At 40.7% G+C, this 549,279-nt stretch overlaps 32 protein-coding genes, 3 long non-coding RNA genes and 1 pseudogene across 61 annotated transcripts; 14 read left to right on the forward strand and 22 right to left on the reverse strand.

Annotated features, from left to right (window-relative positions):
- The first annotated feature begins 233 nt into the window (after positions 1–233).
- LOC122981674 (prickle-like protein 2) lies at positions 234–37,401 on the forward strand. 2 transcript variants are annotated; one of them, XM_044350333.1, is made up of 9 exons: positions 234–424; positions 28,127–28,311; positions 30,968–31,081; positions 31,210–31,347; positions 31,792–31,995; positions 33,307–33,493; positions 34,139–34,293; positions 34,418–35,222; positions 35,309–37,401. In XM_044350333.1, the coding sequence occupies exons 2-9, from the start codon at positions 28,180–28,182 to the stop codon at positions 36,259–36,261; spliced, it is 2,688 nt and encodes an 895-aa protein (XP_044206268.1). In that variant the 5' UTR covers positions 234–424; positions 28,127–28,179; the 3' UTR covers positions 36,262–37,401. The 2 variants fall into 2 exon arrangements, with proteins under 2 accessions (XP_044206268.1, XP_044206269.1); XM_044350334.1 differs by having other exon boundaries at positions 35,312–37,401.
- Positions 37,402–40,381: 2,980 nt separating this feature from the next.
- Positions 40,382–50,431, reverse strand: LOC122982479 (periphilin-1-like). Its single transcript, XM_044351795.1, has 7 exons — positions 50,079–50,431; positions 48,112–48,192; positions 47,894–47,997; positions 47,495–47,736; positions 44,386–44,444; positions 41,866–42,024; positions 40,382–41,003 (listed from the first exon to the last, which is right to left on the reverse strand). Exons 1-7 carry the CDS (start codon positions 50,115–50,117, stop codon positions 40,821–40,823), a joined length of 867 nt encoding a protein of 288 aa, XP_044207730.1. The 5' UTR covers positions 50,118–50,431; the 3' UTR covers positions 40,382–40,820.
- A 2,584-nt stretch (positions 50,432–53,015) lies between these two features.
- On the forward strand, positions 53,016–57,570 carry LOC122982645 (receptor-type tyrosine-protein phosphatase V-like). Its single transcript, XM_044352074.1, has 11 exons — positions 53,016–53,157; positions 53,676–53,769; positions 54,389–54,488; positions 54,581–54,671; positions 54,776–54,852; positions 54,940–55,074; positions 55,405–55,527; positions 55,675–55,835; positions 56,003–56,138; positions 56,698–56,759; positions 56,878–57,570. Exons 2-11 carry the CDS (start codon positions 53,765–53,767, stop codon positions 57,107–57,109), a joined length of 1,122 nt encoding a protein of 373 aa, XP_044208009.1. The 5' UTR covers positions 53,016–53,157; positions 53,676–53,764; the 3' UTR covers positions 57,110–57,570.
- A 660-nt stretch (positions 57,571–58,230) lies between these two features.
- On the reverse strand, positions 58,231–67,663 carry LOC122982636 (transcriptional regulator QRICH1-like). Its single transcript, XM_044352061.1, has 12 exons — positions 67,405–67,663; positions 66,442–66,731; positions 66,241–66,336; positions 66,012–66,152; positions 65,124–65,900; positions 64,838–65,009; positions 64,576–64,730; positions 64,346–64,460; positions 61,958–62,066; positions 61,553–61,701; positions 61,380–61,470; positions 58,231–59,680 (listed from the first exon to the last, which is right to left on the reverse strand). Exons 2-12 carry the CDS (start codon positions 66,694–66,696, stop codon positions 59,494–59,496), a joined length of 2,247 nt encoding a protein of 748 aa, XP_044207996.1. The 5' UTR covers positions 66,697–66,731; positions 67,405–67,663; the 3' UTR covers positions 58,231–59,493.
- A 1,947-nt stretch (positions 67,664–69,610) lies between these two features.
- qars1 (glutaminyl-tRNA synthetase 1) lies at positions 69,611–79,327 on the reverse strand. Its single transcript, XM_044352391.1, has 23 exons — positions 79,121–79,327; positions 78,639–78,789; positions 75,982–76,091; positions 75,814–75,889; positions 75,652–75,716; positions 75,498–75,551; positions 75,004–75,067; positions 74,833–74,907; positions 74,643–74,728; positions 74,463–74,549; positions 74,260–74,359; positions 74,074–74,152; positions 73,749–73,988; positions 73,561–73,653; positions 73,316–73,453; positions 72,453–72,540; positions 72,206–72,352; positions 71,964–72,065; positions 71,762–71,854; positions 71,424–71,551; positions 70,763–70,829; positions 70,540–70,662; positions 69,611–70,263 (listed from the first exon to the last, which is right to left on the reverse strand). The coding sequence occupies exons 1-23, from the start codon at positions 79,229–79,231 to the stop codon at positions 70,213–70,215; spliced, it is 2,328 nt and encodes a 775-aa protein (XP_044208326.1). The 5' UTR covers positions 79,232–79,327; the 3' UTR covers positions 69,611–70,212.
- A 308-nt stretch (positions 79,328–79,635) lies between these two features.
- Positions 79,636–82,481, forward strand: ogg1 (8-oxoguanine DNA glycosylase). Its single transcript, XM_044352392.1, has 7 exons — positions 79,636–80,044; positions 80,171–80,541; positions 80,644–80,823; positions 81,304–81,482; positions 81,600–81,747; positions 81,853–81,902; positions 81,992–82,481. Exons 1-7 carry the CDS (start codon positions 79,935–79,937, stop codon positions 82,208–82,210), a joined length of 1,257 nt encoding a protein of 418 aa, XP_044208327.1. The 5' UTR covers positions 79,636–79,934; the 3' UTR covers positions 82,211–82,481.
- LOC122982826 lies at positions 81,962–89,249 on the reverse strand. The gene is made up of 3 exons (XR_006403542.1): positions 87,149–89,249; positions 85,874–85,997; positions 81,962–82,045 (listed from the first exon to the last, which is right to left on the reverse strand). It is a non-coding gene; the product is annotated as an uncharacterized LOC122982826 (long non-coding RNA).
- LOC122982816 (proline-rich transmembrane protein 3) lies at positions 86,014–102,942 on the forward strand. The gene is made up of 4 exons (XM_044352390.1): positions 86,014–86,967; positions 94,747–95,676; positions 95,783–96,100; positions 98,581–102,942. The coding sequence occupies exons 2-4, from the start codon at positions 94,818–94,820 to the stop codon at positions 100,599–100,601; spliced, it is 3,198 nt and encodes a 1,065-aa protein (XP_044208325.1). The 5' UTR covers positions 86,014–86,967; positions 94,747–94,817; the 3' UTR covers positions 100,602–102,942.
- LOC122982824 (cytosolic sulfotransferase 3-like) lies at positions 102,932–113,599 on the reverse strand. Its single transcript, XM_044352398.1, has 8 exons — positions 113,522–113,599; positions 104,328–104,466; positions 104,053–104,181; positions 103,876–103,976; positions 103,665–103,791; positions 103,478–103,575; positions 103,230–103,404; positions 102,932–103,131 (listed from the first exon to the last, which is right to left on the reverse strand). Exons 2-8 carry the CDS (start codon positions 104,464–104,466, stop codon positions 103,019–103,021), a joined length of 882 nt encoding a protein of 293 aa, XP_044208333.1. The 5' UTR covers positions 113,522–113,599; the 3' UTR covers positions 102,932–103,018.
- LOC122982822 (cytosolic sulfotransferase 2-like) lies at positions 104,835–113,608 on the reverse strand. Of its 2 annotated transcripts, none has more exons than XM_044352397.1 (9): positions 113,522–113,608; positions 112,665–112,790; positions 112,030–112,168; positions 111,762–111,890; positions 108,465–108,565; positions 108,243–108,369; positions 108,056–108,153; positions 107,173–107,347; positions 104,835–107,049 (listed from the first exon to the last, which is right to left on the reverse strand). In XM_044352397.1, exons 3-9 carry the CDS (start codon positions 112,166–112,168, stop codon positions 106,937–106,939), a joined length of 882 nt encoding a protein of 293 aa, XP_044208332.1. In that variant the 5' UTR covers positions 112,665–112,790; positions 113,522–113,608; the 3' UTR covers positions 104,835–106,936. The 2 variants fall into 2 exon arrangements, with proteins under 2 accessions (XP_044208332.1, XP_044208331.1); XM_044352396.1 differs by lacking the exon at positions 113,522–113,608 and adding an exon at positions 112,998–113,230.
- LOC122982825 lies at positions 113,299–114,173 on the forward strand. Its single transcript, XR_006403541.1, has 3 exons — positions 113,299–113,390; positions 113,471–113,632; positions 114,087–114,173. It is a non-coding gene; the product is annotated as an uncharacterized LOC122982825 (long non-coding RNA).
- A 6,359-nt stretch (positions 114,174–120,532) lies between these two features.
- On the reverse strand, positions 120,533–124,071 carry LOC122982820 (cytosolic sulfotransferase 3-like). Its single transcript, XM_044352394.1, has 8 exons — positions 123,868–124,071; positions 123,418–123,556; positions 123,181–123,309; positions 122,486–122,616; positions 121,260–121,386; positions 121,064–121,161; positions 120,753–120,927; positions 120,533–120,655 (listed from the first exon to the last, which is right to left on the reverse strand). The coding sequence occupies exons 1-8, from the start codon at positions 123,874–123,876 to the stop codon at positions 120,543–120,545; spliced, it is 921 nt and encodes a 306-aa protein (XP_044208329.1). The 5' UTR covers positions 123,877–124,071; the 3' UTR covers positions 120,533–120,542.
- Positions 124,072–129,840: 5,769 nt separating this feature from the next.
- On the reverse strand, positions 129,841–133,718 carry LOC122982819 (cytosolic sulfotransferase 3-like). The gene is made up of 8 exons (XM_044352393.1): positions 133,675–133,718; positions 133,165–133,303; positions 132,928–133,056; positions 132,207–132,337; positions 130,977–131,103; positions 130,781–130,878; positions 130,470–130,644; positions 129,841–130,372 (listed from the first exon to the last, which is right to left on the reverse strand). Exons 1-8 carry the CDS (start codon positions 133,681–133,683, stop codon positions 130,260–130,262), a joined length of 921 nt encoding a protein of 306 aa, XP_044208328.1. The 5' UTR covers positions 133,684–133,718; the 3' UTR covers positions 129,841–130,259.
- A 1,977-nt stretch (positions 133,719–135,695) lies between these two features.
- LOC122982821 (cytosolic sulfotransferase 3-like) lies at positions 135,696–138,874 on the reverse strand. Its single transcript, XM_044352395.1, has 8 exons — positions 138,726–138,874; positions 137,818–137,950; positions 137,501–137,629; positions 137,102–137,202; positions 136,756–136,882; positions 136,550–136,647; positions 136,285–136,459; positions 135,696–136,202 (listed from the first exon to the last, which is right to left on the reverse strand). Exons 1-8 carry the CDS (start codon positions 138,744–138,746, stop codon positions 136,090–136,092), a joined length of 897 nt encoding a protein of 298 aa, XP_044208330.1. The 5' UTR covers positions 138,747–138,874; the 3' UTR covers positions 135,696–136,089.
- A 3,357-nt stretch (positions 138,875–142,231) lies between these two features.
- wdr46 (WD repeat domain 46) lies at positions 142,232–150,574 on the forward strand. Its single transcript, XM_044351972.1, has 14 exons — positions 142,232–142,342; positions 142,635–142,799; positions 144,242–144,322; positions 144,423–144,535; positions 144,654–144,741; positions 145,858–145,919; positions 146,168–146,272; positions 146,403–146,553; positions 146,734–146,969; positions 148,113–148,266; positions 149,077–149,224; positions 149,508–149,698; positions 149,836–149,949; positions 150,061–150,574. Exons 1-14 carry the CDS (start codon positions 142,286–142,288, stop codon positions 150,178–150,180), a joined length of 1,785 nt encoding a protein of 594 aa, XP_044207907.1. The 5' UTR covers positions 142,232–142,285; the 3' UTR covers positions 150,181–150,574.
- A 1,416-nt stretch (positions 150,575–151,990) lies between these two features.
- On the reverse strand, positions 151,991–154,768 carry b3galt4 (UDP-Gal:betaGlcNAc beta 1,3-galactosyltransferase, polypeptide 4). Its single transcript, XM_044351973.1, has one exon. The coding sequence runs from the start codon at positions 154,179–154,181 to the stop codon at positions 153,066–153,068; it is 1,116 nt and encodes a 371-aa protein (XP_044207908.1). The 5' UTR covers positions 154,182–154,768; the 3' UTR covers positions 151,991–153,065.
- A 7,342-nt stretch (positions 154,769–162,110) lies between these two features.
- nr2c2 (nuclear receptor subfamily 2, group C, member 2) lies at positions 162,111–174,662 on the forward strand. 3 transcript variants are annotated; one of them, XM_044352403.1, is made up of 15 exons: positions 162,113–163,169; positions 165,856–165,940; positions 166,207–166,302; positions 166,555–166,755; positions 166,907–167,012; positions 167,151–167,330; positions 168,289–168,445; positions 168,554–168,644; positions 168,817–168,962; positions 169,858–170,035; positions 170,486–170,607; positions 170,748–170,887; positions 171,446–171,583; positions 171,912–172,017; positions 172,226–174,662. In XM_044352403.1, the coding sequence occupies exons 2-15, from the start codon at positions 165,881–165,883 to the stop codon at positions 172,398–172,400; spliced, it is 1,896 nt and encodes a 631-aa protein (XP_044208338.1). In that variant the 5' UTR covers positions 162,113–163,169; positions 165,856–165,880; the 3' UTR covers positions 172,401–174,662. The 3 variants fall into 3 exon arrangements, with proteins under 3 accessions (XP_044208340.1, XP_044208338.1, XP_044208339.1); XM_044352404.1 differs by lacking the exon at positions 162,113–163,169 and adding an exon at positions 165,151–165,163; XM_044352405.1 differs by lacking the exons at positions 171,912–172,017; positions 172,226–174,662 and having other exon boundaries at positions 162,111–163,169; positions 170,748–170,919; positions 171,446–171,563.
- An 829-nt stretch (positions 174,663–175,491) lies between these two features.
- Positions 175,492–178,206, forward strand: mrps25 (mitochondrial ribosomal protein S25). The gene is made up of 4 exons (XM_044351122.1): positions 175,492–175,722; positions 176,890–176,996; positions 177,099–177,186; positions 177,710–178,206. Exons 1-4 carry the CDS (start codon positions 175,589–175,591, stop codon positions 177,897–177,899), a joined length of 519 nt encoding a protein of 172 aa, XP_044207057.1. The 5' UTR covers positions 175,492–175,588; the 3' UTR covers positions 177,900–178,206.
- A 380-nt stretch (positions 178,207–178,586) lies between these two features.
- LOC122982096 (rabenosyn-5) lies at positions 178,587–186,888 on the reverse strand. Its single transcript, XM_044351120.1, has 12 exons — positions 186,790–186,888; positions 185,695–185,975; positions 185,227–185,361; positions 184,965–185,065; positions 184,806–184,851; positions 184,541–184,702; positions 184,159–184,424; positions 183,911–183,981; positions 183,465–183,551; positions 183,240–183,342; positions 182,382–182,486; positions 178,587–182,294 (listed from the first exon to the last, which is right to left on the reverse strand). The coding sequence occupies exons 2-12, from the start codon at positions 185,855–185,857 to the stop codon at positions 181,179–181,181; spliced, it is 2,355 nt and encodes a 784-aa protein (XP_044207055.1). The 5' UTR covers positions 185,858–185,975; positions 186,790–186,888; the 3' UTR covers positions 178,587–181,178.
- A 29-nt stretch (positions 186,889–186,917) lies between these two features.
- Positions 186,918–220,040, forward strand: LOC122982099. Of its 3 annotated transcripts, XR_006403394.1 has the most exons (5): positions 186,918–186,982; positions 192,193–192,280; positions 207,599–207,738; positions 211,897–212,016; positions 219,414–220,040. It is a non-coding gene; the product is annotated as an uncharacterized LOC122982099 (long non-coding RNA). The 3 variants fall into 3 exon arrangements; XR_006403395.1 differs by lacking the exons at positions 211,897–212,016; positions 219,414–220,040 and adding an exon at positions 205,717–206,398 and having other exon boundaries at positions 207,599–208,023; XR_006403393.1 differs by lacking the exons at positions 211,897–212,016; positions 219,414–220,040 and having other exon boundaries at positions 207,599–208,023.
- trh (thyrotropin-releasing hormone) lies at positions 188,826–191,503 on the reverse strand. Its single transcript, XM_044351121.1, has 3 exons — positions 191,228–191,503; positions 190,531–190,738; positions 188,826–190,082 (listed from the first exon to the last, which is right to left on the reverse strand). The coding sequence occupies exons 2-3, from the start codon at positions 190,718–190,720 to the stop codon at positions 189,466–189,468; spliced, it is 807 nt and encodes a 268-aa protein (XP_044207056.1). The 5' UTR covers positions 190,721–190,738; positions 191,228–191,503; the 3' UTR covers positions 188,826–189,465.
- A 5,043-nt stretch (positions 220,041–225,083) lies between the features above and the next one.
- tmcc1a (transmembrane and coiled-coil domain family 1a) lies at positions 225,084–268,933 on the forward strand. Of its 7 annotated transcripts, none has more exons than XM_044351400.1 (8): positions 225,084–225,170; positions 226,224–226,304; positions 237,635–237,680; positions 238,272–239,198; positions 262,321–262,578; positions 262,829–263,520; positions 265,392–265,527; positions 266,593–268,933. In XM_044351400.1, the coding sequence occupies exons 4-8, from the start codon at positions 238,512–238,514 to the stop codon at positions 266,905–266,907; spliced, it is 2,088 nt and encodes a 695-aa protein (XP_044207335.1). In that variant the 5' UTR covers positions 225,084–225,170; positions 226,224–226,304; positions 237,635–237,680; positions 238,272–238,511; the 3' UTR covers positions 266,908–268,933. The 7 variants fall into 7 exon arrangements, with proteins under 7 accessions (XP_044207335.1, XP_044207336.1, XP_044207338.1 ...); XM_044351401.1 differs by having other exon boundaries at positions 238,277–239,198; XM_044351403.1 differs by having other exon boundaries at positions 238,813–239,198.
- Positions 268,934–270,991: 2,058 nt separating this feature from the next.
- plxnd1 (plexin D1) lies at positions 270,992–332,380 on the forward strand. Its single transcript, XM_044351129.1, has 36 exons — positions 270,992–272,414; positions 274,317–274,493; positions 277,803–277,934; positions 278,779–278,879; positions 283,710–283,839; positions 286,391–286,568; positions 286,839–286,947; positions 292,212–292,311; positions 293,847–293,945; positions 295,545–295,634; positions 295,921–296,026; positions 297,140–297,297; positions 300,895–301,040; positions 305,243–305,348; positions 306,769–306,908; positions 307,431–307,610; positions 308,016–308,100; positions 308,268–308,537; positions 313,031–313,180; positions 316,089–316,203; positions 316,837–316,944; positions 318,583–318,695; positions 319,743–319,847; positions 320,936–321,066; positions 321,980–322,178; positions 322,294–322,440; positions 322,591–322,747; positions 323,114–323,217; positions 325,112–325,175; positions 326,491–326,525; positions 327,140–327,244; positions 327,433–327,596; positions 327,678–327,825; positions 329,927–330,067; positions 330,190–330,264; positions 331,332–332,380. The coding sequence occupies exons 1-36, from the start codon at positions 271,203–271,205 to the stop codon at positions 331,446–331,448; spliced, it is 5,697 nt and encodes a 1,898-aa protein (XP_044207064.1). The 5' UTR covers positions 270,992–271,202; the 3' UTR covers positions 331,449–332,380.
- LOC122982107 (rhodopsin-like) lies at positions 331,493–335,872 on the reverse strand. Its single transcript, XM_044351136.1, has 5 exons — positions 335,358–335,872; positions 334,957–335,125; positions 334,600–334,765; positions 333,621–333,860; positions 331,493–333,526 (listed from the first exon to the last, which is right to left on the reverse strand). The coding sequence occupies exons 1-5, from the start codon at positions 335,716–335,718 to the stop codon at positions 333,398–333,400; spliced, it is 1,065 nt and encodes a 354-aa protein (XP_044207071.1). The 5' UTR covers positions 335,719–335,872; the 3' UTR covers positions 331,493–333,397.
- Positions 335,873–336,483: 611 nt separating this feature from the next.
- ift122 (intraflagellar transport 122 homolog (Chlamydomonas)) lies at positions 336,484–355,812 on the reverse strand. 2 transcript variants are annotated; one of them, XM_044351130.1, is made up of 30 exons: positions 355,679–355,812; positions 354,660–354,726; positions 354,460–354,544; positions 354,298–354,376; positions 354,125–354,201; positions 353,927–353,993; positions 353,693–353,839; positions 353,359–353,505; positions 352,979–353,054; positions 351,833–352,024; positions 351,299–351,437; positions 350,645–350,847; positions 349,550–349,687; positions 349,142–349,306; positions 348,752–348,949; positions 348,417–348,557; positions 348,249–348,302; positions 347,427–347,588; positions 346,407–346,573; positions 345,246–345,417; positions 343,776–343,878; positions 341,737–341,877; positions 341,510–341,607; positions 340,283–340,383; positions 338,958–339,123; positions 338,746–338,863; positions 338,528–338,656; positions 337,843–337,919; positions 337,550–337,714; positions 336,484–337,356 (listed from the first exon to the last, which is right to left on the reverse strand). In XM_044351130.1, the coding sequence occupies exons 1-30, from the start codon at positions 355,720–355,722 to the stop codon at positions 337,270–337,272; spliced, it is 3,705 nt and encodes a 1,234-aa protein (XP_044207065.1). In that variant the 5' UTR covers positions 355,723–355,812; the 3' UTR covers positions 336,484–337,269. The 2 variants fall into 2 exon arrangements, with proteins under 2 accessions (XP_044207065.1, XP_044207067.1); XM_044351132.1 differs by lacking the exon at positions 353,359–353,505.
- A 36-nt stretch (positions 355,813–355,848) lies between these two features.
- On the forward strand, positions 355,849–359,981 carry mbd4 (methyl-CpG binding domain protein 4). 2 transcript variants are annotated; one of them, XM_044351134.1, is made up of 8 exons: positions 355,849–355,934; positions 356,206–356,538; positions 356,631–357,403; positions 358,790–358,855; positions 358,959–359,093; positions 359,185–359,334; positions 359,476–359,579; positions 359,681–359,981. In XM_044351134.1, exons 2-8 carry the CDS (start codon positions 356,369–356,371, stop codon positions 359,753–359,755), a joined length of 1,473 nt encoding a protein of 490 aa, XP_044207069.1. In that variant the 5' UTR covers positions 355,849–355,934; positions 356,206–356,368; the 3' UTR covers positions 359,756–359,981. The 2 variants fall into 2 exon arrangements, with proteins under 2 accessions (XP_044207069.1, XP_044207068.1); XM_044351133.1 differs by having other exon boundaries at positions 355,856–356,014.
- Positions 359,982–360,067: 86 nt separating this feature from the next.
- Positions 360,068–361,910, forward strand: LOC122982108. The gene is made up of 6 exons (XM_044351137.1): positions 360,068–360,436; positions 360,553–360,689; positions 360,778–360,905; positions 361,014–361,073; positions 361,180–361,369; positions 361,523–361,910. Exons 1-6 carry the CDS (start codon positions 360,427–360,429, stop codon positions 361,631–361,633), a joined length of 636 nt encoding a protein of 211 aa, XP_044207072.1. The 5' UTR covers positions 360,068–360,426; the 3' UTR covers positions 361,634–361,910.
- A 96-nt stretch (positions 361,911–362,006) lies between these two features.
- LOC122982106 (protein disulfide isomerase Creld1) lies at positions 362,007–367,576 on the reverse strand. The gene is made up of 11 exons (XM_044351135.1): positions 367,216–367,576; positions 366,284–366,404; positions 366,058–366,140; positions 365,330–365,440; positions 364,932–365,023; positions 364,565–364,744; positions 364,360–364,455; positions 364,178–364,261; positions 363,670–363,765; positions 363,432–363,572; positions 362,007–363,343 (listed from the first exon to the last, which is right to left on the reverse strand). Exons 2-11 carry the CDS (start codon positions 366,398–366,400, stop codon positions 363,123–363,125), a joined length of 1,221 nt encoding a protein of 406 aa, XP_044207070.1. The 5' UTR covers positions 366,401–366,404; positions 367,216–367,576; the 3' UTR covers positions 362,007–363,122.
- A 686-nt stretch (positions 367,577–368,262) lies between these two features.
- On the reverse strand, positions 368,263–376,879 carry wu:fl23c11 (interleukin-17 receptor C). Its single transcript, XM_044352569.1, has 16 exons — positions 376,580–376,879; positions 373,799–373,826; positions 373,584–373,706; positions 373,199–373,300; positions 372,984–373,072; positions 372,708–372,804; positions 372,576–372,617; positions 372,223–372,353; positions 372,060–372,122; positions 371,902–371,959; positions 371,563–371,795; positions 370,760–370,807; positions 370,576–370,627; positions 370,252–370,347; positions 370,130–370,168; positions 368,263–369,824 (listed from the first exon to the last, which is right to left on the reverse strand). Exons 1-16 carry the CDS (start codon positions 376,787–376,789, stop codon positions 369,013–369,015), a joined length of 2,223 nt encoding a protein of 740 aa, XP_044208504.1. The 5' UTR covers positions 376,790–376,879; the 3' UTR covers positions 368,263–369,012.
- Positions 376,880–377,887: 1,008 nt separating this feature from the next.
- LOC122982278 lies at positions 377,888–387,562 on the reverse strand. The gene is made up of 18 exons (XM_044351465.1): positions 387,031–387,562; positions 386,793–386,808; positions 386,568–386,669; positions 385,252–385,331; positions 385,094–385,193; positions 384,895–385,017; positions 384,615–384,668; positions 384,030–384,169; positions 383,855–383,923; positions 383,692–383,758; positions 381,202–381,386; positions 381,067–381,114; positions 380,929–380,974; positions 380,678–380,829; positions 380,506–380,577; positions 380,353–380,404; positions 380,104–380,211; positions 377,888–379,905 (listed from the first exon to the last, which is right to left on the reverse strand). The coding sequence occupies exons 1-18, from the start codon at positions 387,148–387,150 to the stop codon at positions 378,938–378,940; spliced, it is 2,502 nt and encodes an 833-aa protein (XP_044207400.1). The 5' UTR covers positions 387,151–387,562; the 3' UTR covers positions 377,888–378,937.
- A 3,824-nt stretch (positions 387,563–391,386) lies between these two features.
- brpf1 (bromodomain and PHD finger containing, 1) lies at positions 391,387–405,906 on the reverse strand. Of its 4 annotated transcripts, none has more exons than XM_044351347.1 (16): positions 405,661–405,906; positions 403,618–404,402; positions 402,916–403,105; positions 402,541–402,828; positions 401,570–402,087; positions 401,250–401,448; positions 401,005–401,136; positions 399,083–399,211; positions 397,853–398,246; positions 396,413–396,712; positions 396,015–396,293; positions 395,776–395,923; positions 395,145–395,278; positions 393,472–393,587; positions 393,207–393,361; positions 391,387–392,554 (listed from the first exon to the last, which is right to left on the reverse strand). In XM_044351347.1, the coding sequence occupies exons 2-16, from the start codon at positions 404,355–404,357 to the stop codon at positions 392,371–392,373; spliced, it is 3,906 nt and encodes a 1,301-aa protein (XP_044207282.1). In that variant the 5' UTR covers positions 404,358–404,402; positions 405,661–405,906; the 3' UTR covers positions 391,387–392,370. The 4 variants fall into 4 exon arrangements, with proteins under 4 accessions (XP_044207282.1, XP_044207285.1, XP_044207283.1 ...); XM_044351350.1 differs by lacking the exon at positions 405,661–405,906 and adding an exon at positions 405,562–405,582; XM_044351348.1 differs by lacking the exon at positions 405,661–405,906 and adding an exon at positions 405,218–405,546.
- Positions 405,907–406,324: 418 nt separating this feature from the next.
- Positions 406,325–454,705, reverse strand: LOC122982207 (serine/threonine-protein kinase WNK2-like). 9 transcript variants are annotated; one of them, XM_044351339.1, is made up of 31 exons: positions 454,169–454,704; positions 452,981–453,805; positions 433,897–434,069; positions 433,467–433,687; positions 433,209–433,366; positions 431,106–431,194; positions 430,461–430,680; positions 428,324–428,603; positions 428,118–428,230; positions 426,866–427,777; positions 425,091–426,233; positions 424,931–424,969; positions 424,190–424,384; positions 423,959–423,973; positions 422,894–423,232; positions 422,637–422,680; positions 421,244–421,406; positions 421,026–421,142; positions 420,240–420,410; positions 419,605–419,656; positions 419,257–419,355; positions 418,041–418,840; positions 417,593–417,650; positions 417,413–417,486; positions 416,565–417,223; positions 415,376–415,605; positions 414,935–415,162; positions 412,995–413,093; positions 410,044–410,088; positions 409,200–409,510; positions 406,325–409,073 (listed from the first exon to the last, which is right to left on the reverse strand). In XM_044351339.1, the coding sequence occupies exons 2-31, from the start codon at positions 453,626–453,628 to the stop codon at positions 408,711–408,713; spliced, it is 8,058 nt and encodes a 2,685-aa protein (XP_044207274.1). In that variant the 5' UTR covers positions 453,629–453,805; positions 454,169–454,704; the 3' UTR covers positions 406,325–408,710. The 9 variants fall into 9 exon arrangements, with proteins under 9 accessions (XP_044207274.1, XP_044207273.1, XP_044207272.1 ...); XM_044351338.1 differs by having other exon boundaries at positions 422,894–423,229; positions 428,118–428,233; positions 454,169–454,703; XM_044351337.1 differs by having other exon boundaries at positions 428,118–428,233; positions 454,169–454,703.
- A 122-nt stretch (positions 454,706–454,827) lies between these two features.
- LOC122982212 lies at positions 454,828–468,734 on the forward strand (annotated as a pseudogene).
- An 18-nt stretch (positions 468,735–468,752) lies between these two features.
- On the reverse strand, positions 468,753–474,034 carry LOC122982211 (caspase recruitment domain-containing protein 19-like). Of its 2 annotated transcripts, none has more exons than XM_044351352.1 (6): positions 473,889–474,034; positions 472,339–472,484; positions 472,053–472,209; positions 471,398–471,466; positions 469,785–469,850; positions 468,753–469,559 (listed from the first exon to the last, which is right to left on the reverse strand). In XM_044351352.1, the coding sequence occupies exons 1-6, from the start codon at positions 473,893–473,895 to the stop codon at positions 469,444–469,446; spliced, it is 561 nt and encodes a 186-aa protein (XP_044207287.1). In that variant the 5' UTR covers positions 473,896–474,034; the 3' UTR covers positions 468,753–469,443. The 2 variants fall into 2 exon arrangements, with proteins under 2 accessions (XP_044207287.1, XP_044207288.1); XM_044351353.1 differs by having other exon boundaries at positions 473,874–474,034.
- An 85-nt stretch (positions 474,035–474,119) lies between these two features.
- On the reverse strand, positions 474,120–479,817 carry LOC122982209. Its single transcript, XM_044351351.1, has 5 exons — positions 479,238–479,817; positions 476,705–476,899; positions 475,643–475,790; positions 475,376–475,543; positions 474,120–475,260 (listed from the first exon to the last, which is right to left on the reverse strand). Exons 1-5 carry the CDS (start codon positions 479,314–479,316, stop codon positions 474,942–474,944), a joined length of 909 nt encoding a protein of 302 aa, XP_044207286.1. The 5' UTR covers positions 479,317–479,817; the 3' UTR covers positions 474,120–474,941.
- Positions 479,818–490,779: 10,962 nt separating this feature from the next.
- fgd (faciogenital dysplasia) lies at positions 490,780–545,512 on the reverse strand. The gene is made up of 19 exons (XM_044352141.1): positions 545,177–545,512; positions 513,060–513,230; positions 510,180–510,381; positions 509,297–509,909; positions 506,092–506,181; positions 503,743–503,879; positions 502,356–502,512; positions 501,613–501,751; positions 500,244–500,302; positions 499,535–499,681; positions 499,358–499,450; positions 499,179–499,258; positions 498,181–498,211; positions 497,252–497,356; positions 496,726–496,779; positions 495,207–495,308; positions 494,907–495,035; positions 493,523–493,663; positions 490,780–492,531 (listed from the first exon to the last, which is right to left on the reverse strand). Exons 1-19 carry the CDS (start codon positions 545,196–545,198, stop codon positions 492,286–492,288), a joined length of 2,718 nt encoding a protein of 905 aa, XP_044208076.1. The 5' UTR covers positions 545,199–545,512; the 3' UTR covers positions 490,780–492,285.
- Between the last annotated feature and the right edge of the window lie 3,767 nt (positions 545,513–549,279).

Genomic DNA, 549,279 nt, shown 5'->3' on the forward strand with positions numbered 1-549,279 from the left:
CTGTTTTTTTTTTTTTCTGTTCATCTCTCCAGCCATGGTTGCCTGTAGCCAGACTTGAGGAGAGACACAGAGCCAGCAGGAGAGAGAGAGAAAGGAGAGAAAGAGAGAGAGAGAGAGAGAGAGAGAGAGAGAGAGAGAGAGAGAGAGAGAGAGAGAGAGACTTGTGCTGATCACAGAGTCTGCAGCCCCCAGCCTTCCCTCTGTTTGCTGCTACAGTACGTGTGAAAGGCAGAGGGAGAGGCAGCAGAGGCAGAGCTGGTGTTTGTCTCTGAGACTCGAAGGGAAGAGGAGTGAGCTGTGCAGTGCAGAGCAGAGCAGAGCCAGTCAGTCCACTGGTATGTGTCCAGTGTGAGCGACTCAGTCCAGTCTCTGCCGCTGTCTGAGCAGCCTCACACCAGGACTCTGACACCAGCCACACAAACAGGTGAGTCCCAACAGCCTCATGATGAAATACTCTTACCAGTGCACTGCCAGCTCGACTTGCCATTTCAATATCCTTACTATTATGATTTTTTGTGTGTGTAATTTGCTGTTGTCATAATTAATGTTATGGTATTGATTTAAGAAATGCTAATGTGGATTGCTGAAAGTTTTCCTAAGAAAATGGGGTGTATCCATTATTAGTTGTGTGTGTGTGCGTGTATGTGGAAGCGAGGGTGGTTTTTCATGTATGTTTGTATGTGTGTTAGTTTGTGTGAAGGCTTGTTTACCTCTTGACTGACAAGTGAAAAAGACTGCTGGGACTTGGGGGGGGGAGGGAGTGTTGCCTCTGATGGGAGTGAATCTGTATGATTTCTCTTTTTTCCCCATGTGTAAATCCATGTGTCCCTGAAAGAGAAAGTGGGTGGAGTGGGAACCGTTTCAGCAGTGGATGTGCGACTGTTATCTCAGTCTTGTTTAGAAACAGAGAGAGAAAAAAACAAAAAAACACGAAGAAGACCATGCCATCCCAGATGCTGCGCTTTAGGCGGACTACAGTATTTGAAGGAATGTTAACTGTGCATACATTTCAGCCCGCAGTTTTTGGACACAGTAGTTTATCGACAACTGTCAGGGAAATCTGCAGGTGTTTACATTTCAGATTTCGTTGTTTTTCTTGAGCTTATGTGTGAGCCTTTTGTCTCAACTGCGCAAGAGAACTACTGCATCCAGCCCTAATTGTTGTAGCGCTGACAGGATGCGATCACTGTAGTGTAAGATTGTCACAATGTTCTGTGTTCAAAGTCTAAGCCGTTATATAATAAGGTTTCCAAGATACTGGCATGATTTCAAAAGAGAGCTGACATCAAATCAAAGATCTGTATAATGAGCAAGATTATGCGTGGCTCCTATTTTTTTGCTGTGACAATGTATACACAGCACAATGTCTTAATTTGGTATAAAGTTGTATTATCGAATGATAGATTTTGTTGCCCATTTGTCCACTTTTTGACAGCATGTCAAGAAAATCATATGTATTTAGCATTTGCCATGATTGAGCTCATTGTTTTTATCGATGATATGAAGTCGTCTTCTAATCTATCATCCATCATCCTCATGAGAATTCTCCTCCATGTTAGTATGTAACACTTGTCGCTTGTGCTGTTGCATCCTGGGATGTACAGTAGCAGTCATAAGTTTGGACACACCTTGCCGTTCACTTGAATGAGAAAGTGTGTCCAAACTTTTGACTGGTACTGTTATTTGTGTGTAATGGCAGTTTGTGAGTTTTTACCGCAGGGAATCAGCAGGTTGGTCCAGTGCACAACTTGTTGAATCAGCCCGAGTTCTCTTCAACTTTGCCTGTGAAGTAAGCCTTAATCTGCCATGACTTACTTCAAGCCCATATGATTTGCGTACAGAGAGAACAGAGAAATGCGAGGCTTTGAATAGGACCATATGGCTGAATGAGATTTCACAGAGACATTGTCAGTGTCTAGATGGTTTAAACCCCTGAGCCATGACCGTGATCTAGGGCTGCCATTGAGAGTGAAAAATCCCCTCAGTGTTTGTCTCTCTCACTGTGGATGCTGCTGTTGTTTGCATCTGACTGTCAATCTGTCACCGGCTGTGATGTTGAGGAATCAGCCCCGGCTCCCCATTGACCCTGCCACGTCCCTTTATCACCCATCCCTCAATATATCTGTCCCCCCATCCATCCATCCATCCATCCATCCATGTTTCTCCCACTGGGGTTTCAAATGTTTGTCTCTTCACTTTCACCGAGCACCTCCCTCCACCCCCCTCCGCTCTGGTCGCCACAGAAACGGCTGATTCAGGAAGGGTGGGCGGGTGTCTCAGAGCTCTTGCTGCTCTGCCCCATGCGGTGCTTTCACAGTACATTTCTGCCTCTGTGCTGCTTTTATGGCCCTGATATGCTGACAGTTCAGGTGGCTCAGTCAGATGTTATACAATCTTATTAACTACACAAAGGCTATTTGTTCAGTTCCCTCAAAGGACATGTTTGGTATTTAGAGTTGCATTGCCATTCATGTTCAGTTTTTCTTCTAACAATGCAGACAGGGAACCTCTTCATTGCTCACTGACAGATCCCAAATGCTGCTGGGTTTTTTTTTCAAAGGTTTACTTTGCTGAATTAGCGAGGACATTATTAGTGATTCTGACGTAAATAGCTCTCTCTTGACTGCTCTTCCAATTAAGCGTTGGGTTGATCCAGAGAGATTTCTGGCCTATTTTTGCTTAAACATATATGACACGCGGTTCAGAGTCACACTGTGTGTGTTTAGAGACTACACTGAGGTGATTAATAATGTAATATACCATGACCGAGCCATTTAATAATAGATATGCTATGACCTTTCTCTTACATAAGGTCGATAAAGCAGAAAAAGAGTGATGGAATACAGGATTGAAATAAACGGATTGAAAAAGAAAATTTGTCTGAAAATATGGATTAATTACCCCCTTCACACCCGAGTGTTACAGCAGACCTCCCACTCAAAAAATAATGAGCGGCAAATAAACGATTTGCAGCTGTAATTACAGATGAATTTCTCAGAAGTGGCTTTTTGTTTTTGTGTTGTGGTTTTTATCCATTTTGTTGCATTTTTTAGGATAGCTCTTGGTTGCCATGGTGATAGTTTGTACAGTAGCTTAAAACACTGCCTTTTAGAAAGGTTTCTGAACAGGAAATGAAACCTGTGTTGTACCGAAGTCAATTCCAAGCAGGACCCCATGAGCTTGTCCTGATGTGCCTGATTAAATTAAAATGGGAATTTGTATTCACTGAGGAGGTAATGGGGAAAACCAGCTTTGTCTAAATTGTTGTGCTTTTAATCTTTTTCTGCTCTTTGCACAAACACATTACTGAGCAGAGTCACAGTCTTGCTACAGCGTATCTCTGATAAATTAGCTGTAGCAAAAAGTTATTGCAGTTAATATTATTTTAGTATTTCTTGTTGTCTAAAGAGGAATGAAGAGCAGTGTCTAGTGATTCTAACCAACATGTATATTAGCAACTTGCTCAAAACAGTATTTGATCTTGTCTTGTTTGATTAAAATATCTCAGATAATGTGTTTTCTTTTGAGTTTTTGAGCACAACATGGTATAAGTGTATGCAGGCTGCAGTGGTTTTTCTACCCTGCAGTGTTCAGCCATTACAGTCAGTGGTGACGCAGCCCGAGACTCACACAGCACACTGCAGACCCGTCACGAGACACAGCCAGAACAAAGAGCACACACTGTCATCTAAGAGAAAACCTCAACATGGATGATAACTCAGAAGCAGCCTTTTCACAATACATCAAAGGGCTGTAGATTGAGAGTATGACATAGAGTACACAGCCACGTCCTGAGACCTGAGTGCTCACCCTGCTACTTTTTAAGGATACTGTCCCAGATAACTGAGAGACCTCTGTGTCACTGGACGCCTCAGGTGGAACACTTTGATGTCTGTGTATATACACCTGTACCAATTCACTTCTATGTGTAAATGTGAGGTATAAATGAGGAGGAGTTCACAGATGAAGACTATAAAGAAACCCAAATATACCCAGGCACTTCATAACTTGATGGTTCAACAAAACCATAACAAACAGACACTAAACCACAAAAGTAAGTTTACAAAAGAATAAATCAGACACTTGGCTTCAAGTTCAAAATTATGGATGTTTTTTGATAATTCAAAATGGAGAGGATGGAAACATATAAAACATTTTATAATACACATATGTAGACCTAGTAAAAATAGTTATTGATGCTATGATGGCTAATGGGAATCTTTAAATGAATAAAAAGATTTTAAAGAGAGGTTTTTATTGCAGAGATCAAATGCAGATTTCAAATGAATTAATAAACAGATAAGAGTTCAAATGGAGAGGATAGCCATTAAAACCAGGCTACAATAATATGGGAAGAGGATATACGGCAAGTGACACTGCAAAAACTCCCTGTTTAGTGCACAAATCCACCGAATTTTCGCAAGACAGTCCCGCACTCCTGCCCCACTGATCACACAAATGCTCTAGAAGATAAAAAGAGAGGTTTAAAAAACTGGTTTTCCTTCAGAGGGCGTGACACAGCCCTGTAAAATAACTGAAGCTACAGCTTAGATAGAAGCAGTTCTTAATCACAATGGGTAAAATAAAACGGTCAGAGAAGTTAATTTGTAAGAGGGCAAAAGCAGCAGGTATCCTGCAATAATACAGTGTTGGATGAGAGTCAACCTGATTTACCATATTAATAAAGAGTCACAATCATGGATGATAATATGAATAAATCTGCAAACCACAGGACCTTATACCTCAGCTTGAGCTCATCATAAAATGGATAGCAATAAAACCTTTAATGGATAAATCTGCGGATGTTTTATATTTGCTTCTTACTGTAAACAAATTCCATGAAAAGCCAAAACCAACATAGAATTTATCTGACTAACAAATATTACCAGTTTAGCTAAAGCCTGACAGGTAATCCTTTTTCTTTGTGCCATAGACCTCCATTAAATTATTTTACACTTTTGAAATCACATTAATGAGCCACACCATTGCATAAGATGTTTCTTATTTACCATGAACATGGGAAGTGTAGTCAATCCCACATTCACTGTCAGTAACAAAAATACAGAAGATTACCAGTCTTATCCTTTAGAATACATGATTAAAAACCACCAGGATCTGTAAGAAGCCTGTATTCCAGCATAATCTGGAATAATGATGTTAAAATACTTAAAAATTACTTTAAAAGCTTTTGCCTAAATGTCTATGGCAAGAAAACACACACACCTATTAGTTAAAGAAAGTACTAATTAAAAGAACAACTAGAATACAAATGAAAAAAATAGATGTTTTTGATTCTTCTGATGTGATGATGGAGCAACAAATTTAGACTTGGTTGTACTTAAAAAAAATATTTAAAAATATTAGCAGTGTGGAACTTGCTGTTAATGTGGGGAGATTGTTCTCCCTATATTACATACGTTGGTGAGCAGATTAATGATTATTGAGTGTTTCTTCTATTAGTAACTTCACTCTTAGTACACTCAGCAGCCATCAAGATTGATTTTTTTAATAAGTTGACCCTGTCCTTTAACTTGACTATCTTGGTGAAGGATTGGCCAACGATGATGCTGTAGAATATCTTAAAAATGTTGCCACAAGGAATTAATGCAGGTAACTTCTTTGGTAATATTTGCTGTGGAAAAGTGAGAAGCAACTTTAGGTTTGTTGCCCAAATGCTAAAAGGAACAAGGGGAGAGGTAATCAGGTGAATCATGCTCAATATAATGTTAGAGGTGCAGATGGCTTGATTTGATTTCCACGTGGAGTGAAAGGTGAATATTTAGCCTCCAACCAGTCGTTACCACAATCAAACTCGTTTTGAGGAGGATCCTGGATGATTCCCTGCAGCGGGCTGCTGTCTGATGACTAATGTTCTCCCAAGTGCCATGTTAAAGCCCCTTAATTGGTTAGAATAAACCAATCATTAACCCACTCATTAAGGCTTATTGCAGTGCTGAGACCGATGTGATTCGATCATAGCAAACTTCCGTAATTGTTCCCAAAGCCTCGTCGTGGTCCTGTCTTAGACATTATTCGGGGCTCATCAACACTGACTCATTTTGGTTCTTTAAAGATTCCCCGACACTTAGTGTCAGGGTGTTTCTTCACTAACCTCGCTGTTCCGGCCAAAAATTCCCATCTGGACCTACTCTTCCTGCCATCTGCTCCTCTGCTCTCTTATTGGCCAGTCCCGTTGACAGTTGTGAGGCCTCTAGTTTGAAATGGCCCCCACACACTTTTGTTAGATGAATAGAAGAAAGGAGGTGAGCTGGATGAATAGAGGAGGCACAGAGATTCATAAAGCTTGAGGTCTAAACGCGATTCACCACAGTGCGTTTCTTTAGTGCCGTGGCACTCTGCGTCTCAGCGGTTTCCACCCAATCTCTGTGTATCCCAGAAAGTGCTGACTGGCTTACGATAGGGATCACTAAGAGAACAATATGGAGTTTATTCTTAGTCAAAGAAAGGCTGTTTCCCTTAAATTAAAAGTCACATCCAGAGAGGAGCTGAGAGGAGTGAAAGCGAGGAAACAGGGTCAAATGGAGGCTGCAGTCATAGTGCAGGTGTATGAATTACTGCCAGGGGAGAGTGACAGCATGATGTAAATGCTGCTGCTGGTGGCGTTGGTGTTGATTGTGGTGCTAGTTTGGCCTCACTGACTGATGAATATGAGGAAAGTAAACTCTAGGGGAATCATCTGTGGTGCTGATCTGCCCCGAGGTTTAGAACTCGCTCTATCCTCATACTAATGGCGTCATTACTGGGCTTCTGAAATAGCATTTTCCTACTTACCAAGACGTGTAGGCACACACTCAAACACACACACACAAAATGCATGCAAGACAGCACACATACCTAATCAGACAATGTAAGACACCTATGAAAACATGCATTTGTAGCTGTATTGCATCCTCCTTAAAGATTCCACCCCCTCCATCTTACATCGATATTTACAATCAGAGTAAAATGTACGAAATAAATGCTTTTCTGTGATGCTCATTGAAGTACTAAAGAAAATACCATGAGTCCTTCCTGTCTTTTATTGACATCTCTTCCTCTATCCTTATCTACATAAAAGGGATGACATGAAAGGATGGAGGAACTGACACAACACAGAGCTGCCAAATAGGACATCCTTGCTCAGTCGAGCGTCATTTTGAAGTGACGTCATTTCATAACACTTTTCACAGCCACATTACCTCAGTGTCTTGATATAGTAAAGGTGCTTGTAGAAGCTTGATCTGTATTATTTTGTTGTTTTAGAGCTTGGTTTTCATCAGATAATATAATGTACTCAGTATATTTGTGGCCTCATTTTAAGCTTTTTTTTCCTTCAAAATAACATGGCAGAAGTGAAAATAACATGTATAATATTATATAGTTCCTCATAGTTCAACCTATCCACAGCAAATCACTACCATACGGACTATGTTAATAAAGTCTGTCAATCACTAAATTTTTAAATGCATCCAAGCACATGATAAATCACCGTCTTTTGTTGGCTTTATCATCCCTTTACAGTCCAATGAGATCAGCTGCAGTATCCAACTGCTAAACAGATTTGTTGCCCATTGGCCAGCTGATGCTTTTCAACTGATTAATCAAGGATGCAGTCTGACGGTGTATACAGAGGCTTATCACATCTTCATTCACCTAGTAGTATCCATTTCATGGGTGCTCATGCCAAAAATATAATGCTCCTTCCAAACAAAAGCCCACATTACAGACATTATGGCAGGTTGTTAATGTCATATTCGCCACGTGAAGGTTGAAAATTTACTTGTCATGTGTGCCACTGACATTTATGGATAAAAAGACAGAATTCATGCTTTTATAGTCTAAGTATTATATACAAATTCATTTAAATTCATGAAAACTGTTCCCTTGTTGTCTGTTGAATAATATCTTTTGGTATATTCCTCTTAAAATTGCATATTATTTAACACTTAGTACACCTAGTTTCTATGACGATGCAGAAAATAAAGAAACTTTTTTAAGTAAATAAAAATAACTCCAAAGTTTGCTAATGTGTATCTCTAGCTTTAAGCCCTTCTGGAGGGCTTCTTGCTCTTTGTCGGCTTTTTTGTTGGGTCATTTTACCAATTGGAATATTCTTAAAAATGGCAGACCTCAATCGATTTCCAGGTCACAGAGAAAGGAAAAGGATGCATAAATATAACCCAGACGTCCTGGATCCAAACCCAGCAGGGGCCTATGCTATGTGTGTCATCTCCCCAAGTTTCTCTCATATCTCCTATCGTTCTCCAGTTTTATGATTTTACAAAAAAAACAACTTTGACCTGCATTATAGTATAAACCCTATTCTTTTTCAAGTCAAAATTCAGTATTTTCTCCAATTGATTTTTTTCACAGTTCCATCTGTCTCCTCAAATAAGACTCATGACTTCATCTGCAGCCATCTTCAACTCAGTTCAACAACAACAAGTATATACATACTTTCTTATATTTGAATGGATATTCCATCTCGGCAAAAATTGTTTACGATTGGGATGGTATGGCCACTAAAATAATTCAATAAAGTATTCGTATTATCTGGTGGAGGGATTATCAGAGTAGTTTAGGATTGTTTTCATTCAGACAAATTACAAAAGAAAAATACCAAAGATTGGTCCCGCAACAGAGGGAAGGGAAATATTGTACCTGATTTTTGATCATAGTTGCCAATTTCAAGTATCTTTTCGGTGCTAGCATTATAACATTGGCCTTATGTCACAATTTATCATTGTTTAGCGTACCTTCAAACTGAATGCACAGTCATCATCACTCTAAGTTATTTACAAGACTTAGTGTATGGCGTGACTGTGTATGAAACACTAGAGGGCTTTTCATTTGAAACGACAGATACAGGAAGTGGCAACACATGAAGAGCAAGCCCCCAGGAAGTGTGCCGGGCGTTGATTGAAGCAAATTTGACACAGGGCCTTTCTCAGTATCAACTATGCCAAGTTCGGATTTGGCAAGTTCGACTCAGGAGTACAAACTTCCAAGGACGGAAGGATATGATTTTTATCATAGCATATTTGCTGACAGCAGCAGCTCAGCTTCAACACGACTACCTGACTGTACTGTGACAAAATAATCTCAACTCAAAGCTCCACTAACTTTTTTCTCACAAAAAATAACCTCATTGACAGAGAGATGCAGTCAATTATGTTATTCATCCTGTAATGTTGCTATAATAAAAATCCAAACTGTCATGTAGCTTAATAAGATAAAATGAAATTTAATATAGACTGATCTGTTCATTTTAATACATTTATATTTACTGAAATGTGGTGATATCTGTACATATAGAGCTCCAGAGGCAGCGCTGTTGTTCTGTCCAGTAAAAACATGAGGCTTCACTTTTTATTCAGACAAACTAATGCAGCAGCTACAATTGTTAGATTTAATCTGTGAGACCAACATTTATCTTCCAAAAGGAATTATATCATATATCAAAATGCTACAGAGACATTAGAGCCAGCGGCAAATCACCAAAGAGCTGCATGGATCAGTTCATCAGATCATGTTCTCCCCGGGATGATGATGGACGTTGAACGGCCAACCATCTCAGGAGTCCGGCCGCTAGCGGCCGCGATGACGCTGGTCACGCCCGGCCAGCAGCTCCTCACATCTCTGAAAATGTTGGGGTAAATGTCCAAATAGGCATTATTTGGATAAACTGACTTTTTTGGGAATCTAAATGGTTACCTTCTCATCTGAAAAAATATAAAAACTTAATAAAGTGACATATTAACAATCCTACAGCAAAAATCATGACATTTTTAGGGCTGGCACCACTGTTGCAATCCAGCCAAAATCAGGAGTAAGAGTCTTCAGCCATGCTAAGTACAGCCTCTGCGAGACATGCCAACATGCTAACATGCTCACAGTGACAATGCTAACATGCTGATGGTCTGCAGGCACAGTGTTTACCATATTCACATCTTAGCTGTGTGTGTTAGCATGCTAGCATTTGCTAATTAGCACTAAGCACAATATACTCCTGGTATAGGTGGTGAAAATGTCTTTAGTTTTGCAGGTATTCAGTCACTGAAGAACTAAATTTGATCTGAAGGTAGCGTTAGATGAAACACCAATAGATCACCAAAATTAGTACAATTCATTCTGACAGGGACATGAATGTACAAAATCTCATAGCAATCCATCTAATAGTGGTTGAGATCTTTCACTTAAAACCACAAAAATAACATCCTTATGGTGGCGCTAGAGGAAATGTGAGTGGATTACCATTCAAGTCATTAAGAAAAATTTATTTACAAAATGTCATTGCAATCCATCCAATACTTGTTGAGATATTTCAGTCTGGACCACAGTTGACCACAATGGTAGGTTTACCAATGGACTGCCATCCCTAGAGCTGTGCCACTAGCATGGATAGAAATTAATGCAATTCAACCACCCGAAAAGAATCATCCCTTTTATGGAAAGAGTTAGAGGCGTCATGCATAATTTAAGCTGATTTCATTTCAAATTTTCTAACAAGGCAATTTATGTTATCTATGTAAATGGAAAAGTACCACTACACCCCAGAGATGATGCCGAAAAAAGTCAACAATGCCTGCGTGATCCATTAAATCATCTATTCCCAAGAGGCTGCAGTTGAATTACTTCACATACAAAAATCTTTGGTTTCCCTTCATGAGATCTGCATCACTCTAAACGACTTTAACGAGATGAGAATGTGATGCAGGCAAAGCTGTTAACTATTACACCTCCTTTGTGAAAACCACACACACACACACACACACTCTCAAATACTTCTAACCAACAGATCCTCTCCATTGCTGCACCACCTGCCTCTCATCAACCCCCTCATCAAGCAGAATAAGATCACTGTTAATCCACTTGTCTCAGCCCAACAGTGCTCCCACTGCAGGGCTCAGCTGTTCCCTCAGGGCTCCCTGGAAGTCAGGAGTATAGAAAGGTGCTGGAAGCCTACATACTCCCTTATGCCTCTCCTGCTCTAACATTCTTTTTCTCTTTTTTACACACACATGTATCTTCGTTCTTTTTTTGTTTCTGTATTCTGTTTTTTCCTCTATAAAGGAGTGGACTTCAGAAAGCCATGCACACACTGTGTATGCCTAGGTTTCATTGGAAGTGGCAACCAAAACTTGTAGTGTTTATATGTGTGTCTGACCCCGCTGTGTGGTCACTCAGTCCTGTGGCACAACAAATCCTGCCCTCTTCATTTTGGTCTTGATTTGTATTTGTGTTCTTTCACAGCGTCCCGCTAGGTCCCTAAATGTTTCTCTGAGTATTTCTGATTGTGTTGTTCCATCAATGGCGGCCCTCTCATCTGGTGAGGGAGTTCACAAAAGTGGGGGGAGTTATGGGAGTTATTTTGGCTGCAGAGTCCTCCAGTGCACCAACAGGGGAGATCCAGTACCAAGGAGGTAATTGAATTTGAGGTTTGAGCTAATGATTTTTCCAACAGCGGGACGTTCCTCCCTTCTCCTGGGCTCGCAGTGTCATGCATGGCCTGCACAGAGCGTCGCTCAGGCAAGCCCTAAATCATCCAATAATGGCTTTGGAGAAGCTAAGTACATCTTACTCTTTTAACAGGCATGGTTTAATAGCACTTGTTAATCCAACAACATATACAAAGTTTTCCATTTTGTATAGTCTTATAGGCTTCGCTGAACAGATGTTTAACTAGATTCATTGCCTTTGGACAAGAGCGTCATTGATAAAAAACAATTAGGGCTAATGAATCTCAGTGAGCTCAGGATACTTTATTATACCTTCACATATGAATTCATTAGTTGTCTTGTTTGGGTTATTATTGTCTTTAACTCAGGGAATTGGTTTAACCAGTTAACCAATCCACAGACATCTACATCAGTATTTCCTGACAAGAACCTGTTGAGCCTCAAGTTAGTCAGGTCTGAAAGGCTGTCTACCTTTGTTCTCTGATCATCGATTACTGGAGCAGTGAATTATGTATGAATTGAATTGTATGAATGATTTTTCCTTTTTTACCTTTACAACCACTAAAATGTCAAATACTGACATGTCTCGGGTTATACAGTGACATTTCTTATTAGTTTTAAAACCTATAACACTAAATTAATTATTTTTTTTATGTATTTATTGAATACCTAAGTTTATACTTTTAAGTATCCTTAAAAGCAGTGTAAGTGTAAACTCTGTTAGACCTCATGCTGTCTTTTGACCCAGACAGATAGACAGCTTTGAAGCTGCTCTTACATTTGAAACCCGGCAACTTCAAGGCTGATTGGTCTCCATTTGTAGTTCAGTCAGGAACAGAGATTTCTCCCCTTGGACCCCTTGTCTCTTCACCTCCATTGTTATCCTTTTATCCTTTTCATGTTGCTCCACATAATCTGCATCTCACTTTCTGTCCTTTCTTTCACCAAATCTTATTCAGTTATCTCCCCTCTATTAAGCTACTTTATATATTTATTTCTCTTTCCAGCAAGGAAGCAGCTCTTATCACCAAATGAGTCGGTATCATAATTGTTCCTTTTATTCCAACTCAGCTCAGCCCACTGCTCACATACACACACACACACACACACACACACACACTATTGTCATCCCTGGTGCTGTGCTGCAACCTATTTAGGTGCGACATCTTGTCGCTGTCCTTCATCTGCACAGACTCACTGCTAATGGCCACCAGGTTTTTCTCATTAGTTAATTGTGTTTTGTGATAATGTCTACTGCTTTGAGCTGTTAGCTGAATGACTTTTAGGCTAATGGTAACTGATCACCTCTGTACACAGATCTAAAGTGGCCTTTTTTTTGTACTTGTTGCATTGTCACTGCCATCCATTATACCTGACTGCATTCTTAGTTCAATCAGACAGCCAAGCTCATGTTTGTCTTGTTGAACTCTAGTGAACTTTGCTGCAGAATCCCATTGCAGTATGACTGGTGTCAGAGGCCAGTAAAAAAGGCTCTATCAGAGATAATGGTGGCGCCCACTGGACTATATGTAATCATACTCTTACCGGTAGCTGCCCGATATAATTTTCCTCTCAGCCTGTAATTCCGGTTTTCCAGTCATGGAGGTGTAAGTGATGCATATTTACAAGTTCAGTGGGAACACCTGTAACAGCTCCAGAATGTCACATACATATAAAGATTTGTTCTTCTTTGATCTCTTGAGATCTGATCCATTTGTCCCACCGCATTGTCTATTTCTTTTGTACTGTCACAGTCAATTTAAATTTCTTTGTTTGCTTTGGAACGACTGGTGTGAGTCATTACTTGTCCATTGTTGATTGCGTTGCTGCACAAAATCACTGGTTTTCAGAAAAAGGCTACAGCACTGACAGAGAGTGTCAAATGAATCATGCCTTCAATGGCTACTCTCTCCACTCTTTTTATTTTGGGTTGGTATCCAACTCTATATAGTCAGTATTGGATTCCCTTGTTGCACCATTTTTTCAGTGCATATTGAGGTATCTTCTGCACTTTTTGTTTGCAGTACAATGATGCATGAATATGTGGTGCTGAAGCAATATTTGGAATGACGCTCAGCCCAATTCAAACCTCTCGGCCCCATCTGCTGTTCCTTGGAAAATAGTGTGAATACTTAAACCGAAATTATACTTTCTACATCCATGAGTATGTGAGGGTCCACTAAGGATATCTGCGTACCTCCAATTTGTTGTAACCACGCCACAATGCTACAAGGGCACTGCAAAATATGTCTTCTTGTAGATCTACTGCGCATGTGTGGAACGCATGTAGTATAAACAGAACTACTATGTGTCTGTGGTCACTACAGCTGTCTGTGTATGTGTCCACATGGGAGTATATTCAGGCCTTTAGAAAGAGACTTGCTTACATTCTAATATGTGAGCAGGTGCCAACCAGGATGGCCGCTTGTTGCAGTTGCTCTCGCTCTTTTCGCACTTTTTCCTAAATATCTCTTTCTCTCTTGTTCTATCTTTGTTATTTTTAGCTTAGCTAAGTAACAAAGTCGTGCCCTTGTCAAACCATGTAGTTTAGAGGGGTTTTGATCACTTTTCTGGTGGTTGGTGTACTTTTTTGCTTGAGCATCGTGCCGCCAGTACACAACAACTCTGCAGCTCCATTGTTTACAGCTGGGATCAGCTGATGGTGCTCCAACCTTATGTCCTGGATTGTCAACTACCTGACTGGCAGACCACTGTTGCACTTGCAACACTGTGTGTCAGACAGAGTTGTCAACAACACTGGGGCCCCACAGCAACAGTCCTGTCTCCCTTCTTGTTCACTCTACACCATGGATGTCAAGTACCACACAGAGTCCTGCCATCTTCAGAAGTTCTCTGATGACTCTACTATAGTTGGATGTATCAGCAATGGCGAGGAGGCTGAGCACAGGGCTGTGGTGGGAAACTTTGTCACATGGTGTGAGCAGAACTGTCTGTTGCTTAATGTGGCAAAGACAAAGGAGCTGGTTGTGGATCTGAGGAGGGCCAAGGCACCAGTGACCTCTGTTTCCATCCAGTGGGTCAGTGTGGACATTATGGAGGACTACAAGTACCTGGGAATGTACTTTGACAATAAACTGGACTGGGCTAAGAACACTAAAGCCCTCTATAAGAAGGGCCAGAGCCGTCTCTACTTTCTGAGGAGGCTGAAGTCCTTCAACATCTGAGGGACAATGCTGAGGATGTTTTATGAGTCTGTGGCGACCAGTGCTCTCTTGTTTGCTATTGTATGCTGGGACTGCAGGTTGAGGGTAGCAGACGCCAACAGACTCAAGAAACTGATCGGTAAGGCCAGTGACGTTGTGGGGGTGGAGCTGGACTCTCTTCAAGTTACGTGTCATCTTGGACAATGTCTCTCACCCACTCCATGATGTGCTGGTCAAGCGCAGGAGTATATTCAGTGCAAGACTCATTCCACAGAGATGCACCACAGGAAGTCATTCCTGCCTGTGGCCATCAAACTTTTCAACTCCTCCCCCAGAGTGTAAATAGACGGGACCCTTGAACTTATTTCACCCCTGTCAGCGGCTTCATAACCCTATAATTTATTTATAATTTATATTTTCAACTGTGCAATACTGACTTAACAGTGCAATCATTTTAGTGCAATAATTCAACAGTGCAATACTATACTACACTATTCTTGCATTTTAACACATTTATAGATCCCATTTCTCAGCATTAATATTTACACTGTTGTTATCTATTGTAGACGAAGCACATATTTTTACATATTTCTCATTTGTCTTATTTTCTATTTTTCTTATAATTTCCCTATGCTTATATATATATATTTCTATTCTTGAATATGAGCAACTGTACCATGACCCGATCCCCCCCCCGGGATCAATAAAGTATTTCTGATTCTGATTCTCCAGCATACCAGTAATACTTCATCATGCTACCTCGTCACGGCTGCACTGACAAAGTGGTCTCAGAACATTTGTGAAGGGCTCAGATAACTCATCTCCAGACTGAACACCAAAAGACATCTCTTTCATATGCACAGCACTTTACACATGCATGGGGAGCAGTAAATGCTTCCCATATGGCAGCATCCACACATTTGTCAGCCCTTCTGCGTTGGTTTAAAAAAATAAAAAAAACATTTGCGGCTAGTTCGCTGCCAGTAAAAGAGAGATTATGGAAATATATTGAGATTTATAACATTATTTCTGGAGAGAGTGCTGAGATTGTGAAATTCTCACACTGCTTTCACACTGAAACCAAACTGTTATCAGTCATCAACGTCAGAAAAGAAAAAGTCCTTTTTTTTACTTATCTTTTAATAAATTATATCTTACTCAACATGAGAAATTGTTCAATTTAAATAATGTATCACATTAGGGGAGTGTGGATACTGCTGTTACATATGTGTGCCATTGTCAGTACTGGAAGTAACCCTTGAGCGTAGCTATAGGTTACATAATCACACCAATGTTTTTATACTTGCCAACTAAGCAAGTAACATAATTACCTTTTAAAATGAACCAGAATTACATCAGCTTATTTGCATGTAACATCAAGTTACATACAGGATCTTACAGTATTTGTACTGTGGTGCTGTACTGTGCTAGCTGCACATATTACAAAAGCCAATAAAGTTGTTATCCAAATTTATGCAATTTTATTTAGTCGTTAAGAAGTATTTGAACATGAAAACTTGAGAGGTGAAATTGTTTGGTGGTTTCTTTGTGGAAACCCAACATGTTACTTTATTTACAGTAAGTGGGAAAAGTTTCAGTCAAATGTGCACCTAGTTTTTGAGCCGTTATGTAACTCAAAAGTTGCATAATAAGCCATATAGCATGACTCTTCACCACAGGTTAAATTGCAAAATAACACATTCAATGATAAAACACAGCAGTGTCTTCCCCATCGCTCTAACCCTGGAATCCATCAAAGTAAGGGCGAAATCAGGGGAAACAACAAACAGTTTAAGGGGGTTCAAGCCCTTTTCCCTGACAGCATCAAGATGGTTCAGGGAAATGCCTGACCTCTTAACGCTATGCCGAGGCTTTCAGTGCTTTTACTGCTAAAAGTGTTTTTGCATCACATGGAAACGGCTCAGCTATATGTGTTCAACTCCACTCTGCCATGATGTTTCGTGTGAAGAGACCAGTGGGAGGACGTGTAAAAATGCATAGCAACAGTCTCTTTCTCTCCTGTTCTCTCTCTCTCACACACATAATCGCACCAACGCACACACACATGCACAGACAAATAAATACACGCCTGCACAGATAGCACCCCCCTCCCACCACCACCCCCACCCCTGAAAACACAAGGCTCTGTGGAATAAAAAAAGGCCCATATTAAAGATTACACCCTTTGGCAAATTGATGTAAATGGCATCACACAACAGGAGTCGGCCTCAGTTTGTGAATCACCAGCAGCCGTTGTGGGGAAAACATGTGCCACTGCCTGCCCAGCTGCACTCCTCGCACAAGTCACAGGCTCGGTCTGGAAACTTGATCCTGTGTGTATGTGTGTGTGTGTGTGTGTTGCCATTTCAGACAGAGTCGCTCTCCTGTGGCAGCCCACTGCCACAGCTTTCCCTGTCATCATACCTGATCATGCCTGTCTGTCAAATCATTTTTGTAAAATTCGCCACAAAGAGGGGAGGCTTACGAACACAGAGCAGTATCCATTTCCCTCACTGAAACGCAGGATGGTGCCTTTGCAAGCAGCGTAGAGTGCGATTTGCCTGTTGAAACCCTGCAATTCTATTTAAGGCCATCCCACACACAGTGGGAGAGGAGCAGAAATGTGTCACCCTTTAATTACAGCTTTTCAGGTCCTTGTGAAATTTTGTGCCTCTGTAGGTAAGAGAGAGTCCTACTTTGGATTTCAGGAACACACCTCCAACAATTAGCACATCAGGGACGTGAACAATAGTGTGTGTGTGCGTGTGTGTTTGTGTGTGTGTGTGCTTTGATTGGTTTGATTTAAGCATTTTGGTTTATTGCCTTTTACTCTTTTTCACCACTTACATTCACTACTTAAATGATGTCCCTCTAGCTATTGGTGACAACACTATGTGAATGATGCAGACGGCCAAAAGTGTGTGTTATGTTCCCAATTATATCACCAGTATTGTCACCCACTCTGAGCTTTTCTCAGTCTGTTCTGCCAGCTGAACCGCAGAGCTTTATTCCTATAGGGTCAACCCCTTTCAATTAATTTCTTGTTAGTGCTGATCCAAATAAGCTGCAGTAAGAATTTAATCCTCATAACTGGATTACGAGCTGATTGGCGCTACATGAGAGCTGTTTGTTATTAAAATGAAGGGTTACATATTTCTGGATTTGATGGCATATTGACAGCCAATCCTAACTGATCGTTTAACTGTTAACAGCTGTGTTGTTGAAATCTGAATTTTGTTTGCCACAGAAAGGAGAATCAATTTTAGCTTCTATCAGGAGACAAGATCGAACTCTATTGGCTGTTTCTTTATGAGTGTCCTTGATAACGATTTGCCACGCAGGCCTCAGAGAGCCATTGAACACACAAACACACACACACACACACACACACATACACACCTCCCCTTCTGTGCACATGAGGATTAAGGAACAAGATGGAGGAATGAAGGACACTGAACTTGCTTGAAAGATTGCGTTTTAAAAGACTGAATTTTTTTTTCCACTCCTCTCCTCACTGAGAGCTAATCTGACAAAGAAATCTTCAGTCGTCTGTTCTATTTTCTGTCTTCCCCAAATGAACCGACGCACAAACTACTTTGTCATCTCCTGCATTTGTATTCCTACATTTTGATAAGCGAATAAAATATTTCCTGTAGAGCCTCTTGCTCAGCTGCCATGCTGTTATTCCTTTCATTACATGGGCGTATATCTGAGAGAGTGGGCAAGGGTTACTGTATTTACTCAACCAGGCTGACTCCATGGCGACCGTCTCCCGTGCCATTATCCTGTATGGAGGGTTACTGAGCTCTGGCGCACTTGTTCTCCCGCTGCGTGAGCTAATTCTCCCATCATTGAAAGGAAGGCTGGAGGTTTGAGGATTGTGAGGTATATATAGGTGTATGTGGACAGTCATGTGTGTGTGTACGTGTGTCTGGAAAGCTTTATTATTAATCAGGAATAACTGTGAGTTCAGCAGGGGAGGGGAAAGAGGCTAAGGGTTGACATTTCGGGCTGTTGTAAGTTCAGTAGGGAGGCTCACACACCAGCATCACTGGAGCAGTAGGTTACTGTTTCAGTCCTGCCCACAGCGCTTTGTTGTGTCGCTGTGAATCTGTAAAAATGCATTTAAACGTTTGTGAAAGGACAACGCATTGTGGCTCATTTCAACAGGAATATTATCCTCTTTTTTTTAACCTTAACATTTGTCACAGTGATTTTCCATCAGCGTCTATGTGTTTTACTGAACATACGAACTGTACCTGCCGACCCTTTTGGAAGCTAGGAAACAAGTAGAGGTGAAGAGGATGATATTACATTTCATCCATCTGTTGTCCCGTAAAATTGATTATATCAGTCGATTATGTAATACGTGTGAGGAATGATGTGAGCCAACAAATTAGTATCATAGTGTAGCCCTGAGAGCCAGCGTGAAGGATTCCAATATCAGTTGATGAAACCAATATTAATAAATGGATGTCAAAGCATATCGGTTTGATTTTTGTTTTGTAAAAGCAAAACTACAATCTGATGAATATCTAAATCTTCCTGTTCTACTTTTTTGTTGATGTGAAAGGCTTTTAGGCAGATGATTACCATTAAAAGTACTCTAAGAACGATTAGCAAAATAACAATAACAATAACGAAGAGCAGCTTTTGAATGTTTTCCTCAACATGTACGTTGAAAGAGCAGCGAAAAGCATGTTTGAAGTAGAAACATTATAAACTGAGCTCATTCAGTCATGTATTACAAGCATATTTGCATCTGAACAAGTATTGCCAAATTGAAGTAGCCAACTATTTTAGAGCTGCAACGATTAGTCGATTAATCAGTTGATCGACAGAAAATTAGTTTGATAATCGATTAATGGTTTTAAGTCATTTCTAGCTTTTTAAATGCAACTTTTCTGGTTAGTCCTCTATGATAGTAAACTGAATTTCTTCTGGTTGTGGACTGTTGGTCCAGAACAAACAAGACACTTTAGGTTGTATTTGGGAAGCAATTATAGACCAAACTCATTGAGAAAATAATTGACAGATTAATCGGTAATGAAAATAATTGTTAGTTGCAGCCCTAATCTATTATATATTGGTTTTGTACTGTATTCTCGATTGTGCAAATTGATTCATCACTTGGTATCACTAGATAATTGTATTGCCTCAGCAGTATCTGTAAAATGGACAAGTAAATTGACGAGGCCTGGCTGATAACACGATACATGGGACAATTCATCACAGGCCATCAAAAACATCCACTTTCTCAGTTTTTCAGCAGCCGGCCTCCCAAATAAATTTGCATTTCAATTTTTTCCCATAATTGACCTTTATGTACTTTGTCACATCATGTATTTGTGTGCCACAATATTCCCAATCTCCCAGGGGCACACTATTTAAGTGTTTGATGTTTTACAGTTTTGCAGGAAGGAGAGGCCTGCGGGGCAAACTAAACCACAACCACCTCTTTAACATTCAGAGTATATGTGTAGCCACACACACACACACACACACACGCAGAAAGGGAGCGAGAGTGAGCAGAAATGGTATGAGTAAAAAGCTTCCAACCTCCCACTGTACTCCGGCTTCAATATTTCACCGGATATGCTGAGTCTTTGAGAATGTGATGCGGTTGAAAGTGGTAAAGTGCTGCCATTACCAATAGAGGGGAGTGAATGACGTGACTTTGAATCTGCTGCATCTGATTTTAGTTGTTTCATCCACGTAGTTAATGGTTGAACAGCATTCATAAATCCTGAACAAGTTCTGCCTTCCATCTCACTGCAGCAGTGCCCTCAACAGGCAAAGGATGATTAATTACTGTGTGTTGGAAGAATAATTCCACACAGCGGTTGTTTACAATGAAATAATTGCCGACATACAGCCCTGAGATTAGCTGACAACTAAGAACCTGTCGAGACGATTAGCATCCTCTTTTATTTCAACTTTTGTGTATTAAAGGGGATGCAGGAGTGAACAGATTCCATCCAAAACTCCTCATCAGTTTCACTGATTGCAGCCTGTAATGTTTAGTATCTGATTTAATGCTTAAAGTCAAAGCACCAGTTAAGTATCCATGAAAATCTTAATAAGACTGTCTGCTTTATCAAATTTTTGTGTTGATTTAAAGAGGATAACTATAAATATACAGAACCAGAGAAATTCTAATTACTGCTGACATATTGTACGGTGGCAATAAAAGGAGATTAAAAGTGGACTCTGTGGTGCATTTGCTGTCATGGAGAGCGTACAGTTGATTTCGATTGGTTTTTCTCTCACTGTGAAGAGTTAATCGAGCCTTGGTCAGGCTCTGTGCTTCAGCCGAGCACCTCCTCTCATGTCAGCTTTTACATAAATAAGAGCTTTTTCTCTCCATCACTCCCTCTCCTTCTCTTTCTCTCATGCACACCCACACAGAGCCTGTCAGTGGCACATGAGGATGGGAGGAGGAAGGAGGGAGGTGGGTGAAGCATGACACGTGAAAAAGGAAAAGCGTTGCTCTTAACACTGCATCTACAGCCCTCTATCTATTGTTTCTCTATGTTTTTCTCTCTCCGTATGTGTTTCGAGTGTATTTTCTCTCGCTGGAATCTGAGCGATTGTGGATTTACACGCAGAGCCTCTTCTCTTTGTTCTCAAAATTACCTAATTTGTTATGAAGATCTTCTCTCCTCTGGCACCGAGATGTTGATTAATCTCAGTTAATTTATGTGTAAATTAAGACACTGCTAATTGGATCTAACTGAAGGAGAGGCAAATTATGGTAAAACTAAAACCAGATTCAGTGATGATTTATGATATGTAAAACATGATATGCCTACAGCATGTACATTATCACATTATATAACCCTGCCAGCAAGTATGAAAGAAGCCTGAAGATGGTAGATCTGTGCCTCCTGACAAAGACAGCGATCGAATGAAAAAAATATTACAGGTCCCTCACACTTTATAGTTAAATCAGTATAATCATACATTTCTTCACACACTAGTAAATGGGTGTTGTTCAAGATGAAGCACACCAACCAGTTGCCACGGCAACTTGCAGAGTTTTTCCAACTGACCTACAGTTGGCTGACTGCTGCCTTGCTGAGGTACAGTTTGGATGAGTTGTCCTCTCCTCCACTCACCAGTCACTGCGGATGGTTAAAATAGTAATCATCTTTGTCAAATAATTCATGTTTCAGTATGAGCCTGAGGGGAAAAAAAAAAATCCATTTCCCAAACTAAACCCATCACTCGATTATGCTTATTTGGGAGGTGTCAGGTGCGAACAGATTATAGCTAAACTTTGGCATTTGGTGAAATATGGTTTTAGTTAGATGATTAGTTAGTTAGTGCCCCAAAATGATATTTTGTATGTTTAAGATCACGTGACAAATAGCAGCTGTTGTAATTATGACTCTTGGACATCAGGAGCAAAGGAGGAAAGTCTGCAGAAGAGAGAAATCTGGGGTGGATGGGATGGCCTAAATCAAAGCCCTCCTTTAATTTTATCCACATCTTTTAAGTGTTGCATGACCATAACCACATGCTTATTGCTGTAACCATGACAACAAAGGTCCCCTAACCTTAACAAAGTACGTATCTCAACCCAACCCATGATCTTTCTCTAGCACTAATTAAGTCATCTTTGTGCCTAAACCAAACCAAGCATCATAATACATAATTACTTTTCAACATTGAGTTGTAATGTAATGTTTGGAAGGCACAGACAAATTATGTCATCCAGCTGATAGGGTGCATCAGATCAGAAAATGCGTCTATGTGTCGTTCTGGAGTGCATGGATTGAAGTACCTTCGCATTTAATTTGGAGGACTTGTGTTAAATATAAGCCACAGCCAGCAGCCGGTTAGCTTAGCTTAGTACAAAGACTGGAGACAGGGGGAAACAGCTCGCCTGGCTCTGTCCAAAGTCAACTAAATCTGCCCACCAGCACCTCTAAAGCTCACTTATTACCACATAATATCCTGTTTGTTTAATCTGTAGAAAAAACAAAGTTTAAAAATGACGGGGGGGTTATATGCAGGACTATCTCTTGGTTCTGAGCAGTTGCCAAGCAACCAGCAGAGACTCCAGGAAGTTACTGGACCCAGCAAGAAATAGCACAGCAAATAGTGCTGGCTGTAGCTTCATGTTTGACGGACAGATATGAGAGTGGTATCAGTCTTCTCATCTAACTCTCGGCAAGAAAGTAAATGAACGTATTTCCCATTTTAATTCTTTACAGTCACCCTAACAAGAGACCCTATTACAAAGAGGTGACAAATTGTAAACCACAGGTTATACTGTTATCCATACAGTGAGGATATTTTAGATCAGTGCAGGAATGTTTATGCAGATCGTGTGACAACAGTAATTTTTTTGTTTTCTCATTCCAGACAACATTCATATTTTATACTGTAATAACTCTGATGCAATCAAACATGTATGACCCCGCAGAGAGGGGGTCTTCTTCCCATCACCTCTGCAGTAAAAACATGCTTTGAAGTCATAAAATACAAGAAGATGACATTTGGCACTTTACAGGCTGCCTTTCCTCTTGAGACAAATGTCAAAAATATATTTAGCTATTCAACGTGATCTGAACCACAAAGTGTCACCCACTGAATGGCTCTAATGTTAGTAAGGATCTCATCGTGGTTTAAAGGTCAAATATTGAACAAAAATGAGGACAAAGTCAGGACAGATTGGAAGTTGTTTGTAACAATTTTAGAATACATGTTCAGCGGAGGGAAAAGAGTCTGGCGCTTCCAGCCAATCATGTCTTCAGCTGATTTCACTGATTAGTTTCTCCTATCTCGTGGAGGCTGTATTGATTGCTTGTAAAGAGAAGAGAAAGTGAAATCTCTTGGTCTTGCATGGCGCATGATTGTCTATTTGTGTTACACACTGTTAATTACAAGACCCTGAACCTTTCACAGCTTTACTAAAAGAAAAAACAAAACCTATCACTGAATCTACTTTTAGTGAGCTTTTCATTGGATATTTTAATACCTTTTTTCAATATCACACATTAAAACAGTGAATAATTAACATCAATGGAAGCAGCTTTCTGGGGGCAGAAAACTAAAAATGGTTCACATCTATTAAAGAATCTTATAATGTATTAAAGGGGAGAAAATGATTAACAACACTTGGAAATTGACAGTGCAATCAGCAACCATCTGACTACAGCTCTGTTGAGATGTATGAGTATTTATCTCAGCATGTTAATGTGAGTGCAATAAACAAGGCTTCATTTCCAGGAAGGCAAATTACCTAAATGTGGAAAATTACAAAGTAGAGAACACTGAAACATTTCTTTTCTCCCCAAATATGTTACCACTTCTCTCTGAGCCATGAATTACCCAAAAGTATGCCTCCTCCAGGAAACAGAAGTTCACAACTTATCTCTCCTCTCTCCTTGTGTTGCTGGGGAAGAACAGAGGAGTGTGTTATGACTAACCGCTCAGCCTGGCGAGCGTTTATTACGTCAAAAAGTCACACACTCATCAGCAGCCTTCTGTACCAGCTGAATGTGCATTCAGTTAAAACTTGGGGTACAAAGACTAGCCACGACACTGAAACAGTTTGACACGAAAGATGCGTCTTTGTGTAACAGTGCACAGTAGAGACTTACAGTGCATCTTAATAAGAAGGGTGTGAAGAGAGCATTAAGCGGAGCACTGTTGCAAACAGCGATGCTCCACTTGATCTAACAATATGTGTGCCAAAGTGGATTTCACATAACCCCACAATGGTTTTATTAATACTGTGCTAGAGAGGAAGAGGACACAACTTTATTGTTAGTAAGAATTTGTAGCTTCTCTACCATACTCCCTACGATATCAGACATTTTTTAAAGATTGACTTAATAAAATAGAAGGTGGAGGACTTGCTGATAGACGTTTTTTATAGCAGACATCATCATAGCAGGTAAAACACAGGTGTAACTAATAACCTTAATCTTGGCTTCATTTTACTGACATTCCCTAGTTAGCCATGTCACAGAGTCAGCATGCACAATACCACAGCCCAAGAACTGAATGTTGTGTTCATTATTCATTAATGTCATTCGTTAAACCTGTGGTTTTCCTGCTATGACATGTCAAACCGTGCAAAAGCCTCATTAAAAACGTGACATTTTTTAAAGGAATACTATGACTTTTTGGGGATTATATTCCTTCTCACCTTGACTCAGAAGATAAGATCAATATCTTTTTATCTTGCCATTCAATGCAGAGTAGCTCCGTGACATGTTTAGCTTAGCTTAGCACAAACACTGGAAGCACAGGGAAACAACTAGCGTAGATCCAGCAAAAGTGCCTTCCGACAAATCCAAAGCTGTAGTATGTACTAATTGTGTTCTGTGTATTTAACACTTGTAATTAAACAAGACAATGTTGTTAACTTATACACACTGGAGCTATTTCCTAACAAACAACAGCTGGGCCTGTGAATGTATGCAGCTTCTTTGTCATAGACCGTAAATAAAGATGGACGTAACAAGGTGTGACATCACACATTAGAGATGTTGTCTTCCATGCTCTGGGACACCAATCAGTGCACACTTGGTTTAACGCCAGCTACTTTAGCTGAGGGCAGGTATCTTAATCAAGTCACATTAAACTTGCAGAAATATTGCAACAATAGTTCGACTCAGTGTGAGTCCCAGTGCCGGGAAGAGCAGCAGGTGAGCGAACTGTCAATCACAACTGTCAATCAACGCTCACACAGCAGACATCAAAGCTACTATCAGTCTTTAAATCTTTTTAATGGAGCAATAATTTCCAATATGACCACCAGCACACTTAAAAGAGGGCCAAAATGTAACGATTGAGACTATAATGACTGAAAATTATTGACTTAGTATTTCTAGAGAGAAGTTAATGCTTTTTGAATGGGAGTCTATTGGAGCCAGCATCAAACAGGCGTCGGTGGCGTTGCACTTTAACGTGCTTCCACATTGGCTCCAGCTTCAAGACGTGGTAGTTGCCGCTTGTTTTTAGTCCTGTTCTCACAGTGAAGTTTCCAGCTTTGCACACTCCTATATCTGAACAAAACCCAGTTGATTGTTGTGTATTTCTGGCCAGCGTGCTAGCATAATACAAAATGAAAATAAAGCAGTTTTTGAGCTGTATAGAAGCACAGTTTTTTCATCCTGCCTGCAAAGCCACACAGACAATCATGACGCAAGCTGTAGCTGAAAGGTGCCTACTGAGCTATTAACATTATAAAGAGTGCTTTTTAGCCTTAGTTTTGTTGATGTGAGATGTCAAAATGTCTGCTGTGAAAATGGAAAGCAGAAAGTCATTTTTCACCTTCAATATCAATCTTTTCTCATATAACTCCCAGAAAGACAACAAAAACAAGCATTTTGGTACTATAGGTTTAATACATATACATATATATTTATATGTATGTATATATTCTATGACACAAAAGGTGGGAAAAGGAAATTAATTTAAATGTCAGAATGTAGTGAAAACTGTAGTTAGGTTTCATATCGCCAACATAAGTCACGTTTGAGCAGATGTCTGACCGGCGCAACAGGCTGCCGGTTTCCCAGCAGGCGTACTCTCTCTCAGCCTCCATACACTAATGAAGAACAGCCTCAGGCCAGACTAGAGGCTCAAGGTTACATACCTGCGATCTCTCCTCACAAAGAAATCAGCAGCACCCATCTTAGAGAGATAAACAGTACTCAGCTCTGCTTGGATGGAGGCTGACTCACTGTCTCAGTCTGTGGAAATGTCTGCTGTTCCTTGGCCACGGCTTAAGCTCTCTTTTCTGCGATTTCTAATCTTCTGGAAACAGTGTTGCTGTCGGAAACCGCCAGAGAAGACCCAAGAAATCATTTTGAATCAGAAATGTCAGAACCTGTTCACACTTGCACACAGATCATCATGCAGTATTGTTTTTGTCATTAAACTGATTTGACCTTCATACATGATCTACAGACACAGAAACACATGACTTTACAACAACCTCAGCAAGTTCAATAATCACTATGTGTTTTTCAAACTCATGTCAGGCTCTGACATCACTATTGTTTCCTTCACTTTACACTAATTGACTCTAATATCTCTCTGCTCATCAGCTTTCAAAATAACAAGCCATGTGATGTAAACAGAAATCATTCTTGCTCTCGTTGCTGGCTCACTAAATATTCGAGCTGCCTGCAAAATGGGTTGCATGTTATTTTCATACGTCGGTGGTTGAGGCGATACCTAGCCCCGTTAATTATTCATGTGTCAGAAAATGTGTGCACCTGTTCTCCTCTCAGACAGAGAGAAGGAGGAGAAGATGAAATTGATCTTGATTCCATACATCCGTAAAGCAGTGAATGCAGATACAGCAGTGTCAGCTGATAATGATGTCTTGGGACTGCTCTGCTACTGAAATATTATTTAGATGCTTTGGTTCAGACTGAAATATCTCAGCAACTATTGGATAGATTGTCATGAAATTTTGCACAGACTTCCATAGTTCCCAGAGGATGAAGGGTAATGACTTTTATGATCCCCTGACTTGTTATTTTGTGCCACCATGACATTTTGTGTGAAATGTCTTGAAAACAATTGGATGGATTGCAATGAGTTGTGGTTCAGACAGTCATGTTCCCCTCAGGACGTCAGGATTATAATCACATTGGTAAAATTTATGACATTCCCATCAGCCTCAGCTTTGTGTTTAGTGCTAATTAGCAAATGATAGCATGCTAACACGCTAAACTGAGATGCATGATACTATGCTGACATTTACCTCATTGCACCACTAAATGCCACGTTCGTGTCAGTTGGGGTTATCGTAATTACAACTTTTCAACTTGTAAATAGCACTCAAATTATTAGGACTGAGAAACTCGGATTTTTCTGTAAGCTCCAATATATCCGACTTGGGTGTGTGTATGTGCTTGTGTATGTGCTGGTATACTATGCAGATCTATATGTGATAGTGTATATAAAAAAGAAAGCTTACTGAAATTTAGGCAAAAAACCCAGTTGAGCATGCAATTTATAGTAAATGTGCACAACTGAAAATACAGTAGTCTCTGAAGAATTTTAGACCTGTCAATGATTTATACAAGCTGTTATTTAAGACATGGTTCAGACTATGACTTTGTTTCCTTTCCAGCATTAAAGCTGTAAATATGAGAATAAAAATAAATTAAATAAAACCTGAATGAAACTGACGTTCAATATAATTAAACTCAAATTTAAAGTCCCTTTTCACTCAAAAATGTGTCTTGTTTATTGTTAGTTCACTGTTGATGTTTTCACATCCATACAATGCTCTGTATGGCAACTGAAGCCACACAAAACATTGTATGGAACATCATGTGACAGCGAGATAGAAAATTATTGACCATAACATACATTTTTTTCTACAGCTGCGGTGCACCTGATGTTTACCACCAAATCACATATAGCATAAAATACTACAACTTTGCCGTCTCCCATTTTTTTTCTCTCTTTTCTCAATCTCTTACTCTCTCTTCTGTATTTCTTCTGTCTTTTATTCTTCAACAGGAATACCTGTGTCCACTGAAGCGGTTTGTGTAGAGGAGCATGTTGTGACAGCCATGTCTCTGGAGATGGAGAAGACCATCACCAAGCTGATGTACGACTTCCAGAGAAACTCAACCTCTGATGATGACTCTGGATGTGCATTGGAGGAATACGCCTGGGTTCCCCCCGGCCTCAGCCCCGAGCAGGTATACAAGCTCCAAAATTTCCTCTCCTTGGATATTCACCTCACATCCGTAACCCTTTCCCCGTTGCGCTTCATTAGCGAATGCTTATTTTTGTCCGGCATAGCCAGACCGTATCAAATTGAACCAAATCGGTTGGAAGAATTTAATTATTTGGATGATAAAGTATCTGTGGCATTTTCCTAATAATCCAGAGATGGAAAATTCACTGATCTGAAAACAAGACAATTGATCATTATTGTTTTTAAATCCCCTTCATGGTGTTTTAGTCTCTTGGGGTTGAGGAGGGGGACAAGAGGGAAGGGCAGGGATGACATACAAAACACTGCGACTTAGCTGCGAGGCGTTTCATGGAAGAAGAATTGTAAGGACATTGTTGAGCTGCCAGTGTTAAAGCTGACACTGTGTAAGAACTAAGTTCACAGTCAGACTGACAACCATGACCAAATCATGAAAATGAACCACAGGCTGATTAGCTGATTGCATTGTTTAGAGGAACAGATGTGACGCAATGGATGAATTGAGTAAACGTTGACTGAGTCACTGTTTCAGCAATTATTAATCAAACTTTTATGTACTGAAATATATGGGGTTATGTTTATCCAGGTGGAGTCTTATTGCACATACGGAAACAGCATAGAAAAAGCTATTTCCCGGATCACCGTCAAGTATATTATTATCTATAGAAATATGACAGAAACATGTCACTTTGGAATTGTGTGTATATTGTCATTTTTCCATTTAAGGATGATTTTGGTATGCTAAGCATCAATTTGTTCTGTATTTTCATGTGTCCTTTCCGATTTAAACCCAGAGGAATGGAAGTAATTTGAGACAGTGAATGTTTGGATGAATCTAATTGAAGCTGTGTGGCAATGTGTTTATGCATTCAGGTTCCACAATTCCCTGTCTGGACTCATTTGCAGTTTAAATGCCTTTTAATTGCATGCATGACCAAGCTAATGTAATCAATTGTGCATATCCAGAAGAAGATATTTCCTCATCATCATTTTTTATTTTTGTCTGCTGTTTTTGTCAGTTGTGACATAAGATAAACATGGCTCTGTTCAACTATATTGAGTATAAACACTTCTGTCTATATTTAGTGAGTGCAGCACTCTAATACAACAGGCCTCCTAAGGCTCTGTTAACAGATGACAAGCTGGGCTGATAACAGTCATTTTCTCCAGTCAGCCATCTTGACAGGATGCTGAAAGAGGCTGCAGCTTCTCTCATCCAACAGGAGGTGTAGGCAATTGTAGCTGCCTGTTGCTTTTTTTTTTTTTCCTAATGCACATGAATGTAATGATTTTTAAGCCTGTCACTTGTGGTTTCTTTCCGCACAAAGTCATTAGTATGACTCGCATTTTGAAAGAAAATCATTTAATGTAGTACAGTTCATTGAGCTGTCAGAACTGAAAATCCCCAATTTTAACGACATTTTCTGTGACAACGTTCATTTGTGTCAGGATTAGCTTGTTGAAATGTTTTATTCCCATGTTTCTGACAAAATGTTCCTAACTGAGGAGCCCCTTGCTTATCTGTCTACTACTGACCATCTCTGACCCAGTTTCCAGTAAATTCTAACTGTATTTCTAATTGATTATACAGATAATTGCTGCAACATAACATGTAAAGCCATATTTTTCCTCTTTATCACTCTTCATTATCTAAAACTAAAAGAGAGAGCCTCCTATAAGTTATGTTTGACCAAATAACAGAAAGCTCAAAACAGAGACAAAGCAATCAAGGAAAGTGTGTTTTTGCAGCCTGACAAGTCAAACATAATACATGACAACAAAGAAAAAAATGCAGAGTGAATATTCATTGATATACTTGTGGTTGTCCTTCAACGCTAACCTGTTTACTCCCCTTCTCGTCTCATTTGAAGATCAGAATCTGGAAAAACCTCAAACAATCCTGAGCAGCAACACTGTCATAAGGCTCGATGTCAGTCTTTACAGTGCAGAATAAATAAGTGGATGGGCTACAGAGAATCTGAGGGGCAGCACTCAGAGACTTCCTTTCCCTCTCACTCTCCACCCCACTGATTGGATTGCCACAACTTCAGCAAAATAGATCTTTACACTGCATTGAACACTGGGCCACTTTGTGTCAGAGGCTGTTTTGCTGAAATCAGAGACAAGTGACAAGATTGCTTTCGATCTCTTCAGTGTTTACTTCTCAAACACCAATCAAGGTTTTCTGTATTCACCCACTAACATGCAAATACAAAAGGATGTTTAGAACTTGGATGTTTGGAAGTCCTTCTGCATCACGAATTCTAATTGCAATACCAGTAACTGAGACTTCCTTTAAGGAATCTGAATATCAGCTTCTGAAAATTTAAAGAAGCTGCTTCTGCTCAAGGTTGTGTCTGCAGCAGCAGCACGGAGCTCATTTTGCTGCACGCTTTCAATTCCAGACACTGATTTCCAAGGACAGCCATGATGGAGGACAAAACAAAAACAAATTGTATTCGCATGAAGATCATGATACATTTATTTGAAAGTAATTTCAGATTAATTTAGGTTGGGTTTAGATTATGTAAATTATCCTATGTTCAACTCAACAGAACGGACACATAATGACATAATGTTATATTATACTTCATATTTGAACATGAAGTTTTATGAGAACTGCATGTTGTCTGTTTCAGGTGCATCAGTATTATAACTCCTTACCAGAAGAGAAGGTCCCCTATATAAACAGCCCTGGAGAGAAATATCGCATCAAACAACTGCTTCACCAGTTGCCACCACATGACAATGAGGTAAAGCATTTTTTTAATAGCTAAATTCTGTCAAGCCTTGGTAGATTAACAATTTATTGTTATTATGACTTCCATTAGTTCAGGAACATTTTGGTTTTTAATACAACTGTACTTGAATTGATGTTCAGGTGCGTTATTGTAACGCATTGGACGAGGAGGAGAAAAGAGAGCTAAAGATCTTCAGCAACCAACGGAAGAAGGAGAACCTGGGCAGGGGCAACGTCCGTCCTTTCCCCCTGACTATTAATGGGGCCATATGTGATAAGGTAAAATCAAGAATTAGTTTTATTTCCTTTTTCCCTGTTGTCCCTCTTGTTGTTATTCTATCTGTGTAATTCAGCCCATTTTTAAATTATATTTTTGGTTTTGCTCGACTGGGCTTCTTTTTGATGTTTCATCAGATAGATGAAACAGATAAGAAGTAGAAAATACTTCAATCTTGAAAGCATCACAGTTATTTCAAGAAGAATTATATCCCTCCCTCTTCACGACCTACAGTTTGTATTAATATTTTTTCTCTCCCTTTTTTCCCACCCCTACTTGATCCCTTTCCTCTTCTCTTCTCTTCTCTTCTCTTCTCTTCTCTTCTCTTCTCTTCTCTTCTCTTCTCTTCTCTTCTCTTCTCTTCTCTTCTCTTCTCTTCTCTTCTCTGTTCTTGTCCACCTTTTATTTTCTTATCCTTCCCTTTCTTCTCCTCTCCTCTCCTACAGTGTGGTGGTCAGATAAACGGAGGGGACATTGTAGTTTTTGCTGTGAGGGCGGGTCATGGAAAATGTTGGCACCCTCATTGCTTTGTCTGCAGCATGTGTGAGGAGCTGTTGGTGGATCTCATCTACTTCTACCAGGATGGCAAAATCTACTGTGGCCGGCACCACGCTGAGAGGCTGAAACCCCGCTGCTGTGCCTGTGATGAGGTGCGTCTGGGTTGGAAATAGCTGAATGGTTCCTTGCTCAGAGACTTGGACGTGATTAAAACTGGTGTGGAGTGAAAAGATGTCTCACTATTCTTGCCATTTTACAGAAAGTCTGCTTGTTTGTGTTACTGTGATGTGTGGCAAGCAGGCATGACATAAAAGTAAAAATAGTTCTGGCCGCGTTGCTTTGCACGAGTTGAAGTCTGGTGAGGTTTACTGAAAAATAATGACATGCAGTAACTCAGGTGTCATTTCTATTTGATAAAAATGGTTTGATTTTCCTTAACTCACAGAAATAGTTATGTATGATTGATGCAAGGGCTGCTACAAACAATTATTCTCACCATCGATTAATCTGCCAATTATTTTCTCCATTAATCGATTGTTCATTAAGTTTATGAAATGTCAAAAAGTAGGAAAGAAGACCTATCCTTGTTTCTTCTGAGTCTAAGGTAACTTCTTGAGATGTTTTGTCCAACCAATTGTCCAAAACCTGACAATATTCAATTTACAGTGATATAAAACACAGAAAAGCAGCAAATCTTCATATCTGAGAAGCTGGAACTAACATATTTTTGGCGTTTTTCTTGAAAAATTACTGAAACGATTAGTCGATTATCAAAATAGTTGCTGCCTAATCATTGCAGCTCTAACTGACACATACTGACATATATATCTGATATGACACAAAGATTTCTGATAGCTGGCAATACTGGAGGATAGTGAGCCAACTCTCTTTATGATAACAATGATTTGAGTTTATTTTTTTATGTAGCCTAAAGAAATTAGGTGACATTCAGTTTTGAATGTCATACAAAGAATGTCTAGATCATCAGTGTTATCAGATCAGTTGTAAACCCAATGTTTTTTAGGGCAGTGATTCACAGGGGTCAAGAGATCAATCTGAGGGGTTGCGAGATGCTTAACAGGATAAGAAAGAAAAAAAAACAGTTCTGTTCCACAAGATATTTATTTACTCATTGACATATGTAACGTGTGATGAGGGGTAACAAGTAGACATTGCTTTATAAAAGTTCATAGGGTAAAAAGTTTAGGAGCCACTGTCCTAAGGAGAAGAAATAATTATTATGAAAATAATAATGGACCAAAGGTGGAGCCCTGAGGTACCCCAAACATCATCACTACCCAGGATGATCTGGCCTCTTCATAAGCAAAATTAAAAGTCATCTTTGCAAATGTAAAACAAGCTAATATTTATCTTTTTCTTTACATTAACTCATGCATTTAATTCAACTCAATTGAACCTCTGTGTAGAATGTCTCTGCTGATTATAATGTCTGGCTCATGCAGATTATCTTTGCCGATGAATGCACCGAGGCAGAGGGCAGGCACTGGCACATGAAGCACTTCTGTTGCTACGAGTGTGAGACCACCCTCGGCGGCCAGCGCTACATCATGAAGGATGGGCGGCCACACTGCTGCAACTGCTTCGAGTCCCTTTATGCAGAGTACTGTGACGCATGTGGAGAACACATAGGTACAACACATGTTTTTTTTTATTGTTGCTTCAAGACAAATATAAACTGTTACAAAAACACAAACACATTTTTCTTACAGTAACATCATAGAAAACCTCTAACAGCCATTTATTGTGAGCAAGGGTATTATCAGCCCTGTGAGCCTTGTGTGCCACAGCTGTGGAGAGGCGGAGTCGGTGCAGCGAGATGTGGATAGTTATTATCATCACCAAGCTCCAGTAACAGTGAATGAGTGTGTTTCAGAGGATGGGCCCATGTTGTATCCAGATGGGAGCTGTGAAAGATGATTACTTCCTTCAGCAGGAGCAGTTCTGCTGAAATTTATTTGTGCTTTCTTACAAATCCAGTGATCATGTATGGGCACTGACTCACAAATGTTTTCCCTTTAATAGAGAAAAGGCTGTTTGTACAAAATTACTCCATTATATCTGGAAAAAATTAGCTTAACATAATGGCTCAACTCAGACTGTGGGCTATATTCATTAGTAGCAACAGACTTTGTAGAATAACATTTTTACAGTAGCATTAGCAATAGCTGCCATCACATTACCATTTTTCAGCAGTTAAAGCTAGAACCCTTGAGTATTTTCTAATAAACTTTCTTTCTGGTATGTTATGTATTAATGTTATTTGTCTTATCAAAGGCATTGACCAAGGCCAAATGACGTATGATGGGCAGCACTGGCACGCAACTGAGGAATGTTTTTGCTGTGCCCGTTGCAAACGCTCTCTGCTGGGCCGCCCCTTCCTGCCAAAGCAGGGACAGATCTTCTGCTCACGGTCCTGCAGCGCTGGACAGGTAGTTGACTGACAAATAACTTATTATGAATAATATTTAATTGTTATATTTTTTAGAAGGACAAATATTTCAGTATGACCATATATATCAGCAGCTAAATGATTTTACTAATCTGTTTTATCAGGATCCAGATGAGTCTGACTCCTCAGACTCGGCCTTCCAGAGTGCCCGTTCCCGTGAGTCCCGCCACAGCACCAAGATTGGGAAAAAGGAGCGCAGGAATGCTGAGCAGGAGCGGCGGAGTGCCGAGGCCCGCCAGTCAGCTCCTCCACCCATGCCTGACCGTCTGTCGGCTGAAATTGATCCTCTATCTGGTCAGATGGACCGTTTAAGCCTCTCCTCTAGCCAGACCCCGAGCAGGACACCTAACCGTACACCCAGCCGCACTCCAAGCCGTGCCCCGAGTCTTAACCAGGTGTGGATGAGTCGGGATGATCCCTACGTCCCTTCTGCTGCTTATGAGGGCCCCCAGCTGGAACCCTCCCCCACTCCAACATCTATACATCTGCTGGGTCAGTGTAACCCCAGGCAGGGTTACAATCCCAACACAAATGCTCATCCTCCAGCCCAGACTCCTGCCAACCCAGGGAAGAGGCCTGACTCCTGGGGGAAGGAACAAGGCAATACCAAGAGGACCCCTATGGCGGCCCTGAGGGGCCACTCCTTTAATGAAAACTGGATCCACCACAGTCAGGATGAGTTCAGGCCCAACAAGCTACGCACCCAGATGAGCTTCAATGAGATGTCTAGCCAGAACCAGGGTTTCTCTGACAAGAGGAGCATCAGCCTGCATGGATTCCAGAGAGACGGCAGGCCCCCACTGACCAGGAGGAACCCCATCAATGCCATGAGCTTCAATGAGCCCCTCACTCCTCTAGAACAAACCCCTCGTGGATCCATGGACTCCCTCACTATGTCCAATGCTACAGGTACAGTGTGACAAATGATACAAGGTGATAAAATATAATATAATGCCAAATGGTATAAAAATGTGACATCTGATTTCTTATTTTAGCAGGTAACTCTCTGGATGGGGTCAGTAGGCGTCAGGAGCATTTGTCAAGATTCTCTATGCCCGACCTGAGTAAGGACTCAGGTGTAAATGTTTCTGAGAAGAGCAACATGGGAACGCTCAGCTCCTCAGTCCAGTTCCACAGCACAGAGTCACTGTCCTCCTCTCGCCCCTACAACAACATGTACACTCCGCTGAGAGTGGGCTACCCACTGCAGTACTGGGATGGCCCACAGCCGCTGGGCTTTGACAGCAAAGGTCATGTCGGGGTGATGGGCAGCAGTGGGAACCTGCGGATGGCTCCCATGAGCGACAGGATGCCCCGCCGACGCATAAATGGGCAGGAACCTGTATCCCAGCAGCAACAGCCACAACCAAGACGTCGCAAACACCATCGTGGAAACCACGGTAACGGACAGCACCGCAGTGGCCGCCACCACAAACGCTCTCGCCGTTCTCGCTCTGATAATGCCCTGCACCTGGTGGCGGACCGGCCCGCTCAAATGGTGGAGCTGCCCTACCGCCGCGTTCAGGAGGATTACGATCGCTTCCCTTCCGGTCACGCTGCCCGGGAGTTGTTTGGTCTGGAACCAGGTGGCTACAGACAACAGCCCCATCGGCCCTGTCCCCGCACCACTTCTGATCTCACCCTGCAGAATGCTGGATGGCAGCCTGTGGGGCTGGGCGGGCCATGCTGGGGCGATGGGTACATGGAGGCTGCTGACCCCTGGTGCTCCAGCTGCTCCTCTTCCTCCGAGTCAGAGGGAGATGAGGGTTATTTCCTGGGTGAACCAATCCCTCGGCCCGTGCAGCTGTGCTACATCAACAACGAGGAGCTGCGCCATCGCTACAGCCCCTCTGGGATAGTTGGCCATCATGGACCTCTGCATGGACCGATTCATGGCCAGCTGCATACCCGCCAGAGAAGGAAGAGCAAAAACTGCATAATTTCATAGATATAGAGCAAAAAGATGGTGAGGGATGAGCAGGAGAGTGAAAGAGATGAGAGAGAGAAGTAAGGAGACGGTAAAAGCAACAGAGAGGAGGAACAGAGGGAGTGGGAAGGTGAGAGTGAGACAGTTGACAGTGAGAGTGAATAGAGTGTTTGTGTATGAGTTTGTGTGTCTGCGTGTGTGTGTTGGGGTTGAAGAGACAAAAAGGCCTATTTTTTGTGCTTGTGAGCTTACACAACTCTACACCGGGTAGTGTTTGTGTACACCTACACAGAATGATCTAATCATAAGAGGAAGCTCAGCTGGCTTACACAACAGAGATGTTTACAATGATGGAGATCAAATCCGCTGATGGCACCAGGAGGCAACGATGAATCTGACTACTAAATATGACCGTGGTCGAGGTAACATGATGTGTGTGCGTGTCTGTGTGTGTATCCATGTTACAGAGAGATCGAACAATACCATTACAGTTTGAAAAGGGAAGTAAAACTGCAGTGATCTGACTGTTCATGTCACAGCTCAGTGAAGCTCTGGGCAGTAAACTTATTCTATGTGGACAAACCAGAAATTGTGTTGGGATAGTGAAAGCTACGTGCTAGATTCCAAGCTATGTCATTGTTTACCTCAGTGGAAACCAAATGCTGCTGGAATATAGTGTTGGCTTGCTAGCCCGGTTATCACCTTGTACAAATAGTCTGTTGAACCTTGTGCTCTACATAGCCAGCTCTCCATGCTTTACCAAGGACAGAGCGCCGGACAGCCTCTGCTCCTTGACCATTCAGGCACAGTAACGTCAGGTATGGTCCCGTTTTCTCTTCTGCAACATGCTTTGTTTTTTGAGAGTTACCTATAGATGAGTAAGAATTAAAATAATAATGCTAACAATAATAATAACAATGCAAATAATAATTATAATAATATTAAAGAATAATACCTGTTAAATGTATATATAGTAATAAACTTAATAAAGTAATGGATGTAGTAATGTAAATGTCATGTACATATGGTCTTAAATATTTATATATTTTGTAACTAAAGAATCATTATTTGTATAACATGATGTAGAGATAGGGAGACTTGCATGTCAATTTGTTGTTGTTGTCTCATACTGAAAATAAAGTGTACTTCAATGAACAACCAGCACGTTGTATCTCATATTGAGTTGTCTGGTTGGTTGTGACTGACCTCTGACCGGTTAATTTGAGTTGAAACTCTAGGTGTATCCCAAATTACTCCCAAAAGAGTATGTGGTGTGTTCATTCAAAAAAGTCACCAATAACAATGTACACTCTTGTCCCATGATGGAGGAAATGGAGGAGCTGCTCACAATTGCAAAAAAAATAAATAAATAAATAAAGATGGTGGTATGACAAATAGGAATACAAAAAATATATATTACAATTTCTGAAAACATTTAACTGTTTGCTGTTTTTTAAAGTGTGTTTGTTGCTTTTTGTATAATTTCCTATTGGAATAAAATGGTAAAGTACAATGATTTTTTTTGTAAACTACTGAAAAATTTGTATATAGTATGGAATTCAGAGACAGCTGCAAATGTGTGGCTGAGATGTCTGTGGTAAGGAAACATTGTTAATTTACAGTCAGCTCAAGTGATCAAACTAGAGCCCTACAGGATATACTGTATACTGTGAGTGACATATTGGCCAAATAGGTTCACAATTTTTCAAGTCAACACTGTGGTACCCCAATGAATATGGAAACAGGTTTTATCTTGCTGTAATCATTCCTCCTGTTCATACTGACCATTAGAAGATCCCTTCCTAATGCACTTTAAATGTCAATGATGGGAGACTAAACCCACAATCGTTCCATGCAAAAATATACTTAAAAGTTTATTTCCAGCTTATGAGGTTTCAGCCATCCAAATCGCTCAAATCAAGCAGATATCTTCCAAAGTTACTGTCTTTTTAGTACAGAATTACCTCTTTGACTTTCCCCAGACAGTGGTTTGGACACAACTTCCCATTCCCTTGAATGAAAAAGTGTGTCAAAGGGGAAGGACAAAAAGGTAATTCTGTACCAAAAAGACAGTAACTTTGGAAGATATCCACTTGATTTGACTAACTCTGACTACAGAAGTATAATATTAGCTTCAGATAAACATTTAAATACATTTCTGCTCAAAGGGAGGACTGTGGATTTTGTCCCCCATCATTTACATTGTAAGCACATTAGGATGGGATTTTAAAAAGGCAGAATGAGTAGGATTTTCCTAAAAAAAAAAAACAATGTATAGACTCCTATAAAAATAATCTCACTGAAAGCAGATCTTCCTAACTCTGTATGAATGTTTGGTACCTGCAGGATGAACCATGTCTGTGAGCAGGTAAAATGGCTATCAACATTCAATAAATAAAACAAGTGCTGATCTCTTCTCACTGATAGAGCAGGCAGGCCAGTTTTTTTGATATAGTAGGCAATAGTGTGTCCAATAACTATCTCCAGTGATGAAATGCGGAGTGATATACTGCATCTAAAGGTTTGAGAGTGGAACTGGCCGCTCGCCCATAATAACATCCCTGTAGTCCAATACAGGGAGGAAAACTGCTTCAACAATTCTTTTCCTTGTAAATAAAGGAAAGCAAGATTTATTTCTAAAAAGAAAGCCCAATTTCAATCTCAGCTTTGATAACATTTCAATATGGACTTTGGACAATATGCCTACATATTGATAGTATTACACTCTCTCTATTGTGGTGTCGTTAATAGAACAAATTTCAATACTATTATAGTTAATATTTCTTGCATTTGAAAACAACATCCATTTTGTCTTTGCACAGTTTAGGACAAGTTTCAAAATTATGACGGTGTTTTTGAAGGAGGTTAAATGATAGCTGTAGATTTCGAGTGGCAGCATGAATAGAACCTGCACAGGAATTAAGGACCGTGTCATCTGCATATAGATGGAAGTTACAATTGTACAATGAAGAGGTAATTTTGTTTATATAAATAGTGAATAAAACTGGGACAGAACCTTGGGGAACTCCCTTTGTAATAGGGAAAAAAGAAGACTGAATACCTTTCTTGACACACTGCGACCTAGCAGAAAGAAAACGCTGAAACCACAGGCAGCTAGCACTGTCAAACCCAAAGAAGAAAGTGATTGTAAAGCCCCCAAGCTGAGATAATTCTTTCAGACTTTGGAAAGCTCCCTCCAGAGCCACAGAAGACATTATTCAACTGTTTTTCAGGCTGAGTGGTGCCCATCCTCCTCCCCATGATAAGTAAACTGTAAAATTGGTGGAGATGTACAGACCAGGACATTTTACAATTGAAAAATAAACTTGTGAGTCTGGTGTGCCCCTGAATAACTTCAAACATTTCTTTGGCATTTCTGTACTGCAACATCTTGTTATCTATCAGCTGATATCTATCTACATACTGATGTATCAGTCAGTCTCTGGATCAAACATTGACAGAAATCTGCACTCCTTCCTCTTTGTACAAATGTTCAAACACTAAACAATGTGTGGCCTAGTCACCTACTGACCCATTTCTGTATTTCCTGCTACAATTTGATTTTGTCTTGCCCATCCAGCCATGAATAAATCACTGAAAACATTAGTAACAACATGTTTAATATGCATTATACAAAATTAGATTAAAAAAAAATATTGAAAAGTGAGTGATCATAAATTAAGCACAGTCAGATATGAAAATATATCTTAAAGGGGACCTATTATGCATTTCCTTATTTTCAGTCATATATGTATAATGTCACATTGTCGGATGTTCATATTAAATGTGGCCAAAACGTCAAAAAATGAGGTAAATGCATGTAGAAGTAATCTCTGTGAGCAAAAAGCACCGGCTTCAGACAGCTCTGAATTCTCAGTTTCCAAAAGTTTTTTCTACTTTCAGTCTGAGCCAATGATGGCTTGTGACGGATTTCTTTATATGGTCATCTGCTCCACGCACAGCGCTTAAATGCACTGCTCTGCTCTGCTAAAATTATGGCATTTTTCCATTGTTTTGGGGTCAGTCACGCCAAGTCGAGCTGGCACTCTGTGAGTGTTTTTCCATTTCACAGCATGGCAAAGTAAAATAAATTGTTAACCTGTTGGAGGTGAGCAGCTCTTCATCAAACATCATCATCACTGTCCCGGCCTTAAAGAGACAGAAGCTACAACGGCCTGTTAGAGACAGAGGCTGAACCGAGGGGCTGCATAAAGGGTTTGAACTGTGAACTATGCAAAGCTACTCTTGTGGAGTCCAAAAATAAAAATATAGAAATTAGCATAATAGGTCCCCTTTAAAGACACAAAAAGCAATACAACCAGTCACGTCATGTCATGTCATCACATTCTCAAAATTAGAAGCAGTATCAAAAGTTTCAATCAAAGTTTCCTTTTCATATTTCACCAGTGTTGATCAGAGTTTCAGCATAACGTCAAGCACAGAGAAGGATTTTGTCCAGGCAGCAGGATGTATGAGCTAAAAAACTCTACTGGCAAACACAAAAGCAGCGTTTAATCATCTTATAAAAGATTTAACCAGAGGGATCTATGGTAGGAAGACGGGCAGGAGTGTGTGTCTGATTAGTGAGACGGCTCCTTGGAGTCGTAGTCCTCTATAAATTTCTCCATGGCATCCACACAGCGCTTGCCGATGTCCCTGAGGTTCTCCTGCAGCGAGGACTGGATGGGGTGCTCCAGAGACGGGTCCTTTGCTATCAGCATCTTTACCACAAGGCCGAACATTTCACATTCCTGATAGTACACCTGTAAGACACAAATCCATGGAGAGTTTAAATGGCATGAAGGTACGAAAAGTGACAAGAATTGGTAAAAAAAAAAAAAAAAAAAGAGAAGAGGAAGTGGGAGTGTTGAAGGGAAAGGAAGAGAGCACAACAAATTAGTTGAGTGAGAAGTCGTGTCATGTGTTTGCAATTACCACCGAATGGATTAACAAAACGCTCACATGCAGGCTGTTCACAAGTATCGTGTGTGTATACAGAGTATTTGTGGACAAGTTTGCATCAGTTACCTGTTGCCAGACTGCCTCTACAATCCTGCAACCATGGAGATATGAAAAGCAAGAGGCCATCTTTTCCATCAAGTGGGTGGAAACACACACACACACACACACACACACACACACACACACACACACACACACACACAAACGTTCTCTCTCACACACAAACACACAGCCAATGAGCCAAGCCTCATGTGATGTCTGTCACATTGAAGACAGCATTAAAGCACGTGTTGGAGCCTCTTGTTAAACAGGTGATCCGGGATAAATAGCCTTGCTTTAAGTTTTTGCTCAATTAACAGAAAAATAACTGAAAAATAACACAATCAGTCATGTAAAGCAAAGAATAAGACCTCTTATTTTTTAGGCTCACAAAAGTGAAGACAGTGATGACATTCAAGTTGCCTCAGGCTCATCATTTCAAAGTTTATGTTTAGACGACAGAAAACAAATCTTTTTTTCTTGTCTCATGTCTCCAAGCGCTTTCAAAGATCTTCCCTGTCACTCTTCCTCTAATCCCAGCTTCTCTTATCTCTCCTCCCTCTATCTGTTTATAACTATCCCTTCTCCCAAGGTGTGTGCGTCTGTGCAATGACACTCCTCTACCTCATCTATCTCTCTCCTCTTCTGTTGGATGGCTCTGTCTCGTGCCGCCGTCTGGCTTGCAGTTAAAGGGAGCTCCAAATCTCTGCTTCGTTCTCTTTCTTTGCTTTTGGTCCCCCTGTGATCTCTCTCTTTGCTTTGGTTCCTGCCACTCTGAGAAACCTGAAAGAGAAAATGGGACAAAACAGTTGGACTACAGTAATCAGACAGTTGGCCAAGAACATGGGTGCAAACGCTGATGAGGACTGACCTGCTAAAGATGCAAAGCAAAAGATGACTAGAAAGTGAAGTTCCACGTGTCAACTTGTAACACTAAGGCAAGTGAATAAGTCTGAATATGTTCTGATTGCATATTTAGTCCATGCCAATGAATAGTCATAGTTTGCATGTTTAAATAATTTGTTAATAATTTGGAGCACAGAATAAGCCACTAGCAAGAACATCATCTTGGTTGTCAGGTTGTAAAAATCCCATTTGTGGCTGTCTTCCCCCAACATAACCCCTGATTTAGCCATTAATGCAGTACCTAAAAGTTTATATTCAAGCTGCCATAGCCAATATTTGTAGATTAACAATAAATCAAATTACTACATGTAGTGAGAAAGGGGACTCGTGGGGACAGGAGAAATTTATCACCTGACTGTCTACAGAGCATTTTAGTGTTTTTTGGCTCATTGTTTTGCCACAGCAGCTGTTTTCAGCAAAAAGAGCTCTAAAAATCCAATGTACGCTACCTGTCCAGCGCCAAACAGCAGAAAACAAAGTTAGCAGCTAGCTAGTGAACATAGTGGAGCATTAGCTGTTACAGATATTTCCGTCAGGAGTCGGTAGACAACAACACAGAGCTAAAATGAGAGTGAATATTGGACTTACATTCATCAGGTGGCCCAAGAGATACTACTTAAAATAAATGTTGCTCCACATCTGCTGAATATGTAAATAAGCCACTGTTCGCTAACATGTACGCAAAATCAACTCTTTAAAATATGTCAGTGTTGTGTTAACATCTTGTTTCTGGTGCCCTAAGTGATCAAAATAATAGTTAACAAGTAATTTAATGCAGGTTTAATGAGTTGTTTAGTTACTTAGCCTCTAACAGCATCAAGTCTGTAGTTATAAATGTTAGTAAGTCATTAATAAAGGAGGATATGTTTATTACCCCCTATTTAGCCATAAAGATGAATTAAATACCTAGATACAGAGACAATGAAAGTTGTACTAGAGAAGGAAATACACCAGCTGAAGGGACGTCTTACAACCTGACAACCCAAAAGCTTTTCTTACTCTTGATCTTCAAAGCATACATAAAGTATTGCACTACAAAATGGCACCATAAAATATCAGCGCTGCACATAACAAAACTGCTTTTCCTGATTACATTTTATAAAGGGTTGTTTGCATAATATTAATTGTGGTCGTACTTTGATAAATCTACATTTAACTTCTAAATGAAGAAATGTTCTCACTCAACGTGATAACAAATATTAATTAAATATTAATAACTAACATGATAAGAACATTTAGTTGTTTTCCTGACTTGTCAATCACAGATCTGTACCGCCACTAAACTTATGTTATCAATAGCTCGAGTGACATTTATTAACACAGTGCTGATTAGAGTATTGACTGAAAGAAATAAGAAACCAGCCCAATGATTCTTTGATTCTCTCTTTCGTTCTTCCTCCACTGCAACAGTGATCAGCAGTGATTCATCATGTGCTGCTCCGCTCCTCGCTGTGTTTAGGTCAGCCAAGAAATTTATGCGATCATGTAATTTCAGCCTTTTTTGCAGCACCTGAGCTGTTCCCATAAGTCTCTGCTCTGATTTTATGTCTGATGAACAAACACGGCACATCAGGTAAAACTGTAATGGGAAAATCTTGAATAAAATATTAACTATTAAATATTAACATTAAAACAACTACCGATTTTGTTGATGTTTCAGACAATTATTAATGACGTTTGTTATGATGTGAAGTATTTCTCCTAGAGCTCAGATTATTATTTGATTAACCGACGACAGAAAAACTAATTTGATAAGCGATTTGATTTTTTTTTTAAGCAGAAACATTCTCTGGTTCCAGCTTCTACAATGGGAGGACTTGCTGCTTTTCTGTCATTGCAAACTGAATATATTTGGAGTTTGCACTTTTGGTTATACAAAATAAGACATTTGAAAATGTCACTTTTGGTTTTAGGGAATTGTGACAAGCATTTTTCAGTATTTTATGACATTTTAAAGACCCAGCAGTTACTCAGGAAATTATTCAGCAGCTTAATTGATAATGATTGTTATTTGAAGCTGTGGTGACAAAAAAATTTTACCATTTAAAATGAATGTCATCTTCAAATGTTTTTATTTTCTGGTCAGAATAAAGCTTTTAGAAATCATATCTCAATACCAACAATCAGACAAATCAATATTCTGTAGGGAAGTTTAGTATTAGGTTTTAAGGGATGGATGGAGCACCATAGTTTTCCACAATCCATATAGAAAGCAGGTTTTTCTGCTTGTGAACTTACGATGAACTGAATGTCCTTGTCTCTGCTGGCAGTGCGCCTGGGTGAGAAAGGTCTAGTAGCTGGAAAACAGACAAACCAGAAGGTCAGTACAACACAGGAATTTGTCTACTATCTGAAACAAAATGATTGATACATGTTAGTAGAGTCTTCTTTTTCCTTTCACTATGCCTGCAGGTACTTATCTCTTGGGTGCATCTTTAGGTCACCATTGATGTTTAAAGCCTCCTAATCAACCTCTCTGTCTCCTCGGGCTCCTGTTAGAACAACACTCATTTTCTTGGCAGGTATTGAGGTCTATAATCAATATAACTTTAAGCAGAATCTGCTGATATTTGGGAAACTTTCCTTGCAACATTGGACTGCAGTATTCCTATGTGAAGCAATAGCTTTGTTATGGCTCATTATATACTGCTGGCTCCTCTCTCTCTCTCTCATATATACACACAAATCAGCGATGAGTCACCATCATCGCACCATCACTCTGGCACACGAAAAACCTGTTCCACACTCACACATACACAAACGCACACCTCCACAGTGCTGCAGTGTGCGCACAGATACAGTGCCTGAGTGCGAGAGAAGATAAAAACATACAGTACCAACAGCTCAGTCGTTAACAACAACATACCGAGCCACTTCATACCAGCAACAGATGAGGAGAAATCTGAAACACGAGCTTCATAATTAGTGTTAAAACCAAGGAAACATAATCATAACAGATTTTAAAGTCCTCCTGTTTACTTCCAGACTTCACACTGACAACTGATGAGGTCATCCTCATGTTTCTTATAAATCTACCTGTAACTAAACTACATTATTTTCAGACATACTGTGTAACAGCTCGACTACTATCAACTCGTTAAGAGTGTTGACGTGATCCGTCTATTGATTCCAGGAAAAGCTTCTTAGTTATCAGTATTATGTAACACTGGTTTGTTGCTACCAGAATGTGACTACCTACCAACCACCAGATACCACGATGAGCAAATGCCCTCCAAGTATTTGTAATGCAAAGAGCTCATGAAAATGCTCTGTTGCCTGTGTTTGCTTGCACTGCCACCCAATGGTCATTTCATAAAGTGCACAAAGTTACTGTAAAGCTCATGTAAATATACTGTATATGCGTGTATAAATGTGTTCATATACACAGAGGGTGGAGACAATAAGACAGAGGCTTACATTACATTTGTTAAGTTTATAATATTATTTATTTGTGTAGTTTGTGGTGGTGTTTTATCATTATAATGTACATGTGCCTCTGTTATTGCATTTAATCCCTAAAGCAGAAAATACTCTCCTACCAACTCACAGATTCATTCACTTTATGGCCAAAAGTATATTGACACCCAAACATTACAGTCATATCTGATTGCTATACATCTTATTCCAAAACCATGGCCACTCATATGCTGCTATAAAAGCCTCCACTCTTCTGGGAAGGTTTTCCACAAGATTTTGGCTGCAGGGATTTGCTCCCATTCAGCCTCAAGAGAAATGACGGAAATAATATCAGTGCAGCTGGTGCTTAATTGGTCCAGTCTGCTTAAAATGAAGTCGGACCAGAAGCAGTTTATATACCTTCAAAGAAACTAACTCATGTCTATCATTGTTACAATTACATTTTTAATCTGTGTGTGTGGATAATATTGTAGGTGAAGAGGTTATTATGGCGGTGGGTGTTTTCAAATTTGCTTCAGTCAGTTTTCTTTGTTGCATGAATAAAGTTGCTTGCTTAGCATGTATTTTTTAAAATATGAAATATGATATTTTTGATAATCATGTGCCAAAAGTAAGGATAAAACAATATTATAGTATTTTCAGAGTGCTTTTATAGTTTTGTCAGCAACATATTTGGACGTCCAAGGTCGGTAGTAAGCACCAATCATGAACCGTAACGTTCTTGGTTTGAGTGCAGTTAGGGACATTTGTTGCACCACTTTCACCACTTATTTCCTGTCTTCTCTCTGCTGAAATATCTTTTTGGTTCTCCAGCCCTTTATAACTGTATGTACTACAATTAAAACCTGTGATAGTCTGGTTTGAACCCTCATCAGCAACATAGTTTTAAAATCCTGCCTCATACACTGTACAACGCCACAAGGAAACATCATCTTTAAAATAACAAAAAAAGCAAATGTTATACAACTTCAAACTGACTTATTTACATTATTTATATTCTTGTGCATAAGAAATGGTAGTGTGAACACCAGAGCTAGAAATCCTAGTTGTCTGCAATACTGACAATAGGTGAATAAGTCCTGATAAAAATCTTGCACTGGGGCTTGTTATTACTGGTTGACTCCACTGCACAGGAAGTCTTAGCAAGGTTGAGTCCTGATGACATTGTGAGTACAAAAATAGCTGACGCCATCATATTAATAGCCAAAGGTGTTTGATGAGGTTGAAATTGGAGCCTTGTGCAGGCCAGTCAAGTTCTTCCACACCAAACATCAGAAAAGTCATTTCTTTATGAACCTCGCTTTGTGCAGAGGGACCTTGCGATGGACTTCCCCAAACTGTTGCCACATAAAATATCATTGCATGCTGTGGCATTAAAGACGCCCTCCAGACACGTTTTAAAGACAGATAGAAATACTGTTTTGAATAATCATTTGTGTCTGATTTTTTTTTTTCCACAAAAAAAGTTCAATTATTTAAAATACTTTAAAATGACATCTACTCCTTCTCCCTCATTAAAAAAAATCCAGAGGCTATGAATATTTTTTGTTTAAAGTTTAACTGCTGGACACAAAATGTCTCCTGCTGCACAATAAAGTTTGTTTGCAGTGGGGGCTTCAAGTGTCCACATCATATACAATATGTGGACTATGGTTGGCTCCAAACTAGTTGTGATGTCACAAATCATGCTCGTAGTGATATATTCAGATTTAATGAATTAAACAAAGAGAAACTTTCCACTTTCAGCAGATAAATATGAAAACAGCCGACAGCATTCTGCACAGTGAAGCTCAAACATCCAACGTTATGATTTCCCTTAACAGGAACATAATCAAAACCTTTAAATCTGCCCCAGTCTAAACATACTTTTGGCTGTATAGTGTGACCTGATGTGTATGTTCAGTAAATGTTCAAATGAACATAAACTTACTGCTGTTTTGTTTTGGAGGTGAACTCCCATCAGCGCTCTCTCTCTTCTCATATCGCTCCTTCTTTTGATCCCTATCCCTCTGCTCGTATCGTTCCTTTTCTCGCTCCCTCTCCCTTAGTGCAATGTGGTGAAGTTTAGGGTGGAAATGATCCCTCCGGCTGAAGTAAGAATGGGGTTTGAAGTAATGGTACTTGTGGCTGCTGAAGCCAGGTTTGTAGAATGAATGGTCGTCCCTCGAAAAACTGCAACATGAGAAGGAAAACGCTTTCAGAGCAGCCACAGTTGGCAATACTTTGCAGGTAAAAAAAAGTCAACTGTTCATACTGGACATGGAAAGAGAACACACTGTAAGGAAAATACAATACAATGTGCTCCCTGATCTCGCCATTTCAGTCTTACCGAGGCTTGTAGAATCGCCCTGCAAACTTGGGCTTGTAAGAACTGGATAGCCACGCCCTCGGCCTGGATGGACTTCGCACTCTCCTGATCGGCCTCTTCTCATCCTGAATCAACAGGGGTAAACCGATTTATCACAGCGTCGTGATTACAAAGAGAGTAGAACAATTTTACAGTCTAAAAAGGTCATTTGAGACATGACATCTCAGAACAAGACGTACTTGAGTGGGAGACACAGAGCTGTCAGCGGGCCTCTTGTCAGCAGACTCCTCACTGTGTTCCTTGTGCCACGACGTGGAGCCCTGCAGAAAGAAAGCACCATGTTAACAGTTAATATCGTGTATGATATTATTAGAGCTGAAAAAGTTAACAATTAATCGATCAGTTGAGTAATAGAAAAATAACTGGCAATTATTTTGATTATTGGTAAAAAAGTCATTTTTCAAGCTAAAAAAGTCAAACATTGTCTGGTTTCAGCTTCTCAAATGGGAGGATTTGTCTCTTTCTTTGTCTTATGTGAAAGTAAACTAAATGTTTTTTGGACTGTTGGCCAGCCAAAATCAGTCAATCATTTTCTGATGTTTTATAGACTAAAAATCAAAGATTTTGTTTGATTGATAATTATCTTTATTTGATTTCATGCTTTCTACTACAGGGGTTTGCTTACAACCTCCTTCATTAACCAAAATAAATGATAATACATTGATATACACTATAAGATGTGTACACAGTGTATATATACAGTACATATACAGTATATAGTGTATAAAAACAGTATATACAGTATATATACACTATATATACTGTATATATATACACTATATATACAGGATATAGTGTTTATATACACTATATCCTGTATATATATACTGTATATATACACTATATATACAGTATATAGTGTATATAAACAGTATATAAACAGTATATACAGTATATGGTGTATATATACAGTATATCCTAGGATGGTGTCAGGCTAACATGAAATGTAGATACATTCACATACACAAGACACAAGACATAAGACACATGCACATTCACATTTCCAAGTATTATCACAATCATTCATCTTACACGAGACACATACACCTCTCATCCAAACATAAATACACACACACAGACACACACTTCACATTAGTTAAATCAAAGAAATAATAGACAGGTTAACCAATAATTACAGTAATCATTAGTTGCAACTCTAGATATTGTAATACAAATAATACAGAAACATTGCAGATGTTATTCCTTAAGAAAATAAAGATGTATTTAGTGTTTTAAGGATTTTCAAACTGTGCATTGGTTCTTTAAATATAATGTGATACTGAGGATTAGCAACTCAGGAAATCTAATTTACATTTAGTTGTTGTAAACTCTATGAGTGTCAGAAGAGTATTGAATGTCTTTACAACACACTGAGAGATAACTATTGAATATATATATAAATACATAAAAAAGTCAATACCACACTGTTTGTCTGTCGTAGTCTCTTGTGAGTGACACTGTGGTAAAATAAAATGTTTTAATACTACTCAGTTTCTTGAAAAGAAACCTGTTTATCTTTAAGCTATTCATTAAGTGCTCTAAGGCAGTGGTTCTCAAATTTTTTCATGTCAAGGATCCCTAAACTGACTGCGGACCCCTATCTTATCTATCCCCTATTTTTTTTTTTAGATGTTTTATTAGAGAAAGTGTATGAAACTTATGAGAAGAATATTCATACATTCTGTCACTGTGTTATGGAATTATAGTGAAAATAAGTTATTCCCCTTTAAGTTATTCCTCCTGCTTGGGACCCCCTAGAACCCCTTCAAAGCTCCCTGGGGGTCCCACACTCCACTTTGAGAACCACATCTCTAAGGTGTATAGCATCACTTGTGTGTGTGTGTGTGTGTACTCCTGTGATACTCATTAGTGCCCTCATGTGCTTAAAAAGGTTTCCTGTGGTGTCACTGTTAATGCACTTGATATGTGTAAAGTATTTTTCTAAATATTTAGTAAGTACAGTTTTTGTTGGTGTCCTGTCCCTCAGTTATTGGTTTTATTTCAAATGATTGAACATGAAGGTGTAATTTATTTATTTCTTTATTTATTTATTTTTCGGGGGGGTGGGGGGGTTTAGCAGACTTATGATGAATCACTTAGTGACAGCTGTCAGTTTTTACTCCTCACTCCCAGGAAATGGTTTTACCTTGCTTTGCTGCGGGTCCTGTGGTCGAGCATGCTCCATGTCCGCCAGTTTTGCAGGTCGAAGTCTGCTCTTTATGAATGACTTCCCTTCTTCGTAAAAATCCACACCAGGAAGCGCGCGTGACCTCTCAAAAGTGTCTCGAGAGGTGACTTCTTTGCATTTCTGTCTCCTTCACGGTCTATCAGCTCGCACACTGGACCGTGTCGACTAGTTTAGTGTGTGTACTAAGTTAAATATCTCACACGGTGTCCACGAGCAACAACCTGCGTTTAGTGAGAGTTGCGCAGCAATGTTTTTACTTCCTTTTTCAACAGCCACCCAATCAGATTCAGACTGCAGCCATAAAGTCTAATCAAAACCGAAACATTACAACCGGGCAACGCCGCTTATAAAGTCACGCAGGCGCAGTCCACAATGAATTATTATTACTGAATTACAGTAATGTGGGACAATTTCTGCAACTCGCACTTCAGCGGTATATTTTGATATAAAGCCAATAAATTATATCTGCAACTAATACCACTCTGATATCCCCAAGGTGTTTTCAAAGCATTATAAGAAAAGAGAATATCACACTCGGAGAAGACATGTCAAATGTAAAAGTGCTCCCTGTGCCAAAGTGTCCCAGATTATGTGCATTCCCTGATGTGGGACAGTTCAGGCTGAAATCTGGGACACTGACTTCTCTGTTCAGTAACACTCAAGGCCAAAGTCCAAGCCCATGTTTGGTCACTGCAATGTTTTTGTTGTTACAGATATTATAGTAATGTGTTATTATTATTAGGCATATGCATTATGTACTAATATTAGTAATAATATAATTTTCAATCTGTCTAAAAATAGCTATTAATGGCATTGCACATTTTTAACAACATATATAACTGGCCCACAATAGTAAAACCAGCTGTCCCACATTTCAAACTAAAGTGGGACAGTGAAAGTTTGACTGAAATAAAGAATATGAAAAATATTTTCACCATATTATAGCATCATTTGAGCCATGAATATAAACACAATCTGCTAACAGTTGGCAATATTGCAGCATTTATGACAGCTTTATATCCTTAACATTCAATTACTCAAAATCCTTTGTCACTGACCTTTAGACTTCACAGCAAGTACTTCCTATTGAAAGTACACACAGCTGTGGATTGATGTTATTTCAATTACATGACACTCAGGTTTAATTTGGCAGCAGCCCTAATAATTTTGGCAGTATTTCATATGACACTAATTCCCCCTATAGCCTCTTCTGTCACACCTGTTGACACCTTTGTGTTACAGTCAGACTACATGACTGACTGTGGTTTTACCAAATGATGGCGCACTTCAACAACTAGTGAAGATTTTTTAAACAGTATACTGAAACCTAAAATTAAGGCTTGGAAATTTGATTTAAACAAACTAAAGAAGAGTATCTGTGGACAGTTAATGTATTCACTTCCTCATCGAAAACAGCAAGGAGTGACACTTCTGCAAATAATTAACCTAACACTTTCTGTCATAATGCAGTTATGAGTGAAATAAAATCATTTATGAGTGTAATAAAACAAAATGTTTATTACTCTGCTTCTTCAAGGACATACTCAAAGCACCTGTGATCTTTGTGTAGCCATTTACTGTGTGTCCATGTTTTTAAATGACTTACCAAGAGTGCATCTTTGTGCAAATGTGAATAAAATATGAACTATAACCATATGTAGAACTACTTTTTAGTGTTGTATCAGGACATGTGTGCTCACAAATCCTTAAACTAGAAATGTAAGCTTGAAGCTTTTTTTTTCTCCCCCAAGCACAGTTAATTAGTTACTTGGTTGTTATTTACTGTGTTGTTCACCAAAAAATACTGTTGCAGTGGTGAAACATTTTCCAGACAAGAAAATAACTTATTTATAACATGACAGTGAAAAAAAATTGCCCTTTCAAAAACATAACTCAAGTTTTGTTTTTTTGTTTTTTTTTTTAAATATTCACTCATTCAGAAGAACTTACCAGGAATTTAAGAGGTTTTACTAAAAAAGTATACAATTAGCAATGTAACATAGAATGGACTTTATTTTCAGTCACACCTAAATCAAATAAAAAAACAAAGCCTTTTCTCTTCAGGGAGACTTTTAAACCTGCCTGTTTCTATAGGAAAATGTAATAGATCTGAACTTACTGTAAGTGTAACACCTGTTGTTTTTCACGCGACAATATGTTTGTTATTTAGGTTCATATCAAACATCAACAGACCATTTTTCCTCATATAGTACCAGTCAAAAGTTTGGATACATGAGAAAGTGTGTCCCAACTTTTGACTGGTACTGTACATACACAATACATACACTGTACAACAATTTGTGCTGAACATCATGAATATCACACTGTAACCTGTTTTGACAAAACAAAAAAATAAATAAATCATGAAGTCTATCATTAAAATCCAATCATTAAGTTAATTGTAATTGTTAATTGGCCTTTTTACAGTGTGTAAGAAGAAACAGCTGGGATGGCCTCTTATTAAGGCGACTAAGCAATACACTATGAAATATGCTGCAATGTGTCATTGTATTTTTGTATCTGACAAGACTGATGATGTAACATGTTAGTAAGAAAATTTGTCTTGTTTATATATGTTTCTGTTAGAAATAACACAAATATGTGTTAAACTAAACAAACAAAAAAAATTCTTGTTGGTTTAGTTCACTCTTAAGCGAGATGTGGCTTGAGTAAACTCTCAGGTAAAAATTTAACCTAAATGCCACAATGGAAATGACACGAGTAAATAAATCTGTACTCAGAATGGAAGAGATTTCCTAGAAGTAAAGACATTTTGTTTTCCAGTTGCAACGAATGACACAGTGAGTAAAAAGAATAGTTGAGGCCATCACATTATGACATCCCCCCTCTGAAGTTTTGTGTTCCTATCTCCACCCACAGTCTCCACCCATCACACTTTTTCCTGCCTGGGGAGAGAAAAAGACACAAACAGAGAGCGAGAGAAATGATTAAAACCAAATCAGACAACTTTTAAGATGACTTGGAGCAGTGTGGTCTTGTACTTGTTCTCTTTTCAACCGGAGGCCCATTTGGAAAGGTAATCCTGAAACAAACATACGACACTGAAGCTGATTTGTCCGTCTGCAGTTCTTTGGTGTTGTATTGTTTGGGGTTGAGAACTTGTTGGAGCAGGTTTTCATTCTTGTCAGGTCAGTGTTGCTAATTGTCCTGTGTGAATGTTGGGCTGTGCGATTTGCGTACGCCTTTCTATTTTAATGAGGCAGTGGGAAGAGAGGTACAGTCAGATTTGAATGTATAATTTTTTTAGTTTCATACAGTAAAACTACCTAAATTCATGAAAAGATGTAATTGCATGTAGCTGCACAATTGTGTGTTATGTATTTAGTGGTGTCACATAACTGTTGAGGAGGTGAATTCCTTTTTAACTGCTTGGGGGAGGGGGAACCAGGAGCCAGACACAATATTAGACACAATCCACCAACACCTCAGTTGTTCACTTTCTGTTTTCTTGTTCTTTCTTTTTTAAGCGATTATCCTTAATTTGAATTTATAAATGTTTACGTCATGAGAGAGGATTTGGTATCTTTTTAACAGCATCGACACTGAGAAGGACTATCATCATTGAACATCCTGAGTCCCTGCTGACTTTGTATTTTTACTTCAAGTTGACTGCAAGAAAAGACATGAGGTAAGGCTGACAAAATTCATCATAGCATCCTGAGAATATGATTAAATAACTAGTAATATTTTTCATTGTTGTTGTTTTTTTGTTTTTTTTTAACAAATACCTTGAAAAGACCAAAATTATTTCTCAATACTTTCCAACTTCTCTACCCTGTCTGTGACTCTCACCTTAAAAAAATAGTCACAAATATATACTTCCTTTTTTTTTTTTTTTTTTTTAAAAAAAAGGCTAAATAATTTCCTAAAATAGATGATAGATTCTATCTATCCGTCACAGACTTGGTGCACTAGTGAGTATTTACAACAGCAGGATGGTGTATGTGGATTCAACTTAAAATAAACTACAAAATGTAGTGCAGTGCACCTAGTGCAACACCTAGTGTGGCTCATTGATGAGTTTTTAATTGTTTTTGTACAACAATAAAGCACAAAGGAATACGCTGTATATCAGGCTTTGGCTACACAGACAAAACTTGTTAGGATCAATTAATTGTTGGTTGTAGTTTTTTTCATTTCTTAACAATAAGAAAAATAAAGAATATCACCAGACTTATCTGTTTTGTCTGAGTGTATCAATGATCTTAAAATCTGTGATCTTAATGAAACAAAATCATGTTTTATAGGGTGCAAACTTTCTCAAGAGCGCAGATCCTGCAGGAGTTTAATTTGCACTGCCAGGCACTTGCTGGCAATGACAAGAGAGGCTTTAAGCAGGAGTTCGAGGTAAATAGTATGTTTAAAAATTTATCTTGGATTAACGATTTGTGAAGCTAGAATTGTTAATCACATGTGCTAATGTCTTTGGCTCTGTGAAGGACCTGAGTGAAGTCGGCAAAGACCTCCCTACCAGAGTGGGGGAATCAGATGCTAACAGAGAAAAGAACAGATACCCCCACATTCTGCCATGTAAGTGCATAAATTAGTAGAACAGTTTACATTAATAATGTTTAGCAGTGTTTGAGACGTTTATTTGCCTGCTCTTCATTTTCTGCGTTCACATCTGATTATAGATGACCACTGTCGGGTGAGGCTGTCCATTCAACATTCCTATGCACACTCCGACTACATCAACGCAAGTTTTGTGCCTGTAAGAACTCGTTCACTTTCTTAACTTCTTACTCTACCCGCCCTACTACCTGTGTCCGTCTGTTAATGACTGTGTGTCTGTGTTCAGGGTGGAGGATCAGAAAGAGACTTCATCTGCACCCAGGGTCCACTGCACAACACCACGGCTGACTTCTGGAGGATGGTGTGGGAGCAAAACGTCAGGATAATTGTCATGGTGACAGCTCTGAGACACAAGGACATAGTGAGAAAGACACATTAAGTTTCTGTGTGTGTGTCTGTGTTGATGTGTGTGTGTGCCTGGTGCATGCTAATCTCTATTCACCTCTGACTCTCTCATGAGAACAAGTTCCTTATAATATTTTGACATTTTGGGAAATACTCAACTGAAATTTGGACGAGAGGATCAATACCGCTTCATGTCTGAGAGTGGTATCGATTTTCTCATCTAGCTCTAAAAGCAGATCAACGCAATTCCCAAGACGTTCAACTATTCCTTTAATATACACAATAATAGAAAGTTCCTTAAAAGTCCTAAAGGAATTGACCTTGCAGTTTATTTGTGTGTGTGCAGGTGCTGTGTCACAAATACTGGCCTCTGGAACGAGGGACAGTTTATCATGGACTGATCCAAGTGACGACAGTGACCCGCAAACAAGGTCCAGACTATTTTATCACCACCATTAACCTCAGACAGGTGAGTGTGGGGGGGACGCATTCATCATCCCGTTTGGCACCCTTAAACTGCTGCCGTTGACTTCTGTGTGCACCGACCATACCAGTAATCAATCAAAGAAGAAAAAGTCCTTGTTGTTGGATTAAAGGAGGGTGGTTTGTGTTTCAGAGAGACTGTCCAACAGACAGGATTATCACACACTACTCCTACCCTACCTGGCCAGACCAGGGCGTCCCCAAAGAACCTTCATCACTATGTGCCTTCACTGAGCATGTGCGGCAACATTTGGAGGCCATTCCACGTCTGGGGCCGGCTGTGGTGCACTGCAGGTCTGACCTCTAACCTTGAACCCATCACCATCTCCTTTAAGAAACCTATAATCTTAACAATGTGCCTCTGTTGGCATTAATCCTCTAATCCTGTCAAGCGCGTTTGGAGGTTTATCAGACTGTACATGGGTTGGTGTTTAAAATCAATCCTCCGTTATGTGTTTCAGTGCAGGTGTTGGGCGATCAGGGACGTTTGTGACACTGTTGTGGCTGATGCAGCTGTGTGCGAGGGGCATCCGGCCTGATATCCGAGCTGCTGTGGAGGATTTACGGCTACATCGAATGTGGATGGTCCAGAATCTGGTCAGTCCAGTACCAACACGCGTCTGTACTGGGTCATCAGGCATTAATGAAACTTGAGAATGTCATAGTGATAAAATAATTATGCTTGACTGTTTTAAGTTCCTATACAGCTATGAAAACAGTAATACCACAATATAAACAAAAATGTACTTAAAGGATAGGTTCATAATGTGTCTCCTATAACAACAGTCAGGGGCCTAAATAAACATTGACATGTTTTCTTGCTGTAATCATTCCTCCTGTTTATTCTGGAGATTAATGTCTTCATAATGCACTTTCAATGTCAGTGATAGGGGCCAAAAGATGAGGGATGGGAGAGGAATGATTATTATATAATATATATATAAGCCTGTTCCAATGTTCATATGGGCACCTGACTGTTGTTTCAAGACAGACTTGAAAAAATTGTGATCCTAACCTTTAAGTGTATTCAAATGCATACCTGTAATTCATTTGGATCTATTTCACTATGTCCTTACTACTCAAAGAACATCATGTGCTTTAATGGTTCGTGACAAACATAAGCTCTTTACCTGCTCATTCCTTTGTGTGTACTCAGGAACAGTACATATTTGTTCATCAGTGTCTTCAGTACTGGCTCAGTGGAGGAACCTCAGCATGGTGAGAATACAGAAATAAGCACCAACGCTCACACTAAATTGAGTTTCGGTGCGGGCAGCATATTATTAGTCACCGTAACGCATGATGACATTTTAATTAGGTGTCTTCTCTTTCCCAGCAGCCCCCAGATTCAGGGTGCCACTTCAAACATTAACCACACTAAGGATCGACATCACAGCTCCTCAGGACCCAGAGACCGAACAGGGAGGAGAAGACATCACCACCACAGACAGAAACCTCCATCAGACCAACCACAGAACACAGTGCAGCAGATTTTACATCCTGGAAACCTGTTCAGGAGGTTGCGGCCTTCCTTATCACTGTTTAATCCGGGATCACACACCTCCTGAACTCACATGAACTCACATACTTTAAAGCTGATGATACAAAACACAAGCAAGACATTGCCGTAAGGTCTGTCATACCTGACGCAGAAGAATAGAGACCGCAGAAATAATGTGATGCAGCGGTATGACGACAAGCCCTGCAGGCGGAAAACTGGCCTGACAACATGCAAATAAATGCTGGTGAAGAAACTACAGACGCAGCAGTATGTACTGTTACCAGGAGTAAAAATTAGGGAGATAACCTGCCATTCAGGTCAAACCTGTTCCTCTAATAGCCTGTGAATTACTTGCTGCAAGATCCATTAGAACAATGAGACCTGAGTACGCAATTTAACACAGAGTGCAAGCACATCTGTCAGCAGGTTACCTTTCAGGAAACACTCTTCATGTTAAGGGACAGGTTCACAATCTTTCAAGCCTGTCTTAAAAACAGTCAGGTGCCCAAATGCACATTGAAATAGGTTTTTCTTGCCATAATTATTCCTCCTGTTCATACTGACCATTAAAAGATCCCTTCATAATGCACTTACAGTGTAAGTGATGGGAGCCAAAAATCCACAAGCCTCCTTGTGTGCAAAAATATATTTAAAAGTTTATCTGACACTAATATGAAGCTTCAGTCATCCAAATTAGTCAAATCAAGTAGATGTTTCAACATTTCAGTCTTTTTAGTGCCGCAGTCCCACTTTTTGTTACTATACTTCCACTGCAGCTCAGCAGGGAAGTACAAAGAGGGAATATGATGCTAAAAAAATGTAAATGTGGCAGATATCCATTTGATATGACTAACTCAGACTGCTGACGCCTCATATAAGCTTCAGATAAACGCATTTTTGCACAAAATGACTTTGTGGACACTAGATTTTTGGCCACCATCATTTACATTGAAAGCACATTTGAAGGGGATCTTTTAACAGCCAGTATGAACAGGAGGAATGACTACAATGAAGAAAACCTTTCAGTGTTCATACGGGCACCTGACTTGAGACTTGACAAGACAAGACTTGAAAAATTGTGAACCTCTCCTTTAACTGTGTGCAGCTACCAAATATGTTTGGACAAAATATTTAAGAATCCAGCGTCAATTGGTTCATTGTTTTTGTAAGTCTGTTTGCTTCTACTAGTGATGTTGTGAGATGACTTTTATTAAGATTTTTTGAAAAAATCATTGTGCACCATTTTATATCACACAATGCAGGCTATCAGTACTTAAGGATGCATGTGCAGAATTGATAACGGACTTGCTAGAAAGGCAGACACATGGTATAGTGGCTGTACAAAAAAGGTCATGTTTCAAAAACACACAGGCACTGCCATTCTCCTTAGATGACTGAAACCCATTACAGTACATGAAGGAGCTATGAGTATTATACATTATAGAACATTAAGGGCAAACCACTTTTTTTTTTAGAGTCTTTCATCTTTCATGTAATAAACATGTATGATACAACAGATCCCTCTTCAGGTGAGTTTTGGGGGGGATGGGTGTTGGTGATGGTACTGAAGAGAGAAAGGAGGATCCAGCAGCAATCAGCATCCACGACTCTTCCTCTGCCACATCTCCACTGTGTGGCAAGTGCTAGTAGCTGCAGTACAGGTGGAGACGCTGCATTGCAATAAAGTCCATAACAAGTGTCCTGATGTGATTCAGTGCTGCTGAGCTTGTCCAGCAGGGGGCGATACAGCCCAAGCAGCATTCACTAACAAGCCAGTCATCTCCAGAGTTCGGTGTCCACATGTGAACTCGGCTCAACACAGACAAGAGTGACAGAACACAAAGAAAGAGAGGGTGAAGTCACAAAACTTGAAAATGAGCTTTTAGCCTATGTTTGGCTACTTAATGCAATCTTAATACCACTGAGGTATTCACTGTGAGACTTAACAGTGACCAAGGCAGACGAGGGAAGTAGAGCAACAAAGAGGGATGTCTATGAAAAGCAGCACAGCGCAGGCCAACCGCAGTGAAAATATATATGAAATATATTACAGATTAAAACAAAAAGAAAAGAGAAATGAATTTTTCCAGACTATTGGTAAGAATATCCAACAGTTAAAATAACATTTAAATTAGAGTTCATATCCAATCATCCTTTGGCCAAACAAACAAACAGACAAAAAAACAAAACAAACAAACAAAAAAAACTTGTGGTAAGGTTGAGAAATTGCCTCAGTAAGACAAATAATTACCTGTATTGGTTGTATGTGTATGTACAGTCCGTTTGTATAAGATATGCTGACACATAATGAATATAAACATATACATGCCACCCTTAAAGACCACAAGAGGGTGTGTGAGAGAATAGAAAACTACTGATAATGAGCAATCAAAGGCTAGGTGAAGAGAAAGAGGAAGAGTCTAGTCCGTTCATTGTTCTCCTCCCGTTCAACTAGTGCACGCTCTCAGACATGTTAATGGCTTCCTGGATTTCGCGGACAGCAAGGATGCGGGCGAGCATCTGCTCCAGCTGTTCTTTTGGGATTGGCTGAGTCGAGTACCAGATGGGGCTGTTTGGAGCCACCACGGGCTCAGGTGTCAGGTAGAAGGTATCGTTACGACCTTTAGCACTCTGCGGACTGACAAGAGAAACAGAACGGTGTGAGCACATTTTCAGGATATGCTTATTAATCTGATGTCAAAGTTACAATTTTAGCCACTTCACAGTTTTATTAAATACTCTTTTCACTGCAACTGAAGGAGAAGATTAGCAGGAAAATGTGCTTGCATATCACCACAGTGAATGCAGATAGCGACCTTAAAAAAGGAGAATTCAATGTTTTTACAAACTGGCACTTATTCTTGTGGGATTTGCCATTGTTCCTTTTGTCCTACTGACATATAGTCTCATTTCTATTGCCATGCCCTGAAATCTCAGCATTCAAGTTGAGTAAAATGTCATCATAGCTGCAAATTCAAGTGGTTAGAAAAAGGTGACAAAAAAAGTGATTATGAACTAGGCCTCATCATGCATCACTGTTAATTATTCATCGCTGTGGCAAACAAAGCTAAAGTTGGCTCAAGTTAGGCAAGCTAATGTTCTGTAGCTCAGTTAAATACCAACAATTTCAAGTAACTGCAACTGAAAACAGTTTGATGTCAAGCACAGTCCTGCATCAAGTGCAGGTGTGTCTGTGATTTAACTAGAAGGAGCAAGGAGTTACTGAAAAGGAGGAGTCAACACAAGGTAACATTAGTGTTAGTAGCTACTCCCAACTGACCCCGAGCTCTTCCTGGTTGAAGGCAAAGCTGTTACCACAAGCAATTTTATTTACAGGGACATATGCACATACAGCGTTACTGAAAATAGCAAATTCAGAGAGATGACACTGAACCAAAGACTGAAGTAAACAACACACAGTCAGCAGCATTTTAGTGACAAAATGCCTTGGCTAAAAAGATATCCAGTGTATCTCTGCCCATGTTTACTACTGTTAGTGTGGCAGAAGACATACTTTTCTGAAGTATTTATGATTTAGCATTTGGAATAAGAAATAAGTTATTTATTTTAGTCACACTTGAAGTAACAAAGTAAAAATATCAATTCCTAGTTGCAGCTGAATCGAATCATATTATGTGTTTCATATCATTACAAATTTATCTGTATCCCTTTTGTATTGGATCATGGACAATGTATCTTGATACATATCGAATTGTCTGAGAGGGACAGATACACATCCCACTGTCTAAGCACTGCATGTTGATGCCGTGTGATATTCTGTACTATATAATTTTCCCTCAGCAGGTTTGTATAACCATCATACAGTATGTGTTGTCTGTGGTACTGGGTGTGTGACGTTGTCTTTGATTGTTTTTACAGGGTATGTTTTATTGTGTATGTTCAATTTTGTACCTACACTGCAAATCATTCACCGTTTTTGAAAAGAGAGCAAGACGGAGTTTTAACACATTCATGTTCTTGCCAGTTGCCGAACACAAACAGAGTTTTACCTAAATGTAGCAGCAGCATCTCCAAAAAGAAACTGACTCTTGTTATGAAAAGTTATTCTGTTTTGCGTTTTTGCACATTTTTATGTTTCAGTGTTGGATTAATTATATGAAGGCTACACAAACATGTTTACATCTCAAAAAACAAACAAAAAAAATCTTATTTTCTGGTGTTCTCCACACGTGTACGCGTACACACATATAGATGTTGCCATGTAACAACATGACTTCTTATTTCTCATAGGTGACCAAAACTGTTTGTTTTCTATTCTTCTTGGTCTTGTTTTATTTCCTTTTTCATACGTGTGTTTCCTATTGTTTTATATTTACCATTTGAAGAGGTAGAAATCGTAGAGCTTGATGGGACATCGCAACGGGTTCTCGGGGTCCTCCAGCTGCTCTGAGTACATGTCATCTGTGACTGAAAGAACAAACATACAAATGTTATTTATCCTTAAAATAAGTTTGATTACAGCATAAATCCAATCAATGTACTTTCTTACCTTTCTGCCCTATGAACCTCTCTGTAGACTTTAGGTATCGGATACTGGTGCTCTTGTCTTTGGGGTTATTGGGACTCTTCCTGGTATGTCTTAGCACCTTAGAAAAGGCCACTTTTAGATGCTGATCCACTGTCTTGAGGTGGAAATACCTTTAAAAATACAGTATATATATACACGTTAGTAGTCATAATAAGGGAGGGAGGTGATGCAGAATAACAACTGCAGCGTCTTTTGTAGATTTGTATTGTGCAGATGAACAGGTTACGATTATTATTGTGTTTTAGATTTTATATAATATGCCATGTAAATTAAGCAGTATAACCACATTTTTTAAGAATGAGGCCGCCACATTAAATGACTGAAGTAATTTGACGTGGCAGCATGCGGGCGCACGGTGTCACTCACTTGGTGTTGAAGAACATTAGAGTTGTGAGCAGCGTTGCGGGGGAATGAGCTCCCAGCTGTTTACATTCCCACAGCATCTCCTCTGTCACATGACTGGGGATAACATAACCTGGGAGAGGAGATGAAGAGATTATCTGTAACAAAACAGTGCTGCATACTAGTGTAACCAACTGAGGCAAACTACTGCAGGGATTTCAGAACAGTTCGGAATAGGGGTGGGCGGGGAAAAAAGAAAAAAAAATATCCTACAATTCTTCTGAATCAATTGACAAATGCCAAAAAATATTTTTTGTAACAACGTTAGTCAATAACATATGCTGATGGAACTAAGCCGTGAGGGCAGCAGCCTAAAGGTGCACGCACTAGAGTAATCTTGTAGTTCAACTTCAAAAAGGCGAACGTGTGGGCACATTTTGGATTTAATGACTTAATGATTAGTTTTGCAAGAGGATGGAGAAGTATTTTGTTTATAGCTCTTACCCTGTCAGTCACAGACGAACTCTAGCGCTAACAAACAAAACCTGCTGACCAACACACACTGGAGCACTTCACAAACCAACTAACAACTGAAACCAACTCTGGTGGAGCGTAGAAAATAATTTGGTCCACTGTCTGTCTCATTTAAAAACCCTGCACCTGTACAGCAGTATCTGATGACAGTGGTACAAATGGTGCAGCAGATAATGTAATGCGGTAAACTTAAATATATAACTTTAAAATAATTTTTAAAAAGCTGAATAGACAGTGACCTTCACCAGGAGCAGTTAGCTGAACTGTCAGTTATGTTTGATATTGCAGTTCAGTGGACAAAGGACTAGAGTCCAGAGTTTTCCACAAGGATATAGAGTAGCCAGCCAGTGGGGAAAAAGTGGGCAGCTAGAGGGTTCCAGGGACATGCCGGGGACAAATTCTGGCCTTAAAAGCCCATATTTGGTGGACTCTGGCACATTCTTATTCCACTATTCCATCATATATAGACTGATCTGAAAGCAGGAGAAAATTACTCAATGAAAGAACCAAAAATAGAAACCACAGATAGAACGTATGATGTGGAAAAACATATCAACTTGATCATATACATTTCTGCAGGAAGTTCCATTAAGTTTCCATCATATTGAATTTTTAAAAGATAATTTGAGGCATCTGACATTAGTTTGCAACTGGTCAATAGCAAAAAATACATTCTAGGATATTTTAAACTGTAAAATAACAGTGTGAGACTGAGGCATAACCTACGTTTTCCACATATGACACAGGCCTGTTACTTTGACAACATTGCCAGTTTTGTGTGTTTGCAATGCGTCTTACAGATGGCTCTGCTGTAAAAAGCGCAATGTAAACAAAGATAATTCATTTATTCGTTTATTCATTAAGCCCATAAATGTCTGTGTGGCGTGTATGGAAAATGCAGCGCTTTCAGTGGACTTTTATACTGAGCAATCATCAAGTTGCTACCATTGGTGTTTTTCGAAATAGCCCGTCTAATGATGTCCCCTGTCTGTGCAATCAATACAATTCAATGTGTTTTGCCATCAATCATTTTGCTAATGTTCATCAAACACTGAAAACAGCTCTTCACTCTCTACTCTGCAGGACACAACCTCTCAGCTGAGCGCACACACACACACACACACACACACACACACACACACACACACACACACACACACACACACACACACACACACACACACACAAATACACATGCACAGTGAATCACAACTTGTTAATCAAAACTATTTTATTAGAATCTAAAATTAATAATAAAGTAACCGGCTGGTCTTAAATGAGTAGTTGGCTGTTTGGTCAGCAGCCGTTGCTTATGGAAACCTCTGGGAGTCATTGATTTAGCACAAAGTGCACTTGAGTGAGAAACCTGTTTTTAAGGAGTGAATATGCCTCTTTTTTATACCATGCGTCAGATACACATATAGATATATCTACACTGACAGTGTGTCAGCAAGTCAAATGAGCAGAACTAAAAAGGCCCGGTGCTTCTACGATTTTACAGATCTGTTGTGCCTCCTTAATCCTGCTATTTGGGAAAACTGCATTTTTCTTTCACGCTGGAGAGGAAGAGAACCTGTCTAAATCCTGATATTCATCTTCCCATAGATATCACAGAAAAAAACAAATGTATAAGATTTGACAAGATGCAGATAAATGCTGGTGAAGAAACCACAGACCCGGCAATACCAGATTGTTACCAGGAGGAAAAACAAGGAGATAACCTGTTATCTCTGCCACGAGATTGACAAAGAAATTTTGACACAATAGGTTTGTACATTAACTATTGCACACTGTGCCTGAGATAAAATTAGTTGACAAAACATGATAAGAACACACTGCATGTCCCCGCTAGGTTTGATAAACATTTTTTGTTCTCACCTAGTGGATGAATAGGTGGTCTCCAGGGCTCCAGGATCTGGTGCAAACTCTGAGCAAAGCGAGTGTAGTACTGATCTGAGAAAACGTCATCCACACGACCATTATCAAACAGATACTGCAAGGAAAGAAAACAGATGAGGTCCATCAGTGTTTCCACATTAAAACCAAGTACCAACAGAGATGGAGTGGATGTTGAAAGCTTTGAGTGTGTGTGTTTTAAGTGAACTCACTTTTTGTATGCACAGAAAAACATAGTAGAGAACATCAGACTCATAACATTCCCCTTCCAGCCCCCGAGCCTCTGTTGTCATCAAAGAGAGACCCATGCAGAGCTCAGCAACTGCACATGAGACCAAGTCCTCCTGGAAACGCAGTGCCTGGCGTCCTAAAACACAGACACACCAGTGACTGGGTTGACAGATGAAAACAAAGGCAAAGAGGTAATAAAATACAGTTTTAACGTTATAATGAATATTGCGTATATGCACTTACGGCCAATCGGGGCCAGTTTATTTTTGTCCGATTTGTCCAACTCTGCGTTTTTCCGCTGAGCCCAAATCCGCCACACATCCAGCCCCTCCTCTGGCTTCAGAGTGGCAGGCAACAACAGCTCCTGCACTTGCTGCTGGCTTTGGCCGTCTACCTCTGCTACCACTGTCTGACCCTGAACAGACACAAACACATCAACACTGTTACCTCATTCTATAGAAAGAGCTGCAACACTGCATGTACATCTGGTAAAGATAAGAGACCGAAATAGCAACATAACTGTTATTACCTGTAGCTGCTGTGCGTCCTGCCCTGACAGCCCCTGTGTGTGCAGCACCTGCTGCTGTGGGTCCCAGATAAGGGACTGTGTAGCGTTGGAGTAACCCTGTACTGCCACTGGGATGTGGATGTTTCCATTCATCAGCTGAGCAGGGAACAGTGTGTTTGCAGCCAGTGTGTGCACCACCTCTTCCTGGCCCCCCATTCCTCCAGAACTCGTTATGCTGGAAACAGCCTGTGCCGTCTGACTTTGACTGACAGGGTTTTTCAGCTTGTCATTATCAATAGTAACTTGTGTTGGCATTGTAGTCATTGTTGTAGTGTTTGCTCCTGCAACCTGCACTGTTCCATAGGCCTCCTGGGGGATGGCAATATGTGTGACCTGCTCACGACCTCCAGACCCAGCAGGAGCAGAATAAACAGGGATGGTCCAGGTCTCCCCTGTTGGACTGGTGATAGTGCCTGTGGCACTGTAAAGGTGAGAGCTATCCACAGTTAGCAGGTCTGGTCGCAGGGACACATAACTTTGCTGCTGACCCTGTCCCTGAGGGATAGCTAGGACTGTGGCTACCTGCTGACCAGGTAGAGCATAGGACACAGTGATGGGCATATCCACCTTGCGCTTCTTGGCTGGCTGAAGGACGCCTGCTCCCTGGGATGTGGCAACAGTGGTTCCCAGTACCCTCCTCTCAGTACTGTCCTGCTGCTGGGTGGGAGAGAGAGCTCCGACTGTCTGGATCTGGATCTGTTGTCCTCCTGCAACGGCTGCCACCAACTGGGCTTGCAGCTAAAACACACGGGAGGGAATCTGAGTCACTGCTTAAATTCAAATTCTGGTTAATAATAATGTTTGCAGTTCTGCCATGGATGTGGTGTGTGCATTTTTGCATGGTTATACCTGTTGGTGCTGCTCCTCAGTGAGTTCCCCAGGCTGAATCAGCTGTGCGGTAGTCACACCTTGTAGCTGTTGATGGGAACCAGAGGGCACTTGGAGGACCTGACTCAGCATCTGACCTTGCTGCTGGCCCTGGATCTGCACCTGAAAAGAAAAAAAAATTTAGTGTCCCGTGAATTAAATGGATGATTGGGTGATAAAGATAACACAACAGTACATCAAAGTTACAAACCTGCACTATCTGTTGTTCTGTATTTTGCTGTACAGATTGCTGCTGAGATGTGGACTCTTGTATCTGTTGCTGCTGCGGCTGAACCTGCACCTGAACCTGCATCAGAAAACAACGCCTGTCTTAGAGCTCAATTTTAATGGCAGAGGTTTTTAACAGAGTTAAAAATAACAAACAAAAACAAAGCTTAATAAGCAGATTTACCGGACAAGCCAGTTCCAAGAGTGACCCCGCAACCTCAGTGCTGTCTGTGTAGATGCAGTTAGCTTCTTGTTGGTAAACCATAGTGGTGGTGGTGGTTGTAGTATCTCCACTTTGCTGGCTGAACTCCTGCAGGGCATCTGGACCCTTGTTGGCCAAGGACTCCAGGAACTCCTTCATGCGATGCTGAGGGATGCTCCGAGCCTTCTGCCTCACAAGCTCCTCATAGGAGCCTGTGCCATCCAGGGAGTTATTCATTGCCGCCAACAATGTCCTCTTCTATAAAGGGGAATCTGGGTAAAGGGGGAATTAATTTAGGAATGTTTTTTTTAACTATAGCAACATCAACAAGGAATTACATTTCAGTAACCCTTTCAAAACTGTAAGCATTTAAAACGCACGAAGGCAGATACATTGTGTTTGAAAGAACAATAAAAAGGACAAGAACGCTAAGCTTGCCATGAGATAAAAACTTTAAAAACAGTGTTTTCAAACAGCCCCACAGCTCGCTGCCCAGTGGCAACACAGACGGATGGTAATACGAAAGGGTTAAGTCTAGCTGAGTGTATACGAGCTGGGACAAAAAGCGCGGTCACTTTCCAAAATCCGACGCAGTTATTCAAAGCAGCGACGGAAACACAGAGCTACACAGGTTTACACTGCGGTTAATTTACGATTATTTGCATGGCACAGTAGCTCTAAGTTACAACAGCTGGTTACACAACGAGCTACGTTAGCCAGGTACACGGTACAAATAAGATCCAGCCACAGCTGAGTTTGGTGTAATAACGCGCTCATGTCCCACAACAGCAGCGTCATAGCTAACTTACACTCGCAGCTGGTACATCAACAGAAAACAACACAAGCTGAGGTGACTCTCTAGTGTCGGTAACGCTACACACACCGAGTATATTTTCTGTTATCTCCCAAGGCTAGCAGGCTAACGTTAGCAGGCGCGTGAGCTACCTCTTCCTCCACCGGGCCGAAGCTCGAGCCGCCCACGAGCGCTTCTCTGCCCTCGAATCGGCGCGTCTCTTCCAACGAGCGAGGAGAGCGACGTGCTGCTGGTGCTTCTCTGTGGCTGGGTTGCTCTTTGTTTTTCGTAATTTTCCTTAGGTGGCTAGCTATAGTTTTTTTTTTCTTTTTCCAAACCACTCATATTTCGCTGGGCGCCATCTTACAACAGCATCCTCAGACCAATAAGCGAGCGATTTGTAACTCTGCGCTGCTGTCGCGGTAATTCCACCGCCTGATATCGCGATAACTGGGGTTTTTAAGATGGTTTGTTAAAGGCGACAGACGCAGGCAGAGTTGCTGACAGGATCGGGTAGATGTCAGTCCACCTTAAAACACACTTATGCCAGACAGGCGCTCCTAGTGGTTCACTGGCTTCTGAATCTTTTAAGGTGGTCTCAGAGAGATGCGCTGAATATCCGGGTGGTGCTCAGCAAACTCTGGGCAGTTGAGGGTTAATTCAGTTCAGCATGGCCTGCATCATAGACTGTGTATTTTTATTATTGTTATTTTTTTTACATTATTATATTATTATATACAGTCTATGATCTGCATCATAGCTGTATATAATATTATTTTTTATATTATTATATAAGTCTATGGACCAAATATCTGCTTAGCATTACTTTCTGTTGCTTGTTGGGAAAAGTAGAGGACAGGACAGTGGTGGAAGAAGTTTTCAGATCCTTTACTTAAGTAAAAATACTACAACAGAAATGTAAAAATACTGCATATACCTGCAAAAATACCTGCATGAAAAATTGCACTTAAGTAAAAGTACATAAGTATCAACAGCAAAATGTACTTTAATTATGAAATTAAAAGTATTCATTTCATCCTTCTGACTGATATATTATTATATATGACATCATTAGATTATTAATACTAAAGCATCATGTTACTATTATAGCTGCTGGAGGTGGAGCTAATTTGAACTACTTTATATATAGTTAGCTAGTTTAGTCCAGTGGTTCCCAACCTAGGGGTTTGGCCCCTCCAAAGGGTCACCTGATAAATCTGAGGGGTAGTGAGATGGTTAATGGGAGAGGAAAGAAGACAAAACAAAGTTCTGATACACAAATCTGTTTTCAGTTTATGGACTTTTTCTCCACTCCTTGATTTTTGGTGAAATATTGGATCATTTGATCATTTATTGAAATGAAACCATGTGAGAAGTTTAGAGGGAAAAATCACTATTTGGTGGAGCTGTTAACAATTCATAGACATCTGAAATGTGACCCTGACTACACACTGCTTTTTGTAAGACATTAAAAGCCAAAAAGGTTGGAAACCACTGGTTTCATCTTTAACAATGTGTTGCATTTTAAAAGCTTGTTATAGTATCCATTGTGTCATATAACTAAAGCTGTCAGATAAATGTAGTGGAGTAGAAAATACAATATTTCAATCTGAAATGTAGTGGAGTGGAAGTATAAAGTAGCATAAACTGGAAATACTAAAGTACAAGTACCTCAAAACTGTACTTAAGTACAGTACTTGAGTAAATGTATTTAGTTACTTTCCACCACTGGGACAGGGTGTATCTTTTGCAAATAAGCTGAGAACTATTTTGCAACCTATAAAAATATCTTTTTCCTTTTTTCCTTTTCCTTTTTATTCCAAACTTCTGGTTTATGCACCGCTGTATACTCATATCCTAATAACATCAGTATTAGTCCAATATTTTTTTATGTCAAAATTTCCTGATTGCAGATTTAGAGTATGTTGATCCACATTAGCCACAGAATAAAAGGCTACAAGATATATTTAAATAATATTAGCCAAAGTACAGTCCAGGATTGTTCTTTTTTTGTTTGTTTAAATCAGTTTAGTTTACACATAATCTTGTTCTATTTATATACAGTCCGTGGTTTTACAGATTATATTACAGTTCAGTAACAGCCTACAGTGATTTAGACTGTAGACTTTCTTTTTGAAGTTTTGAAATCAATAGTGAATACTTCTACCAGTTGGCTCATTATACACACTGTCACTCACCACTAGTTTTAATATTGTGTGAAGGCATCAATAATCATACACAACATATAATATACTACATCAGACATATTTGATTCTGTTGATAAAATATCATGGTCTAAATTATATCACTGGTATCAATGCATCAATACTTCAGGTGATTAACAGACACGATGCAGTTTTCTTTTATTATTATTATTTATTCTCATGTCCTGTCAAAATGACACATGTGCACCCCTCTGAGACTTAAAAAAACACACGATGCTTTGGCAGTGACCCACCGCCTTTGTAAGAAAGTCATTTATGGCATTTGAGAGCATCTCCTCTGTGTAATACCAGCATAGAGTCAATATTAAATTAACACGCATGAGGTCCTTGTTGAACAATGATCAAAGTTGCATACATTCAACAAAGAGGAAACATTAAGTGTATATTATTGCAGTGAAAGTAGAAAGAAAATTGACCACTCTGACACTGACTGACTGGCAGAGCTTCAGATTGATCAAAGTGAAGCTGCAGTAATTATTTTTTTTACCATAAATCTCTCATGAAATTATAACCAACAATCAAGAAATTTAATTATATTTTCCAATTTCAGTGAGATGGATGCATGCATGAGAACTGCAGTTTAGAAACATGTTATTATCACAGTGTCTGATTTGACTCAATCTCAAGCTAAGCAGTCTGTTCTTTTGCTGGTTTTACACACTGAGTGATGCAAACAATTTGGACATGTATCTGTGGGCTCATGGGAAGCAGGAAGTGCAGTTTGATCCGAGTCAATCAGATCTTCCCAGGGTCCTCTTTGAGTGTGACTGTTCTGTTGAAGATGAGCTGCAATGAAAGAAAAGATCACGGTTACAGTTCACGCTCATGTTACATGGATCCCAAAATGTTTTTAATAGCAGCAGAGTAGATGTCATAAATAATTTCTCAAATGAACTAAAAACAGAAGCTTTCATCAATGAGCATTTGTGATATAAAACAGTGCTGTTTAAAAGTTGTTTAAAAGATGAGCAAGATGTGAGGACGTAACAGACATGAGAGTAAATGCTGTCAAAGTATATCTGGCTAAATCTAGTAGCAGCAGAACCTTTTGTGGTACTGTACCTTGTCTGCGGTGCTGTCAGGGTCCAGGGAGAAGTAGCCAACTCTCTCAAACTGGAATTTGTCAAAAACTTTTGCTCCTCTGACTGAGGTATCCACTAAGGCACTGCTGACCATAAGGGAGTTCTAAATGACAAAAAAGGAGGAAATTTATTAAACAATCACTACAACCCACTGACACATCTCAGTTAATCCAGTTCTGTCATAGTAGAGCAGAGCAACTCACAGGGTTGATGTCACTCAGGAAGCCACTGGGCACTTCAGATGGATCCTCTGGATGTTTGTGCAGGAATCTACCAAGACAGAGAGAGATTTTCGGGGTTTATGCAGCCTTCACAAAGTTAAATTTAAGACTGTTTAAGACCTTTTTAATACCACAGACACTGTCATTTAAATCAAACCATTGGGGATGGTAAGACCTAGAATTATTTACCATGTACAATATAAATTTATTTCACATTTTTGTCATTACTTCCTGGCAGTTTATAACAATCATCCCAATCCCAATAATATAACTAATAACTGATTAATCATGACTCAAATGTGGATAAACAGCAGAAAAAGAATGGATGGATGCCTCAATAGATTAACCAGTTAAAAAATAACATTCATTTAACGTCTGATGTCTGGAACAAAAGAATTGGAGATTTTCAAGCCAGGTTTGGCTAAAATTACATTTTATAACTGACATAATTGCCTATGGCAGACTGAAAAAAATATTTAAGACCTCTGTGAATTAAATGTAAGACTTTTAAAAACCTTCTGGGGCCTTTTAGGAAACCTAAATCAAACCTTTAAGACTTTTCAAGACCTGCAGATACCCTGGGTTTTGGTAAATGAGTTTCCTAAATGTAGTGTTGGTTAAGAATGACTTTTCTGTGACTTACAGTCTTTCATAGAGGCGCACTTCACACTTCAATGGCTGGCTGACCCAGTGGATGAAGGCCTTTGGTTTCTCTGCTGTCTCAGAACTGCAGCAGTTCACCTCCAGTTCCACCACTTTACCCTGAGCATCCTGAGAAACAGAGTGGAAGACAGCAGATGGACCAGATGGTACGTAAAATAGTGCTTTACTAAGACAAGTAAAGAAAATAAAAGAGAATCAAAGACTGCTAAGAATATAAATTACTAAGATCATGTGTTTTGTTAGCATATAAATGTAATAACATCCGGGGAAACTATTAAAGATTACCTGAGAGCTACTGAGTAAAACATCTGGACTTACCTTGATGACCTTCTGGACAGAGATGACATACCCGGCATGCCTTAGACCTACAGGCTGTTCTGGGGTCAGACGCTTGTAGCCCTTCTCCATCACCTGCAAAAGAAGAGGAGTGCACCATCATCTTCTGTCCACAATCCAAAAACTGTAGAAAGAAAGTACTTATACTGTAACGGTATTCATAGTTCAGATGTTTGTCTCTAACCTCTCTGAAGTCACTCTGTTCAATGAAGATCGTGCGTGTAAATGGAACGGTGTGGCTGCCCTTGGACTCGTTGGCAGGAAAGTCCGGCACTCGTACATCTGACTGAGAGAGAAGAAAATGACACTGGGATGATTTAGTGCCCATGACGTAAAATGTCACATAAAAAAGACAGAACATACAGGACAGAACAAGTTCTCCGGTAATTAGACATGTTGGGTCTTGTGTATTTGTTAGTCATGTACCTTTGAGTTCTCAGGAAGGTTCGTTATGGTGATTTTGAGTGGTTCCAGGACGGCCATTGCTCGAGGTGCTGTGTCGTTAAGCACATCCCTGACACACGACTCCAGTAGATGAGGCTCTGTTGTTGTCTGGGAAACGGTGACTCCCACCTACCAACACATGGTAACGGATTATTACAACGTGCTCTTACATTAGATACCTAGTTCCTCCATCCATCCAACCATCCATCCATCCATATATTCATCATACCCGTGCACAGAAGTTGTTGATTGCCTCTGGTGGGAAACCTCGTCTCCTCAGTGCAGTCAAAGTGAAGAGGCGGGGATCGTCCCAATCTCTGTGATTGGAAAGAATATATTCCGTATTTAATTTACTCATTCTACGTAGCTGCACACCAAATCACAGGTAGTAATATATACTGTATGCTTTGGAGTCACTCAGGATGGTGGAGTCACAGTCATTTGTGTCTCTATTATAATAAATTCAATATGCTTGGGAGGACTTGGGTCATGTTGAAAGTTATGAAAATGTTACTTGGTCCGTCCCTGTAAGATTGCCGTCTTGACTTACATTCTGTCATGAGACTACAATGTAGAATTGCCATCTCATTAAAGTAGATGGGTGCAGCTAACAATCATTTTCATTATCTTTTTTTTTTTTGATTCATCGTTTGTCCTTAAAATTTCAGAAATATACAAAAAATTCCCGTTATAATTTCCAACAAGTGTCTTTTTTTGACAGACCAACAGCCCAAAATCCAGGATATTTAGTTGAGTTTTGGCATTTTTGCTGAAATAATAACTAAAACAATTATTCTACTCTCTAAATAGTTGCCAATTAATGTTCTTTTGATCGACTGATTAATCGACTAATTGCTGCAGCTCTAAGAAGGCTTTGTGAAAAAGTAAAAAAAAAAAACAAAAAAAAAAAACATGAAATATAAAATATCGTAGTGGGTAGGTAGGGAAAAATCAAAAGGACTTATCCTCTCCTGATGCAAAACTTTAACTGATATCGATTTCTGTTCCAATACCAGTGCTCTCTCTTTCCCACATTTTAAAACAAATAACTAACAGACTGGAAACAAACAGCTAACAGAAATGCCATTTTACCTGACAACACCTGTCTCTACCAATTTGATGATTTTCCTCTTGGATACAACAGTGTAGGTTAGGTTCAAGCGGCCATATTCCCACTGAACAGGGCAGTACACATCCAGAGCGTTACACAACCAGTAATATGATGAACGCCTGTCACAAAGACAAAAGGAACAGTTAACAATGCATTTGTATGCCTACATGACGGACTATGATGTAGTTCAAATACAAAAGAAAAGCGCCAATGAATTAATTTATACCTGGCCTGAAACTCTTTGGTACAGAGTGAGTGTGTGATATTTTCGATAGAGTCACACAGACAGTGGGTGTAGTCATAAGTGGGGTAGATGCACCTGGTAGGAAAGATGAGTAAAACACAGCTTGTTGTGAGGAAAATATTCAAATGAAACTAACTGCATGAAAAGAGCAACAGTTCAGGTTTTCATACCATTCATCTCCTGTTCGATGATGTGGTGTGTATTTTATACGGTAAGCCACTGGGTCCATCTTCCCGTCCTCCATGACCATCTTCATCCTGAGTGTAGCCTCTCCCTCAGAAAACAGGCCCTTCTTCATCCTCTCAAACAACACCAGTGACTCTTCTATGGGACGGTCTCTCCACGGTGATGGAGGAACGTTGTGGCCCTTCAGTTCCTCCCCCTTCTGGTGGCACACGTACGCATGACCCCTGACAGAAGACAAAGAGAAGAATGAAATGTCATCTATCCAGCTGTGCGCTTTAACCAACACATACACATAGTTCTTACACTCACCTACGAATAAGTTCCACCGCAAGATCGTAGAGTCGCTGAAAGTTGTCTGATGCGTGTGTGACAGTATACGGCTTGTAGCCTGTGTAATACAGTTACACTGATAAGAAACTATCGTCATGAATGTGCAAAGTGCCTGACAAAGGTTTCATCAGATCAAATATTGTAAATCAGCAGAGTTAAACTCACCAAGCCACTCCACCATGTCCCTGATAGCAGTGAAGTATTTTTCCTCCTCCTTCTCTGGATTTGTGTCATCATACCTCAAGAAACAAATTCCATTGTTTGCCTATAAGAAGAGACGAGGTTTAAAGAAAACATCTGCATCAGTGAGGATTAAACAACCTCTAGTGTCACTTATGTGGAGGTTAAAGAGGAAAAAAGACTCGCACCTTAGCATAACCAAAATTAAAGTTGATAGCTTTGGCATGTCCGATGTGAAGGATACCGTTGGGCTCGGGAGGAAAACGGGTACGAATCTAAAGGAATTCGACATGGGAGGAAGAAAAATAGGTGATCATTTTCAAGTAAGCATGTTTCTTTTCCAAAAAGCTAACATATAAGGTTTGTACCTGTCCACCGCTGATCTCCAGGTGCTTTTTAAGTAAGTTCATCGTGTTCTCTGTAACCACATAGCCCTCAGTTTTATAGTTCTCTCCTGCATGATAAAAAGCAAGGATGGAAGATAAGGAAACATTTTAAATCGCAGAGCAACGAGCAGAGATGCCACCGTATCTATTTGTTCAGGTGGTTCCTTCTCACCTGGTTTATGGAACTTCAGCGATTCTCCTCTGAGCTGCTCCATTAGTGACTTTCCCTCCCCGGTCGTCACCTCGCCTTAACAGCCAACACACACACGGTTAAAAACAAACCACCTGACACAACCACAAACAGTAAAATTCAGCCGTCCACTGCTGCCTGCTTGCTGCTTACCATTCACTGCTACCTCCTCTTTCTTCGCCTTCACCTCCTTCTCTGCAACTTTAGCTTTCTGGGGCTGCAAAATGATTTTATATTATCCACAGATGAAATCAAAACCTTTCATTGCAGCAATTAAAGAAATGGTTGAGACATTTTGGGAAATATGCTTATTCGCTTTCTTGCAAAGAGTTAAATGAGATACTATTCTCATGTCTGAATGGTGAATATGAAGCTAGAGGCAGCAGCTGGTTATCTCAGCTCAGCATAATGACTGGAATCAGGGGGAACAGCTAGCCTGGCTCTGTCCAACCAGCATGACTTGAGCTCACAAAAACCAAGTGTAAAAACTACAATTTGTAGTTTGCATGAGGACTATTTTTTGGCCAAGCATAGTGACTTCTGTAGTCTTTGCCAACCTCACTGTGTACAAGACTCAAGGGAGAAAGCAAACAAGTGTATTTCCCAAAACGTCAAACTATTCCTTTATATAACGAGAGATGAATTACCTTTTGTTTCTTCTCCAGGTCAGCCTCTGTCTTGGGTCCTAAGAGGTGTAGGACCTTTAAGACCAAAGCCAGTTAGTTACAGTTTGCAGTGGGAACAATCTAACAATCTCTGATCCAAATATTCAATCACAACGACAGACGTTTTCAAACACACCTGCATGTCCACCTCATTTTTGATGACCTTTCCATCAGCCCATTTTAGAGCAGCGCGTGCCTCTCCTGCAACAGAAACAAAAGCTCCGTGAGTCATTCTGTGGGTCTTTCAGACTTCCATGTAATCAAAAGTATTCATCCGTGAGAGAGCATGAGATCATACCCATTAGCAGTCCCATGTTGAAGTGGTACCTCTCCTTTAACAACTGTTCCTTGTGCTTCTTGATCACAGTCTCCACCTGCACAACATTCCTCTGTCACTGAACACACCGCGGCCAGTAAAGCTTGTAAAAAAGACATACTTATGATCATTGTTAACTCGTGCACTTACTGCATCTTCAATCTGCTCCGGCGTTATGACCACGCCCACTCCACATGCCGCTTCAAACTCCTTCTGGTTGAGGGGGTCCTGAGGATGACCCTTCACAAAGTCCAAAGCAGCTGCAAAAAAAAAAAAAAAAAAAAGAGGAAGTAGAAATTCATGGAGGATTGCACTAATTTAAACAGGCACAGAAGCCATTTTATCCAGCCAGTAAAGTCCACAAGCTATCATTTAGGCTGTCACTCATTCATTCTGCTTAGAAAAATGCTCACAATGCTGCTAAACCTTCTCCCTCAGCCTCTAAAAGTATTAGTATTAGATGTGGTTTCAGGAGATTTTTCGCTGTGTGCATTATGTTCGTTAAATGTTTTGTATCTCAGGCTCTGCTGGAAGATTTTTGAGCTCAAGGTCAGTTTATATCAAGTGTACTCGGATTTTTATAAGAGCATCACACGAGCACACAGCCTAATTCAAATGTATATTGTGTTGAAATATATGATTTAAAACATGTGTCCTGACTGAATTTGGGTATGCAAGATATTCTATATTTTGTGTGGAAGCAGTGGTATCTGAGTAAACATACCAGCACCCCATATCTCATTCATATTGTGTCACTGTCTGTTCTGCACTGTGTAGATGTAAATAGTTTATTTACCCTCACATTTATATTTACATTGGTATTTATACTTCTACCAATTACTTCTTACTACTTATTTAAATTATGCTTTTTTGCACACACAGTTTATCATGTCAATATGCCTGCACATAGTCCGCCGCCACTGTTGACATGTGAGGGGTGTACTACAAAGCAAGTTCAACATACTGAGGCTTTCTTTGTGTGAGCTGGCTCAGCAAACCCTACACACACACACAATCAGAGATAAGTGGTATCATGACGGCGGTTATCAACTTTCTTTGTTAATCCAAGCTTTCTGCTTCACGCTCTGTGCACGTTCCCATAAAAGGGGGTGTTTGACATGTCATTTGACTCTTCCGCTGCACAAAATGGACCAATCGTGTGCCGCCTACTTCAGTCAGGAGGAACAGGTCATTAAAACGGAGAGCTATCAAGAATGTAAATACATTATGACAGCAAAAAGCAACACTGTTGCTGCAAATAAGGCAAGAGAGGAATGCTGGCAGAAAACTGCTGATTGTGTAAATTTGTGAGTTAATATATTTATTTTACCACTCAGTGCACTTTCAATGCCTCCCACATTCAGAGCTCTTAAACTTAAAACTTGATGCAGCAGATTTAAACATTATACTGAAGAAGTGCATTTTGGTTTGACTCTGTCCCATAATGATGGATAAGTGGAGATCACTTAAGTTTTTGGCCAAATCAAAGTGAAATTAATTTTATAGATTGAATATTATCTGTGATGAAATCCAATAGACTAATCAATATTTTTTTTTTGTTCAAAGTATTTTTCATTAATTTTTATTAGGTTTGTTTTTTTACAATTTGAAATTAGTTTGATATATGTTAACATATGTTAACCCATCCCACAAGTAACCCTAACCTACTGCACCATTACAAATTTACAATATGACATATCAAAGCAATAGAAAGTATTATAAAAGACTAATCAATTTTCCAGTCTGTGTTCTAATAGCTGCAGTACCTGCAGTGTTAAATGGACTTGGCAGCAAATCAGGTGATTAGTGAAAGGGCGGCACTTTTTATAGCAGATTTAAGTTGAAACTCGGCACATAACCTGCTCCTGACCAGTTTAAGTTTGCAGCATAGGTTACCATGGTGATCTCGCCAGGTTAAAAGAGAGCTACCTTCGTGCCATTGAGAACCCCGACTCTAGGCTCAACATACCTCACTAACTCTCAAATCTCGCTTTGTAGTACACCCCTCTGGACCACACTGAATTTTTTGTACTTGCTACTTGGCAAATAAATCTGATTCTGAGTGAATTTGAGAGCTACTAACGTGCTATGTAGTGAACTTGTAGAAAATGTTTTGTGATGGTTCAGTCTACAAAATGACCTGTCAGAAGAGATCAATGTCCACCTCCACTCAAATATGTGTTTTGCTTCTTGTTCCTACAGTTGAGTGTTAAGCTCCACTGTACATAATGATGTATGTAAAGAGTTTGACACTAGAAGGCTGTTTACTGCTGCTCACATTCATCTGCTGAAAGTGAAAAGTTTCTCTGTGCTCATTGAAGATCTAATTTTAAAGGGATGGGCTTATCATAAATAGTTTGGAAGCCAATCCTAGTCCAATATTCAACTTACACAAGTGTGTTGTGGAAACTTTTCAGTGAAGTAGGAGACATCTTGTGTCCTACAGTTCAACTTTTGAGATGAAATATATTTGCATATATTAGATTTAAAGATTCTGGCATTTTTAATGAGTGAGAGGGACCAGGTGTCATTTTAAGGATTACTTAAGATAACTTAACTTTAGTGGAAAAAACTATATCAGATGCTGAAATAATTAGCATCTGATATATTTGAATAATCATACATAATTATTCAAAGTAGAGTATTTTATATACATCTTAAAACATGTCTGGAGGGGATCTTTAATATTAAAAATGAGTCATGTTCATAAATATCATTCAGTTTTGTCCAGGATCACTCAGTTCTATATATCAACTCTTTCCTATAGATCAGCCAAGTTGCAATATGTCAGAAATGTCAAAACTTACCTGCCAGCTGTAGCTCTGTGCAGATTTTGCGCTGAGCTATACTGTCTGCGAGGAATGCCAGGCGTTTGGTGTCTTTAAGGCGAGATGCCATATTGTACAGCAATGTACCCATGGCTTTGTCCACTCCTGATGGCCCATTGACACGATGAACCTATTGAAACCAGTGACAAAAGACCAGAATTAAATGTTTTCTCTATCGTGTGTGTGTGTGTGTCAAGAGAAAATGGACAGAAGCAGGGAGGTCCAGTGCCACTATTTTCCTTATCATGCCCCAAGATGTGTTTGTAGACAATCTCAGGAAATTGAAAATGAAAGTCTAGTGACCCTGCCTCATTAATTACTCAAAGTTTAGAAGAAACACAACCAAAGCTAGTGAGCTATACAGGTGTAAATACCTCTGAACATATAACTAGAGAAAGAAGTACAGAACAACAAGTGAGCTAAAGGAGTAAATGTCACATTTCAGATGTGTCGGGTCGAACCTGAGTAATTGCGTCCTTCAGGGTGGAACTCAGCGCTTCATTTTTCAGCGTTTCTTTCGCTTTCTGCTCACTGAGCCCAATCGAAGTGAAAAGTGTCAATGTATCCGCCATTTTTTCCACCGTGTTCACCGGCTTGCTCGGAGCCACACAGACACGCCGCTGCTGGACACCACTTTCCTGTCGAAGAGGCACGGCGAGGGGCGACTTCCTGTAACCTCAAAGAAAAAAAAACAGAAGTACAAAAATATTAGCCAATCGGACACGTCCGGTACGGCTATCATTGGCCAATCGTAAATGAGCTTGACTGAAGTTACCGCCTACTACGAGCGAGAGAGCCAATCAGCGGTTATGTTGACATTCGTAAGGGAGGGGCCACCGGAATCTAAGAAATGTTGCATCAGATTAACATTTCAGTAATTTCATTTAATTATTTATATTAAATTATCACCAGAATAATTTCTTATTTATAGTAGATAACATTTGAAATTAGAAACACATTCAACTTTGCACATTTCTGCTTTTATATGTGCAGCTTTTCTACGCAGTGTAAGGTCTTTTTTGTCCATCATAATCGACGCTATAGCAAAACAACTCTGCGAAAGTTATTTTCTGTTACACCGGCTGGTGTAAACATGAATTGTACAATGGAGTTGTGTCTCCCCGTAAAATCACTCTACACTAATGTTTAGGGATGTGCCACACACACTGGATTGCACTACGATGTGTTTTATGATACCGTAAGTTAATATACTGACTTATATATACGTTTTTAATATCCAATTACTATAATTAACAAGGTGGCATCGAAGCAGTTATGGCCAAACATGCGGTGCTGTCATTGGGTGCAAACATGTGGAGATGTCTGGCCTGTGCAAAGTCAGAGCTGCGTCTGGATCTTACTCTAGCCTGTGGACAATCTTTCCGGTAAGTTGGTTAAGGTTCACGTGTAGCCTGTCAGCATCATAATCAACAGGAGACTTGCAGGGCAGACCCGACACAGTTTAGATCATCCTCTTGTGTCTTTGCATTCACACATATCTCAACCCACAGCTGGAGGGAGACTGCAGAAGGCCACTGGACCGGAGTGATGGGAGGACGAGTGTGGACTCTGACCCAGACAGATGACACTTTGTGGTACCACGTTTACAAAAACCACGACAAGCAGGAGGAGGGAAGTCTAAGTGACAGGAAGAGGAGAGCTGGTGCTACTCTCCAGGAGGAAATCAAGTCAGAGATGAGATTTAAAGGGGCTCTGAAGAAGGAAGAAGAGGAGCCAGTGGCTGTGACCCCACAGCACGACACTGAAGAGGAAGAAGAGATGCTGAGAGATTACTTCCAGCTGAACGTGAAGCTGGGGGATCTGTACAGGGAGTGGGGAGCAGCAGACCCCCACTTCAGGCATATTGCGGACATCTTCACTGGTCAGTGTTTGTGTGTGTGTGTGTGTGTTACACAGTAAGTAATGACTGAGATGATATTTGTTTCACCAAATGTGTCTGTAATACACTGTTTTCTTTCCCCAGGTGTGCGAATGCTACGCCAGGACCCCACTGAATGCCTGTTTTCCTTCATTTGCACCTCCAACAACCACATCTCTCGTATCCAGGGCATGGTAGAGCGGCTGTGTCAGGCTCTGGGCGCCCCACTGTGCCAGCTGGATCAAACCTCTTACTACAACTTTCCTTCCCTGTCTGCGCTTGCAGGTGTTACATACATTCCCCACAGACCTACACCACTATTTATAATCTTGAAATACTATCACCTGTGCAGGGTTTACAAATCTGGCAGGGCCCTGGGTCTCTTGGATGCTCACAAATATTTTTTGCCCCATATGTTTTGCTGTAGTGCTTTGCTAGTGGTTCAGTGGCAGAAATTCTTGCCAAACAGCAGACACTATATTTTCAGTGGTACATAACCACATTTCACATGAGACATATAGTTTTTACTACCACCTTCATTTGATTTCAGCCTCTGATATATGAGAGTATAATAATAAGATCAGTACTTAGGTTGAACTGAGTGGTATAAAAACTTCCGGGTTCCTAAATATTTCATGTAGCAGTATATCTACTTCAATAAGAGAACTTGTGGGGCTACTTACTGGAATCTTTCCAATAAAAAAAGTATGTTTGTACTGAACACAGTGATCATAATTGTGTTGTTTTCTACATTGTAATTGGCAGACAGCAGCGTAGAGGCCTGTCTCCGGGAGCTTGGTTTTGGATACAGGGCTCGGTTCCTGCAGCAGAGTGCTAAACAGATTCTGGACACCCATGGGCTCCAGTGGCTTGAAGGTCTACGAGGTGTCCCGTATCTGCAGGCCCGTGATGCTCTCCGTACTCTCCCTGGTGTGGGCACCAAGGTACAGCAGGAACAGAACCTGTTAGCCTCATATGGTTTATTTGTATTTATGGGTAGAGAACATAGGGAGTGCACTTATAACAGTAATATGTGGTTAAGGCTTTGTGGTGTCCTGTAGGTGGCAGACTGTGTATGTCTGATGTCCCTGGATAAGTCAGAGGCCGTGCCCATCGACACACATGTGTGGCAGATTGCAAAGCGTGACTACAAATATGCTGCTGGCAACGGACAGAAAACCATCACAGATAAACTTCACAAAGATATTGGTTAGTATTGATGCACCTCATTGGTAGTGTTACACTGGCTGTAAACAATGAATAATGATTATCTTTAATTGTTAAGACAATGCCAAATGTTATATTTCTACACAGGGGATTTTTTCAGAAAGCTGTGGGGTCCTTATGCTGGTTGGGCGCAGTCGGTGAGTGTCATCTTTCAGTATCGGTCGATGAGTTTCTGTCTGTTTGCACTCTGCCCACAATAACCACAGATTGTCTTTCCCTGCTTTAGGTGTTGTTCTGTGCTGACCTCAAGAAGTTCCAAAAGCTGAAAGAAACGTTGCATCTGAAGAAGCCAAAAAAAGAGGAAGACAGTGAAGAAGAGAGGATGGTAGCATGTAAGAAAACAAAAATAAAGACGGAAGAAAATGGAACTGTGAAAAACAGGAAAACCAAGCCAGCATGTCACAAGAGAGCAAAGAAGTCTGTTAAGGATGAGAAGGTGGTGTGAGGTAAACAAGCCTCTTACATCAGGATTCACATCAGCACCAGACATTTTCCACACACTTTTTTAACTCGGCTTCATGTTTGAAAATGAAATACATAAAGGATTAATTTGCTAGGAACATGGTATAAAACTGATCATTGTAAAAAAAAGATTCTCAGGTTATTGTACATATGTTTGTGTTGTTTACTGTAACCTCTCCTATGTCTACTTTCCCTACTTCAAATGCCAACACACTGGTGATTTTTATAATAAATAGAAAACAGCTTATTCACTATTTTTGTTTAGTCCATAGTAGCTCATTTATTAATACAGGCACCTTCAATCTCACTAAAACCATCTCTGTCATGGTTGCTCTCAGTTGGGTTTAATGTTGCCATAAGTGGCCTCTAGGTGGCAGCAAGCATTAGAAGCTATTGCCCTGCAAGCTAATATCACATAGTGGGTCATTTGCTTTAGCCATCCTTCTTTTTTTAAATTTGAGAACAAATTGCACTATTTGTTGCGTGAATACTTTATGTCAGCCCCCCTGGGTTTCTGTTACACTGCATACCAATACGTCATGGCATTTGTATGCATGTCTGAAAAGGTCGTAGGACACTAAAATGGTGTGTTGTGTTTCTTCAGTGCATTCCCTGCATCGAAATGGTGTGTCTGTCTGTTGGATCATAAAAAAGTGGCTTGGCTGGGTGGTTGTGAAATGCCATGATGTCTGTATGTTTATCTATAGGCATTAGTTGACTGTGTCAGCTGGTCTTTTTATAGCAGGGATTGCAGTTATCTGCTGTCACTGCTCGGGGCTAGTGTGACAGTCTCTGGTGACATCATGGACATGTCTTTTGGAGTGTTTTGCCTCTTACTGTCCCTTTACAACAGTGACAGAGCAAGATATTAGTTTGTTTAAAATATATGGAAAAAATTATTCTAAAATGTGGTAACAGCTTCTTGACCTAATTTGAAAGACATATTTTCATGTAGGCTTAAGTGAGCAGGTGCACAGCCTTGTTGCGTCTGTGTGGGGGTCTGCATATGCATGTCTTACATCTATAGATGTTGTTTATTTGTGGAAGTGTGTGCAGCCATGCGTGTTAACGAATATGTGAGTCAGCTTTCATCCCCACTCTGGTTGAGCTGGACAGAAGCTGGGGCCCAGCTCTAGGGCACAGTCAGGGTGAAGAAGAAAAGCAGCAGTAAAAATAGAGCCGAGAGAACAGGAGAAACGAAACAAAAAGAGAGGGATAGGTGAAAGTGTGCTGGAGGTGGGGACATGAGTTTTAAAGGAAAAGCCATGTGCACACGCAAGTTGTACACGCAAAGACTAACGACACAACAGTGGCCTGTGCATTATGCAAGAGATGGGTCTCAGCTTGTGCTATGCCCTCTGGAACTGTTCAGTCGAAAGGACATCTCTCTACGCACCTACTTTCTCTAAGAGGGCTTTATTATTTCCTACAGGCACCAGGGGGCGCCACATTTGTAGTGCCAGCAAATAGGAGACATTTCCGTTTACTTCCAGATGTGCAGCATCATGATTGAATTTGTTTGCCTCTGGATGATGGTTTGATAACACTTTATTTTTCCAGGCCCTTTTTTTATACTAATTTACTGGAAAAGTAATTTGCTGGTATTTAACGGTTAATTTTAGGACATTTTACAGAGATGTGATTTTATATAGACGTCATTATACTGTACATTGGACATTTTCTGGAAAACCAAAACTGTTTATGGACAAAGTGGGAATGTTTTTTGACTAATCCAAATAATTAAATACCTGGAAAATCAAGGCACACTATCACACTGATGCAGAAATCATGTAAAAATCTAATATGTTGCCATAAAGCAAGCACTGATTTGCAAAATTGTGGTCAATACAAACAACCAGAGATATCAAAGCAATAGCCATCACAATATAAATGGTATATCAGTATCTCTGACAATTCATAAATTTGTATTATTTTACAGTATAATCATATTGCACTTTACGTCAAAGGTTACAGTATTTTTAAATGTTTTGATCTTTTTTTTTCATATGTAGGCCTGTGCAGGTTTCTCTCCCCTGTGAGCCCAAAAATGATCAATGTACATTAACCCTCCTCTCTCTGCTACTAAAAATGATGGATGTTATTATTCCTGAGTAGTAACAGATGTATTATATAACAGTATATGATACAATACCTAAGATGGATAAAATATAGAGATTGTGTTGTTTCACTTTAGATGTGGTGAAACCCAATGCTACTGTAGGCGGCCGTTGGGGAGCCCGAGAGACAAGGGAAGGCAGTCCCCACATGGAAGTCTGTCTTTGAGGCCCAGTATTGGGGAGATTATTCTTTGGTGTCTAGACAGCTATAGGGTGAGGGGGAAAAGCCATGGAGAGAGAGAGTTGGCAGAGATATTTTCAGATCTCAAGCTTTCCTGACTCATAATATGTGCAAATGGATGTTAGCATATGAAGGTCTTGGCTGTTCTTAATGAAAGGGGCTTATTTTGTGGGGATAATTAATACGTTCTACCATCTGATAGGATCCCCTGCTTGGCTGGCAGTGATTAAGGTTCAATGCCGTATAGATTGGGAGAAAGAAACAGTTCCGTCTGCTCCAGTGTTGAATTTCAGAGCCCCTACCAGGATCAATCCAAATGACTAAGTGGAATGTATTTCCCCACATTCCTGGACAAAGATGGTATAGTAACACTATCCACAGTATATATGGGTGTGGGAGACCAGGAGGACCATGGGTTTGGTGTGTGTCAGTGTCAGTGCAGCTAACTCCCTCCTTTTTAAGAATTTGTTCATTTAGCGAGCTTGAAATACTGCGCCCCTCTCACTTTATTTAAAGGCCTGCTAAAAATTCCCTATACGAAGAGCTGTGATATAATGTGATATACGTGTCAGCTACAGGTTTGACCTGCTTTATTTAAGATAAGTAGGACATGTAAACATACAGTAGTCCAGGTTATTTTATACGCATTTATAAGGAAAATTTGAATTATTTAATTGAAAATGATAAAATTGGTACCCGTATGGAGAAAAATCAAGTGTAAAATTCTACACACACTCCCTGACGAGCTTGACTGTGTCATTAAATACAGTTACCGGCTGACTGTGTTGACAAAACTGTGTCTTTGAGGCACTTTTGTGTATGAAGAGCTTATCTGAAATAAAGTCAATTTAGAAAGTGGGACAAAAGGACAAAATCGCCTCATATCCAGGCATTAATTATGGAACAAAGTTCCAATTTTATTCAGCTAATTAACACAGGACCACCAAAGTACCTCAATGTCTCATTTATCTCTTAACTCTTGTGGAGTGTTCACTAAGCTCCCCCTCGCGGTAAAATAAAGACTCATCAGCGCCTTTAAATATATATTGAGGATGTCAGATGAGTTAGACCCCCCACTGGTACACCAGATTACTGTAATCTTGTTATAGCAGAAAAATAAAAGTAAATTAATACATAAACACTGCACCCAGGAGATGAGTAGCACAAGAGGCACACACAAAAACACACAAAATGCCTACATGTGTTAATCTAAATTACATGACATCTCTTGCTAAAACTTGACATACAATAAACATGCATTCTTTATTCTTCTTTATTTGTTTGATACCTTTGCACATCCCCTACCTCTACAATATTAGTCATAATCCATGTACAATAATGTGATTACCATGCTGAAGTGTCCTCGCTCCTCATGTCCAAACCCCTCAGTGTCCTCCTGCTGGCTCAGTAGTAATGTAATGGCATTAGTAAAATCCTCTGAGCTGCACAGGTTATTTTAGGACTCGGGCAATCTAATGAAAGTGACAAATACACAGAGAGAAATAATGAGTAGAGAATGAGATGGTCACCTGCATGTAAACTGAGATTATATCTGCATTTCTGCAGAGAATGGAGCCTCAACAGCATGTCCAAACTAGAATGTTGTGTTTGTGTAACAGTGAGACAATCAGGTGGGGGGGATGAAAGGGAGGCACAGAGCCAAGGTGCAGCATGAGGAAACTGTATCATCTTGGCTCAGGTTGGCTTGTTCCTCTCTACAAACCCTGGTTGGAGGGCAGGAGAGGAGAGGGAGCTAGAGTTTCATGCACAGCTTTGTTCCCAGCTTATTGTCCTCTCTGCTGCTGCTGCTGCTGCACCACTCTGCCAGAAATGTCAGGTGCATCCTCACCTGTATCCACATGACACACCTTTCACACCACCTGGCCACTTTAACAAACCGGTGTGCGTCATGACACTTTATTATCAGCTATAATCTGAGGGAAAAAACCCCAGAATCTGGATAGTGGCACTTTCAATGCTGTGTGATGATGTCAATGTCGGTGTCGTCATATTGCCAGAGGGCACTGTCTAAACAGGCTGCTTACTAAAGGTAGATGAAGCGATACAGTGCTCAGGCTGAAACTACGTGCAGGGCTGTTGCGTAACAGACGTGCCAGGCGGTAGGTTAGTAGGTAGGCAATCGTGTTTATCCGCTTGTGAGAGAGAAAAAATGAGAGGGAGGGAGCGATGTGGAGAGAGATGGAGCGGTCGGGGGGGGCGTACATCTCCTCCTTAGCTCATGGTTGGAGAGCTGGCAGCGTTACAAGGCTGAACGCAGCCTCTCTGTGTGTCGATAGAGGACCGTTTACTCTTCAGTTGTATGCTGCAGCTAATAAACGGTGAACCTGGACTACACTTTTCCTTTTGCTAACACGTCGGTATGCCCTAATCGCTATCCTGCCGCAGAGGACGCCATCGGAGAGGAGCCACACAGACCTGCAGGTATGTTTGGTGGTAACGGGTGGACAACGATAACATCTGTGGAGTGGCTGCTATGCGGCGTTACTTTGCGCAGTGATTCATGCGTAACGTTGCCTTTACCTGCGCCGCTGTACCACCAGGTTCACACGCTATTAATGTTAATTTAACATACTGAGGGTTTGCCCTACCCTCACATATTTACCTGTACGTGGTTTCCTGTGTGCTACTCTTTGTACGTTGTTAATGTCCACAGGACAAAGCGGCACTTATGGAGAAATGTGTCAGTTGAAGCCATCACGTCGGCTTCTTGCCGTTTGGATGGTAACGTAACGTTACACAGTAACGTTAGCTTGTGATGAACGGAGAATAACAGCCTTCGACGAACTGCTAAAACACAGCATAACTAAATCCTACCATATTGAATTAAACTGAAGCGATTTTTTTATTCAGAAACTAACATAGTCCTGCAAAGTTTACGTGGTCACGTTATACGTTATTGTAGCTAACGTTACTCAGCGTTAGCACCGTTGTCTAACGTTACCGTTAGCTAACAGTTACTACGGAATGGTACGTATAACCGCCAGTTTACGGGGCGTAACGTTGTCCATAAAGGAGGACCTAACCTGGGTTATATCGGTACAGTAGGCTCTGTTGTTAATTTAGTTTTATCGCATGCTTTCTTAGTAAAGTAGGCCTTTTCGCTTCAGTTGTTTGATAATGAGCCAACTAAGTTACTGGGAAGCTTATAAATAATCCCAGTTTATGACACATTATATAGCCCACTTCACGCTCCACAAGCAATGCGATTCAGCCAGCAGCTTCTCGTGTTTCATTAGACTGAATAGCGAACCAAAATGTCCCAAATGTCCCAGGAAATTGAAAAGGCTTGACTGCCAAGAAAGTGAGTGCTCTTTAGTGAAACAGCAACAAGTGGAGTAAGTTACTATTTCTCCATTTGTCCAGTGCTAGCAGGTGCGCAACGTGTTGTGGTTTATTGTTTACAGTAGGGTAATACATTTAAGAGGGTTGCTTAACCTCAGCATGCAGGCACAAGGGTTGCGGCACTTTAAGGATCTGGATTCACCTGTTCCTCATCAGGATACATTAGGACGCATCCAGCGGAGGGAGACGGCAAACAGAGGCGAAACCGTGCCAGTGCGCCTGTCAATGAAAGCGCACACAGCCCAGAGCTGCTCCAAAGTGCTGCTGGATGTAACGCAGAGCCCTGCCTGACCACTTGAATTCAAAAGAAAAACAACACACCCTGATCCACTGACAAGACAAAACGGCCCTATCCGTTTCTAAAGCACCTCAAAAAAGATTTACTGCCTGCTTTGATAGTGGTTTCATGGAGAAGTGATGTGGTTTTTAGAGTAAAAGGGTGTAACAGGACAGAAGCTATTCAATGCAGACATGCCTCAGTATTGAGTAGCCTTTAAATGACTTACTTATGGCTTTGCTTGTGAAAAAAATATCATTCACTCGTATTTTGGGCCAGAGGCTTTTAAACTGGCAGGATATTTAAATAATACCTTCCAGCAGACACAACACGCTTGCCAGAACAGACAGTCCTAAACTGTCAGAACAGTGGAAAATGAACCATAATTCAAGACATCAGTATATCAATGAAGTACAAACCCACAAAGCAATAGACATCATCTATCCCCAAGTTTTTTTTTCTTTTACATATTTTTTTAAAGATCTTTTTGGCTATGTGAAGACCAAGTAGTCTAGTAAATGCATTATTACATTTTTAAGAAGTTGTAAATATGCCCCAAATAAGCACACACATGTACAAGATAATGCTTTATACAATCTGTTTGCAAATTCAGTAATTGCCACACAACACACCACTTAACACAGCCGTTATTTTTATTGCATCCAGCTGTAACAATGTGAGAGTACTGGGTTGAAGTGGAGCTGTGGTTAACTCCCTGTTGCAGGCAAACAGTTTATGACTTGTGATGCCTGTAATCTCTTTTCCTGAAAGTGTTTGGTGACTTGACATGGCTTGGCAGCTGTCTCAATCAGTCACCAGGCTTGCTCTCTCACATGGTGTGTTTCTGAGAATGTGTGTGAGCCCTTTTTTGAACATCTGGACAGGCCATATTATATTATTATCACTGAATCTGTGTAAATGTTGTGGTAAACTTTTCTTGCCATGGTCACCATCATATGTCAATATTTGTAGCATGTGTGAGCTAGCCTCGTGTGCAGAGGGCTGTGTCTGTTGAGATTGTGTGTGTGTGTGTGTGTGTGTGTGTGTGTGTGTGTGTGTGTGTGTGTGTGTGGTTGAGTCACAGCACACTTAAAGCGCCTCACCCTTTCAGGCTGACCTTCAGCCTTTGATCTGTGGCTCGCGTGAAGGCGGAACATCAGTCAAAGATGTTGTGGGGCTCTGCACTTTTAAGCTGGACATCCGCTTCAATTGGGGATCAAAAGCATCCGTGATTGGTTCCGGAGCCTCCTCTCTTCATATAGCACGACTTCTCTGTGTGGTCGGTTACTCCGCTGAAGTTTTGACACTCCCCCCCCCAGGCAGTGGAGCACCATGACAGAGGCATCTTTAACAGGCTTTGGTTTGTCTTAAGAGCTAAATGGTCAGCTTTAGTCTCAGGCAGAGGTCTACAAGTTGGCTGACCTCCCGTGGATAACATCCTGGAGTATCATTAATGCATGTGAAGCTTGTAGATCTCCTGATGTATTAATCAATTTAATTTAAACTGAGTTGTTAGCTGCCTGTTTGAGTTGATTATTTTGATATGGTAGCTATAAAATAAATAAAACAAGCAAGAGAATATTGTGGGAGCTGTTTGCAATCCATATGTTATTTCAAGGTGTGGAATTTTTAACGGTCAAACCAGCGACCCCCCCCCCCTCCCCACCACCCGCATACCAACATAACCACACATACTCCCTCTCCCATTTTCCCCCTTCTTTCTGTCTCACGTACACACATATTCACATACACTGCTTCACAGTCTCACCTCTCCCCCTACATAGCACAGTACAAACAAGTTATACATCTGTATGGCAAGCTGATGGGTGAGCAGTAATATTTAACTGCTCTGTTGGACTGGGGAACCGTTGCTCACAGCTCTCTGCTGGTTTATTCCAGTCTCTTTCTTTTTCTCCTTGTCTTTGCTCTCGGCATCTCTCCATCTCTGCTGTCACTGCAGAAACTGTATTTTTGTTCATAGTTTTTTTTGTGCCTTGTAATCAGAATCTTAGGTTTTGTGTCTTTTTATTTCCCTCTGCTTTACTCATATTCTTCCCCATCTTCCGTTAACCAGCTAAGCGCCTCTCTGGTCGTGACTTCTAATCCTACTCATTTGACAGACACCTTGACATTGGATACTACTTAGAGTCAATTAACTAGGTAGTGGGTACTCAGTCAAAGACACAGCCTTGTAAGCTCTGACACACACAACACGAGCATGTGTCCACAAAAATTCACACATATTGCTGCAGACTAGACCTGCGTAATGTTTTTAATTTTTAGCTAAGACTGACATATCCCAAGAACAGGATTGCCATCAAATTTTGTACAGGCATTCATGTAGGGCTGCAACTAATGATTATTTTCATTATCAATCTATTAATAAAATGTCATAAAATAGTGAAAAATGCCTGTTATAGTTTTATAGAGCTCATGGTGAAGACCTCAAATGTCTTGTTTCGTCTTATCAGCAGGCCAAAATATTCAACATATTCAATTTACTATCATGTATGACATAGAAAAGCTTCAAATTCTCACATTCGAAAAGCTGCAATAAGCAAATTTTCGGTATATTTCCTTAAAAAATGACTAAAACAATATTTGATCATCAAAATAGTTGCTGAGTCATTTTCTGTTGATCAGTTAATTGATTAATCAACTAATTGTTGCAGCTCTACATTCATGGTGCCCAAACAGTGAATCCTAATGACTCTAGTGATCCCCTGGCTTTTTCCCCAGTGCCTCTATGAGCTTGACATTTGCCATTTTGAGTGAAATGTCTCAATAACTATTAAATGGATTGACATTAAATTTGGTAGATACAATCGTGTTCCCCTCAGTATGAATTGTAATAACTTTGGTGATACCTGCAGAGCTAATGACATTCCCATCAGCCTCAGCTGTACTGTGTGTTTAGTGCAGAATAGCAAATATTAACATATTAACATGTTAACACATTAAATATGGTTAACATGGTAAACATTATACCTGCTAGCTAAAAATCAGCATTTTAGCATTGTCATTGTGAGCATGTTAGCGTTCTGACTTTAGCATTTAGCCTTACAGAGCTGCTGATGTGGCTGTAGACTCTTGTTGCAGATACAATAGGAGTTTCTGTAACAAATAAATACCAAAAGAATTTGTTTTCCTACAAAACCCTTTACTTCATTTAACATGTCGTAAATTTTAATGAGTAAAAGTTGCACAAGAACTTTGCGTAGACAAAATAAAGTGTAAAACTGGTAAAATGGTGATTTTAATAAGGAACAAACTTGTAAAAGAATACGAGATTAACAATTTAACCAAACATTCGTTGCCAGATTTCAGCACTTGACAGTTTTCAATGATGCCACAGATACAGTTTGGTTGATAACAAAAAAAGTATTTTGGTTTGACACCCAGCCCTGATGGAGACAAGTGTACATTAGACCGGCCTTTGTTGAAAAGACACAGGGCCTTCTGTCCGCAAACAGACTTATATCTGCTGCTGGAAATATTCACTCAAATTAATGGAAATTTTGCACTGCCAGACTGGAATCTGGCAGAGGAGAGAGTGAACATTTGCAAGAAAAAGGGAGATACTCCAAAAACTTCACTGCACACACCCCACCCCCTCTGCTTGGTTCCTTATGTAGGAACATCAGCTAGTTATATTAATACATTAGTGTAGACATGACATCACTACTGCAATGATTAACTGATTAGTAGCAGCTGCTGTAGTACTGAGTAATGTGATTGTATAACCAGCAGGTCTATACTGTGGGGAAGGAGTTTATAGTAATCTTCAGATTGCTGCTCGCTGCTGTACTATTCGATATTATCCGTGGGCATTTCCTGCTCTGAATAGAGGACGTATTGTGCAAGAGAGAGTGACGACATCTACACAACATGCCCAACCCAGTGCAAATGAAATACAGAGTGATGTGTCCCTTGGCCCCTGGGGGGGCTGAACATGATAAAAATACTCTGACTGACTGTGCACCCTTCTTCTTTCTCCCCCTGGACAGCCACAGAGTGTGTGAGTGTGTGTTTCTGTATTTTACTCACTGTTGAGGGAGGCAGTACACAAAGATGTGGCGTGGAGGGCTGAGAGGATGTAGCCAAACACCAAATTAGGTGATTACACTGATCTGGTCTTTGTAGTGTTTGGTTGGAAATGAAATCCAACGACACACATGGTCGCCTTTTCCTGGCCTGTAATTCAAACTGCTTAGAGAATCGGCCAGTCTTCCTAAATTTGCTCCATTTGTATTAGTGCAATGGAAACTCAAACGGTCTAAATCCAGTGGAGAAAAATATTTTGGGGAACCGTATGTGTGTGCGCCTTATGACTGATGTGTGTAGATGAGATTAATGTTGACAGCATTTCAAATACAGCGGCAGAGTGTTTCTCGCCACTCACTGAAGCTTATTTTGCCAGATGCCTTTGGAGAATCATTAATCTCTACCTACCTTTATACACATACACACATAAACACACAGGCTGACTCATGCTGGATTACTTTGGATGAAGATAGCGGCATGTTTATTAAAAGCCATTTCTCAATAGTGAGGTTGTTTATCCTTGGCTGCCAGTGATTACACACCTGCTAGTTAACCTCAGTGGAAAGGTGAAAAAGGCTCAGTTTCTCCGCTCGGCTTCCTGGACAGAATGCCATATCTGCATTTGGACCATAATAAAACCTGTTAGTCCTGAAACATAGTTTCCTCGTGACTCTTCTTTTTTTTCCTCAAATATTCTGCTTCTTAGTGCCTGTCAGCTTATATCAACTAGCAACCCCATCTCCTCTACATCCTCTAAATTTACAGCCTTCACCACTTCTCTCAGTCTTAATTTTGTCACGATCCCTTCAACCCCCCCCCCCCACCCCTTTAGCCATACTCTTCGCTGTCAGCTTCATTACATCACCAAGCCTCCTCCACCTTCTCCGCTTTTCCATCACTGCTTCTCCTATCCTTTCGGTGATATTACTCCTCTGTCTTATCTCCACATTCTTACCTCTACCTCCTCTGTTCCTGCTTATCTCTCTATCTTCAAGGCCCCCTTTTTCAACCCTCGCCCAGGAGCATGTTGTATGAGTGGGTTGAGATAACAACAGTTAAATGGGGGACAAGAGGAAAAGAAAAAAAGGGGGAAAACAGGCATTAATCAGAGGTTGGATTGGCCAACAGCTGGCTAGACTGAGAGCAGAAAAGGTGGCTGAGACAGGAAGGAAAATAAACATTGAGGCTACTGTGAGAGGGTCGAGATTGAGATATAGTACCACTTATGTTGCTATACATATGGACAGTTTTTCTGTCCAGCTGCTCTTGTAAAACACTCCCAATACTTAATAAACTAGAAAAGAAATCATGGGTGAACACAAGACAATCTGGATAGTAGCCTATATTTTCTCACATACCTATAGAATGCTCTGTGACTTCCTGCTTGGTGACTGACCCCCTTGTGTGTGCACATATACAACACATTTTTTCCAAATACTCATATAGATTACTCAATCGTATGTGTTCATGAGCATGAAATGCACACGTCAACCATGGCGGCAGCTGCAGTTACTTCTCGGCTGTGAATGGGGCCTAGGTGAGTCATAAGCAGTACAATGAATTCTTCCACAGGCACTGATTTCTATTTTCTGTGCTTTTTCCCCCAATGTTTCAGGCTGAAGTTTCAGTATGAGCCTGACTCTATTCCCAGAGGGTATCTCCCACTGTGAGTCATAGGTAGAGAGGCTGGTGTGAGCAAGAGAGGTTTATGTAAGTTGTAGGCTGAAACAGTAAAAGAAAATGGGTGTTTGTGATTGGAGTGATATGCATGTTTAGGCGATGCGACTGGCAGCTGTTTAGCTAGATGACTCGTTGGATTGTGTAATTCTCGAGGGCCGGGGGGGTTCTCGGTGTCACTGGGCTCTCTGAGCTTCACCACACTCGGCGTTACAGCTGTCAGCTCCTGGCATACATGACTTAAACAACTCACAGAAAAAGGGAGTCAAGTCCTGCCGCTTGGAACAAAGAACTGAAGAGGAGAAAGAAACTGATAGTCATCCAAAGAACATTTTATGGCAGAGATAATAAGGAAAAATCTATCCATCTGCCATTGAATGAAACCATCTGTGACACCTTTAGGGTTTTGGCTTGAAGTTTTGATGGTGCAACTTGTTATATAACTTACAAGCTGAAAACTCACCTTTGTTGATGTGTGTGTGTGTGTGTGTGTGTGTGTGTGTGTATGTGTGTCGGCATATGGGCCATATATTCTGAAACCGTACACCTTACCACACCCTGTGCGCCTGCTGGTGACATGCTGCTAAAACTACATGGGAGTTTCATTGACCTCTGAATCAGCATAACAAGTCTGCAATATGCACTCCTCAATTTTTAACTACTTAGATTATTCCATTAAGTAATATTCTTTAACAGTGAGGCACCAAACAATGATCATTACTGTTAAATAGATAAGATTGGGATCAATTTGCACCGTGTGATATCAAAATGTCTACATTTCCACAATACTTTATATGTCTGTGATTTGTAGTGTTTTCTTTTATGAAATTTACACAATCCCTGTTTTTCTCTGTCAACAGAAGCACAGTTGAAGGATGGTGTAACATACCGACAGAGGCACCAGGCACTGCTCACCACTCAGAGGCAGACCATGGCTCCCATATCCCTCCTTTTCTTAAGCCTCCTCCTCTCCTTCCTCTATCCTTCAGATGCCCAAGTCATCATTGACTCCTCCTCCTCCTCCTCCTCCTCCTCCTCCTTCACTCCTCTGGAGCTACCTATTAATTCCTCACCTCAACCAACTAAGCAGACTGTTCGATTCTGGCCCTCTTTGCCTCCCAGAGGACGCAGTGATGTGCCTATCAGAATTACAATCCAGGATAGGCTGACAACTACGAATGCAGTGCAGCAGGTGCAAAGAGTGACCCGTCCTACTGCACAGTCCACTCCTTCTTCTATATCAGCCCTTTCTATGCAGAATCTCAGCAGTGGGCCACTAACTCAACCAACATCCTCCAGGCCCAGGACTGACACAGCTAGTCTAGCACTCAGCAGGGCTCTTGCAAGGGGAGATGCTACAATAAAAGGCTCAACTCCACCTCTGCCAACTTTACCCTCCGCTGCTGTTGCTGAACCTGCAGGTGATAAGCCAGTGACAGTAGGCAATCTAGAGGAGGGATCAGTCGAAGGGACAGAGGATGATGATTTGCAGTGGTTGGGATCAAGTAGTACTCCAGCAGTGATACTTGTGAAGGAATCACCTGCTCCTCTGCCAACTGTCGGTGATGAAATGGCACAGTATCGACCGCAGGCACAGACTGCGATATCTGAAGGTTTATCATTTGAAATGTCTGATGTAAAGACACCAAAAACGGACAGTCCGACTGTGAAGCCCCAACTGTTACCGCTGACAACAGCCGGCAGAGTCTCTACGACACCACAGACTGAGACAAGAGCCACGCTGTCCCCTGTGGTAACACAGGCGACACCTCGGACTTCAGTATTAACAGGTGAGAAAACAAATATGTTAGAATGAAAGCCTCATGATGCTAAGGTGCTGTTGAGGTCGAAACCTTTGCATAATGTCAAAAATGTGTCTTTTCCACCAATCTTTAGGTGAATTGACAGCGAATACTCCATCCATCAACAGAGTTGCTCCAAAGCAGGACTCTGCTGCTGTGACATTACCCCAAACCACGACCACCACTGCTGGCTCCACTGAGAAACAGCCACAGACTGCAGGACAGCCAGTTACTGGTCAAAACCAAAACAGTTCACAATTAAACACGGTGACACACCAAGTGACGACCACAGTTACAGCAAGTGTGCTCACTACTACACAGGAGGCAGTGAAACCATCACCCAAAACAACAAATCAACCCAACAAAACAGCACTACTGGGTAGAAGCTCAGCTAACGCGACAGCCCGGACAGGTAAGAGAAGAAGGTCTTGCGCTTTGTGGTTGTTTAAGAAACAGCTGGATTGACTAGTTTTAGATTGAAAATGGAATTATTTGTGCAGCTGGGACTTTTTTGTTACTGGAAGAATCTGGAAAAGGCTTCAAAGGAGGGAAAAAGCAGAGACACTTTTCCATGGAAAGTGGGGTGTTAGTTATGTGGGGTAGACACAGCAAGGGAAGAAAGTATGAGTAGGAGGTGAGAGGGAGGTTTGAAGAGGGGGGGGGGGCAGGTAGAAAGCAGCCAGGCAAAGATATAGACGAGAGGAAAGTCAGACCTGAAAAAGAGACTGCTGGGAATACAGATGAGAGAGGAGACAGGGTTGGGTGAAAGTGTAGTGGAAGAAAGGTACAGGCGTAGAAATGCAGGGAGTGGGGATGGTAATGAAAACCAGATGCAGAGAGAAAGGGATGAAGGGAGGGGAACTGAGGAAAAGTCGATGGAAAAGGGGAAAGCATGACACATGGGGCACATGAGCCGGCCTCTTAGATACCTTGAGAACAACATCTTAATAACTTTTAAAATTCAGGTTCTCCTGCCCCATGAGCACATTTAAAACATTCAAGTGGGCTCCTTAGCAGGTCATTGAAAGGATTAACTGCCTGCATCCATGTACGTACATATCTGCCCACATTTACAGTATATCTGGGTCATAAACATAACTGTATTTCCTATGTGATGGAACAGGATATTTCTTTTTTAGTTCACTGCCACATGTGGACATATGTAAGCAGCGTGTGTGTTTAAGAAAAAAACTCAAGGGTAGGGGTAAGTTTAACCATATCCAGCTGCGAAATGTGATCGGCACATCTGGAATGTGTCTGCTCCTGTAAGAAAAAGAAAAAAAAAATTGAGGGAAGGAAGTAAAACATACCTTTATATAAATAAAGAAGTGTGTCTGTGATCTGTGTGCACTGCTTGCCTCATGTATGTGAGGCTGAGAGTGAAATGTGTGTGTGTTTGAGTAAAAGGAGGGACACAGTGAAGGAGAGAGCCAGGAAGTGCCACACATGTTGGAGTGAGTCATTAGTCGGTGTGTCAGCTTTATGGGCGTCTTCTACAGGGTGAGGACAGGCTTAAAGTCCTCCAAGAGGCTGATGGTTTGAGTGTTTTACCACTGATCATGTTGTTCCACCATCCATCAAGTTAAATCTGTAGGTGTGTGTAACAATTCCTTAAAAATAACTCTAGACGCATACCTGTTGGCTACAACTGTGTCTTAGTTTCCCATAAGTCACAAAGACCTTCCTGTAAAATAGTAATAGTAGTAGTATTGTTCAAGTAATTTAATGGTTAATTTAATGGCTCTAGTATGTTATCTTGACAGTCAAATAGCTCACAAAGTACTCAGTGATGAATGGACATATGATTGTAATTTTGTGGGGTGTTTCCTGTACCTTAAACAAACATGAGTAGCCTGTGTGTGTGAATAAGAAAATTAAATAGTGAGATGCTATTTTGTCAAGGTGTTGTCTTGTCCCATGATGCGGTTATGTCTTGTATAATACTGCAAATCTGAAGATAGAGTTTTTCCAGTTCATGGATGTATTGTGACACTGTATGATGTTATGCAACATAGATGTTCTCATTAATTATATAATCTAATCCAATTAAGCCACACAATTACCACTCAGTTATCCAAGGGAGTGTTGCTCAGCATATGTCTCATGTGTTTATGAATGCAATGTGGATTATCAGGTGACATGACACTGAAATCATACTGAGATTCTCGTTTATCACTATTGACATTTCAAGTTTATTACACAAAAAAACTTTCTCTAAAGCATTTTCACCACTTTGACTAATTCAATGCAAAGGTGACTAACAATACCCAGAATTACACTTTGGCTTGAATTTGTAAACACCTTCTTCCTTCTCTGTTTGCTAGTATTAAACTGAGGTGTCTTGTTATTGGATTACACGTGCAGCTCTGTTTGAGTACTTATACATGATGTGTAATCTGTACTTGTGTTCTTGCACAAAGGGACACTTTGGTTTTTGTCTTTAGCTTAGGGAAGTTATTTCCATACTAGGCCAAGTTTTGTGATACAATTGTAGAGCTGATGGGTGGCAAAACACTAGCATGATGCTCACAGGGAGGAGAGAGAAAAGGAACTGATGCAAATTTAAGATTATAAAAATAGATGTTAATGTGAATGTACAAGTTGGCTAACTTGTTTAGGCATTTTGTTGTATTTAGAAATCATATATAGCCCTGGGACAATGTGTCTTTGCAGAGCTGATTAAGTTACTATGAACAACTGAGAGGGCCGGATGGTTCTAGCTCAGGACTTTGATGGTGAGCTACACCCCTCTAGTGGCTATAAAATAGCATTTCATGTGCCTTTATATGGTTGCTCTGCCTTTCAGTTAAAGGGCACTTAGGAAGGAAATTTCTTTTTTCATTTTGGCTTCAAATGTTTTAAAATTTTAAAACTCTGCTTTTCTTTTTCCAGGGACCTCTTCCTTCCTTACTACCGGTATTGTACCTGTCACCAAAAGCAGGTTTGGCCCCACGTATCAGGCTGGTATTGGTCAGAAGAACCGCTCTGTTCTCCTGGGACATCCTCACCAAGCTCCCCACTCCACCTCTAATCCAGCTCCCTCTCCCACTGCCAATCCCACCCCTAATGGCACACTTCTCTACTGGGGTGACCTGAGCAGGACACTGGCTTTCGCCTGGGAGCTGCATGTCTACGGGTCAGCTAGCCTCTTCCTCCTCCTATTTGCTGGAGCTGCTCTTGGCCTCACCCTGTCACCTGGTGCGAACTGTCCTCATCGGGGGGCTCTTGCGCTCGCCAATGCTCTCTTATTTGTGGCTGGTGGCCTTAGGGCAGTTCTCTTTCTAATTGACCCCTATGGGACACGTAAATTCCTCCCTCGCCCCGCAGTTACGGCCATCTACAACTTGCCTCTACACATGCTGGTGTGGACACAGGCTGCCATGGCACTGCTGGCGTTGAGAGTGGCAGGCGTAAGTGTGTTACCTTCAACTTTGGAGCGTCCTCCGCTCGTGGCTGTGTTGGCTGTGTTGCAGTGTACTCTGCTGCTGGCGGCTGATCTGCTTTCCCCAGCCCTGTCCCCTGTGGTGCCCGTCACCTTGCAGGTGATGTCCCTGTGCTGGGGCCTGGGTCTCTGTCTGGGATTCCTCTGTTATATCTTTCCACGTATACGCTGCCCTCTCATTCCCCAACCTGGAGTCCCCGAAGAAGCCAGGAGGAAGACTTGGACAGGGAGCAGGAGGATGGGGGTGATCCTAGGGAGAGTGCTGGCAGTGTGTGCTGTTCTGGGGGCACTGTGCTGTGGGCTCCATGTCCATGCAACCTTATGGCTCTATGGACTGCTAGGGGACTGGACGCGCTTTAACTGGGGATGGTGGCTGGTTCACTTCTGGGCCCGGCTCCTGGAACTGGCCTGGGGGTTCTCCCTCCTACTCCTGGGTTCCTGGGTGTTCTGGAGGCCTCAAAGTTGCCGGGGAAGGGAGGAGGGGGAAGCAGGAGATGGCAGAGCAGCAGGAGACCTGCCGTCCCCTGGCCAATCTGTAGGCTCCTCTCATAGACACACCTGCTGGTCCAAGATAGTCCAGAGCCTGAGGGGGAAGCCCTGTAGAAAGTCTGATAGCAATGGGGTAGGAGGAGTAGGAGGAGGAGGACCAGGGGAGGTGCCTAACAACTGGGCAGGCCAGGAGCGTCCTGGAGCTGACATCAGTAAGAGTCTCATCAGGAACCAGAACCACGAGCAGGCTACTGCTCAGCCACGCTGCATCAAAGACAGCAACCGGGGACGCAACCACAGGGGCCACTCTGCAGAACGAGGCATATCTGATGGCTCCACAGGCTCCCTGCTCAGACTGCAGACACTGGGTCGGCCTCCACAGCGTTCAGTGAGTGGCAGTCTGGATCAGGATAGGGACACTTCCCTGTCTCTGTATGAGTTTGATCTACGGCCCCCTTCTCCCATTGACCTGACCCGCAGCATTGACGAGGCTCTGCACAGGGAACACTTACTTGGAGTAGGCAGCCTGTTTCATCCTTTAAACCACATCTCACAATCGCCCTCCCCAGGTCCAGGGGTCAGCCAGGGGCCTTGGCTTCGCAGGAACAGTGATCCTCAGCTTTCTGAAAGCAGCGAGGCTCCGACTGAGTCTTCGATGCCACTAGGGGGCAGCGTTCTCAGCAGTGTGCCCAGCAGGCAGGTGACTGCTCCCCCCACACCCTCCCATCAGGGTCACAGGTGGGCTGGGAACGGGGTAGGAAGTGTCCCCTCATCAGTGTCCTGCCCCGTGTCACTACGTCCCTCCAGAACATCAACGGGGCATCTGGGGGAGGATGGAGTGGACGACACGCGGCCATTTATCACCCCAGACTCAGAAAGTGTGCGGGGGAGGGCTGGGAGGCCAGTCGGGTCACGGAGTTACCTGGAGGTCAACCGACATGACGACTCTGCCAGCGTTAGCAGTGAAATTATTGACTTATAAACCAAACCTTAGACATGAGGACCAATGACCACACATCAAACTCCCATTCAACAAATACTGTTCCTAACTAAGACTTGTGCAAAAAAGCACAACTTCAACAGACATTGGGAAAATTTGACCTTTCAACTGCCTAAAATGAATTATTTTTAGAAGAGGGAAAATATACAAAAGTGTCTCTGGGTGATGAACTTTCAAGGATATCACCTAGTTGCCTTTCACTTAAGGGTTCAACAACTTGTGTTTATGGAACAGGTATAGTGTACCTTTTACTCTGGGAGTAAAACTTGGAGATTTCGCACAGATCAACAATACAACACACTCTCCATCTCATTCTCTGACACACACACATCATCTTCCTCCCTGTCTTGTCCTGTTTCTCTCTGAAACACACAAACACTTGTATAACACTGATATAACATAAAACGCACTGGGACATACTTACATTACAGCAAGTTCTAAGAATGGCTCTTCAGCAGGTCCCTGCTTGTGATTGGCTTAAGATTTGTGATGAATTTCAGCTTCTCATACTGTATGAAATAGGTTTAAATCATCAACTCCCTGTCTAGGAACAGTACTTAATAGTTTGGATAAGTTTGATGGGTAAAAGAGAGATGTGGCTCTGTAGGTCCCATCCGTATTGTTTCTGTGAAAAAAAAATGTCTGCATATCAACAATAGTGAATTTCATTGCTTTCATAGAGCTTATTTGCTGTCTTTCATATTTCAGTTTACTTTGTGATGTAAAGATGTGCCATACATAACTTCGGTTGGTTCCGTGCTCTTTTTATGGTTCTATAAACCCATTATTTGGGTTAACTCTCTATAGCGTCTTACCAGTATCATAGTGACTCAGTTAGGGATTACTACTTCTAAGCTCTTAATATGCTGCTGCTGTTGTTGTCCAGTCTGCCTTCTATGTTAATGTGAAGCTGATTACATAAAGAGGCAGGTAGTAAACAACAGCCAGTGACACAGCGGGCATAGAGGTGACACGCAGACAGTATGCTTACATTGCGGCTGCAATTGGGAGACGTCAAAATGAAATTCAAGCATTCATCTGTGAGATTAATGCATTTCAACCTGTTACTTTGCTGTAGGACTACGCTTTTGCAATCAATAATAATGTACAATTAAAGCCTCTGACTGCATTTTTACCGGATTTGAAGAAGAATATTGAATATACTCACGATCCTATAAGTTGCATTGAATCAATTCGAACTATTAAATGCTACACAGCTTTGCAGGGCTGCACCACACAAGACTGGCTTGGCATGAACCTCAGAACTCTTATACTCGACCTAACTCAATAACAGAGCACTTAACTGTACGCCTGAGCACTAGACTGAAGTATTTTACTACTCAAGAGGAAAATATCTTATAAAAAATTATGTATAAGCAACAATGTAAATAATGTTATTTTTGATGTTCATGAATAAAGGTGTATTGGAAACATAATCATAGTTGTTACTGTGAAAGACAATCTAAAGTGGTATTGCTTGAACTGTGCAGACAGTTTGTTATTTTGACATCAGATTGTGAGGACATGCAGAGCTGTGACGGTTGATGCTTGACTACAGAGGTTAATGTCAAGGTCTTTCTGGGCTATGCTCAGGATTGTAATATTGATGCAGGTTTTGCAAAATGTGTAACTAACGGCCAAGGTCTGCAGGACTTAGATTTCTTTATTTTTCCTGTCCTTAAATGATGACGAAGGTAGTGCTAAAAAACAGACAAAACATTTCAAGTGGAATCATATTTAGTCTAGTCAACTTGAAACTGTTAGGTGACCCTGAAAATAGCCCAGTGCTTCCCTTCCTGAGTCTTATATTTGAAAAGTTTTGTTCCAACATGAGCTATCCTTTATTTATAAATTATTACTGTGATGTTATCTTGGTCTGCTGTCATGAAATACTGAATGATACATTTCAGTTAAGTGGATAAACATGACGTGAGCCAGTCAATGTATCACACGACGACTTGTTTTTTCCCGTTACCTCAGGGTGACTTTCAGTACCTCCCAGTGATGTGAGATGCTTGAATTGTTTAGTATTTGCAGTACAATGGCCTTCGTGTTGTTGTCTACATTCCAATGAATCTGTACTTGCTGTTACCTCTTCTACTACTTCATGACCAGGGTGGTACCTCCAGCACCCGTAGCGTTGTCCCCTCCACAAAGCAGTACGTGCCATAGAAAATACAATCAATGTGCCCCCTCCAGTCTGTAGTCACAGTGCAGAAATACAGTGTTAGATTCTTGTTTTGCTCATTGAACTTTTGTTCTTGTATTTCTTGCTGCATTTCATGTCTGGATTCAAATAAAAACGAGAAATCTTTGAAATCTCTTTATTATCATATGTTGTTTATTATTTTTGATTGTGTATTTCACATTATGGCAAGGATGAGAATGAGTGTAATCAACTACAAAACTGTGCGAAATTCAAGATCAGTGTTTTTCATCTTCTTCTCATAGTCTTCATCGAATTGTTCATTCTGTTCAACAGTGAAATGATTCCTCCAGTCACCAACTTTTCCTGTAAAAGCATCAATAAAATTTAAAAGCTGTCGTTTTTCTCTTTCTTACTTAACAGTATTTATGTCTCATGCAAACATGAAGGCAAACATGTCTAACCTTTGCGCATGAAAGGAGATATCTTAAAGTCAAAGACTTCATCATTGGAGCCGTTCACCATCTTGTTTTTCTTCATGTTGTCAAACAGAACTTTTTCTATCACTTGCTTCTTCAGCTCCTCGGAGGGAGACAGTCCCAGAAACGAGCACAGCCGACTCAGTTCTTGCTCAGTATTCTACAAAAAGAAAACAAGCGTGATCTTGTGCTTGTGTAGTCTCAATCCCACAGACAGTCATTTCAATGCTCACCTCAATCAGATCCTCATAGAACAAGTAGAGGATATTAGAACTGGTCTTTTTCTTCTCCCACCACACTCTCACATGTTCGTACCAGGAACCAAAAACCACTGTGAGATAACAGGAACACAAATCAGAGGTATTATGTGTTTACTCATTCATAAGTGTTAGAAATGTGAGTTATTTCCTCATAATTTACTTTTCCCCTCAATGAATCTCTGGAGGAAGCTGCTCCAGTCTCCAGGCTCAGGCTGGACCTTGTTCATGCGATCAAAGTGGAAGTAGGACACTGCACTGTCCTTGGCATTGCGGGCCACGTAGATAATCTGCAACCAGAAAGAAATCAGAGGGAAATGCTGCACAAGCATGAAGAGCTCCAGGCTTACGTTGAAAATTAATTTGCAATATACCTTAGAGTTCTGCTCCCAGAAAGACTTCGGAATGAACTGGACTGGCAGGTGTGTCTTGATAATGCGTGGAGAGGTGGTTAACTTATTCAGCTCATCCACTCCTGATACAGAAGAGTGTGATGTTACCAGAATGAAAAATGACACTGACTTACTGCATCTGCTTTTTAATGAACTTGCCTGATGGGAACCCAGGCATTTGTAACTCCAGGAATGGCACTCTCTCATGGAGAGAGACTGACTCCTGACGTTCAGATGACATCTGGCTGAAGTACAGAAGGTCAAGGACGTAGGACACCCATGTGTTTCCTTGGAAATTCAAAGAAAGATGTCTTATAGCAGTTGAAACAGATGCATCAACAAAAGCGAACACATACTGCCACAAAATGTTACAATAATGTATTGTGTAAAAAAAAAAAAAAAAAAAAGCTCACTGACATACGTTAAAACCCCACCTGCTTTTGGATAAGTGGCTAAGAGAATATCATCTGGTCTGGCTTTGAAGTTCTGTACGTTGTCCCAGTTGTCAGTGAAGTATTTGGTCATGGAGACTCCATGGAAGTCAAACAGCGTAGGCCGAGGTGGCAGCGCCATCTGTGAGAATGGCAGATTTTTCAATGGCAGAAGTTTCTCCAAATGAGTTGCAGTTAGACTGATATCTAACACGAGCAGTACACTTATTAAACATGTTCATATTCAACATGTTTTTTGATAAGATAAGAGGAATGGGCACACCCAGACAGATAAAAGGCTACTTATTCTCCTGAGTAGCAGACCTACAAAGAACTGCGAACAAAGCGATTCAAGTCTCTCTGATCACCATCTCCTTTTTATATTCTCCCTCTCTGCTTGTTTAACACCTGGTGATATATTTTGGCACAAAACACACACAAACACTCAGAATGAATGGTTTGTTGTAGTTAGTTAGATGACAAATGACAAACAGTCAAAATGCAAACATGGTCTGTTAATGTTTTACTGGGCAGTTACATGAGATAACACAGTGTTAGCTATATGTAATAACAACAAATTAAACTTCTCTACTTGGACTCACAATCTATCAACAGAAAACATAACATATCCTAAAAGCCCAAACAAGCCATAAGTAATATATATAAACTCAAATGCATTAGCTCACCTGCAAATCGGGGTGTGTGTGTGTGTGTGTCAAAAGGGCAAAGTCAACTCTTTATCTGACACACTGTGCATCTTGTGTTACAGGATGTGCCAGATAGTTCACACACCCCCCCCCCCACACACACACACACTTATTAGATAAAAAATCTGAGAAATGGGTACAAAACAGATGAATATCATAAATAAAAGATGAACATCACATGAATATCATTTTCAATTAATGTCCAATAAATAATTGATATGAAACCACAATAGCCTTGCTATCTACTCAGTGTGACTAACAGTTGAGACTCAGTGTTAATGATGGTGCCCACTGTTAGCAGACGTCTTTGCTTCGCCCTCCTGACATGAACACTGTTTAGTATTTTATGACCTGTTGCTCGGTCAAGTCAGGATCGCTGCTTTTTTTTGCACAATACTATGCTGTGCAATACTTCAACTTATATGTAACTTATATACTTTGTGATTTAAAATTGTAATTTTATTTAACTATTTTTTTGTTTTTTGTGAAGGGTGGACTAGCAAAGTAAGAATTTCATTGTATGGTGTAACAGCTCATGTCTACTGTGCACATGATAATAAACTTCTTGAATCTTGAATCTTGAATCCAAACTGCAGAGATATTAAACATCCTTAGTCGAGCTCAGAGCTAATAACCATGACACCAGATCACAGGAGATGTTGGCTTTAAAAGTTCCTTATACAAACTCTGAACTGGGGAAGACTGGTTTTTGGTACTATGCACCTTAGTACTGGAATGAGACACTTGTTCCTCTGAGGGACTTTTAAGTTCTATTAGCTGATATTCTTCATTTTATTTATTATTTTATTTGTCAGGGACAGTGCTTATTGATGAACGTATATATATATATATATATACATATATATGTTAATGAGCCAAAGTTAGCCTAAAAGACAAAATTTTCATCTGTTGTTCCTGGTCAGATATTAAAAGGCATCCTAAAACTAAAATCACATATGTTAGAAAACAAAAAGATAAGATTTTTATAAACACGACATATGAGAGCAGGAAAGAAAGAGTCAGCAAAATGGAAAAAGATGAATCACAGAAAACAACTGATCAATGATTTCAATGAGCCACATCTTCAGCCGGCCTGTGAAAGTGTGATGTGTAAGAATTTCCTTGATGTGCACGGGAAGTGAGTTCCACTGTTTAGTTGCAATGTGATTGTGATTGTTTTAAGTAGTGTGTCTGTGAGTGTGTATGATGATTCTTTTGTGATTGTGATGTAAATTATCTTATTGTGATCCTGTGTATATTTAACCTGTTTTCAAGTCTCTCTCGCAAAAAAGATTTTGATCTCAGTGAGATTTTCCGAATAAATAAGGCTTAATAATAATTATTTCTTACTATTTAGATTTTAACTTTGTGCACAGTCTGCTACTAATGGTAGTGTTAGGATTCATTTACTTATTGATATTTCTGTAAATGCTGTTTTTATGTTGACTGGCCGACATGATCTGCAACACTGAGGCAATGAAGTCAACACAGAAGACGATATCCAAGCTCTCTTGTGCCCCCAATGGGACTCGCTGCGAAATTTATCTAATTTGAACTCTTTTACTGGATGGCCTCAGTAAAGAGCAGTCAATGAAGATATATAAAAGTAAAAATAATAATAAATAACAATAAAGTAAATACACTTTAGTCCAACTGATTTCCTCAAATCAATGTCATGTAATGCAGTAATGTAATTCCCAAATATAGTAATATCCCATTTAATGTCAGTCAAATGTATAAAAAAAAGCCTGATTATCATCAGTCAGCATCACTAAAATGAGAAATACTCCACACTGATTAGGTAATATTCCTGTCAATCAAATTTTACATCTGACTCAGTGGCATCAACATTATTATCTTATTAATCGCTTATCATTTCAGGACTTCATTATGCACTTTTTTGCACTAAACGTTAGTACGAAATTGCAGTGTCGGATTCTTCATTTTCTGCTTGTAGTCCTCATCAAACAGTTCATTCTGGGCCACAGTGAAATGGTTTTTCCAGTCACCAACTTTCCCTGGAGAAGCAGAGAGAATCATTCAGATGTCATAAAGAATTCAGGGATAAATGATTTAAGCTGATTTTGGTGCCAAAAAAAAAAAAATCTATACAAGGACTCTCAGTAGACATTTCTCTGTACCTTTTCTCATGAAAGGAGACACCTTGTGATTCATAAATTCAACGGTGGAATAGTTGTTCATTTTGTTTTCTTTCATGGTGTCAAACTTCACTCCAGTCATGACTCTTTCCTTCTCCTCAGCTGAGGGAGACAAACCAAGGAAGGAACAGAGTCTGTCTATCTCTCGTCCAGAGTCCTGCATGCATTAAAGAATCTCAGCGTTAGTCTTGTGATGCAGAAATCAAGGATACATCGTGATTGTCTTTCTGACCAACAACTTGAAATGTTATATTATTCTTGACACATCTCTGTACAACACTTTTCTATACAACGTACTAAACATCTATATGTTAAAAGAAGTCTGACGTGTTGAAAAATACGCTAATTAGCCGAGCGTTAGATGAGAAGATCGATACCACTCTCATGTCTGTGCAGTGTATATGAAGCTGGAGTCAGGAGACGGTTAGCTTAGCTTAGCATAAAGACTAGAAACATAGGGAAACAGCTAGCCGACCAATCCATCTACCAGCACCTCTAAAGCTCAGTAATCAGCACATCTTGTTTGTTAAATTCGTACAAAAACTAAAATGTAAAAACAACCCATGGTATTATGGGGGATTATTAGCCCAGCTCTTTCTTGGTGCAGTGTAGTGACTCGTAGTGACTACAGGAAGGAGCCAGGCTAGCTGTTTTCCCCTGCTTCCAGTCTTAATGCTAAGCTGACTTAACTGTCTCTTGGCTTTAGAGTCATATTTATTAATCTAACTCATGGCAAGAAAGCAAATAAGAGTATTTTCTAAAATATGAAACATTTTCCAATATAAATGCCACCACTGAACAAAGACAGATGGTTATTGAGGTCACAATTGATTTAACATGGTCGAAACAACTTTTCACAGCTCACCTCAATCAGATCTTCATAGAACATATAATGAAGTTTTGTGTGAGTCTGTTTCTTCTCCCACCAGTTGTTCACATGGTCATACCACGGTCCAAACACCACTAAAGCCACAGAAAAACACATTAAGGAACATATCGAAAATGAGTGGAAAATTAAGCCTCGTTTACACTACAACTACTATTAAACTCACTCTTTCCCTCCATGAAATCCTGTAGAAATGTGCTCCAGTCTCCTGGTTCTGGCTGGAGACTGTTCATGCGGCCAAAGTGGTAATAGGACACTGCACAGTCCTTGGCATTACGGGCCACATAGACTATCTACACAAGAGAAAAAAACAAAATTTAAAGCTATCTGAATCAGAATCAAGTGAGGTGTTTGTGAATCACATATTTACAGGCTGCATGGCTTGTACCTTGTTGTTCTGCTCCCAGAAGGACTTTGGCACAAACTGGACTGGTAGATGAGTTTTAATGAGACGAGGTGTGGTGGGGAGCTGGTCTGCCAAGTCTTTTCCTTTATGAAGAGAAGGATAATTCAGTGGCTGATCACATGCGTAGATAAGAGTTGTTTAATACCAGAGAACAACATGACTTATAGCCAACACAGTTGTGAGGTGCTTCTGAGATATTTCACTTGGCTAAATGAATTTACACACTGAAAAGCTGGTGATAAAAACATTATTAGAAGGAACATATCATGCACATTTCCAGGTCTATATTTATATTCTGGAATTCTACCTGTATAAATATGCATGATATACAGTTCAAAAAACGACTTATTTATCCTATACTGGCTCTTTATGCAGCCCCTCAGTTCAGCCTCTGTCTGAAACAGCCCCTCGACAGACTTCCAGCAGCTTGGGAGGCTACGTAAACAAACAGCAGTAGTAGGATTTCACTTCTTTTTCTGGTTCTTTACTCAAAATGGAAACTTCTCAAATACATCTGTACATGTTCAAGCTGAAAGTCGATCCAAAATATGTGAGTCAACAAGGCAAACTATCCATGAAACACCTGAAAACCTGAAAACACCAAACCTGAGCAACAACATTAGCAACAAAGGCTACAGAACATTTGTGCCATTTGTGGGCATTCGCTAATGATCTGATGTCATCACAACGAGGAAGTAGAGGTAACTTTGCAAAAAAGAGTGATCAGAGCGCGCTGAAACCTGGGCTTTTGACTTGCAGGGAGCATTTTTACATATGTCCACCTCAAAGTTTTGAACCTTTGACCGTGTTTAACAGAAGTCTCTTTCACACATAGATCTGGGATAACCTTTCAGGCACCACTAGTGATTTTCACTATTCACACATGCAGCTACATTCAGATACATACACACATACCATGGCAATGCTGGAATAGATGGGCCAAGGGACAGTGCAGCAGATGACAGTCATGCAACACTTATGGATGCCAATTATCATAAAACTCAACAGAAGAAGAAGATGGGGCAAGGCGTGTCCAGTTTTCAGCCATTTTTGAAAAAAGGAGCTTGTATTGTACAAAAGAACTTGTATTGCTTGTTAGTTATCAAATCACCCACGAAAACATTGGCAAGGCAACTATAAACAAGTCACGGATTCAAATACGTCATCATCAGAGTCTTATGATTGGTTTGCTCGCTCCATGTGAAAGCATCTCTCGTCAGACAGACATAACCTTTTATGTACTTGTCCCTGCAGTGTTACTGCATTCATTCACAGCACAGCCGCACCAGCATTTTCCCTGAAATGTTTCTGAGTCTTGAGGTGGGAAATTGGTGGTACAGATTTCCCTGAATATTGATCCCTGATCCCATTCACACATGACCACATACAGGAGAGGGGTTATAGATGTCTAACATCGTAAGGAGATTAAAAAAAAAATCACAAAAAGTATAGTATGTCCTCTTTAAGTAGCCTATAATTATCAAGCACAAAAAAGTGAGACAACTACATATTTGCATGGGTGAAATCAAGATAAAAAAAAGATATAACTACTGAATACACATACTGAATACAGAGTCACAATGTTCAGGACACAAAGGTCACTTGTTATAGGGCTGGTAAGACCTCAGGTGCACATTAACTTTAAAGGGACTGTTGACTGAGTGGGTAGCGTTGCATGACTCCACTCCTTGCTGAGAAAAGGTCATATTATCTACTGTGCTAGTTTTTACTGTATCAGAAATATCATAATACAAAAACTCAATATATTTTGTATAAAAATTTAACCTTCAATATTGATACTACATCATGTTTCTTTAAGACATGCAGTAGCTGGATATTTTATATTTTATTTAAAACAAGAACAAACTCAATCCAATTTACAGTAATTTATTGTGCCATTAATGAATGGCATTGACTCCTGAGACAGATCACTAATGAGTATCATGCATGCTAGTTCATGTATAGTGTGTATATTCATGAATGGGTTCAAATGTAAAGTCTTATGATAGCATTGATGCATTAGGGTATTGATGGGCTTTAGTGCAAACACACGCTGGTTTTTATTTGATCAGAGCTTGTCTGTGTTTCTAAGTGTTATGTTTGTTATGTACAGTAGGTTCTATATTTCTTGTTGTGTGTGGTATTGTCATGTTATCATGTGATACAGCAACTAATGGGGATCTAAAAAAACAAACAATCAATCAAACTTGCTACATACAAACCTGACTGACTGTTACTATTGACGTGAGTCAGTCAGGTCCACTAGCAGAAAAAATGGAACAGATGTCAATTTACATGTCTGACAGTCAAGTCAAGTCTAGTCAATTTTTTATATAGCCCCATTATAACAAATCATAAATTTGCCTCAGCGTTGCTTTACAATCTCTACATCATAAAAAACCCTCTATCCTTAGACCCTCGATTTGATAAGGAAACCCCCCCCCCCCGTCAATCCACTTAAGACAATTGTAAGTGGCTTAGCGTCATGTAGTAATGAATAAAAGCAATTGGCATAATAAAAATTCTACTTAGAGATGTTTTGGAGAGGTTTGGGGACACCAGTGACATCACAAACTAAAAACACCCTAGCTCTGATAAGGTTAGGTCTAGAGGTCTGAAATTTTATACAGGTATCCACATATGTGGTGATTTGCATAGTTCTGGCATAGAGCATGTCCTCGTTATTGTTATTCAAATATGACTCAAGGACAAGGACCTCTTTTTTGAGCCATATTTAAACTGATGTAGTTTTGATTGTGTTTTAGCCACATGCTAAACAAGCACATTTCCAGAAACTAGAACATGTTACCTTTCAAATGAAGCCTAATACATGGCCTCACAGTTCTTCTGTCATAAGCTTTTCCATTTAGGTATGCCAAATAGGCAAAAATTCTAAAAAAAGAATGGATGTTAAGAGGCTACCAGGGGAAAAAATGGTGGAGTCAGTGCCAAGTATCCCATTAATAATCATGGCTACAGCAGAGTCATAAGCTCCTTAGTTTGTAAAATGCCATCAGAAAGCCACCGAGGCAGGTTTTATTTTAGCAGCAGCCCTTTCACCATATGACACGCATAACTGAGTGCATTCATGCAAACAAATTTGATCTGATGGATAACTGAATGAGCCTAAGAGAATGCTGTTTCAGGACTTTGTACAGTGATTGCAAAAAATAGAGCACTCACTGTCAAAATAACAATTATAATGAAGCAATTATAGCAACTGACGTTTGCACTGTAATATAAATATATGTAAATGTGACTATGACCACATGACTCAACCTGATTGTAGACCAGGTACACTGATCTCCAGGAATGGCACTCTCTGATGAATAGGACTAGACGCCTGATGCTCTGGACACATCTGCCCAAAATACAGCAGATCCAGGATGTAAGAGACCCATGTGGTTCCTGGGATTAAAACATATGAATACAAGCTGTTCAGTGGTCTAAACATGGAAAATATATCAACACAAGTTGTGTATCAACATAAAATAATAGATTTAAAAGAATAACTACAAGTTCCATAACCTCATACTCAAAGCCCCACCTGCTTTAGGGTAAGTAGCTATGAGAATATCATCTGGTCTCGCTTTAAAGTTCTGTATATTGTCCCAGTTGTCAGTGAAGTATTTGGTCATGGAGACTCCATGGAAGTCAAACAGTGTAGGCCGAGGTGGCAGCTCCATCTGTGAGAATGATTCATATTAAATTCAAATATCAATATGATATAATGGCTGCGCTGCCAGGACTGACACAATATTTGTCTGGATTTTATTTTATTTTATTTTATTACCAAAAACAAATTAGTCAGTTATCATCTAGTCCACTCTAGAGTACTTGTCAATTTGGAACTGGTATTTGCAAGTAGAATACTGGTTAGAGACTAAAAATTAACAACAGTAAATTATTTTTTTGTGTTAATTGCATTTAAGAGAAAAAATGACAATGCAGCTGACCACACCTGTAGTAAAAACATTCATGGTGCTTTACTAATAGAGGGAAACTCAAAAATTACATCATTTCCTATTCAGCTAATGCTGACTGTTCCCCACCCACAGCAAATAAAATACCCAAATACACAAAAGAACAACATTAACCTGCTGCTTACACTAATTTGTTAAAAGGCAATTTAAAAAAAAAAAGTTAAAATAAATTCATGAATCCATTTAACCTTTACTTTACCTTTTCTTTAAGCGAAAAATGTGCTGATTCACTGTTGCAACCCCTCTTTCTGGTTCACTCCTCAACAACTCAAATATTCTCCAGGTCGTGAGTGAGGTGTGTGTCTCCACATTTCACTCATTAATCCTGTCATAAACAGAGAGAGGACCTCAAGTGGTTTGATTCAATGTTTGCCATCTAGGATCTATAATTTTAAGAGCATGAAGTCCAAAAAATATCATTACTCTAATAATCTACCAAATAACTGTTCACTGCCACACATTTGAAACATACATATTTAAAGCTATACCATGTTGCTTTAGTGAATATTCAAAGTCAAAGAAATCCACTCACCCTGATGAAAACAGTGCTTGTGTCTGGATCATTCACAATGAAGAAGTCAGTTTGTTGTGTAATAGTCACAATGACATGTTAGACAACTTCCTGAAACGCATGTGGGCATGTACGTAGCAACCTAGAGTGTGACTGACTGGTCAAATACGTGAACCACTGCTTATCAGATCACAGATAAAATCTAGCCTATTACTGCAGATTAACCCTTTGAACTCTGCAATAGAAATGGTCCACCAGTGCCTACATTGGTATTTTTGCTTATTGTACTTTGCTTAAATGCTTCATATCCCCAAAAAATTTCATCATTGCAGACTTTTTGCTGACTCCCCCGGTCTGTCAGAACCCGGTGTTTGATGCATCGTTAACGCTCGTTAACAGATCGCTTATCGGACGGTTTGTATGCCACATGCTCTGTCTCCTCAAGCCTCTACTTTTTTAGCCTGCCTGTGTTAACAGGGCTCTGTTTACTATAGGTACGGTTAGCCATCACGGCTAACCATAGCCCCAGGCTCCATCTGCTCTACCTGTTCTGGTGTGGTGCTGCACGGTGCGGCTGTCCTGGGTCTGTGCGGCCTGCTGTCCTTTCCAGCCGCTGTCGTGGCTGCAACAGCTCGTCGATCTGCTCTCGGGAGCGGGTGTGTGTCGGCCTGGGTCCCAATTGTGGGGTTAATTTAATTTGATCAACTTTGGGTTGGGTTATCTTTTCTTTTGATTTCCTATTCAGTTTGCTATGGTTTGTGGTTTATTTTGCATTAGTAGTTTTATGTAATTGTGATAAGTTGTATACATCCATTGTTTAGTTAAGTGGAATTTGGCCATGTTTATTTTATTTATTTTTTTTGTATTGTTTCATGTGTTTTTGGATTTACCTTGTTTCATTTTATAATGCTTTTCTTTGCTAGCTTATTTTTGGTTTCATTCTACTTTGGTTACATTAGAATTAACTTCTTTTTTCCTTAGTTTAATGTTTTGGCAGCTTAGGGTTTTGTTGTGTCCATTTACTTAGCTGCCAACACTATTTTTATTGTTTAGTTTTGTTTATTTGGGTTTAGGTTTCTTTTGTTTCTAATTTGTTGTCTCCCTTTTCAGTTGCTGAGAGCTGCCGGTGGTGGTCCCTGGTGTCCCTGTGGTGGTTTCCCCTTTTGAGTGTGTGTGCTGTGCACCCCCTTTTTTTGTTTTTTAGTTTTTCACATCTGATCGGGGTAATTTTGTTTTCCCTGGATTCCTCTCACTCCCGACTCACGTCCCCGTACTGGTAAGCCTCAGCACCGATCAGGTTCCCACTTTTTTTTTTTTTGTACAGTTTTAATTGTTATAATAAATAAATATATTTTAACTGGAACCATGTCCTGTCTGTCTATTTAGCAAACAAACCTCCATGCTTTGTGGGTCATTTCACCACCTTGATTATTCCTAGGGTGAAATTCCCTAGGTGGCGTAGTTGTAAAGTGTTCTAATGACTCCTCGCTTGCTAGTCCTCCCCCTCGTTATATCGCCACATAAACATGTCTGATTGTTGACTTCTACATGTTCTGGTAATATTCTTAATAAAAAAGTAAGATGGCTCTAAGGGCAGCTCTATATCTACATTTTTTAATTTCATTTTGTATGTTTTGCTAATATCCTAATTTTGGACACTCCTAAAATATGTGTATGGTCTCCTACCAGGCCTCAGCCCCTCCAGTACTGATCTGAGGTGCCAACAAATTGATATGATGAGGGATCCAGAAAAATCTCATCTTAACTTTCCATTGGAATTCCTTCCAAATGGGACTATTTGTTGTTTTATGTCCTGATCTGCATGATAATTACATCTGAAATTATGGTGTTCATCTCAATTCCTATTTTTCTTTGATACCCAAACTGTAATCCATTGGTTTCTTCTTGTGATATCGTTTATGTGTGAAATCTTTTTAATATTCTCTTTAATTGTTAACATAAATACATGTTCTATATTGGATGGTGAAGTACATAGTTTTTTCCCCATTCTTTGTGTTTCTGTAAGTAACACAGCTGTAGGTATCTAAAAAAGTCATGGGCTGGAAGGTTAAATTTATGCTGAAGCTGTTCAAAGGAGATCAGGTCTCCTCCTTCAAATAACTGACCCAACATGATAAACCTTTTTCTTCCCTTTTTTTTTTTTTTTTTTTAACCCTGCTTCTAATTTGGATGGAAGAAAGTCGATGTTATATGCAATCTTCATTGCTCTATATGTTGACATGGGGAGTCTTAACTGCTTTTCTCACATTTGACCATATTTTTAAAGTGGTTCTTACTCATTGGTTGGTAATTTTAGTTACTCTCCAGGTATGTTGATTCATAAATGGATTGTGTCTAAGGACATTTTTGGGCAATCACTCTGTTCCATCCCAACCAATATGGTATCTTTATCTTGGGATATCCATACCACCATTGAGCTAAGCTGGGCTGCCCAATAATATTTTTCAGGTTAGGTAAATCTAGGCCTTCATTTTCTTTTGGGCATAGCATTCTTTTCAATTTAATTTTCGGTCTTGTTTTTTCACATGAATTTAGATAGCCATTTGTTAATTGTTTTGAATGTTTAGAAATTGAGACATCTAAAGGGAGAGATTGGAACATAAAGAGCAGCCTTGGCAATATGTTCATTCATGTTGTTTCCACTCACCCAATAAGGGATAGGGGGAGGACTTCCCCTCTTGTAAGGTCAGTTTTTATTTCATCCATCAGTTTCCAATAGTTGGCCTTGAATAACTGATGTGTCAGAAGTTATGACAATTCCTAGGTATCTGAACCCTTGGTTATGTTGGGATGGGCAGTAGTGTGTTTGTGTTTATTAGCAATAATTCATAGTTATCATAGATAATTAAGAATTATGAAAATAAGATATTGTTAACCTTAATAATTCGGGCACCAACTGTTGGATCTGTGAGGAACACAGTTGATTATTTGCAATAATTATCAATTATCAAAGATAATTAACTAATTATAACAATTAATAGAATTATTAATATGAATTAACAAATACGGGGCACCACCCGGAAACCGGGACCAATAACCAAACAAGGTAGTCTCATAAAAGGAGTTAACCTAGAATGTTAATATCTGAGAGATATCAACATTCAAGGGTGAACAAAGAAGGGTGAATTCAAGCTCTGACTCCTTCAATCAGCCACTTTTCTGTGACGCACGTTGTCTGGTTTCTGATCGACAAAGCAACTTACTTTCTCACTCACGGTGGCACAAACACAGCAGTAGTCCCGAGCGGGACAAACACAAAACAGTTTAGCGTGGTGAACACAACTAAACAGGCAGCAAACTTAAAATACTCCTAAGAGTAAGCAGGAAAAATGGACTCGGCGGTCCGTCAACTCACACAACAAGAAACAATAGCAACAAACAACTCCGCTGTGCAGGAGCCTCTCCGCCAATGAGAGGCTGTATGTTGACTGTTCCCTGCTGAGGTGTGAAAATCGCAAAGCATCCTTGGAAATGGAGTTTACAATGGACTCCCATTGTCTGTAAGCAGCATTTTGGCGCTATTCCTTTGTCTCGGGGGAAACAAAGGAAAAAGCACCTCGTGGTCAAGCCTCACAGGTTACATGTAGGCCTTCTGTGTGACCTTGTGGTTTGAGGCCCAACAGTTAGACCAGTGGAATTTGAATCTTCCTGCATGTTGTGCAGGCCAGTGCCCCCATCAAGATCATTGTTTCAGACTTTGATTGGTTAATTTCATAACCTGAAAATTCTCCATATTCCTTTAGATTTCTTATCAATGCAGGGACAGAAGAAACTGGGTCACTGATATATGTCAATACGTCATCTGCATAGAGTGAAATCTTGTGTTCTGTTCGCTCTTCATCTTTTATACCCTTTATACTATCATTTTGTCTATTAATGCTGCTAGAGGTTCAATATTTACAGCAAAGAGCAAGGGACTGAGACAGTCTCCCTGTCAGACTCCCCTGTCCAGGAAAAAAAATCCGAACAGCATCCGTTCACTCTGATATGTTACTTTGGATTTGTATATATAACCCTTACCCAATCCACAAACTTCAGGTGGAATCCCATATTAGCCAGTGTTTTATACAAAAATTGCCAATTCACGGTATTGAATGCTTTCTGTGCATCAAAACTGACTAGCATAGAGTTTTGCATATTTTTCTTGTTATAATATTTAGTATTCTCCTTATATTATTAGCTCCTTGTCTGCCATGGATAAAGCCTGTCTGATGTGGATTAATTAATTTTTCTATAATTGTTTGCATTCTTTTTTCCAGAATATTGGTCAGCAACTTTTGGTAGTTACATAGCAAACTAATGGGTCTATGCCCCTCACAGAATGTTAAGTATTTATCTTCTTTGTGGATCACTGATCTAATGGCCTCTGACTATGTAATTGGTGGGTTGCCTTTGGAGAGGGTATAATTAAAAACTTTAGTTAATATTGGTTCTAAATCACCTACAAAGCATTTATAAAACTCTCTAGGGAGTCCATCCTTCCCTGGAGATTTGTTGTCTCTTAGTTTTTTATGGCTTCCCATATTTCAGTTTCTGTAAACTCTGATATCATTTGCAATACTTCATCTTCTGACATCGGGGGTAAATATAAACCAGCAAGAAAAGCTTAAGAATTGTCATTTGTTGTTTTTGATTTAGGCTCTTCCTACAGATTTTTATAGAATCATGCAAAGGCATCTGCTATATCCTTTGGATGAGATACTATTTTTTAAGTATGGGATGTACAATCTTATGAACCACACAATTAGCCTGGGCTTTATGGAAAAGCTAACATGTGACTGGCTCTGTTCCCCATCTCATAGTATCTCTGTTTGGAGAATCTTAAGGCTCCTTCTGATTTATACGTGAGGAGCTTATCCAAGGCCTTCCTAGTTTCTTTTAGTTCTAGCATATGTGCTCTTGTAGTCTTATGTTCTCTTTCTAATTGTTTTATTTTATTTTATAGCTTCATTTGCTCTTCCAATCATATTTTTTTAGTCTTGATGCAATCTGGATTGTTTTTCCCCTATGACTGTTTTGTGTTACCTCCCCATTATCATTTGTCTCAAAGTCTTCTTTTAGGTTCTGTTTTAAATCTTGCAATACTGCCGTATTGGTCAGTAACGAGATGTTTAGTCTCCAGTATCTGAAGAAATTTCCTTTACCTTTCTTTCCTCTTTATAAATATGACAGGGGCATGGTCACTCAGTGTTACTGGCTCAATTGCCAGTGACGCTCAAGTGATCAATCAATTGTTCATGTATGTATGGCAAAAGTGTTAATATTGTCCTTCAATTTTGTTCTCAACCCAAACCTCAATTTCAACACAATGCACCTGTAAAGTATCTGAGACACAACATACGACTGCACGTCTGTTAGAATCATAGAAACAAGCATCAAACATGATGGAAAAAAATAACTTATACATAAGAAGAAATGAGAACTGACTTCCAAATACCCAACTGATTGAATGAACATCCTATGAACCAGTTTCTGTAGAGACAGAGAGTTGTGACTACAATCTTTCTGGGGAGACACACGTAGTGCTACCGCAACTCTCTGACAGCAAAGTTGCTGTAATGAGAGTTGCCTGTACACTAAAGTGAAATGAGACAAAATTATATTAAATTATCTCAGCCTTTTGTCCTCTGAAGGGAAAACCCCTATTGTTTTTTTTTTCATTTGTATGAACCAGCCAAATTTAACTCCTTGTTACAATAAGACCAAAGCAAGCAAACATATGAGCCTGGTTTATAACGCATTTAACAGTTACTTGTCAGTGTACTTACATCTCAAAGTTGTTTGCTATTCATTTTTCACCTTGAACAAAAATCTGCAAGTCTGCATTCATCATTTTTGACAGACCTGCTCTATTTGATGTCAATGCTGTAACCAGAGGATTGTGCAACAGTTCCTTCTGGAGATTGTCATGATCATCCAACTTAACACGAATCCCCATCTCTTTAAGAGTGGGGGCCACATCCGTGAGAGTCGTGAAGATCTTCATGGTGGATTCAAATAAAATAAATAAAAGCAAGTCATGAAGACCGTAAGATAGAATATCAAAATCAGTAAATGCCGAGCTGAGCAGCGTTTAACCTCTTAACATCCACCAGGTTGCGGGCAACCCGCTTAAGCCATTTGTAAATGGTAGCATCACACAGTAATGACTAAAATCAATTGGCACAATTTGGCCAATTGGAGATAACTGGAGAGGTTCGGGGACACCAGTGACACCACAAACTAAAAACTCCCTAGCTCTCATAAGGTTAGGCCTAGAGGTCTGGAATTTTATACAGGTTGACAAGATGTAGAAGGTATGTAGTGATTTGCATGGTTCTGGCATAAAGCATGTCCTAATTGTTGTTATTCAAATATGACTCATTAAAAACGAGGAACAGAAATACTTTTTTGCCTTATTTGAACTGATGTAGTTTTGTTTGTTTCACATTTCCAGAAACTAGAAGATGTCACTTGTCAAATGAAGCCTAATACATGCATCTTGGCCTTACAGTTCTTCTGTTATAAGCTTTTCCATTTGGGTGTGCCAAATAGGTGAAAAATCTATAAAAAGGGTGGATGTTGAAGGGTTAAAAGATTTTTTAAGCTGGTTTTGAAAGTGCTGACTGAGCTGCAATTCTTTACATCGTCAGGCAGGGTGTTCCATTGATTTGTGGCTGTTACAGGAAAAGCTGATGATGATTATCCCAAAACCTTTCTTTTAGCACCACCAACATGTTCACATTTGTAGTTTTAAGTGAAATGTCTCAACAACTATTGGATGGATTGTCATGAAATTTGGTACACACATTCATGTCCTCCCTCAGGATGAATTGTAGTCACTTTGACGATCCCCTAGCTCTTCATCTAGCATCATAATCAGGTCAAAACACTTTGGTTTATGACCAAATACCTGCAAAATAATCACATCAGACAGCCCCAGCTGTACTTTGTGTGTAGTGCTAATTACAAATGTTAGCATGCTAACACTCTAAACTAAGATTATACCTGCATACAAGGGCATAGTTTCCACTGGGGATAGTGGAGACATGTCCCCCTCACACTTCAAAATCCCATTTCTGTTTGTTGTTTTTTTTTTTTTTTACTATTAATATTTTCCTAAAATCATGCAATCATTGAACATTAATCAAAGACAAGGCAGTAAAGGACAAATGCAAATTCAACATTATCTACCAAATTAAGTGTAAAGAAAACAAACATCAGTACTTTTTTTTCAGGATTTTTTTACACAAACACAGTATACATTTCCAACATAGCAAACCAGACAAAGACATAGCTACAATTATTTAATATACATACATATTTCTCTGGGATTGAGAATAGGCACAGTGGTCTAAAAATGTTTTGGAACCACTGTTTTAGACACGATTAGTTGCTTGATCTGCTTTGCACTTTATTGTAGTCTACTGGTTTAATGACATAACATGAGCAACAAGTTGGGTACACACTCCATACCTCGGCTGTCACACTAGAAGCGACAGTAACTTAATTTTAACATAAATTTGCCACACAGTATCCATTAAATGATCTTCACATATACCGTGTTCAAATTTTAGTGTGGAACTGAAGTGTGGGATCCTTCATCTTTTTCATGTAGTCTTCATCAAACTCTTCATTCTGGACCACAGTGAAGTGGTTCTTCCAGTCACCAACTTTTCCTGCAGAACCACAAAGATTCAGTCAGTTATTTTAGCTGAAGGTGGATATCTGGTTTCTTTCCTGGTCACATATACTGTATAACATTATTCAATGTACCTTTTCTTATGAAGGAAGATATTTTGAAATCCATCCCTCTATATGTTGAATGATTGACCATGTTATTCTTTTTCATATTATCAAACTGCACTTCCCCTCTAATTCTTTCCTTCTCCTCGGCTGAAGGAGACAAACCAAGAAAGCAGGAGAGTTTGTCTATTTCCCGTCCAGTATCCTGGAAATGCAACGGTCAAATATTATCATCATATTATTAAAAGCTAGCAGAACTTTGGAAAAGTCATGTGAACAAGAAGAGACTTCTAAATCACACAAATACAAGTAAAGACATCTTGCAAAAATAAATAAATTACCTCAATAAGATCTTCATAGAAGATGTAATGGAGGTTTGGATAAGTCTGTTTCTTCTTCCACCAGCCGTTCACGTGGTCATACCAGGATCCAAATACCACTGAAAAAGTAAAAGAATATATAAAAGCACTTGCAGAGTGTGGAAGAAATATGTGCATCTCCAATGCAAACAACTCTGTCACTGTATTTCATACATACTCTTTCCCTCCATAAATCTCTGGAGGTAACTGCTCCAGTCTCCAGGATCTGGATGGATTTTGGTCATGCGTTCAAGGTGGAAATAAGACACCACGCTGTCCTTTGCATTGCGGGCCACGTAGACTATCTACACAACAACAAAAACACAATTTGGTTTTACAGACTAAACTGTTGATACTTAAAAGGCATTTTTATTCTTTTGTGTAAAGTTGTTATATGTGCTGCTGACACCTGGGACATTGTTTCACAACCAGAGGTTATTCAGTGTCACCAAAGGTCTTTTGGTTTCCAGAGGACAACATTCACCTCAAATGACTGTTAATGGATCAGTTACATAACAGGATTATTCAAAATACAATAGTGACAATATTCTTTCTCACATAAATTTCAATTTCTTCCATTAAATGTCATGATTTCATACACTTTTGGTCAGGTGTGCCGTTTAACACTATGTGACTGTGCATTTTCAAACCTATAGTTTGTTTCCTCTGGTCCGAATCCATGGATGAAGGTCCTGAAGAAGCTCCTATCTGCCAAATGAATTGCTGCAAACTGCTGCAATAAATTAACAGGCAAGACTAGACAGAAGATTACATATACAGATATGGCTGAAAAAATTGGTACCCTTCCACCTTTTTAAAAAAAAAAAAAAAATCAGCTTGGATCTGTATTGAAGTTTTCCTTGGTTCTTTATCAACCATTTGAACAATCCCTCTGTTCAAGGTCCCTCTGTCCTTCTGTGTGTGATACTAATTAAAACACAATAGTCTGCTTAAAGTATCACTACAAATCAATTATTTCTTATAACTTCTAAGGGGTAACAATCATTTTGTCCAGGCTACTGTAGAATGTCTTTGTAGAATAAGCATGAATTCTGTTATTTTCACAACTTTTTATATTTTGTTCCACTGCAAACCAAACATACACATGTATTGATAATAAGATATATTTTCATTTCAACACTGTTAAGGGTGAATGGTGCATTATTTTAATAAAATGCAAGGGTACCAATCATTTCGGCCATGTCTGTATAATCCAGGGTCTGAAGAGACTATCTCTCCAGCTCCAGGCCACTCCAAAACGCATTCCAGTCAAAGTTAATCAATGAGATAATCTCGACATGATAGAGAACAGTATATTCCCTTAGATTGCACTATATAAGTATCCTCCCCTATCTCAGCTTTTTGTGATCTTGAGACAATGGAAATAACACACAGGGAATGTACCTTGCAGTTTTGCTCCCAAAAGGACTTTGGCATAAACTGGACAGGAAGATGAGTTTTGATAAGTCGAGGAGAAGTGTGGAGCTTGTCGGCCATTTCTGTTCCCTTGAAGATCTGTGGAGAAGACCCTGATCCTGGAAATTATTAAAACAGTTTACATCACAGTGATTCCTTCAGTGTAGTAAATACAGTGCCTGAATAAAAACATGATAAAATGCTTTTGCATAGCTACAGAAGGGAGGTGTGCTCGACTGCACAAGATGTCTTGGCAGTGGACAAGCATAAAAAGAGGCAGGAGCACTTTGACTTTATGCAGCACAGACTTTATTCCATGAACTGATGTTTCACTACAAGCGTGCCTTCTTCAGACCTGCACTTCAGAGTTTAAGTGCTACAGAAGACAAGCTTGTGCCGAAATGTCAACTCATGAAATAAAGTGAAATTGCTACTGCCTCTTTGCAATTTTTATGCTTATCTGCTGCCTACAATGATAAAAGGCTTATGAACATTTCTGATGCGATGAAGATAAATGCATCACTGACACACAACCTTTACAATAAAACACAATGAAACAAAATTTAATGTGCATTTTTAGTTTACAGACTGAAGCAAAGGGTGAAAAATTTCCACCATGGCCACCACAAGTGGCCACAAGTTTGTGACATGAAATATGATGAGTATGAGATTGTTTGCTAAACCTGGCTGCAGAGAAGGCACGGTGATCTCTAAGAGAGGCACTCTTAGATAGATTGGGATGGATGTCTGACGCTCTGGAGATGTTTTACCAAAGTACAGCAGGTCAAGGATGTAGCAGAGCCATGTCTGTCCTAAAAGACAGACAGAATAAAAAAGATTGTCACGATCCAAACGACTCACCTCCATATACACATCTGATAAAGAACAGTTACACATGCTATTCATGTTGATGGACAGACCTGCTTTGGGGTATGATGTAATAAGTATATCATCTGGCCTGGCCTGAAACTTTTGAATGTTCTCCCAGTTGTCTGTTAAATAGTGGGTCATTGACACTCCGTGGAAATCGAACAGCTCCGGTCGAGAAGATAAATCCATCTTTAAAAAAAAAAGGAAAAAAGAGACATGAAAAACATATGGTGGTGTTTGGTTTCATACTAGAACAATCTGATTGTAGGGAAAAAGGACAGACGAAAAAGAAAATAAAAGTAAGGGAAAGTAGTAAATTAATTCAAATTAACTTTGAGATTGTCTCAGGAAATAAATAATTTTCAAGACGCATTCATGTCATTTCTCAAACAAGTATTAAACTCTACTGGAAAATAAAGCAAAGTGTTTTTTAAAAAAAAGGAAAATTATACAAATTATCGTAATTAAACGCAGTCATCTGGAGACATAGTACATAGTACCTTGTCCATTGATGTTCAGTTTGTCCTCTGATCACTGTTCGCTTTATATAGCATTTATACCTTTCTCTTCTTATCTCACCTACATTAGTTATACATCAAATGTACAACTACCCTCTCGTTGCCCAACTGACCTTGGTCTTTATTTTGTTTTCTAGTAACTCATTGTTCTTATGGCTTATTCGTTCACTATACTCCTGCTTTTACAAAAACATAAAGTTCACATGGTTGTCCTCAATTTTTTAAAAGGAGACTAGCAATTCTTTATATTTTCCTTATTGTCAACAGATCAAACCAAACCAACAATGAATTGATTCTACTTACAAGTATCGTGTGTATATCCATATCCAAACATAACAATAATAATAATAAGCTTTATTTATAGAGCACCTTTCATGACATAAAATGCAGCTCAAAGTGCTTTACAAAGAAATATAAAACATAGATACAGATATATACATATGCACAAGCACATAGATACACACACACACACACACACATACATATATATATATATATATATATATATATATATATATATATATATATATACACATATGTATGTGTATATATATACATACATAAACATATACATACATATACACACACACATACATATTAAACGGGATAAATATCAGTTAAGACATAGTAAAGGAGTAAAAGACAAATTCTCGAGAAGGGATAAAATTATAGGTATAACAAAATCAATTAAAGGCAAGGTCATAGAAGTAGGTTTTGAGTTGCTTCTTAAAACTGTCAACCGAGGTGGCCTGCCTGATATGAGGAGGGAGCATGTTCCAAATCCTCGGTGCATAACAACTGGAGGCAGCATCGCCATACTTCCTGCTGTTCGTCAGTGGCACCTTCAGCAGACCAGCACCATGCGATATATCCGACAGGCAATCTGACAGGTAAGGTGCTAGCCCATTCAGAGCTTTAAAAACAAGTAAAAGAATTTTAAAATCTATCCTCAATGTTACTGGGAACCAGTGCAAAGATGCTAACACAGGAGTAATGTGACCTCTTTTACTGGTTTTTGTTAGAATTCTTGCTGCAGAGTTTTGGACGAGTTGCAGTCTATCAATAGTTTTTTTTGGCAAACCTGTGTACAGTGCGTTGCAGTAATCTAACCGTGAGAGTACAAAGGCAGTCAGGTTTTTTTTGCATCCTCCAGGGAGAGGTATAGTCTGACTTTTGCAATGTTTCTCAGGTGATAAAAGGCTGTTTTAGTAACATTGCTGATGTGATTGTCAAAATTTAGGTCAGGATCAAGAATGACACCAAGGTTTTTCATTATTGGTTTTGCCTGTAAGGCCACATATCTCATTCATCTGTGCTGTAGACCTCCAGTTTTGTCCAAAAAATATTAAAAACATGTCAGTGAGACACACTGTTGCACTGGGTGACATGTTCCTTCACCATGAAGCACTGTTATTGTGGAGCAACATGATGCAACATTACCTTTACCAGGGGGCAACAGACATAGATATACATTTTCATGAATATTGGACGTTGCATGTAGGAGATAAATATCACTTCCTGTGTCCACTATGTGGTGCTAGAAAGCATGCACTAAATGCACATTATGTTCCTGCATATCAAATGTAGACCACACACTATAAATTTCATGTTAATCAAAAGAACTTTGTCACATAAGGCTTTCTTGCTGTTGCCAGGAGAAGGAGTTAATACCCCTTCCTGTGTTCACTATGTGGTGCTAGAGAACACCCACTAATTGTCACTGTATATCATGTGTAGACCTCACCATGTAAATTCCATGTAAATTTGACAAATATGTTTGTCAAATAAGGTGACTTCCTGTTCTCAGTAGATGGCGCTATGACTGCAACTCAATATTGATAATGTGGATGTGTTCAGGCCTGGACTCCAATCAAGCATGTGAAATTTTTTGCAGATTATGGGACATATTATGGTACATACTTAATTAGCAGAAAGTAGTGTAGATGCACCACTGTTTTGTTCATTGTTGCATTTTTGAGGGGACTTTATACTATATATAGTGGTTAGATTTACACACACAGTCATGTCCGCTCAGTTGTATCAAGTGCACAAGTGATGTCAGTATGATACTGTTTACCCTTTACGCTGTTTGTTTTTTTTTTGGTACATTTTTTTATTGTCTCACACAAAGAAGAAAATGGAACAGTAAGAATGAGTTCTATTATTGTTTTATTGCAAATATACTTTAACAATATAAACCCTAGTTTTAATCAGAGTACAAGAAATGGCAGACACAAAAAGAAAGAACATATGAATATCTTTGGATTACTGATCACACAGATCTCTTTGTCTCATTTGAGAGCATCAATGTAAATTATAGTTGTCATTCAGTCATACAGAGACATGATACAAACTTAACCTACATTTTTTCTTTAAGAATTAATTTGGTTAATTACATCAATAGTTAATATTTGTATTTTATACAGATAGAGTACATATTTCTGTTCATTCAGATAACGTCAGCCACAAGTTGGGTGCACACTCCATACCATAAATTTGCCACACAGTGTCCATTAAATGATCTTCACATATACCACAGTCCTGTTCAAATTTTAGTGTGGAACTGAAGTGTGGGATCCTTCATCTTTTTCATGTAGTCTTCATCAAACTCTTCATTCTGGACCACAGTGAAGTGGTTCTTCCAGTCACCAACTTTTCCTGCAGAACCACAAAGATTCAGTCAGATATTTTAGCTGAAGGTGGATATCTGGTTTCTTTCCTGGTCACATATACTGTATAACATTATTCATTGTACCTTTTCTTATGAAGGAAGATATTTTGAAATCCATCCCTCTATATGTTGAATGATTGACCATGTTATTCTTTTTCATATTATCAAACTGCACTTCCCCTCTAATTCTTTCCTTCTCCTCAGCTGAAGGAGACAAACCAAGAAAGCAGCAGAGTTTCTCTAGTCCATTGTTTGTTTGATGTTCAGTTTGTCCTCTGATCACTGTTCGTCTCTGTAGCGTTTATACCTTTCTCCTCTTACCTCCCCTACATTTGTAGTAAATCTTTATCAAATCAAACTCCCCCTGATTGCCCAAGTGACCTTCGTCTTTATTTTGTTTTCTGGTAACTCAGTGTTTTTATGGCTTATTCATTCACTAATCTCCTGCTTTTACAAAAACATAGAGTTCACATGGTTGACCTCAATTTTTTAAAAGGATAAGACTAGCAATTCTTTATATTTTCCTTATTGTCAACAGATCTTATTCACAGAGTCAAACCAACAATGAATTGATCCTACTTACAAGTATTGTGTGTATATCCATATCTGAACATATCTCATTCATCTGTGCTGTAGACTTCCATTGTTGTCCAAAAACTATTAAAAACATGTCAGTGAGACACACTGTTGCACTGGGTGACATGTTCCTTCACCATGAAGCACTGTTATTGTGGAGCAACATGATGCAGCATTACCTTTACCAGAGGGCAACAGACACAGATATACATTTTCATGAATATTGGACATTGCATGTAGAAGATAACTATCACTTCCCGTGTCCACTATGTAGTGCTAGAAAGCATGCACTAAATGCACATTATGTTCCTGCATATCAAATGTAGACCACACACTATAAATTTCATGTTAATCAAAAGGACTTTGTCAACCTGCACATGCATTGTCATGAATATCGGTTGTTGCACGAAGGAGTTAATACCCCTTTCTGTGTTCACTATGTGGCGCTAGAGAACACCCACTAATTGTTGCAGTATATCATGTGTAGACCTCACCATGTAAATTCCATGTAAATTTGACAATGTTTGTCAAATAAGGTGATTTCCTGTTCTCAGTAGATGGTGCTATGACTACGACTCAATATTGACATGTGGATATGTTCAGGCCTGGACTCCAATCAAGCATGTGAAATTTTTGCTGATTGGACAAAGTCCAGTGGAGTTACAATAACTTCCTGTTTCCTTGCGAAACATGAACATTTACCAGCACACCATGTCAAGGGCATTCCATGAAAATTCAAGATTTTGATAACTTTTCATCGCAGAGATCTTTAGATGACATTGACCAAATTGAAACTTGATTAATTCTCTAGGAGGAGTTTGTTGCTCTACAACACCTGCAAAAAACAAATATTGCGCAAAAATAAAGTAAATACAAAATGGCTGACTTCCTGCTGGACTTAAGGTATGGCTTCAAGAGGCTTTTTTTTTGAGTCTCAACATGATACATGTTCCTACCAAATTTCATTCATCTATATCAAATTTAAAAGTGTTGGCTTTGACTTAGAAATTTTCTAGGGGGCACCTTCAACTCATTTTGCCACACCCAAACCCAAGACCCATGTCAGAAAACAAAATACACCCCTTCAAGTGTGCCAAGTTTTGTGAGTTGTCAAGCATCCCTAGCCCCTCAAAAACAGCTTCCTGTTTCACGGCGAATGATGCATTGCCATGGCAACAGCTTTTAATGAAAACTCAAAAGCTTCATTATTTAGCATCATCAATGTCTTACAACTGAGCTGACCAAATTTTTGTTGGATCTGGTTAACCTGCTAGGAGTAGTTAGTAAAAGTACAGGGCCTATAACTTCCTGATGCCAATTGGTGGGGCTATTACTATGATTCAATATTGGCCTGTACATGTTTTCAGACTGGGACTCTTATCAAATGTGAAATGGGAAAGATCTGACGATGTAGAGTTGAGTTACAACACTTTGTTTTGCAGTGGTGAAACATCGAAATTCACTGCATCACCACAGCAAGTGTTCAATGAAAACTCACAAGCGTCACAATAGTAGTGCGCAGGGACGCGGTTCTGTTTACAAGGCTTTGCTAGTTTGTTATGCTACATATCACAACCTCTTGACTTTGTGCTACATTATGAAATTCAGTACACAGTCAAGAGGATGTGAAACAAGCTAGCGAAGCTCTGTAAATGGAACCTTGTTCCCGCCCATGAGCAGTGGTGTCTGTCTTACATGGAACTACTCTACAGAGACTGAAAACATGATTGCTGTTACTAGTCTTTTCCCAAGCAGCCCTAGGTGGCTACAAATGGCACCCACCCCCCTACCGTGAGTGCAATATCAGTAGCTTTGCTGGGCAAACTACTCGCGACATACATGCTCCGCTCCCCAGAACACACTCCCACTCTCTTGACAGCCCCTTTACCAGTTCGCCACCTCCACAATCAAGGCCAGCTGATAACAATCAGCTCACAGAGTCTTTGTCAGCAGCAACAGTCCAGATCAGGTGAAACCCAGAGTCTTTAATTAGTTGTCAACACGGTCACAGAATATTACAACCCAACTTCACTACAGTACGGTGGCCCTGAGGTGCAAAACACGACAACATTTCAGAAAACACAATAATTGGAGATCATTTTAGCATTAGCTCAAGAGCAGGACCATACCTAAAAACACTCCTCTTCCTGTCATATGTCTATAAAGGCCTCCCTGCCCAGCATCCCTGTTCGATCTCACTTTCCATGCATGCAACCTCATTCCAGTTTGCTCGCACAGTCGTTTCAAAAACAAGCTCAAGCTACCACCAATAATTATCCTATTGAAATGTTTCACCTGCTTTTGCCTAAGGCTTAGAAATCTTTGTATTCAGGAAGTCTTTTTCATCTTAACTCTTATGACTATTTTCTTTATGTTGTGTGTTCAATGTTACTAATACTGTAGCACCCTGAGTTTCACTATGAATGAAAAGTGTGGTACAAATTAAATGTATCATTAGTATTAAGAGGACTTTTTGCATCTATAAAATGCATTACATCATGGGACTTTACTGGCAGAAAGTAGTGTAGATGCACCACTGTTTTGTTCATTGTTGCATTTTTGAGGGGACTTTATACTATATATAGTGGTTAGATTTACACACACAGTCATGTCCGCTCAGTTGTACTGAGTGCAAAAGTGACATCAGTGTGATACTGTTTACCCTTTACACTGTTTTTTTTTTTGGTACATTTTTTTATTGTCTCACACAAAGAAGAAAATGGAACAGTAAGAATGAGTTCTATTATTGTTTTATAACAAATATACTTTAACGATATAAACCCTAGTTTTAATCAGAGTACAAGAAATGGCAGACACAAAAATAAAGAACATATGAATATCTTTGGATTACTGATCACACAGATCTCTTTGTCTCATTTGAGAGCATCAGTGTAAATTATAGTTGTCATTCAGTCATACAGAGACATGATACAAACTTAACCTACATTTTTTCTTTAAGAATTAATTTGGTTAATTACATCAATGGTTAATATTTGTGTTTTATACAGATAGAGTACATATTTCTGTTCATTCAGATAATGTCAGCCACACGTTGGGTGCACACTCCATACCATAAATTTGCCACACAGTGTCCATTAAATGATCTTCACATATACCGCAGTCCTGTTCAAATTTTAGTGTGGAACTGAAGTGTGGGATCCTTCATCTTTTTCATGTAGTCTTCATCAAACTCTTCATTCTGGGCCACAGTGAAGTGGTTCTTCCAGTCACCAACTTTTCCTGCAGAACCACAAAGATTCAGTCAGATATTTTAGCTGAAGGTGGATATCTGGTTTCTTTCCTGGTCACATATACTGTATAACATTATTCATTGTACCTTTTCTTATGAAGGAAGATATTTTGAAATCCATCCCTCTAAATGTTGAATGATTGACCATGTTATTCTTTTTCATATTATCAAACTGCACTTCCCCTCTAATTCTTTCCTTCTCCTCAGCTGAAGGAGACAAACCAAGAAAGCAGCAGAGTTTGTCTATTTCCCGTCCAGTATCCTGGAAATGCAACGGTCAAATATTATCATCATATTATTAAAAGCTAGCAGAACTTTGGAAAAGTCATGTGAACAAGAAGAGACTTCTAAATCACACAAATACAAGTAAAGACATCTTGCAAAAATAAATAAATTACCTCAATAAGATCTTCATAGAAGATGTAATGGAGGTTTGGATAAGTCTGTTTCTTCTTCCACCAGCCGTTCACGTGGTCATACCAGGATCCAAATACCACTGAAAAAGTAAAAGAATATATAAAAGCACTTGCAGAGTGTGGAAGAAATATGTGCATCTCCAATGCAAACAACTCTGTCACTGTATTTCATACATACTCTTTCCCTCCATAAATCTCTGGAGGTAACTGCTCCAGTGTCCAGGGTCTGGATTTATTTTGGTCATGCGTTCATAGTGGAAATAAGACACCACACTGTCCTTTGCATTCCGGGCCACATAGACTATCTACACAACAACAAAAACACAATTTGGTTTTACAGACTAAACTGTTGATACTTACAAGGCATTTTTATTCTTTTGTGTAAAGTTGTTATATGTGCTGCTGACACCTGGGACATTGTTTCACAACCAGAGGTTATTCAGTGTCACCAAAGGTCTTTTGGTTTCCAGAGGACAACATTCACCTCAAATGACTGTTAATGGATCAGTTACATAACAGGATTATTCAAAATACAATAGTGACAATATTCTTTCTCACATAAATTTCAATTTCTTCCATTAAATGTCATGATTTCATACACTTTTGGTCAGGTGTGCCGTTTAACACTATGTGACTGTGCATTTTCAAACCTATAGTTTGTTTCCTCTGGTCCGAATCCATGGATGAAGGTCCTGAAAAAGCTCCTATCTGCCAAATTAATTGCTGCAAACTGCTGCAATAAATTAACAGGCAAGACTAGACAGAAGATTACATATACAGATATGGCTGAAAAAATTGGTACCCTTCCACCTTAAAAAAAAAAAAAAAAAAAAAAATCAGCTTGGATCTGTATTGAAGTTTTCCTTGGTTCTTTATCAACCATTTGAACAATCCCTCTGTTCAAGGTCCCTCTGTCCTTCTGTGTGTGATACTAATTAAAACACAATAGTCTGCTTAAAGTATCACTACAAATCAATTATTTCTTATAACTTCTAAGGGGTAACAATCATTTTGTCCAGGCTACTGTAGAATGTCTTTGAAGAATAAGCATGAATTCTGTTATTTTCACAACTTTTTATATTTTGTTCCACTGCAAACCAAACATACACATGTATTGATAATAAGATATATTTTCATTTCAACACTGTTAAGGGTGAATGGTGCATTATTTTAATAAAATGCAAGGGTACCAATCATTTCGGCCATGTCTGTATAATCCAGGGTCTGAAGAGACTATCTCTCCAGCTCCAGGCCACTCCAAAACGCATTCCAGTCAAAGTTAATCAATGAGATAATCTCGACATGATAGAGAACAGTATATTCCCTTAGATTGCACTATATAAGTATCCTCCCCTATCTCAGCTTTTTGTGATCTTGAGACAATGGAAATAACACACAGGGAATGTACCTTGCAGTTTTGCTCCCAAAAGGACTTTGGCATAAACTGGACAGGAAGATGAGTTTTGATAAGTCGAGGAGAAGTGTGGAGCTTGTCGGCCAATTCTGTTCCCTTGAAGATCTGTGGAGAAGACCCTGATCCTGGAAATTATTAAAACAGTTTACATCACAGTGATTCCTTCAGTGTAGTAAATACAGTGCCTGAATAAAAACATGATAAAATGCTTTTGCATAGCTACAGAAGGGAGGTGTGCTCGACTGCACAAGATGTCTTGGCAGTGGACAAGCATAAAAAGAGGCAGGAGCTGACTTTATGCAGCATAGACTTTATTCCATGAACTGATGTTTCACTACAAGCGTGCCTTCTTCAGACCTGCACTTCAGAGTTTAAGTGCTGTAGAAGACAAGCTTGTGCTGAAATGTCAGCTCATGAAATAAAGTGAAATTGCTACTGCCTCTTTGCAATTTTTACGCTTATCTGCTGCCTACAATGATAAAAGGCTTATGAACATTTCTGATGCAATGAAGATAAATGCATCAGTTATTATTAAGTAATTGCACACTCACTGACACACAACCTTTACAATAAAACACAATGAAACAAAGTTTAATGTGCATTTTTAGTTTACAGACTGAAGCAAAGGGTGAAAAATTTCCACCATGGCCACCACAAGTGTTTGTGTGCAAGTTTGTGACATGAAATATGATGAGTATGAGATTGTTTGCTAAACCTGGCTGCAGAGAAGGCACAGTGACCTCTAAGTTAGGCACTCTTAGATAGATTGGGATGGATGTCTGACGCTCTGGAGATGTTTTACCAAAGTACAGCAGGTCAAGGATGTAGCAGAGCCATGTCTGTCCTAAAAGACAGACAGAGTAAAAAAGATTGTCACGATCCAAACGACTCACCTCCATATACACATCTGATAAAGAACAGTTACACATGCTATTCATGTTGATGGACAGACCTGCTTTGGGGTATGATGTAATAAGTATATCATCTGGCCTGGCCTGAAACTTTTGAATGTTCTCCCAGTTGTCCGTTAAATAGTGGGTCATTGACACTCCGTGGAAATCGAACAGCTCCGGTCGAGAAGATAAATCCATCTTTAAAAAAAAAAGGAAAAAAGAGACATGAAAAACATATGGTGGTGGTTGGTTTCATACTAGAACAATCTGATTGTAGGGAAAAAGGACAGACTAAAAAGAAAATAAAAGTAAGAGAAAGTAGTAAATTAATTCAAATTAACTTTGAGATTGTCTCAGGAAATAAATAATTTTCAAGACGCATTCATGTCATTTCTCAAAATGAAGAAGACAAACAGCAAATTTGCATTTACATATTTGTTGTGTTTTGCTCCATGTTGAATGTTAAACAAGTATTAAACTCTACTGGAAAATAAAGCAAAGTGTTTTAAAAAAAGGAAAATTATACAAATTATCGTAATTAAACGCAGTCATCTGGAGACATACAGTACCTTGTCCATTGATGTTCAGTTTGTCCTCTGATCACTGTTCATCATAAGATGAACAGCAAATTTGCTTTTACAATTTACAATTTTGTGTTTAGCTCCATGTTGAATGTTAAACAAGTACTGAGCCCCACTGCAAAGTAAAGCATTTGAAACAGGAACATTATAAAAATTAATAATTAAACACACTCATCTGGAGACATACCTTTCTTGGCACAACTGTCTTTTGTCTCTACTTGACTTTCCAGTCTGAGCATGTTTCTACAGAATGATATCACATGTTTGTCCTCAATTCTTTAAAGGATAAAGCTGTTGATTCTCTACTATTTTTCTTATTGTCAATAAATCTCATGTGCAGAGCCAAACCAACAATAAGTTGATCTTAATTAGAAGTATTGTGTATGTATCCAAAGCCTATATATAGTATTCCTCTGTGACATAAACCTTTAATCATGTTAGTTTGTTTAGAAACTGCTTTAAAGACTAATAACAGGGAACAGGGAAACAGGTTTAGGTAACAAGATGGTTGGAAGGCGAAAGGCATGAAGCAACATTGACAAACTGGCGAGGAGTCAATTAATCTTGGCGAGTATATATACTGCTGGGTTAGGTCTGTGCAATAGGACGATATATATGGTGTATCAAGAGAAAAACATCTATTGTTTCATATTACGCTCTATCATTTATTTTGTTGTGATGCAAATCACACTCTTTACAGCAATATTTTTCATCATTTGGAGTCTGTCTGTCTTTTTTATGTGGATTACATTAATAAATTATTCTTCTTTGCTTTTTACTTGCAAAGCTTTTATTGTACTTTTAAGAGTATTTAATCTGCACAAATGTTGGACAGACAACAGGGGGGCAAGGACCAACTATTTATTAATTGAATTAAAATGTGCTATATTGGTACAGGTATTGTTATTGAGATATGAAATGACCTATGGTGGGATTTGAGATTTTGGTCATATTGCCATATAAGTTTGGTTTAGAGTTATAACCAACAGACAAGAATGACCTAGATATCTGTCACTAAAATATGGCCATCAAATCAAATGTTTCTGAATATTGACAGTGCTCTCTTTGCTCTGCTTTGCTTTGCTCTTACCATCTTGGCAAACAGGGGCAAAGGTTATGCTAAATATTCAGGCTTGCAAAAATATTTAATCCAGTCTGCATTGGCAGCTTAACCTACATGCTGACTCAACAGGAACATAGTTAAATGTCATAGACCTTTGATATCTAAGCGAGCTCAGTAGTGACAACTACTTTAGATTGGTTCTTAAATATAGGAAAACACCAGATGAGGACTTATTTATCCCTCTCAGCTCTACCTTTTCTCTTTTTTTTGTTTTCTCTGCATGGTCCATTGTTTCTCCACACTGCTTGGCCATGTGCACTCACACTGACCCAAAATTGTGTTGAGGTGTACTTCAATCATGTGTGCTCAATATTGTCACTGTTAGTTTTATAAAAGACCTACTGGCTTTGTCTGAAATTACACCCTCATTCACTCATTCGCTACTCCCTGTGTCAAGTCAAAGTCAAATTTATTTATGTAAATAAACATGTCCATGTAATAGAAACTCACTTGTTTAACTGAGATTTTGGAGACTTACTAATCATCATGTTTTTGCATCATCACTGTCTGCTGTAGAGACACACAGTGGTACTTTTTGCATCTATAAAATGCATTACGTTATGGGACTTTATTAGCAGAAAGTAGTGTAGATGCACCACTGTTTTGTTCATTGTGACACATTTGAGGCGACTGTATACTATACATAGTGGTTAGATTTACACACACAGAATTCAGATACTCAAATAAAATGGTGGAAAGTAAATGTAGTGCAGTATATAGTGAATTAGGAGTGATTTCAGACACGGCCTTTGTTTCCCCACTGATGCGTGTTTCACCTCACCCTTCCCCCAGTGCAGCCAGCCAGCTTCTCTTGGTCCCTTGGGGCTTCTGGCATGTCCACTCAGTTTTATTGTCTCACACACAGAAGAAAATGGAACAGTAAGAATGAGTTCTATTATTGTTTTATTACAAATATACTTAAATGATATAAACCCTAGTTTTAATCAGAGTACAAGAAATGGCAGACACAAAAGGAAAGAATAAATGAATATCTTTGGATTACTGATCACACAGATCTCTTTGTCTCATTTGAGAGCATCAATGTAAATTATAGTTGTCATTCAGTCATACAGAGACATGATACAAACTTAACCTACATTTTTTGTTTAAGAATTAATTTGGTTAATTACATCAATGGTTAATATTTGTGTTTTATACAGATACAGTATATCCTCTTGTTTTTAAAGAATATATCTATTGTGTTCATGATATGTAGTTCACAGGCCTAATTCAGATCATATCAGCTACAATAACTGTTTTCTCAGCCTGTTCAGTCCTGTTTAAATTTCAGTGCGGAACTGAAGAGTGGGATCCTTCATCTTTTTCTTGTAGTCTTCATCAAACTCTTCATTCTGAGCTACAGTGAAGTGGTTCTTCCAGTCACCAACCTTCCCTGCAGAGCCACAAAGAATCAGTCAGGTATTTCAGCTGTGTTTTTTCTTGTCACACACATTGTTAATTATTCATCAGGTTACCTTTTCTCATGAACTGAGAAATTTTGAAATCCATAATCGCGAACGTAGAATAGTTGACCAAGTTGTTCTTTTTCATGTTATCAAACTGCACCCCACATGCAATTCTGTTCTTCTCCTCGGTCGAAGGAGACAAACCAAGAAAGCAGCAGAGTTTGTCTATTTCCCGTCCAGTATCCTGGAAACACAATGGTAAAACATAATCCCGCTATTATCAGCTACAGCACAAACAAACACAAGCACAGGCAAACCAAAAATAAAAAATAACCTCAATCAGATCTTCGTAGAACATGTAATGGAGGTTTGGATAAGTCTGTTTCTTCTTCCACCAGCCGTTCACGTGGTCATACCAGGATCCGCACACCACTGAAGCAATAAAACAATACATGAAAGCACTTGCAGAGTGTTGAGGAAAGATGTGCATCTCTGTTCCAATGAAAACAACATTATTATTGCTTATCATTCTGTACATACTCTTTCCCTCCATGAATTTCTGGAAGAAGTTGCTCCAGTCTCCTGGCTCTGGCTGAATCATAGTCATACGATTGAAGTGGAAATAAGACACCATGTTGTCCTTGGCGTTTCGGGCCACGTAGACCATCTACAGGAGAAGAACAGACTTCAGTAATCTAAAGGCTAACATTACATGAGACATAAGTGTTTCTTGTAGCTGGAAGTATACATCAGTTTGTTAATTTTGTCGTCATTTAGCCTTTAAATGAAATATGAGTCCTTTATGCTGCTGAAGTTACTTTCATCATCTATCTCAGCTTCCTGTGATCATATGTTGAGAAAGGAAATAAAACACAGGCTACTGTACCCTACATTTTTGCTCCCAAAAGGATTTTGGCACAAACTGGACTGGAAAATGAGTTTTAATGAGTCGAGGAGAGGTGGGGAGCTTGTCCGCCAGATCTTTCCCTGGATGAAGAGATGAAGATGGAGAGAGCAACACTCTGATCCTATAAGCCATTCATGTATAGTTTCTTGAATTTTACAGTGAGATAGAAACATGCTAATAATGGGAATAGAACTTCTCTAATATGATGATTAAGACAAATGCAACAACCACTTTCACTATTACACAACCTTTACAATACAACACAATCTCATGTAACCCGATGTCAAAGATTTAGTTTACTGATTTGGAAAAAATGTAGACAATCACTACCACAGTTTTAAATTAAATATGTGTGTGACGTGAGATTTTCTGTTTAACCTGACTCCAAAGGTGGGACACAGATCTCCAAGAAAGCCACTCTTTCATAGATAGGGATGGATGTCTCACGCTCTGGAGATTTCTGGCCAAAATACAGCAGGTCAAGGATGTATGAGACCCATGTGGTCCCTAAAAGAAGAAGAGGAGAAAGAAAGTCAAGTCAGTTTTATTTATATAGTGCCAAATCATAACAGAAGTTATCTCGGGACACTTTTCATATGAGCAGGTCTAGACTGTATTCTTTAGAGACAGTACTCTTAGACTATCCTGACCCCTCACCTCTATACATACATCTTTTTAAGAGATTATGGACTGACCTGCTTTGGGGTATGTTGCAATAAGTATATCATCTGGCCTGGCCTGGAAGTTTTGAATGTTCTCCCAGTTGTCTGTGAAATAGTGGGTCATGGAAACTCCATGGAAATCAAACAGCTCTGCTCGTGAATCCATCTTTAAAAAAAAAAAAAATGCAATGAAACTGGAGCAATTTGATTTTGGGGAAAAAGAAAAGAAGAAACAAGCACAAGGTTTATTAAAAGATTTATTGTCAAGTAGGTTTGCCTTGATGTTGTGGTGCATAACAATCAAAATATAAAAGATAATTCAAACTATAATTACCTACACAAAGTAAGAGATAGTACAAGTACCACAAGTCAATCATATAATACAAAATAAATGTACAATAAAAATAAACTGAAAAAATCTGTCAGGGTTTAAAATGAAATGAATAAAATGTGCATACAGTAACAGTCAAATGTTTGGACACTTTGGGAAGGTGTGTCCACACTTTTGACTGACACTGTATATTTACCAAGAGTGTACGAAAGTTCATTCATAGTAAATAAAGAATTGGATTAATGTAACATGCCAAACAACATTGTTCATTGTCATTTGCAGACAGTGAAGTCAAAATGTCTTAAAATAACTTCTAAAAGTCATCTTAAAAGGATAGAAACAACAAACAATTAAGAGCCAAAAAGGACAATATTGTGCTCAAAGAATAGTTAGAAAAAACACTGTTGCTGTTAAAGACAAGAGGGGTTGAATTCTTCAAATATGTAAAAGCAGTTGATAATACATCACTTTTACATGCATTTACAATTCCATTCTCATAAGCTCTGCACTACATGTTTAACAAGTAATGAACCCCACTTGACAGTAAAGCACACGTAGGTCTTTATAAAAAAGAGATTCATTTAGAAATCCCGTAACAGATCAGACGTACCTTGTCCGGATTTACTGACATGCTGATCGCCGCTAGTTTCTCTGTCGTTTCTGTTTCTTATCCTTTTCTTGTCTCCTTTTGTAATTTTTCCCTAACCACCCAACTATTTTCCTTCCTGTTACATAATAGTCTCCCCACTGTAATTTTGGTCTCAGTGCCAGAGCTGATATGAAAAGTCCAGCCCCTCCCCCTCCTACCAGAAGTCCCGAGTCGCTCCCCTTTATTCCCCTCTTTTCTCAGAAACATACAGAACATGCATGGTATACGCAGCTGTTTGCCTAATACATCAAGATTTCGTCTGATTCAACTTTTTTCAACTCATTGTGTGCAGTGATGAAGAATCTGTTATATCTTGTTGCTGTCTGTCTGAATACAGTACCCTCTCCTGTTTTGGCCCCTTTATTTCATTATTGACAACTGACTGTCTGAATGCAGCAGATTAACACAAAACTCAGCATCAGTAATCCCAAATAATCATCAAACACAGGTTTTCCTACTTTCATACCACATTTTTTTGTTCTTTGTAACCATAAACCAGTTATGTATGTGTGATAGGTTGGCTTTCAGCCTTCCTTTTTCCCCTTTTTTCCTAGTGTCTCTGCCAAACGAACAGGGTGTTGTACTGTTGCTGTCCCTCTCCTCTCTACTGCATGGTGGTGGTGTGAGGTGCTAACTGTGTGCATTTTCAACTCGGTCACTATTGTGTGGTCTTGTGTTTAGATGACAGCACACAACTTTGTGTGTGGTGGTGTCTTTTTTTTTAGGACTTTGTGCTTTCATCATGTTGTAATAAATAAATTGCCCTAAACCTGATTTTTTCTTATAACTAGTATTCAATAAATTGCCCATCGAGAGTCAAAATCCATGTTTCCTTATTATTTTGTTACACCCATGACAACCCTTATTTAGATTTCCTGGGGATCTTTTCCCCAGATGGCGTTGTCCAACCTTGAGGCCCACTAGCCTCATTACTTTGCCTTAGTTACATAAGTTGTGTATGCACATTTAAACAATGTCACAGTCACTTGGGAACTGTGTGCTTGTGTTCAACTCAAAACACACACAGTTCTTTATCCTTTAAAGTGCATTTGAGTTAAAACCACAATACACAGCAAGAAAAACATAAGAAAGCTTCTTCTTTGCAGTTAGTTTTCAATCTGCAGTTCTGTCCTGTCTGTGAACTGCACTTTCTCCATGTATAGGTGAAGAATCTTGGCCCATTTTCAAAAAATTTTTCCAGTGAGCCTGGGGAGGAAGAGCACGGACCCAGAGGCCATGTGCAGCTGTAACCTCTCAAAAGTTTAATTGGTTGTCGGTCGTTGAGGATACACACACACGCACACAAAATAAACAGATAAGAAGTTAATGGGGCATCTGAAGGGAAGGATCACTTCTAAAACATGTCATGCAAGGAAATACATATACTGTAAGATAACTACTGACTTTCAGATAAAGACTTGCTTTGTGCTGCAGAATGTCAAGTATGAATTTTTTAACTCAACTTTTATATATTTCAACGTATATCTCAAAAGCTGGGTAAATAAAAACAAAGCTATCTGCATGGATTAACCTTAGGTTAATAGCAGTAAGTGAGAGTTACCACACTGGGGGCTTGACTCTATAGGGCTGTCTGTCAGTTGTTCCACCACTTTGGTCCGGGCTGAAAAATCTCAACTTTTACTTAAAGATGCAGTGTGTAGAATTTAGTGGCATCTAGCAGAAGGGACTTGGCAGAAATGGAATATAATATTCATAAGTATGTTTTAATTAGTATATAATCACCTGAAAATTAGAATTGTTGTGTTTTTGTTGCATTAGAATGAGCCCTTTAATCTACATATGAGGACCCGACGTAGCGAGTCCTCTTCCATGGAGCCCGCCATGTTGCACCACCATGTTTCTACAGCAGAATAAAATGGACAACCCAAACACCGGCTCTAGATTGGGCCTTTCGCAGCCACCATAGGTTTTCTTACACACTTGGAAGGGGAGGGTAAATGCAAGATTGGATCTGCTGGAGGGACAAACTCTAGCGGTTAGGGTTAGGTTTCAGGTTGAGGTTAAGATTAGGGTTAGGGTAAAAGAATTAAAGGAAAATTAAGGAATTTGATTCAATTTGAGTTTGTAATTATCTGACAAAAAAAAAATCCATTCTAAGATCCACTCTAGATAATCTAGCCTTTAGATAAATTAACCAATAAATCAGCCTGTGTAATACATCGGCTGTTGTTATCTTATTGCAGATACTGTATATGTCCGGCCGATAAATACACAAAATTGCACTACAGAAATGCAAAGATGCTTTTAAGGCGATTTAGGAACAGTGACACCATTACATAGTTCGTCCACCACCAAATTAAACCGACAAGTAGTAAGAATCTGGGCTGCATCCATCTAAAAGCCAAATTTGTTCACAGTTCTTTAAAAAACAAGTGTAGGGGAACCTTATTATAAGTTTATGTTTTATTTCAATGTAAAGATATAGGAAAATTGGCTAAAAATAATTTTCTGATTTTTTAAAAACTCTCAAATATCAGTAGGTAGGTATTTGCCTCAAAAAATCCAGCAATGATCAGGCTATGGTTCACTAACTGCGTTTTCTGTGGGGTTTGGTTGAAAGCCCCAGGAAAAGCTAGTAAGTGGACCTTGATGATTAAAAAAAGTAAAAATCACTGTCAAGTGACTATTTGATTACATGGAATACAAAACAATAACATTCATTTATAAAATAATTGGGTTTGTTAATTACTTTAGTATAGGTAATTCTTCCAGGCATTTATAAAATAAACAAGTACAACAAGAGTTGTACGCCATTTGGCTTATGAGGGGATTGAACAAGCCAAACCTAACAGAGTTCTGATCTGTAACGACTCAGCATCTGTACAGCTTAAAGCCAGGCACATCCATTAAATCGGCAGGACATACTATTTGAAATAATGGAAATACATTCACAAGTAATACATCAAGGCACTGTGGTCACATGCATTTGGATTAGGATTAATAGAGTGGCAGCAGCACTGGGATCAGGAGACAAGAGGAAGACAAATAGAGTTGGCATTGAGAGAAACAGGGGGAGGAAATAGAAAAGAGGAGGACTCTCCACATTATAGGGAAGCATCCAACTGGACTTTGTGAGCATTGTCAGGTTCCAGGAACATGTAGTTGTTGACTGAACATGTAATTGTTAACTGCAGGGAATATACCTCAGAAAGAAAGGACACGATGGAGGGAATGAGGAGATCAGGGCTGACAGGAGCAAGTTTGAAGCGCTTGTGGGTGTATGTGATGTGCTTTTGTGTGTGGCTTTGTATTTTGTATTTTGTATGATGTGTTCTGTGTGTTTTTTTTTGCTTTGTACTGTTTATTGTTGTGCTGTTGTATATTTTGATTGTGGAGGACTGCAGATTTAAATTAGCTTTGAGCTAACTCTGGTGTAGCGCATCATTTATGTTAAAAACTGTACACGGTCCCGATAAATAACTACAATAATAATAATACAGTATGAGAGTGGACAGGGCAGGAAGAGACGTCACAGGAAGTAAAAAACGTATACAAGAAAGATGGCGTCGGTCGGCGAGGCAACGGTAAAGGATACACACGTGGGGAAAAAGAAAAAGGTAACTGTGAATAAATAAGTAAGAGGTCATTATCGCAACGGTGTCGAGCTTTTGTTGCTGTCGGAGAAGACAGGCTAGCTCTGTGCCTTTGAAACTGACACACTCAAAGTAGCATTTAGCTCGTTATTTGCTAGCATCAGGCAGCTAACTGCAGCAGCCTTGATGTAAGTTAGAGGAGGTCCTCGGGGGAGTCGAGCTGACCCTGTTTCTGAGCACAAATAAATACTCTAAACTCAGTTATTTCCGTAAAGTCGCTGCTGCTAACTTGAGACAATTTTCTCCTTTCTGACAGCCTCCTGCTCGATACTGGGAGGAACCGCAGGAAGAGGAGAAAGATGAAAACAAAGTGGGAAAAGACGAAGAGACGACTGAAGCTGCTGAGGAGCAGGAGACACAGAAAGCAAAGAAAAGAAAGCAAGAACAGGAGCAAACAGATGGAAATAAAGTCATATCAGGGGTAAGAGAATAAAAGTGATTGTTTTTTGACTGGCCCATCATCAATGCCCCTTTCAATCAGTCTGTATTAACTCACTGAAGCTGATTGAAAACAAATTAACTGAAACCTTGAGCCTAATGTGATGGTTAAATACAGGAAAGTAACAGCAAGATCTCATCACCTTGCAAACAAACTCTCTGTATACCAGAGTACCAATCTGATACCAGTGCTCTCTTTTTAATCAAAATTTAAATTTAAACTGTGTACAACTCAACGGGATCATTTTATGTAAGGTATCATCAGGCCAGGGATAGTTGTGGCCTAAAAAATGAGTAAAACTGCAACTAACGCTCATCATTTGGTCTAAAATGTCAGAAAAGAGACAACATCTTTATATGTCTTGTTTTGTCTGACCAGCAGTCCAAAAACCAAAGTTATACAGTTAAGGGCTGCAATGATTATTGTCATTAGTCATTAATCTGTTGATTTTCTCAATTAATTGATTAGTTGTTTGGTTTATAAGATGTCAGGAAATAGTGAAAAATCACTGTTTCCCAAAGCCCAAGCTGCAACCTAAAATTTGCTCTTTTGTCCTATCAAACAGTCCACAACCCAAAGATAATCAGTTTACTATTATAAACTAAAGAAACCAGAAAATAGTGATATTGAAGAAGCTGGATCAAAAGAGTTTTGGCATTCTTATGAAATCACTCAAAACAATTATTCAGTTGTCAAAATAGTTGGCAATTAATTTTATGTTGATTGACTTATCATTGCAGCTTTAATAGAGTTTATTTACTGTTATGTAAGATAAGATAGAACAGGGAATGTGTTAAAAAATTACTAAACATAAACATACTAAATTATAAAACAAATAGTTGCTGATTAGTGTTGTCGTTTGATAATCACTTAAGCTCTAAATGAAATATCAAAGGTAAGATGCCATGGGATTTATGGCTGCACTACTCCATCAACTGGAAATATTCTTGATAAAAATAATCTTGCGCGTCATTTTTATAAACATTTCCCCCAAATTCAGCCTGACATTTTTAGTGTCTTTGGAAACTTTAAGATCTCCGCTAGAATTTTAAATTTATGTGCGTTTAACACAGCAACAGTGAGTGTTTTCTAACAATATTTGTAAATTTCTTTTTCCAATGTAGTATAAAATGTATCTTTCTCAAAGTAGTATATTTGTGACGGAAGTGAACAATAGTCTTACCAAACTTGTGTTGAATCAAGAGCCATGTACTGAATGTACATGCAGTGCATCCCTTAACTGTAAAGCAGCATTTATAACCAGAAGTAGATCATATTTACTCTACACCACATTATGGAAATACCACAGATTCCCAAAAACATCTAATGTCATATTCCAGTATTATATTCTATCAATATATCCCCCAGCTCTGCATGATAATTTCAGTGTTAAAAAAATTAAAGTGAGTGTATTTTCTCCTCAGAAATCAGACCCTTTCCCTGGGCCTGCCCCTATTCCTGAAGACAGGGTGCAGAAGTTCAAGAGGAAAGAAAAAACTAAAAAGGTAAGCACGTCAACGTGTCTTATTTACAATTCCTGGTAAGTAAATGAAGTTAGCTGTTTCCACTAGGCGTCATCTCATTTCATTATTCTTTTCGTCCTAGCCTCGGCGCCACCATTCCAAGCTGAAAGACGTGATAGCTCGCTCAGAAGAAGCCTCCGAAATGGCCCAGAAACAAGCTGCTCGGTTTGACCTTCTACTCCCAGAAGATGCAGGGTAATTTCAGCTGCTGGCTTATTCATGTCACTGTACTGACAGAGATTAAATGGTGAAAAGTGTCACTTTAAGCCACCACTGAAACACCTGGTTGTGCTACATTTCCCTTTAATCTCAGGTTTCTAGAAGGAGATGAAGACGAGGACACGTGTACCATCTCTCAGGAGGATATTGCTGATGCTGTGGATATAACATCTGGGGCAAAGGTGGGACACTGATTGGACACTAGTGTAGGCACTTCTGACATCTTAGTGCTGCAGCCTTATTTCAGGGTATCTACATATGTGTCTTTTAAAGACTTAAAAAGCAATTTTAAAAGAATTTATCTTCCTCAAAAAATTCTTGCAACAGTGGATTTTGTGTACAGGAAGCTGCAAAAACTCAAATTAACTCAAGTTAATCATTTGTAACTGGTTAATTGATCTGTACGTTTTCTGCCACTTTTCTGGTCACATTAAATTAATTGATTATGTAATCAGGCATTATCGTTATATACTGCAGGGAAGTACTAAATAATGTGATTTAATAATAAACAATTCAACTTTCTGGTATGACCGGTGTTAATTTGCTTTCTATGTGGTATTAAAAGGTCTTAAATTTAACTTAGTGAACCCTGCAGAAACCCTGATATTTATTAAAGGTTTATATTTTGACCTTGTTAATCATCAAATGTTACTTTTAAATAGCAATTTACAGCAAAAACCCACAATAAAGTAGCTATTTATATGGGTCAAAACCTTCCCTGGCATAAAAAAATCTCTACACAGAATCTAGTCCAGACATAACGTATGAGGATTTTCTGTTGGTTGCCTGGGGCACGGCAGGTTTTCAGCCATCATCCGACAGGCTGTGTGTCTGTGGGATTACACAGGCTGGGAACATTGTGTGGTACACACAGGACATGTTGTTTCCAGTGTATTGTATCAAATCCAATGTTTTCTATGTCTAGTTAAAAAAGCACAAAGCACACCCAAAACTAACAGAACACCGTGTTTTTTGAAGGGAACAAGACTTAGATTACTTTTTAGCTCATGATTAAGAGTTGTTACTAAGTCACTTTTTTCATTTCATGTGCTGCTTTTGCTGCTGTTTCTGAATGTCTTCTCTCTTCAATGCAGTCAAACTTCATTTAAGATTTGTAAAGGAAAGATACAAGTTAATGTAACTTCATTATTGTATTTTTATGTGTCAGAGATGAGCATACTGTGGCAAATGTTTGATTACATTTAAGATGAATTCTAGGAGGTCCCAGGTCTTTTGTTTTTGCTCTGACTATTTACTTCTTCTTTATCTGTTTTTCCTTTCTCCTACTTCCTCCTCAGTATTTTAATCTGAAACTGTCTCAGTTTGGACCATATCGAGTAGATTACAGCAGGACTGGACGGTCAGTGTCACACTCTCTGTACTCATACAAACAAACGTATCAAATGTTTATCTTGTATTGATTTATATGTTCCCAAATGATCTGTGTTAGTGGAAGACAGCATATAATAATTTAATCATTTAACTACTACAGCAAATGTTTTTAAATTGTTGGAACAGCGTTAAGAGAAAACTCAGGACATTTTTATGTAAATATGTTTGTGTGTTTGAGGTGTTCGTGTGTTGTTAATGATGTGTTCTTTCCTCCAGTCACCTGCTGCTTGGTGGCAGAAGAGGCCATGTCGCTTGTATAGACTGGCAGTCCAAACAGCTGATGTGTGAGATAAATGTGATGGAGTCTGTCAATGATGTAAAGTAAGTTATCCAACCATTTTGTAATAGTTATAACATACTTAGCACACAGCGTAGTATTTTAGAATTATTCTTCTACTACCAGCAACTGTGAACATCCACTCTGTAAATATAATAAAATACTGTGTTTTAGGTGGCTCCACAGTGAGACCATGTACGCAGTGGCTCAGAAGAAGTGGCTATACATCTACGACTCCAATGGAATAGAGCTTCACTGCATCCGCAAATTCAATGACGTCCTTCGTATGCAGTTCCTCCCCTACCACTTTTTGCTAGCCACAGCGGTGGGTTCATTAAACCTCTTTTCTAGGCTTTACACATGATCTGTTGCATATTTGTCACCATAACTAAAATGTATCATCTGTGAATTGCGGATTCACCCTGAACCCTGATGTTACATATCAGCAGCTCAGTTGAGAGTGTTTCTTTAGCTTAAATCCTCCTGTTCTTGCTCTTGTGTTCAGAGTTCCACAAGTTTCCTGCAATACCTCGATGTGTCTGTGGGAAAGGAGGTGGCAGCTATCTGCACCAAGACTGGCCGTCTTGATGTGATGTGCCAGAACCCTCATAATGCCATCATCCACCTCGGCCACCCTAACGGCACAGTCACCCTCTGGTCGCCCAACCAGAAAGAAGCCCTTGTCAAGATGCTCTGTCACCAGGGCGGCGTGCGCTCTGTCACCGTGGACAAGACGGGCACGTGAGTCATCTTAAAACTGTAAACTTCTCATCGATATTTATTTATTTTAGAAGCAGGAGGTTCTTCATAGTAGTTCCAATGATATTGTTTTCATTATTACCGTATTGGCCTGAATATAAGACAATAACCACAATTACATGCTCACAAGATCAGAGATCCTTCTTGAATGGAGAATGTGCAGGTGTAACACCAGCTACTACAGAGAGCATTATGGATTGTTCGTAGAGTTTTAGTTTGTTAGAGTCAGTCACCCATAAAAGTGTTTTTTTTTTAAACTCAGTTTAAGCTACTGGTACCAGTTTAAGCCATTTTTCTGCCACAGAGGAAAGAAATCCATAAAAATGAGTCCAAAGCGCCTTCTAAGATCTTTACTGCAGAAACAGACCAGGGTCCGAATCATCTGTCAAGCTGCCAAGAATTCCCTCTGTCACAGATGATGAGGAGCTCAAACACACTGAAAAATGCTAATTTTTGTAGAAAATAATGTAGATTTTTTTTCCAAGAGCCTGACAGGAGAGAGATACACAAATGTGAGATTTACCTTCTGCTTTAATGGAAGTATTTTACTTTTTTCTTCAAGACTTCAAGGACGAGGTGTGTCTTCTCCTTGGATTATCAATATCTCAGGGAAACATTCCCAAAGTGTGTTGTATCTTCCAAAAGCCTTTTTCCAAAAGCAGCTGTTGGTAAAGGTGTGGGGGCGGGTCGTCTTATATTCAGGTCAATACAGTATTTTACTTTATTCTTTGATTAAAAGTCTTTGTAATCATTAACACCCTCTTGAGACAACATTCAAAGATTCAGTTGTATACTTGGCTGTGCATTGTACCTGGATTATTTTTAATGACTTTGCATCGTTTTTAAAAATTACCACAATGACAAAATATAGTGTAATCTATTGATACAGTGTATTACATGTTCTTATGAATACAACTCTCCATTGTAGCAGTCATAGTGCTAGCGCCCTCCAGGCAGAACAGTGGGTGGTAAAAAATGAACAAGTTCTGAATTATTCCATAAATGATAAAGAGATTTATAGGCTGAATAACTACTACAGTATATTTTCTGTTGTGAGCAGTGAACTGCAGTTTCCACAGTGTCCACCAGAGAGCACTCTGTTGTAATGGTCTCCTTTTTTGGCAGATACATGGTGACATCAGGCATGGATAAAAAGCTGAAAGTATATGACATCAGAGCCTTCAAGCCCCTCAAGTCCTACTTCCTCCCAGCTGGAGCTTCTTGTTTGTCACTGAGCCAGAAGGGGCTGCTGTCTGCAGCCACGGGAGATATTGTTCAGGTCATTATCCCTGTCACACTGCACGTTTTAATGATTTGTCATTGAAATACGATCGGTGCACAGGAAGTGATGCATTTTTCATTTGGAGCTGCAGTTTGTCATGAAAGAACACTGCTGTATATTTACCATGAGCAGCAAAAAACACTGTTGTTTAATGGAGAAAGTGTTAACTGCAGATTTAGGAAATGGATTTGCAAAGATTATTTGATTAATTGTTAGATTAAGAATATTAATCAACTATTTTGATAATCGATTAATTGTTTAGGTCATTCAAGCAAAAATGCCAAAAGTTTGATGTTTCCAGGTTTTTAAAGTGACAATTTGCTGCCTTTCTTGGTCTTAGATTTTATATATCTCCATAATGAAAGTAATTGTTAGTCATTATTTATTATTGCAAACCTGAAACTGTGTATGTTGTGAATTGTTTGCTTGAAAAGTTTATATTTTAGCATGTTCATCTGACCTGCTGTGCAACTGAACACTCTCTATTTTCCATATAATAAGCACCAAATTAATTCATTGTCCTTTTCAGTAACTTTCTATGAATTTATGGTTACATATTACTTTCCTTTTAATGAAGTGACAAACTACCTTCTCTCCAAAGATGAATTTTTTTTAAAATGAAGTTGAAAGTTGTTGCCTGAAATGACCCATGACACCACAGAAATGAATTTTGATAATAATTATTGTGTTCAGAGTTTTGTCTTTTTTTAAATCTTGTGACACATAAGACATTTTTATCTTTACATATTGGTAACCTTATACCCACAAATCAATTCATCTGTGTCTGTAAAAACGGTCTCCCTGCAGGTGTACAGGGACGTGTGGAGCTCTCCAGTGACTAAACCCTACATGGCTCATAGAGTTCGGGGATCAGTGTGGGGTCTGCACTTCTGTCCCTTTGAGGATGTCCTCGGGGTTGGGCACGGAGACGGTTTCACTAGCATGCTTGTACCAGGTCTGATTCGATTTCACATTACATATTTAAAAGTAGACTGAATAACAAGGAAGCAATAAGTAGGTCATTGTTTGGTGAACTAAAACTGGTGTTTCAGCTTGGTGTGGTGGTATGTAAATTGGCAATTAAAAAAAAACAAACTACAAGAGCTGCTGTCACTTAACCATATAGCAAAATATTTTGATTTACTTTGAAAACAATCCATGCATTATATTTTTCTGTGCTTTAACTTCATGAACTGTTCTCTTCCCTTCTTCCCTCTGTCACTCTAATTTGCATTCAGGTGCTGGTGAGCCTAACTTCGATGGTCTGGATGCAAATCCATACCGCAGTGCAAAACAGAGGCAGGAATGGGAGGTTAAAGCCCTGCTGGACAAGATCCAGCCAGATCTCATTAGCCTGGATCCGACTGAGCTGGGGCAGGTTGACCATGCCACCTTTCAGCAAAGGCACCAAGACAGGGTCCAAGCTCTGGTCAGTGTCTGGAAGCATCTTAATGGCACAATATCACATTTTATTTTAAGACACACATCTGTACATTTTGAAATATTGATGCATGGTCAGAACATGTTGTTTTTACAGCCTCTTGAAATCATGTTTTGTCTTGTCAGGGCTATGACCCGCTGGCCAAAGAAAAATTTGTTCCCAAGTTTAAGAAAAAAGGTCGGAGTTCTACTGGCAATGTTGAAAGGCGCAAGAAGCAAGTGGCACATGAAGACCAGAGGGTAAGTAATTCAGAACATAACCAATGCAAAAGCACTATCTTTCTGCTACATCTGCAGTGTTAGGCTCATCTAACTTGTCATGTGACTTGTTTACCCCCCCCCCCCCCCCAGGATGTAATACGAAAAACCGTGCAGGACAAAGTGAAGATGGAAAAAGAAAGAAGCGAGAGGGAGAAGAAGGCGGCGGCGTTATCTAGCCAGAGATCAGCTCTGGACAGATTCAAAAAGTAGAAAAAGAGGACCCATTGTGCAGCCAAAAACCCAGTGACATTCTGTGGGAGTGACCTTTGAACTTCATATAAAGGACACATTACTGCTCTGTGCGAGCAAAACAAGTCCTGCAGAAATTCTGGATGTAGTCAGCTCATTTGTTCATCTGTAATCAATGTTGAGTGCAGTGGTAGGGCAATTCTATTTAATGCCTGTAGCCTGAAGCACTTCCTGTCTACATGGGTGGATGAACTAATGTGAGGTCCCGTCTTTGGCATGGATGTCACTGGGAATTTGTGTTAAATTGTATTTTTTTCAAGCAAGATTTTTGACCTTGTCAAATGGAGTGCTTTGGTGGCATCTGTCAAATGTTTTATATAAATATGTTCTAAAAAATAAACAAAATAATACCAAACCTCTGAATTCAGTGTTATTATAGATCACAGCTGAATGTAAAACATACTTAAACATGCTTACACATTGTCAGCACTAGAAGTCATTAACAGAATAAGTCACGGATTAACAGCTGATATTAGCACAGCCTGTATCCCTCCTAAAGTCATCAGCCGGCATATTTGGGTGACGTCTGTTCAACAGTTACAAGTAGCAATGACAAACAATGAGGTCCTGTAAAATAATTTTGTAATGATTCATTTATGATTCAAAAAGGACAAGAATTCAGAAAAGTGTATATACTCATGAGGTTCTCAAAATAAAAAAGTAAGAGGACGGTGAAGAGTTCAATAAATACAGTTAGACTAGATAACAGGATAGATTAGCTATGAAGTTCCTCATACCTACTATGAACTGGGGAGGCTGGTTTCCAGTACAATACACCTTACTTAACTGCAAAATATATTGAAGCTGAAGCTAGAGAGACCAATTCCTCCGAGGGACAAAGGCTCTAATTGCTGATATTTTTAATACTGTTTGTGGATGTTTCAATCAGTAAGACAACTACTTTGTGTGACTAAATTGTCCGTATGATATTTGTTCTCGGGTCTCTCTCGCAGAGGTGATTTCAACCACACTTCCTGAATAACAGTTACCAACTGGCACTGGCAGTTCACAAGAATTTGAGGAAATAACTCATAAAGGCGGGGTGGACAATGATTCACACAGACTCTTTGAAGCCCTAAACATAAACAGTTCATGTTGCGCATTAATTTGGCATGACTTACAGAGTGTACTTGCTACAGGCTTAAAGGACAGGCTCACAATTTTTCAAGTCTCTCTTAAAACAATAGTCAGGTGCCCAAATGAACATTGAAATAGGTTTTTCTTGTCATAAAAACATTCCTTCCATTCATACTGAACATTAGGAGATCCCTTCATAATAAAAACGTATTTAAAGGTTTATCTGAAGCTATTATGAAGCTTCAGTCGTCCAAATTGGTCAAATCAAGTAGATATCTTTCTATGTTACAGTCTTTTTAGTGCCTCTTTTTGTTACTATACTTGTTGTTTTAAAACAGACTTGAAAAATTGTGAACCTACCGTTTAAGGCTCTAGGGATAAAAGAAAGAATGTGGAAAGTAAAAGATGATTTGCAGGCAGCAACACGTCAGGTACATCCTCATTGTCAAACAAGTTCTAGAAAAAACAAATTGACAGGTTAAGTTGACATCAAATGTCAAAGCACTGAGTTCCTGATTCGTTTGCCAGTATGTTTTCTCGTCATGGTGTAACATGACACTCATATTGTGCCACTCCTTTCCTTTATTTGTCATAGAGGCAGGGGGGATATTCTTTTTTTTTTTTAATGAGAAACACATTTGACATGTAGGTGTGTGTGTTTCCTTTCTGAAAAAAACATCAAGAAAACCTAAAATAAGATTCAGATTGGTTTATTGGTGACTGAGTATTCAATTCACATTTTCACATATATTTCCTGAGTGTAAAGACACTGATTTTCTCTTTATTTAAATTGCGGGAGGAGCAACACAGCCAGCTTGCCAAAGGCGGGGACCAAATAAAGTCCAGCCACATCTGTGCAAAGCTGCCATTCACACTCTACTTAATGTTTAATCTCACTACAGAGAAAAGTTATAAATACTACTATTTAGTGGGATTATAGTGGTGTATCACGTCAATTTCATATATTTTCGGTGTCTGGTGATACGAAGCAGCGGAATAATTGAGCCTTTAAGAGCCTATGGTACCTAATATCCTCTGCTGTCCATCACAGAACTTGTCAAATTCATACAAGCATCACTGTCCCCAATTTCCACTATCTAATTCATGGCATGTTGTATATATCATCATATAAATATTACTGAAAAACATATTACTTCATCTCCTGTCATACATCCTGTGCTGAAGTGATTATTCTACAGTTGTGAACATAAGTTATAAATATTAGCATTACTCCCTTCCTGCGGGATATATGAAGCCTGTGGGTTTGATATCTATTGTAGCATGTTTTGGAGACATCATGCATTTCAGCATCTTATTAGACTAACATCTACAATCCAAGTAGCTGGTGATCGACTACACAGGTATTAAATATGTGAAGGTAGCAGCCTACAGATGTCAGACTGTGTGTTTAAGTAGAAATGTCCAATGTGCATTCATCACATAAGCTGCAGTATTTCCTCACTGTATACTATCAGCATGCCAATATTGTGTGTTTGCTCTACATATACATCAACAGTCAGTGTAATAATGAAAGATGCTGAAACTGTCTAAAGACAGGATAAAGACTGCTGTGGCAATTTTTCATACCTTCGGTTGATAGTCCCCTTTTCTGCAAAAAACAGCCTGTTAAATACATTACAGTGTTTAAAAAAATAAAGCTCATAAAAATAAAGTCACATTTTCTTCCCAGCATGAAGAGCACTTGTGCTGTTCACAGTATTGAAGCAAGGCACAGCCCTGATGAGTCCAGCTTTCCTTCTCACCAACCCTCACAACCCCTGCTCTAGCCCCAGCACCGACCCCAGCATCGCTCTGACTTTGCACATCCCCAGAGAAGTGCGAAGACTCAGCCAGGAACAAGGGGGTGATGAATGGACGTCAGCCCAGTAGTGCAGCATCTCCCTGGGTGGTATGTGGTGGATGGACACCATGGCCTGAAAGCAGCAGCGCCCGTATGGCACACCTGGGCCGCCGGAGAAGAGTGGGCAGTGCGAGGGCAGCACCCCAGCTGCCCGGGCACACAGACCCACAAACACATCCTCAGGGGGCAGAGGTGTGGATAAAGGTGATGCATTGGCTGCCAGGGAAATTTTGAGCAATGCGGAACGGGACAGAACATAGGCTGTACCACTGCAGTAGTCTGGAAAGACAGAAGGAGGGTAGGCCCCTGAGGGGAGGTAGTGCTTGCTATCCGGGTCACGGTCCGGAGCCACATGGAGATGCACCCTCCCGAGGTACAAGTCTCCTTGTTCATAGGGGTTGCGGCTTTTGTTTAGGAAGTGCAGGAGGGCACTGGGATTGAACAAGACATCATCGTCCACTTTGGCCATGAAGTGAGCCTGAGGGCAGAACCGGCGGGCCCAGCCCAGCATGGATAGGGTCTTCAGGGTGAGGTTGGAGTAGGTGTCCAAAAAACGCCCCTGAATCAGGTCTCCTCGCTCTCGGGCTTCCTCTATCAGCAGCTTGGCCAGTCCAGGGTCAGACGCCACACCCACCATGAAAAGGGTCATGACCCGCAGGCCCCTCACCTCCACCTCTCCACCCCAGGTGTCCCTGATGGCTTGGCGTGCCCTCTGATTGACAGGAGCCGAGGTAACCATGGTGATGAGGTAAGGCTTCGCACGTTGGCACACGAGCGGGCTGGGCATGAGCAGGAACTCCTCGGGTCTGGTGGGAGGGACGCTCTGCGGGGGGATGATGCCGGCGTGCGGCTCCACCACCGTGTTCATGCTCATAGAGGTGACCCATGACTCGATGAAGTCCACAAACAGCAGAGCCAACAGGGCTGCGCTCGCTATCGCCGCGCAAAGAAAAGGCAAAATACCGAGCCTGCTCCCTCGCTTTCCAAATCGGGTCTTACATACCCACAGTCCCCGTCCGACCATGACCAACCTCCACCGCCACCGCGAAGCTCTGAAGACCGCTGTAGGCTGCTGCAACTCGCCCGTTTCTCACCGGCTCTCCTTCCCTTGTCCCCGCGTCTATAAGCACTCTTCTAACATTGTGTTTTTACGCGTTTCCTCCTCTCTCTGTCTTCTGTGCTCAGAGGTTTGAGTGCCCGCAGCGTCAGGAGGAGAGAGTCTGTGCTGATGCGGAGAAGGGGCTGGTACTCTTGTGTTGATGCTGCAGCCCAGTCAGTTTTTCAGAAGTGGGATATGCAGCTGCGCAAATGGAGCGGTCGAATCGGTAGGCTATTTTTTCCGTTACTGCAACGTGGAGTTACTCTGAGGTCGATTGCGACACAGGGAGGGTGTGCCAATTCAATTACTCCACACTTAATGCCTTCTGATGTCCTGATTAGCTCTGCATCTGATGAGTAGTTTTTTTCTCTCCGATCAGGCAGTGAAACCAGCCCTCTAAGACATAAAATCTGCTGTCTAGCATATCTTTTTATAATGGAAATGATATGCATACAGCCTTTTATCATTGCATGCAACGTTGCCAGATCTCGCGAGAGAAACAATCACCCAGGTCTGTGAGTGAAAATGAAAGTTCCAAAAACAAAAATATCAAAACAAAAATATCTTGTTGATCTTTTAAACAACCATTAAAAAAATCACGCTCTGTGCTTTGACTGGCTCAATTAATGTATGGAGAGAAAAAAACATGTCTTTGTCTTCCTTGTTTTATCATTAGCTCTGTTCCTCTGTAAGACAGACAGACACACACACACACGTTGTCTTAGGGCACTTTTGGGGACATTACATAGATTTACATTCATTCCCTGGAGACCTACCCTAACCATAACCACTGACCCAAAACGTTTTACCAATTGGGGACACAACTTTTGTCCCCAGTTGGGCAAGCCGTCCCCAATTAACTGGTTTGAAGTCAGAAATTTGTCCCTAAAAGTAGCCTATGACAGACCCACCCACCCCCACACACACACATACTGTACATACATGAGTAACTTTTAGCCTAGTTCTGTTACTGTTTAATCCAAAAAAAACTTCTCTTCTTAGCATGAACTGAACCTGAGCTGCTGAGGAAAAGACTCAGCCTAACTCACTCACATTAACCGGTGGATTTTAATGTTGTCCACTCCGCAGTGGACAGGAAATCACTTGACCTCATTAGCAGAAGTTGGTCTTCTTGTCCTTCTTTTCCCTTTGAGGTAGCACACGGATTTAAAAAATATATATTAAAATATACAAAGTTTATCCATTAGAAATATATTCCAAAAGCCAATTGACTCTCTGAAAGGCTTTATACATTATTTTAAATTGAGAAGTTTGCAATTAGTACAGATTTTAAAAATGGACCTCAATAAAACAGTGCATCTTATGTTAGGGCCCTTAAGTATGGCAACATTTTTTTTCATGGGAAACTTCCCAATTATCAATCAAAACAAAGAGAAAGAAAATGATCCTCAGGCAACTGAAGAAATTCAACCTGCCAATGACAATGACGGTCCAGTTTTACACATTTCCTGTCCAGCCCATCACATCTTCCAGGCGCTCCCCTTTGGAAGGAGGTTCCGGACTGTAAAGACTCAAACCAAGTCAATTCACATCAAGTCAGTTTTATTTATATAGCACCAAATCAGAACAGAAGTTATCTCAGGGCACTTTTCATATAGAGCAGGTCTAGACTGTACTCTTAAATTTACAGAGACCCAATATTCCCCCATGAGCAAGCACTTGGTGACAGTGGCAAGGAAAAACTCCTCCTTTGAGTAGAATCGGGCTCTAGGTGGTCGGCCATCTGCCTTGACTGGTTGGGTTGAGAGAGAAAGAGGGAGAGAGGAGAGAGAGACACAGAGACGTATAGCAACATCAATAACAACAATAATAATAATAATGATAGTAGAAATATGACTGATAATAATAGCAGCAGCAGTGGGCATCAAGCTGGATAGCACTCAGTCTGCAGCTGAAGGTCACCTGCGAGACAAAAAAGCACAAAACTATGGGGAAGTTAGTATCCAAGTTAGTAACATGCATTAATGGTACATGAATACATACAGTGCATCATGGAAGTCCCCCGGCATCCTATAGCAGTATAACAAGGTACTGATCCAAGGCAAGCCTGGGCCAAAGTACATAGTCTGGTCAAATATAACCAAGATAAGATTAGATTTTACAGCTGAAGAAAGGGAACCAATTTAATGAGCAACCTTGGAACCTATGCCATTTGAAGCAATGATAAGGACCTCAGTCATATCTGCATTTAGTTGTAAAAAGTTGTCAGCCATCCAGTCCTTTATGGCAGTAAGGTAATTGTGCAAAACAGACAGTTTATCAGTCTCATCAGGTTTAAAGGAGACATACAGCTGAATGTCATCAGCGAAACAGTGATAAGAGACGCCTTTAAATTTGCTAATAATATGACTTAAGGGAAGCAAATACAGAGCAAATAATATAGGACCCAAGATAGAACCCTGGGACACACCACAGGAAAGAGCAGCAGTGTCAGACATGTAGGGACCAAGCAACACAGAACTCCTATCTCAGAAATAGGAGGAGAACCAGTCCAGGACACTCCCAGAGTCATCCACCCACTGCCAGCAAGATCTAGCAGCACCAAAACAGCCACCCACATCAGAAGACATCGTTATGTCACTGGAGACTCTGAGAAGAGCTGCTTCAGTGGAATGCTTCTGATGCATGACGAATGTTGTATAAAGTCAAGACAGCAGTGAACTGTTTGGCAACAACTGTCTCTTTGGAAAAACTTCAGAGATAAAAGGCAGCTTGGCTATAGGCCTGTAGTTTTTGGGAATGGGTCAAGTTTAGTTTTTTTCAGAAGAGGTGGAATAACTGCATGTTTAAAATAGGCTGGGACACAACCAGACTGCAGGGAGCTATTTATAATGGAGACCAGGCATGGACCAATACACCCAAATACATTTTTGAACATGGATGTTGGTAAAATATCTGCAGGGCTGGAGGAAGGTTTCATGCTGCCCACCAGGTCAATGAGGTCTTGCAGGGAAATAGGAGAGAAGCAGTCCAAAACTGACGGCCAGATAAGGAGATGGGAGGGGATAAGCAGAAAAGGGAGTAGAGGAGGGGATGATGCTAGCCCTGACATCTGTAATCTTATCAACAAAGAAAGAGAGAAAGTTTCTGCCATCCTTATTTGAAAAGACAGGCACAGCAGGAGGTGCAGGAGTGACAATGTTGTTGATGGTATCAAACAGGACTTTAGGGTTCTGTTTACTGGAGGAGATTAGGTTGGCAAAGTAGGAAGCCCTCACATCTTTAACCATGTTGTTATATTCAGTTAAAAGTTCTTTGTAAAGGAGACAGTGCCCATGGAGCATAGTCGATTTCCACAGTCGCTCTACCCTCCGACATTTACACTGGACACAACAAATGTTGTCATTTAACCAGGGTGATGAACTGACGGAGGGGACAAGTCTCATTTTACCGTGGATGTATTAAGAGAACTAGATACAGTGTCAGAGGTGTGCCCCTGTTCATTCCTATGAAAGTTGCTCAGAGGCGCATGAAGCCAAAAAACCCACTTCCTGAAAACATACTGCGCACTCTCTATGCATCCATGGAGCATGCTCACCAGAGACTTCTGTCAGCCTGTGCCGCTAACTTCCGGTATAGCCCTCCAGCTAACTTGAATCAGGATAAAACAATTAAATTGTGTGGCTCTTATCGGACCAAATGGATCAAATTCTGATAGTGAAACAAGTCATTTCGTGGGGGTTGTGACTAGGGATGTGCAGAGGTCCCAGTATTTGTCTTTGAATCTGTATTTGTTGAGGCAGCAAAATGATTTGTATTTGTATTTGTATTCAAATAAAAATGGAAAGAGACTTAAAAATCCTGTTTTTGTTTTTATTACACTTTTAATTTTAGAAAATTAAAGTGTTACAATAAGTGTTCATGAATAAACTACCTTACGAAGGAGGTCCCCACACCAGGTCAAACTGGAGTCTCCCAGATCATAGACAACTGCACTAACTACTGAGCTAAAACTTTACTCATCACCACATTACAAAGAGACCTCTACCCATTTATACACCCAAAACACAGAGACAGCACACTGTGTATCGTGTAGGGAAGAACTTCAAAGGCAATTATTACTTTGCCCTTTCCATTTATTGCCTATTTTTTACAACCAAACTTTGTGGAAAGGAGAAGGGGAACAACAGGTTCTGGAGAGTCCCTTGGGAGCACTTCGCGTGTGTCAGTAGCTCAGCTTTATCTCTGGGGAACACCCCCAACTGAGAGTGAATAAATTGTTCAGTTTGAAGAACTTATTCACAATGGGGTGAGCATATAACAGCGCCATCCTGAGGGGCACAGACGCACTGGTAGCAACAGCAGAGGCCTGAGCCAAGGAGCACAAGTAACAAGGCTCTGATCCACCGCACACAGTGGAACATCTCACCAGGGGGAAGGCCCTATGTGTAACAATAGTCTGAATAGGGAAATGGATCAGTGAAAGTGTTAATGCCAGGGGAGGACGCTGGAAATAGTAGCCTGAGATGAACCCAGAGAAAAAGAAGTATGTTCTGGGGGAGGTGTGTGAGGTGTAAACAGTCAGTCGTGGAGAGGACTGCACCGTATGCTGTATGTGAACTATCATTCAATTGACAGAGGACAGGAGTGTGTATAGCAGCTCCAGGAATTTATCCAGTATGTCAGGGACTGTGGCACCAAGGAAGCAGTGTGTGACTGCACTGAAGTTATTGTGCGTGGCCCTAAACACCTTAGAAACACATTATCTAATGATATAGCTACTCTGGATGGCATTACCCTGGTCTCCAGCGCCACCGTAAGGAATCTGGGAGTTATTTTTGATCAGGATCAGCTGGTTCAGAATGCAGCTGCATGTCACATTTCAGATCACATTTCTCCCATTTTAGCTTCGCTACATTGGCTTCCTGTAAAATCTAGAATAGAATTTAAAATCCTTGTCCTAACTTACAAAGCCCTTAATGGTCAGGCACCATCATATCTTGAAGAGCTCATAGTACCGTATTATCCCACTAGAACACTGCGCTCCCAGAATGCAGGCTTACTGGTGGTTCCTACAGTCTTTAAAAGTAGAACAGGAGGCAGAGCCTTCAGCTATCAGGCTCCTCTCTTGTGGAACCATCTTCCAGATTTGGTCCGGGGTGCAGACACCCTCTCTATGTTTAAGAGTAGGATTAAAACTTTCCTTTTTGATGTTTCTCCTTTTTCTTTTCTCCTGGTTCCAACTACGCAGTGTCTTTGTCCATGTTTACGTCTATATCTATGTCATTGTGTGGAGTGCAAGGGAAATATGTCTATGATCATCATAGCTGAGCATGCTGGGTCTGTGCCGCCCAGTGGATCCAAAGGAGACCAAGGCCTTGCCTGGAACTGCGCCAGAGAGGAAATGTTGAAAGTGGTGTGACAGGACGTGGAAGTGGGGCAAGCAAACCAGCAGTTCCAACAATCATGTTGCCTAATGTTCTCTGGACGACAAAATGGATTATATGACTCCAACATCAGTGCTGGCCACTCTTTGACATGCAAGAGCTGTTTACATCGAACTGTCCTAACCTTAATCCTATAGAAATGCTGTGAAAGGATCTGAAGCAGCAGCTCATACAAAGAAGCCCACCATCATTCCTGAGTTCAGACTGTCCTGTAATCAGGATTGGGCTAAACTTCCTCCAAGCCAATGTGCAGGGCTGATAAACAGTTACCGGAAATGTTTGGTTGAAGTTATTGCTGCAAAAGGGGGTCACACCTGTTACTGAAAGGAAGGGTTCACATACTTTTGCCTCACACAAATATGTAAGATTGGGTAATTTTCCTCAATATATAATTGATTAAGTTAAATGTTTTTGTCTTATTTATTTAATTGGGTTCCTTTTATCTAGTTTGAGAACTTGTGTAAAAATCGGATCATGTTTTAGGTCATATTTATGTAGAAATAGACAAAATTCTAAAGGGTTCACAAACTTTTAAGCAAGACTATATGTAGCCTACTTTTTTCCATTTTTTATGTACAGTTTGTATTGCTTTGTTTTTAAATGTACACATGCAGCCACCAAGCTAAATTCCTTGTATGTTCAAATATACAGCACTCGGCCAATAAAAGTATTCTGATTCTGAGGAAGGTTGAAACTGTCTCCCTCCCATGGTCATGGTGACCTCTGCTTGGTACTGACTTTGTCCTAGGGCCTCCAGGATTTTGATGGTAATCTGAGAAAACAGTTTGCAAATGGTCCAATCATTCCTTGTGTTGTCCTAGTTTGAATACTTTTTTTTCCAGAGGGGAAAAAGATTGACCACACAAACCCTATAATAACCTCCAATTTCTCAGTAAAATTCTTGAAAAGATAGTTTACAAACAATTATACTATTACTTATCTACTAATATATTTGATGTTTTACAAAGCTCTCACTGACCTAGCACCAATTTGCATTTCCAACATGCTTGTCAGCTCTGAGCCAGTTAGGTCTCTCAGGTCATTTTTTAAGCAGATGCGCCTCATCAACTAACCTTGGAAATGCATGCATTTTTGATGTAGGCATCCAGGTGTCTCCATATTGTCCACCCACGGGTGGTGTTAAATTTGGGACATAGAGGACAACCCAACTGTGAACTGTAGTAGGTTGTGCTTTCTAACTGGTTTCCAGTCTTAATTATGGATAGGTGCATCTAGAAAACACTATTTTTTTCTTTTGTATTATTATTATTTCGTGTCATTCTAGATTGTTATTTTAAAGTGACTTTAACCAGTAATACACCATGGCCTGCATTATGAGCTGGTTACAGTGATAAAGCCAGGCCCTACAATACAGATGGTTAGTTGTGGTAATAGTCAGGCTAACGTCAAATCAGTGCTGCACTGCAAGCTCTAATGTGCACGCAAGCTACGTTGCACGTAAACATAAAAAGCTGTATGTAATGTTTAATAGGCTTAAATAATATTTTCCTAATGTTTGATCACAAAAGGGTTAAGTATATATCAGAAAAACCTGATTCTACAGGTCTAGGCCTAATTTTACTGTGGAGAAAATGTAACTGGCTCAGTGAAAAGCATTTACTCGTCGCAGTCTGTTGTTGTAATCTGGGCAAATAATGGCGAAGCATTCATTGGTTACTTCCACGAAAGATGTAATGAACGATGAAGGGTGACCTAGTATATTGTGCGATCAGAATCAGTACACAGCGTTGAATTGAACCAAGTGAAAACACAAACGGTGTAGCTTTTTTTTTTTTTTTTTTTTTTTAAATCTTACAAGTAAGAAAATATATGACATTGTTCTTTCTAGAGTAATGACAGAATATTTGAATGCGTGTGAAGCTCAGTCATGGGCTCTTTGTTCAGCTGCACAATCAGTCCTGTCACACCAGGTGGTGCAGGACGACACCTGGTGGTCATTTAGTGGTCACGCTCATTTCCGGTTTCTAATTGTTTCCAAAAAATGGGACAAATGAGAGAGGCAATTCATGTAAATGTAGGCAAATGGCTCATGCAAATATAATTTGTTTCTCTACTGCAAAGATCTAAGTGAGTGCAACAACAGAACAAAGAAAAAGACCAGTATATTATTTATGGTAGCTGTTTATTTGATGGAAACAGTGCAGTTAACACAATTACATTAACTTATTTAGTTGAAATACAAAGCAAATTACACAATACACAAGCAAAAATCTTTATTCACATGTAAATAATGTTGATGAAAACAGATAAAAACTATACATGAAAAATTAAAACAATACCAGATTTTTTTTAGATTACATGTATTTAACATTTAAATTCACAAATAAAATTAATTGTTAAATTGTTGTTGTTAAATGACCTAAAATTAAAACTTGTAAAGGATATTTGTTAGGGAACTAAGAAAAGTTTAGTTTTTGTTTTGCCCATACAAAGTTAGAGGAATTTAGCTTTTGTGGCTTTTTTCATTATAAAACTATATATATACGTTATACTATATACGTATAGTTCTTGAATTAGTTGAAAATTCTAATAATTGTCCCCATGTTCATTTGGCAGTTGATTGGGAAATAACCTATATATTTCAGTTTAATTAGGTTCCTGGTAATGATATAACTTGAAAACATTTCTTTAATTATAAAAATGCACATCATACAATGAGTGTAAGGGACAAAGAGGAATGTAATTTCTTCCAGAGTCAAAAGAACATAAAAAGTAAAATTAGTAACCATGACATTACCAGGGTCTTAACAACAATCATCATATCAACCAAAATGTTACACAGTACCTTCTGGTTGCTTTTTACTATTATGTTTATATACAGCAGTGCTGTAAAACTGTACAGTATATACTCACCAAGCACTGTATTAGACAAGAGAAAAAGAGAGATTGATATTGAATATGATATTTGGTTTAGTTTTATAATATTGCTGCTTATAGCACCTTTCCTGTCAACAAGTTATGTAAATCAGTCCAAAAGGGAGCAAGTATACTGAAATAAGTGGTGGACATGCTTTCCTTGTCCAGTATAGAAAAATCACACCTTATAAATGTTAAATCTAGTATTTTCCACAGGATAAATTGGTATGATATTTAGTATCTCACTGAAGAGAGCAGACATGAAACACACTGATGGAGAATCAAAGCTTCTTAGTCCGTCTCTCATAGTCTGTCATTAAATTGTTTTCTTTTACAATGCTAATTATTTATAATAACACACAACTTGACAACAAAAGTCCCTCGACAGTCAGACATAATGACGTCAGCCCTGTCTGGCTCGCGCCGAGGGTGGGGGGGTGTTGGAGGCGCGCGGGGACGCGAGAGAGGAAGGAGACGGAAAAAAAAAAAAAAAAAAAACCTTCAACCATCATCATCAACGCGCTGGCGGTGCGGGGTCACGAACTATGACCTTTAACAGAAGAAAACCAAAACAAATATTTTATAAAATAGCAGAGACCCCCAAATGTGTGATGACCGTTGCTCGGAGGTAAGTCTCAGCCGCGGATTGAAAACCGTTGAAAGCTGTCTGACATACTGGATGATAAAACAGCACAGCTAATCTCCCGGCTAGCTTGTTAGCCGGTCGGCCGACTCCGGCAGCTCGAGATCCGGGCACAGACGGCGAAACGCTGAGCGCTGTTTTGTCTACCCTGATATGATTCACAGACAGTTAAACTAATTATTAATATGTGACACTACTGTTCACTTAACCCGAAATAATCCTTGCATGCTGAAGGAGGGGGAGAGAGAGACGGGTAACAGTCGGCTCGCTGCAGCTCTGGTTGCGTTTACTTGTGTCAAGCTAACATTTGAAAGCTATAGTTAGTACAGATGAACTCGACCCTTTTACCTTTGCCATCCCGGGGACAGGAGTGGCTGGAAATGACTTTTACTGTGACGTTATTTACCAAAGCTGCATTTTTACATTTACTACCAGCACGCCGACAGTAGTGCACCGCACTGTCTGGAAAGAAAAATGCTCAAATATATTTATCATAAGGATTCGTCTCCTGTGTTATTGGCTGATTGCCAGAGTCTCCATTTTGTTCTGTGTTGTGATCGGTGATGCGTTTTTGGGGGGGAAGTATTGATCGACATTCAGTTCGACCAATCAGTATATAATATGAAGCAGCATGCTCCTCCCTTTGGTCAGTGTGGCTATGGAGCTGCTGCTGCAGAGTGCTGTTGAAATGCAGTTTTTATTATAATCCCAAATCAACAAAGAGTCAAAACAAGTTAAGTGCAAGGAGGTAATTGATGGTAGGAGTAGGTGCTATCACTTAATTCTGCCAAGAAAGATGCTCAAATGTATTATGGTAACTCACAATTGATAATTGATGTAAAGTACTGTGCAAATGTTTTAGGAACTATTGATGTTTAGATTCTTATCCAACAGGCAGTACCATCAGGGAGGCATCTGATCAGTCCCAAATTTATTCTGCAGAATGAAAATAACCCCAAACATACAGCCAGAGTCATAACTAACTATCTTCATCGACAAGACGAACAAGGAGCTCTGCAACAGATTATATGCCATCATTGAGTCAGTCTGGGATTACATGAAGAGATGGAAGCCTAAATCCACAGAAGAACTGTGACAAGTCCTCCAAGACGCTTAAAACAACCTACCTGCCAAGTACCTTGAAAACTGTGTGGAGGTGTACAGAGAAGAACTGGTGCTGTTTTAAAGGCAAAGTGTGCCTACACCGAATATTAATTTCATTTCTTTGGTTAATGGACCTTTGTTTGAAGTTAAAAAAAAGAATAAAAACTATTTATAGCATGTTTTTTGAAAGCATCTAGTGATTAGTTGAGTAGTCAATTGACAGAAAATTAGGCCTAATCAAGATGGAACAGCTTTTATTGTCACATGCACAGCAACACAGCAGATGGCAACAATGAAGGCAGTGAAATTTGGCTTCAATTCAAATTCAAGCTCTAATTTGATTTAGAGTGTGTAATAAAATAATATATACAAATATACATTATGTTGCACATTGGGGTACATAAGTGATAAATAGATTAATAATGTATTGCACATAAGTGGTGGCTGATAAATACTATAAATAGTGATATAAAAATATAAATATTGTAGGAGCAATATAGGGAAGAGAGTGTGTGTGTTTGGTGGGGGGGTGACTAAGTGTAGGAGAGCAAGAGGGAGAGAGAGACTCTGTATGTGTGTGTGTGTGTGTGTGTGTGTGTGTATGTGTATGTGTATGTGTATGTGCATGTGTTACATATGTTCACAAAGTCCCAGAGTTCAACAGTCTGCGGGTAAAAGCTGTCACTGAGCCTGCTAGATCTGGCTCTGATGCTTCTACACCACTTACCTGATGGTAGCAGTGAAAAGAGTGTGTAGCTGGGGTGTTCGGAGTCCTCATCCTCTTCTGGATGTAGAGGTCCTGCATGGATGGCAGTTCAGACCTGGTGATGCACTAACTATTGCCAACTATTTTGACAATCAATTAATCGTTTTGTGTAAGTTTTTAAGAAAAAATACAAAAATTATCTCGTTCCAGCTTCTTAAGCAGCTGTTTACTATGGTAGTAAATTGAATATCTTTGGGTTATGGACAAGACATTTGAGGTTACATCTTGGGCTTTGGGAAACACTAATAAATATTTTTCACCATTTTCTGACATTTTATAGACCAAACGACTAATCAATTAATTGAGAAAGTAATTGATTAATAGATAATGAAAACAATTGTTGCAGTTGCAGTCCTACTTTCTTACAATTTTTCATGATGCAAATACACTGATGCAGTAATCACTATTAGTAAAATACTGATTCTTTTCATGCACTTCTCATTACTTTTCACACAACTATCACATACAATAGAAAACACGGTTTGCAGAACATTTCACAAAAGTGCAGACACTTGAGATATCTGCTCACAATAGTCTCAGTCTTGTTCTTTTTTTCTGTGGTGTCGGTTCATTCTGTGTGTGAATAAGCAGAAGTACAACTCTTTTGACTTGATAATCTGTATGAAGTCTCATGTGAGGGGACAGAACATGTTAGTTACCCGTCATAAAGTGTAACTTTTTATTTCAGTGTCATAATAAATCTGATGCACCGACAAATATATATAAAAATGTTATTCTCTTTTGTGACAGTGTGCATCTTTTGTGGTTGATTAATAATGTCTGCGGCATTCTTCCACACAGACCTCACTAATGACCTTACATCATCATGACGGCCAACCTGAATCTGCTCTCTCAGCAGAAAGTGGACTCTGAGCACGAGGCAGAGGTGAGTGTGCATGATGTGCAGTTCTGTGTAATCTTTTTTTTTTTTTTTTTTTTTTTAATACTGTGTAGCTGCTCTCTTTGGCTGGATGCTGCCTTTATTGTTGCCATAGTGACATAACTTCCTTCATGTGACATTCTTAAGACTGTTGCCTCCTGCATTTATGTGAAAGTGTTTTATAATAACATTTTTATGCTTTGCACATGTGTTGCAGGCTTATTGATTAAGATCCTTAGCATAAGCGTGTTAAAATGTGTTTCATGTTTTAGGCGTCATCCTCTCCATCAGACTCAGTGATGAGTGAGTCACCACAGCGCTTTCAGGTCATTTCCACTGAGCCTGCCACAACACCACAGCGAATACAGGTAACTGTTATACTCTCAACATCAGTTGGCTTCAGAGAACATGGCACTGCTGCTACCTGTTGTTGCTGTTGTCCTCTTTTGATGCGTTAGCAACAGCAAGGAACAGGTTGATGTTACAACACGTGACTTAGATCTTCCACCCTCAAAGTCAGTCTCTCTTCTTTTTGTTCAACTCCTTTGGTGCCTGTGCATTTATGTCCCCCTCTCTCTCTCTCTCTTTCTATCCATCCCTTCTATCTCTAACACCTGCAGATTGTAACTGACCAGCAGACAGGTCAGAAGATCCAGATAGTGACAGCGATGAACCCGTCCAGTGTGCCCAAACAGCAGTTCATTCTGACTACAGCTGACAGCTCAGGGGCAGGCAAGGTTATTCTGGCCTCTCCAGATAGCCACAACACTAAGCAGCTCATCTTTACCGCTGCAGACAATTTGATGCCAGGAAGGATACAGGTATAGTTTTCCCCATGATATCACCCCCTTGTACACAATATAATGATATTATTGGCAAAATCTTGGTCTTGATATTTGATATTGTTTTAACCATGATATTGGCATTATATTAAGGTGAAACACAAGATTAATAGCCTGTATTGTTTTTCAGATTGTCACAGATCCAGTATCAATGGAGCGGTTGCTAGGGCAGTCAGGGGATTTGAGCCGACCACAGCCGGTGGAGTACTGTTTGGTGTGTGGCGACAAGGCTTCAGGTACTTAAGTTTGTGATGCTTCATATGTGATATGTCTGATGCATCCTAACACCAAATCCGACAGTATGTTGTGCTGATGAATCTCACATACACCCACACACACAGTGACTCACGCTGATTGGCTCTCTCTGCGTTCAGGACGTCACTATGGAGCGGTCAGTTGTGAGGGATGTAAAGGCTTCTTCAAGCGGAGCGTGAGGAAGAACCTGACCTACAGTTGCCGCAGTAAACAGGACTGTGTCATCAACAAACACCACCGCAATCGCTGCCAGTTCTGCCGGTTGAGGAAATGCCTTAAGATGGGGATGAAGACCGAGTGTGAGTTTGCATCCCGATTCAGGACACCATTTGTAAACATGTAGACAAAAAACACAGTTCCACTCAGAAATAGAGCTGCAACAATTACACCGTGTCTACACAGAAAGCGTTTCGGCCATGTTTTTGAGTCGTCCGTCTCATGCGTGTCTGATGGAACAGTACGCTTCTATGTTAATCACTACAGCCGTTTACACGCATAACTACAGTTATTGTGTATTGGGCTCTGAGTGCTTCCAAAACCAGGTGACCCACGCTCAACACTGTACCTGAACACCTCCTGTGTAAACATACAGACGAAGCACTCGCTGCTGCTGTTGCTCTACTTAACATGCTGCGCACTATACTCTTTCTTTGTAGACATGGCGTTAGTCGATTAATTGACAATCGATTAATCGCTTGTCATCTTTCAAGTAAAAATGATAAAGATTTGATGGTTCCAGCTTTTTAATGTAAGAGTTTGCTGCCTTTCTTGGTCTTACATTATAATAAATAAAATATTTTGGGGTTTTGGACTATTTATTAGACAAAACAACACATTTAATGACATAACTTTTTGCTCTAGGATATTGTTATGGGCATTTTTCAAGGTTGTCTGATGTTTTAAAGAAGGAGCGATTCATTGATCAATTTAAAACATAATCAATAATGAAAATAAGGTAGGAAAATGGGTTAGTATACTTCAGCAAGGTGGAGAGTGGGGAGGTTTTCCTTTAACCAAAGAATGCAGGTTTAAACCCAGGGGTTCATCATATTTCCTAAACAATCTGAAGAATTCTAACTTCACCCTAAAGCAACACTGAGGTTTTACTTCAGTAAGACACTGATTTTCTACTGAATACTATTCTGCGTTTGAGGGGGCAAGAAAAAAAGGACATTCCTCTGGGATCACTGTTATTATTATCATAATTCACTAAAAAACCAGAAAATAGTAAATAGTTTGTCTGCTGTTTGTCCTCAGCTGTACAGAGTGAGAGAAAGCCCATCGATGTAGTGCCCAGGGAGAAGCATGCCAACTGCGCTGCCTCCACCCAAAAGATCTACATTCGCAAGGACCTTAACAGCCCGCTCATCGCCACGCCAACCTTTATCTCTGACACAGAGACAGATGGCTCCAGGTTAGTGGAAATCTGACCTGCAGACAATCCTCAGGGCTGTCCCATCTCTAAACTGCTGATGTTGTGTTATGTGAACCGGTTTTTAATGATGCTCTGTGTCATGTGCAGATCCAGCCTGCTGGACCAGGGGATGCTGGTTAATATCCAGCAGCCTGTCATGCAGAGTGATGGAACTTTGCTGCTGGCTACTGACTCAAAGGTACAGCTGCTACTGCAGTTTCAGCAAACATAACATCTGCCTGCTCTGCTGCTGTCTGTCTCCTTCTGCTATTTGTAATAGAAGTACAATCCTTCAGGCAGAAGTCATTTTTGGTGCTTTGCTCCAGACCAAATTATGGAAAATAATCTGCATTGTTTCATTTTTTCCTCAGATGGAGTCTGGGCAGGGAGACTTGGGGACATTAGCCAATGTGGTGACATCACTGGCCAACCTGAGTGACTCACTGAAAGAGAACTTGAACAATGGCGATACCTCAGACAGCCAACATGAGGAGCAATCTGCCAGCGAGATAACACGGTCAGTCAGCAGGAATTCTCATATTGATTCGGTCAGACCATGTGTCACATTAGTGGCCTCCTTGGCAGGGTGCAATGACCAAAAAGATGGCCATTTTTGTTTTGAAATATAATATATTGTATATTCTCTAACTTAAATAAACCCCATTTTGCCTCAACTCCATAACATTAAATATGTTTTTGTGTTTAATTGCAGAAGATAAAGTTGCTCAAAGAATGCTTGTAATTTAAAACACAAGGCTACATTTATCCCAACTCTAATTGGCTAATAATTCACTTTTCTTTTTTTCTATCTAGCAAATGTTTTGGATTGTAATATCTGCAATGACGTTACCTCAGTTATTTCCCACTCTAGGTACTTACATTGCTATTTTTTTTTTTGCTATATAAATAGTTATTATTTCAAGATAATGATTAGCTTCGGCTAGGGCCAGGCAATATATCGATATATCAATATTGTGAAATGAGACTAGATATCATCTCACATTTTGGATATTGTAATATTGTGATATGGCATCAGTGTTGTCTTTTCCTGGTTTTAAAGGCTGCATTACAGTAAATTGATGTAATTTTCTGAACTTACCAGAATATTCTAGCTGTTTTATTATTTGCCTTTACCCACTTAATTATTATATCCACATTACTGATGATTATTTATCAAAAATCTCATAGTGTAAATATTAATCGAACTAACTATTAATCACCCAACTCTAGTTACAGCTTCATTCTTCTTGCCTACTCAGGTATACATAAAATGATATGTCTAAAAGGAGCTGTATTCCTATTCATGTTTTAAAGAGTTTTCTGTCAAATTAATGAATTTAAACATCGATGTGTGTGTGTGTGTGTGTGTGTGTGTGTGTGTGTGTGTGTGTGTGTGTGTGTTTTACTCACAGTGCCTTTGACACCCTGGCCAAAGTTTTCAACCCACCTGAAGTTGGGGTCGGGCAGAGTCTGGCCGATAAGTTGCAGTGTGTCAGTGGAACAACCATCCAGCTGATTGGTCGAGACCAGGAGACTCCAATCATCGAGGTGGAAGGACCACTGCTCACAGACAGCCATGTCAGCTTTAAGGTGAGCCGGGTCAACTCATACAGCTAACCACCCAAATAACAGACACACTTTACAAACATTATTAATAAGTGCTGTAAAATTACAAAAAAAAGAAAAATGCCATATAAAACACTTCTTTGTCATAATATACTGAAAGTGTTTGTTCCACAAACCTTACAAACAAAAGCACACAAAACATAGACATGCAGAAACACAAACACACATGACAAAGATTGTTGTGTGCCTAACATACTAAATACATTCTCTTTCCATTTTTATTAAATAAAAAGTTTTTACACCCTGTTTTTAAATATTTTTAATAAAGTGCCATATATTTATATTTTGACTGAATTTTGACAATGTCTTGTACTACACCTACGCTGGTCTCTAGTACACTCAAACACAAGACATGAGTTGCTTGCAGTAATTCATGATCCTAAACCTTTCTCTGTCTCTGCCTCTTTGCTCTAGCTGACCATGCCCAGCCCCATGCCTGAGTATCTGAATGTACACTACATCTGTGAGTCAGCATCCAGACTTCTCTTCCTCTCCATGCACTGGGCACGCTCCATCCCTGCCTTCTCAGCTCTTGGGTGAGAATACTTTTGACAACAAAGAGCGCTTAAAATACACTCTTAATACTGGAGGCTCAGATCTACTTGTGTAACATTTACAGGCTCACGCTTATTATCTTCCTCTCTCTTTATTTTTCGTCTCTGTCTTGTGTTTTCAGTCAGGAGGCTAACACCAGTTTGGTGCGAGCCTGCTGGAACGAGCTGTTCACTCTGGGTCTCGCTCAGTGTGCTCATGTGATGAACCTGTCGACCATCCTCGCTGCCATCATCAACCACCTTCAAAGCAGCATCCAGGATGGTATGGACCACAGACCTCGTCATCATTTCACAGTAGGACACACAGATATAAAAAGGAGTGAAAAAAATGTGATTTTTTTTAAAAACAGTTGTTACCATAAAAAACGAGAGAAGGGCAGGATTGAATGAACATCCTCTCCCTTTGCTTCATTAATTTGTTAAGCACTTATGCACTTAAGCACTTGTGGCATCTTATGCATTGTTAATTAGATTGTGATGAAAACAAATTATGAAAATTTGGATTTTTCCACCCTATAGTTACATTTTCGGTATTACACACTGATCAGCTCAATGTGGTGCTAAATCATTTGTTTATTTGTCTATGTCATACATGACAAATCAAATTTTGACATTAATTTGAGAATTGATGCATCTCACCACTACAATCTTGTTGGCTTAATGAGGATAACTGCATGGGGGCAATTTTTCATCAACAGTGATGGGAATGACATGTTTGTTGTTGTTTCTGAAGAATTTACCCAGTTAGATAAAGCTGAAATAACTACTTTTGTAATATTTATGTTTTAAACTAGAAGTTGGGCTTTTTCTTCTGTCTCAGACAAGCTGTCAGGGGAGCGGGTGAAGCAGGTGATGGAGCATATCTGGAAGTTTCAAGAGTTCTGCAACAGCATGACAAAGTTGGAGACTGACAGCTACGAATATGCCTACCTGAAGGCTATAGTGTTGTTTAGTCCTGGTGAGTCTGCTTTAATATAGAATATTATAGCTATTATTAGTCCAATTGAATTATCGATAAATCTGTTGATTATTATCTTGATTAATCGAGTAGTCATTTATTCTTTAAAATGTCAGAAAATGGTATAAAATGTAGATGACCATTTCCCAAAACCCGCGATGCAACCTAAAATGTTTTTTATTTTGTCCCGACCAACAGTCCACAACCCAAAGATATTCAGTTTACTATCATAAAAGACTAAAGAAACCAAATAATATGCAGCTCTAGATTATATAAATGTCCGGTATTTGCATTTTGGAGAATGACTGTTGTGTGATTGACTCTTCAGATCATCCAGGTGTGGACAGCAGCGGGCAGATTGAGAAGTTTCAGGGGAAAGCGCTGATGGAGCTGCAGGACTACGTGCAGAAAACATATCCGGATGACACCTACAGGTACATAAAAAAAAGATTTCATCTTCATAATAATATCTTTTACTTCAGTTTATTACTTAAATACTTCCTACTTTGCCAACAACTCCTCTGCTTAAGGAATAGAGGATTTAAATTTGCTCTTGAAGACTGTGGCACTGTGAACGGACAGTAAATAAACATAAAATATCAAGATGACATCGCTGTAACCGTCGCATGTTTACTTCCCTAGGTTGACCCGCATCCTGACTCGTCTCCCAGCCCTGCGCCTCATGAACTCAAACATCACAGAGGAGCTCTTCTTCACCGGCTTAATAGGTAACGTGTCTATTGACAGCATCATTCCCTACATCCTCAAGATGGAGACGGCTGAGTATAACAGCCAGGACTCCGACCCTACAGAATGACACCCCGTCACTCCAGCAACCCCCAGTACTGTCGATTTAAAGATTCTTGAGTCTCCCCAGAGGTACTCTCTTTGTCTCTCGAATCATTGAACCCAAATCCAGAATCCTGCAGCGTCTCCTTGTTTTCTAACGTTGCACGGTGCAGAGTCATTCAGGAATCCGTGGCAGATCAATCTGGCATCGGAAAGCCAGGATGACACTTGGAATGTTTTCTGGAGGTGAAGCAGAGGTCAACAGTTTCTGGCCTGAATTCAGCGGCTCTGAACTGAATAAAAAAGGTCTCCTTCTCTGTCTTTTATAGCATTACAAGCTAATTATACATGAACTTTACCTTTTGACCTAAGCCTTTCAAATAGTTTTAGTCTTATTAAAACTTTATCGTGCTTTCATCTCGATTACATACATAATTTAATGCTAGTTTTTGTTGCCAATATCAGATGGGATGAATTAAGAAACAGTCTGTAATCTAAAAATCACATAAACAGAAATATTACATCTAGAAGGGGAATTTCAGAAGTCTAATTTTAAGACTAAACAAAATCTATGTACTTAAATGTACGTAAATGTCCTTTAAAGCTGTAGAGTATTTGTTTATATTGTTATGTATAAACTGAAATGTTTAATGACTGTGCTGTTCATTTGAAAATTCAGACTAAGTATACTTTTCTGAATTTTACATAACAAAGAATTAAAACATGCTTTGTAATGCTTTTCTCTCTTTCCTAATATACATTTCTTTACTTTAAATAAATCTAAAATAATAGCGGGAAGGAGAACTTCAGTCAGGTACAAGAATGAACTCAGTCTAATGGCAACAAACCTCAATCCTTAATCTATAAAGTATTCACGGTGCATTTATAGATCATTACAACATGATCAGTGTCTGAATCCAATCTGTCTTTCAGTTTCACCTTTAACTTGCATTCACAGAATCAAGTAAGCCAAATTAGCCGGTTAGATTATCCATATGTTGTTTTTTTTTTTTTTTTATACTGAATGACATCTCAGAGATTTTAGGTTTTGGTGTGTTTTTATGTTAAGGTACACTTATTTCTGTCTTATCTTGAATAAGTTGCTAATACAACCTGTGCAATCACCTCATCACTTTTCCCTTTATGACAATCAATTATATGTTATTTCCTTCTGTCCCATCAGTGTCATGACTGTTCTCAATCTGCATTTTGTACATGTATTTATCGATGGCAATTATTTCTTTTAAGGAGTTAGCTCTTAAACATTTTGGGTTGAGAAATATTACATATGTGTAGCTATGCTACTTTTTGTACTTGTGTTTGCATTTGTATTCTGCTAAGTGCACATCAATCAGCTTTTGTGGCGTTCCACTGCGTTCATGCTGACTAAAACTTTGTGTTTTGTATGTTTTCTAAAAACTTTTATTTGTTGTGAACAAATTTGCTTGTCACATACTAAGTGTACTTAAAGTACTTTTGGGCAGGTTTCCCTGATTTAAAAAAAAAAAAAAAGAGACATTTTTTAGGAAGCCAGTCTCGAGTGCATTGATGTCTTTAAGACCATATGAAGATATGCATCGCTTACCCACTTATAAGGTATGAAGGTTGAGAAGAAGCATCTGCAGCAACATGAATGATAATGGGGATGTAAAGAAGTCAACAATGATTATGTATTGTGAAATAAATGTCAATTGTAATATTTGGGTTTAAAACCCATACAGACTGTTTGTAAAGACACTGGTGTGAAATGACCTTTGTACGTGAAATTTCATTAAAAATGAGTGCATGTTGTTTTTAAGCGGGGTTTTAAAATCCTGTCGCTGTCTGCCCTAAAAAGGAGCATTGTTCTAATTTTTATAGTGCATTGCAGTGCATGTTGCTTAAGTGCATTTTATGAAATGCTGTATGAAAAATATTGATTTAAATGTTGTGGCTTTAAAATATTTACCATGAGCAGCTCCAACATTAGAGGATATTAGATCAGAAAATATTTTATTTCATCTTTTTGGTTTGAGTATCCTATGGTTAAAATTTTGTACTATGTAAATGTTCTCTGTTTTTTTTTTGCCCATGTGAAATGTATTTCTTCAGACATTGAGATTGAGTAATTCAACAACAGTCATGTTTTTCTCAAGTTTGTCATCAACCTTACATTTCTACCTCACACCGATGAAGATGTAAAACAAATGTATTAACGACTGAGCTCCTGTATCAGCATTCCAGTCTCCGAGGCTGGCTTCTCTGAAGCCACACATTATAAAAGAAATAAACAATTATTCATCAAAGTTGAGTCTGAGTCTGTCGCACCACTTTTTACTCATCGAGTGAGTGAAAGAGGTTTTGTTTACTGTTAGATGGAGATGCTGCCCCTGTAATGAAATCGTCTCCAAATACTATCCTGATGTCAGCAAAAATGTGGCTTTTGTAACGTATTTACTGAGGCTGTAAAGCATTTATTCATCAGCTGTTAGGATAGTCAGAAAGTTTGGAAAGATGTGGAAAATTACATGTCAGAGAAACTCAAATACTGTATATCGAAGATGTCAATATTTTATTCTACTGCTTTGAAAAATAATCCAACACCTTTACATTACTTACAAATTCTGAATAGATGCCTCAAAAAAAAAGAAGCCAGTCTTAAGATTCTTTTTCATGGATGTGGGCACTTTATCCTACCTCTAAATCAAGTCAAAAATCAGGAAAAAAATGGGAAAAAAATATAAAATTTATGAAAAAGTTATCTGAATGAGGTATTTAATTTAACATCGACATTATTTATTTAACATTGTCAAATAGAATGTTCCTCTAAACTGTATTAGATGTTAAAAAAAAACAACCTACAATTTATTTATTTTGCCTATTGCTGCCTTGTTTTTTCCTTGTTCAAAAATTAATTATTTCTGTAAGTTTTCTATAATTTAATTTTCACTATTTATTATTTGTCTTTTTTCAACATACTTCGACAATGTTAGTGTTTAAATAATGTTTCTACATATAGAAGCACAATATACATACACATTATCACACATGATTATATGTTCTTGTTCCTGCACTAAATGCTAAAAAGTAAATCTTCCATTAAAACTACAAGTACTACGCCGCTCAGGTGATAACGACTGCTAACGTCATCAAAAGGCGCCGTCCGTGTGCTGCTTGAACGACTTCAGGCACAGGCAGGTCTCAAATGGTATTTTGTGGATAATAAAGGACTTTAAAATGCCTATGAAAGGAAGGTTTCCGATCAGGAGGACACTGGAGTACCTCCAGAAAGGAGATATCATCTTTAAAAACAGAGTGAAGATCATGACGGTGAATTACAACACACACGGAGAGCTCAGCGACGGAGCAAGGTCAGAGCTAACGGAAGCTAACAGTGTATCTCCTCTTTGAAGATGTCAACTTTTAACACATCTGTCTTGATTGCTAAGACGCAGTTTTCAGCACCGACTTCAGTATTTCAAGATAATTTCACATAGCTCTTTTTGCCCCAGTTTTACAGCTCATCTCATGCAGTAAGACACTGAAAACATGTCTCTTAAATCACGTTGAGTAACACAGTTTTACCTCGGTGGCATCATGTATCAGCAGTGCACATAATAATTCTGGTAATATCAGCATTACATTGTAATATGTCATAGACAGTATGACCATGGCTAAAAGTGTCACTCACTGTGATTATGCGCCTGCAATTTACAGTTATTTCCATTCTCAGCTGGCTAACTTTCTTGATTACTAAATTAAGCAATTAATCGTTAATTCTATAAAATGTAGGTTACAGTTTCCAGAATTCAAAGATGCTCAGGTTTCTATCATAGAACAGACATTATTTACATTTCAGTCAATTAACTAATCCATTAATTATGTCTGTGTTTTTATCTTGTTGTATTTCTCAGTCTCAGTAAATCACTTTGGTTAACATGCGTTGTTTTAAAATGTGCTGTATAAATCAGTTGACCTGACTAATCATTTCAGTTTAGATTTGTCAGTGGGGTTTTACTCCTAGATTAAGACTATCACACAGTGCACAAAAACAACCAAAATACTGTAAACATTTCTCACATCTCACAGCACTTGTTTTTCCCAAGATAACAATTAATAAGATTAAATGATCCTTCAAGCTCTAACACATGAATCTAAAGATACTTAAAACAGGTAGCAGTAATGTGCAAGCATATTTCCGTGCATCTTTAAAGTATTAAATTAGTGTTTCACACTATAATAACTGTAAAATAGAATATATGTAAATAGCTTTAAAGAAGACAATTACATGAGATAAGGTTCAAAGATCATGACTCATGCAGATATATTTTTACAGTTTCCTTGGTCATATCAAATAATTGCAGAAAATTGTATCACTAAATTTCTTGCAGGCTTTAGGACCACAGCTATTACAATTATATATTTAACAATCAGAAAATAGTATGAAATGCTGTAGGCATGGTAAACTAAACTATATAAAGTAAGAACACCTGTTATGTGAAGCTGTTCTTAAACTGTCTTCTCTCCCTGCTTTGCAGAAAGTTCGTGTTCTTCAATATTCCTCAAATTCAGTACAAAAACCCGTGGGTCCAAATAATGATGTTCAAAAACATGACACCATCACCGTTCTTGAAGTTCTACCTGGGTGCGTAGTCCTGCCTTGTTGTTTTACATGTAATATTATTACTAGTGTATTTTTATAAATACTGCACCAGGCCTGGGCTGATCTCCTGTGTCTCTTCTGCAGATGATGGGGAGCAAGTACTGGTTGATGTGGAGGGAAAAGACTACAAACAAATTTCACAACATGTGAAGAAGATTTTGGGCAAATCACAGTAAGACATTTCCAGACTTCTCTAAACATACACCATGCATCATTACATCTACAGGACTATATTTGTACGTGATATGGGTTTGGTGATTTTAACAAAATGAAATATTAGAGACTTTTAACTGTTTATGTTGATATTGATATTGTAACAATGGCCACTGGTGCTTTCTGAAGATATTGACACAAAACAGTGTTTAAAGATACTGAGTAAAATCATTTCAATCACCAAGGTCAACTACCTTTAGAAAACTGTATCACGAAACTGCTTTCAGCCTTTAAGACCAGCTAAAGATTACATGTAAACTGTATCCCAATGATTTATTGAAGCAAAATGTCTTTGATGCATCTATTCTCTAATATATCTACAATATTCAGATGATTGAGATGTTGGGGAAACAGCACTTAAGTACTGCCAACCTTTACTGTACATTACCTTGAGCTCGTACTGTATGTGTTTAGTGGACTATTCCTGCAGTGACTGGACAATATGTTCATGCATTTATTCTGCTCTCTCTCTCTGCCCGCAGAGAAGTGTTACAGGCAGAAGCTCAAGCCAAGATGCAGGCCTCCAATCCTGCCAACTTTGGGCCAAAGAAGTACTGTCTGAGGGAGTGTATCTGTGAAGTGGAGGGACAGATGCCCTGTCCTGGCACCACGCCGCTGCCCAAAGAGATGACGGGCAAATATCGTACCCAGATGGCAGCGTCACAGGAGTGAGAGGCTTAGAAGGAAAGCGGACTGTTGTAGATTCACTGGACAATAATATTGCATTGTGACATCATGTTTGGTTTTGTATGATTATATGAAAGAAGCGGCACTCTACTCCATCCTAAAGCGGCAGAAACCTACCGACACATGATGTTGATGTTTGGGCAGTCGATACTACGGCTCCGGTTTGTGTTTGTACATGATATGAGCCGGTTGAAGAACCCAAACATTTGGATGTGATTTACATCTAACACAGTGTTGACCCTGGGCTGAACACTGCTACTAATTTAAATAAAAAAAACAACAACTTTGCATATCTGGTTGCAGTAACTTGCCTCCTCTATTCCGCGTTTTTAAACAGTAGATAAACCACAATCCTAAACAATAACCACAATATTTTCATGAGAGGTGCAGGATCAAGTTTAGATGTATTAGACACATTTATGAAAGAAAAAGAAGAGAAATACAAACATTTTACTGTAGACAACTTTTTTTTTTTATTGGTGCTGAGAAGAAATTTTCTAAAGTTAATAAACTGATGTATGTGTCCAAATTGTTTTGATTATTGTTTTAAATGCAGCGATGTTACCCTAATGACTTCCAAAGCTAAAATCAACTGCTAACACATTAAGAAACTCCTCGAGTTATTCACACTGTCACAAAACGTTTAGTGTGTCACATGTTTTGCTTTGCCTGTGGACGTCACAGGTAAGCAGTAGAAGAGAGAAAGAGAGAGAGAGAGAAATATGGACATTCTGACAGAAAAGCACTTTGACAAATTCATGTAAGGACAGACGTAGCAGCACTGAGTGATAATACTTGCTGGCATTCATGTAGTGTAATATATGTCTGACAGAAAATGTTTTGTGTTTAAAATGTTTTGACCTAAAGATCATTTCTGCATACATAGGGATTTCAGTGAATTCTTATTTGTTGAGTTAGAGTTGCCTACAAAGTGCCTGGGCAAGTAGTATTTAGTATGTACAAGGTGCGTAGTGGGTGAGCCGGCTGGATGGACGTCTTGGATGATAACATTGCACAGATTACATGCTTTACATACAGATCTTGGCTGACAGCATGAGAGATGTTATCAGTATGTTCAAATATATGAAAAAAAAAAGGGAAGACAAGCTTGATCACTAGCTTGACAGAAAAACCAGCATCAGACAGATGCCAAAAACCAAAACAAAATGCAGACACATAAATCATGCAACCCAAGTGCTCAGTTGGATCAGTAGTGTCACTGTAAACGATAAGATCACAACCTGTAGGAGCTGCACAGAAAGATGTGGAAAACATTTTTGTTCTCTTGGCTCGCTGTCACATTTCAAAATGCAGTTTTGTTTTGTTTTTTTACAATAAAGATCTAAAATGCAACCATGCCAAGACCAACCATGATGCAGACAAGATGCAAAAAAAAAAAAAAAGATAAATGCACTGATTCTGCTAGATCATCCAAACAATTATGTTCATTGAATTTACAGAAAAAGCTATCTTCATTGAAGCACAAAATAAACCACTGTTAGAACAAATATTCAATTTATGTCACGGATATTTCAAATTTATCTGTAGTTATTAACAGTTCGATTAAAGATAAATGTTTTTCCTTATGATCATGCCATCATGGAGATACAGTCCATATGAGTGACGGTCACACGTCAGGAGCAAACAGCAACTACTTAGTTCTGTGTATTGTGCCTTTAAGTAATTTCCCTCATAAATCAGTGTTACAAAGGGTCACAGGCTCTGCAACGACAAGAGTAGCAAGCGGTGTGACTGAAACGGTAAGCTGAGCCTGTGATTAAAAATTAATATCTATCAATTAATTTAATGATTAGTTTCCTTCAAACAGTAAGCAGCCCAAATATGGTCAAAAAAGTACAATTTCACTTCTCATTAAGCGTCATGGTCCAGTTCAAACAGTTCTTTGGTAAGAAATTTTCAATCAAAAGGATTTGACTGGCGATGTTCTATATTTTTCAAATTGTGAAGAAATCTCATGCAGAGCCAAATCAACAATGAATTCATCCTACTTACAAATATTGTGTGTGTATCCAAAGCATGATATATAATATTCCTCTGTGCCGAAGACCTCCTTTGTTCCAGAAATTATTAAAACACCTCAATGAGCCACACTGCTGCACTGGGTGACATGTTCCTTTGCCACGAAGAGTTCTGGCACGTTAGTTTCTTTAGAAACAGCTCCAAAGACTAATTACAGTGATCACATCTTTGGTCTCCAGAGAGTAGTTCCGTGTAAGGCAGATGCCACTGTGCATGTTCGGTTTACAGAGCTTTGCTATCTTGTTGTGCTACACATCACAACCTCTTGACTTTGTTCTAAAGATATTTACAATGTAGAATGAAGTATAAAGTCAAGAGGTTGTGATGTGTAGCACAACAAGCTAATGAAGCTCTGTAAACGGAACATGTGCAGTGGTGTCTGCCTTACATGGAACAACTCTCCAGAGACTGAAAACATGATCGCTGGTAAACAAACTAACGTGCCCATACTCTTTGGGGTGAGGAAACATCACCATGTGCAGCAGTGTGACTCATTAACACATTTTATAATAGTTTTTGGACAACAACAGAGGTCTACTGCACAGACGAATAAAATGTATTCGGAGACATGTCCAATACTTGTAAATAAATCAATGTTGTTGGTTTGAATCTGCACATGAGATTCATTGACAGTAAGAAAGATTTTGAAAATTGGAGAGCCTTATCCTTTAACACAAATGTACTAAAGATCTGGCAACAAGAAGAGCCCAAGATTTTTAAACATGCATCAGTTGTTCCGTGGCTCCCATTTGTACCTAAGCTATGGTTACATTTTGACACTGTTTATAGCTTCTGCCAGAAATCAAATAATCTGATTTCCACAAGACGACACTCAATTGAAAAAAACATCTTTCTTATAAATGGCATTCTTCAGTCTTCCATCGTATAAATACACAACAGGGTCAGTACTGTACATGCCCTGTACAAATGAATTTTTACTTGCAGTGCTTAAAAATTAACCTGTCCGGGCTGTATGCCGCCTTTCATCCAGTGTATGCTGGGATTGGCCCCAGCCCCTGCGACCCTGTACAACACAAGTGGTTAGAAAGATGTTAGGAAATTAAGGGAGTTACTCCAGATTACTGAGGTCTAGTACATGTTTAATTTTGGAAATAACCTAATCTTTCTGTGGTACCTCACCCAAACTAAAATGAGTGGGCTCAGAGTTAGTCTTCAATAACTTGGTAAGTAGCAGGTGATGAGAGGGATTTTGAGGGAAAGGTATCAGTGTTTCTTTTTCTTCTGTTCCTGCAGGGTGTGCTGTAGCTCTCTCAGGTTCTCTGACAGGAGCTCCATTTCATCGAGACGGCCGTTGAGCTTGGCGTCAAAAATGTAGGCCCTAATGTTGTCAATCTGCTGTAGCAGCAGTTCCTCCTCTATCATGTCCACATCTGGCAAAACCTCATCATCATCCTCCCCGTCAAAGGGGTTGGTCGAGGCTCCCGGAGAATTCCCAGAGGCCTCCATGAAAGGGTTACCTGCGTCAGTATCGTCCTCCTCCTCAAAGGGGTTGCCAGGTGCAGTCTCAGCTTGCTTGTCCTCCTCAACTTCCTCTTCATTATCGTCATCAAAGGGGTTGTATTCTTTCTTTCCATTGGTTACTTCTTTGTGTTCCTTTTTGATGTCCTCAGAGAAGGGATTAGATGGATCCTCCTCAACGGGAGTAGAGTCTTCTTCATCGAAAGGGTTAAGGGAGCTGCTGTTCTGTCCTTCGCCACCAGGAGGGGTTACATGCCCCCCTAAGCTCCTCAACCTGGGAGGTGACTCCTCTTGGCTTGTGAGAGCAGGGAACGCTCTTACAGATGAGGGGCTCCTCTCAGCTTTAGGAGTCAAGTCCTCTGCTGCTGTGTCTTCTTCTCCCTGAAAGCCCCCTGCTGGGCTAATATCCAGAGACTTCTCCCAGGTGAAAGAAGGTTGGATGGAGCCCACAGCAGGGCCCCTGTGCTCCCTCTCTTCCCTTTCCCAGGCTTCCAGGCGATTGAGCTCCCCCTGCTGCAGGCTCTCTTCCTCAGCCAGCTTCTGAGAGAGAGCGATGGCCAGGCTGGTCTGCTGCTGGTCATATTCGTCCTGCAGCTGACGCAAGTTCTCCTCAAGCATCGCTACCTCATCTGCCCTCTGGGCCTCCTGCGCCTGACGAAGGAATGACTGAATGTTCTTGATCTGCTGCAGGAGGGGGTCATCCAGCTCACTACGTGCATTGGCAGAGTCTGAGGAGGGCAACCAACCACCAGCTTTGGTCATGCGTGGCGCTCTAGGAGCCTGCGACAGCTCTCCATTGGTGCTGGCAGGTGGACGGTTTCTCTCAGACTCCTGCCTCCTCTTCAGGGCCTCCTGTGCTGCCTGTTGAGCAGGGAAACATAAAAAGTATACAAATTGTGTTCCCCCAACGAAAAAAATCATCAGAGAAGTATCTGTAAACCATCTCACCAGTCTCTCTTGTTGGAGTCGCTTCTCTTGTTCCTGTTTCCTCTTTTCTTTCAGCTCTTCATATTTCTCCTTAGTTGGTAAAGACATGAGACCTAACAGCTTCTCCTATGATGGAGACAAGTTGTAGAGGTGAATTCAGGGACAAGAATAAAGAATTTATCTGGTAGAAATAGAAATGACAGAGTAAGGATGGGTGTCATTAGGATTTTATCAACTGATATATATGTATATACTTTAATTACGAGTCCTCTTATTGATACTACTCTCCATAATTTGGTGCAAAAAATAAAGACATGACATGAAAAGATTCAACAGTTATTTATTTATAAAGATAACAGCTAAGCTAGAAGTGCTTAAAACCAATGCTGTGTCCAGAGTTAATAACTACAGACTTATTTTTATAACAATTAGAGCTGTAGTCAACCAAAGAAAATCTTGGTCGTCTGAAATTCTACCTACTCTTCAACCAATCAATGGTTGATGGGGGAAAAAGCAACCTTCACGTAATACAAACAAGCCAAGTTAGCCCTCCAAGCTAATGCATGCTAACAACTTAGGGTGATATCATGGTGATATCTAGTGTCAGCAATATTTTTTGCTGACACTAGATAACAAACAAAAGCTACTAAGCTACTAAGACTATATCGCATTAAGTTATTGTGAGCTGTAAATTCACCATTTCTAAGCAGAAGGCAGAATATAATGGTATCTTGAAGCTTGACAAGCCCAATTTAATACTGGTTCTCCAGTTTAGTACAGGTACCGGTTTAGTACAGGTACCAATTTAGTACCGGTTCTAAATACCTATGGCAGAGTGATGGAAAGATATATCTTTTTTCAGTCTGAACTTGGTCTCACCTGGACAAACAGCGTGGCTGTATAGCGGACCATCTTCTGAAGCTGGAGTGTCTTTGGATGCGGAGGTGGATCATCTTTCACTCCCAGTGTTAAAATCTTCTTACTGAGAAGAAAGAAAAAACAACACAGTATTCAATTTGATATTTAAAAAACTATATATTAAAATATTTGACAAACATGACAGAGGCTCAATTCTGAAACAGTAATTTAGGACTGAGGGCCTACCTTAGGGCATCGATTAGCTCGTAGTATTTCTGTACTTCCAGTCTCAGTCCACCAGCCTTGTCAAGACTGTATGTGGTTTCTCCGGCACTGTGAAAAGCATAAGGCCATGACAGTAAGCAATAAAACTCTAATTAAACTCTAATTAAAAATCAAAAGTACAGCTGAAAGAACAGCTGAAACATTTTTTTAATGATTCATTAATGGTTTATGTCATCTTTCAAGCAAAAATGGAAAAACAAATCTGGTTCTCAAATGTGAAAATCTGCTGCTTCTCTTGGTCTTACATGATAGAAAATGTAATATTTTGTTCAGACAAAACAAGAAATTAGATGATTTCACTTGGTTTGTTTTTTAATGTTTTCTGATGTTTTAGAGACGTAATGCTTAATCATGAAAATAACTGACAGATTAATCTACAGTATGATTATCTTTTAAATGTGGCTTACTTGAGAGACTCCGCCATTCTGATGTATTCTGGAGCCTTTTCATCCACTTTCTCCATACACATCCTCAGCCTCTGACAGGAAGACAAGTTATGAGCAAGTGAACAACAGGAAGCCCCAAAAGAAAAACAGAATGACGGGAAGGATACAAAAGAGTAAACTCAAGACAGCATGAAAGGAAAACCAAGGACTGCACTACAACTGGGAACAGAACAGTGCAATGATCCTTTTCATGTTGTTTCAACACCAACCTCGTAAAGTTTCACTATGTCAGGCATGTGGTCTTTCTCTTCCAGTTTCTGTTGTCTCTTTAGCAGTGTGTCCATACAGTGGTGACAGCAGCGAATCTTCTCGTCGTCCTTTTCTTCTAGCATGGAGGTGACGCTGCTCAGGCTGCTGATGCTGCCTCTCCTAGAGCCCATCCCACTGCCACCGCCACCCCCTGTTGGGGGAGACTGGGACTGACTGGGGCTTCCAGGTACACACAGGGCCTCTCGTGTCCCACTAATGAGCTTTTCTGTGAATGCATAAAAGAATGAAAATTCACAGCACTGGGATACATGTTCACAAGTCTTATTTCAACTTGATATGTAATGATTTTTTTACAGTTTGCAAGATTTTTTTCATACGTACGGGCCAGAGGTAAGGGGACAAACTCCATGCACTTCCTACACATGATGGACCCACAGAGACGGCAGTGGTGCCGTCTGTTCCGGATGTTGAACTTGTTTCCGCAGTCAGGACAGAACGGGACATCTGAGTCGTTCACCCATGACACTACTGACTTCTCAATGGCTGTAAAGGAGGACGAGCACTCGTTAATTTTCTTCGTGTTAAATAAATCATACGTACAAACACTGAGAGGATTCAGAGTATACATGAAAACATGTGGACGAACCTCTGATTTTGGCGGCATCCGAGTTCACCCTGTCAAAAGACGTCAACTGAAAGGAGAGTTTTCATTGTAAATGAGTTGGCACCTTTAAGACCATCTTAAGTCTAATTGTAACAACAGCAGGAAGAAAATTATGGTTTGAATGAGTTGATGCAACCACACCTTTTCCAGTCTGATGATAAGTTTATTGACCTCAATGACGTAGTGATCTATCCTGGCTGCCCGGTGTTTTTTAAAGAAGTCCAGGTGGCTTTTAGTTGCCCCTACAAAAGAGAAAAGCAACTTTAAGATTTCTTGGTCATTCCTAACGATAATTAGTTAATTTTATGCAAATGCTTTGAAAAGGAAGCCAACTGTATAAAGAAAAATGTAGAGAGTGGAGATTTATTTTCATGCAATTTACAGCTCAGTATTCCAGTCTCACCCAGCTCCTGAGGCTCCCACATGTAGGGGTCCACTCCACCATAGTAGAAGGACTCATAGCTGCCAGTGTCCGGTCTGTCTTCTCCATCCCTCTTCAACAGCTTATCTTTAGCTTTCTTTGCCTTCTGAACCAAACCTGAGCACAAAGAAATTGGGACACAATTTAACTCCTTGTGTGAAAAATGCAGAGAGGATATTATATAGACAAAAGCTGATGTATCTTCTATCATTTATGTATGCCTAGTCTTAGCCAATGTGAAAAAACGAAATGCTAATCAGAGAGCTAACCCCCCTCCAAAAGCAGTTTCCATCCACATTTCATTATTTTCCTATTTCATATATTATCCCTCCCTGAGAAGCTGCAGCAACATGTGCTGCCAAGTCATCCTGGCGACAATTCCCCTTGGTCCAACACTGCAGAGTCATTTTGTCTATAGCAGAGTATACAATTAGACTACATGGGACTCACTTTTCAGCTGTCCTCTAACATGGCGGTCATCCCCAGAGTGCTCCTCTTCGTAGTGGTCTTGGAGCTGGTAGAATGACTGCAGGTCCTTGAGGCACAATGGGCAAAGAAAGCCCTCCTTCACTTCACCTGTGCCTTCAAAAGGGGGCGGGTAGCTGGAGGCCATGACAGCGATCGGCTGTGCTCTTGGAGAAGAGATGCAAGGCGGCGGGATCCTGCGTCAGTCCTCATGTCACGGGGAGTGCAAACCACTCCATACTAGCTCCATCACACCAGAGATAATCCTGGGACACAGATTGAAGCAACATGTAAAAACACAAAATCCATACATAAATCCCAATTGTTATATTACAACTTCTTGAAAACTAAAAGCAGATTTGTTTCATGCAGTCTGGTTGGAAGGTGAATTTCAACCACTCTTGGACATTTATGCAAACCTAATGAGTCAGTGTGACTTTTATGATTTTGAGCATGACAGGCAAGAGGAGTGTCACAGTAATAAACAGCTTCAGTGATAGACAGAGTTTGAGAGGTTATGGTTTCATAAAAAATGTGTTAAATTTCTTATTTCATTTGGTAGAATATCATTATTCGGGTTATTAAACCTGCACAATGTAGCTAATTACTGTATAATATTATTTCAAAGTGAGTTAAGTAAGTCTGGATGAAGTAACAAAGGTTCATGGGTGCACCCACAGTAGTCCACGTTGACATAAACTTACATTTTAAATGAAGTACCAGCTAACATTATCATTAGCTAAGAGTTTGCATTCAGTCAATCGTATAACCCACACGCAGTCACTAACGTCAAGTATTTAACCGATTGCAAGCAGCCAGTATTTTATTTAGTGGGTCTAATCTGCGTATTAACTATCTGACGTTATCTTGGTTAATATCTGGGTGAAGCTGACTGCCGTTAAACTGAACAGAGGATGTATCATAACGTTAGCTTGAGGTTGCTAACAGCAGGTCTCGCTTTCTTCAGCCATCGTTTTTCCACCCATGTTGTTCAAAAAACACGGGGATAAATGACTTCTAACATCCACAAAAACAAATACCTGGAGGCTAATCATCTAGCGACGGATGATTTATACTTACAAATGAGTGCAACAGTAACTGTGTTGTTGACAGTTTGGATTGTCTTTGACAGCTCGACAGTAGCGACAGCGGCGGCAGCAGCCTGATCATGTGATTAGCGTTCGGTATGTAAGGGAAGAGAGGAGGGACAAACGGCACCAAACATACACGACGCTGTAGGAGCCAAAATCAAAACAGCAGGACTACAATGAAGGTTACTCATGTCATTATGTTTCATCTACTTCTTATTCGTTTGCTTCTCTTATTTGGTTTCTGTCTATGTTTACAAGTGTTGGTGCTTTGATGTAAATGATCCAAGATATTTCACACAGACTCTTTGAAGCCTAAACATGAGCAGTTCATGCTGCATGTAAGTTTGTCGTGACTAACAGAGTGTACTTGCTACAGGCTTAAAGGAGGGGTTCACAAATTTCAAGTCTGTCTTAAAACAACTGTCAGGTGCCAAAATGAACATTGAAATAGATTTTTCATGCCGTAATCATTCCTCCTGTTCATTCCTTCATAGTGCACTGACAATGTAAGTGATGGGGGCCTTCCCTCTGTGCAAAAATGTATTTAAAAGTTTATTTGAAGTTTCAGCCATCCAAACTGGGCTTTTGTGACTTTTGTGTCAAGACAGACTTGAAAAATTGTGACCCTATCCTTTAATTACTGTCTATTTTTAAACAGAAGGGTGGATATAAGGAAGGCAGAGGGGCCCAGATCGTGAGGGGCCTGAAGGCCTCAGTGTCGGTTTGAGGACAATTTATTCATTTTTGTTTAGGAATATGCACTACAACATCACCTGAAATAATAGGAGCCTTATGGTGGGTCCTGCTTCCTTACTCAGGTCATCAACAGTAGTTTTTTTCAGATTCAGTTACACTCATTGTGCAGATTTCTACATAAACTTGTGCTTAATCAAATTACCACAAAGTAATCAGTAAACCAGGGACCAGGTAGTTGTAGCCTACAGCCCACTTTTTGGGGCTCAAGGTAAAACATGATTAAGATGCCATGTGTGGAGGGCCTTGTGCACAGCAAGGCAAGTTTATTTGTATAGCACATTTCAACAACAAGGCAATTCAAAGTGCTTAACATAAAATTAAATGAAAGTATTTGAGAAATTATCTCAGTGGTTCCCCATCAAGGGTTCGGGACCATAAATCTGAGATGTCACAAAATGATTTAAGGTATAAGAAAGAAAAAAACATTTCTATAATGCTAAATTATGTTTTATGTGATTTTTTTTTAATGAGTTTCTTGTTAAATCCAGGATACTTTTTAAGTCCCCCAAAACTCCTTCAAATGAAACAGTCTGAAAAGGAAAAACCAATCTTTGGTTGAACTGCTTATAGCTCATAACTCACCTGTGTTGAGTGAAAACAAGAAGACTTTGCTTCATTCATATTTTGTGAGCCATTTCACTGTCATACTTTCCACAGATGGGCTCGTGTATTTCTGACACAGATTTTCAATACAGTATCTAAACATAAAAAAACAAATAACCACAAACAATTTATCCAAATTATATATTGCTTTTTTCCCCCCTTCAGGTGTTTCAGGTAGCCTAAAATAACTCATGCATGAAGTATAATTCATATGTTCATCCTTCATACTGGATAATCTCACATTTGCACTTTTTCCTGGTCTGTCAATCCACTGAGCCCTGAGCATTACTGCTGGAGCTGAAAGTTGTGTATGTGTTTGAGCATCTCTACCATTAGGTCTCTATCTTCAACTCACATGTTTGATGAATAATTTGCATATTGATCAGACCTGTGGACAGCTGCTCCCAAGGCTCTGATGGAATGAGCCCAATTAGAGAGGAGGATACCTGACACTCCATGCCTGCTATTGAATTGCATTAATCTAGACGAGGCTGAAGCAGGATTACAGCTTTTCGTTGGACCACACACTAATTAGACCTACTTGTGTTGAATCAACACTTTGATAGACACTAAGCTGACATGCATTTACCACAACTGATGCAAACCATACCATTTTACCAATGCTTTTATTTTCCAACAAAACACTGGTGGTTGGCTTTAAGGCAAAGGCAGCTTTTAATTTACAACATGAGGTTACATAAACTTAATCCATGCAATAATGTGTAGAAAAATAATCAATGACACATTATATTTGCTGTGGTATTCACTATATTTTACATAAGTAGAAAAGAATAAAACACAAATCAGTTAATGAAGGGATTTCCTATGCATAACTGTAAACGTAGTTTCACTTGTCATCATCTCCAGCACTGACAAGCGTGTGTTGCTTCAGAGGCAACATCGCTGAAGCCAGTGTTGTAATAATTTCATCCTTGGACACCATGTCAGCATAAGTAGCCTCATTAACTAAATAAATAAATAAATAATGATTACTGGAATAAGAATTCTTTAATGATAATAATAATATATCAGCACAGGGTACCCACTCTTATGAAAACCGTATTTACAGTCCAAATAAGTTTAGAGGACAATTACACACAAGCTCTCCAAAGAAACAAACAGCAGATATATATTTTTTTGTCAGTATGATACAGTGACTGTCTGCCAAAGAAAAACTGTGGCACAAAAGGTTAAATGATGTACATTATTTTTTCCATTTTTAATAATTCATTATGGTCAGTTAATTTACACATTTATTTGTTTACAATACAGCAGTACACGCACACCAGAGCTTCTTTTGTTTAATCTACTCTCCTTCCACTAAATCATCTTCAGATGCAAACCTTTTACCCGGGTGTTGTCTCTTCTCCTCGGCATGACTCTTGTTAATGTTGTCTAAAAAGTCGAGTAGCAGATTGGTCTTGCTGCAGCTCGTAGGGTCCAATACATCACACGGACTGGTAGTGCCTAAATCCGGACTCGAGTTATCCCAAAACCTTTTCCCGGGGTGCTGGCGCTTTTCCAACTCTGAGAGGTCTTCTTCTTCATCCGCATCCCAGTCCCCATCGCCATCCTCATCCTCTTGATAGCGCTTACCTGGGTGCTGACGTTTGCTGTGCAGCACCAGGTAGCGCTTGCCTGGGTGCTGTCGTTTTGAAAGTTCACTCAGCAGTACTACAGGGTTTTCAGAAATGTGTCCCGTCGTGGTGCGCTTTCCCGGGTGCTGCCTTTTCTGGAGCTCCATGAACGAGTCCATTTCATCTTCGCGTTTGCCTGGGTGCTGTCTCCTTTGAACATCCAAGTACTGTTCATCCTCGTCCTCTTCTCTCCTCCCCGGATGCTGCCGCTTCTCCAAATCCTCGCTGTACCTCTTACCGGGATGCTGTCGTTTTGTCACCCATTCTGGCTGAGAAGAAAATCCATCTGGAAGGAAAAAATATTATTTAGATCACTTTAACAAGCTCGAACTCTCTGTGCTGCATAAACGTGTTTCCCTTGTTCGCCTATGCCGTGCGTAAATTGCGCACGAATTGGTGGTCCCAATCCCTTGACTCATTTTAAACTGGAGGAACATTCTTTGCCATTTACAAAAATACTTTCAAACACGATTTGTAAATCATCATTTATAATCATCTAACCAGAAACCATCTAAAAGTAGACGTGAAGTTGCTTAGAGCATCGATGTAACTTGTAAACATTTTTAGATAAAAACACGAGTTGTCGATATCAGGGAAGTAGAAAATATAATTTAATGACATGTTTAAAACTGAAAGTAAAACATTTTAAGAACTTTATGGCACTATACTGATAATACCGTCGTAATAGTTCCCGGGGTGCCTGTAAAAAATGATCCCAGACATATTTTACGCACCATTTCTGCCGTCTTCATCCTGAATCTTTTTGAGAATGGACCGTAACAGGAGACTCTCTGCTCTCTGTAGTATGATGTCGTCTATGGTCCTTCGGTCCGTCTCATCCTCAGCAGGGATACCCTGTCCTCTGGACACCGTCAAGATGCAGACCATGACAGAAGCCAAGATGAGCAGACATGTCGACTTCATGGTAGTTTAGTTGTTAGTCTGTTGAAGAAATAGATTATGGTCGGTGGGACACATATTACAGAAATAAAACTGATGTGGGGGCAAAGTGAACTATCTATAATCATATGGCTACACTTCAGTCTGTATTTAAGTTATCTGATAAAATATCGTCTTTTCTTCCGAAAAGAAATGTAAAACTATTGGTGTCGATCATTTTCGTCCAGTGCAAAATACAACTTTTTATGCGCAATTTGATCTTCAAAAAATCTTAAAACAAGTGAAATTGCATCGGAAACAAATGGAATCACTTCACCGTACTGCCAGCATTAAAAATGTATTTTACGTAAAGAAAGCATGTAGCCTACACTAAATGTCATACTTTCTAAAAAAAAAAAAAATCTCCGAAATGAATTAGAATAATGAATAATGATTTTGATTCATCCAGAAAGGATGAAGCAGGTCCACCAAAACAAAAGATAGACATATTCACATGCTATAAAGGTTTATTCTGAAGTGCGTCTCACTCACCTGAGAAGTATCCAAATTCTCTCTTCCCCGTTGAGCGCACCGCCGACAGTGATGATAGTCGCTCTCAGCCTCTCGCAGCGGTTGGTGACCCGTAAAGGCCAAGTCTAGAGGTATGAGCAGATAACTTGCCGTCTCAGCATTTATACTTGCCGTCACTGTCGTCACACCAACGCTGTAGTCATTTTTCAGGATCCCTCGTCCCCATTGATGTCACCAAGTCGTGCGCAACTGGATGGCAGTGAATGATCGTCCTATAGGGGCCGCTGCCCAATTTGTCATTTGAAAAAAACAAATAAGCGACAGCCTGAGATGGACAGCAGGCACTACGATGACTGGATAAGATAAATTCATTCATAAAAGTTGTGAATTTTACCCTGCGTAATGCGTGTACTGGTATTTAGTAAGCTATAATCCTCCTTACAACTGGCTTCTATGTTTTGATTGCCGTTTACGAACAGTGTGCTCAGATTATGTTATAAATGGGCTGAGTATCTTAAAAAATCTGCCGGTCTCCTATGGGGCACCAGTAAGGGCTGGTAAGAAAGATGCATTCATATTTTCTTAAATTCCCTGAGGTCACAGGACTCAGGAGGGAGAGCTGAACCCCATCTGTTTCTTCTGAGCATAAATAAATGCACTTTCTCCTCACGATGCAACACAGCTGAATGTATCAGAGGCGGATCAAGCAAGTTTTGCTTTGAGTGGGAGCAAAGGGATTTGGACTTGATATTTTATTAAGCAACCGGAAAAATCGAAATGCGGTGACTTTTGAAGCCAGCCGTAATGTTTATTAATGTAATTTGTAAGATTTACTTCCATTGGGTTGATGATCCGTGCAGCTATCTCTGCAGGTGAAGAAAGATGGTGCGATAACTGATTTTCTTTTTTACAAAAAATGTTTACTCTGACATTTGCTGAAGTTTTCCAATATCTGCAGTCTAAAAAAGATCTGTCTATTTCTGTAGAGAAGGAAGTTGATCAGCATGAGACCTCCACAAGAACACATGACGACATGGATGTAAACACACAGCCTTCTTCTCAGCTGGGCGTCAGGTCAGTGGTGCTTAGTGAGCCTGCGGTACCAGATGCCCATCTCCACTAGATGTGGTCCGAAACACATTCACTTGAGTGAGTGAGCTTATCTTGTTCATGAGTACTGGTGTACACTTCTCTTTCCAGACGGTTTGCAGGCAACTTACAAAGGAGCTCTATAGTAAATTGGTAACAATGACTGTCTGAATTCCTGGAGGGAGAGGAGCAAAACTACCTGTATGAAGTAGAGCTCTCCTTATCCATTATGCAGAGTCAAATCACTCCATTGTCTCGATGAAGTCCTGCATAGTCACGCTCAGTCAGTGGTGAATGTCTGGTGTGAATTGAATTGGCCGTGTAATGCTATAATTACTTGCTTTCAACGTGCTGTCACGTCCAATACTTCAAGTCGGTTTAGACTCCCACCGAGCATGCGGTTAAAAACATCAATATCATGGTGGAAATCATTAAATATGCTTTATGATTAATTTCTATTGAAAAGTGTCACAGATCTGCAGCTCATCTATAGCTGATATGTCTTATTTTCTTTGACAGGAAGCTGCAGCAATCTCTGTTTGACATGATCTCTGTAGTGTTGAAGTGGGAATAAAACGAGATCAATATTCACTCAAAGGGTGACGTTAGTGAGAGTGTCACCACATCCATACATGTTCTGTGTATACTGCAGGAACATCTTAGTTACACCCTGCCAGCCAAACTAATGTGTCTCTTTTTAGTTAAACGTAGTTACAGTGTGACGAACAGAAGAGCGACAAAAGCACATTCTCAGTCTAGTAGAGTCTCTACTTTGCACTGTATTGCCTGAGATGAACACATTAAGGACAGTGGGGAATGTATGGGAATCCACCTCCTTATGTCTGTCATGTATCACCCCCCCCACCCCACCCCCCCTCCCCCCACAAGTGTGCAATGACATGCCCAAAGGAACCAATTAATTGCCCAAGAGAATCTGTAAGTTGGATTTTAAGCAGTTCAAAAGGCCAGAAGGTGCTTCAACAAGTGAAAATCTTGTGAATCTGCTCGGAGAACGTGGTGCACAGATGCTGAAGATGTAGAACAATTAAAGCAGATTGCTGCAGGTGTTGCAGCATTTAGGTTGTCATTTTTTTCCCCCTTTATCACTATAAGGCTGTGATTAAAATACATCCTCCTCTCTCTTGATTCACTCTCACTCATCCCGCACAAAAAAATAAAAATAAAAAAGTTTGTTATTAGAGTCTTTCAGACTTGGGAAATCATAACAATTAGTATTCTGGTCAGCGTCATGTACCTCATGTACTGAGGAAGAGGACAGGTTTGGTATACACCCAATGTGATGGGTGAAAATACGACTCATTAGCCTCTATCCTCTGTTTACTCTTGCTGTCGTTAATTATATATATATTTTTAAGTCGTGGTAAACTTCTTCAGTGTGTAACAGAAGTTTCTGCAAAGCAAGGCCGCACATAAATCCAAATTAAGGCTGCACAGATCAGATCCGGTTGTCTGTTTCTCCAGTGTGCAGCTCATATCCTTAGTGTTTAATGATCCCTGCATCCTTCAGTGTGATCCTCACTGTTTCAGTACTAGGAAGTCTTACCTGTGATGATTAAATGCTGATAAAGAAAAAAACAACACCACACACACACACACACACACACACCCAACAACTTTACTAGAGAAACAGACATTTGATTCTCATAATCTCAGCAAGGAAACTGGTTCTATGCAACACAAAAACTAGGATAGCGATAAAAAGATTTAAACATACAGAATATTAAACATAGCATCTTAGTAAATTCACTCTAAATTGCGTAAAATGCTATCTCTTGAGAAACTCAGGATTGTCACTGAGTCAAATATTACGTCGAAAGAAAGATCTCTAATCATCTCCAGTGACATCATTCACAGTCATTCCCAATAACAGACCATTATTAGTTTGGATTCATTCAGCAGCGTGTTTCATCGAATGTCAAATTGATCTGGATAATATCTTGTCGGATGTGATCTGAATTTAGTTTATGATATGTATTTTTGTGACTCACTGAACAAGTATATGAGTAAAAATAATCTGCTATAGATGAGCTAAAACTTATAAAACAGATATGTTTGAAGCTGTTGAAACAGAGTAGCTATATGAGTGGTGATCTTCAGATACTGCAGTAATATTTAAACTGGTACGAATAGATTTTTTGGCCACTTGGGGGCAGTGCAACAAGTTGTAAACACAGCACTGACATATTATCATTATATGATATTGATAGCAAGCAGTCACCTATTTACACATCCAACCAATATTTAGTTACATTAATATTCATTAGGAGTTGTGGTTCCACCAACTCCTGAGGGAAATACCTGGCTCTTTAGCTGCTAAACACTCCACTATTTTCACCAGCTACTTACTAACTTTGTCTGTCGACTGTTTGGTGCTGAACAGGTAGTGTACAGTGAGTTTTTAGAGCTTTTTCATTGAAAACAGTTGGAAATAACTCTGATGAGAGCTGTGAGAGTGAACCAAAACAGGAAGGAATCAAAACAATGAGCTCAAAGATGCAGAATTTGCAGAATCAGGTAATAATTATCAGTGGATCCATCACTAATAGTGACACCTTTTACATATACATAGCCGTTTGATCCATTGTTAATCAAAAAACAATGATGATAGCATCTTTAAAGCAGCTGAAATTGATATTTTTATAATAACAATGTGTCAAATGACAATGTGTAATGAGAGAGGCATCGTTCATAGTTTTGAACCTACAGAGAATTATCACCCGACTCTGCAGCTCCCCTCGGCTTCACGGAGCTTTATAGCAAATTTTAGCTCATTGTTTAGCTGTCCGGTTCGCAACTTTACTGTTTTGGTTCACTCTCACTGCTCTCATAGCGTCGTTTCTGGCTGCAGCAGGCAGCTGTTTTCAGAGAAAAAGCTCTAAAACTGACTTTCAACTACCTGCTCAGCACCAAAATGGCGAACATACACAGTTAGCAACTAGCTGGTGAACATAGTGGAGCATAATCAGCTAAAGAGCCAGATATTTCCTTCAGGAGTTGATAGAAACCAAAATCAGAGTTAAAGGGACAGTGAGTATTAGACTAACATTTGGCGGTGCAACATGGCGGGCTCCGTGGAGGATGACATGCTCTCTATGTAGATATAAAGTTCTCATTCTAAGGCAACGAAAACTCAACCATTCTTATTTTCAGGTGACTATACACTAATTAAAACATACTTATGAATATTATATTCCATTTCTGCCAAGTCCGTTGCACTAGATGCCACTAAATTCTACACACTGGTCCTTTAAAAGGTGAGGCTTTGTCAATGTTGTGTTCACAACTTGTTTCCACTGCCCCCAAGTGGTTGAAAAATCAGTTAATGCACGTTTAAGCTAACAGCAGGCGGGTTAAGCAACCATTAATTTTTTCTCATTGTTCGAGTAAGCTGCCATAAGCCAATAATAAGTTCAACAATAACTCTTAGCAGTTCTAAAATCACATTGAGGCACAACCTCTCATAACTCACTGCTTAATATTTCTCCTGTATTTCCTTTCTTTGCTGGGAATGAAGGATGTTTCGGTTGTACAAAAACAGATGAGTTCAGAAAAGGAGAGTCAACCAAAAAATCTCCACAAAGTTCAGTGCAGGGTTAAGGGTGGATCTGTAGACAGGTGAAATTCAACACCTTCTGAGCAAAGCAGTCAGAGGTGGCAAGTTAAAAGACATCTGACTGTGACAGCAGAGGTGTGTAAGGAGCAGAGAGATGGACAGCGTGAAGGCAGACCAGAAAACAAAGCGACACAAACGAATAAATAAACAAATGGAAAAGGGAATGTGTGTGGTTGGCGTGATAGCCCTGTCCCCCAAAAGTGACACTGGCCTGACAGAGGTCACTGAAGTGGGGAATGAGTGACGGCTTGCAGGGTGTGCTGGTGGAGAAGGCTGGCTGGTAGTGTGAGTGTATTTGTGGAAAGGGAGGGTGTCAGAGGTCAGCTTTAGTGGCCAGCTTGTTGTCTTTGTCTTGCATGTTAATATCATGCAGAAATTCAAAGGAAAGCTGCACAATAGTGATTTTCTCCAGTTGAAAACTTTTGGCATGCTCACTCAAATATATCAGTTCATGGTTGCACATGATATATTTTGTATGGATGTTTCTTACTACTGTTTACTCTTCAATAGACGTATTTTTGGACTCTTCTAAAGACGAATTGTATAGTGTTTCAAATTTAAACCCCTGAATATCAGTTTATAAATTCCTACACAAAAGAGTGTGAGCTCTCACCTGAGGTTATTGTTTACCTTTTATGCTCCATTAGAGAGCTGTGCCAGGTGCTTAGTGGGAGTCCAGATTCAAATCATGACAAAAGACGGAAGGAGGCACAGGGGCAATTTGCGTCAGAGAGTGTATGTTCACAGGCAATATACTAAACATATAAATATCAAAATTGGTTCTTAAGGGGCTCACACAGTGGGTGATTTTACAGCAGCCCCCTGCAGCTGTTTATGAAATAAAAACAGTGTCACAAGACCTTGATGATGCATCACAGTGAAGACAACCTTGCACACTGGAGCAGCAAAATGGCTGTAGAGGGGGCTGTGACGTCAAGTGAAACCATGTTTATCACACATAGGTAACGCTGTCATTTATGGCAGGGTGTCAACAATGTGATAAATCTAAAAATGAAAAGATTAAAGAAGACACCTTTTAATTAAGGATGCATTTGAGTATTCAAACAAAAGTGAAGCAAAGATTTTCCCACACTGGATATTCATGTTTAGACTTCATATGCATATTTACAAAAGTTATATTTTTTTATCTGGCAGTCCAGCAGTCACTAGTGTCAATGACTATGAGAAAATTCATTCTTTTACACACTTATTTCCTCTCATAGTGGTTTCTTCAAAATCTGAAATCAGCTCTCAAACTGTGAGAGCTAGGTTTCTTTCTTTTCCCATATTGACTAATGCCTTATTTCCTCATTTTTCATCACACTGAGCGGTTAGTTGGAGCCACAATCTACACAAACATAGGCACTAACACACACAGGCACTAACGCAGCAGGCGAGAAAGAGGATTTTGCATTATTTATTTTCAAATTTCATCTCTGTCTTTAGCTGTGTGTCTGTTGCCCTGAGAATCCCATTATCTCTCAATAACCTGTGAGGCGCCTGTGTGTTCCTTCAGCCGGAGACCATGATTAGTGCACTACTACCACATGCTACAGCTCACTTATCATCGCACTCTCTCTCTTTCCCTTCGTGTCTGTCCCCCCTCGACTTTGCACCCTTCCATCACAGTCAGGTAGTGTCTGGGACCAGCTGTAATCGTGGTAGATTGAGCTGATCTTTCAGTCTCACGGCCGCCTGAAATGGCAGATGTGAGGTTTTAAATATTTCATTCTTCAGGCATGATGAAAATGAAAATATTTCATGGGGGGAAAAAAATTCATAAAGAGTCCCTAATCAGAACTCTGCAGAAAAAAAATCTCCATCTTATCTGATCATTTTTGTCTATAATTACAGTAAGTCCAAACATAATGATGTGCCAGACAGGTGATAAAAAAACACCAGTTTGGTAAGATTATTTCAACCTGTCAGCCTGATAATCAGACTGCATTGTCATTTCATTTCACTTAATTATTCATTTGAATCACTATTTGAATTTCTGAAAAAAAATAAATATCAGCGATGTGGACAATCAGAGGTGTGGAACCAGTCTATCAACCTGTTGCCAATACAGATCATCTTGCTTCAAGAATGTTCAACAATCGAGTCTCAATTTTCATGATACCAGCGCAGCGATTTATCAGTCTTGTTTCAAGATACTCATATTCTTGTTGAAACCAGTTGATTTGTATGGAAACAGGCCAAAACGCTGTTGTGACAATGACAGAGATTGTCACTTGTTTTAAAACTATGACTCAATAACAGACAAATGGCTTGTTAAGATTGGGGGTCTATTGTGCCGTAAGTTGTGGAAACAGTGGTTAAGTTCGGTTGAACTTGATGACAAACATGATTTGTGTTGTGTATTTGAAAGGTGTACAATATATTCTGACTTTGCTTGGGGCTCTGTTGAATAAACAGAAAGATTTTTAAGACTCTAGATTATCTAAGAAAATGAAAACTAATATCAATAATGTTTAGTTTCTTGCTATTATACCAATAGATGGGCCGATATATTGGCCGATATTTACTTATTACAGATATATCAGTTCCGGTTTATACAACCCTGTGTCCTTGAAATTTTGTTTACATCCCACTAAATTGTTTTTCCATTTCTGTTTGATGAGGAAGTCCTGTACATAGCAGCCCTTTGACACCAAAGTGCAGGGTTTGCATCCTGAGTCCTGCATGTGTGATGTAGGCTACAAAAGCACTTTTTTTAAATGAACAATGTTTCCTCATTATTTTAACAGAAAACATATACCAGGCATCATTACATTTTCATACAAAATGTATTTGCTGTTGAAAATCGGTAGTAGATAAATGTAAATTCAAGGAGGCTAGGTTGGCATATACAGTGCAGTATGTCGGCTGATAACTAACAAGACACTGTAGTCTTGAAATGACATTTCTGATTTATTTAGAGTTGTGTTGTCATTACATAGTTTGTCCACTTAAGTGCACTGGAGTTAAAATTTATAATAATGTTGCTCTGTAACTGATGAATGTGTAAATAGGCAACTGTTTGCTAACAAGTTTGTTTTATCATCTTATGTCAGTGTTGTCTTCACAACTTGTTACCGCTGCCCCTAAGTGGCCAAAAAAATCAGTTACTATAGGCTTAAAAAACAAATTCAAGGGATCCTTATAAAAGTGTTATTGTTACAGGACATTCAGCTCCCAAATATTGATATCAGTATCATCCTGAAAAGTCCAGTATTGGTGAGACTCTACTTGCAATCTTTTTTGTTTTTGTCATTTAAGTTTTAACAGCACTTTGTTAGTCCAGGTTTCCGTGCCTTCAGTCACTCTTTACACATTCTCTCAGTATCTAACTTCAAACTTCTGAGCCTCCCAGATATTATTGAGGTTTAGATTTTCAAACCTGAAAGCACAACTGCACTAAATTATTCTTCACTAGGCTATGCTACCCTCAGAATATTTCACATGCTTCTCAGAGAGATCTTGGGTCCTCAGTGGCTGTGTGGGAATGTGTAAGGATGTAATGGGATAGTGATGTGCTACTGGTGAATCACTCTCGGCACGTGTAGAAAGCTGTAGCTGCAAAGTGTTTCGCCTTCACATGCAAACCATCCATCTTGTGTAGGTAACCAGGGGGGATCACACACACACACAGAGTCCTTCTCCAGTATCCCACCCTGAATCCTTCAGCTTTGTTAATCTAATCGGAGGAAATGGTAGGCAGCTGCAAAGCATATTAAAAGTATATTTATCACCAAATGTAAATGCCACAACATGCAAATGCTGTTATCTTCCTTACTGTCCTCTTCCTCTGCATAGGCTGGAGCAGTTATGTCACATTTATTGCACAAACTCTGAGAAAAATACTTCCACTGTGTTTTCAGGAATGGCTCATCAGAAACACAATGGACGTTTTAAAAAAATCTGTTTGGAGAAATATAAGAGAGTATAATTGTCCAGGAACCACAGCTGTTAGTTGAAAGAGATTTTCCTCTTTCAGTCTGTTTTCTATACATTGGTAAAAATGGGCTGGATGTTCAGGTAAATGGGACAATAAAATGGAAAGCAAAATAAAATCAATCTAGTAGACAAAAAAATCTAATTTCCTTCAAAGTTAACAATCAGTTCACAACTTCTGTGATGAAAGTGTTTTAGTAATGTAATGATTTAGATTTACAGCAACTGGCTGTCTTAAAAGTATTACCACTACATCTGGTACTTCTACTCCCACTATTGATGTTATTACTAGTAAGACTTCTACTTTCCACCCATTTTTCCATTTTCTGCCACTTATCCAGGTAAGTTTGCTGTGGTAAAAGGGTAAAAGGGCATAAGCAAGGTAACCCAGACATCCCTCTCTCCAGCCACACCCTCCCAGCTCTTCCTGTGAGATCCTAATGTGACATTTATAATCCCTCAAGTGTGTTCTGGGTCTACCCCAGCTTTTCCTCTTGTCCCTCGGAATTACATCCATATCGGATGATGTGCCCCCATTACCTCCACAGGGAGACATCCTAATCAAATGCACAAACCTAATAAGGCATTAGACAACAAAGTCTACCAAATTAAATGATGAAATACGTTGTTTGGCATTGCTCACCAGAGCAGCACATATAAGCTTTTTCTTTTAATCTGATGCCCCTACCTGATGGACGACATCGTTTATCAGTGCCTTCAAAAACTGTCCACCATTGAAAAATTAAAACCATTTTCTGATTTGACAGAGCTATGGTTAATGTTAGATTTAGGCACAAAAATCACTTAGTTGGGGTTTAGGAGAGTTCATGGTTTGAGTTAAAAAACAAACATTGGCCGTCAGTAGGAAACGGGAGACAAACAGATCCCCCCCAACTCGCAACCATGTGTCAAAAATCTTTTAGATCTGTGAGTGTTTTGTTTGTTTTGATCCTTGCCACAACCATGCACTTGATACTTTGTTTAATATTTGGAGACGTGCACGCCGCTACTTTTTACTATGGCATTTTCTGAAAGAACTGATGCTGTCTTTTTTCTTGGGCTGACATGTCTTGACACACCCTCAATGGGTTCCTTTCAACCCAAAGAAGCAATTCGACCCTAGGCTCCTTCCCTCATTTTAGCCATTACATAATTCTGTTTGTCACTATAGAGCACATGACAATATGTGAGAGTTCAAATGCAAATTGACTGGTAAATCGAGAGGTTTGCCTTCAAATCCAGCTGTTGATCTCGCTGTTATATCACGTAGAGGTTCTGACTCTCATCCCAACCTCTTGACAATCACGGCAAACCCTTCTAGTGTACAATGGAGCCCCTGGAAGTCAGTTTACCTCATATTATGGCACTATGACTTACAGTATTCACAAATACTTTGACCCATCAGTCGCCAGCTATTATAGGTTTCTTATAAAACCCTTCATAGAGGCACTTTGCAAGACACTATTTTATGTAGCACTTCAGTTTTTCACCCCACGGCCTTAAAGGGAGAATTAAAGTTCTGGAGGGAGAGGGCTTATTGGTTTGGAAAAGAGGGCCAGTGTAATTCAAATCCAAACAATATGATATACTGGTGAGCAGAGGTGTGTTTGAGTTCATGGACAGCACAGTTTTGGGCATGCTGGAGCTTCCTGGCAGACTTTGCAGGGAGCTAGAGGAGAGAATTACACCAATCACTTTGTGCGTGTGTTATAAGAATAGATAGCAGTGTATAGTGCACAAGTCTGTGCTAGTTCTAACTGCAATAACAATAACGAAACAATATCACTCAGTACACTGAAATGTCTGACTGAAGATTAATCCTCTTTTCAGGGAGCAAAGTTAAATGCTCGAGGTGACAAAAATAATGCTTTATAACAGCATTATAACAGCAGAGTTGTAGACTTTAGATCTATATATGGGGCAGACGTCATTTGGACTCGACTGCTGTAAGACTGGAATTACATGAGACCTCAAAGAAAAATCAGTTAAGTTTCAAATTTAGACCTGGTAAAATCCCAGCCTGTGTCCCTCAGAATAACATCCATTTTGGATGACATTTGCCCATCACAATTTATATCCAATGCCAACCTTCAGTGCCCATGCAGGAAGCAGTGTGCCCTTTATGTAGTGAGGTGTAATGCAAGTGTGTGGAGGTTGGGATGGTGAGTGGGTGTATAATGAGTCTGACTTTCATACAGTAGACCAGGGTTCACCTCTCGTCACAGACCCACAACAAACTGTTTGTTTTATTCACTGTAACCACGATCTTTCCCCAACCTTAAAGGATAGGTTCACAATTTTTCAAGTTTGCCTTAAAGCAATAGTCAGGTGTCCATGTGAAAAAGGTTTTGCTCGCTGTAATCATTCCTCTTGTTCATACTGGCTATTAAAAAATCCCTTCGTAATGCATTTTTAGTGTAAGTGAGAGGGGACAAAATCCACAGTTCTTCCACTATGAAAAAATGTAAAGTTTATCTGAAGCTAATATGAGGCTTCACCGGTCTGAGTTAGTGACATCAGGTGGATATTTTCATATTTAAGCTGCAGGCTTTTTAGAATAAAATTCCCTCTTTTTGTTTCCCTGTTCAGCTGCAGTGGAAGGAGGATGGTAGTAACAAAAAGAGGGAAACTTGTACTAAAAGGTTGTAACTCTAACATTTTTTCACTAAACAAGGCCTGTGGATTTTGTCACCCATCACTTTCAACACTTTAGGAAAGGATATTTTAATGGTCAGTATGAACAGACAGAATGATTACAGCAAACTTAATATGTTTCAATGACTCTTGACACCTGACTACTGTTTTAATACAGACTTGAAAAATTGTGAACCTATCCTTTAACCAATTGTGTTTGTTCCCAAACCTTAACAAAACCCTAACCCTTTAGTTATGTAACCAAAACCATACCGTAACCATATTTCATTGCCATAACCATTACCTTTCCCTTACCTTAACCATAGTTGCCATGTGCAGTCATTGTAGAAACGAGAATTGGCGCTGGATGTAAAAATGCATTGTCACTGAATGTAAACTGGGGTTGTGCAAGATCATCCAATATCGACATTCTTCTATTCTATTCTAGAATTGTAAAATTCTGGAACAGTAAAATATAAATAAGACAGCAACAGGCAGGTCTTGTTTAGCTGCATACCTTGAATATTTCAGAACCTTGTCAAAATGCTGTGTCATATTAATGGTTAGAATTCAGCAAACTCGAAGATTTACAACAGACTTGCAATTTGCTTATAAAGCCTTCTGACTTCTGCCCTCAAAGAGTTGTGACTCGACTTTGCTTTGACTTCACTTGTCTCAACTGACTTGACATTTGACTTGGACGTAACCCAAAAGACAAAGTGCAAAATTAAACAAAAACTTGACTGTCAGGGAAAGGAGCAAAGCAAGCACAAGATGCAAGAACTAATCAGACCTCTTCTACATAGTCCTCCAGGATGAAGCCCTTTTTTTGTCATGCTAAGGACTGCTTGATTGTGTCCTTGTAGAGCAGAGTGCAAGCAGCTATTTATGTCTGGCACAGTGATCAATGGGAGAAGCAGTGCGATTGATGAGCAACACATAGATCCAAGATCTGGTATCAGATCAGCAGCAACCTTTTCCAGCCCCTCACCTTGACAGGAATAGGTAAAAGATGTATCCCCAATTAATGTCACACATAGAAGACAAAGATAGCTTGGGCTGGGTGAGCTGAAGAACGACAGAAAGAGTAAGAGATAAGGACCTCTTGGGCTGGAAAGGCTCCCATGTGAAACCAATCCAAGTGGCGAAAATGAACCTGAAATAAGTTCTTCTTTGTCTCACGTGTCTTGGAGTCTTATTTCCCTTGATGAAAAAACACTGGGCCGCTGTTGTAGGGAAGCATTAATGAAGTCTTACTTTTTAGCATATACACATATAGAGGAAAATTTGCATCATCCTACTATCTTTTTTAGGGTGTCTCATGCTTGGAAAGACCACCTGGGTAGTCAATTGAATCACGTAGGAACCCCCCTTAGATATGTGACTGCAGCAGCAGGTGGTGATTCTCCCTATTGACCTATTCCCAGGAGATAGCAGAAGGGATGGTCCTGTCTGCTCGTCAGTTGTGGTGAAGCTGTGGCCGGAAAACAATACCCCACATCTTCATTTGCTGTCACTACCAAGAGAGATGCACCTGTATCAGTACTAATAACGTTGTTTTCATTACGTTAGGGTCAAATGAAAGCACAATCCATTAGGTCACAACTATTGTTCTCTAGCTCTATCTTTTCTAATGAGGTTGTATTCAGTTGAGGCTTGCTGCCATTTCCTGTAGCTATTGTAATTTCATCTGAATTTGGGCCATATTGTATCACTCCGACATCAGACAAGTCTGTGGTCTCCTGGGATGACAACACAACCGCTGTTTGCAGTACAGAGCAGCACTGACATGGTCGTCTATTCCACCAACCTAATTGTCCGCAGGAATGGATGAAGATACACTGTCTCTCTACGTTGCTTGGGGAGGTTGTAAAGGTCAGACTGCAAAGAGTTGATCGAAGGGGCAGACAGTCATGTTTTTTATGACTGAACTCTTGTCACAGCTCCGTAACATGCAGACACAGTTGTACAGCTTTGGAAGTCAGATGCAGGGCAGGCAAGTATTCATCACTGGTACCACGGCGCTTTAGCTGAAGCATTGTATTTTAAGTCTGAAGATATTAAATGTGTTGTTTTCCTGCCTATAGCAGCTTCATGGGGAGCCGTGATGCAGGAAAAATGTATTTACGCTCAAGCTTTTTATTGTCATTAGTGAGCAAGTCATTAGCTACAATTTCTTGAAACCTGATGCTAGACAAATGGAGTAAGATAATGGTCTTGAGGAGAGGCAATGTATATTGTTTGACTCATGTAATGGGCAAGTGTTTGCAATAAGGACCACCACTCTCTACACCCTGATTTACAGTGTTTAATGATGTTATATTTTTCTGATTGTCTACATACCATGAAAATACCAAAATCAGCAGTAGCCTACTTTACTGTTTCCCTACATCTCTGTGACACTGCCCCAAGCCCACAGGTTCCTACTAAAGACGTAAAACTTTAAACTTTAAACTTTAACAGCTGATGAATTATGTAGTTAAAGTTGGAATTTGGTACATATTCATGGTGCCCACATGAATCCTAACTTTGGTGATCCCCTGACATTTCATCCAGCAGCCCCCACCAGGTCAAAGTTTTCACTCATGCAGTGAAAATCTCAAAATCTATCAAATGGATTGGTACAAATTTTGGGGGGGGCGTTTATGTTTCCCAAATGATGTATCCAAATGACTTTGGTGATTCTTGGATTTTTCCTCATGTGACATGACATTCACATCTGTGGTTTTGAGTGAAATGCACATTTGTTGGATGGATTGCCATGAAATTTGTCAAAGAAATTAATGTTCTCTTCAGGATGTATTGAACTGCTAACTTTTCACTGAGTGCCATCATCAAGTTAAATATGTAATTTGTCCTATACTTTGATTTATGACCAAATACCTGCAACACTCATGACATTCCCATCAGCTCAGCTGAACTTTGTGTTTAGTACTAATTAGCAAATGTTTGCATGCTTACATGCTAAACTAACACGGTGAATAAACTCGCTCAACATCTTAGCAATGTCATTGTGAGCTTGTTAGCATGCTGACATTAACATTTAGCTCAAAGCATTGCTGTGCCTAAGTAGGCTAACTTACTCATACAGTACCTGTCTGTTAAATATGAAGCTAGCCATGAGCCAATTAGCTTAGCTCATGAATTAACACATATCTCATTTGTTTTAATCCGTACAAAAACTAATGTGTAAAAATAATGAGTTGTTGTTTTCCAGGTTGACTGCCACTGGTTGCCTGGCAACTTTGCAGTGATAACAAGACTACAGGAAGGCACTGTGAAAGGCCAAGCAGACGAGTCCTGCACATAAACCCAAGTTGTCGTTTTTACACTTCAGTTTTGCACAGACAAAACAGAAAACATTCAGTAGGTTAATTAGTGAGCTTTAGAGGCGCAAGTAAGTGAATTTTGTTACCTTTGGGCTGGGCAATCTCTGTTCCTAGTCTTTATGCTAAGCTAAGCTAACTGTCTGCTAGCTGTAGTCTATATTTAACTGGCAGATATGAGTCCTCTCTCTCTCACTCTCAGCAAGAATGCCAACAAGTATTTCCCAAAATAATGAACCATTACTGTTGGATGGACTTTTCATGGGATTTTTCAACAATAAGAAAAGAACAGTATATGGCCAGCCTTAAACTTAAAGAACTGCTGCTTACTGCTTCCAGCTCTTTGAATTTTAACCAAACAGAACAATAGCAAATCACTCATTGAGTCTATTCACGTCTTAAGATAGCACTTTAATGTCTGAAAAAACATTATTTGAAGACGACTGCTCATAATAAAGACAGATTAATTCAGAGTCCTTGTATAGTTGAATGAGATGAGTATGTTTTTGTTAGGGACAGGAAGTTAAGACGGGGAAGACAAACAAAGGTGGGACAGATGGGATTTCATCACATGTGAGTCAACTGAATTACTAAATCACTTTACTTAGACCCTTTGTTGCTGCTGAAAAACCATTGAGAAGCACAGAAAGTAATCTGATTTCAGTAAAAAGGCCACTAAAGAAAACACAATGGCATGGTGATTGTGGTGTAGGTGGCTTCCTTTTTGTCCGTATCATGTGTTCATACGGTTTACTACTGCAGCAGCACACAGTTTTCTACAGCTTTTTACAAATAACCCTCACACACATGCGCATACACTGTTTCATAAGATTGATGCTATGAACAAAGTAGGATTTATTTTCTTTTTGTTCGCAATGCAGATTCTAAATAACACAGGAATCAATTTGTTGGCGCAAACTGATGCTCAAAATGAATTATGTCTGTGGTTTCTTGTTTGCTTGTGGCTGACCTATTCCCCTGTCTATGCGTGATGCAGTTATTCCCATGTGGAAAAAGTTCAAATGTCATGTTAAAAATAAATCCTGATTCTGTCAAAAAAGACCTCCTTTAGTATTCCTACACTGTTTTGCCTCCTTCATCATTTTTTCTTCCTACTTCCAAACTTTGGGATCTCAATTTATGTTGTTTAAATCAGTCAGTTTGATGCACTGAGGTGAATAAGGACTTCAGCTGTATACTTAAGGACACACAGGGCAGGACAGTTGATCCCCTGCAGTTTATGTGACTTAACTTTCACAGATAATAGCTTTGTGATCAGGTCCAGTGCTCAAAGAGCAGAGACTTCCAGTCTTTCTTCAAGGCCACGCTCCGCACACGCCCACTGAGATTGATTCTCACTCTGCTGTCAAAACTCTGATAGACTTTTGTTAAGAGCTATCGGAGTGCAGAGTTAAGATGATAGTTTTTAAGAACCCACTAGGTCTGTTTCACTGTAATTGGTTTCTCAGAATGAGTGAAATGGAAAAATCACTCAAATAGAAATTGAACCTGCAATTATCTTGATACTTGACTCACTTACAGTCACTTTAAGAGTAAGTTGGGCTTAATTACATGACCATTTTACAATATGTGTATTGAAACATTGATATCTTAACCAGTCGTGCTCCTGACATACAATACACACAGTATCATCTCTTGTTTTCTGGATTAACAGAGACGAAAGGTCTAGATTTCATGCTGTTGTGTGACCAGTATCATGCCCCCCTGCTCCATCTTCTGCCTCCCCAACCTCCTGTCTGTGTTCCCTGTCAGATGCCCCTGTCACTGTCCTGCTGCCAGACGCCTGCCTACTGCCACACTGATGGAGCTGAGACACAGCGAGGCTGACAATCAGGGTGACTCACCAGCCCCAAATGGGAGCTTTAAAGACACCCTTAACCTCTAAAAGTACAGTATGTACACGACAACATCTCCCTTTATTTTATTACCAAAAATAGGAAAAATACCAAATTTAGAGACTAATGCTGCAGAAAGTTTGTCTTTTATACTCCTACTGATGTGGTTATTTGGTGGTTATTTTATTTTAATTACATACACTTCAGATAAACAAAATAAGAAGAACAGAAATATAACAAAAAAGCCATATATTAACACCCAAAACAAACAAACTCAACCTAATTGTCTTGATATCTTGTTATCTCACTTGATATCCATAAAATAAAACATTTGTTTTCAAATTGTTTAGTTTATTCTTTTCTATAGCTATTATCTTTTCGTTATTCAAATCATTTCCCTTTTCCACTGTTAGTGTTGGAGGGCATGTAGAATTCCAAATCTTAAGTATAAGTTTCTTAAATAGAAAATATGAAAAAAAAAATTCAAGTTCTCCTGTGTCCCATAATATATACTGAAATATGCAAACTGAAGGATTAAGTTTCACGCCCAATATTTCAGATAATCAGTGTTAAAGGTCAGTCCAGTCTTCTGAATTTTACAACAATGCCAGACAGCATGGATCAGTGAATCCATAATTCCACTTTTTAGTCAGTTCCCTGATATAATGTGATATCTATGAATTTTATCTCTGGTAGAATATTTTCTCTACATTATCTTATATTGTAATAACCAAGTTTTGTTAAATTCCAACTTTCACATTTTGATTCCAGTTATTTATTCTAGAGTTTAACGATGTCTATATAAAGCAAGACTTTACCAGTTCAACCTACAATGACTGATTTTTTGGCCACCTTTTAATTTGATATGGCAAACTTATTAGCAAACAGTTGCCCTTTTACACATCCAACAGATGTATCAAAAACAGAGCAACATTAACATTAACTTGGAGTTTCTAGTTTACTAATAAATGAGTTCAATATTAACTCTCCTTTTAGCCCAGTTTTTGGTCTCCACCAACTCCTGAAGGAAATATTTGGCTCTTTAGCTGCTAAATGCTCCACTAATATGTCCATAAGGCAGTCATTAACTTTGTCTTTTTTTCACTAAAAAAGCTCCCTGCTACGTCTGGAAACAACAGCAGTCAGACTGAACCAAATAATAAAGTTACAGGCCGAAAAAGCCTCAAAAATGAGTTAAAGGAGTCTATAAGGGGAACTACAGACACGGGTGAAAATTCTGTCTGGGTTTGTCACTGTACGAGCAGCCACTTTTGCATACAATTACTCATGTGATCCATTGTCAATATAAAAATATTCATTATAGCTGCTTTAAGTCAATTTCTGAGTCATAAAAAAGTCATTCAGTTTGTTCTATTTTTTTATTGTCCGAATGAATGTAAATCAAAAGTTTGCATTACCCTTCTGAGTAACATACAGTATACTTGAAACATGTAGTGTGTTTTCATGGCCGCAGGGGAGCGTGTCAGGGACATCTGAGGTCGGCTTGATCAAACATACACAGGCAGGTCTGTCCACAGATCTCACAGCAGGCGCAGGTGTAACTGAGTGTTTTTATATGAGTACACGCGCACGTGTACAGCTGCCCTCAGCACAGATATGGCTCTAGATTCTTGTCATGAGAAACATAGGCTGAATAAAGAGATTTTGATTGTGTTGTATGCTGAAATATTTCAATATAGATTCCCATAATAGATATTTGAAAGTGTTGATGCAAAGCAAACTTTTGAATCCACAGACCTGCTAGTCAGACGAATACTGCAGCCAGCAGAGGTTAAGCCTGTTTCATGCAATAAATTATCATCAATTGGAGATATTTAATCCTCTTGATGGTTTCAAGGATTAGTTTGATTCATTTTACATGTTTGTAAATAAAAATCCCAAGAATTTACATCAAATTAAAAGAATATATGATTGTGAATTCTTATATAGTGTGTATTTATGTATTTGTGCACATGTAGTGTGTGTGTTGCTGCTCTTCTGTATGTGTATATGTACACCAGTGATCTCTGATCTTCACTGTGGATGGAAATGTGCCTTTAATTAACTTTCTACCCTTTTGGTTTTATACAGGCTATGGGAGCAACTTGCATTTTGAAGCAGATGTAACATACTTTACACTCACACACAGCAATTAAGGGTCTTCACTGTTGGTGTTAATGTAAGATAGATTTACATGTAACTAATAATTAGCAAGGTTTCCTGACAGCAACTGCCACCCACGTATTGCTTTACATTAACTACAGAGAGAAAGAGAAAGGCCAAGCAGGATCTCGTATTGTTTGGAGGCAACAGTATGACATCTGCAGGAGAGAATTAAAGAGATAAAGATAGCAAGGGCTTGTTGTTCTCTCTCCCTCTCTCTCTCTCTCTCTCTCTGTGTTTGTGTGTGTGTGTGTGTGTGTGATGACCACAGTGCTGTGGGCTGTAATAGAGAAGAGAGAGCATTAGGCACACTCAACAGTGAGGCAGCAGGAACTTGCAGCAGAACTCCACAGAGCCCTCTCCATCTGTAATCAGCAGAGTGAGAGGGGAGTCACACCTTCTTTTTCCTCCACACAAACAATTGCTGATTCTCTCCAGCCTGCTTCCTTCTTTATCACCGCTTTCCTTTCCTTTTTTTTCTCCTTTCACTTTATATTTTAATTTATTCATAACTTGTTATTCATATATAGTTTGGTACCCTTCTGTGATATTGTTGTTTGGAACAACATACTGCATTCAAGACCTTTTTATATAGCACAATGCATCACAATGCTGTGCTTTACATTAAAATACATACAACAACAGAATATATGAAAAAGCAGCAATAACTATCAGGAATGTGCAAGTAAATTCTTTATCGTAAGGCCAATTTAGGCAGAAAAACACTTTGTCAAAGAAATAAACACCTGTTAGCTAATTACAAACTGTCGCCTCTCCAGATGCACACACCTGCCTGCCACCTCATTCAAAAGTGACTCATGTGAGCAGTATCTCACTCCAACACGACGCCTCCCAAACTGTATACTTCACATTTAACAAAAAGCCTGCCACTTTAAACTCCTCTCTGTGCTTCCCATCCCACCTCTTCTTCTCATAACTGATCCCCGCTTGCTGAGTCTTATATAACTAGAAATGGCCCTCAGTAATATTACCTGCTGTCTGTCCTCCTCTTCTCCCCCCATCTCTCTGCCCGTCTGCTGGTCTCAGCAGGGTTTTCTGTATTAGAGGATTCATCTCTGTGCCGATGGTCGTCCCCCAGCGCCCTTAAGGAGCCAATTCATGAATAAATGAATAGAACTGGCAAATGATAACAAGATTGCTCATTTCATTGCACTGCATTTCGTGAGTGTGTGTGTGTGTGTGTGTGTGTGTGTGTGTGTGTGCGTGTGTGTGTGTGTGAGGGAGAGAGAAAGAGAGACTCCAATTTACTGACTCCAATTACCTGAACTCCACTTAACTACAACTACCTTCAAATTATGTTATCACAATTTCATGTCAAAGGAACATCTCAAACCTGCACTTTAATCAACTGATCAAACTGCTGATTTTCAAATAAGATGAGATGTGTAAATCCATATGTAATTATTTATTTGTGAGAATATTCTTTCCACTCTAACCGAATCTTATAAGCACTGCCAACAAATTGTTTGTGTCCCAGTGGCATACTACCCTTAATCTAGACCAGCTACCCCGGTCTCTAAAGGCAAACTAGGTGAATTTTTTAGTTTTGTTTATCTTTTACTAATCACTGCCCACTGTCTTTGGAGGACAATTGTTTTTGCGTTTATTACCCACGCAAAGCTGAGAGAGAGTTGCATGGCCAGTGTCTTAAAACCTAAGGCCACAAGGACACCTTACAACAACTTTATTTTATTACCCTTTGTAGTTTTCACTAATGCCTCATGGATGCATAAAATTAATATTAATTAATTAATGTTAATTAATGTAAAATTAAACAAGACTAAGAGGCTACGGCCACACAGCAGCACTGTGAAGCTCTACTTGGTTCTTTGAGCTAAATGCTAACATCATCATGCTAATATGCTGACACTGACAATGCTAACATGCTAAGATTAAGTAGGTATGATGTTTACTAGGTTCACTCACCAGTTCATTCAGGTATGATTGTCTGTACAATTTTTCATGGCAATCCATCCAAAAATACCTTAAAATGACCAGTTGTGTGCCAGTAAGGACTTTTATCTGTACTAGGAGAGGAAGATGGCTGAGGAAAGGCACCTAGAAGAGGAAACAGCTCTTCAATTCAATATCCATCCATCCAGCCATCAATCCACCTTTCAAAGATGTGGCCAAGCTAAGACAGGAGGAGAGGTGAGGCCTTAGGCAGAGAGCCAACTCCACACTGTGGTGATGGATGTATTCAGACTGATGTTCCCTAAAGTCCTCGACAAGATTCACAAAGTACACTAAGACTGCTAACTATGAGCAAAGTTCTGCATTTTCAGTTTCATGGGTGAATATACATTTTGAATGTAGTTTTAGTTAACGTAGTTATGTGCTCCTCTGGATTTGTTTATGTTGCCTGTTAGACATGTTGTCCACTTCTGGCAAACTCTCCTCTTTTATATGAATCCTAGGATTACAAGAGCAAACACATAACCATCTGCATTAGACATCTTAGCCAGGACTGTCAATGTTACTTCTGTGTAGGCAGATATTACAGAGACACTATGACTTTGTATAAAAAAAAAAGGCCTTTTGGCGGTTCTGGAAATGTGTCTCAAGCAACTTTACAACTGTGAACTGTGTACTGTTGGAAGGTGATATAGATCTGAATGCCATTAAACATACAAACACACGCACTACTTCAGACACAACACACACATGTAAACACACAATTGCTGATTGGTGGAGCGGGCTATTTTCTTCCCCTTTAATTGACCGGGTAATAAGCTGGGCTGTCGTCATTGGGAAGGTCAGAGCTGTCACATGCTAGCAGTGGTTTGTGTGTGAACAGACACATATAGGACTGCATGGATTTTTTGTGTGATGTCTCTGAATCGCTGAGATTGATTAAGACTTTGCATATAAAGACCTGCATTTCAGAATGAGCAATATTCTTAGAGAAGATCACTTCCCGTTAAGCTTCTTCCATTGAGACTGAGAGTGAATTAACACAAGCTATCTCATGCGGCAAGCCAGTGCAGATGTGGCCAGTAGGCCTACAGTCAACGGTGAACTAGTGTATGCTGTACTACAATACAGGTTTTTTAATTCAAGCACAGTAGAAATATTTCTTTAGACAGAGTAATTCAGATTTTTACTTTATTATTTTCTAGGTAAGAAATGATTAGTAACCGCGGATCACCTGTTTTTACACATAGACTGGTTGTTCTCTTAGCTAGCTAGCTAATAATATTAACTTACTAATTAGCTTACAAAACACAAACGTAACTTACTGAAAAAACTGCAAAGCTCCCTCAGATCCCTCAGAATATCAGTTAGTACCGCTTACTGCGGAACAACTTCTTTGGTCACTTTGAAACTGAAATTTATAGCTACCATCCCCTCGACATACCTACGTTACTTACCTACGTAACCTACGTAATACTTTATTCAGAGCAACTGTAATTCAGACTCACACACACTCTTTTTATAGCATCAAATAACTAAAACAAACTTATCAGAAAAATGAACATTTGAATATACAGTACATCAATGTGATAATAACAACTTAATATGAAAGAAACCATCTTTGGGAAAAAATGTTTTGATGTGTCATGTCGTCCATCTTTATATACAATCTGTATAAGTCACATAATACCATAATAATCTCTGTTTAAACATGTATGAATTTCACATTTCTTAATGCTTTATCTGCAGACAACTTTGTATCATATTGTCGGTTCATTTACTCAGCTTGAAATAGTAGTAGTAGTAGAAGTACTAGTAGTTGTGGTAATCATCATGGTGAGTATCAGAAGATGCTAAAATACTGTCCCAGATGGCAAAATTGCTGTGGCCCAGATCAGGCCCACACTTTCGGCACTTTCATCCAGCCCACATACGGCGTGGAATGATGGCACTTGGGTGGTCCACTCCTGTTTCCCAGATCTGGACCACAAGCAAGCCGTATGTCAACCAAGAACAAACCAGATAAACCAGAACTGGCCCACATCCAGAATACACATACCTGACAGCACCGCATCTTTACCAAAAAAGGCCCACATTTGATTTGGGCCATATTTGCTATTTTACATGTGGGCCATTTCAGGCTCACATCCATTTTGTCCAGGCCAGAAGAAGGCCAGCAGTATCAATTCACTGTATGAAGTGGCCCACTTCTGTATGCTATCTGGGGTTGGTATATCCACAGAAAGGCCTTCTCCTTCAACTGACTGTGAATGTGGCTTTTAATTGCTCTCACTATTATGTCCTGGAAGGACTTGCAAGACTTCTGCCGAGAACTTTAATAAGCCAGAACCCAAAGTGGCATGTCCTATTAGCGCCACATAAGGAGAAAGAGGAATCACAGTGTGTCATTGGCAGAGACTTCTATTAGGTAACTCAGCCTGTCACCTGGGAAATCACTGAAAACTGTAAAGGGGACGTAGAAAAGATATTATCCTCCTTCTTGCTCATTTCCGCAGTGTTTGACTGATACATTTACATTTTATCAGTGGATTATTTAAATCAGCTTAATGACTAACAAGTTCACGCTAGCTTGACTTTACTTACTGAAAATGCTCGCCTGCTGGCAGGTTTTTGGGACATAAAAACAGAACAATGAAAAATTGGAAAGCTGAAATTAAGATGTAAAAGAGGATGGCGGTTTGTTTTTCTAGGACGTTGAACCGTTTTTACAGGAATAGGCTAACATTTTGGGAAATAAGCTTATTCACTTTCTTGACAAGATTTAGATGAGAAGATTGATGCCACTGTTAGTTGTCCATTAAGTTAAATATGAAGCTAGCATATTAGCTTATCTTAACATAAAGACTGGAAATGGGGAAACAGCTAGCCTGGTTCAAAGGCAACAAATCTGCCTGCTCTTGCACTTGGTTTTTGTATGGCTTAAACAAACGAGATACAACGTGTTTATTCATGAGCTTTAGAAATGTTTGTAGGTTTAACAACTTTTAGACAGAGCCAGGCTAGCTGTTTCCCCCAGTTTCCACTCTTTATGCTAAGCTAAGATAATCAGCAACTGGCTATGGCTTCTGCAAAGAGAATCTCAGTTTCTTGTTTTAGCTATTATCAGCTATTATTATTTTTATTCATTATTATTAAGCCATGCTGGCATTCATATGTTCTAGTATATATGGCTAAATGTGTGTTCATAGGTGATCTGGTTGGAAATCTGTGCTCTATTACATCTTTGCTTCACATCACGCATTCAATAAAATCAGGTTATTCAAACAGGTATATCACATAGTTTAGAGAGAGGTGATATATCACAGAGAATTGAAAAATATGTGTTAAACTCAGTTTTACTGCAAAATTCTACCAATATAGATCCAGGCTGTAGATCCAGGCTATCACTATTTAAGTACTCGATCTTTTCAGCAGACTTTCAGATTACGCACATTTACTGCAGAAATCTAATGAAAACTTCAGTTTTGCGTCTGTCCCCCCATGCTACATTTTAATGTATAATCCCAGTGTGATCTGTGTTTTGATATGTGGTAATGAGGAACGCACACTGTGTTTGCTGTCAGATTAAACCATCAGGTGAAGTTTCAGCTTCAGCTGTCACTACCAACCCTCACTTTATTAAAAATAGAAGTTAAATCACCAACTGTGGTGTTCATCCATCGTCTATATTCATCTTTCTTTTTCTCTTTCTGCCTGCAACCCATCATCCCATCTTTCTTAGTTGAATACATTTTGTAACCAAGGAGTCAGATTACAAATAGTTCTAATCTAATATATACATTTATCTGCCTGTTGATTTTTTTCTGTCCATTTCTTTAGTTCTCTCCATTGATCAATTAATTGATACTAGTTGAATTTAGCTCTTCAATCCGATGTAGTGAGTGCACCGTGGTAACAAATAGGATTTGACTCAGCTTGGAATTGTCCATTTGCATTGACACAGAAGTTCATTATATTGGTTTTATGCCATATGGATTACTTCTGTTCTTCTACATTCTTTCTCATTAATTTATCTCAGATCAATAAGTCACACTGCCACTCATTGTAACCCACACCAGTAACTTAAGTACTTGCTTTGCACTTAGGGGTTAAAGCCAGAAATTATCAATGAATATGTTTTTGTCATACGAAAAGAACAAATGAACATGTGCTGCCATTCAGAGATAAAACTCTCTAATCTCCACCTCAGGGTCAATCTCTTAACATCGGGGGACTATAGGAGTCTTATTAATGGAACTCCCTCTTGTCTAACCTGAAGTATTATATAACTCATAGCATGACTCACACTGTATCTTCAAGTATTTGTATCACAGCCCACCACTATTCCCTGATGACAAGGACGCCCATAAGAGCCCGTGGCTGTACACCAGGTTCAAAGGAAAGCAATTAGGCCTCATCTTCACAATATTTTTCAAAATATCTCACCAGTCTTCTCTTTTATTCTATGACTATCAATGACTTTACATCTACCCAGAGAATTTTTGGTGTCTTGTCAGAAACCTGGAATTGAAATTCACCATTTAGAAAATCTCCTGATGTCTCAGATGCCTGTCTAAAGCACTGCCCAGATAATTAATTTCATATCATTGAAATTTAAAGTTTTGTGTTGAATACTTACTTACTTTTCTCCAAAGCTCAAGCACAGTCAGAAAGTTCCACAAGTGCAGACATACTCATTGCAATCTATCCAATAATGTTGGAGACATGTCACTCAAAACCACAAATGTCAACTTCATTGAGGCACTATAGGAAAAATCAGGGGATCGCCAAAGTCATTGGAATTCATACTCTGTACCAAATTTTGTGGCAATCCATCCAATAGTTGTTGATATTTTTCAATCAGGTCCAAAGTGGTGGACTAACTGACAGACAGAGAGACATTACCATCCATACAGCCACAGCGTGAACGTGACAAATGAACATGCCAACGAAAATTACTTTGAAACAATTCACTTCAGAGTGATGAACCCAAGGTGTCCCGGGCAAAACTAGTAGCTGTTAAAATGTGACTGAAAGTCAGTCTGAATAGTTCTCTAATATCCACAGTGACAGGTCTTTCTGGAGGCAAATTTGGCTATAACCAAGCCCCAGCATTTAATGTTTGGTGAAATGGGTCTGGCAGTGGCCATTATAGCCTGCTGTAGTTGGACGTGATGGTATCTAACGGAAATATTTGGAAGGTCTTCTCCAGCTTTAGCGTTAGCTGCAACAGCTGTTGGCACTGCTGGCTAGCCCTGCCCTCTGAATGCTAATCCAAAACTAGAAATGGCAGTTAGCCCTATTAGCATGCTGATCACCGTGGAGATGCAGAAACACTGAGGAGGAGGCAGAGGGTTCCTGACCTTATCAAAGACTGAGTGACAGTGGACATGTTCAGAATATAAAGTGTGTTTGTGTTTATTTTTTTTACAAAAAGTGAAAATTGTGCTCAGAAATGCAGATTTTTTTTGCATTTAACAGTACCTGGTTTCCAGGTGCCTATAGACAGGTGCTAACAATGGATGCACTTACAGGATACGGCTTGTGTTTGCCCCCTGAGGCAAATTTGTCATTCGTGATATTGGGCTATACAAGTAAAAATGGACTATTCTAACTTTTTATTATTATCAACAAATCCCATGAAAACCAAACCCATTTTTTTCTCCTACAAACAAGTAGTGTTAGAACTCCATTGTCATCCTAGAACTGTCAAAAACATTAAAAAGTCACACTGTTGCATTTTGGTGACATATTTTTTGCATTACTATGAACATAGCCACTCTACACTTGACTTTACTTGAGTTTATTTGTATAGCACCTTTCAACAACAACACAATTCAAAGTGCTTTACATAGAACATAAATAAGACAAAATGTAAAAGAAACACAGGACACTATAAAAAAGACACTTATAAAAGTTACATATAAAAGAAAAAAAGGGTGAAAATGCAGTTGCAAAGTCGTTTCAGAGTAAACTACACTGACCATGTTCATTTTAATGAAGAAATATGGCACCCAAAGCAACAGTATAGCTCTTTAATGTGTATATGGATGACACCAGAGTGGTATGGGGACATAAGCAATATCAAGCTGTGTGATTTATTGCCAGTTGTGATCTCTTCAGGCGGATTGTTTTTAAAAATAAAAAGGATAAATAACACCAGCTTTATACTTTAAGCTGCCCCCTGATACCACAGCCTCCCATGTACATGTATATGCTTAAAACTGACTCTGTTTATAGGATATGGAGAACCTGTCATTCACAGAATAGAGCTTATTAAGTTTCACAGTGAAAGGAGACGCATCTAAATCTGGATGAACAATTAGTGTTCTGGCAGGATTATTCTACAAAACATGAAGCTTGAAAAACTCACTTTCTCTGAAGCTTAGTTTGACATAAAAAAAAAAAAGCTGGAGGCACACAAGACTTATAAAGAAACACACGAGCATCCTCCTCAGACTTTTCACTATTGATGCACATCAGACACAGAAGTTTGGACATCAAGAGGAGAACAATTTATAACACGTGAGAAGGAGTGAGTATAATGATGCTGAGAGGTCAAGCAGGGGAACACAGACAAAGTTGGAGCCATATCTCCCTTAGGGCGACATCTGTATGATAGAGGAAGAAGATGCGGTCCCTCAGTCCCCAGGCTTTCCCATGCCGGCCCCCCAGCTGTGCCCTCACCAGGCTGGGGATCGATCCCTGCCTGCCCGCCTCCACTCCCATGCTCCGGACTCTTCATTAGGCCCGGCCCGCTAGTGTAGATGCTCTAATTGGCGAGGGCCACTGAGAGCCAGCATCCTCGTCTGCCGCACTCTCAGAGAAAGGGTCACCAGGCATCAGCCGCTCACACTAATCTTTCCCATTATCCTCTGCTCTACTGTGGGAGCAAGAAAAACAGCCTGCCTGCGGTTTGTGTGCGTTGTGTATGTTATATTTAAGCATGTTTCTGTTTGTGTGTGACTGTGTGTGAGCTTTATTTGAGTCCTTTGGCTAATAGGAGCACAGGATCATGTGAAAAACAGAACATCATAATGTACGACACTTGTTGACAGCTTACTCACTGAGAACATGGTTGTGAGAAAATACTCGAGCTATTTTTTTCTGTTCTGTGGGATGTTTTTCATGTGAACTTGCTTTGCTGCTTAGCACCACACTTCCTGTTGTGTGAACAACAAGTCTGACACGGTCATTAAGAGCTTTTAAAGCAGGGTGGCATACAAATACTACACATTCGATATATATATCCGCTATATCTGTCTCCCAATTGAACTTTCAATGGTGAAAGTAGACTCATTCATTTTCATTCAGTTCCTCTGGTGACTCATACTTCTCAGAGGTCTAATTTCATTCCTTAATCATTATGATTGAACATATTAATTTAGAAATTAAACCCATTTATACTGTGGCAATAATAATTTGCAGGGCCAGTTACAATCTTTGACGGCCTAATGAGAAATTATATTAAACTATTTTTACTTGCTCTGTCCAACAGTAGCAGGGCACAAAGGTCAGAGAGGGTCCAGACAGCACTCAAAGGAAGCAACGGGAGAGAGGGAGGGGGTATAAACAGTGTAAACAGTGTAAACAGTGACTAAAGTCGTTAACCTAACCTTTTTCATGTCTTGCAGATTTGGATTATCCATGACTGAGTCATTTAATTCCTCTTGGTCATATCGGATAGCCATACGATCTCAAAAAGCTGCAAATGCATCCAAAAAAACATTTATGACAGATTGAAATCCAAGAATTCTAAGCAGATGTTGAAAAGGTTTAAATGCATCTGTCTCTCCAAGACACATACATTATCTTAACTCCTCTGAAGTGTAACCAAACGTCCATTTAATCAGCAGTAAAGCCAGAAGATCTCAATATATCCTCCACTATGATCAGCACACATTTGGCTCTTCCACTAAAACTGTATCCTTTGTCATTATAATGTTTGTTTTTTATGACTAAATGCTAAGTCACTCAGGTCAAAGACAGAGCTGTGCAGATGGCAGTTAGTTTCTTTCAATATAATACAGCTAGCATGGTCATGTTTCTCAAAGCCAGGATGAGTTTCTGTAACATGATTGTTTACATAGGCAAACACATAGATGAGATATTTGAAAACACCATCATAATTGTGATATGAATGTACAAAAGTGTAAAAATTGTTATTGTAACAAAAGACATTCTCTTTAAAGTTAGATGGTACTGTATACACAGGCAACATGTTGTGGAAAAAGTCCTGATTTACCATTTGACACTTAACAGCCAAGATGATGATGATAATGATGATAATGATGATAAACCTTCTCTGCCTTTCACAACTGCATCTGTTCTGTGTGTTTCTATAATGACCTGTATAAGAACCTCACAGATCCTCATGAAGGAAGTGAAGCATGAGTGTGTGAAATTTTTAGATAAATAAATTATTGCTCCGGACACAGTTTAATTTAAAGTGGAAGTACAGCTCATTTGTTAGTGAAATATGCTTCCTACACCAAAGACTAGAGTATAACTATACTGATATTTTTGTCATATAAGTAAATGTTGTCCTATTTTTTAAAGGTTATTTTCGGCTTCATTTAACAGTCAGTACAGAGAGAGAAAGGAAACACAGGGAGAGAGATGGATGACAGATACCACCAGGGCGCCCCAAATTTTGTCCTTTAGTTGGCAGATAACTGAACCCAAACATATTAATTGGCCATGGCCATGAATACTTAATCATATACAATAGATGTAAATATATATTATGATAATATAAGCACAAAGAACTAGCTTCATTCTTTTTTTTTGGGGGGGGGGGGGGGGGCATCTCATTAAGTGACTCATACACACACCTTTTCTAAATCTTTCTATTTATCATATATATGTAAACTTTATAAAATCTATAGATGACCATAAGAATAAAAGCCATGAAATGCAGAGCAGAGTCAGTATAGTTGATACATTGTTAAAAAGAAGTAGAATGAGTAATGGGTAAGAAATATATTTCCTCCTTCAGTGTGTCATCAATTTTACCTACAAAATGAATTAGTGAATAAAATCAAAACTCTACTTCTTCCCTTTTGTTCTCACTGAGTTTGAACCAATCAGTCACCAATCAGCAACAGGAATCCCGCAATGTGTTTAATCACACCAATAACACTGCAGCCAAGTCCAGTTGTTTAGCAACAGGTACAAAGAAATGTATGAACTTCTGGTACTGTGATGTGGGATTAAAATGGCTTATTAGATGTAGAGAATCCTTGACAACGATTTGTGGGAACAATGTATAAATTATTACAATGAAAAAACAAAACAAAAAAAATATGGAAAGAGTTCAAGTCAGAAGTAATATTTGTATCTCCATTCAGCTAAAAGTTCTTTTATATTTTAGGAACAAATGATAAATCTTGACAAATACCATCTCAGATATTAAAGCACTCTAAAAACAAAAGTAACTTTAAAACAGGAACATAAAACCACCACAGAGACAGAATAGTGGTGTATGGAAAACGTCTAGTAACCTACATGCAATCACATACAGTATAGCTCTCTGACTCTCACATTCAGCTGCCACACAGTATATACGTACAAGTCAGACAGGTGTAAAATCACCTGCATCCATTCACAAGTCAGGACTATACAGTTTGATTACAGAGCACTCGGTGAAGTTTAAATTTTGTCTGAAAGAGCTGCACAGCCAGGAAATGTAGTGTCAATACACGTAACTGCTCTCAACAGCGTGTCTTTGTCAATGTTGCCATCTAGTGGATAAAGATTAGTACAACAACAAATACCATCACACAGCAATATACGCAATTAATAGATGTGTTCCTTCAGAAATTAACATTGTCTCATGTCTCCAACAACAGGAAAGATCTGTTGGATCACATTAATCTAGATGAATGGAACATGCAGGTGTACTTAATGCAGCTTCTGGATTTGAGGACTAACAAATCCATGGCCGAGATTTTAGAGTAGTTGTGTCAAACTTTTTATATAGCATACATTTTTACTGTTGGATCAAAAGAAGACTGAGGCAGAAAGGTAGATTTTGTCTGATGACTGAAAATCTAAAAAATAGACATTAAACATGATGAAAAGACAGAGTATATATCTTTAGATGTTAAAGGATAGGTTCACAATCTTTAAAGTCTGTCTGAAAACAACGGTCAGGTGTCCGTATGAACACTGAAAGAGGATTTCTTTGCTGTAATCATTCCTCCTGTTCATACTGGTTATTAAAAGATCCCCTTCAATGTGTTTTCAATGTAAGTGATGGGGGCCCAAATCCACAGTGTGTCCACACAATCATTGTGTGTAAAAATGCATTTAAAAGTTTATATGAGGCTTATATGAGGCTTCAGCAGCCTGAGTTAGTCACATCAAGTGGATACCTGCCACACTTACAGTCTTTTTAGCATCAAATTCCCTCTTTGTGTTTCCGTGTTGAGCTGTGGTGGAAGTATAATAACAAAAAGAGGAACTTTGGCACCAAAAACACTGTCATGTTGAAAGATATCTACTAGATTTGACTAATCTGGATGGCTTAAGCTTCATATTAGCTTCAGATAAACTTTTAAATACATTTTTGCACAGAAGTTTGCCCCCCATCACTTACATTGTAAGTGCATTATTGAGGGATCTTCTAATGGTCAGTATGAACAGGAGGAATGATTTATGGCAAGAGAAACCTATTTCAATGTTCATTTGGGCACCTGACTATTGTTTTAAGACAGACTTGAAAAATTGTGATCCCGCCCTTTAAACTTGAATCAGCATCAGCTCCAATATCACTGCTGTACCAATTACTGCTTCTCACTCTGTATGAGATCAGTTGTCTTTCAATATGATTTTCTTTTTGATGATCCAGCTACTGGATATCAGACTGTTGCAATGTTGCCACAGCCTGTTGATACTCAGAAAATATTTCATCTTCATATCATCAAAAAATGCATGCATTGCAAGCTGTGGTCTTTAATTCACTGTGTGTGCAGGTTTCACTTTACTAAACACAGAGTTAGCTTTCTGTTGGTTTATGTTTGAAAGATCTATTAAGCCTTAAGTCACAAAGGCACAAAGGAAAAGAATGATTCTCAGCACCGATACTGGAGGTACATTGTATGTTGCCATAGCTACCGAGGCGTAAGAAGGGGACCTTGCACTTATTATCCAGAAATGAAACGCTTCTACCAGCACATCATGCTATCCTCCGAGCAGGTGAAAAAATCGAAAGACTGAAGTCGTGTTAAAATAGGATTGATGTGGAATTGGTGGCTCTCTGGAATAAGACATGATGACATTTCATTTGTCAGATTTCAAGCATCAGTCTGCTTGCATACAGTTTATATAAATCCATGAATAAAGAGACCTATTGACCACTGTGTGAGAGGTATACTGAAGAAGAGATGCATGAATGATTAGAGAGGTCTTTGACAGATAATAGTCTGTATGAACATCCTCTGTGCTGCTTTACCTCATCTTTCTCTTTCATAAATAATCAGCCTGTACCTGAAGACTTTATTGGAGATTTTAAAAATATGAATCAATGAAGATGCATAATAGGTTTTGGTAACCAGAGCTTAAACTTGAGTGTTCTATATGAGAATTATAGAGAGAATATTACATGAATTTTTGATGGGATAAACCAATGATACGTGTAACAAAAATGTTTGTGTTACTATTTTCTTACTGGGTAGACAGCAGCAGGTTATATAATCATATCATCTGTTATGTTTTTTTATGTTCCTCTGTAGAGATGACCAAAAATATCTCGCTGAAGAGAGTGGTTTCACTCATTCTCCAATTTCACAGAAGCTCACTGAATTTAGAAAAACAGCACAATGTTTAAATATGTATTTATTTTACTCAAGAGCTTTTTAAAAAGTTGGCTTTCATCACTGGTGACCACGCATGGCACAATCTTACTGCCATACTAACCACAATGCTGCAGTGTGTCACCGACTTAAACACAATTCAAAGAGACCATTGTTTAGGCATTCAAAATCTTATTTTCAAAAATAAAATTGCTTCAGCCATGTCATTATGTCTGACCAAATAAACAATCACAAATTTTGCTCTGAGTCAAGTTTTTATTAAAGGTATTCTACAATTTCTGTGCTGGATTAGCCAAGAGTAATAAAGTCAATAAAACCTACAGAAAGCATATTTTATGGCCTTCTTATTATCCCGACAAACCCTAAGAACATTTCAAAAGCCAAAAAGGCTGAAGAGAACATACTGTGCCTTCCCTCCTTTCAGTACAAAATATTTAAGGTATCAGATATCCAAGAAGGGTTGAATCGAGGGCAACTGGACTTGGTTGTAGATACTTGAAAGTGACTTCAAGTATCTACAGCTAAGTCCAGTTCCCTTTGATTTAACCCTCCTTGGATAACCATGACCTTGATGACCTGGACCTGGATGTCCTCACAGACAAGATCAGATAGTCACTGCCTATTGAAAATTCTATGTCCATACCACGCTAATGCCAAGATACTAGTTATCATACATGACTCAGTTTTGTACCTTCTTTTTAAAGTTGCAAATAATGCTAATAATTTTCAGTTAACCTCTTCCACTGAAATACAGTATATACATTTGTTTATTTACTGACATTTTTCCTACCTGCTTTTTTTGGACACTTTTTTTTTCAAGTCAAAATGGCTCTTTCTCATCTCAAGTGCTTTATTTTAACTTTAAACTTGACTTATTAGTGTGTTGTATTACTGTACTATGACATGTCTGAATCTACTGAAAACTTCCAGGATTTTGCCAATTAGCTTTTTCCATTGTAAGTGTAATTGTACTTACTGTAAAGGACTTGCAGCAGCATAGTAAGTTTTTCAAAACTAAAGTTATTGATATAGTCCAAAATCACAAATCATAAATTTACTTTTTAATTTGTACAACAGACGACATCCTTGTGCTATTTGCGTTATTGTGGTGTGCATAATTTTAAATGATGAGATTGGTTAAAGTCTGAATTGAAAAACAGTCAATTATCCTAAATAAACATAGATGTTAATTTAACAGATGAGTTCCTGACGTATTTTTCAGTGCGGCCAACTGGACAACTCTATGTTGCATATAAACATTTTTAGAAAAATAGTTAGTTGTGATATTAATAGTTATATAATTATACACTGACTTTAATTTAGCTTAATGCTTAGCTAAAACACGTGTGTGGTTAGAAGTTACTAACAGGACTTTTTTTTCAGGCCTACACCAGAAATGCAGCGGAGTGGAACTTCTCCTTAATAGACAATCTTCGTTTCCTCCTCTCCGGTTACGTCGTACGTCTTGACGTCAGAGCGGGGTGGGAGGGCGGATCGCGGAGCGGACGGCACACGGAGGAGGGGTGCAGTTCACTGAACGTCTGTGTCAGCTCCAACAGTTTGCCATCCAGCCGTGTAAGTGTGAAATATGTTTTTAGTTTAGTTTTTTTGCGCAGATTTAGGGTAACATTGTGCGTGTGTGTAATGTGTGTTGCGTCTCTGTGCCGCGAGAAAGAGCTGTTAGAGAGTGTCGATGTTGATATTTCATCGTATTAGCAGTAACGGGACTGTCAACCTGAGTCCGTTAACACACTGCTGTTACTGATAACACTGACTGGTGCTGAAGTAACATTTAAACGATTTTAATGTGATTCTACAGCAAATACGAAGGCTTATCTGTTGAAATTACTTTACCTGTATAGAGGGCCACAAGTACGTTATATGTTACTCCACAGTGAATTTTTTTGGACTTATCTTTTCCTAACGGTCGCTATATGTCATCTCATGTGGTGTCATCGTACTGTGTCATTCATAGGCGGCTGTGTTGCTGACGGACCGTACTTCATTAACGTTTCATGAAATTTTGTATGATAGCGTAGTTATATGTGCAACAGAGTTGTCTCATTTTCTACCTTGTGGGAAATAAACAGCAAAAAGACAAATAAACTTTGTAAATGTGACAGTTTAGCTCTTACACTCTCTTTTAGCTTTATGATTTGTTAGCTTATTATGGACTCTGCAGCAAAACAAAAGTTGCATACAGGGGTTTATTTCCAGTTAATTCGTTTTATTATCTAAATGCTGTCACTGTCTGTGGCCAATGCAATAAGCCAGGATCCTGTTCGTTGCTTTCAACCTACACAAGTTTTAATAAACCCACAGCAGGGTTTATTTTAGTCTCAACTTGCTAATGCAATCTGATGGGCTAAAGACATTTCATGGCCTAGAAAGGATGGACATCCGCAGCCTCATTCCATCTGATGCTTAGTATTCTTCACTGTTCATGCAGAGGAGCTTTTTTTTCTCCCCCTGCAGCCTATTATTATCAGTGTCTGGGAGACAGACAGAGATATACAGCACACACTCTCACACACTCAAACAAGCTGGCAAATGCAGAGTACAGTGTGCCAAGGAAGCATTTAAAGGATTACAGTTTCCATCTCACTTTCTTTCTCTTCTTTGTTGAAGACCTGTGGGCCTGATGTAGCAGGTTGTCATCTCCTCTACAATGAAGGAATGCCTCTCCAGCGTCTTGATCATGGATTGAAGGTTTGTTTTCGTCCACTTTCTTTATACATCCATTCATATAACTGCTCCCATCTTTCTTTTCTGATCATATTTATATCCTGATGGTTTTGGCACTGCACTGCATGGATAATAGATGCACATTTAGCGGATTGGAAGGATCTGGAGTGACATGATAAATACTGTATCGCACTATCTGTCCAGCATACTCTGCTAAGTGGCTGAGAGCTTGACTGCCCCTTCAGGGCACTGCTAACGCAGCCATTCTTGTCTCACTCCGACGGTCAGACCACCACGATGACGCTGCCCTCCTCCTCCTCCTCCTCCTCCTCCTCCTCCTCCTCCTCCTGTTCACGCTGCACTCATGTTGTGCCTTCCCTTTTGGGAGCTGAGCTTAGAATTGAGTCTTTGTATGAAGGTAATGTGTTTGCATACATGCAGGTATGCGTGTTTGTGTGCGTGTTGCTTACAAAATAGATCTCAGTAATTTGTAAAGATGGAGTGGCCTCCTCTGTTTTGTGCTCAGCTGCATGTGGCGCTTCAGCTTCTGATGTGGCGAAGATGTACTTATTCTTGATCAGATCACAAGATTAACACAGCTTTCTGTATGCTTGGATGGCTGTCACAGGGGTGGCTGATTAATTGGCTGTGTGTACAGGAAGACTGCATTTCTCTCAACAGAGCTGCAGGCACTGGACTAAAGAGAGAAAGTTATACATTTGATGGTTTTATTTGTTTACCATATTGGTAAAAACTGCTGTAGTGAAGACTTTTCATGAAGATGGCAGATACGATATTGTTTTACTTTGGTGTGTCTCTCCTCTAGATTGGCTCTAATCTTTTGGTTGTTTACATGAACATAAAAAGTGGAGTATGTGTTCCTAATCTAATCTATGTACAATTTAGTGTTGGGTCTTATTGATAACAGCGAAATCAATAAGTGGAATAACTTCATGTCATGTTCTGCATGCCAGTTATATAGACAAAAACATTGTTTTTGCTGATATTTGTTTGTAATACCAGCGTGAAACTCTCACGTAAATAAAGTTATGTATGATGTAATAGTGTCTGTTTGAATAAATTACACTTACTCTGACTGCTCTAATTTCTTCCACTAGTCCAGAGACATGCAGGTTAGGTAAATCGGTCATTAATTGGCCTCTAAATTGCTCATAGGTCTGACCGTGAGTGTGACTGTGTTTGTCCATAGACAAACATTAAATGGATGCTTTATAAGGTGTTATGTTTTGCCCTATTTAATAACTTGATAATATTTTATTGCTTTTGTTGCTCCCCACTGCTGCAGATGAAAACAGGATTTGTTGTATACTGTAGAGAACACAGAGACCTTGGTTCAATTCTCGGGAGTGGTACATTGTGCTTGGTTGTGTGTTCCAACTATTATACTGGTAATTGGCAGTGCGTGCCAGTGGGAAGCTGGTGAGGGAGTCTATGTCGTCCCACTTGTGATTCCTTCTGATTGGTGAGGGCACCTTGACAGGAGACGGTCAAAGGAGACACATGACTGTGTAGCTAGTTAGTTAGTTTACTCACTTAAATATCATGTTATGAAAATATATAAAATAAATTGTGTGTGCCTTTACACACTTGGCGAATATCAAATGAGAGATGGCCAGATTTTACTCGCACATTCTCTCTGTGTCAACAGTGAAGTTACCAGTGATGTGGACCACAGAACAGGACGACTAGCCATATGGGGCAGAAAAAGAGGAAAAAACCTGATCACCTCTAGAAATCTAGGTTACATTAAAGTAATAATGTAATCCACCCAGTCTGTTCAATGTCTGATGTGACTCTGGAGGAGCTTTGTCAGAAAATATTGCCTGATGATGTCATAGTGATGTCATCAGGTCACGTCAGCTTGAGTTGCTTGAGTCCACAAATTCAAAACAGAAAGTCTGTGTTACAAGGTAAAGGTAGGGAGGGTCTCGTTAAAGACACTATTTAGTTGCATTATGGGAAGTGTAGGATCCAGTGTTTTTGGAGCTGAACATAAAATCACTAGAGCTGTAATGGTTAGTTGGTTTGTTAATTAGTTGATGATGTATGTGCTGAGTTTGACACTAGAAGACTGTTTTCACATTCATCACGCTGAAGGGGAAAGTTTCTCTGATCTCACCTTAAATCTCAGTTTAACACGTGTACCTGTGAGCATAATTTGTGACATCACAACTAGTTTGGAGCTAGTCATAGTCCAGTATACAACCTATACTAGCGCGATGTGGAAACTTGAAGCCTCCAGTGCACAAACACTGGAAATGGACTTTTCAGTGAAGTAGGAGACATCTTGAAAGGAAACATATTTGCATGTCCATAGATTCTGGATTTGAGGGAGGAGTAGATGTAAATTTAAGAATCTTTAAGAAATGTAACTTTTTTGTGGAAAAAAACATTAGTCGAAAATTGTTATTCCAAGCGGAGAGTTTTTAGATGTCATAAAACACATCTGGAGGGGATCTTTAAGTCTTTTCTCACACACAAATGGTTTAGGGTTCTTAAATGTGAGAAGTATACTGGTTTTTGGCTTTAGCATTTCTCCAGTAAATTGAATATTTTGGGGTTTTGGGCTGTTGGTGGGACAACACAAACCATCTGTTGACATCACTTTGTGCTCCAGGATATTGTGAGGGGGAATTTTTTTTTCAGTTTTCTGATGTTTTATAGACCAAGCGATTAATGGATCAATCAATAATGAAGCAATTGTTAGTTCCCCAGCTTTATGAAAGTGTAATTGTAAATCGCTGGAGTATCCCTTTAAATCACCATGATACGCATCTGTATGGTGAAGTGTACTGAAGCATTAAAAATGTATCATTATTTATCAATATTGAAGATGCTCTGTGCTCTATTACTGAGGAATATTAATTGGGTTCATGTTACCTTGACCGGTGTAATTTTTACTGCATACCAACAACACTGAGGTGAATTAACTCAACATCATGACACAGTTATGTAGTGTTTTGTGAAGCGGTTTTAATTTTATGCATTCAATATTTAATTTCTTCGTCCTTTCCCCCCCCAAGCAAATAATATACTTCAGTAAGGGATTCAGATCATCCTTTTTGAGCTCAGTAGAGTCTAAAAAAATCTCAGCATCATTCAGGCAGGGATTTGGCTCCGTTCTCTCGACCAAAGATCCAGCCATGATTAAAGAGGAAGCATTGTATCTCAGAAAGGAAACACTCTTTTTCCTCTCTCTCTCTCTCTCTCTCTCTCTCTCTCTCTCTCTCTCTCTCTCTCTCTCTCTCTCTATCTCTCTCTCTCTCTCTCTCACCCACCTTCATCCTATTCCAGCAGGGGTTTGCCCACAGGGTAGGAGAGGTGTCATAGTGCAGCTTAATTTAAATGCCACAGACTGAAAACATTCTTTATCTCTGCTGCAATCAGAGATTCATCAAAAAACCACATACACGTAAACAGATTGGCTGTACTGTGCTGAATAAAAAAAAAACTTTATTTCTCAGAATCGGAGGAGAAATGATTAACCTGACCTTAACATTGACCTTAACATTAACCATATTAATCATATTGTTGCGTTATCAAGAACGCTTTCATGTTTTTGTTTTGAGAAATGTTGAAGATGTCATTAAAAGAACATTAACATTGACACGTCCTCTGTTCCACCCACCAGACTGATGCAAACTGATAAAATTACAGTAAAGAAATAAAAACAAGGATAAAATCTTGTGATTAAATGTTGTATAATGTGGCGGTTACAGTTAAAAAAACAACAAATGAGAAAAAAGCAATTCAGCTTCTGTGCTCCTGAGTCCCAACTGACAGAAAAAAAACATGGTGCAGGCCTTAAAAGATATTCCAATTGAAATACACGAGTTTGAAAGTCGTGCTGAGTGTCATGAAAAAAAAAAGGAAAATTCGTGTCCATGTACACGAATCTATAGATTAAGTTTAGTAACTATTTCTCAAACTGCGCGAGACTGGGTTGGCCTTTACTGTAGCTGTATACAGACTGGGTTTATAGTCTCCAGTAGGACTGACTCCCACACTTTCAGAATGAAGGTGAAATTCCTTTATAAAGGCTGTGGTTTCTAGTGGCAACGAGCTGCCTGCTTCCCTCTGATCCCTTCCTGTTTGAAGACAGAGGCAGAAAGAAGAAGGGGTCACACGGCAAGAGCTTGCACTTTAAAACTGTCCACGGTCTGTGTTTTAGTATTAGAATCACTACCATGAAATGATATGAGATATAAATATTTAAGCCACTAGTAAGTAAGTAAGAAAACTTTATTTATATAGCACCTTTCACAGACACTAGACACAAAGTGCTTCACAGGCACACACACACACACACACAAAAGCAATAAATACATCAAAGATGAACAACAAATAAAACACACAGGAGAGAAAAACAAGCATAAAACACAAGTTTAAACATAAAATACCACATTTTATCTAAATACCTGTCTGAACAGATGGGTTTTTAACTGCTTTTAAAAGATTCCACAGAATCCAGACATCTCAGACTTTTAGGGAGACTATTACAAAGCTTAGGTGCTGCTGACTGCAATACACGATCTCCCCAAGTCTTCAGATATGTCTGAGGGACACTTAGAAGACCCTGACTGGAGGGCCTAAGAGCTTGGCTCATGATGTGAGGGTGCAGAAGGTCCACGATATAATGTGGAGCCTGGTCATGCAGGGCTCTATAAGTGAGCACCAAGATTTTGAAATGAATTCTAAAATTAACAGGAAGCCAATGAGGTTAAAATAGGTTTAATGTGTGAACATCTGCTGGATCGTGTTAAAAGCCTCACAGCAGCAGCATTTTATCTAAGGAGGATTTATTTAGGTAGGTAAAAAGAAAATTGCAGTAGTGTAGCTTATATTCATCACAGCAGGTAGGATTTCATTCTTGAGTATCCATATCAAGCTCACTCAGCTATCAGGACAAGTATGATATTACAGTATATATGTATATGTATGTATATATGACATGCTCTCTGCACAGCACCGCAGCATTTTATCATCACTTTTCATCAGTTTGTTCGTGTCTTCTGTTGAATATTCTTTGGATTGACTTATGAAGAGTGGATATCGAGGTTTGGAGGTCAGGAGGAATATCTTATTTAAATTTAAATTTAAATCTTCTCTCGATATTGCTGACCAGGCTACATGTTGAACCCAGTATCACACTTGTAATGAAACCTTCAAGGCCAGAGCTCAGATGTGCTGAGCCCCACTAACCCGGTGTCTGATTACCTGAGCTCCAAGATCAGACTGAAGAGTTATTTAAATAGGTGACGATGAAGATGATTTATATCTGACTGCGTAAAGTTGTTCTCACCTGCTGGCGATACAAAGAACCAGACGCCCTTTGGCCTGATAACCTGGCAGGTTGCTCTCTTTGGTCGCACAGTTGTGTGCTTTGACCCTGACACACATTCCCTTTCACATTACATATCGCCGTGCGCCTTTAACACAATCTGTGGTTTAAGATTTCAGCTGGTGTGTAGGTGGTTTCCCGCCTGTTGACAGTTGATGATGTCCTGCCAGCGCTAGTGGAATATGAGCTATGCTGGCCAAGTTGGAGGCCTGGCTACTGTTAAACACCTATCAGGTTAGTAAGTGAAGCCACTTTGCAGAGCTTGACATGTATTACGTGCTCTTCTAATTTCTTCTCTTGTCCACTGGAAAACCCCCTTTTAAGAACATCTGTCTTACTAAGTAAATAGCAACAGAATTAGGTGCCAACACCATCAGTCTTCATTGGGTCAGCCACATTAGGTCTGCACTGAGTGTTGTTGTAGTCGTTGTCAACGTGGACCAGTGTCAGTTCTATGCACGTGGTAAATTATTCATCAAGGCACTTACTGTGGTGTTGAGCACAGATGCGGAATGGTGACTTAAACAAGGCTTTACCAGTATATGCACAGCTCCTTCCTGCATTATGTTCAACATGCAGTCTGATGACTCAAAGCCAGTCATCAATTATGTTTCACATCAATGCACTGCTGTGCATTTGTTCACTGTTGGACACCTCTGCAAAATCTATACCACAGAAGGGAACGCTCATGACATACATGTGACACTGCTCTGCACAACCATGACATCTCTTCTGTGGAAATTAAATTTAAATAATTCGTTTCTTTGTCACTTTGGCTTTGCAGCTTCCCACTCGCGATCTCTGTTAGGTAGTCTTTGATAACTCAGACTTGCTTCACACCCAATATACCACCTGTTGTTCCCTTTGTGTGAGTGTGTGTGTGAGTATATGTGTGCATATGAACATTTTAGGGGATTTTTTGTGATCTAGATTTTTGTTTCTTTTCATATTCAAAAATATTGGCAATGCAAAAACATTGTCACAGCAGTATGAGTGTGGGTGGTGATGGAAGATGGAAGTTACAGATAGTCTCCTGTTGCCCAAGAGATAAAAATGAATCAATATTAGGTAAGACAAACTTCCACATCCGCATTTGAAGGTTTTGCCCTCCATATTCAACCTCAAGATTTAACATATTTTGGAAGGAGTGTATACAGGTCAGTTTCCTACACATACCAGGTGTCAATCAGTGTGGGATATTAGCTTTTGTGGCAGCTGTACAAGCAGACAACATTTTTAATTGTTTCACTTTTTTAAGTCTGTGGTGTTCATAAGCAAACACAATGTATTTTAATTGTCTTCATGTGTAGGTGTAAGTGATTGTGTGTCTTCTGGTTCGTCCTTTCCCTGAAAAGCTCAGCATAACTTTGGCAACCGGTCCTCCCTGTGGGTTACATCTTGCACAATAGGGCGTTGTGCCTGCCTCTGTCAGTGAACTACCTGCCATTCACCTCTTCATTCAGACACACTCAGTGCTGAAGGCCCGGGCTGAACCCGACACGGCCAGGCGAAACACCCCGTGGACCGTCGGGTACCTTTGATCCACTCTAGCCTTTCTCACTCCCTCTGTAACCCTCTGTGTCTCTTCTCTCACTTACCCATTCTCCACGTCTGATATAAACAGTTGTGTCTCTTATCACACTTATTGCAGTATGCTGAAGTCATCTCCTGCACTGTCAGAACTGACACAACCATGCTATTATCTGCCTCCAAGCCACACACACACACACACACACACACACACAAATACAATAACGATTGTTCCTGTTTCCTGCCTATGCTGTCATTATTCAGCTGCTGAATGAGATATGGTCCAGTTTCCATCGGTCAAAGACAACACACACTCATAAACACACATACGTTAGTACACATATGCACATTTCCACACAATATAATTCCCGCTATCTCTCTCTTTCTCTATCCTTTTCTATCTCTGTCTGATGCAAACACACACACACACACACATGCGCGCACACACACAAGTGTGCGCATGCACTCACACACAAACATCACTGCCAGAACTCTCTGGCCTAATTCCCCTCTTATTGATGTGTGTCTGTCAGTGAAAGAGGCACAGCACAAAGAGCAGCGATGGGCCTGTGTGTGGCTCAGAGGGAACAAAGAGCGGTCTATTCCACGCCAGCTCTCAGACTCTTCTGGAACACTGCATGGGCTTGTTTAAGCTATGGCCATATTTTGAGTTAACTGAATGTATGTTCAGCAATGAACAACAACATGGCTGCTTCAGTGTCAAAGTCCATGGGCCAGATTGACCTTCACTTTGTGTTTATCATGCCCAGTTTGGAACTTTTTTATGTTAAAAAAAAAAAAGTAGAATTTAAAAATGATTGTGTAGGTATTTGGTTTACAGTTACTGTATGGCAAATTTTGCATGCAGAGACTGTAATACATTGCACAGCGCTGATACATAATTTATCTCACAATCTGCTAAATTGCAGATTGTCGGCTTTATCACTTAGCTATTTGAGCTGACATCCTGACCACTGTAACTCTGAGGGCTTAACCTCTCTTTAAGTAATCATATTTGATAGTCCTCTTTGTTCAATAATGATAATGGATGTGATTATAACACTTGAGTGCTACATCTTCGTCAATATGACCTTCCTGGCAGAATGAGGCTGCAGCTGTTTTCTTTCAGAGAGCCAAAGTGAATATTTACCGGAGGCTGTGATACTGTAATTCATTGTTAAACAAGCACTTGACAGAGCTTGATTAAATATAGCAAAGAAACTAGAAAGTTTAAGAAACAAGATGATTGTTGTTAAGTATTTATCACGATTCATCTTTGATTCATTAAGCTGAATCTTAGATCATCATCGTTAACTCACACATGCATTTTTACTGTCTGCAAAATGATGAATTGTGAGTGTGATTTGGTTTTTTTCCAGTCTGCCAGTGCCAAAGCTCTGCTGCGCTTTCACCGTCTCTCCAGTATGGCTGGCCAAAGACAATGGCGGCAGGACTGGACGACTGGCAGCTCAGCTGAATGGAATGAGCTACAGAGTTAGGGACAAGGACGTGTGTGTGTGTGTGTGTGTGTGTGTGTATGTGAATTTATACCAGGCTATGAGTGAGGGTGACGCGGTTCCAGAGAGGCCATTGTCCATATGGTTGTTTGTCATTCACCTTTGACAGTATTGTGGTATTTCTGAGAAACATGCTGACTCACTGAGGCTGCTGACCCCGGCTGTCACTGACACCTGTTCATCACTGATAATCAGTGAACTGTTTCTGTGGTGGACAGGGTTCACATAGAGCAAAATACATCCATCAACTAGCATGTTTTTATGGTTGATCCGAGGAGCAAATGAAGCCTTTTAATCAGATACAGCTGCAGAAGTTTTTCCAAGCTATTATAAATATTTTCTCTCATTACTAGATATTGTTCAAGGTGTGCATTCTTTTGCAGTAGTCTGTTCTCTGTCAAAATAGTATATTGCTGCAGTGAAAAGAAGTATTTGGGTCAGTCGTCATTCGGAGATTCATCTGGTGTTTTTGTTCTTTTTGCGTTATCACTTCATCAAGGTGGAGTGACAAGCCTTGCTCACATCGAACCTCTCACACATACACAAGTATGCACATCAAGTCTGACAATAAAGCTTTCTCCTCTAAAGGCTCCTGAAAGAGGATTTAGTTTGAATATAAAACTGTAGGCAATCAAGAAAACATCCAATCCAGCGTTGGGATCAGCCTGGGGATGAAGGAGGGGATTTACGGACACAGTGGGAGGGATGTGCACCGGTGTCGGGACGGGGCTTCAGGTTCAGCTTCAGGACAGGATTAACTTAGGTTTACCCCTCCACTCACTCGCTCTGAAACAGCAGCGAAACCCTCCTTCCTTCTAATCACCACACGGAACTGTGACTGCCAGAAAATGCCACTTGTCTCAGTGTGAAGATGCATGGATAATCTGGTATGCATTTAAATTTAAGTATGTTACGTATGTGTACATGACTGTTCACCTTGTATGAGGAACTGATCAATTGACGTGCTAGGTCACATTGGAAGTTCATGTAATGATTATTATATGAAATTATACAGAAACATCTTTAAGTCTAAGAGATTTTATTTATTTCGACAGGTAAAAAAAAAAAATCACATAGAACATGAATGATAAAAAAAAAAAGGATTGTGCTGGTGAGATTACAAAATCCATATGGAGTTTTAAAAAAAATGACAGTCTGCTTTCTAAAGTCTTTATATAAATATTCAGAGACTGTAATATGGTATAATACTCTAATATAGATTTTCTTGCCCTGAGCCTGGATACAGCAAACTCATAAAAGAAAAAATGTGTTACAAATTTGGTGTGTGGAGTATGAAAGACCAGTCAGAGAGGATCAAATGAAAGTTGCTATTAAACGGCATGATGAGAAGTGCAGGATCCAGTGTTGTTGCAGTTTGACTCATTATGGACTAAAATTCAGGATATTTTGGCCTCTGCTTCATTGATTATAACCATTGTTTCTTTAATGGTTACTTGCAAGTAGCCCAACTTTATAGAAGTGCAATACTAAATCAATGGAGTACCCCCTTAAAGGGACCCCACAAAAAAGTGAAAATTAGTTTAAATTAATTAAGAAACAGTCATGTTAAACAATTAAATTAATTTTTGCATCACATTACATCGAACATATACTTTCAAATGATATTTACTTGACTTTTTTATTTTCAGTTACTATAAACGAGCTGTTTTCCTTCATATCTAGTTAGTTGAGTAATTACATTCGTTGAGTAACTTGAGTGCTACAAAAGTTTGTGTCACAGTATAATAGCTTGCTTATCTGTAATCAGTAAAAATACCAAGTTGGAGGTGTGTTATAATTAGTATGAAAGGCACTGCTTAATGCTTCACAGCACAATATACTAACAGCTACAGGCAGCAGCCTGCTAGCAGGTGACTATAGTGAACCTGTTCAACACCTGCTCTCTCTCTCTGGCAGGCAACAGTTACAGTTAACTGTTTGGCATTGCATATTAATACACAGCCTCTGAATTAAACACATCAGTAGAGAGCAGACGAAAGCAGAGTGTAGATCAGCTTGTGGAGAAAGTAAAAGCTGCTGTTAATGTGTTTATGTGCATGAACACGCCTGTTCTTGGCAGTGACAGTGTTGCGAGTGTGTATGCTACCTGCAATTAGCGTCATTCTCATGCCCCGTCTGTCTCTGGACCCAATATAAAACTGAACAGCTGATGATCCTCACAGCAACGTGACTCAAGCCTGTCACATCTTCATTTGCATAGATTACATTCTTGCGGTAGTGAGAAGTGTGTGAGTGTTTGCGCCGGTCTGTCCGACTTTGTGTTATTCTTCATGACCTGACAGTAGAGCTGAAAGGAATATAGTTTGTAACTGTCCCTCCCCAGGGCTCTGAATGTTCCTGGCTCGCTTGTTTTGCTGCCCCGGCGGGAGCAGTTATTGATGCTGCAGGGAGGGTTGGGCTGACTTGACTGCCTCTCTGTGGCTCTATCTGTGAGGTGATCACTGCTCCACCAATAAGGTTCCTTCTCGAGGAAGACGGCTTGTATTTTATCAGGAATCTATCCTCTTGGTTTTGTCACTGACTTAGATGCAGCTTGGCGGTGTGCAAGGCTGCAGAAGGCGATCACACACACTGCGCACGCTTGTGTTTGTGACACTGCACTGTTGGTTGTTTCTAGTGCGGAAACCCTTGTCTCTTGACACCACCACAGGATAAGGAAGGGATGCCTTTGGGTATACTAAATGAGCTCCTGAAGGCACACAAACACACATACTAAGCTGTGTCACACAGTGTCGCACATGTTCTGTATGCCTGGCTAATTCACAGCTCACAGGGAAAGTGATTATTGATTGCAGGCAGAAAGAGACGTCTGATTGTCTGACTATGAGGTCAGTGAGTGCATGGAAAATTAAATTTTGAATCTTAAAAATTATTCTCTGTTTTTCTTTCTTTGGTTTCCCTCCATCTATCCACCTCCCTCTCAGGTAATCCAGAAGACTGAGTCATACTAGGCTGACGGTTGGGCTGATGGTAGGTTGTTTTTTTTTCCTTCTGATGTGAGTCTTTATCTCTTTCCGTCTCTCTCGCCTTCCTTTTCTTCATTCCACCTGCCTCTTGTGCCTTTCTGACTATATCCCCCTCCAGGTGGTTGTTTATTTTCTTAGCCTGCATGTCCCTGCTTACATTTGAATTCATTTATGCTTTACTGTGTGATCTTTGTATCTTGCTAGCCTACTTGGATCCACCTTGTTATCCTTTATTACTTGTATTTGCTCTTGAAACATTGGCCCGTTTGAATGTTGAATGATTCAGAAGACCGGCACAGCTGTCACCGGTGCAGCCTTTCTGATAGCATCTTTAACCAAAGATACTGTATTCATCCTTGATTATTTTTAAATTATGGTTGCAAAGTTGATTCTTCATATTGGTACTTGAATGCTGTCTGCCAACAGACTGTAAAACTCCAGTCTGATTACTGTGCGTTCACACGTTCAGCCATTTGAATGAAATTTCAAACATGCAAATGGTTTTAAGTTAAAGTGAAAATGAGTAATTGCATTGTCACTGGATCTAGGCAACATTGAAGCCTCTCATAATCCATCTCCTCTCTCTCTGTGCTAGACCAGCATGGCTACTCGTTCCTGAATCAAAGATGCATGCTCCCTTTTTGGACCCGTCCCTCTGACCACCACTGAGCTGATCCAACCCTCCATCAAACAGTCCCATCTCCACTTCTACTGTTCTCTACTATACTCTGCTGTATTCTAGTCTCTCCTTCATCCATTGTCATGTTCCAACTTCTGCATGTTTGACAGATAGAGAGAGAAGTCATATCAGACTGTTAATTACTCCTTAATATTCATGAGAGGTCAGCAGAAGCAAATGCAGCAGGGGGACAACAGTCAAAGGGAGCAAGAGGGGGTGGGCCCGAGTTCAGGTCCTGAAGCTAGAGGAGTGGCAGGGGGGTCACAGGGCCCAGTGTTGAAGAGGGCCTCATCCCAGTCAGAGCACCCCTCCTTCAGTAAGATGAGCCAAAACGCCAGGGAGAGTATGGGGGTTCTGGGCCAGGGACTGAAACAGCTGTTCCAGCAGCAGCGTAAACGCCTCTCCCTCTCTCGCCCCACCATCACCTCTTCGTCTTCCTCCTCATCTTCCTCTGTAGTGTCAGCAGGTGGCACCTCCCCCTCTGCCTCTGAGGACGCCTCGGGGTCCTGCTGTCCTGACTCTGACCGCCTCTCTGCTCCTGTGGTTCCCTCCGCAGCTGGCCAGGGCTCAGCCGCTGCGGGCATGATGAGGCGTGGGACCAGCCTGCAGAGCCGGCGCAGTAAAGGGTCCGGGTCGGGATCTGGGAGCGGAGACCGCGATCCTCTCCTGAGAGGTAGCCCCCAGGCCCCGCACCGCCGCTATACCCACGATCCGCAGCAGCATACCAGCCGCCCACGCTCCTCTTCCACCACCGACACCACACCCAGCAGCCCCGCCCCTGGATACGCTGGCGGTGATGTGGTGCTGTCATCAGGGTACCAGTCCACGGAGGAGACAGACAGGGTAAGTGACAGTAGCCGTGAATTATATTATCACTGCACAGGCCGATTGATGTGTCTCCTCTCCCCTTTTACTGATGTCAGGCCTTGTTTATCAGTGAGCTGTCAATCAAAAGCTGTGGTTCAACTTGCTGCTGTGGAAACACTCTCTGCCGTTTCAGTTGTGACCACAGAGAAAGAGTCTTTACTGCCGTCTGATTTTGTTCAGTGCTGACTATTGATCGAGTGCAAAGATATTTTTTTATGGCCTTTTCTATAACAGCATTAATCCAAGCACAGTAAACACAGGACAGCTTTATGACAATTAAAACACTCACATGCACACACACATACAGTAGATACACATTGGTATATTACACAGTAGCCGGTGATAAAAAGCAAATGACTTTTTTTTTTTTTTCCTACAGTAGCAACAGTAAATCCTGTAATAAACATCAAATGTGTTTATCCTTCCTTTTGTATTCTGCCTGGATAATCATCTTTTAATGTCTATTTGAAATACATTTGTTTGCCAGCCAGTGTACTATTGTGTATAGTGTACTCCTGTGTTAAAACCCTGCAGCACTTTACAATTTCATCTTAATCTCAACCTCAAATCATGATTTTTAACCACTTCAAGTATTCCAGATTACAGTTTATTTCATCCGCCACCAGAGGTCGCCGTCAGACCAGTTAACCTGCTGTGAGCAGCACTGGGCTTGGTTCATGTAGAGGTTGTGTTGGCATTATGAGCATGGTTTGTGGTAGAGTAGACTGATCCTTGGGTTAATGAAATCAGTTGTACCAAGGACACAGTATCAGTGTGTCAGAGATAGAGTGAATCTATACAGCGATGGGCAGCAAGTCTAGACCAGCGGGCGTTGATGTCCACGTTAACTGACAGCTTTAATCTGTGAGCCGAACTTAATATAAATCTTCCCCCCTCTCTTCATCCGTAAAATCAAGCATCCTTCAGTTATCTGTGTGAATGACTTCACCTGGGATATTGGAGCAGGGATGAGAGCCAGGTCTGTTGCTCGCCCTTGGCAGAGATGATAACCTGTCTTACTCATCTCAAACCATCATTACAGCCACCCCCCCCCCAGCTACACAGCAATGTCATTCAGGTCATCCAAGCAGTAGCTGTGCTTACCCTGAAAAAGCTGCTGAGAACTACGCCCTGCTTGGGTTGCCATAGTAACAGCGTGGCCGACCTTGGAGGTGTGTGACATCCCGCTGTTAGTGGAGGTCGAGGGTTTCTTAGCTCGTCTGAATTTGTGGATTGATAAACGTTATGATAAATTCTTCTCTCATTGCTCTTTTTTCTTGACTTTTTTTTTCTGTTTTTCTTTCTTTTTCTCAACAATGTCCCCCATGCGCTCCCCTAGCCTTTTCCCCCTCTTTCTCTCTCTTTCCCTCCCTGTTCCCCTCCCTCTGTCCCTGGAGAGAGTTCGTATAGACAGTCAGCTGGTCCCTCCTCCTCCTCCTTCTCTTCTCCCATCCCCCCCCCCCTCCTCCCTCCCTCCCTCCCTCCCTCCTTCCTCCTCTCCCCACCCTTCGGGCTCACTGACAGGAAGCAGGAGGCAACCTTGCCTCGTCCTAGATGAGTGAGAGCTGAGCACTGGCTGTGTGTGTTTGTGTGTGTGTGTGTGTGTTGATGTGGTCTTGTTATCAGTTCTCTCTTAGTGTTTCACAAGAGGATGTGGCAGGGTGTGTACATGTGTGACTATAAGACCTCTTTTTTTTTCTGTCTTTCATATAGTCTGCATGAGTGTGTGTACTGGAAATCATTTGTGTATTGACAGCCATGTGGTGTGCGCATCTTGTGCGAGTGACTGTGTCTGTGAGAGGAGGAGACAGAGCTCAGGGGATCACTGTGAATATGAGTAGAGGGCAACACAACTGAGCTGTCTTTATCTCTGCTTGCTCTCCCTCTCCCTTTTTTTTCCATCTCCCTCTCCCTCTTTTTCTCTCTCTCTCTCTCTCTCTTTCTCTCCTCACTTGTGTTTGCATAGTAGACGAAAGCAGTGTGGACTAGAAATGTGTGTGCACATGGATGTTTGGAGAGGAGGGTAGCCTGTGTGCCTTCAGTATGTGTGTGTGTATTGGTGTGTGTGACTGTGGAGTGTACTATGTGAGGCGGTGTGTACTTAGGAGGGATATCAGTGGAGAGGAGTAGAACAGGGGGTCCGGCTTTGGGTCCACCAGTCAGTCAGTGAGTCAGGATGGTGCAGCGCTTCAGTCTTCGTAGACAGTACTCCAAGGTAAGCTTAAAACACACAAGCTTGTTTAGTCATCAAAACAACCATTTCCATGCTGCTCCTTCAGTCATGGCTGAAGGCACATTTGTCTCTAATTTCTGCTTCCAGTGAAGCCTTTTGTTGTCTGAATAATGGTTGTGTGATGCTTTTGCACACCTTTTTCCACCTCTTTGTCTATCCTTTCTTTCTCTCTTCCAGCTATTTGTTCCATGTTTATGTTTTTTGGCTGCTTAGTCAATGCTTTCGTGCGGGACAGCGATCAAAATGGTAAACATGGATTCATGTGGGGAAACAGTGTACGGATCAGCCAGTTGAATCATATATTGCGAATCAGCTTTTTTTTGTTATACACATATTTATTCAACTTTTAGGTTGTTCGATCTGTACAGTAACTGAGTAGTCCGTCTTTGCACTTTATCTCAACTCTTGTTAAACAGTAACTCAAGCTACAGTAGTAAGAGTGGCAGCCTATGAGGTCGAGTCACCAAGGGATTTGATTATTGGTAAACATTACATTTAATCATTGCTGATTCGGGCAGTATTTATGACTCATCTGCACTCATAGGCCGGTCTGCTCTACAACTGTCCATGAGTTTAATATATCTATTCCCAGGTGGCAGTGCTGTTAAAGAGGGAAGAAGTGCTGTATTAAAACTCAGCATTAGGTCTGTTAAGAGCCTGCTGTTCTGCAGCTGGTGCTCAGCCTGTGGGATTAATTACAATTAGCTGCTGATTAATTGATTGACTACACCCTCCCCAGTCATGTTAAGCTCTCTGTAATGGTGCTAGTGGATGTTCATACTGTATGCCTGGGAGCATCAAAATGTACATGCAGCAATACACACATGAGCAAACAGAATCAATCTCAGACTGTTTGACCTGCACCCAGACTGGTGGAGTCTTATCTAGTCTGATCTTTCTCTCTTCTCAGAGGAATGGAGTAAAAACAGATGAAGGAAGTGAAGGGCTGGAAGGTATAAATGTGTAGTGTCAGGATGGAAGACTTGTTTAGGACAGAGGATGGGGAGGAACAGGGGAGTAGGCACCAGTGGGATATTAGCTACTGAGTTGAGATGAAACAGAAGCCAAGCCTTGAGGCTAGCCCTCTCACAACATAGGATTGTTGTGTATGAATGTGAGAGAGACTGAGGCTGTGTTTGTCTTTGGAGAACATAACCTCCTCCAGGGCCTGTCTGCAAATGTTCACTAACCTTGTCCCCTCCAAAAATGGGATGTTGGGAAATATTGGAAGGGTGAGGCGGGTTGGGTGGATGACCCCGTCTCTTTCCCTCAGGCCACATCTCTTCATGCCTACCTGACTTACTGCTCATCCTTTGTCTTCTATTGTCTATCACCATACTTTGATTTTCATGTCAGATAACGTGCTATGTTCTCCTGCAGTATCCTCAACCACCACAAAACAAAATGCCTCAGATTTAAACTATTCAGAGGAGCAACCTCCAGCTGAGCTGGAATCTTGCAGCTGGATGCAGCCTAAAAATGAAAATACTCTCAGCAATGTGGTTTGACGAATGCCTTTGTTTTTTAAACTTGTATTTTATTTATTTGTGCTCAGTGTCTTACACATTGCATTACATTTTACATTTAACATGTGAATGTTTCCTTAACCAGTATTCAGCTGCCTTCACATACAGTAAATGATAAATTCCTTAGTCACAGATTTAAAAAAACAAGGAACTGGAAACATTGAGTGACAATGATAAAGAAAAAAATTAAGAAAACAAATCTCAGGATCAGGTTAGTCTATACATATTTCAGTTATCAGTACTAGAACTGAAAACTAATCAAATGTAAGATGGACTAAATAAAGTCATTGCATTAATAGGACCATGAGAGGTTTTTTTGAGCCTTAACACATTTTTGGTTGTTCGAGATTTGTTTTGTACCATCAGATGTAAACCACATCTTTGTATAAACCGCCACTAATCGGATTTGTAACAAACAGGGTTAATTTTTGTATTTTCTGACAAGCTTCACTTATAAAGGATTTGGTCCCCTTTCATAATGCCACCAGTGCTGTCCTGTAAGAGAGCAGTAAGGAGAAGTGTCAGCGGGGAGGCGCCAAACATCACCTGGTATCCCGAGGCTTGTTCCGTCCCTGCTAGTTTAACATCCTCATCACTGCACTCCTATCGTCTCTCACCTCCCCAGGCTACTGGCTGTGTGCTGATGAAAGCGTTTGTGCCCTTTCCAGCAGGACACAACAGCTCGTCCTGGAACCGTTTTAGTGATATTGAGTTTTGAAAATTTGAAAAGCTGCAAAAAACAAACACGGGGTATTGCTCGGTCACGTTCACTTATATACAACTAAGGCTGCAGATGCATATGATATCTATCAAGTCTTGTTAAAGCACTGCTACAGTGGATTGCCCTCTAGTCACTGTAAACACAGTCACAGAAGCACGCAGTCAAACCTGTGTGTAATCAAACAACTGAGTTTCGATTGACTTTCAGAAGAGAGAGAGAGAGAGAGAGAGAGAGAGAGAGAGAGAGAGACAGCCATGGGGATGATGAAGCATGTGCTTAGTCCACACTGGAGGTGATGTCATCCCAGTGCTGTGTTTGCCAACTACCAGCCCGTGGCAAATTGTTTTTTCAGGCAGCGTGTGTGTGGATGTGTGTGTGTGTTGCTGCTGTCAGTGCACCATCTTGCATCTCTGTGGTTCAAAGTTGTTGACATCAACTCTGAGACCTTATTACAGTGATACAGTCAGATGAGGAAGTAGCGTGAAGCCACTAAGGGGTTTGGACAGGTCTGTGGCTTGTGGTTTGTACTGACTTTCAGAAAAAGACCAAAAAATTGTTCCTCTCAAATGTGTTAATCTCCCTTTTTTGCTCTCTAATATTTCCCCCTCTCTTGTTCTTGTCTTCTGATCTACCCTCTAGTCAATTTCCCTTCCCTTTTCTCACTGATCTATCTTCTTCTATCTCTTCATCTTGGACAAACAAACACAGAGTGCTTTGTGTCTTTTTGTCTGACAACTGTAAATATGGCCTTGCCTACTTTTCTCCTACGGGGCAGTCAGTCCATCAAGTCTATAGTGGTGTGCTTGTTTGGTAGTCATGTGTATGCTATAACATATGTGGTGTATGTGTGGCAGGGTGACAGCTATTGATCAGCAAAGCAAACAGCAGCATTGATTGTGAATTAAACACAATGGTTCTCCTGTTCTTGCCCTTTATCCTGCCCTGCTCTGTGGTCTGTGTGTGTGTGTACTTTACATGTTTATTGGTATTCAAATGGGTGTCTTATCACAGGAAAAACATGAAATATGTTTTTAAGGTGTTGAGCCACAAGCCTCTGGAACAACTTCAGTGCTCCTTGGCATAGATTCTTCAAGTCGCTGGAACTATACTGGGGGAATAACCATCATTCCTCCAAAATGATGTTAGTGGAGAGTAATGTCTAAAGGCCTTTAGTTGCCAAAGCTTAAAATTGGCAATCGTTAAACATGTCTCTCCACCGTTTGTTTTTTTAATATATTTTCTTTTTAGTTATTATACACATTTTTTTGAATATGCAATCATTAACAAAAGAGATACCTCAAACTAGATGCAATGAGAAAAGAAAAGTAGACAAAACGGTCAAGAGTCTGTACTTTGTGCCTTACAGATCCTTTATCCAACTTATTAGACTCGTTATAGTCAATTATGGTCACTCATAACTGATTATAGGGTTACCATGTTGACCAAAGATTTCACCATAACCAACACATCTGTTCAAAATCTCCTATAGGTGCTCAGTTGGGTTGAGATTTTGTGTCTGTGAATGATATGAATGTAAATAGTCATCAAACCATCCAGTGACCTTCATGTTCAATATGTAGAATCTTGATTTGTTCTACGCTCATTTATTTTGGTTTTTCCTTCAATTTGTCACCCAACTGTATATATCAGTGTTCATACCTTTGTGCATTTGTGAGAGAGCTCATACAGCTTTGTCCAGGGTCTATAATTATACAAGAGTTTTCCTCAGTCAACAAGAAGCTAAATCTTCTACACTGCTTGTTTTTCCCTTTAGCGGCTTCACTGCTTTGACCATCTTTTCTCCTTTTCTGAATCCCTACACCCTTTACCTCCTCACTCTTTATCCTTCTTCATGTCTTTGAGATTGTCTTTCTTCAGCTCTCACTCTCTCTTCATCTCTCTCCCTCTCATCTGCGTCCAGTGCTCAGACAGTGGAGCCGGTTGCCCATCTCCATGGTAACAGGGTGATGTTCAAAGAGGGCTGAAGCGGCTTTACCCAGCCGAATGCTCACAGGTTCATTGTCTGATCCCACAGCTACCTCGTCAGCTTGTCTGGTGGAATAACGGCTAAAATTAGGCTCCTACGCTGTTTTCCATATACGTCGACTTTGTGTTAAATACTGTTTGTTCTAAACCTCGTAATTAAGCTTTCTTTTTTGTCAAGTATTTAAAATGACAGAGCTATACAGAATACGCATTGGAATGGCACGCTATCGCTTAGATCTCAATGCTAGAGAGACACCGCTGTTTCCTGTTCCTGTGCTGACGTATATTTAAATGAAATTATCTGAATGATGTACAAAGAGGGTTGTGAAATGTGCGGAGGTGTCAGTAAAGAAAAGTTTGTGTTTGACAGTCAACCGACCGCAATGGGACTCCTGTATTCTACTTCAAAGAGAATGAACAATATGAAGTGATGAGAAGGACTGTAAATGATTTGTTGTACCATGTAAAATCCTTGAATTTGATATTCATCATTTGTGTGCAGGTGTGCATGTGTGTGCAACGTGTGTGTGTGTGTGTGTGTGTGTCTTTGTGTGTGCATGAACTCTCCACCCAACTGTTTGTGTTCCCTTTGAAGCGTACACCCAGCCTGTTTAATTAGGCTGTTGAATATTCATATGTGATAATACATATAGGCCAACGCCCTTATCCTGTGCTGGTTGCTATTAGCATTCACAACAGTGGGGACACATTAGGCTACTCCACACATATTATACAATACACATCACAGCTTCGTAGTTGATGCACAACAAGCAATTTTGTGTGTGAAACCATTGAGGCAGATGTGATGATGTGAAAGGAAGAAAATGACTCAAAAAAAGAGAGATCGGGCAGAGGAGTGTTAAACAGATAGGTGTAGGTGTATGTACGCATGTGTGTGTAAGGGGTTGACCGAGCAGTAGGATGGATGTCATGGGGAAAGAGAGAGGAAGATGAAGCTGTGAGGTTGACGCTTTGCTCCCTTTTCAGACAGTTTTATAGGTTTCTAATCTGGGTCTGGATGAGGAAGGAGTCTGCTGCAGCTCTGCCTGTTTTTCTGCTGCTATTAATAGACAGATTTCTGAACCAGTGCTGGTTCAAGTTCACTTTTCAAGGACATTAAAATGTATTAATATATCCTGAGCAATGAAAAAGTCATGGGTTTCAGTCATCTAGACTAATATTCCACCACTTGAGAAATTATTTTTACACATTTTCCTCTCTGCAGATGAATGGCAGTCATGTTTATGTTGGAACAATACAAGCTGATTGATTTTTATCAGGAAATAACTCATCTTTAACTGGTTGTTATCATTTTTGAAGGCAGCGTTTGTAATCTGAATTTATGCTTAAAAGCTTGTCGTCCGTGCATGAGGTCATGTGCATTTAAGTGTACATGTCAGCAGTGAGTCACTATGGGTCATCCTTTGTGTATTTATTTTTGGCCTGCAGCTGGTCCTTCCTCTTACGGCTGGTGTGTTTGTGTGAGTGTGAGAGAGAGCACAATAGTGTGGGCATGCACGTGTATCTATGATGTTTTCTCAGCCGTCGCAAGATTGCCACATATTTGGTCAGTCAGTCAGTTAGGATGTTTTAGTCAACCTTGACCCACATGTCTGTTCCTCGGACATGGTTTCATCATTTCTCGCTGGATTCATTTCTAGCTGTCACATTGTTCTCTAGGACTGAGCGAGCTGTCAGTATTAGGTCTGAAAATTACTTCCTTGACCTGTGTTGTCACAATATACAACTGTGCACCTTTTTGAAAATATTTTCTTTTCCTTGCTCAGAGTGAGCGATGATTGTTTTCAAAGGGAAATTGCTCATTTGAGAGAAAGAGACTGGAAGAAACAGGCAGACAGACTCAGAGAGGGCAAGCTCTGCATCCCTGCCACTCCCTGCTCAGTCTATATCGTTTGAGTGACTCTGATGAATTATGGATGAGGCTATAGATCGCTGAGCTCAGCTCTGCTCCACTGACCCACTTAGAACACACATGCACACACAATTCAAATCTGATCACAACCTCCTGGGAAATATTGTCATATTTTCTCTCCACTAATAACTAGAACCATTCCTCTCATACTTATATATGTCAGTCAGTAGGAATCCTAGGAATCCTTCACTGATTCCATCTATCAGAAAGTCTCCTCTTCTCTCGGGGAGATTACCTCCACACCACTGAAACAATATTACAGCAGGCAAATAATGCAGTTGTTTGAAAATGTCCCATCGGAAATTAAATAGCATCACAGATAGGCTTAACACAGATAAAAACACACATCTTTCATTGTATGATATTATCTACCCTTAACTCCCACTTTTTCTAATCTCTTCTCATAATCTCTTGACATATCATATAACCATAAGGGTTACAACATTTGCCGCCCTCACTTGTACCATTTCTGCTGTTCATCTTTGACACATCCTCCCTTCCTCCCTGTGTCAGCCCACGAGGCACCTGCGTGCCTTGCTTTGAGTTCCACATCAGGTCTGAATAAAGTTACATAAGGGGCTGCATGTCTGTCAGTGAAAGGAGTGATAATAGAAGAATGTAATAAAAAAAGAAGAGAGGTATTGACAGGAAACCTGTCAGGAAATGGTTGCAGACCAGTACCAGTCAATTGTCCATACGGCAGATGACAGACTGTGTGGCACCTTTTGTGCTTTAGCTCCCCCTAGTGGATTGAGACTGTAGTTGGGTATAATACTCCAGGAGACTTTAAGAATTGTTGCAATATTGTTTCCTGTTTTTTTGTTTTGATGTGTTTACCCGCTGTATTCAATATGGCGGTCGATATTGCGCATTAGAAATGGAGCAGAATGAGAAAAGCACTCAACTTTCAAACAAAGCAGAGCAGAGTTTGATCATGTCTCAACTCTTAACTTTCACTAGGGTCATAGGCCTTTCCCACAGCATGCATACAGGCATCTACTGGACACCTAAATTGAGCTGGGCCATCATTTATGCTATTAATTACACCTGTGCTTTTCATACTGTGACAGTAGAGTCAAAATGTACGCTGTCATAAAGGCCAGAGTGAACTCTAACCCATGTATTTCCTGAGTCACCAGTTCAAAATGAAATGGAAATAACGGTACGATTGTGAGCATAGTTTTGGAGCCTCGGTGCACGAGATAGCCACCATTGTTTTGTTAGATAATCTGGACGGCCAGTGAGAGAATGCCCTCTAAGATTCTCATTAGATAATAGCTGTTGAGCGCTGATGAGAACTTCATATTAGCCAAATGCCATTCCTCATTATCTGTCCTCCTGTTATGAAATGTACTGCTTCCTATTGGCCTAATTCACACAGTGGTGTCTCGCTAAATCTTCCCTAACTTTGCCCAGATTTCAGTAAGTCTGTTTTTAAAGTGGGCAGTGAGGTCAGTGTGGGGCTGTAATGTATGCTATGGGATTTGAGTGGAGAGGACAAGAAAAACTGAGAAGGGGCCAGACCGAAAAATCTGTCATGGCCAAAAAGCTTGGACTGATTGTTCTAGATCCATCATCTTCCTGCTTATGAATACGCTGGCAGTGTGTTTGGACCAGCATGCTGTCCCATGGTACTCTGGGTATTGTGTAGCATCCAGCCAGACGAACTCTGCATTTTGGGCTAGTGCCCTTTCTCTTTCCATGTTGCATAACCAGGATGGGTTGAGTATAAACAGACGCAGAGCCAACAAATACCAACCACCACCAAACATTGTCTGTCTCCACGTACCCTCTCTGTTCTCTTTCATGTACACAGTCTGTTTTCCTTTACATTCCCATTCTGTTTCCCTTTATGTACACACTCTGCTTCACTGTACATACACACTTTGTCTCACTCCATGGACCCACACTGTCTCTCACACATATCATATCATCACCTGCACATTGCCTCTCATACCTATAATGGAAAAAACAGAAGAGCAGCATAGTTGAGAGATTTAAAAAAAATGTGATGATGACATATTGGCTGATTTTAACATAAACAGATAACATAAGTAAACAGAAATTTTTATTGAAAGAATTGTGACTACAATCATTTGTACGGAGCCGGACAGAAATTACTTCAGAATACCTCAAACCTATGTTTGGCATTTCTGCACCGCAATTCTTGTTACTTACTGGCCAACATATTTGCCAATATGGATATATCTGATATCAGCTGAACAGCCCTGATGATTTTATCAGTCTAGCTAGGTCAGTTGGTATGCTGTGTACATGTATTTTCCCATGTCTTCTCCCTACACTTTCAACATGCATAAACAAAACACCAAACAGATGTGCCACATTCACTGTCAAAGGTTCAAATATTATACTGTGCCTTAGCGAAGCCTTATATTGTACAAGTGCACTGTATATTCATGAACACTTACTTGTATCTGGTTGTCCTAACCTTAGATCAGCTATAACACTTTGATGCTACTTCTTCTATAGAAAGTAATTCCAATGGAAACAGTGAGGTCTGTGGATTGTCCAGAGTAAACAGGAATTTTTTCTGGAAAGACATGTCACTGTTTAAGTTGTTCATATGTCATTCTGCAATGTCTTGAGGCCCAAAAATCCCAAGTCAAATATCTCAAAAGTAAGTGATAAAATTAGGATCTTTTTTGTGTGATTTGGATGAATCAACATTTTAAACATACAGAGTACTGATCTAGATACTGCCTGAGGAAGAGCCCCAAGCTAGAAACACATTGCAATCCAGAGTAGCTGCAGATCCAAGCCTCCTCTGTGCTCTTTATGTCACTTAGTGCCTGCATTTGTGCACATATTGAGCATATTAAATTCTCTCACTTTTTTGCATTTCACAGCTCCCCTCTGTTTTTCCTGTGCGAACATACAGTGTACCCAAATGCTACTAACATGACACCAACATGCTTGAACAGAGGTCTGATGTTATCACTCTTATCTGTTTCTAGACAGGGGACTGACAAACATTAGACTGAGAACACTTAATTGTTTGGGTTGTTGTTATTGTTGTTTGTTTGTTTTCCTTCCTGCCTGCCTGTTGTAGATGCCAATATTGGAGTTGGCTACTAAGATTCTTCACGCCCTCTGACCTCACTAGTCATAATGGCCCCTGTGTTTAAAGTGCCCAGTGGTTTATGTAACTGCTAATAGAGCCATTGATTATACAGCAGCTTAGACTAGGGAGGAGGGCTGGACAGCCAGGGTTGGACAGGGGGCTTCTTTTTATGGGGAAGGTATTGTTCAGAAAGGCCTGAGCCCCGAGTCACGGTTGTCTCTTCTCTCAGGCTTGAATTACCCCCAGTCCGTGCAGACAAAGCTCTCGCTCTTCTGCCTTTACGTAACCTCGCACACCCCTAAAACCATGCCACAGCACACCCCATCACAATTTACAATCACATACTGATACATACCATAGTGGACTGTGGTGTTGTCACTGTAAAACAATGGTTAGGTTAGTTGGTTGGTCAGTTGGTTGTATTCTCCACCTTAAATCTGTGTATATTCTCACTCTCTTTCATTTTGTAACATTGCTTTCATGGATATAGTGGTTGGACTGGGTCCATAAAAGGGATCAAGAGTGTGTTCTTACATTGTATATGAACTACCACCTAACACTACACTAAATTTGACCACAAGTTTTGTTAAATCTAAACATAGATATATATTTTTGGGAAAGAAAAAACAAAACAAAATAAGTCTTATAAAATCATATGGTAAATAGCTTTCACTTCTAATTTAATGCAGGTTTTATGTTCTACTCTCACTCTATATGTGGTCCAGTTACATCAGAGCCAGTCTCTTTGCTGTCTCTTCTGGATTCTCCCAGAACATTTTGGCTGTGTGGGCCGGCTGTGGTTCAGAGGTAGAGCGGGTCATCCATTAATTGGAAGATTGGCGGTTTGGTCCCCGGCTTCTCCAGTCCACATGTCAAAGTGTGCTTGGGCAAGATACTGAACCCCAAATTGCTCCAGAAGGCTGTGCCATCAGTGTGTGAATGAATAAGCATTTGAAACTCGTCTTGATGAGCAGGTTAGCACCTTGCATGGCATCTGTGTATGAATATGTGTTTGAATGAGTGAATGTTGGCATATAGTGTAAAGCACTTTAAGTGGTCGGAAGACTAGAAAGGCGCTATATAAATGCAGTCCATTTACCATCTGTGTGACACTCGCCTGGCCTCAGTTCAGCACCAGGCTCTGTCCTCAGAATGACAATGAGTATTATGTATCATGAGAGTCCTGTTGCCTCTGTCCACTGGCTTAGGAAACATCTCCACACAAGTTGTTCTCTACGCCTTTGTGTATGAGCTCATCGGCCAGAGCATTGTCCATTCAAAATGTACAGTACCTCTGTTGTCAAACCAGAAAACCAGAAAAGTCATTTGAAGCCATACTTTTATGTAAAACATGAGATTTTTCATACATTTTACTGGAGTAGTTTGATACAAAATGTTGGCAATACTGAGAGCTTCAAAACAGTCACATTTCACCTAAAACATAACAAAGGCAGAATTATCAATAAATGACAAATGGCTCCCATTAGCATCCTAATCAAGTATAAAATGTTCTCTAAAATATGTAATTGCTGTATCTTAATTTCAACTTCTTGTCTCCTCATAATACTTGATTTCAACAATAATACCAGTGTTTGTCTTTTGGGTTTTTTTTGCATGCAGCCCAGCCCACACGAAATACATAGATACAGGTTACTACTGTATAATAGACACAATAGATCAGTACAATCACAAACTAAGATTGACAGTTTAGATCTGTCAATCTTAATGTAATTACTGGTTACTGTAACAACATCATTTACATAGGTCAATTATTTTTAGTGCTTGCAGTGTAAGAAAATATTCATGTTTAAAGTAAAACTCCAAAATGTGTAAAGTCAAATGCAGGCAAACAAGGCCTTAGAACTACTTTTTATTGAGAGAATGACTGAATAGTTCTCTAAAGCCATTTATCATAATATTCTTTGTCTTTTGCTCCAGTCTATATAGTTTGTTATTTATGTTTTATAGAAAATTTCAGTAAGATTGTAACAATTTCAAATCATTTAAATAAAATGCACTGAACAGTCATTAGCCTCAATGTATGTCCATAACATTTTTTTAATGCAATATTGCGCTACTGGTGCTTTTTAGACAATGAATTTTGGATAAATATCATTCTGTGTTCTTGTTCATTGTAATAGAAGTTCCTAAACTATGGATCATATGATACTATTGTAGCTTTAAGTGCCACTGTCAGTGTGTCATATAATGAGATAAGCATGCTTGCTCTGGATTGGCTGTGTACATCGCCAGCTCAGCAGGTCATGTCCTCTTAACAAATGCATGAAATGCATGCGTGTGTAAGTGAGTGAGAGAGAGAGAGATCTTGTAAATGTGATGTATTCATCAAATTGGGTCATTGTTTTGTCTGCAAGGAACATCTGTCTCAAACCCATTAAATGAGACTGAGACTGGAATTATAGCCATTTTTTTGCTGACCTTGTTTTCACATATATTCTTGATAGTCTTACACACTCACATATAGATTGATCCACTGTAAGCGCCATAAATAAATTTAATGCAACTTGTCTTGGCAGGTTGTAAAACTCAGATCCTACATGTGTCTCTGTAGCCTTGTCACCATTCAACTCTATATTTCAATGGAGAATAAAACAATAAAAAATGACATCTAATGAATGATATCTTTGGGCAGTCAGTAACAAGATGTGTAATTATCCTAAATCTTACCTGACAAATTGTACCACTGTGTCTGAGATTTCATATTTAAGTTGAATATTTAATCCTAATTCATTTTATTTAATTATAGTGCCCCATTAGGCCTATTATTTTGTATTTTTCAAACTCTGAAGTGTATTGCAAAGATTTATCATCCTTCCAAGAATTCTATTACCATCTCAGTTAACACATAGCTACCATTCATTTCTGTCAATGTAAGTAATACCTAAGGCAAGTCACAGCTGTTCTCTCTATCCCCTAATTTTGACCAGCTAATGTGCCACGAATATGGTAAAACTGCCCTTGAGGCTTACATCTCCATTTTCTTTTTCTTTTCGGGCATCAGTCACTTGTCAGGACACGAGTATACACCCCTCTGTGAATTAGTCATTATGGAGCCACTCTGCTATTTGGGGTATGCTATTAAGGCATGCGACCAGAGAGTGTTTAAAGAAGTCCTGAGTCACCCTGAAAGATTGAGTATTCCTGGACTGACAGAAGCTGCTGGGGGGCCACATAGCTGACATAGGAGACTGTGACCTCAGGCTGGAATGACACTTAGATATATGTCACACACTTATCTATGTAATGCATTCATCTCTGAAGGGAAGCTGTTAGTCAGAAGATCCGGTGTGGGATTCCCCTATTTGACTATTGATTGATAGTTAAGTCATCAGTAAAAAGAACACCTTATGATGTGTGTGTTCAAAAGGCTGAAAAAATATACAGTACCAGTCAAAAGTTTGGACACAATATAGACCATTTCCATTGAAGGGAAATAAAGGGAATATAGCTTTGGTGACGTGCAGCTTCAGAATAACTGACACTGTTTTGCAATGCTCTGGGCTCAGACTTAAAACCACTGACGCTGCCATGTGCCCTTTTCATTCAATACCGGGGTCAAACCTACACATCACACACTCACACTGCCCTCTGAGCAAGTTGGGTTTGTTCTTACATAAGCAGCCTTTTCCCTAAATCCTACCCTCTCTCTCTCCTGGTCCCCTAACTCCTCCCGCTTTCTCATTAAAGCCTGTATTCATGCCCCCCCACCCCCCCTCTCCCCGCCTCCTCTCGGCTCCTGCACAGAAGTCTTTAGCAGCCCTTGTCCTGCCTTACCCCCTACGCTCCCCGCTTTGCTTTTTCTCCCTAATTGGTTTGTACACTTTTGGAAGTGATGGCCTCACAAACACCAAGATTTTGTCATTAAAACCAATGAGGCTGAGCTCATGAAATGGTGCTTGTGGCAGCATTTGAATGTGAATTTGCTTGTGTTTAAATGCAGTGAGGGTGACCACTGAAACTTTTTGATGATGACCCCAGTTCGAAGTGAGAATAGCCACAGGGTTGTAGCTGAAGTGTATAGTTTCATATTGAAGTGACATTTTACTAATGAACTGTTACATAATTTAGCGCTCACAAACGTGATAACCATGCTGTCGCTGTGAAATTGCGGTAGAATATTACAAAAGCTACGTCGAAGCGCTTTTTTCCACAGTGGATAAGTAACAGTGACGCGGTCATACTGTAGGCCGTTGTCATGTGTGCACACATGCAAAGTTTTGAATAGCAGCTTTGTGATCATCATATGACTGCATAATCTGTGTAATCTGGGTTTTTTCTAGGGTGCATGTTTTTTTTTTTTCTTCCACCTTAAACTAAAAATGTCCACTCCTTTTCATCTACGTGTTTCATGTTATACAACCCATGTGTGAAAAACACTCGAGACATTTCTGAATGCCACCTTAAGCACAGTTCAAGCGTTCAAGATGTGTTAATGGTCAGGAAGAACACTCGGTCCAGCCCTGTTTGTTAGCAGGCTCCAGAGGGTGATTCATTATAGCATGATCACTCAGGAAACTGATTGGCTGTGACAATCAAACTGTGTTATAATTGAAGCGAGGGAGTGGAAGATTTTTTTCTCCTTTCTTTCTGCCTCAGCTAGCCACTGTTTTGGGGCTGAGCTGGCCCAGAAACTCCAACAGAAGAAAAGCCCCCCTTCTCCCCTCGTGAAGCTTTCTCACAACCCCTCTCTCCTTTGCTCCCTCTTTCGCTCCGTCTCCCTCTCACTGACAGCTCCTGGTGGGCTCTTTTTTCCCTGTCTGCTCCCTCGCTCCCCTCACATCCGTCCTCTGGGTCTCTGCCTCTCTTTTCTCCCTCTGAGGATTTTATGCCCGACGAACTCTTTGAACAGTTAACTTCACAGTAAACTCTTCCTTCTTTTAACCCTGCCTTCATCCAGCCCTGGAAGTTTTCATCCGATTAACTGCCTCAGCTCTGCCACCCCAAACTCGCATCAGACTGACCCTTTGCTCCAGAGGAGTCCTTGTTCTCCCGCTAATGCAAGCTGTCTGCGGGAGTCGTGCTCGTTGAAGCGCATGTGTGCGTGTTCCATAGGTTCTCTGGCGGGTGCTGTGTATTGCAGAGCGTGTGTTAGCACTGAAGCGTGGTCATGGGCTTTGAGGAGCGGCTGCTCTGTGAACCGGCAGCACAACACTCTGTAGACTCTGCGACTATCAATAGTCATGGTTCATTGCTGGAGGGACTGAGTGCTCTATGGATTCTGGATATCCAATCAAGCCAACAGTAATTCCTAAGAGTCTCTACTTTCTTGTTGTCAAGTGGAGTCTTTGTTCAGTGGACTTTGAGTCAAGTGGACTTTGTTTGGGAGAAATGTCCTGAGTGATGAGTGGTCTCCCAGGGCCACACTCTTCCCCACTCCCTCGGCTGTGTGGTTATCTCCCAAGGGACACACAAACAGAGCGACAGACCAAACAGATTTACAGTCCAAGCCGTTCACATGCGTCTCCCCACCATGGAGGTCATCCTCAACCTGGTAACTGCTGACACCCCCACCACCGTGAGTCTCTGTCTGTATATAGATTGTTTGTTCATTGCCATAATTTTACATCATTTATGTTTTGGGGTTTTGACTCATTTTAATCACTTCCTCAATGATTCAACCCTATGCCGTCAATCCAGTACATTTGTGTGCATTGATATTATTGTTAGATAGCTGCTCACCTGTTGAAACGGTGTGTTACATAAAAACCTGTGTTTCGTAACTAAATATGGCAGCGTGTCAAACCCATAAAAGGCGTTTCAAAAATGTAGAAACCACAAAATCTGGTATGAGACCATTCTCTTAGTTTAAATAAGGTTTTGTTTTGAAATCTTTGGTATTGAAAGTCTTTGTTGTGATAGTGGGGGCCTAGAAAAGCGGCCTCAGTGTTTTTTTTTCTCTTTCTCCCCAGACCTGTACCCTCAGCGGCTGGTGTATGTTGCTTTCTTTTGGATGTGAAGACGAAGGGCTTTTCTCACACCCTCATTCTTTAGCAAATGTACTGGCAGGCTGTGTGTCTGTCTGTCTGTCTGTTTTGCATAATTATTAGTGCAACTTTGTGTTGTGTGCCAGTTCATGAGCGCATGTGTTGAGTAAACTGCCCCTTGTCCAGCATTACATGCAGTTATGTAATTTTCCATATCTGGTGAATGGGCTTCATTGTTGCCACATTGGATCCCCTTAAAGAAAACAAAAAGCGGATTTCCATTAAAAACATTGCTTTTGTGTCAATTTCAGCACTACGTAATTTGGCATGCCTGGATGGGAACTGAAACCATGTGGAAATGAGAAGGGGGGTAGCAGGAAAAAGATTTATGGTTAGATATGGCACAGATTTGTCACATACACTGATTTTTAAAAAAAATCGAACCAAATAACAATAAACTAAGTGCAGCTGCACACTCCATGGACCCATACACACTGCGCTGCCTACCAACGTCATGTCTGCTCGACCACCAAAACTGCACACCATCAAGCACAAACTGATAGATATATCTGTTTAATAAAAGACCTCGGGATCACTCAGTACTGTCATGTTGTTGCTATGACAACCATGTTCACTTTCTGATACCCAGACTGCAGGTCTAAAGATCAAACCAACTAATCAGGAGTGTGAAGTTCAGTCAGTCAGAGCTGATTGGCTTCGAAGGCCAGCAGAGGGTGAGTGATGAAGTCAGACTGATACAACCGGTATAAATGCAGAGGAGACATCCATAATGCAGAACAACTCTTCAAAAGGTGGATGGATCACGGACTTAGGCACAGCTCCGAGCGTTCACTTTAAAACCCTGTTTCCTATGTCCACTGTGGATCCGAGGTCTCGTCTCTCATGGATATTGGACTCTGTAGATAAGCAGGGTTGGAGAGCCAGCTAGCTCAGCCTACAGCCGCTAAAACCGTGATGTACCGTGACATATCAGCTCTGCACCTGAAGTTACAGTGTCCCTGTAGCATCATACTTGCATCTTGGCACGTTAGACCGCTGCTTTACCGTAAATGCAAGCTGACATCACAGGAAGCTCACAACCTTTCAGCAGGAATGCGAGGCATAACAACCAACAAGGTACTGTGCTTTTGCACTCACACGTAGAAATAGAGAAAACTTAACCTCGACCGTAGAAGACATAAAGGTTTTCTGTGTAAAAGATAATAGAAAGAGGGTGACAAAGCTTAGGCGTTTCAGACCAAAATGTTTATATCCAAAACAATCATAATCCACAGCTCAATGCTGTGGTTTATGGTTGCCATGTTTACACTAAATACTCTTATTTAAAAAGTATAAAAACTTTCATTTATTACAAATATTATTCATTTTTAATCATGCTGTAAAACTCCATACATCTTTAAACAATATGCAGCAGTCAGGGGAGGAAGCGGGGTTCAAATTCCACTCACCCTGACCTGGTCAGGGTGTAGATATCCATCAGTGTGTGACAAGAGGTTTAAGTCTGTTTCCACTCTTTGTCCATCAGAACATCTCGACATTAACTGAACCTTAATTCACCTGAGTCATCTGACAAAACAACAAACAAGACTTAGAGGAGAATAAAAGGCAGGGAATGCGTGTCTGAATCTAGAAAGCTGAGAGACCCACCCCCCCCCTCTCTCCAAAAAAAGGAAATGTCTTATGACAGCATCAGTCCATTTTCTGTTCTATGACCTACATTGAATAGACAGACAGGAATTTGGGGCATATGTGTATTCAGTGTGGCTGAGAGGGATTGATATGGGGCAGTACAAGATGTCCTTGTTGCGTGTATCTAATTATGAGTGATGCATATCTAACAACATTAGCTTGGTAATGCTTTCTAAATGCCTTTTTGTGTTAGACGTATGGCCGTAGGTCTGAGTGTTTAGGTTTGGCTTGGCTTTTCTCAGGCCTCTTGTGGATCCAAGGTAAGTCAGGGTTGCCCTTTCATGGCTCTAACCAGCTTTGCTTGGATCAGGGGCTGTTGCACAACCAGGCCCACCAGCAGGCGGACCCAGTTTGGAACATAGGTGGGGAGCAAGAAAAGTGTCCTTCAAGAATGTATCTGTCTGTGTGTGTGCATGCATGCAAGGAGCCATGGGGCAGGTGACAGGTCCAAGCAGGGCCTTTGTCTTTCCATCTAACTGATAAAGTCTAATCAAAGAGAGAGATTAAGCAGCCCCCCCACCCTCGTTTACAAACACACACACAGATTCCCTCATTAGACTACACATTCTCCAGTGATGCAGTGCCTGTCGCTCCTTGCTTCAGTGGCTCAGCACATCAACATGTTTGGCTCTGTTAACCCTGGGAAATTAGCCTAATCCTTCAGCTCACCATCTTTAATTACATGCATGATTAGTCACAGAAAAACTGGGCCATTTGGGGATGACACTGATCGTACAGACAATTCCAATTTGTTCACTGTCGGTAACCGGAACTCTGTATCTGCATCAGAAAGCCAGAGATGAAAACATTGCTTTGCTATGTGTGGTATGAAAACGGTATCTATGGTGAGCCAGTATGAAAATGAGATCATAACTGAGCAGGGACCAGTCATAGAGAATATATGAGCTGTAAAAAAAGAGTCTTCCATGGTCATGGAAATCACCTGATCGACCAGCTGTGTGTGGTTCATTTACATAATTGAAGAACTCTGCTGACAGTGGATTTTAAGTGATCAATGGAAGGGTGTTGATTTGGTGCCAGTGTGTGCAAGTCACCAGGCCTTCTTATCACAGTTTATAAAACCTCTATCTGCTCTACATTACAGGGCACTTTAGTTCGTAAGGTTGAGTTGACTTGTCCTTTGCCCTCTTTATCTATAACTTTTAGTCACATATTTGATTATGCAGGTAACTTACTAATCTGTGAGACGAGAGCACAACTGGAAAGTCTTCAAGTTTACTCCAGGGAGTTCACATTTGAGTGTCATGAGCCCCTCATTCATTCTTGCCCACATGAAGCTATTAATAGTGTTTTGTTTATAACCGAGAGCAGACCAGGTGCTGCTTTGAAACGTCATCTTCTTAGTTCTCTACTGTGCCAGCCCAGCAGGCTATTCTAGTTCTCTTGATTCATTCGATCTCCTTGGCTGCCCATCAAGAGGATTTAATAATGATTCGACTTACTGTACATAACGTTTGTCAGCTAAATTGACCCAAGCAGTTGTGGGCCGTCTTCTGTTTAATGCTGTCAGTAGTCAACACACACACACACACCGCTTCGTTTTAAAGCTAAATTACCAATTTTTTTAGGTTTCCAAGTATTCAGAGGAACATGCCCTAGGTTAAGCGTGTATGTCTGGCAAAAGGATGTCAGACTGGTTTTTCTTGCCCTCCAGTATGCCTTGCTATTGGCTGGCACAAACACAGACTGGGAGTTGATGTAGTCTCACATTGCATCCCAGACTCCCAGTCTGCCCTTTTAGCCTCTTGTTCAACTTGATTATAGGATTTCGCTTCACACATTTAACTGTCTGATCGCAAATATTTGTTAGCCTCGCCCCTGTAATCATTTTATTTTCCAACACATTGCGAAATATATCAGAAAGCGAGCGTTTGGGATGTTTGTTTTTGTGGTTTGCTGTGGGAGTTTGTGTTGTGTTCCTCCATGTAGTTCATTCAATTTTTATTTAGTTAAAAATGGCATAGATAAGATCGGTCATTATTAGTCATATGCACTTATGCATATATGCACAGGGAGTTGCACTACCTGTATCCAGAACATAGTAACAGTCTGACCAGTATAAGGATAGTTTGTCGTCCAACTCTTTCCTGTATGTCATAACTATATGTTTGAGTGTGCTTGATACATTTGTTTACCTGTGTATTTGTATCTCCTTTGTGAGTATATTGAGGGCTACCTAGAACCAAAAACATTTCCTTGTATATGTCATTTTACTTGAACAATAAAGTTAATTATTAGCTTTATTATAGTGGTAGTATCAGTTATAAAGTGTTGCCACAGTATTATTATTTGTTTGTGAATTTTACTGGTCTCTCAGTGAACCTAATGCAGTAAAAAAAAAAAAAAGTCCCTGACTGAGCAGCTATTTGTGCTCTCAGTGGGGATGATTGACGGCTGCCTGCCGTGCAGCTTAGAGGATGATGTCATTTTTTTAGCTGTGAGGGGAGGGAGGTGAAGGGGGCGGGGCTTCCCGCTCTGCCCAGTTGACTGAGTTTCAGGTGCGCTTCAACTTTCACAACAAGACCGGCGAGTTGTCCGGCGAAACTTGAAGGGATCGGCACGGAGATTACACAGACCAGGATTGAGCTGTTTAACTTCACCAGAGTGTCAGCACAGATGAAAATACACAGCTCGTCTTTACTTTGTGGAAAATGCACTGGGAACAATTTCTCCGTTTGACTAATGGAAAGGTGAGCGCCGCTTTTTGCGCACGTTGCGGTATAAAAACGCTTTTGTGGCAGAAAATGACTTATCAAAGAAAGCTGGTTTTAAGTAGTTTGTCTGTACTTAAAATCACCTGGGAGAAATAAACTCTTAACAGGATTTGTGGTTTTGTCCCGGATGCGTTGTGGTCTGTGTTGTTGACTGTGGTACCTGTCATCAATTAGTCATGCCGTTGCTCACGCAAATGAACCTCTAGTGCTTTTTGTTTTTACCTGTCATGGTGTGGTAATACCGACAAGCCTAGTGCATAGGAAGTGATTATGTGTTGCCAGTAGATCTCAAGGTGAAAAACTGTAACTCTCTCCCTGGTCCCCTGCCTTTCTGTGTCCTGGCTTTGCTTCTGAGCCCCCATGGTGCGCTGTCAGGTTCAGCTGCTTATTTTGTGTGCATGCTCAGTGATGAGAAGAATATTTTGATCACAATCCCCCTTGAAGCATGATTAGCTCCAGCAGTAACACAGTGTTCTGTGTGTTCTTCCCTGAGGTGTTTGAGGAAATGAATCACATCTTCTGTCTGTGATTGCAGGTGCTAGGTTCATCATCCCCGCAGGGTGGGTTTATCTAGTTTTTATGAAAATACAGGAAAAACACAATTTAGATAGTGTCTTTGATTTGTACACAAATACTTTGTGGCCTGTTGACAAAATCAGGTCACTATCTGAAAAGGAAACACAGACAAATAGGCGTAATCTGTGAAACTGATGTAAACAAAAATCTAATATCCTGTCAGTCTTGTCCTATACTACCTGAAAAGAATAAGACAGAGATTTGGCTGATGATCTTATGATCCTGTTCTTGCCAGTTTAACCAAAGAAAAAGAGACTTGTGATAGATGGATTTACATCTGGCTGTATTAAGTTTTGTATGGATGTGCTGTAGATTATGAAAGTCATTGTTTTCGTGTACTTTCTTTTCTTTGTAAATCCCGTATTGCAGAAATATTACTGCGCGTCTTCCTCTTCAGAGAAACTGACCGCAAGTGGCCTTGTCAACTGACTCAATTTGCCCTCTTTCCAGGCGACTGGCTGCAGAAATGCAGAAGCCTTAGTTTTCAGTGTGTGTCAGCAAAATGACTAAGAAACCTCAATATGCAACTCACACTTTTTCTTCCCTGTTTTTCCCCCCCTTTTATTTTCCTCCCGAATCCCTCATTTCCTCCTCTGACCCTTTACCTACTCCAATCTCCCTCTCTTTTCTTTTCCTGTCTCCTCTCTTCAGATCGACCGGCTGGAGGTGAGCGGATTGGGCCAAACACCCCTGGCTGTGTCATGTGGGGCAGACAGTTCATACTCGACGGGTGAGGATGGCACCCCAGACCCTCAGCGTACCAAGCAGGCAATCGCCCAGCTGCAACAGAAAATCCTCAAGCTCACAGAGCAGATTAAAATCGAGCAGACGGCCAGAGATGACAACGTCGCCGAGTACCTCAAACTGGCTAACAATGCCGACAAACAGCAAAGCACACGCATCAAGCAGGTAAAATTAAGAGTTGTTGCACTGTTGATTTGGATATTTTGTTTACAAGAGTTACATAACCGGGGTAACTAATTAGCTCATATTTCCAGCAGGCTGTTAACATTATGTGGCAATCAGTGCATTAACATTAACCTGTTTGTTCAGTTTGTTTGTCCCTAGAGGAAGGGAGGGAGCTTGCTATCTATATTTAAGTGTTGTAGTCTAATGTTAATTTCCCCGACTTAATGAAAACCTGTTCTGTGACTGTCAGGTTTTTGAGAAAAAGAACCAGAAGTCGGCACAGACCATCCAGCAACTACAAAGAAAACTTGAACACTACCACCGGAAGCTGCGGGAGGTGGAGCACAACGGTATCCCTCGGCAGCCCAAGGATGTTTTACGGGACATGCAGCAAGGCCTGAAGGATGTCGGAGCCAAAGTCACAGGCTTCAGTGAGGGTGTGGTGGACAGCGTCAAGGGAGGCCTCTCCAGCTTCTCCCAGGCCACCCACTCTGCTGCCGGGGCTGTCGTCTCCAAACCCAGGGAGATTGCCTCGCTGATTCGCAACAAATTTGGCAGCGCTGACAACATCCCCTCACTCAAAGACTCTCTAGACGACCCCTCAGTGGAAGAAGGTGTGACAGGGACTGGCGGACGTTCACTGGGCAGTGCTGGGCATCACCTCCAGTCCAGTCCCAAGTACGGTAGTGAGGACGACTGCTCTAGTGCTACGTCGGGCTCAGCGGGGGCCAACAGCACTACTGGGGCTCCTGGAGGCCCCCCCAGTTCTAAGGGCAACACACTAGAGAGAAGTCAAAGCTCCAGCCTAGACATGCTGCTTCAGGAGGTGCAGGAGCTGAGGGAGGGCCAGGCAAGACTTGAGGAGAGCCTAGACGGCTTGAAGACCCACTATCAGAGAGACTACACGGTTGTTATGCAGGCACTACAAGAAGAACGCTTCAGGTACTGATCTCTTAAAGTAGAAATATGAGAATGTGTTTGTGGACTGAAATCACTCCAGTTTAGTAGAGGAAATCCCCTAAAAGTCCAACACTGTGTAATCAGGAAGCGCTTCTAAATTTAGAAAGATATTCCTGAACACATACTGATCATTTATATTGTTATCTGGTTATGCATCACCATAGGCAACACTCGCTCTACATGCTCTAGAGAGATTTTTTATCAAAGCTAGCACACAAAAATTAAAAGCGAAACTTTGACCATGACCTTATCTACATGAACATGTACAGCTTACATGCAGATAACTGCTAAATGCTCAGTCTCAGCAGTCTTTTTATTAGTTTCCCTCATAAACAATTACTAATTTTGTTGCTTTAACAATTTTCTTAAGAATTTAGACTGAACTGTATATTAAAATGTTACTATCCTCAGCACTGCATGTAGCAGAATGTTAGTTTTGTTGTTTTGAGACAGCAGTTTACATTTAAACTGAGCTCTCCACAAAAGTGACAGACACACCTGCACAACTCACAAGTGTCCTCTAAGTACAAAGATCTTCAGTGTTATTTCAAACCTTTGCCCCGGCTCTGCGTATCTGGTTTTAAGTCTCAGACGTCTTTGTGAGGCTTCTATTTTTGTTTTGGTCTGTCTGTGGGCAGTTGGCCTTAAAAACACGCTGACATTCCTCCACAATGTTCTGACAAGAGGGTGCAAAGATTAAGGGGGGCATTTAAGAGGCCGGACAGTGGAAAGGCAGGGAGATAAAGTGAGCAGTAACACAGTAAAAGAAACATGAGCATTTTTCTCCCTAAAATGTCCAGAGCCCTCAGTGTTTGTCCTCTAAGACTAAAATAATAGCCAACAGAATGACCGCTTAGGAGCTCTTATCAGCCTGCCCACTGGGAATAATCATATAAACTGATCATGTTGCTAAATTGCTCCTCAGGGACTGAATTCAATTTTAACATAACCCAGAAATGCATGAAACATGACTGTCTTAAATAGGGCTGCGATAATTATTTTCACTGTTGAAGAATGTAGAGCTGAAATGATCAAGAAAAAAACTTATTTTGATAGTCGATTAATCGTAATTTAAGCAAAAATGCCAAAAATTAATTGACTCGAGCTCCTCACATGTGAATACTTGCTGATTTTTTTTTTTTTTTTTTATCCTCTATGACAGAATATCTTGGTGTTTTGAAGATGTCACCTTTGGCTCTGGGAAATCCTCATTTTCTAGATATGTAGATTAATCAATAATGATCATAATAGGTAAATGCAGCCCTAGAAAATGTGTTTGTTGAGTTTAGTTTAATGTATAAAATGTAAAAAATAATGATAAATTACGTGATGTCTTCAAATTGTTCATTTTGACCAACAATTGTAAAACCCAAATATTAGACTTCTAAAGATCTAAGTTGTTAAAAAAAAAAAAAAAAAAAAAACCCAAAGCTTTTTAAATCAGCCCTCATCACATACTGTCTGTTGTTATTATCTACCTGAAATATTCTGTTAAATTCTGCAAAAGAGGAAACAAACATACACAGGTGTTCACTCCTGCTCTCGTCCTATGTTGTCCATCCAATTGTATCTGCCTGCCAAAATAAACAGCAGTATAGATCCGTCTTGTTCCTGCAGGATACATCCCATTGGTCAGTCTCATACTGCTGACTCTCCGTGATTGGCCAGTGAGATCAGCAGATGAGTAAGCATGTCCTAATCTTGTCAGGGCAAGTCATCAGTTCAGTCAGATGCCATGTGGTCAGATGCCTTTAGGGTCTGTTTCTACTAATGCCTGCGTATGTTTCTTTGTCTAAGCTAATTATGTCCCAGACCCTCACGTGTATGTTTGTATGTTTTCTGTGTGTGTTCAGGTGTGAACGTCTGGAGGAGCAGTTGAACGACCTGACAGAACTCCACCAGAATGAAATCTTGAACCTCAAACAGGAGCTGGCCAGCATGGAGGAGAAGATCGCCTATCAGTCTTACGAAAGAGCCAGAGACATCCAGGTTTGTCTGTCAGGTCCACAAGCACACTGTCCGAAAGAAATAAACTTAATAATATTATATTAGGATTATACTTTATAATTCTCTCTTTGTATTTAAACTTGTTTTCAAAATAGAAACAAAAATTGCAGCTTTTTTTTTTTTACAAATGGATTCATGAATAAGGATGATAAAAGAAGTTTAGAGTACCAAGTATTAAAATGACCTCTAACCAGTTGAGTCATGTTGAAGGCCATTGTGATGATGATGATAATCACACCTCATGACACATTACATTTCATATGGACACTGTAATACACCATCTTGAGTTTAGGATTCACTAATATAGATACTGAAAGCAATAAGCCACTAAATGCAGAATTCTATGGTGATTTTCTAACTTAAGTCAACTTTTTTGCATATATAGCAATTTTTTGCATGCTTAGCAACTGCTAGTGAATTTAGCCAGGTAGATCCTGTTAGCTACAGCAACAATATCAAGATAATTTTGACTCACTGTAAGAACAATGGTGATAAAATTGAGTTTCTATCATTCGTATTATACACACAATTTACTGGTTTATTCAGACAGTTTTCTGGAATTATCATCATCATATCGTCATGTCTTACTTATTTACTGCTTTAAGTAGTAGTGAAGCTAATGTGGGCTGCTCAAACAATGTCAAGTTAAACTAAAAGTCTGAGGTGAAAGTCTGACCCACCATCTGTTAAAGACATTATGTCATTGTCCATGTTGACACTGTAAACAAGAGGATGAGACCAAGAATCCTGTCTGTCCATTGGCTGTTTGTTAATAACACAAGCATTTCCTTGTAGGTGACTCGCATTACACCTGCTTGTCCTATCCTGTTATCTATGAGGGCTTAGGTTTATGTGTGTGTGCGCCTGCATGAACTGTATTTACAGGCCAAGTTGCCCCCGACTGCATTTCCTTTCCCCGGCAGCAGGGGGTGGTAAAGGTCTATGAAATTTACAGTATGTTTGGGGTTTAGTTCATACTTGACAAAGGTGACTTTGCTGACTGATTTTTTTATTTATTTTTTTTTAATTTCTGTGTGTCCTCTGCAGGAGGCGTTGGAGGCATGTCAGACCAGGATCTCTAAGATGGAGCTCCAGCAGCAGCAACAGCAGGTCGTCCAGTTGGAGGGGCTGGAAAATGCCACGGCCAGGACCCTCCTGGGAAAACTTATCAATGTGCTGCTGGCCCTTATGGCTGTCCTTCTGGTCTTTGTTTCAACTGTGGCCAACTGTGTGGTCCCCCTGATGAAGACACGCTCACGCTCTCTGTCCACCCTCCTCCTCATCCTCCTGCTGGCCTTCTTGTGGAGAAACTGGGACGCTCTCTCGGGGTACACACATCGCGCCCTGCAGCCCCCAGGATGACTAGACTGAAGCCAGCACATGTTGCTTTTGGTGACACCAGGCGATTAAACTGTAGCTGCAGTCATGCAGGAAGGTTGAAGAACGTGATTGCCGTTAGGATGGCTGTGTGGCCGGCGCTGAAAATCCGGTTGAGCACATTCGGACACGGCTCGGAATCAAGATAAAGAGGAAGAAATCGAGTAAAGTTGAGAACACATGATTTTCACTTAGGAAGGAACGAGACTGTTTACATTTTGAAAATGAACTCTTGTGCTGATATCCCTCACAGAATGCAGCGTTGTACTGTTTTTATCCTTAGAGTTTAATCAATTATAATGTTATTATTTCTAATAATATTATTTTTATTTTCAACGTTATTTTATTCAATACCATGTAGCATTACCCTCCTCTCACTCTACATGTGAAGGGGAGATTAGTCAGGAAACCTGGGCTGGCAATTCACCCCAAAGGCCCAGTCCATTTGTAGAGACATGCAAATGTGATCATGTGGTTGATTGCCTTTAGGAAGATAACTCTTACCTAGCTGTGATTGGTAGATTTGAACCATGGCTGAAAACCTTCCTGGGAGTTGCTCCTTACTTGCTGTGATGACATTTGTTCAAGATGGAACATTTCAAAGGACTGACCGTGACCATTGAGGGTCATGATGACTAGAGACTTTTTGTGCTTCCTTACCATTTTCTAATAGCAAAGATCACATGCTTTTACTTATTTCCTTTTTAAGTAAAATAAGAAAAACGGTTTAATACGGGAGAGTATAAATGAAACCTAAAGTCAGAATGGGCCAGCTGTAGAAGGAGAAGATGCTCACCACAGAAACTGCACATAGACATACAGAGAACATCTGGTTATTCTCAAGCAACATGTATGTATACAAAACTGCATGTTTTCATGAAGAAAAAAATACATGGGAACCAGAATAGCTTTTAAAAGCAATGACAAAAGGCCGTTGTCCAAGTAAAACCAATTTGCTTGGATAATTGCCTCCCCCCCTCACCATATTTGATCTGATCAGGTTAGGAAAGAGAGACCACTGGTGCTTATCCAGCTCCATCTCAGTTGGAACACGAATGCTGCTGCTTCATATCTCTCCACTGCCATGCCAGTCAAATGCACACTGCCTGTATGTGACACTCTCCCTGCGTATTATTACTGTGGCCGTCCTTGTTTTTCTACAAGTACACTATCTTATAGTGTAATCACCCAGTGCCAAACCTTAGTCTACCCAGGGATGCCGGAGCACCAAAAGGGTCCACGCTAAGAGAAAAGAAAGGTCTTGTTTCTGTTCAGATCTGTCATGAATGTTTTTCCTGGATGTCAAAGATTTATCTTTCTGGGAGACACAACTTTTGCAAGGTACATTTTGTTAGAAATTTCACAATCTGAACATGAACTTGACTCCTGATTCTTCAGCTGTATGTTTCTACACCTTGCTTCCTCGAGTACAGTTCCTTGGCTTGGCGTCCAGTCTTTCCAATACTCGCTCTCTCTCTCTCTCTTTCTCATCTAGTCAAGGACATGACCAGATGACCGAGCACATTAAATAGTCCACCCTGCATTACATGCTGAGAAGCTGATGAATTGTACAGCTGCACTTTAGCACACTGCTAGATAACACATAGGTCAGGCTGAGGCTTGAGAAATCTTTTGATAGACACTTCAAAGGTTGTCACTCTTATTACAGTCGTCTTCAGTGGGATAAGGAGAGTTGACTCAGGTCAGGATCACTGTCGTCCTTGTCTAAAGATAAAAAACCCTCAGAAAGGACTTTAGCTCATTGCTTGTCTAAATGTTCATAAACTTGATTGCTCTGAAGTTGAGCATGCAGTTACAATGGCCGTAGACTTATCGAGCTATTTCAATTTTGCCATCTTGATTGCGGCAGACAAGTAGAGAGTGAGCTGACCTTTGACCTTAGCTTGACCTTGCAGTAACTCCTATGATATAGGGTTGTGTGCTAAACCACTCCAGTGCCTTCTGATGTCCTTTTCTAAGTGTGGAATAAATAAAGTGCATTCCTGACTAACTTGTATGCTTTTACTGCCTTTTTTTAAAAGTGACTGTTTGTTTGAGTGAATGGGCTGCCTCGTATGATCTGAATCACCTTTGAAAGAGTCACTCCCTGCAGGTTCGTCATATGACCACTAGATGGAGATCTTATGCCTTGTTTGTCATTAATGGGGTTTTTTTCTGGCTGTGAAAGGCTGTGTGTAGTTTGTGTGAATGTGAGTGGTCTGTTAGGAGGAAGGTAGGGGTCCTTATCAGGAAGGAAACAGGTTGGGTGGAAGGCTCCTTTAACTGCAGTCTTACTGCCAAAAGTCAGATTGAACCACAAGGGACAATATTTTTATTATAAACACAGGGGAGACCACGTTTCCCCAACTTAATTCTAGCATTCTCCTGCTCTCTCTTTCTCTCCTTTTGTCCATCTCTCTCACTCACTCTCCTCTCTCTCTCTCTCTCTCTCTCTCTCTCTCTCTCTCTCTCTCTCTCTCTCTCTCTCTCTCTCTCTCTCTCTCTCTCACACACACACACACACACACACACACACACACACACACACACACAGACACACACACACACACAGCTTCATTCCCCTGAATGTAGTGTTTGATTGAGCAGCACCAAACCGCAGCACTCAGTCACACCTCGCCAGTGATATCTGATGCTGACAGCTCTGACCCACACCGAGCCTTATCCCTGCAGGACCTCATACACTCCCCCACAAGGCCCACTGAGGCTCACGCTCACACACACATGCACGCGCGCGCACGCTGTTGAGGTTGTCCATGACTCAGTCATTGTGCTGTGCAGTTAGGGAGGTCAATATGTTGCACTTTATCAGAGCTCTTTCCTCCTTTTATACACTGCCAGATTTGATGCGCATGGCTGTGCGCCAAGGTAAACACGGGACGCACTTATCTGCCCTACTGAAAGCTTCAAGTGGTGGCGAGGGGGAGCCGGGAGAGTAAGTTTGTCCCCAGAGCAGTCCACAGTAAATAGGCACAAGCGATTGCGCACGATTTAGCATCAACTTTAATTATTGCATGTATTCATAGATAATACTTCTGGGCTCGCCTGCAAACTGATTTATGCAGTGTCTGACACATTCCTGGTCGTTCCCCTACTAGAGATCATTCATTTCTATTCAGAGATGTGAGCATATGCGCACTCCATCCATAGACAAAAAATGCTAACCATATTCGTGCATTTTAGAGTGGGGGCGCATGTGTTGTGTTTGAATATTTATGAGGTAAAGCGCGCAAGAAAGCTATGTTGAATGTCAAAAACCGGAAAGGTGTGCTGATGTGACCATCTGGTAGCACTTTCACGGTGCTTACCGTGCCGTATGTGCCCAAAACGGAACCCTCTGGATCTGCAGAACTAATCTGAGAGCAGAGGGACTGGGGTGCACAGGAGGTGGGACGGTGACCCGTCATTAACCCCGAGATGAGCGGAACCACGCAGGGCCGGAGATTCATCAAGTGGTCCGTCTTGAAAGGAAAAGTCGAGGGTCATTACAACTTCATATGGCAAGATGAGCTCACTATATATAGCTTAAATAAGTTAATATTTCAGGTTAAGTTAATATTTGACCTTGCTAAATTTTAAATCTGCTAGTCTATAGTCACTCAGAGAAAATGGGTTTCAAATGTACCTGGGTAAAATGGAAAAAAAGGCATTTAGAAGCTCTAATAGTCACCTACATCTAATAACAGTGATCAATCACAGCAGAGTGGTCTGACATGGAGCGCTTTGATGGGACGTGACATTACAGGAAGGCAGTGCCCACGGACCCTTCAGGGTTAATGAGGTGACAAATGTGTTCCCTGTGAGATCAGCAGTTTACTTAAATGTGTCATTTATTCGTGATTTATTTATGAATCAATTCTTAAAGAAGCGGAACTAAAACATGACTCCAAATAAGTTTTTTTTTAATTTTTTTTTATCACCATTGTGTTTGACAATGTCCAGAAATTACGCATCAACAAATCCACTTTAATTATTATTTTTTGTTGTAGATAATTGTTTGAAGATCGTAAAAATCTCAACGAGGCATTGTGGCTCAGTATGACTCGGGAGAAAGGCTGCTGAGCTGCACAGTGGGCAGAGAGGGACAGAGGAGGCAGCCTGAAAAGGAAACACGACTCGCTTATCGCGTCATTCTGGGTTTAGGCGTTGAGCAGGAAACAGCCTTTCCTCTCGGATTGTCGCAGTAGGAACAAACACACAATTTTGTCTTTGCTCAATGCACCCCTCGGCACAGAACACGCGGAAGCCGGTCAGAAGGAAAAATGCCTCCTTCGATAGAGATAGCTGTTCTGCTCCTCGGCGTCCTGGCTTTGGAGACGCGCCGGTGTGCCAGCGCGCTGCACATCCAACAGGCATTCGCGTCTCCAAATCAGACCAATAACTTCGTGGTGGACCCGGTATCCAGAAAGATCTACCTGGCCACCGTCAACACAGTCTACCAGCTGAATGGGACCTTGAGCATCGAGGTGGAGAAGAGGACCGGTCCGGTGGAGGACAACCTGTTGTGCCATGCGCCACAGCTGCCCCAGGCTCCGTGTGAGCATCCCAAATCCCTCACTGATAACTACAATAAGCTCCTGGAGCTGGATCGAGAGCAAGGGGTCGTGGTGGTGTGTGGATCTGTGTACCAAGGCTTCTGTGAGCTCAGAAAAATGGAGAATATTTCGGAGATAGCGGTGGAGTTCCCACCTCAGGGCGAGAAGACCGTTTTCCCCAGCATGCTCAACATCGCCGCCAATCACCCGAACGCATCCACTGTCGGGCTCATCTTCAGGAGCCACGGGGGAAACACCCGGCTTCTCGTCGGGGCGACCTATACAGGGGCTGGTACCCAGTTTTTCCCCAAGAATCACAGCAAGGAGGATCTGCGCTTTGAAAACACCCCGGAGATCGCCATCCGCTCCTTGAACGTGAAGGATTTATCCCGACTTTTCACCTATGACATTAACCCTTCAGAGGATAATGTGTTCAAGATCAAACAAGAGGTGAAAACCAAAAACAAGCTGAACTTCGTCCACGCTTTCATCCAGAAGACTTACTCCTACATCGCCTTCAACAATGACGCGAAAATGGGCCACAAGGAGAGCCAGCCAAACAGCATCCTCGCCAGGATATGTCTGGATACCGAGAGCCCCCGCAAATCCACGGGCCCGGAGAGCAGGAAGCTCACGGAGTCCTACATCCAGATGCCCCTACAGTGTGGATTTAACGGGAACATTTACAACCGGCTGATGTCCGTGTACCCGGCGGAGATCCACACAGACGACGGGAAGAGCTCAGTGCCGTACCTGTTTGGAGTGTTCTCCAAGGCGGACAGAAAGTCTGCTCTGTGCGCCTTCAAGTTTGGAGACATCGAGGAGGAGATCCGACAAGGCCGCAGGAACTGCTCCAACTCTCCCAGCAGCGATGTTCAGGTGCTGGATAGCGTTATCCAGGGCTCCGGGGCAGCCTGTATTATGAAGGGAAACTTGGTGGTAAGGACTAACAGATCTCTTATTTTAGTCAAGACAACTATTAATTTAATTATCTTCATTTTATCTGATTTGATTTCATGACATGGCTAGACATGTTAAAAAAAGTAAATTAGAACAGGTCATAATCAGTCCAAAAGTCTTATTTAACACAAAAATGGTTCAAGATAGTTCCAGTTTTCTAGAAACAAGTGTCAGTATCTTGATGGGGCAGAATAAATGAGAATATCTGTGATAAGGGCACAATAGAGAAATTATCAACCTCACCATCAGATATTGCCAGCTTTTGACAAAAATGAAATGCTTTTTCATTTTTTTCTTTTTATTTACATCTTGATTTCTTATTTATGTGTTATTTTGTAGACATTCATGAATATTTTCCCATGAGAAAATGAAAATGGGTGCTTTGGTTATTATTATTATGACTGTAATACAGTGTATTCCTTGTGTGCCTAACCATACTTGGCCAATAAAGCTGCTTCCGATTCAGATTTATTAAACCTGACGTTCCCTAAAGTTGTTCTGGCTTTACAAAAAAAAAAGACAAACTCACTCATGACTAGCTATATCTCTCTGACAGTTTCCATTCATTCTTGCAAGCAGTTATCCTCTTTAGCCCTGAGGCTCATGACTCGGAGAGAGGATCTCCCATGTCACGAGTAGAGGTCATGATAGCTGGAAAGATGCTCTAGAGCTACGCTGGAGGTTATGGGAAGGGTGAGACTCCCCTCACATCCAGCAGCTCCCTCTCTTATCAAATATGAAGACGGAAAGGGTTCAATAGTTGAGTGTTTCTCCGTAAAACCTCAGACATGTCCTTTTTTTTAATCAAGTGTCTGCTGCTAACTATAACCCAACCACAAATTTAGCAATGTCAGTGAATAAATAGCTGCTTTGTCATAAACACATGCTCAGATATGATCTTGTGTTTTTAACTACATGCTTTCCACTCGCATACCAAACTAAATATTTGCCCTTAAGGAAATTTAAACATTGCACACTACTGTATATTTACTCCCGTTGTTTTCCCTCCATATTGATGGTGTGGAATAATACAAGCAGAGAAAGCGCTGCACAGTTTCATAGGAACGCAGTGAAATTCCAGTTTTTCATTGTGGTGGTTTTGACTGACAGAGAAGAGGTCGAAGGAGGATGTCCCGCAACCGCTGTGCTGTCAGGTCAGAAAGCTTGCCCTCCTCGCTGGCACTGTCTTGTCGGCTGTGGCCCCGGACACCCCCTCCCATGACCAGCTGTCTGAATACTATCTCAATTGGCCCACAGGCCTTCCTGAGATAGACAACTGCTTAGTTCAAAGTGGATTTTTTTTTCCTGCTGTAATACCACCTACTTTTCCCTCACAGAGTAAAGTTAGTCTTTCTTTAGTTTAGCATTTATGCCGCCTGCTGAAATGTGATCTTTCTTGTTGTCGACAGTCTGAAGGCCAGCACTGAGGGAAAGCCAGACACAATTTATGATAAGAGAGATGAAGCCGGGAGCAGAAGGGCCCGTGGGAAACGACTCTACAAATATCCACTGTGCTTAATTCTTTTTTTTTTTTTTTTTTTGCCTCTGCGTGCTCTAAAATATTCAGAGAATTCCCAATAGATCCTGGTGCTCATCCAAGCATGGCACTAATGTTTTATCATTGCCCGCCGAGGATTTGACAAAAGCAGAGTCTTATGAGTGTTGAAGACCCTTGTAAGCCCTTTTCAAGTATTCACTGAGATGTCTAAAAAGTGATTTAGAAGAATGAGCAGCACCGTTGTGATAGCTACTATCAGCTCTTGTTTTCCATTTCACTTTCATCATTCGGAGCACTGTTCTCTCCTGTTTTCTAATCTGTACACTGCGCTTCCGTATGAAAGCTGATGGGAATTGATCTCTTTCATTTTGTCTGTCTTCCAGCTGCAACCCGAACAGCTGGACTGCGGTGCTGCCCACCTGCAGCACCCCCTGGCCTTACGGCGGCCCCTGAAGGCCATTCCTCTGTTTGAATACTCGGGTCTTAGTTCAGTCTCTGTGGACAATGTACACAATCACACTGTGGTTTTTCTGGGAACCAGTAATGGACGCCTTCGTAAGGTGAGACACACACACATACACACACACATACAAGCAGTGCTTTTAAGTGATCAAGCGAAGAACTAACATAACCTCAGGTCAAAGGACATGATGGTCACCACTAAATGGAGTTAATATTTTTAATGTGACCGAGCCCTCAAGCTTGGAAAAACTATAACAGTAACAGAGTTATGTAGTGTGGCTCTGATGTGGCTGCTGAGTCTTTCAATAAACCAAACGTAGGTGTGTAATGAAACACTCCGAGCCACGGCAGAACAAGCAGCAACGTCTGCTTTCATCTTGCAGGTTCTCAGCACTGTCACCACCCAGCCCCCTCATTCCATTCATCCATGACCCATCCTGGCCTATTAAGTAGTCCTAACCATGTGCACTAATGTTCCTCAGACCTGGTTATTGTCTGAGAGATCGCCAGAAAGCCGTTTAACAAGACCGTGTGACGACGTATGACTCAGCCCTGCCGTGAGTTGGCGATTTCAGTCGGCGGCCTGCGACCTCAGCTTTGGAACATCTGCAGCGGGTCCAGCTTGTGAAAACCTTTCCCGTCCAATTAATGGCATTCCTTAATTCTGTCTCAGCCACATTCCTAGTCACCCCTGACTGAGCTTGCTAAACAGCAGCCTGCCTGCAAGCGCCACAAGCTGCTTCTCAGCTGTCTGCGGAAAACAACATAAACTGGCTCTGAAAGCTTTCTGACCTTATTGTTTTGCATTAGGCTGGTACCTTTTACAACATTAAAACCATCCTGCTGTGGGCTGTTTCGTTTTGGGCCTTCTAAAAGAGCTCCTTGTTTTCCTCCCCAGATGAAGGCACTGTTTTAGCCTCGGCTGAGCATGCAGTAATTAGTTTTTGGATGGTTTATACCGGATGCACAACATCGGTTGGGATGTTGTAAGCAACCGTGTGTATGAGAGCGTTTGTGTACGTCTGTTTGCTTGATTGCAGGTTTGACTGCGTTTTTAGGTGTTTGACTTTGTCTGCAGGCCAGCGCGAGTGGTTTAGTGATTTCATGTGTTTACTCAGATGAATGCATTCCCTGTGATTACATGCTATATATGAGTTCTGCCAGGATGTGTGTCAACCTTGTTATACAGGGAGCATAGTATTTCTGCGACCTTGGGCAACAGGCTCTGTGCTTTTTAGCTTTATGTGTCTTTCATTGTTTGTAAATGTATCTCTGTGTGTGTGGCACTGTCTGTGTGTGTGTGTTTGTGTGTGTGTGTGTGTGTGTGCCCCCAGGATAGAGCTGTTACAGAGGTTAATGGTGCTGTTAGTGTGTGTAATATGATTCTGACTGTGAGTTTGGCTCAGACTAAACACAGGGGAGCAGTGGTTGAGATTAAGTTAGGCCTCTTTTACTGTCTTTGAGAGAGCCCTCAGTGAAGTAATTTGTAATTACATGCATGTTTTAATGAAGTCTCTCCCTCCCCATTACAGCTGACTTCCATTTTCTGCCTCACGCCGTGTCCACCTTTATCTCACTCACTCTCTTCCAATTTTACTCTCTCAGTCAGTCAGTCAGTTCAGTTCAGCCCTTCACTTCTCAGTTCATCGCTTCATTGTCCCCCCTCTCTCTCTGTTCCTCTTTTATTCCATCTCAAATATAAAAGGCCCTTTGATTCATTTTGCAAACAGACTTTATCTCCTTCTCTTTCTTGTTTTCTCTCTCCTGCCCCACCTCCATCTGTCTTTATTCTCTCTCCTTTACACTCAGGTATACACAGCCACACACACCTAGAGAGAGAGAGAGCACCCAGCAGCTGAGCACTCCTTAGTTGAATAGGGTCTTTCATCTGCAGGCAGATAGACAGAGAATAGAGTCAGAGCGACCTGCCAGAACAGCATGTGTTTTGTTAGTTGACCTGGTGGCACACTGTGCCACAGCTCTCCTCACCACTGCTCTCTCTGCTCCTATTCTGCTCCCTGTCCAGGTGTGTGGGCTGCTGTTTACTCACTCCTCGCCGTGTCACTCTGCGTATGTGTTTGTAGTCACTGGGGTGCGGGGTGAAGACATAGCACAGCTGCTTAGAATCTCCAAGCCAGAGGATCGTGTGTGTGTGTGTGTGAGTGTGTGTGTAGATGGGTGGGTGGTGTTATAAAAACGAAAGTGCTATTTGGAGGCTGAGATAATGCCTCTCATCACAGGTTAAGCCAATGGTTTACTAAGCTTCTGTCTGCTGCGGTTTAACATTAACCAGCAGTAGGTGGTAATGGTTTTGTCGAGTGTGTTTGTGTGTGTGTGTGTGTGTGTGGTCTGTCATAGGCTACCTGCGGACAAAAGCCGTGTCCCCAATTGCGAAAAAACTGATTTTTGGGTCAGTGGTTAAGGTTAGGGATATGCAAGTAGTGGTTGTGGTTAGGGTTAGGGTAAGTCTCAAGGAAACGATTTAAATCTATGTAATGTCCCCAAAAGTGACCATGATCTGATATGTGTGTGTGCATGTGAGAGGCTGTTTGTGTGTTCTGCAGATGGAGAAGTGACATGGCCCGTGCTTGTCACCAGATGTCGGTCACTTTGCCAGTTCCTCAGGATGGCAGGATGTCTCCAGTGAAGGGAAACCCGACAAATAGCAGAAATAAGAGCTTTCACTGTCTGCATGACAGGAAGTCTCACTCAGCACTGTTTGTTTTTCTACGCAGCTCTGTGCGTGTGTGCCAGTGTGTGCGTATGTTTGTGCATACGTGAGAACATGTCACCCGTTTTATTATCTCGAGCTGTAGGAAGGCCAGCGTGTAGATAAATCGCCGCTCGGTGGAGCAAGATTAGGCACACCACTTGAACAAAGGGCCTCCTAAAATATATTTGAAAAGTTTGAACATATAAGAAATATTTTAGAAAAAGGACACGAACGTTCATGATAAGAAAAAGACACTTACACAAACTTGGAAGCTATTGTTTATACATTCGTATGATAATGTCGTATGGTTTTTTGGGGAATGTTTTGTGCATTTCAGGTTTCCAGGTAAAAAGAATCTATGAATCTTGCTAAAACCTCACAGTGACCTCACAGTCAGAGGCAAGAGGTGTTGAAAAACAGGAAGTAAATACATATCTGCTACAGGAGGTGTTGCTGAGTAAGACACTTGGCTTTGCTTTTGCTCTAACTTTGTTGCTGGTAAAATTACATTATATTGAGCAACTCTGAATATTTGAGGAGTTCTTCTATGTGAATGTGAAGCAAGAAGTTGGCAAAACTGTTGCTCACTTTTCCTTGTGGGAAAGTATTTATTGCACCATTCTGCACTTGTTCCAACACTGTGATCCAACATGTGTCCTCTACTCTTTCTCCACCTTGATATCTCTTTTCACAGCTGACCCTCCAGGCGAACATGACCTTGGCTAACCAGTGGACACTGAAGCTGCCAGCCAGTGAACCCGTCCATCACATCATGACCTTTGACCCCAACGACAGGAACTTCCTTTATCTCATGACCTCTCACCATGTAAGAATGAGGCTGCAGGGGAAGCTTCAGTCTCAAGATGTTTGTTAAATCTCTCTACCTCTGTCAGTGCTTTATTCACGTCGGCATAAAGAAGAGTCATATTAGCCGCAATCAGACCTCATCTCACATCCAGTGAATCCTCCTCACCTCAATTTAGCTGAACAGTCACATAATTGTGTTGAAGATAGCTATATTTACAGACCTCCAACAGGTTTCGGTGCTGCATCTCCAAACCAATATGTTTCATGTATATGACAGGATGTGGCTGCACCTACAGCAGTTCTGTCGTGCAGTGCAAATGTACCTAATGGTTAGTCAAGTGTGGTGAGATGAAATCACTGTACTTCCTGTCTTAGAAGTAAACAACTTATGATTTCAGATGCACACAGATAAGAAAAAGCTCTTATGAGAAAACTAAACTTGCATACATGATGAACTTTCTCTGTAAGGTTGCTACTAATGATTGTTTCCAATATCGAATAGTCATTTGACTATCTTTCATTCAGTTAATTTTATATCAAAAGCCCAAGTTGACATATTTATGTTGCTTGTTTTCTCTAACCCACAATCCAAAACACAAATATATTCAATTCACAATAATAAAAAACAGAGACAAACAGCAAATTCTCATATGTGAGAAGCTGGAACCAGCGAATGTTTGACATTTTTGCTTGATAAATTACTCAAACCATCAGTCAGTTATAAAAATTGTTGTTCACTAATTCTCTGTTGCTTGTTTCTGCACTAGTTCTCTATTAAAGGCCTGCACTGATCTTGAAAAGTTGTTTTTATCTGACATATGTTTTGAAATGTGTTTGATTTATCCTCGTGCTGTGTTGTGCAGATGCTGAGGGTGAAAGTGGCTGAATGTGACCAGTGGAGGAGCTGCAGTGACTGTTTGGGAGCAGGTGACGCCCACTGTGGCTGGTGTACTCTGGAGAATCGGTAAGAAACACTTGTTTTTGTTTTTCTGTGTCTCGCTCTGTCTCCATCCAGTTTAACATCCCCCCCCCTCAGACTTGTTCTCTGTCTCTCTCAGCCTCTTTTCTCCTGCCAAGAAAAAAAAAAAAAATTCAATCAAATTATCATATGCATTAGTGTCACGCACATGCCACATGCTTTTTGACGTAATCTGTTGAGAAAATGTGGAAATGTCTGTTGTCTCTTCAGTCTCACTGCTGCAGCTGTTTAAATGAGTTAAAATTGACTCATTTTCAAGCTATAAAAGATCAGATTGATGACATAATGAAATGATTTCTGCTTGTCATTTTGATACTTGTAGCGTTTAAATCAATAAAACCGCTGAGGCTCATTTGCTGGTTTTCATCATCTTCACTCTCCATTTCAAAATGTCGCCCAGCTGAATGGGTCTTGGCAGTGACAGAGTGTGTTTTTGGGCTAGAAGGCTGTTGTTGGATAGAGCAGAATTGATTTGCTTATTATTAGGCCTCAGACCGGGGAGCAACATCATTGTTTCGAGCGCTCCCCTGGTTCTTTGGTAGTTTGGGGAGGGGAGTGACAGGCTGGGAGCGCCCAGCGAGGACTGACTTGGCTGAAGTGTTTCTGTGAGCGAGTGAGAGTACACTGTGATTAATGTGGCTCTGTCAGGGCCGGCTTTCTGGCTGTGTGTTCATTGGCTTTCATGGAGAATATGTGTGGTGTCGAGCTGTGTTTGTTTGTGTGTTGTTTGACTGTCTGTCTGTCTGTGTGTGTGTGCGTGCGTGCGTGTGAGTCGGTTGGTTGCTTGGTGATTAAAGCAGATCAGACGAGATAGTGAATTTTGTGATGAGTTGTGCTGCAGCTCTGGAGGCTCTGGCATTGCCAGGGGCCATTCAGAGCTGGAAGAGTGGAACTGATGAGAGTTGCGTGTTTGTGTGTCTGCGTGTGTGTGTGTGTCTGTGTGTGTGTGTGTATGTGTGGTCAGGCTGTCTCGCTGTCATCTTCCTGTCTCCTCTCCTTATTTATCTATCTCTCGTCTCTTTATCCCAGTCCCTCTCTCGCTTCACTGCATTTTTCTTACCCTTGTGATTCTCTCTCTGTCTTCGGCTTCCTTTTTTTTTTTTTTTTTTCCCTCTCTTGCCCTCGTATTTTCCAGTAGCTTTGAGAATTTAGTTATACTCTCTCAACCTGCCTCTCTGTCCCCGTATTCCTCATCTCCTCCTCCACCCAGTGCCCTTGTCCTCCTCTCTATCCTTCTACAAAGGAGCGTTGATTGTGATGATGGTGGTGGGAGGGAGAGTGCACACTGGTTCTTTTGACAAGGAAATGTCAAAGTGTGTAATGCTGTGTGTAAGTGTCAGCGAGAGTGTGTGTCGCTGTCTGGCTCTTGGAGGCCAGGGAGCTGATGTCATGAGTGTGTGTGTGTGTGTGTGTGTTTGATGCACTGTTTGGCCAGTCATGCCGGCCGCAGGGCTGGCGCTGTGGCCTCAGAGCCCATGGGATCAGGGGGTTGATGTGTGGGGGTGGATGGTCTCCTCCATCACCTCGCTGTCTGATACAACTACAGACGCTGAATACAGAAAAAAAGGCCCACCAGAGAACTATCTCACAATCTGTGAAGCCACCACTGTGTCTGTGGGTGTCTATTTGATTTTATGCATGGTTCTGACGTCTTTCAGCACGTCGGCATGTAGAGCAAGCATGAAAACATGTCTGTTCACTCGCTGGAGTTGGCATTGTTGTCTGAGAAGAGAGAGCTAGTTTCTCCGCCAGAGATAAAGCTTAGTCCTTGATCACTCTTTTCATGCTGGATCTGGTTTAATCTGCCACATGTCACAAGAAGGCACTTTAATATCTTTATTTGAATCAAATTATGCATCATGTGCAGTCTTTGCTATTCACAAATTATCATGCTTATCTGCATGTGCTTGTCTCACAGCGGCTTTTTGTGTATCTGCGTGCATTTCCGGGCCTGTGTGTGCGGTTAGAAGCTCATATGTTCTCCTGCTGTTTAACAGTCTTGCTGGCTTACCACCTTATCTGACATACAGACACTTAGGAGGTGATGAGCTTTCTCAGGTCATATTTTAGCTGCATATGGACCTTGTTTATTTTAAGGAGCTGTTTGAAAAGCTTTTAAAGTCAGCATTCTGTTGTGAGGCAGATGATGAGTATGTTTCTGTGTGTGTGTGTGTGTGTGTGTGTCTGCTGTATGTTTATTGTATGTTTATTAGTTGCTCCAGCCTTTTAGAGCGGAGAAAAGTGCCTTGAATTAATTTCTCCTCACTGCTGCACTTGATCAAATTGTTGTTTGAATGAATTAGCCGAAATGCATTCTAAGGAAACAAAGAAAAATAGAGAAAGGAAATATGTTATGATGTCTCAAATTCACCTCACTGGTTAGTAAGCGACTTAATTTGCTGTCCAGTTGTTACGAAAATCACGTGCCATTTGTTGATGTCCATCTGAGACAGCATGTCTTTTTCTTTTGAGATTGTAAGATGACGTTTCCTGGATTCCCGCTTCAGTTTATACCAAGCGGCATCTATGAGGTATTTAGAACTTAAAGATAAAATCTGGAGTTTACTTGATAATCTAAATATATTCTTCTAGATGGAAAACAAGGAGGGCACTTTTAACCCATTATAACCCGTAAAGTTGAAGTTTTACTTTAATCTCAGAACACATGCATAATTCATAGTTATTTGTCATAAACATTTATAATTATAATCTCAAAGATAGGGCTGGGTGTTGGATAGTTTTTGAAGGCTGACTGAAATGTATAGCAGAGTATCAAAAACAAGGAGGTACAGAGAGTTAGCATCAAATGCTTTGTCAGGTCTTATTTCCTTGTTTGGTAACACTTTATAATAAGGGAATGAAACACAAGTAATGTTTAACTGATGATGATTTATTGCAAGAATTAATGAAGAATGTATAATGAATTCCTGTTGCTCACCCTTAGATAGTTAACATGTAACAGATGATCAAATTAATGAATGTTTATTTACATGTACTTCATACATTAATTGATATGCAACCTAATTAGCTGGATTCCAGATACACACTGTAATAAAGGGCATTTCAGAGCCATGCATTTGATCAGCCTCTGCAAAAACTGAAGCAGAACAGTATCTATTGTCATAGAAAATTGAATTTACATAGAAGCTTTTTTTTTGTATGTGTGTGAGCGGGCTTTTATGATTATGATTATTTTGTTATATTTGTTTGTTATTATTGAAAAATAGTGGAGTGTAGCACGGAAGAGAACAGCGAAGCATAAAACCAAAAACAGTTGACTAATCAGGGCAGAATGGACAAATAGTTCAAGTAGTTGTCATGTTGAGTTATTCGTTTGCAAATGATTGCAACATTCAATAAAAGCAAATATTTTTTTAATTCTGAGTTCATTTCTTAAGAGCTGAAAAAAATATATTCCTTCGTTTCATTTCAATTCAATTTCAAGCAATTCAAGCAAGTATTTCAAATTAAAATGCAGTGAACATCACCAACTAAACAAAATCTGTGTGAGCTGATGTTGCCTTTACATTTTCAGTGTTTATTTTTGAATCCGTTCTAGTGTGACAGTTGAGTTTGCTGAGACTGTGTTCAGAGTTTATGAGTTTTTGTCTGGGGGATTTTTGTGTTGCTTGCAGAGCCACTCAATTCTATTTTTAGTTCAGCAGCTGACCTCATGGCCCCTCTCAGTCCCTCAGTGCCAATGGGACAAAGAATCTGGACGTTCACTTTCCTCGGACACAAATACAGACACTCGCAGACACACGGACACACACTTTTAAAACAACTGTGAGAAGGAAGTGGGATGTGCCAAACTCATTATGTTGCATGTTAGGATGTAGCTAAATGGGGCTTCTTTGGTTTCTCCTTACTCTGAGGTCACTTTGTCCTACAATTCTGCACTGCAGATGAACTTAACTCTCTGCCAACTGCCAGCGAAGTTCATTAGTGAAGCAGAAGTCTGAATATGAGGCCACCTTGCTTGTTGAATGCCCTCTCACAATTCTTCTGTCCCAGAGATTCATTATACTCACAGATAGGAACACACGCAGACAGTGTATGCTCTATCTGTACCCACACAAACACACACATTCATGGATGCACAGGCTGTTGATCTACACGGATTCAGAATGAGTAGTTTTCTTTTATTCAACTATCGGTAACTGGCCCCTGGTCTTAGTGCCTGCGGGATGGGTTGCCATAGCAATGTGCGTGACCTAGAGTCAAGTAGTCTCTTGTGTTGAGCCAGACAAACTGACAGGCGAGGTCTGAATGTGACATTAGGAGACCAGAGCACCTCATAAATCTGTGGGAAGCAGACCATGAAACCCAATGGTGAGAATTCGTCAAGTCCTGGAATGAAATAGAAACATGAAACTTGGTCCTTTTCTTTACAAGGGATAAAATATTAATCTTAAAGTTCTGCATTCACGCACCAGTGTGTTAGTCCAGTAGCTGACTGGGTCTCGATTACCAGCTGCAGCAGTGACACGCAATTACTATATATGAGATGATCATTTTCTAAGATGGGACATGCTGATGGAAAAACTCTCCACAAATCCTACATCAACTTTTCAGTTGCAGCCAAGTTTTCTGTGCAGGCTAAGAAGGAAATGTGTTGATTAATTTCTGGATGTCAGTTTCTTGACTTTTTGGTGACATACTGACATATGACATATGACATATTGAGTACAGGAAACTCTCTAACCTAAAATATCCCCAACATAATCTAGATATGAAATGATAAACATGATTCACACTGCGCCCAAATTTAACTCAACAAGACTGTAAACTGTCAACCTGTCTCTCTCTTCCCAGATGCACCATCCAGAAGGAGTGCACTCAGGGGCTGTCAGCACGCTCCTGGATCAGCATGAGTGAAGGCCCCCAGCAGTGTCCGTCCATGACCCTGACACCCCCAGAGATCAGCATCTCTGCAGACATCAAGGTACCTAATTTAACTCCCTGCACGTTGCCCATCACACCGTATTCATAAATCAAACGAGACGTGACTGTTGTCACTCATCAAGTTATGCTTGTAACGGGAGCAGTGCATGTAAAGCTGATGAAACGGTATGTCCCAGGTCTCTTTTATAACCTGACACCTCTCGCTATTATTATACTTTCTTTTATTATTACTCTGCTTAGATGTTAATGCCAACAATGTTTGCTACAGCTGCTCCCCCCACTGCCCCAATAATTCACCGCTCATGTGCTAAATTTTAGTCATTGTTGACTTTACTAGCATTTAATGTTCAAGTAAGTTTATCAAAGGACAGAAATGTGATGCACATTATTATGCACAGTTATGGTATCTGGAATAGTAAGTCAATAGCAACATTAAAACCATGAAAAACCTTAATGAACCGTCACCCTGGCTTAGTTTACAATTAACATGCCAGATTAGTGTGTTAGCGAAATTAGTGCAATTATTAAGGAGGAATAGGTTCTCCCTGCAAAGGTTCTGAACCTTTTCAGACAAATTTTCTATTAATGGTAATAAAAGCAATGTCTCTGACTCAAACTCATGCATTGACCTGATAAAGTGGAATACTGAAATCTGTTGCTCTCTCCTCAATTAATTCTACTTAACAATTCTAACTTTGTTTTGTTTTGAGTATGTGACAGAAGTATTGTCAAGCATGTGACTCTGCATACTAAATTTGCTTGATTTTTTTTTAAGGGTTTTTAGGCCTTTTTCACGGAAGACGTTCTGACATGTCGCAGTAGGACAAGCACAGGTGTAAATAATAAATGATTGATGGCTGAATTCCATTTAGCTGCTCCAGTTTCAGGGTTGTGGTGTTGTGCACGTTGCTTCACTGTCACACTGCAGTTATATCTATGGTCACACTGTCATGACTTACTGGGACGCTTGAACATAACGGAGCCATTGCTCATGTTATTAGTAACACCTGTGCTTTTCCTATTATGACTATTAAAAATGTTTCCTATGATGTGAAAAAGGCCCATTGTTCCACGGTTATGCGCAATAAAAAAGGAGGAGCTACTCACACTTGGAAAAAATTACAACGAATTGTTGACAATGGCAAGACAACTCCAAGAGCTCAATTTTTTTAAAAAAAGAATTGAATCTTAAGAAAAACATTTTTTTGTTTTTTTTGTTTGTTTTTTTAATGTAATTGGCGGTGCCTTTCCAAAGTCGCAATTTGACTGATGTGTGTTGGTGCACATCTTCTATCATTTCCTATTGTGCAAAATGTTAAAGTGCAGATGTATGATCTAAAGATTAGTTTTTGGTGCATGATGTATTGCTCAACCCTCAACCACTAACAACACTCCGGAAATATATGGTAACAAAAAAATTATCAAGACATGAACTGCATGATACCATCACCTTAACATGAGTTTCTGCTGTGAGAATGTAACAGTCGTCCAAGCTGGAAACATATCTAGACACAAAACCACACAAGGCTTTCTTGCTACACTGAAAATGAGCCTGAGAGCAAAATAATCCTCATTGTAGTTTCTTGACTTTGATCATGAGCATCACCTGTCAAAATCTGTCTTATATACTCTTCACTTATATCCTGTGTCATATGGATTTGGGACACAGGGAGACTGTTAATATTGAGTGCTACATAACACCACCAGCCTGACTTTAATTAAACCCAGCAGGATGATACATCCTTTCAAAAAGAGCTTGCGTCATACGTTGGTTTATGACATGTATTCTGTTGTTTTCAATAACGTCTCGCAGTCAGTGTATCATGTAACAGAAGCATACTAAAAATGTGATAATTAGGTCACTGAATTTTGACACTTGGAATATATTTGACCTTTAATTACAGCTCATAATTAGACGAGGCTGAGAGACGACAGGTCATTAATTGGTTCATTAATTGCGGATATTTGCTTTTTATGTAGGTCAGTTTGGCTGGGCTGTAAGAGATCCACCAGCTGCCCGATTCAAAGAGAGAAAGGAAGCACAGCTCAAGGTTGTCTCCCCAAACAGGAAGCAGCAGGCAGGAAGTCAGGGCCGTAGCCAGGAAATGATCAGTTCCACTGAACAATAGAACAGATTTTTAAGACATGTTAGCACATGTTGCTGGCCACTTAAGTTGTATCTGCTGAACCACAGGATTTGTCATCATGCTCTTCCTCTCTGCTTAACAGTCTTCGCCTGCCTGCCCTACTCTGATTTTTTCTCACATTGAAATCATTTAGCTGAAATTCAGTCATGTCAGCGAGGTGTTATGTTTCTCATTATACGTCTGTCATACTTTATCACATAGCCAAATTTAGATGTGAATATAACGCTGTGCCATCTGTTTCTTCATTGCACATTAGTTTCTCTATTTCCTGAAGTCCTGAACAAACTTGAAGTAATCTGAGCACCGTTTGCCCTCTTTCCAAGACATACTGTACATACGCTAGGTTTGACTACACGTGTGTGGGCATGCAGAATTGAATTTCTAATTAATTTCTGTTAGGATGAGCAGTGTATATTTATAGTCTCGTGCCTGTTTCTGTCGTAGGATGTCGGCATTCTGATAAACGGCAGTGTTCCTGATCTGGTCGGCTCCCAGGTGGAGTGTGAATATGGGTCGGGGTTTTCTACAGCTGCCACAGTGCACCTGGACTCCGGTCCCGCTCAGATCCAGACCTGTCCCCTGCTCCCTCGGGACAACTACCAACCAATCCCACCTGGCACAGGTGAGACTGCAAACAGGCATCTATTTGGCTTCACACCAGCCATATCTCTCCACACAATACAAGTACAGTATGTGATTCATTTTTCTTATGTACAAGATGTTGAGCTGCTTTAGAACAAATGTAATTTCCCCTTTCATCGTTCGAAAGGCAGCAAAGTCAGTGTGGCTGTAGGGAGAGGACGTCTCGCTGTCTAGTTTGGTGTTATGACTGCGATACCATCTCGAATACTTGGAACATGCAGCATTGTGTTTATGCCTTTGTTTTCTGCAGATCATGTGACTGTTTCTGTGGCGATAAAAGTGAATGGCACATCTGTGGTATCTGGGAGCTTCATCATCTACGACTGCGAGAGGACCGGAGAAATACACCCAAAGATGTCGTGAGTCACACATCTACTGTCACAGCTGTTTATCTCAAATTATTCAGGGTCAGTGAAGCTTTGATAATTTACAGCGTCATTCTTATCCCGTGCGTCCAAATTCACTTTTAGACAACAAAAGCAAAGATTAGGAAAAAAAAGTCAAAAAATTAATATAAGCTTATGTAGCAGAAATTTAGCAGTTTTTTTCTTCCTTCCTTTTTTCTTCCTTCCTTTTTTCTTCCTTCCCCTATCAATCATTTCACAACCCCACCAATTTATCTTGTGACCCTTTTCCACTGGTGTAAACTACACAACTGTATATAAAGTAGGTAAAAATAGCTCCACCTCGACCAGCTACAACAGTAAAATGCTGCTTACATATTGTTGCATCAGTATAAATAATCAACCTCTATTATATATAATGATATATTAGTCACAGGGGTTATTTTTTGCATAGTGAGTACTTTTGATGCTTGAAACACATTTTGCTGATAATACCTCTTGATTTTGAATGCAGGACTTGTAATTGAGCAATTTTACATTGCTGTATTGGTACTTCTACTTACACCACTGCACATATGCTTACATTCATCCACCGAGTATTTGATTCGCAGGTGATCCTTCAAAACAAACCTTCCTAAATGAGACCTAAATACCAATAAACTACAATTACAGTCACCCCTTAACAGAAGGGCTCTGTTGAGCTGCATCACTCAAATGTCGGCCAAATGTCAGCTTGAGTCTCTGTGGCATTGTAGTGCACATTTAGCTGGAAGCTGAAAGAACAGCAAAGCTTCTCTACTCTGTTTGTCTCTAAGGCCTTTCCGCTTTGTCCCTAGCTTCCTCTCATGTTTTTTTCCCCTGCTTACTATTTAGGCCTCAGCGGGTAAATATTGCCGACACATCCTCTTGGAGGGCTTATTGTATATTTGGCTTGCTCAAGGTTTCTCAGTGCAGGATCAAATGTGGGATTAATATGCTGTAAACGTTAAGCCAAAGGAAATTGGAGATGTATGTCTGGCTGCTCATGTTGATGTTTGTTTTTGGGAAGGACTGCGACTTGTATGGCCTGGTCACAAAGAGGGTTTTCTCATATCTGGAGGCAATCCATCTGGCTTCCTCCTGCATGTTGGACCATGTGAGAGGATCCACTTTATCTGATGGGCAGATCTTAAGCTCAGAGGGGCATCAGTCTCTGTGTGTGCGTATGCGTGTGTGACCGATTCTCTCGGATTGGAAGCGTTTGGGTGTGTCCCTTTTGTTCACTTTTTGCAAACGGTCTTAAGGTGTGAACACAGCAGTTGCGGGTACATTAGTGCAAGACTGCACCCAATATGTGCACACGTCCTTGGTGCGTGGCGAGGTCCAGGAGTGTGAAATTAGACGATGGTTTGTTGAAGGTGATAATGAGCAAAGTGCCACTCTCACAGGATGAGCATTGGGCTGCAAACTGCGGAGCTGCTATACTCTATCTGATTTTAATCACTTCAAGCTGTTTTTTTTAATAATCCCTAAAGAGAGTCTTATGAACCACTTCTCCTTAATGAAACCCGACAGTGCAGACTCTTTGTTTAATGCTTTATGGAAAAAAAGCCTTCTCTCAGGTTTTTACGTATGCTATAGCAACGACTTCCAAAAATTCCACAATTTTTTCATGTCATCTGTTTTTACATATTAATGCCAATAATGTTGGCACAAAGTTTTCACACAAGAAGTAGCATAAAAGTAAGTATCTGCAAACCTATTGTTACATTGCAAAATGTGTCATCCCAAGTTACTTTAGTGTGTGATTTAATTATTTAAGCAAAACCATATTTCTTTTTTTTTTTTTAAGATGTCAGTTGAGGACATCTTCATTCAGCTACTTAGCTGTTAACAGTAAACACGACAGGGTGAGACAATGTGAGCAGTTCTGGATGTTCAGCTGAAACCGTATTTAAGGAATTATTGACAATACAAATCTCTTTTCCAAGATAGATTTATTCAGATTGCAATTTGCAATAACATAATTGACAAAATCCAATATTATTAAACTGAGAATAGCTACAGCAGTCTATGCCAGTCAAGAGTAGTAGACCAGATGTGCAGGAACTTTAAAGGGGCATTCCACCAATTTTACATATGAATATCAATTGTTTTGTCATGAAGAATACTACTCAGCGTGTGAAAACAGTTGTGTGATGTCTCCTGTGACTCTGAAGGGAGCCTTTTAAAGTCTGAGAAAGTAATCCGGATGATATCATCAGGGTTATGTCAAACTGAGCTTGTGAATTAAATTCTTTTAACAGAAAGTATGTCTTGTGAACTTGGGGGTGGAGTGAGATGTGAGTAAGATGTGAGTGTTCACCAGTCAGTGAATGGCTAACGAAAGATGCTATTAAGTTGCATAATGGAAAATGTAGGATTCAATTTTGACCTTCATCGTTGTGTCTCTCAGGACCCTTCAGGATTAATCAGGATAAACATATTCAAAATGAGCCAACAAAAGAAAAGCAATATCATCCAAGGGTGTAAAAATAAAGTTAATGCTATCTTTATCTTTATCAAGGTAAATGTGGCAATTTATCATTATTTTTTTGTTGGCGTTTGAACATAACCTCACCACAGTGGAGGAAGGTTGCAGATTTTCAGCTTTAAGAGCTCTTCATTTATATTTTATGATATGACAGTTGTGTGTTGCGTGTTTGTTAGGGAGCATGTGCACCTGTGTTTGCGTGCGTTTAGATAGTTCTCCCATGATGGTCTATTCAAAGTGGTCACTAGGCAAAGTATTAATGACAGCCAGAGGATAGCATTCCACTCTCACCAAACAGCCCAGTAGGACAACAACCTAAAATGCCCTCTTGCTCTGTTTCTCTTTATGTCTCTTAACCACACATACAAACACTCTCTCTCTCTCTCTCTCTCTCTCTCTCTCTCTCTCTCTCTCTCTCTCTCTCTCACGCACACACACACTCTCTCTGTTTTATTTGCTTTCTATTTCTCTCTCTGTGTCTCAGGTTTTGGCACCTCCTCTTTCTTTTTCCACCTTCCCTCGTACGTCTCTGTCGGTTTGCTCCCCTCTCTCTGTCCCTCTCTGTCGCTCCCCCTGAAACTGATCTTTTCTTCTGAACGTATTTCTCTTTGACAGAGACGTGATTGAGGATGTGTGTTTAACCGCTGTGTCCACTGAGAGGCCCTGAGAGTGTGAGCCCAACTGTGTATTTAGTGTGTGTGTGTGTGTTTGTATGTGTGTACGTGTGGTCATTATGACTAGGGGAGGGCAGTGTCACAGGGTATTTACTGTCGGTGTTAGCTCAAGCATAGAGAGTGAGTTTGTGAACAATCTGTATGTGTGTGTGTGTGTGTGTGTGTGTGCCTATGTGCGGGAACATGTGTGTGTGGGTGGTAGTGTATAGGTGTTTTAGTAGGACAAAAAGGGAGTCAGGGAAAACAGAAAAGCTGCAGCTGATAAGAGCCTTGAGGGGGCCGTCTGCTTCTAATCAGTGCACACACACACACGCACACACGCACTAACACACACACACACACACACACACATACACACTCCATTCCTTCCTCAGAGTGCTGCTATCACTGGAGGCGCTATCATTCCTAGTGTGGGACATCTGTCTCTTCCCGTAGGCAATACAGTGACACACTCCACTCACACACACACACACACACATATACACATATTGTACAGTGAAGGTGCTCCACTTTAGATAGTTTATCTTGAAGACACACACAGGACTAATACAACCCATATCCCCAAACACTACCCTTAATCTTCTCAAGTCTGCCCTTAACAGCTACCCGATCTTAAAGGATAGATCCCAGAAATAACAAAAAAGCTAATTTTCATATATGTTCAAATTGAGGTGATGACAGAAATTTCAGAGATTAACATCTCAAAACATCTGGAAACAAACTAAAACTGTATGGCTATATACCACCAGGGATAAGTGATACAACCCTTTACCCTAAACTTGGTTGTAAGCTTAAAGTATAAGGCTGGTAATAGTCTGTTTCTCAATACTGTCCAACTTCCCTACCCTATGTGTGGCACTGCGCCTCAGGTCCATCAGTGCCTACTGAAGACATAAATCTTTCAAACTGGTCACAGATGTTTCACTTTTTGGCTAAAAAATGTCTTAAATCAGCTGGATGATGTAGTTTTAAGCAAACATGACTCAAACAGGAGTATATAGTATTTATGTTGAGGACTGTTTTCAGCTGTAGATTTGGTGCTCTAGCAAGTATTCACATATGGGATCGACTCAAAATAAACTACAGTGGTCATGTTCTTAGTGATATTGGTAATAAATTTTTCTTCACTACAAAGAATTTGTGCACGTCAGTTTGTTTAGAAATGGCTCCAAAGAATCACGTTTTCAGTCTCAGGAGAGTAGTTCTGTTTAAGGCAGACACCATTGTGTGGGAATGCGGAAAATGTAAGCCAGTACAACCATGTGGCTCATTTTTAATAGTTTTTGGAAAACAGTGGAGTTCTACAGCACAGAGGAATAAGATATGTCAGCCCTTGGATGCTCACATAATACTTACTAAGTAGGATCAATTCATTGTTTGGCTCTGCACATGAGATTTTTTTTAGCAATAAGAAAAATATAGAAAATCACCAGCCATATCCCTCAAGCTATTTCAGGCTTTGACTACACAGACAATACTTGTTAGGTTCTCATGGAAGCTGTAGACAACAATGAACATATAGACTATCATCAGACTATCCTTTAACCTACAAACACCCCTTTGAGGAACTTAACGACTGTCGAGAAAGTCCTCACTTCACAAAAACACCGAACTGCAGCTCTCAGATTCATCACAAGTTACTCCCACCCAACAGTTTGTGAAGGGGGAATGTTTTGGACAGATGAACATGAACTCTAGGGAGTCTAGAAGCTATGTGCCAAAATTTCCCCACCAAGGCAATGTAAAACTAACAGAAAGATAGAAGTACATGAGACTCATACAAGCGTATCATCATTTACTCTGAATGTTTATAGAGAAGTGCTTTGTTTCATCTGGCCCAGTTTGACCTCCTGGCTGGCTGTGCTGTTGAATGAATGTGTCAGCTACTGTGACTAATCATTACTTCATTTTATTAAAGTTAAAGTTTTATGCCTGTAATCAGTTTGGCTTCTCAGTTTGTGTTGCGCTCCAAATGAATCAGCGTAAAAGACCGTATTTAATGCATGGGAACAGCAAAAAACAGAGCACATTGGGCAAGCTTTCATCCCTGTTTCTCAACTCTTTCCATATATGTGTTTCTCCATCTGTGTCAGATGTGTGAGCTGCCTGAGCACCAGGTGGAAGTGTTACTGGGACCAAGAGAAACACCTGTGTGTCTCCAGTAAAGATGAGCCAACGCACAACCTGCTAGAGGTGAGTAATTCTCTATTTTATAATTCATCAACAAAACAGACGCCCAGAGGATCTCATAATATTAACATCCCACCACTCACAGCCTGAGACGTAATCCAGACATTGCTGTCCAACATCTCCGTGTGTGCTGTAATGATCTGAGTCCAGACAGGTTAGGCAAGAGCAATCATGTGGTAATTCAGTTTGAGCTTACAAGTGTTTCAACTACAGTATGTAGAAATGTTGAAACCTCAGGAGGTTCTGGTTTAACAGACTCATAACAAAATAATGTACCATTTTTATACTCCTCTGCCCTCCTGTAAAGTTTCTCTTTTTGGCAGTTTAGTTTGACATCTCAGCATGTGGAAGAGTGGATTCACTGTGTCCTTATTTCACCTTTAGATTTAAGCCTCCACTTTGAAACGGCCAGAAGGGCCCCGCCTGAGGATCTAAGGCTGCAAGCTGGCTCATACAGAGGCAACTTTTCTGTTATGTAGCTTGGGGCCAAACCTAGATGTTCTTTAAAAGTGATCAGAAAAACCTTAAAATCAATATCCCTTCATTTTAAGTGCAGTAGGTGACTGTACAAATGGATTATGCAGATATGTTTGTAGTATGTTTGGCAATGTAAAACCCTGTGAAGGTGTAAACTACTCTGAAAAACAAACAGTGTACAAGCGTTGGCACAAGCTCTTGAAAAAGCTGTGAAACGTGGAAATTTATCCAAAACTAGTGTAGCCTCAATGAAACCAATTAAAGTTCCCCAGACACCGCCTTCCTTTGTGCGTGTTTCTGACAACATCAAGACTTAATCAGCCATCTTATTATTCCTGTCCCCTCTGGAGTTTTATTGCCTCCTCACACAGGTCCCATGACCTGTGTGAGGAGGCATCTTCCATGCAGACTTTGACCTGAAGCCGCAGGGGTCTGACTGTGTCCCACTCACACTACTGGTCCCAGATAGAGGGGAGAGGATGTGACTCATAGTCGTCTGGTCAGCTGCTTTTCAATCGGTCTCAGTGTTTAAAATGCTTTATTACTATGTTTAACGCTAATCTTTATATCACAAGACCCTGTGAAAAGGGAAACAGCTCTTTTAGTTAAACAGTGGCATTTTTTTTTCTAAGCAAACACAATAAATCCTCGTCAGGCGTGCTGTTTTAGATCCCAAGATACTGAAAAACAAACACATTAAAGAAAGCACAAGAGGCTTCTGCTTTTTAAATCACTTTCTATTTAAATTTTAGGTTCTTTTTCATCATTAAAAAAAACACTATTAGGTCTTTGTAATTTAGGTCATGAGCAGATGAGGAGGTGGGTTTTTCCTGCTCTGCTGAGCCCATCACAGTGTCCGGTGGGTCTGTTTTTCTAATCCCTCATCATCTCTCTATTTGAAGCTATTGTTGTTTCCCTCAGACCGAGACTTCACCCTCTCATTTCCTCCTTCTCCAGATAAACAGGACAGGTATTTTGGGTTGCGGATGTGTGCAGGGGAGCCATTGTTTTCTTTAACTCCTATATGTCACTTCCTGCCCCTACACCCTTCTTCACTGCAGAAGGCAGCTTCCTGTCCCAGCTTGGTTGCTTCAGAGGTTTCTCCATGGCCATCAGGGATGACCCAGGACTTCACCTTAGCCCTGAGCAACATCCAGGAGGTACGGCAGACAACTTCCGGATAAGGAGCTGGACTTGGAATTTGTCCAAAATGCGTGTTGTGAAAATGATTGGAATAAAAGAGAAGCATATGGTGTGTTTGCTTCAAGCTGAGTTAAACACAGATGGATATTTGTGTGCTGTGATTTGGGTCAATGAATGAGCAAAAAACGTGATGTAGGGTGATCTCCATTTTGTGAGACGGAGATGAGAGTGAAGAGTGAGCGAGTATCTTTATGCTTATGTTGCTCACTGCTCAGCTGTCTGGGCCCACCATGGCTCTGGTATCTAACTGTGACTGGCTGAGTAGTGTCTTTGTCAGCACAGTGTACAATGAGCTAGTCGGTCTGAGGCAGCACACCCAGCAGGAGCTTTATTTTGCTTGTGTTCATTTTAAATACTGATAGTCCTTCCAGATCAGTTTTTTAAACGCCTATTCTCATCCTTAATCCACGCTGAGCGAGTCAGACGCTGATCCTGCATCACTGATAAGGATTTTTCCTCTAAAAATTCCAGTGCTGACTAGTTGCCAGGCGTGGACAGTCACACGCCTAACCCTGGCTGGCCTTTCGAGCCCTCTCCTGGTGTGTTGCTATGGTGACAGACATTGAGTCACATACGAACGCTCACGTACACACACGTCCTCAGGGCAGCCAGGATATGATTGGCCATTCATAAAACTCTTCGGTGTAGTTAGAAGTTTATACAAACGGACACTGTTTGAGTAATGTCTTCATCTTGTCAACAAGTCAGTTCAGCAGGAAATATGTGTCAGTCATTCGCTCTCTCTCTAAAAAAAAAAAAAAAGCATTGCCATCACTCATCCTTTTGGAATTTGTGGTTAGTTTTGGTTTGGTTCCCACACTTTTACCAGCCGTGACCCTAAAAATAAATGATTAAGATTAAACTGTGATAAACAGTCTTACTTAAAGTTTGTCCTCCAGCATTTATTAGTTCTCAGACTGCTCACTAGTGAAGGGAACATTTCAAAATGTGGTATGTTGGAGTTCTTCTGGGGGAAAAGTACATGCCAGATGCCAGAAAAATCAAACGTCTCTGGTGTCAAAAAGCAGAGAAAAATAGCAACGTTCTAAGGAGGACCATCAAAGTAGACCAATTTAAGCTGGCTGGATTCACACACAAATGATTTCATCCACTTTAAGTACTTTACTGGCGTTACCTATCTCAGCTTCTTCGTGTTCTTACCTTTATATAGTTTGGCTCAGTTAGACTCAGGGCACTCATTTTATGAAGAATGAATTCATATTCATTACTCTGGCTCCCAGATGACTCGCCGAGGTGTGGGAGTCCAGATGTTTATGAATATGAATTTTGAATGGATTGCATCTTTTCCTGGCAGGGACAATTACTGTGGGTTATTTCAGTTTCCTGGTACTCTAAATCTTTCGGAGTTGTCAATTGTTACCAGACATGTTTGAAGGAGCATTTCTTTGCAGAAGCTTGCTCATTCTCTCCATTGGTGTGGCTCTGCGTGTTATAGAAGTGGTGATATCAATCTGAAAACAACATAATATCACAGTTTGCTTGCTTTTAAGTGTTTAAATACAGCATTTTGTTTAAATAAGTGTTTTGCATAACAGGAGGAAATGCTGGAGTGTGACTTTGGGACAGAGCAGCGATATGAGGCAACATGGCTGAACAGCTCTACTGTCAAGTGCAGTGGAGTGACAGTAAGTATAGACAATGACCTACCAGAAATAACGAGTCAGTCAATTTGCCTAAGAATCACTTAAGCTCTACCTCAATTACTGTGTATTTGCTAGTTCTGTGTGTGCTTTATTATTAGGTTTAAGCCCAGTTTGTAAGTTGTTTTGATACACTTATTTTAAACCCTTGTTTATAAGTTGACTAAGAACCTATTATTATCTAGAGCAACAGCAAGAGGGATGTAAATGATATACAGTCACACCGAGAGGATGTCCATCATCCAATATTTTATTGTTTCTGTCCATGTAGCTGTCCACTAATCAGAGGAGTCAAGTTTACCACCTCAACCTGAGGAGGAAAGGATACTTTAATAGACCGGGGGCCATTTTCGTGGACAGCCCTCAACCCATGAAAGGTAAGACATTGCACTCATGGTTATGTAGACATGTAAAAAAAAAAAAAAACTGATGAAAAACACAAAATTGCCATCTGCTTCACTTCAGCTGTTTGCTCAGTTCTCCTCTATTTGCAATATAATTATACAGTCGCAAAAACAAGACAGAATCTGACATCGCTGCCACTGTTGCTCCCAGAATGCATTTCACCTGTGCACAAATGTTTTCTGATGAGATTGTTGGATTTGATTAAACCTGGAGAAAAATAAAGACTCACTCGCAGGGACAAACAGTGTTAGACTGCCTGTCACTTGCGATAATAGTAGTTTGTGCATTAGAACACATAATTTGCCAACAACCAGTAATTTACCATAATATCATATTCTGCTACCGTCTAATTACACATAATGAGCATAGAACATAGCTGCAATTTAAGGTGTTATCAATGCCTCTTACAAGCGATGTCCGCATGTATTGTTGCAAATACAATTTGAGCTCCATGACAACAGTGAGATGATGAAAGGTGGCGTGTGTGTTGTTGAACTTGGCGCGTTGTCTATAGTGTAGCTACAAGCCAGACCTTGCCTTGCCCAGTCCCAGATGTGCTGTTCACAGAGCATGTGTCTACCATGTGAGCAACAGCACTGGGCCGCTGCCAGGCACTCCGCACTGTGAACGGACATGACGGTCGCATCATAACATGCAGACTCATCAAAATTTAAAAAGACACATACTTTAATCGCATACGTGCAGGCACATACACACTGTGGTGTGCCCACAAATGCATGCACAGATGCACATGCAGGGATACAAATGGGACTTCTCACTTGGAGGTACATTGGAACATGAACATAATCATCTGTTTCTCGCTGGCTTTGTTCTCCGCCACTCCACTAGCTCTCTGTTTTTTTTTGGGGGGGGGGGGTTATTTTTATAGCTATGAATATATCACCCAGCAAATGCTTATGCTGTGTATTTAGAGCATGCAGCCCATATGGTTCATATACGCTATAAATAGACTTATGAGAACACAGTACCTTAAGTTACCCAGACACGGAAAATACTGTTCAGTAATGTTGTGTTACAATAATAATTGCCTCTCTGTCTCTCTCTTACCTCACATCTGCTTCTAGTGGAGGTGTACAACTGTGGAGTGGATAGTTCAGACTGTTCCCAGTGCTGGGGCAGGGAGGATCAGGGACACCTCTGTGGCTGGTGTGAAAACAGCTGTAGGCCAAGGGATGACTGCCAGCCAATCAGAGATCAATGTCCAGCTCCTGAGATCCACAAGGTAAGATCACACGTTAAACATGCATGAATGTGGATTACGAATGCTTGCATTCATCCTCCTTCAGCCTCCAGCTCCTTTCTGTTGCTTCCAAGCTGTATTTTCAAGCCATAAAATGGTGAATCATGGGGTCATCCGCATGATGCGGTGCCCCCATGGCCTGTCTGTCCAGTGTCAGCTGCTGAGGGAATGTTTGAATAGAGTCTCATTAAAGCAGTCCAGTCTGTAATAACACTAACACTCACTTAGCCACAGCCGTCAGGGGACAAAACCGAGTCGATCTGCAATCACTCAGGAGGGCATGGGAACACCTTCTGCCCTGTGTAACTACAGTATGTGTTTAAACTGTGTGGATAGGGTCTGCAAGCTATATATGTAGGGCTCTTTGTGTAAAAAGCCACAGAGACTAAAAGAAAGCAAATAAGAAACATGAGGGATTTGGGATTTGTGACCACAATAAGAGCAAAACCACACTGGTAAAAGGAATTAAGCAGTGTTTATCTTACATAAGATCTGACTGTGGTCACGTCAAAACGGTCATCCCGATTACCGGCAGGGCTTTTCTCGAAACTGTTTATGGAGCTCATTTGCATGGTCATATTCATTTGTTTGTCCAACTGTAATGGGAGTATGTTTAGAGCTAACCTCCAAGCCTTTTCTGCCTCTACCGAACGTTGTATCAGCACAGCTACGATAGGCGGTCATGGGAAGCACGGCTCACATGAGACCCAGTCGGCCTGAACTTCCTGTAGATAAAACCTGGTCGGCCCAGGAGAATAAGCAAGCAGAACAAAGCAGGCAGACACACACACACACACACTCTCTCTCTCACACGCACACACACAGACACACACACACGCAGAGGCCCGCAATCTGTCACACAAATAGGCCATATTGAAGCATTCGCGATTATCCCTCATTCTTTGTAGCTGTCAGCATACTGTGACTAACAGGATGCTCTGTGAGAGTCTAACTTATATGGACTTCTTACGTGACTGAAGTTAGCTGGGCTGGGATTCTTTATGCGTGGGTAGACTTTTGTTGCAATACTCTCCCTCTCTCTCTCTCTTTCTCTCTCCCTTTCTCTCTCACACACACACATACACTCTCCCACTGGCTCTCTCAGGAGAGCGGCGGGGTGCAGAAAGGATACTTGGGCTGTGGTTCTGTGGGGTGTGTGATGCAATGCTTTGGCAGCCACGTTTTCCCAGAGAATCCACAGGGGTTAGAACCCGAGTACTCCGGCTTACGGAGGAAAAAATCAGCTCTCCTTAAACATTCACACAGACATACAAAGGCAGCTCTTTATTATATAGTCTTGGTGACTGTGTGTACAGCCTAGATAATGAAGCGTGTTTTTTTTGGTCTGCTTTGTCACATACAATCTCTGTCACAAGTTACTATCACTGAAATATCAATAATATGTAGGAGGATTTTATTATCCCTTAAACTTTGCCACATACCAGCTAATTGTGAAAAATGCTCCCTATTCAACGCATTGATGTAAGACAATGGAGACATTTGTTATCTCTGCAGGCCCTTTATTCTCATGTTATGTGTGGGCTTGTCCACTGTTTAAAAAAAACACTGATTAGAGGTACTTCGGCATCCAAAACAGGAACTACCAAACATAGTTTATCCACGGCATGAAAAGAAAAAGAGAACAGAGACATAAATGGAAGGGAGAGAGGATGGAGAGCTAGCTGGACAGAAAAAGGGCTGAGAAGGGTACAGTATAGTGAGAAGCTTTTTCCTGTTTTTGTCCTCACGTCCTCCTTGATTAGTGTGATGCAGAGGAACTGGAGTGAGGCAAGGAAGATGAAAGCTCTGACCTCAAAGCAATCTACTCAGAACAAAAAAAAAATAGCAAAAAGCAAACATATGGATTATATCAGTTAGATGCTTCATCTGGTACAGGTTGTATATATCTGTATGCGATATATGTTTGATTTGAACACAAGTATGTGGAATAATTTAGTCCTCAAATGCATCTAATAGCTTCACCGTTCTTAGTGGAGGTTTTCTCGCAGAGACACATTCACACCCTGTGATCTCCCCGGAGGCCTGGCAGAGTTTGTGCTGTAAATCAAGACTCACAGACTTGTAAGAGGTGTAAATGAACAGCATGCCAGCTGATGTTGATGTCAATGCTCAATGGCACCGCAGAGACACCCTAGGTGCTATAAGACGCATGATAATAAATAACTCTGCTTACTGCTGAGCTCTGTTGAAAGGGTGGGTGCTTTAGTGTGTCTGTCTGCCATGCTTTGTGTGTATACGTGTTCACACACGCATTTATGTGGTGTTTGTGCATTTCATGTGTATGAAAGAATGTGGATTTGTGTTTTTGTCTAAGGAAATGTATGCACTTACGTAGGCGCAGGGTGGTCACACTTAATATCCACAAGCTTAATATAACCACCACAAAAACATTTGCATCATTTCCTGTGGTGTAGCTCTCACAGAAATACTGTAAGTAATGGGTTGATTTCCAGCTGTTTGTTTTCACACGATATTAAAAGTAATACACTCTTTCTTTACTTAACCGCCTCCCCTCTTTTAGCTGGGAAATACATGGTTTATTTATCTGCGCTGTCACTCTTGCGGGCATCATATTATCAGAAGGCAGAGCCAAAACTTGTCCTCTCACCTAGACCAAACAGAAGTGCTGTTTTCATTCTTAAGCTAAGTTTCTGATAGAGCCGGAGCCAGGCTAATAACACAGAGGGGTCACAGCGACCTCGGCTCAGCTAGGGGTCATTCAGAAAAGCCTGCGTGCTGCTGGGCTAGCTATGCTACAGTGGCAAGATGATGGTAGATTGCTTCTGTCTGGGCGTCGCAGATGCTATCTCTGAAGCTGTGTTTCCGTGGTGATTGGAGAGGTGACGGTCATCTCCTTTCTTTCTGCGGCTCCTCAATGGAAAGTTAAGAGACCAAAGGCAAGTGCTGAAATGATGCGTGAGAGTATGCCTCTGAACAGCAGCAGAAATGGGACTAAGGAATTTGACATAGCAGACAGAGGAAAACAGATGAAAGAGAACAGCACTGTGTATTAATTCCCCTGTTGAGGCTTTGCTCTCTCACTACCACCATCAGCATTCACTCACCTCTCGACACTCGGTTCCCTAAATTGCCTCCCCACTCATCCACCTTTCTGCTGTGCTCTCCACCTCGCCTCTCCAGCCCTCACTCTCTCACTCTGTCTGTCTCTTGTGGGATGTGAAGGGGGCTCTTAGGCTGCTCTTTATTTGCATGTGCTGTAGAGGATTAGAGGCTGAAGAGTCTCAGACTGGCACAGTTAAGTGTCTGCTTTGTGTGTGTGTATATACCTAAACCACATGTCTATTCAATTAGATCTCAGTCTTCAGCAGAAGAACACTTACACGGGCCACTTGTCCTTATCTCTCTCTGTGCCACACTCCATGTCGGCATCAGAGACAACATCTCTATTCTCTTAATTCCCTGTTCATTATCGTACGTTATTAGCAGAACATTTTTAAGGAAGTAATCGACTTATATGCTCTAATTTATTGTACATATTACAGGGTTTTCACAGGCTTTTATTTCCCCATGTTCATTACCTCACTCTGTCTTTTTCAGATCTTCCCCCTGAGGGGTCCGGTGGAAGGAGGCACCCTGCTGACAGTACAGGGCAGGAACCTGGGCCGCAGGGCTACAGCAGTAAAAGTCTCCATCGGAGATGTTCCATGTGTTCTCCAGCCTGAGCTCTACAATGTCTCTGTAGAGTAAGTATTACAACATACGGTTGAATTATGATTCACATATTTGCACATGTATTTGTCAGCTGTTGCCTAAGTGTTCAAGATAGTAGTGCAAACATGTTTTTCTTTTTTTGATTTCCATTTTTCCCTTGTACTCATTTAATCACATTGTAGAAATAAGAGATTGTCCTACACATTTATATAATTAAACAGTTCAGTGAGCCAATTTATTTAAATGTAGAATACAAACAGCATTAGTGTTTGGCGTCGCTCCCCACAAGGAAATATTGATCTTGCCCGGCTTGGAGCGGGGAGCGACTATGCTAACTTCCTCCCTAGGGGAAGATAGATTCAGAGCCTACAGGTGGATGCTGGGGTTGAGGTGGGGCTTTTGAAATGCTACATGAACAGCAGTGGCAGCCATAGGAGCAAGCAAAGGCATAGCTTGTGTGAGCATGGCAGCAGGGGTGCAGCAGAAGTGTGAGCAGAGCACTGACGACTTAAGAATGCCACCATGATTAAAAGGGCATGTTGGATATATGTTACAGTTAGGGGAGTATGATATGTGAGTGGAGCAGCAACTTGAGTTGGGCTGCCTGAACTAGCTTGCAGGCATCAATTCATTTAAAAAGCCTGCTAAAATGTGCAGTAATGCTGCAGGTGGGATTGGTGAGATGATACCTAACAATTACCTGTTGTCATGGTAACCTGAAATGCTTTCAGGCAAGTGAGTGGTCAGGCGGATGGAAGCAATGGAAGGATTTGTCACAGTTAATAAACCTAAAAGAAATCCTGGCATGTACATCTTATCCCCTGAACATTGTGTGAGACCAGACCTGAACCAGCCAAAAAAAAAAAACTCAAGTCATGCAGTACAGTGAGAGCTTATTACTTTTAATGAATAGAGGAAGCTAGCTGTCCCACACTGGTACACCTTATCGGCTGGGTAAAGCATGAAAAATTAAAGGATGCCCTGCGATAAAAATAATCTGCAAAATCTAGAATACATGTAGTACAGTATTTACATATAACTGAGCATATGAAAATCTGAGATTTGCCGTTGGCATGTTATTATCCTGGCAACAAATAAATAAATGAGGCACATTTGCAAACTTTACATTCTTGATCCTGGATCTGATCAACCTCAAACAAACACCCAGAAGTTAGACTGATAAACAAGCTGTTATAACCAGAAGGGGAAGGAAACAGAATAAGCAACTGAGAGTCAACTGAGTCACATGAAATACATAAAATTTCCCCCATGATACATATCAGTTTCTAAATGACAATCTTTTATTTAAGAAAAGTCCAGAAGTTCCCGAAATTTCCGTCACAGGTCACCATCGTGACTTATGAGTAGAATCCGCCTCTTTCACGTCCACCAGCCTTGAAAACAGAATGTCAACCATCCCGGCGTGGTTTAGTTTTCATGTATTCATGAGGCTAATTTTCAGAAATATTATTATGCAGCACACTTCTCATTTTAAACGACTCCATCGCCATCCCTCCGTAACTCAGGGACCATCACGTTGTCACCATGGAGACAGCAGGACCCTGTTTTGACACCGACATAACAGAGCTCGGTGGAAGTCAGTAACTCTACAATTACATCCAAACTCCCATTCAGTATCTGTAATGTTCCTTGAATGGAACTGTTTATCTGGTCTTGCTCCAGTGAAGCTAATCATTGTATTAAGACCAGTTCGAGGGTGACCCGCGGGTCTTACCTGTCACTCCAGCTGCCTGACACATTCCCCCGAACTGCACATGTCGAAAACAACGAATCACATTTCACTCCAGGGGTGAGCTCATCTTGTGTCGTCATTCCTCATTGGCTCCTGAAACTGGTTATGACAGCCGAGCATATCCTCTTTACTGGAAGTGGCACTGACAAATCATAACACGTCTGACAATGTCAGCACATTTGACTCACACACACGCAAACATATCTTACTATTTCTATCCTTGTGTGGACCTCCTTTTGATGTAATTAGATTTGATCCTATTGCATCCCCTTAAATTAACCGTTTATTTTCAACCATAACATTTAACCTCACCTTAATATAATTTAGAGAAAAATATCCAAACCTAATTCTAACCTTAAAGACTAAGGAGTGGACAAAATAACCCTACTTCACAAATCACTTGGATGTTCTGAAATTCAAGCTGGCATTCACAGAAACACACACACTCACCAGCACACACACACACCTGCACATGGGAGCTCATTTACCAGCGCTGTTGAGACAGGTGTCTGCTCGTGTGCTGAGAGGTGAAAGTTCACATCTGTGTGCCAAAAAGGAAAATGTGCAGCTCGGGTGAGAGGGTGCTCCACTCACTCGCTGTCAACATTTTAATGAATGGCGCAGTCAGTCTAGGCACACCTCATTTACTGGAGTGCTTCTCTGGATATTTAGCTCTGGTTCTTCATGCTGCCCCCTCTTGTCATTTTCACATGAGCCTTGAGTGGCCTTCGCCCCGTCCATTCAGCGAGACCCAGACAACACTCACATCCAAACACACACATCACTTGATTGTTGATGATACTCATCATCCACTCGAGGGAAATGATTAGAGACATCTTCAAAACTAGCCAAAATATCACCCTCTGAAACCCATAATATCTCAGCAGTGGGGCGGTGCTGGAATGTGGAGCAGGGGGCAGTTCAGGCACTCTCTGCTCCTACTGGGAGCCTGCCTGTCCTTTGACTAGGATCACAGTGCATCAACATCACGCTCACACACACACACACATCCACACACACATACAGAGTTTAAATGCTTCAGGCTGGCTTCGTCACAGCTCCTATCTGCTGCCTGTTTCTGTCCTCTTCAAGAAATATTGGTCTTATGTTTTCACACAGAATAATCCTTAACATGATGGCTCAAAAGCAGATATCAAATGTTTCAATACACCGTTTTGATAACAGTTTGATTCACAGCCTGAATCCAGTTAGGCCTGAAGCAGGTTTAGACAGATTCAGGCTCCAAATTCTCTTGTTGCCCTCAGGATTGAATCTGCGAATAGTTATGTTTCATTTTGTTTGGCCTATTTCTTCTTTCTTCCTAAATCAGAGCATGTGAAATGATGCATTTTCTTCAAACAGGTGTGCGCCTGCCCTCATGGCACCTAACTGACAGGAGTGTAATTTGAGTGCAACGACATTCTTTACCTGATGCTCCTGTAATTAATGAGCAGAAATCTAGATCCGGCTATCAACAGATGGCGGTTACTGCAGGTTGTTTTAGAACATTTTTAACAGGCGTTCAAGCTTATAAAGAACATCCATATTTTAATTGCGCTCATTAAATGCTGCAGTGATTCAATTGATGCAGTTTTGGTTCAGTTAAAACAGAGTGCATATTGATTTGAGTAGGATAAGGCCTGACATTTAAGAACACACTTAGACATAGCTTTTTTCCTGCTCTCAGCCCCGATAGCTTGACCCCAGCCAATCCCGAATCTGTCCAGCCAAGCCTCATCTTACCGCATATCCTGCCAGGTCCTCCTACATAAAACACAGCTCCTCCACATATGTAAATTCCCTGCAATTCCCCTGTCAATCATCCAATCACTAGTTGAGAATTTATAACCCACCGTAGCACCAGACACCTGACTAAATAAACCGACAGGGTGTCAAGCTGGGTGGGGATCCTGTGAGGTGATAAAGGTTGTGTTGCCCCCCCAGTACATCTATCCCAGTGAGGCCCCAGAACAGTAGATCCCTGCGCCTCGGTACACCACAGTGTCATTAATATGAGACGTCCCTGTAGAGCATGCACTGATGACACAAGACTTAATCACAGCCAGGAGGCGAGAGAACAAGCTTCAGCAGCCCCCTTAATCTCCTCTGTGGTTAGACACATCTGGTCTGAGGAGCTTTGAACTTTACATCTCTTAATATCTGATATCTGAAGGCTTTATTGGATTCCATATGTAAATGCAATACAGTTTGATAAATTAGTTAATAACCACCATTCTCCAAGATTAATTATGTGTCTTTGTTGAGCAGTGATGATCAAGATCTCTTTCTACCTCTTTCTTTATTGGTTCCTCTCCCTGGCTGTAATTTGAGGCAGGCAACTCCCTTTTCAAAATTAGTTTACGAAATTAAAATTAGCTCCATTTTTGAGTGTTGTCCATGTTGTTTACTTTATTAGCTGATCTCTGATTGTGGTGTTTCAACAACAAAACAAGGAGATAACACTCTTTTTAAATTCCCCAGGCTGGTGTGTGTCACTGGGAGGTCTACGCACGATAGGACGGATATTGTCCGAGTGGATGTGGATCAGAGTGGCAGAGGGGAGTCAAAGGAGAGCTTCTCATACTTAGTGAGTATTCTCCCTATATCTACCCTCCTGCTGATCTTTGCGTTCTGCTCTGTCTGTCTGTCTCTCCCTCCACATTCTTCTTCTTCTTCTACTCTCTCTTGTTTCTTGTTTCCCACTGGGAAAGCCTTCCCAAGTGTGTCAGTTGAGTGTTAACAGATGCGTTTTATGATTCTGAGGAATGTGAGTGTGTGGGAATCTTCAAACGTTTATCTGAGCTGCAACTAAGCACCATTGTCATTCTGCACTCTGCTGCCAGCAAAAACAAATATGGCGATTGTTGGAATGTCCCCTTGCTCCGAATTCATCACTGGTCGAAGTGAGCCAGCCAGCATTGTGTTAATTGACCTCGACCCACACAGTCTCCCATTGGATTAAGAACATTTAGCCTGTGGAAATACCCATGTAAGCCCTTTGTTTCTTTTTGTTTATGGACAAAGAGGTTTTCGTAATTCATTGCTGGAACAGACCATCATTTCAGTGGCTTCTAAGAGCAGCTCTGCCTGTGAGTCATCCCTGGGAGAAATCACCCTGATCTTGAAGCCTTTCTTGATACATAAGGATGAAGGAAATCCAGAACAACAAACATAACGCAGAGCTGTTGTGGGAACCCCTCTCAGGCTTCCTTATCCAACTCTGAGATGCTCAGTGTGAGAGGGGTTTTTTACTGCAGGGTGTTGAGGGGAAGATGTGGGAGAAAGGGAAAACTGTTTTGGAGACAGGATATGTGCCTCTACTGCATCTCCTTCCTCGAACCTTGGGACGGAAACATCTGCCTCCTTACGCCCACTCTGACACAGAAACGCACAATAGGTCTCCTCCATCCATGCACACTGAGGAAGTGAATCCTGTCAGTGAGGATAAGAGGTTTCCCTGGAGGTGAGGTTCATGGAGGGGATAGTGGGTTCGGAAAGAGCAGGAATGCTGATGCTGGTAGCTGCAGAGCTCGATAGGGATATTCATCTTCGCCTGAGGAGCTTGTGTGTGTGTGTGTATATGTGCTGTATATGAGTATGTGTATATGTGTTAACACGTGCATATATATATGATGTGTGTGCATGCAGCTTTTCATGTGTATGCATGAAGATCAGTGCTTCTTTCCCGCGGTTGCTGTCCTGCAAGCTTGGGCCCAAAGGCCTGTTGGCTTCAGCAGCACTTTAACATACTGCAGCGTGGGCTGTCTTCACAGCTTTCTTCACTAATTTACTGTTATCGTCAGCAGCTGTCTCGGCCAATCTGTAGAGACAAGATATTTGAACCTCAAAGGATGAGGAAAATTTTTATTTGGTGTCAAGAAAAGCATCATAGAGAGCAAAATACAGTCTGAGTAAGTCTGTCTTCTCCAGTGACAGAAGCTGTCAGATGTCTTGGGATAAATATGATGTTTTGTTAGTCATGTTTTGTGTCTCTCTTGTGTATCCAGTTCCCAAAGCTGACGTCCATTATGCCGAGGAAGGGCTCTCGTGCTGGAGGAACCAGAGTGACCATCGGAGGGGAACACCTGGACATTGGCTCTCAGGTCAGAGTCAAGGTCAACAACACGGAGGAATGCATCATCACTGAGTGAGTACAGCATATTTTAAATTGCATGTAGAGTCACTTTGAGATGAGTCAAGTCTCAAGACATTCAGAGCAAAGTGGCGCAAGTCTTCATGAACATATTGCAGGTCAAGATACAAGTCTTCATGTCTCTGAATGCTGACCATTAAAGGACAGAACATTTCCCCCCTTATTTACATAGCAGACACCAAGTGCTGCACAGAACTATTATAAAACATTCAGCTATGTGGCTATACAAAGCCTACTTGGACCCTTTTTTCGGGATTTTACCAGGTCAAAACTTGAGAGTTCACCTTAGTTGAACCTAAATCAAATCTCAAGTCCTCATTTTTGTAACTTAAGTCGGGTCCAAGTGTCACTTATAATGTCAGCAGCTCTACTTGTAACTACAGTGAAATCTATTCCAAAATAGTGTTTGTATGAAGCATTCTGCCAAGCTTCAATAAACATAACTCAGATTCTAAGTGGAAACATTTATGGGATTGATTGAAGATGTGGAGTTACGATGTTTTCCTCATTTTCTAGGAAAACAGATGAAACCATTGAGTGCACCATGCCTCCAGCCTTGCAGGCAAACACTGACTCAGTAACAGTGTGTGTGGAGTTTGAAAATCTTCCCTGTCAGAGTGCTGAACTTAGCACCACATACACTTATGAGAAGAACCCCACTATCAGCTTAATCCACCCCCAAAAGAGCTACCTCAGGTAAGTAGACTGGCACACACACCGCAAGCATTAAAACCAAAATGTCTTAAACATCTCAAGCTGAATGACTCTGCGGTTCCCCTCCCAGAGTCACTGACATAAGTCATTACTGTAATGTCGTCCTGATATGCTGCATCTTCTGCCTATTGTGTTCTAAATAGCACAGCATGTGTGTGACAGGGCAGCGGCATGTCTTTGATGACATGTACGCGGATTTTCACTGCAGTCGAGCTGTTTTGCATTACTATCTGTTTCCCTGTTTCACTCTCATATTGGTGCAGTCACTGCAGTGTCCCAAAGTATTTGCATTCCAGTGTGAATATGTCACATTTTTGTCATGGCTGAGATGTGACTCACTGTCTGTATGTGTTTGTGTGTGTCTGTGTGTGGGTATGTGTTTCACAGTGGTGGCAGGACCATCACAGTGACAGGCCATGGTTTTGATCTGGTGCAGAGTGTCACCATGCAGGTGCTGGGAATTGGGCAAACAGTGAGTAATCAGCTGAATTGTTCTCCTTTTTTCATGAGAAGGCTCTTTCAACCATATAATCAGACTCGTGGGAATTTTGAAAGTAAAACATAATAAAAATATGTGAAAAGTGTGTCATGTAGTCATAAATATAGATAACCTTCTTGTCTTCTCCGGTCCTTCTTCAGCATTGTTCAGTGCTCTCCCCCTCCATGATCACCTGCCCGTCCCCGTCGTCTAGCCAGTCCCAGCAGACCTCGGTGCAGTTCTTCCTGAACGGAGTCCTCTACACAGGAGACAGCCCCTCGTCCTCTGAAAATGAGGCAGAGGAAGAAGAGGTGGAGCCTCATAAAGGTCATTTCCCCTTGGAGTATGTGGAGGACCCTCAGTTCTTCACAGCCAACAAGGAGAAGCTGATTAAACACCACCCTGGAGAGCCACTGACACTCATCATCAACGTGAGTGAGACTGCTGAGACAGGAAGTGCAGATTAGTGCTTCACTGATATGTTGATAAGACAAGCAAACATTCACCTTCCTTTAGAAAACCGATGTTTTTCCGCAAGTGCCCAAAGTGATGAGTGCTGCTGTTTTACTGATATTTTTGTATTACTGATAAAAGCATCATTTATAGGAGGCCTTCAAACTATTTTAAACAACAAGGACCAAATTCAAAACACAAATAAGCAGCAATAGTTTAGCACTAAAGTTGGAGTTTGAGAGCATTCTAAGAATAAAAACTTAATATTATAACTATAATATTTAAGAAGAAAACTGAAAAACTAACATTGTATATGATAGGCAGATATGTAGCAACCAGTTTGAACTAGGTTTTTCTACTGTCAAATTGTAACTACGACAGCATGAAATGTTTGCTACATCCTGTTTACATGATGGTATAAAGACAGACACTGAACGTCTGTGCCAGAGAACAACCCGCAAAGCTGTTATGTCCTTCTCTCTATGCTCCATGAAGTGAAAGAGATTCATCACGAGTCTTTGATTCTTTAGAGAACTAGCGGCTCTCAAACATAAAAGGAGAATTTCCGTAACATTACACATTTGCTGCTCATCTAAATGACTACCTCAGTATTTTGTGGATTGTACTTTACTAAAAGAGAGAGAGAGAGAGAGAGAGAGAGAACATAAAGGATTTAGTAAGAGATTTGTTAAGAAACTGAGCTTAATAAACCAGATATTTGAAAATCTTGGAACCAGGTCTGAAAATGTAGTAGAACCCAGTTCTAAATAGCACAAATTAACTACAGCACTACCTTTTCCATCTTTACAAGAAAACAAATCTGCAGCCATCCTTTGTGTGAAATGCTGAGATGCTCACAATAACAACGCTAACATGCTGATGTTTAGGATTATTTATCATGTTCACTCATCATGTTTTGCAAGTATTTGTTATAAAGTCATAAAGTATTGAAAGAATTTAAATTTTTTACCTGATGGTGATGCTAGATGAGAAGTTTTCTGAGAGAAATGTCAGACACTTTACTTTTGAACCAGCTTTTACTCAGGCTCGACCTGAGCAGACATAACAACAATTAGCCATCATGAACCGGAAAAGAAAACCTCCAACTGGCGAGAGAAAACAAAGAACTGTGAAACTTAATCAGTGAGATATTTTCAAGTGGTTTGCACAGACACATTTTAACATTTGGTTTGTAATCTTCATATCATCTTTAACATACAGTTCAGTATGAATGTCTGTACCAAATTTCACGGCAATCCATCTAATAGTTTGTCACTGCGTGTTTCATTAAAAACCATAAAGGTCATCGTCACGGTGGCACAAAAGGAAAAGTCAGAGAATCACCAAAGTCATTAGGATTCATTCTCCGGGGACGAAGAACGCCTGTACAAAATTTCATTGTGATCTATCCAACAGTTGTTGAGATATGTCACTCTGGACCAACAGACCGACAGACCAACATTACCATCCATAGAGCCATGCCACTAGCATGACGAAAAATTTGCCTACATTTTTTTGTCAGACACTGACAAAGGCTATTGACAATCTTGACTTAAACAAACCACATCAGTCAAACCTCAGAACAAGTGATGGTGTTTTCTAAGGGTTGCTTGCACCACTGCTGTAAACATGACTGCCCCCACTGTGAGCAGCAGACAGGACTGAATGTTCCTTTATTCATATTCACATAAAACCAGAGGCACATAAAACACATCAAAGGCCCTGTCCTCTGAAACGTGTTGATATCTGTTGGGGGTCTGCGGGGGGGGGGAAGAGTGCAGTGGCAGCTCAGTGGGAGGTCTCATGTTCCTGCGCTCTGACTGATCCGAGCACCTGTCTGTATGGATTCATCACCCTAAAGAGCTGCCGGCTGTGACACCGTACGACATGCACATGCTAACGGCATAGACAGGGAAGTTTGAATGATGCAGCTTCCTCTTTATGTGTTTGTGTGTATGTCAGGATGAGGCCCCTGCAGGAATCGCTGCCTCAGCCTGTCTACATGGGTGACTCTTCTGTTGTTTCCTGTTTTCTTAAGGAAGGTGGATTCCACTGGTGGCGGACCTAAAGGGGGGAGAGAGGCTGGAGAGAGAATGTGTGTGTTTGTTTAATAGGAGCTTGTTAGTCAGCCAGATCCTATATTAAGGACCTGAGCTGGAATGTGGGTGGGTTTTGTTTGCTTTCATCCTGTTTTGGCCTTTAGATTTCATTGTTTTGGTCTGAAGACGGAGAGTGTGAAAATCCGTTACATGGGGATTATACAGTAAATTTTTCCAATATGCTCCAACCAATTTTGTATGAGAGTATGTGTATGTGTATGTGTATGTGTATGTGTGTGCGTGTGTGTGTGCGTGTGTGTGTGTGTGTGCGTGTGCGTGTGTGTGTGTTAGGAAACATTTGTTGACAGAGACCCGGGGGGTGGCATCCTGCAGTAGGGACAGGACAGGGCCCTGAGGGTGTAATCAAAGCAAGGAAGCACACTGGGGGATAAACACACACACATACTTCCTCACTTGTCATTCTTATATTAAAGGAAAATTCAAATTGGTTCTTATTTTCGTAGTTTTGGCTGACATTCCTATTGGTAATAATAACATTGTACTCACCAAATTAATGGCAGAGATCAAGTAGTCAGGTGATCAGACAGGTTTTAAACAAACCCTCAGGTTAGCCACTTATTTGGAAGAGAAAACAAAGGCCAACAGTAAAATTATTACTTAAACTGTCTGTTGTAAACATCAGTCACAGTTTACTTCCTGATTTAGTTTTAGTTAGGGTTGCAACTAACAATTATTATTATTATTGTTACTATTATTATTATTCTATCAGTCATTTGGGCTTTCAGAAAATGGTGAAAATGTTTCCCAAACCCCAAGATACAACCTCAAATTTCTTGTTTTTGGTCCACAATCCAAATATATTCATTTTACTGTAATAGAGGGCTAAAGAAACCTATTTACATTTAATAAGCTGTAACCAAAACATTTTAGCATTTTTTCTTTAAAAAGACTTAAAACAATTAAAGGGTTATCAAAGTAGTTGTCAATTATATAGTGCTTTATGTTTATACCCAAAGTGATTCACGGTGAAGTGGGAAAACTCACCTCAACCACCACCAATATGTAGCACGCACCTGGGTGATGCACGGCAGCCATTTTGCACCAGAACGCTAACAGATCAGCTCGAGGTGGAGAGGCAGGGAATCATTGAGCCAATTACACTGAGGGATGATTAGATGGCCAGATGGAGAGAGCCAGGTCGGGAATTTTGCCAGGACACCGGGGAACCCCCTACTCTTGGCGATAAGTGCCATGGGATTGTTAATGACCACAGTGAGTCAGGACCTCCGTTTAATGTCTCATCCAAAGGACGGCATCTCTTAACAGCACAGTGTCCCCGTTACTGCGCTGCGGCATTGGGATTTATTAGGACCAGAGGGAAGACTGCCCCCTACTGGCTCACCAAAACCACTTCCAGCAGCAACTTAGTTTTTCCCAAGTGGTCTCCCATCCAAGTACTAACCAAGCTAATGCCCGCTTAGCTTTAATCATTCAGTAGAAACAGAAAACATGTTGGTATGGCTGCTGATCAGTTGCGGCCCTAGTTTTACCTACAATAAAGTTTTATACAGCAATCACTTTCAGGAGTACAATGTTATTATAGCTGATAGAAAACTATAAAAATAAGTTGTAATAAACCAAAATTAACCACAACAAAATGTTCCTATAAGACTAATGAGAGGCTATTCCACTGATTTAGTATTGCACTTCCAGAAGGTTGCAAAAGACACCACATTAAAATCAAACAAACTCCAAAACTCTGGTTCCTACATTTCCCATAATGCAACTTTCACTAAACCCTCCCTGCTTGGTTAACACCCACGTCTTTTAAACTCCATGCTCTCCGTTTGTAACGCAGGCTTTCTGTTATAAATCTATACTTTCCAAGCCTGAGTTGAGATGACCTTGATGACATCAATATGACATCATCAGGGTCATTTTTTTCAAACAGTTGTTGCTGTGTATTACCCCTTTAATTAAACTAGAATTTAGCAGTGAGAGGCAGGTCCTGGATAGACACAGGACAGAGGTTGAGTGATTGAGTGAAACGACCGTGCAGCTTATTCCAGAAGGCTCTTGTAAAGGCCCTGAGAAAGTTATTTTGGGCAGACGTATGGATGGCTGTCAGAGGGTTTGTTTGTAGAAACTTCTCTGGCCATGTGAGAGAGGCAGCGGGAATGTTTGCTGCTTTAAGCTGAACTCTAGCCCAAACTGATGAGTTTTCTGCTGGCTTCCTCTGTGTGACAGCTGTATGATGGTCCTGCCCCAGCTCGGTTTCTATGTGTCTGCTTGTGTGTGTGGGTAAAGCTTCTGTGGCCTTTATGAATGTTATCTGCGCCTGGTCGAAGCAGACCCCTCTGGTCTCTTACCACTGACTGACCAACGGCTGTTTTTGTTCATTTCTGGCACAGAAAGGGCCGAGCGATCTGGAACTGGTGCCGGAGGAATACTCGGTGATGATTGGCTCCTATCCCTGTAACATCAGCTTCCATAACGACCAGCTGTTTCACTGCACCATCAACGGACTGCTGAGCTCCAGCGAGGGAGAGCTGCCTGTCACTGTAAGTGTGGAAGCATGTAAAACATTACAATAAAATGCAAATACACTCACGGCCCCGTGTTAAAAATATTGCTCGATAGACCCTGATAATTTAAGGATATCACCCATCTGTCAAACCATCTGTGAGGTTCGTTGATCTGCATAGGTCCATGAACAGTCAATGATATGTGTGTGTCTCTCTCTATGCAATATGAATGGTTTGTAGTCTCTGAGCTTGTCACTATGAATCAGCAGTCAGTGGGGGTGGTGAGCTGTCACTTGGTGCCACAATGCCAAAGTAGAACAGTGAAATGTTTACCCCTTTATCTCCTAAATCCTTTATCAGCCTGTATGTCATCATCGACACAATCACCTATCACACAGATGCTGTCGGCTCACATGATCTCACTCCTCGCTTGTGTTTTTGTTTTGTCTCCAAGCTCTTTCAATTACAATTAAAGGTCTTAATCAAGACGTGCTGTAGTCGCGCCCTGTGCAGTCTTGATAAAACCAGACACTCTCATTCTTATGCCCATGTTTCCCATCTGTTGTTGTCCATTCTGGTCTGTTTTGATAGGGATTTATTAGGGGGGAAAGGCATTCATCTATATTTAAATATGGGCCAGACTGTGAGTGGTTTGCTGAAATAGCTCAGAAACATATGTTAGTCTCTCTGTCTGTCGGTTGAGTTGTACTGTAAGAACAGTTTCCCCACTTTGACACAGAAATAGAGGGAAAGATTACATTTCTCACTCTCCGTCTCTCTCTCTCTATCTCTTCTTACGTACCTGTGGCTCGCTCTAGCACCCACCGCTAACTGTCTCTCAGGATGTCTGAGAATAAACACAGGCAATTAGCAAAGACATAAAGGCAGAGCAAGGGTCAAATGAAATGTCATAACACAAATGGGTGGGCTGCCTGCATCTCCTTCCTGCACGTGAGCAGTGAGGATGATTTGTGTGCACGTTCGACAGGAGCATAAATACAGAGCGCACGTATATTTTCCTTTGTGTCGGCACATTTGAATAAATGCATACATGTCTGGCTGATGCATAGCTTATGGCCATTTGTTTCTTCACTTACTTTCGGTGGCAGATCTATTTTTACATGCCTGTGTTTTGCTTGGCTCTGACGTGGAGCTGAGCTGCAGAAGTGGATGTAGGGAAGCAGTGTTTTTGTGCCCCAAGCGAAACAGGAACATAGAACAATGGCTTTTTCCCCTCCATTACACCAGGCCTGGATGTTGAAGTCTCTAGAAGAAGGCCTTCTCTTGCTGGTCTGGGTAAATAAATGCCTGGACCTGAAAAAGAAAGATGGAAGGAGCCCAGTGAGCCAGTTTCCCTCTCAGAGTAACACCAGTGTAAGAGGGATTTGGTGGGAGGATTGGAGGCTTTTTATCTAAGGCTCTTTTTTATGAAATATGTTCGGATTGGGTGAGGAGAGGAAAGGATGTGAGGAGGGACCACAGAGACCCTGCTGACTAATCAGAACGCAGAAGTGAAAGTCCTTTTCTTGTCACATCTGGGTTACTCTGAACCGGGTGACTCCTCCAGCTCATTGCAGCGAGAGACCATTTTTCAAAATCTGCAGTGTGTAATTTTTTTTCTGTGTCTGCACCTGCGTCTGTAAAAATTCATGTGTGTGTGCATGTGTGTGGGCATCACGCAATTTTGTTCCTATTAATAATTGCCTATGTTGTAGTGCATGCATTTTTACATGATACTACAAGGAATACTTAATGCACTTAGTGTCTATCCTCATTACTGCTCTGTCCGTCTCTGCCTCAGCCTCTGTCTTTGTCTATCTCTCTCTCAAATTCAAATGTACTTAATTGGCACAATCATTATTAAGCACAGTGTTGACGTAGCCATTGTACAAGGTTTACAGAAGATTTTTTAAGAAAAAGATACAACAAAGGGTCATATTTGACACCACCCTATCATTTATCATCCAAGTGTCCAGGGTGGTACAATCATGCTTCCTTTAGCTGAGGACTATTGCTAAAATTAAATAATTTATATCTTGAGAAGGAAGTCCGTGCCTTTATTTCCCCTCTGTCGGACTCCTATAATTCTCTTTATTCTTGCTTCAGCCTTAAGTCAGCTGCTCGCCATGAGCCCATCAAAAAATGCTGCCTCTCAGCTTTTAACAAACCCTAAGAAAACAAACATCACTCCCATTTCTGCAACTTTGCACAAACTCAGAGTAAACTTGTAACTTGCAGCTCACGAGAAAAATCTCATGACTAGTAAGATGACATCTTTATTTTGTAATATTCACGAAAACACAAATAGCTCCTTATGTATAAGGAAACATCATCTGTTGGCATCTGGTACAAATCTAAATTACAAACATATAGAAAAATATAGTGTTTAGTTATATGAATGTACACAGTTCTGTTAGCTACAGGTAGGATGCGTTCTATGGTCTCCCTGAAGAAGATAGGCCTTGTTATGTGATTTAGGAGAATTTTATTGCTCATTATGATGATTTGAGGGCTATATTAAGATGTCCTTAATTTCTTATGACTTCTTCTGGTTGGATGATTATACACATGAGTTGTGTTTCATAAGGGCACCATATTTGTGGCAAATTATATTTGTAGTGCTTAGAAGGAGAGACAGTTTTTGTTAACAATGTAACATTTTATGTAAGAAATTATGTTTTTTTTCCTGACAAATGTTGTTTTCACAGAACGTTTATGTCGATAAATAAACTACTACTACTATGAAAAAAAGAAAAACAAATAATTGATAAAGAAACTGATTAAAAGAATATACATGAAAGGATGAGATATATTGTAGTTTAGTAGCTGAAGGTAAATATAAATATATAGTATAAATATAAAGGAAAATAAAGAAAAAAGAGGAAGCAGATTTTAAAGGAGATCTGGACAGTTTCACATCTTTCTCTTGTCTTTCTCTTTCTAGGTACAAGTGGGGAACTTCCGTCACACCATTGCCAAAGTGCAGCTTGGCGGCAGCGAGTTGGCCATCGTGGTATCCATTGTAGTGTGCTGCGTGCTGCTGCTGCTGTGTACTGTGGGTAGGTTGTGTACACATGCTTACCAGCAAATGATGGATGTGTGCCTGCTGTAGCGATGGATACTCCAGATGTGGAACAGATAAAAGGAATTTGGAGATCATAGTTTCCTGCACTTGCTTCATCCCTCTTCAGTACCCGGACCACAAAGACTCCACTGTTCCCTTCACTCTCTGCTCTGTCTGTGTACTTACAGCATGTGTGTCTCTGTGTGTGTGTGTACTGTACTCTTTAATCTTTGTGTGTGTGTGCAGGAGCAGGTGTACGGGTGAAAATTGGTGGAAGTGTGGATTTTCCACACACTTTCCTGCTTTGAATCTGTTCTCAGATATTCACAAATCTTATTAGACTTGTGTTTGACATAACTGTTGAAATAATGTGCGCACAGATTTTATTTACCCGTTCACAAACTTACATTACATTTTATCACATTCAGATACATTCATGCAAATATTCTTCACAGTCTCAAAGAAGATGATATACAACAATTTCTGAACAGCATTTCATAACTTCATAATCTTTTAGACACATTTTTTATCTCATTGACGATGCTCTAATTTACTAGAAGATGTCAGTGTGTAATAACTGTTTTGGGTTTTAAACATACAGTATATAAACATTTTGTCTCTTTCTCAGCTCTTGTGGTGTACTGCACGAAGAGCCGAAGGGCGGAACGCTACTGGCAGAAAACTCTACTCCAAATGGAGGAGATGGAGTCTCAGATCAGAGAAGAGATCCGTAAAGGTATGTTTGCACAAGAACGCACGCATGCACAGACACACACACCCTCTACCATTGTACAAGCTCTGCAATCAAAGTTCTTCAGACCTCAAATGATGTTTTGTGTCGATTGACATGAAAAAGGAGCTTGTGGGAAGACAGAAATATCGACCACATATATTTGTGTGTTTGTGCATATCTGTGTGTGTGTGTTAGTTTGAGATTTTTTTCTAGATTGAAGTAGGAGGGAGATACAACTGTTGACAGATTTGTGCCTAGTAAGTGTGACTCATAAAACACAGTGTCTGACAAATGATCAGTCACACGCAGACACACTGAGCGGCCACATCGCCTCTGCTGTGTCTACCTTATAGGACTGTATGTGTATGTGTGTGTGTGCTCTGTGTCTGCCTGTGCATGTGTGTGCGTGTGTGTCTAGGGCATTAGAGTAAAGCCGTGTGAAGGCCACTCCGCGTCTGAGCGCCCAGATTTATGGAGTAGAGATGGGGGGGATGGATAGAGAAAGAGAAATGGAGGGAGGAAGCGATAGGAGCGGGAGTCAGGGCCATGAGTCCGAGGAGCAGCAGAGGCGTGGGAGGGAGAGAAGGAGAGGAGAGGTTATTTAGTCAAAGGACGAGGATAGATTTGTGGCTGAGTTCAGGGTGAGTGTACACAAAGCAAGGGATAGTTCTGCTGAGACGAAAGACGTGATAAAAGCAGAGGAGAAGGGGGAGTCAAGGAAGATTGGGAATTGACATATTCCAGGTTACAGAAACAAGAGGGTTTTGGAATTTGTCTGAAAAGCGAGGTAGAGGGGAGGTTTGGTATTCAAGCCTCCTAATCAGGAGTTGACGGTGTGAACTGACTGGTGGTTTAAAGGACACTTTAGTGAGCAGGAAGATAAATAACCCGGAGGAGTGATGAAATATGTTTTATGCCTTACATCCCTCAGGTGTAGTATTCCCTCTGTTCAACACAAACACAGTCTGAAGAAACGGGCATTGTAACCCAAATACGTCTCTCATCCTGCGACAGGAAGAGCTTTTCCATAAAGGGATCTCCAGCGTCTTATTAGAGGAGAACATTATCCTTTCTTAGAACATGCTATCCAGTAAAGTGGCTACAATAAGCTCAATATTAGCATGCCGATTCAACTCCATGTCTGGACACGCTGATACTGTTTCTGCAGCATGTAAACCTCAGCCTGCACACATGTTTTGGATGAGGGCCTCAGACTGGATTTGGCTGCTCTGATTGTCACTTGGTAAATATTTGCCTGCATGCCATGCTGGACTGCACAGTCTGGCAAAGGGAGAAAGAGAGAGGGAGGAAAACGATCAGAGGATCAGTTTTTGCTTGTAGCATTTGGAATATTTAGTATTTAACCAAAACATGGAACTAAATTTAGGGAAATAAATGATACAATTCTTTGTCCAATCTAAAATCTCCCCCCTTGAAATCAGGCAAGTTCTTGCGGATCCCACAGCAGCCAAGTGAATTTCATGGTTATTGCATTAGCCTGCGAATAGATTTCTGACTCATTTTGCACAGCAACAAATGAAGCTTGAGGAACCAGAGACTGAAAACAAATGTGGTTTTAAAGCAGTCCCAGTATTTAAGACCTTTTGGGTCTTTCTATTTGTTTTTTTTTTGTTCTTTCAGGCTTTGCAGAGCTGCAGACGGACATGACAGACCTGACCAAGGAGCTGAATCGCAGCCAGGGCATCCCCTTTTTGGAGTACAAACAGTTTGTCACACGCACGTTCTTCCCCAAGGTGAGAAACCCTATTTCTCTGCGCTGATCTGATCTCGACTGGCAGACTAACAATACCATTTTTCTCAATGGGGTTTTAATATATTTTCTTTCACATTTCCCACTGCTTGTAATATGCAGGATAAAAATTCACCTTGGAACTTTTAAACATACAGTAGACATCTAATGTAAAGCGTAGCTCAGTGTGGGCACGCTGGAGGAGAGTTAATGTGTTTTCTATAGGTAAGCATTTTTCTGATGTATGATCCACCCTGAAGGTAGACTGTGGGTCTATCTGTGGGTGGGTGTTTTTCCACCAATACAGACAGACGCAACTCAGCAGGCTTTGTCTTCCAACCACAGGCATGGTCTTTCAAGGAGACAGAACAATGACGGGCACTGAGACAGGGAAACTTTCCCCCTGATTTCTCAAAACACACTCTTCCCTCAGATCACACACCCGCGCAGTTTTGCAAGTATACAGGGTCTTGCGCAACGGCAGCCGTGTTGGTTTGTTGCAGTGGATACTGGACACTGTTTTCGGTTGTGAAGGAAGTGAGTGGGGAGTGTGTTGAAAAGCTGCATGGAGAGAAACATAAATTAAAGTGTTGCTGTTTCGGTAGTGTCTCTCTGTAGTTTTCTTAGACAGCAAATGGACAACTTGCAACCCTTCATGCTCTTGTTTTTTCACAAGAGCGTCTGGTTCTGTTAGATTACGCACACACACACAAAGCAGTTTTAAACACAGACTAAAACACAGTCAACACACAAGCCAAATGTAGCTGTCCTGACTTGACAGAATGAGTTGAAAGGCTGCCTCTTGGCTCTGGGTCAGTTTGTCTCTACAGCCATTAAGGCTCGTGATGATTCGTGTCATGGTGTCATGTTCCCTTTTCATGGTCAGTCAGGGCCTATTCAGGGCCTCAATAAGAAATTCTGCCCTTTGGTTCCAGTCTGCAAAGTCTCAAGGCCAGCTCTTTTTGTTTTCCCTGTCTATCTATTTTCCTGTGTTTATGACTAGAACTGACTTTGTATTACAGTTTCCTGTGTGTGTTTATGTCGGTTTCAGATGTGTTCGGATTATGAGAAGAGTCTGGTCCAGCCTGTCTACGAGAATGATGCTCTGGGCCCTCGAGCGCTGCCAGAGACCCACCCGCTACTGCAGGACTGGCAGGTGAGGGGTTAAGCCATTAGGATGTTTTCTTCTGCCAGAGTGCCTTGATTTAGGTTCTTTTTCACTTCCTTGCTTCCCAAATGGGTCACACTGAAGCTTATTAAGGTTCCACTGTGAGGTTGTTGTTGAGGAGTAAAGAAAAGCATACTGTGAATTTTTACCTTTGTGTGCTTGTTAGTATGTGTGTGTGGAACATGTTCGTATACTGTATGCTCTTGTGCATACACATGAATACTAATGCATGTCATTCATTGGTTTCCAGTGAGTGAGACACAAAAAAGGCTCAGCTTGCAATGCACTGCCCACCAAGTTGATGGCAGGTTGTTGACACACTTCCCACTGTCTCTTGGACAACCGAACAGTGTGCTTTTCATGGAAATCCATTTCTGCTTGTGTATGTGTGTGTGTGTGTGTGTGTGTGTGTATTGGAGGGGCGGGCGGTAGTGAGAGATTCAAAGGTAGTGGGAGAGAGAGCATGCACTTTCAAACACCTCCGTGCAAATGCGTGCTGAAAGTGAAAGGACGTGTACGTGTGTGTGTGCGCGCACGTTAGAAAGGGAGAAAGTAACGATTCCAGTGCTAGTTTTGGGTCGGCAGCCGGGGGAGTCTGTCTAACGGTGATGAAGTGCCTTGGATCCACATCGTCTTCCCAGGAAGTGTTTTCCAGGTCACAGCAAATAAATCTCACAGGCGGGCATTTATCTTAATGGACACCCCTGTTCTCCTTCTGTCAGGCTGCAAACCACACCATATGGCTGCAGTCCAGAGGGAAGACTTCATCACACTGCTGCTTAGTCGCACCCATAGATAGGCCATACTCATTAAGTCGACGCTGCACATTTAGAGACAATCACACGCAGTCAGGGACCGGAGCGGGAGATACAGATACTGTAGAGGAAACCAGAGAGGGAGGTGCCTGAAGAAGAAACAGAAGGAAGAGATGCGATAGAAAGATGAAGTGTTCACTAGATGGGTCACTCGAGACAAGAGGTGGTGAAATAGATTTGGGAGAGCACAGCAGGTGTGTAATGCAGTTTAGGTGAAGAGACCTAGAGAAATAATTGTTTCATTCCCTCGTCTGTCATCAGGCCACCAACACCACGAGGCCTAATGTAGAGGAGGGCATCACTCTGTTCTCCACTCTGCTCAATAACAAGCACTTCCTGATCACCTTCGTCCACGCCTTGGAACAGCAGAAGGACTTTGCTGTACGAGACAGGTAACTATTTCAAGTGATACATGTTTGGCAGTTAAAGGAGAAACAGAGAACACATCCATCCTGATTGAGTTAAGGCCAATAAATCGATAGAATTTAGAGATTTACTAGATTTAGTTTTACCATTATACCATTGCTGACAAGATGATGATGATGAAGATGTTGATTCAGCTCTGCGGCCATTTTTGAGGCTGTAGTCAGCAGTAGTGTTGTTGTATTTGACAGTCTTATTTTGCATGGAAATATTCCATTCAAGCATATATGTAAATGAGGTGGACAAAATATCGGAAACACCTTTCAATACAACAGCAACACTCACAACCAAAGCAGTAGTTTCAACCAAAAGTAAAGTGAGGTTTTGTAAGCATGTTAATAATTATTTTACAGCTGTTGTATTGCACTGCATTGTGTATTTTTTCAGTGTTTACAACAGGAGATTCTTTACTCATCACGCTATCGCCTGTAGCTGCTGCGCACCGCACAACAACAGCTTAACTGTTCAGGAAAATGGTTGCTCCAGCCTTGTAAATACTTGGTCATCTCTCAGTGAAGCTGTTTTGGTCGTAGTGTCCTAAAACTAGCTATTCATTGTGGAGAATCAGAGAGAAATTCCAGAGGCAAGACCACATCCCTGGTACTGACTGATGTAGCCTCTTTCTCGTGGATTAAAGGGGCTTTGTTAGGGAAATCCCCAGCACTTCTGGACTTACTCACCCAGACACTCCCTGTATTAGATCAGGCCTTTATTTGACTCTGCAGTCTCAGGTGCTGTGGGGAGGAATACGCTTTGTTGTTGTCTCTGTAATGTTGTTATTTTTAAATCTCCACTGACCACACTCACACTGACAGGGCATGTTTGTAAGAGCATGTTTTTGCTCATCTGTCTCCTCTGCTAATCTGTTTTCTCACCATCAAGATGCAGCCTGGCGTCCCTGCTCACCATTGCCCTCCATGGTAAACTTGAGTACTACACCAGTATCATGAAAGATCTGCTTGTGGACCTGATCGATGCTTCGGCTTCCAAGAATCCCAAACTGATGCTGCGTCGCACTGAGTCTGTCGTGGAGAAAATGCTGACCAACTGGATGTCCATTTGCATGTACAGCTACCTCAAGGTGATGATGGAAAAGAAGGAAGCTTAGTAAAGTTATGAGATTGTTTTTCAGAAACTACTAATGATATCTCTTGGTTTGCTAATGTTTGACTCCACCACTCTTCCACATTCTTCAGGAAACAGTGGGTGAGCCTTTCTTTCTGCTGCTGTGTGCAATCAAGCAGCAGATCAACAAGGGCTCCATAGACGCCATCACAGGAAAGGCCCGCTACACCCTCAATGAGGAGTGGCTGCTCCGCGAGAATATTGAGGCCAAGCCACAGGTCTGATCTTTAACATCCTTAGTGTTGATTTTTAAAGCTCAGAGGGCCAGAAGATCTATGAATACAAAACTCATGCTGAAATTTAAAACTTTATGAGTCAAGCTGATATTTTCAAGTTTAAAATGTATTGATCTGTGTTTGTTTTCGCAGAACATCAACGTATCCTTCCAGGGCTGTGGCATGGACTCGCTGTCTGTCAGGGTCATGAATACGGACACAATCTGCCAGGTGAAGGAAAAAATCATAGAAGCCTTTTATAAAAACCTGCCATTCTCCCAGTGGCCCCGAGCAGAGGATGTAGACCTGGGTAAGAGCACATTTTCTCTGATTATTTTCATCCTTTCCCCCCTCCCCAACCCCTCTGAGATATAGTAATCTCCTTTGCAAAAGGTCAGTTCCCCTCATGAAGCTCAACTAACCTGAGGCTGCAATATAATAAACGACAGAATACATTGAGGAGAGTGTACAGTAATAATCACAAAGAGTTATTGCTTTCAAAAGCTGTGGAGCCTGCAGAGCTGATTTGATTAATGGCCCAAGAATATTTCCACAGGTCGTGACACGGAGAGTTAGAGCACGGCTGCCCTATGTCTCACATATTCTTTTCCAAATTTAGGATGAAATTCTCTAATATCTCTTCTCCTCTCCTCTCTCCCACGTTTCTCTCTTTCAGAGTGGTTCGACTCTGGCAGCAATAGTAAGCTTCTGCAGGACCTGGATAACTCTTCAGTGATGGAGGATGGCCGAAAGAAACTCAACACAGTCTTCCATTATCAGGTTGGTGTGTGTGTGTTTGTGTGAGACCACTGTGGTGGGTGTTGTCCCACTGTACCTGTATATCCCTGATATTGTAACAGCAACAGCGGGGGTGTTGAAGGTGAGAACTCTGTGTAAATGGTGTCACTGGCTATCCATGGGTGGGGGGATACTTTCCATACTCAGGGTAGCTGTACGTTGTAGGTGCATCTGTGTGTGTCTGTTGCTCTACCTCGTTTCTCTTTATGTACAGGTGATTTAATGCAGTATAGCTATAACAGAGCTTCTGCATTCACACTGTTGTTATGCAGATTCTGCATTTAGACATGCAATATGAATACAGTGTGCTTGTGTAATTATTGCAGTAATTAGGTAAGATTTTATAAGAAATGATAATCAGTAAATATGTGAAAATGTTAATTGTGAATGATCACAACATGTTAATACTTAACTGAAGGAGCCCTTCCAGACATTTTTAAGACATGAAATGCTTTGAATGACAACTTGGGACTGAAATTGTTTGTCCATAAAAGGTTATTTTATCTTGTTAAAAATTCTTGAAATCTATACTCCTTAATATTCCCTCTCCCTCATCAAAAAGTCCAGAATCTATGAATATGCAAATATTGTTAATTTGAAGTTAGCTTGAAGTTTCCACATCACACACGTGTAGGTTGCATACTGGACCATGACCGGCTCCAAACTAGTGATGTCACAAATCATGCTCGTACTATAGGTGCACAACTTCCCGCCTTCACCAGATGGATGTGAAAACAGCCTTCTAGTGTCAAACTCTGCACATCCATCAGTCCACACAGTGACACTCAAATATCCAAGTGAAGTAACAACAAGAAAAACATATTTTTTTGAATGGAAGAGGACTTTAATGACTTCATATGTTGCATTCATTGTTAAACACTAAGTTTTTGATAATGGTTTGATGGTATTTTAAATAATTAAGTAATGGATTTTATGTTATTTAAGAAGCAACTCTTTATGGCAGTAATTGCAAATTAATTGCGCAATAAATGATTAAAAATAATAACTAACATTATATGAGTCCTTTAAAAGTTGTATCTGATATTTACAATACTTGATTAATCATTAATTAATGCACACTGCAATAATTTATCATTGTGTACCACAGTTAACAAATAATCCCTTACATAACTAATAGATGTAGTTTAATAAACATTGCATTATAATAATATGCATACACACACATTCATTATTAGATATACATTAATTAAAGTACTCCACATGATTTACTTTTAATTACTCGACTCAATGATGCAATAAATTATACAACCATTAATTACATATGCAATAAATATACCGTAAATATTTAGGAAATACGAATGTGTTCATTATGAAGTTTTATAGAAACAGAAACAAGTTTGTTTTTGCTTTTTGCTTACTTACCTTAATGCTGTTATCCCATTAAGGGTGTCTTGGCGTGTATGTTTGCTTATGTCTACGTTCATTTGTGCGTAAGTAAACAGACATTCAGTGACCCTCGACCTTTGACCTGTTACCTGTACTTGTTAAGTGCTCTGTTTAGTTTTTGCTGAGCCATGGGGACAGAGCTGTGAAAGCAGTGAGCTGCAGCGTGTACTAACAGTCCGGGTTCACCGGCAAGGCTGTTCAATCCATTTCACTGCGGGTTGACTTTAATGAGCCCAGCCAGGCTCCCGCAGACTTGCCACCACTCTAGATGCACGCAAGACCAACACACACGCACACACACACACACACACACACACAAACATACGCACCTCTCAACACCACACTCCCCTGGAGGGCATGCTTAATGACGCTGTTCTGGTGCACCCCCACTCACCTCTGACCCCGTGCCCTCTGTCCTCTCTCGTCTTTCCTCCATCCCTCCCCTCCTTCTTCTTCTCTCCCTTCCCAGATCCCAGAGGGGGCATCACTGGCCATGAGCATGAAAGACAAGAAAGAGAACACCCTGGGGAGAGGTACGTCACCTTCAAACACACCCACACCCCTGTCGCTTTGTCACACACACTTGGATAAATACATGCACTCACTCCGTCACAGGAAACAGCACATGCTTAGTAAATCACGGGAACACGATACGCTCATGTAAACACGCAAGAAACACACACACCCTCCTGTCCTCAAAAGACACAGCTGACATCTAAACACACTCGCACCTAATAAATCTCAACACATACTCTACCGCCTCTCGTAGAAGTTATGCTACCGCTTCATTCAGCGCTCTTTCTTCATATAATACACGTATTCCATTAGCAAATGTCAGCTTGTGGGATGAAATGCGGCATAAGTCGGCCCCCAACCCAGAATATAATGCCTGCTCTGCCTGTTGACAGACAAGTTTACATACAGTATTTAATGGGTTTGTCCATTCGTTGTCTGGGGTCTACCTTATATAATCAGTACCAGACCAGAGCTCAGTTCTGCTCAGTCTCTGTCCATCAAAGCCGCTCCTCTCATTCATACTTGGCCAAAAATAGGCTTATGGGGGCCAAACCTGGCTCAGGCTTCAAAGCATCAAGGGGGTGTTATGAGCCTGTAGTGCTCCCTGGCTAATATAAAACACTGTCCGGCCTGCCTGTGATCAGTGTTGAGGGTCTGGACTGAGGCCCGCTGGGTAGGAGCATCTCTGGCAGAGCTGAGTGTAATGAGAACACACTCACCAATACAGTTGTGTGTGTGTGTTTGTGTGTGTGTGTGGGTGCGTATCAGCACAAATGGCTGTCTTTGTTTGTTTTTTTTTCTGTTGTGTGTGTACAATAATTTACTGTATTTGTTTGTCTTTGTGTCTGCACTCATGTTTGTGTTTGGATGTGCGACTACATGTATTCGTGTACGTGTTCATGCATGTGCATGAGTGTGTTTTGTTTATATCTATATATAAACCAGTAAGGTTTTTAATGCTCTTTCCCAGCGTTGGCCGAGCATTACCATCTCATTACGCCGGCTCCAGAACCAATCACAGACTCTGTGTGTCTGTCTCGCCTAATCTCTCTCTTTTCTTTCTCCTTTCACTCGTAATCTTTCTCTTTCATTCTCTCAGACAGCTCCCCTCCCCTTCCGGCCCACAGTCCACCTTAATCACTTTCTCCTCTCACATGTACTCTATCTCCCTTGCTCTCCTGTCAATCTCCTTCTTGTTTTTTCTCTCCTTCCTATCTGTCATACTCCTCTGTGCTCCCTCCTCCTGTCTCCTCTCATCCTCTCAGGTCTCCACCTTGCTGATTACACATTGTTTCACAGTGTATGTTTCTTTTTTTGTCTCTTTCTCTCTAGTCAAAGATCTGGATACCGAGAAGTATGTACACTTGGTGAGTTTCTCCTCATAGGTAATCAGAATGTTTCTATAAGTGGTCTCCGAGTTTATTACCAAAGCTTTTCCTGTGTGTGCCAGAGTTAGTCAGCACGGGGCAGGCCTGACGACAGAGAGAACGGGGGTGAATGGAGGTGAAAAGGAAAGCTGCTGAGAGGACATGACAGCACTAATGCCGCTTAAGCTCTTTTATAAACGTCAGCCAAGATATGGGCCCTTTGACTTTAGAATAATGAGTTCCTTGGAACACAATTTGCCGGGTGAATAGTTAGTTTTACAGACAGAGTTTTGTAGTCCTTTTTTTGACACAAGTAGGTGAATTTGAATTTAGACGTGTGTCAGCAAGTCAGATACATGATCCTGTACACAGCAACCAGAGACAATCTCGAGAATTTCCTAACTCCTGTCACTTCCCCAATTCTGCATGTTATTCACCGCTTCAAAATACCCTGATGTGGTTTCTGGATCATGTGTCTAACGCATGAAACAGAAAAATTCCCCTTTGCCAACTGAGACAGCAGAGACAGTAGAGCATTCATTTAGCTACTCATGAGGGGGTTTATTGCTTCAACCTGTGTGCAGCATGGTGACCTTTCACCTCTTGTGTTCCAGGTCCTACCTCATGATGAGCTAATGGAGACCAGGAAGTCGCACAGGCAGAGCCACCGAAAGAAGGTCCTACCTGAAATCTACCTGACACGCCTGCTGTCTACCAAGGTGAGCGGAAAGAAGAGACTGCTTCCGTTGTCAACGTCACAAACAGACACAGCTCGATATCTATGTCATCTTTCAATTTCATGCTTTTATGGCCTATATAAGCCTCTGGAGTCATCTAAAAATGTCCACATGCCATGAAACCATGTCTCTGTGTATGTAAGAGCTGCCTTTACGCTTTTCCTCCACAGGGAACTCTTCAGAAGTTCTTGGATGACCTCTTTCAGGCTATCCTCAGCATCCCTCCGGACCGCCCCCCTCTGGCTATCAAATACTTCTTTGACTTCCTGGAGGAGCAGGCTGACAAACGGGGCATCACGGACCCAGACACCCTGCACATCTGGAAAACCAACAGGTAGATGACTGAACTCTATGATTTAAGTCACTTTGCAGTGCAAGTACACGGCTGTAAAAGCTTATCTTCCCTTCCGTGCAGTTTACCTCTGCGTTTCTGGGTGAACATCCTGAAGAATCCTCAGTTTGTGTTTGACATCGATAAGACGGATCACATGGACGCCTGTCTGTCTGTCATCGCCCAGGCCTTCATAGATGCCTGCTCCATTTCTGACCTGCAGCTAGGCAAGGTGAGACTATCTATCTATCTATCTATCTATCTATCTATCTATCTATCTATCTATCTATCTATCTATCTATCTATCTATCTATCTATCTATATAGCACACACACACAAACACACATACCTCCAGAGCCCCCCTGTGAACCCTCATCCCTAAGCCTCTAGACTGTCAGCTCCATCTACCTCTCCTCATGTTATTTCAGCCCGGTCGACTGATCCAAGGTCATGAGCACCAGGGATCTCTTTTTGTGCTGTGCGTATGTGTGTGTATGTGTGTGTGTGTGTGTGTGTGTGTGTGTGTGTGTGTGTGTGTGTTCAGGCATGCATATGTCTGTCTGTCTGTCTGTCTGTCTGTCTGTGTGTGTCTCTGTGTGTGTGCTTGCATGTCAATGTCCTCACTGCTCACAAATCCGTCTCATCCCTCAGACACCGTGACCCTGAGCATGCTCTGCTTCCTGTCTCTCTCTGACTGGCTTCCTCCCTGGAGGGAACCAAGGACTCATCAAATAATGCTCCTTTTTCACTGAGTAACAGTCTGATTTATATACTTCCAGTTCGGTTCCAAAGAGCCAATGCACTCATGGTAGCGATACTCACATTTACATGCAGGCAGATACATAAAAGCCCCAGCATAAAGTGCGTCTGCAGCTTCCTCATTAACATGTTGCATCTGGCTTCGCTTGTATTGTGGAGTCATGGGGTTCAAGGATGTGGCCATTTTTTCTCTTGTATGTCAAGGAGACTGGCATGACACACCTCTCCATTTTCCTCGAGTGTTTACAGTGGCTTATTTGTGCATGCGTATGAGTGTGTGTGATGGCCTCGGGACAGGGCAATGAAGGGTACGGGGTCTGGATTAGCAGGAGCGCAGCAGGGGTGAGAAAGAGAGGGGTAGGAAACTAAGCAACGCTCGCTGTTTCCACGGAAACCCTCTTATCTGGCGAGATGCAGACATGGCGGGCCACGGGGTCACAGGGGGGTTACCAGGCAGATGGGCGAACAGTAGGAAGTGACCTTGTGGACAGGAAGAGAGAGGGTTCCCTATCAGAAGGAGTGACTGTGACCATAGCGTTTTTGTCCCTCATCACCTTTAACACACACACACACACATGCAAACAAACACACATTAGGTGACACAAATAACTCATGACATATAGAAATATTAAGGTGCGCTGTAAGCACATTCACTGATGCTGAAAACTGAGGCTGCCCGTCTCTTTCTCCCTGTCCTACTTTCTCTCTTACACACACACACACACACACAAAGACCTACACACAGTTGCTCACAACAGTAGTCACCACTAAAACCTGAATATGCACACAACCTCTTAGCCCCGCTACTTTTCTTTCTGCTTGAATAAGCACCAGTGCGAGAGCTTGAAGTGACTGCGGAGACAGTGGCCGAGGTATGAAGGAGTATTGTTTAGACTGGAATGTTCCTTCTCCGGCTCTGACTTTTTGAGCCTCCTGTTGTGTCGAAAGGAAACCGTTCCCTCCCTCTATTGTCTAAGCTCAGGCTGGTTTAGATTTTAGATTTTAAATAATATCCAGTTTAAATGAACAGCTCCATATTAGGACATTAGCACCTCATTGCAGACTGCACAATAATGCACAAATCTCTTCATCAAACATGGTGGTCCGGTGCAAAATAATTAATTTTGCTTCGAAATCTACCCTCAGGATTTCAGTAAAGGTTGATGTTGTGCCATATATGGACCTTCGTGTGAAGCTGTTTTATAGTCACATGCTGCATACACACAACAGTGTATGCTGCATGTATGCTCACAACAAATCACAAAAGGCAGTCCATATAAAAATGTGGCGTTCATTTAGTCCGCATTCAACAACACTGATCTCATCCTCACTGTTCCACTGCCTATCAGAAATGTGACTCCCTTTACCTCCGCAGCCTCCTCTTGTATCAGGATTTAGCTGTAATTTTCAATGTTTCTTTTACTATGTGTCCAAGTTCATTAAATGTTGTGTGTCTCAGACTTTTTCCAGGAAGGTTTATGAGCTCAGGGGGTGTTAAAGCATGCTCAGATTTAAATGGTTAAAACATTTATGTGAATGTCCTGACTGAAATGTGTTATTTTATTTTATTTCAGGACTCCCCTACCAACAAGCTGCTGTATGCCAAGGAGATTCCTGAGTATAAGAAGAGAGTGCAGTGCTACTACCAGCAGATACAGGAAATGGCCCCTCTCAGCGAGCAGGAGATGAACGCTCACCTGGCTGAGGAGTCACGAGTGAGTAAAGCGTTCAGAAAGCCCTCCCTTGTCATCATCTGACTCCATAAAAGTCTGCAATTAGATGCACGTTTAGGTTTGGAATTTTAATCTAATACAACTCTCTGTTGTCTATCGTGTAGAAATACAGAAACGAATTCAACACCAACCTGGCCTTGACAGAAATCTACAAATATGCCAAGAGATACAGAAACCAGGTAAGAATCTCTTCGTGCTTTCATTTTTTGATTAGATATGTTATTCATGTTCAAACTGGCCCTTTCCAGCAGCTACAACGCTTCAGTCAACCCTGTGTGCTGTATTATATTTCACAGATGTGTATCAGAGCGTGACGTATCAGTGTAGGAGATCGTATGATTATCGTTGAGCGATGTGACACACTGTAAACAGCCTTACAATGTGTCACTCAACCAAATCTGCATTAAATAGCTGCATTAAATAGCTGTTTTCTTTAGTTTTCAAAAGAGAACCAATCATATGTGGACTATCTTCCCAGCTGCAGCCACTATATTCTACATGTCCAACCCTCCCTCTTCAGCCCACACATACCTTTCACTTCAAACAAACAACGCAGTGTTTACCTTCTCCTCTTGCAACACTTTATCCACCACCCCTATCTGCTTAATGACAGTTTTAAGTTGTTGCTTCATATCCCACTTTTTCGCTTTGAACTAGCCGTCTTCATGCCCCTGCTTTATAAATAAAATTGACTTGACTTGACTTGACTTGCTGTCCTCCCCCATGTTTCCTAACTGCTGTGACTATTCTCAGGAGAGGCTTAGTCAGTGGTGACTGTGCCTTAATGGAGAGCACCCTCATGATAATACCATTTAGCTGCTTTCCTCTGATATTCTACTGTACTGACGTGGGCCAGGGGCTTAGATTTTGATTCACAGAGCTCTGTGAATGGCCTCTGATTGCCTATTCTCTCGCCCCAGCTCAGTTCGCTGTGCCTGGTAGCACACTGCCGCTAAGAGCCCATAAATCCCACTGACACGGTGACAACTATTGGGCATGAAAAACAGAGCAGATGTGGGTTTTGTAAATATGTGAAGAGCAAAAGGCTTTTGTGGTGTGGAGGCATGCGTGAAGGCAGGAGAAGAGGCTGAAGCACTTCACTTGTTCCTCTGCGCTCCCTTTCTCTCGCTCAGCGTTCTGTGTCCAGGCAGGTGGCTGATTTCCTCCCTCTCCTTAGATGCATGAACGCTCAACAGCCACTGAAAGTCATCTTTGTTGTGTTTTCTTTTCTATCTCCTTCGGTCAGGTGGTGAACGCGCTGGAGTCTAACCCCACCGCACGTCGCACTCAGCTGCACCACAAGTTCGAGCAGGTCATTGCCCTCGTGGAGGACAACATCTACGAGTGCTGCAGCGAAGCCTGAACCTGCCGTCGTCTCGTCTACTAGCCATCTCTTTTCTCCTGCTGCCAGCTGCCTTTCTCCTACCTACTTGGTTATGTGGGAATGTCGGCCACTGAGGAATTAGCCTTCATAAAAGTGTCATTATTATTCCCATTCTCCAAAGCAACAGACTGTAACAAGTGTGAAAAGTGGCAGAGCAAAGGACTCAAAAATTTGCCTTCCATGTTCCTCCTCTCATCTGGGAATATAATTGATTTTCCCAAATCTTTATCCATGATACGGACAGAATTCCAGTCTGGCTCAGCTACGCTTTAAAGGGAAAGTGTAGGAGCATGGAGATGAGGCTTACTCTGGATGTCTTTACAGTTACTGGGACCTAAAGCCCTGGTGGCAATCTTAACGCACTGAACCCTTTTCTTAAGGGAACGAGCCAATGATGCACTGTACTGTATTATAATGTCCATAGCAATATTTATAGATGTGTTATAATGCTTTCAAGTGGCCTGTTCGTCAGGATGAGTAGAAAGGACCTTCGTGACAAACTCCTCCCATCTCCTAAAGCCTGCAACGTTCTCAGGTGTGACTGGTGAAGATGAGTGACTCATCCCCATTGGTGCTTTGAACAATACGTCCCAGTGTGCTTTGCAGGTTGATGATGGGTTGAGGAGGAGTGGAGGGAGGAGAGAGGAGTATAAATGACTGAAAATTTATGAAATCAAATGTAATGTAGTTCACTGGGAAGAGCTGCATCAGTATAGAAGTGTTGATCAGTGTGCTTGTAAACGAATGAATATCATGTTGGAGTCTGACCAAACTACAAGAGGGAAATTTACATTTATGAAAAAAAAGTGAGCTCAATATAATCTGAAGACATGTGTCTGACATGACTGTATTTGTGATGCCAAATGACTTGTCAGAGTTTGTGAAATAAATTACAGTATTTAGGATTTTAATGTGTCTAATGATGACAACGTTCGTTGTACTAAGTGTCAGAGTGCTTCATTTCTAAATGCATTACAGCGTAGCGAATTTTAACAACATTTGAAAACCATTAAGATTTGGCCCGTCACCCACAAGCCCGCAAACTAGCATCTGGAACTTCTCATAATGCCTCGTAAATGTTCTCATGAAAAAGCGAGTAAGGGAAAAGCCAGGCAGACATTTAGCTTTGTTTTTTTTTTATTGCAGGACACAGAACAACTTCCACGAGATCCTAGCCTCTACGCAATGAACAAAATAATATCCCCGTATCTCTTTAAGACACACGCTGACATTCTGACATCCATTCAAACACATAAACATCCACCACACATGCATTCAGTCTCTTGCAGGAGGCGCCTTCTCCCTGCAGAGGCTCTTTTCAGGTCCATCTGTTTACACTCATGTCTCAGTTGATGCCAAGAGCAAACTCACCACTTCAGCATTGTCACCATAAAGACAGGAGGAAAGACAGAGAGACCAGAGGACAGCCCCATCTGATGCCTTAAAAACTCATCTGAGATATCTAAACAAATTCATGACTAATTTGCCATAAGTATTCATAAAATTGATTGTTCAAAGCGCATTTTGGGGGATATGTAGCTGCAACAATTACTTGAACAAGACATGATGTGGATGAAATCATGTTTTGTGGTTTTCTGAATAAAATTTTCACCTGTTATGTGTTTCTGTGGGTAGTGGGGAGCTTGGAATATATTCAGTTGGATCGTTGATGCTGGGTTAAACTCTGTGATGCCAGCTGAACACTTTCCATGATTAAATGGATTGAAAATACACATGCTGGCTCTTAAGTATGTCAGTCCCACCAAAGGTGCGGTTGTGCCGCTGCAGTGAAGACACATGGAGAGGTAAGTCAAGAGGATTGGCCAAAAGAACGTGGTGCTGCTTGGCGGTGGTGGGTCCCTAGGTGTGCAGGGACAGATGGGACGTTGAGGAAGGAGCGGGGTGGTGTGGGGTAAGGGGGGCACAGGTCAAGCGGGGGCCACCTGGCTGGAAGAGACAGATGAAGTCTGGGTTTTGGAGACAGCAGCGGCTCCGACCTCATCATCTCCAAATGGGTTCTTTCCACAGCACACTGTGGTGATCATGCAGTTTCTAAACTGAGGGCGATAATAATAAGAAGATTAAAAAAACACACACTCATGATACACTTTCTCTAAAGCTCTCTCAAATCAGGATATTTGCTTCACATACCTGTCTGTTTAGCAGAATGTAGATAGCCGGGTTGTACAGAGCGGCACTCTTGGCGAAGAAGGCTGGTACAGTCATGAAAACCGGTCCAAACTCAGTTCCCTGATTGGCAAAGATGTACCAGGCCACGCTGGCGTAGGGCACCCAGCACACCAAGAAGGAGATCACCATGACGATGACAATACGTGTTACCTCTTTCTCGGCTCTCTGGGTGGTTTCAGACTCCTGCTGCTGGGCCGCAGCCTGAGCACAGACAGATACAGCTTATTAACTTATTACTAATGTGTGATCCAAATGTCAACAAGGGGTCTGCCTATCACCAGAATGAATAAAACAACAATACAGGATTAGACTAAACTGATTTACAGGTCTTCAAATCAATCGACTAATTCAAGAGAACAGCTGAACCTACAGTAAGTCAGTCATGTTTTCTTTTTTTAAAGCCGTTGAAGGTTTGTTTACACCTGTAATGGTTTAAAATACAGCAGTAATTATTTTTCATCATTAAGTCAAACTCTCCAAATATATATGCAATTATTTTTGTAACTCGTCTGTAAAAAATTACAACTTGGGCCTTCAAGAAAAAAGAATAGAAAGGCCAGTAAAGAATCTACCTACTTTATCTAATTGAAACAATTTTGGCCTTTTTTTTTTTTTTTTTTTACTATTTATGATTGTTGATACATTTTTAATGTTGTTATACTATTATTAATGAGGGCATAAGGGTGACACAGCGAGAAAGCAGACTGTCCTTCAGCTGGAGGACGGGGGTATAAGCTGCCATATTGGCAAGGATCCGCCCTCCTGAAGTGTCCTTGAGCCATTAAATCCCTCACATCTCCAGAGACTCTGCTCTGTGATGCTCCCAACCTCCCTGTGGAGGGGGTGCAAGTTACAAAAAAAGAAAAGAAATTCCTCTGCAGGGATAAACAAGGTATCACATCCTTATTATTAATATTGCATCTGGCAGTGGTGATCCTACCGCTCGCACAGTGCAGAGCAGGCGACTGTAGCAGAAGAAAATGATGAAGAGCGGGATAGAGAAATGGAGGACAAACATATAGATGACAAATGAGGTGTTGTTGATCTCGGGCTTGGGAGTGTAGTAGTCAATGCCACAGGAACACTGCATTCCCTCTGGGATGTACCTGCATCCACACACATAATAATAATAATGTAAGAATTTCCATCAACACATAGTATGTGATATTAAATATCTGCTGCAAGTAAATAAAGAATCAATAAGGTGCTTTTTATAAAATGATATCATTTCATTTTCGGCAGCAGAATTTTAGTATGGTTTTAAAGCACAGTCAAGGCACTGAAACACACTGAGTACCTGGACCAGCCAAACAGAGGGGGTATAGCACAGGTCAGGGCCATGATCCATGTGAATCCCAGCCCAGCAATGGCATGTTTCTCCCCAAAGCGGAAGTTTGTCACTGGCTTACAGACCACAATGTAGCGCTCAATAGCCAAAACCACCAGAGACCAGAGAGCAATTTCTCCTGAGATATAAAATAAAGCATGTGTAAATTTAAAGACTAAATACTTTTTACTTGATATTAAACACATGTAATTATAAAGACACAATATTTCAGTTTTCAGGTATTCACACTAATGTTCTCAATTATGAAGGTGACACACGAAGGAGAAACTTTTAGTGTAATTTGTTTTGATCAGAAACACAATTAAACTCATTTGACACATGGACAATTTCACATATTCTCTGTGTCTTACCTCCTAAGGTGGCAAAGAATCCTTCAATGTTGCAGCCGGTGACCCCTAAGCTGAAGTATCCATGCAGGGCTGTGAAGAGAGTAACTGTGAAGCCACCGACAACCATGAAGAGGTCGGCCACAGCGAGGTTGAGCAAGACGTAGTTCAGAGGGGTCCTCAGTTTTTTGTGTTTGACGGTAACATAGAGGGTGAGGAAGTTGATGGGGAAGGCAGTGATGATGAGGAACAGCATGTACGCAGCCAAAAGAGAGTACTTCCAGGGCTCAGCCAGGTAGTACTGAGGGTACTCAAATGGGCTGCGGACCAACCCAGTCTTGTTAGACATGGGGATATAAAAGTTGGGTCCTTCTGTGCCATTCATGGCTGCTGTTAAAGGTGGTGCTTCTTCCTCTAAGACCTTGACAGTGTGTAAAAATATGCCTCTTCTCAGAATAAAACACTGTGAGGGAGTCTTGTCATGTAGCTGACGTGGAAAAAGGGAAGAAAGGATGGATGGAGGGGTAGATCTTGTGGAAGTAAAATGTGCTCTGCAGCCCCCTGAGGAGGCGCGGCACCTTTTAACAGGCCGGTCGGATTAGGGCTCGTGCATGGAGCAAAGTGTTAGCAGAGATGGAATTAAGACACTCAATCTCAAATTTCTCTCTCTCTCTCTCTCACACACACACACACCCTCACACATATAAAGCATTACAAGAGAGAACTCCAGAAATAGCTATGTTATGTCAAGCATTTTCAAGGTCAGAGGTTACAGCAATGGATGTCTGAAACCCATAATTACTGTCATGCGCATCAATGCATCATCAGCAAGAGATGAGAGAAGAGTAGGAGGGAAAGCAAAGAGGGAACCAGCCTAACTGTGATTCAAAGTGGACAAACTACAAATTAAATTTCTTGAGCAATTTCACTTATTTGCATCCGTGAAGCTTAATCCCTCACCACTGCATAATGCAGAGCTCAACTCATACCCTTAAGTGTAATCAGAATCACTGGGGCATGCCGCTCATAGCACGCACTCTCCCTCCAGCTCTCTCTTTCAAAGACACAAATCCCAAAGTTCAATCGTAAAGAGTAAGAAGTTATTACTCAAGTTGTTGTAACACCATTAAAAAAAACCCACACATAGTAATAAAAAATACCAAAATATTTTATTGAGTGAGACTTTTTTTCCCATTTGTAGCAATATAAAAAATACATTCTGACTACATGACTAAACAGATGACATCCTATACTGATATAAAACATACAGTACAGCTTCAATATATAAGCCTGTAGAATGCAAAACTCGTTGGCAGACAAACATGGTCTTTGTGAATAATAACATTCTCTACATAACATATAAATGTTTTCTATTAGGTCAAAATAGTGTTGTTTTTTTTAAATAAATTTGTTTTTATAGCAATATTTTTTTACACTCTACACTAATGTTCCCTTTAAAGTGATGATGTTGGGGCGCCCTGGTGGCCTAACGGTTAAGGCGAATACCACATAACTGCAACTTCCACGGTTCAACCGTTGGCCAGAAGACCCGCACTGCATGTCACACCTCTCTCTCTCGCTCCCTAGTTTCCTGTCTCTACACTGTCTGTCAAATAAAGGCAAAAAGCCAGAAAAAAATAATCTCTAAAGTGATGATGTTATCAGTGAGCCCTAATAAGGTAATCTGATCTCAATAATCCAGCCGGGTGCATTGGCTGACGGTGCACTTTTCTTTCAGTCTATAATGACAAACACTACAGGTATTACTTCAGTCATTCATCCTTGGAGAACAAAGGGCTACTCTTGAGAGTAAGTAAGGAGTAAATTCACATGACAACAAACAGATGCCTATGTATATTACAATGACAACTATAGTACAATACAAATAAAAGTAGTGACAAAAAAAAGTGTCAGAAAATCAACTGTAGGATTAAAATCAGTTTGGTTCATCGATGGGTCTGCGACAGTAAGGACAGCAGTTGTGCTGAAGCACCAGAAGCTCATAATCCTCACTGTGGAACATCTACGAGGAAATACAAGCACAGAAACATTAGAACAGATAGGAAAAGACATGTTATTTATAGAAGAAAAGCAACACTACAGGAAAGAAAATCAACAACAAAGCAGGTTAGTGAAAGAAAGAAGAAAGACAGAGAGAAACTTTATCTGTGGTTCACTTCAGGTTATACTGGCCGTGTGACTTATAAATGCTGTACCTTGAAGCAGGTGGGGCACATGGTGATGCTCACATCAGGCAGCAGGGAGCGGAAGTATTCCCATTTGAGCGGCCTGGGCCAGCGTTTGATCAGGACGTCCCTCCTGCTCATGGAGCGCAGCACCGAGCGACTCACCTTGACCGGGACAAAGTTCGAGCCCCCCTGCTGTTTGGACACACAGATGAACAAATCCACATTCTATTATGGACCTCGTACCTTTCACCTTCTCCAGCTGGTTTGCCCAGTTGGTGGTATATTAATTGCCTCTTTTCTTCTGTCCTTTCCCTCCTTACCTCAAAGCTCATTTTGGCTGTGAATGGGTCTTCCTCTGCATCATCAAAACCATCATCCACCCTTAAAGCCTGCAGCTCTGATTGTTGTTAGTTGAGAACAAACAGCCCAAACAATGCATACATTTCATACCTCTATACATTTCAATGCCGTATTTATTATTTGTCATAATTTTTCTCTAATTCTATATGTTCAAGACAGGAAAAACCCTGACAAAATTATCCCCAGAGTCTATTTCAAGAGCAGAGAGTGTTCAAAATGCCAATCAGTCGTGCCTGTCAGTCACAGCGTGGCTCTGCAAGAACAGAGCAGACCTCAGTGCCCTTGAGTGTCTGTCGGCTAATGCAGGTTAATCCCCGCACTAGGGCTGTGGCTACGGCTCTCGGAGGGTTAGTGTCATTAAGATGAGACAGGAGAGCCTCGCTAACCCTATTAGCTCAAGAGCTAAGATGACTTAGGTCTGACAGCTTACCCACCAACACAGAATCGAGGCCAACGCAGACTAAACAGCTTCTTAGAACTGTCACAAGGCGCAGGAGGGTCACGTGCTTAATTTCGAAGAGATGTGCGTTGTTGTTAGGGCAGGGATACAACCTCGCAAGACCAGCAGAGTGAGGAGTTAATAATTTCTACAAAGCATGTGAATTATTTTGTTACCGTGCAGTTACATAGATGATCAAAGGATACCACCATTGTCCATATCCTGCCAGCGTGCATCCCTCTGATCTGTGTGAGGAACTTCTAGGTCAATAAGAGACACGGCCTCCTCATCACCGATGCCCTCCTCCAGGTAGAACTGCACCAGAGGCAGCACCTCTGTACAGAAGGATATACGTTACATTAAAAATAGAAATGGAACAATTTGGGGCAGTGTGCACTTCATAATGTGTTTATGTGTCACTCACCGTATGATGAAGCTGAGTAGATGAAAGGCTGCCTGCAGTTGATGCACACACTGCCCTGGTTGTTCAGCAGGGGGTTGTTGGTGGAACAGCGGTAGCACATCATGCCCTCAATCAGGTCCTGCAGTAAACACATAAAAGTTTAACTCAAGAACACAGGAAGGAGGTGCTCTAATATATGCATCCCAGATACTATTACCAAGTCTTTAACACACCTCGCTGTCGTGGAAGGGTTTGGAGCGAATGGTGAGGCTGCCCAGTTCTATGGACTCCTGGAAGCGAGAAGGAATGTGCAGCTCCTGGAGCTTCTCGTAGGAATACCTGGCAAGCTTATATGCACCCAGTTTTCCACTCTGCTTAGCCAACGCATACAAGGTGTTACTTATCATCAGGTCAAGGAAAAGAAATGTACAGTAAGAGGAAAGAGTTGGCAGTCTAAACAGAGCTTCACTGGAGTATTGATTTCTAGATGTCTTACTCAAAATTTGGTATTTTTTATGTGGAAATGTGAACACTTGTGCGCATTTATAGAGGTATAATGGTATATTCTCTCATTTCTCTTAACATGTAGAACAACAGTAGAGCCAGGAATATTTATCAAATGCCTTGAAAGTAATACCATCATTAGGTTGTTTGTGGTCTTGTGTGTGTACTCATACAAACTTGTGAGCCTGTTTGTGTTTGAGTTGAGGATATGGTTGCTTATTTGTATTGTTAAGTGAGCAGCTCTGAGAGCGGCAATGACATGTCAATGACTTGCAGCTGCAATAGCTCTCCATTGGCACTCCTCCATCAACTAAAACTTAACACTACTCCTCTCCTTTTCTCTCCACTCAGCCACTCTCCAGCTCCTCCTACACACCCAGTTCTGCTCCACGGCTGGAGCTGCTGATAAATGCGTGTCCTCCTATTGTGGAACTTGTTTAGTGCAGCTTTTCTGTGACATTGTGTGCAGTTGTTCAAACCAAGTCCAACGCAGCCCGGCTAAGTCTATAAATCTAAGTTCAAAGTTTTTGGAATGGCTCAGTTTGGCCACAGAGGATCCCAGCTGCTCAGCCTGATTTCCTCCTCAAAGGCCAGGCTTTCCTTCCTCATATCATGCCTCTGCTGTGTGTGACTACGCGGGTTTGTCTGTGTGGCTGTGGGTGTGGGTGGCTTCATGTGTATTCAAATTAAAGCATATTGTTTAGTGTTTATGTATGTAAGCCTATGCCCAAAGTTCAGTAATCAAAGTGTTTGTTTACATAACAGAGAATGTGCCTATTTCTGGCATCCTCTCCTCCTCCCCATCATCACCACTTTTCTTTCTCTCAGCAGCAGCATGATTTCCGCAGTGGCGCCAACTCTTCCGTTTTCCCCCTACTTATATCTCTTTTCCACCACCCTATCGCCACTGTCTCTGGCAGTCTTGATTTCAGATAGGCATGTCTGTTCTTAAGAGATTTCCAGAGAGAGAAGACTCTACAAAGCTTTCTTCTCAAAAATATTTGTTTGATTTATTATGCCAATGTTAGGACTACTTTCTCACGTGGAAGGATACACTTTAGAAATGCCTGGTGGTATGTCTTTGGTGAGGTTGTTCAGGAGGAACCTGCAGATGTTGAACAGCGTCTCTGGCATGTGGGAACTGAAGGGTTCATCCTATGGACAAAAACAGTTAAAAAAAATAAAGGAAGTAAGTGGAAGGATATTAAGAAATTAGAGAAACCTCTGATGAGAATTCAGAGATTTTCTTTTAAAGCTCTTCCTTAATTTTTACATCTTTTAACCTGGTCCTTCCCTCATCCCTCCTCACAGTGGCCTAGCTTCCTTGTTGGGGTGAAAGGGAAGGGAGAATTTGCTACAGCACTCACTAGCAGCACTTTATCACAAAAGTTGATAGTTCAAATCTATAGTGGCTGTCCGGGAGAGTTAAAATGAGATATCGAGGTTTCCTGCTCTGGTCTGGATCACAAAGATGATTCTCTATTGCAGGGGTGTGACCACAGCAGAGCAGAAAGCTGTAACAACAAACTAAGGACACTGACACAGGCCAGATCACCCATAAAGTGCTCATAACCAGAAATTGCTTGTTTGTAAGTAGGTTAGGGCTAGGGGCTTGGGGAAGACCACTGATGAAGCAGTCATCATGACCAATCAAGCAGCTGGTTACCATGGTGATAGGGTTCAGAGACGTTGTAGGAAGTGAGCCTTTTTGACTCTGGTATAAAGGGTATATCTACCACTGCAAGCAGTGATGTAAAATATATCCATCTGATTTTTTTCTGTCAATCAACTTTTTTTTCCTGAGTAATTCAAGCTGATTAAATTTCCCTTGTGTGCCTTGAGTGCCTGAGCCTAACACCCTCAACTCTCTATTGTTCCTTTAACTAACAACCTCTACACATATCTTAATTTCTCCTTTACCCACAGTCTCTTTTTGTATTGACATAATCTTGCAGAAGCAGACCTCTGTCTTGTCAAACTCACAGAGTTCTGGAGAAATTTGACTGCAAAAGTTGATTGGAAAAGGACAGAAACGCAGTAGGCTGTCAGTAAACTTCAAGTTTAAAAAAAAAAATGTAAAGGAAAAAAAAAAAAATGTAAGGAAAATGAACTTGTTTGCACCCAAACAGACATCTAACCACACTGTAGGTACTGTTTCCAGGGCTAAGCAATTTCAATCTGACAGCCAATCAAACGGCTGCCTCGCGATTTCAAAGTGCCCCCCCAGTTTTGTCTGGTCTGGCTTTGCAAGATTAGGGTTGACAAAGTATCATGTTCTCACCGTGTAACGCTGAATGGAGCGATAGACGTGGTAGAGCTCAGCAAGATGCTGAAAACGTTCAAACTTCTTCAGCATTTCATCCCTCTGTTCTTCACTTTCTGGTTTGGACAAACACAGACACATCAAAGAGATTAGTAAAAAATAGTAAATGCATTAAGCTTTATGGTAAAAACAAATCTTTGCAGTAGGTGCAGATTGTGCGTAAATGCAGCGAAGAAACGCCTCACCTCTAGCAATGTCCAGACACTGCATAGATAGCATCCAGTAATAGTACCCTGCATCGTTGAATCTGTTCTCCACCACTGCATTGTGGGTAAGCTGTTCCAGGACTTTCACAGCTTCGTTCTGTCGCCCGGCCTTGTGAAATGCTAAAGAGTGAAAGAAAGAAAGCAGACAGGTGGATTGTTTTTATGGTGCTCTGGAAAAACTGTGGTACTGCTGGATTTAAAGTGGTAATCTAGAATATTGTGGTTTATTTCTTAATTTCTGGGTGACATCTTTGGTGGGAAGTTGTCATTGTTGTGGTGTTTTTGCACGGTACTTGCCACAAATCCTTTCACAATCGAACAGTGGGCAAGTATTATGAGACGTATTATAACTTTTCTTTCTTTTAATGAAGCTTCAGTTTGAGTAAGTGTTCTTTGTTTTAGCTGTTCGGCAAAGGTGCCTCTTGTGTCCTGTTTAGCAAAGATGGAAAAGCTTTTTATGAAGTGGTTGAACTTCAGAGAGAGAACAGGAAGGAAAAAAACATATGTCTGAAGCATTTAATTAACGTATTATGTCACAGTCACGTGCATCTGTAAAGAATCACTGGGATTAGCAGGCTTTTCTGATAAAACTGCATTCTCAAACTACAGAGTTTTATTGTACTTAAAAAATTCATGTAAAAAAGACACACATACACACTCTCTCTCTCTAGCTAAATGCCAAGACCAATTTGTACATTAGACTTCCTAATTTTTCATGTTAAATAACTAACATAAGTCTTTTCTAAACAGGGAGACTGCTCTTGAATATCAAACACCAAAGTCCTAATAAACATAAGCGCTATTCTTCATGTTCCTATCAGAGGGTAATTAGAAGCAGCTTTAGGGAGTCGACCCCACCAGCGACCCTGGCCCCTGCAACCACAGTGGGGGTCAGGACATATTAGTGGCAAATATTTATCAGAATACCTAACTGGATAAAAACCACATTCAGCTGCTGTTGGTTAATGTTAGGAAGGAGCACAAATGCCTTCCCCTTCAGGGACCCATACAGAAACACAAAACACAAGCTAACAAACATGTGGAGTGTAGAAATGGTTCACAACATTTCCTGGTCAAAGCTCACAACCAACACACTTTTCCATGTGTTATAATGGTAAATAAATATTATAACGGCATACTTAGTGTAAATGGTTATGTCAGCACCCAATATGTTTTTATATGTGTATAACAGAAATTAATTCAATCAAGTTTATAGCATGACATTGATGCAACTTAACTATCATTACATTTTATTTACAGTGGTGAATTGTCTTTATCATCCGTGAGACATTAGAAATGTCTACTATGCAGATTTGAATGAATGAAGCTGAGAAATATATTGTCAAAGTAAAGTACTGTAAGAAATGTAAAAAGTGAGTTGCACTTAAACTAATTCAGTGAAGCGATAACTACTTCTGTTATGGAGCAGTTCCAGCACAGGGGACAGGAGACAGGCCTGAAGCAATCACTAGTAACACAATACTGCATCACCGCCTGACTAAAATACACACAATCAGCAAAATGCATGACCATAAGCAAGCTCCAATACAATCAGGCCCGTTCAGTTATGTATTCCATCTCGAGACAGGCAGAGGAAGATTATGTAGAAGAGGAAATATGCCTGCTGAGATCATAATTATAAATCTATGAGCTGATTATAACTATGGTTACAGTTGGTAATCATCATCAGAGCTGCTTGTAGTACTGGTGATTAGAGGCATGCATGCATGTCATTCGGTTAACAGGCAGCGCAGCTCAGTACTGCTCTGCTCCAGCAAAGAGGATCATGTTTTACAGTGGATACAGAGAATCTTAAGGAAGTAGTGAAAAATGCCTAGAGCTGGCCAAGCTTTATCACTTCCATATGTAAACATTGGCAGTTGCTGTAGACTTTAATGTTCACTGCAACAGTCATGGAAACATAAATTTTAAAAGAAAATGTGAGTGTCTACGCAGGAACATTCGATATAAGCTGACTAAAAGTGAAGGTGCGGTGCCTGTTGGTGATGTAAACTCACCTTTTTGCGCCTCCTCGAAGCGGTCGTTCTCAGCCAACCACTGGGCATAAGGCACAAAGACGTCATTTTTGAACTGGGAATGCTTCTCCACCAGTGAGAAGGCCTGAGAAAACGACAGGTGAGAGGAAAGAAGATATGTTTGATGTAATACATTAATGTGACCAGTTGACATGAGAACTTATGTGTCCCATTGATTGTAATACATAGAGAACTGCATCAGACTGCCCTGGATAATTACAGCTACACTGCAGCTGATTAAGGACTCAGGAGTTACCACATACTATTCAGAGAAACACACATTACTTCCAGTCAAAACATTGCTACAACATTATTAATTAGTTCAGAACAAAGAGAAGTATATGAGCTGAGTTGATTTCACACTCAATTAGAACTACAACTGCAGCTCTTGCGCTGTTTGAATGACAGGGTATAAAGAGCCGTTGTAGTGCCCTGCGGACACATATTTGCCTGTCATAGTGACTGATTAATCTCAATGTCCTGTAACAAAACCTTAGCCAAGAAACACACACTACTCATAGCATACGGTAAAAGGGAGAGTGTGTGTGTGTGTGTGTCCCAAGTTTATGAGGGCTAAGTCATTTAAAGAAATACTTTGTTTTAGAAAAGCGAGGGTGCAGTGAATAGCATCCATATGGCCCACGCTGTAACTCAGTCTGTACTCTGTCCTGTCTTGGTGTCCACCTCCCTCAGTGAAGCACATAAAGCCCAACAGTTCTCTCAGCCTCCGCCTCCGCCCCTCTCCCCAACCCCCCCCCCCCCCCTCCTTTTCTTTTCTCTCAGAGGATCAAATAAATATCCGAGAAGACTTCCGCAGACACAACAGCATAAGCATGTGATCATGATTCGATGTTCTGTTTTTGGCTCTTGTGTTTCAGCATGCAAATCGCCAACGTGCGTCTCTGTAACGCCTTTAACTCGATTAAAGACTGTAGATGGATTAAAGAAATGCGATATTTTCTTCTTGTCTGAGCAGCATGATCTGCCCTGATGGAGGAATTTGATTGGAAGCAGAATAGAGCTTTAAGCCGATACTCTTTCAGTGCGGTAGAGTGTTTTGTGCTTCTCACTCTCTAATCATCATGTGGGCATGGATTCAGAGAAATCCAAAGCTGGATGATTAGCTCTGGAGTGTATGCATGGTTTCAGTTTGTCAGTGTATAAGGAATTCAGGCAGATGTATTGTCTTATTGTTTGCATTCAGTTGTAGGTACTTTAACAAATACAATATACTTTTTGAGAAATCCCTGCAAAAAGTGACCAAGCCATGAACATAAAGTGGCTGATTTTGTGATTTATGTTTTTTATATGGGTTTCTGAATACCACAGAAGTTTATTTAGCACAGTCCTATGTGGTTCATATTATATTTATGTGATTGTCAAAGGACACTCTATATATAAGTCATGATGAGCTGAGCAGGTGTGCCTCCTGTGTGCATAAGTGTGTCAGACCTCGTCCCAGTGCCGTGTTTCCACATGCAGCTGCACCAGAGCCTGCAAGTCTCCCATCTTGGAATAGGTCTCTGAGGCGTAACCATGGTGCTTCAGCTTCTTGAAGTAGAACGCACACTTTGCCAGCGGTTCGCGTTCAGCCTTGTCCAGCTTACGAGCTATGTCAATCAGCCTGGATGAGAGAAGAGAGAAATTAGCTCGCACAGAGAGGGTAAGTGCAGATAAACCCTCGCATGGGGGACCGCTGTATCAAACTATGACTGCAAAAAGAATGTGAACCTATCAGGGTCACTAGCTGAATCTGATTCAGGTTAAAGAGCTCTGACTCTGTTCAGCTGCTGCCTTTGTAGTGCTGACCCACTGGTAGCACCACAGGAGGCTTACAGCATGCAGACAAAGGGTCAGCAGGGAGGTCTGATATGACCACCAGACACAGGCTTATCAAGTTGCCTGGTTTCCAATAACACACACTCACACCCCACTTTCCTATGGCTATGCATGTATGAGTGAAAGCTTATGGACTTCATCAGCTATCATAGCTTTCACTCAGCATGTAAAAGCCACCTTTTAATACTGATCTTCTGTGTGAGAGACACATGTTCGGGATGTTTACTATCGATGCCTATGTGCAACCAAGTATGCAACACATACCACAGCTTGAACTTAAACGAGCCAAATTTGGAGACTTCGATAGTTGAAGCATGTTGAGGACTCAGTTGGACACAGTATGTATTTGCACCAGAGTGAACCTTGGATCAGGGTTTGAATCTACATCAGGGTTTAAATCTTTTCTCGTATTTTTCCTCCCTCTCTATTCCAACTAGCTTGCCTCTTGTTCTGAAATAAAAATGAAAAATTATCATCATTCTTCCAATAGTATTCGGTCCATGTCTGTGAGCATACAGTACATCTGTCAAACCAAGAATGCCAAAGAACTGGGAGTTCCACCACTGACAGTAAAATTGAGACTGAGAGTGTAAAGTGTGAACAATTCTAACTATATCCAGGTGATAATACTCTCTTTTGTTCAGTTATCAACAGGAAATTGTGCCTATTATTAACTACTAGTAGATAATGGGGAAAATCATTTGGGGAAAATCATTTGGGGAAAATCGTGCACAAAAATCTGAGATCTGGGGTGTTTTATACAGTGACACCTACATGTCGGCCCAGCCATGCTCGCCTATAATGTCTATGGCTTTGAGATGCTCTCCTGCAGACAGGTACATCTCCGCTGCTGCCCGGGGCTCCTTGCTGCTCTTAGCCCAGTCCGCCTGCTTGGTCATCAGGATCCGAGTGCTCTTAGGATCCGTCGCTCCGACAAACTCCTGCAAAGAGAAAGACACACCCATTCACAAACTTACTAACATGACAACAGATGAGCAAAAAATCCCCACCAACACTGATGACAAACGAGAGGAGTATGTAACATGGTTAATGTTACAAGTAGAATCCTGATGCAAAGTCATGTTGAGACAGACAGAACCATGAGGGTCAAGGCCGAGACAGCAGGAAGAGAGTCACACAAACAGCGGGCGGCTAGAAGGCCTTTCCCTCCGGTGTCCATCCTACCTAAAACAAACAGCCTGTGGGACCAGATGGCCACACAGCCACATAAATATACAGCAGCCACATCAAAACACATACAATCTGATACACACACACACAAATACACATGAACGAGTCATGGCTGTGTCATCTGCTCCAGCAATGTGAATGTAATGCTGATGATCAAAGTGTCCCCCCACATGTAAACATAATAAAGCCTGAATTTGTCTCAACTCCAACTGACCTCCTCATCAAAGTATGCATGTAAGAGCAGACACTCGCCTTATTTCTCTCCGTTTGTGCTCCATTTCCAACTTTAACTGTGTGTGTAAGTTAGCTTTGTTTTACACACGGATACATGTGTAAAAGCCCGGTGTGTGCGTGTGTGTGTACTGATCAGATGATATATGTGGAGATTCCAGTGATATATGAGGAGATGAAAGACAGACGGTAAAGGGGGGCCGTTTGAATGCAGTGCAGGGCCCCAACTTGGCATAACTGCACATGATGAAGAAAAACATATGTTCTACACCCTTAAAACATGCAACGCTTCCCAGGTCTTTCTGTCTGTATCGATACAAAGGTATGTTGTACGTGTATGCCTGTTCTTTTGTCAATTGATGATTTAATCACCTTGGCGTACTCGAACATGCGCAGGTCAGTGTACATGCTCATGGCTCTGGATTCTTGGCCTGTTCGTTTGTAGAGCTTGGCTGCCTCATGGAATTTCCCCTGGTAGGCATAGACGTCTGCCAGGAACAACTCATTGTCGTTCTCACCCCGCTTCTTCCTCTCCTGCAAATCAGTCAACACAAACAGTGGTATGTGTGCAGAGATAAACACTCACATGCATGTACACACACTCATACAAAACAGCTATGCATGGTGGCTATTGTGTGTTCACACACACAAAAGGCACCAAAAAATTGGGTTGCTTGATGAAATCGACATTACTGTTAAACCTTTATTAAACTCTTATACCATCAGTCATAATAAATTTAGAGAACAAATACTGTTCTTTATGGAAACTATATCAACTCATACCAAAAGCATACTTTAAAAGATGGACATTTCCCCTTTTCAAAGGGGAATACTTCAGAAACATTTTCCTGGCACTAGCCATGTGAAAACCAGACTTTCCTCTGCTCTGCATACATGTTATCAAAGAATGTGCGTGAGCTTCGCTATGTCTATATGTTTTCTTGCATGTGCAGGTGGACAGGACCCAAGAAGGTCATCCAGGATACAGGTTCCTCTCTTGTTCAGGGCTTTGAAGTATAGTCCAAAGAAACGTCTAGCAATTAAATGTATGATAACAATAATAATTGTGATTGGCTCCCCTGAGCCTTGTCTAATTGTGATGTCAGGTCTGACCAGAGCAGAAACAGAAAATTGTGAACTTAGCTTTTCACAATATTGCAGAATTTTCTTCTCTTTCTACAGAGTAGGTTTTACCTCGATGCTATTGATGAGCTCCAGGTAGCGCAGGTCTCTTATCCTAATAAAGGCCTGAAAATGGGAAAAGAAAACAAATAATTTAGAGGATGGACTCTCAGAATTTTGCAGTAAAATATGTAGGTTGGTGACACTGGTCTTTATCAGATTTGTGTGTGTCTGACTGGCCTTCTTGGCGGTGTCAAAGTCAAGTCCCTCCAGGGCCTCTGTTCCTAAATCCCTCCAGTCACTGTCTGTCACACCCAGACAGGCGATGTGGTAGGCCTCCTTAAACATCTTCCTCTCCAGGTACTGGTACATTGGCGCTGACTAGGCAGAGCAACAACATCATTGTCAAAAACTATTAGGAATTTATATTGCAAAAACAGCTGCAATAAATAAGAAGGGGACCACCAACAAAATTATGTCTTCACCATGTAATTTGCTGAATAGACAAAAAAGTAGCCTGTAAAAGTAATGTTTTATGTGGTATAACCAAATATCACAATATTTAAGATGCCCACCTGAGGCACTTCCACAGCAGACATGGAATAGACGTGGAGACAGAAGATCTTAGAGCCATTGTAGCCCACCATAAAGCCTTGCATCTTCTGCTGGTGTACAGGAAAGTTGCTAGCCTTGATATTAAGGTAGCCGTTGCCAGAAAAGCACAGCATGTCCTCACACTGGGTGTTCCAGGCCACGCTGTTAGCATTAGGCTCCTACAGGGAAAGCAAAAAAGAGGAGGCGGGTAAAAGAAGGTAGATGGGAAATAAAATCTAAAGGTGACTGTCTAACACAGACCAGCCAGGAGTACATGAGTAAGATATGTAACAGTATCTAATACAAATAATCATACATACCGTACATGCATTCCTTAGCCATAGCCTTCACGTGCTCCACTGCCTGCTTACCTGAAAGAGCAGTTCTTTACTGTTGATGTCATAGACCAGGAGAGTATTGTGCTCATCCACCACAGCCAGTTTATTGCGGGAGGCACTCATGTCCAGGCACCGCACTGATGTTGACAGCTTCAGCAGTGTGATGGGAAACGGGTTGTCAACAAATATCTTCAGGATCTACATCACAAAAACAATGGCCAGCAGGACAAAAATCAGAAAAGAACAATACTAATACAAATTGAATACAACTGTAATAAATAAAAACACTATCAAGAATGCCTTCTGTGACCACTAATAGAATCTCTTCTTCTTCAAGGAGCAAGCTGTTTCTTTTCTGGACCACTGGCTTACCCCTCAGTGAGCAGGAGTGCCTTTTCTAAGGTTACTTAATGAGGGAATGCATTTTCTCACAATACTCACAGCTCCATTCTTTAACCCCACTAGTAGGCCCTCTCTGCCTGGCGGGCCACCAATCACTTTGATGTAGCGAATTAGAGACTCCATCACCCATTCTTTTTCCCTGACACTGGTGAAGGACAGGCACTGGAGTCTCTTCTCCTGCACAAGAGCAGAGTGGGAAAGGGGAGACCACAATCACATGTAACACAGAGGCACTGACTGGTTCAGTATGAGCAAATAATTCTGCTTCTATCATTTCACAGTATGTTTACTTTTTTAAAACATACTCGTAAACGGCCGACAAATCTTAACACGTTGTTCTCTTTTCCTTTAAAACACAGCAAAAGGGTGGTTCAGCATAAGGCAGCAACACCATAAAGATAAACAATGATTTGATTTGACACAGACATACACAGCCCATATGTGCACAGCCCATTTATAAGGTCTAAAAGCTGTCTGAGGCATGAAACACAAGCATGCCTGTTAGAGAGAGATCTGAAGCACCTATGTCACACACAGACAGATTTAAAAGGAAATAACCTCTGGGTTATGGCTGCTCCTCCTCCCTACCAGCCTCTGTCAAACACAGAGACAAGAAGCAGAGAGAAACTCACAGAGACACCCACTGGTTCCTCACTCTGTGGTCCTTCCCCTTCATTCAACTGTCTTACTTTATCCAGTTTGAGGAAGGTTGAGAGAGGGAGAGAGACAGAGCCTGCAGAGCACATGCACAGCTGGAGCCTTTTGCAAACTAGGCAGAAACATCTGGTAAACCAGCAATTCCATGATATTATCTTTTTTTTTTTTCTCTGGCCTGTTTGGGCTAGTAGTGAATGGCTAAACACTGATTCCCTCTGCTTCCATCATGTTAATAGCGCTCAAATGTTTCTACAGCCTCTTGCACAATCTGTCAAGCATGCATTAGCGTAATTTACAAGGAACAAGAATGTCACTGCAGGTCAGTAGAATTTTTGTCTACGAAGCATAACTGAAGGAAAACTGTTTGTCTCGGTATGGGAAGAAAGACACCAAACACCAACAAGAAATTTTAAGTTAGCAAATTTAAGTGTTTTGTGTGCTTTGTGTTCGTGTAACTCTATCTCCTCTCTGCCTAACCTGGCATAGGATGATATGCTGGGAGCAGACCACTAGCAAGTTGCATTCAAACTTCCTGCAAATTTTCTCCTTGATGCGGTAGTGCATGTCCGAGGAGTCGTCCGAGTAAAGCTCATAGATGAGGATCTTCTCAGGCAGCTGGATAGCGAGGCGATTTCTGTAGATGGCGATCTTCTTCACCAGCTCACGACACTTGATCCTCACTGGGGAGAGAGAGGAAATCGGAGGGAGAGAGTGGACATTCGAGGACGGCAAGGAGTGTTTAAATATCTTCAAATAGCCAACACATCCTGTTGAGTGAGTCCTCTGAGGGCTGATGGTTACAAAAATGAAATACTTCATAAAATGGGCTGTCACCATCCCTTTTCATTCATTTGTGAGTTTCCCTCGAAATGAGATATATGCCATTTGAAAAACATCAGACTGCCAACCCTTACAAAAGAGTAATTGGATGACTGATATGGGTGACATCATGTTCCTGCTAAATTTATTATTCATTTTTATAGTTTAGTTCACAAAACACACAGCCTCTGTATCCTCGCCCATGTCACTAACTGTGGTGTTTTAAGACACACACAACCTATTATTTAGAGTGTCATCACAATAGGTATTCTATCATAAACTCAATATTCTGTTGTCAAAGCAAAAGTGCACCTTTTTGCTCAGTGATGAGGTGCTGGACAATGACATCAGTCATGCTGTCTCTATAAGCATAGCGATCCTTGTACAGGCCGTGAACTGTGCTGAAGATAAGTTGGTAGCAGGCGATGGTCCCATCCTGGCAGCCCAACACCTAGATAAGAGATAACAATGTAGCAGTGCATCCTATTAACACCTCTAAGAAAAGACTGTGAGAGTGGGAAAATGTTCCTGTTGTTAAAGCATCTACACAGTAGAACTGAGAGAATCTGCCAGCAACCAATTCTCTCTTGTATGCCTCATCACTTTCAGTTAAATATAGTGAAAGGAAAACTGCAAAGGTGTTACTGTAAAATAAAATGACTTGTGTATCTGTGTAGCATAAGAGGCACAGTGTTATTAGATTGAGAAAATGTATGAAATGCACTCTGCAGCTTTATCAGTGTTTTGCATTATATTCTTTAGCCTCTTAGCTCACTCTGACACACACTATTAATCAATGTTAGGATAAGTTCTTTGGACATATGGCTTCACAAGCTGTAGACCCACCACAAAGTTGGAGTCAGGCTTAACCCGGCACGTCCACACCCAGGAATTCTGCTCTCCAATGGTGCCTAGCCGCACACCATCTTTAGTGTATAGGGAGGCCTGTTTATCAGACCCACCCATGACTATATACTCGCCCTTGGAAAAGTAGCTGACGCAACATGGGTCATAGGTGAGAGTCCTGTCTTTTCCAATCTGAGTGAGACAAAGAGAGAAGTGGACATTAAACTAAGATTAAAACAAGTACTGCTCATATTTATTGCCCAGGGGCCGGGGCCAACACTTCCCACTGTCTGGGCCAACACACATCAAAGTCCACACTACATTCATTCAACTATCCCTTTGAGTGTTTGATGAAAAGATGGACAAAAAAGAGAGCGCTTCTCTGTTCAAAATAGCTCCTATTGTATTAGTGTTCAAAGTCCATTTGCGCAACATCATATCAGTCCTCCAACTCTGTGCATCTGTTTCTCCTCACTCTGGAAAAAAGCTGTCTGACAATCCATTGTTATTTTTCTTTCATTGCGAACAATTCCTGGTGTTGTAATCACAACAGAATGTTCACTTAAATAGATAAATAGGCCGATGACAATATATGAGCCTAAGGCATAATGGCAGAGTAATGAACAGTACATATTTGTCTATAATTACGGTATTGCCCACAGGGAATTTAGGAGGAAGGAGGGACAGTGAGGAGGCCATTAAAGCATAGCAGGATCACTTCCAATGTACTGTAATGGTTTCAATAGACCCTGACATTCTGATTACAACAGGAAACACAGGTCTTAAAGTCAGTAAAATGTTTCCAATACCATTTATTTTGGACAGAGAGACAGATTCAAGTAGTGTTGTTTCCTATTGCTACATGTATAACAAACAACAGCACACAGAGTGGGCGGATAGTACTTCAAATTGCTATTATTCTTGTGGTGCTTTCCATGCAAGGTAATGAAACACTCTATAATCAGTCACCTAAATGCCATTTTAAAGAGCTTGAAGTGAAAGGTTTGTTTTATTGGAACATATTACATTTTCTATGCACCAATGAGACTCACTACATATGCACACTTCCAAGTCACCATGTTGTCTGTACGTGGGCATACCATATCCAGAATGGAGTTCAGGATTTTTATGACTTGTGATATTCACCTGTTTTCCACTCAGCTGGTAGAAGGTCAGCTTTTGACCCCAGTCTGCCACAGCCAGAATGTCATTGTGCTCATCCCTGAGAAAATACAACAAAAATGACTTTAGGCGTGCTGTACTGTACTGTAAACATACTATAGTGTACTGATAGGGATTTGGCTGTTTTGGTGATGGTAAGAGTTAATGAAAGCAGAATAGAGACAACACTGAGGTGTAGTAAATAGAGAGGCCACTCTTCACAACCATGTCCTGTACTGTAATTTTTAACCTCAACCTCCCCAAAAATAAGTATCTGGTGCATATTGTCATTGTTTCTCATCACTGCAATCTTCACCCTTCCCTCTGCAATTTTTCATCTTCATCTTCCTTTTCTCTCATATAACCTGTTCGGTAGTCCTCCATTGTGGATAAAGCTGACATCCTGGCAAGGGGAATCAGAGAGCAGGGACCGCTGTTCCAAGCCATCATAATCCTCTCCCTTACAGTAACAGTTCCACCAGTCTCCAGTTAACTGCTGCCACCTGCTGTCCCTACGAGAGCTAGTCACTTACAAAGCAGTGTACTCTAGCACATTGTTACTTTTAAATCTAGGTGACATGGATGGATAGAGTAAATGTGTGCATGGCAGTATGAGGCATTAAATAAAAAAAATAGTAAAGATGAGATATAATTCTATTTTTATGCAATCCTATTCTGTAATAAATAGGTTGGACTAACTTAGAGGGGTTCCAGGCTATGGACCAGATAGGAGAGGAGGAGCCCCCAGGACGCTCTATCTTGACCTTCTCCTCTCCATTCTTGTTCCGAATGCTCACCACTCCATTCATCATGCCAAGGGCAAGGTACTGGCCATCGTTTGTCCACCTGCAATCAATCAAACCCTTCAAAGTAAACGTGTCACATGAAAGTGTACCAGTGTTGCAGATGGTGACAGCTATAGATTTCACTTACCCACAACATGTTATTTTGCTGCTCACTTTATGTTTGTTCACAGATTTTTGCTCTGGCGACCACAGACCTAAAAAAGTAAGAAGTACTCTGATGTTCAGTGCTCCACGGCGGCTTTCTCTTTTTTAAAATAGGTTTATTGTACATTATGTGCATGATTTAAAAGTCCTGTATAGTAACTTAAACTCATGGTGCACTCACCAAAGTCACCAGAAGAACAGGAGGCAAGTTGGTGGGTGACAGGGTTGTAGGCAACGCACTGGATGGAGTCATTGTGACTACAGAAAAACACATGAAAAAATAAAGAGCGATACAGGTACATACACTGCAGGACATAATGTAATACTAAAGTGATGATTAAACGTGACACTTACGTGTATTTTAAAATACCCTCCAATTTAGATGTCCAGATGATGATGCTTTTGTCTGCTGACCCTGAGGCAAACCTTTTGCCTGCAGAAGAACACTGTAGTTAGTAAGATGAGATAAGACTGATACAGGAGAGTGCAGCGTACAAATAGAAAGTAAATCCGTACCATCTTTGGCGTAGGCCACACAGTACACTATGTCTTTGTGTCCCTTTAAAAGCTGAACAACGGCTCCATCTGCTGTGTCAAAAACCTGCAACAAACATATAATAAATTGAATGTAATAATAATAATAATAATAATAATAATAATAATGCTTGTGTTCTTCAGATGTGTGCCGTGGCAAAAGAAAAACACACAAGCCTTACCAGGACGCGAAGCCCTGCAGCAATAATGACTTGGCTGCCATCTGGCTTGAAGGCAAGGTCATAAACACTGCAAAAGATAATTATTGTCATGTGTTGAGATCATTATCTGTTTGATGAATCAATTTGTCAATAGACAGAGTTTTAATCAACAATTTTGATGATCCATTCACTGTTTAAGCAATTTATTAAGAAAAAGTAGCTAACATTATGGTTTCCAGCTTCTAAAATGGGAGAAATTGCTGCATTTTACTTTTTTCTTTAAATGACTGTACATTGAATATCTTTGGGTTTTGGGCAGGTGATCGGACAAAAACAAGACATTTGATGATGCTGAACTGGGGAATTTTTCAATATCATATGACAATTTGCAGACTAAATGGTTTATAGATTTGTTGGAATAAATAATTGATAGAATAATTAACAATGACAATGGGCTTGAAGGCTCATTTTTGGCATGGAAATAGCAGTATGACAAAGGGGGGGAAAGACCAAGATGATCTTAATTCATAATAAAACCATTTTTGTCAAATAATGAAACGTTACAATAATCCTGAATATAAACAATTCATTAATAAAGCAAACATTGTATGGCTGTTCATTTAAAGGTCTGTTATCTTGATAGAGTTGATAGAGGTATACCGTTACTTTAGTACTTCTTAAATCAAAATGTACATTATGTAGTGTTAACGCCAGTTCACAGCAAACAATGTTGTGCAGCAATAACGAAAGCTAACGAGAGCTAGCTTAACATTAACGTTAGCCTCGACCTAACTTTATATCTTGACACACAAGGAAGCTGATATTCTACACTATTAAGAGGCCACATTTTTGCATGACAGCTTAGATACAAGACATATAAACCAGCGTCATATATTTGTCATTTGTGAACGACAATCGCATTGCTGTGGGGGCTAACGCGAGCTAGCTGGCTAACACTAGTTTACATAGCAACCGCCGTTGCTAACCACCCAGCATCAGGCCACGGTTGACAGCGTAAACATAAACCTCTAGACTCTCACCATTGATCACGAAATGCTTCTTTCCATGCTAGGACGGCTCTCATTTCCACGTTTTAACAGCAAATATGAGTGATGGATTTTTTATCAACAGGTTGTTGTGGCTTGTTCACTCGTTTTTTCATACTAAGCTCAGTTTTCATGATTCGCTCTTACTGCGCAGACTCAAATCTGCACGCTACTTCCTGGTCGCAAGGGAAACCTGAGTGTGTGTGTTTGAGAAAGAGAGGGAGATGTAGAAAATAACAGAAAATAACCGGTAAAACAGTGCACGCATCAGTCTTCACTTTTGTCCTATAGAGTAAGAAAGGGAGGACGTCGAGGCTGACAGATATTCAGGTATGTCCACGTTCCAGACAGTCTGTTTTATTAACATTTATGTCGCTACTTTGCTGCTTATCGTCTAATTATCTAACTTACTGCACAGTTAGATCCATAATATGGTGCTTGCCTGCATTATGTGATATGGAGCAATTGGGTGATGTCATACATATGGTGTTGTAATATTGTTGTAATTATATAAATTCCAGGTAAAAGATGATATAGACCTCGAAAGGCTGCTGATGTGGAAGTGAGAAGTCAGCTGCTGGGCAATGAGTTGAACACATCAGCAGCTTCAACACAGACTCCACCGCCTCAGAATCCACAGCTGTCTCAACCAGGCTCAGTATCAAAAACAACACACTTCTCAAAATGCATCCCACTAGCTGTGATATCCAGCTGGAGACCAGTGGAGACACAAATAACCAAAGGGATATGGATGATTCGTGCCTCACTTCCAAAATGCCCCTTGGTTGGATCAGAGAGGTGAGGCAGCGGAAAGCAGGCAAGACAGCAGGCAAACTGGACGTGTACATTACAAGGTGACTCAATTTTCCTCTTAATCCTCTGTATGTACCGTAAATCACGATTAAGTGCTTTGCAGATGCTCTAATTAATCTTTCTGTTGTTTTAGTCCCCAAGGACAGAAGTTCCGGTCAAGAACATCCCTGCAAGCTTTCCTCCTAAAAAATGGAGATGGAAACATAGACATAAACCTCTTTGATTTCACTACAGTCAAAGGTGATGTCATCACCTCTCCACATTTTCTCCCCTCCCGAGAGAAAAAGAGAGGAAAGAAAAAACATGCAGATGGACAGCAGGACACAACAGAAAAAATACAAACAGAAATACTGGATCCACCTCCAAATAAATCTAAAAGAGCCTCTTCCCCCCTCAGAAATCAAGAAGAAAAAGTTAAGAATGCAGAAGATCCTAACTCTGCTAATAGTGATATGGTAAAAGAAGAGTTCACACATGTACTAGATGTGTGTAGTGACAAAAATGATGAGACTGTCGAGTGTTTTGTACAAGCTGCATCTTCAGCCACAGCGGATGATGTCAAACTGCGGAGCAGCCCTCAGAGGGTGGGGCTGCTGAGAGAGAAGCTTCTCAGACTGGCTCCTTCCAGTAAACAACAAAACACTTCTAACGTTGATGTGGACGCACAGGAAGACTCGCAGCCTACTGTCCCGACTCTGAATGTTGAATCTGCCACTGAGAGCGAGAATGAAGATGTAAACGAGGATGAACGAGACAAAGATGAGATACAGATTCACAGCAAAGGTGACACCAAGCTTAATTCTGAACTGAAGATTGATGCTGACAGCCACCGGGATGTGGAAGAGGAGGTGTTATTACCAGACATCACTGGTGGGAACTGTGCACCAGTAAGAGATTCCCAGAATAGTAAGTATAATTGTTGACTGTCTGACACCTTGACAAAGCAGCAGTTCAAGTTAGTTTTCTCTGGATCTACCCTTTTAGTTTTGTATTTTGTTTTGTTTTCAGCATGTGCAGCTGAAATCAGTGCAGTACAATTTCAATATTAAATTTTGACATTTTTATTATCCAGTTACCAATTTTTTCAGCTATAAATACATATAACCCTCAATGAAACCAACTACTTTAAGCAACACAAAAAACCCATAAAAGAAAAAGAGTGGTTATATATCCATGTTATGTATGTATGTAGGTGTCTCATGAGGAAGGAGTGCCAGTTATTACAGAATATAGGCATGTAAAGGGGAGTATGGAATAGATTGAATAGCTTTATTGCATTAAAGGATAGGTTCACAGTTTCTCAAATCTGTCTTTTTAGTTTAAAACAAATCCCTTCTTTGTGTTACTGTCCCTATTCTGCAGCTCAGCACTTTAACTCTGCCCAGAGAAACACAAAGAAGTAATTCTGCATTAAAAAGACTGTCACTTCAGAAGATACTCACTTGATTTGGTGAGCTCAGGCTCATATTAACTTAAGACAAACTTGGTAATATATTTTCGTGTGTAAGGAAGTCAGTGGGTTTTATCCCCCATTTTTCTCCATTGGAAGTATGTTAGGAAGGGATCTTTTAATTTAAAGGTCACTGTGAACAAGAGGAATCATTACAGAAAACTGTTTCAGTCACAAGTTTGGACACACCTTCCCATTCCCCTGAATGAGAAACTGTGTCCAAACTTTTGACTGGTACTGTAAATGTAGGGCATGTGACTATTGTTAAAGACAGACTTGGAAAAAATGTGTGAAGCTGTCCTTTGACAGGGCCATTTTCAGACTCCATCTCTTTATAGGCTTTTAGAGCCTTAGTGCATATGTGATTTGCTCCATCTTGTAGAAATCCCATACTTTTTTAATCCATAATTTGTATGAGGTAGGATTAAGTTTTAACCACCTAATTGTAACACACTTGGTGGCAGCCGCTATTAGGATTTGTTAAAGCCATGTGGAATTACACCTTGAAGGACTACCTTGAGATCTTAGGGAAATTTAATAATTGAGCACTTCTTTAAGGGCATTGGACACATATGTCCAATAGTCACTTGACTTCAGACATGGAGAAGAAAATGAAGTACGATTTATCTGTAGTGTCTGGTATTACTTTGTTATTACTTTCCATTTGAAGTCTCACCAACTATTCAGATTAGTCACCAACTGCACCTACCTACATTTCACCTTTATTTATACTGTAAGTTATTATTTGGTTTCATAGACAGAGATACTCGATGTAGAAGATTATTTTTTAGTCATAATTTACTGATCTACACTTTCTATATAAATGTTTCTTGTCTGTCTAGAGTCCAAAAGCTCAGAAGACAAACGGAAAACAAGCCCTTATTTCAGCAGGAAACCTCTCACAGATGGTAATGTTTCAACGGTTAATTTAATACAAGAATCAAAAAGAAAGCTTGTGTCGAAATGTAAAATATATACCTCAGCATTTATGAAATAAAGTCGTGTACATAGGTCTTAGTCCACCCAGGAGAAAGGCCTTCAAGAAGTGGACACCGCCTCGTTCTCCCTTCAACCTCGTACAGGAAACCCTTTTCCATGACCCCTGGAAGCTCCTGGTTGCTACCATTTTTCTTAACAAGACAAGTGGTGAGATCCGATATACACACCTTGCAACACCAACCAGTACCAACCAGTTCTCAGATCAAGAATTTCATTTATATTTTCTTCAATACTCCAGGCAAGGTGGCCATTCCAGTTCTTTGGCAATTCTTTGAGCGTTACCCGTCTGCAGAGGTGACCCGGGAGGTCGACTGGAAGCCCATGTCTGAACTCATGAAGCCACTGGGCCTGTATGAGCTCAGAGCCAAAATACTCATCCGCTTCTCAGGTGAATGTGCTTGTCCACTGTTGGTGATGGGCTATTTCTGTGCAAAGTATTTACAATGTTAGTGCTGATTTGCATGATTTTAGTCAGCATAGTCTTCAACAGTGGCCAGAAAAACCTAAAAATCCCCTTTCTCCTGTGTAGATGAGTATCTAACTAAACAATGGCGCTACCCCATTGAGTTGCATGGTATTGGGAAGTACGGCAATGACTCCTATAGGATCTTCTGTGTGGGAGAATGGAGACAGGTGAGACTAATCCTAATTTTCTATCACTTCCAGTGGATTACATATGTTATGTTCATTAATGCCAAATCTATTTTTATTTTATTGGGGTTTTTATGTCAAAGGTGACACCTGAAGATCACAAGTTAAACAAATACCACGCCTGGCTTTGGGAGAATCATGAGACACTTGGAATCTGAAACAACACAATGTATGAAGAACTGCAAGGAAGATTTGTTGCAGCGCAGACAAGAGAATCAGATGTCACAGAAACCTTTCAGTCTAACAATATTAGCATTATGTTAAACTTCTAATGTTAAACGTAAATCGTGTTAAAATTATATTTACAACACATCAATGTTAACCTTCCTCAAAAAGTTATACTCAAGGTTTAATAAAATGTTTTAAGTAGTTTAAAAGATTAAATGATTCATGTGTGCATTATTTAGTCATTCTTTTCTCTTGTCTTATCCCTGTGTCCAAATCCGGTGACATCTTCCAATAGTATCTGGTTGGTTCTTTGTCATAGGCTAATAATATTTCTTTGTGAGTGCACTGATGCATTGCTTTACACTCCACACTGCAGCTTTCTTTTGGTGGGAGGTAACCTGATTCCCAAGGCAACTGTTGCCACCGCAAAACACTCAGTGAATGCACAGGCATGTCACGGTTTAATCTCTAACTAGTACTAGTACAGTCATTTTCTATATTTACATTTGGAGTTGTGTAATGATTTACTACTAATAGAATTGCAACTTTAAGTAGAAAAATCAGTTGTGCAGTAGTTGACATTTACATTCTGGAGAGTCTCATCCCACAAAGACTGGACTTTTCTGGTGGGAGAACAGAGGGAAAGAGCCTGAACTACAAAATGAAACTGCGTAAGAAAACAGCTTTTGTTTTTTTTCTTTAACATTTGTTGTCTATTATTGTGTTTATGAGTAAATGTGTTAAATACGTGCTGTGATTCTTTTTATTTCAATCTTCATTACCACAGCAGCCATTTCTTTTGCTGCCACACCGGTGTGCATTCCTCACAACACACCTCCTGTCCGACAGAGTCCCTGCCTGGTGGTCACTCCCATGACGTTTCCCCTCATCTCAGAGTCTGCCCAGCTGTGGACAAGCAATCAGGTGAGCAGAGATTTACTGATAGTCCTGAATGATTGTTTGCTTTGAAGTAAACAAAAAGAAAAAAACCCTCCATAAATATGATTCCTAGAGCATTCCAAGACTGAACCCTTTACATCCACCAATGGTCCATAAACGTACCATTAGTCTGGAGACGCCAGCTGTTCACCACCACAACCACCAGAGGACACTAATCATGCAGAGGAGAGAGCACCACAGGTTGGAGCAATCTACCAATTCCACATATTAATAGATTTTTACTGAGAATTACTCAAGCCATTGACAGATTTGCTTTAAAAGTCAGTGACATGTTGGTTGATGCGTCAGGTATCATCAGGTGTGGCGAAAACCGTTTTATGGAACCAGCAGTGAGAGAGAAGAGTACAGGTACTGATGAGTCTTTTGCTTTTGTCCTCTAAATCCTGATGACATCACACACTGCATGAATACTTAAAGTTTATTGGTGACAAAAACGTCCCTCTCTTTGCTGTAGGAAGGAGTTACGTGAGCAGTTGAAGAGGCAAATAGAGGAGAAATGTGTTGCACTGAAGCTGCAGCTGGCGAGTAAAGTGAAGGAAGCAGAGTATGCGTGTGAAGTGGACCGCCTCGCCCTGTCCAGTGAAAGAGAGCAAAGGATCCAACACAGCAAGGCAATGTTAGCGTACAGAGATGAAAACAAGAAGGTACAGTCCCACACATACATTATATATCCACTGCTATTGTAATGCTTTTGTGTTTATGGCCCTTTACAATACTGCCTTGAAATTGTTCTCAGGTTACAACAATAGATACTGTAGGGAGTGTTTTAGGTTTTTCTCCGTCTCTGCTGTGTGTAGCTAATGGAGCAGAGCTGGAGGGACAGAGCACTAACACGCTCCCAGGAGGCCATGAAGGAGAGAGAGCTGCTGCGCCTCAACCCCATCAACTGGAGTGGAACACTGAAATAGGTTGAACACCCAGAGTCAAGCCTCGCTGTAACTCATGGACATGCATGAGTGTCAGATGAAAATGGGATGCAACATGTGTAGTATATTTAATTAGTGCTGTGATAACTACTGAAGGAATTTTAGAGATATTTCTAGTGTTTTCTGAAGCTCTTCAGCATTTTGATGTATTTTCATTTTTATTGTACAAAGGTTCATTTATTCACAGCTGTGGATTCAAATTCGGTAGTGTTTCTCTCAGTCACTGACTTCCTGCGGGTCTTATAAATTATGATGCGACAAAATAATTCTACACAAGTTAGAATCTTTTTCTGTTTCTGTAAAAAGCAGAGGAATCTTGAGAAAACTAAATGAAAAACTTTTTTAAAACAAAAAATGGAGTGTCAGACATTTTTATTGTAAAGCAAACATCTATAATGAATGAGTCTGTGGACAACATTCCACACTAGTAAAACCAAAGATAAATTAGATGGACGGGTAAGAAATGATGCTACTATATCTGCTAGAATTACAATTGAACAGATACAAAAAAAAAATTGCATTGAAAATGCACACCAAAATACACAGGAAATGTCAAGAGCAAATGTATGATGTATGATAACATTTTCCCAATAAATATTGCTGTAAAAATAAATTAAAGGCAACAGAAAATGGCTTGCATCATATAAATTGGAGCTGGTATTTACCGAAGCGCATTCCCTCGCACACTCAAAAGTGATTGATAACAGTGATGTTGGTGATCCAACAGCTCTTAAAAGTCAGTCTTCCATGCCAAAGTAAGACAATAAATAAATACATACAGTGTAGTACCTTTCATTTCAAATTCTATTCTCATGCATTATTACTAAAAAGAATCATTCAGTATGTAAGGAGGTAAAAAGTCATTCAGTGAACATAAATAACCAGTGGTTCATAATGGAAATATCCCAGAGTTTTGAAGAGCTTTCTTTTTAGGGTGATTGGGGAAATTCTTAAAATTGCCTTATCTAACCCCATAACAGGAAGCTTAAGTGTTGCATCTTATGGGCAAACCGCTGCTTCACAGCATTGAGATAATGAAAAAACGATGGACACGATGACAAGAGGTTCTGATTGTGTGAAAGAAAACAACATAATTTCTTGAGCAACATCGAGGCCAGGTGAAACATACAAATGCATAATAGATTTTAACAATCAGTAGTGGTCTTCCTGTCACCCTTGTTCCCAACAGAGTTGAGGTAGGGGATTCAGTTCCTTTAAGTCAGTGCAGTGTAGCTTTGTCATTTCCTCTTCAAGATTCATGGCTTCATAGCCTTCAAGTTCTCACTTTTTTCTTGCGTTATCCTTTTCATAAACATAAAATGAACCAAAGCCCTTTCAAGCAACTCCCCAATCCTAAATAAATCCCTGAAAGGCTAGCATTGTAGGGATGGTTTCCTGCCCCAGTTGAGTCTTATTCACCCTTACTGGCTGGTATCCCAAGGTCCTTCCTCAAATCGTGGCCCCAAACAGCCTAGCGTCCCTTCAGGAATCCATCCAGCATGTAGTCTCCCTTTTCTGTCAGCCAGTATCCAGCCATAGCAGCCACACCTCCAATAAAAATGGCAGTAAAAACCATGTCCCCTTTAGCGGCGAGCGTAGCTAGGGCACAGATTACAACGCCAAAGAACATCTGCTGCAGTACAAGGACTTCATCATCTGTCATATCATCAAACAGTCCCTTCTCTGGACCAGCTGAGGAGGTAAAGAAAACAAACTTAGCCAACAGATCTGAGGAGCAGTCAATATGTGTGTTTGCATATTTATTGCCACTGTTACTTACTAGGAGGCTTATTCTCAACACAAATACTGTCTCTTCTGATGAAGCCATCAGCACAGTCACAGTGGAAGGAGCCCACCTCATTGATACAGGCCTCATTGAGACCTGGGCATGCTATTGCACGCTCACTACATTCATCTACATCTGTGGGAGCAAGGAAAGCAAAGCAGTTTCAGATACAGAGTTAATATGGTATAGAAATTTAGCAGATAGATTTTCCAGATAAGTATAATATCCTCACCAAGACACTTGGATCCTTTCAATCTGTAGCCACGTGCACATTTCTTACAGCGGGCAGGACCACTACCCATGCAGCCCACACATGCCTGGTCACAGCCTGCATACAACAAGAGCAGAGTGGTTAATATGACTTACTAAATTGCATTTAGTGCTATTCAGCATCATATAATGGAAAACCTAATATAATCATTCCCACAAAAACAATTACACAATTTACAAGAACCACCCAACCAACAACACACACAACCATTCATATTTAATGATGAGATACAGTTGATTTTTAGATGTCACCAATGTTGCAACTGTATTACAACCTTACTGAAAATAGATGGTAGTTTAAATGAAGTCAGATTAAATAACTGTATCTAAAAACCTGTCACTAAAAGAAGTTTTGATTTTTTTCTTCTTTTTTTTTTACACTTGCAGAAAAATCAACAAAACATGCATGCTTTCATTAGGTACAGTACAGTAAGCCAAAACCAGGAACTTAACTACATAAGAGAGCATACCTCTGCATTCATAGGATCCATCTGTGTTGTGACAGTAGGTGTTAGAAGGACAACGAGCCAGCTCTGTACCACATTCATCGATGTCTAAGAGACACACAAGGGCAGTCAAATAAAACACACATCCAGGAAATTGGCACAGAATCACTACAATGTTACCACATGACCTCTAAAGCCACACTCACCCACGCACTTGTCATGATGAAGGATCCAGCCAGGTTTGCAGTCAAGACATTTGTAATCCTGCGGCCCTGAGCATTTCTTACATGAGTGGTAGCAAGCTACGGAGAATGAGAGATGGGGACACAGACAGAAGGTCAATTTTAGATGACCTCAAACACAATTTAGCACATGTAGCCAGTTGAAACAGTTGTCTGAATCTGAAGGTACCTGCACAGGCTCCTGTGCTGTCATTGGAGCTTTTCTCTCTGTAGTAGCCATCAGCACAGCTCTGGCACAGATGGCCCGAGTATCCCGGATCACAGACACACTCTCCATCACCCAGGCGAGTCCCCTCCCCCTCACAACGGCCCAGACCTCCACACACACCACTGGGGCTGGATGGACACTCTGTATTGGATGAAGATGCAATTAATGAGCAAAACTAAAGCTTTACAATTACAATCACTTGATTTTCATATCTTTATTAAATCTAAATCATTCTTCACATGAGACCATGAAGTATAAATGTTGGAATGGTAAGGATTTCTAAACTAATAACAGGTAGCTTGTGTTTATGGCTTTATGTTTTCCACACCTTTACAGTCAGGTCCAAAGCGTCCAGGTGGACAGCAAAGTCTCAGCTCTTCTATGCACAACCACTCAAACAGGTCAGGTGCCTCCTGCTGCCTACAGGACACATACATCATGTCAGTCATGGAGTTAAAACAGGGCTGTGTTAATACATCTTGACAAAGGATGATTACACACACAAACGAGGCCAATACTGTCTGAATAACAAAAAATAAATGTGGGATTAAATCTAGTTTAATTACAGTTTATCCAAAGTTAAGACAGGCTACTAAAAAGATTAAAACACTAGGGACACTCTCTTACTTAAATGTCGAATGAGGATATTCCTATTTTTTGTTTCCCCATGAAAATACAGCTGATGTAGAATTAGCTTGTTTTTTTCTGCTACATAATGCTATTTACCTGTGGAACCACCATGTCTCCACTTGGTCCTCTATCTGCTCCAGCAGCTGGTTACAATCAAAATCTGTTTTCTCACAAGCAGCTTCTACTATCTCAAGGAGCCGAGTCTCACTGAAACAAGAAGCCAGCAAGAGAGAGATCGGAGATGTAAGACAAAAGTTGAATAACAGTGCAGATGCTTCCCAACACCCACCCTTCCAAAATGGTGTAACCCTTCCACTGGGATTTACTCCCCTCAGTGCACTGTAACATTTAAAATAGACTGTCTTGTGCAATCATTCACATATTGCAAAATATCACACAAATGTGCAGAGAAGACAAAACTGAATCCAAATATTCAGAAGGGTTCCAGTGATACAAAGAAAAATGAAAGTTGGTTGGTTGGTTCTGTAACAATATGATACATAATTTGAGATAATTTGCGTTAGTTTTTTCTTTGTGGCATTAGTGATTTTAAGATTATTGGTGGCATTAAGATTTTTTTTGGGCATTTTATTAAATAGGAGATAGTGAAATGGCAGCCAGGAAACAAGATGACAGAGACAGGTACGAACATGCAACACAGGTCCTGGCTGGAATCAAACTGGGGGTGTTGCTGTTATGTGACATGCGCAGTAACCATTTGGCTGCCAGGGCACTCTGCATTCTTCTTAAATTAAGTAAATAAATAAAGTCTTGATTTTCAAGAAATTCAAAAATGTGCAGGTGTGATTAAAACTTGCTCTTACCTGCGTGCATACTTAGCCAGCTTCTCTTCCTCCCAGGCAGTGTTACCTCCTCCAAAGTTCTTGTTGGCTGTTTTCTCCAAGCCCTTAAAAAAAGGAGAAAAAAAAAAAGAGGGAATATTTTAGGGCCCAGGATACTACTACAAAAAAAAAAAAAAAAAAAAAAAAAAAAAAATCAGCTCAAAAATCACAAGCATGAAATGATGGTGCATAAAGTTGACTACTGTACCTTAATGAAACTCTCAGTGAGTTTTTGGCAGGTCTGGCATGGTGCCGTCTGGACTTTCACCACAGAGAGCTCTGAGAGAAGCACTAGAGCGGGCAGGAACGGCCAGGCCCACCACATGATCCTTCAGGGAGCATTCACATACACACACACAATCATCAAAGCAAGTGTCATCAAATAGACCTAGATATACTGTCAGAAAAGCTTGACTTATCATGTTCCTCTAGAGACCATGACCTACTTATTACTTACAGGGGATGGACAAAACAGCAACATCTGTACAATGCAGTGCAATCCAGCCAAAAGCTGTAACAGTTACAATGTACACTAGCTTTTGTTAAGCTTAAAATGTTGAGATTATGTTGAGGCTGTGTCATATTGACGACGATTTAAGTTTATGGCATTTCACTAACTTGCACAGGATTGTATTATATTGCTGTCCTGTTATTTAGGTCACTCTCTAACGCTAAAAAGGGACATCATTTACATAAAAATGTTATCAGCAAAATTTGGGTGAAATTTAAACTGCATTACTGCACAACTAAAAGCAGTCCTCAACTAGTCCTCACTCAGTGACGTCTAATTCAGTAAAAATATGATAAATTCAACCTGGTTTGAAACTCTAAATGTACACATTAGCTTCGCTTGGTTGGGATGCTCTTTCAGCGTTAGCTAGCTCAGCATCAGCTAGCTCAGCATCAGCACCATGCTAAATTAGCCAAGTAGCAGCTAAGGTCAATAGTTAGCTTGTAGCCGAGGCTAACGATGTCTATCTTCGCTCATTTGTTACGTGTGTCTATAAAGTCTAATGAACTCAGCGACAACGTCTCTCTAACGACACTGAAATGTGTGCCAAGTCATCTTTATTGCAGTTAAGTTACTCTGAAATTAGCTAGCTCAGCTGAACTGCTTTTCTTGGTTGTTCTGCTCTTTACCTTGTTGCAAAGCCACCACGTCCACTGCACCACTGATGGTTGTCTGATGATTTACCTCCTGGTTCACACAGCGCAGGCAGAGTTTCACATGTTGGACAGCCGGTTTTAATGCTTCAAGTGTGCCATTTTAGTTGGCAACTCACAGCAATGCCACGGCCAGCTGAATGACTAGCTAGCTAAACGCTGGTAGCGCTCATGTAGAGTATGCTACGCCGGGAGGGTGAATGAATGAACAGCTTCCAGTTGGTTCTGTTTTTCTCGCAGCTGAGCCACACAGGATAATATGGCACCGCCCAAACCCGCTGGGATTTAATTCATCAGCCAATCACACCCAGTTTCACACAGATTGACGCTGAGTGTCAGATAATACAGCCGGATCATGTTTACCAGGCAGTTAAACTCTCATCCTACCAACATATTTAAGAAACAAGGACCACTGAGGACCCCAAAAGTAAAGTACTGTAAGAAATAACCATCATAGCAAAACATTAACTAATTTCTTCTCAAAACATTATCTATCTATCTATCTATCTATCTATCTATCTATCTATCTATCTATCTATCTATATGTATGAATGTGTGTGTATATATATGTGTGTGTATATATATACATATACATATGTTTTATACAACATGCAAATTTACTTAAATTTCCTAAAGTAATGTTTTTTTTTCTGATGACAATCACATAACATATATATATATATATATATATATATATATATATATATATATATATATATATATATATATATATAGCATCTATTAAAACTGCATAGGTGGAATTGGGTAGTTTTGGATGCTTTTTTTAACGCATTGGTATTTTCAAAAAGCTCTATAAAGTTATTAGTAACAAATTGATTGACAAAGTCATGAAAAATTGGAATGATAGAATAAAGCACCTGTGAGATATGACAAAAAAGTATACCTCTGGGGTCTATGAGTGCCCCAGTTGGTAGGATTAAGGTTAAACAGACAAATGATGTTGCCACTCTTGCTTGACTACAAGTATTCAAAATATACTTTAACGAGTCACATATAGTCAGAGTGATATTTATTGGTAAAAACGTTGCTAGGCAAACATGCATCCTCTAATGCATACAGTAAGAAACATGTTTTACAGTCAGATGAGCAAATCATGACACATTCTTTATTCAATCCCACTTTAAAGACAAAATACAGTATAAAACAGACTCACTATCCATGACTGGGCAAATATACTCATGTAGTTGTACATATCACAAAAGTAAAGAGTTTATTTTTGTCTTGTTTTTTCTCATGTGTAGTAGTGCAAATACTTGTGAATATGTAAAGTACACACACAATGGCTTGGTTTGAAACTGAAAAGTAGCTTTCATAAATAATGTAGTGTCAGAACCAGCACAATGGAGCGATTCACTTCATTAAGATTCTATTATTGCATTTTAGTGTAATGTCAGTAGCATATTAAGCCATGCTGTTTTTGAAATGTTCACACTTTGTGTACCCACCACTGACGTCATCTACTTCCTTGAATTTTCTTTTTTGAAGTAGTGTGAGGTTTTAATGTTGGGTGCTTTTATTTCTCTGGAGCCATGCTGGCTGTTGCTGTTCAAGCTATAACACACTACTGTTAACGCTGCCAGAAAAATAAAACACTTCACCTTCTAAAACACTTCAACAGCTACTAGACCCCAGATGAGCAATCACAAAAACCTGCAAACTGATTTATCTGAGCATCTTGAGTATCATTTCAGATTGAAGCTCATGACGGCATCCCAAAATTAAAGCTTCGTCGTCTGTTATCCTGTCTTGCTGTCAGACCCACTCCATTTCACTGACCTTGGAGCTTGTATCAGGGCTGGAGGGTGGCGTAATAAGAAATGGTTGCAAGGGCATTGTCTCCCCAGAGTCTTCAACTCCTACCCCAACACAAGTCTGGGACATCCCTGCAAGGCGTAACACAGTTGTCCCTGCTGTGAACCCTGACAGCCCTTGTGCCAGAGCTCGGGATGCCATCCTGAGCCCCCCTGCCCTCTTCCGTCTAGCTGATGCAGTAGCCATTTGTCGAGCCCCAGCCAGTTCAGTCAGAAAACCCAGACTCTGGGAAGGCAGGCTGTAGACATGAAGGCCGCGGAAAAGTTCTGGCAGCGGCCGGCAGCCACCTGGAGGCTCAGGTGGAAGTGATTCAAACTGCACCAACAAAAACCGCTCACCAGCGCGGCCCTGTAAATAGTCTGCTAGAATGCAGCTCAACGAAGCACTAAAAACATCTACACAAGGAGAAGATGCAGTGTTGCTTCTTCCTGCCTCCTCTTCCTCCATGTCTCTGTTTTTCTCCCTGTGTGTGTTTCTTTCCCAGCTGCCAGCTCCCCATTCTTCAGCCCTTATCCAGGCAGCCTGGGTTAGGACTAGCACTACTTTGCCCCCCTGCCTTTGCAGTTGGTCCAGTCTTGAGTGGAGCCAAGGCACAGGGCCCAGTGCGCTGAGCTCAGCCTGGCTCCATAGGTCCAGAGACACACTGAAGCCCAGAGCCTGCAGGGATGAGCCCAGGTGGCATATTAGCCCTGGCAAAGCTGGGTCATCATCAGGCGGGTACAGCAACACCACATGACAGCCACCCACAGCACCTGAGAGAGTGAAGATGAGAAATTTTAGAAACTTGAGGAATATTAAAATATGAGATAGGATAGGAGTAGTTTAATTTTTTGGATCCCTGCATAGAAGAATGAGCCACAATAGCAGAAGATACAGAATATGAATGAAAATTAAGGAAGAAAGGGTAATGCATGCATGTGAACATTTAAACACAAAAACCATGACTATTCCTACATCTCTACAAATGTATGAATTACATTATGAAAATGTTATATTCAGAGGGATGTGGAAAATAACGGTTGCCCAGTATGATAACGGATATTTGGCTTTAACAAACCTTTAACATCATCTTCTTTCAGCCATCTCCACACGTAACCTGGATAGAAAACAGAATACATGTTCAGGTATTTTGACAAGGTGTAAAATTAATATTTGATGACCCATAAATTGAAAATAGACCTTTTAAAACCCCTTGAACAAAATAGGCTCCAAGAATGGCCAGAAACATCAGAAGTAATCCGATGAAGAGTGGCAGGCTCCATCTCCATCGAGAGGCTGGAAAAATACATTAATTATGAGCCACAAAAGTCTTTATAAAGCAAGTTAAAGAAGTTCCACAGATACTGCCACTGTTATAAAACAAAGGCAAAGTGTACAGTAAACTTACACTGTTTAATTTCTTATCAGACACATTCTAATGAAAGAATGTAGCTTGTGTTCGCTGATAACATTTAAATATTAAACCCACTTAACCTAGGTCTGGACAATAATTAATAGTCTTACTTTCAAATGGACACTGGGGTTCCAGGGATGATTTCATCCCCTTTATCTTCATCTAATAAATGATCGAGGGAGAAAAGGTTGGTACAGTGTGTACTGCAGGATAGTTGTGATTAAAAAAACATTCGAGCTAAATAATTATGTGTAAGATTATATTTAATATTTTAGGAACTAAAACAAGAATCACCTGGACACAAAGCAGAGGGTGTGATGACACATTGAACTCTCCAATTTTCTGAAAAATCCATGAAGAAGAATATCAATTAATAAAAAAAATTGCAACAAAGAAAAAGAACATTAATTGTTAGTGATGCTGTGTCACAATTACGCTGGACAATTACAACAAGATCATATACTTCTTTTGGCTGAATTCATCAATTTGGAGCAAATTAACATGACGTGAACAAACTCAGAGCTTGTTAAATGTAATTGGTTTTTGTTACTTTCACTATGGTAAGAAAATCAACTTGTAAAACTTGCTTAAGTTAGATGACTCACCCCATATAATTTATTCTGCTTTATTTTGTTTGTTTTTTTTTCAAAGTTATGTTATACACTAGTTGCATAAAAAGCCAGTTTTGGGCATTAAAAGATAATCCAACATCCAAGATTTCCAAGTTTTTTAGTGCAAGAAACCAAATTTCCACCCTTTTCATAACATCTTTGTTCACCTCTTTGTCTCCTGGGTTTGATATTCTGAGAACTAAAAAACTAAGCATTTTTCTGAATAAATAAAATATGAAAATGTTAAATAATTTGAAAAATCTAGAATCTAAAATTATCTAAAATAATATGGTCAAAATTATCCTGGCAGATGATGGAGGGACTCATGACCTCAGTATTGCTAAAATCGTAGTTACGACCCTGGATATGACACCATGCACAGGACGCAGGGTAGCCTGAGAGGAGGTGATGCCTAAGACACTCAGCTCAGGAAACAAAAGTACAAAATTCAACCTTAGTTTTTTCCCCCTTTTTTTTTTTTTTTACCCAGTGTCCATTGCGTGTTGCAATCCAGCCTGCATCCACATTGTTGTGCAGGCTCTGTCTGGAGCCAGTAACCTCCTCACACTGGCCTCCGGCCACGTCTTTCTTGCATAGCCACACCTCTGCCTCCAGTCTGCAGGGGGCAGTCACATTCCAGCTCAGCCCTGTGCCACCCTCCAACAACGGGAACTCAACCACAGACACAGACACATTGCGCTGCATTCTTTCCAGTGCATCTGAAAAAACAAAACAAAACAAACACTGTTACTTTGTGTATTTATGAAATTATTTACTAAACAAATTTATCTGGGCCTGAGGTTGAACATAGTGAACTCCCTTTACCTTGTTGGTTTTTGAAAGGGCAGAATTCGCTTCGAAGTGACTTCCCCTTCTGCCATACCTGTAAGCAAACATTTAATTTATTCATTTTATTGGAGTTGGTTAGTTATACAGTTTGTAGCTTTTTATTCCTTGTCAATTACAATAAACATATCAGCTACCTGAAAGCACAGGCATGGTGCAACAAAGTTTGACGAGATGACCATTTTTCCCTCGCCTTTGGGCTGCAAAGGTTAAAAGAAAAGTTACACATATATACACATAATATTGACCTTGGTCTGACATAGCAGTCAGGGTAGTCTGGATAGTTTATCGTTGACTGACCCATGCAAGGACTTCTCCAGGCATTTCATTCCAAAACATCTGGCACATCAGCTCCTCTTGTCTGTTATCAGTGTTTTCCAGTTGCAGGACCACGTTTCTCTGCTCATCAGTCTCAGCTCGAAGTCTGGGAGCTGAGGCAGAAACACGTCAATCAGCTATAATTGAGTTGTGTCACTCTTCCAAATAGGTGAAACTATTTTTGCTGACACTGACTTGTGCATGTTAACTAGCACATACAGTACACAATGCGTGCTACAGTAGATAAATAAGAGGCGGGACTAGAACACGCCTATTTTGTCACGTCTAATCTGAAAACATTTCCAAAGAAATATCATTTTTATAACATCTCTCACCATCACATGCCTTAACAGTCCCTTTATGTTTCATGGAGCATACTGAAAGAAAAAGGGAGGAGTAGATGTTCAGTGATGGTGACAGTAAACAAATAAGCATGCCTTTGCTTACAATGGAGCAATTAATCTCACCGTCCTCTAAAGAAGGGATTGTGATATTTTGGTGATCATGTGAGTAGACGTGGACTACAACAGGACTGCCAAACATCACTTTCTCTGTCAACAGCAGCTGCATTTGTAGATACATATTGTAAAATAAGTAACAACAAAAACTAACACAAGACATTTTGCAAAATAGTCACCAAGCGATTCAATGAATAGGGGTGCAGGACTGTTGTTAAAGAGAGGCAAGTAAATCAAAGAGGAAATTCTTTCACATCTGCTCAGTGAAGTAGAAATATTAGCTACCTCATGTGTGGAATCTGAAGAGTAGCTTGGTTTAAACTGGAGTGTCTTGCAATAATCTACGGAGCCCGGGGAGCTGAGACACACTTTGACTGAAGTTGTAACACAGAGAGTAGAGAAGAAGAAGGGTAAATTGTGTAATTAGTATTTAAAAAGTTGTCCTTAGAATTTGTTTGAATCATTTGTGTGACTCATTTGTTGTGTATATGATTCCATACCTCTGGGCTCAGGAAGCACAAACCGACCACTTCCTTCTGCCACTGAATCATCATCATTGCGGTCACCAGACTCCTCAGAAACGTAATTTGCATAATCCACTTCTGCAACAAGATGTGTCCCACGCTCACAGTCAGTATATAAAACAACTGAGAACACTGTTCTAAGTCCACAACGGCTGACTGATTGACAAATCGAACAGCTATGATAAGAAAGCAGGGAACAGCTTTCTTATTACTCTAATTATTTTATTATTATATCTATTATTTTATCTAAATTATTTTAATAGCAGTAGTGCTTTGGAGGAATTATGATTCATAAGATATTCAAGGCGTGTCACCCAATCATCTGACAGTATCAAAGACATAAGATGTAGGACAAAACTACCTTTGATTGTGATGATGATTCTCAGGCAAGGTTCACAGTCTTGTCTGGCTGAACAGCACAGAATAACTTTAAGCTCCACACGTGTCACATTTGGAGAAGGCAGGGCATCATCGTACTGAGAGGCTGTGGAAAAAGGAATATTCCTGCTTCAGACAAACTTCAACGTTAGTCTAATGCTGTGATATAAGACGTACTTGTGTTGATTGCGTTCATACCTTTGCTCACTTGGCAGTCAGTCAAACTCTGAAGAAAGAAAAGATATGGATGAGAACTTAATCAACAAATCTACCCACCTATACCTTTTGCATACCATAGATGTTAACAGTGGTGACAGGCCTTCAGATTATTTGCCTAAGTAGTACTACCACAAGTAAAAGTCTAAACTATTAAAAGTTTAAGTGCACAGTATGCAGGGTAAGGACTAATATAAATTTCAGTTAAAAGGAGTGACTTTATGAAACGGTTGCAGCACCCACCAGAAGTTTAGAAAATGTAGGTCACCCTGGCGGCCCAATGGTTAAGGTGCATACCACATAACTGCAATGGCCACAGTTTGACTCCAGCACCCCAACCCCCCCACCCCAACACCGCCTGCCAAACAAAGGCAAAAGCCTGAAAAAAATGTAAAAAAATAAATAAATAAAATAATAATAATAATAATAATGAAATGAACATGGGTTAGGGTTAGGGATAAATATAATAGGGATATGGTACATTTTTGCCTAATTGCTTGCGTAATTATTTATGGGCCTTAAAAAAATCTATTTTAATTCACAAATCAATGCCCCTTTTATACATAGTTTTACACATGCAATAGCAATGGAAACTATAAACAAGTGACAAATTAAAGGAAGAATAACAAATGCAGATGTTTCCATACGGGTGTACTGCATGATACAGTTAAGCAGTAAACATCCAATCATGTTCTTTGATATATTACATGGCAATATGTGGTGTCAGAATAATCAGAAAATTAGTTCCCGACTGGGAAAATTCATGTAAATGCCCCCTCAAGACAGAACAACTCGGAAAGTTGGCAAAAATTTAGTACTTGACTTGCGAAAAGTTGATGCCATATACACAGAAACACGGCGGATGAAAGTAAATGTTTGGTTGATGGCAAAAAAATTTTTTACTTATTCACTTATTGCATATTAATTTTTTGCTCACATGTAATTTGAAATGTGTTATTAGGTTGTAACTGTTAGTTGGTGTCCACGTAGAGTGACCTTGATTAGTTAGAAAAGTTATTTATTAGCACCCTGATTAAAAGTTAGACAAAGCAGCAATATTTTAGTGGTTTTATGGAATGTACTGGTGCAGCAACAAGTCTGGGACAAAATACAACACATCCTCTTTGTAGCATCCATGTTGTTTCTACATTACGACTTAAAAGCTCATGAACACACCGGAGTCGGAAGAACGACTTCCCAACTTGAGAAATGGGACCATCCAAAGAGCATGTGAATGCAGCATTATATAAAATACTGGCCAGTATTTCAAAAGACACAATGACTAATTTTTAGATATACTGCATGGGAGCAACATCAGTTTTGGACTGATGTGTTAGGCAATGCTAAATAATAGGCCTTTTCCAAGGCAGGCATTTAGGAAAAGTGTTACTAATAACATTAACAATGGCTCTGTTCGATTCAAGCGTCCCAGTAAACCATGACAGTGTACCAGAATGCACAATACCAGGACGCTGAAACTGAAGCAGCTAAATGGAATTCACCCATCATTTATTTCTTATTTACCCCTGTGAAAATGTCTTCTGTGAAGGTCTATCATAACACTTGAGTGTTTAAGTTTTATGCTAGTTCATACTTATATTTCATCACATTTGAGAGTGAGATATTGTACTTTTTATGCCTATAGATTTGTTGCAGTTACGAGTTATTTTGTACATTAATATTTTACATACAAAACACACAATTATCGTAGAAAATATGATACATTGTTATACATTAAACTATCCAGCATGAAGTACAGTAGTTTTGCTCCTTGATCCACTATGACAAATGCTACTAACACAATGCATCAGTGATAATATCCCATAATGTAATATAATACTATAACACTTACTATACTAAAAGATATGTTTTTAATATTTTGCCCAATCCAGTTATATCAATAAGGGTAGACTACATTTAAGCAACATCTCTCTGAATAACAGAATAAACCATTCAACAGCATCACAAACTACAGCCTCTTCAGTTTTCCTTCAGTTAGGCTGTATCCTTCATCCTCTTTATCATGACATCAGCCTGCCAAGGGACTGCAGATGAATATGATCTTTTTCAAGCTGAAATCTGATACATTTGCATCATATTAATGTAAATTGACATGTGTTGTCCCTAAAAGATAAATGAATAAAGTAAAATAAAGCAACCTTGATGAAAGTTTATTATAGGATTCTTTATGTACTACTGTCTACCAACTCTGTACTTTCTGAAGAAGTGATGAAGAAATGTAGTTTATGTATGACAGAATGATGAACTAATGAACTACAGTATAAACTTTTTTTTTTTTTTATTTCTGCTTGTTTTTTATTTAGTCTGCTCTTTTCTTTAGGTTTTTGTGTCTAGAAAAATATGAAAACCATACATATATTTACTGTTGTATTTGCCATCTATAATCAATTATTTCTCTGGTTGATTTACTTATCTGATATAACATGTAGAGAAAATAAAATGCATCCGCCTTCCTTGGAAATGGAGGAGTGGAGTAAGATGTCACGCTCAGGCACAAGAGTAAATAAATAATGGGCATTAAACTCTGATCTCCCTCTCTCTTTGTCTTGTGATACACAAATTTAGCAGAGCACCTACAGTTATAACAAATAAAACAATAAAGTCAGTAGATCATAAGCTATGATTAGTGAATTTGTATTTTCCCCCCAAAAAAGGCACCTTTACGACATGAGAGAAGGTAGTTTGACAAATTATATATATACATATAAAACACAACAAGGCCTGAGCATGATCCAGTTTTACCTCGCTGCAGATGAGTTCAGGTGGGTCATCAATCATTTCCAGTGCGGTTGCCGGCATGAGCAGCCAGCAGCTCAGCACTGATAGAAGTAGGAGGGAAAAATGTGGCACCTCACGGACCGTGAGAGCCATTTCTTGGAGAACGCCTCTGCGCTTGGCACAGGAAGTTTCTCTCCGGCGCACGACTCCTGCTCCGCCGCTAGATCCCCTCATCCGGCACACAAATAGTACAGCCAGCGATCCTGGGATTCACCCAGCAGCGCAGCATGACAGTGGTATATTTTCGTCAGGAAAAAAAAAGACGGTGAGCACGGTTTATCTCACAACAGCAAACTGTCAAGTGAAGCTCCGACAACCTGGGATTTTGTTTCAGGTGATTGACAGTGCGGTAAATGGGTGTGTCCACAGCGTTTTACCTGCTCAGGTGTTAAGGTGAGGCTTGTTCTGTTTGGTTGGTGAGTCATTCAACATAGGATCGTCCCAATAATACACGAGATATGGAGGCTGGAATGTTTTCAGTTGGAGTCCCACAGTTTAATCATTAACCTTTATCCAAGCGGATAGGAACATTAAGTTGACTGTTGTATATCATAATAAAGTAATCATGCCTATTTCCTGTACAGTACAGAGTCCTAACACCTGTGCTAACGGTGTGTCTGTGTTGCAATCAGAAAAAAATGCAAATTCATTGTGAATCTTAAAGGCTGTATTTCCATGATAACCAGGTGCCTCTGTACGAACAAGTACTCATATGGTTCAATTCTATATTTTATGACATAAAGCTATTCTCCTGGGAGTAGACTAACCTACAGACAATGATCTTCATAGGTGATCACATATAATTCTGTATTTGCAAGGAAAAAAAACTATTCCCTTCCATTTCATGATGTTTTCTTGTTTATGTTAACCCAGTTTTATGACTAAGTATGATTTATTTATACCTTGACAGATGACATTATGATGTCTGTCTGGGTTCAGTGAAAATGTCATGTTAAGTTACTCTATAGACACAAGACTAATCCTTGAGTGCTAAACTTCATGTTTTGGCAGAAGTTCATTATTCCAGTGCTCCAGTGTAAGTTACGATGTACTTCCTGATTAATCCTCCCAAGCAGGTCTATCAATCATCAGAATAAATTAGTCTTGTCAATGTTGTGGTCATATGGCATACCTCAGTTTTAGAGACAGGTTTAAGAAAAAGCACAATGGTTTTATAAAATAGGGACCCTGAATTCAGAGAAACCAGACCTGTTAGAAAAGCACTTTTACCTCGGTTAGTTTCTTGTCAACACAATCAGTCATCAGGAATAATTTTCTTTATCAAAATTCATTCATTTATTATTTACTTTAAGCACATATATCATAATACCAACAGTGTTCTGCCAGTATTGCAATACTGTTCATTAACTAAAACATGAAACATCAAGTCTGGAGACAGTTCAGACACTTAACATATTCTTCAAAGTCGTCAAATTTGTGTCCGGCTCCAGTTTAAAGTTGCTTTGCATAACATCAACCGTTACATGGGATTCGTGCAATATAATAAGATAAGGGAAAGTACCCAATCATCATTTTCTTGCTTTTCGGCTCTGAGATTTTGAACCTCCATTGCCGTTGACAATATTTGAATAATACTGGCTCTCTTGTTCTCTGTCTTGTAAATACCTTCAGCTAAGACATATTTGTACTATGATACAGCTACCGCTCAGGTACATTTGCTAAATTAAGATGTGCGTATGCACGGGGAAAAAATAACACTGATTGATTTATAAATTGCTTTTGAATATAAGAGGTAGTATATTTACTGATGGATGAACATGTGAAAAGCTGAGGTGAAATTATCATTCATAAATGAAACATTTCATTCATCAGTCATTTCATCATTTCACTTTAACACTGGAAATCCTTGGATGGCCTCAACTTTTGGCTCAACATCAAAATCCTATGCAAATTTGTGAGTTCCTGTAAACAACAGTCAGACAGCTTGTCCCCTGTGCTGTTACAACACTTTCCAACATTAAATGCTCTCATGAAGAAAGTGAGGCATCATTTGCAACTATATTTTCATGGCAGTTAGCATATTTACAGAGATAAGGCAGGTGTTCGCTGTGGCTTCAGTCACGAAAGCAGCATAAAGAGCCTCTGTTGGCAGATAAATGCAGCAGACAGGACGGAGTATTTACTTTATTAATATGCAAAATGAGCAGCGGCATTTTTGACATGATCGTGTCAAGTAATGAATAGTTCTTACTGAGTTATTGGCTCTGAGGTGCTCACAGTAGCACACCAGTTCTCATGTCTCATGTATCGTGTTTCCAGGAGAACAAAAGTCTGTCCTCGTCAGACACGTGAAATTTGAGATTAAAGTTGTTCTTCTCTCCCTGGTGACCCGTGGAGAGGCTCATGCTCTTGTATAGTTTCTGGCTTTGCCAGTTTGGCTGCCAGAGGAAACTTGAGCCTGCACTGTGTGTTTTCTGACATCATTTTCTGTGACTGTATGACACTCAGCCCTTGCATTTTCTTTCCTTGCACCTGAGGCAGCAATGCCTGGAGTCTGTGGGCTAGCTGCCGTGCCAGCAATACTGACAGCACTTTCGACAGGAGTCTAGGCCAACAGTGCCACCTTAATTCACCAGTTTTTGTCTGTCTTCTCACCCCTCCCAGCTCTTGTAATAAACCCCTGAAATCCTGAGGTAAGCAGTACCGAGGGACACCTCTGAAGGCCTTCGGGATGTCCCTGCTGTGACCAAGGCCATGGAAGTAGACAAGGGCAACTCCTTGATCTTTGCACTCCTGAAGCGCCCCCTCCAGGCAGGCCAGAGCCGCTGTAAACACTGGCGTTATCACTGAAGAGGGTTTGCTATGAGTGTACTGGTCTTCATCATCATCACACAATTGAACACAATCTTTTTTTCCTTTTTTGCATTTTCCCACTCTTCTTCCATTCAGTTTCGAATCCTCTTCCACTTCTTCTCTTATTTTTGTTTTGCTGTCATCTTCCATCGTTCTCTCATTCTTATCCATGTTTGCCCTCTCCTCCCTCCACTTCTCATAGGTCTTCTTGGCTTCAGGACTCCAGATAATCAACACTTTTCCTTGTGCTTTACGCATGGCCTCCCACTGCCCATAAAGCCAGGGAAGTGGGCCCAGATCTGCCACTCCAGTCCTGGCTCCAGCCTGCCTTTGTGAGCTTTGGGCACAAAGCGCCATGTGCACTGTGGCACTGAGCTCTCCCTGCAGGATGGAGGCCAGTGCGCACACAGCAGAGACATGTTCCGACTGCTCTGATGAGCCCACCAGCAACACAGGCTTCTGGATATACAGCCAACCTAGAGATATGGGGGAGAGGGTTGCCATCAGGCTAACACCAATCAAAGAAGCTAATTGAGGCAATACAATAGTGGGATTAAAGTGAATTGAAAGCTGAAGATGGAATATATGCAGGCACTCAAAGAGACAAACAATGATTATTCAAATAAAATGAAACAGTGCCTTGAACAAGAATTTAATGAGTCAACTGAACTAACCTGCAGCTCCATTCTTAGTAAGACGGTGGATGAAAATTCCAAGTAATGCAACAAAAACCACAAAGGTCAAAGCTGCAACGGCATATATGCCATATCTGTTGTGTTTGTCTGTGAAAACAAATAAAAGGCGGTGGCTCTGTTTACTTTGGAGGAGACATGTGTGCACTGATGCATGCCTGCATGAACTGATAAACAAAAGTGCATGTGTTGGTATAATTGTACTCGTGTGTGTATCGTGACTATACTCACAATCTGGGCACAGAATTCTTGCTCCATGACGTGCAGGATCTGACTGCCACACCTGCAGAAATTGTACAAATAAGAAGAGAGTAAAAACTAATGCACAGTGTCCAAAATACTTTCTCAACCTTGTATGATGTTATATTATGACATGAACCTTACCTGCACACATGGATTCTCTGGAGTAGAGTGAAGAGCCACATTTAGTCTTGTCTTGTCAGTAGTATTCCCTTCCTGTAAAAATGTACAAGAGTAACAAACTGTTGTAACATTCAAATTTAACAAATGACCAGTTCTTTCTGTCTCTCCAATTCATTGTGTCTCATATACTTACCATTCTTACTGAGTGGACCTGAGCTGTGGGTGTACATCCCCTGTCATTAAGAACACAGAGTTGAGCTGAGAATGTTGCTGGGACAGAAGATGTGAGATACACAAACACGCTCCACTGACCCAGTTCAATGTAAACCTCCCATGAAGACATATCTGTGAGGGAGAATGAGGGAGGGAAAGAGAGTGAGAGGTTCAGACTTATCACACCCGTAAGAAAAATAAACACAAAACCTGAAATTCTGTTTGACTCACCAGCCTCGAAGGGGCACTCGATGTGATGACTGCCTTTTAGAGAAAACTGTAAAGATGAAACAATGTAAGTCTCAGACTAAATGGTAGGCAATTGGACATATACATATTTCCATGCAGACACATCTGGCTTACTCTCACCTGCACACACATCTGAGGGTGTTTGTCCACTGTAGATGTGTCATATGTCTGTTGGGGAGACACAAGGGATGTTTGATTATTTGTTCAAATTAGGAATCATATCACCAATACCACCAAAAGTCCTGCCAAACTTACCATGGTTGATACACCATTGTCCTTCCCCTCCAGTGTGGAGTTGAGTACAGGTGTGCAGAGGTGTTCGTATTGTTTCCAGCAGAGGGAGGCAGAGATATCCAGGTCACTGGCTAGACACTTTGTGTTCCAAGTAAAATTTGACTCGTACCATGTGATGTCAGAGGAGTTCCAAACATCTTGGACATCTGTTGAGGCATGGCAATGCAGATATTTACAATACTATGACTATAACATGCCTGAGTTTGGTTTATCCAGGGATGCAGTTGCAGAAAACCTACCAAATATTAATATACCGACATAAATAATAGTATATTAATCTATCATAGCAAACAGTATAAAACTGATACACAATGCTACATGAAGATAAAAGTTTTTAAAATGTCATTTCCCTAAAAGTAGATGCAGATAGTTTTGGTTTATTTTGTTTATGTGTTTTGGGATATAAATCTCTGACACTTCACCCTACATTGCAGTACAATGAAGGTGAATGGAATTTAAAATTTGCACTTCAAAGCACTACAAAATACCCTGTGTTTGTTTGGTAGTAGTTCCAGTAAAAGGGAAAGGAAGTAGATCAATTGAGAACCATACACAATGAGGTCTGTGGATTATCCTAAGTAGCCATGATATGATTCTGACATGTTTCTGGAAAGACAAGTTGCTGTTGAATTTTTATTTTATTTTTCTTTACTGTTGTAAGCACCACAAAGTTCCCTTCACCTGTATATCTCACAACTTAGGGATGCATTAAAACCAAAACTATCTGTATTGTTAGATGCCACTGGCTGTGGATAAATATGCATTTTTGTAATTTGTGTGAACTGACCTTTTATGCAAATAAGAAGTGATTTTTAAAATGAAAGATTGTCGCAGAGAAATTGTCTCAAAAAAACTGATGGTGGCGTATTATTTAAATATTGGTGCTTTTTACCAATTCCACTATGCACTCTGTGGAGCTGTGTTCCTTATGCCTTTCTGGAAATGTAGCAATGTGAAAAGAGACTATAGTTTGTACACAATGTTATAGATTTTGTACAGTGTAAAACCTATAAGATTTTGCACTTCTACAAAAGCTGTTTATGTATGGTGAGCCCTGTGATCAGCAGAACAGCTTTGAGGCATTACAATGTACCTCATTTTGGGGAAATTTCTTCCCAAAGTTGTTAAACCAGCTTAATGAGTCGCATCTAAAAAGCTCTTGATTCAAAGTTTGGGTCACTGCTAACTTACAAAGCCCTTAATGGTCAGGCACCATCATATCTTGAAGAGCTCATAGTACCGTATTATCCCACTAGAACACTGCGCTCCCAGAATGCAGGCTTACTGGTGGTTCCTACAGTCTTTAAAAGTAGAATGGGAGGCAGAGCCTTCAGCTTTCAGGCTCCTCTCTTGTGGAACCATCTTCCAGATTCAGTCCGGGGTGCAGACACCCTCTCTATGTTTAAGAGTGGGCTTAAAACTTTCCTTTTTGATAAAGCTTATAGTTAGGGCCGACCAGGCTCACCTTGGATCAGCCCTTAGTTATGCTGCTATAGGCCCAGACTGCTGGGGGACTTCCCATGATGCACTGAGCTCCTCTCTCCTCCTCCTCCTCTCCATCTGTATGCATTCATGTAACATCAATGCATGTCACTAACTTTGCTTCTTCCCCTTTTTTTGTGCTTTCTCATCTCGCATGAAACCCTGGGTTCCAGGCCGAGCCTTCACGGTCCTTCGCAGTCCTGTTGGCATCCTTCCCTGGCAATTGCTACATATTGTTATCATTATGATTGTTGTTATTCTGTCTCCCACCCCCTCCTCCTCCTTTCCCTTTTTCTTTCTCTCTCTCAACCCAACCGGTCAAAGCAGATGGCGACCCGCCAAGAGCTGGGTTCTGCTTGACGTTTCTACCCATTAAAGGGGAGTTTTTCCTTACTGCTGTCGCCAAGTGCTTGCTCATGGGTCTCTGTAAATTAAAGAGTACGGTCTTGACCTGCTCTATGTGAAAAGTGCCCTGAGATAACTTTTGTTGTGATTTGGCACTTTATAAATAAAAATTGATTGACTGCAATAAAAAGGTCAAAAATGTTTCCTGTAACGCCTCAAACACAACATCAGAGGATGTGGCCAGAATCGTCATCAGGCCTGTTGGGAGGATTGGAATAACATCCCTCACTGCCAAATCCTACATTAGATTAGATATAGAAATACCTCTAGGTCACAGACTGCGACTGTATTTTGTGTTAGAAATGAAAACAGAAAGAAATTACATAGTATGATAACACCCAAGATGTACAATGCAATTTTTTAGTTTTCTGCTCTTGTCAGAGACTGTAAGATGCCACTCAGATGAAGGGGAACACCCCTGGTTTGTATTTCTGAGTCATAACACAGATAAACTCAGTTGCCAATTACAAAGTGGCAAAATAACAAAAATTCCCTCTAAAATGAGCTGTTCCCCCAGAACATGTGTTCAATCTGACTCTGACATAAATCATCCGTCACGCTCACCTGTGAAGCTTCCATTTGTAAATGGGCACTTTGTACGTCGCCACGCATCTGGGTGAGTGTAATATGACTGTGAATACAAAATAAGACATGTACAGGCATGAAAAATAGTCTGCTGCAACAAAATAAGCGATTTTATATCCAGTGTCTTTGGAACTGAATGTACCTGCACGCACAGACAGGGCAGAAGATGAGGGATGTTAAGAAGAGCTGATCGAGATTGAGTCGGATCAATCTGAAAAGAAATATACAAATACATCAAAGAAAAATCTTTCTTTCTTTTTTTGCGTACAAACAAAAGTGGATATATGCAGATAAATAAATGTGCCATTGATACTTACAGTAATAAGTGTGCCATCCCCGTCACATATATGTGTTTTGTAACACCATCTGGTGTTCACTTCTTTGTCTCCAGGTTCCACAGTTACATTGATGGATTTAGACAACTGATTCACAGACAGTTGAAAGTCTGGCATGGGACCTAAGTCACAAACACAAAAAATATACATGATACATGATATGAGCACTGATGCTGACAAGCCCAACATACATACAGGTGACACATTTACGTAAAAACCTGAATGAGTGGGTTCAGAAACATTAAATGGAGATGCTTCCATACAGGTGGGAGGTGTTTTCCTGGCAAAGTTTGGGTCCACTTGTCTCCCTTAAAAGTCACTATAAATCTATATAAAGTTCATCTGAGGGATCGCATTTCTATCCATGTGGAAGTGGTTTATTCTAGGATAACAATGCCCATATTCACAGGGCACAAGAAGTCAGTGAATGTGAAAAATAATTTGATATGCTAGGGCCTTCACAGTCACCAAATCTGACCCTAAAAAGGACACATATGGAATATTTTGGACTGATTTGTTAGACGGCACTTCCCACCACCATCATCACCACGCCAAATGAGGGAATACCTTTTGGAAAAGCAGTGTTTGCTCCCTCCAGTAGAGTTCGGATACTTGTAGAATCTATGCAAAGGTGTATTACATTACTAAGTTACTATTCTTTTAATGTCTCACCCATCGAAGAACAGGATATATCACAGAGGACTCTTGCATAGAATGAGGGAGAATGTATGAAAAAGACAAAGGGCCAGCGGACAAAAGGAGGATCACATGTGACAGAAAGGAAAGATGAAACCAAAGAGGTAAGACATGAGGCCTGGTGCCAGAAATCCTAAATACACTACAGTACCTGGCACTGTGTAACTGACACTGTAGCTCTCGGATGTTGTGATGTAAGACACAGTGACTGTACTTCTTGCAGAAGTGCTGATACAGTCGTGTACCAGCTCCCACTTAAAGAAGACAAAAAATACAGCATCATCATCATATTTATCTACATAAACCCTTCAATCTTAAGAGTCTAAAAAAGGGAAATTAATCTTACCATGTTGCTATGTTGCAACAGCTTTGAGGCGTCCCCCTCACATCTGACTTGATTTTTTTTAGACTAAAAAAAGAGAGAGGATACCATTGTGTTAACATTATGAACTGTGACATTTTAAACATATATACAGTTTTAGAAAGGTGCAAAGAGAACAAGTCCAACCTTTTTTCCTCTTTTCCTTGTAGGCCTTATAATCTCAATACTTTGTGACTGAATTTCAATCTTCGGGGTCTTATTGAAGTCTGGAAGAATATAAGACAGAAATGCAAAAATGACAGCTTCAGAAATGATGAAATGTATGAAAGACAGTGTTTACAAGAGAGTGGTGGAAAGTAACTATAATGAGGTTATTGTATTCTGCAGTTTTATACCTCTGCTTCACTACATTTCAAAGGGAAATATACTTTTTACTCCATTAAATTTATTTAACATCTATAGTTACTAGTTACTTTTCAGATTAGGAATGTGCATTAAAAACATATGATAAAATACACTATATTGTTGAAGATTAAAACAGTGGTTTCCAACCTTTTTGGGTTGTGATCCTGTACAAAAAAACAAACAGTGTCTGTTTGGGCCACTTGTCACATCTCAGATGTTAGCAGTTCCACTAAAGAGACATTTTCCCTTTAATCTACACAAATCACAGAAAAGTCCAAATAATGAATACAAGTTTGTGTTGTAGAACTTTGTTTTTACTTTTTTCCTACTCCATCAATCATCTCACAACACCCCAGTTTTATTCTGTGACACTTTGAGGGGGGGCCGAGCCATAGGTTGAGAACCACTGGATAGAACCACCTAACTGTTCACAAACTGCTTATGGTAACTGTGTATAAAAACTAGCTCAACCTCAACCAACTACAGTAGTAAAATGATGCTCAAGCATTGATGCAGCATTAAAGATCCCATCTTCCAAACATGTTTGAAGGCATATAAAAACACTCTGCTTTGACTAAAAATTTGTGTCTGATATGTTTGTTTTTTTTTTCACACAAAAACATTCTCTTACTTCCTTAAAATGACTTCTCTCTCAATGAAACATCCAGAGTTTATGGATATGTAAATATTGTTCATTTCAGAAGTGTAACTGCTGGATACAAGATGTCTCCTTCTTCACTGAAAAGTCCATTTTCAGTGTCTGGAGGCTTCAAGTTTCCATTTCACACATACGAGTTTCATATTAAACCACAATTGATCCAAAAATTGTTATGAAGTCATAAATCGTGCCTGTAAGCACACGCCTTAAAGTCTGATTTTAGGTGAGCACAGAGAAACTTTCCACTTTCAGCAGATGAATGTGAAAACGGCCTTCTGTACAGTGAAACTCAAACATTAAACTACAGACACAAGAAGAATTTTTAGACATTAGCTTAAGGGTATAGGCACTTTTATTCAGGTAAAGGATCTGAATAATTCTTAACCACTGGTACAAGATGGCAAAAAAACACCTTGCAGGATATGGTTTGACTCTGTACCTTCAGCCTTTATCCAGACATGGACAGTGACACACTCAGAGTCAAACTCTCCTTGAAGCACCTTTGTGGTCAGTTTCACAGGGCTCTTCCCCTCTACATAATCTGTCCAGACAGAGATAGTCATTAGTAAAGCAAGGGGATACCACATGTAGTCACTGAAATGATGCAAGGACATTCAATTAGATACAGACACTTTGAGAAAACTTGAATCAATTAAAAACTTACCACTTTGATTTCTTATCTAAAGTGAGGTCAAGAGAAAGAATAATAATGTCACCACAAATGTACACAAAAGCATTTGTAAAACAGCCTATGAATGAACCATCATATTTAAAAAGAAAAAAAAAATCAGTGTTTTTATTTTGGATATAATTTATCTGATCCCCCTCCCTCAACCCCAGTTAATACAACCGGACACCTCCCTCTATGCTCATACTTGTAGTAACAGCTGTCCTAAACTCACCTGACATGTTGTGTTACCGTCCAGCAGCATTGGAGACACCACGACGGCAATAAATGCTAGTGCGGTGCCAAGACGCATCATAGCCATGAAAAACGTATTGAAATTAGGAAATGTTCGCATAATTAAAAAAAAACCAACACATTTGTGTCCTCACGAAGACTTATTTCTTTCGCTGGTCCCCCGTGTTAAGATGCCGAGGTGCGGCGTCGGAGCACCGTGCAGTCCACGCTCCGCATGAAGACTGCTTGGGGGGGCCAGGGAGTGGGTTGCCATCACCTCAAGCAGCTTTCTTGCGTAAGTTCCCAAAGGTGTGGCTTAATGACCAAATATGAGGGCGTTTAAAAGAAAGACACTTGAATATGAATAATCTCTGCCACCTCAGCACCGCCTCTTAGCAGGCGGGAGAGACAAGACAAGACCGGCAGCTCTGATATCAAGATTATCTTTACATTAAGGTCACATTCGTTTCAAAGTCCATCCTAACAGGAAATAATACTCATAATACGCCCACTGGGAAGTGTGGAGTTCGTGTGCCATACTTATAAATAGGATTTACTTTAAATGGCATCTCTTCACCCACTTCTGTTTACATCAAACACTTTCTGCTGCCAGGAAGTGATTGCAGGGCTCTAAAGGTCTTTGTCACACACACACATACACACACACACACACACACACACACACACACACACACACCGTTGCAATTCCTGTAAAGTTGTAAAGTTATAAAAAGTGTTTCTGTTTTCATCTTATATTGTTTGTAACATACAAAGTGGATTTTATGTGGCTTTTTTAGCACCAGTCAACAGACCTTTCAAATAAACGTGAAATCAGATCATTACAAAGTGATTTAAATTAGTTACAAATAAAAAAAATATGTTTGCATAAGTAGCCTATTACCCCCCCCCCCCCCCCCCCCCCCCCCCGCCCCCCTTTAACCATTACATACTGTACATATCAATTTGATCCGTTTTGACATTTTAAAGCAATACACAAATACCCTAAATGACATCATTACCTACACAGGGTCACAAAGTGCTGACAGTGTCGCAGCATCTGCACCTGCACTCTCCCTGCTCTCCGAAAGATAAATGAAGGATTAATCACACGTTTGTTAACAACTGATAATGTATTTATGAATGCCAAATACATTTGTGGTTCAAAATTTGGTATAGAGACTAATTATGAGGGGGATACTTGACCTGGTCCATACTGTGAAGTGTCAGAATATGAACAGTATGTAAGACACAACTAAATCATCAGTCACATAATTAGCTAAAGGGAGATCATCTGTATGTAGACGAGAGGTTTCAGTGGCTTACAGTGTTTCTGTTTCTGGGACATGTTCCAGCTTTGGTGAATATCATATCAAAACCTGTACCATATGGACAAAAGAACACTACAAGCAACTCTGAAGAAGGTAATTGAAAAGCACCATTCAGGGGATGGATCCAAGAAAATTTCCAAGAAAAGAAAATGTCCTGAATATCCCTTTAAGAAGAGTTAAATCAATTAGAGACTGTGAATACAACAGCAGTTGCCCAGATTGCAGTTTTATGGGAGAGTAGTAAAGAGGGTCACATAGGAGGAACAGGAAACATATGGGAGACTCTGAAATTAGTTGGAAAAAGGTTTTCTGATCTGATGAGCCAGACATCAACATACAATCCCTATTGTGAAGCATGGCGGCGGCAGCATCGTGTTGTGGGGATACTTCTGTCCAGCAAAATACAAGGAAATCCTGGGGTAAAAATCGGATGCAGTCAGCAAGAAAATTAAGACTTAGCAGTAGTTTTGTTTTCCAACAAGGCCAACACGCCCAAGGAAAAAGCCATTGCTACCCAGGCATTGCTTAAAAATAGCAATATTAATGTCCTGGGGTGGTAATTCCAATAAAAACTGGCAGAGCTTGAGCTGTTTTCCAAAGAAGAATGAAGATATCACAATATCCAATATCCAGATGCACAGAGCTGATAAGAGACCTGTGACATACTCAAGGCTGTAAGTGCTTCCAAAGGTGGATTTAGTAATATTTTGTATTCTGCTTTCTTTTTGACTTTAAATTATCTTTTTATCTGTTGGCCAGTGTCAAAAAGCCATAGTTAAGCTATTTTGATTTAAATGTTGTACAAGAATAAAACATGAAAACTTCTAAGGGAAGTGAACACTTTATTATAGGCGCTGTACACTGAATTTACATTTCTTAATGTTATGAGTAAGTTGGGTAGTTCAAGTTTCAACTTTATACTCTGCTACGTATCTAAGGAACCTACTTTTGACTCTGTTACACTTATCTGACACAGATACATACTGAGTGAATACAAAAAGTACAACTCCTGCACATTTTTTAATCACACACATGCTTTTAGTCATAGACCTTCATAGACACCTACATGTCTTTTTTATTTTGTTTGCCTTGAATGCTTTCATGTGTCTTTCATTATTGTTGTGTGTTACACACAATTTTCTGGTTTGTGGGTTATTTCATCCATTAAATAACAAGTTTATTGTAACTGCACTAAACTCACACTGATAGCCCTTGTGTTTGTTTGTGTAAGTGTGTTTACAGATGTGGGTTACAGCAGATGTGGTTGTTACAGTTACACCGGAAAGCTAATTGAAGTCTTCTGCAGAAAAAAACAGGTCTCCAAAACACCATAAAGTCACCCCATGTGTTAAATGTGTTCTGTCGAAACCGCTGGCTGATGCTTATCATATTTTTCCACTCACATTTCTGAGCACATCTCATGGCAGGAAACTAGGCGCCATTTGCTCAGAAGGGTGTGATTATGCTTGCAAATTTGAGGACAGATGCTGTGGTAAGTGGGAGTTCCACTTGGGTGGGGAATCTTTACCATGTGTAGAAAGATTTATCAAAAAAACTCTAGTTTCTGGGGAGGAAATTCAAATGAGGTATTAATTGATATCATTGTCATCATAGTCAAATGAGCTCAAATTATGACTGATCTTTTAAACAGTCAGTCAATTTATGGTAAATGTAGCTTTAAAGGAGTGTAAAATGTGATACAATGTAAGGTATTAAACTTGAAAAAGCACTGACATGGTTGGTGCCCTTTTTTTTAGGCCCTTGACCCTGTTTTGTATGACTTCTTTTATTTTACAAGGTTTTCAAATGAATTTCAAAATCAGTAGCAATCCATGGCCACATCTGGGCATTTAGAATCTGGACAAGGTATATTAATGAGACCTGGTACTCATGGTGTTTTTGAAAATGTTGACCAACCAGTGGAACCGGTGTACAGTGAGTATGCACTTTATGTACCTTAAAAAACTGCTCAGGGCGGAAAACCCGCAGGACCAGTGTAAGGAACTTGTGGTAAAGCCCCGACTGTAACTTTACATTAACTGCACCACCTTCACAGAGAAGTGATCCACTAACACAGGATAGTCTGTCTTAAAACAATAGTCAGATGCCCATATGGACATTCAAACATTTTTTTTCTTGCTGTAATCATTCCTCCTGTTCATACTGAACATACATTAGACAATTTCCTCCAATGTTAGTTATGGAGGACAAAATCTACAGTCCTCGTTTTGATCACAAATGTATTTTAACGTTTATCTGAGTGGATATCTTTCACAGTTAGTCTCTAGACAGTGTTTTCATCTTCAGCTCCAAGTGGGAATTTAGTGTTAAAAAGACAATAACTTTAGAAGATATTAAATTTATTTGACTATTTTGGACGGCTTGAGCTTCATATTAGCTTCAAGTAAACTCACGCAGAAGGAATCTATGGGGTTTGTCCCTCATCACATTAAATGTGCATTAGGAATGGACAGGAGGAATGAAGGCAGCAAGAAAAATGCGTCAATGTTAATTTGGACACCTGACTATTGTTTTAGGTCAGACTTGGAAATGAATGAGTGTTTTCAGCTTGGTAAACATCAGAACTGAGCACAAGCCAAGATATGATCAGTGTTCAAGCTGTCAGATGTTGGGTAATAGTGCTTGCCATGTTGTAAGAGGAAGTTTACTTAAGGATGTATGCAAATTTGGACCCTAAAGCCTAAACTTGTCTTTGCAGCATAGATAATCCTTCTAAGGAAACATGAAACCTGATTGGTTATGTTCATCGATGGCAATCTTGCACCTGAACTCAAGTGTTGTGATACCAGTCTAATCTGTTCCTGAAACACACAGCGTCATAAATCTTAAGACGCACTTACTGTATGACTCTTTCCTTGGAAAGAGGTAATGGGAGGAGTACGGAATTTTTCAAATATTTTACACAATAGTCTCCGGCAAGCAATTGGGATGTCAGAAAGAACACTCAAAAGGGTGAACAAACACAATTCACTCTCACATGTAGATACACAAAGACCACAAACCACAAGTTTAAAAAACTCAATTCTTTTTATTAAACTTCTATCTTTATGCAATCTGTATATATAAAAGTTCTAAAGCCATCAGCCTGAGACTAAGACAGACAGTGAGGCGATCATGTGTTTCAGTTTAGTCCTCATTATTCATTGACCAGCGGCCTGTTTGACACAGACGTACGTTAACAAAACCGTATAAAACAGGAGACATGATGAACACAGAGTGACAGACGAAAAGGACCACACAACGATTTCTTGTGCGGCCGGAGTGATAAGAAGTAGTCCGTGTTGAGACGAGCTTGTGGACCTTGTTGAGAAGGAGTAAGCAGAATAAATAACATTAAGTTGGTTTGCCCACAGTTTAGGCTGCAACAGTCTCTCTTTTTTTGTGCTCCACTGACAAATGACTGAACTTTAGCACCAGGCCTGTTGTTTTTTTTTTCTCTTTCTCTCTTTTTTTTTTGAGAGGTGGATGTGAAGAAGACGTGCTGGGGCAATGGCATTTGCAGCTGTTCCCACAGTGTGTGCATTTATTGTACACTGCATGCATTTCCCCGTTCAAGTGTAAAACTACATGTGTGAATGTGTGTGTAATACTATGTTCATTTTTTTTTTTTTGAGTATGTAAACCATCATCTCATTTGTTAATAAACATTTATCAACCACATACGAGGAATATTTTGATTCATGATTCTGAACATAGAATCTTTTTCCATTATTATTATTATTATTATTACCTTTTTTTTCAATTCTCTTAAATACAATATTTTACATGTCAGATTAAATACGGCTTAGTGTGCATGAGTGTGTGTGTGTGTGTGTGTGTGTGTGTGTGTGTGTGTGTGTCCTGGGGCCAATATAGTGGATCTTTTTTTCCACTCTGTGCTACTGGCACTGTTTTCTGTGTTCTGCGATGTAGGGCTGGGCTCTCTGCTGAGAAACGTATACTCCACAACACCTGCGAAGACCCACAGATAAGGTCTGTGCGCACGTGTGTGTTCAGTCACTGTCACTGGTCTCGCTGCTGGGGTCGCCTTGCACCTTGCTGCGGTGCTGCATGGCACGGTGGTATGCCACTTGCACTGACTTGCGTATGTTCGATTTCCTGCCCTCCAGCATCTTCTCCTTGTCCAGCTCCTGGTCCACCCCGAGTGGCACCAGCTTAGAGCGCGGTAGCCACTGCCTGCATGTGCACAAACATACATACACTGAAGTGTTAGTTCGGCTCCAATCAAACTTTGTTTTTCTGTGAGGTACAGTGAATTTAACCAAGTAAAACAACATGCATTAAAAGCAAAAATAAATGCACAGTGAAACTTAACATACACACACACCAGTCCTGATATAGATGATAGCTTTTTGAAGTGTATTGAAATTATTCTAAAAGGCATAGACAGATCACCCATACTTCAGCAGGTATCAACTAAAAGCAGTTGAACTCTGTGTTTGTGTTTGACATGCTGCTGTCATTAAGTTTCTTAGAGATTTTTTTTCTTTGAAATTTGAATGCATGTGATTACACACAGTGACCTAAAATACAATGTGTTTTTTCCCCTCTTCTCTAAAACCACTCTTGCCCTATTTCTGCTAAACATTCTGTCATCTGGCACTGCAGCACAAGGAGCGCAGCTTCCTTTGCACAATTGACACAGAGCTGTTTGTGTGCACGTATTCAGTAAAATGAGGCTTTCGCTTTGTCAAGCGTTTTGTATTGCTTCATAATTTTTGAAGAACACATTAGAGAGAGAACAATCAAAGACGATTATTGACAATATGATACAGTAGAACGATGCATGAACACAAAAAGATGAGACGAGATGAACCAGAGCACTGACCAGGTTCTCTTGTTGTCGAAGAAGAGGACCAGGAACAGGTGCTCCCTGGCCTCCTGGGTCATTTGCTCCCCTAGTTTTAGTACATCCAAAGGTGGGACAGGGATTGGGACACCCCGGTGGAACACCCCCTCCCTGGGCATCTTCGGGTCAATTATCTGCAGGCAAACAATGGCAAAAGGAGGGTTACACATACAGCTATGAACCTACACAATGTCCTTATGTGAACTTTGGTCTACGCCATTTGCAGCGTGCACTTGTGTCTCACCAGAGCAGGATATGAAGGATAGCCCCTGCACTTGGCCCACACCAGGTCCAAAGCCTCCAGGGAAGAATAGTCATCAGAGGTCATCCAACACCCTGACCTGGCCCGACCGCGCACCACTTTACGGTAAGACCACAGAAAAAGGAACAGTCATCATTATGCAACCTCTTTTGTAGCTCAGAGGTTATGGCCATAATCACATTGAGATGTGTTTATATAAGGAACATCCCTTTTCGCTGTAACTTGCAAGAAACATTTCAACATTTTGTGAAATGACTTGATGAGAGATGGGTTGGCATGTCATGATTTAAGCCTGGGAGTTCACATGATGAATACGGATCTTGGCATTTTGTTTTATGAGGCGTCATTTTCACTCCTTACAACAGGCAACAAGTCATGTTAAAGCAATGACAAGTAAGCAAAATTGTGAAATGTGACATTTATGTTTTATTTTCAGCTTTTTCCTTTGTTCTTTGTTTTACTGCAAACTATTGCAATATCAACCACAGACTCAAAAATAAGTGTCATGTCATCACGCTATTTTGATCTTAAAGGCCAATTTCCAGTTTATTAGTACTTATTATAGTACTATCCATGGTGACAATGTTGAGATTGTTGACACATAAGTATTTAGGAACTGTGTTCGACTCCAAACTGAAGTTTGATGTTAACACTGAGAGAGATTCACCTGCTAAGGAAGTTAAATTCTTTGAATGTGTGTAAGGACATCTTATGTATTTTCTATCAGTCTTTTATTGAAAGTATCTTAATATTTTCTTTTATTTGTTGGTTTGGGGGTCTCTCTGTCAAGGACAAGAACTGCCTCTACAATATTGTGAAAGTCTGTTCTAGGATAATTGGTATCTGGCAAAGAGACTTGCGTTCTCTGTGGGAGAGGCATTGGGTCAAAAAAACATAGATAAGAAGAAAAAGAGAGTTTCCCAACCCGACCACATCCTGTCCTCTGACTTCATTTTAATGCCCTCAGGCGTTTTACAGCGCCACTTGTGAAGACAAATCGTCTCTCAAAATCCTTCATTCCTTCTGCCATCAGGCTGTTAAACCTTGATAGCAGTGTGTGGAATGAATAATATTTCCATACTCGTTGAGTTTTATTGTCTTAACTAATCATTCTGGGGCTTGTTATTGCTGGGACTAGGATTTTACTTATTTCTCATGTATCTATTTATTGTTCATTTATTTACATGTCTGTGAGTACCTGTGTACTGACTGTCTCCGGCATAGATCTGTCTGTTATTTGTTTGTTTGTTTTTTGTTTCTTATGCATGGTCTGGGTACACTGCCAAACTGAATTAATTGCCCTTTCAGGATAAATAAAGTTGTCTGAGTCTGAGTGATGGTCAAATAAAAGGAGTTTTTCCTTTCTAGGAATGGATTTTGGCATGGATTGAAGAATATCATAAATGTAAGGGGAAGTCTCAAACATTACTCAGGATATGAACATCATTAGTAATCTTTCCCATGATCTTTAGAATTCTGAGTCAGATCAGATCACATGAGAGATGAATACAAACGTCTTGGTCTTCGTGGTTACAGACTCAAAGATGCTGCAGCTTAACTGTACTGAAATACAAACTACATTAAAACTAATTGTGTATGCGCTGAAACAGGAGTTGCATGCATATGTGTGTCTGAGCATGAGAAAATGTGCTTACAGTGTGAAACACTCCGTGATCCTCCCACAGAGTAGGAATCATTTTCTGTGCCAGACGTCTCCTCACTGCTGTCCTCCTGGAAGGCGGAGCGAGAGAACGACGCCTTTCCTCTGCCCTGTTTAGACGGCGTCGTACTGAGCGAGAAGAGAGAGAGGGCTTTAAAGATGCATATAACTTTTTTTTTTTTTTTTAACTTTAACAAGAGGTTGCTGGTGATCTTGTTTTCTTGTGGTTTTATACTTGTTTAGGTACAACTAAAAACAATTAATACATATGTATTTAACCACTGTATAAAAGCCATAATACAGTTGAGAGGCTTCTTGTATAACAGTAAGCTCTTTAAAGCTACGTTAACTGATTTTTTTGCCACGTGGGGGAGGAAAAACTTGCTGCGACTATGATGACTCAACATTGCCTTCTGAATTTGACAAACACCTCCAAAAATGTGCTGAGGGAGGCTAATAAACCCACAGAGCTACAGAGCTCCGCAAGCGATCTCTTTCACTTTACATGTAGTCACTTTATTGTTGTTCAAAGAAAAACATTGAATTAGAAGAGCTTTCAATAACATTTTAAAGAATATCTACTCTGCCAAACTTGTGAACATACAGAATGTTTGTGCATTATTCACCTGGTCCTGTCAGAAGCTGCGCTGCTGCTGCTACTGGTTGTGGACTCAGAGTCTGAGCTGGAACGAGGAAGTCGTGGCTCATTTCTGTAGACACGGAAGCTTTCTGTCACTGGCTGGTTTCCTCCATCAAAACCGTTACTTGGCAAACCTGAGGAAAAGACAGAAAGGGGGAGAGGGAGAGAGAAGTGAGTGTGTGCAACTTAACAATTGTACATCTACTATGCATTTGGCTACAGTACCTGGCAGCAGGTCATCATTGTCACTGTCACTGTCAGAGCTGGAGCTGCTGTGTGGGCTGCGCGGCCTCTTCCTCTGCCTGGTTGGTGACAGCAGGGGCAGCTGAGGGGGACCGATAGGGCTGGGGCTCACCCCTGTCCCACCGTAGCCAGCATCCCGGTTCTTGGGAGGGCGTCCTGGCCTCTTGGGGGGTCCGGCCATTTTCGGGTTCTTCTTGGAGAAGAGAACAGACGTCCGACGGCCCACCTCTGGAGCCAAGGCAGATGAGGACACACTCAGATCTTGAGGGAGAGAGAAGTTTATATGTTAAAATGAAAGCAAATGTTAATTATGTACTTACCTTTTACATCATTGCATTATTTTTGGGGTTACTATTACTAATACATTCTCTTAGACGCACCCTTCTCCTGGCTGCTGCTCTCTCCCCCCTCGTCATGGTGTCCTGCGGAGGATGGGTGATGGGGGAGGGAAGAGCCCCGATCTCCTACTCCAACAGACTCCCTGGAGCCCATACCGGAGCCTCCCTCCCGCTGGTGCGCGAGCTTCCTCTTGATGACACTGATCTCCTTTCTCAGAGCTTTGGCTCTACGAGATTGACCAATGCTGTGCTTCCCTGAGCTGACCTCATCCAGACGCACCTGCAAGTAATGCAGCTGCTCTTCCAGCGGTAGCCGCCGCCTGTTCTCTGGCAGGAGCAGGTCTGGTAGAGGCATGGAAAGAGAAAATGATTAAATGATTAAAAATGTGTGGAAACTACCAAATGTGTGGAAACTACCAAAAGGGTGGATGTGGGTGGTTTCCTGATGTCCTGATGAATATCAGTGCTACCATACAGATTATCACATTGTGCTAATTTGTGTAATATTGGTACATGCTGTACCGAATACACCATGTCTGCAAGTTTCACCAAATTAAATCTGAGGCTGTTCAAAATTATTTTAATGGCAGTTAAAATATGTCAAGTCAGTTAATCAAGTAACAAAGGATACAGTTTGGTTTTAAATCAAGTGACGTAAGAAAGTTTACACAAACATGTTTTTAGCAACTAAGCAGCATGAATGACTTGTGCCACCTACTGGTCAAGAGGCTTTACTGCGCCAAAGATCTTTTTTTCTCTAGATTATACACCTGCTAGTTTATTTGGTACACCTCGATGAAACTAATGCAGTATAATACAACAGGCCTGCAAGAAATCCTACTTTCATGAAGGTTATAAAGTTCAGGTTTTATTCAATCTGTTTCTAAGAGGAATTGATTTATTTTAATGGCAATTTTGGGGTCTGATTCATATAAAAGGGATGGTCAAATTATTAAAAACACCTCTCAACCCAATACAATACAACAGCACTGCATATAAAATAAAAATACATAATAACATGTATGAATGTAGGATTTCTTGTAGGGCTGTATCATCCTGCATCGGTATTTACAAAGATGTACTTATTAAGCTGGCAAGTGAGTGTATTTTTATTCAGCATCTGACCCCAGATACGTCTAATTCTGTTCCAGTGATCATCCTGTATTTCAATTACACTGGTGTGATACTGTGAAATAAAGCACAAGTGTAAAATTTCCTCTGGCTCTCAGCTATATAATGAAGGCCTGCCAATGTTCCTAAATTGTGAAAGTCTGTCATTTTAGAACATATTGTATTTTCTCTAAATCTAAGGTATTAATTAGCCAGCAAAATGCAGTTGGACGACCTACTAGTTCTTTGTATTTCTTTGAGCCAAAGATCAATTATTTGAAATATTTTGCCTCTCACCTATTTTTTTGGTGCTAAAGGGAAATGTTTTGGTTGCCAAAAACTTCCCAGCCAAAGTGAGAGAAGGTCACTTACCATCTTCATTAGAAGATAATGGCCGGTCTCTTTCTCTGTCCCTGTCCCTGTCTCGCTCCCGCTCTCGCTCCCTTTCTCTCTCCCTCTCTCTCTCTTGGTCACGCTGACTGTCTGGGCTCGGCTCTCTGGGGAGGTGCATGCCAGTCTCATAGTCGAAGCCTATCCGTTCAGCTTGGCGCCTGGCGGTTCTCATGACGGCCCCGCCCATCTCTCTGAGCCGCAGGGCAGCGCGGTAGAAGACGGTGTCCTTGGCATTGTACTTGAGGCAGTTGTTGACAATGAGACCAAAATCGGCCTCAAAGGCCTCAAAAGTGAGGTAGCGATGGGACTCCAGCAGGTTCCACATGGTCTGGAAGTCCATTGGAGTGTCAATGTGGTCCAGGTAGTCTGGCACCTGGATCGTAGAGGGTAGAGATCAGTGTCATATCTATCTATTGAACATCATAAGTCTTAATTGAAGACATCACTTTGGCCTCTAAGAAACTGTGAACGCCATTTTTAACATAACATTGACTAAACAATCAACTGATTAATCCAGAAAAGAATCAGCAGATTAATTCATAATAATAATAATAATGATTATAAGTAATAGTTAGTTGCAGCCCTATTATCTAATGCCAGACATGAAGTTATAGGTCAAGAGCACAGCCTGAACAATATTCAAGTTTCAGGCTAATATCTAAATGAGATAATGGCCGACATAACGGCAAATGATTTTCACATAAACACACAAATATTTTTGCCGAGGTTCCCTCAAAATGTACCATTAAAGAGAGTTGTATGAAAGATTTTGAAGCAGCACATTTTTACAAATAAATATAACAATATTCAAAGGTTCTCTTTATTCATCCATTACAAGGGTATTACAGTACTGCCATCCTAATCAACCAAGGCTGATTACAAAAACGCAGGAAATAAATATCCACCTAGTAAACCATAGATAAAAAACAACACATAACTATACATCACTAAAAACTGTTAAAAGCATCCAAACAACAATATAAAAGTAAAATATATTTTTTGTATTAACAAATTATAAATAATCATTGAAAATAAAAATGTAAATATGTGATTTTTTTGTTTAGACACATATATAGTAAATAACTGGAGGAGATAAAAATAAATACACTAATGTGATCAGATATCAAAACTCACATTGATATGACAAGTGGACACATATCTTAAGTGAATATGAAAACCTCTTGAGTGTGTGTGGATGTGTGTATTTACCTCTGCCAGGGGTACAGGCTCAGTGAAAAAGTTGTTAGTGTCTCTTTCCTGCAATTGTTCCAACGTACTCCTCAAGAGCACCAGGAGGGGCGTCAGCTGGATCTCCAGCGCCATCTGCTGCACTTTAATCTGAACACAAAGGCATTTTTAATAGATAATGTACACCTGCTGACTGAATAAATTAACATGGACTTCTATGTTGTGTTTGTGTTTTTACCCTCTACTGCAAACCACATTTCCCCCTGGAGGGACAATAAAATCTGAACTGAACTGAACGGTGTGAGGCTGAGAAGTCTGTGGAGTAAAAACCGTGTGTGTGTGTGTGTGTGTGTGTGTGTGTGTGTGCGCGTACACAAATTACATATGTGCCCATACACTCATATGTATAAGTATTAAGCAGTCTGTAGCTGCACCTGACCAGGAATGACGATAACAAATAAAGTCTCAACCTCTGAGACAAATTCAGATAATAAGAGACTACAGAGAGGTAGAAAAATAAAAAATATTTAATCAAAAATCGCTTTTAGATTGTATGAAAAGTCTTTGGACCTAAATACTGAAATGGTGTTTCATTGTCTGCACGGAAGTAAATCTAATCCAAAGACACGAGTTGTGTACAAACTGCTGTCCTATACAGAGGTGTATTCCAGAGAGCAGGTTTAGTGAAAACTCTGAGTTTGTTAACTCTGAGATGAGGGAAATTCTGAGTTTTCCCTTTAACTCTGAGTCAGTTACCACGGTAACCACGGTAACTGACTTGGTGAACCTAACCTGCTCTCTGGCAGGTTTTCTTCAACAGATCCTGAGTTTGTCTCTGTCTGTTCCTGCAAAGCCTGAAGCAGCTGTCATTCATTCAAGCGATATCAAAGTATGTTACAGCGCATTCATTTGTAGAGGTTTATATCAGAATTAATCCCAGTTGTATATTAATTTGTTACACAAGGACTATGTACAGTTACCGCTTTCAATCAATAATAATCTCCTATTTCTCATGGTGTGATTGGTCGCTCCGATGGAACAGTCCTATCACAGTTTTCATGTCATGTTGGAGATTATATGTTAATATTTCTGAGGGAGCAGGATTGTGGTGCAGCTGCAGACTTTAAGATTTTAAAACTAAATGCAAATAAAAATGAGGTTTTTTTAGGCTGCATATAGTCTTAATGTGTTTTAACAGTAATTCAGTGACTGTGTTGATATAAAGTAACTGAATGCTGTTTAGCCAAGATCCAAAAGAAAAATTCACGCTAAGTTTTACCCTTAACGTCTTTTCACCTGCAAATCACTAAATTCATTATTACTGGATCAGACTGTGAAGTTCCAATATATTTTTCTATGTAAAATATGTCTTATTTGTTTGATTTATATATTTTTTTTTAATCTTTTTTTTTTTTTTACGATATCTTAAATATCTTTTTTCTACCTTTTTGTTGCTGCCCCCTGTGTTTTGTCCCAGTCACAGCTGAATATATTTAAAATATAATGTAAAGCCTAATAGGCTACACAGTAAGTTTCCATTACTTTATCAGCCATTAAGGAAATTCGGGTCTGGTAAATGATGAATTAACGGACTACGCTGAATAAAATATAGACACTTTTGCCCACTCAAACTCATTGCTCTGTCACTGCTGTTTTTTTAAAGATGTTCACAGTCTGCATGCACACGCATCAATGTTTCCACCTCCACTGGATTAAAATGGAGACTCTGCCTTTTATTTACCTGTTGCCATGGTGAATCGAAGTATCAGAGCTCCATTGATGATGGCTTTTTTCATTTGCTATGCGTGTGTTGAGAGTTAGGCTCAGAGTTTGTTCAACCTGCTTCCTGAAATAGACCCCAGTTCGCTAGGAGGATCACTGTGTGCTAGTGTGAGGGTTTTGATTTATGTTAGTGACAGAAATAAATCTAATTTGTGTCTCACCGTCTCCCTCTTGAGTTTTTCCCTCTTGCGGATGAGCTCCACCAGCAGCCTGGCTCTCTCCAAGTCGTGTCTCAGTCTCTGCCATGCCTTCAACTGCTCCTTTAAAGCGGTCTGTTTCTCCTCGCTGTCCCTCTGCAGTGAAAACATACGCAAAACCCACAGACACGTCAGACAGCTGAATTATGCCAGGAAACAATTACAGTAATACACACTAAAAGGAGCTGCTACGTTTGCTTAACAATTACACAAGTTGCCGAAGGAAGTTGGGTCGACGGCTGCGGTGGGAGGGGATCGATGTGTCGTTGTGACTGCAGGTGGGTTTGGAGTCGTCGCAGCAGAGGTACGCCGTTGCGACTTTGCCTCTTCAGCGTCCAGTAGCTGTGAAGTCGTTGCATGAACTGGCTCTTCCTGGGTACCGTCAAGTTACTGGTGATTTTGCTCAGTCTGAAAAACACAACAAACACGACTTAACTTTTGTACTCTTATGTCTTGAACATAAAACGTATGTGCTTCTTAGAGCTGAGCAGCACATGCAACACAGGTGTAATATGTAGTGTGTACGTACCTGTGGGGAGGTATACACGGCACAGACACCACTGGCGCAGCAGCTCTCCTCTCAGCTAAGATCTTTCTCGCTCTCTTCATCTTCAGCCTGGACTTGGCCTTCGCCCTCTTGGCTCGCTCAGAGCTCCAGCCCTTGGAGTCATCGTCATGGCCGATGCTGGGCTCATCATCCTCCTCCAGCTCTCCCTCGCTGTGCGACGAACCCATACTGGCCCCGCCGACTCCTCCTAAAGGTCGGGCTGATCCCGGGGGCGTGTGGATGTCACAGTAAGCAGTCTTGCGGACGCTGAAAGAGGTGCCATTAGCCCCGGTCTCTCTGACAGGCTCCATTTTCATATAGAGGCCCGCCTGCTGGGCACAGGTGACGTGGAAGGCTGTGTAACAGTTGGCTTTGTGGCACTGAATGCAGGCACCTGAGCCACGCTGCTTGCAGATGTAGCAGGTAAGCTTCCAGCGTGCGGGAGGGATGTGCTCAATACTATCGATCGGCTCCAGGAAGACTGTGTTAGCGAAGCAGACCTGAGAAGAGGCAGTAAAATTAATTTCATTATGAGACCGCAATCAAAGGGTTGGGAGAGTAACAAGGTAACAGACTGACTGAGAACTGCTAAACTGTACATTAACATTAATGATATTTTTGCATTCTATAATTCATGCATGTAGTGCTATTTATTGAAGCACTTGCAGTTAACATGCAGCTGAACAAGCTGAGAAACCACTGATGTTGGTGCACTACATAGTGTATATATATGTTCTGTAACCTCTATGTTGTATCTATGTATCATCTTCAAGGTCTGGACTGTGTAAACATCAATTATTAACGTTAAATGTTTATGCACAATGAAAAATTAAAGCGACTCTGAAGGGAGGCTGTGTGCAGCACAGATGAACACAGCATGATGCAGAGCACTTCAGTATCTGCATGGTTATTTAGTTCTAATCAAGAATACATGTAGTGGTGTATGGCTTCACCTCTGGGATCCAGAGGGCACACACTACATGTGCCCAGCGTGCATCATCAGTCTGTTTAAAAGCTCCTCCCTTGTTGGGACAGAGAGCACAATCCACAGCTCTACTTGGCGACTGGAGGCAGCGACGACATAACCACTGGCCCTCTGGGATATAAGGCACACCATAGCACTCCTGGTGTACCGCCAGGTTACACATGTCGCAGAACAGGATCACATTGCTGTTCTGACACTCGCCATCGTTACAGATGCAGCAGACAGCATCCTCATCGATTAGGGTACTGGGGTCCGCCTGGAAGAAAGGAAAATGAGATTAGATTTGGATGTTTCAGTGTTAAAATCTGATTTTTTTCCCACACAAGTTTCCAAGTTCAGGTACCTTGTTGTGGCTCTCAAAGTAAGATTCCTTCTCTAAGCGGTCCATGAGGTACTCAAAGACCTCCTGAGGGATGGGTGTCACACCATCACGCCGCCGCTTGTCGTTCATGATGTCAAGCCAGATGTAGTCCTCCTCATCAATGTCATACTCTACCTCTTCATCCAGCTCCTCCACAGACTTATCAATGTACCTGAAGTCCAGATTTGAAAAAGAAGAATAAAGTGTGTGTATATGAATACAAACAGTACACAGAAATGAATTGGGAGTATAGGACTGGCACCAACTTCCCCCTTCTGTACAAAGGGGAAATAATGACAAGAAATAATGTGTAGAACCTACGGTCAAAGTAATTTCCTGATACATGCACAACAATGAGCTGATGAACAGCAAATAAACTGGTGACTGATGGTGTAAATGTTTCAAATATTTATAATTCAGTGGCCTTTGCTCAAACCTATTTCTCATTAAACCTACTGTCTCCATAAAAAAAAGACATGCCTCCTTTATTCAGTCACACGACTATAAACCGCCACTTTTGTAATCTGATATGTGTTTATTTTCAGTGATGTGTTAGTGAACCACATTAAGGCTGTCTACAGTTATGCACATATACATACATAACTGCTGTGTACCTGTCAATAGTACTGCTTCTAATTCTCATATATGTATGTAATTATTCATGAACTGGCTTGTAATTCTCACCTGTAGTAAGATGACGGCCGAGGAGGGGCATCAGGTCTCTCTTGGTCCAGTTCTCTGAACACCGCCTCAGGAAGTTTGACTGCAGGCCCGGACTGAGCACTGTGATGATGGGATGAGCCATCCTTCTTCTTTTCTTTACTCTTATGCTTCCCAGACTTTGGGGTGGCTTTGCCCCCATTAGAAGACGGGATATCCGGCCGGTCCTTGCCGCTACCTCCTACCTCACTACCTCCAGCTCCACCATCACTACCGTTACACACCCCTCCACCACCGCCACCAGTACCGGATGGTGGGGCATCCTCTGCGTCACTGTCTTCCTCTGACACTACATCAATGTTCTCAAAGATGCTAATGCGGTGAATGCGTCCTTGAATGTCCAGCTCCACCATGCGCTGTGCCTGGGCATAGGTCATCGTCTCCCTGCTCGGGGAGTGAGAGACCTCTGACCGGTTGGGGCTACCAGGTGTGTTTCCCCCATGCCCCAGCCCACCTCCGTTACCTCCACCATCGTCCGTATCCCCTGACCCTGCTAGTGAGGCGCGAGGAGGCCGCCCCTTCCTCTTCTTCTGTGGCATAGTCTGTGCAGGAGTTGGGTTGTCATGATCATAGTGGTAAAGGTGATACTCAATGCCACTGTAGCTCTTGTAGACCTTACGGCAAGTCTCCACGGGGCATTCGTAAGGGGGCTTGGTGGCCCTCAGATTGTGACAGAATGTCTTTACGTCAAAGTCCAGCCCCATTGTGCCAACAGCCACCGCTGGGACAGATGCTGTTCAGGTTTACATCTGAAACAGGGGAACACAAAAGGAGCACCATGGGAGGATCAAGTTCAGAGATTATCATTGAGATTGCTACTGTCTGACAGTTACAGTTACTGAGCTGTAGCTGCTGAAGACAACAGTCTAACTAGACAAGTCGTGCCTACACTTTGTGCACCTGTTATGGTGCAGTCACGTGACTAAACCTCACTCTCAGGAGACAAATTGTGATGTTGTGTCACCCAATAACAGGTGCAATTTAGGTAAATATTTTTGCTACTGTTCCTGCAATTATATTCGGTTATCGTGCAACAAACGGCTTAACAGTTTCACAGCAAATTTCAAAGTAGTTTGCAGCCCATGGGTTTAAAAATAACAAACAGGCGAGAATAACAGTGCACAGGTCAACATTTAGCTTGCAACTCACGAAACTAACCACAGCAGTTACAGCATTATAATCCAGCTAACGTTAGCCTTAGCATCTTTCTACTGTTTCCTCCTCAAACAATGAAACATTGCAGCCTAACGCTGTTAGCTAACAGGCTAAGACACCAGCTAGAAAAACAACAACACCACTTTCCAAACAGCATAGCATGCAGAGAATATACATACTACCAGTCGAGTTAACGTTTCAAACCGACTATATGTAGCTTCCGTTCATTTTTCGCTCATTCAGCTGAGAAACGTTAGTTTAATTCGCGTGCTAAATATTAACGTTAGCTGCATTCACAGGGCATACGTTAGCTACAGAAAGAGAGATGTCATTTTAACGTAACTGTGTATTTTTTACGACTAACTAACAACAAATGGTTAAACAACGGAGTGTTTAATGTTGCACATACACTGGAGCCTGACTGCAGCTTAGCGTTAGTTTAGATGACCATTCAACCCGACGCTACAGTGTTTCCCTCCACAATGACCTCACCCTGTGAATCCCACATACTGAGCAACAAAATGACACCGTAACGTCTCATTTGACGAGGTTAACATACTAATGGAGCATTTATGATCCGGTCTATTAGCTATTTCATCAAATAGCAAAGGTCTATTAACATTTTTGTTGTCCTCTGAAATGTGCGATTAGACATACATAGCTAGGCATGCTTATTTTGCATTAGGGTTTTAACCTACTACTTCGTGTTTTCACTGTATAGCGGGTTAAGGCGGACTAAGGAAATGCAATCACCCTTAATGTTAGCTTTTAGCACTCGAAATGTGACCCAGTTAGCCAGAAAACGAGCCTTCAGCCGTTTAACGCCACAGATCAGCACTAATAAACACTTACTACTCCACGTTCCTCAAGACTGCGTGCTTCGGGAAACCTCACACCAGACGGAAAAAGGCTTGCAGATCGATTTTAATTCATTAGATTAATCCCAGATGGAGATCGCAGGAAGCGTAGGTACAGTGAAATGTTTTATGAAACCATATAATATCCCGATCATGTCATTGTGTTGGGAATAATTCAGGAACTCGGTTGAACAAAAGGGGCAACCATTGCTGTAACGTTACGCCGTGAGCGCGCGTTGACACATTCGCCACACAAAGCGGGATCTATTTCTCGGCTTTGCTATTAAAATAGGGCTTGTATGCACATTTTAACCACGCCTCCGTGAAAACATACAATATATTTCGCTCGGGACGTATTTTAATGAATTTACTTTTCATTTCTACACAATCAATATTTTGGTGTTGAATGTCGCGAATCTGTGGCTTTGTTTTAAATATGGTGGCAGGATGAAGTGTCTCTGCCTGGCCTGAGTTCACATCAGACTTTCAAATAAGTCCATACACACACACTTGCACATCCTCTATAAACCACTCCTGATTGTGTATTTATTCTATTTATCCTCACTAATAGACATAACCTCGTACCAAACGAGGATGTGCTTTTGATAAGATGATGTTCAACAATTTCAAGTGGAAATAAAAACAATGAGACAATACAATCAAGCACAAAATAATATTTATTTCTCTCTCAACATACAGTCTGTGATTAGAGTGCAGCAGGGTAGGGTGGGGTAATGCAGTGGGACATACAGCAGGCAGAAGCAATCCCACACAGTTTTTTTTTTTTAATACAAGCTTTTGACAATCAGAGCATATTCACCAGGGGGCAATGTTGTCCAGAGAGAGAGGGAGGAGCGAGATGAGCAGAGTGGGAAATGTCAGGGCTGGTCCTCCTCTGTGCATTTCAGCTCCATTTGATCACTGCATCCACATGAATATGCCAACAATAGTTATTCCCTCCTCTGCTCACCATCATGAGTTAGCAGCGGGGGAGGTGGAACAAAATATACCAGGTACAAGTGACAGAGAACAGAAATCTCTTACTACTGGAAGTATTTCACCAAAGCAGAAGAATCTGCATAATATCCTATAAAAGTCCAATTCAAACCGAATTGATGGGATAATATACATCAAAGCAACCCCTCCACCACCCCTACACAGTCAAACAAACAAAATGTACAAATATAAACTACAAGAAAACTGTACAATTCACAGCTTGGCAGGACTGGGGTGCTGAAATGTTTCAAATGTGTTGTGGAAATGTGAAATTTCTAACCGTAGCAGTTGTATTGTTTTATTTTTGTTTTGTGGAACACGAAAAGTTGGCCATGCTTGTCAGTGATAAAAAAGTACAGGCGATGAAACCCACTATATACAGTGTAGGAAACTCTTTACCATAAGTTAGAGTTTTGGGAGACTATAAGTTGTGCAAATCTCCCACATCAAGTATCATTTGAATTTTGCAATATATTACTGAAAAGAAAATGAAAAAAGAAAGGAGGCTGGGGAACAAACACATCAAAATTTCAACAAGGCAATAACACTGCTTTATGAGTGTCTCATTTGTTAATTTAATTTGAGGAGGTTTTTTTATTATTATTTTTAAAGTACCATCTAACGTGAATATAATGCTTAACTGTACAGTGGAATCACCTCAGATAATAGCAGCATCAAAAACAAACAAGAAAAAAAAAAAATCAAGCTTTAAACATCAAATAATTATCAATCGTCAGACTTAACTGGTGATTGCACAAAACATTTCACATACAGTGTACGCTGGGTACTAGGACAGCCAAGTTGAAAGAACATTTAGCAGTAGTGAATTCAGAGTTTGCTTGGTGCTGTGTAATGTTTATCCTTTGCTTATCTGTTGCTTGGTGATTTGTAACTTTGTTCAACTTTTCAGCTTGCTCCTGTTGCACACATCAGTGATAAGGCTTGTGGCAAGGCCACGATCAAAGCTTTGTGGAGGGGTTAAATTGCACTTTTAAGCCTCAAGCCTTCACATATTAATTGCTACATTCTGATCAGAACACTACCAGAGGAATATACTGTAGAAAGAAATATGTACAGTATATATGGCTCTGGACACCGCCTTTCCTAGCACACAAAGCTATAACACTGCCAACTCTTGTTGTGCTGTCAAACACATCTGTTGTCCTATGAAAAAGAGGCCGTGTCCAACTGAACCATTTGACCTGAAAGAGTGGATTTTGGCTGCTGGCGTTTTTTTTTTTTTTTTTTAAATCTTTTTTTTTTTTTTCCCTTCTCTCATCAGTCGCACATTAATCATTTGTTTCTGCAAGGCAACGGTACATCTCACCACTATGGCATTCCATCTGTCACAGGGGTGGAAAGTAAACAAGGGTTAAAACATGATTTTATTATTTAAATAAGAGCATATACTGTGTTAATAGTGCAGTACTACAAGGGCATTCACATGTAAACCAAAAACAAAAGTGTTTGTAATGCATTAAAAAAAAAAAAAAAAAAAAAAAAGGAGACTGCACTCAAGCTACCATCAAATAAAATAACTTGGATGCAGACATGCTTTGTTTCACAGAAGAAAAAAAAAAAACAATATATAAATCAATGTTCAAGGCACTACATTCCTTCAAATACTTTCGTCATAAATACTGTCCTGTTACGGTTTCTCAAGCCACTGGTTTTTGGATTCCAATGTAGTGTTTGAAGTGTACATAACTGTAGAGAAAGGCAAAATAAATGCAGTAAATAAAGAATATGGTGAAATATGTTTTCGTGACCGCTGACAAAATGTCTTGTATGGCTGAATTTAGTCAAGACCAAAGCTAAAAAGCATTAGGTATTCAGACATACATAACATGTACTGTATAATATACACACATACATCCACACACGCGCACACACACACACACACACAAGTTACTACAGATATAGGTGTTGTATAAAGAATAACAACACTTGCGTCATGTTATTTACAAGATCAGATTATGTACATGTGTGGCTCCGGTGAACCAGAATAGAATGGAGTTGGACTTTCCGGCCCATATGCACTAACAATTTTTAGTTAGCAGAATAAGTAGTCCTAGTGGTTTTTGGACAGGGGCCATTCTCTGGGTTGTGCATGGCCAGAGGATAGGCTTGGATCCCTGGATTTGCCATTGTGGCGTAGGGCATCATTCTTGCAGCACCAAGCAGGCCTACAGGACCCACAGACCCTACAGGACTAGGCAAGCCAGGCCACTGCTGGGTGTAAAGAGGACTGGGAGTCATCCCGCCATAGGAACCTGCTGGCAAAAGGTACCCAGGAGGGAGCATTGCTGAGGAGTTGGGACCTAGGGTTGTGGGCATACCAGGGCCTAAAGCAGCAGTCAGGGGGCAGGAAAGAGGCAGCTGGAACTTGCTGGGACCAACATGGCATTTCATCTGGAACAGAAGGGAGTTGTTGTACAAAATAGTGCATAGACCTCCTCAAAATTGCATCCAATGTCACAGATCGAAGCACAACTCAAAAACTGATCCTACATCTTCTCACATCTCCATTCCAAATACCTCGTGTGTAGCTGCTCCCATTGGTGCAGCTCTGCCTTCCAGGTCCTGCTGGCGTTTCTGTTGTTTGATCTGGTTCAGGGAGGGGCGCGGCTGATGGGCTGCCGCTACGGTCTCCTTCGTCCAGTCGTCTACCAGTTTGTGAAGGTCATCGGTAAACGTGCCTCTCTTGTTGTTGCTGTTGTTGGTCTGGGCCTGAGCAAGTCTTGTGAGTGGCTGAGGAGATGGTGAGGGTGTGGCCGTGGTGAGAGACGGCTGTGTCTGACTGGAGGCTGTTTGAGCTGTGGTGGTGGTGGTGGTGCTGAGAGAGGACCCTGAAAAGACACAAAGGTCTTAAAAAATTGTCTAGTTCAAAAAATTCAGTCAATCAATTGGCTGCTGTATGGCGTAATTTAAGGCACTTTGGACACAATATACCTTCATGAAAGACAACTGTCAATACTTTAAGAATGGTCCTAATTGTTTTGTTACGGCCGGAGTACCTGAGAATATAACTCCAACTTATTTTAATGTGACACATATTTTGCCAACATAGCAGCCAAAGGATTACGACATAGATGACTTTCATGAGGAATTATAAACAAATGAAATGTTTGTTATGCAAGCGATGACAAAATTCAGCAATCAAGACATGTAGGCACACTGCCATGCAAAACAACGACAAAAAAACGTAAATTAAAGTAACAATCTGAAAGTACCCACAATTTCAACAAGAACTGCCACATTTTCAAGTGCCAACACAATAAAGAGAAAAAAAAAACAACACAAGTGCACATACAAACATACGGACTAAAATAGTAGACAGAGTAAGAAAGACAGAGAGTAAGAAAGTAAATGAGATAGTTACTACTATTGCGCTCTTTGCCTAGACATAGTCGTTTCAGAGTGGACCCTATAAAAAGGTAAAACAGCACAAGACAGAAACAGTTAGGCCAGGACACACTGCACACCACAGGTATGTGGACAAGCTGCTTCAAAAGCACACTCAGCTATCAAAACAATTGGGGAGAGAGAAAGAGGAGAGGAGGACAAGGGGTTTCAAAATTTGTGAGGACTGGAGGAAAGAGCCTAGGTGTTCTTTTTAATATGGGCAATCATTGGAAAAGTGGACAATTACAAGTGTTTGGACAGAAATCTGGTAAAATGCGGTCACTGTCGTCTTAATCACCTTGACAAATAAGTCTAATCATTTAGATTTGGTTGTGAAATTTAGTAAATTATGAATTATTAGTCCATTTGTTGTTAAGGAGAGACAGTAACAAGATAATGGTGTTTTCTAAGAAAGGAAGACTGGAGCCTGGATTAAAAAGAGATCCCTTTGTCGATGTGAGAATGCCTGTGAAACAAAATGTGAAACCAAAATAAATAAAACTTCAAAACTGAAAGAGCACACAGATACTAGCTGGAACTCATCAAAGTCAGCACTTGTCAGAAAACATGCAGGTAACTCAGGAGAAGTGGAAGGAGGGAAAAAAAAAAAAAAAAAAGTAGTAATATTGATGATACAGCCCTTCATATGGCGGAGCAAGTCTCCATCAGTGCACTGCCTGGCGCCTGCACCATGCACGTCTTCTCCGTCCAAACATGAGGGACAGAAAGAGCTCTCCTCTATCTCCTTGCCTATCAGGGAAGGGCTGCGGGGTTTTCTCTGTGTTAGTGTACAGAGGATTACTGACTTGGGCAAAGTGCCTTGACTTAGGAGATGTTATACGATCAAAATTAACAGTGAATGGAAACACACAACAAATAAAAAAAGGATATAAAGCCTTTGGCATTCTCACTCACATGTACACACACACACACACTTGTACAAACAGGCACACCGTCTTGTTTAAGGTATGACTTCAGGCCCATGTTTGGAGAGAACTAGCCCCCATGTGCTTGTGGGGTCTGTTTTTTTTTTTTTTTTTTTTTTTTTTTAAAAAGCCAAAAGCACTGCACAAAGCATTTGTATGAGTGGGTGCGGGCATAACACCCACAAATGAATGGTTATGAATGTAACTGTGGTTCTGTGAATAGTGGATGATTGCCAGAGGACTGTGTACAGGTGGGAAATAATATCAAAGTCACTTGCAGCCTGGGTATCGGAGGCCACACACGGAGGCATGTACACCCTAGAAATGTTTCGTTCTGAATCTTCATGCTAAGATTCTGACTGGTGATTCTGATACAGACCTAGTTACTTATTCTCTTTGCTCTACTTCATTCTTTCTGACCACCAGAGACACTGCTTACCACCTGGAGGACTAATAGTAACAAAAACGCCATGAGGAAGTCTTACTCACAGAGCACTATGAGGACGCTAAGAAGATAGCTGCTACAGTATTACATGCTGTCACATTCATACTGTAGAAGTGCGCAAATGTACGACAAAACAAATGTTGGGGTTGCACGACTATCTGACGGGGGATTACGCAGCAATGTAGTCCACGATGTGGAAACATTCTTGGACGCGCACTTGAAATCAAGCAGTACAAGAATTACTCTTAGCCTGTAACCATGAGCAATATTTTTTTAACAATCCATTTGGTTAAGTCACTGCTTTGATAAGGCATCAGTTCTTATTTCAGCATGACATAAAAAAAAATATCAGACTATGAAAACCCAGCTGTCATTGTAACAAGTGATTTCAATATCTGCACAAGACGCAGCTGGTCTGAAGTCACCCTGCAACTGTTCTGAAGAGGTAAGGATTGATTGAAATATATAGCAGTTAGGATTATTTTTCAAACGGATACCACTCTGGTTGAATGGGTGTTAAATGTACATGTCTATTTTTAAACATGTGTGAGTTGATGTCAGCCACAGTGTCTTTTTTGATGATGCCACTAGGGGGCAACAAATTCCAAAAAATTTAAATTCTGCACATTGTAGCTTTAATCAAATTGACATTACAGCTTTGGTGATTTACACCAGAGGAGCAGGGTGAATTTGTCATGCTGTCAGTATCTTTTCATTCCTGAAAGAAATGCTGTCAAATTAAAAGCCTGATTTCCTGTATATAAGGAGGGTCGGTCTTTGGGAATAGTCGTGGGGTCACAGATTTACTCCTGTCCCAGTAATATTCCAGTGTGAATACTCTTGACTCTTGGAAAATGGATGCTTAGGGCAAAAGCGAAAATCAGACTTCTAGCAGCCATTTCAGGGTTTATATAAAGACTTATACAGAACTTCAAGACCCAAGAGTGCCCATATTTTATTAATGAACATCACATGTGTTGAGCTATTTTCAGGAAGCGACAAACAAGACTGTGGGAACCAACAGTACCACAATCTACCTTTAAGTGCCTGGAAAAAACACTTCTGCACCAATTACAATGTCTTACAGACGTAAAAGGTTAAGGAGCTTCTAGCAAAGTCAGAAGCTAAAACAAAAGCTACACAGAAATATGACCTGCTTCACTGATTGCTTGAAGATGAAAAGGAAACATTTCCAGGCTGCACAAGCCTTTCATTCTGGTGGCACGAGCCTATGTTCAGTTGAATTTGTAGGTATCAGTTTTGAATACCAGCATCACATGTGGATGTGATGGATATCCTCTGGTGGTCAGAAAAAAAGAAATAATACAGAATATAAGCTTTGAGGTTGCTGGGAGGGGGTGGGGGGGGTGGGGGTGGGGGTGGGGAGGGGGTAAGAAATAGAAAATGGGTGATGTCAGGTGGGGAGGCCTGTGAGACAGAAGATCTACTATATAACATATAAATAAAATGAAACTTGGTGGATAGAAGAGAGAGGAAGGTTAAATAAAGAGAAGATGGAAATGAGCGAGGGGAAAATAGAAAAGAACAAATACAAACAGATGGACAGAGACACAGGTCCACTGAGGAATCTAGTGCGTGGTTTGCTACTAGATTTATAGGTGACTCTCTCTGACGTTTGGTGGTAAACCGTCCAGCCTGTAAAAATGAATATAAGAGGGAAGAAGAGAAGAAACAAGAGAGACACTTTGTAAAAGTGCACACAGACTGGGATGAGAAACCCCCACCATCAAAAGCAAAGGATACTAAGAAGGAGTGATGATAAATGGGAAATTTAATAATTATCGGTCTGATGATGGGATTTCAGCCAATAATTACATCTGATAGTAGAGGTAAGGGTATTATGGGTGTGTGCTAGGGTTTTGTCCATGAAATTTGTTTTTCTTTTCGTTTATTATTAATCTCTTATTTGATAAGGACAAAATACACACTGGCAAACTGAAAACACAATTATGTATTGTACTGTGGTCTTAATAGCTTGGAGTAATCTGTCCCTAGAGGGGCTTTTGTTATAGCATACAAAGAGTAAATACACTAGATTTTAAGGATAAAATCTAGCAACAAATCCTAGTGTTATAAATCATGTCAGAATGACCCAATAACACAGGGTGAAGACATTGTTCCAATAAATATGATATGCTAATATTAGGAAAATGCATTTACATCACCAAATTTGAAAGAAAGAAATCAGCCAGTTTTACACCATTTAAGGTTTTGTAACTGGTTTCAAAAATTACACTGAGTCTTACATCTAACAAAAAGATTTCAGATAGAAATCCAGTCATCAGCAGCACAAACCTGTTGATTTCTTGACATCTTAAGTAGTAATACCTTGTAGGTATTGTATAAATCAATTGCCTTTTTCAATCTATAAGGAACGGTCAGACATGCTTCAACTTTGAGCTGATGAATATCATTCAGCAAATAACTAGTTCCTAGTGGAAGATTTTAAAAAGGGAACAGTGACATTTTAATGTGAAAGTTTAGTTATGAGTGAAGAAATGGCCCCCAAACTGCCCCCAAAAAACCCAACTGTACCAAGCAGTTACAGTGGTCTTTGTCATTGCTCACTTCATAACAGTGTTAAACTATAAACAGAGCCAGCAGATGTAATTGGTTGTTATAAACAGAAACAGAGTTTGTAGTTTTGCAAAAGTCATAGAGGTTAGAGTTGCTTAAAACTGCCTGTTAGTTTGTGCATCTGTCTAACTTGCAATAGAATAACTAACTAGAATAACAGCCTGGTTGCTGATTTGGTTACAAAATGGCTATGGAAAAACCATTAGACAAATTCTGATCCTCATTACACTCATACTGTGGATTATAGTAGGATTAGTGTGGATCATTTTCCACTGTTTTATAGTAATATTTTTGGATAATTGCATATCAAACAACTATTCTTTGGGACATGCAAATTGTGTATGAACATAATCAACAAATGAGCTGACTTGACTACATCATGTGAACTTGTTTCACAGTTAAATTACCGACCTCAACATCTCAGACAATTATCGGTTATCAATATCAGCTCACAAAGTCCCAATCGGTGCATCCTTACCACTTATGACACAGATGGTACGTACAAGGGAGGACACCATGCATATATTGATTACATGGATTTCTTATCACAGGTGCCACTGCTTTCCTCTGATAGATGCTAACCATCTGATAAGTACATTTTCAAATGTTTGCATCTAACTTTAATGTTAGTGAATAGATGCAGTAATTTAAGTGGTCCTACATAGCAAGTTTACAGTTGTTCAGTTAAATTGAGGAGATCCTGTTCATGTCTGAAATCCTTCAAGATGAGACTCTTTTGATCCTCTACTTGTAAAAAGTTGTCCATGTATGGACAACATTAACACTTGAAGCATTTACCTTAACCCTAATGGCTGTTCAGTAAATTGTATGCTTCATCTTTAAAAAGATGAAACATGCAATCTTCCTTACACAGTGTTTGTAAAACCTATAATGTGTACCTTGGCCAGGACCTGCTTGGTTAGTCATCCCGTCACCGTGTAGCCCCCCAGAGTAGATGTTGTCTGAGGAGAAAGAGCCCTTCAAGGAACAGGGTTGCTGGGTGTGGACCTGCTCTGGGGCGGTGCAGGGCTGATTGCTGGAGCTGGAGCTGCCACTGGAGTAGGCAGAGCCATCTGACAGAACTGAACTTTTAGCAGGGGAGCCAGAAGAACTGGCAGCACTCTCGCCTTGTTGCAAAAAAAGAAAAAGAGGGGAAAAAAAAAGTGTGAGTCAGTCAGTGAATCACTCTGTGAATCACACATTCCTATGGTTTTCTGAGCCTGACGCCATTCTTGTGTTTTCCACTTTGAGAAAATGCGTGCTTCTAACTGAAAATGCTCTCTCATATACACGAACCATAATGTAAACCACTTATCACCCCAGCATCCCAACCCACACACCTTTCCTCTCAGCAGCAGTGGTGTTGAGATTGTTTCTGAGCTGCTGCACCATCGGATTGAGCAGTTTTCCAGCCTTCAGCTTGTGTTTGCTGGCCCTGCGCCTGCGGCCACTTGGAGGTGCAGCATGAAGTAGTCCAACATTGGAGGGCAGTGTTTTGCCCAGCTCCTTGTACAGACGCTCGATCTCATTCCTCTGGAAAGCCTGCAGCTCAGAGATTTCCTTCATGTGTCTAGTGAGAAGTTATAGGGAGAGAAGAGACACAAATGAACTTTTCTGAAAGGTCATGATAGGCTGCTGGTCTATTTTATGTTTTTTTTCTTCAGCAGTTTGTTCTCCACATCTTTCCACTAAAGTCTCTATCATTATGCAAGCAGTCATTTGCTTGCAGCTATTAACATCTATCAAAAGACCTTCTCTCCTGATTGCATGTCTCCTTTTTATTACAAAGCAAAGTTTTGTCGACTTAGCTGTGGGCTGTAATGTCACTGAAAATATTTAGAGAAGATAACAGCATGCCATAAAGGTCCAAAGTATTCTGTCCGCATGGAGTTTGTGCAAAATTAATGCTTGAAAGTTCATGTTATAACTGCAACCACAATCGTTTTTACAGTATGAATGAGTTATCTCATAAGATCACTGTTTTTCAATTAAGTGACAAATATAAAGATATCTGTTTCATAATCAATCATTTTGGGGGATGATATGCCTCCTTTAACAGAGATGTCATGCCTTCCAGCCAGCCATGACTATTAAATATGATTAGTAATCAGTTAATCGCTATGATAATCCAATTTTTATGTCATATATTTATTGACGGTTAACATAATATTGTTTTCTGCCAAATGCTACAACCTCTGTTGACTATGCACAGGGCCATACCTGCACATACAGTATGCTACTGTGGATACAGTTGTAATATTGTGTAACATACATTTAAGCTGTATCCACCAGGACTCTTTTTTTCACCTAATGGTGGTTTTGGCTACCACTGTTGAAAACTGGAATAATGTGTGCCATCTTCACTAATTGAAAACCTTTTTGCAATATAAGCAGATTAATTTACAAATAAAGGCAGGAAGAACCAAGTACTGTAACGTGACCATTCATACTGCTGACGGACTTTGCAACACATTTGTGCCACTGTGGGTGAGTGTGTGTGTGTGTGTGTGTGTGTGTAGGTTGCTTTACTTTTCTCTCAGTTTCTGTAGTTCTTTCCTCATATCTGCATCCTCAAACTCGGAGTCATTGTCACTGCTGATGTAAGATGAGTAGGCATGTCCTGCAGAAGGCGAAGGAGCGTGACCATTCATTGCCACGGGCTGTCGGCTTGGTGAATCAGAGCTCTGCTCACTTTTGCTCCGACCAGAGCGCCGCAGGAAGGCCACTGCCCTCTTCATGAGGTCGCTTCCGCTGTGCTCAGACAGGGCATGAGGTGGGGGAGCAGGGTGGGCCGGAGGAAGGGCTATGCTGCTGCTGTCTTCGTCGCCTGAGTCAGAGCCGATGTTAGAGGAGTGGTGGAAGTGGTGATGAGTTGGAGTGTCAATGGTCTGGGCCCGTGGGATATGGCGTGGGGTGACATCAGGACTGGAAACGGAGGTGGTCTTGTAGAAGTTAGGTGGGGCAGAGTAGCGATTACTAATGTGGGGTTTGGATGTTCCTGCTTTCTCATCATCAGCTGTCAAAGAGGACCTGCCTGCAGCCACACAGCTCTTGTCTTTCCTGCCTGGGCCTTGAGTCTGGCTGCGAGTCCCTCCAGAACCACTAGAGGGTGCTGGGGAAGTGCAGGTGCTGCTACTTGTCTTGCTTTTCTCTAAGCGACAAATGACATCCGGTGGAGTGGGGACGATCTGGTAGGAAGAGAAGCCCATGTTCATAACAAAATTAGAGTCCATAAACATCATCAACTAATGCAATGTTTAAGCAACAAACTGGACACAGGACAAACTGGTATGACTCAAGACCTGTAATATAATTGAATTTGGTCAATGACATTTATATTGACCAGATCATCACCAGTTCTCAAAGTGGATTCTTACTTGAAAACGGCTTTTGGAGCTATATGAACTGGAGCTGGCGGTCAAATCTCTTCTGTTTAAAACCCTGTTGGTGGCTAAAGGAGAAGGAAGAAGAACGCTTTACTAAACAAACTATTCTCAAACAATAATGCAGTCATAATGTGACATGAATATGAACGTCACATCAAAAATGTTACCTACCAGCCACTGCAGAGTCACTTAATGCGCCCACACTATCTGTGCGCTCTGGGATCTGAGGCTAAAAGAGAACGAGAGAAGGGTGTGTATGTGGGAGGTTGTAATCATTTGAATAGTGGCAAGTTGTGTTAGCAGTGTGCTATGCTAGCCATTATCCTCTACTGACCTCAGTTTAGCCTGAATGAGTCAGACCCTGATTCGTGTTTGGTAGCAGACACACACACAAAAAAAAAACCACACACAAAATGAAGCTGCCAGAGGAAGAGATTATAATGAATTACAGGGCTGACAGCAGTAATTTTGTTATCCTCCCCTCTTTCTAAGCACAGTATTAATCTTGCTCTTTACAGCCAATTGTCAAATCAATAGCAAAGTGCAGGACAACGATTCAGTGACGCTGCCATTACCTTAGAATGCTCACATTCACACACAGACACACAGTATATTTTACCAGTGGCTCCCCCTTCTTCTTCATAAGTGCTCCCTCAGTGCTTTGGCCATCTGAGACTGGTGGTGAGGTGACTCCCTCTGTACTGGAGGCATGGGGGTCAGACGTAGAGCTGGAGGGCTGAGAGGGAGCATGCTCCTGGTACAAGAGGTTTCTCAGCTTCTCATCCAAAGTCTTGATTGTGCGGTCAACAAACTCCACCCTGCGTGGTCCTTCACCGTCCGACTCCCCTGGCCCTCCACTCGCTGGCTGCTGGTGGCTTGATGACTGGGAGTTCTGGGATGTCTGATGTGCTGGACTCTGGGGCTGAGAGGTGACTGTCCCAGGCTGCATGGATGTGGCGTAGGGCTGCTGCAGGACCACAGACTGATGGGAGGCCAGCTGAGGGGGTAGTTCTCCAGTAGGACTGGCCTTTTGATTGGGCTGATTAGTTTGTGAGGAGGCCAAACCACCAGCTGCTCCTTTATCAGTGGTATTCACATCCAGAGAGACAGGTGGCACAATAGCACAGCACGGCATGTCCTTTACCATAGAGACAGCAGAGATGCAAGGCTCTTCCACGGGAGGGGAGCTGTGATGGCTGACACCAGCAGCAGCAGCAAGGGCGTTTTTAGTTACACAGGGCTCAGGCTGTTGGACATGGGCTTTGCCAATGTTTTGGTCTTTAGGTTGCGCTGAGGTCTGAGCTGCAGGGGGCAGAGAGGAGGAGGACGGGCTTTGGGAAGATAAAGATGCGACCGGGGTAGATACTGCAGTGGTGCTGCTATTGGGCCTGACTGATGATGAGGCAGACTTTTCGGATTCTAGAGAAATAAAAAGATCAGCGTAAATTAGGAGGCTAACAGATTGGGAGCAGCTAAGGCCATGAAGAAGAGAGGCTGCATCCTGTAGGTGCCAGAGTATTACATCATTGCTTGTCTTCCCCCATCAGGCTCTGTCAGCTGGAGTATAAATCCTGCCCTTCATTTCTGCCTAGAACCACTGCAGAAGCACTCTTATATAACTGACCGCAACAGCTAAACTGCACAGATGCACACTCTAATGCATGTGCAGCGTCTTCACTATCAACAGCAGCAAATAAAAACACAAATGATTCAGTTTAATCTGTAAAAATATATTTACACTATATGAAAGCATTTAGTTTTTTACAGTAAGTATTAGATCTGAGGACATCAGGGAAGCATGAATGATAATATATATTTATGAGTGTGCGGCATACCCTGGGCTGTAGAGGTGTGAGATGTAGTCGGCTCTTTGTCTAGCATGGGCGTCTCAGCCACAGGGCAGATGATAAACCAGCGCTTGCCAGTGTGGAGGACTGTCAAGGACAGAGAAACATCTACTTTAAAAATCAATTCAGTAGAAGAGATAAAGAAGACTGACTGTCTACCTTAAAAGGAAAATAAGAAATAAACAGACTGAATTAATATGAATTTGTGAATACCAATACCAATAAGAATGCTAATATACAGGGAGGCAGTTGTGTCTGAGTTTAACTAGAACTGAAGACTGTGAGTGGATTTTGTTTTGAGTTAATATACAATGTCCAGGTGGTAAAAAGTCTTACCATTTTGCTGGTACACAAGCTGTGGGGTGCTGGGTGCAGAAGCCTTCAATCCCTAAAAAAAACAGAAGGGTTACTACACAGAGTGTGCATCAATTTAATAGATATTTAAAAGGTTTCCACAACCAGCCAAAGATCTGAAGCTTAGAAATAAATTTAGTTAGATCAAAATGCCACATCAGCAAGAATGGTATTTTTGGCAGCTCTTGTTGGCAGCGTTGCATGCAAAGTCATCTCGAGAGTGCTGTCAAGTTAAGTCAAGACAATTTTATTTATAGAGCTCCAAATCATAACCGAAGTTATCTTAGGGCACTTTTCATATAGGGGAGGTGTAGACGTACTCTTTACAGTATTATTTACAGAGACGCAACATTGCCCCATGAGCAAGCACTTTGTAACACTGGCAAGGAAAAACTCCCTTTTAACAGGAAGAAACCTCGAGCAGAACCAGGGTCTGGGTAGGCGGCCATTTGCCTTGATAGTCAGGATGATTGTGGACAGATTACAACTATTAACTGTCAACCGGTGCTGCTACTGTTCCACGCTCCAGTCCAGTAGGTGGTGATAACTCACCTATAAGTTAGTTTGCCAACCGCCATCAAAACTCAAAGAAGAAGAAGAAGAAGGTCCTTTCTCACCTCTGTTCCTTCAGCGCCAGCTCCTTCACTCTGTTTGGGACTACCTTCCTGCTCAGAGGTCTTCTCACCCTCAGTGTCCTCACTGAGCATGTCCATAGCTTTGTCCACAATGTCCTTCAGCTGCTCAATGAACACTTCTTTCTCTAGAGGCAGGATGAAATCATTCTCCACCTGAGGGTAAGGATGGTGGAACAGGCAACAGAACGTTAAAGGGTTTTCTTACTTATCAATGCTTCAAATAAAACTGTGCTCATGGTCGGTGCCAGGAAGAAAAACAGATGTTCAAACATGTTTAGGAAGAATATAGGTATATTTTGGGATTAGAGGAGCGATATGAAGTAGAGCCCAATCGATACTGGATTTTTGGGGCCGATATTAGGGAGTAAAAAAATTCTGATATTGATATATTGGCTGATATGCTTCATATATGCTTAGACACATATTTTTTGCAATGATCCCTCAAATATCAAACACATACATATAATTAAACTTGAATTAAGAAAACGGATCAGATATACATACACATAACATTGGCACATAACGGACAACATATACGCCCATACCGATATATCTGGGATAGGCCAATATCGGCTGACTGATATATCGGTCGGGCTCTAATATGAAGTGAGAGAGAGAGACAAAGATTTTTTGCTGCATTGCAGCTGAGAACAGCAACACAGGGAGTTTCAGAGTTCTGAGCCATAGCAAAGCATCTGACAATGAACAGCTTACAGCACACTGCAAAAGCTTTTGCATCAATTGAATTTGAAGTATTTTCCTCCTTACCATGTATGTAGCAATCTCTTCTGGTGCGTCTCCATCCAGGTCAAACTTGAAAGTGACCATCTTATGGTTATGAGTTTCCAACTGACACTCTACCATCTTATCCCCTGTGTTACACACCTGCAGCGAGAAGGGACAGAATAAATACATCATCTACTATTACATGAGTTTTTAACATGGGCTGCAAGAAATGTGATTCTTGTTGGAAGATGGCTACACACATTTAGCATGCTGAGCTTTGGTCTGCTTATCTTCTCTTGCCGAGAGCGAGTGCGTGTTGACCTGCGGTGGTGTTTGCGGGCTTTCCCCTCGCCTTTACCTCCATGTGTCCCCTCATAACCATCACTCATCTCCTTCCCTGACGTGGCATCAGAGTTGACACTGCTATTGGGGAGGAAACGATTACAGAAATGAGCAAGTATTGCTTTATTCATGAATACTTAAATACCCAATAAACAGCTCTACATTTAGGGTATATGCGACCTAAGATTAAAATGTAACTGCAGTTGTAAATAGTGCCTATCATAAACTAAAAAAAAAAAACAACAAATATGTACACACGTGTTCACAACTGTCTATTCATGTCTATGCCCAAATAAAAAGGGTGAGATAGGTGTGTGAGATAGGTGTGAATAAGGTGTGTGATATATAAACAGGAATTCAAACCAAATTCAATTTGAAACGGTAGCTCTTGTGTCACACAATCATCTGGGTACAATAGACAGATTTTGTACTGGAAATGGAAGGAGGTTAATGGTTTTTACCTCCTTCCTCAGTATGGAGCTTAGTGAGTTAAAGGTTTTGTTAAGTTTATTGCTGCTCTGGAATGCCTGCAGGATTTGGTAAAAGTCAGATTTATCAGCCATGGGTGACGCTTAACTCCCCACCAGCTTAAAGAGGATATAGATTTGTGGCAGATTAGCTATCTGCTACCCATTATGAAGGAACAACTGCAATTTCTGAAATTAAAAAGGAATCTCAGCTGCTGCTGGTCACGATGATACAAGAGATCAACAGATGCCATCAGAGTCCTCTCTGGTTTTATAGACATGTTTATGTCTATATCATTCTGCCAGAGAAAGTTATCAACTAAATCCACATAACGTAACAAATAACCATTTTACTTTATGAGGAACAGCTAGGTAGTTACGAGTTGTTTTATCATTTGTGAGATTGGTGGAATGTTTTGTAAAGGTTAACAATATTTTTGCCTTATGGAGTTTAAAACACAATAACAGAACAGACACACAGACATTGCCTTTGATGGTGCTTAAAGCTTCTTCTTTTTTAAAACTTTTCTTCGAAAGATGAGAGAGCAATGGATTGCAAGTTATGCTACGCATCCTTTCAACATGGCATTTTTCTACTGTAACAGTGTAAACAATAGAGCCTCTAATTCTTTGAGTCTGAATTAAGTGAAAACGGAAAACTGTTTAAGTACTTATGCAAATGTCAACATTCATGTCACTATATGTTGCTCTTGGGATTAATGTCAATTTGACAACACGAGAGAGCTATCTGAGATTACCCTAATCCAATATGCATTTATTAGAATCACAATCCCCAGCTTGTCACCTGCAAAGATGGCTGAGGGAAAATACTTGAAGGTAGTACCTGTCATAGCTCTGCCCTCCGCTTTGTTTCTCTGAAACTTGATCCTACAGAGAAAACAGAATCCACAAGCAAACAAGAGACAATTAATGATGGAGAATAAAGGTATTTCATTTTAGGTTACGCTCCTGACAGTGACTTGAGAGGAGGTTCTGTAATTCTGCGTATGAGTGCACTGGTATATTTACAAAGTAAAGTGGGCAGAGGAAGAAATACTCAGTGGGGACTAAAAAGTGTGAAAATGAGTCACGAGTCCATACCTCCATGTAAATCTCTGTTGGACCCTGACTTGCAGCTCCTGTGAGAGCACTGAGCTGTTTCTGCTGAGTCAGACTGGAACTGGCAGACCCAGACAATGCTCTCTGAGAGTCAGAGGGTTGCAGCACAGGAATCTGGCTCTGAACCTGACTCTGGGCCTGCAGGGGCAGCTGGCATGGGTTCCTCTGATCCAGCTGGGCAGCAGCAGCAGCTGTGCCCAGGTCTAACCCATTCTGCAAAGGCAGGGAGAAGACTGCAGGTTGGGTCAGCTGAGCGGGTTGGACTGGCTGAGCAGCAGGGACAAGCTCAGGATGGCTGACCTGGGCCGGCTGAGGAACCTGCTATAAAAGACAAATTATAAATTATTATTATACATAATCATGTTATCTTGGAAGACTGTGAATCCTTTGTAGACACTTAAAAGATATTCCAACATGTTTTAATCAATTTCTTTATAAGAATACCTCTAAAATAGAAATTATAAATATTCATTATCCTTCAGCCACAGAGTAGCACAGTTACTCTATAAACAAAGCTTGTTTGTGACACAAAAATATGAAATAACAACTTGACAGAGATTATCTTAATCAAACCACCCTTAACACACACAAAAACTCAATTTCCAGCTCACACCTTCTTGGTAAACATCTGCACTCCACTGCAGCCATCATAATTACCTGTATCAGAGGCTGAGTGCTGCCATTTGTGGGAGGGTGTGTGTTCTGGGATGAGGCAGTGTGTGCATGTATGGGGTGTGTGGGTAGAGCTGATAAAAATGCAGGTTGTGAGTAAGAAGCTTCAGATTTAATGCTCTGGGGCTGATGTTGTGGGGATGTGGGTCCCATTTTACCAAGCACAGATGAAGGGGAAGGTTTGAGGGACACTGGGATGGGTGAAACTAATGCATTTTCAATGTGCAGAGGGGAAAGAGGAGACACAGAAGGGGTTACTGGGACAGTCTGTCCAGGAGAAAGGAAGATGTGATTAAGAGAAGAGGAGGTTGAAGGGTCAGGGGCAGTGTAGGATTGAGGGTAGGAGGATTCACAGTCAGTCACAGCTGTCATCACCTGGACTGTGGGATACTGTGAAGGAAACGGAAGGGAAAAGGAAAAAAAAGGAAGAAAAGAGGAAAATCAAATAATCTAAAGAACAAGGTTCAAACACCGGAGTCTATATTGTTACTGTTCTATTAATATAATCAAATCTAGAAAAAAATTGGTAAAAAAAACACAACACACAAGAACAGGTACCATCCGGATAAGATATTTTTGAAAGTCGTGACAACAGACTGACAATACCTGGGATGGGTGTGTTGGTGGTAGCGAGGTTGAAATCTGCGGAGGTTGCAGCTGCTGGTGGACAGCAGCCTGAGCCATTGACTGTTGAAGAGGTAGTGCCTGAGCAGGGACACTTGAAGCTGACTGGGTGAGATTTTGCACATGGCTCTGTCCATCTTGTCCAAGCTGTGAAATGCTCTGACCAGGAGGAATATTCTACAGGAGAACAACACACCAAGAAGGGGGGAAAAAAAAGGGGGAGGAAGTTCAATGATGGCAGGGATTCCAGTTTCAACTCTCATTTTGGAAGTCTGCATTTCCTGCTATTGACCCAGATCAGAATAGCTCACATTTTCCATCCTGCCCCTGAGCCTAGAATCAGTCTGAATCTGCTACACATACAGGAGTACTGTGTACCACAGGACAGAAACAGTGCAAGCCTGGGAGGGCTGGCGGATGCAGTGGCTAAAAACCACTGTTATTGTTTTCATTACTGTTTCCATTATCTCTCTGTTGGCTGGTGTCTGAGGAAACTCCTGTTTATTGGGCTATTCTTTTTTTCATTCATCTACTGTCCACCAACACAGCTGCTTCCAATTCAGCTGCACCAAATCAAAACCAGGCACCACAATATGAGTGGTATCAAAACTAATAACAGCACCGCCCTAAATAACAATGTTAACTTGTTTAAGTGCATTATCTCCTGTCCCTCCCACATTGAGTCCCACAGTGACAAAGTGTGTTGAGACAAAGGTGTTATACCTGATTCAGGAAAGCAGCGATGCAAAGATAGGGTTGAAACTGATGAAAAATGAAAACAGGGCGAGTTCAGAGGAGGGGAAACAAACATAAAATTCAAAACTAGGGCACTGTGGCACCTTGATACCATCTGCTGTATTAGTTATCAACACTGTACACTCACCTGTTGGGTCATATGAGCAGCCTGGCTATGCTGGGAAGAAGCTGGAGCAGTGGTAGACTGTGCAGGCAGGTAATGGCTTTGAGCTGGAGCAGTCTGTTGCTGCAGCACATTGAGGGCAGAATGTGCATAGCTCTGAGAGCTAGCATCAGGTAGACCTGCAGCAGGGTAATTCTGATGTGTGGCTGCAACTTGTGCAACCAGGGTTGCTGTGTGATGAGGCTGAGAGGCAGGGGTCTGAACCTGTAGAACTGCCGACTGGGATACATCCTGGCTCAGTTGTGGAACTGCTGTCTGCATGGCTTTCTGACTGTGCTGCTGTAGAGTTGGAGTGTGTACTTGTTGCTGACCAGAAGACTGAAGGGTGGGCTGTGTCATTTGTTGGTGTATGGTATGCACAGTTTCTTGGATATGCTGGAGTTGAGGCTGAATGTAAGCTTGCCCAGCATTTTGTGTCTGTTGTATACTGGATTGAGTACTTTGCGTTAAGGGTTGTTGGTGCTCTTGCTGAACGTGTATTTGTTGGCTGTAAAGTGCTGGTGTAGTGGAGCTCAGACCAGGCTGCTGACTCTGCAGTTTGACTGCGGTTTGGACCTGCTGCAGTGCACTGGGAGCTTGTGCAGGGTGACACTGGGCCATGGCTGCCATAGTTGGGGCTACAGATGCAAGAGGGTAGCTTTGTGCTGGCTGCTGTGCTGGCAGGGTGGTTGCTGCAGCTGCAGTCTGTAGCTGAATTGTAGTAGGATATTCTGATGCAGACTGAGATTGTTGAGCTGGAGCCACACAGTTCTGACATATTTGTTGGACTTGTAAGGGAAATATTGAAGAGCTTGCCTGCTGCTGTTGGTGACTTAGTGCTTGGTAGCTCTGTGCAACATGTTGTGGCACAGCTGATGCTGAAATACTTGCTGCGGCTTGGGTTTGTTGCACACTTGAAGGTGTGTAGTTGGCAGCGCTGACTGCATGCTGGATGTTGACTGAACACAGACTAGCTGGAGCTGGTGCTGCAGCACTGGGCTGGCCAGGATATGGAGCAGCAGGGTAGCTGTGTCCAGGCTGGAGGTACTGCAGAGGTGTGTGCACTGCTGTGCTGGAAGAAGGCAGGCCCTGGACAGATAGTTGATTCTGGTGACCTGCAGAACTGGCCTACGGACACAAATGAGAGTAATTCAAGTTAGACCCTCTTGGCAATGAATTTTACTGGACAAGGATAAAATCCCACAAAAACGAGAAACAAAAAAGTGTGCCAATTACAAGTCATACCGGATGCAAGTACAATGAGAGGATGAGGGATAAAAATAAGTTAAACATATAACATCTGTTTCAACAATGAGCAGGCAGTGACAGGTGTGAGATAAAATAAGGCACAAGGGAAAGACCAAGAGGAGGGGGATCAGACAGCCACCCCTCCTCCTTCAATCAGAAGCCATATATCCAAGAGCTAAGGAGGAAGACAGCTGTAGCATCGGGCCAGTAAAGCAGAAAGGAAAATTGTTAAAATCTGAGTTCTAGAAGGGATTGGTAAAGGTTAATCAGCAGGGAAACGTGATCTGTTAAAGATTGCGCCATTGTCCTTCAACAGAAGCAAGCTTATGATTTTTAAGAAGACGGTCAGCTCTGGAGGCCTATGCAGGCAGCAAGACTCAGACAGTAGACAGGGAATCAGATCACCTCCATGCAGAATAATGCTGTCCCTCCTACGGGCTGGGAGAAATCAGTTAAGCAGGTGTTGGCCCCATATGAGAAACTAAAGTGATTTGTCTGCTATTGTGACCTACCACTCCTATTGCACCAGTAACTTGCTGCTCTCTGGCACAGAATTTATCCTTGCAGTCCAGGAGGAGTTCTTGGTCTCCAACCGAACTGCCACTCAGTAGATGACTCTTCAGGTTGCCATCTCCAGCACTGCGTGCAGGCCTGTGGGCGGCTGAGGTGTGCAGTGGGGAGGCGTGGGAGGGTGTGGTGTGACAAGGGGCTGCTTTGCGGCAGATTATATTCAACAGGGACTTTTGCAGCAGTGAGAAATCTGAGCAATCACTCGAACCCTTTGGCCTTCCATAACCAGGGGCGGTCATTGTTCCACCAGGGGACGGCTGGTGTCTAAAGTCACATGGACAGTGGTGTGTTGGCACAACATTAGTAGGATGGCGGTGTCTCCCCTCTAGTGACTTCAGAAGAAGCAAAGAGAGGCAGGCCTGGCACACATGGCTTCTATGCATTGCAAGATGGTGGTTATGATGAGAGGTTAAACTTAGAAGACCACTGAGGTCAGAGTGTCTGCGTCCACTTGGCGCAGGCAGTGACAAGTTCTCTGCCTTTGATGAAGATTTGATGCTGGTGTCACTAAAGCGGCGGGATTCGGTGGGTGATAAGACAGGGGAGACCCGCAGCACCGGCAGAGCACTCTGGGAAGGGAACCCATCCTCAGCCTCAGAGTGAAGCTCAGAGGGGTTGAGCTCTGATTGGTACTCTGGTACTGTGGGGGTGGGACTGATTGATCTCTGAGATTGAATGAGAGCATGGAGTTGAGCGATGTTGTTTGCCCTTTGAGTGTCAATAACGGGGGCACTTCCTCTCCGGGATGCAGCTCCCAAACGAGTCCTGTGCTCTGGGCTCAGCGCTGCCCCCCATACGTCACCCTTTTCACAGGAGTGAGGTCGATCTGTCAGAGCAGGGCTACTTCTCTGGCACTAATCAAGGAGCAACCCAAAAGCAAAATACAAGTTAATCGAAATGAACAGATTATAACCCAAAAAAACCCAAAACATGAGATATATGATGAGATGAGGATGAACAAGTTTTCTTGCAAGAACACATGAATGTATGAGAGCTATGTAACGTGCATGTCTATGATAATTAAGGTTGATCTGTACATATTCAAAAATATATGTCTTGACCTTGTAGATGAACATTTTTTAGTGTGTGGCTACAGCCTGTGCTCTGGTCCCAGGACATGTGACGTTGACTGCTTTCTGTGTATTTTAATAAATCTAAATGTATATGTTGGGTGTGTATGCTTCTGATACAGACCTGCTGTGTTGCCATAGTGATGGGCTCCAGCAGGGACTGGTAGAGGACACTCTGCTGGCTGCTGTGGGAGTCCGAGTACACAGTGGAGCCCATGCCACTGTCGAGTGTGCTGTCTGCTGCAGAGACACACAAATCATGCAGTCATAAAAAAGTCAAAGAAGATTACACACATGTCTCTCTGACTGGTGGAGAACAGACTCTCTTACATGTCACTGAGGTGGCACTGGCTGGTAGGTTACGCAGCCGGTTGTGCTGGTCTGCCTCTGGCTCTTCTGGTTCAAGTAGTGGGGCCTGTCCTACATGTGCTGCCCCAGCAGAGATGCCCTGAGATGGTATCATCTGGACCCTGTGCGCCCCTTCACCTTGATCCACTGGAACTGCAGCAGACACTGTTCTCTCTCTTCTCCATTTGATCAGTGCCACACGGTCCCTGATCGACTTTCCCACAGTCTTAGCATCACTCTCGTGGAAGAAGCCAGACTCCACCTGACAAATGAAAAGGAAGAGCATGACTTCCAAGATATTTTTAGCATGGAGCATGTGAGAGAAGAGAGGGTGCATTAAAAGGAGAGTATGTGAGGGAGAGAGAAAGAAAGCAAGAAAAGGAAGGAATAGAAAATCTATTTTAAGGGGATCAGAGCAGTGGGGGATTATTCCCTTTGTCAGCAGCTTGGTTCATTGTTCAAGACAAAACTGAATGAACTATTACATCCGCAAACAACAAATAATAAGATACTATGCACAGAGCACAATGTCATACATACAAAAACAAAAAAGTGAAGCCATGTATTAAACTGGTTACTGAGCTTTACCTCTTTTAGTACTTATGATGGCCAGACAAGCAGTACACGATGAAAGTACTTTCAAAACAATACTAGCCTACTAGTTAACGATGTGCATTATAAAATATCATCATAAACAGTTAAGTAATTAATCATTATCAGCACAGCAGCAAGAAATAATGATTAGAAAATGCAGGTCAAGGACCATCAGTGGAGAAAAATCTAATTTCTCAGGTTGCCTGTCTGTAGAGAAATTACTCATTCAAGCAGATGAGGAGTGACTTGACATGGCAGTATGCTGGCCATACAATCTCATTGTGCTGCTGGTACACATGTCTGCTCTCATCCACAAGTCAACTGTTACAGAGAGAGGCCTTAATTTGTTTCCCTAGCTTCACGGTCTGGTCAAGGCCAAAATGGCATAAACAAAAGGGAGGGAAAGAGAGCAGACAAGAAAGAGGAACCGAGATGTGTGAGAGTGAGAGAGAAGTGGAGAAAAGGAAGATATTAGTTACAACAAGAGAGAAAAAGAAGGCCAGGAAAGCAGGTTAACTAACAGCCAGTAGATCAGTTGACTAAGTATTAAACAAATACTTTATATACTTTAATACTTTACTTAAACACAATGTACAAATATATACTGTAGACTTCTTTGTGCAAGATCTGATAACACATTGCAAATGCTCCTCTATCCCGATGCAATAGATTGGCCTAAGATAAAGCTGTATTAAAGTAACTTTCATGGATTTGTTTTTTTGTTGAGTCATGTTTTTTTGGGGGCCATTTTGAATAGTCCTGTCAAAAGGACAAATGTGATTTAAAAAAAAATCTCCCTGTATCATAGATGTCTCACTGATGATTTGGTCTCTCCAGTTTATCTGATGATATGTACCAGTTTATTTTTTCTCCCACCAAAACCTCTTTAAGGCTTTTAAAGACCAGACCATGACAGTGACTATGTTTACATTCTCCAACTGAAGTCAAACTCATCTTAACCCCATGCCCAAATTAAGGAAATTTTCATGGTGCTGCAGAATGTTAGATGAGTAATATAAAGACTTGAGGCTGGTACGTCATGGCTTCGACAGTGAGAGAAATCTTCAGTTTTTCTGGACCAGGCTTGTATTGCTGGGTCTATGGGTACCTTATCTGATGATGTTCACTGGAGAAAACCATGTAAACAAAATGAAAAAAATAAAACCGCAATCACTGTATTCCTGGAAGAGCAGAGTAAGTTATCACCAGCAATCTGCATTTGAGTGCATTCCCTGCTGATGAGATAGCAACTAGAGCACACTAAGCCTAAGAAGCATGCAAAGCATGACAAACGGTATACTTGCATGGGTTAAAACTAACCTACTACTGGAATAAAAATAAAGCAAAGAGTTTTGCAAAGGTCCAACCATGTCTACATGACATTCAAATATTTTAGGGGTGGACAACACAATGTAAACAAAAAAAGTAGTAAAGACAACTTACAGGATTCTAAATCCAGATTTATCTCAAGATATATTTATGTATGAACAAATTATTCAAATTTTATCTTCAATTATTTACTCACCATCTCTTGTGCCACAATTTCAGGGACCTCCTTTTCCAGGTCAAACGTGAACTCGATGGCTCCAGTCTCCTTGTACTTCCCTTTTAACTTCTTGTGGTCCTCCACCCACAATTTCAGGGCTATTGAGGCCTTTTTCCCATCATCCTCCTCAGCTAGCTCCACCCTGACACCTGTGTCCTCAGCAAAGAATGCATGGTTCAACAGATCCTTGATGGTATACCTGAGAGAAGGAACACCGAAGCTCAGACTCTGGCACATATGTGTAATACACACTGCTGCCACTTAGCTGTAATGTATAGATACATTTTTATACATTTTGGCCAAGTCCAAACACAGTAATCATACATGGACATGGATTACCTGTGCTGCTGGGAGAAACTCACTCACTGAACCCTATCATGCTTCTATAAAACAAAGCCACTGGAAGCTAATTAAGGGTTATTTTCCCCCTGTATACAAACTCATTATGTAACAGATTTGAAAGACACCCTGCAGATATAGAGAGAGACTGCAGTGCTGCTGAGAGCCCAACTGTCAGCGCCACAGCAATGAAGCGGGGGAGGTGAGACAAGGCATGAAAGATGAGAGGGCACCTTGCAGGCCCTATTGGCTGGAGACTGGACATTGATGGGGACAGTCACTCACCGCTCCTCTTTCTTTTGGCAGATACACTCCCCAATAATCTCCTTGATTTCAGGATCCATGACCTTGTTGTAGCTGGCCGGCTTCACTCCCTGAGGAAAATGAAACATAAACAAAATGCTGAGGACACGCCATGAGAGGATGCTGTGTTGATGAAAAATAATGACGAAGGAAAAACAAAGGAAAGAGGGTGCAGAAATGTTTATGAAACATCAGTTTAAGTAATACTCCACCCCAGATCTTATCTTTTGAGTATCACAAACTCACACCCCGTAGGCTTTGTCGACTAGAGCATGGCAGCTCTAGTCAGTTTGAATCCATGTCGAACGCAATGGATTCCAATAACGATTAGTTTTCATGGAGTGAAAAGAGTATAAAAACATCAATAGAAACCTCTCAAACCACCCCTTCAACCTAATCAACTTCCTTACATCTGTGTGCTCAGTATGTTCCAAATTCATAGTTTCACCAAAGTATAGCTTAACACACAGTCTCTATCTCAATTGCCAGATACAGTATGACCTTTGTGAGCTTGTTGGTAGGTGGGTGTGTTGATTTGCCCACGTTGGAGCACCTGTTTCCTGCTTTTCCACTGATCAGGAGAAGCAGCGGTCTGAGAGTGCCCTGGTTCCTGAAGTAGTTTGTTTGTAAACTACAATGACAGTACAGCTGGTGTAGTAAATTCCCATTATATTTTGACTGTTCAGAATATCCCATGCACATGGATAAGTGCATTTTTCCACTGTGAAAAGTGAATATTTGATACTCAATAGATTTTGGTTGCAATATCTCTTCTAAAATGGTGGAAGTGTTGGTAAGATTACATTTTCTTCACTCAGCAGTCTGACCTTCTTTACTAAGTCTATTTTTTTTAAAAGGTACATTTTGCCTAGTTATTCTCTCCATGGTGCAGCACTTGTGAGATCATTAAATTAAATTAAATATATAAATGGAGACACTCTCTATCTAAGAGATAAACTATATGCATCCTCTGGACTAAAATTCCTACCAATTATGCAGTTGCATGCTGAATGTACTCAGGGAGTAGTATAAAGCTATCAAGGTTTCTCTTTGATCAATTTCCTATTAATATCCTGCAGTAGTCCCTGCAGGGCACTCTGATATGCATATGGTAACAATGCAGAGAACAGTATCTAGAGACAGCTGCACCGATGCTGCCCAACCATTAATATGGGCGTAGAGGCCTTCTCTTCTTTAACAGCAGGTGAAAGAGTCATCCCTCAGATTCCAACCCTGCCAAGTCTCAAGAGTGGAAAATCAATACTCTTCATCAAATCAGGAAGTCTATCATGACTTCAGAAACCTCAGAATCTAAAAACAGTTTGCAGTAAGCTTTGTTAGCAGAGAGACACCCTTTGAAATGGAATGGAATACAGCCTTTAGGCTTTATCTAAAAAACAAAGGAGATTTGGACTCCCTCTGTGGCTCCATATGGCTCACTGGATTCTTCACCCAAGAAATTCAAGGCTGAGGATCTATCGGGCTGAAAACAAGAGAGCGGATTTTGGGCTCTAAAAAACTGCAATTAATAACTCCCTGGACCCATATGTGGTGAAGCAACTTAAAACCATCCTTGACCTTACTATGCCCCATTTTACAGGTTCACTAAGCATGATCCCGAATAATTACAAAATACATACAAGAGGACTGTAGCACAAAGAAGCTTTTTTGCTGAGTAACACCGTACTGCTAGGAGAATGAAGAGGATATCTGCAGAAGTTTTGTTATTGATACATAAATACCTCTGTTTATTCATTTGTTTAAATAATTTATAAATGTGACAGCTAATGCATAATTAGTGCCTGTCCCTTTTTGTCTGTACAATAATAGCACAATGTTATGACAAGGTTATTATCGTTTGCTTATCCTAGAGAATGTTTAGAGATGGTACATATTTCATTAGAAATCACAGTAGTTTTGGAAAGTGATAATTACATCAATCATGATTCAACATAATAAAAATAAAAATGACCCAATCTGTTGTCATTTTGGGCTACTGAACTAATCTATTTGAAATTCGCAGTATTTTCCCGAACTATCCCATTTCTGAAACAAACTGGAAAATTGTACAGAAGCTGGACTCACACTTGTGACTTTGCGGTAAATCTGAGCAGCATTCTGACACTCGGAGTATGGGTACTCTGAGGTGGCCATCTCTAACATACACATGCCAAACGCATAGACATCCACTGCCTCATCATAGTGCTCTTCATACATCTCTGGAGCCATGAACTCTGGGGTACCTGAGGAGAGAGAGAGTGAGAGAGAGCCCAAAGGATAGATCATTTATTTCTTGACTACAAGAACGATAAATCTGCCGAGCTATATTTTTTAGTCTCCTACCTATGACGCTCTTAGCAAAGGAAGCCGCCTTGAGTGTTGCCAGTCCTAAATCACCAATCTTGACTGACCCCGTAGGTCCAGTGATAAAGATGTTATCACATTTGAGGTCCCTATGGATTATAGGAGGGGTCCTGGTGTGGAGAAAGTGAAGGCCTTTCAGGATCTGTCTGCACCAGCTCCTTAGCACCTTGGGCTTCATTACCTTGAATCGCTTCAGATAGCTGTAGGAAGGAGAGGGAAACACATTACCTTACAGACATAGAAAGGCTGACATTTCTCTGACACACTGTAGACACAAGTTAAGCAGTAAATTCACTTTAACCATGGTAAAAAATCTATCTATGGTACAAATTGTTATCTGAATGTGTTTTCTTTCCACTTATTTGTCAGGGGAGTTGTCCGTACAATATCTGCTATTTACAGTACTCACGTTTTTAGCGTTCCTGATGTCATGAGCTCTGTTACTAAAACAATGCACTTCTTCCCTTTAAGGGGTGACTCCCAAAAGTCATAGAAACGGACAATGTTGGGATGTTGGAGACCCTTCAACATCTCTGCCTCCTCCTTAAAGCGCTGACGTTCCACTTTTGACAGCTTACGATCCTAGATGAAAGAGCACAGATGCAGAGGAGAAAGAAATAGTAAATACACAGCTCTAATTATAGATAACATCACATATTTGCTTCACAAGAACTACCAGATGGAAGAGGCCTTCTCCTTGAAGGCACTACCCTGCACATTTCAAATTCATACATCCAGTATGTTTTAGCAAGTTGGAAAGGGAGACTGAGTGAGAAAGAGGTTAGTGTCAGTCTCTGAGCCATATACCAGTCTCTAATTGGACCATATGTACTGTATATCACAGCTGAGAGTCTGCAGTTTGTGTGTGAGAACACTACAGATCAGTGGCTTTCTCAAAACAGCAAAAAAGATTCATCATGCATGAGTGTGATATTTTAAGTATATTTAAAGTGTAATATCAGTGACCTCTCATGTGTTTGTTTTAATATATACAGAAACTCTGAGTCTATGTAAAGAGACATAGAAGGGTGACCATCCACAGTGACTCCAGGTCGAGAATGAACCCAGATATCAACGTGGTCACACCCACCACACACTGCAGCTAAAGGCTACATGTCATCTCTTCCATCTTTCTCCATTTCCTTCACTTGCTTGCTCGCTCTCTCATCCTCTACCTTTTACTCTTTCCCCACCCTCCCCCCATATCTGCAATCCGTCTCCCTCTCTGCACCCCTCACACCAACCACTCCCTTCTCCATCACCAAACATCCCCCGCACACACAGAAATGCATCATCGGTAACTGCTCCCTCTCAATCCCATCCCTCTCCAATCCACTGTAGTGCTGACCCCACTGTGAGGAGAAATTTCTCTAGGTGGAGCCAAGGGTAGCTTTACTGCGATTTCCCTTTATTTCCTGACTACAACAGCGAGGACTTACATAACAAACACACATGTGAACTCAGCACTGAGCATGGGCTAGAAGCACAACCCCACCCCTCGCAGCGACGGACGACACTGATGGTGGAATGTGATGAACACAACCTAGCGAGATGTAATCTATTTAATTATTCAACCACAGTGGACTCCCCGGGAGATGAAACAGCAAATACAGAAATCAAACTAAATAGCCTAAAAACTGAACAGTGAAGCAAGATGTGCAGTGATGCAATATGTTGAAGAGTGGACTGATAAGATGATAAAGCATGGTGGGTGTGAGTGTGTGTGTGTGTGTGAATGTGGCATATCAGGTTTTGTGTGCAAGTGTGTGGGGGGTGGGGATTGCACACTGCACTCTTCTGAAGCCCATGAATAATTCAGTTCTGCAGAGAACCCGTTCTACTGAGGCGAGCTGAGCAATGGAAGGCAGGGGCTGGGGCCGCCCAAGTTGGGCTGGGTTATCCCCAAGTGCTCTTTGCTGCACAGGAGCAGCACGTGGACTGAATTTTACCTGAGCCAAGGGTCTAAAAAAGACAGACAGAGAGAGGGTAGGGAGCCTAAGGCAAATTTTAACCCTTGTGCACTGCAGCTTTTCCTCCCTTTAGGCGACACTCCCTTCTTCTCCCCATATTACTTCTTTTTCTTTCTTCCTACCTCCTCCTCTTATCATCTCTGCTCTTATCTTTTCAGGAATCCCGCCCCTAACACCATCACCACCACCACCATCAGTGTTCCCCAAATCCCAATCACACTTCCCCACACACACACACACACACACACACACACACCTCCATTTGTTCTCCCACTTCAGTTTTTCCCTCAGCAGACACTGGGGCTTCTGCATAATTCAGAAGCCACATGTAGGCTCAGAGGTGTTGTGCACTGCATGGCGAGATACACAGACAGATACATATACACACTGAGGCACTAGAAGAATGTCACTTCCCAAGACACACAAATACCCACCCCCAAGACAAAGGATATCACAGAAGCATCAATATACAAGATTCTAGTTACTGTGAGGGATGTGAGCTTTTAACGAGTGTGACTCATCATTATATTACATTATGAATCCAAACGGTGCTGCAAACAGATCATCTAGTGTTTTGTGTGCATATATAAGAATCTTATCAAGTCTGTGGGGTATACTTGGCTTAAGAAAAGGCTCAGCTGGTCACAGCAGATTGTGGGGCGAGGTTAAACACACACACACAGAGAAAACCATACCGGGCAGCAGGGACAGAAAAATAGATTGTGACATTAGCAGGAAGCAATCTATAAAGCTGTGCTCCACTCGGCTGCCACCCACTAAATCTGTGTGCTGAACTCTATTAGTTCCACAGCCCCGGTGAGCTCATACAGCAAAAAAGACATATCAGAATAAGACACAAAAACAGTGGGCCTCAGGGTGCTGGAGGGACCAGGTAATAGATTAAAGTATTAGTCATGGGAACTGTGCAGGACACTATACCATGTAATGGCAAAACTATGTGTTCAAATCAAGTTGCTGGCCTAATGTCACATGCCATCTTAACTGCATACTGTCCATTTAAGAAGAAGGCACCCTTATAGTGGAGAGATGTCTATCAGCTCTGCTACTTTACCTGAGAATCTGGTGGTATATACACAACATAGCAGTAAGAATTGCAGTTGCCAGTTAGAGGAGCAAATTGGTTTTACATAAAAGGCTCTGGCTGTTCCCCTGTAAACTACTTAAATAATCAGCAATGTGTAATACAACTATGGGGAGAGCATGGAACAAATATTGCCTTAGTTTGGAGATTGAATTACATTGAGGCCCCCTATGCTGCAGAGTGTACAGTATGCACGTGTAGATGTTATCACTCCAGGTGCCTTACTGTGCCAGCAAAATGGATATTTTTTTAATCAGTACACTTCCTTGCCAAGTCTGCTTTTAAATACCCACATTTATCTGGGTACTTTTTAAACAACACATTTTGAGCTTTTAAGTGCAACATTCTGGATAAAGAAAAAACAACCCCAGAAGCTAGCCTGTATAGTGCACTCAGCATCTCTAATCAAGCTTATTATCAGCCTATCATACTCACATAGAAGGTTGAGAAAACACACATAATGCAACATAAATCTGTCGAACAATGAGCATCCTTCATGTGAAATTGGTTCTGGAAGATCCTGCACCTCAACACACACAAGTACTAGGCTAACTGTAGAGACAACTGCAAGCATGTCAAATGATTTAGGCTACCATTGAATTGGAATTTCTGCCATAAAAAAGAAGCTAACCTGACGCATAAGATGGTTTGTTACATAGAACCATCTGATAAGTCGTCCTTGGAAAGTGTTTGGAAAAGTGTAGGCACTTTCAAAAAATACTTGGCAGGTGATTGGATGAACCATTTGTCTATCACCGTCTATCAACCATCTTGCCTTGTGAGGCAGCTGGATTTGCGAGATTGCAAGATTGCAAGATCACGCGATCATCCTCAAAGGACACCGATTGGTCCGAACCACCAGTTGTTCAGACTTCACTGTATTAATATACAGTTATATACAGTTAATGTACACACACACACAGTGTAGCACAACTGACATCAGAAGGATGCAGCCATTTTTTTCCCTGCAGTAAATGCACTTTTTACCTGATCAAAAAACGTAGACCACATGAATTGAGGGGTTACAGCAGGACGAGCGTCTACTATTGATTATCCACTAATAGAATCAGACTTCCCCTAGAAGGAGGGGAGTTGTGGGGCTGAAGAGTGCTGAGGCAGGCCACCTCTCTGGAGCATCAATCTAAGAGATATATCCCAAACAAGCTGACAGACACACACACACACACACACACACACGAGTGATAGAAGCTAATAGTGTTCTCATGCAGAGAAAACACACACAAAAAAGCTGAAAACTCATGGGAACTGTATTATTAACATTAACTCCCATCTTTCATTCTCTCTCTCTCTCTCTCTCTCTCTCTCACACACACACACAGTGGAATGTCTGTGGTATAAAACCACTAAATGACTAAATCAAAAGTCCCCTAAATTACAGAAATAACAGTCTCTTACTCTTGGCTTAATGTTTGCACACAACAGTGTTGCTGGGTCCATAAAAAGAAAAAAGGCCAGTAGGAAAGCACAGAGGCAAAGATAACAGGCTTTATTCCCTGGTGAGAAATCTTAGGAACATAATGTTTTTGGACACTGGCCTGAAAGGGTCGAAAAAATTACCAAGAAAAAGCCACAAAGAATGTGGAGGACAGACACCATCCAGTCTGTCTTATCTAGAGGTGCTCCTTATTCTCACAGTATGCCTGATGAGACCAGAAAAGTTTGCAGGTTTTTGCCTAATATTCAAATCTCTAACATCAGTGAGCTCCTCAGTGAGGGGAGCAGATTCATTAGGAGAGTAACAGGTTTCAGCAATAGTTCTAATTATGGCAGCTAAATTACACACTCAAAGTGGTCTTTCTCCATAGCTTTGTGTTCCTAATTACAATTTCCTCTTTCCTCCGTTAACTTGGCCTCGTCGTGATCCTTGGTTAACAAGGGGCAGATTAGCATCATTTAGGATTAGCAACAATAGTGTGACAAGGATTTGTATTCAAAGAACTTGTCAACAACCTCTACTACAGTGTAAAATCTAGATAGCTAAACCCAACATACTCAATGTGTGTCACAACTGGCTAAGGAGATTTAGACAGAAAGTATTTCAAATCAGGATGTACTATTAAAACAAACTAAAAATGGACTCTGTTGAAATCAAATACATTTAAAGATAAACTGTACAAAATGCTCAACCTGCCAAGATATGTCTCATTCACACACATACACACACACACAGTGGCCATGCTGAAACCACAGGGCAATCAGGACATAGTATAGCTTTTTAACACTGCAATGAATCGCTTAGGTTCAGTCAAATTAACAATGTCATCATACTTTGGTCAATTCAGGACTTTTCTCTTTACTTAAGAGTGCTACAGAACACCAACCATATATCTGTGTCTTATTCACAGCTTCTTTAGACATTTCAACAATGAGGATGCTTGGAACCATGGGACATGAACTCTGGTTGCCAGGTTGAAGAAGGTATGTTAAATTACTTGGCCACCTTCTGCACCCATCCACAATAGCAGATGATTATTGCAGTGACTCTGCTGCTGTAACAAAAGCTGGTGCAGGGAGAGCCACGAGCCAGCAGACTGCCCACTGCTGAATTGTGTCCCATCAGTCATGGCTGCAGGAGGATTTGGCCAGCAGCTGCTGGTCACTCTGTTATCTCTATTTCAGTGTTACAGCCCTGCCATGAGGCCACTTTACACCCAAGCTCTGCTAATTGGCGCACTGGCACTCAAGAGTAGCATGGTAAAATATTTTAAACAAGGTGGAGCTGGTGATATTGCTGCAACGCTAAGGGGAGGGCAAAAATGTGTATGTGTTGCCCAGCCTTGTCAAGGAGGAGCTTGAAAGACAGGAACACCATTCGCTATGACAAGCCATTACTATTTAAATCAGCCTGTGACCAAATGACTACTCTGCTGTCTGGGTGTGTAAGGGTGTGAGCTAAGAAAAATGATGGAAAGAGATAAGGAGAAGCTATGAGGAAGAGGTGTATGAGAGACATCATCATGCCGTCAGCACCATCAGTAATCAGAAAAAAAAAAAAAAAACAGGACAAAAACAAAGCATTGTGTCACCGCTGTTCTGAAGAACTTTGAGTGAACCACACTGAAAGGCACTTATGTTTGTTACATGGGTTTACAAGTATATAAGTGTGTCTGACTGATTGTGACCAGGAGTTAGCCAATGTGGATTAGGGCATACAAACCTCCTCTAAACCTCTTTCCTGTCACAGACTAAATGCGTAGGCTGACAAACAAATTCTTTGACACAAAGAAACAAGAAATTCTGATTACATACTTGCCTCCTCGTAAGACTAATGCTGCTTATGCAATGAGCATGACAACTGCTGGGTGACATTCGTATTGATCACATCTTTGTTTAGAACCCGAGTGTTCCTTGAGTTTCTGGAGGCCACTGATGTCAGTGTTTGAGTTTTAAAAATCAGATAAGGACAAAAATTTAAATCCTGGGATTTTTTTTAAAGATAACTATAAAGAAAAGGACTTAAAAAGGCTTTAAAACTAAATCAAGAGGAATCATGGCCTTTAGATGTTTAGATTCCATTATGAAATACCATCAGGGAGACGTCTAAACAGTCTCAACTGAGTCTGCAGCATCACAATGACCCCAGACTTAATGGCCCCCACAGAGCCCTGAGATTTGAAGAGACTGAAGTAACTGAGACAGCCAAAATCCACAAAAAACTTTGGCAAGTTCTCCAAGATACTTGTGTGGTATCAAGTGTCAACACCAAATATTTTGATTTAGGGTTTTTTCTGTTTACTGCGGTTTGTATGAGGTTAATTGATAAATAAACATGATTTATGGTATTATTTTTAAAGCATCCTCACTTTACTTTTAGTGCCTAAAACATCTGCACAGTACTGTACAAAAAAATATTTTTTTTTGCATAAATGCTAATTTATGTACTGATCTCGCTACTTCTGTGATTTGGGCTGCAACATGTGATTTTTTTTCATTATTGAATAATCTGTTCATCATTTCTTTGATTAATCAATCAAGAATTTAGGAGAAAATGCTCATTATAATTTTCTAGAACCCAAAGACATTAAATTTTTATAAACATAATACAAAGACAAGTAGCAAATCCTCACATTGGAGAAGCTGGAACCACAGAGTGTTGCTTAAAAAATGATTAGTCAATTATTATAATAGTTGGCAATTCATTTTCTGTCGACAGACTGCTCATCAAAGCTGATGAAAAGCCGGAGTATTGGCTGGGCTCTAATCTCCTAAAACATGAGACATGGTGAAACAGACATTGAGGGAGGTCCTGAGGTGTTCTAATGATGAATGAAGAAATACAGCAAAGATAAGCCACACCCGCTGACATGAAAATTAATAAATTCATGAAACAAAACATTAACCTCCAGGCAAAAAAGCAGAGGCACCACTTCAAAAGAAAATTACATATTGCCACAAATGAGTGTGATAATTGTCTAGACCATCATATACTGTCTACAGTCGACTGATTCGCAGACAAGATGTCTCTCTAGTGATGCAGGGGCTGGAGAACAGACCCAAAGCGCCCTAATTAACACTGGACCTCCGGATACTCATCTTCAGAAGTGCTGAAACTATATGTTAATGAATAAGAGTCAATTGGCTATTAATACTGAATATTATTATTTGCTGACATTATTTAGTCTTTATTGTGATTCTACAGTCAGCAGCAAGATCAAAATAGGCCATGTTCTTCTAAGCTTTTTAATTTCTAATCACAGAGGCTTCATAGTGAAGAAGCGGCATTAACCTGCGTATTCAGCAGAACCTGAGGCACGACAGCTGGTGATGACATCCTTTTCACACACACACACACACACACACACTCTCTCTCTCTCTCTCTCGCACACACACCAAACATCCATGCTTAATGGTAACACACAAGATACTCAGACCCATTGTAAAAACTGTAGAATAGCTAATACAGTTAGCTATGAATAGCTGTGGTGCTATGATACCCAGGGTGGCAATTTCACCCATCTGTTCTGAACTTGAGACAAATATTCACAAATGTGCTTGATGCCCATGTAAATGACTAAGGCCTAATGAAGCCAGCATGGACTGGTACAAGCCAGAAAGTGAGAGTAGAGAGGGTGGGCAGTCTCGCACATGTGCCCCTATTCCCAGATCACTGATGATGAGGGCTGGAGCTGAGACGAGGCAGAAAACAGCGGTGTGCTGGGTAGAGATGTCCTGAGATGAACTGGGCGGCCAGGCCAACCCCTCCTTTGAGCATTTTATCAGCCGCTGCAGTGTGGGGGCACAGAGCCAGTGAGACAGCCTTGATGCAGCATAATACTCTGACCCAGACTAAACACCACACAGGCAAAATAAAAGCAAGGGTTTTTTCCTATATTCCACAGCGCCTTTTCAAAAAATCTGACCAGGTCATCAATAATAAAAGCAATTTCAAGAACATTGTGTTAAATTCATCACTGTCAATTTTAAGTGCAACTACTACTCTAGGGTTGTGGTAGCTACGCAAGTGTGGCAGCATGATATGCTGGCTAAACAGCACCGTAAATTTGTCAGATTTGACAGCAGACAGACTGCAGAACGACTGCTGCAGTGGGAAGGAATCAGAGATGGAGGGGAGATTCAGGATACTAGTGTTACAGACCAACTGGTTTTGTAACTTCCAACATGTTTTGTAACAAAAAGATAACATCTACACTATCTGTCCCTGCATGCCTTATTTTCTCAGTCAAATTTCAAAACATGGCCATCTGATTCTTTTTTGGTAGACATATTTAGGCTGTGCATATATGAGTTGTATAACCGCCTGAAGACAGCCGGATAAACAGATCAATTCAACAGATCACAATGTCATAAACACATTTTAGTCAGCTCACAGCAACACCACCAGAAATTTAAACCTCTAAAAATAACTACAGGTTTGAATCAGCAACTCTCTGATGATCATTAAGCTCCATGAAGTTATGATTTAACAGAAGGTTACTCAGCATTAATAATTTTCAGGTATTTTAAGTGTACATTCCTTGCAACATAGTGACAGCATGTGTGAGCTAGATAGAGCCTTGTGCATAAATTTAATATTTCAATGTATTTTCTATAAAAACAGTAAGTTAAGGTTCAGTAGGTCACACCTTAACCTCATTAAAAGCACATATACTGTACACACTGAAAACCCTTAGATGGATGTGTGATTCAATTATTCAATAATCCAACAGTCCTTGAGCATGAATTGAATGTTAATTACAGTTTAAGGTTAGACTTAAGACACGAGTGCCACAGTGTAGCCATTTCTTTTTCCACTCGAGACCCAGAAGAAAAAGTTTTTGATATTTAGAATGTTTTTTATATAATTTAAGTGATGTGGTTGAAAGAAACATGTTAAAGCAAAAAAAAAAAAAAGTAAAATGGTATTATTTGATATCTTTTTGATTTAACTGCATTCTGCACACTTGATAGTCAACTAAAACCGGGTTGTTAGGTCACGACACACACGACACTAACGACAGATTATGCATGGTACAACAGGAGGCAGTTTTTTGTCTTTGAAGCTCACGAAAACATGTTACATTTAATACCCCTGACAAATGTTTTCCATTTGCATCCTTCTCTCCTGCACCGTGATACATGTACTGCCTCCACCATTTTTGGCAAATGGAGCACCTGATATTTTTTGACATCGTCATTGGGCTATGGTTCAACAGGCCTCTTCATCATTTTTGGAATGTACTTTTCATCATCAGTGCTCATCTCATCATCATCACTGGCCACCTTGTCAACCTGTTGACTTCGACCACCCTGTGCCTGAGAAATCATTTCTTCAGCCAGCAGCAGCTTGAAGTCAAAATAATGCAGCCTCTCCTCTGGTCTTCCAGGGACCTGGTGGTCTGACCTGTGCTTGATCCACCTGTTTGTGGCAGCCAGGTCAAAGAAATGCAGGACTGTTCAGATGATCCATTTTCTTGTGCTGCTAGACATCGGGTAAAAGCTGATTATGCGGTCGCACAAATCAACTCCACCCACGTTTTTGTTGTACTCAGCCACAACAGCAGGTCTAGGCACAGTAACATGGTGCTTCTCTTTCACTGACCGTCTCATCCAGCACCAGACCACTGGGACTGGCAAGCACAAATGCTTTCGGTCCTGTGGGATTTGGTTTCCCTGGCACAAACTGCCATACAGGACACCAGCCTGTGAAGGGAGTCATCTGCTCATCTACACAGGCCTACCCTGATCTCGGCAGATCGGAGCAGCCTTGTTGCACTCCGTTTAAGAGGTCTCCCCTCCCAGAGGGCGTCATTCTTTTTCTCCTCATCAGAGACATCAAGATCAGTTGTGACTTTGATGGACTGCCTAATCTTGACAGGTCTGTCCTGACTCATTGAATCGACTATAACTGGGACCCTCGTCTTTACCGCCCAGTACATCCGGATCCTAGGGTATCTGAGACATGCCATGTACATAGATATGCCAAAGAAGGTTTTTAGCTCCTCTGGAGTGGTTTTAAGGCTGCCTCCAAAGATGAACACCTCCTGCTGGTTTGTATGCTCTGACATTTTTTCAAAAACTTGGTCATCTATGTATCGTTTGAAGTAATCAGAATCTCCTCAACTAAAAAGGCTCTCATTTCCCTTTCTAGACACTGTAATACCAATACACTTCAGAGCCCTAGCTTACACTTTGCCGTGCTATGTCGTCACTTTGTCCCTGCTCAGGCTCCTTGATGTCCTCCTTTGAGCTTTCAACTTCCTGCTCTACTGTCTGGCCCTCCTCCACCTCATCTCCTGACAGCTCTAAGTCGGGGAGTCAGACTTAGAGCTGTTCCACAATTCTGAGTAAAATCCTTTTTCTTTCACTCAGCCTTGTTTCCTGATGTATGGAAATTGGTTAAAAACGGGAATTAGTAAGTCCTGCTGTCCACTATAAAGGATATTGAATAAAAGTTGTGTTTTGAATGGGTTAAAATTACACAACATTTCGGAAATCCTACTAAAATTAAATTAAGACTCATATTGAAGAAACAATTATTAGCAAATGAAATATATTTGCAAAAAATATATATATCATTTACTTCCCTTGTTGCCATAAAATGTGGAAGCTGGGATGCCCGCCATTTTGAAAAAAACAGTCCATGTGCCCTGTTAGCCACACCCCCACAACTGTGGCATCACTAGAAAGCCCAGGATGTCCCTTTGACAGTACAGTACGACTCAAATAGATTGCATAAATGGTGCTTGACTAAAAGGTCTCAGATTCATGTCCCCCACAGAGGACAAAAATGAATTGCAGAGTCTTATGAGGTTATTACATAAATAGATTAGTGATGTAGAGATCAACTGGAGTGTGTATTAAAAGTAACCCTTATACCACAGAGCCTAAGCAGGACGCCTTAACAGGATACAGAGGTGCTTCAGGTTCATTCATACAAATAACCTTCTTAAATTCCAAAAGGGATTACTAGTCCTAATGAGCTGTTGTGACACTTTCTGTTGTTTGGGGAGGGACTCGAGAGGTCAAAGGTCATTTAGATTTAATCTTCATCAGTTCAAGGTTTGATTGCAGGAGTGTATGTGTGTTAAAAAGGTGCATCTCTAGAGGTTGTTCACTGAATGCTGGTATGATCAGTGAAGACAATACTATAACAGTCAGATGTGAAGGCACAGTGAGCATAATTTCATATTTTGATCACTGACCACTGATGTAAACTGTTAGCTGTATGTGTCAACCTTAATAAAAGTCTGACCATGCCCGTTCTTTATACAGAGCTTTTAGGTCAAAACAAGGTGGCACAGATATCCACTGCTGGAATTGCTGGGGCATCAGTGGCGAACAATGTAATGCAATGTGGCAAGAAGAAAGGTCTCAAATGTGAAAGCACATGCCAAAGACAGACAAAAATGCACTGTCAAAGAAGAGCAGTAGGCACACATACATAGCCACCAAATCTAACTAAAACACATAACTGGAATTTGCTTCACAATACCACAAGCACATTTGACAAGCATTATGAGCTTCACCAACTGAACATGGGGCTAATGCATAGTATTCTAAGGTTTTTCTATAGTGTTGTCCACCTCTGAATATTAAAGCTCCTTCTGCCAAGCATATTAAACTTATACAAGTTTCTGAATTCTGGACATTTTCTTACAAACACTTATAACTCCTTTTATGAATAAATTAGGAAAAACCTTGCTTATGGGCTCTTCAGCTGTAGTAAATGAGGGGGAGAGCTTTCCCCTACTTGAAAACACTCCAATTCTTAAACCACTTAAACTACAAGTGGTGTGTGTGCCCTAACCCTTGTGTGCCTGTTCCCAATGGCCTTCGCTAAACATGACAATAGACAGAACTTGGTTGCATGAAGTTGGAATTGGCATGAGCAGTTGAAACTTGATATGAAACATTAATTTGTCTAGTTATTCTTACTATATGCACCACCCCAGGGAGGGAGAGGTGGATGCGGAAACGGCAGAACCATTACCCTTCAGCAATAAGGAAGTCTCCGACTCCATTGTTTTGTCTTTTAACTTCCTGTCTATGTTGGAATTGATTGTGTTGTGTTGTGTTGTGTAGGTTGACATCTGCTGCTTGATATTACCCTGCACTTCTATTGAAGTGAATATTGGACGAGTTTTCCAATATTAAGTCAATCAGTCATCAAGGACCGCCAGAGTTGGACGATAACTGTATACTTGCTTCCACAGCAGTCTGACAAACATCAACAGCTACTTACATAGCTGTACTAATAAGGTCAGTTCAGCACAGCATTGGGATTGGCTGGTGACTGTAGATGTATAACAGAGGCTGACTGAGTGTCGCTGTTCAAAACATTTGCTAACACCATTATTTTCTTCATCCTAAACACAAACAGAAGTATTATTTGGATTTAGTTACACTATTACGCGGTTCAAATTTCCATGACACAGCCTTATTACTAAGTAACAAGCTTATCGTTCAAAATGATATTATTAATAGAATATACACTATTTATTACATAGTTAAGCAAAGATCAGCTGCTTCCCTGATCATTTGTAAAGAATGCAAATAATGATAATAACTTAATGGCATGCATCATTGTACGGATAAGTTAAGTATCAGTGTTGTTGAAAGATTTTCACTATAGAAACATGAAGCTGCTGCTGCAACAACAGCGACAGCCACAGGTCATATGACCTCTTTAAAAATGTGGACACATGTTCCCAACTTGAAATTCATAGAAGGCTGTGTGACTTTTCGTGGGCAGCATAATACTGTACACATTTCTTTGCCTGGACTTCTGAGATTGTGTTTGGGTCAGATTGTCAAATTAGTCTTAATTCTTATCTTGCCAAACAATATAAAACTGACAGCATGACACTGACAAGTAAGCTTTTTGAAATCTTTCATTTTTCTGACTATGTTAGTTTGTTGGCCACCGACTGTCTCTGATGTATAATATCTCGATTCCATTAACTAGCCTCAACAAGTTGGGGCCATACCACAGGCCACATTGCTGTGGCTTTGACAGGCTTGTTCTTCTCCCCTCAGGGTCCTCAGTTGGCTGAGTGACACAGGAGCTCAGGCATGCCTGAAGATGGGGCCACTGATAAGGCACTGTTAGCTACAGCCACTGGGTCTGACTGGCCTTGAATCCCTGGGCCTCTTAATGCCAAATGGGCTGTAACAAATGACCTACTTGGGCATCTCCAACTTTGTTTTCCTTTTTCCATATGAGCAGTCAAGGAGGGGTTATTGTTTCTAGCTCTATGTATGCTAATCCAAAGAGACAACCAGAGGTTATGCTCAAAAGCACATTACCATCCTATAACATTGGTCAATCTAATCTACTGCTACAGCACAACCCAGTGACTGGAACCAAGACATTGACCTTGTGACTCTTGGTGTCATTTGATAAGGGGTGTGCAATATGAAAATATTAGATCGTGAATGATCAAAATGTCTCCACGACCTGCCTTTATGGAGAGATTGTTAGTATGATGTTACAGTGCATATTGTACCAGTTCAGCTCCATGACAGTGCGCAGCCTGCTAGCTGGAGACTAACGGGTAACAGCACAGACATGGCTAGCACCTCATACCATATCTCCAATCTGCTGGAGAAAATGACCTCCAGCGACAAGGATTTTGGTTAAAAACGAGCTCACAGCAGAACATCATGTGCTATCTGCACAGTTCACCTCAGGAGCCCAAACTGTTTGTTGTTAATGGTAAATGCTGAGCTTCGTCACATGGCCAGCTCACCAGTTAGCTCACGGATTTGATACTTGGTAGCATGTTTGTGAAATCTATATAAGTTTCAATGTCCTGGAGGTTCACCTGCTGCAGAATATGTTGAACTAACAGCTGAGCTACAGGTAAACGCCACCGTTTAGCGGTTAGCTCACCTTCTAACTGGCAGCACTAACTTCTGTCATGCCACAAGCTAGTGTGATGCCAGCTTAGGTGTATTGTGTTGGTGCCTTTTTTGTTTTTGTTTTTTTATAAATGGTGCACATCCTGCTAGTTATCCGAAATGACATACCAACACTTCAACACAACATCAACTGTTTGCTTTTCAGCTGTGAAATTAGTTTGGTTGAACTGTTAGTTTGGTTTCCCACTGCAATATCCACTTTAAAACAAGGCCAAACAAACAAGTCACTACTTTTTAATGCAGTTTTGCACAACTGCTCTTATTTATTCATGGAAATTGTTTATGTTTTAATGTAACTGTATCTGAGCCTTTCACGGGTGTATGTATTTATGGTATTTGTGAGCCCCTAACCTGAGACAAATTTCTATCATGTGATAAACAATAGTTTATCAAAAGTCAAAAGTTTTTTTAACCTTTAATCTCGAGTACTGTTCAGTAATTTGCAAAATAGTCTTAAAAACCAACATGAAAAAGAACTGTGATAAGATTGTTTATCATGATACTGCCTGAAAAAAATAGTGATGATATTTTTGCTATATCACCCACCCTTACATTTGCTATGTTTGCTTGGTTCAAGAATGTCTGAATCTACAGCAAACACTTAGAGACAGGCAGCCTCATATCACCGCCCTGGTATCATTGCCAGCTCTGCATTCACGAGCTGAGAACCAGATTTAATCTACAGCACAACAAGCTCACTGCCAAATACCACAGTGCAGTCTGCACAAAGTCAGAAGTAAACTGTGTGTGTGTGTGTGAGTGTGCACACAGCATTCAACGCTAAGATCAATATCTATACACAGAGCAACAATTGGCAGAAACAGGAACTTTCCAAAGTTTAAAAAAATTCCAGTAAGCAATGACAAGGCAAACAGAAACACAAGAAGTGTTTCTTCTTGACAATGAAAAACTCACAACAGGCATCTTTCTTTCAGATTAACATCCTTGCCTGAGCCAGGGCCATCTGTGTTATGCCAGCAGCCTGGCACAGAAACTGAGATGTGGGGGAGATGGGCACAGGAGGAAGGGGACAAAGGAGTGAGAGAGAGAGAGAGAGAGGGGGGAGAAAGACAGACAGAAAGAATAAACACAGGGCCAGATTAAAATTTCTAGGCAAGAAAACCATGTGACCATTGCAAGAAGGGAAAACAGTGGAAAACCACGGCGTCATATCTTTGTCTCTCTGTCTTCCACAGAAAACTCCCCTGTCTTTCCCACCACAGTTCACTGAGCGAGGCAAAGCTGGCATCATCTACATGCAACACTGAACACTAAACATGCACAACACAGGCTTAAAATATTCACTATTTGGCTTCAATCTTAAAACCAGTTGATACCTGTACTTGTAGTATGCTATCAAATGTGACAGAGAAGGTATGGTATGATTGTGGGCAGTGTGGGTTCTTGGCTGAGACCACCAGTCTTTAAAGTGACATGACACACAATAACATTAAGCATGCTGATAAATCCCAGCAGAGCTATAAACCTCTGATTCTCTCTTTAAAAAAAGGCAATAAAATATCTCATTCACTGTACTAAGATAAAGAGTCTGCTCAACAAGCTTAGTACACCTACTCAGATTGATGTGTTCAGTTTACACAATCACACAATAAAGCAACTGTAAACCCTGTCCAAACGACTTGACGTTAAATTACTACTACAGTGGCTTCAATTTTACATTGCAATATCCAAAATGACTAGAGCTGAAATAGTTGGTCGATGAATCAACTGGCTATTTTTTTTTAAGCAAAAATGCCAAATTTCATGAATTCCAGCCTCTAAAATAATATTTCAAATATTTCCTTTACTTTTGTTTATCTTGGTCTTTTATACAGTAAACCGAATACTTTTGGGTTCTTGACTGTTGGTCATAAATCGTAATTTTGTGACATTTTATAGATCAAACAATTAATTGAGTAAATAATCGGCAGATTATTCAGATAATGCATATAATCATTCGTTGCAGCCCAAAAATGCAGCTTTGCAAAACTTCGTCCCAACTCAGCACCACACTAATGACAGTTTATTACTGAACTGCTTGTCATTAAAGCTAAGGTAGGTAATGTTTTTTAGAAGCGTTTTGTTATATTGATTTTTGACAATTGTAAATCAATGCCGAAAAGTCCACATCCGTATTGCGATGCATCAAAGAATCGATCCCCCCCACCCCCACTTCTATGCACATGACACAAAGTTTGGAGGCCAGGCGAGCAGTGGGATACCGACGGATAGGAAGTGATGGGAGTGCATGAATTTCTGAAGGAGAGAAGAAAAAGACGGGAATATCAACAGAAAGCAGAATGAAAAGCAATGTGCGATCATCAGACTATTGCTTGTAGTGCAGGGGAAACTGAACAGCGCATAATTTTAACAACATCGGAGCAAAAGACTTTCAGTGGAAGTGAACTCGGCTCCCGAAAGTGAAAAGTCTGCGTCCTGGTGCTGCTCGTCGCTCTGGGGCTCGGTTTGGAGGTGCGGATCTGGCTCTCTGATGGACTGGTAACTGAGGAGGTTTTGGATAGAGATGCTCCGATACTATATCGGATATCGGTCCGATACTGACACAAATAGCTGGATCGGGTATCGGTGACGATGGGCCGACCTGGTATCGCATACAGTTATTTTAATAAGTAACAATTCCGTACATTTATATCTACATATTTATTTGTTACATTTTGTGTTACATAGTTAGGAAAGCAGTTTTTATGTCAAGCCTGATGTTGCCTTACACATAAAAGAATGACCCCAGTCTTTTCCTCACAGTGAGGCATACAGCTTATTAATTTAATATTAATGAAACACTAGTATGGGATCAGTACTCAGTATTGGCCGATACCCAAAGCCCCTATATCGGTATCAAGACTGAAAAAGTCAGATCAGTGCATCTCTAGTTTTGGAGACAGACAATGAAAGAGACGTGGTATCACTTGATTTCAAGCAGGGAGATGGGACACTCATTACTTTTGTGGCGGACTTCAAACAGGCGAGAGGTGGCGGTCCTATTTCCTGTCTACTGTTTACTAAAGGTTGTTGTGCCTTGAGAGGAAGTTGTGTGTGTGTGTAAGTGCAGTAGAAAGCTGTTAAACTTGTGTTGCGTGCATATGAAACACATGCATATGCCCGTGCTCGTCTGGTGGGAGGGGCTTAGGATAGAGAGCGGAGGGGGGAGAGCTGCAGGAGGAGGGCTTTATTTTCAAATTATGGCGCTTTTTTTTTTTTTTGTGTCTTTTCCAGAACACTACCTACGCCAGCTTGAACTTTTCAGATGGTGCGACTCACTGGAAAGACATTTATAAAAGGCAGGATTCATCAACATGAGATCACAAGCAGTTCTGATCAGCAGCAGAAGATCCCACATGAGATCTTATTGACTCACACACAATAAGGTCTCAATCAATGGTTCTGATCCGCCCGGTAAGCTGATGAACCAGAGAGCACTCTGATGAAACACATTGATCAGGTCAGCATTTTGTTTAACCGACAGTTTTTATGAAAGATAGCCAGCTCAAAGCTACAATATGTGAGAGCAACTGGATGAGGACATGACAGTAAGAAAGGACCAGTTGTATTGTGATTAATGTCAATAATTGATGTTAATTATTGACTGTCCACTAGAGGGAGTTTTAATATGTGTCACTAGGGATGAATAAAATACAGTAAATTGCTTCCTGTTCCACATCCTACCATCCGCTGAGTCCGATTGCAGCTCCATGCTGTCAAGTTGAGGGAGATGTTGAATTGCTCACCACTACTATAAGTCTGCATGACATCATCATCCAAATGAAGTCATCATGTGCTTTACTGTATCTTTACTAATTCCTAGCCATGTTATCTTCAAAGAACTACCCAGTGTTGAGATGTGTCACGGTGTCTTGTGATGCTAGAGTCATACAAAACATGTTTAGTTATTTTCAATGCATCAAGCTGTCTGCAATGCATTATTGTTACGTCTCTCCGGTTACTGACGCAGCATGTTTTCAGTACCTTAGGTATAGTATTCATTGAGGCCACAGGACAGCCACACGGCTCCCAGCAGGCTACAGCACACTTCAGCTGCTTCCTGTCTGCCTACCTCCTGTTGCACAGAGGGTGGGAGGCAGCTCATAGCATGCAGACACACTGCTGGGACCTAGCACACACAAGCATCTCCTGCACTGTCCACTCCGATAGCTGTGCTTACAGTCATTACATTATCAGCCGGGGCAAATGACTGCAGCAAAAATGAAGGATGCTTGAATGTAAACTGTTGGAGGGAAACCCTTAACAGTTTTAATCTGAATAGCGTAAGAATAAGAAATCACAGGAGAGGTTTTCTTTCTTTGAGGGGACCAGTCATGCTTACTGTAGTCCCCCTTAAGCCTCCTGGGAGAGAGAGGGAGAAGGAGAGAGAGATAATCCCTGCTGCAGTCTCCAAAGGACGGAAATAATTAGTTAATACCTTTGCACAGTCTAAGCTGGTGATTTTCCTGTGTCTGTGTAATGCAAGACAAGATACACTCTCCTTGTGCATTTGCAAAACTGCTGATCATTATATTTCAGTGCTGGTGCGTCTCTTTGTCAGTGGCAAATGCTTATCAATCACTTTCCCTGTGTGTAAACCATTTAAAATTTAGCGGTAACCCATTTGCAACTTAGCGGACTTCCTCATGAGACTCTGGCTGACTGACAGCTCCCTGAAGACTTCACCATTATACTGTAATGAGGTGCGAACCCACACCGACAGAGAGAGGGCCTCCTGTGAGAATCAGGCATTCCTCCATTAATATAAATCACTGATTGAGGAAAAAATGTGTATTTCTTGTAGGGAATTAAAAATGAAGGTTATTTGTTGAAATATGTAAAACAACTAATTCTGTCTTTTTTTTTTTTTTTTTTGACAATGTCTTCCACACCCGTCTGCAGGTGTAGGAATTTTAAAAAAGCGTGGATGCTTTTTCAACCTATATGTGGATGCTGACTATACTTGGTTTATTCTTAAATGACACTACGTTTGGGTGTTTGAGAGATTGTAAATAAGATGGACAATTTCAGTACTTTACCTGCAACTCGCACCATGCAACCTCCACCCAGGTGTCAGTATCCAGGCCCTTGTAGACCGTCTTGAAGGACCCTCTCCCCAGCTCGATGTCAAATTTGAGAAACCTCCCTCCCGGAGATGTGGAGACCGCCTTCATCTCTGCCTCCTCCTCGTTCTCCTCGCTGGCTGCCTTGATAGCGTTTCTGCCACCCTCGTTGCATGTAACATTTAATGCATCTCCACCTTTCTCCTTCTCGTCGGCACTGGCACTTTCTGTTGCACTCTCTTTTTGCCCACCTTGACTTTCAGTGCTGGAACCCTCCTGTATCCCACTACTACTAGTCCCCCGTGTCCCGTCGACTATTGTTCGCAGATTTATGTTTCGGATCTTACTCCTGTTATCACATTCAGGTGCTTCAAAGGCCTGCTCGTCTGTGTCCGAGAACCACAGACTTCTCCTGATGAATCTCTGACGCACATTTCTCTGATAACTGGAGGAAGGGTATGCAGCAGGGTCACTCCCACCTCTCACTACTGAGTCCATAAGATTGACATTTCCATCACCCATGGCCCCATACATATTGATGGCCAGTTCACACTGAGAGTTGAGCACAGATGGATATTTCAGTTTTTGGTGGGCCTCGGAGGTTGAATTGGCCTCCGGCTCCATGGTGATTTAAAAGTTCAGTCACTTTGGTTTCCAGGTCATTCGTGCCATGGCTAGACTTCCCAACACGCAGACTAGAGATGAATACCTGCAGTGCCCACTCGGTGACGCAGTTTGCCAGCAGAGGCCTCTAACAACACTGAGATGGATGTCATAGACGAGATTTCATCCGATAAAGAGCTGCAAAAGAAGTGCTGCCAGTTAGAGTATAAAAATCCAAAAATCCCCAATATGTAGGATGTAATAAAAGATGAAGCTATCTATTGTTTTTCTTTTTTTGCATAGCAGTCATAATAGAGTTGGAGTTAGTTGGTGTCAATAAAAGCAGGTGGATGAAAAGACAAGCCCATGAGTTAAAACAAAACGCCAAATTGTTAGCAGAGAGCCATCATCGGCCAGGTGAACTAGCGAGCGACACAAGTTAGCTTTAACGTTAAGTTTGACAATTCAGAACTAGCTTAACGTTTGTTGCTGTTCATTTTCAGTCACCATTCACATACATTAGCATTTTCACATATTCAACAGAGATGGGACACGACTCACCTGGTTCAAAAAGCGAAGAAAATCGACCAAACAAACCTGGGCTAAACTCACGCTAACGATACACAGCAGAAACAGACCTGCCCGGTCCAGTATTGGGAGAAACCTCGCTAACGTTAGCCGCTTGTCCACGACAAAAGGTGGACTTTAAAAACGCCCTATCTGCATATTATCCTCATTTTCACGGACAGGAGCTACCAAACGACCGCAAACAATTTCAGGTTCAACTCCGTCTTTGCTAACTGAACACGGACCCCATACTGACTGAGAATAAAATCACGAATACGTTGTATTTATCTCCTTTCAAGTGCCCGCATCCCTCTCTCCTCCCCGGTTGCAGATACAGCAGCTCGATGCTGAGTCGCTCCGCTGTTTCTTCGCGGCTGCTGCTGTATGCGGAGCGTGTAGTTGGCGACCACTCGAGTCGCTTTACGACACGGGGAAATTTTTTAGTTTTCCTGTCGTCACCTCGCCAATTTAATTTACGCGGACAACTGTTATCGCTCGTCACCGTCTCTCCCCATTAAGGTTAATACACCGGTGAGGCTCAGAAATGTGTTTCCCATTCAGCTCGCTTGGTTCCACGCCCCTGGTAACGACTGGAGCGACCGTCCAATCAAACAGCACGCTGGGACACAGTGAAGAGCCTACTCATACTGCTGTAGTGTTAAACAGCAAGAGTGACACTTATCTCACACCAAAAGACCAACAAAGACAGATTAGAATAAATGCAAGTGATTGAAAAATGGTCAGAATTATTCCTTGTAATTGTGATTGTCAGTAAACTGTATTTCACGCCCTTCTCAGACTCATCCAATCACTCAAACAGAGCTCAGCAGCCTGCCTTACAACAGGATCTTCTAAAAAAAAAAAAAAAAGTCATCACTGTTGCTGTGGTACCCTAATAGAGAAACTGCATGTATAACTACTCTGTCAAATAGGTTATATGCTTTCAGGTCCCATCCTCTCTTTACTCTTTCACTTTGCAGCTCAGTTTCTCCCTGCAGCCTGCAGCTGAGGTGCAGTAGCCTACGCATGGGGAAATGATGAACATCAGCAGCAGCAGCAACAGGGGAAGTGGGACTGAGGTAAGATATTGGAGACCATTTTTATATGGGGAACAAGTTGATCCTGTATTGTGCCATACTAGGCTATATATGTGACCAATTTGTGAAGTAAAATAGATTGGTATTATAAGTTGTGGGTTGCACAATGTATAGAAACAAGAGAGACCTCAAGAGTTGCAGTCTATATGCTTTTTTTTCTTTTTTTTGCCTAAAGTGGGGTTTTAATTCTTGCTTTCTTGCAAACAATAGAGAGAGTGGAGAATGAATGTAAATTCTTACATAGGGGATAATCCAACCACTGAGAAATCCAACAAGTGTCAAATAAATGCCAGGAGATGGACACATGTCCCATTGCAACAAGAAAATATAATGGAATTCATTGCAGCAGCCATGCAGTAATACCAACATTGTTTAGCTGACAATGTAATTTTTTTGTTGGGATTTAGCCAAAGAGGTGTTGCTTCACCTGCATGCTAATTTCTAGAGCCATAGTTTCCAATGCTGTGGCAATTTAGTGTATGATGTCCATGTTAAAGTATCCACCCTGTATGTTTTCTGCATTTTCATACACCTATATCATCTATACGAGGGAAGGACACAAAAGAAACTCTATATAGATTGATAGATTGCATGTCCACACAGAAATTAATCAACAAAAGAAAGTGTTTTGAAATCCTCATGTCTGTTACAGGCATGCTGGGTCAGATGACAGTCTGGTTCAGTTGAGGAGCGAAGTACTGTTGGCACCTGAGTGACCTCATAGATAATGAATGCCCTCCTTTGTTTCCACTTCACCAGCCAAAATGCCCACACAAATACAAGCCTACACAGTTTTACTTAAGCATAATGTCAGCCTATGGCATGCCACAGCTAAATTAGGTTATATGCTTTCAGGTCCCATCCTCTCTTTACTCTTTCACTTTGCAGCTCAGTTTCTCCCTGCAGTCTGCAGCTGAGGTGCAGTAGCCTATGCATGGGGAAATGATGAACATCAGCAGCAGCAGCAACAGGGGAAGTGGGACTGAGGTAAGATATTGGAGACCATTTTTATATGGGAAACAGGTTGATCCTGTATTGTGCCATACAAGGCTATATATATGACCAATTTGTGAAGTAAAATAGATTGGTATTATAAGTTGTGGGTTGCACAATGTATAGAAACAAGAGAGACCTCAAGAGTTGCAGTCTATATGCTTTTTTTTCTTAATAATGTTTTTTTTCTAAATAATGAATGCCCTCCTTTGTTTCCACTTCACCGGCCAAAATGCCCACACAAATACAAGCCTACACAGTTTTACTTTAGCATAATGTCAGCCTATGTCATGCCACAGCTAAATTGTTGCAGGAGTATTAATTGTGTTTTATGTGGTGATTGAATTTGCCATTTGACAAGTAATTACAATATATGGTAGAGCTGCATCCAGTTTTACAAGGAAAGGAAATGGGCTTCACTGTGTCATCACTATAGTCACTGTCTTGATAGCAGTGTTTAATATCAGATAGATGTGTGTGTTTGAGGAAGAAGGGAGGAGGAAGAGATAGAGAGAGAGAGAGAGAGAGACCCTGGCAGCCAGAGACACTTCCTTGTGACTGCCAGAGCTCAGCCAACAGATGCAAAATGTAATACCCTTACGCTCAATAAAATGAGCAATTGGTCTCATTTACAATGTGTCTCCCGACACTGTGAGTCAACAAGAGTGGAATCAAATCCGTGGTTGTTTTATGGAGTGGAGATCCTGCGTGCAGACTTTCCACAGGCTTTTAATATCTGTGCCTTTGTTGTGCTGAAATCCAAAACCAATCTGATGACCAGTCTGATTGCAGTACAGCACTAGCACATTCTTGAGCATGTCTTTTTGTCTTTCTTGATAATCAGCAGGCTTTACGCTGCAACTTTGTCTGGAATGAGAAAGAGTTTCATTTTCTGAGTGCCATAGCGGGACGGAGTGGGCTCTGAAACAGCCATGTTTGCTTTGCACCGTGTGAGGCTGTAAAACTAAAAGCCCTACAGAGAATCATGGAAATTAGATTTACAGTTGGGTCGATCCTCATCTGGAGGAGGGCCAGGGTTTGAGGTGAGTGAGAGAGAGAGGCTGCTGATTGGACATGATGGATGGAGAGCAAAGAAGTGCTGATGTATGAAAAAAAAAAAAACAAAAGGAAGAGAAACGCACACCCATGCAGTTACAGATCTGAGTTCATTTGCCTTTTTTGTCATGTTGCTGAACAGCAGCAAGTTCAATTAACTAAATAATAAATGCATCTCTCACTACGTCTTAAGTGGTGTCTTGCATTGTTGCTGCAAAGAGCTTTCTACATGTCAGATATAGAACTTAGTGGCAGCTTACAGTAACTGTCATGCAGGTACTTAGCTTAACTGTAATCAGTGAGTGTGACGATGTGGGAAAAAGAGAAAAATCTTAAGATGAGATGTGCAAGTTGAATGAGTTCATTTCTTTTGCTTGGAAGTCAGCCAAATCTTTACTTGGCCTTACAAAACTGCTCCCACTTCCAACTGCTGTTATGGTTCACATAAGTTTAAGGTTTGGGTTAAATCTCAGGAATTTAAAAATCACAGCCTGTAGCTTTGGCTTTCTTGATTTTATAAATTCAATATGATGTTGCACTCCAAGTAGCTTCGGGGCAGACATTTGGATAGTTACTTATGATGGGACACATCTTTATTCACTCATGAGTGAAAGGGTGGTGATGTAGCTGTGGATGAAAGTAAGCAGTGTTTTATTTGTTTTTTAAAGCACTGCATGAATTGGCATCAGTTTAAATGTATTTTTACCTCCAGACCCCTTTGTTTTTCTGCACAATTACTCCTCATCATTCCACAGTCCAGGTAAAACTTAAAAGTTGAATGTGTCAAGACATCTGAATCAACTCTCACATCTCAGATTTTTGTCAAGGATCCAAAAAAGTCTGTGCAACATTGCATTCTACATTGTTACACCCATACTGGGGAGCAGAATCACACATCAGATTTTCTCTGCAATTACTTTTTAAAAGGCTCTTTCTTATTGTTCAGTCCACATAAAATGTGTTTATCATGGCTATGATCAGCCATTTCATCCATTTATTGTTCATTCACCAAGTCATTCAGATTGTTTAAACGGATCATAAAGATTCTCTTCAGACATGGATTATGATATATAGAAATACTCTGCCTGGAATAATAATTTGTATCTGATATGGTTTTTCAACAAACAAAAGTACATTTAATCCTTAAAATGACATCGACTCTTTCTCCCTCATTGAGAAATCCGGAAAAATCCAGAATCAGTGAATATTCTCAGTGTATGTGCACTGGAGACTTCAAGTTTCCACATCACACATGTGTAATTTGAATATTGGACCAGGATTAGTCTCCAAACTAGTTGTCATAAAATCTGCTCACAGGCCCACCCCTAGAAATCAGATTTACAAGGAGCAGAGAGAAACTTTCCACTTTCAGTTGATGGATGTAAAAACAGCCTTCCAGTGTCAAACACAGCACACACATACATCATTCTGCACAGTGAAGCTAAAACACCCAACCGAGGTAACAATAACCGAAACTCATTTTTGAGTGGAGGAGAACTTTAACTTCTCAGTTTAGCACTTTGGTCCACATTAATCATTTTTTTAAAAAGTCCTCTATTTATGAATTTCTTGACAATCTAATTTCCTTTGGATCATTTTCTCTCATCCACATACTGTATTATATTTTTGTAACACCTGATCTGGTTCTGCAGAAAGCAGGATATGTCAAATATTATTGCATGAATCTATCTGGTATTCCCCTCTGACACATATCTGAGAGTTAAAACAGATTCAGACAACTTTTTTTTTTTTTTATCTCTCACTGTTTTCCCTCCCCTCCACATCCTCCTCCCTTTCTCTCCCTTCGGTGTTCCCCCTGAGTCTGTTTCAGACAAGGAATGCAGTGTGAATAATTCATCACAAAAATAAGCATTAAAACTTAGAACCAGTACAGTACAGAGCGATCGACTTAATGAGAACCTTTCATTTCAGATTTTGCAAGATAACAATGGATCTGTAATGGCTGGGTGACTGACAAGCATTCTGTTTCTCAAACAAAAGTCAGTGCAAATACAGTATGCAAATTCAGGCTGTCTTCCGTGTTTTTCAGTTTGAAGTGATATTCAAATGAAAGCATGGATCAGATGCATCCGGTAGGTTGTTTTTTTGCACATGCAGCATGTTTTACATGTCCCCCCCCCCCCCCCCCCCCCCCCCCCCCCCCCCCCCTTACAATATTACCATGGCCTATATACACTATCTTTTTGTTCTACATGTCTCTTCAGCTGTTAGTTGTTATCTTATGTTCTCAGCCATATGATATGAGTAGACAGGAGGATTTATCCTAACAGAAAACTTCATTCTGGAGTAGGTGGCCTCTCGTCTTGTCCTTGTGTATACACAATACTAAAGTATAGTCAGTATGTAATAGGGGTTCTTGATGTTTGTGGGTGAATTGTGGAGAAATTCATCTGCTGTGTTTCTAGACATACTGACTACATGTTTCTAACCTGTGATCTCACAACAAGCATTATCTCACTGTGGTCTGTTGACTCGGGGATAAAGGGCTGTCTTTGAAAAGCCTGATGTGTCAGTGTGTGAGAGCAGAATGGCTGACCCTGACATGTCATGACAGTGTGCCGTTTGTGGCGTTTGGCATAAATCACAGTCACAAGGGCACTTCATTGCACCACATTGCTTTTCCCGTGGAGTTTAGGTAAACATGTTTTCAAGAACTGTTCAATTCTTTGTCATGAGTTGTACTACCGGGCATTATGGCTCAGAGTGAAAAGGATCTCGAGGAAGCCCACAGAGACGCTTTTCGAAGGATGTCTTCGGTGTTCACATGAAGCTATGCCATATTAAAAATCTAAACTGATAGGTACACGGTTAGATGAAGAACTCGAGAATTAAACATGGCTTGTCGAGTAGCTATCACAGGACTGTAAAAAAAGAATAAGTACTACAACTAGAGAACTAGTTCTTCTGCAACCCCCACAACCACACCTACTACTCAGTTTGTACTTCCCCCTCATACATCAACTTTACCATGCCAGCTGATTGTTGTGAATCTCCTAAAGACATTATAATTCAGCTGTATCCTACCCTGTAGCAAATTAGAGGGTTCAGCTTTTTCTTTTCCCTTGTCTCTATCCCCGGAGCAGAGGGAAGACAGCTTGTACCAGCTCTGTGGTTTGGTTAATCTCTGACAAACTATGCTCTCTGCAGCTGCAGGGGTGTGTTGTGTGAGAAAAAAGGGAAGGCTTCAGCTCTGAGGAAGAGACTCCTGATTATTTCGTGTTCGCAGAGAGTACGAGTGTGCGGGTTTTGGCCTTGACAGTACTAAATCTTCAGCGATGGTGCTCAGGTGTTGCCAAGCATTGCTGAACAGTTAGATCCAAGCGGATGTTCATTCAGCAGCAGCGCTCTAAGGGAAGATGCATTTTCATCATTTTAAAAGAGAATGATTTCTTATTTGTCAGAAAACAGAGTGTTTATCCAGCACCTGCTGGCCCAGTACATGTTTTTCTCTTGACAGTACAGAGTCCACTGGGATGGAGTGGACATACACACAATCTAGCTAATCTTGTGTTGCATAATCATCACCTACACAAGAATCAATAGGACATATAAAATTGATATTAAACTTTTGGTTACCATCTGTTGATCATTGATATGGGATATAGCTTAAATTCATTTTCTCCTCCCTAAGACCTTGCTATACAGTGCATGTAATATAATAAATGCAAAACTGTGTTTAAGTGCTTTTTTTTTTGCTGCTTGCTCGATATACATAGAAAAAAATATTGGTATTTAGAGGAAGAGCCTGTCTCAGAAAGCAGGATTAATGAAGTAAACTGCTTATGTAAAAAAGAGCTGCTCTGGGTTTTAGTCAGTGCAGTTATGCAGCTAACTCTGTAATCATACTCTGAGAGACAGCAGTACAGGCAGGACATGACTGATCGTCACAGTATTACTCACTACCAATGTGTTTACTAACACAAGACAGACAGTCAGACGCACTGCTTTGAAACTTGTGAAACAGTGTGTTAAGAGTGCAGTTGAGTGAGCTGAGTGACATTGGCAAAGATAAAGGAGAAGTGCGTACTGAATGTGACCATTTGAAACCACACTGTATGTAATGGCAAGCCTTGACCACTGCGTATACTGACTTGTTCATGTTCATCATGTTTTAATGGGTATGTTACCAGTGTGTCAGTATAGCTTTGCTACTAATGGGTCTGTTCTCAAAGGTCACTCTTCTGTAATGGCTGCTTGTCGTGCTAATTAGGTCAGAATGATAACCAGATCCTCACCGTCAATGCACAGGAAGCACTAAAGCACTGCTAGCCTCATCAACATGCTGCTTTGTTGCTCTAGTGGGAAAACAAAATGCAGGCCAGAGCATGCCTTTCAGTTGATTTCCAAGCATTCCTCTTTTAGGCTTTATCTCAAAGCTATAAACATTATCTCTCTGCCAATTACTTTCCCCTTCCTCATGTATTCTTTCCCCCCTTAGGCCTCCCATCCAGATGCTTGGCCCAACAGCCCTGCTCCTCTAAATATGAACCACTATGCCAACAAGAAGAGCGCAGCTGAGTACATGCTGGATGCGGCTCTACTGATGGCTAACGCCACCCAGCTAAAGGCTGTGCTGGAGCAGGGGCCAAACAACATCTCCTTTACACCCCCATCATCACCCTAATCAGCATCTCCCTCTGTCTGCAAGTCACAGTGGGTGTTCTGCTTATCTTCATAGGTGAGAAAATAAACAGATCCCTATCCCTTTTGGTATACTAGAGGTGTCTGTGTTGTCTCTCAACCTTCACTTGCCCTTTGTTTCATCCTCTCCATCCTGTCCCTCAGCATGATTGAAGCTTACCATATGCCACCTTTTGCCCTACAATGCATCCCACTCCCCCCACACCTCACATCACACCAATGTCAAGTCCACTGGCTCCTGACAAACAACCCATTACCAGCTGGACTCTAGCTGTAGCCATGACAACCAGGCCTGACACCAGGTCAGAGTTCACTAAGGTTTTAGTGCTGCTGTCAGCACTTGTGGGAGCCGAGAGGTGGAGGTTAGTTCTTTTCTGTGGTTTGTATATGTGCGTAAATGTGTCTATGTGTCAATGTACATGCCCATGCATGTCTTGGAGTAAATAGACAAGAAGAAAAGAAGGCTTTACACACCCAGTGATTTTGAAGATGTCAGAATTTGACAGATACATCTGGAGATGGAAAAACAGGTCCATTGAGATAAGAAGATGTGTTAGGATGAGATGTAAAGGTGCAAATTAGTTGTTGTTTTTTTTTATTTTTCTAACAGACTGAACAGCAGGTCAGTGAACTTTAGCCAGGACACACTGACCCATGTAAGCTCTAACATGAGTAAATAAAGGAAAGTTAGTCAGCATCACAAATACATAACTACCCTACTAATACTCCCACTACTGGTACTACTCCTACTACTAATAACAATAATAATCTAAAAACAATCAATTATGAATAAAATATTATAGGGCACACCCCTATGAATACCTTTACTGGGTGTACCTATCAATCACCAAATTGTTTCTTAATTCATCACTGATGTATCACATGTTTTTCACATTGTTTCCACAGAATGGAAATTCTGTTATTTCATGGGTGATTTTATCATCAACATTATCAATTGCAAGGATAATAATCAAACCACAGATGTTATTGATACTTTATACTCATCCTTTGATTGAAGTCCCCACCAGAGTGACTGAAAAAAAAAACAGCTACACTGACTGATAACCTTTTTGCTAATGTTCTAAATAGAGCTTTGAAATCTGGAGTCTTGTACACAGATATTGCTGATCATTGTCCGATTTTTTTGGTAGACTCACAACAATGTCAAAATTCTAAACATACAGTACAACTCCCAAGTATAAAATAATTTTTAACGAAACAAATACATCAAATTTCCAACATATGATCTTTCAAACATCAGTGGACAGATATCCTTTAATTGGGTGATCTTCAGAGGGCTTTCACCTCTTTTTTCTGATATTACCCCCATCATATTATCAAATGATATAAGAAACAATACTTTAACACCATATTGTCCAAATATAAAGATAATATGGCTTATTGTTGTCAAACTATTAACTCTATTATTAACAACAACAAAATATCCACACAACTACCATAAGAGTTTAAGAATTTAAGTTCATTGTCTCATTAGTGAGCCTCAAGAAATTGCCCATAAATTCAATAGTTTCTATTCTGAAACAGGAGACAACTTGGCTTCTAAGATCCCACCTGGTAAAAATGATCCTTTAGTGTTAATGAATTCTCCTGTTATAAAAGATTTTCAATTTTCTTTGGTTACAGAGGCTGAGGTCCAGAAGGTCCAGTTTAATCTAAAAGATTCATCTCCTGGTTTTGATATTATCCCTGGTAGTCTATTGAAATTGGTTCAGGATCTGATACTAAAGCCTTAACTCACATTCTCAATCTTTCCTTACAAAAAGGTCCCTGTGTGTTGTCCCTGTAATAGCAATTACAGGGACAACACTTTTACCTGTAATAGCAAAGTGTTGGAAAAAGATTCTTGAATCATCTGGATAGGTATAATATTTTATATACGCATCAATATGGGTTTAGAAAGAACTACTTTACTTCTATGGCTGTCTCTTATCTTTTTAATGAAATCTATAAAGCTCAAGAGAGAGAGAAAGGGGAGTACTACCGCAATCTTCTTAGACTTATCTAAAGCTTTCAAATCATCCCATCCTTCTTCATAAACTTTCCCATCTTGGAGTCACCAGAACTTACAAAAAACAGCTTGTCTCTTACAATGATATTAATTATTCTACACTACTCTTCATCGGTTCCACAATTATTCCACTTGTATGATTCAGCACATTTTAAGGAAGCTGTAAAAGGTTTGTTTCTCTCTTTGCAACGTTATCCCTCCATCACATTTTTCTGTTGTTGCTGTATATATCAATTTGTATCTTTTGCATATGTGTAAATAAATAAAAATCAAAAGCCAAGGGTCACGTGTCTGAAAGAAGGTCAGTCAGCATGTGATAGTCATCACATATTCATAAACGCCTGCCCCCCCCCCCCCCCCCCCCCCCCCCCCCCCCCATATCGTCTGACTCCACCAGCCCCCCCAACAGCGCCCCTTGTCTCCACCAGAATATCAAACACATCTCATTCTCGTCGCTCTTTTCATTCTTCTTCCTCCTTCATTTTCTTTGAATATTCCGAACCCCTCTGCCCTCTCTCCCCCCGTCCCCACCTCCCACTCCCGTGGATCCAGCTCTGTCTAATGGAGCCAGTGGTGCATGATGTAAGTGGCCTACATACCACCCCCCCCCAACACACACACACACAACCCCACTCCACCCATGCAGATCAGACACACACACAGTCAGGCGGGGTCCTTACACCGTTTAACCTTTGGTAATCTCTCACAAATACACACATACATGCACGTACACATAACATGTGCATGTGGAGTCACAGCTACTGTATACTCCCTCCTACACACACACACACACACACACTTCCTCAATTATTAATAGGCCTGTCTTTGCGATGATGATGCTGATAAAAATGCTGATTAATTGTTTTTGCATCATATTGCACAACTGGAATGATGAGGAATGACAAACTTCCCCTGACCAGTTTTCACTCTTCCCTGTATTGTGTTTGACGTAGATGATTGAATCACAATGATAGGTAAATTCCTAAAAATAGTAAAGTGCTTGGATGTTTAGTGGAAAATAAACACTGTTTTGTCTGTTTTTAATGACACCGCAGGTGAAAAGGTGATGAACTTTTACTTTCTTTCATTAATGATATCAAAACAGTCAACAGATGTTTTGTCGATTCATCAATGCCATGCATATTTCTGAAAATTATATTCTCCTTGTTTGACAGCTATATATTGGAGGCACTGAATTCTACATGAGGTTAATAACCCAAAATCAAATAATTAACCAAAATTTCCTTTTAAATGTTTTTCTCTTTTCTTCTGACCTCATTAAAATTCCAAATGCACAAAAGTATCGAAGTGGTATCCCTTAATTTTCCAACTCATTCATTTCATGAATATGCCAAAAAATCATACACAGACAAAGATATATACAGTACAGTATCTTAGTTGGTGTCATTACTTATGTTTGGGGTCAATCACACCCCAGAGAACTCTCTGTTTGACCTCCTGCACCTCATGAACACACTCATATAAAACTCCAATAACAGACATTCAAAGAGATTTATTTGGGATTTGAAAGGGGTAGTGCTGTATAAACAGTACTGTCAACACCAATTAGAGCATATGAAAATCTATTGTATTTAACCACGTTTTACAGCTGGGCTCTCTAATTAAACAGGTCATCGGTTCAAAATCACGTTTAGAAGCAATTCCCATTAATTAAAACATGTCACACAACTCTTCTCCAGTACAGGATGCTTTAGTCACCAAATGCTTTCACCTACCCCGCCTTCATCAGGTTGGTCACCATGATGAAACAGCTAAAAGTGTTTTGTGAATAAAGCATGCTGTACTGGAAAGTTGTGCAATGTGTTTTAATTTTGATGGACTTGCATTGAAGCTCACACTGGTTTGCACCTCGCTGTGTGTGCGTTCTCAAAGCAGAAAGTTATAAGGAATTCTCAAAAAATTCAGAAAAGTCATTAAGTATCAAGGTGATAACACAATGTTAAGTATGTTTTTGGGCTGTAAATGTAAATTGTTTCCAATTTACAATTGTTAAGGACAAAATATTTCATAATTCATCATTTGCTGTCATTTCTGTCATTAATCATGACAAGTTTCAATAAGATAGAATGAAAGCTTGATTTGGTTTGGTTCCACTAACTAATTGTTCTGTGAAAAACTGAATCATATTACTCCTTTATCCTCATATACCCTTGTCAAAGTGAAATATTTGATACGTTTTTATTGGATCACTCATTTTCAGCTCTCCAGAATAGAGCTCTAGAATTATGTGTATATGGATTTATAGTTGACGGCAAATCTGTGTCATCATGACTTGGCTTGAGTCCCAGAATAAAGTAGATTGCTTATGTTTGATTAGACATTCACTGAGTGTGTGTTTGTGTGTCGTCAAATTGTATTTCCTGGTTTTGTCCACACAGTTCGATGGAACTTGAATGATGAGCAAAAGCATCGGAGGCTGAACATCATGGAAAACTTGGCCACAGGCCTGGTTTTTATCATTGTGGTTCTCAACATCTTCATCACAGCGTGGATTCCACAGACCAAAATGCATTGACTGACTAAGAACACACACAGGTATTCTTTCTATTTTTGCAAGTCACATACACTCTTTATTTCCACCCTCTTTCTCTGCTCCCTCTCTCTTTACAAACAGGTATTTTCTATCCTGCCTTATTGTGCAGTTTGCCCCTATAGACATCCATGTAGTCAGCATGTTTTTGGTCCTCTCACCTACTGACCTGACCTTCACATTCCCCAACCTGACCTACAAACACACTGACCTCTCCAGGCTCTCAGAGAAATTTCCTCCAGAAAAACAACTGGTACAAAATCCAACCACTGTTCGTTTACTAGAAAATCATTGTCTTGCACTGCTGCAGGCACAGAGAAAACAGGGAACTAGAGAGAAACAGTGAAAAAGTAGTGACAAAGAGGTCTGGTGCCTAAACAACACAACATTTGTTCCTAGTGGACAAACAGGAAAGTTTAGACAACAGCAGTCAGTCACATGTGACCTCGCACTGTCTACTCTCTCTGCCCGAGAGTGACCCCACACACTGGCCAGACAGAAATGCTCAACCACAGTCACACACACACACACACAAATGCTGACAGCTGAACATGCTTCAATTTTTAATTGCATTGATGACGTTCGAGCCCGATGTCATGGTTCTTTTCCAGACAGCTCGGACCAGGAGGTTTGGCGGGTCTGCTGAGCACATGTATGCACAGCAGGGTGTGCCTCATCTGACTCAAAGCTCCGACCCACCTCAACAGCTTTAACCTTGCCGACACATCTGTCTCCAACCACAGGCGTCACGCCTAACATTCAATTATAACAATGTTTGGTTGTGCCATGACTTTCTTTGCTATGAGCAAAGCTAAAGTGTGTCTGTGGTTCTCTGGACCAGCAGATGGTGAGTCAGAGTCAACACAGCACAGACCCCAGCAGAACTGCTTGTTAAAATGGAAGCCTTAATTAGACTGTGTTTCAGCAATGTCACTGAAACCCCAATTAGAGCCCAAGCAAATGCTCATTTTATACACTTCAGTGGCTTAACACAAGAATATGAAAGCTGTTTGAGAACATCTGTTTTGCATAATTATCTGCTAAATACCTGAAGAATATTTGTGTCCGAAACTATTAATTTCTTCAACATTATTGTGACAAAGCACCTTTCAGAGGACAAACCAACATCACAATTCTATCCTTTTCCTCCTCCACAACTATCATTGGTAACCGTGGAAACAGCCAGACGAGCAGAGAACCAGATTGATGACACACACAGCTCCACTCAGGGCAGATCTGTAGACTGATATATATATGTATCTGTACACTGATATATATATGTATATACATAATGTAGCCTATGTCTGTGGCTCCTACAGTTCTAGCTCCATCTCAGTCCTTAAGTTTAACAAACAAGCTATGCAGGGGTCTAACATGAGAGGACGCTGATGATCAGCGAGGAGTTTTGAGGTCCTCTGAAGCAGAACTATTAATAGCCCTCTCGTGGGAATGTGGATGCCATTCTTCCAACTGAACAATCACCCTGGTGACACTTGCAACCCCCTTTAGCGCCTCCCCATCCCTCCTCTCTCTGATCTGTTGCTCTCTCTTTGCAGAGAAGACAGAGGCAGAAAAGTGCTGCAAATCTCCTGAGATCAGACACCTGAACTCTCCTCCACAGCTATACGGTATGTGTCATCTTTGATGTGGCCATATTTCTTCTGATTCATTATTATATGAAGAACTTGAAATGGCCTCGAGTGAGTAAGAAATGCATCCACCATTGCACTCAAGTCTTTCATGAGCAGTCAAGTAAACAGCATTTAATTTAGCATTTGATTAACTGACTTTCTTCATTCAACCAGTTTGATTGTCATTATTAATTAATGAGGGTTGTCTGTTGCTCCTCATTGTCATTGTTATACCACACCAGAAGATTTTCCATCATCCTTGTTTCCTACTTTGGTGCACTGAATGAGGGAGCAGTGCCCTCTAGTGCATTTATTGATGTTGTTCAATCAATGAGATAAATGTTTTATCGTCATCTCCATTTCATGTTCAACTTGCTCTGGTTGCACACTAAACAGTGTCCGACACAAACACTCTGCTAATCACCTGTCTGGTCATTACTGTGAATTTTTCTGCTAATTTAAAAATACAATACCATACAGTATGCTTGATTAATTGTATGCATATTTCTATGTGTATCTTTGTCATACTAGATTAAAAAAAACGAGGTACAACTCCAGGTGATGTTAATTTGTGCTTTATTTGAGCAAAAGTTGTTATAGTGCACTTTAGTCAGTAGATGTTCAAGTATCTTCATCACAGTATTTGAAGGCACTTAGAGTGGATGAGCATGCAAATATGAGGGTAGGGTGGTTCATACAATACACTGACAAACTCAAGTTTTTTTGTTAAAGCCACTGCAAACCAGTAGTCTACTCATACAGGTGTACCCAACTTCAACCTGAGCAGAGGTCTAATCAGCCTGAGTTATTGATCACACCTGTGTGGGTGAACAAAGCCTTTAAATGTCATTCAAAGTGAGATTCATTTCATCACTCTGTTAATATTACGGTTCATTTTAGCAGAAAATGTGGCTGAAATTTTCTCTGTATACACAATAAATCCAGGCAAGACTCATACAGTACGTAAAAGTACTATGAGAGAACATTATGTTTTTTCCTCATATAAAGAGATGTTAGCTATGGGAATTATGGGATTAAAAAAAACAAGTCAATTAGTGCTTACAAATACATGCAATTTCAGGAAAAACAACTTTATAGCTCTCAAAGTATGTATGAGTTTGGCACCGCAAAATGGCAAATTTCATGGCTTGTTCTTCTCACAGATGATAGATAGATAGATAGAAACTTTAGTGATCCCGAGGGAAGTTTAGGCAGGGCTACTTCATGAGCGTTTCAGCACCTTTATGGCCTCAATTATTCTGCTTTCCAACCTCAGCATAGGAAATTAAAACATCTTTAGCACCTTTACTAAGTCTTGCTGCAGAGCAGTGAAGAAACGGGCCAGTACATCTCAATGTCTCACCCTCTGTGGGCAGAAAAAGTGGCAAAAAAATAAGAGTTTTAAGCCATATAAAGGGAGTGGTTTAGAAATGAGAAACAAACAGAGAAGAAACTTAGTTTTAAATATGGAATAATTGGCTTTGGATGCTTTCAAACTTGCAATGCCTTTGTACACTGTAAAACTGTTGACATTCAAAATGCCCAAGGACATACAAGTCTAAAGACTTGTCTATCATTCTGTATGACTCACCTCCGTAATAGTAGAGCATTGCAATACCAAGTGCAAAACTGAAACAGCTCAGGAAGAACATTGGTCCTGCAGAAAAGGTGAGAAGAATGAAAGTTATCATCAGCTACTATTTGTATGTGTATGTATGTATGATGTGAAATATCTTTCCACTGGTATATAGATGAGTCAAAAGCTCATCTGTGAAAACACAATGGTCTTGTTTACAGTAAAACCACCCATTATTTCTTTGTATGACTAATGATTATGAATCCGTGTTTCACTACATCACTGATGACCCATTTCCCTGCTGACATACCTTTGACCCACTAGATGCACCCCTGACTGTTCAAAGGAATGCAGGACAGAGGAAGCCGTTCTGGACGGGGGCTACACGTGAGCTTAACTGACCCACAAAGCCAGAGCCCTGGATGTAATGGGATGATGAATGGTGAAGCGGTGCGGGACAGTGGGGCCCACATTCTGATGCTAGGGGTTAAAAGGTTCAGCAGACAACTACGTTTGCTGAAGAACAAAGCTTAGTTGGGCTTAAGGGGCTTATCTGAGGATCAGTGAGGGGTACAGAGACTGCCTGACACACACTCACATAAACTGTAAGATCAACACATTTAAAAAAACACCATGGTAGCCAAATTAAACTCCCACAACTGCAGATTACAGTCACACTTTAGCCCATTAAAGGCAAATTATTATAACATTACCCTACTTCCCACTGTTTTCTGAACTAACAACTGCTTCGAGAATTACTTCCTATTTGCCATCTCAGTACATGCTGCTATTGGAATAGAGGTCGACATAATTAAAAAGGAAATTTTGGTCTACTTTTCATTTTCAAAGTTGTGCTACTATGTTAATGCAGCTTTGGGCAAGGACTGTTGTGGAAACAATTCCTTAAGGATGCGCTTGACAGAACTTCAACATTCGAGATGTGAGTGTTGGGTACTAAAATTCATGAGGTCTTTTATCATGGAATCGAAATCAAATATTTATCAGTCGAGCCAAATATAAAAATCATCAAATCGTTTGATCATCAAATCTCAGATGTCAAAGTTTTCTTGAACGCACCACCGAGGAAGTGTTTTCGATTAGTTCCAGTGACTGCATCTGTACATTTTGATAACATAAACTTGATAAGAACTGACTGATTGCCTAATGTGATGGATTCCTTATCTCAAGGAAGCTTCGGATATCTGCATGTTAATTTTAATTTCTAAAGTGAAACTAGCTCTAAAAAAATCTAATCTATCAATCTAAACATTTATGGTGAGCTTTGGAAAGTTGTTGACAGTATTGTAAAGTATACAAGGATTGTAGTTACTGGGCTAAAATTTTCAAAACCACCTGCAAAAAAAATCTTGAACAGGGGGGAAAAAAATGGAAGAAACCTCAAAAAAGAGCAACAGAAGATCAGGATGCACAGACATGAAACAGGTGAGGAGTAGGTATGGAAAATATTTTATATGGTCCACATGGTTTATATGTTACACAAGGTAGCAGATTTGCAAATTGACTTGAAAAAAAACAACAACAACCCAGAAAGCACATTCTGGGTTGTTGTTGTTGTAGACAGTGGTCTACTGGAATCAGCAGTAGCATGAGATGTTGATTAGATTTACCTCTGTCATTGAGCACATGTTTCTCTGGGTGGGCTGCCACATTGTTAGTCAATTTTGGGTCCGTCATCTCTAAAACAGAGAATGAAAATAGTTAACATCAACACTTTAAATAACCGCCTGTATGTCAGATCCACTATGTGAGCTGCTGCCTGGTCAGCACATTGGCTTCTCGCTTTCCTAAATGTTTCTTAAATGGGATAAGCCTACATAAGGCCAGACTGGGCAATAACAAAGCAGGGGATCTACCATTATAAGTGATTTGCCTAACTGTCCAACTTTTAAAAAGAAGCTTTTCAGGTCAAAACCAGCTGATAATGTGTCAGAGTGATTACTTTAATATCATTATGCACAGGAATTTTAGAAAATGATGAACAGACAGTTTCTGAAACCCACAAGATGATGTGTTTGAACACTGGCACATGACTATGCGACATACATATGTCGATGAACACAATACAGTTATAGTACAGTAGTGCATACAATCTTTTTCTTTTACTACCAACTATTGCCATGTAATTCTGAATTAAATGACAACTCAAAAATACTTTCAGATGTGAGTCTGTGGGATCTTTTGAGTAGCGAGTGTCCTCACCTGACTGCAGTGTTTTTAATCTTCAGCCACTAAAACGTCTGCAAAGCCCTGCTCATGTTTTACCTCTTTGTCTGACTCTGGAGGGCAGGCTGGAGTAGACGTGCTCAGCGTGGATGTGAAGTCCTCTGTAGAATTCATGACATGCCTCATCGCCCTTCCCGTGCAGGTGATTCAGCAGCTCAGCTAATCGCACCTCGGTGGGTACGCTCAGGTTCCTGAACTGCAGGGAGACGTATGCTGCATTGAGTCATTGCACATATTTGTACACCTGTGCAGTCAAAATTCAGTTTAGCAGATTCAACTGTAAAGACTTGATGAATGAACGTTAACACATATTATCTGTAGTGACCCTGTGGGCTTCCTTGTCACTGAGTATCTGGGGGTAGATCCTGTTGAGCTGCAGCACCAGTCTGTCAACCAGCTCAGTGTCCATCCTCTGGTCTGAGCACAGGAACTGGGAGTCCCTCTGGAGCTGCTCATGGTAACCGCCAATGTCTAGCCACAGAAAATAGAAATTAAAACATTATAGAAGAGACGAGCGAGGGATAGTCTTTTATAAAAATAGCTCTACACTACACACACGGCTTAATTCCTAATCGTAGTGTGAAGACCAGGTCAGACACAGGTTATGACCCTGCACAATTAGAGCACGCTACAAAGGCCTAGAGATTTTATGTCTAGTCGTAAGTCGTTTCTTGATAAGCTGGTTTTGGCATCAGTCCTGCTCTGAAAATAAATGACTAAGAGGTTTATTCTCCCTCCTAGAGATGAGGTGAATACAGTTGCTGCAAAATATAACGTATGAGTAACATGCCTACTGAGTTAAAGCATGCACAAAATCACAAAAAAAGATGTTATAATACAAAGCCTGTGAGGCCAGAATACCAGTATGGTGAAGCTCTGAGTCTGTGTTAACACTTTACAGGTGCTAATTCAACTCAATGGTCATTTTTGGGGCCGTGTTTATAGAAACTTTAAGATATGATTCCTGATTATGTCATAATGCGTATTAGCAATAGCAAATCATATCTTCCTCTCATCTCACGGTGATGTTTCAAAACTAGATTTTCAATACTGAAGTAAGAAAACAGTGAGCCCACCAAGCAGAAAGGAAATTGGGGGCATTACAGGAAGTTATGAGCCACTTATGGGGCTCTTGCTTGAGCCACATAACACCTGCAACTATGCAAGTGATAACTTTTGCCACCTGAGTTAGTTAAGCATCAGCTGTTATCAAAATCAAGAGAGAAAGAATTTGGTGAAATGATAGTTTGTCCAGTGTTTCATGATCATCCGGTTAAAAACACTTGTTTAGTTTTTCTTTATTCAAGCTGGACACATCTGCAAACAAGGTGAGGCAGAATACCTTGCTCTATGTTAAAACTATTTCAGCAGGATTAAAAAATGAATGTTTAAATTACCTGACAGAGTCCATAATGAAAAAATGTGTAAGGGGCTCTGGAGCGCACTTCAGATATGGATGTGACTGACAAATGAAGGAGCTTCATCATGCATATTTTTCATAAAGAGCTGGCTAGCTCTGACGAAAATGGAAACAGCTGCCCGCAATGTATTAAATAACAGAGTGTAAATAGACCTGTCTATCAAGCTGTTACTGTTTTATTTATAGGCAACAGATTTGGACAGAAAAATCAGGCTATTTCAACTGGTGTTGAATAACATCCAAATACGTCTTCGCGTGAAGCCAATATTATTATAACAAAACTGCTATAGCAACGGCTAAACTTAAAACTGTAATGTTGAGGGAAGCTTTGCAACAAGTGGCGCACCCACACAGCACCGTGGGCGATTAGCGATCATATCCTCCGAGTCAGCGCGCGGGGATTACAGTAAAATGATCCTAAACAAGACAAAACATCTTACCCTCGATTCACAAACCTGGCATACTGTCAAACAAACGACCTCTGGGACTTTCCGACCGACGGCCTCCCGGTAAAAAACTTCCTGTTGTCCCCGGTGTGACGGTCACCGTTGTCCCGTTGCATCAGCAGGAGCGGACAGTGCGCCGCCCGGAGCCACATGACTGACCTCCGGGGCACATGATGATTATCGGCCCGCAGACAACGCTGACAGGCAGCTTATCAAGAGCAGCGAACTGAACCACAACAGTGTGATTTATCACTTTATTTTATTCCCTTCTTTAATTTATAATGAGGACTGAGCCTGATCATTTAGGCCTGTCAATAATAATAATAATAATAATAATAGCAATGATAACAATAGTTGTTGCCTTTGTGTTTTCATTAATACATTCTTCACCATGCCACTTGAAATAAATGTGTATAAGCTACACCATTACACAGGACAGTAAAAATCACTGCACGTTACTGGTTTGGCTTGACATTTGCATTCATTGTACACCGTCTTCCCATTGCAATACAGTCTCAGTCGTTATCAGTACTCTTTTATTTATTTACATTCCTTAAAAATTATAGTTACACACTCGCCGGTGCTTTCCAGCTTCTCTCCTTGTCCAAACAAAGTAGACTTTCCTGCCCAGAGATGAGATTCTCACCCAACTTCCTCAGCTGCCTACAATGTGTTGTGACCTATGCCCCTGATAAACACTTTAATCGTTAACCTCAACTTAACTATCTAATTAGTTTATGAGAAGCTCAATTAAGGGCAAGAAAGTCCCTTGACCTTCTAACTACAGAGGAGTGCCATCCAACAAGGCTGTCATCCTCAAAGTGCAATAGCTCCTCTTTTCAGACAGAGGGCAGTGTGCCATCGCAGTTTACAAAAGGCACATCAGTAAGCCTTTAGAGCCTTCATACTGTACAGTACTGCAGACATAACAATTTCAACAAGACAAGGAATGCTCAGTTTTAACTTCCTGTAGTCCTTATTGATGAAGTTGACACCGTTGTACAGATTTGGTCAGTAAACAACTTCTTGACTGATGGTATTCACATCATTCACAATGTGTCCTCACACTGATATAATCCGTATGGAAAATTCTTTGGCAGAGTTTATGTTCCTTGTGTTGGACTCATCTGCGGTTGATGGACCGCTCTGCTGTCCCCCGTACTGCCACACCAAACCAGGTCCTGAGATCTGGACCACGCCTGGACTCGGAGTTTGAAAGGAGGACGGAGGAGGTCCGTGGTATTGAGGTGGACCAGAAATCTGTGCGGATTCTGGGTTTCGGGGTAAAAGAGGTTGGTCGTAGTCGACGCCGGGTAGAGGAGCATGTGGAGGAGGTGGATCGTAGGTGCAGACAGGACCATAGGCGTAATGCTGATGACATCTGTGGAGGAAAAGACAGGAAGACTTTAATGTTTGTGCTGGTCTTCATGTCTTTGAGGACATTTTGATTGTTTCCCTTTTTTGAGCATTTAAGCTTAAATTAGCCCACGTCTCACCTGTAGGCTTGCATGTTGTCATACGGGGCTGGGCTGTGGGTGTCCCACAGTGAAAGCGCCTTCTCCTGGGCGTTGTTGTTATTGTTGTTCCTGCCTTTATGGCTGTAGCGAGACCTGTTGTCCCCCTGCTGCTGGGTCTGCTCCTCCCACTGCCACAACTCTGTCTCCCTGGCAAAAAAGTATTTAGCATTTCAGTTTTCTAATACATCACAACACACTGACTGATAACCCCTCTTTGTTTTTCTCCAACCTTTGCCTCCCACTCACCTCTCCTGCTTTTTCCTTTCGTCCTCTTTGATGCAGTCGAGCAAACAGCAGGTGATGAAGGCCATGGACATGAAGAAGATTATGGCTGAGCTTACAATGGATGCCAGCACAGCCACACGGAAACCATAGTCCTCATAGGGAGACAGAGCTGGAGTGTGAGAGAGGAAAACGGTTCACTGATTCATCGACTTCCATGTCATGCACTCAACGTATCAAATCCTCACAGGCTTACGAGACAACTCTATTTATCATGCTGGGATCAATAAAGTTTCTATCTATCTATCTATCTATCTATCTATCTATCTATCTATCTATCTATCTATCTATCTATCTACCTATCTATCTATCTATCTACACCACACAAAGTACGCTGCCACTCAAATATATCACAAGTTTTTCATTATCATTTAACCAGAAGAGGTTGGCAGAAATAAATATCATTTTTGCAACAAATTACACTTACCAGCTTATCAAAGAAGGGATAATAAAACATAAATTACATTTTTAATTTCTTTCCGTTTCACATCAGACAGTTTTCTCTCTCCCACGGTGATTCATCTTGAAGTATAATTAAGATCCTACCCTGGCTTTTTCCACTCACTAACCAAAAGAATGACTAACTGGGCACCTGCTTGAAATTATTCCTCTTCACCTGCATTAGCATTAATATTCTCCTTTAATGAGCTTTATCCCCAAGCAACAAATTATTTTCTCTCTAATGTGTTCTCACATAGTCTAGAGCATTAATTATTGCGAGCCAAATAATACCTTAAGTCTAAATATAAAATCGCCGGTAGCCTCTATGCCCATCACATAATGTTTAATATATATTCCATCTCTTCAGAATAATAAGCAGACAGACAGTCCAGGGGAAGTTTTGCAACCTCTGCAATTCTCTCAGTAAAAGCATTTGAAACATTTAATCTTCACACACATTTTGGTTATTAAGTGCATGAACAATAGCTTCATAATATGTACCTGACTTAACAGCAGAATCTATCTATCTGTCTTTCTATGTTGACAGTTTCAAGCTCTTAGTTTCTGTTCTCCATTTCTACTTACGTTTACAGTAAGTCTCCCCCACCCAGTGGGTGCTGTTGATGTCCCTGACACACATCAGCTCTTTTCCTATCAGTTTGTGATTGGCTGGGCACTGCAGGGATATGACTGTGCCCACATTAGTACCATTGCCCTGGATGATCCTCTGGGTGCCCAGGGCTGGCAGGGGCATGGGTGTGCACTGAGCCTGGGAATGACCTAAAAGAAAGAGCCGATGGTCAGTTGGTGATGAACCAGACTGTGTACAACAAAAACACCGGTTTTGACTTAATTATGCGGAGGATGTTGGATGTGCATTAATCACCAAAAGTTCACCCAAAGTTTGAACACATGTATAATTCATATATTCTCACAAGAAATTAGTTTTGAATTTGTTTTGAATGGAGCACTGCAGATGAGATTCAGTGTGGGATGGGAGAGTTCATTCCACAGCTATCAGCACTGAACCCCTGTAGGGCTGCACAACACTGCGTGACAACCCCCCCCCCCCCCCCCCCCCATCGAATTCTAACAGTATCGAAGCAGGAAATGTGATAAATCATTAAACAAAAGGCCTACGAGGCTGGTGGAAATACACAGGCCATCTGGAGCCACGCTAAACAACCAGTTATCATACAGCACAGCACGGCACAGTGCTCAGCATATTACAGGAGGGGAAGTCTCTCACTATGTCAACTCAGTACGCCAGCAGTCTGGCTCAGTAAACCCACAACATAGGAGTATCACTTCATCGTGACAAAAGCTGTTGGAATGCAAATAAACACTGACATCAATTCGGTGATTTCCAACAGAAATTGGGAGGCAAATATGATCCGGTCCAGGAAAAGTCTTAACCAAGTTGTTTATTCAGGGAAACCTTCTTCTGGTTGTCACTAAAACAATTTTGACAGAGGAGATATTTTGTTCCTCTTTGTAACTATTAAATGAAAGAAAACATCCAAGAACGTGAGAGGGGCTGTGCACTCTGCAGGAGAGACATGTGGAACACTTTTATCACCAAAAGGGGCATCAAAGCACACCAAAAGTTCCTGGTTTCATTTGAAAGAACGGAAAGAAAGAAGATATGAGTATACATACTTTCTGCCATCTCAAAAACATCTCTAGACTCCACCCCTCTTGAAGTCTGTCAGATGCAGAGAAACTTGTCCATGCCTTTTATGTACTCAAGACTGGACTACTGCAATGCGCTCTTCACAGGGATTCCTGGCAAGAGCATCCAGAAGCTCCAGTACATTCAGAACAGCACTGCCAGGATCCTGATGAGAGTGCGAAAACACCAACATACAACACAAATTCTGTTTTCATTGCGCTGGCTCCCTGTCTCCTTCAGGATTGACTACAAAGTCCTGCTGCTCACATACAAATCCATCAACGGACATGTGCCTCCCTACCTACAGGAACTGATCATACCACAAACCTCCACCTGCACCCTCAGATCTTCCAGCAGCTTGCTCCTCCAGGCCCCCAGTACTAAGTTCTGCACCATGGGGGATCGAGCCTTCTGCTCTGCTGCACCACGCTTGTGGAACAGCCTTCTTCACCATCTGAGGGTGGCACAGACCCTAGACTTTTTTAAAAACCTTTCAATTCAGGAAGGCGTTTACATCTTAACTCATCATTATTTTCTTTATGTTGTGTGTTCTGTTATTAAAACTGTGGCACTTTGAGTTCCTCTATGAATGAAAAGTGTGGTACAAATTAAATGTATTATAATAATAATAATTATTATTATTTATATGCATTTTTTTCTCTCTACAGAATTTGACAGGCTTCTGATCAAGTTTCAGTGACACTGGGCCAGGCACAGCTGGGATAAATACTCCCCTGAAGGCCATTAGCATTAGCTCAACATATTCAAGTTTATGTAACACAAGGACATACTTCATTGTCGATAAGCAGAGAGCATCACTTTTATGTAACGTGTCTGTGTGTGTTTGTGTGTGTACGTGTGTGTGTGTACGTGTGTGGCCAGCTGTGCATTTAACTAGATACTGTTGAAGCCACTGGTGTTTGCGTCTCTGTTTCACTTCCTCTGTTCCCTCTGTTTTATCTTTTTTTTTAAGTAAGTAAATGTGCATGACGCTCATTCAATTTTTTCACTCAACAATCCTCAGCTCTTACACCAATCCAGAAGAAATGTTGTGCATCTACGGGCTTGCTTGTTGTAAAGTGTGTTTATTGATTGGATTTGTATTTCTTAGAAATCAGCCTAAACACATTTTTAGAATCTGCTAATGTGCATCACATTATATAGCTTACCCCTAATCCCATAACATGTTAAGGAAACTGCCACCACAGCGAATATAGTGTGTCCCTATAACACACATGAAATATCTATACATGTTTTAATGCTTTTGAGGGGGGTAAATGTTTAACTTTAAGCCTAGGTGACCTTCTCCCAAAATATGTTGATGTAAAAGCCAACAAATTTGCAACAAAGTGCCAAGAACAAATCCTCGTGCTGCCACACATCCTACGCGTTCAACTCGGGAATGAATTAGACACTATTTGTTTTTTGTAATTTAATCTTTCTTACCTGAGTTATTCCGGTTGTCATTTTTGTTAGTAAAATCCGTTCTGGCCACATCTGTTATTGAAGCTGTTGCCGCTGGCATGATGGTGACAGACAAGACGCCCCCCAGTCCGCTCTTCTGACTGTGCGTAAAGACTGCGCTCCTCCGTGCCCGGTGCAGGGTAAACAAATCGGGATTCGTGCGTAAGCTTCTCCGTGCGATTTTATTCGCCTCTCTACCTCCCAGTGATCAGCCTGTCTTCCTCAGAGTCCTCCCCCGATGCCTTCGATCTACTTCTTCTAATGCCCGGTTTGGACAGCGCGCTGTGGCGACTGTCGCTCAAGCGGATGAGCGCTCGAGAGGACGAAGAGAGATGAAGTGATCGGCTGAGACCTTGTCGGGCGAAGCAAAAATGACTTTGTGGATTACACCAGGTCAGGTCAAGCTGGATATCAGAGCTGCGCTTTGTGAACAAGACCGTGATGAGGAACAGCAAAAAAAGAAGAAGAAAAAAGAGAAACGCTCTTTGTAGGCAGGATGTCGCACCGCTGCCCTGTTTCAGCCTATCAGGATGTGGTGCTTCAAGCAGAGTTGAAAATGTGCAAAACGCAAATTATCAGTGACGTAGAGCTGTTCTTTAAGCAACCAGATGCCATTAAAGAGTCTCTGAATGGCTCTGTTTACCACAGCACAGTTTACAATCTTATCAAGAGTATTTTTGCAGTTTACTTTCGCACACACAACTCAGGTTTCCAGACAAAGTGGGTTAGTGAGTGAGTTCGAAATCAAAGAGTTGCCTGAAGAGACTGATTGCTTGATTATGCCCAAACTGGCTTTTGATAGCTTCTACAGCCAGTTAGGTCTTCAACATTTTACTTTAATCATGCAGTAGAAAGCTTTAAAGCTCACTGACCATTACTGAGGAGTTTACACTTGAGAAATGCTCAAGACCAGCTTCAAAGTAGGAGATACAAGACATTTAAATAATGCTGACAAGTTGCAACAGAGGGAAGAAAAGTCAGACTGATAATGTAACCTAAGAGAGAATGGTCTTATAAAATGTGTAAGAGAGAAAGATCTTTCAGTTGAGCCCTGTCAGTGCTGTTTGGAAAAAACTTATAAGGCGTTATCAGATCTGAAGAGATTTAATAAGGGTGTTACACAACACATTTCAGTGAAATTTAGTGTGCAAGGGATATATTTGACTGTGTCATTTCAAAACTTCCGATTTTCTTTATGTAACCACACTACTAGCTGATAATATTAGTTTGTGCAGGAATTAATGTGACTTTACCTTTCACAGATAAAACGTCAGACAGAATTTTTTCACTTCTCCTTTTGTGCCTCACTACGTCACAATGCAGTTAGGCTCGTGGTGAACATACTAACTGGAAACAGATGAATAATTGTGTTTTACTGCTCTGTTTTACTGACAGATCTCTTAAGAGAATGCAGTCAGGCAATGTCAACATGTTCACTGCATAAAGAAAGAGAAAACAGCTCTAAGTGGGTCTTCATTACAGAATAAGTACCCATGCATAGTTGCTACATTGAAATGTAGGGATGATAATAAACAGTTATAAATGAAACAAAAACAGTTTCAAAATTGAATGAGTAAAAGAAAATACCCGATGCACCACTTAAACATGGAGAAAACACATTGAGTTTGGCAAGCACATCTATACAAACAATGTGATGATCTCTGCGTTCACATGCGATGGTCTCTTGTTCAAACTGCATGTCGGTCAGATGTCATTGAGAATTCTGGGCATGCGTGAGACTGTTTCTGCTGAGGGTGATAAGTGTCTCCACAGGCGCAGCCCTGCTCACCTGAGCAAACCACCGCACACCACCTCAGACGCACTGGGAGCCTCCGCTCAGACAGCAGTGTGCCTCATCATGCATGAATATATTAGCATAGTTGATTAAAAGTGTTTATACTCAAGAATTAAGGACTATGTAAATGCTCAAGAGTTGCATTCATAACTGTCCCACAATATGCTGTTTATTGTATCCTCAGTGTTATGGAGTTACATGGTTCTTTAATCCTAAAATTATAAACTTAAAATGATTATGTTAGGAAGAAGAGGTATGTATTATGGTTGCCTGAACAAATGTTAAGAAGCCTTTTTCACAGCAGACATTTTCACTTGTCATAAAAAGCACATGTGTTACTATCATGATTAACGATGGCTCTGTTCTTCATCTGAAGAAGACCCAGTTGTTGATATTGTCATAGTTGTCGTGCCCATGTAGAATTAAAGAAGATTTGGGAACAATTTAACAGCGTGTGGGTACTCTTGTTCTTTTGTGTATTTTTTGTTTCCCAGCACCTGCAGAAATGTATGTATGTGTGTGCCCACTGCTACTTGCATGTCAAAATGTCTTGAAATCATTTCCACTAAACTATTCTTCGATCTGTAGGCACAAAACTTAAATTTCCAGTGCAACTCTGAAGAGAGGTTGGAGTTTGGCTGCCAGTGCGACTAATGGTCATAGCATTGGACTGTAAGACATGCACTTATATGGTTCAACATTTGTTTTTTCTAAGTACTGTTTTAAATTTTAATGAGTTTCCACAGTTGTAACATTTTTTTTGTTGTTGCAGTGTTCAAGAATAGTTTACTCAAGCTTCAAAGCTTGACAAGGATGAAGAAGATTGAGAAAGAGACACAGTGCATGAGGACATTTTGAGAAATTTGCCTATTTAAAGTGTTCGAGTTTTGTTCTGATTTGGAGACGGTTGCTACAGCAACTGTTAATGTGTTCTGGCATAGTCCCAGCAGGTACAGTTTGGACTCTCAGTGCCTTCCACTTTATTCTCTGCCCAGGCCAATGTGCTCTGTACTTGAGCAATCCAATATAGGCAACCAGGAAGCACAAGACAGTCAATAATGCCTCTTGTGCTGTATTAAAAAGGAGTGAAGCTGATATTGAGCACCTTGCTTACCAAGTGGCATCACCTAGTAGGTCCATACAAATAAGTGGAGCACAGAAGCTTGAAATGAAGAGTATGAGGCAAAAAAAAAAGACACGAAAATAGACAAAGATTCACTTGATCAAAAGGAACACTCCCCGGCTGTTGCTATGATATTATTCACCTGATTTGACAAGGGAAACAGAGAAAGGGGAGACAGGTGAGACTGGTCAGCTCAGTGTGTCCGCCCTGCCCCTGACACAGCGTGACACAGTGGCTCTGCTGGGGGGGAGCCACTCCATCACACAGGTAATTAAGTAGAGCAGGAGGGGCCCCACCTCACGCTGCCAACAGCCCCATCAACACTGCTGTTCCAACTAGGCCACATATGGCTGGAGGTCTGGGTGTAGGAGACTGAAGGTGCCCTCTCTGAAATGTCCTTGGTTAGTTCCTAAAGTGATAAAACAAAGATCCAGTGAGATGTTAATGTTACTTGCTTGACTGCCCAGCACCAGCCATGATGCAATTATTCTGTTTAAAGCCTACTACATAGGGGATGAAGGGCTTGGTTGTGTGATTGCGCATATGGAAATCAGCCCACTGCAGGTCACTGTTACAAGTATGAGTCATCATAAACCTGCAAAACAAGCTCTACCGTTGGATGAAACATAAGGTTTCATTTCAAGTAGAGTACTTTAGAATGAAATACTTCTCAGAAACCATTCAGTGTTAACGTCATTAAGGATTCACTGGATGTGGTTGACTACCCTTGTCAGATAAAGTAGAGTCCACACAAATTGACACCCACACCCTCTCTCTTTTTTCTTTCTGTTCTTTCTTCCTCTCTCTCTCTCTCTCTCTTACACACACACCTGGAGATCTGTGCATAACACCGTTAATGCTTTTCCATCTGTCTTCTGCGTCTATAATCAGCTGAGCACAGTCACTGAGTACAACATTATCACCATCCTCCGAGACATGCCCATCCACACTGACAGAGAGATGAAAGTCAAGGACAGGAAGGAAAAGAGGTGCCTCTCAATAAATAATAATAATAATAATAATAATAACAACTTGATTTGTATAGCACTTTTCAAAACAATAGTTAAAAATAGTTAAAAAGCATTGGAACACCGAAAGCTTATATAAAATGTAGAATAAAATAAAAACAAAGCAAACAAACAAACAAAACCACTCAAAATCCAAACACAATAAATATAAAATAAGCTAACAGCAGACTATAGACTGGGAACAGGAAAAAGCTTGTCTGTACAAGTGTGTTTTAAGAATGGACTTGAAGGTTGAAACTGAGGTGGAGAGTCTTGGTTTCTCTGGTTAGGCGTTCCAGAGTCGGGGGGCTTGACAGCAAAGGCTTTGTCACCTCTAGTTACCAACCTTGATCTAACAACAGCCAAGAGATCATTGCTAGAGGACCTCAGACTTCAGTTCATAAGGGGTGAGGAGTTCAAAGATGTATTTTGGAGAAAACCTTGAATGTGGTAAAATTTTTAAAACGATTCTAAAATGAACAGGTAGCCAGTTAACAGAGGCCAAGATAGGGGTGATGTGATCACATTTTCTTGTGGTAATTAAAATCCTCACTGCTAAATTCTGGACCAGCTGCAGACAGGAAAGAGAATTTTGGCTCAAGCAAGGGTACATGGAATTACAGTAGTCCAACCGTGACAAGATAAAACCGTGGATGACATTCTCCAGGACAGCAAAGGAAGACCATATTTTTCTGATATTTCTTAAATGAAGAAAGCTGCACTGTACTGTTTTCCTGACTTGGGTGTCAAAGCTAAGGTCAGAGTGAATATAGATAGATAGTCAAATAGAAGGAAGGAAATGGGAAACGGGTGGCAGGTAAGAAGAATGAGACTTTAAGAGAAAATTGAATTGATCAAGCATTTCTTTGCCACAGTGCCACCTCAGACGTGCACAGCGTGCAAGGCGTGGGTTACAGATGCACGGCATTTCTCAGACGCCACAGAGGATGAAGTACAGCATTACTGTGATGGTGCTGGGAGCAGGTAGAAAAGCACCTTTACTTTAATATCCAGAAGCTTATATTGTACAGTGTTTCCTATTCAGCTGATGGTTGGTTTTCATCACACGACTGCGTAATACTGCATAATACTACTGCATAGTATGTAAGAGGCACTATAAGAAATAGGCTTTTGAGATTAGTAAGTGAACACTGATTGTGCAATTAAAACTAAATACTTAAACTGAATTTGGCTTTTGGTATTGAGACACAAAGAAAACAGGACTATATTCTACAGCCAGGATTTTGGCCCTGTGAGGCTACAGGGCTTTAAGCTGAATGCTAATGTCAGCATGTGAACATGCTCACAAAAATAATGCTAAAATGCTGGTGTTTAGCAGGAAATGATGACCATGCCTACCATTTGAGTGTTAGCATGCCAACATTTGCTAATTAGTACAAAACATAAAGTACAACCGAGGCTGATGGGAATGTCATTAGTTTGGTCATAACCCAACATGATGATGACACTATATGAAAAGTCAGAAGATCCTAAAAGTTATTTCACTTCATCCTGACAGGAACATCCTGGTATTTTGTGACAATTCATCCAATAGTTGTTGAGACATTTCACTTAAAACCACAGATGTCGACTTCTCGGTGGCGCAAGACAAAAAAAAAGTCAAGCAGATAAACCTCTGGGAACCATGAATGTTACAAAAATGTATAAAATTCAAGGCCATTCCATCTAGTCGATGTGGAGATATTTCACAGGATAAGTGAAAACTTTGACCTTCTGGTGGCATTTGATGAACAGTCAGGGGGATCACCAAAGTAATTAGGATTCATCATCTAGGGACCATGACTGTCTGTGCCAAATATAATGGAAACCCATCCATTAGTTGTTGAGATATTACAGTCTGGACCAAAGTGCTGGATGACAAACCATCATCCTTAGAGCTAAATATGTAAATATTAATATATTGCTTTATTGATCACTGCGGAAAAAATTATCATTTTTTGCCATCTTTCATAGGGAGTGACCAGTCAACTTTTATATCACATTGCTGCAGTATGTCCAGTTAAATACATCTTCCTACAGCCCTCAGGCCTGCTGTAAGATCCTTTCATCACCCCTGTCACCCCTGAGAGGAAGAGAAATAGATGAAGAAAAAAAGAGACATGAGCAAAGAGGGAGAAAGTGAAGGAAAGCATGAAAACACAGCAAGGTAATATAGCATCAGTTTCATTATGTCACAGTTATCTTGAAGGTTCCTCAAGCGCTTGAACATCCATGTGTGCCAAGCAGTGTTAATACGACTGGTGCAACAGGGGATGATTCCCACTGAGGTACTGACAGAGAGCTAACAGCAGGGTGGCCCAGCGGTGCTGAAGACACAAAATGAAAGATGAGAGAGAGTCTCGGGCGGCAGGAATAGATGTGTACTGAAAGAAACAGGGGAGAAATAAAGGCATAAGGTAACTTCGTGTAAACATAAAGTAGAGGGTGAGAAAACAGGCAACCAGGGGAAGACAGATAATGGGAAAGTCTGTAAGGTTAAGTGAGGAGGCAGAGTACTGAATTGTTTATTTCAGGCAAATATAGAGGTTTGTAAAGGGTAGACACACCAGAATGAAAACAATGAGTTTGATAACAGAGAAAAAAGAAGAAATCTGCCCTTCATATCAAGGCTGCCACGGTCAGATGGCTTCACTAATTCATCCACCGCCTATCTCTGCGTACGTTCATCTTCCTCCATTCACAGGACAAAATATGAAAGCTACTCCTTGTTGTTGAGGACATTCAAAGAACATAACCTTAGCAAACCTTTTATTACAGAACAAGATGTCCAAGCAGATTCCTGAAGTGAACATTGAACATTGTTTCTGGGTCCAGCGAGAGCTTTTACTAAAACCTTTTAATACCATGTGTCCATTCCAGATGGAGTAATTGCTCAAGTAGTGACTGGATGCAGTCCTATTATAAACATTTTTGTGCATCTTCCTAGATTATGTTTGTGTACTGTGTGTCCACAGTGTGATTTTTGTTTGGCTGCATCTCACTTGACTTTTTCTTTATACGCTTCTGCCAAATGAGTCATTTTGAGAAGACTGCCGTTATGCCAAATGACTCCTTGTTTCTTTCAATGAGTTTTAAATGCTGCCATGTTGCTTCATGTCATTTCACAATGTTCCATACAAGCTGATGAGATGTTTGATGTTCTGTATAATAAGATATTCAGGTCTGGTGTTTTACATCATTTGTGCAATGGCCCAGAGTAGACAGTGTTCAGATGTGGATGGTGTTTTCATTAGGTGTGCTCATTTAGGCTGCGGTATAATTTAATTTAGTGTAAGTGCCATGTCTGTCAGAATAAAAACAGGTGTGTCACTAAGAGTCATTCATTAGATATTAGGTTTACTTAAGCATGAACTGAAAAATGCTCTTGCTCCATGAAATAGTGCTGTTTTGTCTTTACCAGAAGGATTTGGGAAAGAAGCAAAGTCACTGAGCTCATTGTGGCGATTCGGTTAAATAGGCCCCAAATCATCATCATCAAATCCAGTTTAATGATTTTTAATTAACATATAATGGTAAAATGACCAACCCTCTCCAGTGGCTGTGAATCTGAATGAGATTTTCTTTTTTTCCTCCCGATTCCGCTCAGGCTGTGAATGAGATGAAGCTGGGAATGATGTTGTCTCTGGTGATGTATTGTTCTATTACAGCAATTCATCATCATCTCTTAAATCTCTGATTTATATTGGACCCACACATTCTGTGATTAAATGCAGGACATTTCCCCAGGCTGTCTGTTGGATTTTTGTTTCAGGGAGGAGGTCACATGTTCAGATTCTACCATCATCAAAAAAAAAATTCAAGAACAGTAGTTATGAAATTCTACTTTAACTGTGTCTGAGTTGTGAAACAAAAAGTCTATAATGGATCAACCTCCTTGTGCCAGTGTTCATTTCCTGCCGCAGACATTGACAATGGGGGAACAAACACTCATCTCGTTTACTAACAGCACAAAAGATGTAAGTCAGAGGAAACAGTCACAACCACTTCCTTTACAGAAATGAAGAACTCTGCTTGCTTCACTAGCGAATGCAAAGGACAGGTTTTAGCATTTGCATTTGTGTGTGGGTGTTGCTGCAGATACGATAGCTGGAGGCAGTGTGATGCAACACTTCCTGACTTTATTTTATGAAGGACCCTTGCTTATACAGTGCATTGAGTTTTAACTAAGGGTGCCAAGTGGAAAATGAACCCAAACAAAAATACTAAACTAAAACAAAATTGTTGGACGGATGAAAAATTGAGGGAAAAGTCATTATTAGATCCTTACCACCAATGATGCGAAAATTCTTGTTTGGCCTGATGATGATACAAGAAGAGCCTAAATAACTTAAACCAAAAGTGTTTGTGCACCATATAGTGGGCATGTTAGGACATTGCTGGCCAGGCTCAGCTGTACAACCAGACTTGGCTCATTTTTCATCAGTCTAAGCTGTACCTGGACAACCCCAGATGTCCTCAGGCCAGAGGTTCCAACCCGTTTAAAGCGATACAACGTCCTCTCATGTCCCTTCCTCACTGGTCAACTACTGTATGTCTATGGGTAGGGAGCTTTTCAACCATGACTATGTTCTCTTTTCATATTGTTTCATTTGAATCGTTTCCATAGGCCTGTAAGTCTAGTATCCAGTATTTCACAAAAACTGATTAGAGAAGATTGTGACTGAATAAGCATCATTTGTATAATTTCACAAAATAATCAAACTCTGGAACCTTCTCAACCACATCTCACAGTCTCTCAGTCTTTATCAGCAGTAATGATTGAGCAGTTGAAAGCTAGAAAATGCTACTAAGTGGATCTTAAGTTGAGATGATTTTGTGAAACTATTTCCAAGGTCAATAATGAACTTTCATGCTCAGCAATTTGTGTAGCAGAAATATGTCCCCTCCCCCCCCCCCGCCTCTTTCTCTTTAATCACCCCTCAGATTGATCACATGAACCCTTGGGGGTGTCCTGACCCACAGGTTGGGAACTGCTGCCCTGGGCTGGGCTGAGCTTAATGCTTAATTGCCAGTGTTAGCATGCTAGCCAAACTGCTACTGTTAGGATGTTAGCATTAATCTCAGAGTGGAATTAAGTGGAAATTTTGACCTGGTGTTGGAATCACATAAAAAGTCAGGATTAGCCTACATTAATGCCTGTACCAAATGTCATGTCATGTCATGTCCATCAATGGTTATTGTGATAAGTCACTCTGGGTTTAAATGTAGGACAGAAAGGCTCTGATCAACCAACATCGTCGTCCGAAGATGCTGCGAGAAGAGAAGAGAAGAGAAGAGAAGAGAAGAGAAGAGAAGAGAAGAGAAGAGAAGAGAAGAGAAGAGAAGAGAAGAGAAAGAAAAGAGAAAGAAAAGAGAAAGAGAAAAGGAAAAGGGAAGAGAAGAGAAATTTGAGGTATTTTATGTGAAAGGCAGGTGGTAATTTGTTCTTACCACTTTCCTCAAATAGCTCAGCAGGGGTGTGTATTCAGAGGTTTGGGAATACAAAATGCAAATGTTTCTGGGCCACACAGATGCATGTACACACACATGCATACACACACAGATACACACAAACAGCTGGTAAGAGGCTTAAGCCTCAGTGCATATGACAGCTTCCCCATTAAAACCATTCTCATCAGCTGTTGTGGGAGAGGAACAAACCTCACAGAATTGTAGCTACAACCTGAAACCCTGAACAAATATCTTAATTTGAAATTTCTGCTGTGCTTTCGCCAGCAACTGTCCTCTATTACATTTCTGGCAACAATAATGGCTCAGTACAACCTTGCCTTTTGTGTTCATTCAAAGGTCTGTGCCCTTGATGAATGGAGCTATTAAGGCAAGCCTTGAGGCCTTGGATAGAGGGCCAGCCGACATGTTACAGTTCCACTGCAACCTCGGTAGAGTCAGCTGTTACTGGAAAAACGCACACCAACACGCATTACAATCCGAAAGCAAGAAACAGAGGTGTGAGACGGAGGTGCTCTCACAAACAATCACAAAGAGGCAAAACTTCCTGCCACAAACTTGGCATGCCAGCCAACTAAACCCCCTTTTTCTACCGCTGAGAAAAGGGCTGCCCGGATATATTTTCAAAGAAAAAAAAAGTCAAAGACTGGCTGGAAAGAAAAATAACAACACAGAGACTTGAGTTTTCTAGGAGAGGACTCTGGAGAGATGATGAGGGCTTATCTCAGCATGGTCTCTGTCCTGCAGTAGACACAGTACCCACCCTGCTCCACTCTGTTCTAGATGTACAGCATGTAAAACTATGACAGAAGGAGGCAGTCAGCAGTTTGCTCTCTATCTCTGCACCACAGCTCACAGCTCTACAGAGACACCAGCCTTCCAATTCATCATTTTGACACTTAGTGTTGACTTGCTAAATAAAGAAGTTATGGTTCATACCACCTATCAATAGCTGTCCTCTCTGTTTTTTTTTTTTTTTTGGGGGGGGGGGGGCAAATACACATCAATAAGTTTATGCCCGCAAGAACTGCAAAAGCAGGCATTATGACTGCAAAGTTAAGACAAAACAGAGGGAGGGAGAGAGGAGGAAACTGAATTAAATCAAGATGCAGAAAAATTGACCCAAGTCAGCCGCAAACACCCATTCCACACCTTCTTTTATATACATATTTGAGAGTTGAAATCATCCATAGTTTCAGTCCCAACCCTTTCATTGTCATATTTTCCAACAATTTGTGTATCCATATCTCTACTTATAACATGTGCAAGTTTAAGAATAAAGTACCCAACCACTACATACTTGCATACATGCAAAAACACACACAGACAGATCATTAGCATAAACCAAAGCCTGTGTTTTAAGACATTTGTTTTGTATTGTTTAGACTGCTTGAGCATCACATTTCTTACTATGGAACGAATCACTTTGTAATGCATATAAGCAGAAGATATACTGTACAACTGTGGCTCTCTGGGATCATTATCTTCTGGCACCAGATTGAGCAAACAGTAATGAGATGACCATAAAGTGCTTTGCCTGTATTGCTTTCCATGTTTGAGAAGCTTGTATTAAGTCGCCACAGCACAGGGAGTTTCAGTGCAGTTCTCATGGTGACAGCTGGCTATATTACTGCACACAGCAGGCAATGTGTTTTTTAAAAAGTCACAGTGTGCTTGACTTCATGTCGATAAAAGGTTTTTGTTCCCACAGTTGCTATAGATCTATCTTGTTCAGCAGTTTCAATCCATATCAAAACACTCACAAAACACACACTCACATGCCAACAAGAAAATCCACCGAGCTGAAGTGACCGAATCACAGCTGACAAGCATGAAACACAGTAAACTGGTGGTAAGCCAGAAGCTATTGTTTTGTTTTTTATACTGTTACAAGTGTACATTGTTTAAATTGTTTAGGTTTTTTTCTAAAAACTGTTACGGATTATCCAAACTGAAGTAAAAACTGGAAGTGAACATGAAATAAACAGAAATGGTACTACAGTACAGTAACCCCAGACATCATACACAAGCACAAGCAAATATAACATCTGTACTCTGTGTTTGATGTGGACAGAGAGGAAAACACAAAGAGAGACAGATATTTGCAAACAGAAACTCAAGACACTTGAAGATCTTCTTGGACAGCATGGTACTGAATGAACCACATCGCCTGTTTATTGATGATATGCTTGACTGCTTTTCCACTGTGCACAATCCATGTTCAAAACACTCAATGCTGACTCTGCTCACTTACAGTACGACAAGAATGAATTCTGGAGCATAAAAAAGTTGGGGACAGGGGACTTGGCAAGATTTTTATAGCACGGTACATAAATATGAGTGAGTTTACATGCACATAAGAGATCCAATGACGAGTTTTTTTTTTTTTTTTGCTACTTTTGCTTAAAGGCTGGTGCTGATAGGAGAAGGCTACAGAGGGCAAGGCAGAATAAACAGTTTTACAGTACAGTACTTGGTTTTCATCACATCACCAAAGGGAGAGAAGCAGGCAAATGGTCACTATGCTGAGCGAGAGAGAGAGAGAGAGAGAGACAGAGAGAGATAGAGAGAGAGAGAGAGAGAGAGAGAGAGAGAGAGAGAGAGAGAGAGAGAGAGAGACAGAGACAGAGAGAGAGAGGGAGAGAGAGACAGAGAGAGAAATACATGGAAAGGATTTATTTAGTATGTGTACAAGTGGAGATATTGTGGGACTGAACCTGCAGCACAGGGTCAGAATTGAGGCCACGTGATCCCATTCTGGCTATGTACTCTTATCTGGATAAATCACAATAATAAAAGGGTAGAAATGTGGTGGATCAGAGGTCTCGGGTTTGAGACAGGAGGGAATTAATACCAATATCGGAGACAGAAGTATGAAGATAGGGTCTGTAAGTTGGGAGCTGACAGTGGGAGCATCAGGTGGCCAGCCACAAGTGTACACATCTCTGTGTATTTTTAAGTTAAAATGTCTTGTTTTTTTTTTTTTACTTTTCCTTACATCACACTATAGTTTACATACTGTACAATACCCACTCAACTGCCACTGTCCCCAGCGGGGGTTAAGACAACAGAGAGGTGGCGCAGGTTTCTTACACTAACATTCAATACTTAATAAACACGGAAGGTGGCTCACGCTCACACTCACGCAGACACACACACACACATACACACTTTCGCACAAATGGAGAGACAAACACACGAGAGTTAATGCTTCACAACACAGTCGCATAATATACAAGGAAGTTCATCTTTAAAAAAAAGAAAAATCATACAGAAACCTTCTTCAGCTATATTACAAATAAAACATGAGTTCTTTTCAACGCTTCTCTCCAGCTGTGGAAAACACTGAGAGAAAATGAATATCCTAACTCCACATACAGTGGCCGTGGTGCCATAGTCCTTCTTGTTTTTGCATGTGTTCGAGAGAGACAGAGACGAAGAAGTAGCTGTGTGGTCTTGAGGATAAGACTGAAGTGGCATAGGAAGGATTGAGTGGTCCTATCAAAGATTAAAAAAAAAAACAAACAAACAAAAAGTGCCAAGGTAAAGTGAATTCAAGTAATGTGTGCTCTATACACAGGAGAGGGAAAGACGAGGGAGGGATGGGGAGTGAGTCCTGTGGCTCCAACAAGGCCACTACTGGCTCTTCCTGTGTTCAGTCAGGCTCATCGATGCATCTGTGGGTGTGTCTCCACGGGCAGCTTTGGAGAGGATGTCCATCCACTTGGCCTGAAGTTCTGCATCTTGGGCACTTAGGAGCAAAGTTTGCTGGGTGTTACTGAGCCGGAGTGCGTGTTTGACCTCTGACTTCTCGCCTGCCGGTGGCGGTACTGCACTCACCTCGAAACCAGGGATCGGCACCACCCGTGCCCCCTTGGAGTCCTACAGTAATGAGCAAAACAGAATCAGTCAGAACAAATCAGTATTTCATGAGCATTTCATCATGTTTCTCTTGAATAAGCATTATTTTTGAGGAAAGAGGAAATACAATCTAAATACAGCAAATGACAGCTTGTCTCCTCTGTTGCAGGAGAATACATCCCACCAGGAAAGTATAGTAAACCCTGTCCTCCACTCTCCCTTCCCCCTCTTTCTTTCTGCATAATCAGAAAATGCTCTTGCTGCTCCCATTAATCCTAATCTTTGGAATGGCAGCTTTCTGCACTGGGATTGGGATATTAGTCTTGGAAATGAAACCCGGGGAGGTTTTAACAGGCTGACTTCCCTTCTGTGCCATCCGCTATGAATGAGTCTCTGATGAAAAGCTTTCCAAACATGATTGCTTTGGGAATCTTTTTTTTTTAAGCAGTCATTTAAACCACCTGTCACACATATATATATATATACTTGGGACTTTCTGAGCAGATTTATTGCTACATACAGAGCCAATATTTCAAGGAACTACTGTAAATCCAAAGAGGTGCTTCATCTGGTCGGTGCAAACTAAAACCCGGTCGCACAGAGGAGCAGCGTCACCGACAGCAGCAGCTATACCTGACGTCAGATTCAGGACAACCAAATCCTCCTGGCCCAAATCTACAGAGCACAGACAGTGCACAGACAACCTGGCACAGACAGGATTGGATAGATCTGACTTACTCACTCATGTGCCCAGGCACAGGCTACACTGATGTCCTGCTTAAAAAGGAGGAAGCAGACAGACGTATAGGAAAGCGAGACGGGTGTAGCAAGAGGATCAGTAACTGTGCAAGAGGTTACAGAAGCACGCTGGTTATGTAGGGAAACGTGTATGTGCTGAGTTTTGTGGGTCAAAGAAATACATTGTGGAGTAAAAAAAAAAAAGTGACTAAAATATATAATCCCTAAAACTAATGGGAAGGTGGTGTCCAGAGTGTGTGTGTTTAACTCTTACCTGTCCACTGCTCTGTAAGTACAACACTAGTGGCTCAGCCTTGGTGACAGCCACCCACATCTTGGTCCAACTCTTCCCTTTCTCCTGCACTTGCAGGTGGCTGCACAGCACGCAGTTCTCTCCCGATAAAGATGCTTGTCTCTAAAGAGATCCAGTAATATATGGTGAGCACAACCACTGTTATATATAAAACACTAGTGTACAGATGAGACAACAGATATAAATTTTAAAAAAATCACTGTAAGACTACCTGGGAGACCAATGGCCAATGATTTACACACTGCATGACTGACTAAGACCTGAATGTTGAACTGAATATCAATCAATCAAACTTTATTTGTATGGCGCCTCTCGTACAGGGTAGTGTAATTCAAAGTGCTTTACAGATGACTGACAAGCCAATTACATCTTGATTCTTCCTTGTAAATCACTTTGTGCTGTATAAATAAAGTTTATTATTATTACTGTTATAGATTTGAATTAACTTGTCATCGAAACCCATCTGTATCATATGCTGGAGGTTTAAATTTGATGAGCAAATGACAACGCAGATCTTTTCTCCATTACATAACAACAATGTAGGACACGGTGAGATTTGTGCATGGACAGGTGCTCAAGCTCTTGCTGCCCCTTGTATAGTATATAAACCTTGTATGGCCTACGGCTCCCCCATGTGGCTACTAATCTCACCACAGATGAGTTTTTTTTCTCTTGTTGAGACTGATCTGAATGAAGCTGAATCGGAATCCTATGACAATTTCAACAGCATTACATCTAGACGGTATGGTTTTCAGCTTTTCAGTGTAACCAGAGTAGGCTGTACATCCAACCACAATGTCCCAGACAGACAGGCAGGCAGACACACAGACACCTGAGGCAAACTGTTGAGTCAGCGGACACGGCTGGTCCTCCTTAAGCTGAGATCTCATTATTATATAAGTCATCAAAGAGGGATTAGCTGATCTTTCAATATGAATGTGTGCATGTGCGTATGGACGTACAGTATGCATGTATATAATGTGTGTTGGTGTGCACAAGTAATTAGAGTACCAGTCAAAAGTTTAGACGCACTTTCTCATTCAAGGGAAAAGGAAGGAGAGTCTAAAATTTTTGGTACTGTATTTTTCATAACACAGTGACTTTCAGCAGAGATAGTGAACTGGACTTCATAAGTACACCACTGTGTCTTTCAGCTTTTGTTGCCAGCATTGCAGTCTGGCTACTGAACTCTGGTTGACATTGACCACTGGTACACTGGAAGACATGAATCTCATTGGACCAGGGCATAGCAAGGCAGAAACATAAACTATAAACTGTTACACGCATACACTCTGTCTTTCTCGGTGTATGTCTGTTTTTGTTTGTCTCCAAGTGTGTGTCTCACCTCAGGCGCCGCTTTCTTTTTCTGTTCACCAGTACAGAAAGTCTCCAGGCTGACGCTGGCCTCAAAACACTCCGGGCATACTCGACTCGTTTTGTTGTCCAAAGTCTTTGAACACTTTGCACAGATGGCCTGCAGAAGAACAGGGAGAGAAAGAGAGACGGCATTGAGGAGTCACTCAGTCGTCCGCAGTTAACTGTCCGAAAGAAATTTTCCATTTGTTCCCTGACTTCTCTCTCCATCCCTTCATTTCTACATCCCACCAAACAGAGCCCAAATGTCTCTTGTTCCATCTGTGCTCACCGCTCCGCAGGACTTGCAGTGATGTTTGCGCTTGGTGAAATTGAAGCTCTCGTTGCAGCCTTTACACGTCTGCTTTTCTTTGTCCTTTTTCTTGGAACTTTTCTGAAAAAAACAAAACAAAACACATAGAAGTCACGTGTCAAGGTCTTCAGCCTGTTCAGCTGCAGCACAACTGAACCAAAAGGAATGTCTGAGGGCTCGTCCTGCTTCATCCTTTGTTTGTCTGACAGCCTGCCTTCCATTTCTTCTTTCCATTAACAAAGACACAGACAGACACCCACACAGACACACTATCCTTCTCTTAAAAAAAAACACCAACATTTAAATGGAGATGAGACACATTGTGGGATGATGTGTGAAATTCATCTCGTTTTTTATAGAAATAACACGAGAGCTTTTTTATCCTTGTGCAGCAGGATGGTCGATGAGGACAAAACAATCTTTTTCCTATTTACAGATGTGAGAAGCAGATGGATCCATTGTCATTGTCAACCCAGCATCATTATAATCACCACAATCATCCAGTCTGAGTCTATTGTACCTTTCAGGATAACCATGAAAACCTTTTTCACAGCACAAGCACCAAACACATACAGGATACCGAACATTCTTTGTTTTTCATAGATTTCTTTTAAAAAAATATATCAGGATTTTTTAAAAGATGCATTCAAACTTAAATTTTAATTAATTGTCTCACTCATTAATTTATGTCCCCCATGCACCCAAAAGTTAATGTTTTCCTCCTGCAAGATGCAAGTTCACTTATAGAAAATTAAGCAGAAAATGAAGAGAAAAATGAAAATAAGCTGGTGATCATGCGCTAGGGGCTCTGTGAATAAGTTAAAATTGTTAATATACAGAGTGCTTACATTGTAAATAGTTGTTTTCACACAGCCTTTTTAATGTAATATTTAAATTAAACACAAACAGTTTTCTGTTTATTAAATAAAACCCTAAAGCAATGAGCCTTAAGGGAAAAAAACTGGATTAGCAATCAGGCAAAGCAGGCAACTGCTTCGAGGGCCCAGACCCTTTTGGGGGCCTGAAGGCTTCAGTGTCAACTTATGACAATTAGTTTGTGGTAATTTGAGTAATTACAAATTAGTTTGTTAATACTGTGTGCAATATTAAATTATACTTAAGGTGACACCTGCATCATTACATAACCTTGAGGACTCATTTCATAAATGGGCCCTAAATTATAATCAAGTTTTAAGAAAGTCATTATTTCAGTTTATATTGCAATTACATGGTGCACATCCCTATGTAAATGTGTGCTTAATAAAGTTACAAACTAATTACTAATAATTAACTAATAGATACACAATGCACAGACAGTGGGGCAAACTAGGGAGTCATTACAGCTGATTCAGGTTAATCGAGCTCTGCTTAAGGACACCAAACTTCTGACATGAGATGTCCAGACAGTGCTCACACCCTCTAAACCAATACTCCTTCACGTACCACCAGCATGCCGGATGGCACAAAGTATTTATTTTTTTGTATGACAGAATCTCACCCTTTCATGCAGTCTTTCACCATCTGAGTCGATGGATGTGTTACACCAGGGACCCTGAGGATAGAAGAAAACAATCATTGAGCTTCCGTCTGCAGTCAGATATCTCTACCACTAGGTGTCAGAATGGACCTGCTGAATCTGGTTCTCTGGCTTGTGTCAAGTTACGTTTGGCCGAGGTCCAGCTCCAGCAAGCCCAAAGTGGGTCAAAGCAGATCCATAAGAGTTTTGTATACACTTTGACTTGGGCTTTCCCTATTAGGTCATGAGAGAGTTCTGGGAGAAGAGACTCACAGACGCTACGTGTGTGACTGTCATGGTTGGAAAGAAAGAGCTTCTTTATGTGTGTGTTTTGTGTGTAAGACACTGCCACATCCATACATGGAGAGCTATTTAGGCAGACAAAGACCAGACTATGATGAACTTATTTGGTGTACCACTAGCTTCCCATGATTCATAGCATAGGATGACCTGATAATTGACTGATCAATGAACTGATTGATTGAGATTGAGGATGAGGGTGACTGACCGGTGACTCAGGGATATGGTCATCTTCCCGGGAGAAAGAGCTGTTGAAAGCTTTATTGAATGTTTCACTGTTTTGTTTGTGCCGTTCGATGGTGGCCAGGATCACCTGAGAGTCAGAAGAGATTCAGAGGCGAGAGGAGGACAAAGAAACAAAAGAGATGGATTATTGATCAGACACATCAGCATTTGAATGCATTTTTTCTTCTTGTTCTTGTCATGATACCAAAGTACGCTAAACTGCAGAATTACAGCATGATGTGAAAATGTCTGGTCTTATTTTATGTGTCCTACAGAGTGAGCTGCTTAGCTTGAAAGGATTAAATTGAACAAAGTGATAAAAGATAAAGGGAGGTGGAAAGCAGCCTTTACTTTCCCTGCTTGAATGGGAAACAACAAAGAGAGTGGCCTGCTGTGTGGCCTAACCAAACGAATGACAACAGCAATGACATCACAGCTCCAGAGCTCAGGGTCCAGAAACCTGCCCAGCTAGTAATGCATTAAAACCTTATCTTCTCTCTCCAAAATCTTTTGATTGATCTTTATACATTCCACTGTCTGTTAGCTTTCTGGATGCTTCCTCTATTCATTTCAGGCCCTCTCTTACTGTATACTTACATAGAGAACACAGAAAAGCTCCCAAACCCTCTCTGTAATACGCCCACCCCCTATTCCAGCCTGTGAAAATGTTTTAATCAGCTTTACTCTGCTGTAATGGGCTAAATGAGCAATAATGAGGGGCTTTATTAGAGAATATAATTCCCAAACACACTGAATGAGTGTGGAGAGGAAATCTTTTCTAATTCCATTCTCTAATAAAGCAGAACTACCAAAGGCACAGGCCAAAAATGCTGCATTACAGACTAGAGACTGTGTGTGCATATGTGTGTGGGTGTACTGCTATACGCATGTGAGCATGTGTGTGATCCTTGCCTGAATCCAGTCTTCTTTCTCTTCAGCTGTCCTGTAAAGCAAATAAAGAATCATGAAATTTATACCATCTTGACAAAAAATACAGCCCATCACAATTAAATGGTTTCGACTATTCAAATATTAACCTACAATAGTGCGATTAGACCATGAACCAATATTGGAAGTGGAATGTACGGAGGCCCAAAGTGTTCAATATTAACTAAATAAGCAAATAAGTAAATAATAAGTAAATAAGACATGACATAAATAATCATAACCTGAGCTCACAAAACAGCTAGATGGCTGGGTAGCATGTAGAGCCTTGTGAAGATAAGTGAAAAGAGAGGTTAGGTGCTCTACTTGTGTTTATTTACAGCAGTAGCTAGCTGGTTATTTAAGGATTACTTTGGCATTGATGCTAATAGGAGCTAACTAGCTATACAGTATATTTTAACAGTTTAGCTTGGTTGTTGGTAGCATGGTTTGTGAGCTCGGCTTATTACTCTGCATCATAGTAAAGAGTAAGCAAAGTACTTCTAGAGTTACTTCTACAGTGTTTTGATTTTAAAGATGTTTCTTTAAACATGATTCTCTGGTTTCTGTAGCCAACAGGCGCTGTCCACTGTCACAAAAAGTGACATTACGAAACACAACAACACACACACAAAAAAGGGACATGACATAAAAGTGTCACTGATAAAAATGCCATTTGCTATAAATAAAAACAAGCCTTTGAAAAAGGAAGTTTTAAAATAAAAATGCCCATCATTCAATTAATATTAAATATATGCCTAGATAATATTAACAATTCACAATCTAGTGTTTATATATTTTACTTTTATTTATTCATTTATTTATTTATTTCATGTCTTATTTATTTATTTATTTATTTTTTATTGAACACTTTTAGGTTCCAAAGAAATAAACTGCATTTTATATAGTAATGCAAATTCCAGCATTTCAAATTCCAGTTCAGGTTCAAGCTAGCTTTGCTCTGGGGCTTATTCAAATGTTTTTACCTGGCTTGCAGCTCCAGTGAACGCTGCTTGCCGATAATGGCGAACGAGTGAGGAAGGTTCTGCTTCAAATTCTCCTGCACCTGAGGACAAGAAGCAGAGGAAATTTGATTTGCACCTCCAAGAATAAATAAAAAGCTTTGAAAAAAAGACATCAAATAGGATGAGAAGCAGCACTGCACCTCCATGCCAGCAATGTCAATCCTCTCTCTGACGCTGAACTTCTGTCCCATCAGTCTGAGTTTAGGCACACAGTATAGCACCATATTGTTGAACTAGATGGGAGACAAACATACTAGAGATGATGAACAGTACAGATTATAAGGATCTTATGTACACACATCCTCCAGCAGTCTCACCAAGTAGAGGTATCGGTCTTGTGCTGTTCCGTTTTTGGCTGACATCTTCTTGATATGTCCTTCTTTGATGAGCTCATTGGCTGGGTTAACTATATCCTCTTCCCCTCCAAGCCTCTCATAAACCTCCAGCAGTTTGTGCATCTTCTCCTAAAAACATATGGAAACAGGAGGATGGGTAAAGCAGAAGCAGAGAAGACTAAAAAACACTTCTAAAGTGAGAAGACAGATGGAGCTATAAACCAAACTCCACCAGAGGGGGTTATTTTGTTATGAGCTAAGCCTCTCATTCATGGGTTTCCCAGCAAGGCACAAAGCAGGTATTATATTTCTTTATTGATTTATAGACACATTTGCCGGCTTAAGTTATTTCAAGGATGCGAGAAATACAAGTATCTGTCAGACAGAGGAAAGAGATGAGGAAGATGAGTGTTACAAAGAGAGTCAGTCAGGCTTCCGCAAGCTGTGAAACGAAAAGGCAGGAAACTGCAACTTCCTGTCTGTACTACTCAACTTGTTCACTCCCTCAGATGAACACTTGCAATGTTGCTGACTGACAGTACAGCATCAGCAACTCTTTGATTGGGTAACAAATTAGCTAGTTATTATGAAGCTAGACGAGACAGTGTTTACCTAAGGAGGACATGACATGATGATAAAAAGAAAAAAAACAGAGAAGTGTGAAGAAGTGTAGTTTTGAGCAAAGTCTCACCATTTTCCTGATTGCTGCATTGGAGTGATTAGCTGCAGTAGAGATTAACTCCAGTGCCTCTGTAATACACATACACAAATACAAATGTAAGCATGTTAGCATCCAGAATAAAGCATAAAAAACACAAGATCATGTCTGATTAAAACTGGCTTTCATTATACTCAAACAGCAGACTGCCATAAACCAATATCTGTCCCATTAACACACTCATATGTAATATGTTGGTTACTCACTGGAAAATAAGAATTGTCAGGGGTCTCACGCAAACCATGTTAAACTAATTTAACAGGATCAAACGTCAAACATTCACAATCTTAACATTAAACACACAGTGTGCATTAGGCTGGCTTTTGGCCAGTAGACAGCCCAGTACTAATGCCTTTGAGCACCTGAGTCAGCCATCTTAATCATGGCCTACATAAACAGAAGAGACACACAGCCGGGGGGGAAATGAGGCCAAAACCAGTGTGATAAACTGCTGTTCAAATGAAGTGGATGAGAGAAACCCTCCCATGGATTCAAAACAACACAGAGGGAAGAGAACATACAGAGCACTAAGACCAGTTTGACGCATTAGGGTGAAAATTACTCATCTTACAAGCATCATACTAACAACTGTACAACAAAAGCCACTGGAGCTGCTGAACGTCCTGCCATCATCTCCACAACATTAAATTATTCCATTTAGGTCATTTATGATGCTATGGTATGGTTGTCTCCATACAACACAAGAGCTGTATATATCTTTTAGCATTCAGATGTTGCAGTAGTGTCAGAGAGTCAGTTCTTGTAGCAAGGTTCTCTAAAATCTAATCATAGTATCATGTAGGCTAAATTTCATCAACTGGCTCCCAAACCAGGCTTTAGCTGGTTCCGACTTGCAGCCTCCAAGTATTGCGTCACTTTTAGCTGAATGGCAGCTTTCACAACATTTGCTCATACATTTAGACCATTGCTTTTTATCTTAGTGAGGTCATTGCCATTTTGACACTTTTCATGCTATTAATTTTAACATAGATAATGACCTACTTATTAAACAAGACAAACCGCATTTTGCAACAAAATCTTTGAGTAAATGCAAATGGTGAGACATGAAAAGAATAATGTTGCACATTTCATGGTGGAGGAATGAATAGTTTTACTTTCAGTGGTTATTTCAGTCACACGCAACAGTTTTGAGTCACAAAAACCATGAACTCTGTATCATGCAACGTACAGCACTGTGAGCGGACTGTTTTCTTACACCTCTCGTTTATTTGGGTGGACTCACACCCATAATTATCCACGCTGTACCACATGCTTGTCTGTGTGTGTGTGTGTGTGTGTGTGTTTGCATGTGTCTGTGCATTAAGTGGGTTATGTGTCTCACTCTCAGCATCTTTTCGGTCGAGAGCGTCATCAGGCAGTTTCTTCAGGTAGTCTTTGAGCAAAAGCTCATAGCGAGGAATCCTTTGGACTGGCTCCAGCATGTGGTGCTGCAACGTGAGGTTTCCACACACATCCTGTTTCTGTTGGTTTTGAAAAACAAAAACAAACATTTAAATTGACTAATTGTAAAAACAGTTGCACACTGTGGAGCAAAATAAAATAATCATTTTGAGCATTTTTTTTGCCTCAGTTTGATAGCCGGCAGTGGAGAGGTGACAGGAAATGAAGGGAGAGAGAAGTGGTGTATGACATGCAACAAGGGTTCACAGCTGGACACAAACCAGAGATGTTGCAGTTCATGGTTAGTGTCTTAACCCCTAGGCCACCATGGTGACCCAAAGAAGATTTTAATCTGCATCTGAAACCAGATCTGCACCCAGGTCACACAAGTATCATGTCATACATGTGACTGTTATTTTCCAGTGCATGCAGCTGTGCACGAGTAAATAGCCAAAATGGACAAAAACATCTTATCTTGGAATGTTAAGAAATTCTTCTTCTTCACTTGTTCTGTGGGCTGACTTTTTGTCAAGTTTAACTGGAATTTGACATGTAATTTTTTAAAAATATCCTGCAAACTAAAATACAAACAGACAACCAAACTAACTGAAACTGAAAGGACTGAAAATATAACTGCAGTGTAGGAGGGAACCAAGCAGGAGACACCAACATAAATAAACCTACCTGTATATTCTGGACGACACTTTTGAACTGTGAAGACCGCTGCGTCCAGGTGTTCACCAAGTCCATGGCACGGTCAAAGTTCTTCACATATTCCCCATACATCTTCATGAATGGAGCCAGTTTCTGGAGGATGTCTCCAATACGAGGGTTGGAGTCCCTACAGCAAACACAACAGACAAACAGAAGGTTTTCTGAGTTCATCCTTGCACTCATCTAAGGGCCAAAAATCTGAAGTGCTTCTTTCTTCCAGAACTTCACTCCAATTTAACAAATTATTATGAGAGTGTTGTTTTAGCGTGTGGTGTTTCTTTTCTGTCTTTCTTATGTCATGTACAGTATTTTGTTTTATTTTATATGATAGTATTTCTTAATTTTCAGGTAATATTTTTTATAAGTATTTATTTCAGATTATTGTTGCTTTTACTTGCTGTAAGGCTATTTTAAATAAATTTCACAGGCAAGTCCAGCTTGTCAGTGTTTTTATTTTATCTCATGGCAAGAAGCTAGCTATTTAAAAAGTACATCTTACAAGCTTTTATTGATATCTGAATAAACCTTTCCCTTTAAGTCACTTGGTTAAGTAAAAACATAGTCAGTTTTATAGATGCAATACTATTTTGGGGTTTCAGCTTAGGTAGAAAATCCCAAAAGCCTGCTGGGAGAATAGATCTCCTTAAATTTTCCAATTTAGACAGTGAGGTTGGTAATTAATTCTTTAGTTGATACAATTACATCTTTTCAACTGATACTTCACAAACACGGATTTACATTTTAAAACCAACAAAGACTATATTACCATAGATACAAGACAGGAGGCATTGAAGTCATTCTTCATAAGTTAGAAACAAGTGGAGACTGATAGAAGATGAGACTTATCTCAAGAATATTCATGGGGGATTGCACAAATTAATCCTCCTTATGAACTTTCTTTGTTAGACGCACTTGTCTGACTCTCTGTGTGGAAGTCCCTTGGTTGTGTGTAACAGTTTTTAAGTCTTTTTATCTGAGCCAGAAAATAATTACACAGAAAATAATGTGAGGGGAACCATTATGTGACAGATGATTTCCCTGAATTCGGCTCTCTAGAGGAGTCATTATCTACCGAGGGTGGCTGACGTTGGCACTATTACACACACTGGAGGTAAATTTCCTGCTTACTGTGAAAAAAAAGACTTAAATGCCCTCATTCTGTAACCCTGACACACATACACATAACCTAGCAACACTGAAAACCTGACAATAACGCACCCCATTGCCACCCAGCTGGCTGAGTTCAACAGCCAACACCAACGGTCTAACTGACCACAACTGAGCCAAACCATGTCTACAATAACGTCACACTAATGCTTTAGGAAAGTCATTGAACTGCTGAATGTTTATTCCTCACCATTCTCCAGTAATGCGTGTCTTGAGTTCAGGGAGCAGGAACTTATCATGGAAGCAGTAGATAGAGGAGATGTTGGAGAAGATCCCAGTAATGACTTCCTGAGGGATTCCAGCCTCTGTGAGCTTAGTGCAAAATACCTGCAGAGAAAACACGCGACATATATACAAAAACTGATGCAACTGTTTTTTCAAAAAAAAAAAACCCTAAAATATGGCTTCTATTCAAGGAGCAGGTGTGTAAACATAAAAAGAAACATTTCTATGTTGTTTATCTTCACAAAAATATTGATTTATCTCCAGATTTGGCATCTTAAGTGTGACCAGCAGCTAGATGTGAGTCAACTAAATGAATTAACAAATTAAAACATACAATGTGTCATAACTCCTGTGATAAATGGCTTCACCCATCAGTGCCATAACCCTTTGCTTCCCTTCCAGCCACAACAATGGATGGGCACGACTATTTCTATGGAAACCGGTGTCGTGTGAAAGTAGAGTAACAAAAACAGGAAGTTGACTGAGAAGGTTCTCTGCCCTCAGTAGCACATAAACCATAGCTGTTCTGTAATAGGGCAGCCGTGCATCTCTGATACCACATGAGCGAAAGAGGAAGAAGACTCAACCACTAGGAGTAAATTCTTCTCACAAACATGCATGAAAATAATATATTAGGAGATGAAAAAAAAAAAAACACCACCTCACACACTTAACACCTCTAAAAACAAAACAAAAAAACAACCCAGCAGAATAAAGGAGGAGGTCACAACGTCTGACAGTAAAGGAAATGTGAATCAGATTCTTAAGCATAGTAAGGGGAGTTTTAAACTGATGTTGCATGGGTGTAACTTTAAACTTTCATCTCAATTCAACTCAGTACAACTTTATCAATCTCTGTAAAGGCACTCGTATGCAGCAGCTTGTCACCCAGATCAACAGATAGAGTACACGTGCAGTTGATACACATGGTTGATAGAAAAGAAAGGAAAAAACAGTGTTAATCAAAGCTAAAAACAAGGGAAAGGCTATAAACTTAGAAAGAGTGGAATTGTTAAAAAAATACTTCAATAAATAACTAATACCTAAACAGCAATCTAAAAGATACACACAGTAATGTCTCCCAAGGTTCTTCATTCCAGTCCACCAGAGCTAAACTGTTCCAGTAAAGTGGAGCCTACACCCATCAGCTTAACTTACTTAAATGGCACAATGTGATCCTTTTGTTAGTAGGTTTTAATACAAAAATGTAACATGATATAACCTGATGAAGTGCTAAAACTTTACTGCGTATCATTTATCTTAACAATGATGTTTGTGGATTGTTCATGTGACATTTGTGGTCCTACTGACCCCCCCCCCCCAAGCACCACAAGATTCACAACGATCGGATGGACTGACATGAAATTTGGTCCTGACATTCATGTCCCCCTCAGGATGAATTATAATAATAACAACTTTGATGAACTCTTACTGTTCATCTAGCGCCATCATCAGGTCAAAATTTAAAATCTTCCAAGACTTTTTATGACTGAATACTTGCAAATCTAACGACATTCCCATCAGCCTCAGCTGTACTAATTCTAACTAGAATGTTAACATGCTAACATGCTAAACTAAGATGGTGAACAGGGCAAATATTGTAATTACTTATCATCAGCATGTTAACATTGTCATTGTGAGCATGTTTGCATGTTAGCATTTAGCTCAAATGCTAACATGCAAAGGTGGTGCTTAAGTACAGCCTCACAGAGCCACTAGTGTGGCTGTTGACTCTTTTAGTAATAATCTTGTATTTGGATTATAAAAAAACAGTAGACTTAATTTAAACAGATGACGGTGGGCAGCATCATCAAGCCCAAACAGTTTTTTTTAAGTGCTTTCTAATTATAAACCCAGCTAAGAGTCAGGAGACACACATCCTTAATCCACAGGATTTACACACAAGTAGTAATAGAGCATTGTGAGGGCATGACACACTGCAACACACACACACACACACCAATATGTGCCTCTTTATAGAGTTAAAGTTACAGTTATGCTCAAATTTATGATGACCACACTGTATTTGCTGCAGATGTATGAATACAAAACGCATGGACACACACACACACATACACACACACAGTTTCTCACATGACCGTGCTTACACTGCTGAGTAATCCAGTCAACACAGGAGAGGTTGTTGTCCAGTGGATCACAGTGCCAGTTTTAATCCAGCTCAGCCCTGATCTCAATCTCTAAAACCACTGGCACACTTTGGATATTGAAATTTGGACCAGAGGCATCCAAACACACAGTTACACTCACAAACCCGCTGACAGAGAAAGAGACGCATACTGAGGGCCAGTGTTACCTGGTCAAGGAGGTTGAGTCTTTTGACGTAGGCCTCTTCAGTTTGGAGAAGCTCTTTGGCGATGTTCAGGAGCTTCTGAGCCTCTGAGCACTGAAGGAAACAGACAGACACCAGAGATTACGACTGAGGCAGGAAAAAAAAAAGAGAAACACATGAACACACTCCATCATATTGAGAAGGAGTTCAAGGCAGATAGTGCCTTTTGTTTTAACAACCATATAGCCCTGAATGATTATATGAAAAAAGGTTGATATAATAAAGATATCACAAGGCACTTATAAGAGTAGTTTTATGTCACTAACTTAGACAGCGAAAAGTGGGAGAGTCCATAGTCCACAGTACTGTAAAACAAGCTCCATGGCAACAGTACACACAAAACTAAATGATCTTCCCTTTTTGAATTTTATCAGTACTCCTTGTCTTTCGGGATTGTTTTGCCTAAGATTTCACTACTAGTACATCAACATACAGTAAAAGAAGAATAATTTAGGTTGTTGTTATACTATGAATTCAAATTTACAGTAAATGTGATCATCAGCTTGTTTACAGCTAAAATATATTTGTTCAGTTGTGCGTCCGGTATGCTGTGTTCTGTTTAAAGCTGTTGTCCCAAATCCATTTATGACAATATTTGGTGTACCTTCAACCTTCACATCAGTTTAATGCAACAACATTTTTTCCACTGTTAGCTCAAAGATTAATCCTCATTATGCGGACGGCTGCCGGCCCTCTCTCTTTTACACAATGGATTAAGGAGGTCATGATGTGTCTGAACTGAGGTTTGCTTAAAAAACATAATAGAATCTGGTTTCCCTTCATCGATTGAGGGGAGAATCTATCATTAGCTAATTTAATTCATGAGCAGACACTGACCTCTTTCTGTTCTGAGTGCCAACATCTTAAACATTTCTTAAAATATATTCTTATTATTCAATGTATTTATTTTTGCTTCTTGGTATTGATTTCGTTTTAAGTTGCCTTGTTCCTTGAATCTTTTGCAGTGTATTGCTAAACCTTTGTACTCATGCTATACATGGCCTTCTGCAATATGATGATGGGCTTGTTCTGTCATTGAAATGCAAACAAACATGGAGTCTACCATTGTGTAACTGTGATATATATTCATATTTTTCTTTTCTACGCCGTTGTCTATACAGTTAATGATGGTTTAAATATGTTCAAATCAAAAAGCCGTTTTTACCAATCAGACACAATGGATTATAACGATTGTAAGCTGCACAAAGGAGTCAATATTAGTGAACATAGAGTTTAAAATGTGCATGTACTAGCATGATTGTGTGACAACTACTTGGAGGCCTAATTATGGGTCCAAGTTACACAAGTGTGATGTGGAAACCTGAAGCCTTTAGTCATCAGTGACTCTTCAGTAGGAAACATCTTGTGTCCAGCAATTTTACTTTTTAAATGAACAGCATATTAATAGATTCATGATTTATCAATGAGGGAGAAAGAGTAAATTACATTTTATCATGTTAAACTTTTTTTGTTGGAAAAACTGTGTTAGAAACAAATTATTATTCTCAGCAGAGTATTTTTTTATGTCTTAAAACATGCCTGGAGGGAATCTTAGTTTCAGAAAGGCCAAACCTACAAAATGTTATAGCGTGTGGCTGAGGCAACAGTCAGCAGCTTTCGCGTCAGATAAAACTCAAATTCACAAAGCTCTATTTTAGTCACTGGTGTCGCTCAGGGGTGGTTACCTACAGTATGAAACTAATTCAAAAGCTTATTGGCTGATGTAGTGAAACTGAATAGAGGACTCTCTATATGACTACATAAACAATTGTATGATTAATTAGAAATGATGTTGTTGATACAATTCATCCTAACTGCCTATTGTGACAATGTGGGTTTCACAACAGCTGCCTCCAACATACATACACAGACACGCACGCACTTACATACAGCATAGATGAGAGGGGGAACCTTCACCAGAGAATATGTGCTGTATCACATTTAGCTTTAGCAGTTCTAACTATTGCAAATAAAAGAGAAAGTCAAACTTCTCATTGTCTGCAAAGAGGATGGGACATAAAGTCAGCAAAACATACACACCACTGAAACAAACCACATCCTCTGCGACAAGACTGTCATTTTATAGCTATTAACATGTCAGCTGTAGTGTTACAGACATTCATGCAGACACACACACAGAATGCCCAACAAATACACACACACACAAACACACACATAACACACCCTTCCTCTGCACAGCAGGGTTGGGATCAGGAAGCACTGGAGAGCAGCGATACCTTTCCCCAGAAGACTGTGGGTGTGGGGAGTCAGCAGAGGCCGTACGTTTGTGTATTCAGTGTGACATTCGTGTGAGGTTTTGGGTGTGATTTACAGAAATTAAAAGGCGCGGAGAACTTCTGCTGACAAATGTAATAGTGATGCCATGCAGCTGCACATGACTGAAACTTTGTGAGTTTCTGCTGTCAACATTTTTCGTGTTGGTCTGCACTTTGTCTTTAAAATCTCTTTTAAAATCTTTCCATTGCCACCTCCAGAGTATCTTTTTTTTTTGGTATTCCGGTATATTATAAGACTTTACCCTGATGCTTCTATTTCACAAACTGTGGGCCTCAAATAACGGGAATATTGACCTCACATATAGGCCATCAGGAAGAGTATGTGCACTGTTCGAGGTATCAGTGTTGTTTACAATCAATAGTCAGGCTGAAGGACAAGAGAAAACTGAAACTTTAGCTCATCTGTGGGGAGATCTCTGTCTCTGGACTCTTTCATCTAGCAGCCATCACAAGCTCCTGTTTCAGCTTTTGGACAGGTATTCATCCTTTTATGCAACAGCAGAGCTGCTTTTAGATACAAGCCAAACTGAGACTGTAATAGCATATAATGTTTCATGCTGAAGTATTCTTTGAAAACGTTCACCCAGGCTGAGATAATAATAGAGACAGGCTACTTTTTCCACTACATGAAAGGCAGTCTGAATGTCTGAAATGAAGTATTTAAACTGGCAGGATGTGCTTAGTTTAAATGTGCTATGAAAATTATGATGCAACATGAAATATAAATTAAAAAGTGGGGGGCATAGAGGCAACACTAATGACCACCTCAGAAGTGTGTGTGTGTGTGTGGGGGGGTTTAATCAGACTTTAAATTATGGTCGTTCAGGTTTATGGTTATGACTTGATGAGGCTTAAGCATGCGAGGTACTCACTTTGTGCGCCTCTGAGTGCGTATCTGTCAGATACCCAGTCTGTGTGTCTGTCAGAGAGTGCATCTCTCCACCGCTCCCCTCATCCAAGTCACTGTCCTCATCCTGCGTTGAGTCTCGCTTGTTGCCCAGGGTAACACAGGACACACTCTCCGTTTCAGTGACACTGTCGTAATGATCCTCCTCATCGATGGCGTCCTCGTTGGGGAACACCTCCCCTTCTACGGCGCACGACGGGCTGTCGATGCCACTGTCCCGGTTAGGAATCTTCCCGTTCTGCTCCGAGGAGTCCGGATTGTCCAGGAGCTCGTGGGAGGAGCCTTCCTCCCGCTCCACATCGTCAAGGCAACCAACGTTGTGTGTGATGTCGACCTCCGCGCAGTCATCCAACGGGGCATCATCTGAGCCGTCGATGTGCACAGAAGCCAGACGGGAAAGTTCAGACACCTCGTCAGTCCGCTCCGAGGTGCCAAGTGCAAGTTTGTCTACAGGGGAAGAGTCTCCTGCAACCTTTGCCGTGGTGTCCTGGCCGCAGGAGGAAGTGATGTCAGATGCAGTGTCCATTTTCAGACACAGGTGAAGCTGGGAGTGTGGAAGCAGCCCCAGGATGGGGACTCTGGGAAAAAACAGCAACAAAAAAGCCAAATGAGCAATCAACACACGGTGCTGCACACTGGAAAGAAGAAAATACATTTTAAAGTTTTCTTGGATTCCACTCTTAAACCACAAAACTCAAGCAACTGGTAAACATCATGAAACTTCTCTGAGTGTGTACACCATCTACAGTATATATATACACGTATATCTGACCACTACACAACAAAATATGAATCCAACAGTTTAGCCAAGCAAGATTTCTGATTAAATTTCCAGCTGCTGCCCTTACTTTGAATTCTCGAACCTCTCGATGAGCAGCCCCACTTTCTGGGCCTCTCTCTGTGGCTGTGTTCCCAGGCCAGGAGGGGTTAGACTGGGCTTTGGTTTAGGTGGAGGAGGGGGTGCTGGCAGAGGCCTCGAGGGCGCAGGGGGGATCCTCTTAGGTTTCTTGTCTTGCCCAAGGGCGAGCAGGTGCGCAGGTTTAGGGGGCACTACGGATGCAGACGTCCAGACAAGAGAAGAACAGCAGAGCAAGAGAGAAGCATGAGGCTGCAGACATTAACAAAAGCAATCAGGTAACACGTATAAATCCAAGTGAGAAAACCTCCATAGCTATGTCCATGTGTTAAGCCTGCTTCTTTCCCAGTAAAAAGATAAAACTCCAAAAGGAAAAAAAACCACACAGTCCGAGACCGAAACATATAGCAACGGTGCAGAGCGAGACCAACTCTAAGCGTCAACTATCTGCCAACTTCCTTATTTCAGAACAGGATGCTGAGATGAGTGCGGCTTACGCATACAGCCACGGTTCCAGTTAAATAAAAAAAAAAAAAAAAAAAACACAGACAGAGAAATGAGAAAGCTGTTTTAAAAGCACTCAGGCATACCTGCAGACTATGAGTTTATGATTTCACTGTCGAGTCTGTATTTGCATGTTTTTGGAAACATATGTCTGAAAGCAGGAAATGTGATGATATGTTACTGTTGTTAATTCGAGCACTTCCTCTGCGTCTGTGTTTATCACAGTCTGATAAAACAACCAGACTTGTCTGAAGAGAAATTTACTGATAGACTGCGTGTGTGCAAATGACGTTGTGGAAGTGAGGACATTTTAGTTTCAAAGTTTTTTTCACCTGTCATTCAGAGAATTCAGCTGACTCTTAAAACCAAGATGATAAGAAATGAGGTTATACTTATTTATTTAAATATATCTTTTTACATGTTGTACTGCACAGAAAATACATACAGAGTACCACTGTATCTTTCTTAATAAATAAATTTTTAGTTAATCATTAAAACAAGACTCACTGTATATCTGTGGCTACATTGACAACAACATGTTGAGGCCCACTGTGTAGCAAATGCTGTAGCAAGCAAATGCTCATATAGAAGAAGCTGTGACCACCACTCTTTTTTTTCTCCCTTGATTAATGTTTCAAATGATTCATTGACCATCAAATAAAGATACATTTTCTGTCCATCAACTAACTGATGAGTCGTTTACCATTATTATTAATGGAATCGGGAGTAGGTGTGTGTCTGAAGAGCTGTGGTGTGATCACATGCAAACACAATTTTTAAAAAATTGCATAAAAAGGAACTTGAAAACAAAGTCTTGGTCAGTAAAATGTTTCAACATTTGGGGCTTTTAGACCACAAGAGCCTTTCAAGTGACTCAGGAACTTGCATCACAATACCTGCGTTTTTACCAGAGGAACTAAGATCCAAATTTAAATCCAAAATGTCACTGCTCCTGAGTTACTGCCCTACTTTCCTGCCGCTGCTCTGATTTAACGGCTCTCTCAGGATGAGCTACAAGTGGAATAAAAACACTTTAGTGAGGAAGTTCATCCTGTAAGGTGGGAAATACTGTATGTGTTAAAAAACATTACTAATTTTGCGTGAACATTGTGCTTATTCTGTCTAGTGGAAAAAAGACATGATACAATTAGTTTCTTTCTTTCTAAGCACCTTATTATTACTGGTAGTCAATTTTGATGGGGGGTATTTCCTACCTGGCAGAAATACCTACTTTCATTTTTACAGGCTTTTTATTTCATTTTGATAGATGTTTTAAGATGTTTTTATTCCACTGGTTTGTCATCCTGAGAGTATAATGATAGTAGTAATAATGATAGAAAGTATCTGGAGTTTGGAGTAGTGAACGTTGCATTGAAACTACAGATGGGTGACAAAGCAAAGAAAAAAAAACCTGAATTAATGACTGGAGAAACATGAAGAATGGAAATGCTTGGATACAGAACACAAGCGATCACTGATTAGTTTGAATAGCATTAAAGTTATACGAATTATTTGTTATGGCTACAGCTGTAATAATCGCCAACCTTTTTGATAACTGATTCATTGTTTAATTAACCTTTCCAGCAAAAACAAAAACCTGCTTTTCTATGTTTTATATCATTGTTAACTGAAAAATTTTCCATTTGGATTGTTGCTTGAATAAAAATAGCAACTTTAGTATGTCATCTTTGGCTCTGGGAAATTTTCATGAGCATTTTTCACAATATTCTGACATTTTATGGACAAAACAATAATCAAGAAAATAATCTGCAGATAAATCGATTCTGAAAAGAATTGTTAGTGCAGGCCTAGTTATGGTTTTTGCAGTCACCAAATCTCAACCCAGCTGAACACCTATGGGAGATTTCGTACCGATGTGTTCGACGATGCTTTCACCATCATCAAAACAGTATGATCAAATAATCCTTATTATCAGCACAGATATTATATAGTGAAATAATAAAAAAAGGATGATCATTCTCACCATTATCCTCCAGCAAACCTTAAATAATGATGAACCACTTGAATATTGGGGTCAAGTTAAGGGTGTAATGTCCCAGTACGTTTCTATTTCTATACACGTTGTTTATATGTAGCATTCCACAAATAATGCCAAAACATAAACACTTGGGAGCCACTGACCTCCTTTAAACCGACTGCTCTTGCAGAGGTGACCTACTGAGCTGTGTGAGTGACAGAGTGAGGCCAGACGGCCGACACACACCGTGCTATGGAGGAGTGTTTGTCAGCGCAGAATAAATGACAGCTCAATAGCAAGGGTCTGATCTTGCTGCACCTTTCAATTATAATGACCGCACCAATGTCAACACCGGCCTTGAGGGGGCCGCACTCTGTCTCAGTAATTTACCTTGAGGTTTCTGTGCAGTTGGCGGTCTGGGTGAGGTGGAGGGCTGGGGCCGGGGTTTGATGGCAGGCCTGTCGTGACATGGTCTGGGGGTTGGACCTTTCTTTACCAGCCGTGGAGAACACAGGTAGTCCACTGATCCACACTGGTACTGCAGGGAGGAGGCAGGGAGATCTGGAGAGATGAAAAGACATTATCAGGTATTGATCAATATAATGAGATTCATCTAAAACGCAACATGCACAACCCAGAGTAATCCTGCAACAGCGTTGCAATGACAGGACTGTGGATGAATGACCTTGAGCTCAGTGTGTGTGTGTCAGGACGTTGCCCTTGGACAGAGAGCAGGGGAACCAGAGAGGAGAAGAGAAGCTGTGCAGCATCGATCCTGACACCAAGCCCGAGGCAGCAGACAGCGAGCTGTAGAGGCTGCATATTGGTTTCTCTCACACTCTCTGATAGGCCCATATCTGATTGACTACATCTAATCTTCTCTGGACACTGACTATACATAGATTTTGTGTGTGTGTGTGTGTGTGTGTGTGTGTGTGTGTGTGTGTGTGTGTGTGTGTGCGAGAAAGTAGTAGTAGTAGTAGTAGTATTTAGTAATCTAAAATTATATCCTTGGGAACCTGTGATTTTGGTTTGCTCAATCTGACCTTTACTGTCTTTAAAAGATACTGCGCTGTATTATATGACATCTACGGTACAAACTACAGTTAAAGCTGACGTTTATTGCTCTTTTTTTCTGAATTACACATAAAAATTCGCATAAGAAGCAGATTTGTTTAAGCTGATTTTCACCAGGCTTTCAAAGGTTGTTCTGTTTCCTGGTACAAGAATATAAGGTCCTCCTCTTGTGAGGAAAGTGGTGAGAAAACAGAAATGAGGTGCTAATTAGGCACCAAAATTTTTCTTCAACGCAAACAAACAAGCTGCTATTTACTGATTTTCATCCTTTTTTTGATGTTGAAAATAAACACTGATACATTCCATGACTTTGGGGAAAAATATAAACTGTATACACAGCTTGACACCCAGACAGAGAGACAAAAAGCAGAATAGAAGTCCCCTCAGAGTTATAATGGAAATGTGGTGGTGACCTTACAGTCAACTGTGAATAGAAGATCTTTGTAGATCAGTCAAGGGAAGAGAAATCCAGCTTTAGCAACAACAACAACGCTTTGTGTGCATGTGTGTGTGTCTATTTCTGAGTGAACTGCAGATGCTGCAGAACCACTTTTTGTGGTGTGTTTTTGGCATTGTTGTCATCTGCTGCATGTGTCCAATGCAACAAAGAGATGTCCCTCTGTAGATTATGATAATAACTATGCAAAATACAACCGCACAGCTCTGTTCCTTCAGGCTCATGGATTGGATCTAGTCATCCCAACTCTTTCTCAACTGGATTACAGCCTGAAATTGCACCAAGCCTCCACAAGATCCCTGGCACATCTAATTTGGTGTTTTTCAGCCGTGCTCCAGGCAGTGGAAGGAGAGAATTCTCTCAGTAATGAGTCCTGTTACGCTGTCTGCCCCATGTGGCACACTCCAGGCTTTCCCACCATCTCTGCACCACAGCCGAATAAGAGCAGGCAGGAGGAAAAGATGAGACTTGTAAACAGCTTTATAAACTCCACAGAATACAGAGATGAAAAAAAAATGAAATTGTGTCTTCCTCACAGAGGATCACAAATCTTGGGTAGGCTTTCTATTCACTCTGACTATCCTTTCATTTGGTCCCTAGCAACAGAAATATTATGAGCCTCTTGCCATGGTTTCTACTATCTCTAAATCAGAGATGACTAGTGGGTTGAGTCAGACGAAAAGCTTGACCTATGATCAAGTGAGCAAGCACGTCCCTCAGTCAAATGGCTAGCCTAGTGAAGAACTCTTTGACCCAAGACTGGCTGGGGTCGTTCCTGGGAAAAACAAACAGCCATGGAAGACGGCGGCATAGGGGCTGGTACCTATGGAAACTCAGTGTAGCCATGGTTACCTGAGAGAAAAACCTGGCCCTCATATCAAACTGTCTCACAACAAACAGGAACTTGACGACACAGCGGAGAGAGGAGCTGACACTCACAGTTTTTACTAATTAAAATCTCTAAAACCAAGGAAAAAAAACAACTTGACACATCATCCTTCACCCCAGAAATGTACAGTGAACTAAATAAATGAAGTAAATTACACCTCTAACTTATAATTCATATCACAGTGAAGGTATCTTGACACAGTAACTATTATTAAAGTTTATATAAGCCTAGAATACATAGAGAAGATTACATAAGTAGTCAGTTGTAAAATACATTCAGAGAAATGAGCTGGTTAACGAACATTACCTTGCCTCCAACTGTTCAGTTTCACATATCCAAAGTCCAAAGACCAAGTGAATGGAAAAATCTCCCACACAACCCCGTCAATATCTAAACAAATCCTGCCCTCCCAGTCTGCCAAAGTGCGCGTGTGCAACTGAGACTAGTCTTTGTGCCAAACAAACACAGACACACACCCTAAAGAACTCCTTCAAAGCTCAGTCCTGAATTACGCCCAGACACACACACACACACACACACACACACACACACACACACTCACACACACACACACACACACACACACACACATTCACCTCTCCTTTCCCAGGTGTGTATGAGGAGCTGCACCTGTCTGATCACCTGCCAAACCTGATCCAGGTTCCTCCTCCCGCGGTCAAAGTGACGTGCATGTGTGTCACTGTGCAGCCGAGTGATCCAAGCATGAAAGCTTTACTAAAAACACACACACACACACACACACAACACAACGGACTCCAATGCTGTTCTTGCAAAAAACTGACAGTAACTGAAACAGTGTTTGACGTTACAAGTCACTCACATAATTCATTTTGGACTCAGAGGGAGATTAATATTGTAATTGTGTCGTTTTAAGAGGGATTTTCTAAAAAAAAAAAAAAAAAAAAAAACACACAGGAGAACGCGGATCTGAGCTCATTAATTTCCTCTGCTCACTTCCAGTTACTGAGAGACGGATGAATAGGACAATTACACAGGAATTAAATGTCCGAGGACATTATCACCACCCTGTAGGCTCCCCATTACCATGACAACCTGCTCAAACAATTTCAGCCACTTTCTGTCACTGTACATCCGTTTAATTGGGTGATCCAAGTAACCTGACATCTTATTGTACCTGTTCATTCATGGCTGTCATATAAACACACGCTTCAGTCACTCAGAAGAGAACAGAAGCATCCAGAGAGCCAAGCGAATATTTTGAGTTGGAACCTGAAAGACGACATTACAGTATATTTCTGAACAGAAATATTCAGACACCTTCAGGTATTTGACATATTGGAAACGTAAAGAAACTCTCGCCCTATGAGGGAAAAGCATGTGGCCCCGCCGAATCTCTGGTGACATTGTGATGCTGTCACAAGAGAAAAACCTCTGGAATGTCACTGTTAGGTCATTACATAGTCTGTGTTACAGCGCTTTCACCTTTTTGCAGTGAGAGTCACTCTCTAAACCCATATTTAAGACATGCCATGATAAAAAAAAAACCCTTTTCAGCTACCCAATCAAATTATGGGTTAGTAAAATTGGAGCATCCAAGTTGTTTGATACTTGAGTTCTGGTACAGATACCATAACAATACTTTTTCAATGGTTTACTTTGAGGAATATAAATGTTTTTCTGCAAAACTCTAAGTGACATTTAACAAAAAAGGCCAAAGCTCTAAAACTAACCAAAAGCAGCTGTGCATGAAATTTGTCTAAATAAAACACAATCTAAAATTATGCTTTAAATCATGAACTATCTGATCAAAGGATAATTAAACAAGATTATGAATCAGACTAGACATTCAATACCAGCTTCTGGTACTTGGCGGGTTACTCGGTGCCACTGACACATTTCTGTCAGTGTCAATTAAAAGGGTTTTAGGTTTGATACCCAGCCCTACTAAATATAAGTCATGAATAGCTTTAAAATAATTAAAATAATAGCTTTAGAAAAAAATGAATACATAGCATTGTGTCATTCCAAAATTATACTTATTTGGGGAACAAACTGCTACCTGAGTATAAAAAACAACTCATTTCATTAACAAATAGTCTTCAGTGCTAACCCATAATTTGCTTAGCTATCATGACTGTAGCCAGTGTGTCATGGCTGCTGTTTTTAACCAAAAAAAAAAAAAAAAAAAAAGGTGAATGCTTCATTTTGGAACAAACTCTTCACTTTTCCACTCTCCCTTCCTCATACTCCCGGGAGACACACAAACTGAAAAACACACATACACAAGGATATGCACAAACCTTGCTGGCTGTCAGTCACTGTCAGCCTTTAGGCGACCCCCTCAGAGTCATTTATTACCCATCATCCCTTGAGTACAGTCTTCTCGCCCCAGTGCTGTCTGGGAGACAGATCACTCAGATTCAGCATTGTCTCCAAAGTCAGGCAGCCAGTCAATCAGGTCTCCTCCCCGCAAACCAACCCCTGGTGAGGCTGAGCTGACAACCCCACTCCCATCACTTCAACCACCCCCCGATTCCTCACCAAGACGTAGCTGAACCCCAATGACATTCTTTCTGTGTATGGCACCTCATTATTCCCATATCACTATCAAATATCCCAGCGTCTCTGCATTGCTGTATTATTGCTGCTCTGCTCCTCTCATTCTGTCTGTGTCCATGTGTTTGCTCCCTTCCTCTGCCCAGAAACATATTGATCTGGTTTCTCAATCCTGTTACTATGAAAGACTCAAAGAGTCAAAGAGAGGCAGTCTCTCATTTAATGGGTCTTAGATTTTTAATGGCTATCGAGCCACAGACCCACTTAACTTCTAAACTCTCACATACTGTGCTCAATGCTGGTGCTCTACAAGAGGAAGAAAACATAGCAATACAGGGTGAAAAAGTGAGGAAGCAAAAAGAAAGCAGAGAAAGCAAAAGTAGTGGAGTTGACAGAGAGGTCGACCGCCACCATTAGTTTTAATACCATGTCATTTACCACTCCATATCCCCACATATCTCCTCTCGCCTCACCCCGTCTCTCCTCTCCCTGTGCAGCAGCAGACAGTAATGAGTACTCTGACCTTGATCTACTTTTCAGTTATAACCCCGCCAATAGTTGAAACCTTGAGTGAGACTTCCACAGAGGGAAACACATGCTTTAATACATACATTTAAGGAAAGCACAGGGGTCTCAAACCTGGGGACAATGAAATGAGAAAGTGAAAACGGTAAATACAAAAGCTGACAGGTTCTCTTATCCCAGACAAGAGGATGAAATCTAAGTATGTAGTAAGACGGCGTTCAGACTGAAAGTCGCCCTGTTGCTCCAGTGCGTCATGTACGGGTGAGACAGTGAAATACAATCAAGGAAGTTCAGCTGGAGGATGAATAGAGTCATGAGTTTGAAAGCCAAAATATTGCACAGTAGCTTTGTATATTATGAGGACAGATTTGAATGCTCTAGAAAGTTATCATGGCGGAACAATGATTGCAAGGTAAACAGTAGAACTAGACATTTCCATGTTACAAAGGAAGGTGCGCTTACATGTATTTATTAGCCACCAAAGTGCCTTGGCCTTAGCTAATGATGGCCTCAGGTGCATAAAACAACCTAAGTACCTATGAACATTTATGAAACATTTAGTTTTATTTTACCAAAGATATGACTGCTTGGAACACACTGAGCATACAGATATTAAGTCGAGAAGTTGCTCGTTCTGCAGCAGGGGTTTTAGAGGTTTCTGTAGATGTTTTGGTATCTTTGGTACCCGTGGAAAGGTGTCAGTATTAGATTTCATTGCAACCAACAAGAATCAAAGCTGACCATAGCTGCCGAGCTCAGCAAAGGACAAATCCACAAACATTAAACAACCACCTTTCAAGCCAACAGAAGGTGAGAGATCAATGCTTAAATAGTTGTTTGGAGTATCACTTTAAGAGGATCTATCCCACACATACACACACCCTGAGAGAGGAAATATTGGTGTCGGTAAAACAACAGCTCCTCCAGGACTTACAACATCCTCAATCTCTGACAATCAGCAGATTTCTCTCATAAAGTAATAACGTTCCAAACTCCCCGTTCACCACAAGGTTTATTAAAACACACACACACACACGTGCATGCAATCATGCACACACAAATACAGACGGCTCAACAGCTATCCAATCACATACAGTAGCATCTGGTCCCAGATTACAAATCTAGTTTCATCCATTTCTCATCACGCTCTGTGATCATAACCACACACATTCTCTTTTATCAAACCCTCCATCAGTGTGGAGATTTCTGTGTTCTTTATGAATAAGCGGCTCCTGAAGTTTCACTGCTTTCATGGCTTTCCAGGGGCTGTGGGCAAAGGAGGAGGGGAGGGAGGTAAGTCATCTTGTTAGTGCTGTCCTCTCCCCCTAAATCAGGTCAGCGGGCACAGCGGGCACACTGACATGTCTCCCTCACTAAGTGGGAGGATTTCATCAGCTCCCACAGATTAGGACCATGCGATTTTGGGGGGGATAAGACGAGGAGGCACCAGATGGCTGAAAAGTGTTGAAGAAAGTCATAGCCTACTCTTGTGGAAACACAGAACAAATAGAGAATGCAAATGAGTTATAATAGAGGGATAGGATAAAGTACAATTGGGCAGTTTTGTTAGAAACTCTGAAGCACGACAGAGGCAACAGTGTGAAAATGCACAACAGCAATGAGCTCTGTTCGTCTTCAGCAGATATACAGTACTGTAGAGACTAAATGCAACAGGAAAAAAATAGGCTCATCTGCTTTCAGTTCTGGTAATGATACACTGTAACTGTCAACAAGTAGAGAGAGCTAAACACAAACAAAGACTGACGAGTTAATATCACAGCGGCAACATCCTTGTGGAGTCCCAAGCTAAATCAAGCCACCCATAAAAGAGCTCTCCTTCACTATGCCCTGAAAACCAAAGAAGAGGCTATTGCCATGGCAACAACGCTGATCTATATTGCTAATATAGTAGGTAGGTCACGGTGAACTATAAGGAATATTTTTGCTGTTAGTAGAAGCACAGTTCTGACAAAAGTGGGCTTATATAATGTCCTAAGAAATGAATAAATCAGAAAGCATCCTGGCTGTTGTCCTTTAGAGCTACAGACGGGAGCAGAGGAGAAAGGAAACACCACCCAACACTCAATGGTAGCTGGTAAGTATAATACTTTGGTCAAATGACTGGCTTTATTCCCCAGACACTGCTGTGTCCTTTGTGGCTGGAGAGAAGAGAAGCAGGGGGTGAGGTATGACACAGTCACTGACCTGAGACATTTTTTCCAATAGCATGAATCAAGGCCATTACAATTCAGCTGACAACTTCACAGATACAGTACCGGTCACAAGGAACAGTCAGAGTTTACAGTAAGAAGCACAATGATGTTACAACATGACGATGGGGTGATTAAAATTTCATATTTATCATCAAACACGTGACTAGATGCACCCTGGCCTCTCTAATTCACAGCCTCCCTCCACAACCACAAGCGCTACAAGAGGCTTTTATGAGGCAGGGTGCAGAGAAGTGAGCCTCTGTTTGTCTGGATGCAGTGCAGTGCAGTAGCCCAGAGCGCTACTGTAAAGGAAGCAGACACAGATTGGCAATTAGGGCAACAACACGCACACACAAGAGAACAAGAGGGTTTACAAACCTGCCCCTGGAGATGACTGCCCAACTGTCCCACAAACAACTGAAGCCTACTGTAGCTGTGTGATGTTAAAAACCAACTGGCTGTTTCGCACGACAATCAGAGTAAAGCTGCGCCTCTCAGTCCATTTTACTAAACATTAACACACCTTCACCAACAAGGGAAATTTCTAGCTACTGATGCTGGAAAAAATACTCCAGCTCTTTCCATTCCCACTGGGGATGGGAAAGGTCTTAACAAACACAGGTCCGATCCATGAGTCATCAGCACCCAAAGCCCGAAATAGCATTTTCAAAACAAATTTCAATCATCACCCTTTCCTGTGGAGGCCATATTGTAATGTGGATTTATGCAGTTTAATCTTCTGGATCTCTTCATACTGACTAAGGGTCTCTGAAGTGTGAATGCATTGATTATTTTACCATATATTGATTGATGGGATTAACCAATCACTGTGTTGGACAGAACCAGTTAAAAACTGGTCATGTGGTTGACTGCATGATTGATAAATTGCTGACTGATTGATGACTTACACGTTAAAGGATGTTGAGTACAGTGTCTCCAAGAGCTAACCACACACCAATCTCCATATGCATGCATCCACACTAACACATGTGCATGCACACACACATAAACATGCACATGCATACATCGTTCTGTTGCAAAGCCTGGTGGCTTCACTTTATAGAAAGCCATATGCAGTACAGACCGCAGAATTACTTTGACACTTAACTTATGTCAACATTGCTACTATTACACTGTGATCTGCGAACGTTTTACAGCGCGGTGCAAAGTGTTACACTGCCACCGCAGAAAAACATTCAGCGGCTACCAAAAACTCTGCCGGCCAAATCATTCCCTTTCCCAAATAAAACGCAAACCCACACTGAGAGAACATTTCATCGACGACCAAAACACACCTCTTGCAGCCACAGAATTACACCTCTGGTAAGGCCAGTCTCCCCCGACACAAAAACAGAAGGAAGTGGTGTATGTAGAGCGTGTCCATTCAATCCAGCTTTTCCAGCACACATATGCACGTGTTTGTAGGAAAAGAGGCGTTTTTACTATGAGAGGAAATGGGGAAATTAGAGGGAGGAGAGGTTTCCAGTAGAAAGTTCTACAATGTTGATATTTATACATACGTGTTTGTGTATAAGGCTATAACTAATGAGTATTTGAATTATCTAGTAATTCATGGATAATGTGATTAAACAGTTGAGAGAAAAACAGAAAAGTGTCAAATTTGTGAGACTCGAACTACACGTTTGTGATGAACTAAACGCTCAATCAAGTTATTGTTTCTGTATTATTTCATCACCACTTCCTTCCACATCCTGCCACACCATGCATTCTCCTTTTACAAACTTTGTCAAAGTATAAAACTATCAAATTTTGTCTTTTGATCCCTGACTTGGCCTCCATTCTCATAACTGTGGTAGTACTAGGTGTGGTGGAAGGGTACCCACTGCACCACCCTGCATCTGTTCCAGGCAGGATGGATGTCAGCATGAGGAGGGGAGTGTCTATGAGCCTGCTGACAGTCAAAGTGTCCCAGAGCGGGGCAGCCCTGCCCAGTACAGGTCAATGTGTTGTCCACTCCAGTCCAGTTCAGTCCAGTCTGGTTGGTCTAAAAAGGTGTGTAAATGTTAAGGGTTGGGTTGATGAAAAAAGGGTGAGGAACCGAGGGCAACTCAGAGTATCTGCCCCTGTCGCTGATCATCTGTGCTGATACACACTGGACTCTTACCAACATACACTCACACAGAGACAAAAAGGTCACTGTGCACTCAACACCAATGTGCCTCCTTTGACGTCAGAATCATTTTCAATGTGTCACTTGGCTCCTGAAAGGCAGCGTCAGCAATGGGAGCTCTCCAGCAAGGAGCTCCCGTCAGTCTGTCTCAACTTATGAACAAAGTGTTTGACACCAGTTCACTTGGATGCAATTTCTTAGATGAGTCACTCATCTTTGAAAACTGAGAACACATTTAAATGCCAATGAGAAAGAAACCTAAATTAACATTCTGTGTAGGAATGAATGGAAATTTAAACTGCCGAAACCTTTTCAAACTGAGGTTTGTGGAAGGCAGAATTAGCTAAGACATGAGAGCAAGAGGCCAAGACATACCAGGAACCATGAACACACACTCACACACAAATCACTGTACAAGGAGAGGCCTGTTATAGAAGCCAGGTGTACACTAGACAGACTAATAAAGGCTCCAATTTCCTCTCTAATGGCTCCAGTATTTCCCCTTACAGCAGCGCCACACTGTAGTGCTCTGAGACATGTTAGTGAACCCGGAGACAGCGGGACTAGTAGGACAAGCATCATATATGCTCAAATTTATAATGCTGGTCTCGCTGCTTAAACCCAAAATAGAGATGCTGACCCACTGCTGCATGCAAATAGACTTCAGAGCTACAGTATATGTGCTAAAGAGATTAGATCAAACAGTTTATCGGGACTGTGCGATAATCCAGCTGACCCCCTTCAGCTGACATTAATTTAAAGATAACAGATTTTCTCCTTTGGGAATAAATCTGCTGTCATTACATTAATAATTTACTCTTTAACACGTCAAGTCATGCACAAACAAGAATTCTACGGGTCCTTTTGTAACCTTTGTGTATATAAAATATGTATCCAAGCATAGTTTACACCAAAGTAAAAGTAACTATCCTATTTTCCTGAAATTCTGATGTGCTGTCATGATTATTAACACAAAGCAAAGGTGCATTGTGATTGATGTCATCTTCTGAGCTGAGTCTGACAGAAACTGACCCATATAGTCTCAAGATCTATTTATATGATAGTCTTTGTTGTGTGATATAGCGCTGTATATTGTTAATTTTATTTGATAAAATAAAATAAAATTTCTTCTGGCACTGGCTGAGGTGGTCTTCAAGTGAGGTGGCACACCTCTGTCATGGAAACTCATTCTAGCATCTACTGTATGTTGTTTATAACCAGCTGTTATATCATCTTTTATGTGACCATTGTAGGATTTCTATAGAATGGGCTGCAGAGAACTATAATGGCCTGCAGCAGGCAGCTCTGCCCACCTGTCATCTGTCACCTGTATTACCTGCAACAGCTTGTCTCTGAAGGGGGTCTGAAAGGTGAGGAACTACCAAAGAGGGCCCAATTAGAGGCTTGCTGTTATTGCTGCTATTTGGTGTCTGTTGGTCAACATTGAGGATCCACCAGGGATGTATAAAAACAGCAACAGAGATGTTTCTATAGTGAATAGAACCGCAATGATTAGTCAATTAGTCAACTGACAGAAAATTAATCAGCAGCCATTTTGATAATTTATCAAAGTCATTTTAGTCATTTTTCAAGCAAAAATGCCAAGAATTTACTGGTTTCAGCTTCTCAAATGTGAAGAATTGATGGTTTGTCATACATGATAGTAAACTGAATATATTTGGGTTTTGGACTGTTGATTGGACAAAAGAAGACATTTAAAGATGTCACCTTTGACTATGGGAAATTATTACGGAAAATAGTAATTGATAATGAAAATAATGTTTACAGCCCTGATAGTGATGTGATAGGACACACTATTGCTGCATGAAACAATTCATGTATTTTCTAGAGTGTTGGTTGATCTTAGTAAATATAAGCCAAACATATATGCTACAAAATATTCTTTACTTTCCCATTCTCACATTTTTGCTGCCAAGAAACATCCATCAAGCTCTGTGAAGTACAAAAGTGAGAGATCACCAAGAACTGCTTACTGTCCTGAAATTTACCATTTATGGTAGTTCCCCAGCTACTGCTAGCAGCTTAATGTGTGCACAGGTACTGATTTTCCACTTTACGAGAAGACATTAAAGTCCCCCCCCCGATGTGAATATGGCAGGAAAGGATTCTCAAGTCAAAGACCCCTAAAGGAAAATATATTTTCAAAAGCTGTCTGGTAGCTCACAGGCACGAATGCATGCAAACAAGGATGTACACATACTGTACACACGTGCACATGCACTCACACTATGCCCTGCAGCAGAAATTCATTAAATATCTTGTTACTGGCCTCTGGAAGCCATCCCTCACCCTTCTCCAGAGCAGTAGGACACAACTACAAAGACAGTTCCAGCGTTAACACTGAGACCTCATAAGCTTTTGAAGTGAGCAGCGGTTTGAAAATGGGAGACGACAATTAGAGACGAGTGGCCTCTCCTCCTGAAGGAGGTCAGATTAAAAGATGTTAAATATTACTCCTGATTGAGTTTGGCAGGAGAGAAGTGCTGTTTGTGAATGTGTTTCTTGCGTGTGATTTTTCTTTTCCTGCTGTCTGATGCCAAAGTCTCACAAAAAAACAACACACATGCTTCAATGGAGACAAGAGAGCTCCTAACACTTTCCGACTGGCTGCCCAGACCAAATGGAGAAGTAAAGGACACACGCACACAGGCATATGCACGCAAAGACACAAGGACACACATGATACCTGAAAATAAAACACTTATATACGCATATATGTGAAAGTTCAAACTGAAAGTGCAGTATCACACAGGAACTGTGTTGTATTTAGTCTCGTGTAAGATAAGACAGATAAAACACACACTGTCTCTTCCGGTTGAGAAAGTGGCAGCAGTGTCTGCTGATCCATTATCATCTAATCACATGACATTTCTTTTTTTTTTTTTTTTTTGCTGATTCCTATAATTATCATACCAACACTACAGGAAATGCCATCACCAACTTTAAGTGGAGGAAGACCCCAGGTGCTCTGGATAAAGAGGAAGTTGTGGTTATAATTACCAGGGTGATGACGTACACTAATCATGGTGACTGTTAAACATGGTATCTACACGTTGGTGTGTTTTTCTGCCTGTGTGAGTTTTGGTCAGCATCACCACAAGTTCTCCAGAATCTCTGACCAACATGGAGCATTTCCTTCCTCCTAATTCAACCGAGGAATGCGGAGAAAACCACAAAAATGGCTTTGATGAGTTTATATGTACAGGAAATGGACAAAATAATAAAAACACTTTCAGAATTGCTTCATCCCATTAGGGAAAAGACTTTAGTTTTTAAGGAAGCACACAGATGCAGATGTACAGATGAACACTTCCATACAGAGCAATCATCAAAACGAATGGCTCCCACAGAATGGCTGCCCTCACCGCTACAGACCCACCCCTGTATTAAATAGTTGTGGACACTGTGGGTTAAAGACATCCTTTCCTTTGGCTTTCTCTAAAAGTAAACCTGTCCAGAGTTACTGTAGGAAAAAGGGTGAAACATGACTCACTACTTTTTCCACTGCCCAGGGATTCTAGGATTTTGCTTTCCACACAAGCTTACTTGTGTGTTAGTCTTTGTGCATCGGCCTTGAGTACAAGCAGTTTCTACATGGCAGCCTTATCATAAATACCAGTTTATGGTGTTTATAGCTCGAATGACAAATCATGACGAAGTGTTTTTGTTGAGACTTGGTGCACAGAGGTGATGATTCACTTCATTTTTATACTTTGGAGGTGGACTTTGAGTTCTTCTTTGCTGATGTAGTTGTCTGTGTTTCATGAGTGTTTCCTTTAGCCAATTAAAGGGTTTTGCACTTGCTGTAAGCAATGAATCCACCAATTAGACAAATTTGGAAACTCATAAAAATAATGAAGGTAAGACAGTTAAAGCTAATCCATGTTGTTAACAGGCGTTCAACCTAATATAATTTGGATGTGTAGCTTTCTTCCTCCATACTGTGGTTTTGTTTTTCATGTGGTGTTTCTGTGATTTCGTCCATTCATTGCACATGTAAGTTTACCCCACTTCAAGGACAGCAAGATTAGGAAACCCAGTGCCAGCAGAAACTTGGATATTCAAAGGTCACACTTTAATTACACTTAAAATAAATCCACCTAATGGACATGATTATGCTGATATATGAGAGGCCTGTTTCTACACTAATACCACCACCAATCTAAGAGGATCAGACCGCTCTGACACCAGCGAAGCCTGCGAGGATCCAGGAAATGTAAGCAGCCACAGCTGTACAGCTGTACAACACCGGCGTCATACTATGGAATATATGTCAGCCAGACTCTGTGGCTGCTTGGCTCAGCACCATCCCATTGATCTGGGTCAAAAGGTCGTTGATTAGACTGAGTCTCGTAGTCTCTAGGCAATGCCACAGTGTCTGCCACACACTCAGCCTCAGCTCAGCTCACACAGCTGCTGCCGGTCGTCATGGAAACACTCTGACTCCCCGCTCCATAAGACAACTCCCTAGTCAGCTAAATTATAGTGTGCCAAAAAAAAAAAAAAATCCTAAGAGACTGAATACAAACACTAACATACCAGCGGTGAGTAACTGACAAAATACACAAGTAGTGACTGTGCAAACGGTTAAGCTTTAAATCACTTTTGAAGTTAATGTCACACAGTCGTGTAATGACATCATGCTAGTAACGGTCATCACTATATCACTGTTGTTCAATGTAACCTCAGATGCTCTTTTAGTGAGCTTGCGTCGACTGGAAGTTGTAAAATTGTCAGAGAAGAACAGCCTGAGTGCTATCGGAGAGAGAGCACAAGGGTCAATGAACTGAAAAAACATTGGCACTGTTCGCATGCTCTCTGCATTACTCACCACACATCACTTGTTCAAGGAGCCAGAGGGTTCAGCTCTCACTCCTAATTACCCACTGTAGTATAGATGAAAGCCAAACAAACTAGAACCCAAACACGCTCTACGCTGTCCCACTCAGAAATTCCCTGAAAAAACACTGCGGGGGAGAATCAAAGCGGCAGAAAATCGCCCCAAATGTACGTTCTTAATAAAACATGATCGCAGACTGCCATGTATATTTCAGAAGGGCAGCGAGAATTAGCCCACATTCAGCAGACAGCTTCAAGCCCACACACCCAAACATAACCCAGACAGAGGTTTGATATCTAGGAAAACATATGCATTTTGTAAAACAGCAGCACCTGCTACTTACACTCATTCGCAAAGTAAAAAACACATAAAGCAAAGGCAGATTTATGCACAGCTCAAGTGTCCACATCTTCATTCCCACATAAATATACCTTCAAATCTACTGCAGCGAGAAGGTGAAGCCATTAGAAACTCACCAGCTAAACTCAGTTTGCCATCTGCCTTCGATGTGTTCTCTGTTTTCACTCTCGGTCTGAAATCTCTGTAGATCCTGTCGTCTCCTGCTGTGCATAAACACAAAAAAAACAGAATCCAATCTAGTCCAGCACGGTGCCACGAGGAGGTTGTCTGAGGAGCCTGGATGCTTCACCAGTGCTCACAGGGAGACGGCATGAGTCGGGTACTGCTACTACTCCTGTTCCCTCATCGACTCTCTGTAACCACGCTTCCTCTCTCTCTCTCTCTCTCTCTCTCTCACGCTCTCTCTCTATCTCCCCTCCTCCTCTCTCCTCCCCTCCTCCTACTCCTTCTCTTTCTCCTCCTCCTCCTCCTCCCCTCACCCTCTACAAACGCAGCCCCCCAAAAAATTCGCTCCTGTCCTGCGCTCTCTCTCCCCGTCCTGATCCCCGCACCATTCAGAGCAGCGGACTAAACAATGCCTCCGCTGCCGCTGCTCTGAAAGGAACCCAGGAGCAGTTCTCAGCCGGCAATAATGCCTCCCAACTGTCACCATGGAAACTAATGACGGCCCGGGCTGGCAAGAGGAAGGAGGGAGGGAGGGAGGGAGGGAGCAATGGCTGAAAAACGGGGGGGATGGAGAGGGAGGGGAGAATTAAGTGAGAGAGAGAGAGAGGAGTGTAGGAGGGAGAGAGGGAAAAGATGTGGGTGAATGAAAGATGGGGGAAGTGTGTGTGAGTATCAGTGGGTGTGCCTGTGCATTTGTTGCATGAGTGTGTGTGTGTGTGTGTGTGTGTGTGTGTGAGGATATCAGGAAAGGAGGGACAGTTTTGGTGGAAATTCTCCAGGTATTCATTGGAAATATAGTTCACTACAGAGGTAGAAGAGGAGGCACTACGGTGTTCTTTCTAAGACTGCAACTAATGACTGTTCTCATTATCAATTAATATTTTAGTCTAAAAAATGTTAGAAAATAGTGAAGAATATTCATCAGATTTTACTTCAAATTGCTGTTTTTGTCCGGAAAACAGTTCAAAATCCAAAGATATTCAAAATTTACAATAATATAAACAGGGAAGCTGCCAACTGTCACACGCAAGAAGCTGAAACCAGCAAATGTTTGGCATTTTTTTCTTGTTAAATGTCTCAAAAAATCTATTATCAAAATTTTAGTTGATTACTTTTCTGTCAATAGACCAACTGATTAATCGAGGAACTGTTTCAGCAGCTTTTTCTTGAAGAAAATCAGCAAATCCTCACATTTGAAAACCTGGAACTGGGGGAATTTTTGGCATTTTTGCTAGATAAACGAACAAAATTGTTGTTGTATAATTTTTGTGTCTGATCCTTTCAGCGCTACTTCTTTCCTAAAAATAATTTGTATGTCTGATGTGTAAATAATGAATGTTGTTGTATCCCTTGGGGAGACACTTTACCACAAGTCTATGGGGAGTACATCCGTGTCTCTGTGCGACTTCCCCCCACAGACATGGTGATCACAAAAGCTGCCAGGATGACGCGCCCAAGCTGCTCCAACCCTCTTCATATGCACATATAATTACAACAAGTCCCCCCCCCCCCATATCTCTCTGTGTTCCCCCCTCTTTCCACTCTATAGTTGGGGTGACATCGGCCTGAAAGACAGGGTGACATTGCTTGAAACCGACTCTGAACCCACAGACGAATGCCACCGATAACCATGGAAACACTGCTGGAATATCCCCAGTTTTGAAAACGATAACAGGGCTTTAAATCTGGGTGTGAGGAGAGGAGCGGAAGAGAGGGAGAATGTAAAGAGGGGGATGGGTGGCTGTGTTCGATTTAGATTCAGGAAACGGAGAAGCTTAAAAATTGGAGGCGAGCTGAGAGTGGCTGAGAGTGGGTTAAAATGGGGCCCGATTGATCCTCTTGTCCTAGTGTTGAAGCAGCGACAGAGACGACATCCTCCTGCGTAAACCCCCTCATCTCCAGCCACTTATTCTAGGCCACCTTTTGCTGAACTGATTGAAATTCTCACCACAGTGAATTATGCATCGTGCTGGATGGGGGAACAGGTGCTGCTCTCCACGGCAATAAAGCCGGCTGGTCAACCCAGCAGACCTGCTGAGGTGAAATATTCTCACATGAGGGAAAGACAAGATAGAGAGTCGGGTGCTGCAGCTGCCCTGAAGGGCAATCCAAATAAGGGGGAAAAACCCATTTCAAATAAGAATAGACCCTTGCCTTTGTGGGTTATCTAATGAGGCATGGTGCTTGTGCCCCCTCTTTACACCAAAGAGAGGAATGTGAGCTGTGGGTTAGGAAGGAATGTCGAATCTCTCGCCATCTTGTTAGCTCTTTTGGCTTATGTAAGGCAGAGATCGCTGCTCCAAGTTGAATTTGGCTTTAAAAAAGGGGCAACTGGGTTGACTTTGATTTACATTTTATTGCCTGGAATAAGCCCACAGAGATAGAGATGTAGATTTCACTGACAGGGAGTACAGGATAGAGGAAATGCACCAAGCTGGCACAGTTCTTTCTTAACAACAAACTGCCCTTCTGTCACCCTTCAGCACTCTCACTAATTACAACAATGATCTCTTTCCATCTGTCCACAAAGAAGAAACTTGGTGTGATTATTTGCAGTCTCTGTCACACACAAACCCACTGGAATACTGAAAGCTAGTCTAAATCTTCTTTGATGCACCCATCCGCTCCACTGACCTGAGGATGGCATCTGTCACACATCTGCCCAACGGGATCATCAACCACACATACACACACACAACATATGCAGTTACACACTGTAGCAGACAGTAACTACTCAACAACTGGTTTTTAACACAAGAAAAGACATATTGTTTTCGATATTTAATGCAAAAAATAGTTTGTTTATGGATACCACTGTCCAGAAATTGAAGCATACAGTACAGTATGATGCCACTGCTCATCACCCATCAAGACTCTGCAACAAACACAGAGACACACACAACAATGCTGTCAACTATATGCAAAACACTGCATCAACCCTGTTTGAACGCCTGCCAAAGTTCTGTCAACTGGTTTTCAAAGGACTGTACTGAACACACACACACATACACACACACATTTTCAACCACGGGGACACTGAGGACTTAGCCCACTTAGAGTCCGAGGGGACTTAATACAGAAATCTGCATAGTTGAATAAGTGTTTTTTATATAGCTCAGATCAATCAGCGGGTTGATGCCATGGCATGCATGGCACTTGGTCTGGCCGCCTCGGCACGCACCGTGCAGATGAAAGCTGAAGGAGGACACTGGGCTGTTGTCATGGAGACAATTCACATTCCACAGCATGTTAGCCCAACTCGAGGATTTTTCCAAAAAGCCCTCACACAGAAAGACAACACAGGCGCGCATGCATATAAATTAATCTACACACTACTGCTCAGGCTAACACACACTCACTAGACACAAACACATAAGCTTCAGCTGGGAAAATAAATAACTTTCACATTCACACGTCTCCGAAGGTCCCGGAGTGCCAGCAAGACACAACATCCAGACAAACCTCAGCCAAAAACGGAGGTCGAGGAAGGACACAGTTATCCCAGCTGGAGACTTCCACTGTTACTGACACACATTCATGTCGACTCGCTAAGCCCTTGGATGTGGATCGGCTTTCTCAGAGGGGAATCACACTCTCAGACGTTCAATATCAGGATCAATTAGAGCTTTCGGAAGGAAATACGGTTAGATTATAGTTATGAATGAAGACATGTGATCTTATGTGTCAGGTAATACGTATGCCTCTCTTGTCCTTGAATAAAAGTATCTTTAAGGTTTATTCCTAAATATCCGCCTGCTTAAATATTAACCCTGACAGCCACCTAACCCTTTACCTTAACTCCTCAAACATTCAGCAGCTAAAAATCAAAGAGATGTTTTAAATTACTCTAACAAGCACATTGCCACCCTCCCTTAGGAGCCAAAGCTTCTCTTTAAAGAAGAAGTCATTAATATTTCACCCAGAGGAGAATTCTTTAATTCATTATTAATATTTAAACCTATCTGCTGGAGTAGACGGGTCTTATCTGAATTACAAAGAGGCTGGATCCTAGCATAATCCATGTATCTATGTTAGGCCTGACAGAAAAATGATGTGTTAGAGCAGCTGTCCCACTCTGTCAAAGCAGTGCTGAGTGCTGGTGGTGAGATCTGGAGAATGTATTTCTACACTGGCCCCGTACTGTCTGAAGGTGCCTGGCTCTGGGGCAAAGTGGAAATGGTGGGTGCAGAGCCGGAAAACAAAAAAAAAAAAAAGAGAGAGAGAGAGAAAACACAGTTGGGGAGGAGGAAGGTGAAAATGAGAGAGTATGTCGTAAAGACAAACAGCAAAACAAATTCGACAAAGCTCAAGACAGAGATCCTGACAGGAATATACAACCAACTAAAATTCAAATTGATGTAAGGGCTAAAAACTTAAAATTATTTTCATAATCATGTCATCTGGTGATTTTCTTGATTAATTGGTTTGTTTTTTAATGACTGAAATGATTAATTAATCAATAAAATAGTTACAGATTATTTTTCTGTTGACCGACTAATTGATTATCAGCTAATCGTTTCAGCTCTAATTGTTGCTATAAAAAGGGAGTTGAGACTCAAATATGTGACTTACAGCAAAATACTCTCCTGAAGAGAACCACTGCAACAACATAACATCAAAATGGGGATTTATGAAAGAATTACTTTGCATTAGTTGGGAAACGTGATGATAGGCAGTATAATCTGAGATGACAGAAAGTTTGTCAACTGGATATATGTTGTCTAGATTGAGATATTAATGCAAATCAGTAAGGTTTAGCTAAAAACATCTGTAAAAATGAGTATCATAATATCTCTATTGTGATATAAAATGATAAAAATCATGATCCATTGATCCATAGTCTAGTCTTTCAACCACTCAAAGCGTTTTTACACTACAAGCCACGTTCACCTATTCACACATTCATATGCTGATGGCAGGGGCTGCCATGCCAAGCACAATTTGGAGCAATTTGGGGTTCAGTATCTTGCCCAAGGACACTTCGATATGTGGACTGGAGGAGCCAGGAATCAAACCACTAATCTTACGATCAGTAGATGACCCGCGCTACCTCCTGAGCGACAGACGCCCTAACAGATGCTACTACTCTGACTATGTCACCTCCAAGTCCAGTGGGTCTTTTAATAATTAACTATAAAACATCTTACTGGATGTAGCTACCAAAACAGCAGATACTGACTGATGTCAAAGAAGAATAAAGTAATATATTCTTCATCTACCTTTCCTCCATTAGTCCAACACTCCAAACAAGGCATGCAGACATTTATATACAGCAGGTAATTACTTGTACCACTGTTTATCGACCAACACCTTTGACACTGGGACTTCCTGGTATTTATCGAGATATAACGGTTATAATCTATTTGGTTTAATGCATCATATCCTCACTGGGAGGTGCTTGGCTGATATGCTCCAATTTGAAACCATTTGTCACTACAGGATCTGAGTCAACCAGGGATGAGTCGCGCAGCTACGTACGGCAACACTACTTGGACAAACTACATGTTGTTACAGGATTAGAGTCTGTAACTACACGATCTGAGTGTCAACCGTGGATTTTACGCGCATTTTTCACAGCATGAGTTATTACACAAAAATGTTTGGTTCATTTTCAAATTATTTGGCAAAATGCAAAACTGTACTCATTCAGTAATGTACTTGAATGTGTTTATCTGAGCTCTGTCTTTTCTTTCTTCCATCGTTGACATTAATTTGATAAAACATTGGGACCATTTCTTTTTACTTAGACCCTATAGTTGTTTTTATATTGTTTATTTTGGTAAAACTACTTGGTTCATGTTCAATATATAATTCTTAGGCCCTGAAAGTTATAAAAGTCGTGTTGAAAAATAAATGCACTAATGGTTACTGAGTGAATTACTCTGTTCCTACATGAACCAAACATTTTATGAAATAACTCATATGGCAGACCTGCTCGCACATGTGTGACTCACTCCTTCGGTTGACTCAGATCCTGTATTGACACCATTGACTGTATATTAATATGGACGTCATGACAGCTCCCAAGAAGTAAAGCCAAAACATCTCATCGCCCCCTGGTGGCTGGCTGTAGTATAGGTCGTAAGTCCCGCCCCCTCCATGTTAGCGAATGGGACATGAGCTCAACTAAAAAAATCAAAGTACACGTCAAATACATTTTTCCCAAAGATGGTTTCTGTGATTTTAGGTAGTTCTTATCAATAACTTTATTAGTTATTTGACAATATAAAAAGGGGGTGTGATACCATGATTGACAGCTGTGACAGCCACTGTCAACCTACGTCAGACAGTGGGGTGGCTGAGGGGGCATGTCCTGCGAGCCATCATCCTACCGCCCAACTCTACTGCATAGACTCCAATTGATGTCACACAAGCAAGATGGCAGCTCCCGGAAATGAGATATTTTGGCTTCACTTTTGCATAGTGGTAGGAAGTGGAGACGTGTCGTCCATCTTTATATAGTCAGTGTTTAAAACATAAAACCCAGTGGATTAATTTAGAGTCTAAACCGTCTGACTATGTGTTTTTCATGTTCCTGAATATACTCAAGGTTTTAGAATCATCCAGCAGTCAGCATTTCAATAATGATCTCTATGAGCTCTTGTGCAGCCCGTCAGACAAGCTGAGCAGGGAGTCCATGAATATTAGAAACAGCAGAATATAAATACAATGGAGAGGATATATTATTTGGATTGGATCCGTGTCTGGAAGTAAGATTATTGCACTCTGTGTAAATTAAAGACTGAGTACATGATGCAAAATGATGAAACACTCACATTTCCATACATTTTATTTGTTGGTTTTGGAGACACATTTAATTAAAACTGTTTGATGACCAGCTCCATAATGCAACATTGTGCTTTTGGGACATAATTATATCGCATTGAAATAAGTGTGAGTTGCTTTCAATATTTCCACTGTGGTCCTTTGTTTGGACGGTGTGTACGTCCTTGAGTACAGTCTAGAAAGGTGTGATGAAAGTGAACATTCCTGTGAAGGTTTGTAACTATTAAAAGGTGTGACTGTGTATATACGGGAGTATGTGTGAGCGCGCGCACGTGAGTGTGTGTCCACCCACGTTGGTTTTGGTCATCTGATGAGCTGCAGGCTCATCTCTCCCTACAGCGCCCAGATGGCCTGTGATTATGCACGGCTCAGTAGAGATTACTGTGCAGCACAGAGAGAGATAGAGATAGATAGAAACAGAGAGAGTAAAAATGAGGGTTCAAATGAGGAAAAAAGTTGGAACAAAATGAAATGAAAATAAAAGATATGCGGGGTCAAAGAAATAGAGCGAGGATGATGATCCAACATCAACAGAAGGTGAACATGCACACAAAACCCAACAAATGCCTCCATCTGCACAGAAACATAAAACCTTTCAATTACTGTATAGTTTTGTTTAGTTTTTAGCTTCACTGCAGAACACCTGCATCCAAAATTATAGGCTAAGGTTTCATGTGTTGCATCATGTTTAGGGGGAAAAGGCACGTAGGGGGTAGCAGGTGGTAGATTGCGTCAGTCTGCGTCCATGTGTGTATCCGTGTGTGTGTGTGTGTCTGATGGAAATGTCTCTAGCAAAGAATACATATGAGGGCATTTGTCACCAGCAGCGATGTGACATGATGGATCACACACTGGAAAGTAAAGCACACCCAAAAGAGCAGTATGAAAAATGACCAACGCTCTGCTGAACCAACACCATTTAACTCTTGATGTGTTTACAGAATAGGGGCTTCCTTAGGAGGAAAATCTATAGAAAGTTTGAATTATATATTCCAAGTACTGATTAGAAATTAATATACATAATTTACTATCTTAACATTGACTAGGGGCCGTTGCAGAGGCATGCGTGTGATTTGAACACAAAAAACTGGAAAAACAGTAAGAGTGATGGCAGAAAATGTGAAACATCCAAAGCCTCCAGTTGTGAAACCAAGAGAAGCACTCCGGTCATATTTCCTCCACTGGATAAGATACAACAACGATGCAATCCTTCGCTAAGTGTCATTTAGAGGAACAAGTCCACAAGCTACTTATTGTAATAGGGTTGAAGCCTGATGTGGTTATGAGTGCTTTACCTATAAAGTGTATTGTTGGCACACTCTCTAAGCTGTCAAATAGATTAGAGGAAGATGACGTGCATCTAGCTGCTTTGTTTTTGTTTATTACTCACTGAATTCAATGAGACATAGCAGAGGAGTCGTCATGCTGCAGAAGGCCGGCATATGTGCCTGCGTGAGTGTGTGTGTGTGTGTCCTAACGTAATGAGACTCATCATTCAGCTTTAAAGAGCAGCACAGTGATAGATGGCACTTTAACAACCTAAAGTACATGCACTTCATATTTCAAGAATGTTTTTGGAAGAAATTAATTACAACAATTTAGCTTCAGGCATGTAAAGGAGCAGACAGAGAGTGAGCTTTTCAGGGAATCAGCTGACACGCATGCATGCTCATAAACACACACACAAACATGCATGCACTAAAACACAGATGCCCGGCAGCCTTAGGCAGTTTGTTGTTTTATTACATTTTGACCTTTCAGGATCGTTGTAAATCTAATGAAGTGCTTGTTAGTGAATTAGGCCCTCAACGAGGAAAAATGCTGAAAGCCTGAAATAACTGTTTGAGGAAAATGATCCACAGCGGGCCAGAGGAACAGGATCCATCTGCATGGATGTAGCTCTCATCTCCTCATTAGGCGCAGGGTGTTATGACTGTCCTGTGATGAGAGCTGTTGCTGGTTGCAAAGCTTGCTGGAAGAGGGCGGCATGGTGCAACGGCGAAGGAAGCTCACAGGTTCAAATCCCAAGGTGACGGTTTAAAACAAAGAGAGGATCTTTCTTAACACGAGGAGTGGGAAATTCACAACTACAGGCGAAAATGCAAGTCATCTTACTGTGTTGTTTTCCCTGAGGCCATTTAAGTGGTAAGGCGGATCACACTCCCATAAAACGGTGCTATCTTGTTTCACAAAGTCATTACAGTGGCAGAGCAGTATAGCATGATACATGACTGAGGGGCAGCGCAGACTATAATAGGAAAGGAGACAGTGGAGAGTCAGTCTGCTGTTGCCACGGTGACCTTCAGTGTGAAACACCTCGATGTCACCCAGAATGAGTGGAGCTCGGCGGTGATAGAGAGAGGGAGAGACAGTAAAGCCAGCACAGAGAACGGTAATGGTGACCTGAGCTCACAAAACATCACAAAATACATTATTCTTCAGCAGCCGCTTTCAAAGACCCTCACAAGTATCCATGGTTATGGAAAAAAAATGGAATTAAATTCTTTAAACTGCAATCCTACTGTAAGAAATCATATTAATTATTTGTTAACATCCATATTACAGAGAATAGGGTCCCCTGTCTGTTATTTTAACAACTGCTGAGTGGGAATAAGAACAGGAATTACATAACATTGCCATCTAGTGGTGTAATAACAGTTGCACACTCAGTTATTTTGGAAAGCTAGTATGCAATAAGATGACAGTAAAAAGAGCCGAGATTGTCGAGTGTCAAGATGACTCTCGAGCCACTAGTTTAGTGAGGACAAAAAAACATACAGTCATAATAAATTAGAGGCTTTTCCTCTAAGAGAGCATTTCTGCTCATCAAAACACCAATACCAAGAGCTAACTCAGGCTATACTGGTTTAATTTCTGCAAAAACACACTCCTAGCAGTTAGAAGTGCTGAATGGTGAGCATAAAATGCATGCATCCGATACAGAAAAGCTGCAAACAAATACAACTTTTACTCTGGCGGTGCCCTGCAGTACACTAAATGAGAGCCCTGTTCCAACAGTCATGCCATTTAAAAAGGAGCAAATCTGTGACAGGCTGGTGGTGTTGGGGAGGAGGACCGAGGAGAATAGAGCAAGGAAAAGTATTTGAGTTTTCTGCTGAGTGACAGGGCCTGAGGCTGTGTGTGTGTAGCCCGCCATAAAGTGTTAAGCGTTAAGTTGAAAAAGAAAAAAGAAAAAAAAAAAGAATGTGAAAAATGTTAAGCAGGACATATTCGTGCTGGTTGCGAAATCTATAGGGCTCTGCCCACTTTATTCAGCGGCTTAAAGGAAGGAAGAGGAAAGAGAGCGAGAGACAATGGTTAATGACAACAGAAGGGTAAAGCAGAGGGGGGGCGGGGGGGTTGGGGGTGGGAGGGCACCCAGGGGAGAGAGCATGGAGAATTTAACACAGACTGCCTTTGTTGGCTGCAATCAGCCAGACTAGGAAGACATTTACAGCATGGTTTATGGCTACATCAGGTGAGTGAACGTGAATGGTGGCGTGTGTGTTGTGATTAGGAGAGAGAGGAGGGGGTTGGGCTAAACTTAGCTTGAAGAGCAAGGGTGAAAAGAAGATACACCATTTTGCATATATAGCTCACATTACTGCTGACATTTTCTGATTTCCTACCTCCCAGGCAGCCCCTGATTTCATTTCACTGCGGTATGAAAAACAACTTCCGGACACTTGAGACGAGTATTGGATGATCATTTCGTTGTCAGAGTTAGATCATCAGCATGTGGAAATGCATCTGTAAGCAGGGACTGCTTTAAAAACTGTCCTTGGATGCTCCAACAATTCAACGCTGCAAGGAATAACTAGTCTCACACTATCATTTTAACAATGTCCATGTTTGGTTATTGATCGGCTTGCCCAGCAGCTGAGTGTCCTTGAAAGCACCACCATGGGGAGGTATTGCAAAAACACTCCCTGCTTGCAAACAGATATGACAATAAAGTAACTTTGTTTCTGCCTCACACAGACAAATCTATGAATGAATGAATCTATGAAAACCAATCGCTGCTTGAAATGAGTAATGAAATGAATAATAAATCCAAAAAGGGAGTAAATAGTGCAGTTTTTGGGGACTATTTTATACTGTGGATTAATATGCAGTGACGAGTATTGATGGCAGCGGGACGTGTGTGTGGTATCAACTCAAAATAAACAGCAGTGCCCATATTCATCCCAAAAAGGAAAAATTGCAACATTGTGGCTCACTGATGTGTTGTTAATAGTTTTTAGACAACAATGGAGCTCTATGACAGAGAGGAATAATATATATCAGGCTTCATCTACACAGACAATACTTGTAGGATTGATTCTTTCATTGTTTCATTCTTTACATGAGATTTGTTGTCAAGAAGAAAAATATAGAATCCTTTAAATTAGGTTATAAGAGAATTGTGACCAAGACACATTATAGGAGGACATTTAACAAACTCAAACAAACCATGAAAACTATGAACCAGAATGCTGTTGCTCACCATCTCCAACCTAGAGGTGACCTCCACCTCGGTCTATCTTCCTCTTTCTTCCCTCCCTGCCCCCTCTCCAGATCCCCCTGCCTCACCCCAGTGTGTACAGGAAACCCTGAATCGAGAGAGAGCCTGCTCTTCTGATGATCAGAGAGGAAAAACACAATGCCTTCAGTGTGCTAAAAAGGAGCTCAACTCATAAAATGCACACACACACACACACACACACACACACACACACAAAGGAAGAGAAATAGAATGGAACATGCTTTTACTATTAAGGCCGTTTTTTTTTTTTCCTTTCCATATGACTTTCCCAGGAAAATCCCCCTCATCAGGGTAGGTCCAATCCAGACAGACAGCAGACTGGAGAAGAGACACAGATACAGACAGACACAGAGGGCTGTGGAGCAATTGACCTTCCAGTCCTGTGACCGAGATACAAAGAAAGACTTTTAAGGGTGTGAAAGGCTACTGAACGAAGCCTTCTCTCTGCTTTGTTTATCAGATCTCGGAGCAAAATTGCTGATTTCAGATGATTTTTTTTCCCATTTTTAGACCGGCCGTAGAGAGTCAGCCAATGATCCTTAATACACACTCCCACTCTCAGAAGCTTAAAAGTATTCCAGACCAGCATCTGGCTTACATACAACTTGATCTATCTGGACGACCAGGATGAAATTAATTTGGTCTCTGGGGTAATGCTCAACATCTAACATGTCAGTCCTTTATTGGGCGACACCGAGTAACTCTGTCCATTTCTAGAAGGCCTCAACAGTTGGTACCATTTAGGAAAACTAGGTCACTTCCGCCTTCTGTGTGTGAGAGAGTGTGTCAGTGCATGCGTGCGTGCATGTGTGTGTGTCAGCCAGACCCTACTATAAGCCAAGAGACCTCCAGTATAAACATATTGTGCAGGAAGGAGTGCTACTCTGAACAGAAACATCCTAATACCAAACAGTGTTTGACTTTCTGCTGGTGCAATCTTTGCTGTCACACTTCAGTTCACTCTTATTGATCTGTAAAAACATTCTCTGAGTACTAGAGAGAGTCAGTGTGATCCTCTGATGCAACATTTTTTATGGTATCCATTTTAAAAATTAAACTATACTATTTTATGGCACTTAATTGTTATTACATACTTCAGCTTCAGCTCCAAAGAAGAAAAAGAGACTGTTTTGCCACAGGCGCCAAAGCAGACTTCTGTTGAAAGACGAGGCAGGAGCTTTTAAAAACAAACTTTTTTTGTTGCATCACAGGGATTTAACACTATTACTACTACATAGTCACCCAACTATATGGCTAAGATTATAATACAGACTATTAGAGCTGCAACTATGATTATTTTCATTATCTATTCATCTGTTGATTATTTACTCGATTAATCGATTAGCCATTTGATCTTTAGACCATTTCAGAAAATGGTGGAAAAGGTCAATCACCCAAAGCTCAAGATGCAAGCTAGAATGTCTTGCTTTGTCCCAACCAGCAGTCCACATTTCAGAAGCTGGAACAAGAGAATTTGGGGATTTTTTTCTTTTAAAAAAAATGACTAAAAGCAATTAATCAATTATCAAAATAGGCGATTAGTTTTCTGGCAATTTTATTCAATTAATCAACTGTGATCACGACTATTACTATTTTGAGTTTTGGGAATCGGAGAGAAAAAAGAATATCGAATCATCTTGTTGCAGTAGTTTCCAACCTGGGTAGCAAGACAACTCTAAAAGGATAATAAAAAAAATGTGTCTGTTACTAAAAATTCTATTAATCTCTTTATTTGCCTCTTTAAACCTCTAAAATTCTTCAAATTCAATCTGAGAGGGACAAATACTGTAATTCTTTGGTTGGGAACCGCTGTGTTATAGGTATTTCCGACTAAAGAGAACAGTTAGGTGTGTTGAAAAGCTATCATTACTCTCAGTGTTACAATATCCTTTTTCAAATTACTAATAGTAGACAAACAATGCTGCATAATTGCATGTGGTTGCAACTGTGCAACACCAAAACACACCTCTGGAAGCAGCGTGCCCTCAAATGACTCAAGAACCTGTTCAACAGGAGCGTCCGTATAACGCCACAAGCTACTCACTGTCCGTACAACGCCACAATCTAGTCACTGTGCCAATAGGAAGCAGGCACTACATCAAAACAAACCAGTTTCTAATCCCACACAGTCAAGTGTTAATTCCTCCAATTCGGTGTACAGTCATTACATCACCTACTTGTACACGTGTTTTATTTAGTGTGCCCTGTGGGTCACACCGGTCTAAAGTTAAATCTGATAACCGAATAAAGCACTATCGTATCTAGTGCAAAGGTGGATTCATTTCACACAAACCCTTTCACAACTTGACAAGATAACAGACATTTACAGTTTATTAGCAAAGCTCAGGCAAGGACTTTAGATAGGACTCCTTCAGGTCATGTAGTGCAGAAAAAAAAAAAATCTAAAAATGGCCTGTCAGAAGAGAGGTCAATCACATCACAGGGCCCTTTTCTACACATGCACACAAACACAAACTGCATTGCCGTCTTGGCTGAAGCCTTTGCAACAGCAGGACCCGCACATGACCACCATTAGGAAAATCAATGTGACACTCAGGCAGGCAGCAAAAGAGCCTGAAGCTTGTGAATGGCCCTGGAACTGAGTCATGCTGTCTCACACACATAAACTGAATGATGGAGAGATGGAGGAGTAAAAAAACGTAGGGGATGTCTGAGATTGATGCTTACAGGAATACGCTGCATTTTTTGGGTGACTGGTCCGTTGGTCTCCCGCTTGAGAACGTAAACACCAAAATCACCCATTTTGCACAAAAGTACATTGTTTGCTTCAGTGTATGTTCATTATCTTAAATATTAAGACAGATTCTGCAGTGATTTGCAGTAGTAGAGCGAGGGAAAGGTGTCAGTGGCCAAAAAGTTACCAACTTATGTGCTTATTTGCTTTCTTTCTCAGAGAGATGAGAAGATTGCAACTCAATGTCATGTCTGTGCATTGAGTACAGAGCTGGAGTCAGGGCGTATTTTTAGCTTTGCAAAAGAAAATGCCATAAAGCTCACCGATTACTACGGTATCTCAAACTGAAATGCAAAACATTTAGTGAAAAACTGTTTATCTGTATACCCAGTTCTTCTGCTCAGTCTCCAGCTATAGTGCAAGTAGTCAGATATAGTCTGTGGCATAGGTTTGATTGATTGATTAATCGATTTGTCAAACAACAGAAAATTAATCACCAACTATTTTGATCGATTAAAGTCTTTTTTTAAGAAAAAATCTCCAAATTCTCTGATTACTGCTTCTCAAATGTGAATAATGTCGGGTTTATTTAGTTTTTTGTGGTCGTTATCTGAATAGCTTTGGGTTGTGGACTGTTGGTCGGTATGAAAGAAGACTTTTGAGGACGTTGCCTTGGACTTTGGGGAAACAGTGATCAACATTATTCACCATTTTCTTGAGAAAATAATCGATAATGAAAATAACTGTTAGTTGCAGCCCTACAGTCTATGGCCTCTGTTACACACGATGGTACCAAATCATTGCAACCTGACTGTGATGACAATACTTTGTGTTGCTACAGACAATCAAAGCTGAGGCGCAGCATCTTCGCTGATTTACTGAGCGCCTCAGCTAATGTCTGAAACCTCAACATACATTCCAAAACTGCTTACACTGGTAATATTAGAGGGAACGTAGCCTATAGAAAGTGGAAAAACTAGAAATAAGCAATGCAAAGCAAAAACCTGTTACGAGGAAAGTGAAAGTAGTCTCTTGTAGCTCAGTTCAACAACTGCTACAAGCAAGGCCATATTAATTAAAGCTAACTGTTTTGAATCAAAACTCCAGTCCAGTGATTTGGTTTCAGACATGGTAGCACCTGGATGACATCAGGGGTCTGCACAACATGGATAATTTTGGTGTCTCTGTCCTCGTAACTTAACAGGTAAACCGAGGCCAATCTTGAGTCTGCAAAAGCTGGGGAGAGCAACGACGGGGGGGCATCTGAGCTGAAAAAAGAGGGAATGAGGGGAAGCTAGGGCAGATAATATTCTCACCATCCTCCCCTCCGACTCCCGTGCTCTGTGTTTATCTAACACAGAGGGGAGATGTTTACATTGGCTTGGTTAAACACAGACAGGCCCGATAGCTTTTGTTAATAATAAATAATCTAAACAGCCAGCCAGGACATCCATGCTGGAGCATCTATAGCTGCCACCCATGGACCACCATTGTCCTGCATCGGAAGCCTGCAAACAGGAGAAGACGCGTTCTCCCACTTCTCGTCGTGGGAGAACGCTGAGAGTGTGAGATCGAGTGTGAAGTCTGCGTGACAACTGTCTGCAAAGTTCACTGGAACTGGAATCAAGTTTAAAGACTGAGGAGGATTTTGTTGAGAGGCGTGCTATCTATCCCGCCGCAGTTTATTTGTGATGTGGTTTGTTTTAATAGATTCTCCAATGATTTGATGCGAGGAGCCTTGCAACCCTTTTGACCCTCCCATCATAAACATAAAAATAAGCATTAGAGAGTGCACAGGCTGGTTGGGTTCCCATGTGGAAGGAATAAGAGTTGAGGGAACTTCAGAAAAGAAAAAAAAAATAGATACAGTAGATTTCATCTGATGGCGGTTGCAGTGAGCATTAGAGTCATGTGTGTGTGTGTTAGAAAGGGGGGTTTAGTTTAATGCAGGCAGGGAGGAGAGGGGGCAGAGATTGATTTGGGACAGTGTGGGAGAGAGAGAGGGAAATGCAAAAAAAAAAAAAAAAAAGAAAAGCAAGGCCTTGGAAATGTGTGTGTGGGAGAGAAACGATACACTGCTGGACTGCCGGAAAAAGAAAGTCAGCCAGGAGGACGGCAGATCGATTCCTCCCCTGAGTCTCACAACAAACACGCTCTCTTTCTCTCTGCATAGCTCACCTCTGCTGCAGCCTGATATCGTCCATCAGCACTTCATCTCTATCACTCACTCCCCCCTTCTTTGTCTGCATGCTAGCACTTTATCCTCAGTGTGTCTGTGGCCTCTGTGAAAAATCTGAAGATTTATAGCCAAATTTTCTATGGAGTTTGGTGTCTCACGGTAACTCATTGTGGTTAGTTGTTAGGAATAAAGCGCCAAATGCTCCAGATCTGTCATCTAAAGACCATGCAAGAGTCCATGCTAAACACACTCACACATAAAACACCACGTAAGAAAGAACCAACGACACGAAGTGCCTCTTCGTTGTGGTTGTGGTGAAATAGAAATAGCCATGCATGTATCTCATCATCACAAATATGGCTGTAGATAATATGAAAGGAAACCACACACACACACACACTTCCTCTAACACCAAGCAGCCCTCCTATCATCCTACCAGACAGACAGACAGACAGACTCGCAAACACTTTCAACACATCTCTAATCTCATGAACTGTGCATCACACACACACACTCTCCTCCACTCAAATCACATTCCTCACAGGGACACTGTAACTGTTATGGCCACACACACACACACACACACACACACACACACACACACACACACACACACACACACAGATATTGAATATGATGAACCCTGCATTATCAGAACAAACATCCTCAATGTGGTTACTGTTTGATTCCTAGTCATCCAGTACAGTTGCTCTGTAAGTGTGTGCGTGTGTGTGTGTGTGTGTGTGTGTAAGCGGGGGCCTGCGTCAGATTGGGGCAATGGTGAGGTCAGAGCTCCTTCTCTCAGGGTTTGGCACCGCTTTGCTCCTATTCTTGCCGTGTCAGCTCACTTCCCAATAGACCATTAATACTCCTCTCTGAGTGTTTGTGGAGCAGCCTGACGAGCAAAACAACTCTTTACGTTGTTTTGGAGTTGATGCAGGCCCGCGCAGCTGCCCCGTTGACAGCTGGCAAAAGCATTTTGGAATTCAAATCCTGTGCGCAACACAAGCTGTAACCATTTGGAAACAAGAAAGCCGCAGAGTTTTGTTCTTATACAAATACAAGACAAAGAAGCAGATCCGCCTTCATCAGAGCGATTCACTCACCAGTAGCCGAAACCCCCTGCATCTTGCACAAAAGTTGTTCTCCGGTTTTTCTCTGCTCAGCCCGTCCTTGTCTCGGATAAACTGGAAACAGTGGCTCCAGCAGCGTACGGTGGAATAAACTCGGAGGAGCGCCTCCACTTCAGAGCCCCCTTTTCCTGTTCGCCGGGGGAAAACACACACACACACACACACATATACACACACTAAGGACACTTCATGGTTTCCTAACGGACGCGAGAGAGTTTACCCGGGTCATTTTTTTTGTGCAGAATAAGAGCACTGTAGTCCTCCATGTACTCCTTTCTCCTCCCTCCCCAGAAACAGAACTCTCTCCTCTGTGCCGCTGGAAAAAAGAAAATGCGCGCTCCCGGTGCGAAGCGCGAGCACCCCATTCATTGAGTGTAAATGTTAGAATGAAAGCTTCGCATCGGGGAAACCAATACCAACCATATTTTTTTTTATTCAGAAACACACTTTAAAAACGATTAGCCCATATTTAATGCATTATTTCAGCGTCTTTACTCAAACTGCACTTTTGTATCTTTAAATAATATTTCATTTCAGCTATGATATGCCCATCGGCACAGAGGCATGACATGGGTTGTCACGTGAAGTCATGAAAAGGATGAGGCCTATTTCAAGAGATAGCTCTGCTTTGAAAACTCCACAGCTGCCTATTAGTGTGGAAAAAGGGACCCCGGAACAAGAACACTAACTGGCACCGCATTTCCATGTCACTGCTCAGGCTTTCTCCTGATCTTTTAATTGATTATCTTGAGTTTCCAGCCTGCTGAATGGATGCTGACGGCTGCTGCCTCTTTGAGTCATTGTGCAGACTAATAAGGAACTGGCAGACGGAAAAAACAAAGAATGGATAATAGTCATAAATTGTAGTTTCTATTGTTTGTGTCCTGTTTATCCAAAGTTCAAAGTCTGATAGTATTCATCCTATTTATATTCAGGAAGTAACATGTATTCAATTAGCCTACTGTACTTAAGTACAGTTTTGAGGTACTTGTACTTGCGTCTTTCCATTTTATGCTACTTTATACTTCCACTCCACTACATTTCAGATTGAAGTATTGTATTTTCTACTCCACTACATTTATTTGACAGCTTTAGTTACTTTTCAGATCAAGACACAATGGATAATATAACAAGCTTTTGAAATACAACACATCGTTAAAGATGTGTTGTATTTGTAACCTTTCTGGCTTTTGACATCTTACAAAGTACAAGCAGTGTGTAGTCAGGGTCACATTTCAGATGTCTATGAGTTGTTAACAGCTCCACCAAATAGTGATTTTTCCCTCTAAACTTCTCACATGGTTTCATTTCAATAAATGTTCAAATGATCCAATATTTCACCAAAAATCAAGGAGTAGAGAAAAAGTCCAAAAACTGACAACAGATTTGTGTATCAGAACTTTGTTTTTTCTTCTTTCCTCTCCCATTAATCATCTCACGACTCCTCAGATTTATCTGGTGACCCTTTGGAGGGGCCCGACTCCTAGACTAAGCCACTTGTATATAAAATAGTTCAGACTAGCTTCACCTCCAGCAGCTAGAACAGTAACATGCTGCTTTAGTATTAATAATCTAATGATGTCATATATAATAATATATCAGTCACAGGGACAAAACAAGTACTTTTACTGCAATACCTTAAGCACACTTTGCTGCTAATACTTATGTACTTTTACTTAAGTGGGATTTTTTTGTAATGGAGTATTTTTACATTGCTGTATTGGTACTTTTTCTTGAGTAAAGGATCTGACTACTTCCACCACTGTATATTACTTGCTTCACTTGCTGTAGCCAGTGTATAAAGGTCAACAATGTGGCATCGGTACTTTCTTACTTTTTGTATTTCTTCAATTATATGACTATTTTCAAACCAGCTGTGTGGCTGCCAACCCTCCTGACCCCTCCCTGTGTCAGCCTATCTATCTATCCCCCCATCTTTTTGAAACCCGTGTCGACTCGCTACGCATCATTAATCCCTTTTGTGGCCGGTGCTGTTGCACGCTTCTCATCTGCCTCCAATCAACACAGACAACAGCAGGGTCTCTGATGGTAACGCCTCATTGTCTGGCTGCTTGCCAGGTCACTTTATTAACCAGACCCCCTCTCTAATAAGCTCTATATATACTGTATATATCACATCATCCCACATGTACACAAACTCACTGACAGCACTCTAATCACATAATTGAGACCCAAGCAAACACAAGCATAGAAAACACACCCTTTGCTTTAACCTTTTTCCTTCTTCCTTCTTTGCTTTAGAGAATAATTCTGAACATGTCCATGCAGAGTCTGAAAGGCCAAGTGTTTTTGTGGATGACTGAACTTGTGTTTAAAATAGAGCAGGGGCCCGGTGCCCCTGTTAGTGCCTCCGAGTGCATGGAGCTGCTTGTCAGTCCGTCTGGGGGCATGCTGGTCCACAGAAAGCAGAACACCAAACAGCCCTCTGGGATACATCCTCTCCTCCGCTCCCCTGGGGCTGCTCCACTCATAACCACAGAACACAGTGAAAAAACAGCATTCAAAGAGAGGGAAGAATGGAGGAAGAGAGGGGAAGGGAATGAGGAAGAGGTGCGAGACAGAGGAAGATATTTTTTTAAAGAAGACAATTATAGAGAGGGAAGATTGTAGCGGATGAGCATCCAAGCTGATGGATAGGTGTGAAAGTCGACAGAGATAAGTGTGAGATGAGCTACCTAGTGCTTTTTACACTTATCTGAAATCCTCTCAGTGTAAATACCCCAATCATACGGCTAATCACACTCCAGACTGGGGTGTCAAGTCTTTATTCATTCACTCTTTTTCAGGTGCAAATTAAAGCCTCATACTGATTGAATCAACATTTCATCTGTTATTTGACACAGATGATACCACTGTAGAGGCACCAACCTGCCATTAAGAGACCATGCCAACCTTTTTGCAGAGATAATACATGAGTCACAGAGGACACTCACACTCCACGTCCAGTGTCAGGACTAAGGAATGTTTTTAATGCATCATGAGGCTTAGCTCACACTCCCCAGGTCATAAATTTGTTAACATCCTCTGTGGTATTATTTCTGCTCCAGTGGAGCCGTACAGAAAATGTGTGCATCTGTGTGTGTGTGTGTGTGTGTGTGCTTGAAGGAGATTCATGTGAGGCCGGGATGGTGGAGTGGTGTTGTTGATTGGTGCTGCTCCTCCAGACCAGCTGATCATGACTCTCTGCTCCTTCAGGCTCCACATGGATTTATCACATGACAGCGCTGACTGATACACATAAAGAAGACTCTTTGTAAGCACGAAAACACACACGGTCTGTCTTTTAAGGGCAACGCTAGACCTTGAAGTAACTGTGCAAGAGTCAAGCTACAAATACAGTATAGCAACAACTGTAGTACAGGGACCCCAAGTGGTGAATTTTAGTAATGCATCAGTTAAAATATGGAACAGCTGCTCTGCTTTATGAATCCCCTCTCCATCCACAGTATAATCACAACACCTGCATAGTCTATTAATAGAGCAGGACTGATGCCATGGAATGAATCCCACTGACCCATATTTCCTCTGCCAGTTGAGCTATGGTTTGGAGGATATAAGAGGAGACTGGCACCAACAAAGGCTCCAGTGTTGCGACAGTGATGTCATTGGTTGTCAGTGAATTGACCTCTCCCTTTGGCTCTCATTAATACTCTGCCATTCAAATTCAATCAGTAGGGCATATGATAAATGGTGGAAACTAGTTTCGCCGCACTAAATTGCAGCGGTGTAGGGGATTCAGGATTATTAATGTAATAGATTTCAAGTTTGGATCCTGAGAGGACTATCAGCTGTTAATATTGTAGATGTAATGGTTTCAATTTACTGTAACTGAAATGCTTTTTTAAATGTTTGTGAGAACATTCAAAAATCAGTAGCTGTACTTTCTTTTAAGTACATTTTGGTTGAACTGCCTTTCAAAAGGTCTTTCATCTGGCTCAGTCAAGTCCATCTTTGAACTTAATTTCTCAAGTCAAATCTCTTATAAATAAAAGATGGTTGCCATTTTGGACAGTGTGGCTGAACTGGACAGGGATTGTCTGTTTGGATGTTTCCCC

This window comes from Thunnus albacares, chromosome 5 (genome assembly GCF_914725855.1).
Source record: "Thunnus albacares chromosome 5, fThuAlb1.1, whole genome shotgun sequence".
Taxonomy (NCBI): domain Eukaryota; kingdom Metazoa; phylum Chordata; class Actinopteri; order Scombriformes; family Scombridae; genus Thunnus; species Thunnus albacares.

Excerpts from the sequence above, each read along its gene's own strand:
- LOC122981674 (XM_044350333.1), top strand. The coding sequence starts at position 28,180 with ATGTCTCTGGAGATGGAGAAGACCATCACCAAGCTGATGTACGACTTC. Across the intron at positions 31,082-31,209 it reads TGCCACCACATGACAATGAG|GTGCGTTATTGTAACGCATT; the intron begins GTAAAGCATTTT and ends ATTGATGTTCAG. Across the intron at positions 31,348-31,791 it reads ATGGGGCCATATGTGATAAG|TGTGGTGGTCAGATAAACGG; the intron begins GTAAAATCAAGA and ends CCTCTCCTACAG.
- ogg1 (XM_044352392.1), top strand. The coding sequence starts at position 79,935 with ATGGCCAAACATGCGGTGCTGTCATTGGGTGCAAACATGTGGAGATGT. Across the intron at positions 80,824-81,303 it reads TTCCCTGTCTGCGCTTGCAG|ACAGCAGCGTAGAGGCCTGT; the intron begins GTGTTACATACA and ends TGTAATTGGCAG. Across the intron at positions 81,748-81,852 it reads TAAACTTCACAAAGATATTG|GGGATTTTTTCAGAAAGCTG; the intron begins GTTAGTATTGAT and ends ATTTCTACACAG.
- trh (XM_044351121.1), bottom strand. The coding sequence starts at position 190,720 with ATGAAGTCGACATGTCTGCTCATCTTGGCTTCTGTCATGGTCTGCATC. Across the intron at positions 190,083-190,530 it reads GGATGAAGACGGCAGAAATG|ATGGATTTTCTTCTCAGCCA; the intron begins GTGCGTAAAATA and ends TTTTCCTTCCAG.
- LOC122982479 (XM_044351795.1), bottom strand. The coding sequence starts at position 50,117 with ATGGAGCATGCTCGACCACAGGACCCGCAGCAAAGCAAG. Across the intron at positions 48,193-50,078 it reads AGGACCCGCAGCAAAGCAAG|GGCTCCACGTCGTGGCACAA; the intron begins GTAAAACCATTT and ends TTCTTTCTGCAG. Across the intron at positions 44,445-47,494 it reads ACCTCCAAAACAAAACAGCA|CTACTAGACCTTTCTCACCC; the intron begins GTAAGTTTATGT and ends TCTGTTTTCCAG.
- nr2c2 (XM_044352403.1), top strand. The coding sequence starts at position 165,881 with ATGACGGCCAACCTGAATCTGCTCTCTCAGCAGAAAGTGGACTCTGAG. Across the intron at positions 168,645-168,816 it reads TGCTGGCTACTGACTCAAAG|ATGGAGTCTGGGCAGGGAGA; the intron begins GTACAGCTGCTA and ends TTTTTTCCTCAG. Across the intron at positions 171,584-171,911 it reads TATAGTGTTGTTTAGTCCTG|ATCATCCAGGTGTGGACAGC; the intron begins GTGAGTCTGCTT and ends TTGACTCTTCAG.
- LOC122982106 (XM_044351135.1), bottom strand. The coding sequence starts at position 366,400 with ATGTGGTGGGCCTGGCCGTTCCTGCCCGCTCTAGTGCTTCTCTCAGAG. Across the intron at positions 364,745-364,931 it reads CTTTGGACCTGACTGTAAAG|AGTGTCCATCCAGCCCCAGT; the intron begins GTGTGGAAAACA and ends CATCCAATACAG. Across the intron at positions 363,766-364,177 it reads TGGATCCTATGAATGCAGAG|GCTGTGACCAGGCATGTGTG; the intron begins GTATGCTCTCTT and ends TGTTGTATGCAG.
- LOC122982096 (XM_044351120.1), bottom strand. The coding sequence starts at position 185,857 with ATGGCCTCCAGCTACCCGCCCCCTTTTGAAGGCACAGGTGAAGTGAAG. Across the intron at positions 184,425-184,540 it reads TGTCCCCTTACCTCTGGCCC|AAAAGCTCATTAGTGGGACA; the intron begins GTACGTATGAAA and ends ATGCATTCACAG. Across the intron at positions 183,552-183,910 it reads AGAATGGCGGAGTCTCTCAA|TGCCGGAGAAACCACATACA; the intron begins GTAAGCCACATT and ends TGCTTTTCACAG.
- LOC122982824 (XM_044352398.1), bottom strand. The coding sequence starts at position 104,466 with ATGGCGCTGCCACCTCGGCCTACGCTGTTTGACTTCCATGGAGTCTCC. Across the intron at positions 103,792-103,875 it reads TCTGGGAGCAGAACTCTAAG|ATTATCTACGTGGCCCGCAA; the intron begins GTATATTGCAAA and ends TTCTGGTTGCAG. Across the intron at positions 103,405-103,477 it reads TCTATGAGGATCTGATTGAG|AATACTGAGCAAGAACTGAG; the intron begins GTGAGCATTGAA and ends TTCTTTTTGTAG.
- LOC122982636 (XM_044352061.1), bottom strand. The coding sequence starts at position 66,696 with ATGAATAACTCCCTGGATGGCACAGGCTCCTATGAGGAGCTTGTGAGG. Across the intron at positions 65,901-66,011 it reads CTGAGGAGCAGCACCAACAG|CTGCAAGCCCAGTTGGTGGC; the intron begins GTATAACCATGC and ends CGTGTGTTTTAG. Across the intron at positions 61,702-61,957 it reads CTAATGTTCTTCAACACCAA|GTATTTCCACCTCAAGACAG; the intron begins GTGAGTGACACC and ends GTATTTTTAAAG.
- LOC122982209 (XM_044351351.1), bottom strand. The coding sequence starts at position 479,316 with ATGCCAGCGGCAACAGCTTCAATAACAGATGTGGCCAGAACGGATTTT. Across the intron at positions 476,900-479,237 it reads TGACAACCGGAATAACTCAG|GTCATTCCCAGGCTCAGTGC; the intron begins GTAAGAAAGATT and ends TCTTTCTTTTAG. Across the intron at positions 475,544-475,642 it reads GAAAGGAAAAAGCAGGAGAG|GGAGACAGAGTTGTGGCAGT; the intron begins GTGAGTGGGAGG and ends CTTTTTTGCCAG.
- LOC122982645 (XM_044352074.1), top strand. Across the intron at positions 55,075-55,404 it reads CTCTGAGACACAAGGACATA|GTGCTGTGTCACAAATACTG; the intron begins GTGAGAAAGACA and ends GTGTGTGTGCAG. Across the intron at positions 55,528-55,674 it reads CCACCATTAACCTCAGACAG|AGAGACTGTCCAACAGACAG; the intron begins GTGAGTGTGGGG and ends TTTGTGTTTCAG.
- LOC122982207 (XM_044351337.1), bottom strand. The coding sequence starts at position 453,628 with ATGGAGCCGGAGGCCAATTCAACCTCCGAGGCCCACCAAAAACTGAAA. Across the intron at positions 433,367-433,466 it reads CTTTGCTAAGAGCGTCATAG|GTACCCCAGAGTTCATGGCT; the intron begins GTAGGAGACTAA and ends CTCTCTCCTCAG. Across the intron at positions 417,651-418,040 it reads AGAAGAAGGGGGAGCCACTG|CCTCAGATCCCAGAGCGCAC; the intron begins GTAAAATATACT and ends GTTCTCTTTTAG.
- LOC122982816 (XM_044352390.1), top strand. The coding sequence starts at position 94,818 with ATGGCTCCCATATCCCTCCTTTTCTTAAGCCTCCTCCTCTCCTTCCTC. Across the intron at positions 95,677-95,782 it reads TCGGACTTCAGTATTAACAG|GTGAATTGACAGCGAATACT; the intron begins GTGAGAAAACAA and ends ACCAATCTTTAG. Across the intron at positions 96,101-98,580 it reads TAACGCGACAGCCCGGACAG|GGACCTCTTCCTTCCTTACT; the intron begins GTAAGAGAAGAA and ends TTCTTTTTCCAG.
- LOC122982820 (XM_044352394.1), bottom strand. Across the intron at positions 121,387-122,485 it reads TTTGGGAGCAAAACTGCAAG|ATAGTCTACGTGGCCCGCAA; the intron begins GTACATTCCCTG and ends GTTGTTGTGTAG. Across the intron at positions 120,656-120,752 it reads ATCTTCCTTCATAAGAAAAG|GAAAAGTTGGTGACTGGAAG; the intron begins GTACATTGAATA and ends GTGGTTCTGCAG.
- fgd (XM_044352141.1), bottom strand. The coding sequence starts at position 545,198 with ATGCAGGGGGTTTCGGCTACTG. Across the intron at positions 510,382-513,059 it reads AACTGCACAGAAACCTCAAG|TGCCCCCTAAACCTGCGCAC; the intron begins GTAAATTACTGA and ends CTGCATCCGTAG. Across the intron at positions 506,182-509,296 it reads CGCACTCAGAGGCGCACAAA|TGCTCAGAGGCTCAGAAGCT; the intron begins GTGAGTACCTCG and ends TGTTTCCTTCAG.
- wu:fl23c11 (XM_044352569.1), bottom strand. The coding sequence starts at position 376,789 with ATGAGGGGATCTAGCGGCGGAGCAGGAGTCGTGCGCCGGAGAGAAACT. Across the intron at positions 373,301-373,583 it reads AATCATCATCACAATCAAAG|AAGTGGATTATGCAAATTAC; the intron begins GTAGTTTTGTCC and ends ATCTTGTTGCAG. Across the intron at positions 372,618-372,707 it reads AATCCCTTCTTTAGAGGACG|TATGCTCCATGAAACATAAA; the intron begins GTGAGATTAATT and ends TTTTTCTTTCAG.
- mbd4 (XM_044351134.1), top strand. The coding sequence starts at position 356,369 with ATGCATCCCACTAGCTGTGATATCCAGCTGGAGACCAGTGGAGACACA. Across the intron at positions 357,404-358,789 it reads AGTAAGAGATTCCCAGAATA|AGTCCAAAAGCTCAGAAGAC; the intron begins GTAAGTATAATT and ends TTGTCTGTCTAG. Across the intron at positions 359,580-359,680 it reads GTGTGGGAGAATGGAGACAG|GTGACACCTGAAGATCACAA; the intron begins GTGAGACTAATC and ends TTTATGTCAAAG.
- brpf1 (XM_044351347.1), bottom strand. The coding sequence starts at position 404,357 with ATGGGGCTGGACTTTGACGTAAAGACATTCTGTCACAATCTGAGGGCC. Across the intron at positions 399,212-401,004 it reads AAAAACTCAAGAGGGAGACG|ATTAAAGTGCAGCAGATGGC; the intron begins GTGAGACACAAA and ends CTTTGTGTTCAG. Across the intron at positions 393,588-395,144 it reads ATCACGGAGTGTTTCACACT|TGGTGCGCGGTCGGGCCAGG; the intron begins GTAAGCACATTT and ends CTTACCGTAAAG.
- LOC122982211 (XM_044351352.1), bottom strand. Across the intron at positions 472,210-472,338 it reads GTGACAAGGAAGCCCACAGG|TTCAGGAACCTGAGCGTACC; the intron begins GTCACTACAGAT and ends GTCTCCCTGCAG. Across the intron at positions 469,851-471,397 it reads ACATGTGCTCAATGACAGAG|GACCAATGTTCTTCCTGAGC; the intron begins GTAAATCTAATC and ends CCTTTTCTGCAG.
- b3galt4 (XM_044351973.1), bottom strand. The coding sequence starts at position 154,181 with ATGGTCGGACGGGGACTGTGGGTATGTAAGACCCGATTTGGAAAGCGA.
- plxnd1 (XM_044351129.1), top strand. The coding sequence starts at position 271,203 with ATGCCTCCTTCGATAGAGATAGCTGTTCTGCTCCTCGGCGTCCTGGCT. Across the intron at positions 297,298-300,894 it reads CAGCTCCTGAGATCCACAAG|ATCTTCCCCCTGAGGGGTCC; the intron begins GTAAGATCACAC and ends TGTCTTTTTCAG. Across the intron at positions 325,176-326,490 it reads AGAGAACACCCTGGGGAGAG|TCAAAGATCTGGATACCGAG; the intron begins GTACGTCACCTT and ends CTTTCTCTCTAG.
- ift122 (XM_044351130.1), bottom strand. The coding sequence starts at position 355,722 with ATGAGAGCCGTCCTAGCATGGAAAGAAGCATTTCGTGATCAATG. Across the intron at positions 350,848-351,298 it reads CCTCATCACTGAGCAAAAAG|TGAGGATCAAGTGTCGTGAG; the intron begins GTGCACTTTTGC and ends CTCTCTCCCCAG. Across the intron at positions 337,715-337,842 it reads CAGCCAAAATGAGCTTTGAG|CAGGGGGGCTCGAACTTTGT; the intron begins GTAAGGAGGGAA and ends GTGTCCAAACAG.
- LOC122982278 (XM_044351465.1), bottom strand. The coding sequence starts at position 387,150 with ATGCGAACATTTCCTAATTTCAATACGTTTTTCATGGCTATGATGCGT. Across the intron at positions 385,018-385,093 it reads AAGCTGTTGCAACATAGCAA|TATTTTTTGTCTTCTTTAAG; the intron begins CATGGTAAGATT and ends ATGATGATGCTG. Across the intron at positions 381,387-383,691 it reads TACAAATGGAAGCTTCACAG|ATGTCCAAGATGTTTGGAAC; the intron begins GTGAGCGTGACG and ends ATGCCTCAACAG.
- wdr46 (XM_044351972.1), top strand. The coding sequence starts at position 142,286 with ATGGCGTCGGTCGGCGAGGCAACGGTAAAGGATACACACGTGGGGAAA. Across the intron at positions 144,323-144,422 it reads GGAAAGAAAAAACTAAAAAG|CCTCGGCGCCACCATTCCAA; the intron begins GTAAGCACGTCA and ends TTTTCGTCCTAG. Across the intron at positions 144,536-144,653 it reads CTACTCCCAGAAGATGCAGG|GTTTCTAGAAGGAGATGAAG; the intron begins GTAATTTCAGCT and ends CTTTAATCTCAG.
- LOC122982821 (XM_044352395.1), bottom strand. The coding sequence starts at position 138,746 with ATGTCAGTAAATCCGGACAAG. Across the intron at positions 136,883-137,101 it reads TTTGGGAGCAAAAATGTAGG|ATGGTCTACGTGGCCCGAAA; the intron begins GTACAGTAGCCT and ends CTTCTCCTGTAG. Across the intron at positions 136,203-136,284 it reads TTCTCAGTTCATGAGAAAAG|GGAAGGTTGGTGACTGGAAG; the intron begins GTAACCTGATGA and ends GTGGCTCTGCAG.
- LOC122982822 (XM_044352397.1), bottom strand. The coding sequence starts at position 112,168 with ATGGAGCTGCCACCTCGGCCTACACTGTTTGACTTCCATGGAGTCTCC. Across the intron at positions 107,348-108,055 it reads TCTATGAAGATCTGATTGAG|GACTCTGGACGAGAGATAGA; the intron begins GTGAGCTGTGAA and ends TAATGCATGCAG. Across the intron at positions 107,050-107,172 it reads GTCTCCTTTCATGAGAAAAG|GGAAAGTTGGTGACTGGAAA; the intron begins GTACAGAGAAAT and ends CTGCTTCTCCAG.
- LOC122982108 (XM_044351137.1), top strand. Across the intron at positions 360,690-360,777 it reads AGCTGTGGACAAGCAATCAG|AGCATTCCAAGACTGAACCC; the intron begins GTGAGCAGAGAT and ends TATGATTCCTAG. Across the intron at positions 361,370-361,522 it reads ACAGAGATGAAAACAAGAAG|CTAATGGAGCAGAGCTGGAG; the intron begins GTACAGTCCCAC and ends TGCTGTGTGTAG.
- LOC122982107 (XM_044351136.1), bottom strand. The coding sequence starts at position 335,718 with ATGAATGGCACAGAAGGACCCAACTTTTATATCCCCATGTCTAACAAG. Across the intron at positions 334,766-334,956 it reads CCTCTGTTTGGCTGGTCCAG|GTACATCCCAGAGGGAATGC; the intron begins GTACTCAGTGTG and ends GTGTGGATGCAG. Across the intron at positions 333,527-333,620 it reads ACATTCTGCTAAACAGACAG|TTTAGAAACTGCATGATCAC; the intron begins GTATGTGAAGCA and ends TATCGCCCTCAG.
- LOC122982819 (XM_044352393.1), bottom strand. Across the intron at positions 130,645-130,780 it reads TCTATGAAGATCTTATTGAG|GATACTGGACGGGAAATAGA; the intron begins GTAATTTATTTA and ends TTGCATTTCCAG. Across the intron at positions 130,373-130,469 it reads ATCTTCCTTCATAAGAAAAG|GAAAAGTTGGTGACTGGAAG; the intron begins GTACAATGAATA and ends GTGGTTCTGCAG.
- qars1 (XM_044352391.1), bottom strand. The coding sequence starts at position 79,231 with ATGGCGGATACATTGACACTTTTCACTTCGATTGGGCTCAGTGAGCAG. Across the intron at positions 73,454-73,560 it reads ACCAAAGAGTTTCAGGCCAG|GCGTTCATCATATTACTGGT; the intron begins GTATAAATTAAT and ends TCTTTGTGACAG. Across the intron at positions 70,264-70,539 it reads CTGACAGCACCGCAGACAAG|CTCATCTTCAACAGAACAGT; the intron begins GTACAGTACCAC and ends CTTTCATTGCAG.
- tmcc1a (XM_044351400.1), top strand. The coding sequence starts at position 238,512 with ATGAGAGGTCAGCAGAAGCAAATGCAGCAGGGGGACAACAGTCAAAGG. Across the intron at positions 263,521-265,391 it reads CTACAAGAAGAACGCTTCAG|GTGTGAACGTCTGGAGGAGC; the intron begins GTACTGATCTCT and ends GTGTGTGTTCAG. Across the intron at positions 265,528-266,592 it reads AAAGAGCCAGAGACATCCAG|GAGGCGTTGGAGGCATGTCA; the intron begins GTTTGTCTGTCA and ends TGTCCTCTGCAG.
- mrps25 (XM_044351122.1), top strand. The coding sequence starts at position 175,589 with ATGCCTATGAAAGGAAGGTTTCCGATCAGGAGGACACTGGAGTACCTC. Across the intron at positions 176,997-177,098 it reads GTTCTTGAAGTTCTACCTGG|ATGATGGGGAGCAAGTACTG; the intron begins GTGCGTAGTCCT and ends TCTCTTCTGCAG. Across the intron at positions 177,187-177,709 it reads AAGATTTTGGGCAAATCACA|AGAAGTGTTACAGGCAGAAG; the intron begins GTAAGACATTTC and ends CTCTGCCCGCAG.